The sequence below is a fragment of the Mirounga angustirostris genome, unplaced genomic scaffold (genome assembly GCF_029215605.1).
Source record: "Mirounga angustirostris isolate CCGP_5_RB_7025 unplaced genomic scaffold, mMirAng1.0.hap1 SCAF_13, whole genome shotgun sequence".
NCBI classification, from domain to species: domain Eukaryota; kingdom Metazoa; phylum Chordata; class Mammalia; order Carnivora; family Phocidae; genus Mirounga; species Mirounga angustirostris.
Window position 1 is genome coordinate 14,206,255 of NW_026991721.1, and position 562,877 is coordinate 14,769,131.

The 562,877-nt window shown below is 45.9% G+C and overlaps 14 protein-coding genes, 2 non-coding genes and 1 pseudogene across 121 annotated transcripts; 10 read left to right on the forward strand and 7 right to left on the reverse strand.

Moving 5' to 3' along the window:
- Window positions 1-6,834: 6,834 nt before the first annotated feature.
- SPI1 (Spi-1 proto-oncogene) lies at window positions 6,835-22,808 on the forward strand. Of its 2 annotated transcripts, none has more exons than XM_045893703.3 (5): window positions 6,835-7,089; window positions 10,168-10,267; window positions 20,483-20,670; window positions 21,485-21,647; window positions 22,083-22,808. In XM_045893703.3, exons 1-5 carry the CDS (start codon window positions 7,045-7,047, stop codon window positions 22,400-22,402), a joined length of 816 nt encoding a protein of 271 aa, XP_045749659.1. In that variant the 5' UTR covers window positions 6,835-7,044; the 3' UTR covers window positions 22,403-22,808. The 2 variants fall into 2 exon arrangements, with proteins under 2 accessions (XP_045749659.1, XP_045749660.1); XM_045893704.2 differs by having other exon boundaries at window positions 6,837-7,089; window positions 10,171-10,267.
- Window positions 22,809-24,442: 1,634 nt separating this feature from the next.
- On the forward strand, window positions 24,443-41,188 carry MYBPC3 (myosin binding protein C3). The gene is made up of 33 exons (XM_064576618.1): window positions 24,443-24,463; window positions 26,019-26,355; window positions 26,854-26,964; window positions 27,044-27,136; window positions 27,225-27,373; window positions 28,158-28,275; window positions 28,742-28,790; window positions 28,968-28,997; window positions 29,163-29,216; window positions 29,878-29,892; window positions 30,099-30,262; window positions 30,523-30,655; window positions 30,907-30,909; window positions 31,041-31,165; window positions 31,255-31,360; window positions 31,460-31,626; window positions 31,983-32,148; window positions 32,885-32,991; window positions 33,084-33,113; window positions 34,418-34,557; window positions 34,800-34,880; window positions 35,517-35,676; window positions 35,987-36,091; window positions 36,181-36,369; window positions 37,834-37,968; window positions 38,128-38,295; window positions 39,005-39,093; window positions 39,230-39,425; window positions 39,526-39,665; window positions 39,889-40,048; window positions 40,162-40,298; window positions 40,585-40,771; window positions 41,024-41,188. Exons 1-33 carry the CDS (start codon window positions 24,443-24,445, stop codon window positions 41,032-41,034), a joined length of 3,876 nt encoding a protein of 1,291 aa, XP_064432688.1. The 3' UTR covers window positions 41,035-41,188.
- Window positions 41,189-42,875: 1,687 nt separating this feature from the next.
- MADD (MAP kinase activating death domain) lies at window positions 42,876-87,978 on the reverse strand. 48 transcript variants are annotated; one of them, XM_064576473.1, is made up of 36 exons: window positions 84,958-85,050; window positions 84,728-84,763; window positions 79,698-79,843; window positions 78,676-79,272; window positions 77,871-78,174; window positions 77,328-77,459; window positions 76,612-76,725; window positions 75,851-75,931; window positions 73,900-74,078; window positions 73,371-73,606; window positions 72,994-73,150; window positions 71,752-71,855; window positions 71,471-71,661; window positions 70,840-71,093; window positions 70,454-70,593; window positions 69,578-69,679; window positions 68,236-68,295; window positions 67,793-67,895; window positions 67,246-67,432; window positions 66,999-67,149; window positions 66,266-66,472; window positions 63,392-63,492; window positions 62,569-62,652; window positions 62,068-62,226; window positions 59,057-59,165; window positions 58,712-58,774; window positions 58,362-58,482; window positions 58,152-58,257; window positions 55,917-56,027; window positions 54,176-54,283; window positions 48,892-49,056; window positions 48,583-48,655; window positions 48,353-48,459; window positions 46,122-46,191; window positions 44,182-44,228; window positions 42,876-43,865 (listed from the first exon to the last, which is right to left on the reverse strand). In XM_064576473.1, exons 3-36 carry the CDS (start codon window positions 79,757-79,759, stop codon window positions 43,761-43,763), a joined length of 4,890 nt encoding a protein of 1,629 aa, XP_064432543.1. In that variant the 5' UTR covers window positions 79,760-79,843; window positions 84,728-84,763; window positions 84,958-85,050; the 3' UTR covers window positions 42,876-43,760. The 48 variants fall into 48 exon arrangements, 47 of the variants coding, with proteins under 47 accessions (XP_064432543.1, XP_064432545.1, XP_054367904.1 ...); XM_064576475.1 differs by lacking the exons at window positions 84,728-84,763; window positions 84,958-85,050 and adding an exon at window positions 87,879-87,978; XM_054511929.2 differs by lacking the exons at window positions 84,728-84,763; window positions 84,958-85,050 and adding an exon at window positions 83,033-83,173 and having other exon boundaries at window positions 70,454-70,566; window positions 70,969-71,093.
- NR1H3 (nuclear receptor subfamily 1 group H member 3) lies at window positions 84,614-97,162 on the reverse strand. 39 transcript variants are annotated; one of them, XM_054511935.2, is made up of 11 exons: window positions 96,846-96,972; window positions 91,057-91,175; window positions 90,207-90,287; window positions 89,530-89,718; window positions 88,864-89,160; window positions 88,411-88,619; window positions 88,125-88,304; window positions 87,879-87,978; window positions 85,267-85,380; window positions 84,958-85,052; window positions 84,614-84,763 (listed from the first exon to the last, which is right to left on the reverse strand). In XM_054511935.2, the coding sequence occupies exons 3-11, from the start codon at window positions 90,247-90,249 to the stop codon at window positions 84,617-84,619; spliced, it is 1,374 nt and encodes a 457-aa protein (XP_054367910.1). In that variant the 5' UTR covers window positions 90,250-90,287; window positions 91,057-91,175; window positions 96,846-96,972; the 3' UTR covers window positions 84,614-84,616. The 39 variants fall into 39 exon arrangements, with proteins under 39 accessions (XP_054367910.1, XP_045749707.1, XP_064432555.1 ...); XM_045893751.3 differs by lacking the exon at window positions 96,846-96,972 and adding an exon at window positions 91,546-93,119 and having other exon boundaries at window positions 90,207-90,282; XM_064576485.1 differs by lacking the exon at window positions 96,846-96,972 and adding an exon at window positions 91,546-93,119.
- Window positions 97,075-104,685, forward strand: ACP2 (acid phosphatase 2, lysosomal). 3 transcript variants are annotated; one of them, XM_045893763.3, is made up of 11 exons: window positions 97,075-97,210; window positions 97,803-97,898; window positions 98,212-98,298; window positions 99,320-99,472; window positions 99,582-99,680; window positions 99,762-99,851; window positions 100,305-100,437; window positions 101,195-101,277; window positions 101,403-101,509; window positions 101,629-101,804; window positions 103,783-104,685. In XM_045893763.3, exons 1-11 carry the CDS (start codon window positions 97,097-97,099, stop codon window positions 103,914-103,916), a joined length of 1,272 nt encoding a protein of 423 aa, XP_045749719.1. In that variant the 5' UTR covers window positions 97,075-97,096; the 3' UTR covers window positions 103,917-104,685. The 3 variants fall into 3 exon arrangements, with proteins under 3 accessions (XP_045749719.1, XP_064432582.1, XP_064432583.1); XM_064576512.1 differs by having other exon boundaries at window positions 101,430-101,509; XM_064576513.1 differs by lacking the exon at window positions 97,075-97,210 and adding an exon at window positions 97,366-97,414.
- Window positions 104,686-104,768: 83 nt separating this feature from the next.
- On the reverse strand, window positions 104,769-126,783 carry DDB2 (damage specific DNA binding protein 2). The gene is made up of 10 exons (XM_045893762.2): window positions 126,508-126,783; window positions 125,016-125,149; window positions 124,440-124,631; window positions 109,522-109,667; window positions 108,129-108,228; window positions 107,850-108,027; window positions 107,202-107,344; window positions 105,645-105,809; window positions 105,464-105,509; window positions 104,769-105,157 (listed from the first exon to the last, which is right to left on the reverse strand). Exons 1-10 carry the CDS (start codon window positions 126,632-126,634, stop codon window positions 105,108-105,110), a joined length of 1,281 nt encoding a protein of 426 aa, XP_045749718.1. The 5' UTR covers window positions 126,635-126,783; the 3' UTR covers window positions 104,769-105,107.
- A 13,284-nt stretch (window positions 126,784-140,067) lies between these two features.
- On the forward strand, window positions 140,068-147,816 carry PACSIN3 (protein kinase C and casein kinase substrate in neurons 3). 6 transcript variants are annotated; one of them, XM_045893767.3, is made up of 11 exons: window positions 140,068-140,224; window positions 143,099-143,171; window positions 143,365-143,496; window positions 143,656-143,812; window positions 144,549-144,802; window positions 144,905-145,060; window positions 145,637-145,812; window positions 145,960-146,080; window positions 146,212-146,348; window positions 146,763-146,884; window positions 147,280-147,816. In XM_045893767.3, the coding sequence occupies exons 3-11, from the start codon at window positions 143,443-143,445 to the stop codon at window positions 147,393-147,395; spliced, it is 1,293 nt and encodes a 430-aa protein (XP_045749723.1). In that variant the 5' UTR covers window positions 140,068-140,224; window positions 143,099-143,171; window positions 143,365-143,442; the 3' UTR covers window positions 147,396-147,816. The 6 variants fall into 6 exon arrangements, with proteins under 6 accessions (XP_045749723.1, XP_045749727.1, XP_045749724.1 ...); XM_045893771.3 differs by having other exon boundaries at window positions 144,567-144,802; XM_045893768.3 differs by having other exon boundaries at window positions 143,407-143,496.
- Window positions 147,817-147,972: 156 nt separating this feature from the next.
- Window positions 147,973-158,935, forward strand: ARFGAP2 (ADP ribosylation factor GTPase activating protein 2). 6 transcript variants are annotated; one of them, XR_006793804.3, is made up of 18 exons: window positions 147,973-148,610; window positions 148,782-148,900; window positions 149,468-149,540; window positions 150,059-150,190; window positions 150,279-150,359; window positions 151,208-151,289; window positions 151,554-151,610; window positions 152,295-152,336; window positions 152,713-152,765; window positions 153,226-153,362; window positions 153,461-153,592; window positions 155,304-155,432; window positions 155,512-155,646; window positions 156,631-156,757; window positions 156,918-157,011; window positions 157,131-157,249; window positions 157,704-157,843; window positions 158,407-158,935. XR_006793804.3 is itself a non-coding variant. In XM_045893765.3 (17 exons), exons 1-17 carry the CDS (start codon window positions 148,539-148,541, stop codon window positions 157,722-157,724), a joined length of 1,605 nt encoding a protein of 534 aa, XP_045749721.1. In that variant the 5' UTR covers window positions 147,973-148,538; the 3' UTR covers window positions 157,725-158,935. The 6 variants fall into 6 exon arrangements, 5 of the variants coding, with proteins under 5 accessions (XP_045749721.1, XP_045749722.1, XP_064432584.1 ...); XM_045893765.3 differs by having other exon boundaries at window positions 157,704-158,935; XM_045893766.3 differs by lacking the exon at window positions 152,295-152,336 and having other exon boundaries at window positions 157,704-158,935.
- Window positions 158,936-160,376: 1,441 nt separating this feature from the next.
- Window positions 160,377-343,093, reverse strand: CSTPP1 (centriolar satellite-associated tubulin polyglutamylase complex regulator 1). 2 transcript variants are annotated; one of them, XM_045893773.3, is made up of 9 exons: window positions 342,728-343,093; window positions 302,568-302,670; window positions 263,598-263,728; window positions 182,468-182,552; window positions 166,598-166,683; window positions 164,940-165,138; window positions 164,254-164,363; window positions 161,402-161,465; window positions 160,377-161,126 (listed from the first exon to the last, which is right to left on the reverse strand). In XM_045893773.3, exons 1-9 carry the CDS (start codon window positions 342,771-342,773, stop codon window positions 160,952-160,954), a joined length of 999 nt encoding a protein of 332 aa, XP_045749729.1. In that variant the 5' UTR covers window positions 342,774-343,093; the 3' UTR covers window positions 160,377-160,951. The 2 variants fall into 2 exon arrangements, with proteins under 2 accessions (XP_045749729.1, XP_064432587.1); XM_064576517.1 differs by lacking the exons at window positions 182,468-182,552; window positions 263,598-263,728; window positions 302,568-302,670; window positions 342,728-343,093 and adding an exon at window positions 171,350-171,946.
- LOC123858067 (U6 spliceosomal RNA) lies at window positions 231,584-231,691 on the forward strand. The gene has a single exon (XR_006794030.1). It is a non-coding gene; the product is annotated as a U6 spliceosomal RNA (small nuclear RNA).
- On the reverse strand, window positions 309,418-309,540 carry LOC123858170 (U4 spliceosomal RNA; annotated as a pseudogene).
- A 9,523-nt stretch (window positions 343,094-352,616) lies between the features above and the next one.
- Window positions 352,617-403,265, forward strand: LRP4 (LDL receptor related protein 4). The gene is made up of 38 exons (XM_045893774.3): window positions 352,617-352,890; window positions 366,544-366,690; window positions 367,891-368,007; window positions 368,244-368,357; window positions 368,718-368,834; window positions 369,135-369,263; window positions 369,502-369,621; window positions 370,018-370,143; window positions 370,743-370,868; window positions 371,060-371,194; window positions 371,576-371,701; window positions 372,046-372,276; window positions 373,120-373,276; window positions 374,885-375,102; window positions 375,263-375,439; window positions 375,827-375,949; window positions 377,596-377,804; window positions 377,963-378,044; window positions 378,594-378,699; window positions 380,198-380,399; window positions 382,066-382,255; window positions 382,344-382,475; window positions 383,390-383,530; window positions 383,871-383,957; window positions 384,064-384,235; window positions 384,853-385,015; window positions 385,139-385,364; window positions 385,725-386,028; window positions 387,398-387,616; window positions 387,782-387,916; window positions 388,751-388,859; window positions 390,905-391,049; window positions 391,538-391,651; window positions 392,108-392,243; window positions 395,711-395,778; window positions 396,320-396,407; window positions 398,207-398,348; window positions 400,796-403,265. Exons 1-38 carry the CDS (start codon window positions 352,839-352,841, stop codon window positions 401,126-401,128), a joined length of 5,718 nt encoding a protein of 1,905 aa, XP_045749730.1. The 5' UTR covers window positions 352,617-352,838; the 3' UTR covers window positions 401,129-403,265.
- Window positions 403,266-410,374: 7,109 nt separating this feature from the next.
- On the forward strand, window positions 410,375-512,916 carry CKAP5 (cytoskeleton associated protein 5). Of its 4 annotated transcripts, XM_054511941.2 has the most exons (45): window positions 410,408-410,472; window positions 438,732-438,828; window positions 444,765-444,858; window positions 445,565-445,758; window positions 447,443-447,649; window positions 451,078-451,249; window positions 452,136-452,268; window positions 452,737-452,837; window positions 454,632-454,745; window positions 460,148-460,252; window positions 463,052-463,141; window positions 463,255-463,419; window positions 463,993-464,121; window positions 464,668-464,850; window positions 467,841-467,954; window positions 468,472-468,582; window positions 469,529-469,621; window positions 472,338-472,523; window positions 473,410-473,504; window positions 476,059-476,116; window positions 476,205-476,330; window positions 477,158-477,297; window positions 477,463-477,637; window positions 478,228-478,341; window positions 479,411-479,539; window positions 482,861-483,055; window positions 483,422-483,557; window positions 484,628-484,716; window positions 487,041-487,166; window positions 488,358-488,507; window positions 488,792-488,995; window positions 489,205-489,340; window positions 490,168-490,361; window positions 491,312-491,484; window positions 492,643-492,816; window positions 493,035-493,155; window positions 505,582-505,761; window positions 506,269-506,456; window positions 507,183-507,258; window positions 507,965-508,153; window positions 508,247-508,384; window positions 508,846-508,929; window positions 509,024-509,183; window positions 511,989-512,140; window positions 512,242-512,916. In XM_054511941.2, exons 3-45 carry the CDS (start codon window positions 444,802-444,804, stop codon window positions 512,485-512,487), a joined length of 6,102 nt encoding a protein of 2,033 aa, XP_054367916.1. In that variant the 5' UTR covers window positions 410,408-410,472; window positions 438,732-438,828; window positions 444,765-444,801; the 3' UTR covers window positions 512,488-512,916. The 4 variants fall into 4 exon arrangements, with proteins under 4 accessions (XP_045749732.1, XP_054367916.1, XP_045749731.1 ...); XM_045893776.3 differs by lacking the exon at window positions 438,732-438,828 and having other exon boundaries at window positions 410,375-410,472; XM_045893775.3 differs by lacking the exons at window positions 410,408-410,472; window positions 438,732-438,828 and adding an exon at window positions 432,842-432,921.
- Window positions 489,465-489,575, forward strand: LOC123858138 (small nucleolar RNA SNORD67). Its single transcript, XR_006794094.1, has one exon. It is a non-coding gene; the product is annotated as a small nucleolar RNA SNORD67 (small nucleolar RNA).
- Window positions 512,917-515,232: 2,316 nt separating the features above from the next.
- On the reverse strand, window positions 515,233-531,743 carry F2 (coagulation factor II, thrombin). 2 transcript variants are annotated; one of them, XM_064576518.1, is made up of 15 exons: window positions 530,603-531,743; window positions 528,971-529,229; window positions 528,436-528,599; window positions 527,772-527,796; window positions 527,377-527,427; window positions 525,837-525,942; window positions 525,605-525,741; window positions 523,889-524,203; window positions 523,457-523,582; window positions 523,253-523,379; window positions 522,679-522,846; window positions 522,010-522,183; window positions 521,571-521,752; window positions 515,648-515,718; window positions 515,233-515,495 (listed from the first exon to the last, which is right to left on the reverse strand). In XM_064576518.1, exons 2-15 carry the CDS (start codon window positions 529,047-529,049, stop codon window positions 515,352-515,354), a joined length of 1,869 nt encoding a protein of 622 aa, XP_064432588.1. In that variant the 5' UTR covers window positions 529,050-529,229; window positions 530,603-531,743; the 3' UTR covers window positions 515,233-515,351. The 2 variants fall into 2 exon arrangements, with proteins under 2 accessions (XP_064432588.1, XP_045748588.2); XM_045892632.2 differs by lacking the exons at window positions 528,971-529,229; window positions 530,603-531,743 and having other exon boundaries at window positions 528,436-528,876.
- Window positions 531,744-538,088: 6,345 nt separating this feature from the next.
- Window positions 538,089-542,594, reverse strand: ZNF408 (zinc finger protein 408). Its single transcript, XM_045893781.3, has 5 exons — window positions 542,312-542,594; window positions 541,729-542,006; window positions 540,958-541,019; window positions 540,475-540,734; window positions 538,089-539,637 (listed from the first exon to the last, which is right to left on the reverse strand). Exons 1-5 carry the CDS (start codon window positions 542,358-542,360, stop codon window positions 538,136-538,138), a joined length of 2,151 nt encoding a protein of 716 aa, XP_045749737.1. The 5' UTR covers window positions 542,361-542,594; the 3' UTR covers window positions 538,089-538,135.
- A 144-nt stretch (window positions 542,595-542,738) lies between these two features.
- On the forward strand, window positions 542,739-560,745 carry ARHGAP1 (Rho GTPase activating protein 1). Of its 3 annotated transcripts, none has more exons than XM_045893782.2 (13): window positions 542,741-542,866; window positions 547,047-547,228; window positions 547,432-547,527; window positions 552,207-552,294; window positions 555,865-555,996; window positions 556,362-556,448; window positions 556,646-556,744; window positions 557,335-557,442; window positions 557,527-557,603; window positions 557,849-557,926; window positions 558,403-558,531; window positions 558,714-558,817; window positions 558,949-560,745. In XM_045893782.2, the coding sequence occupies exons 2-13, from the start codon at window positions 547,096-547,098 to the stop codon at window positions 559,135-559,137; spliced, it is 1,320 nt and encodes a 439-aa protein (XP_045749738.1). In that variant the 5' UTR covers window positions 542,741-542,866; window positions 547,047-547,095; the 3' UTR covers window positions 559,138-560,745. The 3 variants fall into 3 exon arrangements, with proteins under 3 accessions (XP_064432593.1, XP_045749738.1, XP_064432592.1); XM_064576522.1 differs by lacking the exon at window positions 542,741-542,866 and adding an exon at window positions 543,139-543,285; XM_064576523.1 differs by lacking the exon at window positions 547,432-547,527 and having other exon boundaries at window positions 542,739-542,866.
- The last annotated feature ends 2,132 nt before the right edge of the window (window positions 560,746-562,877 follow it).

Consider the following 562,877-nt stretch of genomic DNA (forward strand, 5'->3'; position numbering starts at 1 on the left):
TTTCTGACGCCTGCTGTGTGGGCGGGGGCTGGGGTCTCGGGTCTTGGGCGGACCGGGCTGCGGCCTCGCCTGCGCCACTGATGGGCTGAGCCAGGATGTGCGGGGCACGGGCCACTTCTGAGCCTCAGTGTTCTCATCTGTCCCGCGGGGATGACAACAGCACCAACCTCAGAGGCGAATGGGACAGAAGGCCCCCTGCCTGCAGTGTCCCCTGGGCTTCACTCAAGAGTCCAAGCGGAACGTCACACAGGGTTTTCCTCTTGGGCCCTACCTGCCTCAGCAGCAGGTAGCATCTCTGCCCTCACCTCCCACCGGCCCCCTGCTGCTCGGCCTCACACTTTGTGCGGCCTGGGGTCCCTGCCTGGAGCTCTTCTCCCAGGTGTCCGCTTAGCTTGCCCCCTTGCTGGCTTCCAGAGTTTGTTCAAATAGCCCCTAGTCTGCGAGGCCTGCCCTGCCCACTCGGCTCCTCACCCAGCCGGCCCCTCTTCTCCTCTAGCGCTCGTCCCCCTCTAACCTGCAGGGAAACGCTCTCAAGTACGGACTTCTCCCTGTCTTTCCTGCTCGAGAACAAGCCCCACGAGGACAGGAGTCTTGTTGGAGGTCCTCATGCACCAAAGAGCGAGCCCGGTGCTCTGACCAGAGCTGGGGAGCTCTGAGGGGCCCAAGCAACGCAGGCTGTGGCCCAAGGAGCCTCTCCCATGTCTCAACCGTGAGAGGAAGTTGCAAGATGGCCATTTCTGTACGCGGGCTCAGCTCTTTCGGGTCAACTTTCCCAGCTCTCCATCTGAGGCCTGAGTTTTCCCACACACTCTGTCCACTCCCCAGAGGGACCAGTTGCTGGGAAAGCAGGGAGGGGGTGCCGGTCCCTTCTTGTTTTAGAGTTCTTTGGGGCTGAGGCTAAGGGGTCTGCGAGGTCCGGGGTCATGTCCCCCTCTGTGGACTCAGCTTCTAGGACGCAGCACCCACGTTTCCTGTTGCCTGCTTGCCCTGAGATTGCAATAGCATCCAGCCTACCCCCTCAGCAGCCCGCCCAGTCCAGTGAGGGCAAAGGGCTACCTGGCCATCCACTACCCAGGCCTGCCCGGCCTCCCTGTCTCCCCACAGGACTGCCCACTTGTCTAGCGGAGTGGGGAAACAGCAGTTTTCATATGCTGCTGGTAGGAGGAGGGTAAGTCGGTACAATTTTGATCAAGGGCAATATGACAACATGTCTACCTATCTCAAGATTTCTAATGCAGTACAACTAAAACTAATATAATAGTATGTGTCAATTATAACTCAGTAAAAAAAATCCATCTCCTCTGACATCAAAAGAAGGGAGTCAAAAATTCCTTCCAAATAAATTATCTGGTCTTTTTTCAGTGAGTTAAGATATGAGAGATATGTCATTTTCAACATTACTTATAATTTAAGGGCTTTTAATTTCAATTTTAGGTAATTTATTTTTAAAATTTTTTAAAGATTTTTGTTTATTTATTTGATACAGAGAGAGAGAGAGCAAACAGGGGGAGCGGCAGAAGGAGAGGGACAAGCAGGCTCCCCACTGAGCAGGGTTAGGGTTAGGGTTTGGGGAGCCCAATGCGGGCCTCAATGCAGGGCTTGACCCCAGGACCCTGGGATCATGACCTGAGCTAAAGGCAGACGTTTAACCGACAGAGCCACACAGGCGCCCCAATTTTAGGTAATTTCTGACACTATTTATTAGTGTCTATAAGGAGGTCACAAGGGTTTTTGACTCAGCCTGTATTTAGTTGTGGTGACTTTCTTTCCAGCACTATTCTTTAAAAAAAAAAATTTATTAAATGATTTTTTTCTTTAAAGATTCTATCCGTTTATTTGAGAGAGAGAGAAAGAATGAGTGGGAAGAGGGGCAGAGAGAGAGGGAGAAACAGACTTCCCACTGAGCTCAGAGCCCAATACAGGGCTCTATCCCAGGACCCCCAGATGATGACCCAAGCCGAAGTCAGACACTTAACCAACTGAGCCACCAGGCACCCCTCTGGCACTAGTCTCTTAACCGTCAAAATTAATCTTGAAAAATTAAATACAGAAAAAAGAGAATTTATAACATTTTAATTTCCCTTCAAACATTTACTTCCACAGGAGAAAGTCTGTTTCCTACATTGTTTTCACTTAAGGCAGAAAAATATGTTTTGTTATTCGCTGTTGAAGGGTGCTTTTTTAGAGACAAACAAACATAAAAGCATGAGAAAAGGCATCCTGAGCCAGCGTTACAAGTCCATCAAGCCCAGGAAACATGTAACTCAAGTCTTCCCTATATTCCCCTCTAGCTTCCTTAAAAAAAAAAAAAAAAATAAATAAATAAATAAAAATACTGCCTTTGACCCAGCATTTCAACTTTTGGTGAATTTACCCTAGACATATGCTTGCATATGTGTAAACTAGCAAATTTTATTGATTGTATTATGATGTATAATAGCAAAAGACTGGAAACAACCTGAATGTCCATCCCTGAGACTGTTTAAATAAATTTTTAGACAATGGGATACGATACAGCAATGGAAATGGACCACAGCTACATATATGTAGCAACCAGATGGTGGGAAAAAGGAGTAGGACCCTAGTGGCGCCTGGGTGGCTCAGTCGTTAAGCGTCTGCCTTCGGCTCAGGTCATGATCCCAGGGTCCTGGGATCGAGCCGCACATTGGGCTCCCTGCTCAGCTGGAAGCCTGCCTCTCCCTCTCCCACTCCCCCTGCTTGTGTCTCTCTCTCTCTGTCAAATAAATAAATAAAATCTTTAAAAAGAAAAAAAAAAAGGAGTAGGACCCAAAAGAATATTTACACCCTGATTCTTTTTATATGAGATTAAAATCTGTTACAATAAAAACTAAATTCTAGAGATGTTTACATAAGTGGTAAAACTATAAGGAAAATCGAGGAAATAACCACTGAAAAAGTTAAGGATAGCGTTATTTCTAGAGAGAGGGAGAGATCTGTAAGGGGACATTTGGGGATGCTTCTGGAGTGCTGGATATGTTTTATTTCTTGACCTGGATGGTGGCTACAGAAGTGTTAGCTTTTTTTTTTTTTTTTAATAGGCTCCACACCCAGCGTAGAGCCCAATTTGGGCTTGAACTCACAACCCTGAGATCAAGACCTAAGCTGAGATCGAGAGTCAGATGCTTAACCAACAGAGCCACCCAGGCACCCCAAGGGTTAGCTTTATAATTTCTCCTTAAACTCTACAGAAATGTTTCATTCACTCTTATATGAATGAGGTCTCTCGTGATTTATAAATATCACTATCTAGGGGCATCTAGCTGGCTCAGTGGGTGGAGCATGTGACTCTTGATCTCGGGATCGTGAGTTCAAGCCCCATGTCAGATGTAGAGCTTACTTTAAAAAAATCACAATCTATTCAAACAGTGAAATACTATACAGTCATTAAAAAGAACAAGATAGCTCTCTATGTCTGGACATGAATGGATTTAAGGGAAAAATCAAACCAGAGTTTAGTATGCTACCTTCTGTGTAAAATTTTAAAAATAATATATCTGCCTTTATTTTTGTGTTTGCTCAGACTTCTCTAGAAAAATGCACAAGAAGGAGGTAATGGGGAGGGAACCTCTGGGAGGGGAACTGGGCAGTTCTGTACCATGCTCATATGTTACCTATTCAAAAAATAAAATAATTTCAAAAAATGGGTTTTTTTGCCTCTCATTTTCTGGAGCTCCCAAGATTTTTTTTTGTTTCAAATCCATTTCTTACTGATGAGAATGAGAGCCACGGCCCAGGCCCGAGGCACCCGGTGGACCCTCTCTGGTCCCCTTTCCTCTACTGCCCTGCTGAAGGAGGAGGCTGTCCCAGCTCCTCTCTCCCTCCCCCTTGCCCTCCCCTTCCCCCATCACCCTTGCTTGTTTTCTTTCTTTTATCACCTCTCTCTGCTCCCTTCCCTGACTCTTTCTCCCATTTTTTTTTCCCTCTTTCTCTTCCTCTCCAATTCTCCCTCCTGCCCCCCGTCCGCCTTGCTCTCTCTGTGCTTGGCTTCTCAGTCTCCTTCCTTCTTCCTTCTGCTTCCCTCCCTCTCCATAAGGACCCAGAAGGCAGATCTGATGCCCCAGCTCTCCATGCACACGCTTGACCTTGAGCAAGTCATTGACCTCTTGGGCCTCAGTTAACAGAGGTTGTCTTGGTTACGTGAGATCACAAGGGTGGAAGCACCCAACACAGTGTTGGGCACTCAGAAAAGTATTGCCCACTACCTCCCCCCCACCCCTTAGGAGCTCTTAGCCCTGGGGTGGTGGATTATCAGATTATCAGACCCTTCCTGCTGCTCTGAATTGCTTAGAATCTGGGAAGAGGCCCCCGGTGCATTTTGGGAGGAAGGGAAGTGGAAGGAAGGGTAGGGAGGGCTTGCTGCTGTGTGAATGGACACACAGTTACTGGTACTGACTGCACAGAGACTGAGAGTCATTCTGCCCATTTTTAGAGATGGACAGCCCTGGATCTTATCTGGGGCTTCCGTATCCAGGCCCCTTGGGCTTGGCCGAACTTGGGATAATGGAATCTCTTCCTTCTCCTGGGGCCCCTCGAGACTTAGGCCTCAGGAACACCTAGCTGACAGGGCATGCTGCCTGCACCTGAGGAGCTGAGCACCACATTCCCTGCTCTCAAGCAGTGCGGGCTCCACATCTGCCCCCAGACGCAACCCAGCATCCTTGGCCTGACACTCAAGGCTCTTTGCTTTCCTGTATTGTCTGTTTCTTGCCACAGGATGGGGGCTCCCTGTTCCCTGTTTTCTTCCACCTTCTTGCCTTGGCTCAGGCTCCTTCCTCAGCTTCCTCGTGTGTTTTCCTACTGTGAACTTGACCAAATTAATTGTTCCCTGGTGCACCTAACAACCTCCTCAGAGACCAGACTATCTGTTTCCATGTGTGTTCTCTTTGCAGGCCCGTGAATTCCTGGGGGCCCAGGACATGCCTTGTTCATATTTGTGCCCACTTACCAGGCTCAGCCCATGGAAGACCTTCAATAAAAAGTTAGTGATTAAATGAATGAATGAATAGATAAATAAGCATATAAACAAACCAAACCAAGACAGGAATGAATGAATGGATGGATGAATGAATGAATGAATGAATGAATGAATGAATGAACACATCAAGCGGGATCTGGGACTCATGAAGTAAACCTACCCCACATACATGCAGTCAGCTGGGACATGGCCTTCTTGTTGGGGAAGTGGGGAGCAGGGATGGGACTGATGCCAAGTCAGCGCCCCTCCTCTACCCTTGGGAAGGGGCATTGGTTAGGTTCCTAGGAAGTACTGAGGACTTGTGACCTGGACCCCTTGGAGAGCCCCAAGTGCAGATGCAAAAAATCAGTGAAGATGGAAGTGAAATAAATCTAATAGTGAACCCAGACCTTGCCAATCCCTGGTCTTTGCTGCCAGTGAAGAAGCGCTTGGGGGCCTGGGGTTCCACTGACGGGAAGGAGGCAGGCTAGTCTTAGTGAGAAGGGGATATAAAACAAAGGGTTAGACTACACATGGAAGGAAATTCAATGCTGAAGAAGTTCTTCCCCAGTAGAGTGGACTCCCCAGAGATCAATGGATCAAAAAAATGTCTCTATTCATCCCTGTCTTCCAGACTAGATCAGGAGCCCTCTGAAGGCAGAGATCTTGTCCAGTACTTACCTATTTTCCCAACACTCAGCATAGAGCCTGGAGCTCAGTTAATATTGGCAGGATGCAGAGATGGATGGATGAGTGGATGGGTGGATGGATAGGTGGATGAATGGATAGATGGGTGAATGCATGAGTAGGTGCATAGATGGATGGATGGATGGATGGATGGATGGATGGATGGATGGATGAATAAGTGGATGGATGAGCCAATGGGTGAGCAGATTGAGAACTGGATATATAGTGGATAAACAGATGAAAATATAAAGTGATGGATCAATAACAGATGGATGAGCTAACATATGATCATATCAATAGCTAGATGGACAAATAGAGAAACAGATAAGTGGATGGATGAATGGACTAATAGATAAATGGATGAATGCATGGACAGCTAAATAAACTGATAAATAAATGAATGTATGGTTGGCTTGATGAGTAAATAGATGGATGGATAAAAAATGGGTAGGAAAATGAGAGTGGATGGACAAGAAAGGTTTGTAAACTGGGAAGACTAGATTGATTCTCAGGTATCAGTAAGGGGTGGGGAAATCTAGGAAATCTGGGATGGGAATAGAGCCCCTAGGGATTTGGAAGAAGCAGTGGTACTCAGGAAACTGGGAGGGGAGGGTGTAAGAACCCAGGACGACCCTCCTCTGGTGGCAGGGAAGCTGCTGTGAAGGAACTCAGAGGGAGGGGGAAAGCGGCACTATGCTGAGCCCTGGGGTGGACAGAGCATAAGGGTTGGGGACCCAGGACCCAGAAGAGACTGGCCTGGCACTCTGCTAGATCAGAGCTCTCAGCCAGCCAGGCTGACCCCAGAAAACAAAGACCCCGAGAAGCCACCCCTACCAGCTCTGACCCCAAGCAAGTGACTGTTGACCACATGGGGATCTCAAGAGCAGTGGGCATCTGTGGGGTGAGGGGGCCCCAGCAGGGCCTGCGGGAAGCAATGGCTTCCCTGTGGTAGAGCTAGCCTTCCTCCGTCCCACTCTTTCTCCCCACCCCAGCCTCCAAGACCGCCCCTCACAGTACCAGCTTCCTCTGGGCAGGGGGCCTGGCCCCCATGGCCTCCCAGGCCAGCCCCTGGAGCACCACCTGCCCCAGCCGGCCTGAGACTTCCTGTAGCGCAAGAGATTTATGCAAACGGGCTGGGGCGGTGATGTCACCTCAAGGGGACTATCTCCCAGTGGCAGGCCCTTCGATAAAATCAGGAACTTGCGCTGGCCCTGCAATGTCAAGGGAGGGGGCTCACCCAGGGCTCCCGTAGCTCAGGGGGCAGGCCTGAGCCCTGTGCCCGCCCTGAGTTCGTCCAGCCCCCGACGGGGCGCCCCATCCTGAGGGGCTCCGCACTGGCCCCCACCGAGGCAGGGGACCTGACTGGCTCGGAGCTCGGCTGGATGTTACAGGCGTGCAAAATGGAAGGGTTTCCCCTCGTCCCCCCTGTGAGTACCGGGACCCCTCTCCTAGCCTGACCTGCGGCCCTCAGACGACCGTCCGCCTGCCCACCAGCCAGCCAGCTGGCCTCCCGGGCTCACTATCAGTGGGAAGTTGGTGTTTCCTCCCCGGAGCTCCTGGCCTGAGACCCAGCGAGGGGGCCATTGGCTTCTTCGGAGCGTGCCCTGGCGGGCTGAGGGCTGGGCCCATGGTGGGGCTGTGATCGGTGGGGCCTGAACGGTTATTTATAGATGGGGCTTGGGTGGCAGGCTGAGCTCCTGGGCAGGGTGCTGGGCTGAGGATGGTGAGGGCGGCGGCAGAGCGGTGGCAGAGGAGGAGATGGGGAGACTGGTGTGCGGGGGAAGCCGGTCCCCCAGACAGTAAAGGCTGGAGGGCAGGAGGCAATAGGCCAGAGGTCTCAGCCCGTGACCTGGCTGCTCCTGGAGACGAAGGTTGGCTTATGTCTGGGTCCCCAGTGCCCAGTCTGGGGCCTGGCACAGGGGACATGGTTGTTGACCCGAGGGTCTGGGCCTGGGGCAGGCGGGTCCCCAGGGGCTGGGCGGCAGCAAGAAGCGGAGCAGAGACTAGGACGGCAGTTGGGTTGGGGCACTGGCCAGGGAGCGGGGAGGGGAGGGCAGGGCTGGAGCTGGGCCCATCTGGGGCTGAGCTCAAGGGCGCTGGGGTAGAAGCCGGTAGAGTGGAGGCTGGAGCGAGGGCAGGCGCTGAGGGTGGGACGAGGTCGGGGGCTGGAGGTGAAGCAGCGGGAGTCCCAGGGGAGCCCTGGAGGGCAAGGGCAGCAGGCTGGGGCAGATCCCCACTGCCCCTGCTCTGCGTGACAGTTGCAGCCTCAGGCAGGTGCAGACCTGGGCCCCTCAGAGAGGACCCCCTCTGTCTTTCCCACCTCATCCCCACTCAGCAGGGGTGGGGAGCCCTGGGGGAGCCGGGAAGTGTTCAGCAGGGCCTGCCCACCTGACTCAGCTTTCCCGGCCTAGAGGCAGCTCCCTTCCCCCCCCCACCCCCGCCCCACCCCAGCCAGGCCTCAGAGCCCCGGGAGGCACCCCAGGCCTGACATCCTGCTGTTGGGCTGCGCTGCCTGGAAACCCGGTGCTGGGTTCCTGGCCTTCTTACTGGCCAGACGCACACAGCTCCGGCAGCCTTCCCAGACTGAGCCTTGTCCCACCCTCCGCACCCACCACCAAGAAGGAGGGGGAGGGGGCAGGCGGGGGTGGGAGGAGGTGGTCCCAGGAAGAGCCAAGTCTGCCTCAAGAAAGCCACAGTCCCAGAAGCTGGGCCACACTGTCTCTGACCCTTGACCTCTCAATCCCTAACTCCAGACACAGCTAGGCAGGAAGCACATCTTCTTGGGCTGCTACACCAAACCCCTCAAGAGCTACTCCTGGGAAGGTGGGCTCCCAAGGCACCCTGGCCCCCCACCCAAGCCCTGAGGGCCAGAGTAACTGTTGTGCAATCCCTGGGCACACGCTGCGGGGGTGGGGAGAGGCCTGATGACTCTCTGAAGACTTGGTGTGCTGTCCCCGTGCCTGCAACGGGACAGGGATGAGTGAGGGGTGGGTGGAGGGGGAGAGGAGGACAGAGAGGAGTGAGGGGTGGAGGGGCAGGAGGGGGAGAGGAGGACAGGGGGGAGTGAGGGGTGGAGGGGAGGAGGGAGGGAGGAGGGCAGGGAGGGGTGAGGGGTGGAGGGGAGGAGGGGGAGAGGAGGACGGGGAGGAGTGAGGGGTGGAGGGGGAGGAGGGAGAGGAGGGAGAGGAGGGCAGGAAGGAGTGAGGGGTGGAGGGGAGGAGGGAGGGAGGAGGGCAGGGAGGGGTGAGGGGTGCAGGGGGAGGAGAGGGAGAGGAGGGCAGGGAGGAGTGAGGAGTGGAGGGGAGGAGGGAGAGAGGAGGGCAGGGAGGAGTGAGGGGTGGAGGGGCAGGAGGGAGAGAGGAGGGTAGGGAGGGGTGAGGGGTGCAGGGGGAGGAGAGGGAGAGGAGGACAGGGAGGAGTGAGGGGTGGAGGGGCAGGAGGGGGAGAGGAGGACAGGGAGGAGTGAGGGGTGGAGGGGCAGGAGGGGGAGAGGAGGACAGAGAGGAGTGAGTGGAGGGGAGGAGGGAGAGAGGAGGGCAGGGAGGGGTGAGGGGTGCAGGGGGAAGAGAGGGAGAGGAGGACAGGGAGGAGTGAGGGGTCCAGGGGCAGGAGAGGGAGAGGAGGGCAGGGAGGAGTGAGGAGTGGAGGGGAGGAGGGCAGGGAGGGGTGAGGGGTGCAGGGGGAGGAGCGAGAGAGGAGGGTGGGGAGGGTGGGGAGGAAGAATGAGGGATGAGGGCAGGAGGGCAGGGAGGAAGGGAAGGCGGTATCCCAGTGGGTGGGGCAGAAGGAGGATGGAAGAGCAAGGCTCCGGCTGGCCCATGGCCCGCAAGCCTGCCTGGTGACACAGTAGAGCCCATGAGTGTGGGCGGCCATTGGTCACGGGCCCCGAGGCTGCGTGGGGCCGGACGCGGGCTGCGGACACGGCGGCAGGAGGACCATGTGTGTGTCGTGAGGACGGCTGTGCGAGCGGAATGTGAGTGGCCGTGATGGAGGTGGGCCTGAGCCTGTGTTTAGGGCCCGAAGGCAAGTGTGAGGAGACGTGTGTTCATCCAAGTGGCCGCATGTGCCTACAGCGTGAGTGGGTACGACGGCGTGTGCGCGTGTGAGCACACGTGTGTGAATGCCAGTGACCGCAGAGCGTGGGCAGGCACGAGGGAGTGAGTTCCCGGGTGGGAGTGTGGGTGTCATGGGGAATAGCTGTACGTCTGGGGGTGTAGGTGTGTCCGTGTGAACGGGCGAGAGTTCGTGTGTGAGATGGGACCTCCTCCTTTGACCTCGGACCTTTGGGGTCCCGGTCAGCCCCCTTCTGCAGGAGCCAAGACTCTTGCTCTCTGGGTCCCCCTGTCCCCACTGTGGCCTCTCCCAGTTCCAGGCGGAGAGAGGGCTGTGGGCCTGAAGCAGTCCCTCAGGGAGGGAGGCTGCTGTGGCCCCCAGCATGCCAGGGGCTGCCAACCTGGCTGGGGTTTTCCCGCCGCCATCCGAGTCCTGACAGCCTCCTCTCTCAGCAGCCATCGGAAGACCTGGTTCCCTATGACACGGACCTCTACCAGCGCCAAACGCATGAGTACTACCCCTATCTCAGCAGCGATGGAGAAAGCCACAGCGGTGAGTCCCCGACCCCCCTCCCCCCGCGCCCCCAGCCTGCATTTACTGAACGTCTTCGGTGTGCCAAGGCCGGCGGTCAGCTTCGTCCACGTTGACCTTCTGGTCCAATCCGTGTGGCTTTTCACAAACAAGGAAGCAGAGGCTCAGGGAGCCAAGCGACTTGTACAAGGTCACACAGCTGGTCAGGGGAGCCCAGTCTGTCTGCTCTGGTCCAGGGCACCTCTCGTGCTTTCCTCTCCTGCTCCTCCAAACCCCCCTCCTTCCTCTCTGGTGTTGTCACCCCCTTCACCCAACGTGAATTCTTGCTCCCTGCTGTGTTCTCGACCTCTCTTGGCATTTGGGGCTGGAGAATTTCTTTGTTGTGGGGGCCTGCCCTGTACAGTGTAGGATGTCCAGCAGCATCCCTGACTTCTACCCATTAGATGCTCGAAGTACCCCCAGTCATGACAACCAAAAATGTCACACATTGCCAGATGTCCCCCCGGGGGATGGAATCACCCCTGTTTGAGACCTGCTCACTAAGGGAAAGGCTCTGAGGGACCCCTCATTCAGCAGGGGCTGGAGCCCCAGTTTGCTGGGGTGGGAGTGAGCATAAGCCAGGGGATCCTTTTGTCTGAGTCTCATCGCCCATCCCAAGGCCCAGCCTCGACCCTGGAGCACATTCAGGGTCGACGTGGACCGGCGTTAGGGGCCTGGGACCTGGGCAGGGCACTCAAGAGAGGCCCCCCAAAGGGGATCTTGGTATATTGCTGGGACACCCCTGAGCCAGAGTAAGAAGGCCTAGTTCATAGGTCTTCCTTGGGGGATTCTCCAGGAGTTCTGAAATCTGGGCAGGCCAGACACTGGGGTGTCTGCAGCCGCAGAGGAAGGTTTCCCACCTGGGGGCCAGCCTCATCGGCAGCTCCATTCTTTTTTTTTTTTTTTTTTTTTAAGATTTATTTATTTATTTGCGAGAGCGAGAATGAGAGCGAGTACATGAGAGGGGGGAGGGTCAGAGGGAGAAGCAGGCTCCTCGCTGAGCAGGGAGCCCGATGTGGGACTCGATCCCAGGACTTCAGGATCATGACCTGAGCCGAAGGCAGTCGCTTAACCAACTGAGCCACCCAGGCGCCCCAGCAGCTCCATTCTTTAGGCGCATGGATGGCGGTCTCCCCCCGACGGCCCTTCCCGGGGACGCCACGGGTGGCGGGTCCTTATTAGGACCTCACATCGGGAGGCCAGATCTCGGTTACAGCTCACTGGCGACACACAGCTGGGAACGATTATAAAGACCATACCTGGGAGCCATGTCTAGGGAGTAGGTGGTGGAGAGCCTCAAGTCCACAGGTGGGAACACCAAGACTTCTTTCAGAATCCTGGGGCTAGAAAGGTTTTAAATATCTTCCTTTTCATCCTTTAAAGCTTATTTGTGCTTCTGCAATGTATCCTCTCTGTGCAAAAGCTGAACAGTTTAGAGAGAACATCTCCCTCATCCACCTCTCTTCCCAGCGCCCCCAGCCAGGATCAAGGGCGGGTCTCCCTGACCTAGAGACCAGCCCTTGGTGACCCTTGCCCCTAGCAGTTCAGCACCCGAGAAGGTCCCTCTGGACTTGAGGACTGGCTCCCCCTGGTGGCTCCAGGCAACAGGACGGCCAGGTCCCAGCAAACTGCATTGCCCGGGATGGCTTAGGGACTCTTTCCCCTCTGGCTTAAACTTCTCTCAGTTTCACTGGGTTTGGGGGCATTTTCTTTGGGCCTGTTGCAGCCTTAGTTTCCCCTCCTGTAATATGAGGGTGTGTGCATACATCTAGAAGCCAGCTAGACCGGGGGCTGTGGCTGATGAAGTGAGCACTTTAGAGAAAGCCTGCGCTTTCCTGGCCCAGTGCCCAGGCAGGTCCCTTATATCTGGCCTGGGGCTCTAGGAATGACTCCTGATTAGATGCCTGAGCACCCTGTTTTGGTCATGCCCCAATTTCTTCAGAGACTCCTCTGGCATCCCCAGGAGTCCCGGCCCCTACTCCCCGCACCCCTGCTCCTGTCATTTCCAATCTGGGCATCTGTGCTGATCTGGGCATCTGTTTTGTTCTGTCCTTTCCCTTTTTTTTTTTTTTTTAATTTTATTTACTTATTTGAGAGAGAGTGAGAGAGCAGGGGGAGAGGCAGAGGGGGAAGTAGACTCTCCGCTGAGCAGGGAGCCTGATGTGGGGCTTGATCCCAGAACCCTGGGATCATGACCTGAGCTGAAGGCAGACACTAAATAATAGAGCCACCCAGGCGCCCTGTTCTGTCCTTTCCTAATACCTCTTGGAAGGTACTGTCTGAAGACCCAAGAGTAGAGACACCCCACATTTTCCCACCAGTTCCCGAATGTCCTCTGCGTCTATGTTTTCAGGTGGTTGAAACTTACTAAAAAGGCACTGGGGCTGGACCTGGGGCTGGTCCTGGTTTCATCACTCACCAGTGTGTGACCTTAGAGCGAACGACAGCCTCTCGGAGCCCCTGCTTCCTCATATATGGAAGTGAGAGCATGGAAACACTTACCTCGTCACGTTGTGGCGATTCACTGAGGTCACACACGAAATGTGCAAGGTCCTGGGAGCTTTCAGGACCTAGTACGTTAGCTTCATGACTCCCCTAGGCAGGAGAGAGGAAGCGGCTGGGAGAGTGGGAGAAGCCCAGAAGGCTCTGTGACAGGTTCACTGCGTCAGTTTCAACTGACCGAGGTGACAGGCAACCGGCCAGCCACGCACCCATTCAACCACCCACCCTTGCCGCCTCCCACTCATCCTTCCAACACGTATCATCTTTCCACATGCCCACTCATCCCTCATTTGTCCATCCACCACATAGCTTCTGATCATATGCCGTGTGCCAGGCACTGTTCTAGGCACTGGAGTTTCCGTGATGAGCGAGTCAGACAAGGCCACGACTCTCATACGGAGAAGAGACGGTAAACAGTCACATACGCAGACACACATAAGAAGTCCCATAAAAGGCAAAGTCATGTATGCAGAGCGTCTATGTTGGGGGCTACTTTCCCTTGGGTGGTCGGGGAAGGCCTCTGAGGAGGTGGCAGTGGAGGTGATAAGGACCGTGCACGCAAAGGATAAAGATGCTCTAGGTAGAGATAACAGCAAGTGCAAAGTAGCGCTGACCTCAACAGAGGGCTAGAGTGGTAGATGCACAGGAAGCGGCCGTGGAGACAAAGGGTAAGCCCGAGGGGCCTGCTGAGGACACATCACCCAGGGCCCGAAGGCCATGGCAGGAGTTTGGGTTTTTTTATTTTATTTTATTTTATTTTATTTATTTATTTGACAGAGAGAGAGAGATAGCGAGAGCAGGACCAGAAGCAGGGGGAGTGGGAGAGGGAGAAGCAGGTTTCCCATGGAGCAGGGAGCCCAATGAGGGGCTCGATCCCAGGACCCTGGGATCATGACCTGAGCCGAAGGCAGATGCTTAATGACTGAGCCACCCAGGCGCCCCAAGGAGTTTGGGTTTTATCCTACAAACAATGGGAAGCCATTGTAGGGTTTTGAGCAGAGAAATGACATGATCTGAATCATCTTGTCTGAGCGTTTGTACGTGTGTGTGGTGAAAATCTAAATACATTTTAAATCTTCGATTTTAGATTGTTAAAATAACAAATATTGCCAAAAATTTAAAAATACTTATCATGTAAAATATTTCCCTCTTCCCAACCTCCCTCCCCACTGATAGCACCTTCGTCCATCCGTGCAGACATTTTATTCCACATATATACTCCCATTTGTCTGTCAGTGCATACATGCGGGTATATTCTATTCCCGCAACAATGGAATTGTAACATCACACTGTTCTGCAAGTTGCTGCTTTTTACTTAAGCTTATCAGAGACATTTCTCCGTGACATACATGGTTCAGCAGAGATGGAGAAAAGCTATTTTTCCAGTCTGCCTATTCCAGTGCTAAGTAAACATACACATGAAGATTTGAAATGGAGACTTAGAACATTGTCCATTTATTCATTCACGAGCATTTATTGAGTACCTTCTATGTGCTAGGTGGAGAGGAATCTAGCTTGAATCTTCAATTTGAGATATTGTCTAATGTTCCATCTTGTTCTTTGTAAGATGAGACTGATAATAGTCATTCAGAACACACACACACACTCACAGTTCACACGTTCCAAAATGATTATACACCAACTTTTTTCCAGTTTTATTGACGTAACGGACATAAAACATTGTGTAGGTTTATGACACACGCCATAATGACCTGACGTACGTAGACAGTGTGAAATGGTCACCACAGTAAATTCAGTTAATATCCTTCACATCATAGAGATACAAAAAAAGATTTTCTCCTTGTAGAGAGAGCTTTGAGGATCTAATCTCTTAGCAACTTTCAAATATACCGTACGGCATTGTTAACTGCAGTCACCACATTGTTTTGTTTTTTTTTTAAAGACTTTATTTATTTATTTGACAGAGAGAGAGAGAGCGGGAACACAAGCAGGGGGAGTGGGAGAGGGAGAAGCAGGCTTCCCGCTGAGCAGGGAGCCCGATGTGGGACTCGATCCCAGGACCCTGGGATCATGACCTGAGCCGAAGGCAGACGCTTAACGACTGAGCCACCCAGGCGCCCCTGCAGTCACCACGATGTACGTTGTGTCCCTAGTACTTATAACTGGAAGTTTGTCCCCCCACCTTTTTTTTAGTTTGTCCCTTTTGACCCCAGCCTCTGACAACCACAAATCTGATCTCCTTGTCTATAAGTTTGGGATATTTTTCCCCCCAATTTCACATATAAGTAAGATCATACAATATTTGTCTTTCTCCCTATAGTAACTTATGAAATCAGTATCTGCATTTTCCAGTATTATGGCCATGTGAAGATTGCTCAGCTGAGCCACATGGTATACTTTGATATATATCCCCCTTTTTTGGGAACCATACCTCATCCCCGAAAAAGAAGATGAGGGGCCAGGTAGCAAGGAGATAGAGCTCTTGCTCTGGAGCCAGGCTGCTGAGATTCACACCCCATTGCCCTCCCCATTACTCTCTGGGGTGACCACGGGCAAGATATTTCACCTCTCTGTCTCAACTTCATACTGGTACCTACTTTTCAGGATTGCTATAACGATTGAGTGAGTCACTGTATGTAAAATCCTTAGAACGGTGCCGGGCACGCAGTGAATGCTACGTAACGTGGATAGGACTTGTTATTCTTCGGATCACAGTGTCCTAAGAGAGGGTGTGTGGGAGGTAGGGTTTTGTTGTATTCTTGTTCTCATGCCTTCATGGTTAACAGTAGTTTGGCCGTGTACAGAAATCTAGGTTGAAAACCACATTTTCCCTTAGAAATTTGAAAGCATTTCTCTATCTTCTGGTTACTGGAGTTTTTCCTTCGAAGTCAGAAGCCTTTTTATGTCCTCTTTTTGGAATGTAACCTTATTTTTTGTTTTTGTGTGTTTTTCTGCTTGTTTAGTTTCGTTTTGTCTCTCTGGAAGTTTTTAGTACCTTCTCTGAACACTCAGTGGTTCCACTGAATAAGCTTTTAAAAAAATCACTCTGGCTGTTATGGGAAAATAGATGGAGTGGGGGCCACAGTAGGAACAGGAGGAAAGCACCGGGAGGGGGCTCCTGGAATCATCCAGGCAAGAGATGATAGTGGCTTGGCCAACGGTGGTGGCAGTAGAGACAGAATCTGGGATAGATTTTGAAGGCAGGGCTCATAAAATTTACTGGTTATTCTTATTATTTTAAATTGTGGTAAAATACACATAATATAAAATGGTAGTTCTTTTTTTTTAATTTTTGAGGACCCCCATATTGTTTTCCACAGTGGCTGCACCATTTTACATCCCCACCCCTAGAGCAGAAGTGTTCCAATTTCTCCACATCCTCACCAACACTGGTTAGTTTCCGTTTTTTGATAGTAGCCATCGCAATGGATGTGATAAGGTTTGCTCTTTGTGAGGGGATTGCTGAAGGAACTAGAGTCCCAAAGCATGACTCGTCTCCATCCTTCCATCTTTCCAAGTACTCTCTCATCCTCTCATACCACTGACCCTCCACCCATCCCCCAATGTATTCACACACGCATCTAATCATCCACTCATTCACCTTTCCAGGTGTCCTTCCCTTCACCTGCCAAACCCTCTGGCCATCTCGCACAGACCTATCCATCTAATAAATGTATACAAAGCAATACTTGTACACTAGGCACATTGCCAGGTGCTATGGAATCAATAAAACACAAGTCCTAACAGATTTATTATTTTAACAGGGGAAAAAACTAAAACTTTAATAATTAGGATTCAAAGTAGAGAGTAACAAGTGTGATGAAGCCTGGAGCTCTGGACCTCTGGTTCCCTTATCTGAGTGATGTGCAGGGGGGTGGGCTTTAGGAGCTCATGTCCAGTAGTCTGTGATTTCCTAAAGTTTTTTTCTCAGCCCTTGTCTTCTTAATTCCTCACCTTCCTTCTCCGTCTTGATCTTACTTCTGCTCCCCTGGGGGGGAGCCCTGGGCTTAAGGCTGGAATTTCTGCTCTGAGGAGATAAGGTCAACTGAATGACAGGGCTTAAGTTCTCTGTATGTGTGGAGTTGTTTGGAATATCATTTTGTTTTTGTCCTGGTGACATACAGGTATTAGGGACACTGAAAATACTAAAAAGAATAGGGATGGGTGGGTAGGACTTTGATCCCAGATCGGGAGCTGGTTTAGAGGGAGGTAATGAGAGATCAAGATGAATGGGTTATTGCTGGCTGGCCGGATGAGGGATAGGTGGATGAAGGGAATGACGGATGATGAACGGTGGCTGGCTGATGGATGCATGAGGGATGGGTGGATGATGGACGAGTGATGGATGGATGGATGAATGATGGATGGACGGAGGACCGATGATAAATGATGGGTGAGGGTGGATGACGGTAGACAAACAGATGGATAAAAGCAGGCAGTAAAGTCAGTGTCACCCTGGGTCTTAATTAAAGTTTTCATTAACAGTCTTGTCTCTCAGAAGTTTTATGATGTAATGGTAGGAGTTCAGTCCCTGGAGGAAGACACAGGTGACTTTATCTATGCTTGCCGGTGGACAAGGGACTTAATCTCTTTGAGTCATAGTTTCCTCATGTGCAAAAGAAAGATCATCCTATGGTGGCCACCTTGTCAGAGCTAAGGTGAGATTAAATGACAAATGTGGTGTGAGCACTCTGCATAGTGCCCGGTACATAAAAATACATGTTAAACGCTAATTTTTATTGATCATTTGCTCGAATATTGATTGAGGCTTACCATGTGTTGGGTGGCCTAACAGGCTATGAAAAGGAGGGTCCAGAGCTAACTCCGGATATGCAAATGGCATTATATTCTTTTGAGGAGCAGAGTCGTGCTAAGGAGGCATATTGCAGGATGACCCAGGTAACCCAGGGAAGGGGTAAAACAATGTGTTCACGAACAGTCATCTAGAAATGAGGTCCAAGAGCCCAGGAGTGCTGACCCTTGCACTATGAAGGATTCCTTGTGTCCCTTCAGAGGGCCCCATATTTGGAACGTTTCTGCCTACCAGACAGCGTTTATTACATAATTGCCTGAGCACCCAAATCAAGGGTAAAGGCGAGGTTTCCGTTGGGCCTTTTGAAACCTTAATTGTAGCTCGAGCCCCCTTTGCAGCTTTCAGGGGACCCTGGGGCAGGGTTCCAGAGTTTCAGTGAGCAAAGGAACCTCCTTAGGGCCTGTTCAACTCCAATTCCCAGCTTCCCTCTCAGTGCTTCTGATTCCCTGGGTCTCCAAGTGGGGCCCCAAGCCCCCCAGAGGGACTCTGATGAAGGTGTACTGAGAATCTCATGGAAAATGCTGGTCTCAGGCTGGGACCATTAGAGTGAGCTCAGAGGTCTCATGCGCAGCTAGAACAGAGCGGGGGAGGGGTGGGGAGCAAGAGGGAAAGAGAGCAATCGGGGGCCCCTCACCCCACACCTAGAGGGCTGCACACATGCAGGGTCCTCCAAACCCTGGACCTGGAGTGGGTTTAAGGGTGGGGGTTGGTAGGCAGGATAAGGCGTTCTGCCAAGATCTGGACAGTTCAACCTGGGTGGGGAAGGCAAAAAGGGTAGGGGCCAGGAGTGGGGCCAGAGGGTAGATCTACCCCTAAAGAAGACCCCGGATTGACTCACCAAATCCCAGAACCCCCAAAACGGCCCCTGGCTCCAAAGCCCAGAGCCAATTCTCTCTGGCAAGTGGAGAGGTTCTGGGTCCTGTTAACTTGCTGCAAGATCAAAGTACAAATGAAGTGTTGTTTTGTTTTCCCTTCAGATTTAGATAATGTTGTGGAGGAGAATCAGCGTTCTCAGGAGGCTAGGATTTATTCATTCATTCATTTGTTCACTCGTTCAGGCCATGTTTATTGAGTGACTACTGGGTTTGGCACTGGGAGTAAGGGGAAAACAAAACCAGTCACTGTCCTCACGGTGCAATGCTGAGGCCCCAGCCCTAGCTTCTGGGAGAAAGCGACAGCCATGCCCCCCAAAACGATTTCTCTGGGCCACTGACCAAGGTGGCAGAGAGCGGGAGGAAGAAGAGATAAACGTGCACGAAAGTATCTGCCATTTGCTCAAGTGCTGATCTAGGTTATTTAGAACAACACATTCGTAGTAGTAGTAGTAGTAGTAGGTGTTTATTGAATGGAATTTTGTGCCAGGTTCTATCCGAAGCACCTTGCAGGCATTAGCTCATTTAACCCGCACAAGACTACGAGATGGGTGTCATTATTAGCCCCATCTTACAGATGAGGAAACTGAGGCTTATAGACGTGCAATGACCTGCCCAATGGCACACAGCAGTAAATGGCAGAGGTGGGATTTGAACCCAGCTCTGCCTGACTCCCAAATCGTGTACTTTCTCTCTTCTGTGCCATGTAGCCTTGTAGAGGTGGGAGTGTGGGCTGCCTGGATTGTGGGTTCAGGTGATTTCAGGTGTGGACGGGACCTCTATAACTATCCAGTCGGGTCTCTGACTTTTAGATTGGGGAGTTGGAGACTCGGGGAGATAGGATGCCTTGTCCAGGGTCACACAGCAAAGCCACCACAGAGCAGTATTAGAAAGCAAGTCTTCTGAGAACCAGTCCAAAGCCAAAAAAAACACATGTCATTTTTTGGGGATGTGTGAGTGAACGAGTATGTGCTTGTGTGAAAGAAAAAAAGAAAGACAGACACATACATACATACACACGCACACGGGGCTGGTGGTGGTCCCCATGGAGCATCCCAGAGAGGCGGCCTTGGCCTGGCATCTTGGACAGTCCCTCTTGGGTCATATGAGAAAGTCCCTCTTGTCGTTTTATCACCACGTCTTCTTTTGGACCCAGATTGTCCCCAGGAACTCCACAGACATGCGGCAGGTTGTTGGGTTTTTTTTTTTTCCTGGAAAAGATGTCCAGAGAAACCATGTCCTAGTCCCAAGACAGGGCTCCCAATGGCATGTGGCTGTTCCCCAAACTCGAATCCCCCCACCGCAGACTCTGAAAGCACCTCTGGGGGAGTTTCCAGCACAGCCCTGTGTCCTGGCGACCTGGCTGGGAGACAGACCCAGCAGCGCAGGGGCACGGCTCTGAAGGGGCAGCGCTGCGGGCTGGGACAGGTTCTGGTGTGCGAGGAATGTCAGCCGTGTGACTTTGTGATCACACCTTGGCTATGTGACAAGACCGTGTGCGTGTGACTGTAGCCTCAGGAACCACTCTGTGGTTTCCAGGGGAGTGGAGGGGGATCAGCGTTCCCTGAGGGCCTACTCTGGGCCTGGGAATTTTTACAAATGTGAACTCATTTGTATCCTCCCAATAACTATTATCCCCATTTTATTAGTGAGTCAACTGAGGCTGGAGAGGTCCGTGCATGTGCCTGAGGCCACACAGAAAGCAAATGGCAGAGCCAGGACTCAGACTCTGCCTGGGTCCTCATGACCGCGGGGCAGGCAGGCTAGAACGGTCGCTGGGAGCGCAGGCTTTTTGCCTCAGAGCTGGGTCTCGGCTCTGCCCCGGCCCCGGGGCCTCCAACTGCCTGGCCCAGCCTCTGCGTTCTCATCTGTAAAATGGGGGTGTACCTAACGAGGTGGGTGGTGAGATGATGCCTGTCCGCCTGGAGCCCAGCCGGCTCTGTGGCCACAGCCCCCTCCCGCCCGGCGTGACGGCGTTTTGCATTCTGATGACCGCCCGCTGCCCCGCGCACCCCGGGCTCACCCCCCGCTGCCTGGCCGTCCCTGCAGACCATTACTGGGACTTCCACCCGCACCACGTGCACAGCGAGTTCGAGAGCTTCGCCGAGAACCACTTCACGGAGCTGCAGAGCGTGCAGCCCCCCCAGCTGCAGCAACTCTACCGCCACATGGAGCTGGAGCAGATGCACGTGCTCGACACCCCCATGGCGCCCACCCACGCGGGCATCGGCCACCAGGTGCGTGCGGCCGCCGGTCCCGCGGGACCCGGGCTGTGGTGAGGCCGGCTCTTCACAGGAAGCTGACAGAGGCTCTTACTCAACTCGGCTTCCTGCCCCACAGCGCCAACGGCGGCCGGAGCCCCAACGGCTGCCTCCTGACCCTCCGACTGACCTCGTGACCCCACACCCCTTATCTGCTCTCCCCCGATAACTCCCACCCTCCACTGACCCGCCCGGCCACCGTGGCCCTCCTGACCCCCACTGCACCCCACCCCATCTGCTGGCCCCTCATGGGCCCGGCCCCCGAGTCACTGGACGCTGGCCTCCCCGTCTCCACCGACCCCCTTTACTGACCCTCCTCAGCCCCACGCACCCGAATCCCAGTCAGGGGCCTCCGTGAGCCTCTACCACCCTTCACGGACCTCCACTGGCCCTTCCCTCACTTCTCACCCGACCCCCCAGCCCCTCTGCCCTGCCAGTTGCGACCCCAGGAATGCCAGGCCACATGGCACCCCTGTGCATCTGGGGTAAGGGTGCCCTTTCCCCTGGCCAGGCAGCCATGAACCAGGGGGCCCCAGGGCGGGCCGGATTCCAGCAGCCCCTGGTCCCCCACAACCCACTCGCTGTGTGGAGTTGACCGTGCCTGACCCCTGTAACCTGACTGACCTCCAACTTCCCCAGCCTTCTCCCAAAACTTTCTGCCCCCTGCTGGCCTCCCCCCGCCCCCGCCCCCGCCGACTCCCTCTTCTCTTGCTTGGATGACCCCTACCCGGCAGCCCTGAGCTGTGAACTGGGCCGCACTGACCTCAACCCTCCTTCCCTGCCTTTCCAGGTCTCCTACCTACCCCGGATGTGCCTCCCATACCCCTCCCTGTCTCCGGCCCAGCCTAGCTCGGATGAGGAGGAAGGCGAGAGGCAGAGCCCCCCGCTGGAGGTGTCGGACGGGGAGGCTGATGGCCTGGAGCCGGGGCCTGGCCTCCTGCATGGGGAAACAGGTAGTGCGGCCCAGCCGTCCGGCCCGCCCCGACCCCGGCCACGCGGTGCCCCCTGCCCCCCAGCCGAGGCCACAGCAGTCACACCACAGAGCTGAGTGTGTGTCCGTATCTGTGAGCGGGGGAGCGCCTGCCCAAGCCGCCTCTGTGACCGTCTGTGCCCGTTCCTGTGTGGTGTTCAGAACACACTTGTGGGCGCGGGTGTGTTACGAACACGCACCAGCATCTCCGTGACCGAGCGTGGGCGGGTGTGTGTGCATCTGCACCTCTCTGGGCTGCATGTGAGTGGGTGTGAGCGGGTGTGAGTGCCAGGGGCCCCGCGGACCGCCCCGTCCCCCCAGTCCTTCCCCAGTGACCGCCCCCCCCCGGGGGGTCCCACATCAGGGGGAGGTGAGGGTGGGTCCCTGTGTTGGGGCGCTGACCACCTCCCACCCGCAGGCAGCAAAAAGAAGATCCGCCTGTACCAGTTCCTGCTGGACCTGCTCCGCAGCGGGGACATGAAGGACAGCATCTGGTGGGTGGACAAGGACAAGGGCACCTTCCAGTTCTCGTCCAAGCACAAGGAGGCGCTAGCTCACCGCTGGGGCATCCAGAAGGGAAACCGCAAGAAAATGACCTACCAGAAGATGGCCCGCGCCCTGCGCAACTATGGCAAGACGGGTGAGGTGAAGAAGGTCAAGAAGAAGCTCACCTACCAGTTCAGCGGGGAGGTGCTGGGCCGCGGGAGCCTGGCCGAGCGGCGCCACCCACCCCACTGAGCCCAGGCCCGCAGAACCCGCCGGGCCCGCCAGGCCTCCCCGCTGGCCATAGCATTAACCCCTCGCCCGGCCCGGACACAGGGAGGCAAGCTCCCAGGGGCCAGGGGCAGGACTGTGGCGGGCCGGGCCTCGCCTCACCCGTCTACCCCCTCCTCCGAGCCCGCTACCCACACCCTCTCCTCGCCTCCCACCAGGACTCCAGCCCCGGCTCCAGAGGGCCACCTGTGTGTCTGACCCCAGGGGGGGGTCGGCCCTGTTTAGTGCGACCCCGGGGGTGCTACCTTGGAAGTTCGAAGTCATCATATTTGTGTACATTGAACCCTTCTTCTTAAGCGTCTCTCCCTTCCCCCACCTCTTCCCCGTTAGCTTCCTCAAGGAACGAAGTTATTAAAGTTATTCTCAGTGAGTCCTCTTGTAGCACGGAGTCTCTTTTACAATTTTTTGTGCATCTTGTCTGGGCGCCCCTGTCTGATCTCTCTTTTTCTCATTTGTCCATTGGGCGTTTACTGAGGACCCCACCCAGGGCTGGGCGCCGGGGACATCAGGACAAATGACACACGGTGCCTGACCTGGAGTTAGAGCTGGTGGAAGAAGTCCTTGGTTGTTCTGAGGGGAATAAATCATTAAGAAGCCCTCTGCACCTGATAAATGGGCTTTTTACAAATGCCTCAGTGAGGCTTAAACTAGGTTACGGCCCCCGTGAGGATGAGAATAGTAATCATGGCCGCAACACTGGATTTTCTGGCCGTTTATTACATGTCAGCCTTGAGGGGTGAAGTCTAATATCATCCCATTTTATAGACTGGGAAACTGAGTCTTGGAGAGGTCAAATGATTTGTCCAAGGTCACACAGCTGAGTGAGGGGTGGGCCGGATCCCGCTGCTACGTCCATGTGAGGCAGGAAGCCCCACGTGTCTGGAATGGGGTGCTGGTGAGCATGGACCCCCAGTGCCTAGCTGGTGTCTGATGCTCTCTGGCTTCTAGTCCACAAAAAGGGAGAAACAGAAAATGATGAGCCTGGAAGTTCCTCAAGTATCTTGCTTCTTTTTTTTTTTTTTAAAGATTTTATTTATTTATTTATCTGACAGAGAGACACAGCAAGAGAGGGAACAAAAGCAGGGGGAGGGGGAGAGGGAGAAGCAGGCTTCCCGCTGAGCAGGGAGCCCTATGCGGGGCTCGATCCCAGGACCCTGGGACCATGACCTGAGCCGAAGGCAGACGCTTAACGACTGAGCCACCCAGGCACCCCAAGTATCTTGCTTCTAACAGTAAGTGGAGAGATGTGGTGGAAGACAGCCTGGGAGTGAGGAAAAGTCCCAAAGCAGCCAGCAGGCCTCAGAGAGCCCAGACTCGGGGGACCATTAGCATCAGGGCAAACACCCCCAAACACCTCCTTGCCCTGAGGGCTGAACTGTGACCTCCCTTCTCAGGTCCCCAAGCCCCAGGAGAGGGTAGGTGGTGCTCAGTCCTCTTTAAAGAAGGTTAAGGAGCAGGGAATACAGTTATAAGTAGTTGAAAAGCCCTGGACAGGGGCAGAGAAGAATGGATTGGGGGGGGGGGGCAGGGAACGATAAGTTCCAGCCACGTGGCGAGGCTTCTGTAGAGAATTCCTCCCCCCACCCCCCGCCCCGGCCGGACCATGAGGGGCAAATGACTGTTCCTGATACTGGATCTTGCTTGGAGAGGGTCACATGAAATTTGCTTCTTTCTGTGCAGCCACCAATGCCCCTGATGCGATGGGGGGGGGTGGGGGGGGAGAGGGGGAGGGAGGACGGGGGAGGGGAGAAGCAAAAGTTCATAGAGGAAGAGTGTGTGAGGGGGGTGGGTACAGAATATTCTGGCAGTAGTTTTCGTGTGAATCCTCGTGACTTTGGCAAGAGCCAGCTCTGCCTCTGACTTCCACTTTGGGGTGTATTTAGAGATTTACCCCCATGCCCTCACCTGCAGGCCCACCCAGCCCTTCCCCTTGGGTGGTGCCAGAGCCCAGTATTGCCCTCTGCCCACCTGGCCCTGGACTGAGCCCACCCAGGACTCCGCAGCATGCGGCCAGCCCAGGTCCCTGTGAGCCCCGGTGGGAGAGGCATTGTCATCCAGCACTTTCTAGCATTTTCATTTATAAACCCGCTTCACTCACGGAACAATCCTACACAGTGGGAGTCGCTATCATCACCCTACTTTACGGATGAGGGAACTAAGGCACTGAGGTTAAGGAAGGGGCAGTGCTGGGACTCGGGGCAGTGCTGGGACTCAGTGCGGCCTGGCCCCAGGATCTGTGCGTGTACCAATCCATCACACCATTTCCCTGTCAGATGGACATACAGACAGGCCGTGGGGTACCCCTGTGGCTCACCAAGGGTTGGGGGGGCAGAAGCTATCATATTGGGCTGGAGGGGGGAAGGGACGGAAGCTAGCAGGGAACAATGTGGCCCTGCCATCTCTCTGAAGAGCCTCGCTCTCTGTGGAATTTGTCTATATTTAGCAGGTGGCTGGGCAGGAGGCAGATAAGAAATCCTGAGGAGGGGGTGGGCCCCTTATATAGTGTGGGGGGACGGGTCCTGCTCAGATCCTCTTTGGGTGGCCTGTGTCTGCTCAGTTCCTGGTGTGACCTCTCTCAAGATGCCTGAGCCGGGGAAGAAGCCAGGTAGCTCCAGGCCTGGGGTTGGGGCTGGGTGTGGGGCAAGGAGGGCTGGGGCAGCTACTATTGGGACGTAGGCCTTAGAGTGAGTTCCTGAGAGTGGGGGCTGTCTTCCGGGTCTTTTTCTGATTCTCAGTTTCTCCTTCCCATCCTTCTGGTAGAGTGAGGGCAAACCAGAGGACCCCTTCCCTGTCCCCATCCCATCTCTTCCTTAGCAAGATGAGGCCCGGGCTGCCCTTTTGGGAAAAGGCCGCCACAGGCAGGAACCCAAGTTGAATCTATACTTAAGCCCGTCTTGCTGAATGCTCTTGAGCAGGCCCTTGCCCTCTCCCGGCCTCAGTTTCCCTATCTGTACAAGGAGGTACTGGGTTGGTTCTCTCCAGCTGTGAGATTCTCTGCTTTATGAGCCTGCACCCCCATGGCCCCCACACCAGGCGTGACTCCCATGTTGAGGTAATGTAGTCCGTCTGTTCTGGGAGAGGGTGGTTAAGAGGCCCCTGATCCTGGGCCAAGGGCAAAGAAAGTCACAGCCCAGCGACCTTGTCCTGGCCTGTGCTCTTACCAAGGTCGGGCAGGGCAGGGATCCAGCCCCCCAGCCCCCAGCCCCTCCCAGGCCAGCTTTATCTCAGCTGCTGATTCTCAGCCTGAGGCCCTTGGAGAACAAATTTAGCCACATTCAAGTAGGCAGAGAACCTGCCCCTTGCTAAGGGCCCCGGATGGTGGGGGAGAGAGGGGGCTGGGCTTCTCCCGGCAGGGAGGGTGGGGTTTCCAGGCACACACCTAGCAAAATTCTTGTGTGGAGGTTAGGAACACAGCCCTGGCTCTCCTGCCTCCTGGCTGTGTGGTCTTAGATAAGTCACTTAACTTCTCTGAACCTCAGTGTCCTCATCTGAGAAATGGGCATAATAATCGTGTCTGCTTCACAGAGCCACTGGAGCATTAAACGAGGTGACGCATTAAAGTGCTTATCGCCGGAGTTAGGAAGAGGGGGTGCGGGGGCGGGCTGCATGGGAAAGCCAGGGGCTCCTCAGCCTCCACGGGCCTGTCTCAGTCTCAGCCTTCAGCAAGAAGCCGAGGTCGGCAGAGGTGGCCGCCGGAAGCCCTGCCGTGTTTGAGGCCGAGACAGAGCGGCCGGGAGTAAAGGTGCGCTGGCTGCGCGGGGGCAGCGACCTCCGTGCCGGGGACAAGTACGGCCTGGCAGCCGAGGGCACGAGGCACACTCTGACAGTGAGGGACGTGGGCCCTGCCGACCAGGGGCCCTACGCAGTCATCGCTGGCTCCTCCAAGGTCAAGTTTGACCTCAAGGTCATAGAAGCCGGTAAGACCCTGGTCAGCCGTCCCTGAGGTTTGAGCTTCTGGGGGCAGCCCTGCCACGTCCCCATCGCCCAGGGTACAGGAAGTGCTTTTCTATTTTGGCTGTGCCGTCTGCCAGGAATGCCCTTCTCCTCTTTTCTGCAGCAAGACCTCTCTGAAGGTCCCCATATGCCTCCCTGGCCTGTTCCCGCCTTGGTGGAAGTAGGCGAAATTCAGGGATGACTAAGGCACAGTGGCCTCTGGACACCCGCTCACAGATGGGGACTTGGTGGCTGTGTGCTGGCCGGGAAGCCCTGGTTGCTGGGGGTGTGGAGGGAGCCCCAGCCCAGCCTGGGGAAGGAGAGGAGACCCGCCAGGACGTGGGCACACAGTTTGCGAGGGGGAGAAGGCGAGACGCACACTGCTGATTTAATCAGCCCTCAGAGATGGAGGGGGACCAGGGACAGGAGGAGCGCTCTCTGGTGAGAAGCTGCTCCCCCACCCCTGCCCCTGCCCCTTCCAGTGAAGGCAGAGCCTGTGCCGAGCCCTGCTCCTGCCCCTGCTGAGGCTCCTGGGGCCCCCGGCGAAGCCCTGGCCTCAGCCACTGAGGAGAAAGGCTCCCCGAGTCCTGAAGGTGAGAGGGGTGGTGCAGGGAGGGCCAGGGCCAGTGGATGGGGTGACCCAGGGCAGGTCTCAAAGGCCTCCGCTCACAGGGTCAAGCTCAGCAGTCCCTGATGGCTTGGGTGCCCCTGATGACCCCATCGGCCTCTTTGTGATGAGGCCACAGGACGGCGAGGTGACCACAGGTGAGTGTGGGCTGCAGTACCCGGGGGTGGGGTGGGGAACCGGGCAGCAGGGCGCCCCCCAAGCCCAGCCTGGCGCCCCTCTCTGTAGGTGGCAGCATCACCTTCTCTGCGCGTGTGGCTGGAGCCAGCCTCCTGAAGCCGCCCACGGTCAAGTGGTTCAAAGGCAAGTGGGTGGATCTGAGCAGCAAAGTGGGCCAGCACCTGCAGCTGCACAATAGCTACGACCGGACCAGCAAGGTGGGGCCTGCGGGCCGAGGGACCTGGGGGCGTGGGGCGGGAGGAGGGCACGGGGAGCCCCTGGGGGGCCCCAGAGGCACGGGGAGTCCTGGGGCTCACCCTGAGACTGAGGGCACACAGGAGGTGCAAGGAAGAAGCCTGGGGATGCTGGAAAGCAGGTTGGGTGGCCAGGCGTACACGGGGAGGACGGGGAGGCCCAGGGGACCTATGGGACCTGGGGGGCTTGCAGGGCATGATCATCTCAAGGGGGCGTAATAAAACTGGGGGGGGGGGCATCAGCCAGTGAGGATGTAAAGCCCCTGGATAGATGTGTATCAGAGCCCAAGCGGCCCTTCATTATACAGATGAAGATACCAAAGCTTGAGAGGTTTTCGCTGGTCTGAGGTCACTCAGAGCCAGGCCTCGAACCTGTGCTTTGACTCCCAGCTTCTGCTCCTCCTCCCACTCTTCCACAGTCCTGGCCCAGGCAAGTGGGCCTCTGGCAGGGCAGGGGCAACATGTTCAGTTGCGTGGGTTGTGCACTGGACAAAAGTGCCTCATCTTAAGTGAATGTCGTTTGCCTTGTAGGCATCACAGATTTATATTTTATCACCACCCTGTGCCAGCAGATGGCAGTCATGTGTCTTGAAAAGGGGCTCCTTTTCCTGTTTACACAAAACCCTATGGGATAACTAAACCCGGAGGGCTGAGAAGGTTGGTGGCCCTTAGCCACTCCCAGCCTCCTTTAGGAGTGAAGGGCCTCCTCTTCTGGCCCCTGGTCTCCCTTGACACCTCACCTCCACAGGTCTACCTGTTTGAGTTGCACATTACAGATGCCCAGGCTACCTTTGCGGGCGGCTACCGCTGTGAGGTGTCCACCAAGGACAAATTTGACAGCTGCAACTTCACTCTCACTGTCCACGGTGAGGGGAGCCTGGCGTCTGTCCCGGGCTCGGAGTCCCCTTGGGTCCTGTCCCCCATGTCTGCCCCCATTTCCCAACACGAAGGAGGGTACCTGGTCCTGCTCAGTGCAGCTCATACAGAGCCATGAAAGAAAGCCATGGAGGCTTCCAGGGTTGGGGTGGGGTCTGACAGCCACGTCCAGCTCTCACCTGGGGTCTCAGTCATCGTGGTGTCCCAGGCTCCTGGCACAGGTGCACAGGTGAAGGGTGAGCCCAGAGCTGAGTGGGAGATCAGCCACTGCTAAGGGACCAGGGACCATCAACTGCCCCATCCACCCCAGAAAGGCTCAGAATGTGGGGTCCCGGGGTAGACGCCCACTCTCACGGGCCATGGATGGGCAGGTCTGTGCTAGTCAGAGATCCCAGGGCCGGGCTTCTGGGATCCCTTAGAGCCCCTTCCCTGTCTCACCTCCCTCTCTGCACCCAGAGACCGTTGGTCCCGGGGACCTGGACCTCCGATCAGCATTCCGCCGCACGTGAGTGATTCTCTCTCCTCAGGGCCTGGGGGAGGCCAGAGCTGGAGTCTGAGGCCCCTCAGGGTTAGGGCTGGGAGTGATGTGGTGGGGGGACGGGGGGGACAGAGATGAAGTTGGTAAGGATGGGGGACAGCAAGATCCCCTGGGCAGGTGAGGAACTTGTTCTAACCCCCACAGGAGCCTGGCTGGAAGTGGTCGGCGGGTCAGGTACCCTTCTCCCAGCCCCTACCTGTCCAGTACACACACCCCAGGGGTCAGATGGATAGGGAGCCCCCATCCAGCCAGTGTCCCTTCCTCTCCCCACCCCCACCCCCACCCCAAGCCCATTCCAGTTGGCTCCACTGCAGCCTAACTGGGGGTCCCTGTCCACAGTGACAGCCATGAGGACGCTGGAACTCTGGACTTCAGCTCACTGCTGAAGAAGAGGTGAGCCCCTGGGTAGCAGCTCCTGAGGCAGATGGCGAGGCCCCGGTTCAAATCCCCGCAACGCGGTTTTCTGACTGTGCGGCCCGGAGCCGGTTACTGAACTCTCGGAGCCGGTTTCCTAGTCTGTCAGCTGGGACAGTCCTGGTGTTGGGAAGCGCAGAGGGCTCTGCAGACATTGTATCCTGTGAACTCACATCCTCACGGGGTCACCCACGGTCCCCGACACCCGAGTCTACGAGAGCTTACCTCAGTAGGCTCCGGGGACCCAGAGAAGCTGGGAATTGCTCCTGCAGTCCCTCCAACTGACTCTGTGTCCTCTCCCTCTCTCTCCCGGACCCTGCATTATGGCGGATGCTGCTGCGGCCCAGAGAGTAAGCATCAGGCGGGGGCTTTAGGGGGGCAGCAGGGTGCCGGCCGGGGCTGGGAGTCAGCCGGTCCTGGGTGTGGATCCCCACTGACCAGGGCTCTGAGCTTCCGGTTCTCCCGATAGCCACCTGCCAGAGCTCAGGAGGGGCAAACAAGGCAATGTGTGCGGTGCAGCGTAAATGGAGGGGCAGGGGTGTGTGTGGGGGGACACGAGGGCCCATGGGCTGTGGCCCCAGGTCCGTGTGGGCAGGGGGCCCACGCCTCTAACGGTCCACTGCCTTTCTGCCCTGCGGAGCAGCAGTTTCCGGAGGTGAGTGCCTGATGAAGCCCGCACCCCTGCCACCCCCGCTTCCCCGGGACTCCCCCGTGCTGAACCTTAAGTCCAGTGCCAGCTCATGCTGCACCACCAGAGGGGAAGGGGCAGAGGGGCGGGGCAGCTCCTTGGTCCTGGGCCCCAGGGGAGGGAGGGGTCCACAGGGTATCCCTTGAGGCCTCTCGGCCGGACTGCGGACGCAGGGACTCGAGGCTGGAGGCGCCAGCCGAGGAGGACGTGTGGGAGATCCTGCGGCAGGCATCCCCGTCCGAGTACGAGCGCATCGCCTTCCAGCACGGCATCACCGACCTGCGCGGCATGCTCAAGAGGCTCAAGGGCATGAAGCGGGATGAGAAGAAGAGCACAGGTGCGCTGGCGCCTGCCGTCCAAGAGGACAGGGCACGCTCGTTCGCACACACGGGGTGCGGTGGGGGGCGGGGGACAGTCCAGCTTAGCCCAGAGACACACGGCGGAGACCCGGAGAGAGAACGGGGGGCGGGGGTGGGGGAGGTGGGGGGGTGGGAGGACAGGGCTGTCTGGCACAGCCACAGGCCACCACGGTGGGTGTGCGCCTTCTGGGGGAGCAGGGGCGGCGGAGCGGTGGGGGGCAATGACCGCGGTGCTCAGCCTTTCAGAAGAAGCTGGAGCCGGCCTACCAGGTGAGCAAGGGCCACAAGATCCGGCTGACCGTGGAGCTGGCCGACCCCGACGCCGAGGTCAAGTGGCTTAAGAATGGGCAAGAGATCCAGATGAGCGGCAGGTGCGGTGGGGTTGGGGGTGGTGGGAGCAGGCCCGGGAGCTCCAGGGGGCCCTGGAGGCTCCCTAGCCTGCTCTCCCTGCCTCTCGCCACCCATGTTCTCTATCTCTGCCCGGTTCCTGCCTGTCTCTCCCCATTTTCCTCTCTCTGGGTCTGATTTCCCATCTTCCTGTTTCTGCCTCTGTTCTTGCTCTTTTTCCCTTCGTCTCGCTTTCTCTCATCGGGACGCTCCCGTGGCCCCTTCTACTCCACAGCAAGTAAGGCCCGGCTCCCGGGGGGAAGGCTTGGGGTGGGGGCACGGGGTCCCAACAGGGGGTTGGGCAGGGCACCCGGGGCCCAAGAGGTGAGTGATGGCTTTCCCCCCACTCTCCCGCGTCCCGGGGCGCAGGTACATCTTCGAGTCCATCGGTGCCAAGCGCACACTGACTATCAGCCAGTGCTCACTGGCGGACGACGCGGCCTACCAGTGCGTGGTGGGTGGCGAGAAGTGCAGCACGGAGCTCTTCGTCAAAGGTGGGCCTGGCCCCGGGACCCTGGGAGCCTGCGGCCCTGGGGGGCAGGGCTGCAGACGACCGGGCCGTCTCGTTCTGCCTACGTGACAGAGCCCCCCGTGCTGATCACTCGGCCCCTGGAAGACCAGCTGGTGATGGTGGGACAGCGCGTGGAGTTTGAGTGTGAAGTGTCCGAGGAGGGGGCCCAGGTCAAATGGTGAGTGCCTGGGGCATGGGGGCGTGGGCAGGGCTGGGGGTGCGCACTGTGGGCCTCCCTGAAGGAGGCCACAGCACTTGCTGCCCGTCCACTGGCCAGGCTGAAGGATGGGGTGGAGCTGACCAGGGAGGAGACCTTCAAATACCGGTTCAAGAAGGACGGCCAGAGACACCACCTGATCATCAATGAGGCGACGCTGGAGGACGCCGGACACTATGCGCTGCGCACCAGTGGGGGCCAGGCGCTGGCCGAGCTCATCGTGCAGGGTGAGGCCGCTCAGCCCCAGCGCCAGCCCCGGCCGTGCACGGGAACCAGGCCCATCCAGGATGGAAGCCTGCGTGACCTTGGGCCACTCACTCTGACACACTGAGCCTTACCTTTCTCATCTGTAGACGGCAGCTGCTGAGGTGGTGACCTCAGAGAGCACTGGGGGGTCAGGTGGGCCTGGTTGGTGTCCCCCCCACCCTAGAGATTCCTTGTGTGCCCTGTACCACCGTCTGCACACACGCATCACACTCATGCATGCACACGTGTTTGCACGTGCCCACGTGATCGCCACAGGGGTTCACGCCCACGCCCACACACACCCTCCCCAGCTCACTGGCTCTGCCCCGCCCCCCAGAGAAAAAGCTAGAGGTGTACCAGAGCATCGCGGACCTGACGGTGGGCGCGAAGGACCAGGCGGTGTTCAAGTGTGAGGTGTCCGACGAGAACGTGCGGGGCGTGTGGCTGAAGAACGGGAAGGAGCTGGTGCCCGACAGCCGCATAAAGGTGTCCCACATTGGGCGGTGAGTGTGCGGGGCTCAGCCCCATCGCAGAGGGGGGCAGGCAGATGGGGGGGAGACGCTGATACAGAGACAGGCAGAGAGGCAGAAGGAGAAACAGAAAAGCAGACAGACAGAGACAGAGACTGAGATAGAGATACATAGAGAGACAGGGAAAAACAGAGACAAATTAAGAGAGATAGAGACAGAGACAGAGATGGACAGAAAGAGAGACAGACACAGGACAGAAACTGAGATAGACAAAGAGAAGAGAGACAGAGACAGAGAGACGGAAGCATACAGAAGGGAGTCCTGCAGAGGCCGAGGGCAGAGATAAGAGAAGCAGTGAGAGAGACAGACAGGCTGGGAGCCCCCCAGCCCCCGGCCCCCAGCTCATGACCAGGGCAGGGCAGGAGGCCACCCGGAGGCCAGCTCTGGCCAGGGGCCCTAACTCTCTCCCACTCTCTTACTCATGCCTCGAGCATCTGGGCTGGCCCGTGCTGGGCCCAAGGTCACAGAGATTAGTGAGACCAGCCCCTGCTCAGTCTTCAAGGGCCCAGCCAAGGGGCACTTGTAGATTGTCTACCTCTGAAAACAAGTGAGGGACTGGAAAGTCAAAAATAGAGAAAGAAAGCATTTAAAATACCAGACCACCACTGAGCTAGGGGTGGGGCAAGGGCCCTTGGAGCCCTGACTATGGTAAGGCTGTTGGGGGGGGGGGTGGCCCAGGGGGGTCCCCTGAGCCACCAATTCTCTGCAGGGTCCACAAACTGACCATTGACGACGTCACGCCTGCGGACGAGGCTGACTATAGCTTTGTGCCCGAGGGCTTTGCCTGCAACCTGTCGGCCAAGCTCCATCTCATGGGTGAGCTGGCACCCGGCCGGGGTGGGGGCCCCGTTGCTGGGCTCTGCCTTCGCCCCCCTGCCCCATGCCACTTGCTCATCCTTCTTTTGCAGAGGTCAAGATCGACTTCGTGCCCAGGCAGGGTGAGTGTCGGGACCTCTTCCCTGTGCCCCCCTCCACCCATGTCCCCCTCCAGTCCCCAGCAGAAGGAAGAGCAAGGAACCTGGAGTGGGGACCCCAAGACCCAGCCCCAGCTCTACCACTCACAACTATGGGCCAGTTATAATCTCTAGAAACCTCAGTTTCCTCATCTCTAAAGTGGGAATCCTGATAGGACCTCCTCCATGGGGGGCAGGAAAGTTGAGATGAAATGATGTGAGACTTCATTATTAAATCTTTTCTGCCTTTTTTGTTTTTTAATTATTTGTTTTTACAGTGGGGAGGGGCAGAGGGTGAGGGAGAGAGAGAATCTTAAGCAGGCTCCACACCCTGCCCAGAGCCCGACTCAGGGCTCCGTCTCACAACCATGAGATCATGACCTGAACCGAAAGCAAGAGTCCGGATGCTCAGTGGACTGAGCCACCCAGGCGCCCCAAATCTTTTCTTTTAGAAGTACCCCTGCTGCTTGTAGATTAAACATCTATCAGGCATTCTAGAGTCCTAACTTCAGGAGAATAGTCCAGGCTGAGGCATGCTCTAGGTCAGTGCTTTCCAAACTAAGTTCACTGCCTAGGATACTCCATTTTAAAAGGCGTTCCATGGTGAAGTAAGTTTGGGAAGCACCGAACCTTGCTCCACCTCTTGCTGATTCAGAAACTGTGTTAGCATGTCAAAGGCTCTAGAAAATCCCGTGGTAAAGAAATGTGCTAAACTGTGTTTTAATCCAGGGTTTCCTACTTGATTTGACCATGGAAACGTCTTTTTTCTTTTTTCTGGCAGGACATTGGTGTTCCCCCTAAACACAGTATGAGAAATGCTTAGGCGACCTAGCGTTACAGACCTCCCAGGGAACTTCCTGGGGGGAGGGGGGAATGGGAACGTTCTAGATCTCGATGGAGGGATGGTTGCTCCGGTGTACACATTTGCCAAAACTCGTCAAGCTGTGTGCTCAAATGTTGGCATTTTATTCTGTGTAAATTATGCCTCAGAGGGCGCCTGGGTGGCTCAGTTGGTTAAGCGACTACCTTCGGCTCGGGTCATGATCCTGGAGTCCCGGGATCGAGTCCCACGTCGGGCTCCCTGCTCAGCAGGGAGTCTGCCTCTCTCTCTGACCCTCCCCCTTCTCATTCTCTCTCTCAAATAAATAAATAAAATCTTTTAAATAAATAAATAAATAAATAAATAAATTATGCCTCAGAGTGATTTAAAAACAACCAGGGACATGTGCTCCTTCCAGTTTCCCCCCTCTGTCATGGGCCTTTCTCTGACCTACCCCATCCCCGCCCAGAACCTCCCAAGATCCACCTGGACTGCCCGGGCCGCAAGCCGGACACCATTGTGGTTGTGGCTGGGAACAAGCTACGCCTGGATGTCCCCATCTCCGGGGACCCTGCGCCCACTGTGATTTGGCAGAAGACCATCACACAGGTACTCCCTCCTCCACGTCCCCATCTGTCAAATGGGCGCGTGGGACCGCCCGTCCCCGACCCACGTGGGGGCACAACCTACAGCCTGTCACTGACGCTCAGGGGCCAGGGGGGTGGGTGAGGTGGGCAGCAGAGTGGGGGTGGGGCAAAGGGGGGGACAGAGGCGCCCCTGGGCAAGGATTCTCTCTGGGCTGAGTCAGCCCCTGTTCCCCGCCCCCCACTTCCCTCCTGTTCTGTTCCCAGAAAAACAAGGTCCCGGCAGGGCCAGCCCCTGATGCCCCAGGGGCTGCAGGTGCCAGTGACGAGTGGGTGTTTGACAGGAAGGTGAGTGCGGCTGACGGTGGGCTCGAGCTCGTTGGCCTTCCGTCCTCTTCTGCCTACATGGTCTCCACCCTTCAGTGAGGTCTCCGTGAAGGTGCCACATCTGGCTAGCTGTGCTCCTGCCCCGGGCACGGTCGCCGTGGGACGCCCGTGCCTCAGTTGGGCAAAGTCCCCTTAACATTGCTAGGATGCCCTCCTGACGGGGCTGTTCCCTGGCTCCCAGCTTCCCCACCAGGGAGTGGGTTTCCCTGTACGACCAGCTGCCTGGGCACCACTCAAGTCAGCTTTTCTGGGCACCATCGGCTCCTCCACCCACCTGAGAACTTTCAGGATCCCCAGCTCTGTAAGGTCATGTTATTCCCATTCAGCAGATGAGAAAACTGAGGCACAGAGAGAGAAGTTCCACGACAGAGCTAGAGCTAGAGCTAGAGCCCAAGACCCTCGCCCCAGTGCTTTGCCCCCGGCAGGCACGAAATCAAGGTTTTGGGACTAGGCGCTCACATGAGAGTTTCCACTCAGGCTGCATCTGTTCCCCGGACCCTGCTCTGAGCTCTGATCCTACCTCGGGCCACCGCAGAGGCTGTCGAAGCCGGTGGGGTCCGACTGGGGCCCTTCTCCCCAAGCTCCCCTCCCCCCCAGCTGCTGTGTGAGACCGAGGGCCGGGTCCGCGTGGAGACCACCAAGGACCGTAGCATCTTCACTGTTGAGGGGGCAGAGAAGGAAGATGAGGGTGTCTACATTGTCACGGTGAAGAACCCCGTGGGCGAGGACCAGGTCAACCTCACAGTCAAGGTCATCGGTGAGGCTGGCTGGCCCAGGGCCAAGAGGGAAGACAGAGGGGCAACCAGGGAGGGCCCATCCATTCACTCGTTTAGTCGTTTGACAAACATCACAGGGCATGCTCTCAGCTCCGTGGAGAGGGTTGGGATTAGGGTGAATATGGGCAGTGGGGAACCATAAAGCGTTGATCACAGGCTGGTGACTTGATCAGAGCCGTGTTCTAGAAATGTCCATGGGGTGGTGGAGGCAGGCTCTAGTTGTTGTGAGAGAACTAGCAGCATCGGCCCTGGGCCTGGGCAGGGCTGATGTGGGTCCACCCCCCGCCCCAGATGTGCCAGATGCCCCGGCAGCCCCCAAGATCAGCAATGTGGGTGAGGACTCCTGCATGGTGCAGTGGGAACCACCTGCCTATGACGGTGGCCAGCCGGTCCTGGGTGAGTGGAGGGCACGGGGATAGAGCCCGAGGGCCGGGGTGTGGGGGTGTCTGGGCCCCAGACTGGAGCTCCTGCCTCCCCTCCATCAGGCTACATCCTGGAGCGCAAGAAGAAGAAGAGCTACCGGTGGATGCGGCTGAACTTTGACCTGCTGCGGGAGCTGAGCCACGAGGCCCGGCGCATGATCGAGGGCGTGGTGTATGAGATGCGAGTCTACGCGGTCAACACCATCGGCATGTCCAGGCCCAGCCCTGCCTCCCAGCCCTTCATGCCGATCGGTGAGGCTGCCTGGCTGGCACTGCCCCTCGCCCCTCCGGTCCACGGCTGCGCTGTGGGCGGCCACCACACTAGGCGTTTACATCATGGTCCCCTTTAAGCCTCAGCAGGGGACAGTCCTCTTCATTTCACAGATGAAGGAAGGGGGTTCCCAGAAGTTAAATGACTTGCGCAACGTCACCTAGCTGGTAGGGGTGGAACCGAGACTCACACCACTCTGACTGTTGGTGCCTCTCGGGCCTCACTTTCCACATCTTTAAAATGGGGATGATGACAATATCTACTCTATGGAACTGCTGTTAGGATGGCATACAGCAGGTGCTCAAATGTTAATGGTCCCCTCTTCCTCGTTCCCTTCAACCAGGGTTTGTCATATATGGGACAGAGTGAGGGCACTGGCTGCCTGGGGGGTCCAAGGGGCTTGGGTCTGTGGAAAGGACCCTGGACTGGACTCGGAGATGGAGTTTGCAGAGTCGGCTCCATCACCCCGGGGAGGACCATCTGGGATCACGGGGGTTGAGAGGGAGAAACAGACGCTGAGGGTGTGCCAGGCTCTTGAGCACAGCTGTTCCTACCAGGACACGACAGGGGGTGGGGCAGCTGTCGGGGGCAGAGGCAGGCGCCCCCCTCTGGCCCTAGGAGAGGGCACAGCTTGCAGCAAGGAGCAGGGGTGCCGTGGGGAGAAGGCTCCAGGCCTCTCTCCTTAGGGACTGACTCCCAGTTTGCTGAACTCTTAGTCAGCTCGTATAACCATACAGCGCCAGGAGACTCCCTGTTTTAGGCCGGTTCTTCCTTAAATGCTACATTTACAGCATTTCCTCTGTTGTTGGACGAAGTGGCTCCTTGTAAGCACATTTGCGTTCTTTGGGGTATCTTTTCCTATTCAGAGCTCTCTTTTGTGTTGCTGTTGCTGTTCGTTTGTTTTTAAGCCTGTCTAGAGACATGTCTTTTCACAGAGCTGAAATATTTCTGGCAGAGCTTGGAAGCCAGACAACGGGGAAAGTGCCCCTGTGTGACCAGTGGCCAGTCGAGGGTCTGGGTCCCAGCCCTTCAGTTTTCTGGGTGGTGCCGGCCCACCCGGACCCCTCTCTGACTCGCCCTCTGCCTAGGCCCCCCGAGGGAGCCCACCCGGACCCCTCTCTGACTCGCCCTCTGCCTAGGCCCCCCGAGGGAGCCCACCTGGACCCCTCTCTGACTCGCCCTCTGCCTAGGCCCCCCGAGGGAGCCCACCCGGACCCCTCTCTGACTCGCCCTCTGCCTAGGCCCCCCGAGGGAGCCCACCCGGACCCCTCTCTGACTCGCCCTCTGCCTAGGCCCCCCGAGGGAGCCCACCCGGACCCCTCTCTGACTCGCCCTCTGCCTAGGCCCCCCGAGGGAGCCCACCCGCACCCCTCTCTGACTCGCCCTCTGCCTAGGCCCCCCGAGGGAGCCCACCCGCACCCCTCTCTGACTCGCTCTCTGCCTAGGCCCCCCGAGTGAGCCCACCCACCTGGCGGTGGAGGATGTGTCCGACACCACCGTCTCCCTCAAGTGGCGGCCGCCGGAGCGCGTGGGAGCCGGAGGCCTGGACGGCTACAGCGTGGAGTGCTGCCGGGAGGGCTGTGAGTGCTCCGGCCCTGGGCCTCCCCACCATTACCCTCCTCTGAACCAGCCTCCGGGCCAGGCAGCTGTCACCCCGCTGGGCCCCAGATGGCCACGGGAGGGTGCGCAGCGGGGTGGCCTGTTGATGCTGACGCTTCCCGTGGGCTTCCCCCGGCCAGGCTCGGAGTGGGTGGCCGCCCTGCAGGGGCTGACAGAGCGCACCTCGATGCTGGTGAAGGACCTGCCCACCGGGGCCCGGCTGCTCTTCCGTGTGCGCGCCCACAACATGGCAGGGCCTGGAGCCCCCGTCGCCACCAAGGAGCCCGTGACGGTGCAGGAGATACTGCGTGAGTGGCCCTGTGCAGTCACAGGGCGGATCTGCCATGTGCACCCTGGTCCTTGGGGTCACTGGAAGGGGGCACATCCAGGGAGCCCCTGCTGGGAAAAGGGACCGAACGCTGTGCAGGGAGAGGAGGGTCGGAGGCTTTATTCGTGCCCCAGGCCCAGGGCAAATATTTGGAGAGGGCTCCCTGAGTTTTTCCGGGACAGGGTTCTGGGACAGGGAACGTGGAGGTCATTACGCCATTGTCTTTGAGCTCTGTTCTATGAGCCTCTCAGTTCCACAGGTATTGTCCCTGTGCTCATGACTCAGCGTCAGATTGGCCCATCTGGGATCCACTTCCCATTCTTCTATTCCCAGCAGAGGATCAATTATGTAAAGATTGGAAAGAGGCAGCAGACCGGTGGAAACAGCCTGAGGGATAGGGTAGAGACCAAAACCCTACATTTGCATCCTGGCCTGTGACTTGCTAGCTGTGTGACCTCGAACCCGTTGCTCACCCTCTCTGATCCCTGCCTCTCAGAGCGGTGTGGTGAGGCTGAGGTGGAAGCAGGAATTTTGTAGATGACCTGGGGCCGGGACTGGGGCTGGGGGAGCTAAAGGAGGGGCGTTTTCCTTAGCTGCAGCCTTCTGGCTCCGCCTCCGGAGGGGAGGAGCTGTGGCGCTCCTCAGGGCGGAGCTTTCCCCTTGCTGAGCCGCCCGCTTGGCACCCACAGAGCGGCCACGGCTCCAGTTGCCCAGGCACCTGCGCCAGACCATCCAGAGAAAGGTTGGGGAGCCCGTGAACCTCCTCATTCCTTTCCAGGTAGGGCCAGCCACCCTCCCTGTCCCCCGCCTCGCGTGTCATCTATGCCTAGCAGGGAGATGTGTCTCGGGCTGACCAGACCCTGAAATGCCACCCAGTCGTGCCAGGCTCGGGGGTGAGCTGTCCCTCCCCACAGGGCAAGCCCCGGCCTCAGGTGACCTGGACCAAAGAGGGGCAGCCCCTGGCAGGTGAGGAGGTGAGCATCCGCAACAGCCCCACAGACACCATCCTGTTCATCCGGGCTGCTCGCCGGGCCCACTCTGGCACCTACCAGGTGATGCTGCGAATTGAGAACATGGAGGACAAGGCCACGCTGGTCCTGCAGATCGTTGGTGCGTGGTGCTGGGGCCCCTCCTCTGGGATGCCCGGAGCCCCCACAGAAGGCGGCGGGCCAGCTCAGGAGGTGTGTTCCAGCTGGGCTCTCTCCTGCAGACAAGCCAAGCCCTCCCCAGGATATTCGGGTCATTGAAGCGTGGGGTTTCAACGTGGCTCTGGAGTGGAAGCCACCCCAAGATGATGGCAACACAGAGATCTGGGGGTACACGGTACAGAAAGCTGACAAGAAGACCATGGTGAGCCTGGGGTCCTGGGCCCCCCATAGATACCCTCCTTAGGCCCAGGCAGACCTGGCCCCAGCTCCCGCCCCAGTCGTTAGAATGGGTCTGCCGCTCATCCTCCCTCTCTGACCTGGTTCCCTCCACAGTTGGGGTGCAGACACCAGGGGTCCCCAGAAGAGGTCCCTGGCAGATAGTAGGGCCAGCCCCCAGAGAGACCCCCTTTCCTCCACACCCCCAGGAGTGGTTCACCGTCTTGGAGCATTACCACCGTACTCACTGCGTGGTGTCAGAGCTCATCATTGGCAATGGCTACTACTTCCGGGTCTTCAGCCATAACATGGTGGGACCCAGTGACAAAGCCGCCACCACCAAGGAGCCTGTGTTTATCCCCAAACCAGGTGCTGTACCTTTACTCCCACCCCCAGCAGGAGCTGGGGCAGGGAGGCGGTGGGAGCAGGGAGGGGGCCGAGTATGGGGTGACACTCTTGGTACAAAGTCCTATCACCAACAGGCATCACGTATGAGCCCCCCAGCTATAAGGCCCTGGACTTCTCTGAGGCCCCGAGCTTCACCCGCCCCCTGGTGAGCCGCTCAGTCATCGCCGGCTACAATGCTACCCTCTGCTGTGCTGTCCGGGGTAGCCCCAAGGTACAGAGCTTGGGGTCCCGGGCCAGGCCGACTCAGGAGGCAGGGTTCAGAGGCTCCAACCACCAGCGGTCCTCTCCCCAGCCTTTCCCTGCGTTCTGTCCCACGGGGCTCAGGGCCGGGCGCCTCTGCCTGAAGAGGGCCTTGGCAGTCTCCATCGGTTCCCTGTTCATTCCCTGCTTGGGTATCGTGTGGACTCCAGTGGGAGCCCCTAGAATAGAAACAGGTTCCCGCGAGGTCTCCTGTCAACCTGAGATGGTCTCCCTTCCTCCCGTTACCTGACGTATAGCCCAAGATTTCCTGGTTCAAGAACGGCCTGGACCTGGGGCAAGATGCCCGCTTCCGCATGTTCAGCAAGCAGGGAGTGTTGACCCTGGAGATTAGAAAGCCCTGCCCCTTTGACGGGGGCATCTACGTCTGTAGGGCCACCAACTTACAAGGCGAGGCACAGTGTGAGTGCCGCCTGGAAGTACGAGGTGAGGAGCCCATGGGAACAGGGTCCGGGGTGGTGGAGAAGGCAGGGAACCAGCTGGGACCCTGCTGGCCTGGCCCACGCAGCTCCTCTGGCTGAAAGAGCAATGCCCCTGTCGTGTCCAACATGGGCATTGGCTTCTGGGCTCCGCTGCCACAGCTGCCCGCTCGGCCTCCCAGGAGGCTGGCGGGGGGAGGACGTGCAAGGTGCTGGGAGAGGGAACACACGTGTGGCATGGCCTCCTTCTCCCCTGCAGTGCCTCAGTGACCCAGCTGGCTCCCCGGAGACGGCCAGGTATGTCCTCCAAGCCATCCCGACGCCCCCGGCCCGAGTCAGAGGCCGAGCCCTGGTCCTCGGTTCGGGGGCAGCCATCAGGAAACAAAGGTGCAGGCGCCTCTTCCCAGGGTTTCAGTCAAGTGCATTCACAAGGGAACCCGTGTTACAGGTGCTGCAGGATGCCGGCCCATGTCCCGGGAGCCTGGAAGGACGCGGCACAAGCCGCCTTCCTGCTGTTGGATGTGTGTGCTCAAGTGTGTATCCGGGGGCTGGGCTGGGGGAGTGTCAGGATGGCAGGGCTGTGAAGACGAGCAGGCCTGGGGCTCTGCACAGACCGAACCACTGGAGCTCCCCCTGGAAGCTCTCAGGACTTTGGGGCAGAAAGTTGGTGGGCGCAGGAGATGGTGGCTGGGGACAGGCCTTCCTGGCCTGCCGCGTGTTCTCACAGGCTAAGGGCAATAAAAGACGACTGCAGTCAGAGAGCTGGCTCTTCTTGTCCGATGTGTTTGTTTTCACAAAAAGCCCAGGGAAAGACACTTGACCTTCCGAGCAAACTGAGGCAGGTATTCTGTCTCCCGGGTGAGAGGGGAATCCTAAACCCACAAGACACTAGAAGAAACCTCCGTCTTCCCCCACCACGCATGTTCTTCCAGTGAGGAAAGCAAGGGGCAGTGACGGAGGGGGTGTATTAGCAACAGAGCTGACACCCAAGGCTCTCCCGCCTGGTCCCCCGTGCTCTGTATGCTCTTTGTCCTGCTGACCTGTGCTCACAGCAGCCTGGACACGGGGCGGAGCTGAACTTCAGTGTGGCTCTGGGCCCATAAGGCCTGGAATGGAGCTGCCCCAGGCTGCCTTGGGGTTCCAGTGCGTAAGAAGCCCACGGCCCTTCCACACCTGTTTCCCAGTAGGAGAGGGCAGTCCTGTCCAGCACAAGATACTGGGAAACAGGGCCCTCCTCTGCTCTTCCTTCCCCCGTGGGAGCCTCAATCCAGTCATCAGTTTACTTTTGGGAAGAGGAAGCCAACGGGTCTCAGAAGTGCCCTAACAGAATGTGCATGGTCTTGGGGCGCCTGGGTGGCTCAGTCGGTTAAGCATCGGACTCTTGATTTTGGCTCAGGTCAGGATCTGAGGGTCATGAGATCGAGCCCTGCATGGGGCTCCACGCTGGGTGTGGAGCCTGCTTAAGATTCTCCTCCCCTCCCCCACTGCCCCTGCACTGCTCTCTCTCAAAAAAAAAAAAAAGAAAAGAAAAGAAAAGAAAAAAATAAGCGGATGGTCTTTCTTGTCCTAGGGAGTGCCAGAGGTTTCCCCATGGCATAGAAAAAAACAATTCCAGGAAGCCTGGTCCTAGGGTTCCTTCTGTCCGAGTTCTACCCAACCCAAGGCACTGCTGGCCAAGAGCTCAGAGCCCGGGGCTCCAGGCCCTGTCCAAGTCACACCCTGAGTCACATCCCCTCTCTGGACCACGCCTGTGAGGGGCAAGGGGAGCCTTGGTTTTTCCTTCACTGCTACGTGACTCTGCTCAGGTGTCTCAGCCGGGTTTGGCTGCTTCCTCTGGTGGCCAGTTCTCAGCTCAGCAGCCCCCTGCAGGGCTAGGGGGCAGAGGGCAGGAAGCCCTCCCCAACCTCTCCCTGGGCGTCCAGGAAGCCAGGTGAGGGGCACTGCTGGGTCGGTGGGGTGGGAGGCTGGGCCTCCAGCACGCCAGGACTCGGAGGACCATGATCTCCTCTCTCTCCTGCTAGGCCTGAGGGGCCTTCGAAGAGTCCAGGGACAGCTCCTCAGGCCCGGGCCGAGAGGAGGCAGCGTTAAATATAAGGCAGGAGGAGCCCAAGGCGAGTTAAGGACATTTATTTCACATTCACACATCTGTACATTTTCTATAAATAACGTAGAGGCGAACTATGCACAATCCTCTCTTGCCCACTCCCAGGCCATCCCCCACTCTGGCACCGAGGGCCAGGGGCCGCTGTCTGCAGACACGGGCCACGTACACTGAACGTGGCCCTGCCCCACGCTGCTCCCTGGGCACGGGAGCCAGGGGCCTCTGAGGCTCTCCCAGCCCAACCACTCTGCTCTCTCAGGCCAAATGCCAGGCAGACCTTAGGGAAACTGCCGCTCGGCAAAGGGGAGCCCCTCGGTGCTGCCCCCCTGCAGGGGCCACGGCGGGCGGCCGCCAGCCTGGGAAATGCGTGAGGGGGAGGGAGGCTGCCACTCACCCTGCCGCCCCGTGACTCTCCCGGCCTTTCCCTGCCCACCTCTCGTCTGGGTGGACAGGCCTCAAGCTTCCCTCCCTCGGTACCAAATGGGACTTCGCCCGACACCCAGGCACACCGGGCCCCAGAGGACGGAGAGCCAGAGTCCTGCACTGGAGGCTCATAACGACAAGGACGAGGAACCACAACACGAATGTCTCAGGGACACGCGATGGTGGGCTCATACCGTGCTCAGAATTCTCAGAAGCCACTGGCCCCAAAGACAGACACACATGGCTCTTGAGCCCTGAGGGGACAGCGGGCTGGTCTCCTGGGAGTGGAGAGCGAGCAGGCAGAGGAAACCCGCTGAGCCCTGTGACAGACACTAAGACACGTGGAGACACACAACTGTGAACCAACTAAGCCACAGCGAGGGGCTTGCAGAGAACACACACGCAGCATCGTGCCCTGGCGAGCAGAAGATGCAAGGGCACCCCCTGACCTGGGGGCTCTTAACCCCTCCCATCAGCTCGAGACGGGCCGGGGCGGGGTCCTGAGATCCTCCTCACTGCTACGAACTGCAGCCACGTACGAGAAGAGACACAACACAGAGTAGCAGATCTCATGGGCCTAGAGGGGAGAGAGAGACCAGACGGATCAAATTCCTCAGACTCCCCCCTCTCCACGCAGGGAGATCTGCCCAGCAGAAAAGTCTGCCCTCGCGCTGGGCTCAGCCTCACAGCTGACTGCCGGGCCTGGGGGTCTGTGTGTGTGTGTGTCTCTCCCGGGGCTGAAGGCTCGTTTCGGCTTCCAGACCAAAGGCAGCTCTCCAACCGTCCCTAGTCCGCCTGCCCCCGTGCTCTCAGGGGGCCCGCCCCACTCCTGTGTGAGGGTCCCCAGGGAGCCCTGTGCACACTTGGCCTGCCGGCTTGGGTGGCACACTCACCATTGGTGTCTTGTACTTGTGGCTCACCACTTCTTTAATTTCAGGAACTAAAACCGGACGGGCAAGAGACAAAACAGAAAGTTCAAAACTGAGAGCGACAGTGCCAGGCTCCCCCAGGCGGCAGCGCCCGGCACCGGGGTCCCCTGCCCCGCGGTGGCCTGTGCCAGGGGCTGCAGCAGCTTACACTCTGACGGCACCTGCCCAGCCGCTGCTGGACGAGAGGACACTGCCCCAGACTCCGCAGCCAGACCTGTGGGGTCTGCTGGGGCTCCCTGCTCGATGGCCACGACTCTAGCCGCTTCGGGGAGAGCCTCCGCACAGGAGAGGGCTGGCCTTTCACCAGCCTGCTCGCTGCTAATGTCCAGGGCCCCGAGGAGCTGCAGTGGGGCGTTGCCCCATGTTGGTCGGGTGAGGAGCGTTGTCTCTAGCCTGTGCCTCACCTTGCTGAGATGCCCGAGAACTCATCCCTGTTACCAGCCCGACACTCTGTTCATGTTAAGCATGGTTCCCTGTACTCCCAGCCCCTACGCAGAGGGTCCTTAGGCTGGATGAAGAAGTGGCATGATACTAAAACCCAGCAGACTTGTAAGTGTCCTTCCCTGAGTGGCAAGAGAGGCCCAGGCCTGCCTGTGTGAGGGAGAGCGTCAGAGGGCTCTGGAGCAGACACACCGAGCAGAAGACAGGCGAGTATAGCACCCGGGGAGGGAGGTGACAGGGAGCATCAGGCAAAGTACACACATGTCCACAGCCCAGAATGCAAGACTAAGTCACCCCTGCCCCAGCCATGCAGGGGTTCTGCTTGGCCAGAGGAAGGAGGAAGGCCCCCCGGGGGCCCAGCCATCCTGATGGCCCCTGGAGAAGGGAGCAGAGGGGTGTGGTGTCCCCCTGGGGGCCAGAAAAGGTAGGATGAGAGTTGGCCACACCTTCTTCTGACCCTGGGAGGTAGAATTCGGGGGGACCCAGGATTAACAGGGAATAAACTCATCATAGGTAGAGCAAGAAGCCCAGGTCCTTCTCCTGAGTTGGAAGATTCCCCCAAATATCTCTCTGGCAGAAGAGAGAAGGGAACACACAGGGGAGAAAACTCAGAACCAGTCAGCCAGCACGGGGGAGGTGGGGGGGGGCGGGCAGAGAAAAGGGCAGTGTGAGCAGCTGGTCTGGTTGAAGGGAGCCCGTCCCACCCATGGCAGGGCCCAGGCAGGGGCCTGGGGGGGAGGCAGCACGAGCCGAGGTCACTTTACCTGCTGGAGAACGAAGGTTTTCATAGCAGCGATGAGGGGCACAAAAGAATGAAGCACAAACACAGCAGGAACTCAAAGCCCCAGGGTGAGAACCCACTACACCACCGGTCAGCGTCGGCGCCTGGCTGCGGGGATGCAGGGAGGCTGGCCGCCAGCCTCCCGCGACAACTGCCCTGCCTGCCTCTGAGGCCCATTAGGCTTCCCTGCCCTCTCGAGTGAGGCTGCCCGGGCCACCGCACGGCCCTGCTCCCGCACAGAGGCCAGGCGGACACCAGGGCGGCACCGGGGTGGCTGGACGGAGTCCCGGGCTGCTAGGAGGAGCTCAGCAGGCGACACGAACACAGCAGAGCTTGGAAACTGCCCGTCTGCCTTGCCCCAGAACTTTCTGACCACCAGCTGGCCGAGAAGGGAAGGCGGCGCCTGCTCCCGGAGCCTCCGCAGGAGCGCCTCTGACCTCTAACCCCGTCTAGGGCCACTTTCTCTTCGGCGACCCGTTCCCTAGCAGTCACTGTCTCGCTCTTCCTTCTTCTTCCTTCCCCTCGCTCATCACGGGTTCCCTTCTCTTCCCTATCACTCCTAAGCCTCCTGACCTCTCTGCAGAGGTGGTTCTTCTCTCTGCCTCTAGTCCCTCCTCTGGAGCGCCGAGGTTTGAGTTACTGCCATGTGAGTCCAGACCTAAGAGCAAAATAGTGTAATTACCAAATTCCTCCAGGACAAAGACGCCTCGGACTGTATTGCACTTTTTAATGTGATTCAGCTCTATGAAAACCTGCAAGAGAGGGAGGGAGGGAGGGCGGGGTCAGGCCCGGAGGCTCTCCCCCTGCCCCACAACTGCCCACTCTCCCAGCTACAGCCCCGCCCCCACACAGAAGACCTAGTTCCCAGAGTGAGGGCCGGAGAATCCACACACACGCAACTCAAAAGCGCTAAGAAGCGAAGACAGCAGAAAGGGCATGTACCTTCCGCTCCTGGCCGGAGGAGAAAGCATGGGAGAGAAATGAAGGCGTTAGTTTTAATGGTCAAACCCAACCCGAAGGCCCCTCTGCTGTCCTGGGCTGCCCGCCCATCCCCTCTGCCCAGGGCAGCGCTTGGAGGACACGGTGCCCCGGGGGTCTCCCCGCTCAGCCCATCAGCTCTCTACCCTTCCATGCATCCTCCTCCGGCGCAGAGGGCTGGCACGGGTGCAAAGCTCCCCTCGGATTGTCCTTGGGGTAGGAGATGTTGATATCTTCCTTGACAAAATCCAGGCTCTCCCAAGAAGTACACGGAGAGAGAATAAAATGGCTATCGCTTAGGAGCTCCGACCAGGAGTCCTCCAAACCCTATTTGTAATCCTCACATCCATGTAGCCCAGTGTGTAGTACGACCCTCGTTTTATAGAGGAGGACACGGGATCAGAAAGTTTATCTGCCCATGAGTAGCGAAGCTGGGCTCTGAATCCAAGCACATCCTGACTCCAAAGATCCGTTTGTTACCCCACCCTGTAGGACTCCACCAGAGGGTCCAATGCTTCCTCAACTCCAACAGACCGTTCATGGTGGAAGATGGACCCCACGGCTGTTCTCTTGTGATCAGTCGGGGCCTGACTCCCCTCTCTGCAGGATCTCCCTTCTAGGGCAAAGCCTTAAGCTACAGACCAGCTTGTACATATCCATGGACTGGTTAGACACTGGGTCGGTCCAGAGCGGGGGACCCAGAAGGGGGCTGGCTGTTGTTTAACAAGATCTCCTCTTCGGAAGGTGAGGCATCAGGGCAAGCCACGGCACTAAAAGGCAGTCAGAAGCCTGCTCCCCAAGAAGTGCTGGCACCTTCGTGCTCCAGAAAAGTACTCCAGTAAACCTCTCCTTGGGCTGACCCGAAGGTCTCAAGTATGCTATTTAATATATTAAAATCACGGACAGTAAATGTACTGCTGGAAATACACTGCCTGAGCAGCTGTTTCCCATCACACCGAAGCTGCCCGGTTGGGTTCCTGAAAGAAGAAACTAAAATGGCAAGGGGAGGAAGCAAGCCACGGAGTCCAGAGGGTCACCTCCCCTGAGTGTCTGCTGCCTGGCCCGGGGCTGTGGTGCTCACACATTCAGACCTGGCTCACAGCCTCAAGGAAAGGAACCAGGACGTCAGGGAAGAGGGAGGGAAGGCACTTGTGTGAAGAGTCAGAACGGGGAACGGACCTGGGCTGATGCGCTGGCCTCAGAAAGGAATTAGCTTAAGGAATGTCCACTGAGAGAAAAAGTAACACTGTGTTAAAAGACCAAGAGAAAGAAAAAAAAAAGTCAGCTCCTATGGTGGAATCACAATGAGAGAAAGATGTATTCTGAAGTGGTCCCCAGTCAAAAGAAGGGGAATGGGGCCTGTGGAGCAGGGGACAGAGTGGGGACACTCAGAGGAACGAAAAGAATAGAAAGAAGAATCAGCAGGAGAAATAGGCAAATAAACACACATACTCCAGATAGGACAGACACAAGCTACACACACACACACACACACGCACACACGCACAGGCACACGCACACAGGCTTCACGCACACCAGAAACACGCGAGGAGATGAGCTGGTCTAGACTCTTCAAAGCAAAACCACCAAGCAGAAGCACCCCCTGGGAATAAGGGAAGGCAGACATTGTGCGAAGAAGGGCCAAGTGAGACGCTCCCACTCACACTGTGCTGAGTCTAACGGACGGAGGCAGCCTAGCCACCACGGCTCCCTCTCTTTCCCCGCCTCCCACGGAGGCTCCCCACTGCACCTTCCAGGTGGTTGCCAACGTCACTGTGCCCTCCTTCTGATTTCTCTCTCTGGTCCAGCTGCTCCCATCCTCCCACTAGCCCCAAAGGCCCGCAGGCTCACTGGAAAGCACTGGGACCTGGACACCAAGCCTTACTGCAGATGGAAGAACTGGGCCGGGCAGCCGGGGCTGCCGCTCCCACCTACCTGGTTGTGCATGAACTTGAGATTGATCCCTTCTAGGGTGACCTGCAGCAAGCCACCCTCACCAGTCTTCATGTCCTGCACGGGGAACTCGCCACCTAGTTCAGGGCCTGTGGTGGGGGAGGAGGTCATCAGCTAACTGGGGGGCTGGGGAACCGTCCGGCCTCTGACGCTCAGAAGGATGGATGGAAACAAACAAAAGGCCCTTGCTCGGGGAGTCCTTGTCTTCTCACCGGGTTTGATGCTCTGCTGCCGGGCAGCGGCCCGCTCCATGCTGTCCTTCACGCAGTAGTACAGCTCCCGACACTGCGGCACAGGGCGAGGACCATCCTGTCACCCAACCTGCCAGGTCCCCCCGCGCTGCTCTCCACCGCCTGCCAAGGGCCGGGGCACCGGGCCCCGGAGACAGCTCTGTGCGCCCCACACAACAGCGGAGGCCAAAGGGGGGCTCTCGACATGGGCTGTGGCATTTTAACCTCCTCGCCAGAAACTTGACGCCTGGCCCTCAGCATCCCCCTCCGCCCGAACAGAGCTCCTGGTACCTTCTTGGTATAGAACTTGTTGAGCTGAGTCTCAGAGCCGTTCCTGCGCCACAGGCACAACACCTTGGTCTTGGGGCAGTAGGTCATGTTGATGAGCTTCTCGTACCACCAGCGCTCATGCACCGTCCCGAGGTTATTGCGCAGCACCACGCAGTCGTCGCAAACCTGCGGGGGGACCGGTGCTTGCAGCCTCCGTTGCCGCGGGCCGCGCTGGCCTGCCCCCCGGGGGCAGCACGGGGCAGCTGGTCTGGGAGCACCCCACGGTCAGCTGCCCTGCCCCCGCTCACCGTCCTCCTTTGCTGGGGACACAAACACTGACCTGCTGGACCTACTGTCCGCTGGGAGGTTTGCTGAAAGAAAAGGAATCACGGAGAGGAGCCGGCGAGCAGGGAGGGGGAGCAATCAGTGTTTCAATTTCCACCTCGCCCAGCGTCTACCACCTCTCACATGCTCTAGACTTATGAGGGTGTCTCCCGCCGCCAGGTGCCAACCTTACGGACCATCTCTGTGGGTGAGCGCAGAGGCAGGGGTTACGGCAGGCTTAACCGAGGAGAAAAATATGGAACCAAGGCAATTTCTAATACTGGCTCAGCCGTAGTTCGGCATATATCTTTTCAATAATTAATCACATTAGTGACACTTGGGCAACGCTCACCGCAGAAAATATTATATAATACCGGATGATGTAATTGAAAGGCAAACTCCTCCTTCACATTCTCTTTTTAATACTGTAAGTCCTTTGTAATTAATTAATTAATTCTGAGAGAGAGAGAGTGCGCGTGCACGCAAGTGAGCGTGAGCGGCAGTGGGGATGGGCAGAGGGAGAGGGAGAGAGAGAATCTTAAGCAGGCTCCACGTCTAGGGTGGAGCCCGAAGCAGGGCTCAATCTCATGACCCTGAGATCATGACCTGAGCCAAAATCAAGAGTCAGACGCTCAACCCACTGAGCCACCCAGGTGCCCCCTTCACAGTCTCTTCTTATTCAACACTCTCCCTCTAAGATCAGACTGTGTTAGGTTTCCAGCTGTCCATTACTTAGCTATGTCACCTTGAACAAGCTGCTCTGCATCTACATCTCCTCGTGTGAAGATTAAATAAGTCAATGTGTGTAGAATTCTTAGAACAAAGCCAGGCATATAGGAAGTACCCTAGAGTTAGATGTTGTAACATTATAATTATAATATAAAAAAATGTAACAATGATTATTACGACCCCACTGATGGTTCTCAAATCTTTCTCCACACAAGACCCATCTTCCTGAGTTCCTGAACCACTCTCTATCTGGATGGCTCACAGGCAGCACCTCGAGCTCATCATTTCCAAATGTGAAGTCAGCATTTCCTCCTGGGCAGATGCTCCTTCTGAGTCCCCTAGTTGAGTAAATGGTGTCGCCATTCACCCAGCTGCCCAAGCCAGAAACGAAGGAGTGATGTGAGACTCCTTGTTTTCCCTCTCACTACACCACTGAGTCCCATCCATTTCACCTCAAATACCCCTGGAACTCTCCCCCTCCCCCGCTCCAGCCATTAATTCATACTTCTTTCAAGTCTCAGCTCAAAGGTCACTTCTGAGCGGTCATCCACAACTCCTACACCCTCTACTATGTATTCCCATACTGCCTGCCTATGCCCTGAGCATCTTCTCTCATAACACTCATCATACTTTATGACACTTTGTTTCATTAGCTGACTTCCCCAATGGCTTGTCAACCCCATAAGGACAAGAGAAACCATGTCTCTCTTATTCATTGCTATAACCACATACTCAGAGTAGCTGGCATATCGTATGTGCTCCATAAATATTAAATGAATGAAAAAGGAATACACAAGACTACCAGGTTTAATCTACTACCTAAGAGTTACAAGGTTCTAAAAGCCTTATGAAGGATAAGGTCATATAGTAGCTGAGTAGAAATTAGAATTCTAGCCCTAGTCTGACTCTAGTTTTCTCCAGGTGAAAAATGAAGACTACTACCCCCACTTTCCATAATCCTTTAAGAACACCATGTAAAGGTGAGGGGTAGGACAGGTATTTAGAACAAATGATTTCTAGGCTAAAGAGATGACAGTAATAATGTACCATACTCGCCTATGCTGCTGGTGGAAAAATAAACTGGTATAGTCTTTGGGATGGTATTTGGCAGAATCTATACAAATTTTAAATCTATATAAGCTTGATCCAGAAATTTCACATTAAGAATCTAGCCTATAGAAATTCTCATGTGAAGGGGCACCTGGGTGGCTCAGTTGGTTGAGTGCCCAACTCTTGGTTTTGGCTTAGGTCATGATCTTATGGGTTGTGGGATGGAGTCCCAGGATGGGCTCCACGCTCAGCAGGGAGTCTGCTTGAAGATTCCTTCCCTTTGCCCCTCCCCCAACGCATGCTCACACACATTGCTCTCAAAATAAAATAAAAATAAATCTTAAAAAGAAAAAGAAATTCTCATGTGTATTCTCAAGTATATTCAATGAAACATTTAAAAAAAAGTGAGAGGGACTAGTTGAATAACTTATGGTATACATCCATATAACACCTAATAGCTAAAAAAACAAAACAAAACAAAATTAATCATCCATTTAAAAAACAGGGACAGGGGTGTGTGGCTATCTCAGTTGGTGAAGCATGTAACTCTTGATCTTGGGGTTGTGAGTTTGAGCCCCATGTTGGGTATAAAGCTTACTTAACAAAAACAAAGCAAAGCAAAACAAAACAAAAAACAAAAAAAGAAAAAAACAGAGACAGATTTAGGTAACATGTAGACATGGAAAGATGTCAGTCATAAATTAAAAATCAAATTATATCTCAATATTTGTAGTTTGATAACCACTTTTGTAAACACTGAAACAAAATTACACATAAGTAAATTGTATTTATACAAATATGCATTTTTAAAAATCAGGCCAAACTCTTTAACAGTGGTTACCTCTGAGACATGGCACTGGAAGGAAGTGAAGGGAAACTTTTACTTTTTATTTCATTTACTTCTATATGGTTTGAAACTTTCACAGCATGTACTGTTCTACTTCTGTAACTTACTATTATTTTTTTGAGAGAGAGAGAGCGCTTGCATGCACAAGCAGGGAGGGGCAGAAGGAGAGGGAGAATCTTAAGCAGGCTCCATGCCCAGTGTGCGGAACCCAACTAGGGGCTCGATTTCATGACCCTGAGATCATGACCTGAGCCGAAATCAAGAGTCAGACACTTAACTGACTGAGCCGCCCAGGCGCCCTAATCTACTTCTGTAATTTAAAAAAAAAAGTAATAAAGGGGATTTTTAAAAGTCTTTGCAATCGCTCTCCCAGTGCTCCTGCAGCCAGCAGGCTGTGCAGAGATGAGAAAGGCTAAATCAGGCTAAGCGTAGCGAGTGGCTAACGGGGTGAGTGAGGTACAGTCTTATTTGACACCTTAAGGGAGAGGCATCTATAAAGTGATGGATCCACCCATACTCCAGGAACTTTGCATGAGGCTCCCCTGTGTGGTGGTGAGAGTTAGTCCTATACTTCAAGGAATCTTCTGGATTTATTCTTTAAAAGGAAAAGGAGAGGGTGAGAATCACCTGCCACCTCTTTGTGGTGCAGATGTCCAAAGTTAGTCCTCAGCTTGAGGAGACACCTAGCCAAATTCTAGAACTTCACAGTAACATGAAAATGACTCTCTTCTCGGCTACACCAACATGCATGGTTCTACTTCAGGGCAGAACCCCTGCCCCATGTTTGATAAACCACTCGTTCAAAAGCTGTGGATGTAAAAATCAAACTCAACTAAACCAAAAGAAAACAGAATACTTGTAAAATTATTTAATTTTACTACTTTATATAGGAGTTGTACTTGATTCCTACAATTATGTAGAAGAGATTCATTTTAGAATTAAAAATACAGAAATAAAGAAACCACAGCCAATTTCCTTTACAATCTTGGAATAAGGAAGGGTTTTTCTAACTATGACTCAAAACCCAGAAGCTATAAAAAAAAAAAAAAGATGAATTCAACTACATAAAAGTAAAAAGATTCTGCCAAGAGCTGGAGGGAGGGTAAAAAGAAAAAGTAAAAAAATTCTGCATGGCAAACAAAACAAAACAAAACAAAACCCATAGGCAAACTCAAAGGACTAATGAGGAACTTCACAGGGAACAATAGATCAGGCTGCCCACATCTCAACCTACTGATCTCTAAGAGAGAGAGATGGCCATATGGGGCAGCAGGCAACATACAGCACCAACCATGAAGTATTCTTGCCAAAATATTGAATCTGAAACTCATCAAACCCCTAGGTTGAACTACTAGCTTATAAAAAATACAAGTGATGGAGAAACATGTTAACACCAAAGAGATGCAATCAGCAGAAAGTCTAGAATGTGAGATAGTCCATGGGGCACATTTCTTCAACGAAATAAACGGCAAAGCGGGAGGGGAGCTATTATGTGTTATGAGATACGTCTGAGTCCTGTCAGTCAAAGCCATCAATGCATTCTTCCTTCGGTGTGGTGATGGCCTCTGCGAGCTCTTACAGAGCTGCGCGTGTATGGGGGGCAGCAGGCGGGCACATAGATACTGAGATAAGTCAACTACTGTATAGCAGCACCATGGAGTACCATGCAGCTGTAAAAAGAATGAGAGCCAGAGGAAATACAGTGAATGACATCGTAATGATGTATGGTGACAGATGGTGACCACACTTATCATGGTGAGCACTGCATAATGTACAGAATCGTCGAATCACTATGCTGTACACTTGAAACTAATCTAACATTGTACATCAACTCTTCTTCAACTAAAGAAAAAAAAAGAGAACCCTCTTTTTGTACTGACATAGAGCTCTCCAGGATATGTTCAATGAGAAAAGCAAGGTACAGATCAATGGATCTGATGTGCTACCTTTCTGTAAGAAAAAAGAAAAAGAACCTATGTTCATATTGTATTGTGTTTGTATAAAATACCACTGTAAGATACAAAGGAGACCACAGAAGTGGTTACCTATAGGAAGAAGGGGTGAGGGGGATGGGAAATTGAGAGGAAGGAGATAAGAAAGACAGCAAGACTTCCCAATGCCTACCATTTTAAGTTGTCCTGACTTACGGACAATGCGACTACATCATGTATTCAACATCTATTTAAAACAAATGATGGTCAATTATCCATTATATTACTTGAGTAAGAGCCTGACAATTTAATGATAAATGGATCACGAAGATGAACGAGATTAAGTGGGAGAAATCAGGTATCAGGTCTAGAAGTTCCTCATGACTCTCAAATGTCCCTTTGAGACATATGAACTAGCATTTACCTCCATGAAGAAGATATCTCCATTTGTGTCTGTCCCTGCATGTACCACAAATGTCTGCTTCTTCATGTGCCGGCTGCCGCTGGACCGGATATAGAGATCACGTCCATTCTGAGAAAAGAGAGATCTGTTAGGGACATCCATATATCTCTCTCACAGAGCTCTCTGGGCCAAGAATTCTGCTCCCACCCCAACTTCAGCTATTAAATTCCTACCAGTTTACTTAGCACAGTGCCATCTGCTGGTCACAGGCCACAAGGGACGTGCTCTCAAACTTCAGGGTCTTAGGGCCCCTGTATCTCTTAAAAATTATTCACAACCCCCAAGAGCTTAGGATTATGTGGGGTATATTTATAGATATTTACCATATTAGAAATTAAAACTGAAAAATTTAAAAATTCATTCATTTTAAAGTCATTAATAATATACCTGTTACATGGTAATACAAATATTTTAAATAACATTTCCCAAAACAACAACAACAAAAAAAGAGAAGACTGGCACTGTTTTACATTTTTCACATGTTTGTCTTTAAAAAACAGCTGGATTCTCATATCTGCTTCTGCATTCCATCCATTGTGTTATGTTGCTTTGGGAGGTATATAAAGAAAATCTGGTCTCACAGATATGTATTTGGAAAAGGGAGTAGTATTTTAATAGATTTTCCAGATAAATATGCATATTTTTCTTTGGTAATTACACCAAAACTTGAGAAGTAACAGTTTCTGATAGTTGCAATATGAAATCTGAAAACCCATCAAAATGAACATTTTGTACTTTGTAACATGAAATCCGTTTGTCTGCCTTGCATTTTGAGTGGATCTTCACTTATACTTGAATTTCTACCACCACCCAACAGTCTTTTGGAAAATACTGGTTTAAGGAGTAATGCAGCTCTTCCAAATATTAAATATTGACACACTTCATTAGAGAAGATAAAAAAATCACATTGATTAATATCATCAATCTCATTACAAAGCCTTTAAATATCAGGAAGCTTCATGCTTAGAAGTCTGCCAAATAAATACCCAACTCTGAATAACCACAGTTAGTCATTCTTCCAAGTAAAAACGATGTCCCATGAACAAAACTGACAGTTCACCTTGCAACTCAAATTGTCACAAACTGGTTTTCCTTGAAACAATCATATTTTGGTTTGCAACACAAATACTTCCTGTATATTTCTCATTTTGTCACATTAAATATTAAAAAGATGTATAATCAATGATCAGATTTAGTAAAATTAATGATTTTAATGCTTTCATCAAGAACATTCATAAGTGCAACTATTTTTCTTTCTCTTTCTCTTTTAAACTGAGAGAGCGCTGCATGGCTCCTTGCATGGTTCAGTACCACTGCCTTCACTATGTGAAGGTAACCAGCAGTTTATCCATCACTGCTTTTGTACCATCAGTGCAAATGTCAACCCGGTTAAAAAAGGCAAACATTGTAGTACTATGATGAAAATAGGTTTCAGCTCGTGGAGCCTTAGGAGTCCACAGACCACATGCTGAAATGGCTGCACCAGGATAGTTTTAGTACAGAGAATCCTATCCCAGAACAGAAGGACTAAACCCTTATCTAGACTCAAAGCCCTATTTTCAAAACTGGGGTCTTAAAAATATACAGGCCAAGAAATGACCCGTGGGGAAGCCTCTGCATTAGGCGACGAGGTCCCAGCCAGGGAGGCGACGCGACAAGTACGGTGGGAGGGGAGCCTAGGAGACGGCGCAGACATGCTTACCAGGTTTGTCAGCTGATCAAGCACTTCATTGATTTGCTGGCTGTACACAAGCCCAATATGGGACTTTCCCATCAGGCGCCTCACCTTCTTCCGGATGTCATTCTTATTTACCTGGAAAGCCAAAGCGAGATCTTAATGAGGGATCTGCTCTCCTTGCAAATGACGTAGAGGGAATGTACAAGCAAGTTTCCTACCATTTGAGACAATTCGGAGTCCACACACTGAATATGAGAGAAAACATTCAACTGTCTATTCTGCCAACAGGCTGGGAAGGAAAATCCTGGCTGTCTCTGGGTGGCTTCTATAGAAAAGTAGCTCTAAAGCAGGTCTGGTTCAAATGGACTGGAGTTCAAGGAGACACTTCCTCCCTATCCCCAACCAATACTGTAACATTCACCCCTGAAGGGCCCTAAGAACCCCTGGGGCTCCTCAGAGTATAGTTCAGAAATGAGGCCTCAGAGTAGCGACATTCTGGCTCGGCTGTAGCAGAGACACCTTCCCGGGGTTCAGGATCACTACCCTTTCCCAACCAGAGTTCACTGGGACCCCTGGAGTTCAACAGAGAGGAGTGAACCTTACGACAGAAACTGAAACAAACTAAGTCAGCCTGTCAGGTGTTTTCTGCGTCTGATCAACTAATCCCTTTATATTTTGAGAGGCTAAGAGAACAGGAGGAGGAGAAACTCAAGGGCTCTCTCTCAAAACAACTCTCTTCTACCCATCAACCCCAAACTTATGTTTCCCTTTCAAAGCAGAACTCTTCTATTTGGTAACATACTTTTTCCACAGCTATAACAACCAAGTACAACCGAGTCAACCTAGAACCTATACTATTAATTTTTTAATGAGTAGCTCTTTTTACATCTATGGAAAATTCTATACGATAAAGGGCTAGTGCTGAAAAATGAATTCTGACTATCCTTCCTAAGGTTTTAGAAACTGATACTTAAATTTTTTTTTAAACTCATTGTATTCTGTAGGGAGTTCTACTGGCATCCTAAAAGTACTTAGCAAAGGAAGCCCATTTAAAAATTCAAAATAGGGGCACCTGGGTGGCTCAGTCGGTTAAGTGTCTGCCTTCAGCTCAGGTCATGATCTCAGGGTTCTGGGATCGAGCCCCATGTCAGGCTCCCTGCTCGGCGGGGAGTCTGCTTCTCCCTCTCCCTCTGCCCCTGTTCATGCTCTGTCCCCCTCCACTCACATAAATAAATAAAATCTTTAAAAATAAATAAAAAAATAAAAATAAAATTCAAAACTTGGTAGAGTATGCAACTCTTTTTTCAAAAAGATCATTTATTTATTTTAAAGATTTATTCATTTAATTTTGAGAGAGAGCATGCAAGTGCGCGAGGTGGGGCAGAGGGAGAGAGAAAGGGAGAAACAGACTTCCCACTGAGTGGGGAGCGTGATGTGGGACTTAATCCCATGACCCTGAGATCATGACCTGAGCCGAAACCAAGAGTCACACGTTGAACCAACTGTGCCACCAAGGTGCCCCTGTTTATTTATTTTAGAGAGAAAGAGAGTGGGGCAGGGAGGGGCAGAGGGAGAGGAAGAAAGTCCCAAGCAGACGCTATGCTGAGTGCAGAACCCGACACATGGCTCAATCCCACGACCCTGAGATCATGACCTGAGCCAAAACCAAGAGTCGGATGCTTAACCGACTGTGTCACCCAGGTGCCCCGAGTGTGCAACTCTTAATCTTGGGGTTGTGAGTTTGAGCACCATGCTGGACATAGAGATTACTTAAAAATATTTTTTAAATTTTTTATTTATTTAAAAAATATATTTTATTTATTTGAGAGCGAGAGAGAGAGCACAAGCAAGGTGAGGGACAGAGGGAGAAGCAGGCTCCCTGCTGAGCAGGGAGCCCGATGCAAGCCTCGATCCCGGGACTCTGGGATCATGACCTGAGCCGAAGGCAGATGCTTAACCGACTGAGCCACTCAGGTACCCCTGCAAAATTTTTTTCAATAAAAACAAAATAAGATTCAAAATAAACAAATGGTATGGAATCACCACTCATCTTTACAACATTCCTTAGCACAGTAGCCTGGCAGCTTCAGACAAATGGGTCATGTGTGAGCTGCAGAGAGACCTCACACTTTCAATCAGGAAGAGAGCCCTAGTAAGATGCTCTGACAGCTTCCCAAGTGCCCCAGAATTTAGGTTACAGGAACAAGCCTCGCCCTTCTGCCATCAGCAGTAGCTAGGCACAAGTGAAATCGACATTACCTTCATCAGTAGCATGTAGGAGATGAGGTTATGCAAAAGCGTGGCCAGCAAACGATCTTCATCATCTTCCAGGCGCTTCCGGTCATGTTCTCCCAGGGACAGGTACCTAAGCAGGAGACCAGCGACAAGTCGGTCCTCAGGTGGGAGATCACAGAACTAATTTGGAAGAGGCTGAGTTTGCATTTTCCAAGTGTTTACTAAGTCTCATACCTGTCGATCATTTCCTGGGGACCCTGGTCCATACCCATTCCTTCTCTCTCCAACATCACAGCATCTAGGAATGCATCTTCCCAGAACTGCATTTGGTCCCATAACGTAGAACGTTCTTTGCCTGCATGGAACGGAATTTTTCTAGGGGCTTATTTAACATATAAAGAATACAGCTGCCAAACCAAAGTAAAGAGTAAACTCCAGATAAAAGGGACAAATTCTAGGAAAAGCAAACGTGAGCCTCTCCACCCCAGAACTAACATTCCTGCCACCAGCCCAGCTCCTCCAAGTGAGGCCCAGCCCCTCCCGAGGAGGAGGGAGGAACACAGCACACAAAGAAAGGTGGTTACTTATAGAAAAGGTCTCCATAGCCGCATCCTCTAACTGGTCCCACATCGATCCTTTGTCCCTTCCTGCCAGTTTGTGAGCAGGAAGGATCATGGTAGCAAGAAAGGAAAGACAGACAGACAGAAAGACAGAGGCTGTTGATTAATACCAAAATCCAGTCTCTTCTAGTGCTCACCTACGGCTTTTTCCAGACCCAGTAGGTCACCTTCTTCAGATATAAACACGCCCTCTAACATCAGCACTGAGACCAGCACAGAGCTGAGCAGCTACCCATCTGGTGCCACCCTCTTCCCCATCTGAGTCCAGCTTTCCTCCAGTGCAAGAGGCCTTCCCAGTCTGTGTCTCACCTAAGAGTCCCTCGTAGAGATAGACTCGCTGGCTTACATCTTCAGATGAGCGAACTGGGCTGCCCACCAGCTTCTCCTTGACACTTGGCTTCAAGTTATGGGCTTTCCCCTACAAAGAGGTGATAGGTCAGCTGACAAAGGTACCGACGGACAGGGCACAGTAAGCCGCGCAGCGCACTAAGAGGCCCACACACCCATTACCCTCCGTTAATAACATGCACTCTAGCAGTCCTGCTTTTGCTACTGTGCTTGCCTCAAGGCTTTGACCAGAAGTCAATCTGATAATACTGATTTCTGTTACTGCCTCCTAAAACATGCAATTGCATTTTCATTCTGCTTATCTTTACCCTTTAGTCTCTGTAAGACTCTTTGTTCTTAAAAATAAATAAATAAGAGGCAAATCCTCTGTAGCAGCATGATGCAACAGAAAAAAACACTGGTTTTGAAGTCAGACTGACCAAGGTTCAGATCCCTGTCTCTTATTAGCTGTGTGACCTGAGGCATAAAACTTAGCTTCTCTGAGTCTCGTTTTCCTCACCTGTAAAAAGAAGGTTATATAATATCTACCTCTTAGGACCATTACGGGAATTAAATTAGAAAATACATATAAAGCACTTAACAATGCCTGGCACATGGTTGGTATTGGATAAATGTTAATTTCCTTTTTCCTACCATCTCTTAGAAATATCTGGCCCTTAGAAAAATCACTAACTTTACCTGCCATTTCTGCAATATTAGACTTTCTATTCATTCAAAAAAGATTTCAAGTGGGTAAGAGGCAAATTTCATGCCCATTTCACAACTCATGAGACAACCTAAGCGGAGAAGCAATTGATCAAAGGTTATTAGGCAACACCTAATTAGTGTGTCTACATGCCAGTCTACAGGTTCACAGCCTAGTTCTTTGTTCAGTGGACCATACTGACTGACTTCATAGAACTCATTTCTTGCTAAAACAGCCTTTTTTTTGAGCCAAGAAATTTAGGTAATTGTTCTCAGCAACTCAACTGTACAAAAACAGCCCTTACCCACCAGCACAGAACAAGTAAGAATTTGTCCCAGGAAGGTGCCAGGAAAGGCAGCATACAGCTGAATGGCTTCTTGCAAGACTGCTATCCCATAATGTCTATCTTAACATCCAGAATGGAGGCACACTAGAAGGATTTAAAATACTCTCAATAAAATGGTCTATTTAGACTCAGGGAGAGTTAAGGTCCATTAACTCGAACGGCTCTGCTGACCCTCAATCTCATGCTCTACCTTTGCTCAGGGATGTCATTTGCTCTATTAGAAACATACACAGAAAGCCCTGAGGGTGGGAATGATCACCAGTGTTAAATACTTTAAATTTTATCTTCCATTCGCCCCACAAACCAAAGATAAAGACTTATAAGCTCCTATAAGGAATATCCATTCTCAGGGCGCCTGGGTGGCTCACTCAGTGAAGCGTCTGCCTTTGGCTCAGGTCATGGTCTCCAGGTCCTAGGATCAAGCCCTGCATGGAGTTCCCTGCTCAGTGGGGAGTCTGCTTCTCCCTTCCCCTGCTTGTGCTCTCTCTCTCTCACTTTCTCTCGCTCAAATAGAATCTTTAAAAAAATTATTTAAAAAAGAATACAGATTCTTGGGATGCCTGGGTGGCTCAGTCGTTAAGCGTCTGCCTTCGGCTCAGGTCATGATCCCAGGATCCTGGGATCGAGCCCCGCATCGGGCTCCCTGCTCCGCGGGAAGCCTGCTTCTCCCTCTCCCACTCCCCCTGCTTGTGTTCCCTCTCTCGCTGTGTCTCTCTCTCTGTCAAATAAATAAAATCTTTAAAAAAAAAAAAGGGGGGGGGGCGCCTGGGTGGCTCAGTTGGTTAAGCGACTGCCTTCGGCTCAGGTCATGATCCCAGAGTCCTGGGATCGAGTCCCACATCGGGCTCCCGGCTCAGCGGGGAGCCTGCTTCTCCCTCTGACCCTATCCCCTCTCATGCTGTTTCTCTCTCTCTCTCTCTCTCAAATAAATAAATAAATAAAATCTTTAAAAAAAAAATATTGATTCTCAACTCTAATAAAGTGACAAGTGTATCAGACTGCTTAATGCTGCCTAAAGAGGTATGTATACACCAAAATGCAGTGTGTCTAAAGGCAAGGACTAAACAGAATTACTTTAATTCCAACTGATCACTGGCTTTTTTTTTTTTTTTTTAAGATTTTATTTATTTATTTGACAGAGAGAGAGCCACAGCGAGAGAGGAAACACAAGCAGGGGGAGTGGGAGAGGGAGAAGTAGGCTTCCTGCGGAGCAGGGAGCCCAATACGGGGCTCGATCCCAGGACCCTGGGACCATGACCTGAGCCGAAGGCAGACGCCTAACGACTGAGCCACCCAGGCTCCCAATAAAATGCTATTTTAAAGTGCTATATAAATAGGGGCGCCTGGGTGGCTCAGTCGGTTAAGCGTCTGCCTTCGGCTCAGGTCATGGTCCCAGGGGCCTGGGATCGAGCCCCGCGTCCAGCTCCCAGCTCAGAGGGGAGTCTGCTTCTCCCTCTCCCTTGGCTTGTGTTCTCTCTCTCTCTCTCTCCCTCTGTCAAACAAATGTCTAAAACAAAAAAAGTGCTATATAAATATAGCACCGGAAGTGGCTGGAATAAAACCAAACTATCCCCCAGCAAGAGGCAGACTGACACGGAAGGAGAGTCGCTGTTGTCCTGGCGTTGCCACAAGGACACCTATCACCTTGTCTACTGTAAATACAGGGATAACTGCTACCCAGGATCTGAAGCCCTGATCTGACTGGGCGGGGAGCCGGACTCATCAGTGATTCAGGGGAGGGTCCTAAAAGCCCCAGGTCATGGAGTAAAATAACTCTAAAAAAAGCCTTAGAAAACATTTTTCTTTGAAGCCAAATATATGGGGATAATCCACTCCTTACTTCCTCTTTTCCTTCTAATTGTCCCTAATGTTTCATTCTTTTCTAACCCACTCCCCTCTCATGAGAGAAATGATCTCCTTTTGTTAGTAAACCAAACTTACAAAGATGGTGCTGGTAGCAGAGTTGGTCTCAATCTCACTATCGGACAAGGTGCCCCGAGAGCTTGCCAAGTGGGCGCTGCCCTCACCGCCTGGCCCATCACCTGCATTGCTGCTCAGGTCACTGTCTGCTCCAAGGGTCTCTCCAGAGCTATTACTCACCTGGCAAGGAAAGAAAGGTAGTAAGGGATAGTCCTCAGTGAAGGGTTCGCAGAAATGCCCAACTGTTAGAACTCTCTACTGCCATTAACAAAAAAAAAAAGGGCACTGAACGTCAAAGGTGCGTCAGGTAGCCTCTGGAAGTACCTTCTTTACAAGTTGAGAAGCCCTGGGTGAAATCTCAGGGTCTGATCCCACGCACACAGACCTACGCCAGGTGAGCATCTCCACCGTGAGAACCAAGCTGACACGAGACTAAGAGCCTCCAAAGGAGAAAGCAGCCCCCTTTTCCAAAGGGGCACTCACACCCCCACCCCCCAAGATGCCAGTGTGGTGTTCCCCTACCACGGTGCTAACTTCAGAGTCCTGACTTGAGCTTCGGATCATAACAGCTGGACTCACACCAATGACAGAGTCTGGATCAGTCCTCTGAAACGACATGGGAACTCAGACATATTAGAGGCGGTGTCCCATCTACTCTCATTTCCCTAAGAAATACTGTATCTTCTTCCTTCTTCTCAACCCCAACCTACTATTATCATCCCTAAACAGGTCATGAGAAGTTTATTTTTTTCCTGAATATAAGATATACATGACTTGGGCGCCTGGGTGGCTCAGTCAGTTAAGCGACTGCCTTCGGCTCAGGTCATGATCCTGGAGTCCCGGGATCGAGTCCCGCATCGGGCTCCCTGCTCGGCAGGGAGTCTGCTTCTCCCTCTGACCCTCCTCCCTCTCATGCTCTCTGTCTCTCTCTCTGTCTCAAATAAATAAATAAATAAAATCTTTAAAAAAAAAAAAAAAAAGATATACATGACTTGCATGACAAAAAACAATAAACATTAAAGAAATACATGCTCACTATAGAAAATACATGAAAGAATACGGAAACAAAAATAAGCCATAAACCTACCACTAACATTAATCACTGTTAAGGTTTTAGTATACTTCCTTTCAGTCTTTTCTACATACATTTTAAAAATAAAATGGGAATCATACTGCATGTAGCTTTGTAAAACATCTTCCCATGTCACTAAATTTTTAAAAACACAGTCTTCAGTAGATTCTAGTATCGTATTATGTACATATATTACACTTATTTCATCATTCTCTCATCACTGGGCATGCATGTTGTTTTGACGCTGTAATTCACAACAAAGTTGTCACAAACCTGGGAACCAGATGTCAGGCTCACGCCACTGTCCGCACTGATCTGGGACTTTTTCTCGTCTGTCTCACGGAGGTCAAAGACGGGTTTGATTACTTCAGGCCCTGGGTAGGGGAAAACCTCTGTCACTCCATACACAAAGGCCAGGGGCAGGCTGGTGAGGGGAGTGGGACAGCACACAGCCAAGTCCCAGACCTCAGCAAGCCCCAGTCACCTTTCCAGGGACTGCCTCCACATCAGGCCACCGGAAGAAGTCCCCACATGCCTTAAGACCCAAGTAGGACAAATTAAACCTGGTCTCAAGGGGTTCTGCAGCCTTCTCTCACAACCTGAGAAATTTCTCAGCAAATCATTCTAAGACAGAAAGCTCCACAAACAAATGTCTAAACTACATTCCCCTATACTCAAGAGTTGGAGCTTCCCTGGAGTGTGAAACCAATTGAGGGTCCCCAGGTCACTCAGTGATTCCCCAACAAATGTGTCTAAAGGGGCTAGAAAAGGACAGGCCCAACGAGATACAAAAACACCAGCTGTTTCTGTGGACACCGACTACCCCAACCCTACACCTTTCTACATTTGAGATAAAAACCACCCTCGTTTTTACCCCACCCACCCACAATGGTATGGCAGAAGGACAGAATGACAGAAAGCAAGAAAGCGTGCCTAGGCAAGCCACCAGAGAGAGCTGGGAAGCCTCAGACTCAACACGGAGGGACAGCAACCATCTCTGCCAACTGTGCCCACAGGCCTTCTAACGGGTGAGGGAGATACCAGCCAATGAGGGGCACTGAAATAGGCAAACATTCTCCCCACCAACTCTGGAGCAATAGGGAACCATGTTCTAAGGGACTTTACTCAGTAGACGCCCTGATTACCGCCTGATTGCTAGGAGGAGAGGGGGAAAGAAGCAGCCTACAAGTCACATACCTGTGAGTCACATACCACCTACCTGCTTTTATTCCAAATACCTCCCAAGAGCAAATTTGGGGTGGGGCTGACAAAGGGAGTCTGCCCCAACTGGGCCTGGGGAGTTGGCAGGTATGGGAGATTTGGGAACAGGAAGGGGCATTTGTTCCTTACTCTGTTTTTCCAAAGCTTTTTGCTTTTTCACTTCCTGGTGCTTGTTCCACAATTCTACCCCAGATGCAATGTAAGCAGGAGAGAAAGACAGACAGAGTCAGAGGCTGGTCAGACAGAATGGAAACCCACCCACCCAAGCTGATTCAGTCTCAGGCACAGGATTACAAATCAAGAGATAAAGAGATCTTCATTTTGGGGGGTTAACAATCAAGAGAGCTAAAGCCCCCCTCCCCCACTCACAGACTAAAGACTCTAAATTCCTAACCCGAGCCTGAAAGTGGTAGTAAAAACCCTGCGGAACATGAGAGATGGAGCTGCCTTCGCTCAAGCTCCTCCATTTTGGCCTGAGGAAACTGATCCTAACAAGGATGGAGCACTTTGCTCGAGATCATATAACTCAGGACCAGTTTAAACTTCCACCACGCCATGCTCTCTCTGCTAAATGAGCTGGGCAACAACAATTTTTAAAGATTCCAGAGAAGACAGATGATCACCTCAACCAGCCAAAGGGGTTCGGAAGCGTGAGCACCAATCTGTTTGATTTGCTGGACTGGACAGAGGCCACTCAGGCAGGCAGTTAGCATCCCTCCTTGCCACTACCAAAAAATCCAATTCACCCCCAAAATCAGTCTTCCCTGCCAAGTGACCCATTCTTAGCCAGTCATCAGGAAAAATGCTTCCGGTAAAGGTGACGGAACACGAAATGGTCAAGAATAGCATATTTGTTGGGGTAAAGAAAAGAGAATACCGATGATAGCATTCTTTTCCTGGAAGAACTTGAGTATCTACTTAATCCGATCTCCTTGTTTCCCAGATGAGGAGACAGAGACCCTGAGAGAGGAAGTGCTTTGCCCAAAGTCTCATTCCTAGCTGGAAGCAGATACAGGACGAAAACTCCAGGCCTTCAGACTTGCGGGTGGGTACTTTTTCTAGAACATCACATCAGGCAGGAGAAAGGCAGGGTTGACCGCCTCTAGGACACTGTTCTGCTGGCTAGAGAAGGGGAGCTCCCCAACGAAGGACTGGTGCCTCATCGCCATTTATGGGAGCACAAGACAACTGCTAATGGTGTGGCAAAGAAGCATCCATTAGAAGCATAATGCCCACGGAAACAGAACCAGACAAAGAAAGGCACAACCTAGATGACCCAAGGTCAAGTACAGAGGGGGTCAAGTGGAGGTGTCACCCAGAGAGCTCACTAAGGCACTGCCTTAGGGGGAATGGAGAAACATTCAACGTAAACAAGCTCTTAATCAAGTCCAGGAAGGAAAGGTTTAAAGAAAAGCTGATTCAGAAATCTATACCTTGAGGCCTAGGGCCCAGGGAAATGAGGTTGCTGGACACCCCCCAGAGAAGCAAATTTGAGGGTAGTGTCATGGTTGGATGGGGGTAAACCGGCCCAGACGATCATAATTTTATAGACCAAAGGTGCATCTATAAACTTTCTTACAGCTTCCAGGAGCTCACATGGCTCTCCACTGTGTGAAGAAATTCAGATGTAAATAAAAAGAGGGACCAGGAATAGAACTCAGACTCCCTGCACTAAACCTCACTGAGCCTTCTAAGCAAAACTTCCCTTCTTCCCCTAAGACGTAGGTGGGGGTGCCTATAAAGAAAGCATAAGGGATAAAAAAGTACAAAGAAATACCATCAGAAATGGATGCAGACCTATCTCCCTCTCTAGAAAGCAAAGCATGGGGGAAAAGAAAGGCAGGATTCTGGATGAATTGAAAGGAGGGAGAGGTATTTAAGAAGCCAGAACCCTCTCTCCACCACACCAAACACAGTGATACATACCAACAGATGCTACAAAGTTCTCTTCCTTTAAACTTCTGGTGTCCAGTTCTTTAGGACCCTTTCCTGCAGCACTTGGCGCCCGAGGTCCCAGCTGCGGAACTCTCAGCTGTGCCGTAGCCTTTGGGTCCCCCCGCCCAGCCAGGCCAGGATCCTTGCCAACTGGGGTATTTACACTCTCTGTTGGACTTCTCTTCCGCTTGTCTGGTTCTAGGAAAAGATCGAATAGAGAAAGAGGTCAAAAGAAACAGTAGGTGGGAATCGAGCTATGGGAGTGAGGCGGGAGAAGCAAGGCTGCAGGAGGATGGAGAATGGAAGAAGTGCAAGGAAAGAAAAGCGGACATCTTTTTCGTGACAGAAAAATACCCAGTACAGACAAACATGCATTAAAAAATAAAATCCCGAAGCCTGACGGGAAGTAGCCTGGCCCCAGGAAACTTGTAAAAGAACAAGTTCCCTAGGGGCACCTGGGTGGCTCAGTCGTTAAGTGTCTGCCTTCGGCTCAGGTCATGATTCCAGCGTCCTGGGATCGAGTCCCACATCGGGTTCCCTGCTCAGCGGGGAATCTGCATTCTCCCTATGCCTGCCACTCCCCCTACTGTGCTCTCTCTCTCTCTCTGACAAAATAAATAAACAAAAATCTTAAAAAAAAAAACAAAACAAAACACAAGTTCCCTTTCGTTGGAGATCAGTGAGAGAGTTGTGGACGGCGCTGGCCCAGCCAGTGTGATCCTACCTTTACTATAGTAGTGGGTCTGGGCAATCTCCAGAAGCCCAAAGATGCTGGCCATGCCACCCAGACCTGCGTGGGCATAGGACTGCTCCAGGCTGAGTACCGTGCACTTGAGCAGGTCTAACATTCCCTTGTACACCTTTCGACTGATCTCCTGCAACAACAAGCCAGGGGTGAGAGTTGGCAAAACTGCCTTTGGTGTCCAGGTCCCTCTTCCAGCTGATTCCAGCTCCCCACCCCAGACACTGACCACGTCGGGGATGGCATCCTGCCGGGCATCATCCTCTGACTGCACTGTGCGGTTCAGCTTGCTCAGGACAAAGACTCGCAGTTGCTCACTCTCCAGTAGCCGACGCACCTTCTTCATGTTGAGCCAGCCAACGCCCTGGCCATCCAGCACGCTGTGGACCACCTCCTTCAGGAACTGCTGGTTCTCACTATGGGGTCCACACACCACTTCTGTGGTCATCAGCTTCTGTGCAGAGCACTCCCCCTACTTACCAGACTAGATGCTTGCCTCCAGGGGCGAGACACAAAGCCATGTCTCTAGGCGTCCAAGTCCCCTGCACCCCCTGCCCACACCCCCACCCCGCGTACCCAGCACTGTGGTTTCATTCTCCTCGCTGGTGTGGGCTACTACCGTCACGTGGGGATTCAGTCAGAATGGGCAGTGCGCGCAAGAACTGATTTCATCTACCCAACTGAGAGGTGCTCTCCCACTCCTGAGCATCCCTGAAGTGGTACAGGAATCGCAACCTCTAGCACAGAACTTCCAAAATAGCCCAGCCATTTGTTACCTAGAATTGCTGGATCGACCCTGAGGTGATGGAGGCTCTCTTTTCACTGTTGGGCTGTGTTTAATAACAGACGACTTCTGGTCCACTAAGGCCCTCCTGTTTCCTATAGCCAGGAAGGTAGGAATGAGAGTAGCCCTGTGTCAGCACCGCCCTGGGGAGCCATGTTCCACACCCATTCCCCAGAAGGGCTGGGTGAGGGTGGCCCCGGGGTATCACACATAGGTAGAAACCAGCCATGGCAACGTGGAGGAGGTGGGGATGGAGACTCAGGCCACTCCACATGCACCAGCAGCACGCCCATGGGCAAGCACGGGCGTCACGGGGGACGGGGCAAGGCAGGTCACTCATGTGATACTGCTTGCCCCATGAGGAGGACGGCCCTCAGGCAGGCACGGAAGATGCTAGGAAAAAAAGATCATGCACAGCTCACGGGTAAGACCCACCTTCACCACTCCCGGGGCCGGCTTCAGTAACAATCTCCATTAGAGTATTTAGCCCAAATACTGGGACACAAAATACACAATTAGTAGGTGCACCATGATACCACAACCCCTGTTCCCCTCAACGGAGCTGTAAGTCAGACAATCTGAGGATTCTCCCAAAGCTTAGTGCACATGACCTTAGTTCTCAGGCACCTCAGAGCTGGAAGCCAAGAGATCAGGAAACCACCAAGGCTCTAGGAAAGACCATCCTTAAGACTATGGTCTCTAAAAGCCAGGGGCAGGGTAAATGACATGAGGGACCTTCAGGTACTACACAGGCACATGCATGAAAGAGGGACTGCTGGTTTTCATGAGACATCTAGCACAGGGGTCCAGAGGGCCTGCCGGGTATGCAGGGAGAGGAGACCCATCTTGCAGATGCTGTCATGGGAAGTGGGGCGGGGGTGTGAGGATGGGAGGCAGATGGGAGCAAGAAGGACAATAAATGAAGTGAAGCATCAGCATGCGATGAAGGCATTTCAACTGCTTTCCTCCCCAACTGCATCAAAGCCAGGGATGCTAACACTTTTCCACCCCTAAGCTACTGAGTCGTGTGTGAATTTGTGCCCTACACCTCTAGCTATTATGTCCCTCTGCCTACCCACCCTATGTTCCCATCCCCACCAGAGAACACTCCTTTGATTCCTGAAGTTTTTAAGCACTGAGAAGAGAAGTCAGTTAAAATATATACAGAGCTGCTTCTCACTATGCTTTCTATTGTAATTAAATATTTCAGCACAATAGCTAGAGAAAACAAATGTCAATAGAGTAAATTCTAAAGAGCCCTTCAGACGCTCCGAGATCACAAACGAAAATCAAATAAGGTCTTAGCTGCTCTTAGAAGCCAACCAAATACTATCTGGCCCACCCACAGGGCCCATCAACATGAAGCCAAAGTAAGAGGCTTCTTGGCTCTATGAACACCGCCAGGCTCTCGCAACCACCCCCAGCAGGCCAGCTCCCTGGGATGGAGTTCCTCCTCTGTTCATGCAGTAGGAACCCGGCAGATGACTGGTGGCAGCTGATGACCCCTGTGTTAATTATGGATCCCCCCAGAAGCAGCAGTAATCTCACAGTTGCTCTTATCCTAAATGACATAACAGGGCCTTCCCTTCAGCTACGAAGATCGTTTCCATCTGAAAACCAGTCAGAGCCCATCATGTGCAATGAAAGCCATGAGAAGCGGTATGAGGGGCCACAGCCAGATCAAATGAGTCATCACAACAGGGCTCCTGACAAGCACCCAGAGGCCTGAAATAGCTCCCGGAGAATCCTGGTTCGGCGGAAGGAGGGTTGTAGTTACCTTTCAGACTGGGGAAGGGTGTGGTCTTCTCTCGGGCACTTTTGGTGGGCAGTGTGAGGTTTGAAAGACTGAAGCTTGTACTGTGGTTCCGATATAGGCTGCCTGTCAAGGGGAGGGTGGGAGAGCGAGCAGTTAGGAGCATAAGGAATCAAAGCTGATGACTGTACCATCATCTCCATCTTCCTCCTTTTCAAACATAATCCCAGTACCTCTGATCTACCATAGAAAGGACCAAGTCTATAATTTAGGGCAACTGCCAGGATGGCTCAAAACCCAGTAACAACTTTCTCTGACCACCTCCCCTGGTAATAGCCGAGTCTCTCATCAACTGCTAACTCAGCAGGAAAGCTGACAGTTAATGCACTTTTGGTCAGAAGTTGGTGCTGTCCCTACCTGGCTTCTGAAAAAACTCACAATCATAATTATCTGGTCCCTGGTCTGTCCTCAATTTTTGACTGACACCACCCCTCATTTCTGGAAATATTCTCTAGGCACAAAAGTCAACCTCATGTAGATTTCAAAGTGTGTTCACGAGAAAGTCCTCCACCAGGCAAAGAAGGTATTAGATACAGAACCCAAATCAAATTTGACCACTTTATTTCCACAAAACATATGACGTTCAATACAATGACTCTTTCTCAGTCGACCAGCTATCTTACCTGAGACAGACTGAAACCTCTGGGGATAAAGATAGAGACTAATCTGTGCCTGTCCTTTACCCATGAAAATACTTTATTCACTGTCACCCAAACAACCTGGACTGGGGCTCGGTAACACCAATCCAGCCCTACATCTCAAGTTCTAAGCAGCATCCACCGTGGCCAGGCCCTACTGCAGAGAAAATGCGACAGAGGCAGGAGAGCTAAAGGCACTTACTGGCAAAAGACATGATGCCCCCGAAGCCCTCGGTGCTGTTGTTGGAGACGGTGGAGGTGGGTGAGCTCGCTCGAGAGTCTGACTCTGCGTCTGAGTCGCTTGCCAGTTTCAAGCTGTTGGGCCGCAGCAGCTTTTGAGCCCTTGAATGCACAGTGGCACCTATGAGCCCCAGGCAGGGGTACCTAGTCTTGGGAGTGTGGGCCTGACGCTACACTGCTGTCGCAGCTCCCTTCCCGCAACTTCTATGTCTAGATCGAAGCACCACCTTGGGATGGCGGGCCACCAGAGCATTCGGACATCTCCAACTTTCTGATTAACCCTCACCCAGGGTCCACTGTAGTGGGGTCCTTGAGTCACCCATCTAGAAGGAGTCCCCAGGCTCTCACCGACTGCCATTGACATGTTGGCTGAATCGGGGAGTGTAACTTTCCCCCTGTTCATCATCATCTTCCTCAGGGGGAAGGCCATACTGGGGCTCGAAGTATGGATTGTCATAGGTTCGCCGGCGCACTGACCCCTCTCCAATTTCTGTCTGGCGCCTGTCTGCGTTCGATTTGCCAGTGCTGGGAGGCACGGGAGGGAGGGGCTTGGAGACACCTCCTGCTGCCTTATCGTCCACCCCTGTTGAGTCGGCAGGTTCCTAAAGGCCACATTAAATAAAAATTGGTCACCCGGTGCCCAGTGATACTTTCCTGTATTCTCAGTTTAGCAGGGCCAAGCCAGGCCTATCAAGTTCCCATCTCCTATCCCAAGGGAATGTGGGAGAAAAGATCTCTGTGACACCCCTGTTCTCTGTGCCCACAAACTATGCAAGGGGGATCTTAGCTAAGCCCTGAACAAAGCCCGATGAGTTCTTTCTGGGGTCAAAACTGTGTCCCCTAGGCTCTAAGCTGGGAGACCTATGGCGACGAAGACAGGAAGAATGTGAAGAGGCAAATTAACAGCTTCAGCCTTGACTTTCTAAGGGAAGCATGGCCCACATCCCACCCTTGTCCATCCTTCCAAGCCCTCACGTACAGAAGTAGCTCCATGGATGACCATGCTGGGGCTACTGCCAGTGGTGGTACTGGAGCTGGAGCGCAGAGGCGGGCTCTCCTGAGGGTGTTCGCTGTCTGGGCCCGGCTCCTCTGATTCCTTCTGGCTCTGCAGCTCATCAATCTCCACCTCACTGGCATCCCCCAGGGCTGCGTGTGTCAGTGGATCCACACCTGCCAAAACCCCAGGTGGCAGGTACAGACCACACGGCCCCAGAGCCCCAAACCCTGCCCAGAGTGGCCAATCCCCCCAAGTACACTTACTGGGGGTGTCACCATCGATGCCACATTTCATCATTTCACTGACAAAGTCGCCAAGAGAGGAGTAAGAAGAGCTTGAGTCATCATAATCCATACTGTCACTGCCACTGCAGAGCGAAGAGCACAAAAATAAAAACAAAAATAAAAATAGAATGGAAGAAAGGGGCAGGGAAAGGAATCAGCGATCAGCAGTAGGAAAAATAAAAAAGGAAGGACTCTCATACACACACACACACACACACACACAGGAATATTACTCAGCCATAAAAAAGAATGAAATCTCGCCATCTACAACAACGTGGTTGGAGCCAGAGTATAATACTAAGTGAAACAGGTCAGGGAAAGATAAATACCATATGATTTCACCCATATGCAGAATTTAAGAAACAAAACAATTGAACAAAGGAAAAAAAAAAAAAAGACAAACCAAGAAAGAAACTCTTCTTTTTTTTTAAAGATTTTATTTATTTATTTGAGAGAAAGAGAATGAGAGAGAGCACATGAGAGGGGGGAGGGTCAGAGGGAGAAGCAGACTCCCTGCCGAGCAGGGAGCCTGATGCGGGACTCATCCTGGGACTCCAGGATCATGACCTGAGCCGAAGGCAGTCGCTTAACCAACTGAGCCACCCAGGCACCCCAAGAAACTCTTAACAATACAGAACAAGCTGATGGCTACCAGAGAGGAGGAGGGTGGGGAGTGAAATAGGTAATGGGGATTAAAGAGTACGTTTATCACGATAAACACTGACTAATGTGTAGAATTGCTAAATCACTGTATTGTACGCCTGAGACTAATATAACGCTGTATGCTAACTACACTGGAATTAAAATTAAAAACTTAAAAAAAGGGGGGGGCGCCTGGGTGGCTCAGTTGGTTAAGTATCCGACTCCTGATTTTGACTCAGGTCATGATTTCAGGGTTGGGGGATCGAGCCCCACGTCGGGCTCTGCGCTCAGCAGAGTCTGCTTCTCTCCCTCGCCCTCCACTCCTCCGTGTGCTCTTTCTCTCTCTCTCTCAAATAAAGAAGTCTTTAAAAAAAAACTTAAAAAAAAAAAAAAGAGGTGCACTCTTTAATCAAGGCCAGGGAACAAGATAAAATAAGTAAGCTAACACAAAACAATCAGCCAAAATATAACCAAGGCTTCAAAGACTAACTAACGTCTAAGTCCTATGAGACTTCGCCACTGTGCTCAATAAGGGCTAGTGACAGCCTTTTTACCTTAAAAAGCGGTTTTGCTGCTCACCTGTCATCAGTGGGGTCCGAGTCAGAGTCGTGCTCTGGGGGCACACTCAGTGCCTCAGCCAGCTGGGAATTGCTATCGTAGACTCGATAATGGATAGGCTGCAGCTGATGAGCATACCACTTTGGCTTGTCACCAATCAGGGCTGGATCAAACATGTCTACCCAAAGAGAAGAAAGAACAGTTAGCAACAAGGAGAAAAAAAACAAGCGGAACATAAAAGAAAGATAGGAAAAAGTCTAAAGCGAAATAGGAATGGAAGGGGCAGGTCAAAGATGAGAAAAGGCAAAGGCAAAGGGAAGAGCCATCAGGGGACAAAGGCAGAAGGTGGGGCAGGGCAGAGCAGGGGGCAGGGCAGAGCAGAGGGCAGGTGCACTCACTGTTGTGAATTCGCTGGAAGGCATAGTTGGTGGGGTTAAGGATCCATTCTCCAAAGTACTCCACAGCCTGAGTCCTGGCCAGCTTCTCAGCAAAAGGAGTCTGCCGGGGACGTGAGGCTAGAAAGGAGCCAGCTTGAAAAGCTACCACAGGCCGAGGGAAGAGACGCAGGGTACGTGTGTGCATCTGAAAGCCCTGCAGCACGTTGGGGGAGTTGAAGAAACGGACCATGGCCACTCTGGGGACAAAGGGGATGGTGAGATAATCCGAGTCCCACACCCTGCACTGTAAGGACTGCTGCAATCCAAGGTCTCAGACCACCTCCCCAAGCCATCACTTCAGAGGCTTCCAACATCCAAGGGAGAGGAATCTTAAACAATCATCAATCTCTTTCTTCACTCGAGGTCTAAAAGGCCTGAGAGTATGAGGAACTAGTTCTTCTCTTTGCTTTTACCAAGGTGGCAAATGCAACTACTGAGAGAGCAGAACCCAGTTTAAGAGCTCGTGATTATCCAGTCATGGTGGTCGTACCTGGTTGCAACATCCACAGAATCCACATCATTGCCATAGATGAGTGGGTTGAATTCAGTGGAAGGTGTGGACTGCAGGTCGTTAGAAGGTCTTCCCAAGAGAAGGGGGATCTCCTGGCCTTCATGGAATTTCTCCAGATTGAGGATGGGCTGGGTGTTGAGACTCATGCTGGCAAGGGCCTGTGGAACAACAAGAAATCCCCTATGGAATGCAGATTCCTGGGCAGCTGGTCAATCTCATCTCCTAGGAAAGAGCCTTTGACATAAGAATCCAAATACTTTAACCTTTAGAAGATAATCTGAATTATATAGCCTTTCAGTTTAAGCCAACCTAGCTCAAGGCAACTTGATCAAATCTGGAACCCAGGGCAATAGTTTTCAAATTTATTTTAGCCATGAAATGTTGTTTCAGTTGAAATCTATATGAAAATATAAACAACTGAAACACTTAAAAGTAAAGCTTCTCTGAAGGACATAAGGAACCCAGAACCTCACATGTTCAGTGTTCCCAGCCTAAATCAGCCCCTCAGAGGCTCCTTGGGGCAGTTTGAAAACCACTGGTCTAGACCAGCAGTGCTTCTTAAATATTAATGAGCAGAGGAGTCACCTGGGATTGTTGTTAAAATGCAGATTCTGGTTCAATATATCTGGGGTGATCCTGCACTTTTAACAACCTCAGGCAATGGTAATGCTGCTGGTCCATGAATCACACTTCAAGTAGCAGAGGTAAGAATACAGGATTAATGAGCCCAGGGATTCTTAACTCCTATAAACATGTAAAGTACAATTCTACATATCAAACTCTCCATCTCATTAGTCATACGAAAGCAATCATCAAGAATGAAAACACAGAAAAGGCAGGCAGAGAACTTTCTCAACTTGCAATCCTCACCAGTCTCTGCAGTAACAAGACACCATATTACATCAGCAGGGATGAAGCAAGTGAGAGGGAGAGGGATGCTACAGAATGGCCCAGTTAAACCCAAACAGAGATCTAGAGGTACCGCTGAGCAACAAAGACAACACGGAGATTCCTGAAAACCCTTCAGATGAGAACAAGGATTCCTATAAAAAAATACGGAGTCATCTACTGGTGGTCCTACATAACACACACAAAAGGGCGAAGGAATAGGACCCTATCGTATTTTACCTTCAGGTACTGTGTTCAGCATGCAGAAGAGGAAGAAAATCAATCAATGAAAAATGTATTTAAAGGATTACTCAAAGAGAGGAATTTTTTTTTTTTAAAGATTGTATTTATTTGACAGAGCGAGAGACAGCGAGAGAGGGAACACAAGCAGAGGGAGTGGGAGAGGGAGAAGCAGGCTTCCCGCAGAGCAGGGAGCCCGATGCGGGGCTCGATCCCAGGACCCTGGGACCATGACCTGAGCTGAAGGCAGACACTTAACGACTGAGCCACCAGGCGCCCCAAAGAGAGGAATTTTTGAAGAAAGCATTCTACAGGGACCTAGAAATCAATTCAAGAGGAAAATATAAAAGGAGTCAGATTGTCCAAATGACTAGCTCCTTCCTTACAAGACTGACAGAATGCTCTAAGGCCATAAAGAATGGTAGACATGAGGGGAGCCTGGGTGGCTCGGTCGGTTGAATGTCCGACTCTTAGTTTCGGCTCAGGTCATGATCTCAAGGTAGTGGGCTCCAGCCCCATGTTGGGCTCCATGCTCAGTGGGAAGCCTGCTTGAGATTCTCTCCCTGTGCCCCTCCCTCTCCCCACGTGCTTTCTTAAAACTAAATAAATCTTAAAAAAAAATAAGTAAATAAAAGCCCTTTTTGAGATTCATCCTGACACCCAGAAATGGGACACACCTCTTCTTAGCTAAGAAAATCTATTCCATTGACGTCTGAAAGGAAAGTGGCTCTTACGACAGCTACAGCCTATGGCCGACCTAGAGTAGCCACTGCTCCCTTCCTTTTCGTCACTCTTCACCCACCTGCTTCAAATGCTTTTTCAGCTCTAAGGATTCCGGTTCTGGCAGGGTTGGGAGCACTTCTGCATTGGTGGGAGCAATCACCTGCACCAGGAAAAAGATAAAAGGCATGAGCTTAGAATTAATTGCTCAGGAGTTACTCTTACATAGAGTAAGTAACAAAAATAGTAAGTTGTATAGGCAATATTTTCACCTATATGTGAGCACATATATTACGTATATACACGTATGTATAAAATATGCACATACACACCTAAAAAGAAATACACCTCAATGTTACTGGTGACTATCTCTACGTGATAGGACTGTGGTTTTATTTCTTTACACTTATTTGTATTTTTAAAGTTTTACAATGAACACATATAAGGGTTCCTGCTGAAGTTTGAATGTATTCACGCCACAGAATATTAATATACATTTTAAGTCTGCACTGAAAGACACTTTCTTACTAGAAACCACACCCCAGGAAAACCATCAGGTGAGCTATACTGTGTGTAGTGTTCCCACAATCACGACTGCCCTACTGCTCCTAGAGGCAAGGCAGCACTTCATTCTGGCAAAACTGAATCTTACCCTCCTTTGAGCCCTAACCAAGGGACTATTAAGCCAATAAAGTAAAAGCTAAGCATTTAAAAAAATTGTTTCAATGAGTCACACAAGAGAAATCACCTAACTGAGGACCTTCCTGGGAATAATCTAGAAAAAGAAAACACTAGACAAAGAAATCCTATTAGACTCTACAGTCCCTCAGCCAAGAGCCTCACTCTATTGCTGTCCAGATCCACCAGCCAGGCATCATCGGGCATTCGGAAGTCCAGTTTGTAGAGGAAGAAGCTAGCAGGGACCCCAATGATGTACGGAGTTGGAGCCAACAGCAGCTGTGGAAAGAAAAGAGGGTAAGAAACAAAAACTAAACCTATTCTGATCACTTAAAGAATCAGGATCTTTTCAGATAAGGAAATGCAGGTCCACAATCTCTTTTCCAAAACTCTTGAGGGTAGGTGTGTTTCAGCATTCACAATTTTTCAGATTTTAGAATGGTAACAATGTATATTCTTCTTTTTTCTTTTTTTTTTTTTTTAAGATTTTTTTTTAATTTATTTATTTGACAGAGAGACAGCACAAGTAGGCAGAGCGGCAGGCAGAGGGAAAGGGAGAAGCAGGCTCTCTGCTGAGCAGGGAGCCCGATGCAGGGCTCGATCCCAGGATCCTGGGATCATGACCCGAGCCGAAGGCAGACGCTTAACCGACTGAGCCACCCAGGCGCCCCAACATTTACTTTGAAAGTAAAAACCATAAATAACATAGGTTTTGCCATCAAATCAGTTCAAGTTAGGTCATGTTTTACAGACAAATAAGTTATAATAAGGGATTGAAGACAAGTACTGATTTACAACTTCTTGCTATCGATCATTCTCCCTCAGAGCTGGACAGAGCTGGAAGACAGAGGTGACAAAGCCAGAAAGCACCTGAAACTCACCTGTTCTGCTGATGCCATGCAGGTGGGCAGCAGTGGGATTACAGGAAACATATACTCCAGTGGGTAGATCATCGCCACAAATGCCATCACAGACATGGAGAGGGCATTGTAGTCTCGGGACTGTAGCACCACCTGCCGCAAGCCGTACCACAGGGTCATTCAACAGCATAAATAAGGTGGATGAGAAAACAGTTTCCAGCGCTGCAACTTCATTTCCATTTCACCACGCCCTAGGGCTCCGCGAGCATAGCTTCCACAGTGATCTCTGCCCCATGCCTTCCCTTCCTGGTTCTTGTTCTCCCAATTCCAGGACCACCCACTGGAATAGAGCTACTGATATTTTCAGAGAATTAGGTCAGTCTAGTTAAAGATAACTCAACTGAGCAGCAAACCCTCTGAATACATGCTACTGAGAGTACCTCAATTCAACCCACACCTACAGAGTACCTGCTGTATACCTGGCATCATGTTACCTCCTAGGGACAAAAAGATGAAAAAGATGTAGGCCCTGTCCTTAAAGGTCTAGAAAGCTGGCTCTCTCACCTTGTGCTCTAACAGGATGCAGGTTAGCACCTGAAGACAGGCATCCACACCCAGAAGTTCCAAGGGAAGGTGCAGTGGGAAATCCACTAGGGTGAATCGAGAAGGGTCTGGAAGAGCAAAGGTCAGAGCTTGTTGGAGCTCCTGGGGTAGGACCTCAATGTCTACTCGCTTCTGCCCAGAGACGGGTACTGGGGAGCGCAGCAATCGATAGATCCAGGCCTCAATTTCTCGAAGGTCATGCAGAAGGGCACTTGACTTCTCCTCCACTAGCAACGATCCGGTAAAGATGCGCCACATAGTGTCCCTGAGGAGCAGAGAGCGGGAAACAGACACATAAGCACCAAGAGCTCATACCCCACTGCAATACAATACAGTAACCATATGGTAAAAATGATAACAACTGGAAAAGCCCACTCTTTGGGCTCAGCTGGGACCAGAGGGTATATACAAGAGTGAGAACAAACGTAAAAACGTGTACATAGCAGGACTTAGATTCCTGCCTGCCATGAAACAGCAAACTCCAAATATTATTACGTTAGAAAGTCTAACTCTGCAGCAGTCTTTCCCTTAGGAAGGACTAATATATGCTTAAATAGGTGGATGAAGGGCCTCAGGCTATTTTTTTAATGATTTTTTTTTTTTACAAAAGTTTATTCTTAAATGTACAACAGGATCTAAGACAACACTTCCTTCTAGATATACGAAGGCCCTCAGGCTTCAGAGGAAACTTCCCGCCCCTCACAGACCAGTTACATCTCATCTCTAACTGCTTCCCTCTCTCCTGAGTGTCAGCGGCAAACCGTACCTTTGTATGCCTCGAGGGATGCCCAGTTTCTTGCCCAGCAGCCGCTCACTGCAGCAGTCCACCAGACGTTTGAGGGTGTACAGACATTCTCGGAAGGTGGAGAAGAAGGGATAGTGGCTGAGCACACACAGGGATGTCAGAGTACTATTGCGGGAACGGCCCCCTGCCTTAGCCCGGGGTTTGCCCCGAGGAGACTGACTGACATCGGGGGCGGCGTCAGCATTGGGGGGCTGCAGGGATGAGCCACTCTCTGAGGTCTCAGTGCCAACCTCTTCTGAGGCACAGGTGGCACGGGGTCCTTCCTTCCCACGGGACCCTGCCCCACCTTCCCCCTTTTCCTTAGGCATACGCTTCTGGAAGGAGCGGTAGAAGTTAACACAGATGCCATAACGGGTGACTCCAGTGTCCTTGTCAGTGAGGGTGAAGACAAAAGACGTGTCATCCCGCAAGCTCATGCGCCGCTGCCGCACACTCAGACAGCCCTCGGGCTGGCAGAAGAACACTACGTCTGGGGGCAGGGGGAACTCGGCATGGTCCTCCAGTGGGTATCGCCGCAGTAATTCAGGAGTCTGGGCCACACTATCACTGCTTGGGTGCCTGAGGAACATAAAGACAAGTTCAGCAACCTGAAGGGATAGGATGCCGTCTCAGATGTCAACCGCGGTCCAGAAATAAAGCTCAAAATGCCATTTTGGATAAAGTAACCTAACTGCATGACCTTGGAAAACATGGGTGCGGCTTGCAGCACTTAGCTGGCAGGCTGAATGAGATCTGTACTGTCATGAAGATACCTGTCTTGAAATGCAAGGAAAATTGCAGCAATAGAATTATTACTAAGACCTTAAGATGATTAGCACTTTTAAGGGTGTATTAGCTAAAGAATTACTAACAGGGGGTAGTATGTAGGTAATAACAGGGGAAGAGTGAGATATGCAGAACGATGTGGCTGTTGGCAAGGGGATAATGACACACGTCGTGGTTATCGCAAATGACAAGACAAAAACCAGGCTCTTCTTGGTTACCTGGCCCCTACGATCACCAGATAATCAAGTAACCGAGGACAGAGCTTCTTCTTTTGCACCATGGTTCCAATTCATCAGTTCATTTCAGAGAAACTTCAAGGCACCACACAAGGAGTCAGTGTTCCCAGGAGAAATTCTGATGTTATCTGAAAATTCAAGTCCAATAGGAAAAAAGTACTGATAAAATCCACTGCTGTGCCCAAGGGACTCATCCCCCTCAGCTTTATTCCAGCCAGGGTCAGAGGTCGGCTGGGCTTCTGTCGTAGTCCTGACGATGGGAGAACATGACACTTTTCCTAGCCCAGAGCTTGGTCTAGGCTTATGAAATCACAGAGCCAAATATCAAGAAGTAGGATACATAATGGCTCACCTCCCCCATCCCTACAAAGCAGCCCATTTCCAGCCTCACTCTGGGTGCTCTGTTTCTGAAAAAACAGACCCAGTTAGTCTCACCTGGACTCAGTCATTATAATAACAAAAACTAAGTCACTTTAAGGACAGCTTCAGGGTGGATCAGGATCAAACCAGACTCTAATCAGCACTAATCTGTACTCCTACCCCTAGATGAAAACCTAATTATTTTCTGTTTCAACATTCTGCATTCAGCTTCATGTGAAACTACCATAAAAACTGTATACTTCATGCGCTCAGACAATAACGGCGGGCTACTCTACCCTGTGCACTCTCAGATGAAGAATATCTATGCCCCAATTGCTTCGTCTAAACCATTTTTTTCTTCCCTCTTCAAGCAAGAAAGGGGCCCACTGGCTACCGCCACTAGCTCTGCCCTTGGTGCTGAATCATAGTCTTTCTCCTCTGTTCTAGGACTGGAATCAGTGATACAATACACACAGATGAGACTTTGTCCTTCTTGTACCTCTTACACAAATTAAGAATTAGATGCAGAAATAACAGAATTTCTGCAAGGACAGGGAGAGGCGCTCAGAGGAATTTCTAAACCATAGTCCAAAAAGTAGGAAAAGCTTACGTGGTCTTAATTATAATTTAAGTCCTGTTGGGTCTTCATACTCTTCTCTAAGTAAAATGTTTCACTCCACTACAAGGCTATCTTCAGTGCGTAGTGGATTCTACCTCTGTACTCCACACATGGTCACACTAAGACCTCCTTCGCTATACACACAGATATTCCCATTACACTACATACACACACGTCACTCCCTTCTCTGCTGCGGCGTGCACTCCCACACCCAGACATGCATAATCCCTGTGTGCTTAAGGTTCTATTTGATTTAGATAATGAGAAGTTCTATCTTTCTTCTTCTCTCCTTAATAATACATAGACTGCTTTGCAATACTCTCGAATCCTCAAAATACTGCTCCCTCCCTTCTCTTGCTCCCAATAGAGGACCTGCAGGTAATAGGATTTGGTATTGTCTCCATAGCGACTGTGGCGCCCAGGACTATTTATAGCATAGCCACGGCCCCTCCCCTGCTTGGTGACCGCACAGTGCCAGCAGCTGCTACTCCAGAGTCGGCCAGGGCCATAACAATTCATTCTCCTTGAATCTAGAGACACCTCTTCCACTGGCAGCACCGGCTAATTATTAGGTTATCTTCTCCCCCATCTATTTTTAGTTTATACTCTGTTCTAGTTCTGGATTTTGAGAGAGATATCTTCTTTCCATGCAACCAAAACCAAGTTTCCATGCATGCCATATACTCATTTCTAGGTACTACTACCACCCCAAAAGGCCTTTGGTTCTCTCCAGTGCCATGGAATCATGAGCAAACTGCAGAAGGTGGGGCACTGTTATAAAGTTGATCTCCGGTCCTCCCAACCAGAGTAAGAAGGGGAGGGAAATAGAGAAATGAAAAGGGACATGGGTAAAAAAGCATACTTCTTTAATTATACGGAAAATGCTTAGGGTGAGAGCCAATGTATCTTAAAACAGAATTTACAGGGCCAGAGCTCAAGGCTAAGACTTGAAATCTATGTTTATACTGAAAACCAAGAGCCCTTTCCTGCCAAAATCTCAACAATCACACCTGAAGTATCTTCTATTAATATATTATTAGGGCATCAGACCTCTAGCCTTGATGGGATCTCAGCCCTGCCACTGAGAATCATTTGCTAAAACTCAAGTCATTACCATGCTCTACCATGTTCATCTCCCTCCAGAACCACAAGGACCCTGAGATCCTGTGACTGTTCCAGAACTAATGATAGGATAGATTTTTAGCCACACTTCATACCTCATCAACAGCCACCACCTCCGGTTATTCAGATTGTAGAGATAGGCTTTTCTCCACATTCTCTCCCCTCCCCAGAAAGACTAGCATCACCTATAACTCACATCCTGTCTTCATATCAACCCAGACTCAGACTCTGCCTTTTGCTTCAACCATGTTTACTAATCGGGAGTCCCTGGTTCTCAGCTCCTATATTCCCCATCAAGCTCAAAACGCATACCTATCTGCTTCCTCATCCACTCCATCCAGACGCAGATTTAGAATCCACAGACCTTTAAGTTCTCTATGTCTTTTCAGCCTACAAATGGCCACGTTTAGCAACGCTTTGGATTAGTCCTTCGTTTGGGGGACAGAATGTCATAGTAAAACCACAGGAACCGGAGAGCGAGATGACATATTTGCTGACGTGAGCACAACAGAAGACTCTCTCCCCTCCTACCCAGGCAGTGACCTTGCAAGCGCATCAGGAGAGACCGGTCAGCGTCGGGGAGAATGAGAGCAATGAGGCAAGCAATTGGCAGGGTTGGAGAAGAGGGGAGGACAGGAAGAGGAACAATTTAGAGATGCACGAGGATGGGGAGGGAAGCAGTTGCAGGAAAGATGAAATGGTATCTCGACTCTCCAAAAAGCCTGTTTTGAAACACCAAAAACAATTTTTTTCTTTTTCAAAAAAAACCAAACATGATCTCCAAACCGTGATCAAATACAAGGTGCACACTCAGGCGCGCGCGCGCACCCGCGCGCGCCAGGTGCTTATCCCGGCTCGGTCCCCAGCAAGACAGCTCTGCCCGCCCCCTCACCTGCTGGACAGTTCTCCCCCGCCCACGCCCCGAACCAGCGCCACCCGCCAGCCCGGCAGGAACCGAGCCTAGCCGCCGTGAGCTGAGCCCAGTCCGGCAGCCCGCACCTCTTCGGCGGCTCCGAGCGCCCTCACTTCTAGCCCCTTCCCCTTCCCTACGGACCGCCCCGCTTCCCCTCCAGACCCCGTGCCCCCTCCCCACACTCTTTAGGGCCTCTTCAGAGGCGGCTTCCCCCTAGAGCCCCCGTTTCCTCTCAAAGCCCGTTCCCCCCGGGGAGCCCCGTCCCAAACCCTTCCAGGACCCCCAGTGGCCTGACCTTCCTACCTCCCGAGCCTTGGGGAACCGGCCAGGCCCAGCCAGACGGACCCCAGCAGCTGAGCGTCGGAAGCTCGCCGGCGCCAGCGCCGCTGCGAGCGCGCGCCAGTTCCGTGTCTGCACCGGGGGGCGCGTACCACTCGGAGCCGGTGAGGGAGGGGGAGGATGAGGGGGCCGGGGGCTGTACCACGCACCACGGTGGGGAGGGGTGGTACAGGGCTGCACCAAGCCGAGCGCTGAAGGGTGGAGCCAACCTCGGGAGAAAGGCGGCTACGCACACACCTATCCGTGTGGGAGTGGGAAGGCGATGGGGCGCGCTGGGCCAGCCCAGCGCCAAGCGTGCCACGGGGAGGACCCAAAGGAATACCTTTTGTTTAGGTTGCACAAAGAAATTTTAATTTGACATGGTAATAGAGCCCATTTCGACGAGATGTATAATGATCTGGAAGCGACTTCTCAAGATAAAACTGCTCCTGAGACTTTCTGAGCGGCCCCCACACCTCACCCTCCCTCCCCCCGCTAGCGGCTTGGAAGTGCCCAGCAGCCGGGGCTGCAAAGCCGGCTCTCCCGGAGGTGGAGCCTACCAATTCAGGGACGGCGGGGGGGACCGAGGCCGGAAGGCCCGGCCGCAGTCTCACCTACACGGGAGCGCGCAGAGTGAAGGGGGCGTGAACGGCGCCGCGGTGTCCTCTGGGAAATGGAGTCCAGCCCTTCTGACAGGCCCAACCCACGACGGGGCAGCCTCCCCCTGGCCTCAGGGCACTTGTCTTCCCGTCCCACAGGGCCTGGGGCTCTAGAGCACGGACTGTTGTGCCTTTTTTTTTTTTTTTTTTTAGGTACCAACACAAACCCGAGGTATTATGGGGGCGCGCACGAAGACAGATGCACGACTGAGGTGTTAGGTTCTGAAAATTCACCCACACTCCCCTTCAGAAAGACAACCGGATCCCACCTGGATCATTAAACGGGAAAGGGGTATCTAAGCCTCAGCATTTCATTTACCCTCATAGGACTAGTAAAAGGAGGTCCCCTCTCACTGCCAAGGCTGTCACTTGTGACTTATCTCCCTCTTCTGCGTCTGGAGGCAGATCCTAAAGGACGGTTTCCTCCTCCGTGGCCGTGCCCCCACCCCTAAGAGAAATGGTTTCTCTCATTCTATCTTCCTTTTGGTCTTTCTGTACAAACAGCGCCAGACCTATCAGTGAGGCAGCCCCGAGGCATTTATGGCCAAGCCGCAGAGTGACAGTGGAGAATTTCTCTGGGGGCCCTGTGGGGAAAACAGGAAGTGGTGGAGGCAGGACGGGCAGGGCGCTGGAGAACCTTGTGCAAAGTGGCCCCCAGGCCCATCCATGTGGTTGGGGCAGTACAGTCTTCAAATGGAGCACAGTTTTAGCAGGACCCTCCACTGCCCAGCAGCCACAAACTCCCAACCCTTTGACTCTCCTTTAATGCCACATGAGGATCTCCTTTGCCCGGCTCCCAGGAATGTTTGCCCTTCTCAGTCTGCTTCACCTCTAGAAAGCAGCCAGGCGCCTCAGCCTTCCAGCCCAGAAAACAGAAGATATGGGGGGTGAGGGGTGGGTGGAAGAGCCGTCATTCGTGCACATCCCAGATCTCAGAGAGCAGCGGGGGAAGCTTTTTGTCCTGCAGGCGCAGTGCAAACACTTGCTCTGAATGGACACTGCTCAGTGTCCGGAGGCTCACCAGTTTCATGAGCATTCGTGGGAACATCAGTCGGTCCTGGGGGAAGGAGAGAGACAAGTACAGTTTCTGTCTCTCCCCAGGGAAGAGGGCAAGGGTAGGGGAATTGTGGGAAAGGTAGTGAATTGTCTGTGCAAGATGTAGTCAGGGAAGGATTCTTGAAGGGAAAGTAGGTGTCAGGGGATGAGTCTGTGGGGAGGAGGAAAAGGGGGGAAACGCAGGGGGAGACTCACATGAGGGTGGTGGATGGAGACGTAGGCATGCAGGGCCTCCACATATGTGTGTTGCAGCCTCTCTACCTGGAGCTGGTCCTGCACGTTGGGCCGGTCTATAGGTCACCAACAGAGCTGAGGAGCAGGTCTGGCCAAGGTCTTAGTTCCATACCCCAAATCATAACCCCAAATATATGGACATGCCCCACCCAGCCCCTCCCCAAAGTAGCACAGCAAGGGCTTCCACTCGCACAATTCCTGCCCTATGGGGCCTGCAGCCCCCTTTGGTGCAAATCTCTTGCCCCTTTTCCCGCCTGCACCTCCTCGCACCTGCAGAGAAGATGCTGATGGCAATGAGCAAAGCAAACTCGGCATCATTGAGTTGCAGCTCATTCATGGCTCTGGAGAACTCGAAGATGGGGTTGATGAACTCCACCTGCAGCCCTGGAGAGGAAGAAGGGAGGCTGGGACATGTAGCACGGGCAGCAGGAACTTCCTTCTCTCCTCCAACTCCTCAACTTAGGACTGTTAGGAACTCGCTAAGAAGTCTTCAGGGCTCTGCTGGGCAACATTAGGCAAGTTTCTTAACTTTTCTAAGCCTCCTCTGTGAGCTGGGAGTCCTATCTGAACTTAAAAGACTGTGGTGATGGTGAAATCACAAAGCAGGCAAAGCATGTAGTGCTGTGCTTGGCCCACAGGAGGTGCTGGATTCAATGATAATACCTGCTATTCCTGGAATTCTCCAGGGCCCCACATGACTAGAAATAGAGGCAATGCTTGTTTTTGTTTACAAAGAAAACTTTTTCACTGGCAATTGGCCTTACTTATTTGAATACCAGAGATACATTTCATGTTTCACGTCCCAGCAGGAACATAGCAACGTGGTTGAGGGCATGGACTGTGACATCACACTGCCTGGGTTTGAGTCCTGGCTCGACCATTTATTAGGCTGTGTGACCTTGGGTAAGTTATTTAAGCTCTCTGGGCCTTGGTTTTTCCATCTGTAAAATGGAGATAATAATAGTACCTACCTCATAATGGGTTCTTAGAATGGTAAACTACTATATAAGTGTTTGTTAAATTAGTAAATGAATGAATAAATGAATGAGTAAATGTAAAACATAGAACCAGTCTTCTTGCCGAGGAGGGTAAAGTTCAACAAACCATGACCTACAGTCATGACATCTAAAGAACACTTCTCCCATTACAAAGGCTACCCACCCCACCCTGTCCCCTAGGCTTTCTCAGATTTCTTTTAGCAGCCATCTGCTAACTTTTCCATTCGAGGCTTCCTGATTAGTCACTTCCTGTACTTTCACCCTGATGTTTATCAAGTGTGTGTTGAGACAGTTGAGACATTTAATGGATAAGTGCCATTTTATAAAGCCTTTCTTGGTGGAGTGTTGAGCCTCAAAATGTGCTGAACGGCCCCTTTGTACAGAGAGGATGGGGAGGTTCTGGAGTTGGGCCGTGCGCCCTCCCAGGGCCGCTCATGCTTGCTGAACACGCGCCTCCGCTGCTATGGATCCACATCCTGAGTTGTCCGCCGCATGCAGCACACGGTAGCGGATGCAGAGATGGACAGAGACCGGACAAAAGAGAGGCCCTGCCCCTCCTCCCCAAGACCTCACTGACAAAAAGAAAGGCAAACATGATGGCATCAAAACTGCTTACGTCAATGAAATCGATAAATAGGTGCTGATTCAGATGGCACGAGTCCACAAGTGCTGAAGCAACACCGTAGACATGAGAATGGCAAAGGGTTCAGAAAGGAGGGTGTTCGGAAGGAGGCGGCGGCCATGCTTTGGAAGGACGGGGATAATAAGCATTTGGGGACCAGGCAGATAAAGGGAGCAGGGCTGGGCTTTGAAAGCTGGAGAAAGTCATCAAATTGCCCCATTAGGTGCCTACACACTCCAGCAGCACCACGGGGCCCTACAGAAGGCAGGAGATGCCCACAGAGCTCGGCCATGCCCTAGAATTTAAGGGAGGCCTTCCTAGAAAGTTCACTGGAGGGGCCTGTGTTGGAACAAGAGGCATATGAGCTGCTCTGTGTCACCAGAAACCAGAGAAGATTATGAGCTCTGCCCTGGAAACCAGGACCTACCAACCCCGAGAATGGAGTCATAGCCTCAGCCCTATTTCACAGACCTACTCCCTCAGGTGTTCAACTACTCGGTCTCCTGTTGAGCCGAAGTTCTAGTCTCTCCAAAACCCTCTCAGCCTTCCATTCTCTCCCACCCCCACTCCCATAATACAAACATTACCAACAATTGAATATGAGGAAACCAACATTGCTTAGCCCGCAAGCAAGTAGCAAAGAGCAGCATTGTGAACTAATTCTTGGAGAAAACACTCAGGTACAGCATGGGGATGGGAGTGTTTACTCTTATCCTAAAACTGCCCTAAAATTGCCATGTTTCAGCATGTTTTTAGCTTTTCAGAAAAAGCAACTGAAAAAGAGTAGGGGGCAAAATCAGTCCACACAATCCTTAAAGAGCACAGTCAAGTTCATCAGTAAATACTAAAAGGCTCCGTGCAACGGTTTTCAAGCTTTTTTTTTTTCTAGCTGCGAAATCATTTCTTCAAGCAAAACATTACGCAGAAGCACAATATTAAATGGAGTTTCTTGTTTGGCTAAAGAGAGGATGAAAGACAGTCCTGTGCCTCTCTGTTCCTCCTCTAAGGTGACACTTCTATGGAGCCCCTCAGGTTCCCCGAAGCACTGAAAACCACTGGCCAAATGCAACAGAGGACAGGGGTCTCTTTGGAACAGCGAGAGAGGCCTATCACCACCCCAACTTTCTATCTTGGAAAAACAAGTGGAGCCTTCCCCATACAGCCACCCAAACCCTGGGCCTGTGTCTCTGTAGTCCCTATGAGCCTGATGACAAAAAGTGTCTTTCCATCCAACCTGATCCTTTTTTGATCTCAGTTCTTACCTGCTTTGGCAAAGTCTTCCCGGTTATAACTGAAATCCTTGAGGAAGGTGATACTCTCACTCCCAGGGTTGTACCTCCGAGATGTCTCCAGAAGCATCACCTGCACATAAGGAGCAGACCTCAAACAGGGACTCAGAAGGCTGGTCTTGGCATGGGGCACCTTGGCTCCCCACCTGGCTGCCTGGAAGCCCCTGCCAGAGACAGTCCCACCCTGGTGCTCCCTTCACCCTCGGCCTTGCCAGCCACCTCGATCGCAGAGGTTTTCAGCAGGGCGATCTGGTCCTCCCGGCTGAGCTGCAGGAAGCCAGGCAGCTGTTTGGCAAAATCAACAATCTCCTGCACAGAGACGATGGCTAGTTCGGTGAAGTGGGCAAAGCGCTGCTGACGGGCCTCCCGGCTCTGGGGATCGGGTGCCATGGGCCAAGGCTACGCAGCAGGGCAAGGGCGGAAAAAACAACCAACACTGAGTCAGCTATCCAGAAGTCGCTGGGCGCTCTGGGCGCAGCCCCCTCGCCCCAGTTCCCTCAGTTACCGTGACCCGAAGCCGGTCAGAGAAAGAGCGTTGGTTGCACTGTTGCTGGGCGGCCACCAGCTTCTCGATCATGCCCCACTGCTCGGGGCTGAGCTGGGGCAGGACTTGGGGAGGTGAGGACCCCCTTGGGGTCATGGACGTGGCCTGAGCCTGTTCCTCCTCTTGCCGCTTTAGTTTCTTCAGGCGGATCTGCTCTTCGGACAAGACACCTAAGGACAGGGTTGGACGTGCAGAGGGGAGAAGCGAGGGAGACAAGAAGCGAGGGTGGGGCAGAGGGGTAGTTTGAGGCTCTAGAAAAGCAGAGAGCATCGGGTAAAGTCAAGGAAGAAATTTTAACCCATACTTGGGGACCGTGTAGGAAGACCCCGTAGGCTCAGCTGCCTGTCTGCTCTCACACCCCGGTGCCCCTTTCCCCCCAGCCTCTCCCCCCAACTCCTGTCCCCAGACACTCACACTCCTCCCGCATGCCGGCCTGGCGGCACTTCCGAAGACGACACTCCTGACATTTGCGGCGCATGTAGGTGTCCATGGGGCAGTGGCCCCCGCTGTGACAGACATAGCGTGCCCCTTTGATGACGCTGCGGCGGAAGAAGCCCTTGCAGCCCTCACAGCTCAGCACGTTGTAGTGGAAACCGGAGGCCTTGTCCCCACACACACTGCACAGCTCGTTCCCCAGCATTTTGGGGGCTGGCCCCTTTTTCCGCTTTTGTGGACGCAGCTCTGGATACAGGGGAGAGCCTTCATGTTCTCCTCCAAGGAGAAAGCATGCCCTGAGTACTCAGTGACCTTCATCCCCTTCACTGTATGCTGTCTAGTCTGTTATGAGAAAGTAGCTCTCATGTGCCAAGTGCTATTCCATCCTAGGTACTGCCTGAGCCCTTTATATGCATTGATCCTCACAACCGTAACAGATAGGTCCCGTTATTATTTCCATTTTACAGATAAGGAAACTGAGGCTCAGAAAGGCCCAAGGCAGAGACATTTCACATTCAGATCACTCAGATCTAGTAGAATCCAAAGCCTTTGGATTTAACCATGATCTTATAAGGTAAACAGCCCTAAGGTACCCCTCCCAGATCCAGGGGGCCCCTACCTCCTCCAAATCCAACAGCTCCTCACCTGTAGACTCTGGAAGGGTATCCACCCCAGGGAGCAGGACTGCAGGCTCTGCTGCCTCCAGCCCTGCCCCCAGAGAGCCCCCAGCAGATTGGGGAGTGCTGGCTTCCTCCCTGAGGACGCCAGTGTTGCCTCCCAGCGCCTGGCTGCCGGCATCTTGTGCATTTGGCTCCCACAGCTCCACTGCAGAGTCTGAGCCCCGAAAGAGAGGTACAGGGGGGTCTCAGGCCCCTCCCGTCCACTGCCTCAGCGTCCTTCTGGGAAACTGCAAATTTATCTCTACCCCTAGAGGGCAGCAGGACCCTGGAGTTTGTGTGGGCTCTAGGGCTAGTCACTTGCAGTCCCCTGCACCTCAATACCTTAGATGAGGATGTTAACCTTTGTCCCCTTGAGGGGCTGACGTGTATCCACTTCAGAGGTCAGACAGAACTCTTCAAAGCCAATGCTGGTAAGCACTAGACAAGCCAACTCTCCCCAGCAGCAAGCCCACATTGAGAAGGACCAGCACCAGACCCAGCGTGGAGGTAGTCTGGGCAGAAGGAGGCAGGCAATACTGAAAACGACTCTGGACTGCTCTCCAGGGCATGGCAGAAGGCAAGTAGTGAAGGAGGCTGATTCCTGAGGGAGGAGAGGAGCTGGGACCTGAGCGCAGAGGAGAGGGCTGGAGTGAAGAAGCTTACCGGGAGAAGCATCAGGCACAGGGGCCTCCAGCCACAAGGACATCTCTTCCTGGAGCCCTGGACATTACCAAGGAGGCTGTCCTGCGGGAATGACCCATGTTACAGTCTTCAGAACTGGGCTCCTTTCTGGCCTCAGCAACCTTCTCCTCCTGATCGTACGAGTACTAATACGCCCGCTAACATTTACTTGCTGTATATGTATATATCAGCCTGTGCTAAGGCTTTATATGCCTTCCTCTTGATATGCCTATGATATCATGACTATTCTTAAGCCCATTTTATAGATGAGGAAACTGAGGTTCAAAGAGATTAAGTGAATTGCCTATAGCCACACAGGCAATGATAGAGCCAAGATTCCAACTCTGGTCTCTCTGAGACCAAAGTCTTAGCTGTTGGCTAAGATGGCCACCTTGCCACCTTTTCTCCCCCAGGGGATCCCTCCAGGCCATCACAGAGTGTTTGGGCACATATGCCCAGCTTCTGTCAGAGCCCCTTCTCCCCGCCTCCAGCACTGGGGACAGCCAAAGTTGGCTAGGACTAGGGCAGGGGATCGAGGCTCACTCACCCAGTAAGACTGTTTGTTAGATAACTTCACTGCTGTCACTTTCCAGGGTCCCAGAACAAACCTCCTGCCTCCAGGAGTCGCTCCATTTCACAGCCAGGACCCCCTCCCCCCAGAACCCCTCAGGAATTATTCTGGGACCTAAACAGAATCCTGTTGCTACCTGGGCTGCCATCACCATCATCCTTCACTTCTCCCCAGAGATCCCTTTCTAAGATCTACAGGGTACCCCCCCCCATCCCAGACTCACACACAGAGCCCCAGGCCAGTGCTGAGGAGCAGACCCACCGAATCCCCCAGGCCACCAGACTGCCTGGCTGGGGCAGTCTCTGGAGCCCCCTTGCTGGGAGGGGAGGACGGTGCAATCCCCTGTCTGGAGGCCTCACGCTGGCGGAGCCGAGCCGGAGCTGAGCAAGTAAGGGACCGGAGCCCCAGGGAAGTAATGTGGGGAAAGGCTGCGGGGAGCGACTGCCAAGGGGTCGGGCCACTTCTCCTTCCTGCTCGGCAGAGCGGAGACAACTGACCAGAGCCCTGGCCGCCGCCCCCCACACCCACGGGGCAGCTTCCCCACCATGTTGACTCCTCCCCAGCCCGCCCACCCGCCCCCTCAGCCCAGCCTCACCCCTACCGCCCCCCGCCCCCCCCCCCCCGCCTGGCCCCCAACCATGATAGTCGCATTTCCCTGTAAACCAGCCCAGTTCCACGTCTCTCCCCTTCCTCTCCTCACCCCGGTGGCTCTTAGCTGCTCTTACAGGACTGCCTCCCCAGCACCCCTACCCCAATCCCGGCAGCCTCCACAGTCGGTGTTCCCTCCGGTCCATAGACACCTCGTAGAGCAAAGGTCCCGGCACTGCCCGGAATTGCGACACTGAGCCCCAGCCTGCTTTCCCAGCCTCCCTCCTCCTCCCCTGCCTCTGGGAAGGGGCCAAAAAGCTCCCCCCACTAGCCCCAGGCCTCAGCCAAACTAGTATAACTCCAGGGATGGAGAGGCAGGTGCTTATCCTTCCAGGGAGTCTCTGAGTGGCGGTACCCTGCAGGGGCCACTGAGATGTGAGCAATGGCAGGCCTGGGATGGGGGTGGGGGCGGAGATGGCAGGTGACCCAGGTGCCAGCCCAGGATGGACCTGGGAAGGTATGCAGGTTCTCACATCTGGGAACCGTTCCATCTGAAGTGATGGTAGGTTCTATCCAGCATCTACCACAACTTATAGCCATAGCTGTCCTGCCCTGTTCCCTGGAACATGAGATCCATCCCTGAAGGGAGATACCATGTTTTATTGATTTTATCTCTCCTGTAGCCCACGGAACAGGGCCTATCACAGAGCAGGCAACAGAGTAGGTACTATGTTCCTGTTTGTTAAATGAATAGGTGAACAAGAAAAATAGTATGATCCTCCTCTACACCTGTTAACTCTAGTTCATTTAATCTCATCATGTTGATTTAGCACCTGAGTTCTGGGCCTGGCTTTGCCTCTGCCTCTTAGTAACTATGATCTTGGTTAAATGAGTTACATAATGTCTCTGAACCTGTTTCCCTACCTTTAAAATAGGGATGATATTAATAATGGTTTTTGCCACATAAGGTTGTCATGAGAAGGAAACCACATATTACATAGCTCAATGTGTGGCACATAGTAAGTGTTGAAGAAATGGTAGCAGTTATCATTCCTCTCTCAATTCTTTCATCTATAGGTCTTCCCATCACCTCAAATCTGTACACTGTTAACCTTCCAGTGCTTGTTTCCATATACAAACCCCTCACTATCTCTTTTGGTCCTTAAAGCAGCCCCAACAAGGAGGGAGGGTAAATAAGAGGAGCACCATTTCACAGAGAGCACTGAGCTCATGGGAGGGCCCTTTCCAAGACCACACACAGTTAGTGACCAAGCTGGGATCAGCATCCAGATGTCCTCACTCTAGTCCCTGTGCTCGCTCTTTCTCCTGTGTCCGAGTCCAGGAATACTCGTCTGGTTGCCTCTCAGGTCAGGGGGACCAGTGAAGCACTAAGATGGGAGAAGCTAGGGCTGGTGGGCTGCAATGGGAGAGACAGAGCACCCTGGGGATGCTTCAGTCCAGATGTGGGAGGCGAGGAACTGAGGTTACTGCTGGTTGTTCACCCCCTGCCCTGCTCCCAGTTTCCTGCTCCCAGGCTCTTCCTGTTTTGCTGTGAACTCCAGTTCCCATGGGCCCCACATTAAAGGACAGAAGGACAGAGGGCCAGGGCAGGCAGCCAGAGGGATTGAACCAGATGAACAGGGCACCAGGGAAGAGAGGGAAAAGGGAAAGAGTGGACAGAGGGTGTGGAGGAACAGGATGGGAGAAGGACAGGGAAAGCAGAAACAGAGAAGGAGCTTGGTGAGAGATGGGAGGAAGCACAGGGTGGGGCGGGGGAACAGGCGGGGTTGGAGAGCAGAGACTTGAGAAGGCAGCAGGCTGCATGGTGTTGCAAAATCTGCCCATGTATTCACTTTCACATGTCAGAAAAGCCCCTCTGACACCCCCCCCATCTCAAAGTTCTGCCTCCAGTTTTAGCTCTTGTTCCCTCTTATCACAAGATCATCGCCTCATAAGGCCACCACCCTTGTCTGAGCATCTCTGAGTCACGAGCACAAGGCTCTCCATTCCTCTTGCATGTGTTCCTTTCCTGATTTTCACAAGGCCCCAGCTGTTCTGGAAAGTAGACACCAGGGACTCCAAGCCCTGGGAAATTGCAACCATCCTGTCCCAGCATCTACACCATCCATCCAGTTCCTCCTCCACCTTTCCCCACCCCCAGAAGTATAGCCAGAGATGTCACCGCAACACCTGGTTACAAGGAACATGGGCTGTAACGTGGTCTGGGGCTTGATGACCTATCTTCTGGGAGCTGGAAAACACCTCTCTCATCTACTCCTGATCCTCAGCTCTCCCTCCTGACACCCTAGTCTCCCTGTAGCCCAGGACCCGCGAGCACACACGAGCCCCATCTGGAGCCCCCTTGACCCAGGCTAGCACCAGTTGCTCAGCAAACAGGTCAGGGCACCGTCCCCTCCAAGCCAGGGAGTCAGTTCACTTTATCTCAGGTAGAGAAGGAGGAAGCACTGACTGTGCTTTACTGCCGGAGCTACCCCTTCAGGTTACAGGGGTTCAGGAGCCTCCCCCACCATGAAAAGGGAAAGGAGAGGAAAACGGAAGAAGACCAAAACCTGCTGGCACTATCTCCACAGAGTTTCTGCAGGCCAACCACTGGGACTTCTCTCCCAAACCAGAGCAAGTAGTCAGATGATCAGCAGCTGGGGTCACATGTCTCACTTTGCCAGACCCACCCCCACAGAATGGTCCCACCAGCCCACAAGTGTTAGGTGCAAAGCCTCCCAGTGCCATAGGGCCTTTCCTAGGTTTCTTTGGCTCCTAGGGGATCCTAGAACCTTTGGGGATCTTCCAGGTCACATTTGTGACCCCTAAACCTCCAGAGGCTTTTACTTGAAGCAAGGGGAATCTTGAAGCAAAAACAGAGGAGCATTCACCAGTTCCCAGTCACATGTACAACTTGATAATTCCCTTGAAAGTACTTGAAATCCCATGAAGCAGGCCACAAGGTACGGTCTGGAGGGACACACTGGGGAAACTGGTTCTTGCTCCCTCCTTCACCATTCTGGAAAAACGCAGAGTGTGGGGGTCATCTTGCAGGGCACTCAAACAACTTCTGCCCAACCTCCAATCACAAGATAGAGAAGAACCCAGGAATTTCTGCTTCCCAGGCCTATGAGTTCAGAGATGATAGACCAGGCAAAAAGGAGAAAAGTAACTTTTATTACTACACATATTTATCTTTGCATGTGTTATTTTATTTATCCTCATATATAACCCTAGGAGATAGTTACTAGCAAGTGGGCAAATATCAAATTTGAATACAGGTATAACTGACTCAAAAGCTCAAACTCAAAATCAAACAAACAAAAAAATACCTCACTCCATTACACAAAACTGCCTCCGCAGATGGAAAAAGTGGTTAACTCACCTGGATTTAGGTTTGCTTCTGACAACACAGGGTGGAAGAGTGGTTTCCAAACCTGGCCTCGTTTTCAGAGATTCTGATTTATTTGGTCTGGGGTAGGCCCCTGTATCTACCTATCTATCTATTTACATGCCTAGTTTTTTGCATCTGTAGTTAGGAACCAAGGTATGCAGACCACGGAATCATCTGGTAAAAAATATGTAGAAGCTGGGGGTCAAGACACCAGGGCTTAGCTCTTGGTTCTACCATGTACTTGTGGTATAATCTTCACTCTTCCTGGATTTGTGTTTCCCTACAGAAATGAAATCATATCTGCTCCATCAATCCCTCCTACATAGGATACTTGCAGGCACAAAGGGTACAGACATACTTTAGCAAGTGGGAAGAAAAGCAAAAGATGAATTTGTTCTACTCGCCAAAATTTAGTGAGCCCAAGATTTACATTCTGAAATCACAAAGGTCTGGCTACAGTGCAAGAAGAGTAAGGGATATACTAAAAGAAACACTCAAGGGGCGCCTGGGTGGCTCAGTTGGTTAAGCGACTGCCTTCGGCTCAGGTCATGATCCTGGAGTCCCGGGATCGAGTCCTGCGTCGGGCTCCCTGCTCGGCAGGGAGTCTGCTTCTCCCTCTGACCCTCCTCCCTCTCATGCTCTCTGTCTCTCATTCTCTCTGTCTCAAATAAATAAATAAAATCTTTAAAAAAAAAAAAAAGAAAGAAACACTCAAGAACTCCCACTACTATGCAGAATTTTGCCTGTTAGCTGTGCCCCATTCAACCCCACCAATGTGAAAAGGTTTCCTTTGTCAGAATCTCTATTGAAAGTATTTGGGGGCCACCCAATATGGGTTAGCAATGCAGTTTGAGTAGCCTGCAAGAAGTGGCACATTACAAAGACTAATTGGGAATCAGAAAATTTGAGTTTTAATCCCTTCTCTTAAACTCTGTGACCCTGGACAAGTTCCTCTCTGGCTTTGTTTCCTTACCCTTTAAGGTAAGGGGACTAGGTTAGATTGGGGATTCAGAGATGCTGACTTATGAAAACTACTGACGTTCTTCATGAACCTCTTGAGATTATGTGCAAAATTCCATTTGTGTGTGTGGACATTTTTCCGGAAGACAGGGGAGTAAATTTCCATCTGATTCATAAAGGCCCTTGCGAATAAGTAAGAAGATTAAGAGCTATTTGACTACCCATCCTTCAGCTCTCAATTTCTATTCACTCCTCCATTACAACTCTGTAAGGTATATATAATAAGGTATATATAAATAATTGGATCCGAATAGTTCTAATTGGATCCCATATAGTTCTCATCAGGTTTTATTTCTCCAACCATCTGAAGTGATTTTACTTCCAGTGGGCAGATCTGAATCAAAGCATCCCAAGGGCCTGTGATCCTGGAGCTCTGAGTCACACCAAGCTCAGCCACAAAGTCATGAAGCTAAATTGGCTGCACCTGGATCCTTACGGCCAATGCCTAGAGGGCCTCTGATTCTGTGGAAACTCCACTTACTCCCACTTTATGATATATTCCTTCCCCTTATCCCTATAGATCTCCCCACTGGTCTGAAATTCCTCCCCGGTGGATTCACTGCTTTGGTTTCGCAAAGTCTGAACATACGGTGCAACCCACTCGTTTCGGAGGAAGCGTGACACCTTGCAAGACATCCAAAACTCGGAAGTGGAAGGATGGGAGGGCAGGGAAAGGACTGGAAGGGAAAGTGAGAGGTCTCCTGGAGCTTTGCTCAAAGGCTCGAGCTGTAGGCTACACTGGGACTAACCTCAAGAGCTCGGGGAGTCCAAAGAACTGTTGACACGCTGTGCCCTACACCAAACGGGGCCTCCGCCGGGGAACAGAGCCAGAGTCAAGGCTCAAATTCCACCAGAAGGCAGTAGGGCGCCCTACACTTCCCAACCCTCGCCTCAATTCGGCAGCGGCTCTGGCTCTGAGCTCAGGCCCGGCCGCACCCCGGCCCGAGGGGGCGCTCGCTCTCCCATCCAATGTCCGGCCCACAGCAGGCGCCACCTTGTTACTGGATCTCCGCGGCAGAGGCCAACCCGAGCTCGGGGTTCCCTTTACCATGACGAGGTCTTCAGCATCTTCTGCCGCGCGAGGTTGCGCTACACTCCCACGCTCCTCCGCCCGGCCGCATCACGAGCCTCCTACACGCATTCCCTCCCAAATTCCTCCTTCTCCCACCATCGGCCCTTCCTTTAGCAAGATGGCGGCGAAGGCACTTCCGGCGTGTGTCCTTACCGGTGCGTCCGGGCGGCAGCTGGAGGTGCCACGCAGCGGGTTCCAGCCTTTTTGCAGCAGAGTCTCTAACGGTGATGGCGGGCAGACAGTTTGCGTGGAGCGGGGCGGCTCTTCTCCATCTCCTTCTTGGCGTGAACCTGATGGTGATGCCCCCCACCCAGGCCCGGAGTCTGCGCTTCGTTACGTTGGTAATGAGAGACGCGGTGGCCCAAGGGCTCGCCAGAGCTGGAAGGGCACAGGCCCGCTGTTGGAGGGAGGGGCGGGGCTTGTGCTGGGGTCGGGGTCTTTCACGGAGCTGAAGCCGGTTTAGGAGGAGACGACCGGCCTGGAGGGTGGGGGTCCGGTTCGGAATTGGTGGGGAGCCCGAGTTCTTTTCGGGGAGCAGGCAGGGTGTAAGTACTTCCATATCAGGGCATAGGTCGGGTGAGTCTGTCCTGGGACAGGGCTGTTACAGAACGGTCAAGAGACGCACCCTTCACCCTTAAGCCTTTGGTGATTTTCCCTCTATTTCCCCCATCACCTGCATTGCTTTCCTTTCTCTTTCTCTTTCCCACCTGTGTCTTTGGCTTCGCCTATGGTCTCCAGGGGCATTGGTTGGCCAAATTAGAATCTCTGGAACCTGTTCAAAGTTACTGACTTCTGAGTTGGGGGTCTTTTGCAGTGGGCAGAGTTAAGGCTTCACAGGAGTAGGGCTTCCCTCCCCTACAGGGGGCAGAGGTGGGCTCTGTGTCCCCATCGAGGAATCTTCTCACCTGTAGGCAAACCATTTTCTTTCCTCAGCTGTACCGACATGGAGACCGTTCGCCAGTGAAGACGTATCCCAAGGACCCCTATCAGGAAGACGAGTGGCCTCAGGGGTTTGGTCAGCTAACCAAGGTGGGTGGGAAGCCAGCCCCCACTCCGGGGGGTGCTGTAGAATGAGTGGCCTCGAGAGCAGGCTACAGAACTTGGGGGCCCCACCAAACTGTCATTTCCCTTGTAGGTGCTGACTTTGACCAGATTTCTTAACCTTACTTTCCTCTGTGCCCAGGACAGGTGCCATACACAATGGGCCACTTAATAAATGACTTCTGTGATCAGATTAACCCACTCCCTCTTCCAGCCAGGGTAAATTTGGAAAGCAACAGTGCCTAAGCCCTGTGGGACTTGCAGCTGTCCCTTCCCTGTTAACTCTTGGGTTTGCCCACAGGAGGGGATGCAGCAGCACTGGGAGCTGGGCCAGGCTCTGCGGCAGCGCTACCACGGCTTTCTCAACACCTCGTACCACCGGCAAGAGGTAAGGCTGGGAGCTCAAGAGACAAGGGAAATGGAACCTGCTGTTCTCACCCTCTGCCCTCAGGGAGCCTGGGGCACTCTGGCCTCCTTCCACGCATTTTTGGTTACACCTACAGGACAAGACATCCAAGAGCTGTGTAGAACAGTTCTAGAGACCAAGTTGCCCCTCCTTGACTTGAAAGGGCAAAACAGATCAAGCATCCAAGCTCAGACTTAAGGGCCTGGCAAAGTCTTTTCTGATTCTTTGAAATAACCTGGATTTTCCATCCAAGAGGCTTATTGAGTACCTACTAAGGGCAAAGCACTGTGCTAGCACTTGGCATGTAATGGTGCACCACACAGATATGATCTCGGTCTTTGTGGAGCTTAGAATGTAGTGAGGGTGACAGATGATAAACCGCCCAGGGCCAAGAGATAAAGAGCAGGGATCACATGTAGAGAAGGCGTGTCAGGGAAGATTGGCAAGTGTTGCAGCTCCTTGAGGCCCTCTACCCAAGGATGGGGATCGCTGTTCCTCTGGTTACCACTGTGGGCCACAGGCATCTCAAGAGTCTCTCGATGTTATTGTTCCCTGCCCCACTGCTTCCTCCTCCCTTTGCACAAGCAATTATCTCTGTTCCTTCTTTCCTCTCCCTGATCTCTAAGCCACTTCATAAAGGGGTATGTGTGGTTGGAGACCGTTTCTGCCCTCAAGGACCCTGATGTTGATAGGGAGATAGGCGTTGTTAGAAAACCAGACAGAGAGACAGAACTGACAACCTTAGTGACTAAGCCCTTGGGACTGGGAAGGCATTTGAACTAGAGCCATTCCCACAGGAGTTCTTCACAGAGTGGTGACAGCTAGCCCCTAGCTGAGTGTTTGGGCCTTTGCTGAGTAGAGGGACAAGGAAGGTCAGAGAAGGGGAGAGGGCCACAGTTTGCTGGGTAACCATCAAGAACAGGTGCTTCCGCTACGGCCCCACCGAGGGGCCAAAACTCGCCCACCCCACCCCCACAGGTGCGACTGGTATTGTCCTCTGCAGGTTTACGTGCGAAGCACAGACTTTGACCGTACTCTCATGAGTGCTGAGGCCAACCTGGCTGGACTCTTCCCTCCCAACGGGATGCAGCGTTTCAACCCAAATATCTCTTGGCAACCTATCCCCGTCCACACGGTGCCCATCGCTGAGGATAGGGTAAGACTGGCCAGCCCTTCCCTGGAGGCGGTGAGAGGGGTGACTCTGGCCATGAGCCTATCGATCCCCAACTCCTTCCCTGCCTCTGTTTCCCCACTTTGGTCTGCAGCTGCTGAAGTTCCCGTTGGGCCCATGTCCCCGTTACGAGCAGCTGCAGAACGAGACCCGACAGACACCAGAGTATCAGAATGAGAGTATTCAGAATGCAGTGAGTGGGGTTGAGGTGGAGGTCAGCACACTGGTCCTTTCTCCCAGGGCAGTACTCATCCCCTTGATCCATTTTTCATAGCAATTTCTGGATATGGTGGCCAACGAGACAGGGCTTACAGACGTGACACTGGAGACTGTCTGGAATGTCTATGACACACTCTTCTGTGAGGTGAGCCCACTTAGGGTCCCCGGTATGGCCTTTCTTCCCTCGCACCTCCACAGGCCCAGGTGAGCAGGACAAGTAGCATACAGTGCCTGAATACCACTCCCCCTGGGGAGGTCCAGGCAAGCCGCTTCTTGTGAAACAAAGGAATTTCCCTCGTGGGTGAAAAAGAACCTCAGAGTGGGAAATGGTTTATTACATGTCAGCAGTTCTTGCCCCTCTCCACCCAGAACTCTCCTGGTATCCGACTCTATTCTGCCGAGTCACGCTTTTCGTGCCTGAGCTTCCTTTCCTGTGTCCTGTCCGCCGTGTCTCCTGGTTCCAGTCCCTCAGCCTCACATCTCCTCTCCTCTCCCTTCCTGACACACACACAGGCACCTTCCCGCTGGGGAGGAGAGCTGTCCCCGGAGAGGCTCTGGCCTAGGCCTGGGGAGCTAACCTGCCCACTGCGATACACAGCAAACACACGGGCTGGTCCTGCCGCTCTGGGCCTCACCCCGAACCATGCAGCGTCTGAGCCAGCTAAAGGACTTCAGCTTCCGCTTCCTCTTCGGGATCTACGAGCAGGCAGAGAAGGCCCGGCTTCAGGGCGGTGAGTGACAAGAGCAGCGCGTCACTCCCCTCCTCAGGACCCTGCAGCATTAAAAATCTTCTCACACACTTACTTCTCCAGCTCTGGTGCGCTCTGCCCCTTAAAACCAGACCTCCCCCGTTAGCCACTGAGGTCTCACCATTGCTCCAAATGCTTAGCTCCTCTGTCACTGTAGAATGACCCCTGTCAAGTTTGTGTGCTTCTTTTCTACCGTTCATATTCTTAAGCGTCACCCATGTCAGAAGACCCTCTGTCTCCTTAAATGAATACCTACCTCCAGAGAGCCACCAGGGGCCACTTTGCAAGAAGGCTGAGAGTAATACAGATGCCAGTTTCTTGATCCGAGCACCCAAGGGAGGGCCGGCTGTCACACCTTCCCGAGCCCGCATGTGGCAGAGCTCCCATGCGCAGCCGCCGTCTTGTGTGTTCTGAAGCAACTGAAGTTTTTATTTGTTCCAGACTGGAGTAATTGTTCAGTTACGGACAGGGCCTTGCAGCTCATTTATAAATGGGCAGGTCTCTAGATCTGTGTTGAAATACGGATGTCTCATTTTATCTTGCTTCCCTCTGTAAATGTGAACGATCTTAGAGAACAGGGGTGCTGGAGAGTTTCCCGCGTGGTTCCCATGCCCCTAGGAAGAGTTCCCTGTGCAGGTGATCAGACCCAGGACTAGCAGAGGGTGAAGGGCCACAGATAGGTCTGGTCAGAAAACGGGGGTAGCTGGCGCCACTGACCCTGGGGACTCTTCTCCTTCAGGAGTCCTGCTGGCTCAGATACGGAAGAATCTGACCCTGATGGCTACCTCTTCCCAGCTCCCTAAGCTGCTGGTTTACTCTGCGGTAAGCTCCCGTAGTCCCCAACGTGCCGATGTCAAGCAGGGAGCTGGATTTCCTCTCTTCAGCGCCTGGGTGTGGGGGCTGGGGGTGGGTACGCGGTGCTGACGGGGAGCTCCCCTCTCTTATAGCACGATACCACCCTGGTCGCTCTGCAGATGGCACTGGACGTCTACAATGGGGAACAGGCCCCCTACGCCTCCTGCCACATATTTGAACTGTACCAGGAAGATAATGGGTGAGTGTAGCCACGGGTCTGCCCTCTGGAGGGGCCCTCGTGTGGTGGCTGTGGGCAGCCCAAGGGCTCAGTTACAGGCCTGCAGAGCAGCTTCCATCTTGTCTCCTGTCAACCCTCAGGAATTTCTCCGTGGAGATGTACTTTCGGAATGAAAGTAACAAGGCTCCCTGGCCCCTGGCCCTGCCCGGCTGTGCTCACCGCTGCCCACTGCAGGACTTCCTTCACCTCACAGAGCCCATCGTGCCCAAGGACTGGCAGCAGGAGTGCCAGTTGGCGAGCGGCCCCGCGGACACAGGTGAGCTGGTGCCTGCCTCTGTGAGGAGCATCCCAGAACAACTTTCAGTTCCTACCCACAGGTCTCCAGAGAGCGGCTGCACCTCTGACCCCCTCACTCATTTCCCCAGACAGCTCACTTCCCCACCCTGAGACCACCGCTCACGTCCTCCCTCCTCATTCTCAGGCAATGGCCTCCCTTCTCGTATCCCTGAGAAAACGGTGCTGTCCAGGAGAGCAGGGGCTCATCCTCCCACCAGCAGATCTTGCAGCTCACTTGCTGGTGTGAGCCACTACCGAGGGCCAAGCTCTCCACGGACACTCCGGGTCCCTCTCTTCTCACTTCCGCAGGGACTTGTGGGGCCTCAGTGTTCCCCGTCTACTGGGTCAGTCCCATCTTGAAAGTGTAAGGAAGACCTGTCAGGGCCCCATCTTCCTCCAGCCACCGCTCTGTCCCTGATCCCTGTGCAAGTGGAATCCTTTGCCTAGACTCTGGTTTTGCTTGTTCTGTCACTCGTGCTAGACAGCCTTGTGTCACCTCCTCCAGTGAAGCCACTTTCCTCAAGGACCAGTGGCCGCCTCTTGTCAAAGCCTGACCAATTCTTAGCTTCTCTCATCTCTCAAGGGCATGATATAATAGACCTTTCCTTCTTTAGACACTTTCTTGGCTTCTCTGGTGTTTCTTCTGACTTATACTTAGCTTTCTTACTGGCTTTTTCTCCCCACTAAACAGTGGATGGCCCAGGTCTTATCCTGGCCCTTCCCCATCTGTGCCCACTCCCAAGGTGATCCCAGCCAACCTCGTGGCTTCACATACTACCTCTATGCAAAGTTCTATCCTTTTATGACTCAGATTCATGACCTTTTCTCTGAGCTACAGACTCACATATCCAGCTGCTAACTTGAGATCTCTCCAAGTTGATATGTCTGAAACCAAACACTCTTACCCCTAAATCTACCCTTCCCTCAGGCTTGCCCATCTTAGCAAATGCCACATTAGTCACCTACTTGCATAGTGTGACCCTGAGCCCTCTTGAATACCATCTTTCGCAGACCCCATATCCAGTCCACTAGCAGATCCTATCAGCTTGACCTTTAAAATATATCCTCTTGGGGTGCTTGGGTGGCTCAGTCGGTTAAGTGTCCGCCTTCGGCTCAGGTCATGATCCCGGGGTCCTGGGATTGAGCCCCACATCGGGCTCCCTGCTCAGTAGGGAGTCTGCTTCTCCCTCTGCCTACTTCTCTCCTCTCTGTCAAATAAATAAAAATTTTAATATATATATGTATAAAAATCAGTTCACATCACTACTCTTCTCAGAATCTTCCAGTGGCTTCCCATGACAGTGAGAACAAAATCCACGTTCTTCTCCATGGCTTTCCAGGTGCTTCTTGTCTGATCCTCTGCTCTGATCTGTTTGCTCCTCACTTACTCTGCTATAGTGATACTGATTTCATAGCTGATCCTAGAATATGCCAGACTTCTTCCCACATCAGGGCCATTTGTACTTGCTTCCTGTCTACCCACCCTCTCCGCCCTTGCCCCAAGACCCTGTTCTCTCAGATCCAAGTGTCTCAGTGACTCAGGTCTCTGGTCAAAATGTCATTTCCTCAGTGATCCTTTCCCTGACTGACCTACCTTTCCATCCTTTTCTCTTTGCTTTGCTTTGTTTTTTGTTTTTTAATTTTTTATTTTTTGACAGAGAAAGAGACAGCAAGAGAGGGAACACAAGCAGGGGGAGTGGGAGAGGGAGAAGCAGGCTTCCCGCGGAGCAGGGAGCCTGATGCGGGGCTCGATCCCAGGACCCTGGGATCATGACCTGAGCCGAAGGCAGACGCTTACCGGCTGAGCCACCCAGGCGCCCCTGCTTTGATTCTCTTTATAGCATTTGTCACTAACCCATGTATGTCTCCATTGTAAGAGCACCTGGTGTACGGTAGATAGTCAAATATTTGTCAGATAGAACACTGATAGGCCCTTTTTCTCCCTCTCCCCCACCCAGAGGTGATTGTGGCCTTGGCTGTATGTGGCTCCATCCTCTTCCTCCTCATAGTGCTGCTCCTCACCGTCCTTTTCCGGATGCAGGCCCAGCCTCCTGGCTACCGCCACGTTGCAGACAGGGAAGATCATGCCTGACAACCACTCAGCCCCCTTCCCTCTGCCTCCTAGGGGAGGTGGGCTGGGCCCTTGCTCCTGATTGTTGCTGCTCCCCAGCCCATGGACAGGAGACCCTGGGATGGCCTCCCTCGGATGACCCCAACCTAGACGAACAAGTGGGACTCAGCTTTGCCCATGGCACCTGTCATTCAGCATTCATGTGCCTCCCTGTTCACCAAGTACTGTGTTGGACTTTGGCTTCCTCCAGACAAGATTTGCCTCCACCGTGCTTATTAAGGACCAGAAGTGTAGACAAGTATTCAAGTTTCACTCAGGACCTGAAAAACTGAAGGAGTTAGTGCTTGATCAAGCCTTGCTCTCTTCCAGCCCGGGGTTTTTGGCAAATAGTTCAGAGGACACGGTCTTGCCTCTCAGTGCTTATTTTAGTGGGAAAAACTGCCCAACATTGGAGGTACAGACACTGGCTGCTAAGGAACCGGACCGCCCAGAGGCCAGCCAGCCAAGTTTTCCTTTGTTCCCCTGAAGCCATTAGAGTCAGACCTAATGCTTCAGGCCTCTCTGTCATGCTGCAGATGGAGCAGGTCAGGAGGGGGTTTGTACCGGGGAGGGGGCGGGGGAGGGGGGAGGGGGCGTGGTTTGTGGTACAGTCATGACACTACTGTCCTGCTCAGCTAGGCTGGGGTCTCCACGGACCAGAGGCCACTGCAGGGTGTGAGCTGGACAGCTTGTGACTGTGGCCAGAATAGGGCTAAGGCAGCTTCCAGAGAATGAATGTTCTAGACTCTTAGTGCTGTTTCTGTGCTTTTTCTTCTTTTGGGGGCCCCGAGGAGCCCTTTGACCAGGTCAGTGCTGGAAGATCCACTCAGAAGCTCAGTTGGGTATGGTTTTATTAGCCAAGTCAGTAGTGAGCACGAACCAAAAACCACTGCCTGATCCCTCTGTCACTGCTCATCAAAGAATAGAAAAGTACCTTGGCTCCAGGAGAAGCTTGGCTCCAGGCTAGATAGAGCAGGGACCCTTGGGGCACCTGGGGCACCAACCCTGGAGAAGTTTCTGGAGCTAAGTCCAGAGCAGTAACATGCTAGTGTCCCATGCCACAGTGTCCCTGCTCCGACCCTAAGACTTGGATACCTTTGGCCCTTTAACACACAGCCGCCTCTTCCCAGAGGATTTGTTCTCAGGCTTGGCCCGCACCTTCATTAATGTCTCTCATGTCCGCATCCCAGCTTCCTCCTGGCTCCAAATGAGAATGTGATAACCTAGGAGGAGTGAGACCAGTCTGACTTGCACCTTCCACGATCAGTCTCTGAGAACTTGGGGCTGGCCCAGGGAACCCAGGACTTGGTCAGGAAAAACCAGGATGCCTGGAAGCAGCCAGGCATCGTCATGACCAAGACAAAGCAAGAGGCATGGAGGGCCTAGGCCAAAGAGTCCACTGTATCCTGTAAATCTTTACTGACTCCTACCCTGGGGTGACTGGCAGGGCTAAGCTGAGGGGAGCCTGCACTCAACCTGGGGGGTAGGGTAGGGCTTGGCCAATCTGAGATACAACCTGCTTCACTCACCCATCACAGAGGCCAGCGTGTCCCCCATGGGATTGAACTCATTGAGCTGCAGAGACAAGGGCATAAGCATCAGGAGGAGGTGAGGTATTGGGAGAAGGGCACATGAGGGTTAATTTCTGGTCAGGTAAGGTAGGTTGAAGCCCTGCTTCCTCCCCTCATCATTTGAGGGCCCAAACCTCACCGAAATGATACCAGAAGATTCTGGGTCATAGAGCTGATACATCATCTTCCCTGAGTTTCCATCAAACACATCGATCGTCCTTAATTCATGGGGGGTACAGCTTTTGAAATTAGGATCTGGGTATCGGCCCACGACAACGAGGTTGTACCGAGGATGCCAGGTTGCCTAGGAGATGGAGAGTTGTCATGAGAGTAAATGCGGAGTACTATCAAGAGGGACATCAAAAGTATTCTTTGCCACTCACAAATGTTAATACAATTGCCAGCAATTTAATAATGGAGATAAAACCCACATGAAACTACAAGAACAGCTTTCAACTGCATGTGCCTCTACCATCCCAAATTTTTAACCCCAAATTGGCATCTCTGGACCTTGGGACATCTTCAGGCCTTTTCTGTCTTTTGTATTTCCTGAGATCATACCAACTGATAAATGTTTTAACATCAGCTTGACCCAGACATTAACCAAAGCCTACAACCAAGCAAAAACCAAGGACATAAGTTCTGAAGTAGTCCCACTACTGTCCCTCCTCCATCAACATGAATGCTGAAGAGTTGAGCAGAATATGGCTAGTGACCAAGAAAAGGAAGGAAACCTATGTTCCCCTATGTTCCAAAACAAATCTGGCAGTTAGAATGACAGAATCAGATGGGGTTTTCCTAAGAAATTGCAAGAAGTGTTGAAGGAGGAAAAACATGGTTAGCAGGAAGGACAGAGTGGTATGTGCCATGGCTTGGAAATAAGTCACAAGTCCCACCTGGGAAGCTGGAAATTGTCCTCACTGGATACAAAGTGAGAGATGACACACAGATCAATGGGAACCAACCAGTGAAGAACCCTTGTTCTTAAGAGCCTGGATTTGATCTGAGGTATGCGGGAGCTACTCTAATATTAAATGATCACTGCTGACATTGTACGTCCCAGGCACTAGACAAGTGCTTTAAGTATACAGATTCTTCACACAACCCTGTCCGTCAGATACTGTTACTCGCTTTTTAGAGATGAGGAAACCGAGATCCAAAATTCAAGCAGCTTACCCACGAACTCTAACCAGGGGTGTCAGTCTACCTGAAGCTGGTGCCCCCACCACTATGCTATGTTGATGAAAGAAATACCGGCATGAAACCCGGAGGTCTGGAGAGGGGCTGCGGTGTTAGAAAAAGAACAGAAACCAGGAGAGCAGAGGAACGGGCAGAGTTGAGGCTGCCTGGGGCGTGTGCAGGAAGGAATCAGAAGACTTAAAGACTGTCAGTCTTGGGGGCTGAGTCAGCTGGGGGACCAGCAGCACATGCAGATAACTGGAGGTGAGGGCAGAACAGCAGGGAAGTGGGCTGGGCCCAACGAACCAGGAAGAGCTTACGGGAGACCAAGAAAACGGCAGTGCAGTGGGACTGCAGAAGGGGGACAGAAGTTGCAGAGAGTGCTGGGAGAGAAGAGATGGCTTCGTGTAGGTACAGGATGAGCTCTGGGATTAGGCATTTCCAGATCTGGCCTCTCCCTACCTCGGGCAGACCCGGCCCGTCCCCGTGATCACAGCTCCCTGCCTCCATCACTTACCTTGATGGGCGTCAGGTGCTGGAAGTGGCGGTGAGGGTGTGGGATCAGGCTTGGGGGGCAGTCCCACTGGGAGGCCGAGTAAACCCGGAGCTCACTCTTCTGGTCAGTGGTCAGGAGCTGGGCTCCATCAGGACTGAAACAAGCTGGCAAGTGAAAAGCCCCAGAGCTGAAGGAGCCCCAGGCCCTTGTTATCCTGGCTGTCATAGGCCTTCTCCTGCAGGGGCACCCCTCTCTCCCACTCCTCTCTAGGCAGGGGTGGAAGGGAGGAGGTGAATCTGGACTGTGAACAAAAACATCCTAGAAACTTGGGGCACCTGGATGGCTCAGTCAGGATAGCCGCCAACTCTTGATTTCGGCTCAGGTTGTGATCTCAGCGTCCTTGCTCAGTGGGAAGTCTGTTTGTCCCTCTCCCTTTGGCCCTCCCCCTGCTTGTGCTTTCTCTAAAAAAAATAAATCTTAAAAAAAAAAAATTCTAGAAACTTAGCAGCTGTTGGAGGCAGCTAGAACCAGAAAGTTTCCAAGACATCCACTTGGCTGATGCTCTCAGGGTAGAGATTTAACCTAGCAGCTTCTAAAGATTGAGGGAAAACCCTGGAAGTGGTTGGACAGGCAGGGTCTGCAGGAAGGATGAGGTCTGGTATATCACACCTGCGTTGACAGGATGGCTATGCGGCAGCGAGTGGAGGAAGCTGGATTTCCCTCTAACCTGGCGCAGGTCCCAGATTTTCACTGTTTGGTCTACAGAGGCTGTGGCCAGGAACCAATCACAGCATGGGTTCAGGGCCACATGGGTCACTTTCTTTTTGTGCATTCTCAGATTCCAAAGCTGCAGAGAAGGGCTCGGTTCAGGTGGGGCGCAGGGAGGCCGGGATGGGTGGGGGGTTGGTTAGGGAGAGAAAGGGAGGACCTGGGCTCCAGAGAACGCACCTCCCTGCCATCCATGTTGAGCAGGATCACGTGCCCCACATTGTCTCCCGTGACCACCATTCGGCTTCTGGCAGACACATCCAGGCTGCAAAACCAGAAGCTGGAGGGAGAAACTGTGCTGTAAGATTCTTGGGGACAGAGGCAAGGTCCATTCAGTCACTGTTGTAGCTCCAGCGTCTAGTGTACAGTTAGACGTCCCACCAGTATTTGCTGAAGGAGTAACTGTCTCGCCACAGACTCCCAGCGAGGAGCCCACGGACTTGTCTACCGTCCGACAGAGAGGATGGGGGTGACGGAGCTCAGAAATGTGTCCAGTTAGTCAGCTAGTCAGAGTCCCTGAAGCAGCCACAGCTCAGACCATAAGGCAAGTCCCCAGGCTAGCCTGCCCCCTAGAGCCCTGGGTTCTGAGGAGGACTCGTTTATTGCTCTCTCCCTTCCCTCTCTACCCTTTGGGCCAAAGGAGATGACAAACCAAACGGGCTGCCCAGCTCTGTTCCGCAGAGCTGGTGAGAAAGGAACTTCTGCCCCCTTCTGAACATTTAGGGAAAAAAGCATACACAACTTTGGGAGTTCTGTCTTGCTCTTTTGTCTCTCAGACTACTTGAGGACGAAGGGATGGGGTTGGGATTGCTTCAGGGATCCTAAAACCTGGCCAGGAGAGCTCAGGTTCATATTTTTTTCTCTCAAACACTCAAATCCTTGCTACAGTGCCAACAAATCCCCTACAAATGTCTTTCAGAGGGAGGGTTTCTTGTGGACAAATAACATGGAACTGAGTCTGTCCCGTCTCCTGCCCTGACCTCTGTGGGGCCGCCCAGGATAACGTCCAGTGCTAGTTAGACCCCCTCACACACACCCCGGATTCTTCAGAGAACAGTAAGAGTCATGTCTCTGGCCGGAAATCCAAGTGCTGAGCATTTTGTCATTTCTCCAGCCACTTGCTCTTGGGGTGTCCCATGTGCTCTGCAGACAGGACTCTATCCCTTTCAGCTTCCATCAAGGAACTGGTCGCGTCATCACACCCCAGTGACGTAGGGAATGAAATCTTAAATTCCTAGTTCCTGCTCCAACCTTTAAGTGGCTTTCCAGGCCAATGCCATGTTGACTAGTGAGAAACAAGGTCTGGTCTAACCCAGGAACGCCTTACAGAAGAGCCGAAGCCCTTCCCTCGCTGAGAAGAGCAGAGGTTCTAGAACCCCTCCCTGAAGCAGTAACACACCCGGAACGCAGGAAGAGTGGCTACGGAAAATCTCAGAGGGAAGTGTAGGACATGGCTGCCACCTTGCAGTTCTCCCCTGTACCAGGTATGGGGGACACACATGAGATCTGGACGCTCTCACCAGAACTACACCGAGAGCCCAGAAGCCCTTTCCCTCCTAGTGAGGCTACTCACTTGCAGGTGCCTGAGCTGGTAAAAACTCGGAGAGTGTTGCCTTTAAAGTCTTGCAGCCTAGTTGTTCCCTCCATTGAGGAGGTGAAAAACTGGTTGGTATCAAGAGGGTTAAACTTCAGCCCAGTGATGCTCCCTCCAGCTCCGATCTAACACAAGGAAGAGAAAAGCCAGTGAGTGATGCCAGCTCAGGTGGAGGAGGAGGCCTGGGTGCACAGGCCCCGCTGACCAGAGAGCCGGGCAGGCAGCGCGTGCGGCCAGGCCAGCCCGGAGGCCCTGACACGGCGATGCGCTCCATGACGCTCTTTCTTACTTAAGACTTGAGTTTTAATTGAGTTGTTAAAAAATTAACAGACGGTACATTTGGTTGTCTTTAGAATACGGTTCTATGAATTTGAACACACAGTAGAGGTTTGAATAACCACCACCCAAATCTGGATGCAGAACAGGTCCGTCCCCTCAAAAAACTCCCTTGTGCTCTCCTGTCATAGTCACACCCCCTCCCCACCTTGTAACCCCCCTGGCCACCGGCCACCGTGGCTCTGTTCTCCATCATTATGCTATGGCCTTGCCTTTAACAGACTGTCATAGGAGTGAATTCTACAGTAGGCATCCTTTTGCAACTGGCTTCTTTCATCTCACTCAGCATAATGCCCCTGAGATGCAGCCAGGTTTCTGTGTGTACCCATCGCTCATTCCATTTTACTGCTGAGTGTTCCATTACATGGATGCACCACAGCTTACTTATTATTGCCTGGTGCTCTTTAGAAGAGCTTCAGCTTGGAACAGGGCCTGGATTAGGAGGGCAGGAGTCAGATCTGAGCTCCTTCCTATTTTCTCGAGACATCCCAGACAAGGATGATGAAAACAATCACGATAACATCAATAACATAGCCTCATTAAGTGCTTATGATGTATCAGGCACAGTTTTAAGAACTTGACAGCTTCCAGAGCTCCTTCTCTACCTCTTACGCTGCCGCTATCCCAGCCTCACAGACCTAGCGTCCACTTAGCTCACTCAACGTGCTCACCGGCATGTTCCGTCCCCTGTACAAAGCATTCTAACCAGTGCCCATGGTCCGCCCAACCCTTGCTCCCGGGATCATCTTCTGCTCCTGACAGCTGAGTCCTGTGCTCACCCAGGCTTCGTGGTGTCTGTTCTTAAACCCGTATATGCATGTTGTACTTTTTGTTGTAATTATGTAATTTAATTAAACATGTAACTTAATTACATGTCATTTATTAAGCATTTCATTAAAAATTTAAACTTTAAACATTTCAACAAAACATTTAAGCATTTACTTAAACATGTAATTTAATTAAACAGAAGAACTACGCGCAAAAAGGAAGACCACTGTTATTTCTATGAAAGCCACGTTGAATACTTTGGAAAAACTAGATAAAAATGAGTTGCTAAAAATGATATAGTTGCCAGATTAAGCATGGGTGAGATACTTATAAACACTTAGGGTGGGAAATAATAAAACTTTCAAAAGAATCTGCAATCAGATTGCTTCACAACTGCCTTAAAATTATGTCTCCATGGGGCACGTGGGTGGCTCAGTCAGTTAGGCGTCTGACTCTTGGTTTTGGCTCAGGTCATGATCTCATGGGTTGTGGGATCAAGCCCTGTAATGGGCTCTGCACTCAGTGAGGAGTCTGCTTGGGATTCTCTCCCTGTGCCGCACTCATGCACGCTCTCTCTTTCAAATGAATAAATAAAATCTTAAAAAGAAAAAAAATTTTTTTTTTAAGTAAGGGGAGAGGCAGAGGGAGAGGGAGAAGCAGACTCCCCCCCCACTAAGGAGGGAGCCCGATGCAGGGTTTGATCCCAGGACCCGGAGATCATGACCTGAGCCGAAGGCAGATGCTTAAACATCTGAGCCACCTAGGTGCCCCAATAAAAAAATCTTAAAAAAAAATTATGTCTCCACTTTCAGGGAAAGGGAAACTAGACCCTATAAAGAATACATTATGGGTGTGGTTTATGTAAGAGCAGGGGAACCCTAATCAGTGGACCGTTATTCTCAGAAAAGGACTGGTCCTATGTCAGAGCATCAGTAATAAATACATACATAAACATTTTAAGTCAAAATGCACGTGTGTTCTTCTAGTAAGGGTAGACTTAAGTGGTTACAACCCCAACTCTTGAACTGAGAAGGAAGAACAAAACCAGGGCAAAGTATGATAAAGAAATATATTGGAGACTTCCAATACCAGAGATGGTGGTTAGCTCAGGTCGGACCAGCCTTCTGTTGAGAACTAGAAAAGGGAAACAAAATCGACACCTATAAAGAAAAGTTTCTGAAGTCAATGGAGAGCTATGAAGGCATCAGGGACTTGAAGACCGGCAGCTTAGGGAGAGGAGGAGCAGAAAGATAGGCCTGACTTTGGATGCTGCTTTTCCCCTTGAGGCCTATGCAGCCCAGAAAGCTTGGCTTTGAAGCAGAGGAACTGAAAGGCAGAGAAGCTGAATGGAAAGTGGTGGGTGACTTCAAGGCTGAGAAGCTGGGCTGAGGTTTTGCCAGTCTCGCAGGGCAAGAGGAGAGGTCGTGGAAGAAATCCAGCTTTTAGTTAGGATCTCTGACACTCTAGAGATAAGAACAAACTGGAAATAGCCTGACTTTCATAAAGACTGAAGTCCAGATTCAAATCATTTCTTTCTTTTTTTTTTAAGATTTTATTTATTTACTTGACAGAGAGAGAGAGAGAGAGCACAAGCAGGGGGAGTGGCAGGCAGAGGGAGAAGCAGACTCCCCACTGAGCAGGGAGCCCCATGTGGGGCTCCATCCCAGGACCCTGGGATCATGACCTGAGCCGAAGGCGTACGCTTCACCGACTGAGCCACCCAAGTGCCCCCAGATTCAAATCATTTCAGTCTCATTGGAGTAAGATGATCTGATTCCATCCTACCTGCCTGTCAGAAGGAAAAAGAATTGTCTCTGGAGAAAAATACCGCCACTCAAAACTTCAAATTATCTCTACAAGTTTTCATATGCAATATTTGGCATTATATCTAAAATCACCCAGCATATCAGAAGATAAGGCCAAATAACCAAAAACTATGAGGAAAAAAATAACATTTGAAAGACACAGGAGATCCAGATATTAGAGCTATTAGATACAGGCTTTAAAATAATTGTGATTAATATACATTAAAAAAAAATAAGACCTGGGGCGCCTGGGTGGCTCAGTCGGGTAAGCGTCTGCCTTTGGCTCAGGTCATGATCCCGGGCTCCTGGGTTGGAGCCCTGCACTGGGTTCCCTGCTCACTGGGGAGTCTGCTTCTCCCTCTCCTTCTGCCCTTCCCCCAATCATGCTCCCCCCAACTCTCAAATATATAAAAGTCTTTTTTAAAAACTAGACCTAATTTAAAAATGGACAAAGGATTTGAACAGACATTTTTCTGAAGACATGCAAATGACAACAAACACATGAGAAGATGCTCAACATCATTAGTCATCATGAGATACTACTTCACACCCACTTGGATGGCGATAAGAAAAAAGATGGACAATAACAAGTGGTGACAAGACAACCCCTGAAATGGGAGAAAATATTTGCAAACTAGATCTGATAAGAAGTTAGTATCAAAAGTATATGAACAACTCAATAGCAAAAAAACAAACAAAAAACCCCCCAAATAACCTAATTAAAACTGGTCAAAGGACCTCAATCGACATTTCTCCAAATAAGACATACAAATGGCCAACAGGTATATGAAAAGGTGCTCAGCATCATTAATCCTGACATCATGGAAATGCAAATCAAAACCACAATGAGCTATCATCTTACACTTGTTGGAATGGCTATTATCAAAACAAAAGGTAACAGGTGTTAGCAAGGGTGTGGAGAAAAAGGTACTCTTGTACCCTGTTGATGGGAATGTAAATTGGTAGAGGCATTGTGGAAAACAGTGTGGAGGTTCTTTGGAAAATATACCACATGATCCATTAATCCCACTTGTGGGTAGATAGCCCAAGGAAATGAGCTTTTCACGTGTTATCTTCCCTCCTGGGTTCACTGTAGCTATTCACAATAGCCAAGGTAGGAAAACCACCTCAGTGTCTGTTGACAGATGAAGGCATAAAGAAAATGTAGTATGTATATATGATGGAATATTAGTGAGCCTTTAAAAAGAAGGAAATCCTGCCATTTGTGACAACCAGGATGAACCAGGAGGATGTTAGGCTAAGTGAAATAAGTCAGACACAGAAAGACAAATACAGCGTGATTTCACTTATATGTGGATCTACAGACGTGGAATTCATAAAAGCTGAGAGCAGAATGGTGGTTGTCAGGGGCTTGGGGATGGAGGAGATGGGGAGATGTGGGTGAAAGGGTACAAAGTGTCAATTATGCAGGATGAATAAGTTCGAGAGAGCTAATGTACAGCATGGTGACCATAGTTAATACTATATTGTATATTTGAAATTTACTAAGAGAGTTGATCTTAAGTGTTCCAGAGCACACAAGATAATATGTGAAGTGAGGAACGTTAATTAGCTTGACTGTGGTAATCATTTGCAATGTACACATGTTAAAACTCACACTGTATGCTTTAAATATGTGCAATTTTTATTTGTCAGTTATATCTCAATAAAGCTGGAAAAGAATACAAGTGTTGTTAAGGATATGGAGAAGTTGAAGCCCTCCTACATTGCTGATGGGAATGTGAGATGGAGTAGTCACTCTGGAAAATGGTTTGGCAGTTCCACAAAAACTTAAACATAAAGTTACCATACGTCCCAGCAATTCCACTCCTAGACATATACCCAAGAGAAATGAATATGTATGTTCATATGAAAACTTGTACACAAATATTCCTAAAAGCATCCATAATAAAAGAAGGCTAAAAATCAATGACTCAAAACATCCATCTCAAGAAGTTGTGAAAGTAACAGGAGAAGAAAGTAGGAGAGGGGTGCCTGGGTGGCTCAGTCAGTTAAGCATCTGACTCTTGATTTCGTCTGGGGTCATGATCTCAGGGTCATGGGATCGAGCTCCAAATCAGATTCTGCACTCAGCATGGAGTCTGCTTGTCCCTCTCCTTCTGCTCCTCTCCCTGCTCTCTCTCTCTCTCTCCCTCTCTAAAATAAATAAATAAAATCTTAAAAAAAAAAAAAAGTAGGAGAAAGAAAGAACAGAAATGAATGAAACAGAAAACAAATATATACTGTGAGAGAATTAACAAACAAAAGTTGGGGGATGCCTGGCTGGCTCAGTCAGTAGAGCACATAACTCTTGATCTCAGGGTTGTGAGTTCAAGCCCCACATTGGGCATGGAGCCTACTTAAAAAAAAAAAAAAAAAGTTGGTGTTAAATGAAAAGACTAATAAAATCAATAAATCCCTGGTGAGACTGACCAAACGGAAGTCACAAATAATCAATGTAATAGATCAAAAAAGACACATCCATATAAATCCTACACATTTTAAACAATTATAAGAGGATATAATAAGCAATCTATGCCAGTAAATTTGAAAACTTAGATAAAATGGGTAAATTCCTTAGAAAAATACAAATTTGCCAAACTGACAGAAGATGAAAGAGAAAATCAGGGGCGCCTGGGTGGCTCAGTCGTTGAGCGTCTGCCTTCGGCTCAGGTCATGATCCCAGGGTCCTGGGATCGAGCCCCGCATCGGGCTCCCTGCTCTGCGGGAAGCCTGCTTCTCCCTCTCCCACTCCCCCTGCTTGTGTTCCCTCTCTTGCTGTCTCTCTCTCCGTCAAATAAATAAATAAAATCTTTAAAAAAAAAAAAGAAAGAAAGAAAGAGAAAATCAGAATAGTCTGATATCTATTAAAGACATTGTATTCACAACTAAAAACTTTCTTGCACAGTAAATTCCAGATCCTGGTAGCTTCACTGCTGAATATACTAAACATTTAAGGAAGAAATAATATCAGTCTTTTTCTTAACTTTGTTTTCCAACCATCTCAAACTCTTAGCAAAGTTGCAAAAATTGCACAAAGAACTGGTTTTCTGGAAAAAAAAATGCTTTTCTGAAAAAAACCCTGCTTTCTGGAACCATTTGATAATAAATTGCCAACATGATGTCTCATCACTCTCAAATACTCTACTGTATTTCCTACAAGAACATGCTCCTATGTAACCACAATAAGACAATCAAAACTTAGGGGTATCTAAAGTAGTTCAAACTCACAGAAACAGAAAGTTATAATTGTGGTTGCCAAGGGCTGAGGGAAGGGGAAAATGAGGAACTTATTCAGTGGGTACACAGTTTCAGTTTTACATGATGAAAAAGTTCTACAGTTCTGCTATACAATAATATGAATATAGTTAACACTACCATACACTTAAAAATGGTTCAATGATAAATGTTATGTGGTTTTAACACAATTTTTAAGAAGTAATATTACTTGCTGGAGATATAATTGGAAAGGTTAAAAAGGGGGGGGAGAAAATTTAAATGAAAAATTCGAATATAATAAACTAAAACAAACATAAAAATCACTCAGTGTAGGGGTGCCTGGGTGGCTGTTGATTAAGCGTGTGCCTTCAGCTCAGGTCATGATCCCAGGGTCCTGGGATCGAGCCCCATGTTGGGCTCCCTGCTCAGTGGGGAGTCTGCTTCTCCTTCTCCCTCTGCCCCTCCCCACTGCTCGTGCTCACTCTCAAATAAATAAAATCTTTTTTTTTTTTTTTAAATCTCAGTGTAACATCACATTAGCAGAATAAAGGGGAAAGATCAGCTGATCTCAAGAGATACAAAAAAGTATTTGATGAAATTCGATTATCATTCATGATAGGAACTTCTGGTAATTTATTTTATTTAGAAATAAAAGGGGAACTTCCATAGTCTGATAAAGAATATTCAAAAACAGACAAGTTTTAAAACACAAACAAGCTCCTATATATATACCCAAGAGAAGTGAAAACAGGTGTTCAAACAAAAACTCGTACATGAATATTCACAGCCATTGTATTCATAATAGCAAAAGGTGGAAAAAACCCAAATGTCCATTAACAGATGAGTGGATAAATAAAATGTGTCATATCCATATGATTAGACTATTATTCAGCTATAAAAAGGAATGAAATACTCATACAAGCTACAGCATGGATGAAACTTGAAAACATTAGGCTAAATGAAAGAAGCCAGACCCAAAAGGACAAATATCATGTGATTCCATTTATATGAGGTACTTAGAATAGTCAAATTCATAGAGACAGAAGGCAGATCAGTAGATCTAGGGGAGGGTAATAGAAAGTCATTGTTTAATGGGTACAGAGTTATTTTAGGAAGATGAAAAAGTTTTGCAGATGGTTGGTGGTGATAGTCGCACAACAGTGCAAATGTACTTAATTGTGTACACTTAAAATGGCTAATATGGGGGGATGCCTGGCTGGCTTAGTTGGAAGAGCATGCAACTCTTGATCTTGGGGTTGTGAGTTCAAACCCCTTATTGAGTGTAGAAATTACTAAACAACAACAAAAAACCCTTAAAAATGGTTAAAATGGTAAATTTTATGTTAGGTGTATTTTGCAACAATAAAAAGTAGAAGAAATCATACTTAATGATCAAATATAAAAGCCTTCTATGATCAAGAACAAGACAAGCATGTCTGCTATATTTAATATTCAACAATGTACTAGAGGTCTTGCCAATGGAATAAGGCAAAAAAGAAGTATAAGAATAGTAAGGAGAGAAATCAAACTCTCATTATTTGTAGATGACAAGATCGTGTAGGGAAAAATTTTAAATCCTCAGACAAACTATTAAATTAATAAGTGTGGATTTCTGCTTCCAACCATGATGGAGTATCATATTCTCCTGCATTGAACAACTAAAAAAATGGACAAGCTACATGAACTAGGTTCTCAGACATTGGACAACAGGCAGCACCAGACAGGAAGGAAAGAAGGAGATAGCTTTGCCATTGCCCCAGCTTAACTGCGTGGAGAGAGTCCTCAGGTTGCAAGACAGGGAGGAACCACACAGCCTAGCAATCTCACTGAACTGAGGAGACAGAGTGTTAGGAAAGCCAACATAGCAAGAATTGGTGGGCAAAATGCTGGGGAGGAGAGAGACACACAGAAGGAGCATTCTGGAGAGTTTCACAAGGGTCCCCTCAAGTCTTTGAGGGAAGTATTAATGTATAAATGTGTCTGAGGAAACTACCCAAGACTCGGGGAGGGGGCAGGGAGAAACACCGTAAATAAGCAGGGGAGAAATCCTCAGAACAGTGTGTAGTCTCAGAAAGACTTAATATACAAAACATCGAGTCCTCAGAAGGGTATTGCCTCAGGGTGAGGACAGCTTATATTTATAGGCTGCCTTAAACCTATGCTAACTGGGGTAGACTGAATAATGGTCCCCAAGATGTCCATGCCCTAATCCTTGGACCCTGTGAATAATACGCTAGATGACCAAAGGGACTTTGCATATGTGGTTAAGGATCTTGAGAGGGGAAGATTATCCTGGATTATCTGGGTGGGATAGATATAATCAAAATCAAAATGGTCTTTATAAGAGGAACACAGGAGGGGCGCCTGGGTGGCTCAGTCGTTAAGTGTCTGCCTTCGGCTCAGGTCATGATCCCAGGGTCCTGGGATCGAGCCCCACATCAGGCTCCCTGCTCAGCAGGAAGCCTGCTTGGCTTCTCCCTCTCCCAATCCCCCTGCTTGTGGTCCCTCTCTCCTGTGTCTCTCTCTGTCAAATAAATAAATAAAATCTTAAAAAAAAAAAAAAGAAGCAGAAAATCGGGGTGATGCACTTTGAAGATAGAAGAAGCAGCCATTGCCCAGGAATTCAGATGGTTACAAGAAGCTGAAAAAAAAACAAGGAAACAGATTCTTCCCTCAGAACCTTGAGAAAGAACCAGCCCTGCCAACACCTTGACCTTAATCCAGAAAAAAATGATTTCAGAGTTCTGATCTCCAGATCTCCAGAACTGTAAGAGAATAAAATTGTGTTGTTTTAAGATACCAAGTCTGTGGTAATTTGTTATAGAGGCAATAGGAAACTAATATAGTAACTATATTAACAAAGCTTAAAAACAAGGCTTCAAAGTATCAAACTGATTATAAGTAACTGCATCTCAGAACAAAGCCCAACAATATTTAAAAGAATACAACACAATCCAACATCCAACAATGTAAAATTCACAATGTCTGGCATCCAATGAGAAATTACCAGGCATGCAAAGAAGGAGGAAAATAGAACTCATAACCAGAAGAAAACTAAATGAATAGAAACACCCTCAGAAGTGACACAGATGATAGAATTAGCAAAAACATTAAAACAACTATTATGAACACACTCTATATGGTCAAGAAAGTAGAGGAAGCAGTGAACAAGAAAAAAGAAATGGAAGCTACTTAAAAAGGCCCAAATCAAACTTCTGGAGATGATATACAGTATCTGAAAAAAATACATCTAATACAGATTAGATAATGCAGAAGATCAGTGAAAGAGAGACAGCAATAGAAGCTATGCAAAATAAAATGAGGGGGGGATTAAAAAATGAACTTTATCAATGACCTGTAGGAAAACACCTAGTAGCCTAACATATATATAATTGGAGTCCCAGAAAATAAAGGGGGGGGGGAAACTATTGAATATTTATGGCCTAAAATTTTCCAAATTTGATGACAAACCCATCAATCCAAGAGGTAAAATGAACCCCAAAGAGCAGAAACATATAGAGAAATAGAGTAGACAAATCACAATCATTTTTAAAGTAGCCAGAAGAAAAAAAGAAAAGAAAAATCATGTAAAGAGGAACATAAGAATGAGAGAAGACTGCATCAGAAATCATCTCTAAGGGCGCCTGAGTGGCTCAGTCGGTTAAGCGTCTGCCTTCAGCTCGGGCCATGATCCCAGAATCCTGAGATAGAGCCCAGTGTCCGGCTCCATGCTCAGCAGGGAGCCTGCTTCTCCCTCTCCCTCTGCCTGCCTGTCTGCCTACTTGTGATCTCTCTCTCTCTCTCCCTGTCAAATAAATAAATAAAATCTTAAAAAAAAGAAAGAAATCATCTCTAAAGTAGTAAAAGCAAGAAAACAAAAACAGAAGCCTGTGAACCTAGAATTCTATACCTAGCAAAAGTATCTTTTCCCCTAAAAAAGACAAAAGAAAAAAAAAATGTATCAGCAGCCAACCTACATTATAAGAAATATTAAAGGAAATTCTTCAGGCAGAAGGAAAATGTTACCAAAAGGAACTCTAGGGGTGCCTGGGTGGCTCAGTCAGTTAAGCGTCTGTCTTTGGCTCCACAACTAGGTACTTATTCAAGAAAAATGAAAACATATATCTACACAAAGCTTGTACATAAATGTTCATAATAGCTTTATTTTTATTTGGAAAAAATCCAAATATCCTTCTGCAGGTGAATGGATAAATTGTGGTGCATTGATATAATGGAACACTACTGAGAAAGAAAAAAAAAAAAAACACTACTGAAAAGGGCGCCTGGGTGCCTCAGTTGTTAAGCATCTGCCTTCGGCCCAGGTCATGATCCCAGGGTCTTGGGATCGAGCCCCGCATCAGGCTCCCTGCTCAGCGGGAAGCCTGCTTCTCCCTCTCCCACTCCCCCTGCTCATGTTTCCTCTCTCACTGTCTCTGTCAAATGAATAAATAACATCTTAAAAAAAAACAAAACACCCGACTGATACATGTATAAATGTAGATGAATTTCAAATAATTATACTGAGTGAAAGCCAGAAAAACAAAGTATATATTATACTATGTCATTTATATAAAAAATGCATATTAACCAATAGGGTTAGAAAGCAGATCAACGATTTTCAGAGGTAGGGAGAAGTGGATTACAAAGGGGTATGAGGAAACTTTGGGGCTGAAAAAAAAGACACAAATAACTCATATCAAGAATGTGAGGGGGCGCCTGGGTGGTTCAGATGGTTAAGCGTCTGCCTTTGGCTCAGGTCATGAACCCAGGGTCCTGGGATCAAGTCCCACATCAGCCTGCTTCTCCCTCTGCCTCTCTCTCTCTCTGTCTCTTATGAATAAAGAAATAAAATCTTAAAAAAAAAAAAAAAAGAATGTGAGGGGAGGTATCACTAAGATCATGTAGACATTAACAGGATAGTAAGGAAATGCCATGAACAAATTCATGTCACTAAATTCGACAATTTAGGTAAAATGGACAAGTTTCTTGAAAAACAAACTACCAAGCTCATTCACAAGAAACAGAGAACCTAAACTGCCCCACAGCTATGAAAGATATTGAATATATAGTTAACTCCCCAACAAAGAAAACTCCAATCCTAAAAATACTACAAAGGTTTTAAGGAAGAGGGGCGCCTGGGTGGCTCAGTCAGTTAAGCGGCTGCCTTCGGCTCAGGTCACGATCCCAGAGTCCTGGATCGAGCCCCGCATCGGGCTCCCTGCTCAGCGGAGAGCCTGCTTCTCCCTCTCCCTCTGCCTGCCGCTCCCCCTGCTTGTGCTCTCTATCTCTCTCTCTGTGTCAAATAAATAAAATCTTTAAAAAAAAATTTTTTTTAAGGAAGAGATAGTATCAATTCTACACAAATAATTCCAGAAAATACAAGAGGTAGGAATACCTCCTAACTCTTTTTATGAGGCCTGCATTACCCTGATACCAAAGGCATTACAAAAAACAAAAGCGAATTACAGGATATTTTTAGTGGTCATCTGGTATATGATTTTAAACTAGAATATCTGATATAATAAGTAAAATACAACAGATTGTAGGGTAGAATACTTATGTAATAATCTAGGCAGAAGTTTGGGTGTGTATCATAGTGTATACACATAGAGAAAGAGGCCTCAAATGGAGATTTCAAGTACTTTTTATTCTTTATGCTTTTCTCTGTATTATTTGAAATTCTCATAAGCATGGATCATTTTACAATAAGAGTAAAACCAAGTTATCTTCATTATGAAAATGTCATACATGTTTCCTTGTAAAGATCAGAGCCAAGGTCAGAGGACTAAAGAAGTAACAAAATGAGGGGCGCCTGGCTAGCTCAGTCAGGGGAGCATGTGACTCTTGATTTCGAGGTCGTGAGTTCAGGCCGCACGTTGGGTGTGAAGCCTACTTAAAAAATAAAAAAAAAATTTTTTTTTTTAAAGATTTTGTTTATTTATTTGAGAGAGAGAATGAGAGAGAGCACATGAGAGGGGGGAGGGTCAGAGGCAGAAGCAGACTCCCTGCTGAGCAGGGAGCCCAATGAGGGACTCGATCCTGGGACTCCAGGATCATGACCCGAGCCGAAGGCAGTCGCTTAACCAACTGAGCCACCCAGGCACCCCAAAAAAATTTTTTTAATTAAAAAAAAAATGTAGTAGCAAAATGAGGCATTGTTACACCTTCAGTCCCTGTTCTCAAATCAACTTTCTGTCAGTATCTGGAAGTAAAAACAGAGAGCTCTCCAGACCACTATACCCTTCTTCTGCTCCAATTTAGCCTCTTGCTAGTCTCAACGTGCAGATGCTCAGACCAATCTCCGAGACGGTGTGAAGAAATGTCACTTAAAGGCACATTATACTGAAGAGTGGTATAAACCAAAGCAGCCTCAGCCTGGCACAAGTTTAAAGCAGATGTCATTTCCCTTTTGGTCAGGAGGCTCTTCCCCTAGGACACCCTTAGGCTACTTCTTAAATTTCTCTATTCCCCTGTCCTAGATTCCGAGGGGGGAAAAAACCCAAAAAACCAAAAAAACAAATCTCTTCCTGTCTGAGCTCTGGGTTTTGACTTCAATTTAAAACTGCCCCTTCTGGTGGTCACCTGTCTCACCAGCTGGGCAGGAAGCTGAGCTCTGTCCACAGCATTCCTCTGGCTGCCCTTCTTCTGGCTTCAAAGCACCTGTTTTCTTGAACACCCATCTCATCCCAAGCCTGTCTAACCTGGCCTTTTATGATGGGCTGCTTTGAGGAAACACTTAAGAAAACCCATCCTGGGTTCGCCCTTGGCCTCATCTATCTCTTCTGTTCCATTTCTGGGTATACGCCCCAAAGAACTGAAAGCGGGGATTTGAAGAGATAATTTGCATACCAACATCCACAATTGTTCACAATAGCCAAAAGGTGGAAGCAACCCAAGTGTTCATCAGCAGATGAATGGAGAAGCAAAATGTGGTAAATGCATCAAGTGGAGTATTATTCAGCCTTAAAAAGGAAATTCTGACACCTGCTACAACACGGATGAACCTAGAGGATGTTATGCAAAGTGAAATAAGCCAAAGGATAAATATTGTGATTCCACTTATGCAAGATACTCATGAGAGCGTCAAAATCATCAAAACAGAAAGTAAAATGGTGGTCGCCAAGGATAGGGAGATGGAAGAATGGGGAATTAGTGTTTAGTGGGTGCAGAGTTTTACTTTTGCAAGATGGAATTCTGGAGACTGGCTACACAAGAACTCCAATGTACTTAAGGCTGCTGAACTGCACACTTAAAAATCGTTAAGAGGGTACATTTTAGGTGTATTTCATCAACATCTTTAAAAATCAGAACATTTCGGGTGCCTGGGTGGCTCAGTTGGTTAAGCGACTGCCTTCGGCTCGGTCATGATCCTGGAGTCCCGGGATCGAGTCCCGCATCGGGCTCCCTGCTCGGCAGGGAGCCTGCTTCTCCCTCTGACCCTCCTCCCTCTCATGCTCTCTGTCTCTCATTCTCTCTGTCTCAAATAATAAATAAAATCTTTAAAAAAAATAAATAAATAAAAATAAAAATCAGAACATTTCATGTAAAAAAACTTAGGGCTTCAGGCTTCATTTGAACAAATCAGATCTGATACCACCATGGGACCTAGATTCCTACATGTCAGCCATCTCCAGTTTACCACTGACCCCATCCCCTATCATTCTTTTTCCTGTTTGGCTTCCTTAAGCATGTGAGTTTGTGGCTTCTGTTCTAAACCCAGAGCGTCACTTATTACAGTACAGCCCTCCACTGTCAGCCCCTCACTGGGCAAACTAAGGGTCTTCTCTTTGGTGGAGAGGCCAGCACCTTCACCCCTCAGCAATTAATGATAAATACTAACCATCCCTAAAAAACACTATGCCAATCTTTGCCCTGAACATACTCTGCCTTTCCTTTTTCTCTCCATTTACCTAATTATTGTTCTTCCTCATTCCCCACTCACCCATGAGCCTTCTCTGTTGACTCTAACTCACAGGAGGTTCTTCCTTCTCTCACGTTCTGTAGCATTTACCATTGGTACTGCCAATTATCTTGTATGTATACATCCCATCTACCCAGTTACACTTCAAGGCCCTCATTCGTTCAACAAACATAAAGCAGCTACTCTAGGCCAAACATTGTTCTAGGCACTGGGGATATGGTGGTGAACCAGAAAGACAAGGTCCCTCTTATCATGGAGCTTACTTTCCAAAGACATTTGTATGGGCAGAGACATACAAATAAGTAAAACATTTCAGGTACTGATAAACCTTGTTCGGGGGGGCGGGGGGGAAGCAGGGTAAGAAGAGAGGGAGTGAATGAGTGAAGTGGAGGCTACTTTAGACAGAGTGGTCAGTGAAAGCTGTTTGAAGAAGTATATTAAGCCAAGACCTGAATGGTAAGAGGGAGTCAGCCATGAGAAAACCATGGGAAAGAGTACCCCAGTCAAAGAGAACAGCAAGTGCAAAGACCCCGTTTTAGGAATAGAAATAGCTAGTGTGGCTAAAGCCTAGGAACCGAGGAAAGACAGTAGGAGAAGACAAGGCCAAGAGTTAAGAAGGGGCTCAGATTCTGTCCTTTGTGATAACTTACAAGAGGGTGATCAATATTTTATACCTTCTCATGTTTTAAGGGCTGGCACTCAAGGAAGATTTGAGTAGCATTACCACTGACTTGTTTGAAAATACTCAGTTCCTTCCGATCCCAATCATCTCCTCGTTCCTGGATAACTTTTCATTCCTTCAACAAACACTTCTTCAGCACTACTGACTGGCACAGGGAACTGCTCACCCCTTTAATGAAGGTGGGTTTGTCCTTTATGCCAAAGTTCCAGAGCATGATATCTCCCCCTTTGGAACCCACAGCCAGGGTGCTGGGGTGAGTTGGGTGCCATGCCAAGGATGTGGCCCTCCTGTCAAAGGGGGCAGCCTTTTGGAATATCCGGTAAGAAGCCAGAGAGTGCAGAAAGGCCTGCTGGAGACCCTGACACAGAGAAAAAAAAAAGAATTAAGTTGCATTAAAACCCAAAGTCCTGGGTAAATTGCCAATCTCTGCCTCCTCCATAGACGAGCTCTAGGGCCAAGTCCTCCCACCAAAGGAAAACTAACTGCCTGGCTCTGTGCTTGAAAATATTTGCAGTGTGCATGAACTCATCCTGGAAAGCAAGAGGGCAGAGTGCATTCCAGATGAGACCTTTACAGCATAAGACTTCCACCTGGCTGAATGCCCAGTAGGTCAGTGCCCAAGGTAGAGGTGATCTGACCACTGACAACCCACTGAACCGACCCAGCATCTAACTTGAGAACATCCCAGTAGTGAAAAGGTACTGGGCAACCCCTTGAGCACTTCAGCCAGGAAACGCCTCACCTGCTGTAGTGATGGCCGGACAGCATTGCCCAGCTTATGGTGGTGGAGGGCCCTGACGATGCTGCATGATGGCGGGACCTGCAGGCTAGCCAACCCCGCCCAAAGGCAGCCTGAGTCAAATCTTCTGCTAGAACCTGCCAAGCAGAACAGACACATGTTTTCCTCTCTCTTCTCACGCACGGAAGAGTTTCCTGCTGAAATCTCAGAAAGAAAGCCTTGTTTTTTCATGCCGCATAGCCAGTCTCTCCCATCACCTCCTAAGGCCTTTCCATGGTCTGCTCACTCTCACCCAGCACAAGAAATAAAGAATGAGAAGGGATTCAGCCCCTTACCCCAAACACTCCCCAAAATAGTAATTCTGAGGTGAAACTAAATATGAAATCATATGAAACCAGACCCTTGCAGGGTTTCTGAGCAGGGAGCCAAAGAGACACAGAGGAATAAAGTTTACGCAGAACTCTTCCCAGTGGGTTGGAAAACTCATACTAGGGTTGGGTGGCAATTTTAAAATCACATACGATGCACAATAAAAGGATTTTAGGATAGCACAGAAGTGACTGGGGAAAGACCGATCTTTAAATCCTGTATTAAAATAATGTAGAGGTGACCAGTTGTTGGCCCCAAGTCCAATCTGTTCTTTTGGAAACCAGCAGGATCCAGAGGGTCTGGCACGGCTCTAAATTAAGCTGCTTTTGGGCGCCTGGGTGGCTCAGTTGGTTGGACGACTGCCTTCAGCTCAGGTCATGATCCTGGAGTCCCGGGATCGAGTCCCGCATCGGGCTCCCTGCTCAGCGAGGAGCCTGCTTCTCCCTCTGACCCTCCCCCCTCTCATGTACTCTCTCTCATTCTCACTCTCTCAAACAAATAAATAAATCTTTAAAAAATAAATAAATAAATAAAGCTGCTTTTGGAGAGGTAGATCCACTTAGAATAGGAATACAGATGTATCTGAGGACCTGGTCTCTATGAATCTGGCCTCTTGACAGCCCATCCCTTCTTCTTATGGACAAAAAGCACTTCATCAACAACGCCCTGCTCCAGTCTTTTGTGTTCCCCCACTCTCCTTATCGCCCCAGGTTCAAGCCCCAATAAACCTGAGAGAGTGAGTTTTCTAAGGAAGGAAATTGAGGGTTCTTACAGCGGAAACCAAGGACACACAGCTAGCAACCATGACTATCGAAATTCAGCACACACACCACCAGGCAAGGTAGGATTATTTTAAGCAGTCCTCCGTGTGTAAAAATCCTGGTACAAACAAGGAATTGGAAGGTCCGTTGTCTTATGTAATGGAGCTCATCTGCCTCTTCCCGTCACCTGAGGGGGGTTAAGCCCAAGCTCTGTGATGTCAAAGGACCTGCAGAAAAATGCACAGCCCGAGGCATCCGAAACTTGGGGCAGCCTCGAGAAACCAGTAGCACCCATCCCCCACTCCAGCCTCCTGCGTGAGAACCCCAAAAGGCGGAATTATTAAAGCAGCAGGCGCAGGCAGTACCGGGGCCCTTCACACAGAGCTTCTTGGCCTCGGGCTCCAGCTCCCGGGGGCTTCTGCTCCTCTTGCTCTTGGGGCGCACTGCCACCTCGAGGGTCTTCTGGGTTTCTGGGCGTTTCCTAGGAGCCATCGCGTCCTCCGTGCGAAGGGGTACTATGCCCTATGCCGAGATCGTGGAGGGAAGATTGTGAAGCCTCCGGGGAGAAACAAGGCGGGGACCGGGGAACTAAGCCAACTTCCCGCCAAACAGCCACACCGCTTTCAATCTGGCTTCTGGCTCCGGCCCCACCCCTCGCGGAGAGGCCCCGCCCCTCCCGCGAAGACTGGTGCACGCGAGGGGAGGAGCTCATGGGCTCCCTAGGGAAACGGGATAGCGCCTACGTGCTGGGCCGGCTTGTGCCCGTCAGCTGATCTGCCAGAAATAAAGATGGCCGCCACTGCTGGGTCACCCAACTTGAAGCCTCTTCAGAGTCCGCGCTGCCCGGCCTCCGCGGGTCCCCAGGAGACCCGGTGCCAATCAAGGCTTCGGCTCCGCCTCCTCTGGCTTTTGATCTCGGGCTTTAGGATTGGCTGGTTCTGGAGATAGGCCGCTTTGTAGAAAGCTAGCCACCTCCCTGCGGTGGAAATCAAACTCTTCCGGCCAGCCGGCTCTGCCATAGGTGTGGAGTACTTCTGTTTCCCCAGCATCCCCGAATCTCAGCTTCTCTGCGCAGCGTGGGTGAAACTTGCAGCTTTTAGCTAAGGTTTCCCCAAACCTGCTGAGTGTCCGCCTAGGGCGTAATGATGAGCTGGAGAGGGGCGCCTGGGTGGCTCAGTCGTTAAGCGTCTGCCTTCGGCTCAGGTCATGATCCCAGGGTCCTGGGATCGAGCCCAGCATCGGGCTCCCTGCTCGGCGGGAAGCCTGCTTCTCCCTCTCCCACTCCCCCTGCTTGTGTTCCCTCACTCCCTGTCTGTCAAATAAATAAATAAAATCTTAAAAAAAAAAAAAAAATGATGAGCTGGAGGACATGCAGGCCAACTGGGCTAAGAGGTCTTGTGCCCTGACTTAAGCCAGAGGCCAAGGCATTGACTCTCATAGGTGACTCTCTGCTCGGCCCCGGAGGAGACAGTTCGGGTGTATCCTACTTTCTGCGGCGAGCCAGACAGGATCTGTGGTTAATGGAGGACTGCCGGGCCTTTCCTTCTATCTGCTAAACTTTGTCCCAGGCGATATGCAAGCGTGAGAGGAGACAACAATACATTAACTGTAGGTCCTACACTCACGGACAGGTAGGGACAGAAGACATTTACAGAAATAACCCTTGAGAAGAAATGAATGCTCCAAAAGAAAAATTCAAACATGGTTTCCTGATGGGAAGATGGAAAGATAAGGTCAGAGTGTTAGAAAGGTGAAAGGCAAGCCGTTGGCTTCTCCCCTGCTGGCTTGTAGCTGTGTTTTCCGAGCTGTGTCACAGAAGCAGACTCACCCCCTTTCCTCAGACCAGCCATTCGTTTTACCTCAGCAAGGTTCTCAGTTCTAGGGGGATGCCAAAATGTAAGAAATGACCCTGCCCCTAGAAAGGTTTACAACCTGCCAAGCAGAGAAGAAAAATACATGCGAAACAAGTCAAACCATTCCAGAGAGAAGGCAGTTGAATACTAAATTGTGGTGTGCTGGCCAAGACTTTTAGATGCATTCAGAAAAGATAATCCAATGGAGAAAGAAGTATTTAGGAAAGCCTGGAGGGGAAGATTGGATTTTGTGGAGTTCAATTTGAATTTAAGTAGGGTTTGGCTGGAGGAGGGAGAAGAGCATCCTGGGGAAGAGCTTGGTGAAAGTTAAGAATGGGTATGAGGGGCGCCTGGGTGGCTCAGTTGGTTCAGCGACTGCCTTCGGCTCAGGTCATGATCCTGGAGTCCCTGGATCGAGTCCCGCATCGGGCTCCCTGCTCGGCAGGGAGTCTGCTTCTCCCTCTCCCACTCCCCGTTTATGTTCCCTCTCTCGCTGTGTCTTTCTCTGTCAAATAAATAAATAAAATCTTTAAAAAAAAAAAAAAAAGAATGGGTATGAGTTATGAGAAAGACAGAGGCAGCCCCTGGCATCTGGGGGCTGGCCTGGGATTTCAGTTAGACCGTGGGGTTCTGTTGAAATAAACAATTGCACAAAACAACATCAGACAAGGCCACTCTGTGACCATGATCAATCAAGACAAAAACATGATCACTCATGTCTGAATACAGGCAGAAGTAAGAACATTGTCCAGGGGCACGTGGGTGGCTCAGTCGTTAAGCGTCTGCCTTCGGCTCAGGTCATGATCCCAGGGTCCTGGGATTGAGTCCCGCATCAGGCTCCCTGCTCTGCGGGAAGCCTGCTTCTCCCTCTCCCACTCCCCCTGCTTGTGTTCCCTCTCTCGCTGTGTCTCTCTCTGTGAAATAAGTAAATAAAATCTTTAAAAAAAAAAAAAAAAGAACATTGTCCAAACCACAAAAAAAAACAAACATCGCCCTATTAATTTGGCTAATATGGAAGCAGCTTCTTTGCCGATCACAGCTTAACTTTGCTTTTGCTTCATTCCTCCCACCTTGTGGATAAGATTTACTGATACCCAATCATAGAATCACTCCCATTTCCTGACAACCTCCAATCCAGAGCAATGCCCTACTTGCCTGAACCCTTATCCAAATCATCCAACACAAATCAAATCTACAAGTCCTTCTTAACAACTTCTTACAGAGATGTTCCACCATCTGCATTCGCTGTTGCATTGAGCAATAACCCCCAAGTTCAACTACAGGGTGTTCTTTTTTTTTTTTAAGATTTTATTTATTTATTTAATTGACAGAGAGAGAGAGAGAGACAGCGTGAGAGGGAACACAAGCAGTGGGGAGTGGGAGAGGGAGAAGCAGGCTTCCGGCCAAGCAGGGAGCCCAATGCAGGGTTCGACCCCAGGACCCCAGGATCATGACCTGAGATGAAGGCAGTCTCTTAACCAACTGAGCCATACAGGGGTGTTCTTGATAGTGTTTGAGTTGGAGGCATTGACATTTATGAGTAGGGTAGGAGGCAGCTTGAAGAGGAGAAAGTTGGTCATATTGAGGATCTGTTCCCAGAGGCCAGATTGAGGGGGAGGTTGAAAGGCAGGCAGAATTCAAATTTCATTCATTTTACTGACATTTATTAAAACCTACTCTGTTCCTGGCAGTATTCCAGTGAAAGAGAATGCTGAAATGAAAAGTGCTCTTTTGGGGCACCTGGGTGGCCCTGTCATTAAGTGTCTGCCTTCAGCTCAGGTCGTGATCCCGGGGTCCTGGGATCGAGCCCCCACATCGGGCTCCCTGCTCGGTGGAAAGCCTGCTTCTTCCTCTCCCACTCCCCCTGTTTGTGTTCCCTGTCTCGCTGTGTCTCTCTCTGTCAAATAAATAAATAAATAAAATCTTTAAAAAAAGAAAAAGAGAAAAATGCTCTTTGGCCCTATGGAGTGTGCTTTCTATGGTGGGAAAGATAGGTAATCCTACTGCTACAATTGGGTGTGATGAGTTTAATGAGAGAGGAAGCATTGGGTTTGGGCAGGGCTGGGGGTGGGCACAGAAAGAGGACACTAACTCAGCATGGAGTGGTGTTAAAAAGGAACAGTGTCAGAGAAGGGGCCCACTTAAGCTGAATCTTGAGAGATGGGAGGGGTGGGGGAGGATATTCCAGGCAGAGGGAGTAGGAAATGGGAAGGCAGTAATTAGCTATGATGGATTCATGAGCAGAGGAAATGTCCTGCTTAATGCCAGGATTTCTGTTTTTAGGATAGGGAAGGTTTTCCATGGTGAATTAAAAAAACAAAAACGCACGTGAGTAGTGGAAACCCGCCTTGAACATGCCAGGAAAGTGTTTTGTTTCAGGTTGTGCTTTGGGGCATTCTTACCCTGGGTTTTGCTGTGTTTCACCATGAAACAACTGTCTAGTGACTTACTGTCACCCATTTGCATCTGAGGAGCCATCAGGAGCAGGTGGACAAAAGTATTTAATATATATATATTTTAAGATTTTATTTATTTATTTGAGACAGAGAGAATGAGAGAGACAGAGAGCACATGAGAGGGGGGAGGGTCAGAGGGAGAAGCAGGACCCCCGCCGAGCAGGGAGCCCGATGCGGGACTCGATCCCGGGACTCCAGGATCATGACCTGAGCCGAAGGCAGTCGCTTAACCAACTGAGCCACCCAGGCGCCCTATATATATATATATATATATATATATATATTTTTTTTTTTTTATGCCACTAATCTGATAAGGAGGGTAATGGTGCAGCTTGGCTCTGGTTTCCTGCCAGAGGAATGGCTATGCTATGAAGTCCTGTTTATAGATGCTTTGGTCTTATCTGTGACATTACCTTTGACATACGGCATCACAAGGCAATTCATTCAAAAGCTGCTGGTGATAGCAAATGAAGGTCTCGTGTTCACACTGGAAGCCAGGCAGACCACGAGCATGACCCTAAATAATGCCAGTTTCTTTGATCTGCAAAACAATATGTGGCTTACGTGTTTTCTGGAACAAAGAGTATGGCACAGTGGGAAGAGCATTGTTCTTAGATGATGTCTCTTGGATTCCTCCTTTCACTTCTCTCTGTCTAAGTTTCATCATCACGAAGCCCAGAGGAGGTACTTGCTGGTCTTTCAGATCCCTCCCAGTTTGAAAACCTGGGATCTTGTGAGCTGCTGCAGAAACCAGTGACTGCTTCCACTCTGACCTCCCTATGGGAAGTTTCCATCCAGTAGGAATCATTTTTCTGGTGCAGGCCAGTACATGACTCTGATTCTGACCAAGCCGTCTATGGATCCAAAAGCTCTGCTGAGTCTGCAAAACCATCCATAATCCATGAGGACGGTGTGTGCAGGCTTCCCACACACAATTACTGCATCCAGTGGTTTGCAAACGACAGCCTCAAGGGTTCTGCCAAGCTTGCAGGGAAATGACGTTTAAACTCCTCCTCAAGGATCGGAAATGGACCAAATACAGCCTCTAGAGTCCTTGTTCCTTGGCATCTCCGATACATAGTTAAGTGCCCAGATATGAATAAATTCTGGAATAGTGCTAAATGAAAACATGGCTCTGACCCTCTAGGATGCCTCTGGCATCCATTTTCAAAAACACAATTTGGGGTAGCTTTGGAAGCGTCAGACAGCTGTGTAAATACCGAAAAAAACCCACCTTCCGTCTTCGCTGTGGGGCATGAGGCACCATCCACGCTCTAAATCAATATCCTGTCGTGCAAAACCTGGGTGTGGGATGCCAGGAAACTTCCCCAGGCAACTGCCAGAGTCCTGAGGCCATCTGCGTTAAAGTGCTCTGTGAACTGTAAAGTGTTCTACAAATAGAAGTTGTTATATAGGGCGCCTGGGTGGCTCAGTCGTTAAGCGTCTGCCTTCGGCTCAGGTCATGATCCCGGGGTCCTGGGATCCAGCCCCGCATCGGGCTCCCTGCTCAGCCGGGAGCCTGCTTCTCCCTCTCCCACTCCCCCTGCTGTGTTCCTGCTCTCACTATCTCTCTCTCTGTCAAATAAATAAATAAAAATCTTTAAAAAAAAAAAAAAAGAAGTTGTTATATAATCTCCTGGCAATACGTTATTTACCCATAAGAGCTGAACGAGGTGGTGAAGAAGCTCTATGCCATCCTCAGGAGCTCGCGCCAGGCAAGTAGCCATCGTGGGAAGCGCGGGGACCAGAGAGTCAGAAACCAGGCGTTTGAATTCTGGCAGTGCCTTCTACTCACTCTCTTCCAAAGACTCTAAAACTCCCCAGTAGCAGAAATAAAAATGCTTCTCTCTGTGGTAGAGCCAAGCCAGTTGCCTATGGGTGGATGAATCACATGCTTGTGGGACTGGGGGACTGCATTTATATTCCCCTTACATTCCCATCCTCCCACTCCAGTCTCCACTGCCCCGCTTTGGCTCCTGTCCCTACTATGACATTGATACTCCTGGAGCATGTGACAAAAACCTGGCCCAAGGAACCACAGCTTACTTTCTGTCTGTAGAGGAAGGCAGTGGGCTGTTTGGGTAGCTGCGGTTCTTCCTGGTGAAACCAATGGCCTGGAGGAGGCTGTCTTGGTACGATCCACTCACATCCTCCCCAAATCTTCAGACTTTCAGGGCGCATCTCCGCAGACACATTTACTGTACACTGTCCCTTTGTGTTTGGCTTTTTCTGTGTCCTAAGGCCCTGGAGTCTGAGAGTTTTGTCATAATTCTAGGCTGCCTACCAAGCCACATTTGGGTGGCAGCATGGAGGCTGCTGACCTATTCTGCAGAGAGGCATGGTAGCGAAACTGGATGAAGAACGTCTCTGAAAGGCAGCCTGCTTTTTCAAGTTCATGTCGTATTTTACTGGATTTCCAAGGCTAGCAGCTGTGGCCTCCTCCAGGCTGGTGTGGTAGGTTGGTACCTGAAAAGAGAAATCCATATCCGAATTTCCAGAACCTGTGAATGTTATCTAGAAAAAAAGGGATCTTTGTAGATGTAGTTAAGGGTCTTATGATGAGGAGATCATCCTGGATGATCCGAGTAGGTCTTAAATCCAGGGGTAAGTATCTTTGTAAGAGTGAGGTGGAGATGACAGAACATTGTGTGTCAATCATAATTCAATTAAAGACAACAACAACAACCACAAACCATTGCATAAGGTGTTGAGTTGTAGAATCTCTGTGTTGTACACCTGAAACTAATGTAACATTGTGTGTCAACTATACTTCAAAAAAAAAAAAAGAGTACAAAAATAAAAACAGTGAGGCAGAGGGGAATGAGACAAAGGCAGAGAGACAGACACACAGAGAAGACAGAGGCTGCAATGTCCAACCTTTGGACAGAATTGCAGACCTGGAAAGAGTTGCGAAAAGGTTACAAAGAATTTCCATATACTCGTCCCTAATTTCCTAAATGTTACATCAGATAGAAGTACAATACAGTGATCAAGAGGAGAGAATTATGGATTTTCTGGCTGGCTCAGTCGTTGGAGCATGCTACACTTGATCTCAGGGGTCGTGAGTTCAAGCCCCATGTTGGGCATAGAGCTTACTTAAAAAAAAAAAAAAGATGAGAAAATTAGTACTAATGACACTATTATCCAATCTACAAACTTTATTCAAATTTTGCCAAGTGCCCCAGTCATGTCCTTCTCTGGTCCAGAACCCAATCCAAGGTCACATGTTGGGATTCATTTTGAAATGTACCTCTCCCTTACCATCCACATTTAACCCATCAGAAAGTTCTATCGATTCCTTCCCCCGGACACTTCTTCCGTCCCTGTACTGAGCAGCTGCACCTAGAACCAGCCCCTATCCCTGGTACCTAGATGACCGAAGCAACCTCCTAAATGGTCTCCCTCTTTTTGTCTCCCTCTAATACAGGGGCCACGTGGTTTTTGTGTGAAGGGCTTGATAGCAAACATTTTAGGCTTTTCTGACCCTGCAATCCCCATTGCAACCACTCCACTCTTCCATTGCAATGTGGAAGCAGCCATAGACAATATGTAAACTAGTGAGCGTGACTGTGTTCCAATAAAACTTTATGGACACTGGTATTTGTCCTTAAAACCTTCACATATCACCAAATCTTCTTTTTTTTTTTAAGATTTTATTTATTTATTTGGCAGAGAGATAGAGAGAGAGAACAAGTAGGCAGAGAGGCAGGCAGAGGGAGAGGGAGAAGCAGGCTCCCCGCTGAGCAGGGAGCCTGATGCAGGGCTCGATCCCAGGACCCTGGGATCATGACCTGAGCCGAAGGCAGCCACTTAACCGACTGAGCCACCCAGGCGCCCCACCAAATTTCTTTTGATTCTTTCCGACCATTTGAAAATGTGAAAACCGGGGTGCCTGGGTGGCTCAGTCCGTTAAGCGTCTGCCTTCGGCTTAGGTCATGATCCCGGGGTCCTGGGATCGAGCCCTGCATCGGGCTCCCTGCTCAGCTGGGAGTCTGCTTCTCCCTCTCCTTCTCCCTCTGTGATCTCTCTCGATTTTACTCTCTATCAAGAAAATAAACAAAATCTTTAAAAAATAAATAAATAAGTAAATGTGAAACCATTCTTTGCTCCTGGGCCATCCAGCCTACTCTTTGCTGGTGCCCTGTTCTGATCTGTCCCTCACACAACATCCAGAAAGACACCCCGTCACTCCTCTGCTTAAATTCTGCGCTCAGAATAAGACAAAGCCTGCAGTGTTTGGATGCTGCCCGCCTCTCTTACCTCACCCTCGACCTCTCGCTCTCTCCTTCACCACGCCCTACCTACTCTACCTTCTTTCCCAGGAGGTCAAGTTCCCATTTCTGGTTTTTGCACATGTTAGTCCTTTCCTGTAGCATGCTCTCTCCCAGGTTCCCTCTTTACCCAGCCAACTTCCATTTGTCTTTGGGGTCTGTTGGGCTGTCTTGGGGCAGAGAAGCTGAGACTTCCTGAAAGAGTTCTTCTCCGACCCACCCTCATTGAAATTATGCTCCCCTCATAGCACTATATCCTAAATGTGTTTTTTTTTTTCCCTTTAGAACACTTATCACCATTTGTAAATACGTATGCAGGCCTTTATTTGGTTTTCCTGGAAAACCCCACAAAGCCAAGCTGCATGTCTGCTTTGTTTACATTGTGGACCAAGCACCCAGCCTGGTGTCTGGCATCGTGGGTGTTCCTTGGAAGTCAGCGAAATAAATGGATCCTCCACTAGAATTCCTTTTTGGCCAATCAGGAGGCCCCCAGGGGACTTCAGAGAAGGGCCCCGAATGAACCAGAGCAGGCAGGCTTCCCGAACAGAACCCTCCGCCTACTGACCTGATACCTGGGCTGGGCCCTGGCAGCTCAGGGCACCTTCCAAAGAATCTGCCCCGGGCAAATTCCTGACCCTGGAGAAGCTTTCTCTACGGGCCCCACAGAAGCCAGCTATGCATTTTTACTCTAATGCCGTCCATCTGCTGTTCTTCCTGCCCAGAACAGCTTCCCCCACTGAGGTTCGCTCCTCTCCATAACTCTGACCATTTCCTTCTACCTGGGGTTGCCTGCCATCTTAAAAACAGAGCTGTTGAACCAAAAAATACTTTACTCAGCTGCCTGTCAGGAATGCTGGGCAATGTCCAGAGGCCACGAAGAGTAACAGAGCAGCCTGCTTGCCGCCCTCTGCCTGCTCTCCTCCGCCCTTCTCAGGGCTGCCTGCCAGACTTCTTTGGCTAAATCTCCTCTAGCCCCTCCATGCACACTTCCCACTGCCTGTAGGATAAAGTCCGAACTCCTCAGCCCACCTTGCAGATCTTCACTGTTCAATCTCAACTCATTTTCCAGCTTCATCTTCCATCTGCCTCCACCCCATCCTGAACTCAATATTCTAGATATTCTAGATCGGAACTGTCCCATACAGTTGCCACCAGCCACCTGCGGCTGTTACATTTTTAATTAAAATTAGATTTTATTAAATTTTATTAAAATTAAAAATTCAGCTCCGGGCGCCTGGGTGGCTCAGTCGTTGGGCGTCTGCCTTCGGCTCAGGTCATGATCCCAGAGTCCTGGGATCGAGCCCCGCATCGGGCTCCCTGCTCAGCGGGAAGCCTGCTTCTCCCTCTCCCACTCCCCCTGCTTGTGTTCCTTCTCTCACTGTGTCTCTCTCTGTCAAATAAATAAATAAAATCTTTAAAAAAGTCTTAAAAAAAATAAAAATTCAGCTCCTAACTGCAAGTGCGAAATAGCCACAGGTGGCTAGTGGTTACGTATGGGTCAGTGCAGCTCTACAGCGTTCCCATCATTGCAGAAAATTCCATTCAGACAGCACTGTGTTAGACAATAAGATCCACTCAGGATTTCCTAAAAACTCTTTATTATACAATTTACATACAAGTACATGCTCATTGCTAATTTCCTAACACTACAAGAATCTCTTTTTATTTTTATTTTTTAAAGATTTTATTTATTTGACAGAGAGAGACACAGCGAGAGAGGGAACACAAGCAGGGGGAGTGGGAGAGGGAGAAGCAGGCTTCCCGCCGAGCAGGGAGCCCGATGCGGGGCTCGATCCCAGGACCCTGGGATCATGACCTGAGCCGAAGGCAGACGCTTAATGACTGAGCCACCCAGGCGCCCCTTTTTTATTTTTTTAAAGATTTTATTTATTTATTTGACAGAGAGAGAGAGAGCACAAGCAAAGGGAGCTGCAGGCAGAGGGAAAGGGAGAAGCAGGCTCCTCGCTGAGCAGGGAGCCTGATGCAGGACTTGATCCCAGGACTCAGGGATCACGACCTGAGCTGAAGGCAGACGCTTAACGACTGAGCCACCCAGGCGCCCCTACAAGAATCTCTTTTACCAATTCTAGACCTCTCCCTAGAGATAGCCACCAAAATCAGTTTGGTATATATTCTCCGAATTTTTTGTGTGTTCTGGATTTTGGTTTTTTTTTCATCCAACAGGGTCTTGGAGCTCTTCATATAAGAACACATCTTGGGGCGCCTGGGTGGCGCCATTGGTTAGGCATCCCACTCTTGGTTTTGGCTCAGGTCACGATCTCATAGTTGTGAGATCAAGCCCGGAGTTGGGCTTTGTGCTCAGCCTCTGCCCCTCCCCCTGCGCGCTCTCTAATAAATAAATAAATCTAAAAAACCAAAAAACAAAAAACATCTCCATCTACCTTGTGCTTCAGGTGCTGTAGAGTTTAGCCATGGCATGAATGAATTCTAGGTTATTCAACTATTTTTTTTTTCTCTCCAGCACTTTGGTGTTTATCGTTATTTCCAAATCTCTGGTGTATATACAGGATTTTTTAAGTGGCTGACGTGGCCGGTGGGCCACTCTGAGGGGCAGGGCTTGGGCCCCACCACCCTGTCCCCGGAGGGAGTCCCTGGGCCGGGGCCTCTCAGCACCGTCTGACCTATGCACTTTGGTGACCGGCCAGCCATCAGCCTCTTGATGGACATTTGCTTCCAGTTTTCCCTTACTGCAAACAAATACTACATGCAAACATCCTTGTACCTTTTTCTGCACTTCTACACATGTTTGTCTAGGGTAGATTCCAAAAAGTGAAATTGCTGGATCACCAAGTCATATGCTAACACCTCTGGGGCTTGGCACACCCTGGTGCTCCTGCCTACAATGCCTCTTCACATGACTAATTCCTGCTCATCAAGCCCAATCAAGTGTCATCACCTGGTGAAAGGTGGTCTATTCTGGCTCTGTTTTTCCAAAGTACTTCCTACCCACACTGTATTAGCCTACACCTAAGACTATGCCTTATTTATCTTGTATTCTCAATACCTAGAAGAGGGCTTAGCATAGAACAAAAATTCAAATGATTTCTCCACTGGATGACTGAATGAATAAATAAACAAATAAAGGTACAGTGCTTAGGACATTCCAGAAACTCAAGGTGAGAGAGTCTGTGAGTGTTGTGAACTTAGGCGTTGGACCAATCTGCCACTGGTGCCCTGAGCCAGGCTGCCTCTCTCGGTTTCTGTCTATCCAGCCTCTGACCCCGGGCATCTCATTTTGAACTCCGTTTAAGTTCAGTATTTCGAGGATAGAGCTGCATGAGTATTCAGGGGCTCTCTGGCCGCAGAGCATAGAAATCTGAGCCCCTAGGGACAGCAGGGGGTTGGTGTTCCAAAGGCAGCTCTGTCTCCTTTCACCTTTGAAGCGGCTCCGTATGCTCTGGGTTTTAGTTTATTTTTTCTCCCTACAGTACCTTAGGGGCAATTAAAATCAGCTGCAATATTTTTGCTTTCTGCCTCCTGATTGGAATCTAAGAGAAGCCAGATGCTTTCCAGTCCATATCCCCTTCTCCTTGTGATCTGAGGAATAGCCCTCTTTTCTGAATCTCTCTCTGGCCTGGCTTTCCCAGATGCCAGTCTGGCTTGCAGCCTTTATTTTTAATGGGGTTTTAATAGGTGGTTCCTGCAATTAATTTCATTCTTGTGTTTTCACACTTTCTGTCTAGGTGCCTAATGGCCCCCAGGCACTAGGTGGGATGTTAACTGACTTAAAATAATACAGGACAGTATAGCTGTCATTATAGATTAGCCCAGCTCCTCTCATTTACAGCTTTCACAATCAGTAATTAGCTGGGGCACACGGTCCATTTGGGAGGTCAGCCGGGTCACCTGTCATGTTTCATAGAGGTAGAAACAGAAATATGGAAAAAAAAAAAAGTGACTTTTTCATGCCCCAACAGAGACTGGGTGTTGAAACTGGTTTCAGAAGCCACATCCTGCTGGGTACACACCCAGTGAGCGCCAAGGCCAGGATCCACTGCTCAGGTTGGATTTGCCAAACGCGCTGCGTCCTGGATGCCCACAGTTTCACCCTCCCACTAGGGCTGTGGAGCAGCTCAGTCCTCAGCAGCTAATGCTACCACCTGAAATTACCCTCATTCATTCTCTTCAGGGCCCTTTTCCATTTTATGAGCGAATTTATCTGCATAAAGAACGCATCAGCGGTTCCTCTCGGATTCAGAAAAATACTTTTGCTATTTTTAAAGCTGCAATTTAAAAATCCGCGCACACGCACTCACACTCCTCAGGGAGTGGTGGTGGGGCGGGGAGTGAGGCAGAAGAGTACGTGCTGGAGAGAGAACGGCTTGGCCTTTGGCTTCCCAAAGCGCAACGCCGTCCCCCTGGGGGTGCACTCCTCTGAGCCCGCTGGGGCTCTGCAATCCCCAGCGAATTTGCGCCATCAGGACCCTCTGAGCGCCCGGGGCGTTGGACCCTGCTAACCCGCCTCCCCTCTCTCCTGCCAGGCGGAGGGCTCGGTCGTCGGGTCCCCCGGCCCAGGAGGGATCGGGAGGGACGGAGAGGCCAAGCAGGTGGCGATTAGGTCAGCCTCGGAACATTCTTGGACCGCTCCAGTGGATATAAATAACAGACAGGCAGGCTGCGAAAAATCCCAGGGTGGGGGCAAAGAGGGTGAGAGAGAAGGGACTTATTGAGGGTGGGGTGGCAGCGTGGCGATCTGGAAAAAATCTACCAAAGCTGGTGACTGACAAGGGGTGGGGGTGGAGGGGCAAAGGGATTTAAGAATGAATCGTGGTACAGAATCTGGGACTAAGAACACGGAGGGGGAGGAGCGCATGCCTTTTTGCCCCACCCCCACCGCGTGTACAACGCAGTCCTCAGATTGGCAGGCAGGGCTGTGCATGGAAAGGGCACGGCTTTGGAATCCGGGTCTTGCCCGACTACGGATCTTTTGCAAGCTGCTGAAGGTCTCCCGGCCTCAGTTTCCGCATCTGTACAATGGGAATCCTAATGCTTCAAAGGGGGTGGTTGTGAGCCTCGCCGGAACTAACTTATAAGAAAGGCGTGCTCAGCAAAGAAATGTTAAGGCAGTGTAGCCCCCAGCCCTCCCTCCAAGGGGTACCCGGGCAGGCCCAACCCCTTCCCGCTTCCACGGGTCTCCCAGGCTCTGCAAAGGCCGGGAGGGGCAAAGCCGAAATCCGACTCCCTTGAGCCGCGCGGCGCCACCCCGCGGAGCGGGCGCCGGCGCTTCTCGCGTTGCAGCCGATGCCCCACGGCCGCGCTCCGGGAGCCGCGGGTCGCCGCGATGCCTGCAGCCCCTGCGCCCCGGCCTCTGGCCGGTGGGGTTGGGGCCGCGGCCTCGAGGAGAGGGCGGGGCCGGGGGCCGGGCTTCCCGGGGGAGGGCCCGGCGCGCTCCGGGAGGCGGTGGCCCCGGCCCGGGCGCGGCAGGACTCCGGCCGGAGCGTGGCCGGACCCCCACCCGCCCAGACGCCCAGGAAGGACGCGGTGAGTGCTGCCCCGGCGGGAACCGCGGGGAGGCGGCGGCGGGAGCGGCGAATCGATCCCGCCCTCTCCTCCGGCTCCTGAAGTTTGCAATGGGACCGACTCCCGCCCTGGGAGCCCCCACTCTGCGCGAGGACGGGAAGAGCGCCGCCGAGCCGAGGGGGTGTCTCATCTGCGGCGCGGCGCACCCCGCGATTTCCCAGGCCGGCGGAGGAGAGGGCGGCATCGCGGCTGGAGGGCCACACCATGTCCTAGGGCTCCTCAAAGGCCCCCAAACGCCCCGGGGACCCCTCGCTCTTTGCAAAGAGCCCTAATTCCTGGGCCGCTGCCCCGGGTCACCTTCTGGAGTCCACGGCCGGGCTGGCCCAGGCAGGGTGCGCCCCCTCCCCTCAGCGGTGATCTGCTGGCCCCACCCCCGCCGAGACCAAGTTCAACAAGTTTGGCAAAGAAGTCCCAGAGCCTCCATGGCTGGGCCCGGCCCGGCCGCTCCGCGTGGGCTCCACCGGCTCCGAGTGGTGCAGCTCCGGGCCGGCAGGCGGGCCGGTCGAAGGGCGCCGTCCATAAGGGCTGAGGCCATATACACGGGCAGCCACTGGGCTCCGAGGGTTGGTGTAGAGGCTCCGGGTTTGGAGTGCGTCATCAGGGAGCAGGCACCTCGGGCGGCAGGTCGGGTTTCCAAAAGTGCCCCTTTGTTATGCCCCTCCCTGGCCCTGCCTCCTCCCCTTTCCCTGCGCCACCCCTTCCCCCACCCTCCGGGGCGGCTCTAGCTGCTGGTTCCAGCCACTCTAGCCTAGGCACCCCTCTCTGGACCAGTGGGCCGCCCACCACTGTGCCTCCACATCCTAGGGCTGCGGCCGCCCGGGAGGCGCTGCTGCAGGAGGCCTTGGGCGCAGCCTGTGACTCAGGGGGACGGGCGGGGCAGGACGGCCGTGCTCCCTCCCGGGGGCCTGCCCCCAGCTTCTGGGAAGGTGGGGGCTGGTCTGCGCGGAGGTGGGGGTGGGGGGACCTACCTGCCTTAGGTAGGGAGAGTGGGTTCTTCCCCGAGTCTCAGCACTTCCTACCTTGGCCCCGGCGGCTCTGAGGAGACCGTGCCAAGCGCCCTCGCAGACTTCTGCCCGCCCAGTAGGTCGTGGCTACCTGGGCTGGAAGCATTCATTATCTGCCTTCAGAGCTCTTGCCGGTGGCCGAGTGTGTTCTGGGGACCAGTCTGGGTCTCTGCTGAAGTCAGGAGGCTCGGGGTGCCCCTCATGGCACGCAGGGCCCACCCCCATAGCTAGATGCAGCCAGGGCTGTGGGGCCTGGCTGTGCCTGGGACTCGGGCTTGTGTTTGCTCTGGGAGGCGGGAGGGAGCAGTGCCAGCCCTGCACACACAGCTTGCTCTGTTCTGGGGCCAGAGAGAGGGAACGGGTGGGGGGCAGGTCTCCCGGGAGCCTGGAGGCTGGAGCAGGCAGGGGGCCCAGGCCCCTGGATGCCTGACTGGGACTGCTCCGAAGGCCCTGTGATTTACAGCTGCGGCTCTGTTTCTCTCCATCTGGTTGGCAAGTCCTTTCTGGGTAAATGGGGCAGGCTCAAGAAGAAGCAAGGGGAAGTGCTGAGGACCCCGGTGGGCCAGCCACTCTGTCCCTCTCCTGCTCTGTACCCAGGCCGCAGGGCTGCACGCCTCAGCTCTCTCTCCTGTTAGCTTAGGGCTGGATTCCACCTAGGCCAAGCTTTCTCACAGCTGCTGTAGCCAGCAGGTTTCCTGGTCCTTTTCCTGTTTCTTCATTCAGCTACCAGCTCCAGTGCCCAAAGAAATCCGCAAATTGGACCCCCTCTGTCAATGACTGGGGACAGATCCTCTCCTGTCAGTGACGATCCGATGGAATATATAATATATAGCCTGACGGAGGGCTCACAAGGGGCTGCGTGAATGGGGGTAGAGCAGTGGGGTCCGGGAGACTGGAGTTTTGAAGGATGGATAGTGGCTTGTCAGTTTGGAGGGGAGCAGTGTGATAGAGCCCTGCTTTGGGGGCAGTGGGCACCTACTCTGTCCCCGTGGGCCTGGCGGTGTCCCTTGGGCTTGCTCAGAGGAGGAAGCGGTTTCCTTCTAGGGGCTTAAGTCAGTGCTGGGGACAGCTGAGCCACTGCCAAGAGGCAGGAGGGGAGTGGCCGCGTGCCACTGTGTCCTCTAGCCTCTGGGGTGGTGGCTCTGGGGTTGGAATCCACCTTGCCCTCCTCTACGGTTCTGGTGCACACTCTTAGAATGGCTGATGGCCTCTCGGCATCCCCATGCTGCCCCAGACTCTGGGCTTTTTGAGGGCGGGGCTGAGTTGTTCATTACCCAGGGAGGCTTGTGGGACCTCAGTGGATGCTGTGGAAGACGATGAATGTCCCTTGTGACTGTCAGGCCCCTCACATTTCTTGCTCATTGCCTGTGAGTCTGAGACCAGCCCTGGCACGGAAGACCAGGAGGCAGAATTTCTACCTCACCAGGGCAGTAAAATGCACTTGTTCAGCTTCTTGGCCAAGATCAGACTCAGGCTTCCTGGCTCCCAGTCTGCTCTTGCGGGCAAAGGGAGTCACTGGAGTGTGGTCGGGCGCCCTCCGACTTGGCCTGGTCTGGTAAAGGGTCATCTTGTTGTTCAGGGGAAGGTAACAGGGCCTGGCGTGGGCAGGTATCCTCCGCTCTGATCTGTAGTGGGGAAGGGGGGCAGCGGGGCCCTATGCCCACCACCCACCCCCGCCTGCCACCTAATCCCCAGTTGGATCGTGTGACCTGCCTGGCATTCTCCTGGCTGGAATCTGGCGCTTCTGACAGCAGTTGCTATATCGGGGGAGCCGGGCACCGCCCTGGACGCTCTAGGTCCCTGCCCTCACCCCCTGCCTTGCTTTTGTTAGCTTCAAGGCAGAATCACAGTGGCAGCTTTGAGAGTTGGACATCCAGGTCCCTGAAGTGATCTCTAGGCCCCAGGTAGGTGGAATGAGGCTGGGTGGGGGAGGGGGTGGGCAGATTCAGGGCCCAATGGCCATCCTTTCTCCTATCCCAGCCCCTCCTGGGACCTTCCAGACCCCCACCTCCTAGCTCTGACAGTTCCTTGGATGGTAGGGATAGCCATGGGGACAAAGTCCAGGGATAGGAGAGGATCTTTTTCTCTCCCCAACAGTGTATTATCTGGCTTCCCTGCTTGCCCCTCTGCCCTCCACAGCCCCCATCCGCCACCATTCCGTGCTGCGGGGACACCATGGCTCCAGAGGAAGACGCTGGAGGGGAGGCCCTGGAGGGCAGTTTCTGGGAGGTGAGCAGCTGGGTCCTAGGTTTGGTGGTGGCACTGAAATGCACTCCCCCCCCGCCCCCACGGGCCCAGCCACATGTCCACCGGAGGAGCTGAGCTGTCAGCCCCAGCCCTGGAGGGGGCTTCTCCCCGGTGACACCACCTTTCTCCTGTCTGCCCCAGGCTGGCAACTATAGGCGGACCGTGCAGCGGGTGGAGGACGGGCATCGACTCTGCGGGGACCTGGTCAGCTGCTTCCAGGAACGAGCCCGCATTGAGAAGGCCTACGCCCAGCAGCTGGCTGATTGGGCCCGCAAGTGGAGGGGCACCGTGGAAAAGGGTGAGCCAGCGCTCGGGCCTTGCTGGCAGCAGAGGCCGCTGAGGGTGGGGAGATCAGGCGAGGCAGCTTCTTTTTTGTACCTCTTACGAGAAGTTTGAGGAAGTTTGAGGATTCGGCGTATGCCTTCCCTTTGAAGAGGGAAGAGCTTCCTGGTTATTCTTAACAGTTGTTAAGAATAATCTAGCTGTTAAGAGTTTGCAAAGTATGGTCGTGAGTTACTTTGATGTTTCTAACAGCCCTGTGGTGGAGATGGTCCTGTTCTACCCATTTTCTAGAGGAGAATCCAGAAATTCAGAGAGGCTAGGCAACTTGCCTGAAGTCATACAGCTAGGGAGAGCTGAACCTCGAATCTAGGCCTTCTGACTCGGGAGCTAGGGATCTTTCCATCCTAACAAGCTTGTTCTTCCCTCTGAGGCAATAGAGTGTAGTGGTTGATGCCGCAGAGTTGGGTTTGAACCTCAGCTGCAATGTTTTGGGCAGTTAACTTGCGGCTGTAATGCTTTGGGTGATTAGTTCACTTTCCTGGGCTACTGTTGTTCACCTGTTAAATGTTGATCGTGACTCTGTTTTCATGGTGGTGGGTAAGGATTCGGTGAGATCGCGTATATCCCTAAGTAGCCGCTGACCTCTTTGTTGTTCACCTTTGCATCCCCCGCTGCGGGCCTGGCACCCAGGGCAGGCCCCTGGGGTGAGGGGGGTGGGCTCATTTCTGGCGGCGTCCCTGGCCGGGTCCCAGCCCAGCCCTTCCCTGCAGGCCCCCAGTACGGCACGCTGGAGAAGGCCTGGCACGCCTTCTTCACGGCAGCCGAGAGGCTGAGCGCGCTGCACCTGGAGGTGCGGGAGAAGCTGCAGGGGCAGGACAGCGAGCGGGTGCGCGCCTGGCAGCGGGGGGCCTTCCACCGGCCTGTGCTGGGTGGCTTCCGCGAGAGCCGGGCTGCGGAGGATGGCTTCCGCAAGGCCCAGAAGCCCTGGCTCAAGAGGCTGAAGGAGGTGAGCCTGGGAGGGATGGGTCCCTTCCCGAATCCGCCCCGGGGCTGGAGGGGCCGGGGCTTGGCATTGCAGGGTCTCCGGATTTGTCCCCGTGCGTGCCAGGTTGAGGCTTCCAAGAAGAGCTACCATGCAGCACGGAAGGAGGAGAAGACAGCCCAGACTCGGGAGAGCCACGCAAAGGCGGACAGCGCCGTCTCCCAAGAGCAGCGGCGCAAGCTGCAGGAGCGGGTGGACCGCTGCACCAAGGAGGCCGAGAAGGTACCGGCGCGGGGCACGCCTCTCCCAGGCCCCGAACTCAACGCTCTCGTGCGCGTGGGCCACCCGCTGTCCAGATCATCACTTAAAAGAGGAGCCAGAGAAAAGCTGATGCTTTACCCAGGGCAAGAAACGGTTCAGTTTCAGGCGTTGGGAGCATCTTAGCAGTTGAGGGGACCGTCCAGCTCCTTTCCTTCCGCTGTGTCTCCTCCCCTCCCCCCCCACAAGCTCTCACGTTGCCTGCTCTACCAGAGCGCCCTGTCCTCCAGCTCTATCTGCTGCTCAGTTTCTACCTCCTCCAGGAAGCCTGTCCTGATTTCTCCCTCCCCGTTCCTCGAGGTTGACCTCATCTCACCCCCCCATCTTCGCTCACCAGACTCTGAAAGTGGCTGTGCCCAATGTCCCCTCCCCTGTTCGGCTGCTGGGGTCTTGGAGGGCTGGGGCTGTGGCCTGATTGCCGCAGGTGCCTGGTCTGAGGTCTCCCCGCGGCCCCCCCGCCCGCTGGCGCTCTGTAAATACTAGTGGAGTCCTGAGTGGAAGAAGGTCTGGTCCTCACCAGGCCCCTCCTCTCCCACCCAGATGAAAACCCACTACGAGCAGACGTTGGCGGAACTGCATCGCTACACCCCGCGCTACATGGAAGACATGGAGCAGGCCTTCGAGAGCTGCCAGGCGGCCGAGCGCCAGCGGCTCCTCTTCTTCAAGGATATGCTGCTTACCCTACACCAGCACCTCGACCTCTCCAGCAGCGAGAGGTATGGCCTGCGAGCTGGGCATGGAGGCCTAGGGGTAATGCTGGGTCTGCTCCATCTCCCTCGGGCTCTGGCCAGGCGGAATGAGTTTGGGGGGGCCGGTACTGGGGCCCAGGGCTCCCCAGGTTGAGGTTGTGCCTTGGGCCACAGGTTCCACGAACTCCACCGAGACCTGCATCAGGGCATCGAGGCAGCCAGTGACGAAGAGGATCTGCGCTGGTGGCGAAGCATCCACGGGCCAGGCATGGCCATGAACTGGCCGCAGTTTGAGGTCCGCATTCTGGGCTGGCTGGGACTGGGAGGGGCGGTGGGCTCAGCCTGGACCGCAGGAGGGAGGCTAGGGCTTGGGATGAGGGCTGCCACCACAGCAGCCCAGCCTGACCCTAAGCACTGTCCCCACAGGAGTGGTCCTTGGATACGCAGAGGACAATTAGCAGGAAGGAGAAGGGTGGCCGGAGCCCTGATGAGGTTACTCTGACCAGCATCGTGCCCACAAGAGATGGCGCTGCACCCCCACCCCAGTCCCCGGGGTCCCCAGGGTGAGAGCCAGAAACCTGGCTGTGGGAAGGAAATAGCTCTGCCCCCTGCCCTGCCCTCTTTCCCTCTGTCTCCTTCTCTTCATTCCCTCACACCTGAAGTGGTTGACAGTTGGTGCCAGGAACCTTAGGACTTACTTAGTAGTTGTCATGATGCCAGTGTTCACGGTGGTTTAGCTTTGCCAGGCGGTTCCCACGTTCGCGCTCATCTACTGCTCACGTCGGCCCTGGGTGGCAGGAAGCGCGCCAAGCTCACAAGCATGTGTGGCAGAGGTCAGACTAGGATCTTTCAGTTCTTTCCCACCTGCCTCTCCCAGGGTTCTTCCAGAGGGCGAGCCCTTGGCCCTGGGTCCTAGGCTCTCTTGCTCAAGGCGGTCTTGTGCCCTGAGCCTGCCGCCTTCTGTCTCCCCTCTCTAGCGGTGGGCAAGATGAGGAGTGGTCAGATGAGGAGAATCCCCGGAAGGCTGCCACTGGGGTGCGGGTGCGGGCGCTCTATGACTACGCCGGCCAGGAAGCTGATGAGCTGAGCTTCCGAGCAGGTACCCAGGGACGCCTTTTCTGTTCCTTTCCAGCCTTCCGCTACCCCCTCCCCTCCTTTACAACCTGAGCAGGGGTGTGGAAAAGGGAAGCCTGATGCCTGCTTCCCAAGGGCCAGTTGTGTGATTCTGAAAGGCTGCTCTGGGTCCAGCCCCCAGGAGTCAAGAGTGCCTGCTCTGAGCCCGCACCTCCCTCTCAAAGTCACCAGCTGGGGCCTGCTTGATGCCTTCAGGGTCTGGGGTGGGGTGGCTTGCGGACTTTGACCTCTCTTTGCCTGAGGCATGTCTCTTCTTGGGGCTGGGTTCTCCTACTACCTCCTCCCCCTCAGTCCTTGACCCAGTTGCAGGATTGGGGCTGGGCCAGGGCAATGGGTAGTGAGGAATCCCCTTTCCCCCAGGGGAGGAGCTGCTGAAGATGAGCGAGGAGGATGAGCAGGGCTGGTGCCAGGGCCAGCTGCAGAGTGGCCGCATTGGTCTGTACCCTGCCAATTACGTGGAATGTGTGGGGGCCTGACCTCCTGTGACAGCCCTTCTGCAGCGTTTCTCCACCTTGCATCAGAGCCCAGCTTCTCTTGGACTGCCGGACCTGAGGGCCCTGGACCATGGTGCCCCTGCTGCCCTTCTGTCCATTGAGGAGGAAGGAAGTCCTGGGACCCGGGGAGGGGATCCGCCTGCATCTAGGAAGGGACTGGTAGGGAAGGGCCAACTGAGTCTAGGCTGAGGGGGTAGATGGGGAGGTCAGGTGACGACAGAAGGGCTCAGGGGTGCCTGGGCCTCTCCAGGAATGGGTGGGTCTCCCCGGGAGCTGTGGACCCAGTTCCTGGTCTTAGTGTTTTGGGGTTCCTGGGGTGGTCTTGGGGTGAGTGTAGTTCTGGGCTAGCAGCACTCTCTTGTGGTTTGTTCTAGTGTGTATTAAACTTGGGGAAAAAAAAAAAGCCACTGTCAGACGTGTGTGCATCTTTTCTGATACTCCACCCTTGCCAGGCTGCAGAGAGCATCTGGGGAGAGGCACTGAGTGGGAGGTCTGTGGGCCTAGAGTTTGTTATGGGCAAAGGTTTGGCAGCTTGGTATCTGCTCTGGCTAGTATCTCCTTTGAGGACCTTAATCTGGGGTGGGAGGTACTCAAGATTGGGCTTGGTGTGAGCCCGCCAAGTTGGAGGCTGGGTATTGAGTTCTGGGCTGGACGGGAGCCCAGCCAGTTTGTCTTCCCGTTCAGGCCGGTGGGACCGTGAGTGCTGGGTAGAACTGTTAATCATTACTCATGCATCGGGAACTGGCCCCAGCTGAGGCCCCCCGCCACCGGCCCCCAGCCTCGCAGCCCTCACGTTCCGGGAGATCGCCCCACCTGCCGGGGGTGGCGGGGCGTCCGGGTGGCGCTCGCGCGAGGTCTGGGTCGCCGGTGAGCCGTTGCTCCGCCCTGGCTGCGGGTTGGCCCCAGCGTGGCGCGGCGTGGGTCCCGCGACCGTTGTAGAGTCCCGGGCTGCCGCCGTCTCCGCTCCGGTTGCGCAGGCCGCTCATTGGTCCAGATCCGGACGAATCGCCCCACCCCCGGCTGGCGAGGGCGCTGCTGGCGCCGCGCCGGTGCCCCGCCTTCCCGGCCGCGGATTGGCCCGCGACGGGACCCGTTGGTCGCGCTGGTGTCTGGGAAGGAGAGAAAATGGCGGCGGAACCAAGCAAGACCGAAATCCAGACTCTTTTCAAGCGGCTTCGCGGGATTCCGACCAACAAGGTGTGCGAGCGGGAGGCGCGCGGGGTCCGGCGCTGGCGGAGAGGGAGTCTCCCGTCTCCCCTGGGGCCTGAGGGAGGGAGAGGGGCGGACGTGGGCTGTTTCCCTGGCGTGTCTGCGCCCGGCCTCGACTCGGGGGCCCCTGACCATTGGCTCATCGCCTCCTCCACCCAGGCCTGCTTCGACTGTGGCGCCAAGAATCCGAGTTGGGCCAGCATCACGTATGGTGTTTTCTTGTGCATTGACTGTTCTGGGGTGCACCGCTCCCTGGGCGTCCATCTCAGCTTCATCAGGTGGGGTCTTCTTGCGGCTGCTGTGCTTCTACCCGGCCGGCCGGGGCTGTGGGCTCAGCAAGGGAGAGGGGCTGCCTCGATTGGACCGCTTGGCCGGGGAGGGGTCCGGTGGCCGCCCACGGGAGGGAGCCGCCTGTGTGGGCCCCTTGCCAGTAGGCGGTTTGTGTCCGCGTATAGGTTAAAATTTCCTTCTTTCCTGTGGGTTAAACTTGACACTCCGAGTATTAGTTTTGGGGAAAAGTTAGCTGCATTGACCTTGTTGCTGATCTGTTGGTCGAGTATGTCTGGAGTGAGACTATGACCGTCCTTAAGGGGAAAGCCAAATCCAAGTTTGAGTGCTTGAGAATTAGACCTCCTTTCGGATCTGGACAATAATTAGTGCTCTTTCGACTAGATAATTGAAGAGCAAACCTTTCACGGACGAGGTAGAGTGGAGGAAATAGGGTGGTGGCTGATTAATGTTTCCTGGGCGCCTACTGCAGCCTGAGGCCAAATGACAGGTATGGGTCTGCCAGGGAAGCGTCTTCTGGTATCTGCTGGTGGGTGACATGCAGCCCTTGCACACAGGTCCACAGAGTTGGATTCCAATTGGAACTGGTTCCAGCTGAGGTGTATGCAGGTCGGCGGAAATGCCAATGCGGTAAAGCTCCTTCTTACCATCCTCCCCACCCCCATCCTTCTGCTTGGGTACTAACTTTACAGTGTCTTCCTAGGAGGCTCTGTCATTATCTCTTTTCAGAGGATTTTCTGGTCTATAGTAACAGTGTCCACTATTCTCTAAACTTGGAAATTGTTTTTTCTCAAATGGACTTCAGATTCAAACTAAATTGGACAGGTGTTCTTCGGGAGAGGCTAAAGGAGTTGGGGCCTCCACAGTCATCCAGATCTCGTGAGCCTGGATGAAGGATGGGCACCGTGGGGATGGCATGCTGTCTTCAGGCAGGGTTGAGTGAGGGCTGAGGTTCAGTCGGTCATCTCAGAGGATGGGAGGCCTTTTATTTGCAGGCGTTTCTGGGGATCTTTACCTCTGTGAAAAACTGCTGATGTCAGTAGGGTGTATTCATCATGTATAAATAATAACCGGTTGTTACAAGGGGGTGCCTCTTTGGCTCTGGGGAATCACCTGTAGCATGCTCTCTTCTCTTCCTTGCTCTCCAGACAGCTTTCTTCCGCCAACATGGATGTACAGCCAGTGATGCCAACACCAAATACAATAGCCGAGCTGCCCAGATGTACCGGGAAAAGATCCGGCAGCTGGGGAGTGCAGCCCTGGCTAGGCATGGCACTGATGTAAGTGCCTGTTCCCCGGGGCGAGGGGAGTGGGGTGAGTGGGGAATATTCAGAGCCCTGTGTTTCAGGGGTGTCTTCTTCCTTCTAGCTTTGGATAGACAATATGAGTAGTGCTCCCAGTCACTCCCCAGAGAAGAAGGACTCTGATTTCTTCACGGAACACACTCAAGTGAGTACCCACAAGGAATGTTTCACATGATTGTTGCTGGCAGGTGGCTTACTTACCAGGCCAAGGCCTTTTGTGATCATGTGGCATGGAGTCCATTCACCTTGGGATGAGACCTCAGCCAGAGAATGTCTGCAGCTCACTGCTGCGTAGGCCCAGATGTTTCTTCCTCTTATGAGTAGGTGTGCAATGTGGCCCTCCTTAGGAATGGACCCCTATAAACTGGGATAGTAGGGAGGAGGAGAAGCTTCTTGAGAGCTCAAGAAGTGTCTGGAGCTCCAGACAGCATTTCCTGGATTCTTTCCCCATAAGGAAGGTACTGTGATTGGGGACAAGGAAGGGATTTCCTCCCCAGCAACCCACCCCTGGCAGAAGGTTTCCTGTCTACCGGCACTGGGTGCTGAAGTCAGACTCTTAGTCTGAATTCCTGCTCCTTCCCTTAGCATTTCTAGGATGGTGGCTAAGTCATGTAACCTGTTAAAACCTGCGTCTCTGAAAGAGCTACATCTACCTCATAGGGTTTGTCATGATCATTAAGTGTATTTATATGTGAAAAGCCTTTAGACTTGTGCTTGGCAGGTGGTAAGTGCCCAATAGTTGTTAGTTGTTGTGAAATTAGGGGAATGAGCTCTGACTCTTAAGTAAGTAGCGGAGGGTGGAGGTGGCTGCGAATTTCCTGTTTTGTTCTTCCATCATCAGTAGCAGCTATACTTTTACTCACTAGTCTCCGGTCTTCTTTTCTCCTGGGCTTGGAGGAGGGCCTCATACCTACAAGGTACCTGTAGTTTCTTGGCACTCCTTGCCAGGAGGAGTGGCTCATCCAAGCTTCTGTAATCTGGCTTCTTTTTCAGCCCCCTGCCTGGAAAGAACCAGACCCCAACCCAGCAGAGACCCAGCAGCTAGCCCCTTCTACAGAGATCAGTAGCCTGGCACGTGAGTTCAGTCCAGATTTCAACCGGGTGTCCTGGTATTGGCAGAGGACTTGGGGCTAGGAAGGGGACACTTTCCTATATTTTTCAGTGGGCTAGGATTCATTTTAGTCTCTTGGAGGAAGTGGTGGGCATTCCTTTTATCTTTCGGTGCCCTCAGCAAGCTGAAGAAAGCCAGTCCTCCCTATTCTTATCCTATCACTTCCCTTACGGGGAAGTCACTGCAAGCTCTGTGCCTTATACCTAACTCCCACCATTGCATCCACAGAGCCGGAGCACGGCCCCAACATGGACCTGCTTGGCACCTCACCCAAAGCCTCTCTGGGTCAGTATGCCACCTGGCAGATACAGGGTGACTGGGAGAGGGTGCGCCTCCAGCGTTCTTTTCAGGTCTGCTCTTACCTAGTCATGTGGACTGAGGCCATGAGATTGAGCATCTGATCTCTCTGGAGTGGGGACTGGGATTGGGTTTGTGGCTGCAGCATGAGCTGCAAGGACTTCAGAACCAGGCCCTTTGAGTTGATAAACCTGGTAGCTGGTGGACAAGGCCTGGGGTCTGCCTCTGAATGTGGAGCTGGGTCTAGCCAAAGTGTGGGGAGGCCAGTATGAGACTGGACACCTAACCCTGGAGTCTGGGGCAAGATTGGCCTGTCTGGTCCATTTCATGGGATGGGGGTGCAGCTCTCACAGCTGGAGGCAACACTGTTCTTTCTCAGCCTGTGGCCTTTCAGTTCTTTTTTTTTTTTTTTTTTTGATTTTCCTTAGTGTTCTTTAGTCTTGGTTCAGCATTAGAACAGTCTGTTGGCTGACCTCGGTGGTTCTGTTGACCCTTGGGGGCTGGGGCGGGAGGCTAGCAGAATGACTAAAACTGAGCCCATGCAAAGGCTGGTATGGCTTGGTCTAAAGTGAGGCTCTCTAGAGGCCTCTGGGAATAACTTTGGCCTCTGGGCTTGGGAGTTATATGGAGGCTCTGGGGTGGGCCCCTTGTTAGCCATGTCTTTCTCTTTAGAGTCCATGCGTCTGTCACCTAAAGGGGCCCTTCCTGCCAGAGGTAACCAGAAGCTGCTTGGGGAGCCCAGCGCCTTGCATGGCAGCTCCCTGCTGTAGGAGCTGAGGCTGGTATTTAATACCTGCCCCTTGCCTAGTAGTCTTCGTGTTGGTTCAGGGACTGTGACAGTCTCTGGTGCTTTGGGTCTAGGTTCTTGTCTCAGTCTGCTGGGAGTCAGGAGCCTCACCTAACCTTGTCTGTCTTTGGCTTGGACTCTGCTGATGCGATCTGTTGGGACTGGTGGGTGGCAGCCTTGCCTTCCTCTGTCTGAAGCTGTTCTTTGTGGAAGCTCTTGCCAAGAAGCTGCATGAGACGGACTGAGCCACCGCCTCTGACCTCCCTTTGTCTTCACTCCTGCCCCATCTTCTTTCTCACACAGAACCGAGAACCTCCCTCATTGGCAAGAAGAAGCCAGCAGCAGCTAAGAAAGGGGTAGGCGAGAGAGGCAGTGTGGTGGTGGTTAGGAGCTGGTGTCAGACCCAGCCTGGATGCACCCCTTGACCCTGCCACTTACTGGCTGTGTGACTTCGGCAGAAGTACTTTTCTGAACCTTGTCTGTGAAAGGGCTGTCAAGATGCCTGTCTTTAAGGGGCTCCTGGGAAGAGTCAGTGCGATGTGCGCCTCGAGGGCCTGGCACAGACTGGCCCTGGTCAGCAGTACCTGCTGTTTGCGGGCCCTGAGGCCTCTGCTGGCATGGTATGGGCCACCTCGTGCCGGCTCCAGCAAAGCCACTCTTCTCCCTCTTGCCCATGCTGCTTGGCTCCCTAGTTTTTACCCTAAAGTTAAGAAGGAATGCTTCCTTTGCGGGTGTGGCTAGAGGACCCATGCTTGGGGGGGAGCACAAGACATTGTGGTTGTTGGCAAGGCCCCCATCCCATCATTCTCCTCCCAGCTGGGTGCCAAGAAAGGCCTGGGGGCCCAGAAGGTGAGCAGCCAGAGCTTCAGTGAAATGGAGCGGCAGGCCCAGGTGGCAGAGAAGCTCCGTGAGCAGCAGGTGGCTGATGCCAAGAAGCAGGCCGAGGAGTCCTTGTGAGTGTTTGCCCCAGGGGCCCCGGTCATGTGGGGTTGGGTGGGCAGGTAGGACAGGTAGGATGGGAGCTGGACTCTGACATGTTTATTCCTTCAAGGGTTGCCTCTATGCGCCTGGCCTACCAGGAGCTCCAGATTGACCGTAAGAAGGAGGAAAAGAAGCTACAGAATCTGGAAGGGAAGAAGCGAGAACAGGCAGAGAGGTTGGGCATGGGCTTGGTGTCCCGCAGGTGAGGCTCAGCTCTGGGGTGTGGCGGGGAAATGCCATTGTTCTCCTGGGAGCCACTGCAAATTCTTCCCAGGAGTTTGGGTTTCCAGGCTCAGTCTTCCCCCAAGGCTGAAGATAGATGACTTTGCTAATTGTCTTAAAGTGCTTCGTATAGTGCTTGTCACAGAGTAGGTCTGTGCTCACTTTGTTTGTTAAATGAAAGAAACACAGGACTGGGTGCTTTTTCGACATACTTAAAAGGGTAGGGTGATGTTGCTTAAGACCTCCCTGAGAATGACAAGGCTCTTAGCATCCCTAATCCTTGTCCACTAAACGCCATTGCTGCCAGGTGTGCGAACACCCAGAAATGCCCCTAGACAGATGCCTTTTGGCATTGACAGTATCCTGCCGTTTCTGGACCACTGGGCTTATGTTGCTGTCGTTTTCTTAAAAACAAAACAAGGACTGCAAACATGCGTTTTGTTTGCTCTCCACTAAGCTTGCATCTAGAGATTTCAATAACACTAGACTTTTGATCTCTCTTAAAAACCAGAATATTGGACAGCACCAGGTCCCGGGGCTGCTGTCTGGTTTCCCAGTGAGAAGAGGCAGAGTTGGGCAGGTGGTACTGACTCCTGAGAACTTGCTTTCTCCCTGCGTCATGCTCCATGGAGGCATCTTAAGGATTAATTTCACTTACACTCGTTACAAAATATCTACAGCTTTTAGCTGGCAGAACCCTAAAGACTGACTGTTTTACAGTAGGGTTTTAAATAGGGTAGGGTGGGTTTAAGTTAAAGATTCTATTGCACCGCAAAAAAGAACAAACCAGCTGAAAAAATTGTTCAGACCCTTTAACCCAGTAATTCCTGTGACTGAAACAGGGAAAGGGAGAAGACCTAAAGTCCTTTCTGGGATTAAAATGTGGTGTTTCCCTGATTAGCTGTGGGTTACACAAGTAGTACACAGATGGAAATGGAGTTACTTAAATCCAGCCGGCACGTGGTTTGAAAAGATTAAGCAGAAATAGCCAGCCTTACCTTCTTTCAGAGAAGTAGATATCAGGCCAAAAATACTGAATTTGGAATCAATAGTTCTATGTTCAAAATCTAGTTGGGCCAATTAAGAGATCTGTGGACTTTAGGCAAGTTGAGTTGCTTGAAGTCCCTTTTTTCACCGGTAAAAAGACCTGGTAATACCTCCTGCGCAGGACTGCCGTGCTTAGTAAATCAGGCCCTTGCGGAGCTCACGAGTCCCCTGTAGCCAGGATTGCCGACCAGTATTCCGGTTTTTAGGAGAGATCAAAAGTCTAGAATTCCTCCTTTGATACCATTAGACTCCTTTTCTCGGTTCTGGGGCATTTTGCATCTTTTCCATGTGAACGTGTCCATCTTGGCAAAGGATGTGCCTCACGGTGCAGCCGGTCTGTTGAGTTGTTTTTAAGGACTGAGAGCACTACCGTCTGGTGCACGGCATTATTAAAATAACAGGCCAACGAGCAGTCCTTTGCCAGGGAAGCCCTGCTTTGAGAAGACAGGGCTGATGTGCGGACAGTTGAGGATGTGCTCCAGCTCCGCGGGGCCCCGAGCACTCCCTGCTCGGTCTGGCCCAGCCCGGGGAGAAGGCTCTGGGTGGTCCCAGTGAGAGAAGCCAGGGTCCTGCCGGCAGCGGGGTGTCTTCTCTCGACACCACTGCTCAGCGCTGCTCTCCGGTGGCTCTGCTTGTCTCCACAGCTCCGTCTCTCACTCGGTGCTGTCTGAGATGCAGGTGATCGAGCAGGAAACCCCCGTGAGTGCAAAATCCTCCCGCTCGCAGCTCGACTTGTTTGATGACGTTGGTACTTTCGCCTCTGGACCCCCAAAGTAAGGCTGTTGTTGGGGTGCAGACTTGGCCACCATGTTCCTCATCAAGCTTTTCTAAGTCACTCTACTGTCTCACCAGGTACAAGGACAACCCCTTCTCCTTGGGGGAAAGTTTCAGTTCCCGCTGGGATACGGATGCCGCCTGGGGTATGGACCGGATGGAGGAGAAGGAGCCAGAAGTGACCATCTCAAGCATCCGGCCTATTTCAGAAAGGTGGAGTGGGCTAGGGCAGCGCAGTCCAGCAGGATTTTCCTGTGATGGGAATGTTCTGTGTACCTGCTCTGTCTGGGGTGTCGTGGCCGCTAAGTCTGTGCCTCCTGAGCTCTTTACATGTGGCCGGTGCAGCTGAGGAACTGGGTTTTTAATTTAATCTTAATAAGTTTAGCCACATGTGGTTCGTGGATATCAGATTAGGTAGTGCGGGAATCAGACTTCGGTTTGAGCTGTGCTTTATCATCACAGAAGGCTTAGCAGCTTCTTTTGTTCAGGGTCTGTTTCTCTGGCAGGAGGGGCCTGATTTTATGCTTCAGTCCTGACCACCCGGGGGTTATGTGTCTCTGGTCACCACGTTATTTGTTATTTGTTTTTTGGTTTTTTTTAAGCTTATTTTATGTTAATCTGGGCAAGATTTAACTGATAAATGATCTGCACATCATTTGTAAAATGGGGACGTAAGTATTGACTTCACAGGGTCCCTGGAAGGATTAAATGTAAGCGACCCTTACAAAGCACCTAGGCCAGGGTTCACACATGTTGGCGGGAGGTAGGCGTGACCGGACACCTTTACATCCACACTGGGATGCTTTTGAGGGTGAAATGCCGGGAGAGTTGGCATAAACTCAGGCAGACACATATGGTCACCCTAGTGTTAGGCCAGTTGTCACTTGGAGGAGACTGGCGGTAGTGATGTTCTGACGTCCTAGACTTTGATGAAGCTGGAGGTTTGGGGCGGAAGACTAGTCCCCTCTAAACTGTATGTCCATGTGGCCTGGCGGAGGCACCGTTAGCTCTCTCGTGCCCGGGCTTCGGTGTGGAGAAGAGCGGGGCCTCGTCCAGGGGAGAGGGTCCATGGGTGCCAGGGCCACAGCCCCAGGAGGCCCCTGGCGCTGTTTGCAGCCTCTGTTAGTAATGGGACTAGTACTACTAGGCTCTCATAGGAATGGGAAGGATCAGAGGTATCCACATCCACCCACTCAGGGTCACAAACAGAAGAGAGGTGGAAAGCCGGAGCTCAGGCCTCGAGTCCAGTGAAGCACGCCAGAAATTTGCAGGAGCCAAAGCCATCTCATCGGACATGTTCTTTGGGCGGGAGGTGGATGCTGAGGTAAGTAGAGTTGTCCGTCCTGAGCCTGGAGGCCGCAGGTGGAGTGGGAGTTTCCTCCTTGCCACTGCTTTGGGCGTTAGCACCAGGGTGTCTCCGCAAGTAAGGAGTTTTTGAGTCTTTGGTGAAAAGATCCCCAGGCCTTCGTCTTTCTTCACTGCAGCATGAAGCCCGGTCTCGACTCCAGCAGCTCTCGGGTAGTAGCGCCATTAGCTCTTCGGACCTCTTCGGGGACGTGGATGGAGCTCATGGAGCAGGTAGGGCCACGGGGGTAAGGTGCACACTGGGCCCGGCCTGTGAGCAGGGCTGGAAGGTGCTGTGGGCTGAGGAGGGCTGCCCGCAGGGCTCTGAGCCCGCCTTTCCCTTGCTTTTACAGGTAGCGTATCGCTGGGCAACGTGCTCCCCACAGCTGACATTGCCCAGTTTAAGCAGGGTGTCAAGTCTGTGGCCGGGAAGATGGCCGTGCTGGCCAATGGTGTGATGAATTCTTTGCAGGTGAGCCTGGGGCTGTTTGGCCTGGGGCAGGTGGGTAAAGCAGTAGAAAGTAGTCCTTGGAGGATGGCCTTCACCACTTCCAGACACTGCTGCTGGCTGGCTCCTGAGCCCGAAAGAGAGCTTTTTCTTTCTCTGGAGGGGCAGCTTCTCTCCTTTGAGCTGGGCACCGGGGCAGGGCCGCTCCCTGGGACGATGCCCTGTCTGCACTGATTTCTCCAGCCTTGTCATCTTCCCTCTCTTTCTCCTTCCTCTCCAACTTCAAGACCAGGCAGGGCTTCCCCCTTGGGATCTGGCCACAGCCCCTTTCCTGAGTCGCCATAAAATCGAAAACTGTCTCTGGCGTCGTGAGATTGGAGCCCGAGTCCCCGGAGTACCCTAGTCCTGCAGGGGTGTGGTGGGGGATGCTGCTGCAGGTGAGAGACTTTGACTTTGTTTCTCCTTCCCCCATGTCCAGGATCGCTATGGCTCCTACTGATCCAGGCGCCGCGGCTCAAGCGTATGGTGGCAACAGCAGCAAAACCCCCACGATTCCAAGGCCACGGGCGCTTGCCTTGTGGAAGCTGGGGAGGAATTGTTACTTTTTATGTGTTGTGTGTGAGTGGGGTGGCCTTTGAGGATCTCGGGTGAGGGGGATGGGCGGTCCCAGCCTTGACCTCTGTCTGTAGACTGAGCCCTTTATTCTCCTTCCCTCACACCCCTGGCGCGTGTGCTGGACGCTGTCCTCCGATCCTGCCCCCCACGCTGCAGCTCGCTTGTCCGGCCACACTGGGTGCAGGGGGAGAGGGGGAGGAGTTCCCTCAGGCGGGCTTCTGCTGGGTCCAGCCCTTCCCCAAGGAGGGAAAGTGAGCCGTATAAGGCTTTTTTGCCAGCTCTGGGATCCTTCCAGGTTGTCTGGGGTTTGGCCCCCGTCCTCTGGAACCCGTGGGCATGTCTAGAAAGAGTTCTGCTGTGGACCAGCCCCCAGGGGGAGGGAGGCTCCGGACTCGCTGCAGTTATGGCTCCAGCGGCCTCTTCTGTGTGGTGGGGGACAGCGGGGGGAGGACCTTCGTCTGGGCCTTACTGAGGGCTAGAGACCTTCGCTGGTACCTAAAGGTTTCATTTGGGATCAGACTGGAGGCCCGAGTGATCTTCTCCTGTCTCACCGCCCCTTTTTACAGTGATCACTTGAGGGATACTTCTCCTGAGTGTCTCGGAGTCCTTCCATACCATCCATTGTGGAGCACAGGACCCTCTGTCCCTTCTTCCCCTGCTTGGTGGCCATGGTGGGTCTCATCTGCCCTATGCCCCGCTCTGGATGCTGTGAGCATAATGCTGTCCAAGGAAGCAGAGGACATGGGGGACAGAAACAGGCTCTTGGGGCTCAACTTTTTTCTTCTGTATCATCCTGGTCTTGGGGGGTGCCTAGACCTCACCCCCCCATCCCTCAGTGAGAGCTTGAGGCATGACAGAGCTGCAGGCCTCGCCCCCTGGCCACTGGGCCCTGCGCTGTCCTCGTGCCACCCCCCCGCCCCCGTGTCGCCAGTCTGGGCCCACCCTGCCCGCGGGGGGTTGGGGATTGGGCTCCCAAGCAACACAGACCATTCTTCCCTTGCCCCCTCCCCCAAAGGGACTTGACTTTCTTTCTGGACTGTTTGTATTGGAACAGTGGTGTCAAATAAAGCCTTGCCAGGGCAGTGGGCCGCTGTTGGTCTGAGTGAAGTAGTGTCCTTTCTGGATCCTGCCTCCCTGCCCAGTGCAGGCCCCTGGCCTCACTCTCTGGGCACCCACCGATACGGGTAGGGCGATGGTGCCGAAGCTGAGGGCACGCTCTCCCGGGCCTCCAGCTTGTCTCTTCTCTGAAAGCCAAAGGCCCCTGGCTCCTCGGCCCTGTGCTGCCGCGAGGTCCGGTGCAGCCTCGACCTCACCACCCTGTTGCACGCGGAGGAAAGAGCTGGTATTAGTTGGCCCTTTAACTCCTCCAGTGAGCAAGCCTAGCAGCCCCACGCCTCATCCCAGCAGGAGGCTTGACTGGGGTGTGTTTTTTCTCAGGGGAGTTTAAAGACAAATGAAATCTACAGCCTTAATGGAAGCCTTTTAAATCCAGGAAGAAAGGATGTATGTGTGTGTAGAACTCCCTAGCTTAGTAACCTTTTCCCCCAGTAGGGGCTCCTGGAATGTATCTGCCACCTTAGGGGTTCCTCAGGGTACAGGGGTAAATCACTGGTCTGGGAGATGCATGATTAGAAAGGACGGGCAAAGGGGCCATGGGGCTCTAAGCCATTGATACCTAAAGTGCGGGTCTGGGCCTTCCAGCTCTGGAATCATCTGGAGTGTTCATAATCCAGATTTCTGTGCCCCCGCCCCAAGCCAGACCTTGGTTACTTGTGTCGTAAACCAGCTCCCCAGGTGATTTGGATGCCCACCAGGATCTCCACGCTGCTGTCAATCAGCCAGAGGCTGGAGATGGTGGTGGGCCTGGGGAGTTCACAGGTCTTGGATCTTCGGTAGGACTGGAGCTTCCAGTCCCCACCTGGCTCTGCAGGGTTTTGGGAGCTAGTTCCTGAAACTATCTTGGGGTGGGTTGGGGTAGGGGCTGTGCTAGGCAGAGAGGAGCCCAGGAAAATGTGTGTGCCCAGGGTGGTGACCCCCACCTTAGGAGGCAGCCTGTTCTGCTTGGGTCCCTGGGTGGTTTTACTTTCTGGATGACCCCTGGCCAATTCAAGGTAGTTGAAGACCACCTGTCCTTACCTTCCTCCAGTCTTGGCTGGAAGCTTGTCTTCCTCAGGCCTGTCAGTCTCAGCTGTATCCCCATTGCCCCAACCCTGAGCAGGTGCTTAGCAAACATGTAATGAAACTCTGGCTAGAAGACTCCGCAGTGCTAACCCTTTGGGGCCAGGGTCTTTAGAGTTATGGGAACCTGGCCTTGACTCCTCTGAGCTTGTTTTCTGAAGGCCCATTCCAGCTGTGAGCACATTGGAAAGGCTGCTTGCTGTCCTGTGCAGGAGGGTCCCTCTTGGCTCGTTAATCTGAGGCTGGTCCCCTGGCCCCCACCTCCCAGCCCTGCCAGAAAAGCTGGGACTCGGCACCACAAACGCAAACTCACCCCTTCCCTTCACCCCCTCCTCAGTCTGGTGGCTTTAGATTCACCACTTACCAGATACAAGGGACTTTATTCATTTAACATACTGAACTGTTAGACACAGAGGGGACTCGAAACAGTTTTTGAAAGTGGACTTCTTGCCTACCCTTCATCCTATGATGCTCGTGGCTCTTCCTCCAGCCGAAGGCCACCGTGTTTAGGTCCGCCCTATACTTGCCCCACAGGTGTCACCCTTGACCATGCAGGCAAGGCCCTGCACGGTTATTCATGGTCTCCCCTTCCTCGAGTTGCTGTGAGGAGATCACCCTCATGTGGTGGGGACTGTCAGTGAAAGTCACCTTCCTGATGGCCTCTGCTCATTCTGCTGTCAGCTTGGGTCCTGACTAAAGTGCAGAGGCTGACAGGGCCAAGGAGAGTAGGCTGTTACTTCTCAGGGTCACTGCTGGACTTGGCTGATGACACCGGAACCCCGCTGGCTGGTCTTTGGGCTTGGGCTGTTATTCAGGCTTTTCACCAGCAGAGGGCAGCATGGCACAGGAGTGGGGGAGGAGGTTGGGTGGGAGTCCCAAGGGCTGGGTGGGAGCTGGATACACGGGCGTGGTGGACAGGACCCTTCAGACTCCTCAAGTCTCGGACTCGTCCGTCTCTTCAGTGGAACCATCGCTCTCTGCATCCACCTTGCGGGCGTGATGGAGGGGTCTCCAGGGAGAGCCAACCCGGGGAGGGGTCCGGGAAGGCAGGCAGCCGGCCTCTGGATTGGCAGGGGCCGAGTTGACCAGGCCTGGGACCTGGGCCAGCCTGAAGGAGGGAAGAAGCCCAGAGGGTAGCGAGGTGCCTCCTGTCTACAGACCAGGACTTCCACGTTCACTCTTGCATTTGGATGAAACCATGGGCTATATTCCCCAAGGACTCAAAGAGAGGCTACCTCAAGCCTCTGCTGGAGCCCAAACCCTGCCCTGACTGACGGGGGTGTCGCGGAGAATCGCTGTGTGGCCCACAATAGGGCACTGCCATGTCCAAGGGACGTATGGCCTTCCCCACGAGGGGGCAGCATCTTCCCACCTGACACTTACAGCCGTTCCAGCTCCTCATCCATGGCTGGGTCGTGCATCAGGTCCCCTTTGTCAGGCAAAGCTCCTACAAGATAATTGGGGGGCACAATCTGAGTGTCTTTTAGGCAGGCTCCAGTCAGCCACATTCCCAGGAGATGCCTCCGTGTCCCTCACCTTCATGTCTACCTGCTCTGCTGACCCTGGGAGGGCTCATCTGAGATTTGAGAAGAGCTCTTTCTAAAGAAAATTTTTTTTGAATTTGAGTACAGTGGACACGCAATGTTACATTAGTTTCAGGGGTACAACAAGGTGGTTTGCTATCTCTCTATGTTTGCCGTGCTCACCACAGTGTGGCTACCATCTGTCACGCACACATTATTACAATGTCACTGATGATCTCCATGCCGTACCTTTTATTCCCATGCCTTGTTCACGGGGAAGAGCTCTTAAGAGAAGTTTTAGGAGGACTGTTACGGGGGCAGGAAGTTGTGGCTACTGCTAGATTAACTTGGTGAAGCCATGCCTCCCCTCTGCAGCTTGGGGTAGGAACCACAGCTATGAGACGTCCTCACACTCAAGGTCACTGCACACACAGGACGATCCCCTTCCAAGACTGGGTGGTGGGTTGCGGGCTGGTGCGGGGGGTTCGGTTCCTTCCTTGAGGCCCCCAGGTCATGGGAGCCAGAGACAGAGTGTGTCCAGCTAATCCCCGAGTCAGAAATTACCCAGTTTTGTGCCCCCCAAATCAGAGGGAGCCCACTTTGGAGACAATATGGTCAAAAATGCTGCCTCGGAGGGCGCCTGGGTGGCTCAGTTGGTTGAGCGACTGCCTTCGGCTCAGGTCATGATCCTGGAGTCCCGGGATCGAGTCCCGCATCGGGCTCCCTGCTCGGCAGGGAGTCTGCTTCTCCCTCTGACCCTCCTCCCTCTCATGCTCTCTGTCTCTCATTCTCTCTGTCTCAAATAAATAAATAAAATCTTAAAAAAAAAAAAAAATGCTGCCTCGGCTCCTCAGAGACTCTCTGAGGGGCGAGAAGAGCAGGCTGGGCACCTTCCGCGGGGCCAGGAGCCGCCGGGCCGGGAGCCACCTCATCTGCTCGGTCACAGCTCTCTCTGAGCTGGATTCCTCAGCTACAAACCGAAGGGAGTGATGCTTCGCTGCTGGGGAAAGGTGAGAGGAGACAGTCTTGGATTCTCCCTGGAGCTGTGAACAGTGGAGGGAAGGTGGAGCTGAAGTCTGCAGACAGAAGACTTCTCACCAATAGATTGTTGAGGGAAAAAGCTCACTGGTGGTCAGAATGTAGATCTGGCAGCTAGCAATCCTGGTCTCCAGAAAGCCTCAATCTTAAACTTACCCATCTGGCTCTAGTTCAAGTCCCTACTTTTCCAAAGCTTTTTCAGATGATGTCCCCTGGCCCCTTTTGCTCTTAGTGGTTTTCAAGCTATGTTCCACAGAGCCCTCTCATTTTGTGTGCAGGAGCGTGTGGGTGTGAGTGCCTTGAGAACTAAGGGAACAGGACAACCCGTCCCCACAACTGGCTGCTCCCCGAGTAGCTCCAGATCTCTATTTCATACACTGGAGATGCGGGTGAGGGCGGATGCTTCTCTCCATCTCCTGCTCGACCCAGCAGTAGTGCTTGTTAAAAGTGGCTGACGGAGTGATTGCCCTTTTTAAAGGCCCTAGAAAAAGTGAGGTCATGACGTTGTCCAGGCTCTGATCCCATGCTAGTTAGCTTTTCCTTTTCCTTCCTGTGGGCTGATTGGTGGAAAGGAAGGGAGGGCGGTGAGTTACCCAGGTGTGAAAGGAAACCTAAGCAAGTCCCCACCCGCTGCCCCCTTACTCCTGACTTCTGACTCCTATTTGCCTTTCTACTCTGGTCCAGCCAGAGACCTTGGCGACCGGCATCACTTAGTTGAAGGGGTCCCTAGACCTGTGCACACCCCAGAGCATCAATTCAGAATAAGGAGGCTGCTAGGCAGCATCGTGCCTCAGTGGGCCTCAGTCAGTCCTGTTGGGGCTTGCGCTCCTGTGTGCATCCCCAGCAGCCTTTATATTTTGAAAGATCTAAAGCAACTTGGCCTACTATGGTTGGCATTTAAAGAATATTAAATTTCCTTCCCTTGACCCCCTTCTCTCAACTGGCAGAAGGAAGGGGAAGGCTATGTGTTCTTTGGGACTCAGGAACCTAGGGCCTCAAGCACACCTGGACACCTCTGAAAGACAGACAAATAACCCCTCCAGCTCTGTGGACGGTGGCCTGGTGGCTCTTCCCTTGGGAGAGCAGCAGGTGGGAGAGGGAGAAGAGCGGGGTGGGTGGAGAAGGCCAACCAGTAGGAAGAAACGACAGACAGGAAAAACTGGGCCAGTGCAGGCCTCTCCCCCCATTTTTTGCTCCTTTTCAGATTAATCAGTTTTCTTTTTCTTTCCCCAGCTGGGAAAAAAGGCCTCCTCAGACACACCTTTGCCCTGCTTACAAATGGGAATCAGGTCTCTTTGATATATAATCTCCAAAGCCACTGAGTAACTAGCCCTGTGTCTGCCCAGCCTGCAGGCCACTCCCCAAAGCAGAGCTGGGGATTCGGTGGGGAGGGGCTGGGCACACCCCTGCCACCGAGAGGCGGCTTCATGTTGGGGCAGGGCCTTGGGTGGGGAAGGCTGTCCCTTCCCACCGGAGTGTGAGAGGCCTAAGAGGGCACCATCTTCCTTGTGCACGTTCTGGCTCCCTAGGCCTCCAAGTCTGACCCCGAGAAGTCAAGGTGCAGATGGGGATGCCCCCTCCCCCAAGGGGCCATGTCTGCCAACAGCAACCAGCTCCTACGTGGCTTCGTGCGGGAGGCGCAGGACAGCCTAGCCATGGCTAGCCCTGGCTTACCTAGGGCTTGGTTGATCCCATGATGCTTTGAAAGAGCCACAAGGAATCCGTAGAAGGTCAGTCTCTGGACGTTGCTTAGTACCTCTTTGACAAGTGCTGGGGGTGGGCAGCTGGAAGGGAGAATACAGAGCCAGCCTCAAAGACCAGCAAGTACGAGAGCCATCTTTTCATCCAGCGCTTCAGGCTGAGGAGGGGGGCCCAAAGCCAGGGCTGAGGGACCCTGCCTGCCTCGGGGGGGCCCTGAGCCCCCCGGGGCGGGTAGCAAGGTCTTGACTGGGGCCGGAAGGGGTTGGTATGTTCCCTAACCGGCGCTCTCCCTCGGGGTGTGGGAGGAAGGGGGGTGAGCAGCCTCTCCTGGGGGGGACCCAAACGGGCTGCTCCGTCTCTAAGGAGACCTTGTACCACATAGGACAGCTTCACCCTCCCTTTCTGTCGAGGGAATTCCTTGTACAGCAAATGTTTGCCCCTTCTCTCCAAAAAGCCAAGGCCATTCTATCTCCGGGCGAGGAGAAGGGGGCCGAGCTGGTCATCTAAGGCGGGTCTTGCCACGTGGAAGCATCCTCCCGGGGAGCCCCTGGGAAGCGCTTCCGTCAGCAGCCTGGCAACCGTGCAACCATCGAGGGCCCTGGAATCGGAGCATCTGTTCCGGAGCCGGCAGCCAAGTCCCCGGGGCGCCCGCTTCTCACCTGTACTTGGGCCGGTCACACAAGTTCTCCAGGCCCTGGGAGAACAGCGAGGCCTCCACTCCCTCCAGCACGCTAGCCTCGCCCAGGGGAGGCCGCTGGCGGTGCGGCCCGCTCGATGATGACGTCGGCACAATCACCGTATTGGGGTTCTTGCCCGCCAGCAGGTCCTGATAGATGGCGGCCACACTCTCCAGGAACTCTGTGTCGCGTCATGGGGGAGGGGCACAGGTCAGGCAAGGACAGCATGCAGGGTCCCTTCTCTGTGAGCTCAGCGCCCCACCAGCCCAGGAGCCCCCGACCTCGGGAGCGGGGACACCACCGTGTCATTCCGCTGCAGCGTCCCCCCGTCGGGGTGGTTGCTCCTAGCCCGGGCAGATGCCCAATTCCATACCTTCCGAGCACCCTGTACCTTCGTTTTTGGGGTATTTGCTCTGCCTTCTTGCTGGAGCGGGAGATCCTTGAACAAAGGCGGGGATCGTGCCTTGTCCCCCTCCTGCCCCAGCCGCCGCACAGTGCTGGGCACACGTTAAGTGCTGGACGTATTTTCTAGAGTGTGAACGTGTGCCCAGTCGCGCTGGCAAGCCCCATCTCGCCCCACCTCACTTGTAAGGCCACCCGCCTCTTTGCCTCTAGAAAGCGCGGTGGAAGGCCAGCGTGGAAGAGAAAGCCTCAAGTTGCTAACTTATTGCACATTTGAAAGGCGGGAGCCGAAGCTTCTCCCAGACGCGGCTGCCCCTTGTCCAGGGCCCAGGAGCTTCAGAGAAACGGGAAAGAGCCGCCTGCAGCTGCTAAGAGCAGGTGACAAGAGCCCAGGCTCCAGCCCCTGCCAGACCGAGCCTTTGGGCCACCATCAAGAAAACAGAATGTGGCGCCTGAGAGAGGCCAAGGCTGGCTCGGGCCACCAGTTGGCAGGGAGGCCACGTCCAGGCTCCAAGGACAGCCTTCTGTTTACTGGAAGAGCCCATTTTAAACAAGTGTGTTTATGGACATAGTCAGCAATCTCGGACCCCAGCATTCATGCGATGTTGCCGTGTGCACCGCGTGAGCTGGTGTGCATCTATGTTTATTCGTCTACTCCTGTTACACCTGATTCCAGAAGGGATTTAAAGACACAGCTGGTGCGTGTGGGGAGCAGCATGGGCTGGTGTCTGCTTATGAAAGGCTGTGTGCCCGCACACACGAGCCGGGGCCGAGGGACAGCCCCCCGACGGCAGGAACAGTGCCGAGGGGCCCGGAGCCCGGCTTTGGAGCGAGCCCTCGGTTCAGGTCTGGGCTCCGCCACTCACCAGCTGTGACTTGGGCTCCTCCCGTCTCAGCGGGTCTCCGAGAGGACTAACTCCTAGGGCTGTCGTGAGCACTACAGTCAGCGCCCTGCCCAGCACAGGGCGGGCGTGCCGTGCGCCCCAGCAGCGTGCACGGGGCTAGTTACCATTGCTATCACTTAGATGGAGGCGGAGGGAGTCGGCTGTGCACACCGAGCCTTGTGACCACCAGTGGGGACGAGACGTCCTGTCCGTGACCCATGGTGAGGCACGCCACCGAAGGCCGGGGGAGGGGGGAGAAGTGTGTAGCCCGGCAGCAGATGGAAAGGACACTGGGGTGGGACAGGCAGACACGGCCCTGACAGGAGCCCACGCGGGGCCCTGGAAGTCTCTCACCTGAGTAGTAAAACTGGATCTGGAAGGCAAAAAGGAAATCTGAAAAAGACATCAAGCAGTCCATGGCGTCATCCATGAGCACAATCCTGAGGGAGAAAGAGGGCGAAAACGTGAGAGGCTGTGTGTGGGGGGGGTGGGGATGGGGAGCATGTGCGTGAGCTGTTTCTGGGGCTCCGGCCTTTCTTGGGACAGCAAGACATTTGGGAGAGGGATCCTCCCAGTCACCTCACTTCTCCGTCAGTGGGACTCTGCCACCAAACTGCGCCGACCACACGACCAAGGACAGGCTCCCGTTCAGTCTCTGTGGCACCAGCTAGTGGCTGGAGCATGGGGGGCGGGGGGCAGCAAGGAGAGGGTACAATGGTAATGCAGCCAAGATTTCTTCTCATGCTTAAGCAGTAAATCCTTTCACCCTGCGGTGAGGACCATTTAGTTCAGAATAAATACAGCTGAGCAGAAAAGGCAAAAAGAACAGCCAGGAAGCTTAAAGAGGTCTTGGCAAGTGGCACTGAGATTTAATAAGCTACCAAGGGCCCAAACAACTACAGGCACCTCCGTCCCGGGACACAGATGGCAGACAAGGGAAGAGGGTACAGAGCTACTGGGGACTCTGCACTTGAGAGGGTCAGAGACACACCCCATCGTGGGACACCGCCCCTCCTTGCTGTCTCCCTCTCCCTCCGCCCCACCCGCTGGGGGTTCCTCCCCAGGCCCTCCCACCTCCTAGGAAGAAAACCATCTGACGACCCAATGATCAGACCAAGGCCACGCTCATACTCTGCTCAGGGCCTCATGCAAGAGGGCACAGGAAGGGAAGGAAATTAGCACTTGCTGGGCTCTATCCAGGTGCCAGGCCGGGCGCCAAACTTATCTACTGAAGGGGAGCGGGGCCCCCCTGATCTGTTTCTGACTGGCCCTCCTGGCTTTATCTTTCCTGTTTTGCAAAATTATTTTATTTTGCTCTCTCGTGTCCAGAGAGAGCTGGCACTGCACACCTCTGGGCGGCGGCGGCATTAGAGTAGAATGTCAGCGGCCCCCGCAGTTGTGCGAGGCAGCTGACCCTGCTTTCAGAGCTCCCCGAAGAGAGAACGCGCTCCTCCATCTAGTTGTAATGACGATAGAAACGGGTAACGTGTACCGAGTACCTACTTCACGGCAGGCACTGTACGAGGTGTTTAACTATAGTAAATTTTATTCCACAACATTCCTATGAGGTAGGTCTTGCAATTACTTACCTTTTACATGTGAAGGGACTAAGTCTCAGAGAAGTCGGCTTGCCGAGACCACACAGCTGGGGAGTTTACTCCACAGGCCATGGTACTTGCCATTACGGCACACTGCATCTTTTATTTATTTTTAATTATTAAAAAAAAAAGATTTTTATTTATTTGAGAGTGAGAGAAAGAGAGTGCACAAGAGGGGGGGAGGGGTAGAGGGAGAGGGAGAAGCAGACTCCCCAGTGAGCAGGGAGCTGGACACGCGGCTCCATCCCAGGACCCTGGAATCATGACCTGAGCTGAAGGCAGATGCTTAACCGACTGAGCCACCCAGGCGCCCCTCACACTGTCTCTGTCTAAAGATAGAGAAGTGTTAAAATGCCAAAAAAATAAATAAATAAAAAATAAATAAAATAAAGATAGAGAATATAAACACTAACATTTTATTTCTTAATCTATATGGCTAATTTATTTTCTTTCTTTTCACCTATATTTTAAGGTCTTTTTTTTTTTTAAGATTTTATTTATTTATTTGAGAGAGAGAATGAGATAGAGAGAGCATGAGAGGGGGGAGGGTCAGAGGGAGAAGCAGGCTCCCCGCTGAGCAGGGAGTCCGATATGGGACTTGATCCAGGGACTCCGGGATCATGACCTGAGCAGAAGGCAGTCGCTTAACCAACTGAGCCACCCAGGTGCCCCTATTTTAAGGTCTTAATATTTCTTTTTTTTTTTTTTAAGATTTTATTTATTTATTTGACAGAGAGAGACACAGCGAGAGAGGGAACACAAGCAGGGGGAGTGGGAGAGGGAGAAGCAGGCTTCCCGCAGAGCAGGGAGCCCGATGTGGGACTCGATCCCAGGACCCTGGGATCATGACCTGAGCTGAAGGCAGTCGCTTAACCAACTGAGCCACCCAGGCGCCCTAAGGTCTTAATATTTCTCATGTATCTCTTGGGGAAGAAAAAAATCTGCCCCAACTACCAGAGTTGAACATTGAAATTCCAGCTGGAAAAAAATTCAAGGCCAGAAGGCAGGAGGAAGCAATGCTGCTGATGGCCGCAGGGGGGCGCCCTGGTCCCTCCATCAGTGGTTCCCGGGACCAAATGCAGAGCCATAGACCAGGTAGTTGCCCCCATTTCTCCTAACCCACGAGAACCGGGGCAGACAAAAAGGAAGAGAGAGGGCACAAAGCCCAGATTCTGATATCTGGATGGGGAGGGAGAGGCGACAGAGGGCAGAGAGAAGGCAGGTAGGGCAGACTGCGGTTAGCAAAGACACCCAAACTTCAGAGGAAGAGTGAGCTCTCCCAGAGCACTCGGGGGGTGGGGGGTGGGGGGTGGGTAGAGCCACCTCAAAGCTTTCCCAACCCAGGCGCAAGCAGAGAGGAGAGGGTCCCTGCAGAGAGAAGCCAGTGACCTTTCCTTCCTGCCCTACTCCCAGGACAGCTAAGAACCCGAATGGCCTGAAGTTAATTACTAGGGAGAAGCACTGAGCTGAGAACGTCCCCAAGCAGGAAACCACGAAGGGGAGCCAAAGCCTTTGAAGATGTTACTTGGCTTCTCTTCTTTATCATCAACCTGGACCCAGTGCTCCTGTTTATAGCAATTACCTCCATGTACTATTTCTTTCTTTATTTCTTCATTTATATTGCGATACAGTTCAAATACCGTAAAATTCCCCTTTAAAAGCGTAGTGTTTTTCAGTATATTCACAAAGTTATGCAATCATCACCACTGTCTAATTCCAGAAGTTGTAATTCTTGCTGATCAGCATGCTTCCGAGACAGGCCCTGCCACACCAGGGCTTTGAAGCCAATTGCCATAAGCATCTTCCTCCCTCAGCCACAGAGAGGACTAGAAGCAGCAAACAGGCGCCCTGCAGCCTCTGTTGGGGCCATTCTATACTGTGAACGTTAGCAGCCTCTTTTAAGATGGGCATCTGGGGCAGGGGCAGCCGTCAGAGGGCAGGAGAGCCACCACGTAAGCGTGGCAGGCTCCGTGGCAGCAGGGCGGCTCTTCGGCGGGCTGGAACTGACATTGGTCGGGAGGGATCAGCAGGGTGGTTGGGGGAAGCAGACCGTGGCAGGGGATCTCTTTCTCTTTCTAAGGGACGTGTGGCTGGATCCCAGCAGAATGTGTGCAAAGGACGGAGGGGTTTTCTCAGCTACGGGCAGTGTGACTGGCTGCCAAAACAGCCACCTGGGTCTCAGTTCTCAGGAACAGCAGCACCACCCCCTATTCTGCTTAGCCCGAGACCTTAAGTCTTGTGGGCTTCCTGGAAACGGCCTCCCTTGCCCGCCCCACGGCAATCACCAGGTCCTAGCCATCCCCCGCTAACGTGCCTCTTGAGCCTGCCGACTTCTCTCCACGTCCACGGCCACCTCCGATGCCCACCTCCGCATCTTTCTTGTGCGCCGCTGGATGCCCTCCTGCCTGGCTTTCTGCAACGGCTCTTGCCTCCTTCTAGTTGACTATCCACACTGTGGTCACAAAAACTTTTTTAAATGCGATTTTGACCACTTTACGACTCTGTTTAAAGCCCTTCACGGGCTTCCCATTGACCTTAGACCAGGATCCGCCATTCTTACTCTGACTTATGAGTCCACGTGATCCGCTCCCTGCCTCCCCTCATCCCTCTAGATGCACTGGAGGCCACAGGCAGCCTCCCCCACTGTAATCCAGTCACACTGACCCTTAATAATCTTCCCAATGCTCCCTCCTTCCTCGTGCTCTTCAGACCAGCCAGTCCCCCTCCCTGTAACGCTCCCCGCCCTTCATGCCACCCTCCTCACCTACCGAATGCCCGCTCCTTCACATCGTAGCCTAAAGAGCACCGCTGTGGGAAGCCTTCCCCACTCCACACTAGGTAGAAGTAGGCCTCCCTGCTACCAGCTTCCGCAGTTCCCTGTGATCTCATCCTGTTCATGTCTGTCTTTGCCCCAGGACCATAACATCCACCAGGTGGGACCTCTGTCTCTCAGCTTGTGGCTTGACTCCAGGGTCCAGCATGTGCAGGGCCCTTGGTAGGCACTCAGTAAATATTTGTTGAATGAAGGAAAGCATGAATAAATACATAAGAGGGGCCACAGTACTCTTTTCTTTTCCCCTGGCCAGCTGACATCTGGATACTCCATTTAAGAGGAACAAACTAGAGTCATGAAATAGGAGTGGTGAGTTACAAACCACGACATCAGACAAATGACTGCATTTAGATCCTTTAGCTTAGAAGAAAAGACTAAGGAGGAAGTGTGGGCTGAGACCTGACTTTTCTTTTTTTTGGGGAGGGGGGTGCAGAGGGAGAGAGAATCCCAAGCAGGTCTCCATGACCCTGAGATCATGACCTGAGCCGAAATCAAGAGTCAGACGCCCAGGCGCCCCGAGACCTGACTCTTGAAGACCGGCCTCTGAGGAAGATGTAACAGGGATCTGAAGTCTGGCCCTAGAAGACGTTCAGACTGCTCAGCTCTGTGATTACAGCTACTCTGTGAGGGGGTGAGCTGCCTGTGGCTAGAGATATTTAAGCAGAAGGCTCATACTTCCCAAAAGCATGAAAGAGCTTCTTCCAGCTCTGACCGAGTGTGTGGTCCCAAGGGTGGGACAGAACGGGCAGCTTTGCTGTTAATGCTGGTTCTGTAGTTTGCTGTTCAGAGGGCCTTTGGCCGCCGAAACGTCTGAAAGACTTAGAGAAAGAGGCCTTTAGAAATATGGCATGTTGCACTGTCCATCTCCAGACGAATGCTTGGACCCATGAACATTCTGGGTATCTGGCAGTGGAATCTTGGCAGAGCTGTGGGGAAAGGCAGGCAGGAGACGACAGGCCTGTCTTTGCCTTTGGTGACAGGGACAAGCCCAGGTTGTAGGCCCTGTGTCCCACAGGCAGCTCCTTCATCCTGGACTCACACTTGTCACCGCTGCCAAAGGGCTCACGAAGGAATCTCTTGGAAACGAGGTCACCTACATGTGCTGTTTTCCATTTGATGGCCATTGGCTCCGCACCGCTTGCCGTCAGAGGCCTCCTGCTAACAGACCTCTGGAGGAGCCACATGGAGCCAGCAGGGAACCCTTGCCAGCAAGACCTTGCAAGGATCCTTGCAGGCCATGCCGCAGGACTGGAGTGAGGGGCCGTGGGAGAGACGTCAGGCAGTGCAGTTCAGGTGGGCTCTGAGCAGAACCATGTGGAGGGTGGAGTCTGGGGCAGGCAACATTCTGGAATGAAGAAAGGACACTTGGCAGGGTCGGAGCTAACCCCGAGGGGGCTGGCCCCTCTCTCCCTCCCTCGCCCACTTCCAATAGCTGGGACGGGCTGGCTGGCCAGGGGTTACGTGAGTGCCGAGGACAGCTTTCAGTCCGAACCTACTGACTTGCCAACTTCCTCTTCACGGCCCGGGTCAGTGTCCCCGGACTCAGGGCGCGAGCTGCCCCGTCTGCCTGGCGTTCTGCGTTGCCAGCAGCCTGGGGGTCAGGGGCCAGCTCCACTGCACACTGGCCATGTTATCGTGTCTCTCTGAGCCTCAGTGTCCTCGTGTAAGAGAGGAGGTGATCATAGTTCCCATTTCACAGGATTCTGGTGAAAAGTCCATATGATGATGCACTGTGTTCCATGTATAATGAACACTCAAAATAAGCATGAGTTGCTATCAATAAGTGTATTCTAGTTGGCTTAAGGTGCTGGAAGAGCTCAAAATAGCAAGTAAAAATAGAGCTCGGAGGAAGCGAGCGCTACCAGCACCCAACCACGGGGAGGCTCTCAGCGGAAGCCAGCTATCTAGTTTCGAGCCCACTTTGGGGGGAAGCCAGCCCTCTGCCAGGGCCAGAAAGAAGAGCCACCTTCCATGACAACACCTCTTTTAGGAGGTCAGACGGCCGGTGTCTTTCATGGGTGAGGTGGGTCCCCAAGTGTGCTGGGACTCAGGATGCACCTCGGCGGGCTGTGCTTTTGTATCCACGAGTGAGGATGAAACCACCTGCTGGCCACCTTCTGCAGGTGGGGGAGGGGAAGAAGCTGCTGCTGAGGTTTCCTGGGACGCTTCCTTAGGGTCGCCCCTCTTCTGGACTGTGGGGGGTGCACCCTCATGCTGCACGAGCTGCCGCAAGTCCAGGCCCGCAGAGCCGCTTGGGACGTCCGGGCCACGGCTCTCCCCTGGCTCCAGCATGCACCTTTAGGGTACCCCAAACCCCACCTGCCCTGCGGTGCCTAAGCAGCTTGATCCAGAGAGTGCAGACAATCAACTAACAATGGTTAATATTCATTAGGGCCTTACTGTGTCAGTAAGCGACATACTTAACAGTAAGGAACATACATCTGTCATTTCATTTCCTTCTCATATTAATCCTATGAGGTCAGCTCAAGGAATATCTTCACTGAGAACACACAGGTTCAGAAAGATTCAGAAACTTGGCCAAGGGCAGGGGCTGTAATTCAGACACAGGTCTCTCTGACTCTAATCACAGCTGTACCCGGACAGAACACGGAGGCTCCATCCTCTCTAGTGGCAATACCACCTTACTGGGGACGCTGTCCCTTCTTCCACTCTCGGAGTTTGTTCGCAGTGTAGAGCACCCGCCCCAGGAGGGCTGGGAAGCTGAGGCCCCCATACTGCTTCTCTCCGCACAGATCTTGAAGGCCCTAGCATAGCCATTTCAACCTCATTCTCCCCGCCCCTCCCGAGAAGCCTGGCAGCGGGGGGCCAACTGTTTCTCGCTCTTAGGATAAATACCAAATCCAGTGCATGGCCTTGTGGGACTCTCATTTCCCCTTCTGGTCCCCAAACTCCTCAAACTCCAAGAACCACTGGCTTCTTGAAGCTCCTCTAGGTCATCACTAGTGAGAGCCTGGCGTCTCTTCCAGGCTGCTGATTTCCCTTCGACTGCTCTTCGTGTCCATCACTCTCTACCTCCATCCTGCCCGTCCCTCTTGTTGTAAATGATATATTTAAAATGTCAGAAAATGACACAGAATAACATAACAAACACCTGTGGACCCCTAGCCAATTCATCAAACCTTACCATTTTGCCATCCTTGCTTCAGTTTGGAAAAGCTTTGGAAAAGATTACACACGCCATTGAGACCATCTGTGCACCCCTCCCTCACCCCACCCCTCCACCCTTCTTCCTCCAGGAGCGCTATGGGAACTTGGGGGTTGAGTATCCGTCTGTGTGTTTTTTATACCATAATAACTCACAGAAATGCCTATATTCTTAAAACATTATCTGCTTTGTTTTGTTTGTTTTCAAACTCTATCATTCTGGAACTTGATAGTCTGAGAGATATCAGTGTTGCTGCATATATTTCTACCTGTACCCATTTTCGTGCTGTACACCGTCGAGCAGTATGAAGATACCACACTTTGCCCTTTCTTCTGCGGAGGGGTGTGCAGAGCACTCCAATGGTAGCTATTACAAACAATGCTGCGTATTTCCTTATAACCAGGTATACCTGTAAACTGGGCAGGGAGCCCGACATGGGCTCGATCCCAGGACCCCGGGATCATGACCTGAGCCGAAGGCAGACGCTTAATGCCTGAGCCAGCCACGCACCCCTACTTGTGAACTTTTTTAGATCTTCCTAAATTGCCTCAACGTGATGGTACCAATTTATACTTCCACCAGCACTTTATGAGAGTTTCACATCCTCACTGATGCTTGTGTTATCAGACTTCAAAATTTTTGTCATTTGATGTAAAGTGGCATCTCGATTTAATTGGCATTTCCCTGATTCCTAGTGAGTTTGGGCACGAAAACATGCCCACGTGCTTATTAGCTGTTAGGGTTTTCTGTGTATTGCCTGCTCATATCCTTGGACTATTTTTGTACTAAGGTTCTTCATCTTTTCCTTATTGATTTGTAGGAGTTCTTCATCAAAACTTCTTTAGACTAAAAATTCTGCAGACCAATCTATTGTTAGTTACACACATAAATATCCTCTTCTAGTCTCTGGCTTGTCTTTCAACTTTGTTTATGCTATCTTTGGTTGAGCAGAAAATTTTAAATCTTTTTCTTAAAAAAAGATTTATTCATTTATTTCAGAGAGAGAGAGAGAAAAGAGAGAGTGGGGGGAGGGCAGAGGGAAGAATATCCAAGCCGACTCCCCGCTGAGCACAGAGCCCCACGTGGGGCTCAGTCTCAGGAGCCATGAGGTCATGACCCAAGCCAAAACCAAGAGTCAGATGCTTAACTGACTGAGCCACCCAGGTACCTCTTGGCTTTTTGTATCTTAAGATACCTGTTAGCCATAAATATATTTTCCTCTCTTCTAAGAATATTATAGTTTTGCCCTCCACATGTAGGTCTGTCATCTATGTGAAACTGACTTCTGAATATGATATGAAGTAGGAACCTAACTTTATTTTTTCCTATGTGAGTAACAAATTGCCCCATCAATGCTTATTGAATCATCCTTTTCCCTACTGCTCTGCGATGTTATCTTTTTATATATCACGTTTTTATAAATGCGTGGGTCTGCTTTGGCCTGTCTGCTGTGATGCATTTGTCTGTCCTTACTCTAGGACCATACTATCTTTTTTTTTTATTTTAATTTTTTTAAATTTTAAATTATTATTATTTTTTAAGATTTTATTTATTTGACAGAGGGAGACACAGCGAGAGAGGGAACACAAGCAGAGGGACTGGTAGAGGGAGAAGCAGGCTTCCCGCAGAGCAGGGAGCCCGATGTGGGGCTCGATCCCAGGACCCTGGGATCATGACCTGAGCCGAAGGCAGATGCTTAACGACTGAGCCACCCGGGCGCCCCAGGACCATACTATCTTAGTTATGGTGACCTCGTAACTAAGTCTTCTTAGCTGTTAGGGCATGGTCATCTCTTACTAATCCTTTAGGCCCCAAACTCAACGTCTCTTACTCATGGAAAAGCCTTTCATGATTCCCCAGGTTAGGTCTAGTCTCCTGTTTGTGTGTTCCTATAGCACTTGGCACTTCATTTATTTAATGTCTGCAGCTCTATCAGTTTGTAAGCTCCTTGAGTGGTAGAATGACATCTAATTGGCTTCCCGTTAGCCTCTTCACAAGGATAAGGACCAGCACATAAGAGGCACTTGATATCTATTTGGTGAATGAAAGAATGGAGAAGGAAAGGATGGTCTGTTTTGGCAAAAGCTCTTTGGGGCAAGCCGGGGAAGATATCTAGGCGGAAAGATATTGCCAGGGAGAGGCATAAAGTAAGACAGACATTAAGAAAGCATAAAGCTGTCTCCTCAGTGCAAGGCATGAAGTTTGGCAGATAGTAGATGCTCAGGAAACATTTGAAAAATGAATACAGGAACCACTCCCCATTCACTCGTTACAATTTCTTAAAATAGGTGATATTTTTTGAGGGCCGCGTGACAGGCATTTTACATGCATTATTTCATTAAATCCTAAAAACAATTTTATGGGGCAGGTGTTATTATTATTTCCATTTTACAGATGAAGAAATTGAGGCTTAGAGAAATTGGTCAGTATCGCAAGCCAGTAAGTGAAAGAATTGGGATTTGAGTCCCAGGCTGTCTGGCTCCAGCACTTAAGTCCTTCACCATTAGGTATCTGGCCTTTGTGACACAGGGGCCAGCTGAAAAGTGACCCTCTTAAATGGGGGTGAGTTGCTATGTCTAAAACCAGATTCCTAAGGAGCTTGTGTGTTTTCGGGTCACTATGTGTATTTAGCACATAACCATGATAAAAGAGCTTTCCCTATTAAACATGTATTACTCATTAGGGAATTGGGCTTCGGTGAGGGAGAAGTGAGTTAAATCGTGTTTTAGATGACAAGAGAGAGAAGGAAATGTAATTCCTTTTGATGCAATGAATTCTAAAAACGCCAGGTTGAGACTGGCCCGCAATACCCTGAATCAGTACTTCTCCCAGTGTCGTCCCAGACTGTCAGCGTCACCTGGGAAGCTTTTGGAATATGAATTTTAGAGACCCACCTAGGATTCACCAAACTTTGGGGATGGAATGCGCCATCTGGGCTTTAATAAGCCTTGCAGGTGACCCCATGTCACTTGCACCTTGAATGGGTTACAGGTGTGATGATCCTCTTGGCCCAGGAGGGAAGGGGCCAGAGCCTGCAGGCTAATCACGGGCAGTTCTATCTCTACTGACTTCTTGTTATATGTATATTTTTTTCTTAGTGTTCTGAAGTGAAAAAAGGCCAGAAATAACTGCCTTAGGGAGCTGAGGAAATTCTCGTTTATTTTTTTAAAAATCTGGTAAAAATAATGCCAACATTATTTTAACAGCAAGAAACTATTATATATTGAAGGTGTACAATGTGCCAAACTATATATATACAATGTATGTATACAACAAAATTATATATATTATGTTATATATGTATACTATATAATATGTAATATATATGTATATCATATATTATATGTATATTATGTTATATATAATATATATATAATTTTGTTGTTGTTGTTAAAACTTACACCACCCTATGAGTTATTGTCTATTATTCCCCATTTTACAGATATGGAAACAAGGCTTAGAGAAGTTATGAGAAATCCTCAAGGTCATCCAGTTAATAGCACACCAGTGGCATGGACCGTCTGGTCTTTCCAAGGCCATGATGCTTGTGCTCTTACAGGTCAGGGTTAGTACTACCACTTCTAACATTGAAAGTTTACTCTGTACCAGGCATTACTTTAAGCACATGACATACTTCTTCAATTATGACAACTATTATTATTTCCATTTGACAAATGAGGAGACTGAGGCTCAAAAACATTAAATAACTTTCCCAAGGGCACAAGCTGGTAAACTGTGAAACGGGGATTTGAGCTCAAGAAGTCTGGCTCCAACTGCATGCTCCTCACCTTCAGGGAAAGCCTCACAGTCCATGGGGGATGGAGACAGAGATTTAAGGATAAAACTACCTAATGCGGGGCGCCTGGGTGGCTCAGTCGTTAAGCGTCTGCCTTCGGCTCAGGTCGTGATCCCAGGGTCCTAGGATCGAGCCCCGCATCGGGCTCCCTGCTCAGCAGGAAGCCTGCTTCTCCCTCTCCCACTCCCCCTGCTTGTGTTCCTTCTCTTGCTGTGTGTGTCTCTCTCTCTGTCAAAACAAAACAAAACAAAACAAAAACAAACCTACTTAATGCCCTCCACTGCTGCGGGAATGCATGAGGTGGGGGGCATCTGTGGGTAGGCCTGTCCTGCAGCCCATTTGCTGTCTTTCCTTTCCTGTGCTTCCTGCTCACACCTGCTGCCCCAGGGCCCGAGCACAGTGCTCGTGGCCCCTAAGCCAGGCACACGTGAGACGCCAGGTCCCCAAACAGGCTCTGGAGCACAGCTGCCTGTGGATGACATTCTTCTCTGCACACATCATCACAGACTGGAGCCTCCTTCTGCCGCCTGTCCCCAGACCTCGGGGACCCGAATAAAGTCAGCCCAGCCATGAGACGGAGGAATGCAAGGCCCCTTCTGGCAACAGTAGTTGCCTTGGAGGCCTGACCACCCCCCACTGTGATTTTGATCAGAAGCCTGGTCTTGTGTGTGAGGAAGTTGGGATCTTGACCTTCAGGACAAAATATGAATAGCTTAAACTATTAGAGAACACTTTCTGGGATATATACAATTTTTTTCTATACACACACCAGTTGGAGCAGAGTGGGGAAAGAATGGCCCTGGGGAGGCGGGGTTGACCCAAAAGCCTGATACACAGGGAGCCAACAAACTTCCCCCAGTCCTGAATTCACCTCTAATTTCATAGCCAGTACCCCGAGGATTGCGCTGGGCCCTTCTTTTTTTTAAAGATTTGTTCTTTACTCGTTTGAGAAAGGGAAAGAGAGCACAAGGAGGGTGAGAGGCAGAGGGAGAGGGAGAAGCAGACTCCCTGCCGAGCTGGGAGCCCGATGTGGGGCTCGATCCCAGGACCCTGAGATCATGACCCGAGCCGAAGGCGGATGCCCAACCACCTGAGCCACCCAGGCGCCCCGAGCACTGGGCCCTTCTGTTGTTTATCCTCGCATCCTCAGAGTCCCCTCGCACTGCTACTGACGAGGACTGGCTACAGGGCTTCCTCCTCCTCCTGGAAAGGGCTAAATTTTCTGTCACACAGTAGGCGTTTTGGTGAGGAGGGGATAAGCTTCACTTCTGGCCACAGCTAGGGGAACGCCACTCCAGAAGTCGGCTGGTATCAATAATTGTAAGAATTCGTGAATTGGAGGGGCGCCTGGGTGGCTCAGTCGTTAAGCGTCTGGCTTCGGCTCAGGTCATGATCGGGCTCCCTGCTCTGCAGGAAGCCTGCTTCTCCCTCTCCCACTCCCTCTGCTTGTGTTCCCTCTCTCGCTGTGTCTCTCTCTGCCACATAAATAAATAAAATCTTAAAAAAAAAAAAAAGAATCCATGAATTGGAGATGACTGTGTGACTTCTGTTCTAATTTTGCGTACTTACACGTATCAGATTGTTGGGAGGGTATGGGAGATGGGCGGGACAAGTGCAAAGCTGTGGCTGCTGGGGGTTGAAAATTGTCCAGAAGGTCACCCTCATTAACTTGCCATCCACCTTTCAGAAAAGGAGGTCAGAAACCAAGGGGAGATGTCACAGAGTGGTGGCAGGCAGCAATGGAGCCCAATGTTAAGCTCCTCGAGGGGCCCGAACTTTATCTGCCAGGAGCATAAGAGCTCCTGGCACGAAATCAGCACTCCAGAAACATCTGATGAAACCTACTGACACCTGCTATGACAGAAATGAGCCCTGAAAACATGACGCTAAGTGAAAGAAACTGGTCACAAAGGACCACATCTTACATGACTGGATTTATTTGAAAGATCGAGAACAGGCAAATTTATAGAGACGGAAAGCAGATTAGTGCTTGCCCAGGGCTGGTGACGAGGGAGGAATTGGGGAGTAATGGCTAAGGAGTGCAGGATCTCTTCTGGGGGTAATTAAAATGTTCCAAAATTAACTGTGGTGATGGGTATGAATATCCTCTGTGAATATACCAAAAGCCATTGAATTTTATAATCTAAATGGGTGAATGAGATGGTATGTGAATTGTATCCCCAAAAAGCTGTGAAAAATTTGTGATGAATATATAAGTGAATGAACAAATGAATATAGGATACAGTTGCTGATTTTTGTTCTTAGAGTTACTTAGAACCATGGACTATTAGAACCATGTAAAATGCCTGACAAGGGATGTCATTCATATGTTCATGCAGTCAGGAGACAGAGTGTGTAGCATGCATCTAGGAACTGTGCTGAGCGACAGGCATCCAGCAGCAAACAAGTCTGGTATAGATCCTGCCTGCCCTCATGTAGTGCACACACACACACTAACTGTTCTCTAGGAATTCTTCAGTTAAAGATCACAGTTGATTTTTATCATCCGGCTATGTAGAAATCATAGTACGATCTTTAAGAGTACCGAGTTTTCCCCCTAAAATTTTGGGGCTGAATCTTCCTTAAAGTGATCTGACCCCAAGGGGAGCTGTCATTAGAAATCTCAAGATAGGGGCGCCTGGGTGGCTCAGTTGGTTAAGCGACTGCCTTCGGCTCAGGTCATGATCCTGGAGTCCCGGGATTGAGTCCCGCATCAGGCTCCCTGCTCAGCAGGGGGTCTGCTTCTCCCTCTGCCCTCTTCCCTCTCGTGCTCTCTGTCTCTCATTCTCTCTCTCTCAAATAAATAAATAAAATCTTTAAAAAAAAAAAAAAAGAAATCTCAAGATAACTCTACTTGGCTGCTTTTACTTATTTATTTATTTATTTGTAAAAGATTTTATTTATTTATTTGACGGAGACAGAGAGAGAGAACGCAAGCACATAAGCAGAGGGCGCTGTAGGCAGAGGGAGGGAGGGAGAAGCAGGCCCCCTGCTGAACAGGGAGCCCAATGTGGGACTCGATCCCAGGACCCTGAGATCATGACCTGAGCTGAAGGCAGACACTTAGCCAACTGAGCCACCCAGGCGCCCTTACTTGGCTGCTTTTAAATTGCAAGAGATAATCTCCCACATTTTATTTTCAACTATGGGGGAAAAAAATCTAAATCTCCTTTGGATAATAGGCAAGTTAAAATGATAAAAGTTGAACTGCAGCTTTTACCAATGGCCGATTGCCCCTGGAAGAGTTAAGTATCCACTGAACAATGGGGGGGAAAAAGATTTTGGGGTATGTGATCACTAAACAAGTTTTGCACATGGCAAAGTTTTGACCAGCAAAATCAGTGCATGAGCCGTGACCGGCAAACAGCCTGCCCCAGTGTGAGGCTGGAGCCCATCGTTGGCAGCAGAGGACTTCCCATCTCTTTAGTTGGCAGAGGAGCTGGTTGGCTCATTTCAGAAGGACTGAGAGGGTTCTGGGGATAGTATAGCCAATGCAGCTGTGGTTTCAGTGGGTTGAACCACCACGAAGAAATGATTTCACAATACGAGCAGGTAGGAGCGTGAGGAGGTTAAGAGCAAAGTCTCTGGATTCAGGCAGTCTTGGGTTCAAGTCATGCCTCTGCTACTTCCAAGCTATCAGTAAATTCAGGCCATATACTTGACCTCTTTGAGCCTCCGCTTCCTGTTCGTTTTTTTGTTTTGTTTTGTTTTTGTTTTGTTTTTGAGTTATATCAGTTTCCTCTTCAGGAAATAGGAAGGTAACAGTTTTTATAAGGATTAAGGGAGATAATTAAAGTAAATGAATTTAAATGAAACAATGACGGTAAATGCATACATTATGATTTAGGTAAGATGGGCATTTAAAAAAATATTATTAAGACTTTACTTTTTTAGAGCAGTTTTAGGTTCACAGCAACATGGAGGGGAAGGTGCAGAGATCTCCCATATGCTCCCTGCTCCCATCACGCACAGCCTTCTCCATTGTTAATATCCCGCACTGCGCCGGAGTGGAATGTTTCTTACAACTGATGAACCTACGCTGATATATCATCATCACCCAAAGTCCGTACTTTACATTACCCTTCACTCCTGCTGTTGTATGTTCTCTAGCTTTGGACAAATGTATAAGGACAGGTATCCATCACATATAGTACAACAGTTTTCCTAAAAATCCTCTTTTCTGACAATTTCAGACAACACAATTTTTGAAATCCTTCCATTTGCAACCTTAGCTCAAATTCCGTGTTAAGGAAGTTAACGGAGGCATAGTCCAAAGACCTCATTTGGTTAAAAAATGTGAATGACTGTGAAACCAAATGCAGAAATTAGGGGGTTCTAAACTATTTCTGCCAAGTCTTCCTGGTTCTGGACTAATCTTGAGAATCTTTTAGCAGAAATAATACAATTTATCCTTCCCTCAGATGGGCTTTATCACCTTCATGCCTTTCCAGTCTCCAACCTCAATCCGCTCCTTCACTGGTCTCTGCCAACTCTTGTCTCTTCTCTTCTCAGGATATTCTCTAGAGGTTTCTGTGTGTGTATGTGTGTGTGTTTGCCTCTTCATCTCACCACCCCTCAACTCTATCTGCAGACCCGAAGTCTCCCCACAGAAACCACAAAGGATCATTTGGCTTCCCTTTGGAAATGGCAGAAAGTGAGTATTATGTTTTGGGGCAAATTCCAAATAGACCCCCCCCCTCCAAATGCCAGTTTCTCCCTAATGGTTTTTTATTCTTCCTAATGGTTTGTTTGTTTGTATACATTTCTGGTTTCTCTAAGAAGCCCTGGCACACAGAGGGCTGAACTGGCTTCTAGAGCCCCGGGGACATACCTGGCTGCTTTCTGAGTGAGCTCCAGCGGGAAATCCGGACATAGCAATTGCAGCAAGCAGTGATACTCTCTCATGGTCAGCAAATCTGAAGTTGAAACGGAGAGGAACACATTAGGTCCCTGTGTGGGAAGGTATTGCTCTCTCTTTGGCCCTTCCCAGGGTTTCGGACTTCGTCTCAGCAGAGCAGCTCTTACAAAGAGCTGAGTCAGTGTTATGGGTGCGCAGGCCACTAACCTCTGGGGGTGACATTTTAAGATCACTGTTTCTACAAAGTTTTTCCTGGGTGAAAGATACCCAGCTACAACATTTTGGCTAAAGGAGTTTTACTGGTTTGAAAAATGGTTGGTGAGAAGAGAACAAGAGGGGCACCTTGATCAGCCTTCTTAGTTTGGTTTTCCTTGGGTATGAAAATCCACAAGAACGAGTCATTTCAAAGCTGGTTAAATCTGCTGAAGTTCTCTGGCATGGTAACATTTGCCACAATATGCCCAAAGACCATCCACAGAATATCTGGAAGCACTACTAAGGCAAACTCAGTCTTGCAGTATATGGAGAAGAATACATCATAGCAACCCACAGGCCTTACTACTCTGTCATCCAGGATTGCACACAACTCTGGTCATCCTGTTATAGGAAGCCAAGACAAATGTTCCAGATACACAATCAAGGCAACCAAATGAATCCTGATATACCAAAGCAGTGGTCTGGGAGAGATGAGCCCGGATGAGGCTCTCTTAGCCCATCAGAAAACCAGAGAGGCAAATCTCGGGATCCCAAGGGAGAGGAAATACACTGATGTGTAAAGGTTGTTTTGCTACTGCGCGGACCAAAGCCAAAAGGTTTTAGACCAGCCAGGTGGCAGCAGTCCACAGGTATTCTGTACACCAAAGCATTTTACATATGGAGAGACAAGTTAATGGTAGAGCAAGAGCAGGTAACCTGCCAGCCAGCCTAACTGGGAGAACGAGCGAGAGAAGGGAATCCAGAGGGCATGGCCACATTTGCGGAATGAAGATGATGATCATAGGCACTTGGTTTCTTTGGACCTAAGTTAGCCCAAGCCACAGGAATCCAGATCTCCTGCCCTGCTAGTTTGGTTGATGCTTTTCCAAGATAAAAACCCCAAATCTCCAGGGAGAGGCCTAGACTCCTACTACTTTTTCATCAAAGCTCAATTCAAGGTGGGGGCAGAGAGTTAGACTAACCACACTGCCAAAGTCAGGGACACCAAAGCAACAGACTCAGCGTCAATGTAGGTCAAAGGATCAAGATGGCTTTTGTGGCCTTCGTCTTGGCCACAATGGGGTGTGCACTTTCCTCTCCTCACTCGCCTGACCTCGGGCACAGCCTGGTCAGAGGTTTTGTTCTTCAAGGGATGGAGGAAGAGCCCCTCATGGTCTCAGAGATTTGAGGTAAGGGGCAGGAAAGGTGAAGGGAAGGGAGAAAAGCTATTGAGTCTAATGGGTTCCCACATTATTCTCACTCCAGAACTCCCTGTATAAAGAGGAGAGATTTCTGGCAGGAAGTAAATCCAGGCATACCTTGGAGACACTGTGGGTTTGGTTCAGATCCCTGCAATAAAGCAAATAGCTCAATAAAGTGAATCAAATGAATTTTTTGGTTTTCTAGTGCATATAGAAGTTATGGTTACACTAAACTGTAGTCTATTCAATGTGCAATAGCATTATGTGTAAAAAAAAGTACACATCTTAACTTAAAAATACTTTATTGCTAAAAAATGCTAACCATCACCTGAGCTTCCAGCAAGTTGTAATCACTGATCACAGATAACCATAATGATAATGAAAAGGTTTGAAATGTTTTGAGAATTACCAAAACATGGCACAGAGACACGAAGTGAGCAAATGCTGTTGGGAAAATGGCGCCGATCAACTTGCTCAATGCAGGGTTGCCACAAACCTCCAGTGTGTAAAAAATGCAATGTCAGTGAAGCACAAATATGCCTGCAAAGGAAAGTTCTATCTTTGAATCGTCATTGCTTTCCTAGGCCAAGCTTTGGTGGATATATCTGATACCATTCCTGGAGGTCCAAGTGTTTCACAGAAATCCATATTTGTCCCCCCAAATTACCTACAAGATATCCTTGGGAGGGTAAACCAGGTAGAGAAAAATGAGAAGCCCAGAGAACTGTGTAACTCTCATATTTAATCAAGAAAAACAAGGTTGGGCATCAATCTCAGCCTCCTGGTTTCCAGACCCTCAGCTCTCTTTAGATTCTTTTTTTTTTAAAAGATTTTATTTATTTATTTGACAGAGAGAGACACAGCTAGAGAGGGAACACAAGCAGGGGGAGTGGGAAAGGGAGAAGCAGAGCAGGGAGCCCGATGCTGGGCTTGATCCCAGGATCCTGGGATCATGACCTGAGCCGAAGGCAGACGCTTAATGACGGAGCCACCCGGGCGCCCCTCTCTTTAGGTTCTTGATGATATTATAACTCATGTACTTCAAATATTTGTTTCCAAGGACAGAAGAATGATTTATAAAAATCATTCTGTATTTCTCTAATGCAACAATAGCTCTTGGAAATACTAAATACATCAGAATAACAGAACACATCCTGTTCACCACTTCTAGAACTTGACTTTCCTAAATGTAAAATGAGGAAGATAGATAAAGAGACGAATGAAAGTCCAGGCAAATAGAGAACTTTTGCCACCTTAATTGTGGAAGACAGTTTTTTGGTTTTTTTTTTAAGATTTTATTTGAGAGAGAAAGAGCATGAGTGGGAGGCAAAGGCAGAGGGAGAGGGAGAAGCAGACTCCCTGCTGAGCAGAGAGCCCCATGTGGGGCTCAATCCCAGGACCCTGAGCTCATGACCTGAGCCAAAGGTAGATGCTTAACCGACTGAGCCACCCAGGTGCCCCAAAGACAGCAGTTCTACTTCTATTAATGTAATGGCTAGATAATATCAAGGCCACATGATTTTGAGCGAGAGGCCTCTGCTACTTGGAGACACTCCTCAGTTGTGTAGTGGGTATTTGGGGGAATGGTGAGTGATAAGACTTGTTCCAAAATCAGAACATTGATGAGCAAATAGGAGCTGTCCCTGTCCTGTCCCTCAGGTTAGGGTTCAAATCTCAGCTCTGCAATTTACTTGTTGTGCAACCTTGGGCAAATTGCTCAATCTCTCTAAATCTCAGTTTCTCATCTGTAAAATGGGAATGATGATGCTTACCTTTCAGGGTTGAAGTCAAGATTAAAACAGATGATGTCTATAAAGTAGTTAGCAGATTGTCTAGAACACAGTAACACGAAACAATGGGGGATATTTTAGTTTTGTTTTTAAGTCCTGGGGGCAAAGATAGGAGGGAAGAAGAAAGTGTTCCCAGCTGAGTTTACATGCTTAAACACCCAGGAGTGGTCTGCCTTGAGAATTCTCTGTCAGGTTGCCTGAGCCAAATCTGCTTTTATTTTTTTTAAGATTTTTAAAAAATTTATTCATCTGAGAGAGATAGAGTGCACCAGCAGGGGGAGGGTTAGAGGGAGAGGGAGAAGCAGACTCCCCACCGAGCAGGGCGCCCAATGCAGGGATCGGTCCCAGCACCCCAGGACCATGACCCAAGCCAAAGGCAGATGCCCAACCGACTGAGCCACCCAAGTGCCCCTGAACCAAACGTGCTTTTAAATACTCTTTTGCAGTATTCATTCGTTCACTATTACCACAGGCCTGCTCAGCCCCAGCCACTGTCCTAGCAACAAACAAGCCAGCAGTCTCCCCAGCTCCTGAGGCTTACACTCAGACCCTAGTTAACCCTAAATGCCTACTTTGGGCCTTCTGAGAGCTCTCCAAGATCTCAAAAGCCCTTTCAGGCAACCCTTTGTGCCTCAGGAACAACAGTAATGAGACTGAATAGTCACCAAGCCTTGAATTAACTCACTTAAACTTCACAACAACCTTATGAAGGAGACTCCATTATTCCCAGTCCCACTTAGATAAGGACACGGAGGCTTAGAGAGATGAAATACAGTTGGCCCTTGAACAATGTGGGGTTACGGGCACCAACCCCCTGTGCAGTCAAAAATCCCTGTATAAGTTTTGACTCCCCCCAAAACTTAACTCCTAATAGCCTGCTGTTGACTAGAAGTCTTACTGATAACATAGTCAATTAACTTATATTTTGTATATGTATTCCTATACTTATTCTTTTTTTTTTAAGATTTTATTTATTTATCTGAGAGAGAGCAAGAGTGAGAGAGCACAAAGCAGGGGGAGTGGCAGAGGGAGAAGAAGAAGCAGAGAAGGAGAGGGAGAAGCAGACTCCTTGCTGAGCAAGGAGCCTAATGCGGGACTAGATCCCAAGACCCTGGGATCATGACCTGAGCCGAAGGCAGGTGCTTAACCGTCTGAGCCACCCAGGCGCCCCTTTATACTGTATTCTTACAATAAAGTGAGCTAGAGAAAAGAAAGTGATATTAAGAAAACCATAAGGAGAAAATACATTTACGGTACTGTATTAAAAAAAAAATCCACGTACAAAGGGACCTGTGCAGTTCAAACCGTGTTGTTCAAGGGTCAATTGTCATCTATCTGGTGAGTGAGAAAAGAAGGGTCCAGAGCCTGGGGGACAGGAAGGGAACATGGCTTCCCAGAGCAAAATCCTAGGCTGGGAGGGAAAGATGGGGGTGTGAGGCCTGGATGAGCTTAATATTGAGAGCCAACGTTTTCTGAGCACTTACTAGGGGCCAGGCACTGTTCTCGCAAGGGTTTTCCTACGTCGACTCATTTAATCTTCACTATGGTTATCCCTATTTCACAGATGCAACTCAGGTCATGGATGCTTAAGAGGTAGAACTGGAATTCAAACTCAGGCAGTCGGGCTCCAACGTTTACCCAACCAACATTTTCAGCACCTTGATCTTATCAGCTGTAATGTGTGAAGGCTTAAGAGCTTGTTTTTCCCTCCAAACAAACTGCAGGAACTAAAGAGCTCCAGGTGAACTGGATCAAGGAGACAATTCAAGTGAATTGGGATTTTTTTTCATGTAAGAAATTTAGTCTGAAAGGTCTAATTACTGTCAACAGACAAGACTGTAGCCCCAGCAGGCAGAGCCAGTGGTGCTGGGCCAGAGGCCACCTGGGGGTGGGGAAGGAGTACACCCCGTGCCGCCATTTCCCAGCCCCGCCCACCTGCCAGGCTCCCGTCCTCCTGGCAGGTGCAGGGAAGCTGAGTGGTATGTACCAACAGATGCCTTCTCCAAAGGAACCCCACATCCCCAACTGGGAAAGCTTCAGCCCGCAGGTCCCGAAAACTCAAAGGCAAAGGCACAAGATGGCTTTGGTATAAGATCAAAATTAGAACACTCTCCACAAACTGGTGCCTTTCTTTCTGTGGGTGGTCAGAGCTGTTAAACATTCTTATTCTCCACCTTGTAACAGTCCCATTGACTGGGTGCCTGGCTCTGGACCAGGGGTTTTTACGTCCTTGACCCTCTCCTTTCCAGAGGCAGTACGGTTTAGCACTGTGGCTTGTAGATGGACTCCAGAGTTATCCGACCTGGGTCCAAACCCCAGCTTTGCCACTGACTTCAAATTACTGGACCTTTAAACTCTCTGTGCCTCAGTTTCCCCACCTATAAAATGAGGATAATGATAGTACCACCATCATACAGTTGTTTTTTTTAAATAAAGATTTTATTTATTTATTTGTCAGAGAGAGAGGGAGAGAGTGAGCGAGCGCACAAGCAAGGGGAGCAGCAGGCTCCCCACTAAGCAAGAAGCACGATGAGGGGCTCCATCCCAGGACCCCGGGATCATGACCTGAGCCGAAGGCAGCCACTTAACCGAATGAGCCACCCAGGCGCCCCCATCATACACTTGTTGTGAGTTAATGTAAAGTACTTAGAACAATGTCTGGTCCATCAAAAGCACTGTTAGTATTTGCTAATATTATTTTAGAAATAAAGAAACAAGGGTTTCTTGAACTAAGGTTAATTACCTTCTCAAGGAAATAGAGCGAGTCAGAGGAGGGAGAATGGTGATTTAGACCTAAGCCTGTCTAGCTCCAAAGGTCCCGCGAGTTCTACTCCAGCAGGTGCGATCCAGCTGGTTTGGGGAGGACTTGACTTCTGATGGTAGGACTGTTCACACCAGGTGACTGACAGACTTTCTGTTGAAGTTAAACATATAGATACCCTCGGGGCGGGCCACATTAGATTGCACAGGGCCCAGACTTTGTAATCAGATGACCCGGCTTCAAAGCCCGGCTCTACTCCTTAACCACTAGTATGATTTGGACAAGTTACACAACTTCTGTGAACCTTGGTTTCCTCTTCTTAGAAACGTGAATAACCACAGTACCTACCTAATGCGGTTGTTGTAAAAATCCAATAAGGCAATTTTTTTTTTTAAGATTTTATTTATTTATTTGACAGAGAGAGACAGCGAGAGAGGGAACACAAGCAGGGGGAGTGGGAGAGGGAGAAGCAGGCTTCCCGTGGAGCAGGGAGCCCGATGCGGGGCTCGATCCCAGGACGCTGGGATCATGACCTGAGCCGAAGGCAGACGCTTAACGACTGAGCCACCCAGGCACCCCAAATAAGGCAATTTATTATTATTATTTTTTTAAAGATTTTTATTTATTTATTTGAGAGAGAGAATGAGAGAGAGCACGAGAGGGAAGAGGGTCAGAGGGAGAAGCAGACCCCCCGCTGAGCAGGGAGCCTGATGTGGGACTCGATCCCGGGACTCCAGGATCATGACCTGAGCCGAAGGCAGTCGCTTAACCAACTGAGCCACCCAGGCGCCTGGCAATTTATTATTTTTAAACATTTTTTTAAAGTAACCTCTACCCCCAATGTGAGGCTCGAACGCACAACCCCAAGTTCAAGAGATGGGGCCTCGGGGCGCCTGGGTGGCTCAGTCAGTTAAGCGTCTGCCTTCGGCTCAGGTCATGGTCCCAGGGTCCTGGGATCGAGCCCCGCATCGGGCTCCCTGCTCCGCGGGAAGCCTGCTTCTCCCTCTCCCACTCCCCTTGCTTGTGTTCCCTCTCTCGCTGTGTCTCTCTCTCAAATAAAGAAATAAAATCTTAAAAAAAAAAAAAAGAAGAGATGGGGCCTCTCCAGGCACAGGAGGCATGTCTACAAATTTGGGGGGATGTGAGGAGATGCTAGGAGCTGTAAAGTGCTGAAAATGGGAAATGTCCTGTTCAGTGGGTACCACAATTCTCAGCGAACACGATACATCCCGGCAGGCAGACTACATTCCATGTGCTTGCTGACTCCTAGCACCTTCTTATTAAGTGCTCAATCCAGTCAGCTTGCGTATTTGTTTTCATAGGAATATATCACCAATTCTATCATGAAAATCAGAGGAAGCCTAGGGTTTACTTCATATTAATTCCCTTTACCACTGTTACAACTCTAGCGTGAATACTATAGTTTTCAGGATAACCAGTCCTGACTCAGAATATTCTTTGGTTGGTTATCTCCACTCTAATCCTAGAGGGTGATAGGTGAGGTTATTTTGACAAAGGAAATGAATCTAATCAGAAATTAACTGGTGCCCAATAACCAGGGCTAACTTGTTCTCACCTCCTTCTTTCTTGGAAAAGAAGGATGAAGACCTTCTCTTGTCTTTTCCACATCTGGTCTGCCTTCTTGCTGTCGAAATTCCTGTCTCTGAAGCTCTGTGGGGGCAGCTTAGTCATCTCTACCTCCTCCTTGAAGACCACCATGTGTGCCCACACATTTGCTCAGAAGAACTGCGGTTGTAGACTCAGATGCCTCTGCCCTTCTTGAGAAATGGTGCCTTTTCCAGGGCTAGAGTGGTGTCATTAAAGGAGACCAGAGGAGGAGTGCCAGACAGAAGGAACTAGGGCCATGTCTTTGTCCCTTACTCAGAGAAAGGCTTTCCCAAAGCTGAAATTAAGCGTTTTTAGCTCCAAAAGGATGGGGGATGAAGTGGGGTTTAGTCTGAATTTATTTGTGTAAGTGCCTACATGTTGATGGCTGGGTGAGCTTGTGCCAGGACAAGAGCTAGAGATAATGAAATGCTACCAAGCCATGGGGAATCCCAGTGGATTGAACAACCTCTAGTTGGTTAGCTGCATAATCTCAATGGGAGGCCACAGAGGCCAGAGAACACCACAGCCCATGAGTGGACTCTCCAATTTTCAGTTGCAATTGTTTTTATGTTCTTTTATGCAGGGCTTGTGAATGCTCATTCTAAATGGCACTCACCCTCAGCCAGCCTGCTCTGCCAAGGGATGCTCGGAAGGACATGGATAGTTTGGGGCATGACCACACCGCCCCTTCCTACCCTCAGCGTCCTGAGGCTTTGGTACCAGTCCGCAGCTGAGTAAATACTTCTCAGTGCTACTCCGCAAGGCCGGGGGTGGGGGGCGGCAGTGAGGGAGAGTGGGGAGGAGAGGAGAGGAAGGAGGCAAGACTGTCTGACAGCTTCACTCTCCATGTAGCATGTGGTCCCACAAATCACAGGAAGATTGCTAACAGCCTAGAGCCATGTTCCTGTCGGGCAAAGCCCCAGAAGAAGAGCAGGCTGAGTTCTGAAATTTTGCCTTTTTTGACAGCACTGTTGTTTTATACTATAAATGGAGGGAAATGATCATTAGTTCCCTGAAAGGGAAATGATTTTACAAAAGGAATGGAGAAGGACTGGCTTCCATCGACCCCTGTGGGGTAGAGTAGTTGGGCCATTATTAACACTATCCTTTGCCAACCCATTACTCCCCAGAGCGTGTTTAGTGCATTTAAACAGAGGCAGAAAGCCAGATTCTTTCTTTATTATGACTAAGCCCAACATCAAGTGACTCTGTTTGACCAGTATATGCATTCTAGGCAAGTATTAAATCAAACATAGTAACAATTACATGGCAATTTTTAGAAAGAACAAAAGAGACTCCCTAGGAATTGTTTGTATTATCAAAGATTTAAAGAAATGTGAGCATTTCTAATCCGGGTCTGAAAATTCTTCCACAGGGATTGTGTATGGCACATCAGGGCTATCTGCTCTGGTTGTTAGGCTAAACCTGGGCCGTCCCTAGCTCCCACTGTGGGACTGAACCAGAGGTCTGATCTGATCTGGTAAACATCCCCCATATCATGTTAGACCCTCTCTTTTGTCCATCACGATGGAGCTGTTGGGGGTTCTGGGGAGGACACGGTCTTCGACAGCTTTGATGACATGAACCACAACGGGCTGCACACGGCCAGGGCGGGCAGCCATATGGCATTGTGGAAGGAAGCACCAGTGCCAGGAGAAACGAAAGCCTCTCTGCAGTAGCAACAGGGCTGGCCACTCTGGCACGAGCACTGTCTCCTGACAATTTATTGAGGAAATGGGAGGCAGCTCTGGACACCAAACTGTGCGGCAGGATATCGGCGCCATAAGCTCTCGGAGGGCCCAGCAGCTTATCAGGGAAACTATTTCAAGCCTAGTATCTGCACCCATTCACATCTTAGAGACCAGCGAGTCCAGCTCTACCAGGTGTTGCTACTTTACATTTTTGTTGGAAACAGGAAGATAGGAAATGCTCCTTGAAACAGAGACTTCAGAGCCAAGGTGTAATTATTATCCAGGGAGAAGCAAGTGCTGTGCCGAACTCCTGTGACCCAAACCTGTTCTGAACTGAACAGAAATGGTTAAAGAGGCACAAGAGGTGAGGTGGAGATAGAACTTCAGTCCCTTCTCATGGTTACTGGGAGAGGAAACGTCCTGCCCTCTCAATGATGGTGTATCTGGAAAACCTCACTCAAGCTTTGAAAAAGAGGCAGCATTTTAAATTTCCTTACACGGGTTTTTATGACCAGAATGAGGGTTTTCATTTTGTTTTGAAGGGGGGAAAGGTCTGATCTCCCACAGACACATGTTATGACACAGAGAAAAGAACTCAGCCTGAGTTCTGCAAATAACTAACCACATTATTCTGGGTACAACGCTTCTGGGCCTCCATTTTCTCACCTTTAAATAAGAAAGATGTGGTATGTGAGGGTTGAAAAAAATTTTAAAACAGATCACCTTTTTTTTCAATGGAAATCTTATAAGGAAACTCAATGTATAATGCAGATAGAAACAAAGACTTTTTTAAAAAAAGATTTTATTAATTTATTTGAGAGAGAGAGAGAACAACCGGGGTGGGGTGGGGGGGCAGAGGGAGAGGGAGAAGCAGACTTCCCACTGAGCGGGAATCCTGACGTGGGGCTCAATCCCAGGACCCTGAGATCATGACCTGAGCTGAAGGCAGACATTTAACCCACTAAGTCACCCAGGTGCCCCAAACAAAGCCTTTCTTAACCTTCTCCTCACCTAGCCTAGAAGTGCAAGGGATGAAGTGGCTGGGAGAGAAGGCCTGAAACACTGCTTTAAGACTCTAGGGCTCTCTGGAGGATGGTTTACAAAGCCCTGACTCTAACTCCTAAGTGGGACTCACCCACTAAGCCCCTTAGTGCCTACTTAAGTAGCGCAGCCTCCTGGATTGGCCAACCAGGATCCAAATCCTGGTTCTTCAGCTAACTGGCCACATGACACTGAGCAAGCCATATAGAAATAAGAGTGAATATTAATACTAACACCAATGATAGTAACAGTACGAACAATACTGATACTAATCGTGAAGAGTTTTTGAGAAGATTAAAATCGATGATTTAAAAAAAGAAAGACTGGGGACACCTGGGTGGCTCAGTCGGTTAAACGTCTGCCTTTGGCTCAGGTCATGATCCCAGGGTCCTGGGATAGAGTCCTGCATCAAGCTCCCTGCTCAGCAGGGAGTCTACTTCTCCCTCTCCCTCTGCTGCTCCCCCTACTTGTGCTCTCTCTCTCTTGCTCTCTCTCTCGGACAAATAAATAAATAAAATCTTAAAAAGAAAAAGACTGGTAGCTACGCTGGTGGTAAGCATTGCATAATGTACAGAGATGTCCAATCACTATGCTGTACACCTGCAACTAATGTCACATTGTGTGTCAACTATATGCAAATAAAAAAAAATTAAGAGAGAGTAAATTTAAAGTGCTAGTATATGGCCCAGGGAAAGTATTCAATAAACAGTACCTGCTCTTGTTATCGCGCTCCTGCTTTTGAGGTACACAGGTGGGATGGCACCTGTGTAACAAAAAGGAACAATTCATCCAAGTCCTCCAGCTCAAGCCAGTGGGTGGCTAAAACAATCTTATTCCTTATCTCATGTTTATTTTATCTTGCCTTTGTTCTTATTGATGAGAGAATAACAGACTTCCTGCCTGAAGGCAGGTGCACACCACTTTCCTTGAGAGTCAATGCACTGCCAATCTTCTATCATCTCAGACTGAAAGTACTGATGAGTCATATTTATAGAGAGACTGTATAATCATGAAAACCATTTTCATATGCATTATCACTTTTGATCCCCATAAGACCCTTGAGAGATGGGGAGAGGAAAATGGTATTGTTCCCATTTTTATAAACAAGGGAAATGAGCCTCAGTAAGGGACAAAATCACCAAGTAAATGGTAGAGCCAGGATCTAAGCAAGCCTTCTCTTTCCAGGTCAAGGCCTCTTTCCACAACATGGGCCAGTTCCTTATGATGCCCTTTCTTTCTTGCTATATGGACCCTGGGACCCTGGGACCTCAGCTTGCTTTTAGGTCTTCTTATGGATGAAAAACAGCCAGCACAGTGAATTCCATAATGAGAATGCAGTAAATGTTAGCCGCAACTGCTGTTATTGTTAGTATTACTGTTAATATTTAAATCGGCTACCAGCTAGTTCATCTTTTTCTCTCATCCTTCTCCTAGGCTGGCTCCAGGGTCAGATGTGGTCTCCCTGACTCTCAGCTTCCTTGCTGCCCCCAAAACAAAATGATAGACCCTTTCTATTTTTAGGTGACTTGCTGCTAATCTCTATAAGAAAATAGAGAAGGGAACAACAAAAATAATAAACATTTGAAGCCATTATAGACCTGTATCTGCAATTTTAACAGGATTGAACACAGATTAGCAAGAGAAAAGTATATTTAATGTACACACAAATATGCTTCCAACTACCTTTTTCCTTTCCAATTTAAAACCAGGCTGGGGCGCCTGGGTGGCTCAGTCGTCAAGCGTCTGCCTTCGGCTCAGGTCATGATCCCGGGGTCCTGGGATCGAGCCCCGCATCGGGCTCCCTGTTCTGCGGGAAGCCTGCTTCTCCCTCTCCCACTCCCCCTGCATGTGTTCCCTCTCTCACTGTGTCTCTCTCTGTCAAATAAATAAATAAAATCTTAAAAAAAACCCAAAAAACAAAATCAGGCTGACAGGGGTGACTGGGTGACTCAGTCAGTTAAGTGTCTGCCTTTGCCTCAGGTCATGATCCCAGGGTCCTGGGGTCGGGCTCCCTGCTTGGCAGGGAGTCTGCTTCTCCCTCTCCCTCTGCCCCTCCCCCCAGCTCGTGCTCTCTCTCTCCTATAAATAAATAAATAAATAAATAAATAAATAAATAAATAAATAAAAATTAAAAAAAAATCAGACTGACGGTTGGGATGGAATTTTATTAATATTAATTAATATTATTATTTTTAGGCAATCTCTACACCAATGTGGATCTTGAACTCATGACCTTGAGATCCAGAATCACACGCTCTACTGACTGAGCCAGCCAGGTGCTCCTGGGATGGAATTTTAAAAAGTTATCAGCAAAACTGATGACTTGTCTGAGAAAGCAAGCCACAGAAAACAAAAAACCAACAAAAGTATTTCTCTGGGCTTTCTGCTGTCCAAAGTAGCCATAGAATAAATAGGAAGTGGAAAAGATTATGCATTTGATTTACTTCAAATGCATCTTCCTTCTCTTCTAAATAAATATAAAAAGAAGCAGTGGCTAAAAGTTACTCACTAAGAGTGAGTTGAATCAAGACAGACTAAAAAGAAAAAAAACAATCTAAGGCCCTGGTTCTCTATGATTGTGTGAGTAGGGGAAGGCTGTTGCCAGCATGTAGGCGTATTTATAAAGACCACAGCCTGTTCTCTCGTCAGAATCCACTGACTTCCACCAATGATGATGGATTTCTGGCTACCCATCAACTAAAAAAATAGACTTAAGAAACAAAAACAGAAGGAACCAGAAAGAGGGTTGGACATAGATAAACACATACATCTCTTCAGATGAATCCACCTTTGTCTTTCCTGCTGTTTTCTGTCTTTTGTGGGCATATATAACGTACCCTATCTATAATTATATGTATATGTGTGGCTAAGAGGAAGAGGCAGCTAGAGACAGAAGAGTGCCTGACTTTTTTTGCGACTGGAAATGGCACTGGGATGGGAAAGGAAATTGATGTTAGCAGTTACTCTTCCTTAAAGCCATCATGTTTTTCAAAGTATGGTTTTCAAAGTATGGTTTTCCTGGTAAAAGATTCTCTGCCTGTAATGTGAGTGAATCACTCATCTTATTTTAATAAAAATGTGAACCAAATGATAGTGGCTCTGCACCCTGGGAAAGGACACAATGGGTAGGCTTTCTGAACCCTGATCCTTATCTTTCAGTGGGACTGGCAGGCATACAAAAAGAAAGGAAAAAGATGAAAAATATTCCAGTGGCATCAAAGGATGGACCCACCCAATTTCTTTCATGCACCGGTATTCTAAAAGACAAAGTCTGGTCTTATTCACTGGGGTCTGGACAAGGTGCCTGGTTTCCTCGTGGATGGGTGGCCTTCAATTTGACACCAGCTCCTTAGGTCTCAGTTTCCTCTGCTGCCAAGCCTCACGTGTAAATGATCAGGGTCGATTAGACTAAGTTAAATAGACTTTAAAGTATTTAAGATTGTATACCCTTTTGACCTTTTGAATTTTGTCACCTTCACGGTGCCTGGGTGGCTCAGTCGGTTAAGTGGCTGGCTCTTGATTTCACCTCAAGTCATGATCTCAGGGTCCTGGGATCCAGCCCCTTGTTGGGCTCCGCTGTGCCTAGCCAGGGAGTCTGCTTGTGGAGTCTCTCTCTCCTCTCTCTTCACCCCTCCCCGACTCACGCACACACGCGCGCACGCGCGCACACACACACACACACACACACTCTCTCTCTCTCTCTCTCTCTCTCTCTAAAATAGATAGGGGGGCCTGGATGGCTCCGATGGTTAAGTGTCTGTCTTCAGCTCAGGTCATGATCTCCAGGTCCTGGGATCAGGCCCCACATTAGGCTCCCGACTCAGCAGGGCGTCTGCTTTTCCCTCTCCCTCTGCCTCCCCCCCGCCCCCATCCTCCCCCCAGTGCTCTCTATCTCAAATAAATAAAATCTTAAAAATAAATAAATCTTTGAATTTTATCACCTTCATATATAACCCAGTTGAAAAATTAAGAGAACAAAAGTATAAGCACTGGGAATATATCAAAGAGTCTTAAAAAAAAGCACAACCACTCAGAACTATTTTTAAAAGTGCAAACTTTTTGTCTCAATAATCCTCAGGGTTCTATTTGAGTCTAAGGTTCTATGATTCTTTCATTGTAATTCTCTGTGGTTGAGGCAGGAGCACAAAGAACAGGTAGGGAATGATGTGAATACAGGTAGCATGGAACTTGCTAGAGGAGTGGGAACGTTCCGAATCCATGTTATTGCACTCTAGTGTAGCACGTGTGGTAGCTAAGAACATGAGATTTGGAATTAAGATGGGCCTGGGTTCAAAATACCTCTCTTATTTCCTAGGTGTGTGGCATGGGCAAAATTCTCTGAGCTCCAGTTTTCTCATCTATAAAATCGGATAATTCTTCTTTCTCAGACTCTATACAACGGGGACCCCTGCTATTGCCCTAACTGCATCTCCTTCGACTCATTTCTTGCTCAGACCATTCCAGCCACACTGGCTTTGTATTCCGTGAATATGTTAAGCATGCTCTTGTCTCAGGCTTTTATATCTGCTCTCCCTTCTGCCCCAAATCCCTGTATAGCTCTTTCCTCCTTGGGGTCTCTGCTCAAATGCCATTATAAATAGTAAGGCCACCTCTGGCCATAGCATTTAAAACAGCAGAGCTCTCCCTACTCCCTGTCTCATTTTCTTGCTTGATTTTTCTCCATAGTACTTATTGCTGTATGTTCTACTAAATATTTTTTAACTAGATTACCTGTCTCCCTACTAGAATGTAAGCTCCAAGAGGGCAAAGAATTTGCCTCCTTTATTCACTGTTGGTTCTCAGTAAATAACTGTTAGAGGAGCAAGACTGCTCTGATAATTAAGGGAGTTACTGCTTATGAAGCTCTTCACACTCACTGTCTGAGACAGAGATCGGCTGGCAGATTTTGTTTGGCTTGAACTATATATACATATATATGCATATATATATTTTTACAGATTTGTTCTGTTTTATTTATTTATTTATTTATTTATTTATTTATTTATTTATTTATTTATTTATTTTAGAGACAGAGAGTGGGAGGAGGGGAGGAGCAGAGGGAAAGGAAGGAGAGAGACAAGCAGACTTAGTGCTGAGCGTGGAGCCCGACCTGGGGCTCAAACCCACGACCCCGAGATCATGACCTGAGCTGAAATCAAGAGTCAGACGCTTTAACTGACTGAGCCACAAAGGCGCCCCTGAACTGTATTTTTTTTTAATTTGAGGCTAAAACATTAGAAAAGTCAAGACATTTCCTACAATACAATCTAGATTCCAGATATCTCTTTTCTAAAAAATCAGAGGACCTGCAATAGCGGACCAGCATTCCTGCATGACCACAATGGGCTGGGGCTGAAGCAGAGGCTACCCTTGTAAGTCTGCCACGGCCCCCCTGCAGTGCTTCTTACATTACCTGTCTGGTTATTGCCGGCACCTGAATTTTTAACCCCAGATGTAGAATTTCTCTGGAAAAGCATTTACAATAGAGGTTTAATTCATGTGACTAGATGGATGAGTTTAAAATGAAAATACATAAACTTAGATGACCTCATAACATTAAGAGGAAAGAGCAAAATAAAAATTGTTGCATATAGTATGATCACATCTTTGCTTTAAAAGAAAACAAAAGGAGGGGCGCCTGGGTGGCTCAGTCGTCAAGCGTCTGCCTTTGGCTCAGGTCATGATCCCAAAGTCCTGGGATGGAGCTCCGCATCAGGCTCCATGCTCGGCGGGAAGCCTGCTTCTCCCTCTCCCTCTGCCCCTGCTTGTGTTCCCTCTCTCTCTGTGTCTCTCTCTGTCAAATAAATAAAATAAAATCTTAAAAAAAAAAAAAAGAAAACAAAAGGAAATAAATTTGCATAGGAAAAAGAATGGAATATACCAAAGTGTTAATAATGGTGGTTGACTCTGCACTTGGGGATTATGGGTGCTTTGTGTTTTCTTACAATCAGAAAAATAAATAAATAAATAGTCCCCCAGATTTAGGGTATGAAAATTATATCTCAATAAAGTGGCAGAAGGAAGGAAGGAAGGAAGGAAAGATAGGAAGGAAGGAAGAAAGGAAGGAAGAAAGGAAGGAAGGAAGGAAGGAAGGAAGGAAGGAAGAAAGGAAGGAAGGAAGCCATCCAGAGAAATTGTCACCTTCCTTCAGATATTGATTTCCATGTCTCCATTCTCAGTGGTTCTGTGTTCCCCCCCTAAGTCACCTTGTTCTGTCTACAACGAAAAGAGGGTACAAAGCTGATCTTCGCATTTTATAATCCTTTATATGCTTCTGGATCTTATTATAATGCCCTTGGTCCTTCCTTATATATGCTTACAGTTCAGGCTCACTGGGGGCACATTAAAGTTATACGTCCCTTCAAATGAGAACAGAGGAGAGAGGCTATTGGTTTTCCTTCCTTTCCACAGTCCAAGACGATTTCTGTTTCTTCCTGGGAACAGTGTGGCTGAGCAGAAGGGAAGGCTCGGGAGACTCAGAACCCTGCCTTGGCTCTGCTGGACTTCCTCACTGCAGCAAGCTACTTACTCTTTAGGTCTTAGTTTCTTCATCTGCAGACTGGAGATAACCATCAATTGTCTACTTGAGAGCAAAAAGGCCAGATCTAGGATCCTGTGATTCCCAAGGCTCTTTTAAGTTGTGGAGCCTCAGAATGGACTAACTTCCAAGGCCGAGAACAACAAAAATGGTTTCTCCAGGTATCTGTAGCCTGCAGAATAATATCTAATGTATCTAAAACTTAACTAATAGGGGATCTCAAATATCTAAATGCCAATAAGTCTCTAAGTATGCAAAACGGATGTTACAAAGTTCACACACTAAAGCTCATGTGGTTAACCTACAGGTTTCCGAGATAACTCTGATTAGACTCACAGTTTTTTGGGGTTTTTTTGTTTTTAATTTTTTTTTAAAAGATTTTATTTATTTGACAGAGAGAGACACAGCGAGAGAGGGAACACAAGCAGAGGGAGTGGGAGAGGGAGAAGCAGGCTTCCCACTGAGCAGGGAGCCCGATGCGGGGCTTGATCCCAGGACCCTGGGATCATGACCTGAGCCGAAGGCAGACGCTTAACTGACTGAGCCACCCAGGCACCCCTAGACTCACAGTTTTAATACACTTGGCCATCTATTTTCTAAGCTCAACATGGACTAGGCACGGTAAACTGGGGGAGGAAAAGGAACTATAATAGGCAGGTGCAAGGACAGCAGTGAGAAAGTAGGCATTAACAGCATGATAGGAACACAGAAGCGGGAAAAAAATATTCTAAATGCAATCTGGATGCATTTAGGGTACACTTCAACAAACTCGAAAGGCAATGGTGTTTCCCAGCATAATACAATACTTTATATTTGTTAAGATGATGCTTAGATGCCAAGATAAATTATATTTAAGAATGCAGGGAAGGGCATTATATGTATATTTAAATATATTTTGAAAAGATTTCAATGTAAATTATATTCAAAACAACAAAAAATTGGTACCCAAACTTTAATTATAAAACAATAGGCTGTAAAACTCTTCTGAGATTTTCTATATTTACTGTCTCTAAGCCATTTATTTATCCTTTTTTATACACTGTGCACTGCCTCCTGGTGTTGGTTATGTGTTTTTAAGCTACCTTCCTGAGTGCTGTACACTCTTCGTCTCATCTAAGTCCTCATAACAGTCCTATTGGATAAATATTGTTGTTCTCTTTTTACTTGCAGACCACAGGGAGGTTAAGTCACTTACCCAGTTACATAACTAGTGGGAACATGTTCAGGCTTTGAACTATGGATCCGCCTGAATCCAAAGCATGTGCTTTTAAGCATCCCACGATTTATCAATGGTCTGATTATGATATATGTGTTTGTTTGTCCCATCGCCACCACACTGAGTCTTGAGAGTAAGGACTTGGGACGCCTGGTGGCTCATTTGCTTAAGCATCTGCCTTTGGCTCAGGTCATGATCCCAAGGTCCTGGGATCAAGCCCTGCATCGGGCTCCCCGCTCCAGGAGCCTGTTTCTTCCTCTCCCTCTGCCTGCTGCTCCCCCTGCTTGTGATCTCTCTCTCTGTCAAATGGATAAATAAAATCTTAAAAAAGAGAGAGAGAGAGTAAAGACTTGATTTTATTTGCTTTTCTATGCCACAGAGACTGATACATAGTGACACTCCAAAAGTGTCCAACAGATTTTATCTTTAGGTCTTCCTATGTAGATTCCAAACCTTAAAGGCAATGCAGTATATCCCAATGTTTCTCCAAGTATGAGTCATGGATCATCTGTATCCCAGGCCTACAGAATCAGAATCAGAATCCTCAGGGTGAGGGTATGCGAACTTGCGTTTAAACAAACAGCTCGGCTGACTCTTAAAATTTGAGAACTATTGATCTAGTGGTTGAAAGTACATTCTTTGGAATTAGTCAGTCCCAGCTCCACTACTTCCTAGATGAATGATCTGGGGCAAGTTAGTTATTTCAATTCTTTGAGCTTCAATTCCATCATTTTTAAAATGGGGATAACATAGACAATTATCATATGGTTTCACTCATATGTGGAACATAAGGAATAGCACGGAGGACCACAGGGGAAGGGAGGGAAAACTGAAAGGGAAGAAATCAGAAAGGGAGACAAACCATGAGAGACTCTGGACTCCGGGAAACAAACTGAGGGTTACAGAGGGGAGGGAGGTGGGGGGGTGGGGTAACAGGGTGATGGGTATTAAGGTGGGCATGTGCTGTGATGAGCACTGGGTGTTATACACAACTAATGAATCATTGAACACGACATCAAAAACTAATGATGTACTATATGTTGGCTAACTGAACATAATAATAAAAAAATAAAAATAAAATAAAATAAAATGGGGGTAACATAAACACCAGCCTCACAGGGTTTTTGAAGGGACAAAGTTCATTCATTCTCCAGGAATTATGGAGCATCTACTATGTGCCAGATATTGTTTTTTAGGTGCTTAGGATACATAGGGAACAAAGAGACAAGCTCCTTGCCCTCATGAAGCTTACCTCATATTGGAGAAGACAGATAATAAATGATAAACACAAACAAATATACTATAGATTAAGTTAGTGATACCTATAATGGAAAAAAGTAGAGTAGAGCAGATCAAATAGGGAGTGTGAAGTGGCAGTGGTGGTACAATTTTATACCAGTTTTTTTTTTTTTTTTTTAAATAATCTCTATGTCCAACGTGGGGCTTGAACTCACAACCTCGAGATCGAGTCACATGCTCTACTGTCTGAGCCAGCCAGATGCCCCTTCAATTTTACAGAGAGTAATCTAGGTAGGTCTCATGGAGAAGGTAAGACCTACATAAAGATTTGAAGGAGGTTAAAAAGTAGCCTAGGCAGACATCTAAGGGAAGAAGGGAAGAACATTCCACGCAGAGGAAACAGCCACTACCGAGGCCTCTTAAGGAGGGTGTATGTCTATTGGGAAAGAGGAACAGCACAGAAGCCAATGTAGCTGCAGCTAAGAGAACAAGGGAGAGTGGAATAAGAGATGAGGTTGGTCAAACACCTGGGGCCCGTTCATGTAGTGGCCTTTTAGGCTACAAGTAAAGATTAAACAAGACAGTCATGTCAAACGTTTAGAGCAATATATAGCACATAGCAAACATTTATTTTTTTTGAAGATTTATTTATTTATTTTAGAGAGAAAGAGCATGCGTGCGCACACACACACACATGCATGAGTAGGGGGGTAGGGGCAGAGGGAGAGAATTTTCAAGCAGACTCCCTGCTGAGCAGGCAGCCCAACTCAGGGCTCGATCTCACGACCCATGAGATCATGACCTGAGCCGAAACCAAGAGTCGGATGCTTACCCGACTGACCCACCCGGGGGCCCCTAGCACACAGTAAACATTTAACGGATGGCATCTACATCTGTATTTACATCAATATCTTCTGGTCCCTAAGCAGAGCTAGTCTGGAAGGTCAGGCTACAGGGACTGTAGCACTTTTTATGTACTTTGGTGGGGTTATAGAGTCCTTCAACATTTCCCAAAGCATGGAAATCAAATAGATCAAAGGTGATCCCCAGCAGTAAGTAGAGTTGGTTAATTCTCTGCAGGTGTGCAGAAAACTGAACTAACAGAGACCCACAAAGTCAACACAGCATCAATAAAAGATGGAAAGAGTGGGGTGTGGATGGGGTGGGCTTGGCTGAAACCAACAGAAGAAGAGTCATTAGCAACGTAAGAGAAAAAGTAGTGGAGCGTGGAAGGATCACTTACAGCAGTTGAAAAACATACTCATATCAATGAGACCACAAAGTCAGGAGAATAATGACTACAAACTGCCGGGGAGTAAGCCGGGGAGCCCAGCAACATGAATGCGCTTGTATGGGGGGAGAAGACAAAGTAAGAGATTCAGGCAAAACTATCCCCTTGCCTGGTGGAGGTTCTTTAATCTTTAAGCTCTCTCTCTTGACACTAGGCACTGATCTTGCCCCAACAAGACAAAGGATAACTTCTGAGGAGCTAATACTTCTTGTTTGGGCGAAGGACCTCTGAGGAGATAAGCACCATGTGTCTGTCAGGCTAAAAGGACGAGTTCTCTCAGTCATCTTGTCTCATAATTAGGCAGGTCAGAGCTAAGACATACCTACCCACCCTCCATGGCTCTCCTAACAAAAAGAACTGCAGGGCTCCAGAGCTGTGCAGACGAATGCAGTCTCTTTGGGACCTAGAGGCAGGCAAGGATGTAAGGAAGGCTGGATGAAGATACCCAGACTGGGCTTTAAATTGCTTTAAATTGTTGTGCCAGGGACGCCTGGGTGGCTCAGTCGGTTAAGCGTCTGCCTTCGGCTCAGGTCATGATCCCAGAGTCCTGGGATCGAGCCCTGTAATAGGCTCCTTGCTCGGTGGGGAGTCTGCTTCTCCCTCTCCCATTCCCCCTGCTTGTGTTCTCTCTCTCTCTCTCTCTGACAAATAAATAAATAAAATCTTTAAAATAAACAAATTGTTGTGCCAGTTTCTTCTGGCACCTGCCCTATGGAAAGCAACACCAGACACAGTCCAGTGGAAATCTGGAAGTGGGCATCCTTTGTGGCCTCCATTACGCCAGCTTGGCAAGGGAGAGTGTAGTACTTCGTCTCTGTGACCCTGATTTAACCGACTCAATAGGGAACAGTTTCCTCTGAGTCAGAAGAAATGATGAGCAACTCAATTTATGTGATCTTTGACTCAATACATTCAATTTATCATTAAAAACATTATCAAAACCAGTATGAGAGGGGCGCCTAGGTGGCTCAGTCGTTAAGTGTCTGCCTTCGGCTCAGGTCATGATCCCAGGGTCCTGGGATCGAGCCCTGCATCGGGGTCCCTGCTCCGCGGGAGGTCTGCTTCTTCCTCTCCCACTCCCCCTGCTTGTGTTCCTGCTCTCACTATCTCTCTCTCTCTGCCAAATAAATAAATAAAATCTTAAAAAAAAATCAGTATGAGAAAACTTGTATTTTTATTCCATTCCTCAAACCATTTGTCTGTCTGCCTCTACCATCTCCTGAGAGCAACCACATATTTGGGGAGTTGGGGAGATTTTTTTTTTTTTAAAGATTTTATTTATTCATTAGACAGAGAGAGAGCACAAGTAGGGGGAGCAGCAGAGGGAGAGGGAGAAGCAGACTCCCTGCTGAGCAGGGAGCCTGATGCAGGGCTCGATCTCAGGACCCTGGGATCTTGACCTGAGCTGACGGCAGGCGCTTAACGCCTGAGCCACCCAGGCACCAAAGCTGGGGAGTTCTTAATGGCTCCATTCTTACCTATTTACTCGGTTAATAAATATTAAGTGCCAGCCAACTGTATTCTATATTCTGTGGGAAGAGCAACGGATGAGACAGAAAAAAATCCCTATTTTCATGGAACTTACATTCTAGTATGTGTATATGGGTGGAGAGGTAGACAGTGAACAAGGAGATGAATAAAATACTTGCAGAAAGTGATCAGGGCAATGACATGCGCAACACAGGAGTGGTGTGACATGGAGTGACTGAGGGTGGGACATTAGATGGGGTGGTCAAGGATAATCTTTTTCGGAAGCTGCCAGTTGAGCTGAGACCTCACCAGAGGAGGAGTCGGGCATGCATGCAATCCAGCAAATGCAGACCAGGAGGTGGGACCCAGCAGTGAGAGTGTTTTGCTTCCCACTTGCCTATTCTGCACACAAATGCTGTTTCTCTGTCACTGGCATGTTACGATCTGCTAAAGAAATTGCTCTCTGAGGCCGGGGAAAGGAATAATAAATATTGAATGAAATGGAATTTCAAGGCGCGCCGATGACTGGACACACATACTGGCACGGGGTGGGGGGGCGCAGATGTAAGTACGCTGATCCCAGAGTTGAGATAAGGCAGGGGCTGCAGAAATTGCTTGCCCCCCCCTCCCCCCCCCCGCCGCCCCGCGTCGCCGTCCGGCCTTACTACCCCGTTAATTGGCAGAGCAGTCCGCGTGAATGAGCGCAGGATGTCCAAATCGCAGCGCTGTTTCACACAACATCATTTCAAGTCACCAACTGACAGGATTTAGCACTCTGTGTCTGGCAGCAACCAGCAGTGAAGCAGAGAGAATTCCACTGGATTATCCAAAGCATCTGACCCGCAAATGAGGAGTGAGAAGAACGTTTTTTAAAAACAACTCCTGAATGGTGCAGTGAGCCAATTCGACATTGAACAGAGACGCACACATACCCAGCCGCCTCTGAGGCAAAAGGTCAATTTCTTGAGCTTGTCCCTGTTCTTCAGAATCCAAGTTCTTGATCTATGCTCAGTTCCTCATTTTCCTAGCCAAAGGGGTAGATGTGAAGTCGAGATGGGCCGGATGGGCTGCTCAACGGCAATGCTCTGTGCCTGACTCCAGAGGAGCGTTAGAACTGGAGTGGGGGACAGCCGGGTCAGTGGGGGAGGAAGAGCATGCCGTCAGAAACGCAGGCCACGTCTTCTATAGATAAAGTTCTGATGGGCTGGTTTTCACCTGCAGAAGCTGATCTTTGCAGCCAGAGCTACAAAGCCCACCACAGACCCCAGGTTTGCGACGAGGGCACAGAATGCAGGAAAGAAGCATATTTCCATGTAACAAGAAGTGCACAGTACTCAACTGCCCCCGCCTTGTGGATTTCTGAACTTTCTCTTTCTTACTCTCCTGCCCAAGTCCCGAGACCCCCCACGTCTCATCCTTCTCTGTTCCAAGCCCTTCTCACACAGCTGTTAGGTAAGATTTACTGATGGAATGTGTTTGCAAAATCTGTTTTGTTCATTGGAACATGTTTATCTAGAAAGAAAGAAAAAACCCTGTCCCTTCTCACTATTTACTTTTTGGTGACTGCCTTCTGGGGTTTGGAACTGGATAAACAGCTGGACTTCGTGGAAGGATTCAGGCGGAACGCCAGGGTGTGTATATAGATCTTGATCTCCGTGTATATATGGCAAATAGGCCTCACCACACAGCTGTGCTGGTTGTGGAGGGAAGTGAGGGGACAGTATTTTCTGGATGAGAGGAATCCCATTGCTCCAAGGTGTACCTCCTTGGGGAAACTTTGGGCTGAGGGATGCCAGATGGTTTCTAGAGTTCTAACCCCAGATATATGACCCCAATTTCATTTTCTGGCCTCTGGCTGTGGTAATTAAGAGGTCTGCCAGATTCAAAGCTATTGCTTATGTGTACTGGATTTGTATGAGATATATATGCATATATATCAGAGATATCAGATATATATATATATATATATATATATATATATATATAGGCACCCATAATGTGCGGGTGTTGCACTGTCTACAGTGATTAGTGAGCTTCGAGCACTTTGCAGTATTCTGGCTGCTTCTGTGCTAAAGGCATGCCCACAAGGGCTGTGGTTGTGTTGTGTGTGTGTGTGTGTGTGTGTGTGTCTGCCCACAGAAGTTGTGGAAGGCCTGGAGTACAATACTTCCCAGGCCACAGAAAAAGTATAACTACCAGAGGGAACAGGGGACAGAGATCACTCACGGGACAGCATGCTGCTGCTGACAGGGGGTTGGGAGGGGTGGTAGAGAAGCAGTCTCCCTCCGAATTTTTTGACCTAGTCCAATATAAATCTCTACTGCAGGGAGCAGTGGTGGAGGAGGTCTGTTTTTCATAATTCAGTAAGTTTCAACTCCAAGGTTTGAAGAAACCTCATTACATTTCAGGGTAATCTTCTGGAAGGGCCAAAAAAATCTTCCTTTGCTTCACAGAATAGGGTTCAGGTGGATGTTTTCTTCCTTCCTGGCAAAATTCCTTTAAACAGCCATGAAAAAAAAGATGACAGTGCCGCCCAAACAGAGAACTGGTGCCAAACAGAGCCAAAGAAAACAAAAACAAAACCCGAAAGAACCTCCCAAACTCCCAACAAAAAAACTCCCTGGGACACAGTGGACTGTGTTCACTAGGTTCAGGTAGCTCAAAGACGAGAACATTCAATAATTAGACTCTACCAGACCAAGGTGCTATAGGTAATGGGACCTCAAAAAGACAGAACAAAAGATCCTATTTCTAACAAAGGTCCTGCAGACCTTTATACTACAGTGAGCAATGAGCATGAGGGATGCTGCCCAGGAAATGAAAGGACTCAATCGTTCCTCTTCAGTGAGTGGAGCCCAAAAGGAGTGTTCCAGGGCGCTCTCCCAAACACTCTTTAATAATACCATCCAGAGCCTTTGATTCAAGGAACATGCTGAAGAATAAACAGCCTATTAATCTGAGTTTTCTGGTGTGCCTGAGTATACAAAGCAGCAATGAACTAACCCCTTGGCTCTTGCCAACGTCCCCGACTGCACACCATCCGCTGCTTCGCTGCATAGCTTGGCTCCTCCTCTCCACCACTGCATGCAGTTTGTCCCTGGAAAAGCTTCAGGGTTTGGGGGCCCTGATGGTTTCAAATGAGGATGCCCAGGCCAAACCCAGGGTGCGAGGAACTGGAAACAGCGCATCCTTGTTTGGCCATAGCGGCCTACCCATGTGACTTCAGGCTCAAATGAAAACTGTGTGGTGGTGTGACTGGGTGAGGAGACAAAGTCATCAGTCTGCGTCTTTCTGAGCCAAGTTAACAGCCACTGGCCTGGGAAAGGAAGGCCCAGTTTCAATTGCTTCCCAGTCTTTGTTACCTTGGTGGCAGGAAGGGCTCCTGCATGGGTGGGCTTTGGGTGCCATTCTGTGGAGACATTCCTGGGCGTTTTGCCTAAGTAAAAATTACCAAGTAAGGTCCCTGAGTTTTCAAGGAGGAAAGAAGAAGAAAGATGGTGGCTGTTTCACGCTCAGATCCTTTCATTATGAGTTGTTCTTTAAATAAACAATCAGGTGTAACTTCTGTGATGACAACCATTTGGTGAAGCATCAGGTTCTCCTTCCACCCCCAAGGAAATCACAGATAAAGAAGCGGATAGTATGAACTCTAAGTAGGAAGCTAGAGTTCAGTGGCTGAAACTGTGTGACTGAGGCTAGGATCACAGGCTCAAATCAACCACAAGAGCCAGGCAGCTTCTCTGTGTTGCAGTCACTGACCTCACGCAAGGTGTGTGCTTAATTATAAAAGGAACTGGCCTGACGAGGTGGATAATTGGTTTCATTGCTACCCAACACACACACACACACACACAACCTCAAAGCATATATCCCACTGACCCCAAATTTATATACAAAGGAAAAGTTTCCTTTCGAAAAATAATTTCAAAGAGGTCCTTTGATTTTAGAACAATTAATTCTAAAGTCCTCTGATTCTACTTTCAGAGAATGACTTTGTGTTTGGTCTCTTGAACTGGAGAAGAAAGGGCACGCATCTTGCAAAAGAGAAGGAATGGCACAAAAGCTCACACACTTGGCAGGAGTGAGTCTGAGACGGCACAGGATGCAGTGGTTAAGAGCATGGGCCCTGAAGGCAGACGGATGGAGGCCTGTCACTTGCTACCTGTGTGATCTTAGACAGGCTACATAAAATCAAGGAGCTTCAACTTCCTCACTGATGAAATGGATTCATTCTTACGGGATTAGTGTGAGGATTATACAATGTATCAGAAATGTTTAGTGCAGCCTGGGACACAGTGAGCGCTCAATGGATGATAGCTGTACTCTTTGAATCTTCTAAAAATAGGCACAGGAATCAAACATGGCTCTGTGGAGGGACCTGACTGGCAGCTGGCACCTGAGCTACACGAAGTGGGAGTTTTTCATCTCCTTATGAGGCTGGGCTTAGAAGGTCTCCAGATCTTTCCTCAGTGCACTGGCAACAAGAGTTTGAGTTTGATGGGGTTACTGATCAAAGGGCAACGAGAGATCGAATCCTAGTACTCTAGGGACCTCAGTGTTGACTTGGGAGCTGCAGATTGACCTGGAGCTTTCCCACCAGAGTCTGGCTTAGCAGATACAACCTCCTTCCTCTAGGCTTCCACCTGTTGAGACAAACAGATGTAATCTGAACACAAGAGGGGCCTTGCAAGCACAGATCTGGTATCAGACAGCCTTTCTCTGCGGCATTCCTGGGGTTATAAAATGACAAACATTTCAACAGGCTGAATCTAACCCTTCTTGCCCTGTAACTGGGGGCCTTAGGAAACTCCTTCTTGTGATTAGAACCATCAGTACCTCCCTCCAAGGCTGTGAGGTGGACTTCATTAATATTGATGAGCTGTAGCTCGTTAACCTCATTTGATGTTTATTTACAACCATTCTTCTCATATGCTAATGAGGGACACTGGGCTCTTCAGATAGAAAGGAGAGAACGGGACCCTCTCTGCCAGCATCCCCTTGGCAAACTCCTGTCCCTTGAAACAGAAGTTTGCACAGAGGGAATGATGCCAAATGGAGGGAATGCAGCAGAGAGGACAAAATGATGTGAAAAGAATGTCTGCAATGTGATGGGGGAGAGAGAAGCCCAGCTGCTGGGGCCACGGTGTGACTGAGGTTTGGTTACACTCACATAGGGGGTAACAAAGAGAAGTTGAAGGGCGGGGATCCAAGGAACTATGAAAGGAGCAATATGTTAGATTTTGGAATTGGGGTGGGGGGGTGGAGATGAGTGGGCCCCATGGGTGTCAGGGGGCTTGAAGGCCTCTCTCTAACTCATTTAATTTTCTTCTATGATCTTAACAAATCAATAAACAGGGGATTGGGGTAGATTTCTGTAAGGCAGTTAAATGCCACAGCAACTAATGCTTAGCAATGCTTGGCTTGGACAAAGAGTACTGCTCATAGTCTGAGTGTCACTGGGAAATGGGCAAGCAGGGAGAAATAATCACTGTTTCTTTCCCCGTAAGTCATGGTTGTGTCTATTAAAGAATAGGATGATTAAGCAAAGAAGAGTCAGAGGCTGGGGGAAAATATATATATATATATTTAAATATGGCCATTCTATTGTTTCAGGGCTACTGAGCCTAATGGGATACAGGGCCTCTTCCAAATTTCACAGTACATAGCAAGTCAATTTTGGGTTGGTTCCATCCATTCAAAAGGTATGAAAGGACTATATGACATATGAGGGATGGAGGGAAAAAATTTCAGATATATAAATGTTTATTAATATTAATATCCTAAGCAACATCAAACTTAAAATTTCTTAAATACTGAAATGCCAATTCCCATTGTATTGCTTATCTTCATGGCTTTGCACTTTACATTGCTGCTTAGACAATTATTTCCTTCCTGCCTGTGGGCTCCACACCCTCTCCTTTCTCCCAATCTGGCTTTTTCAGTGAAGTACTTTGAAGATTGTTCCTACCCTTGATGTGCCTTTCTGGAAGGCTAAAGAAGCAGGAGAAAAAAGGAATCTCTTACCCTAAAGATTTAACCACATTTATTTAAGTACAAAGTATTGGTTCTAACAGGTAGATTTTATGTTTGAGTTGTTTGTCTGAGATCATTATCCCTTAGGGTATAAATTTGATCTCTTTCAAGTTTTGTATGAACTCAGTTGCTGTGGGACTGAAGGAATCAATAGCAATCTGCATTCAACCTGGCAATCTGCAGCTCACCTATGTTTAGGGACAAACACATCTGGAAGAGTAATTGACCAGAACAGTGTTTCTCAACCCTTTTTTTCTCCATTTTGTGCCTGCCTCCACACCCCCCCCCCCCCCCGCCTTCATAGATATTTTTTCCAACTGTCCACCCCTCGTGAAATTTCCTCTCAAAGAACCAATATTTGCTGCCTTGGGGGCAATACTGCTACCATTGAAAATGCATGTTCTAGAGACTTTTTAAAAGTATATCATCTGACTTAATGTGTCTGGGTTTGAACCTAACATTCTCCTAAAGTGAACCATTGAACACAATTATACCTCTGTTCTGATTTTGTAAAAAGAAAGAAAGAAAAAAGGACATTTTTGTGCCTATCTAGTGATAGTTCTTCCAAAGAGATCAAAATCCTTTTTTTTCACACTGGACTTGATCTATCCAGAGAATAAATGGCTTACTTTTTGGCAGTGGGTTAGCTTTTTACAATAGTTCTATTTGAGTGCAGGAAGAGGTAATAGATTGTCAGGTCCCCTAGGGACCCCCAAATAGTTCACTCTCCTAAAAGTCAACAATATATTCCCTTGTAAGAGTAGAATTAAGTTCATTATCTCATTAAATTTCTCCCAAACTCCAGAGGAAGATAGTGACTGGCATCACTATTCCCCACTTACAAGCAGAGAAATGATGACATGAGCCATTTAGTTAGTAGTTTAATTTAGGTCACAGGGACTGAAGTTTCTTCATATAAATATCTTGGCTGTCATACGAGGTCGCTCTGAAGATTTCTAGACCCTACCTATGTCTTCTGGTTCCTACTCCTAGGATCATGGCGTTCTGCTAGAGAAATGATTATAAAGGTGGTTCTGCCTCTGCCAGCCACTTTTCTCCATCTGACAGCAGAAAAGCAGAAGAAGGTGCAAACAGATAAGAACTGGGAGAAATGAAGTGACCTCAGGCTATTGTCCTAAAGGTTACTGTTTCACAAGTAAATGGCTTAGGCAGCATAGAACACCGCACAGGGAGGTGCACAAGGTTTTTCTTTTCTAAGATGAATACCACCGTCTTTGCAGGGTTCAAATGAGATGTATTAAACCATGATGCACTCCTCAGAAGATGCAAAGACCCAAATCAAGACCTCCCACAAGTAGACTTCAAGTAACATGAGAAATTTTATTTAGCAGTCATGGAAACTGACCACATTTTAGAACTATCTATACTTAAAACTCACCATAAGTGAGTGGGAATTAGCAACTGGCAAACCAAATAAAAAACACTATCTACAGAGCTCTCCTCTGTAAACTGGCTTCAGGATCATTTAATTCTCCCAATTAAATCAGTGTTAAAATTCCCTCAGAACAAAATAAACTTATTTGTTCTAAAGAGTTAGAGAATTCAAGAGATGACTTGTCTATCTCATGCCTTCAAGTAGATCTGTAGGTAATCCATTCCTCATAAGCAGACTCTATTCTACTAAAAATGAAACAAAGAACTTCAGAGAAGGGTATTCTGCAATATTGCTTAGAAACCCAGTCTGACATTAAATAACATCATCTCTAATAAATTTGCCCTCATGTGTGACCTCAGTCCTTCACACTGTGATAGAAGTTAGTTTCCTTTTTGTTTGAAGAGATGGAGATGAGCTAAGTAAGGGTTAAAGTCTTTAAAGTTTAATTCAGAATGCTCAGAGCCAAAAGATACACCCTAGATCAACATAAACACATTAAGGCAAAGATCAAAGTATGTGCATTTAGCTCAACTAGCTTCTGATACAGAAATGTTATGCTAGTGCTTCTGCTGCTATAAGCCAGAACAAATTTACTTGAGAAAGGGCAAAAACCAACCAACCAACCAACAACACTTCACAGTTTGCCTCCAAGAAAATGAAGCTTGGACTAAAACAGAACCTAGAAGATACAAGGTATGAAATCGAAAGATTGACTCTTGTGTTACAGAAGAGGCATTTAAATGAAAAGCCATTTCCTACTGGATGCCATAACTCAGGAACAAAGGGGGTGGGGTGGGGCAAGTCCTTTAGAGTCTTGGACATCCCAGCAAGGAAACTAAACTGAAAATCCTCCGGCTTGGACTAGTTGAGCAGAGAAAGAGAACCCACCCAAACCACCGTTCACATTGGTTGCAGCAGCTGTCAATGAACTGGAAAGGGCAGTGAGCAGAAATGAGCGTGACCATGCTCCAATCTTGATTTGTTAATGTCAGCAGCATTTGTCTATCTTCTTCTACCATAACTAGTTAAAGAAACAATCCTAGATTCAGGAAAAGGCTAATCTTTTTCATTGGCAGGTGACCAAAGAAAACACATTCTCCAACGAGCAGTATAAAGCAATAAAAACAAGACTGTACTTATCAAACATTTTTATCTGAAGTGCTCAAAACATTTACCAATATTATACCCAGTTCCCACTTCCCCTTCACCACTTTCCCCCCAGCTGTGGGAGGAAAAACAAGCTTTTTGTAGGAAGGATGTCTCCTCTGCACATTGATGCAAGTCTGAATACAACTTTAGGAAAAGAACCTCCCAAAGAAGGTGTGGGTGGGGATTCTCCAGGGAGCCAGATCCTCCAAGCACCCCGGTAAAAGCTTTGCTCTACCACTTCAAAGCAGTGTGGTAAAGTTCCTGTTGGCAGCCAGAGAGGAAGAGCAATTCTTCATTTGGGCCGGGGTCCAAAAGGGAGAATTCAGAAGGAAGCGTAAGAGGCATTTTCCCATCCAGATATAAGTAAGGAAACAGACCCAGTGACTCATTAATCCTTTTTTCTAGAGGTGGTATTATTATCCTGGCTTTATGCTTAATGAACAGTAGTGTGGAAAGTTGTTTAAGATAATTTGCTCAAAGTTACAAAGTATGTCTGTGACAAAGAGCGGCATAGACTCCAGGGATCAACTTCAAACAGTGATAGATATAGGTTATCAGAAGAGCCCTTAGAGGTTTGAAAACTAGAAGTGAGTATACTCCTTTTTCTTTTACTGGAGAACAGGAATGGGTAGAAAGATCTATTAGACCAATACACCCAGTACAGTAGTCCAACCTCAGGGGAATAGATTTAAAAAGCAATATTGCAATGCAAGGTTTAAGTAAGCAACAGGGAGTACTATTTGTTCCACAGCTTTGCACAAAACACATAATTAGGTGCTGTCATACTATATTACTAATGGGTCAGACATACTGTAGTGACAGTCAGTGATAGTTGGCCTTAAAAGTTTGAGAAATACGGTTAAAAGAAACAAAACAATCATTGCCTTTGCTCCATATCCCAAGTGGTGGGTCTTTTCTGGACACAGATATCTGAGGTCCTACTCTAGACAAGATGCAGAGACTTTTTCCCCAGAATAATATGCTGGGCACTGAAGAAGTTCCTTGCTTCATTGGGACATCTAGAAGAAGCCAAAAAGGGCCTCATTCAAGTATTAAATCTTGTGGATAAGATGATTTGAAATGTTAAATTTGCAATGGCTTGAAGTAGATGCCTTTTATAAAAATTCACTAGAAAGTCCCAATTCGTCTTTAACTTTGGAACCATTTTAATAGTAATCTTATTTTTTTCTGCAGGGCCTTGATATTGCAGAAGCAGCTTAGAATGATACAACTGAGAAGGGATTTTAAAAAAGATGCTTATTAATTTTTATGAGGAAGTCAGATTGAATATCAACTAATCAGTAACCATTTTGAATGAATAGACTTTATAATGAACACATAGGTCATGATAAAAATAATTAGGATAAAAAGAATCTCTATGATTCCATGAAACCAGTTTATAAATTGCTTGAGATAAATCTAGTAAATCTGAATGTGACCTTGATTTGTCATAGCAAGGCACCCAATTAATGTTTGCTTCCCTTCACCCAGACTCACGCCTCCAGGCAAGAAAGCAATTAAACTTTCGTTAAAAATCCATTATCTATCCAATTTTATGAGGCACCTAGAATAGGCAAATTCATAGAAACAGAAAGTAGAATAGAAGTTACCAGGAGTTAGGGGTGGGGTAGAGAGAAATGAGGAGTTATTGTTTAATAGATACAGAGTTTCAGTTTGGGATGTTGAAGGCCTTCCGGAAATGGATAGTGGTGATGGTTGCACAATATTATGAATGTACTTAATGCCACTGAATTGTACATTTATCAGTGATTAAAATGGTAAATTTATTACGTATATTTTACCACAATTTAAAAAAAGATCTGTCTTGTTTTAAAAAATATCCAAATAAAGGTCTCTCTAATCATTCCTTTATAATAATGTGGTCTAGAAAGTTCCCCAAATTTATCTGTTCATCAGAATCACTTGAGGTGCTTATTAAAGTTACAGATTCTCTGGCCATACCCCAGACTGGCTATTTGGGAACTACTGGGTCCTAAGGTAGGCTCATGAAGACATGGTTGGATGCTGTCCATACTGGGGTACAGTGGTGCCAATTCAAGAAGCTTATTAACCCTTAGACTTCTTCCCATCTGTGTTTTCTTTTGTTTTTGCTTTTCTCAATTTTTTATTGTGATAAAATACATAAAACAAAAAATTTACCATCTTAACCAATTTAAAAAAAAAAGATTTTATTTACTTATTTGAGAGAAAGAGAGCACGAGCAGAAGGGAGGGGCAGAGGGAGAAGGACAAGCAGACTCCCTGCTGAGCAGGGAGCCTGATGTGGGGTTTGATCTTAGGACCCTGGGATCATGACCTGAGCTGAAGGCAGACGCTTAACTGACTGAGCCACCCTGGCACCTCCATCTTAACCATTTTAAAGTATACAGTTCAGTGGTATTAAGTACATTCACATTGTCATGCAACCTTCACCACCATCCATCTCCAGAGCTCTTTTCATCTTGCCAAACTGAAACTCTAAACCCATTAAACAATATCCTCCCATTCCCACCTTGGCCCTGGCGACAACCATGCTACTTTCTGTCTTTATGATTATGACTACTCCAAGTTACCTCGTGTTAGGGGGAATTATATAGTATTTGTCTTTTTGTGACTGGCTTATTTCACTCAGCATGATGTCCTCAGGGTTCGTCCATGTTGTAGCATATATCAGAATTTCCTTTGTTTTTAAGGCTGAATAAAATCCCATTGTGTGTAGACACCACGGTTTGCTTATTCACTGATCTGCTGATAGACACTTGGGTTGCTTCCACGTTTTAGCTACTGTGAATAATGCTGCTATGCACATGGGTGTGCAGATATCTCTTTGAGATCCTACCTTCAGTTCTTTTAAATATATACCCAGAGGTGGAATTGCTGACTTAATACCTGGTAATTCTGCTTTTAATCTTCTGAGGAACCACCATACTCTTTCCCATAGTATCTGTACGATTTTACAATCCCACCAACAGCACTCAGGGTTCCAGTTTATCCACATCCTTGCTCACACTTGTTATTTTCTGTTTTGTTTTGTTTTTTTAAAGATTTTATTTATTTATTTGACAGAGAGAGATGCAGTGAGAGAGGGAACACAAGCAGGGGGAGCGGGAGAGGGAGAAGCAGCCTTCTTGCGGAACAGGGAGCCCAATGTGGGGCTCGATCCCAGGATCCTGGGATCACGACCTGAGCCAAAGGCAGACGCTTAACGACTGAGCCACCCAGGCATCCCTATTGTTGTTAATAGTAGCCATCCTAATGGGTTTGAGGAGGTATCTCATTGTAGTTTGGGTCTGCATTTCCCTAATGATTAGTGATGTTGAGCATCTTTTCATTGCATCCTTTCATTTCATTCGTGGCTGACTGGTGATTTGTAGATCTTCTTAGGAGAAATGTTTGTTCAGGTCCTTTACCCATTTTTTAATTGGGTTGTTTGTTTTTTTGCGTGTGGTTGAGGTTCTTGTGTTTTAATAGTTATCAGATTTAATTTACCTAGAAAAGGGTCTGGTTTGAATCTCTGATATAGAAGTCTTTTTTTTCTTTTAATTTTATTTATTTATTTGACAGAGAGATAGAGAGAGGCAGAGAGTACAAGCAGGGGGAGCAGCAGAGGGAGAAGGAGAAGCAGACTCTCTGCTGAGCAGGGAGCCTGATGTGGGGCTCGATCCCAGGACCCTGGGATCATGACCTGAACCGAAGGCAGACACTTAACCATCTGAGCCACCCAGGCACCCCACAGAAGTCATTTTTGAGAGATAGATGTTACTGTTCAATTACAGTTCAACAATTATTAAGAGTCCTCTCTGTACCAGACAGTGGACTAGACATTAGGATTATAGAATTCAATAAGTCATGGTTTCTGTGCCCAAAGAACTTAAAGTCTAATGGAGAAGACAAACAACTGATTTCAAAACATGTTGATAATGTAATGACAGGGAGCTTAGAACATACAGGACAAGGTTTAGCCCACTTGGTAGGCTGAAGTAGAGGGATGCTGAGGCAAGGGGTTCCAGAGAAGGTGCTACCTGCGATGAGCACTGGAGTAGGGGTTTATCCAGGTGAAAAGACAGGGTGGTAGTGCTAGAGGCAAAGCCTAGACAAAGGCGTCCTGATGGGAAACAATATATGAGATGAGGGAACTACCAGTACTTGAGTTCAGTAAAACTGAAGAGTAGATTTCAAGGCGAGGGGTTGCTGGAAATGAGGTTGAAGAGGGAGGCAGAAATCAGGTCACACAAAGCCTTATGCACTTCATTCTACAGATGGTTTTAAGTAAAAGAAGAATAGCAGCACAGTTAGATTTTCTTCGTATATAGATCACTTGACTCCAAAGGGAGCAAAATGGATAGGAGAGATTGTAAAGGTTCAAATGAGACCTGGGGTAATGATAATGGGAATCAAAGGGAAAGGTCAGGGATCCAAGAACTATTGTAAGGTAGGATCAGTGGGACTTTTTAGCTGACTACATGTGAAGGGGGAGAAGAAAGGAGGAGTCTAGAATGATAAGAGTATAACTCTGGGAACTGATAGGGGGAACCCAAGAGGAGAGGCAGATCCAAGGGTGAGGGTGAGGAGTTCTGTTTCTGATGTGTTGAAATGAGGTAACTGTCAGACACACAAGTAGGGATTGTATGAGCCTGATAGGACGTGGATGTGTGGGACTGGTGCTCAGGAGCCGTTTAGGGCTAGAAATATAGACTTAGGAGTCATTTGCCTAAGGTAGTGGGAAAAGCCAAAAGACACAAGACTGCCCAGTAACTATGTGTAGTGAGAAGGGTAATGAGCCAAGTATGGAATCTTGGGAAATTCCAGCATTTAAGCTGAGGAACAAGGGACAATGGGACGGACTGGTCAGAGAGGGAGGAAGGAAGAGGTAGTGGCACGGGTATAACTTTGAAGCCAAACAGAATCAGTTTTAGAATTTCTTCTCCACTATTTCTTGTATGTCCTTGAACAAATTAGTTGTGAGCCCCAGTTTTCCTATTATATAGGGATAATACAGTAATCCCCCCCTTATCTGCATGGGATACATTCCTAGACCCCCAGTGGATGCCTGAAACTGGGGATACTACTGAACTCTATATACGGTTTTTCCTATACATACATATCTATGGTAAAACTTCATTTATAAACTAGGACAGTAAGAGATCAACAGTAATTAATAATAAAATGGAACAATTACGACAATAAACTGTAACAAAAGTTATATCAATGTATATCAATACCTTATTGTACTGTATTCACCCTTCTTTTTGTCATGATGTGAGATGAAAAAAATGCCTACATGGTAAGATGATAAAATGCGATGCAGTGAGGTGAACGGTAGGCAGTGATATAGTGTTGGGCTACTATTGACCTTCTGACTACCTGTTAGAAGGAGGATCCTCTGTTTCTGGATCCCTGTTGATCGTGGGTAACTGAAACTGTGGAAAACAAAACTACACCTAAGGGGGCACTATGGTCACACCTTACAGATTGTGATGAGGATTAAGTGTGATACTGTTTAAACTATAACTTTAAAAAAGTGCCTTTCACAATAACTACCTCACTGTAGGCACACAACAGATGTTACTTCTTTTTTTTGTTAGTCTGGCCCTTTTATGTTTCTTTCCCTGTAAGTAACAGGAAGTAGGGTATCCTTAGTTGTTATGTAGTTTTTAGCTTAACCAAGGGTCATATTGGAGACAGCCTGGTCTCTGCCAATCTACAGTTACTCTAAACTGAAGCCACAAAGATGCAAAAAATTCAGCTTTGCAATAGTAGTCTCGATGTCCATAAACTACTGCTCTTCTTCTGTGTTATTTCTGTTTTTCCAGGACACTAGTCCTTGGGAGCTGCTTTGCAATAAAAAAAAGTGAGCAAATAATAACATATTTGAAATGAGCCAGGAGGAATTCATAGCTGTTAGAGGTGACTCCAGGTTCACTTTTGGCTCAAGGAAGATATGGGAGTTTGCTATTATGGTAGGTGGTGAAAAGGTGCTGGAACGTCCCAAAATATTAAAATTAGAAAAGAAAAAAATCCTTCATGATTCAAAGATTAATTTAGCAGAGTTTGTTTTTTTTTTTAATTTTACTGGAAGCTAAAACATGTATTACATCACCCTGGCAGGCCTGTTTTTAATGATCGGTAAGCTTCATTCAATGAAGCAAGTATCCTTTAAGGCTTTGAAGGGAGAGAGAGAAAAGGGTGTTTCAAGTCCCTCAATTTACTGCTCCAGTATTTCTAATAATCATGTGAGTATTTCTCCTTTTGACTGGAGAGCAAAGGAAAACAGAAACCTGTGGAAACTGGAGTTGGACAAGAGAACAAAGTTCATAGATGAAATCCTGTCTAATACTGGCAGCTGAAACGAGACTCACCCCTTACGGCCTTTAAAAAACCGATCCAGCACAGTCCCTTTTGTGCCCCTTAGTGGTTTTTAAGAGTCACAAAAGGCTCTTCAGGCTGATCTAACCAATCATGGGAAAGTTCTTTCTGGAAAAAGAGGCAGTGCAACGATTACTGTACTTTGTCATGGTCATGCCATTGGTAGGCCATTTCCCCTCAGAGATGTATTTCTCTAATTAGAGTGATGAGCTGAAAACAAGCAATTTTTAAGTCAATCAATACAATTGAAATATCTCCAAATAACACAATAGTTTTATTCTTGTGATAATTCCCTTCCTTCATTCCAAAGTGAAACTATCTTTCTACTATGGTTATGTATGGTTATGTATGGTTAAAAAGGAGGACCCCCAGGAACGTATGAAATGGTGCCCGACATACAGCAGGCACTCCGTAAAGACTTGCTGGATGGAAGAATGAACACACAGAGCAAGACAAACATCTTCTCTATATGGCCTCTGTTCTTTTTGTATTAATCTGAGGCTAATTTAGTTCTTGAGAATCACACCATCCTGTTGTTCAAGACTCAATTCAAGTCTCTTGTAGTTTCATTGTTAAGGTGCATGTTATCATGCCTCTTTTTCTTGACCAAATTTTTGGGTGTTTAAAAATTTTTTTTATATTTCTTATTTTATATTTTCCCATTTTAGTTGTAAAATGAGCCTGTTGCCCAAGCCTGGAACCTGTCTAACTGGAACATAGAGGTAAGAGTTACAAACAACAAGATTAGCTTCTCAGTCCCCTTGGCATCCTCTAAATCACCTTTCATGACACTCATTATACTTGTGTTACTTATTCATTCACTCATTTATTTATTCGACAAATATTTACTAAGTCTTAATGTGTGTCAGGCACCATTTTCAATGCGGAGGATATAGCAATGAACAAAAGGGACCAAAATCCCTGCCCCCGTGGTGTTTACATATGGGTGCAGGGAAGGTCAGACAAAACAAGAAAAACATGTCATGAAAAACAAAATAGTAGAGGATTTATTCCAGATTACAAGAAACTAAAGAGATGTTACCAAGTACAATGTGTAAACCTTGATTCTATCCTGGGTCAGAAAACAAACAGCTAAATATATTTGAGAACAATTGGGAAATTATAATTTGCACTGGATGTTAGATGGTGTTATGGAATTGTTGTTCTTTTTTTGGGTTTTTTAGAGGTGGGGAGGAGCAAGGGGAGACAGAGAGAGAATCTTTTTTTTTTTTTTTTAAAGATTTTATTTATTTATTTGACAGAGAGAGAGATAGCGAGAGCAGGAACACAAGCAGGGGGAGTGGGAGAGGGAGAAGCAGGCTTCCTGCCGAGCAGGGAGCCCGATGTGGGACTCGATCCCAGGACCCTGGGATCATGACCTGAGCCGAAGGCAGACGCTTAACCATCTGAGCCACCCAGGTGCCCCCAGAGAGAGAATCTTAAGCGGGCTCCACAACCACGTCGATCTCATGACCCTGAGATCATGGCCTGAGCCAAAATCAAGAGTTGGATGCTTAACTGAGCCACCCAGGTGCCCCTGTTGTTCATTTCCTAAATGTGATAATAACATCAAGGTTATGCAGGATGATAGGAGAATGCCCTTACTCCCAGAGCTATGTCAGGGTAAGGTGTCAGGGTTCCTGTAACTTAGTTTCAAATGATCTATCTATCTATCTATCTATCTATCTATCTATCTATCTATCTATCTATTATCTATCTATCTATCTATCATGTATCGTGCACAAACATAACAAAATGTTAGCATTTGGTGAATCCAGGTAAAGGGCATACAGGTGCCTTTATAATACTCTCATAACTTTCTGGTAGGTTTGAAAATTTTTATAATAAGGAGTGGTAGGAGTGGGGGAAACCAACTGCATTTCTAGTCAGAGATGTGGGTCACGATTAATTAGTTTGACTCTCGTTCCTCAACATTTTTCTGTAAGTGTGTTGATCCCTCATCTAGAAAGACTGCCCTTCATTATATCCCTAGCAACACTTTCCCTTTTCCGTTGCAGCCATAGGAAAGGCTGGCATATGGGAGAGCCACAGGATATTCTCTCAAAGTATCTCTTTGCTATGGTTTTGTTAAATTAACATTTAATAGGTGGAGCACACGGTGCTAGATGGTGAGTCTTGGGTTCAACAGTAGACCACAAGAGAAACTGAAATAGATATGTTTATTTCCAAGAGGTCCTGGCAGAAGCAGAAAGCACACCTTGAGGGGCCACATGGGGAGGTCAAGGCGGGGTGCAGAGAGAGAGAGAGTGTGACAGAACCTGGGACAACATGCCTTTTTTAGGGCCTGTGGGTGGAGCGCTTTGGGGTTTCCAGGCTAAGGCTGGATTGGTCAATTCAAACCAAAAGAGTGAGGCTTTTGTGAGCTCCATGGGGGTCTTGTTTAAGGGGCGCACAAGGGAAGGCCCTGGGAGGCTGGGAGACTGTGGATCACAAGGGTTGTTAGGGAAGTCATATCAGGAACTCAACTGCTTGTGACTCTGTCAGCTGTTATCTAGAGCATTCGCTCGCATGAGGGGACTAGGGTCAGTTTAAGGTCTCTGCAGGCCAAACAAAATGGAGGCTGAGGCAGCAATAGCCTGTAGTAGCTTAGCTCAATTCTCTACACTCTTCCTCCACCTTGATCTGAAATGGTGCTTTTACATATATGTTATTCACACACTTTATAGTTGCATTCAGGAAAGCTTAATAAAATAATTACAAAGTGCAGGAAAAACACAAGGACAAAATATGAAGCAAATTAGCCACGAAACCAGTAATATGGGGTGTATATTAGATTCCTATGGTTGCTCTAACGGATTACCACAAACTTAGTGGCTTGAAACAACTGAAATTTATTCTCGTAACAGTTCTGGAGGCCATAAATCCAACATGTGTCTTACAGGGCTAACTGAGGTGTCAGCAGGCTGGTTCCTTCTGGAGGTTCTGGGGGAGATTGTTTCCTTAGCGTTTCCATCTTCTAGAGACTGTCCTCATTCCTTGGCTTGTGGCCCTTTTCTCCCCCTGCTTTTTTCCTCTTCTGTTATCAAACCTTGTCTGACTCTTACAAGGGCACTTGTGATTATATTAGCCAGGATAATCTCCCCCATCTCAAGATCCTTAACTTAATCCTATCTGCAAAGTTCTTCTCTCGGTATAAAATGACATTCATAGATTCCAGGGCTTAGGAACTGGGTATTTTTGGGTGCTGTGCCATTATTCATTTTGCCACATGATGAGAGAAAAAACAAAGGGTCATATAAATAAGAAATAAAGGAGAGGATCCTCACTTATTCTTTGAAAATACATTAAAAGGTACAATATCATTCCTCCTTAGAAAGGGTATTCCTCATCACCATAAACACTTAGACTAAGATAGTAAACCTGGATGGAGGTTCTCAGACCTCACTTTCCTTTTGGCTCTACCACTTACCATTTATTTATTTTTAAGATTTTATTTATTTATTTGAGAGAGAGAGAGCGCACAAGTGGGAAGGAGGGGCAGAGGGAGAGAGAGAAGCAGACTCCCCGCTGGGCCGGGAGCCTGATGCGGGGCTTGATCGCAGGACCCTGGGATCATGACCTGAGCTGAAGGCAGATGCTTAACTGACTGAGCCACCCAGGCGCCCCTACCACTTACTATTTAAACAATGTCAGACAAATTATTTATCTGCTATGCTTCAATTTCCTTGTCTTTAAACCAGAGGTAATAATATTTACTCAAATGGTGGTTGAAAAGATTTAATACTATAATGCGTGAAAAGATTTAACACAGTTCCTGACACATGTAAATGATGGTTGTTACTATTTTATTATTCACAGAATAGGATGTGCAACCTTCATGATGCTAAATCAGTACATAGTATTTCCAGAGGCCTCTAGTGACCCCTTCTTCTGTGTGCATTCTATATAATAAGTAAAGCTTACTCAAATGTCAAAATTTTTTTCCAATTTTAAGCATATTTGACAGAAGTATCTCTAAACTATATCAGAAACTTCCTTGTCTTACCAAAAAGATAATAGTGAACATAGTTCCCTTTTGCTTAATCACTCTGGCTTAACATTATGAATACGGCTTACTGTCCTGGAGCATAACAGAAAGATATTCTCAAAGAGCAAAAAGATTAATAAAATCATTTATTTGTCCCCTACATGGTAAATGACCTTAAAATACTGCTTTTAATATGGATTTTCTCTTCACTGTTTGGACCTCTAGTGACTCTCTTTTCTGATAACATTTATCATGATTGTTGGTGTGTGGCTGTGATATTGTGATTTATAAAAAATATATTTTTGGTCATTGGGATGACCAAAATATTTTTCTCATATATGTTTGGTCTTCAGGCACAGTTCCTGTCTCACATCTCCCAAAATCCTTGAAATTTCCTAAATGTTGAGAGTGATGAAAGTGTCTTTTGTTTGTGAATGAGATGACTTTCAAAAGCACAGAAGGATGTGGTTGCCAGAACCAACCTTGTGATTAGGGGGTTGGAACTTTCAGTCCCATCCCCCTACTGCTGGGGAGGAGAGAGAGCCTGGAGATAGAATTCAATTGCCAAAAGCCAATGATTTGATCGACCATGCCTATGTAATGAAGCTTTCATAGAACCCAAAAGGGTGGGGTTCTGAGAGCTTCTGGGTTGGTGAACATGTGGAGATTTGGGGAGAACAGTGCAGTTGGAGAGAGCATGGAAGCCCCATGTCCTTTCCTCACAGCTTGTCTTCGGTATCTCTTCCATCGGGCTGTTCCAGAGTCATATCCTTTTATAATAAACTGGTAGTCTATTAAGTAAAACGCTTCTCTGAGTTCTGTGAGCTGCCTTAGCAAATTACTCAAACCTGAGGAGGAAGTCCTGGGAACCTCAGATTTATAGTTAGTTGGTCAGAAGTACAGATAACCACCTGGGCTTGCTACAGGCATCTGAAGTAAGGCGGTGGGGGGCAGGCTTGTAGGCCAGAACCCTTACCCTCTGGAATCGGATGCTATCTCCAGGTTGATAGTATCGGAATTGAGGTGAACTAAGTTGAATTCTTGGACAACCTGCTGGCGTCTAAGAATTGCTTGGTGTTGTGTGGGGAGCCACACCCCTATGTTGGAATTGGGTCCAAGAACCTAATTTAGTGGCTAAGGCTAGCAATACTTTAGACCACTCTCACTACCTCTTTTTTCTTTTTTTTAATATGCAGCTGATGACCTGATCAGTATTTGAAGATTATGCATTTGTAAGACGCTCCCTGTGAAACTCTTAGGAGACTTCCTGCCTCGCCTATGAAGACACATATAAACTCTGTAAACAATGGCTCTTCAGGGACCATTTTTTACTCACTTTCAAATTAATGGCTATGTTTTGAACACCTTAGAAGTTTGATTGCTATGTTGGTAAGATATTAAAGAGAGTTCAACCATGTCAGACACTAGCCTGAGGATCTGACTAATGTTTAATGCAAATCAAAACACTAGAAAAAAAAAAACACTAGAAAATTAATCAATTTAAGGTGTGACACTATCTTCTATTTAATGATCTTATCTTCTCAAAGTGACCCATTAAATTACACTGTCCACCTGGAGTTGGAGAGTTCTTATGTTTTTGTTTACAATGAACATCAGACAATCCTTGAGGCTAAAGATGGACATTCTATACCCGATGTATACAAATGTATACATAAACAGAGGAAATCTAGATTACCCAGTGATTTAGTCATATTAATTCTTGCTTCGACATTTTTACTGTCAACATTAATTCTCCTGCTTAATTGAGCCTTTTGTTGATAAAATACTTTTTTGTTTGTTGGTTTATTTCCTCCTTGCCCTCAGGGAAGGTATGTGAACAGCAAGTCTTATCTTTGCTGTAGACTGGGGCCTCTGTGTCAGTTTTAGCGGTGGCCCATTCTTAAATGGAAAGGAGAGCAGGACACTTAGAAAGACAAGCTGGTACATTACACAATTAAAATTCGATGAATACTCAGATGAGCCATACCTACATTAAGTATAAGTATAAAATCCTTTTTTTTTAAATTTAATTTATTTATTTGATAGAGACACAGCGAGAGAGGGAACACAAGCAGGGGGAGTGGGAGAGGGAGAAGCAGGCTTCCCGCCGAGCAGGGAGCAGATGCGGGGCTCAATCCCAGGACCCTGGGATCATGACCTGAGCCGAAGGCAGACGCTTAATGACTGAGCCACCCAGGCGCCCCAAGTATAAAATCCTTAATAAAACCAAACAAAATCAATTTTTGGATTAACTGTCATTCAAATTATCCACGTCACTGGTATTTGCAGGTTGCCTATGCATTTTAGGTACACCCATTAAGTATTACTAAATTGTATTTATTAGTACTGCTCTTAAGGCAACATAGTCCATTCATTTTAACTTACAAAACAGATGTAATGAATTATAGTGATATATGATGCTTCTTTCTCTATATTTTCCAGGAATCCGAAGAATCATGAGTTTTTTAGTCCTGCCCACAAGGGCTTTATAGTAAAGAGCACATGTATTAGGTATATACTAATAACAGTTTAATAAGTGCCATTTACAGGGTACCTACTGTTAAGCACTGTATAGAGTACTTTTTATACTGTGGTGGTTTTAAGATATGTCCACAAAATCTCCTGATACTCCCCTCTCTTCGAAAGGTGGATCCTAATTCCCTTCCCCTTCAGTATGGGCTAAACTTAGGGACTCACTTCTAAGGGACGGAATAAAACGAAAGTGACAGTATGTGACTTCAGAGACTGGGTCATAAAAGGCACTGTGGCTTCCTGCTTGCTCTCTCTCTTTCTCTGAGATCACTTTTTCCGGGGAAGCCACTGCCATAATCATGAGAAACATGTGAACTACCGAGGCCTCCTGCCAGCAGTGACGCGAGTGAGCTTAGGAGTCCCATTCAAGCAAGCCTTCAGATGATTGCAGCCCCAACCTAAGTCTTGATTTCAAGCTTATGAGGGACCTTGAGCCAGAACCATCCAAGTAAGTTGCTCCTGCATTCCTGATGCTTAGAAACTGTGTGAAATAGGTTTGGGGTAATTTATTACATAGCAATAGATAACTAATATATACATACACATATATATTTTATTCTCACAACCACCATGGATAAGTGGTATTCTGAGAAAACAAAGCCTTAGGTGGTTACTTAACTTACTCAAGGACACACGGCTATTGGTTGCAGACCCATGATACCATGCCCATATTTGCTCCACTATATTATACTATCTCTTTTCAGGTCCTGTTTCTTTCAGGCAGCTTATTAGCTATCTCTCTCAACTTGCATTAGCTTGCCATCAATGTTCTCATTCAAACAATGGATTAGGGGGAAAAAAGAATGGCTAAGGATGTAGTCCAAAATTACACTTCTGGAGATGTCCCTTTAGGATGATATGAACCCATTAATTAGCACATTTTTGGTATGATTGTTCAACCAATTATTTATCATCCATGCTATATTCCTTCTGCTTATTCACAAGGATATCATGGAGATGTTATCAAGGACCTGCTGAAATTCAAATAAACTAAACGAATATAAAAAATATAGCCATACTAAGTACAGCTTTCTCCCAATTTATCAGTCTAGTAATCCCTTCAAAAAGGGAGTAAGTTTGCATTGACTATTTCATTTCCTTCTTCTTCAGTATTATGGCCATTACCATCATGCATCCACCACTCCCATCACTTCACAATTATCACTGATTTTGATAAATAACCATTTTAGACACATTATTTGGTTTAAATCTCAGGACTACCCTATGAAATAGGCTGTTCTCTTATTATTTCTACTTTACCAATAGGGAAATTTGGCTTATAGAAATTAAATAACTTGCCCAATGTCATTTTACTAAGAGGTGAAAGAGCTGGGGTTGAAAGCAGGCCTTCCTTACCCAAGTGTGGGCTCTCTTTCTTTCCTTTTCCCCTCTTTTCTTCTTCCCACTCCTCCCCTCCCCTCGTCCTCTCCCCCTACTTCTTCTTCAATAAACTCTGATAGGTTTACAGTTACCACAGCTTCCTTTCCTGAATATCTACAGATATTTATTCATTTTAATAAATAGTTAAAGAATATCACCCAAGATAGATATCAAGGTCAACAACCTTCAGTCTGCTGATGACCTTCTGAATATTAGTTCCCTGACTCCAATCTTTGGAGCTTCTCTCCGCCCCCACCCCTCCCCATAATGGGCACAATTTCCACTTTCTAAAGACTGCCAGCAGTGGTTCAGCCAGCTTATCTACTAGGTCTCTGTACCCTGGAATGGAAATTAGATCCAGAAACTTGAGTTCATTTAAAGCAGTTAGGTGATCTCTTACAATTCCAGTCATGTTTGATTTCATTCCCTGGAACTACTGTTCATTCTATCTTTTCCAGTCCAAACAGCATCCTCTTTAGGGACGCCTGGGTGGCTCAGTCGGTTAAGCATCTGCCTTCAACTCAGGTCATGATCCCAGAGTCCTGGGATCGAGTCCTGCATCGGGCTCCTTGCTCAGTGGGGAGCCTGCTTCTCCCTCTGCCTGCTGCTCCACCTGCTTGTGCTCTCTCTCCCTCTCTCTCTCTGACAAATAAATAAATAAAACCTTAAAAAAATAAATTAAAAAAGCCAAACAAACAGCATCCTCTTTGAGAAGACTAAATCAAAATAGGAGGTGAATGCTGTTTTTTTATTCATTCATTAATAGTATACCATCCACCTAGGCTTCATTGTTCTTTTTGCTACAATGTAATTTTTAAAAGTTTTATTTATTTAAGTAATCTCTACACCCAACGTGGGGCGCAAGCTCAAGACCCTGAGATCAAGAGTCACATGCTCCACTGACTGAGCCAGCCCAGCACCCTGCTGCAATGTAATTTTTTAATAAGGAAGACTTTTATATATGCACCGCTATGTTTATTGCAACATTTAAAAATTTTTTATTTAAATTCAATTAATTAACATATAATGTATTACTGGTTTCAGAGGTAGAGGTCAGTGATTCATCAGTCTTATACAACACCCAGTGCTCATTACATCACATGCCCTCCTTAATGTCCATCACCCAGTTACTCCATCCCCCTACCCACCTCCCCTATTGCAACATAATTTACAATAGCCAAGATGTGGAAGCAACTTAAGTGTCTATTGATAAATGCATGGATAAAGAAGATGTGGTATATGTGTGTATGTATATATATGTATCATATATGTATATAATGGAGTATTACACAGCCATAAAAAAAGATGGAATCTTGCCATTTGCAACAACATGGATGGACCTAGATGGTATTACGCTAAGTGAAATAAGTCAGGTTGAGAAAGACAAATGCCATATTATTTTGCTCATATGCGGAATTTAAAAAACAAAACAAATTAATAAAAAAACAAAATACAGGGGCGCCTGGGTGGCTCAGATGGTTAAGCGTCTGCCTTCGGCTCAGGTCATGATCTCAGGGTCCTGGGATAGAGCCCTGCATCAGGCTCCCTGCTCAGCGGGGAGCCTGCTTCTCCCTTTCCTTCTCCTGCTCCCCCTGCTTGTGCTCTCTCGCTCTCTCTGTCGAATAAATAAATAAAATCTTAAAAAAAAAACCAAAAACAAAATACAGAATCAGATCTATAAATACAGAGAACAAACTGATAGTTGCCAGAGGGGAGGGAGGCAGGAAGATGGGAAAAATGGGTGAAGGAGAGTGGGAGATACAGGCCTCCAGTTATGGAATGAATAAGTCATTGGAATAAAAGGTATATCATAGAATATAGTCAACTATATTGTAATAGTTTTATAGTGACAGATGATAAGTACACTTGTGGTGAGCCTAGCAGAGATATTGAATCACTCTGTTGTATACCTGAAACTAATGTAACACGTGTGTCCACTATAATCAAATAAAAAATTAAAATTAAAGGGAAGATTTTTAATTTTTTTTAAAAAGATTTTATTTATTTATATGAGAGAGAGCACAAGTGCATGGGGCTCAATCCCAGGACCCTGAGATCATGACCTGAACTGAAGTCAGATACTTAACCCATGAGTCACCCAGGCACCCCAAAGGAAGACCTTTTATATTGTCTTCAGTATTTTGCCACAATTCTCAGTTTTTCTAGTCTCTTATTTTCCCTTTAATTTAATACAATTCAGTAAATATTCATTTATACATGCTTTGATCCAGGCACTTGGCTAGATGCTAAGAACATAGAAGTAAGCAAAAAAGATAAATGCTCTCACGGAGCTTATAGTCCAATAAGAAAGGCATAATTTAAGGTAACAATTGTATGTATGAGAAGTGTTAGGAAAAGAGTGTAAAAGAAGCATATTAAACCTAATTTAAAAGTTCAAGTCTTCTTAGAAAAAGAAGAACTTAAAAAAAAATTACCAACTGTATATAAACTCTTTAGGAAAAGACAGGAGGATATACCTCCAAACTCATTTTATTGGACCAGAATAATCCTGACTCTCAAACTTACAAGAAAAGAAAACTGTAGCCTAAAAGACCTCATGCAGATAGATACAAAAATCATTAATAAAATGCTAAAGGAATCCAATGACATATGAAAATGATAATAAATCATGACTAGAGTGGATTTATCCATATGAACAGCACAAAAGAGAAAAATCATATGTCACTCAATAGATTCAGAAAAATAATTAAAAAATTGAATACCAATTCACAATAAAAATTCTCACCAACTAAAAATAAAAGTAAACTTCCTCAACCTAATAAAGGGCATCCATGAAAAACCTCCTATTTAATTCTAAAGACTGAAAACTTTCTGGCCAAAGCAAGGTTATCTGCTCTTACCACTTCTTTTTAATATTGTAATGAGGTCCTACTCTGTGCAATAAAGAAAGAAAAAAGAAAGACCTCTACAGAGATTGGAAAGGAAGAAGTAAAACTGCCTCTATTTGCATATGACATGATTTTGCATGCAGAAAATTCTAAGGAATCCACAAAGAAACTATGAGAACTAATAAGTGAATTTAGCCAAGTCACAGGATACAAGAGGAATATACAAAAGCAATTATATTTCCATTGTCTTGCAATAAAAAATTGCTAAAGAAAATAACTTTAAACAATTATACTATTTATAATATTAGCAAAAACATGAAATATTTAGGGATAAATTCAATAAAATGTATAAGATCCATATATTAAACACTATAATGCATTGCTGAGAGAAATATAAGAAGACCTAAAGAAAAATGTACTATGTCCATGGATTGGAAGATTCAATATTAAAAAGTGGACAATTCTCCCCAAATTGATCTACAGAGTCTTCAAATCTCAATCAAATTCTTCTCAGGATTTCTTTTCTTTTCTTTCTCTCTGTCTGTCTTTCTTGTTGTAGAAATTGACAAGTTTATTCTAAAAGTTATATGGAAATGCAAGGGACCCCTAATGACCAAAACAATAATGGAAAAGCAAAAGCTAAAGTGCATATGCTACTTTCTATAAAGCTAAAGTAATCAAGACTGAAGTTTAACAAATAGATAAATAGAACATAATAGAAAATCTAGAAATGCACTCACATATATAAAGTCAACTAGCTTTTTTTTTAACAAAGGAACAAAAACAATTAAGTGGGAGAAGTAAAGTCTTTTCAACAAATGGTGCTGGAACAAACCACTAGCTATCCAGATGGTACAAAAAAGAAACTTGACCTCAACCTCAAACCACCCACAAAAATTGATTCAAGATGGATTATAGACCTAAACATAAAAGCTAGATTTCTAATGCTTTCAGAAGAAAACGTAGGGTAATACTGTCACAAACTTAGGGTAGGCAAAGATTTTTAAAAACTGGACCCAGAAGGCACTAACCATAAAAGAAAAAATTGATCAAATGGACTTTAAAAACTTCTGCTCAATGAAAGACACCATTAAGGGAAAAAACAAGCCAAAGAATAGTAGAAATATTTGCAATATGCATATCTGACTTGCAACCAGAATACATAAAGAACTCCTACCACTCAATAATTAAACAACCTACCCAAAACTGAGCAAAAGATTTCAAAAGGCACTTCATAAAGAAAATGGCCAATAAACAATTAAAAAGTGTTCAAATTCATTAATCATCAGGGAAATGCAAATTAAAACCACAATGAGACACCACTCCACACTCACTAGAAAAGCTAAAATTAAAAAGTCTTTGCTCACTTCAGTAACACATATATCAAAATTGGTATGATACAGAGATTAGTATGGCCCCTGTGCAAGGATGACAGGCAAATTTGTGAAGTGTTCCATATTTTTAAAAATAACCTTATAGTGATAATCATTTCACAATATTTACATATATCAAATCATTACATTGTACATCTTAAATTTAAACAATGTGGCATGTCAATTATATCTCAATAAAGCTAAGGGAGAAAAGAAGACTGAAAACACCAAGTTACCTAGGATGTGTTAACAATAGGGATTTTTCAGACATTGTTGGTAGGCATGTAAAACAGTACAACCACTCTGGAAAAAGTCTGCCACCAATTCCACCCTTAGATATTCACCCAAGAGAAATAAAAACATATGTCCACGAAGTTCAGCATCCTTTCATGAAAAAACTCAGAACAAATTGGGTATAGAAGGGAATGTACTTCAACAAAATAAAGGCCATTTATGGCCCACAGCTAACATACTCAATGGTGAAAAGACTGAAGGCTCTCCCTCTAAGATTAGGAACAAGACCATGCCTTTTCAACATAGCACTGGAAGTCCTAGCCAGAGAAATTAGGCAAGAAAAAGAAATGGACACCACCCAAATTGGAAAGGAAGAAGTAAAATTGTCTCTGTTTGTAGATGATATCACCTTATATAGAAAATCTTTTTAAAAAAAATCCATGAAGGGGCACCTGAATGGTTCAGTTGGTTAAGTGTCTGCCTTTGGCTCAAATCATGATCTCAGAGTCCTGGGATAGAGGCTGAGTCAGGCTCCCTATTCAGCGGGAGTCTGCTTCTCCCTCTCCCTCTGCCCCTGCTCGTGTGTGCTCTCTCTCTCGCTCACTTTCTGTCTCAAATAAATAAATAAAATCTTTAACAAAATTGAAAAATTTTAAAAATTAAAAATCTGTCAAAAAACTGTTAGAACTAATAAATGAATTCAGTTAAGATGCAGGATACAAAATCAATATATAAAATTCAGTTGCATTTTTATACATTAACAACAAACTATCTGAAAAAGAAATAAAGAAAACAATCCCATTTACAATAGTATCAAACATAATAAAATACTTAGGAATAAATTTAATCAAAGGGGAAAAATCTATATACTGAAAACTGTAAGACTTTGATGAAAAAAATTGAAGAAGACACAAACAAATGGAAAGATATCTGTGTTCATGAGTTGGAAGAATTAATATTGTTAAAATGTTCCTACTCCTCAAAGCTATCTATAGATTCAATGTAGTCCCTATCAACATTCCAATGGAATTTTTTACAGCAAAAAAAAAAAAAAAATCCTAAAATTCATATGAAACCACAAAGACCCTGAATAGCTAAATCAATCCTAAGAAAGAACAGAGCAGGAGATATCACACTTCCTGATTTCAAACTATATTACAAAGTTATAACATAATCAAAACAGTACGGTACTGGCATAAAAACATTTACACAGACCAATGGAACAGAATCAAGAGCCTAGAAATAAACCTATGTGTATACAGTGAACTAATATTTGACAAGAGAGCCAACAATACTCATTGGAGAATGGATAGTCTCTCCAATAAATGGTACTGAGAAAACAGGATATTCAGGCAAAAGAATGAAATTGGACCCCTATCTTACACCACTTACAAAAGTTAACTTGAAATGGATTAAGGACTTAAGTGTAAGGCCTGAAACTGTAAAACTCCTAGAAGAAAACATAGGGGAAAACTTCTTGACATTGGTCTTGGCAATGATTTTTTGGATGTGATACCGAAAGCACAAGCAACAAAAGCAAAAATAAATAAGTGGGACTACATCAAACTCAAAAGCTTCTGCACTGCAAAAGAAAGGGTCAACAAAATGAAAAGATAACCTACAGAATGAGAGAAAATATTTGCAAACCATATATCTGATAGGTCATCAATATCCAAGATATATAAGGAACTCATACAACTCAATAGCAAAAACCCCAAATAATCCAATTAAAAAATGGGCAGGGGACCTGAATAGATATTTTCCCAAAGAAGAGATATTAATGGCCAACAGATACATGAAAAGATGGTCAACATCACTAATTATCAGGGAAATGCAAGTCAAAACCACAATGAGGTATCACCTCACATTTATAAAAATTATTATTTAAAAAAAAGAGGTAACAAGTGTCAGCAGAATGTGGAGCAAAGGAAACCCTTGTGTTGGGGAGAATGTAAATTGGTACAGTCATTCTGGAAAACAGTATGAACTCCTTAAAAAGTTAAAAATAGAACTACCAGGGGCGCCTGGGTGGCTCAGTCATTAATGGTCTGCCTTCGGCTCAGGTCGTGATCCCAGAGTCCTGGGATCGAGCCCCGCATCGGGCTCCCTGCTCTGCGGGGAGCCTGCTTCTTCCTCTCCCACTCCCCCTGCGTGTGTTCCCTCTCTCTCTGTGTCTCTCTCTGTCAAATAAATAAATAAAATCTTAAAAAAAAAATAGAACTACGGAACAATCCAGCAATCCCATATTTGGGTATATATCCATAGGAAATGAAATCACTATCTCAAAGATATATCTGGACTCCCATATTCATTACAGTATTATTCACAATAGTCAAGTCAGGAACAACCTAAGTGTTGATGTATGAATGGATAAAGAAAATATGGTATATGTATATAGTGAAATACAATTCAGCTATAAAAGAGAAGGAAATCCTGTCTTCTACAACAATATGGATGGACCTTGGAGACATTATACTAAGTGAAATAAGTCAGACAGAGAAAGACAAATGCTGTATGATCTCAAATTATATATGGAATCTAAAAAAGCCGAACTCATTGAAATTGAGAGTAGAATGGTGGTTGCCAAGAATGGGGGTGGTAGAAATGGGGAGATGTTGGTCAAAGGGTACAAACTTCTAGTTATAAGATGAATAAGTTCTGGGGATGTGATGTACAGCGTGATGAATATACTTAACAATACTATATTATATACTTAAGAGTTGCTAAATCTTAAATGTTTTTACCACCCAAAACAACAACAACAAATTCCCCCCCCCCACAAAAAAACCACAGGTAATTATGTGAGGTAATAGAGGTATTAACCTTATTGTGGTAATCATTTTGCAATATACATATGTATCAAATCATCACTTTATACACCTTAAACTTATATAATGTTACATGTCAATTATATCACAATAATGCTGGGGAAAAATATGTGCACAAAAAGAGTTGTAGACAAATGTTCTTAGAGACTTTATTCATAGTAGCCAAAAACCACATAATTCACATGTTGATTAACAGATGAACAAAAAACAAATTGTGCTATATTCATATAATGGAATACTACTCAGCAATTAAAAGGAACAAACGTGCTGGTACATACCACAATGTAGATGAACATTTCTCCAAAGAAGATACACAAATGACCAATATGCACATGAAAAGATGCTTAACATCATTAGTCATCAGATAAATATAAATCAAAAGCATAATGAGATACCACTTCATACTCACTAGGATGCTGAAATTAAAAAAGACAGATGATATCAAGTGTTGGCAAGAATGTGGAGAAACTATAACCCATGCATTGCTAGTGGGAATGTAAAATAATGCAGCTACTTCGGAAAACAAGCAGTTCCTCACAAAGTTACACAAAGAATTACCATATGACCCAGCATTCCACCTAGGTATACACCCAAGAGAAATGAAAACATATGTTCACACGAAAACTTGAATGCAGATGTTCATTGCAGCATTATTCATAATAGCCAAAAAGAAGAAACAACCCAGACGTCTGTCTCTGGATGAGTAGATAGCAAATGTGGTACACCCATATGATGGAATATTATTTGGCCATAGAAAAGGAATGAGGTATGCATCCGATACACACTACGCATGGATGAACCTTGAAACCATTATTTTAAGTGAAAGAAACCAGACACAGAAGCCCACATATTGTATGATTCTGTCTATACGAAATGTCCAGAATAGGCAAATCCAAAGAGACAGAAAGTAAATTAGGGGCTACAAGTGGGTGGGTGGGATAAAAGTAGTAGGTAATTAGTAATTAGAGTTACTGCTAATAAGTATGGGTTTTTTTGGGGGGTGGGGAGAGTTGGTGATGAAAATGTTCTAAAATTGGTTGTGATGATGGTTGCACAACTGTGTATGAATACACTAAAAACCACTGAATTTTACATTTCAAATAGGGAATTTTGGGGAATCTGGTTGGCTCAGTCGGTAGAGCATGCAACTCTCAATCTCAAGGTTGTGAGTTCAAGCCCCATGTTGGGCATGGAGCCTACTTTAAAAAAACTAAAAAATAGGGGCGCCTGGGTGGCACAGTTGGTTAAATGTCTGACTCGTGGTTTTGGCTCATGTTGTGATCTCAGGGTCATGAGATCGAGCCCAACGTCAGGCTCTGTGCTCAGCATGGAGTCTGCTTCAGATTCCCTCTCCCTCTCCCTCTGCCCCTCCCACTTGTGCTCTCTTGCTCTCTCTAAAATAAATAAATAAATAAGTAAATAAGTAAATTTTATGGCATTCAATTATATCTCAAGCTATTATTTAAAAAAATTTTTAAAGAACCATTTATACAATCCTTTTCTGTGAGTTTTCTGTTCATTTCCTTCATTAAATTTTCTACAGAATTTTTAGTATTTTTCTTTTATTCATTCATTTGAAAGAGAGAGAGAGAAAGAGAGAAAGAAAGCATGAGCAGGGGGAAGGGGCAGAGGGAGAGGGAGAAGCAGACTCCACACTGAGCAGGAAGCCGGACTCCATACTTGATCCCAGAACCCTCGGATCATGACCTGAGCCGAAAGCATTCACTTAACGGACTGAACCACCCAGGCACCCGAATTTTTAGTATTTCTATAACTGATTTTTAGGAACTCTGTATGTAAGGAAATTAGCCTTTCATCTGTAATATAAGTTGCAAATATCTCTCCCTATTTGTTGTTAATCTTTTGTTTTTATATATAGGGTTTTTTTGTCAAACAGATTTTTCATCCTTTTTTATCTAATGAAATACATCAATAGTTTCTTTTATGACTCCCAGGTTTTTTGTCATTCATATTTAGAAAGGCTTTTCTCTCTGTGAGATTATAAAAACACTTTCCTGTGGTTTCTTTGAGTGCATTTATGGTTTCAATTTTTACATTGAAATTTTTGATCCATCTGGAATTTATTTTCATATAAGGTGTGAGGAAGGAATCCAACTTTTTTAAAGATGGCTACTAGTTGTGCTCATTGATTTCAAATGCTCTCCCTCCTCCAACATAGGTTAGTACCATTTTCATATTTGGGTCAATTGGGGGCTTCTCCATTCTGGTCCATTGATTTTTACTTATCTATTCATGTGCCAATAATGAACGTTTGTATAGAACAGTGATGAAAGCATGTATATTGGAGCCAACTTTCTGAGTTTAAATTCAACCTCTGCAACTTACTGGCTCTGAGTTTGAGCAAGGTCATTGTAATGGGCTGTTGTGAGGATTAAATGAGTTATTTTATCTAAAGTGCTTAGAACAGTACCTGGGACATAGTGTTTTGTGTTAGCTATTTTATTAATAAAATTTTATAGCCTTATAATAGATTCTAAATCTGGTGGAGCTAGTGCCCCACTATATATTTTCTTTCTCAGGATATTCCTGGTTATTCTAGTCTATTTAGTTTTTCTATATAATCTTTACAATCAGCTTGTCTTAACAAAATAAGCAAACAAGCCAAATAAAATCCTGTTTTTACTGAGATCATGCTAATTATAGATTAAATTAGGAGCACTGACAGCTTTATGATTTTTAAGTGTTCCTTTCCAAGAACACAGTATGCCTTTCCATATGCCCAAGTCTTCTTTCAGGTTCTTCAGTAGTGTTTTATAGCCTTCTTCATATAGTCTTGCACATTCTTTTTTTTTTTTTTTTTTAAGATTTTATTTATTTATTTGAGAGAGAGAGAGCATGAGAGGGAGGAGCGTCGGGAGGGTCAGAGGGAGAAGCAGATTCCCTGCCGAGCAGGGAGCCCGATGCGGGACTCGATCCAGGGACTCCAGGATCATGACCTGAGCCAAAGGCAGTCGCCTCACCAACTGAGCCACCCCGGCGCCCTAGTCTTGCACATTCTTGTTGGGTTTATTGCTAGGTATTTTCTCTTGCTATTGTAAAAAGGGGCTTTTGTTCTTATCTGAATACATAGAGGCTATTGTTTTTATTTCTTTTTAAGATTTTATTTATTTGACGGAGAGAGAGATAGCGAGAGAGGGAACACAAGCAGGGGGAGTGGGAGAGGGAGAAGCAGGCTTCCCGCTGAGCAGGGAGCCCGATGCTGGGCTCGATCCCAGGACCCTGGGATCATGACCTGAGCCGAAGGCAGACTCTTAACCATCCTAGCCACCCAGGCGCCCTGTTTTTATTTTTTATAAAGATTTTTATTTATTTGGCAGAGAGAGAGTGAGAGAGAATGAGTGTATAAGCGGGGGGAGTGGCAGGCAGAGGGAGAAGCAGGCTTCCCGCTGAGCAAGGAGCCTGTCTTGGGACTCAATCCCAAGACCCTGGGATCATGACCCGAGCCGAAGGCAGATGCTTAACTGACTAAGCCACCTAGGGGTCTTTCCCAAGACTATTAAATAAATCATTGGTTTTAGTATATTTTGTCTAATTGCCTTGTTGAAGTTTCATACTGTTTATAATAGATTTCAACTTATCTGGGGGCTTTCCAGGTTAAGTATTTGTGTCACCTGCAAATGATGTAATTTTCCTTTTCCTTTAAAATTTTTATGTCTCTTATGTCTTTTTCCTAATAGTATTATTGACTGAAATCTTCAGAATAATGTAAATAATGGTAGGAAACAGTAAAGAGTGAAACTGTTTTTATAATTATATCTAGAACTCCTATCTCCTATTTCCTCCTGAGATGAAGACAACATGAAGGCAAATAAAAGATTTAAAATTTTAAAGAAGAAAAAAATAAATAAAATGAGATTTAAAAAGAATCTTAGATATAAGAATTTTAGAAAAAGCTCCTATGTTAGGAAAAAAAGGTTATACAAATGTAACTCTGCGTAATCTATACAGTGTAAAAACACCCACGAATAAAAAAATACCAGAACAAGGAGAGAGAGGTCTCAGGAGAAACCAAACTTGCTGACACCTTGATTTAGACTTCTAGCCTACAGACTGTCAGAAAGTAAGTTTCTGCTGTTTAAACTAAAAAACCCCACCAAAAACAAAAACAAAGAAACCCCAAACAAACAAACAAACAAAAACCCTACTAGGAATAACAGCAAGTATATAAATGGTGAGGGCTGTCTGTAGTGGGTTTGGAGGTGATTATTTTTCTGCTTCATTACACCTTTCTGTACTACATTTCTACAATAAGCAAGTATTTCTTTAATGATCAGAAAAAACACAAACAGAAAAAAAAGAATTAAGTATACTGCTTTTTGGCTGAACGTGACTTTGAGCTTATGTCTTGACATTTGAAATCCCTATCACCATGTTCTCCTCAGTCCAGTTTTGTGATCTACATCAAAAATGCTTTATCTGTATCTTCCATCTGGCTAGGTAGTCTACGGTCTAATCCCATGATGATGTCACTTCTCTTCTGCTCTTCTTTTTATCTGAATCCAGATGTTCTCCAACATGCTTCCACCCTCAGATTTGTGACTAGATACACATGCAGCTATAGATCTTTTTGATACCAAACTGCTTTGCTTCTCTTACGTATCTTAAATATATTTCTTTTTCTTTGCCCATGATTCTTCCCACAAGACCTCTGAATGACACACAGATGGAAGTATCCCAGCGGCAAATCTGCTCTTTGGTACTCCTGAGCATTAACTCTCCTTGAGCAAGCATTGTTCTCAAGTTTTTGAACCCTGGGATGTCTCCTAAGACACTCCAAGGAAACCCTCTCCAGCCAAGATGATGACTAATACAACTGTTGGAGATACAGCGTTCTTGGAGGAAGTCCAGAAACCATATTGATTGGCTTTATTACAAATTCATACTATCTAACCTCAACTGGATGCTCATGGCTACTGGGTAATCTTTTAGTCATCTCCTTCTGACTTTGTATTGCATTCCTTACAACAGCTGCCCCAGACATTTTCCATTCTCAAATTTCCAAACTAACCCTTTGCCCCAACTCCCAACTCTAAATAGATAAACTATTTTACTAAGATTGAAGTCATCTGATTTTTTAGTCCTTCAATTTCCTTCCCCTATGCCTTAATATTTCTTTTTGTCTTCAGTTAATCCTCACCTCTTCCTTCCCTCTCTGAGAAAGAATCTTTCCTACTTCTTACTAAGATTAATCTCTCCACCTGTGCTCCTGAGTCCATGTTCTTTCAGTTTCTCGGGGACCTTGCTCTATCAATTATCCCTTGCATTTGCATCTTTAATCTTGCCTTTTCCATTAACTCCTTGCTATCTACCTGCACATGTTTAAGTGATCCCTTAATCTAAAAAAATCTTTCAAAGGCTACTCGCGGAAGCTTTCTTCTCCTTTTGTTTTTCAAAGCCAAATTTCTCAGAAGGGTGTGCTATATTCATTATCCCCCTCTTTCTCACCACCCATTCATTCACTCAGTAATCCTTTCAGTGTTGCTTCCATCATTCAACTCAACTATTCTCTTGTAAGTTATGGATGATCACTCAATCACCGTAGTAGATTCGAAGGATCTCTTCTTAGTTCTCCACCTGTGACTGAACTGTTGACCATCTTTTCCTTGGAACTCTCCTCCTTGGTTTCTGTAAGGTCATATTATGCCATTTCTTTTCATACATTCTGATGTTTCTTCCCTGATTCTTCTTCATTCTCTCACCCCCCCCCTTTTTAAGATTTCATTTATTTATTTGACAGAGAGAGAGGACAAGCAGGGGGAGTGGCAGGCAGAGGGAGAGGGAGAAGCAGGCTCCCCGCTGAGCAGAGAGTCTGATGCAGGGCTCAATCCCAGGACCCTGGGATCATGACCTGAGCCAAAGGCAGAAACTTAACCAATTGAGCCACCCAAGCACCCCAGAATAAATTCTGGAGGTCACTTTAGATAGCTTTTCAATTTATTGAGCAATGCCAATTTAGTTAGAAATTAATTCTCAGCATTTCACATTTCTTTTTTTTTTTAGATTTTATTTATTCATTTGAGACACAGAGATACAGAGAGAGAGCGAGCATGAGCAGGGGGGGAGGCAGAGGGAGAGGGAGAAGCAGGCCCCCCGCTAAGCCAGGAGCCCGATGTGGGGCTCGACCCCAGGACCCTGGAGTCATGACCCGAGCCGAAGGCAGACGCTTAACCATCTGAGCCACCCAGGCGCCCCTCTTTTTTTTTTTTTTTAAGATTTTAAAAACTTATTTATTTGAGAGAGAGAGAGAGAACAAGCGTAAGTGGGGGTGGGGGGCTGGGGGGCTGGAGAGAAGCACAAGCAGACTGCCCGCTGAGCAGGGAGCCCGATGCAGGGCTTGATCCAGGAACCCTGATATCATGACCTGAACCAAAGGCAGGCGCTTAACTGACTAAGCCACCCAGGCACCCCTCTCACCCTTTAAATATAAGGATCTCCCAAAGTTCTGCCCTTATCCCCCTCTCTCACTACACTTTTATTCCTCAGTGATCTCATCCATTCACATGATTTAACTACTGACGATACTTCCTCTTCCAGTCTCTGTATCAGTCTTGAATCCCTGCTGACAAGTTCATTTGAAAGGTGTGCTGGCTTTTCAAGCTCAGTTGATTCTAAATCAAACTATAGCAGTAACCTTTTAACTAACTCCACTTAACAAATTCACCTAGTCTTCTGTTTTTCACTTTTCATTTTTTAATAATATGCTTATGCTGCTCTTTCTTGATTTTTAAGTTTTAGATATTATCTTTGGACTCTTAGTTGAAGATGAAAATTATCTTTTTTTACCACTTATACATACTTCCCATCTTCCAAACTCTCTAATATATAGTACCAACTTTAGCTTAAAATATTCAGTACTTATATTTTTATGCTACATAAATATTATTCGTAACCAAGCTGCAAGGTATATTATTAGTACATTGTTCCTTCTTATACAACTTTTCATTTTTCTTGGAATAATGGCCACTTTCTTGGTTTGCTTGGAGTTTCTAAGTGTTAAACACGACTTCTTTTTTCTTAAATTAAAGATTTTATTTTCAAGTAATCTCTACACCCAACGCAGGACTCACATTCACAACCCTGAGATCAAGAGTCACACAGACTCCACTGACTGAGCCAGCCGGGTGCCCCTAAGCATTATTTCTTTAACGGAAGTATTCATCTCTAACTCTCCAACTGAATGTAGTCTAACACAACAGGCTTTTTAAAAAAAGATTTATTTATTTGAGAGAGAGAGAGTGCAATGGGGAGAGGTAGAGAGAGAAGAGAATCTTAAGCAGAGTCTGTGCTTAGTGCAGAGCCCTACCTGGGGCTCAATCGCATGACCCTGAGATCACGAGCTAAAACCAAGAGTCAAGATGCTTAACCGCCTGGGGCACCCAGGGTGCCCCTAACACTACAGATTTATCAGTTCTATTTTTTATATTCTTGTACATATTCCTCTAGGAGTTTTCTGCTGCTCCAGTTTGAATTGGTTGTTTTCTAGCTCTTCTACACAAATGCAAGTTGTCTGGGACTAGGCTTCATTATCGTCCTAAGACTTCTCTTAACCTCTCTCCTGTGTTGTTGGATCTCTTGTTTCTAGATCCCATAATTTTATCTTTTTAGATTTATTTCCATTTTTTGAGGAAACACATCCTTCAGTAGTTCCATGAGAAAAGCTGTGTGGGAGTTAAAATTTATAAGCTCTTGCCTATCTAAAAATCTACATTCTATCTCATGGTTGATTGATAATTTGGCTTGGTACAGAATTTTAGGTCAGAAATAATCTTCCCCTAGAATTCTGAAAGTATTGCTCTATTGTTTTTTAGCTTCCAGTGTTGCTGTTGAGAAGCCTGATGGCATTCTAATTTTTCTGTTTTCTTTTTTTTTCAGTGTTATACTCCTGGACAGGGCCTCTAAATTTCTCATATTATTTCTCCTACTTTCCCTTTTTTTGGCTTCTTCTGGGCAATTTCCTCAACTTTACCTTTCAGCCTTTATATTGAATTTTTTTTTTCTTTTCTTTTTAGAGGGGGGAGGGGCAGAGGGAGAGCAAGAATCCCAAGCAGGCTCCACACCCAGCGCTGAGCCCCAATCTCACAACACCTAGATCACAACCTGAGCCAAAATCAAGAGTCAGACGCTTAACCAACTGAGCCACCCCGGTGTCCCTGAATTTTTTATTTCTGGCATTCTAATTTCTAAGAACTCGTTTTTGTTTTTGTTTTTTTTCTTTATAGCAGGCTAGTCTTATTTAATGGATCCAGTATCTTCTCTTTTTTCCTCCTATGGATATTAATAACAGCTTTCTTAAAGTTTTCTTTTCCTTGTATTGTCACCACTTCTGAGTTTCCTCCTCCTCTGCCCTGTCAGTTTTGTCTTGGCTTCTGACTATCATGTTCGAGACTTCCTCCACATGACTGGTGACCCTTGAGTATGTTCATCCATATTTAGAGTGAGATATTAAAAGACTGGTTATCTGAATGGATGGAGCTTGTTAACATTGATCTTTTACTGTACAATGAATAGGTTGAGACCTGGTCATTTCACAGTGGAACTCCTAAACATCAGATTCGTAGGGACTTTTTCTGGAGTTACTTCAGTTTCTCCAGAAAATATTCCAGACTTATGTCTGGAGGGGATCCATTTGGCAGCCAGCATTCTGAGAGCTAAGCAAAGGAAGGGAACAGGGTATCAATATTTGGCATATAGACACTGTCTTAATCTCCTTGTTTTCATTAGACCATCTTACCTCTGCTCTGAGTCTCTCATTCCTGAGTTCAGAGTTCCTCCAGTTTAGTTTCTCCAAACTTCTGCTGGATTCAGAAGGGCACTGACATTGATGCTTGATGAAGGGGAGAGGATCTGGGGACCTAACTGCTCCTTATAAAGACTTTCAACAAATCTTCCTGTTTTCAGCTTTCCTCACACCCTCAATTTCAGAGTAACTATCACTTCCAATTCCTGACCCCTGGACCTCTGTTGCACAAATTGACACCTTTCCTTTTTGTAGGTAGTCATCAGCTTTCTCTGCTAAATCAGTTCCTACTTAACCATCTGCTGTTCAGCTTCTAAAATTTAGTTGACACCTGTCGGTTACTGTAATCTCTTCTCTTGTTCTGTTTGTCCTTTTGGCTTTCTATCCTTCTTCCCCTTTATTATAATTTTAGTGTGTTCTACAGAGAGAGCAAATAAACATGCATATTTGGCCTGACACTTTCTAGTAGTGATCTATAACTGGTTACTTACACGTCCATTGTCTCTCCAACTAGATTATGAACTCCTTAAAAAGAGAACTATATCCTCCTTATCCTTTTAGTTCCAGCACCTAGAGTAATAACCTTGCACAGGGGGCACATTCAACAAATACTGTTGAGTGAATGAAGAGATGAATGAATGAGTTCTCTGCATACCTTTCATCACCTAGCACAGTGCTATGAACACTGAAAGCATTTAATAAATACATGAATTCAAAAAGGAAAGCCTTATGATTGACATTTTGTATTTAAAATTTCAAATATATGGTTCTCAGAAGAACTTGTTTGCCTGACATAGTTTACACAGTTACAGTATTTAGGGTGTATACTACAAATTTAATGTAATCATGCTAATCAAGTTAACTACTGAAGTGAATCCTGACTTCATTGTTTGGAAAAGTCTCAATCTTAACGTCCTTTTCAAAAATAAACTTTTGTTTTTGTTTTGGCCACATCCTTCATGTCCTACTTTTTATTTTTTTTAATAGAAGAAGAAAGGGATAGGAATATATTAATCACAAATTAAAAGACTATACAAAAGCCACTGGCTGAATTGAGTACAAGCTTCTGGACAGAGATGAGAGAATTACAGAGTATTCATCCTGAAGTCTTCCATCTTCAATACACTAACATAATGAAATGCAGCCATAGTTTTTATGTCACTTTAGGTCAATATTCAGAATAATTATATTGACTTTTCTAGGATCTGCTTTTTAAAATGCTCAAGTACAGGGCACCTGGTGGCTCAGTCAGTTGAGCATCTGACTTTGATTCTGGCTTAGGTCATGGTCTCGGGGTTGTGAGCTGGAACCCTATGTAGGGTTCTGAGCTCAGTGGGGAGTCTGCTTGGGATTCTCCCTCTCCCTCAGCCCCTCCCCCTGCTTGTGTTCTCTCTCTCTCTCTCAAATAAATAAATAAATCTTTAAAAATGAAGTAAAATGCTCAAGTATACTAAAATATAGTTTGCAATAGATCCAAATAAAGGCAGCTTATGCAATAAGCTTGGTAAGAGAGCAAATTTCTCTACCACAAATCATATTTGCTTATTACTCTAGATAAGCTGGTTTCCTCACTGTCCATTCAAATACCATTATCGCTGCAGTGCTCACACTGCCTAAAATGTCCTCTTCCCTCCTCCTAGTCAAATTCAGCCGTCTTTCAAGGTCCGACCTGAGCCTCTATTCTGTCTCTTCAGTAGAAGCTTCCATGTGACCTCTTCTTCCTGGTGACCTGGGGCACTCTTGGAACCACATACCCTGACACCTGGTTACACTCTACACCACTCTTGAGTCATCTTCCTAACTAGCTTGTATGTATCTTGGCAGCAAGGCCACACATTTCTGTATCTCATAACTCCTAGTATTACTTTGGGCACATAGCAGATGCTCAAACAAAAGGTTTTTTTCTTTTCTTTTCTTTTTTAAGATTTTATTTATTTATTTGAGAGAGAGAGTGAGTGAGAGAGAGCATGAGTGAGAAAGAGAAAGAGAGAGAGCATGAGCAGGGGGAGGGACAGAGGGAGAAGCAGACTCCCCACTGAGCAGGGAGCCCGATGCGGGGCTCGATCCCAGGACCCCTGGGATCATGACCTGAGCCGAAGGCAGACGCTTAACCGACTGAGCCACCCAGGCACCCCCCAATTTTCTTTTTTTCAAAATAAAAATAACTTCATTTTTATTGTGATTGTGGAAATGTTGCATGATCATTATAAAAAAAACCTCAAACAATACAGAAAAGTGTGAAGAAAAAGTAACATGCCAGCACTGAGAGAAAACCACTAATAACATTTTGGTAAACCTCTTTTCCAAACATTCTGGTATGCATATAAACATGCACAGACATAAGATATATATAATTTTATATAAATGGTATTACACCATTCTGCTGTTCTGCAACTTGAGGCAACAAATGTCGATTTTTCAGTATTACTTCCTTGTCCATCATTGCCTCCTGGATTTAATTTTATTTTAAAAGTAGCAGTGTGCTTCCAAGGAATTATCGGCCAATTATCATGACAAATAAGGCTGCGAACACTGGAATTACATATTTTTCAGGCTACTCATTCTTTTGTCATCAGATCCACTGTGATTATAATGTGACTAAATTCATCTATCTGTTCATATTCTAAGGTATCAGTCACCTGGTAAATGTCTTCATGGACTACCCATTAATGTTTGCATGTTTTGTTACACATCTTTCCTGAGGTTTCAGTTAGCGAGTACATTCTTACATTCCTCCTGCAAGTGATGGAGGTGGTGATAAATACTTTCTGGTATCAGTTTCGTCCCACTTGCACGGCCTCTTAGTACTAAAAGACTTTTAAATGATAGTGGTGATGGCAGAACCTACTTCATAATTTGTTCATGTAAAATCCATTAAAACTGGGTTTTTGAGAGATAATAATTTAAAGCTCTGAAGGTCCTTTTTGGTTCCTATGTATCTCGAAAAACAGCGTGCAACCCATGAAGTTCCTTCTCATCAATCTCCATGCCAGATGAAAACTTCCAGAACTGTTTTTTAAATCAGGGCAAGGAGAAAAGAACAGGGCAGGGAATCCTTGGCTGCAAGAGCCGGCTTCAAAGAATTCAGTGTGCTGGGAGCAGTACCCAACTGGGCGCGACTAACTGCACCCTTTTGCACCAAAGCCAGAGAACAAAGATAAAGGGTGAGGAAATGAAGGAGATTCTTGAACTGACTTCCCAGGAGGAATCTCAGGCCGGCCACACCCAGTCCCTTCATCTTGGTAAATAAATCAGCAAAACTGCAAATGGGCTGAGCAGCGTCCCTGCAGGAACCTCTCCCACAGAGTGGGGATTTCTTCCTTACTGCTCCTACATGCAACTTCCCAGACCCGCGCTTGCCTGCAGGGGAAGTGTGTGCTCTCCCCAAGTCGTGGCATGTTTATCAGATGAACAAACAAACAGCAAATAGCTCTTGGAGGGTTTTCCCTGTTTCCTGGCAGCAGAAGGACGGCAGCTGTTGTATGGTTAAACTGGGGATTTGGCCTTTTTAATATAGTTTTAGAAGTTTGGTGTAGAAACCCTCCTTTCTGTTCCTATTTGATGCTTAAATTGAAATTTGAACTGTTCCTTCCAAGACGCGCTAATCTTATTGGAAATGGACTGTAAATAAGCATGGCCCATCCAATCATCCAGCAGGCATTCATGAATTTATTCACCCAGCATTTAGAGCACCAAAAACAAGCAAAGGCACTGAATGAGGATTCAGAGATAAAATATGCCGTCTCTGCCATCAAGGGAGTTAACGATGATACTTATCACAATGACATAAGCAGCTGGCTTTGCTGGAACGGGTATTATGTGCCAAGATTACTAACTGCTTTAATCTGTTATCTCACTGCGTTTTCACAACTTTGAAGTCATATACTCTCCATTTTACAGATGAGAAAGCTAAGGCCTGGAAAAGCACAGCTGTATCTAATAAAAAGTCCACCTGAACCTAAGGCTACGTAACTCTAAAAAGGCTTTCTCTTCAGTGATTCATGGGGAAGTTTGACACTACAAATTTATAATCTAGATGGGGATGTAAGAAAGACAGAAAAATCCCTTTCTTCTCAACTCCACGTGATATCTTAGGAAAAAGTTTCTACGTTCGCCAATTACTACGTGTAAAATATGATAGAATAAGTGCCATGAGAGAGATCACTTTTTAAAAAAATATTCTATTTATTTATTTGACACAGAGAGAGCAAGAGAGAGAGAGAGAGAGAACAAGCATAAGCAGGGGGAATGGCAGGCAGGGGAGAAGCAGGCTCCTTTCAGCAAGGAGCCTGATGCGGGACTCGATCCTAGGACCCTGGGATCATGACCTGAAACGAAGGCAGCCGCTTAACCGAGCCACCCAGGCACCCTGAGAGAGATCACTTTTGAATGGAGGTAAGGGAGGGCAAGGAGGAGAGGATGTGATAATCACAAGGACTGTTAGATGTGTTACTGGAGCCAGGTCTACCTGAGAATGGGCAGGAACGTAACAGACGTGCAAGAAAGTTCTACACAGAAAAGCAAAACAAAGGTGTGCAAGGGGAAAAGCATAGGAGTGTTTGGGGGGAAAGTGAATGTCTTTGTGTGGTTAGAGTCTAGGCTATGAGTAGGAAAGTAGCGGTTGGAAAGGCTGAGGTTAGATCATGAGTGGCCTACAATGTAAGGTAATGGAATTCCTATTTCCTTAGTAGGCAATACAGAACTATGGACATTCTAAGCAGGGATGGACAAGCCCATAGCTGTGCTTTAGAGAATTATATTTATGAAAGATTTTGTAGCAAGTAGTTCTCAAGCTTCAATTGTTATCAGGATCACCTGCAGAGCTTTTAAAATGCATGTGCCCCACAAAGAGTTCCAGAGCCACAAGAACTCTCATAAACTACACTTAAATGTGGAGAATGATACAATCACTTTGGAAACCTGGGAACATGTGCTAAAGCTGAACATACACATTCCCAGCAATTTCACTCCTAAGTACATACCTAACAAATCTATATACCAAGAGACATAAAAAAGTATGCTTATAGCAACATTGTTTGTGCCAATCCCAAATTGAAAACAACCCAAATGCCACCTACTGTAGAGTGGATAAACTGTGGTTTAAATAGAAAATGGAATTCTGTATAACAATGAAAAGAACTGTAGCTAAGCCCAACAACAAATGAGAAATACAACATTGAGCAAAAGAAGCCAGACACTGAAGAGTACATGCTCTATGATTCTAGCAATGGAAAGTTCAAAATCAGGCACATAAAGGTTATGGTGATAAAAGTGAGACTAATGAGGGGCACCTGGGTGGCTCAGTTGTTAAGTGTCTGCCTTCGGCTCAGGTCATGGTCCCAGAGTCCTGGGATCGAGCCCCGCATCAGGCTCCCAGCTCCGCGGGAAGCCTGCTTCTCCCTCTCCCACTGCCCCTGCTTGTGTTCCCTCTCTCGCTGTGTCTCTCTCTGTCAAATAAATAAAATCTTAAAAAAAAAAGTGAGACTAATGATACCCTAGAGGGGATTAATGACTGGAAGGGGGCCTGGGAGAGGCGTCTGCGGTGCTGGTCATGTTCTCTATCTTTATCTGGATGAATATTATATGAGTATGTTTATTTTGTAGGAATCCATTGTGCTATATGTTTATTATTTTGCACGTTTCTCTACATATGTTATATTGCAAAACATTTTTTTACTTAAAACTTTTCAAAAAATAAAATAGCATAGGCCCCAACCCAAAAGATTCTGATTAAATCAGTCTGGGACAGGGCCTCGGCATCACTATTTTTTTTTACGTTCTCTAAGTGAACTTGATATGCAACTAGGGTTGAAAACCACTGATGTAGAGCAAGGACTGGAGCAAAGAAAAAAAAGTTAAAAAGTTATTCAATGTTTCCCACACTTGAGAGATAATAAGAATCACCTGAAATGCTTGCCAAAAAAAGAAAGTCCCAGGTACCTCCCTTGCTGACTGATTTAGTAGGTTGGGAGATGGGCTCAAGGAATCTGTCTTTTTGACAACCTCTCCAGTGTTGGGTTAATTAGGACAGCCTCTCTGATTAATTAGAGTTCTAAATTAGGGTCAGGTGGTGGCAGTGGGAATGAAGAGCCGGTTACGCCAAGCAACATAAAACTGGAAAACATTAAATTTTCAACACTACTTATACTTGCTTTTATATACTGCCAGTTTAAAATCCACCAAAACAAACAAATTTGAGTATGGTTTATTAAATTGACATCTTTAACCTAAGGTGGTTTTATTTTGATTCACAGTGTTTAAGTTTAAATTAGTCATTTACTTTTGTTTCTAACAGAACCATGAAATCAGGAGATTTTAGAAGCCTAAGGCATACCATTCTGTTTCTGGTACATCTACTTTAGAGAATGAGTTTAATAACATCTCATAGTACAGTCTCACTTCAGCCTAACTTTTAAAAAATCCTTGGTTATATTTTCAAAGAACTTCTAAATTCTGTTTATTATGCCCTTCAAAGCATGAACTACGTAGTAAAGCAAGTACTATACTTCCCCCAATAATAAGAATCATGATTTTTAAATTTTCCCCCAATAATAAGAATCATGATTTTTAAATTTTAAATAAAAGATGGAATAACTATATTATTTTCTCTTGAAGACAGGTAAAATGGAACTTAAAATTAAAGAATTTGTAGCTACTTTCTTCTGTCTGTAAAAGCAATGAAAGCAGATCACAGACAAATGCAATACATTCTTATGCCTTAACTCCTTTGATCACATTTTAGGCTTTCAGGAAATCACTCACTGATCTCAGAACCTGAATGTCATATTTATGTTTACTTAGCATCAGAGCAGGAGCACTTGACTGAGAGAATGCCTGAATTTATCAACTGCCTGGGAGACATTGGGCCCCAATATCTGTGGTGGGGGCCCTGATTTTTTTTATCAGTATGATGGGGGAAGGGTTGAAGTACCTCAATAGTTTTCAAACCAGAAGACTAGAATTCTTCAGAGGCATTAAAAGTTTCTACAAATGTTTAATTTTAATATTTTTCTTATTAAAAACGTACCTTTATTTAACATCTATGAGAAAAACAAAATGCACACTAAATCTTTCACATAGTAAATTTTATTATACAGACACAACTGACCTGTGCTTTCATGTTAACTCACTGTGGAGTTTCTCCTGTTGCACAAATGTGTGTATGTATATATATGTATATTTGAATCTGTAAATGTGCCACTGATTAGAAAGCTTTTTATCTGCCCTGCTCATTTTCTTTTCTTTTTAATCCAGGACTATATTGACATAAAGACTGAGATTACATAAAATCTTTAAATTCTACTGGGTGAGAGTACAGATGTTAACAAGCCCTCCTTTTACTTGCCTCTATATGATGTGGTTATGGAACCAAACAAAGTAGGTTTATTACTTTATAAAATATTTGATAATTATAAAATAGAAGTCTTCAAGTGTTAAGATACTAAAGTGGTAAAAAAAAAATGTAGTCATGTTTGAACTGGGACTGGAAAAGCAATGGCAGAAAAAATTTATGGAGTGGAGGATCATATAAAGGCAAGGCACTAAAATGTCCTCAGAAGTTGTGTAGATAAGCACTAGCAGTTAAAATTAGGCAAGCAAAAAAAAAAAAAAAAATTAGGCAAGCATTATTTCAAAACACTATAGGATAAATGTTATGCACATTGATATGGACTGTCAATTTTATTAGGATAAGACTTTTAGATTGTAAGGGCACCTGGGTGGCTCAGTCGGTTAAGTGTCTGCCTTCGGCTCAGGTCATGATCCCAGGGTCCTGGGATCGAGCCCCGCATCGGGCTCCCCGCTGAGCGGGAAGCCTGCTTCTCCCTCTGCCTGTGGCTCCCCCTGCCTGTGCTCTCTCTCTCCCTCTGTCAAATAAATAAATAACATCTTAAAAAAAAAAAACTTATAGATTGCAGACCTTTCAGAGTTACTTGCAGAGATGTCAGTAGTGATAGAAGAATTTATTCTTTTATACTAAAGTTTTCTAACAGACATAAGGCAGTTGTCAGAACAACAGTCAATGAAATCAATTGCTATTATTTCTAACTTAAATAAATGCATTAAATATAGGTTTACGAACTTGGAAATCTTGCTGATATTTTAGATAAATCAAATAGCTCAATTAAGGCTTACAACATTGCCATACTTATAGCCTCCGATAAGATGTTAGTAACGAATCAAAACAGGATTTGGACTCAGCATGCAAAACAATATTTTTCTATGTTGAAACTGTGAGTAAATAGATGGCCTTGGTATTAGTCTGCTTGAACTGCCATAACAATACCATAGACTGGGTTGCTTAACCAACAGAAATTTATTTTCTTCCAGTTCTGGAGACTGGAAGTCCAAGATCAAGGAGCTAGCAGGGTCAGTATCTGGGGGTATCTCTCTTTGGCTGCAGAAGGCCACCTTCTAACTGTGTCCCCACATGACAAAGAGAAGGCACAGGCTCTCTGGTGTCTCTTCTTTTGAGGACACTAATCCTTTTGGATCAGGACCCTACCCTTATGATCTCACATAACCTAAATTACGTCCTTATAGGTCCTACGTCCAAATACAGTCACCTTGGGGTTAGGGCTCCAACATATAGATTTGGGGGCACATAATCCAATCCACAGCAGCCTCTGAGATTTCTGATTTTTTTAAGAAATAACACCACTAATCAACTCATATATAATGTTATAAGACACATTTATTTTTCTTCAAACAATAAAGTTGGTTTTTTTTTTTTTAAAGATTTTATTTATTTATTTATTTGACAGAGAGAGAGAACACAAGTAGGCAGAGTGGCAAGCAGAGAGAGACGGAGAAGCAGGCTCCCCACCGAGCAGGGAGCCCGATGCGGGGCTCGATCCCAGGACCCTGGGATCATGACCCAAGCCGAAGGCAGACGCCCAACCGACTGAGCCACCCAGGCGCCCCTAAACAAATAAAGTTTTTAAACTAGCTGTGGGGACGCCTGGATGGCTCAGTCAGTTAAGCGTCTGCCTTCGGCTTGGGTCATGATCCCAGGGTCCTGGGATCGAGTCCCGCATCGGGCTCCTTGTTCCGCGGGGAGCCTGCTTCTCCCTCTGCCTCTGCCTCTCTCTCTCTCTATCTCTCATGAATAAATAAATAAAATCTTTAAAAAATAAAAAAATAAAAAAAATAAACTAGCTGTGAAAATTGTTAATTGATTTCCCCAAAGTGATTATTCATCAATTAGGAATGTGAGCAATTGTTAGGTACAGTAGTTACTCAGCTTTGACAAAACAATTTACTATCATTCCTTTTTTGAATATTTAGACATATAACTAAACTAATTCAGTGTAACAAAAAAAAAAATTGACTGGATGTCAAGATGTTAAAAACAAAGCTAAAAGTATCTGAAGCTAATTATCTGTGTGAATCACAATTTTCTTGACAAGCTTTTATCTCAAAACCAAATCCTGGAAAGCTTTCCCCCCAAATCAGGAACAAGACAAGGATGCCTGCTTTTGCCACTTCCACTCAACACAGTACAGGAAGTTCTAACCAGAGCAATTAGGTAAGAAAAAGAAATAAAAGGCATCCAAGTTGGAAAGGAAATGGTAAAACAATCTCTATTTGAAGATGACATCATCTTCTGTGTAGAAAACCTTAAAAATCTCTCTTTCATACACACACACATGATTACAACTAATAAATGAATTCTGCAAAGATGGAGGATACAAAATCAACATACAAAAAACAACTACAATTCCACAAAGTAGCAGAGAAAAATGTAAAAAGGAAACTAAGAAAAACAATTCCATTTACAATTGTATGAAAGGACTAAAATACTTAGGAATAAATCTAAGCAGGGAGGTGAAAGACTTGCATATTGAAAACTATAAAACACTGCTGAATGAAATTAAAGAAGACTTAAAAGAAAATCATAGGCCCCAAATCGTGTCACTTAGATTAAGGTCCTATGTCAGTAAACCAAGACTTAATACCTAACCTAACTGCAGTTTTAACCCCCCAGGAATGTAACTTTTAACCAGTCAATATGGGAGTTACCTGGTCAGTAAGAGAAAATTTACTGATAGATCTCTTCCAGTCCCCTTAGGAGGGTGACCCTTAGCAGATTCTTCACTAATAATTTCCTTTTCTCTGCTCCTTGTTTATCTTTAAAAGCCTTTCTTTTTCAGCAGCTCAGTGAAACTCTACCTGCTAGATGGGATGCTGCCTGATTCATGGATCTATTTTTTTTTTAAGATTTTATTTATTTATGAGAGAGAAAGTATACAAGAATGAGGGGGAAGGGGCAGAGAGAGAGGCAGAGGGACAAGCAGACTCCTGCACTGAGCACAGAGCCAGACTCAAGGTTCAATCCCACGACCCTGAGATCATGACCTGAGCCAAAACCAAGAATAGGATGCTCAACTGACTGAGCTACACAGGTGCCCCCATGAATCTATTAATAAAGTCAATTAGATCTTTAAAATTTATTTGGTTGAGTTTTTGTTATTTAACAGAAGAATTAACATTGTTAAGATGTCAATACTATCCAAAGAAATCTACAGATTCAACACAATCCCTATCAAAATCCCAACAAACTTTTTCACAGAAATGGAATAGTTGATCCTTGAGTTCATATGGAATTGCAAGGGGCCCTGAATAGCCAGGACAATCTTGAAAAAAAGTATGAAGTTGGAAGACTCAAACTACCTAATTTTGAAACTTAATACAAAGCTACATAACTTAAAACAGTATGGTACTGGCATGAAGACAGATATATAAACCACTGGAATAGAATAGAGAGCCCAGAAACAAATCTTCACATGTGTGGTCCATTGATTTTCAACAAGGGTACCATTCACTGGGGAAAGGACTACTCAGGTCTTTCCAGCAAGTGGTGCTGGGGAAACTAGATACCCGCATGCAAAAGAAGGAAGTTGACCCATACTTTATACCTTATATAAAAATTAACTCAAAATGGATCAAAGACCTTAACTTTAAAGCTGAAACTATAAAACTCTTAGAAGGACACTGAATTTGACAATGATTTCATAGATACAACACCAAAACCATGGGGAACAAAAGAAAAAATAGATAAACTGGGCTTTGTCAAAATTAAGACCTTTTGTACATCAAAGGATACCGTCAAGAAGGCAAGAGGACAACCTGCAAAATGAGAGAAAATATTTTCAAATCATATATCTGATAAGGGATTCATATCCAGAATATATAAAGAACTCCCACAGCTCAACAACAGAAAAACAAAAAATGTTATTCAAAAATGGACAAAGGACTTACACATTTCTCCAAAGAAGACATACAGATGGCCAACAGACACATGAAAAGATGCTCAACATCATTCATCATCAGTTGATGATGAGATATCAAATAAAAACCACAATGAGATATCACCTCATACCTGTCAGAATGGCTAAAATCAAAACCTCAGGAAACAAATGTTGATGAGGATGTGGAGTAAAAGGAACCCTTGTACACTGTTTTTGGGAATGCAAACTGGTATAGCCACTGTGGAAGACAGTATGGATGGTCCTCAAAAAATTAAACATAGAACTGCCCTATGATCCAGTAATCACACTACTGGGTATTTACCCCAAGAATACAAAAACACTAATTCAAAGGGATATATAAGCTCCTATGTTTATTGCAGCATTATTTACAATAGTCAAACTATGGAAGCAACCCAAGTGTGTATAGATGAATGGATAAAAAAGATGAATGGATAAAAAAGATGTGGTATATATCTACACACACACACACACACACACAGAGGAATATTATTCAGCTTTAAAAAAGAATGAAATCTTGCCATTTTCAATGGCATGGATGGAGCTAGAAAGTATTATGCTAAATGAAATAAGTCAGTCAGAGAAAGACAAATACCATACAATTTCACTTATATAGAGAATTTAAAAAACAAAACAAATGAGCAAAGAGGGAAAAAAAGAGAGAGAGACAAACCAGGATACAGACTCTTAACTACAGAGAACAAAATAGATGGTTACCAGAGAGGAAGTTGTTGGAAGGATGGGAGAAATAGGTGAAGCAGATTAAGAGTACACTTATCTTGATGAGCACTAATATATGGAACTGTTGAATCACTATATTGTACACCAGAAACTAAAATAACACTGTATATTAACTACACTAGAATTAAAATAAATTTTTAAAAATGCAACTGGTAAAAAAAACAAAACAAAACCCAATAGCCAATAAGTACATGAAAAGATGTTCAACATCATTACTCATTGGGGACGTGGAAATCAAAACAATTAGATACAACTTCATACCCATTTTGATGCCTTTTATCAAAACAGCAGGAAATAGCAAGTGTTGTTGAGGATCTGGAGAAATTGGAACCCTTGTGAATTTCTTGTAAGAATGTAAAATGGTGAAGCCACTATAGAAAACAGTATGGCAATTCCTTAAAAAGTTAAACATAGAATTATCATATGACCCAGCAATTCTACTCCTAAGAATATGGCCAAGAATCAAAGACCAGGACTTACACAGATACTTGTACACCCATGTTCATAGCAGTGTTATTCACCATAGCCAAAAGGTAGAAGCAACCCAAGTGTCTGCTGACAGATGAATGGATAAACAAAATATGATATATACACACAATGGATAGAAAGGAATGAAATTCTGAGACATGCGACAACATGGATGAACTGTGAAAACATCATGCTTAGTGAAAAAAGCCAGATACAATATCGTGTAATTCCACCTATATTAGATACCTAGCAGAGTCAAAGACATAGAGACAGAAAATAAAATACTGGGGCTAGAGGATGGGGAAATGGGGAGTAATTTTTTAATGGGTAAAATGTTTCAGTTTGGGAAGATGAAAAAAATTAGAGAGATGAATGATTGTGGTGGCTGCACAACAATGTGAATGTAGTTAATGGCACTGACCTGTACATTCAAAAATGGTTAAAATGGGGGCACCTGGGTGCTCAGTAGGTTAAGAGTCTGACTTCAGCTCAAGTCATGATCCCGGCGTCCTGGGATCGAGCCCTGTGTTGGGCCCCATGCTCAGCAGGGAGTCTGCTTCTCCCTCTCCATCTGCCCCCAGCCCTCAGCTCATGCTCTCCTTCTCTCTCAAATAAATAAGTCAAATCTTTTTAAAAAAAATGGTTAAAATGTTAAATTTTATGTTATTTATATTTTATCACCAAAAAAGATTTCTCTATTTAAAAAGTGGTTAGAATGGTAAATTTTATGTTATGTATATTTTACCACAATCAAGGGATAAATATATTTTAAAACCCTTAACTTAGTCCTAGTTTCAAGACAAGATGACTTCTACGGTCCCTTTCAATTCTAAAATTTTTTGAGACAGCAAGATAACAAGGCGGAAAGAAAAAGAGAATCTAGTCAAGGAATAAGATCCTGACTCCTTCTGAATTGAGAGTGTAACTCTACCTTTCAAGTGATTATAAATGGACCAAGAAGTTCTAGCAATGGTAGCAAACTCAAATGCCCTCAGAGGCCAGGCAGGAGACGTAAGCAGATGAAGCAAGGCAGCTGGGGATGGTGGTAAATCTGAGGCCACCACATGCCCTGTCTAAAGGGAGCAGCTGTACCTTCGCCCTGGCAAACTGCCTCTCTGTTGGAATGTGGGCATGGTATTGGGATGATTTTCCATTCTTTAAGTGAAATTGAATTGAGATTTTTATGTTAAATTTTTGGCATCTAATTTTAAAAAATTATTATTTTTTAATTATTTTATTTTATTTTTTTAAGTAGGCTCCACACCCAGTGCAGAACCCAGTGCAGGGCTTGAACTCACCACCATGAGATCAAGACCTGAGCTGAGATCAAGAGTCAGACGGTTAACTGACTGAGCCACCCAGGCGTCCCCTAAAAAAATGATTTTTAACATTGCTAGCCAAAGAAAACATAACTGCAGGCCAAGGCACATGCAGTCAGCTGACCACTACTAGTTAGTGATTTCTTTTGGAGCATAAAGGCATGACTCGGAATATAAAGGAAAGGAGGTAGTATAGTTAGATCCTCGCCAATGTTTAAAGTTTGCATACAGATCATGGGGCGCATGGGTGGTTCAGTCAGTTAAGTGTCCAACTCTTGATTTCAGCTCAGGTCACGATCTCAGGATCGTAAGATTGGGTTCAGTGCTGGGGATGGAGCCTGCTTAAGATTCTCTCTCTTCCTCTCCCTCTTCCCCTCCCCTCCATGCTCTCTTTCTCTGTCTCAATAAATAAACAAACAAATAAATAAATAAGTTGAGTAAGTAAATAAATCAAAATAAAGTTTGTATACAGACCATGATCTAAATCTTTTAATCCTTGTTTGGAAGCACCGGAGGGTACTGAATATTATTTTAATTAGGTGTCGATCGATACTGTATAGCTTTGAATGGGCCAGTTTTTAGTGGGGCACTTTGAATGTGAAGTTTATGCCTCGCCTACAGTAGGTGATCAATAAGGAGTAGCTATTATTATTTTCAGTCAAAGTCCCTACACAATATTGAAAAGAGTATAAAGCTCTTCTGAAACCAACACTACCCTCTAATATAAGAGATAATAATATAATCCATTCAATAATCACAAATTAATGAATAGTGATTGGGAAGTGGTGAGCCTTCATATTAAATAACAAAAAAGAAATCATTTATGTATGTTAGATGCTAAAAATGTAGTTATTGGCAAAACAAACAAGGTTCTTGCCCTCATCAAGCTTATAGTTTAATAAGGGAGGTGGACATTAAGTAGAGTCATCCAAAAACACTTAGCCAGAAACTGTAATAAACAGTATGACTAAAAATTACAGGATGATTTGCAAAAGAATAGTGAAGGGATCTAATTCAGATGACGAAGGGAGGGACAAAGAAGGTCCTTTAAGGAGCTGACCTTTAAGCTAAGATTCAAAAGGATGAAGAGACGTTAGCAACCTAACAGTATTATGCCTGGAGGGCGAAGAGGGTTGGGTGAGAAAGGAGGTAGTGACAAAAACATTCCGGGAATCATTGTGTGACATGTGTGATAGCCCCAAATAACCGAAATAAAAAAAAATAAAGGAACATTAAATAGAGGGAAAGATTAAAGTTATTGTAGGTAGTGAGGTGAAAGATTTGAGGTGACATCACACGTCAATGTTCTCCCTGGAGGAAAGGTTTTGAAGAAGGAAGTAAAGATGGAAAAAGAAAAAAAAAATTAGAATTGAAAAGAAATAAGTAAAACCGCAGACAGGAACCAGGAACTGAAGGTTGAAGAAGTTGTTTATTGGCCACATCAGTTTCTGGGACAAATGTGGAGCCGTGGAGCTCTGGTGGGAGCAGGTGCAGAGGACAGGCCAGAGGAAACCACAGGACTGAAGAGATTACATGGAAGGATTTTTGTCTGTTTGTTTAAAAAATGACAAAAGCAACAAATGCTCTTTAATATTTCAAACAAGACTGCCACCCATTTCTGAAGTAAGCACTGTTAATCCTCACAGAATGGTTTTTAGTGGTGAGGATGAGGATTAGTGAAAAGCAAAATCAGGTGGAAATTTGAGGCAGTTCACAGAGAAGTCAGACCAAAAGCTTTATTTCAGCCTAAATTGTCTGCATTTTCCCTTGCAATCACTTTAACCACCATAACATTAGATATTTTAGGAAAAACAGTTTTTATCATATGATTATATAGACCGACTGCAAGTCTCTGATCCCTAAACTGTGATCTTCTTTCATAAATGCAGGGATTTTTTTCTTTCAAATCTCTGATTATCAGACCACAAACTCCATGAGAGCAGGAATTTCTGCTCTCACTCCCTGCTTTATCACTAGCAACTAATACATAAATGTTTGTTGAATGAATGAATATACCTAGACTATGAAGACAAATCACAGTGAATTCAGAGTAAAACATAAAAGGTTAAAGAATTGGAGGAAAAAAAAAAAGGAAAGGAAAAAGGAAGGGAGGGATGAAATTGGCAATACTTTAGATTCTGGCATTTATTCTTGACTCTTCTCTCCCACACTCCTACCCAATCAATCAGCAAGTCCTGTCAAATCAACCTGAAATAGTTCTTCCTCTCCCTGCCACTTCCTGTTCTGTTGTATTGGCTCCTAACTGGTCCTACTCCTGCCTTCCATTCCATTTTCCATGCTTTTGCCAGTCTCATATGTGAAAATACCACACAAATTGGTAAGATTCAACTGACTGGGATGATGTTTCCTTCTTATGTACTAAGCACCAGCCACAATGAACTTCTTGCAGTTTCCACAGGAACCATGTTGTTTCATGTCATCATACTTTTAACTTTCTGAATCTGTTTAATTTTCTGTGAAAAAGTGATAATAAAAGTATCCACCTAACACATAGGATCATTGTAAAGAAAAATTAGATATTCCACATATGAAACAACTTCATAAATGTTAATTGCTATCATTATTTTCACTTCCGATATTATATTTTTTACATCTAGAAATTCCATTTGCATCTTTTTAATATCTTCCATTTATCTCCTAATTATAGCCATGTTTTCCTTTACATACTTGAGCATATTTATATGATTTAAAATAACTGTTTGAAGGTCCTTGTCAGCTAATTCTATTATTTCTGTCTTTTTTGGGTCTGTGTTTCTACCGATTGATTTTTCTCCTGGTTATGGGTCATATGTTCTTGCTTCCTCAAATGTCTGGTAATTTTTAATTGGATGTCAGACATTGTGCATTTTATGTTATTGAGTGCTCGATTTTACTGAGTTCCTTTAAGGAGTACTGAATTTTGTTCTGGTATACAGTTAAGTTACTTGCAGATAGATGCGTTTAATCCTTTTTGTTTTTAAGCTGCTAAGGGCTCTATCCAGTGTCAATGCCCTGTGTACTTTGAGGTTTCTCCACTTTGGCTGGTAGCGGCATGAACTATTCCTAGCCCTGTGTATACTCCAGGAACTGTTTGGCCTACTACTGTTTTCTGGTGGTTCTTTTTCTAACCCACACATGTGCAGAGTTTGTAGCCAGAGACTCAAATACCCACTTGCAGCTCTCTGGAGCTTCCTAAGCAACTCCCTCCTCTTTGGTACTCTGCCCTGCAAATTCTGGCCACTGTGGCCTCTCCAAACCCCAATCTCTGCCTCCTCAACTCAGTAAGACTGCTGTGCTCTTTGGATCTCCTCTCCTGTACTGTTGCTTGGCAACTGCCTCTCAGAGACCACAGTCCCAGATTAACTGTTGTTTAATATCTGAAAGAGTTGTTTCAGATACATTGTTTGATTTTCTAGTTGTTTATGGCAGGAGGACAATTCCCTAAATTAGTACTTCTTCATGGGCAGAAGAGGAAGTAGCTCTCGTTCTTTTATTAAATGAAATATAATATACATATTTGTTCATTTGTAAAAGCATAAAGCTCAAAATTAAATTCTAACAAACTAAAAATAAACTGTGGACAATAGCTCTTTTTTTTTTTTAAGATTTTATTTATTCATTTGAGAGAGAGAGACAGAGGAGAGCACAAGCAAGGGGAGAGGCAGAGAGAGAGGGAGAAGCAGACTCCCCGCTGAGCCAGGAGCCAGACACGGGGATCGATCCCAGGACCTGGAGATCATGACCTGAGCTGAAGGCAGACGCCCAGCCATCTGAGCCACCCAGGCGCCCCAACAATAGCTCTTTTGAGCCAATATCTCTAAACAGAAGTGAAGATTTACTTCAGGGAATTTTAATCTTTGCCAGACTTGGAAAATTCAGATTGATCTTTCACACTGAAAGAAATACCAAAGTGAGAAGTTGAATTTTAAAGGCTTATTACATATGAATAGGTCTTTTTGCTTCCAAGACTCTAAAGTTGCCTAGATAGCAAGAGGTTCACTAAACCTTCATGAGGTTATTTGAATTTCAGACACAGGAAAATTAGCATCATTCAGTACTCAGTCATGCAGAAACAACACTGCATCCCTATACTTGCTAAAAACTGCGATAAACCGTTTCTTGCCAGAAGGCATCAGGTCCTTAGTTTTCTACAGGTGGCTTCATTTTTAGATGTTATGCTGGAACTCTGATCTTCTTTTGCTGTTTCCCAGAAGACCTAGTTTCTTCTTGATAATGCTAAAATATGTACAAGATGTTCTAAGGAAGTCATCTGAAGAAGAACAATATAATATCAGCTCCTCTGAGTAGGAGTCAGGTACGTGGCATTCTAATTGAAAAAATGGGGCTTAATAAGTACTTTCTTTTGGAACTTTGCCTCTGAGTGTTTTTGCTTGTTCTGGATTAAAATTGGGAGCTGACACACTTCGGGACTGAAAGCTGTTCTAAAGTTCCCTGGAAGAAACTGAGAATATATTAAAATGATTTAACTGAAGATTTTAGGATCACCTAGATGCAAATGTTGCATTTGGTCTTTAAGAAATCAGAGGCTGTCTGATTAAGAAGCCTAACAATAAATATCCAGCATAAAATCTAGGTCTTGTTTATGGTACAGGAAAAACAGGGAGAACTTGGAGCTGCTTCCTCTTAGCAGCTGGATGAATCACTGGCAGCTGCTGTACGAAAGGTAAAGAAACCTACATCTGCTCAGAGTCCAAATGCTATATGGATCCCTTGTGATAGTAAATAGATTCTGGAAGAGGCCCCACTTCTAAATCAGGAAAAGAATTAAGGAGATCTAAAGACTGTTTTCCATAGTTATCTCCATGTGCCTATTCCACAAAAACCAGCTCTAGCTGTATGCACCATTCTTCAATATAGTGAGTATTCAATAAATATCTGCTGACTGACTAAGGGACTGGGAAAGGATTAGGAAAAACAGGTTCTGATGAAATACTACAGACTTTACCTGTACACTCACAGCTCCCAGCTTTGTTTATGTAGAGACCAATGGGTTAGTTTCTCTGAGGTAGTTCACTTAAAATTGAGTCTGCTTTGATTTTTGTCCACTAGTGCATATAGTCAATAAAGGAGATGATACTATTCTCAGTACACTAAGTATTTCTGCTCAATAGTGTAATTGAGATGGATAGTCTCTTGAGTTACATGTCACAGAAGCCGTGATTAGAATAATAAAAAGAATAGAAATAGCATATTAGCGTCTTAGTAAATTTGGGTTTGGTTCTTATTATCTCTTACTACTGCAAATCTAACTATGCTCTCTGCCTCCAGACTCACCCTCTAAGTCATTTCTTTTCTTTTAAAGATTTTATTTATTTATTTAACAGAGAGTGAGAGAACACAAGCAGGGGGAGCTGCAAAGGGAGAGGGAGAAGCAGACTTCCCGCTGAGCAGGGAGCCCAACACATGGGGCTCAATGGCAAGACCCTGAGAGAGCTGAAGGCAGATGCTTAACCGATTGAACCACCCAGGTGCCCCACCCTCTAAGCCATTTCTATACTGCCTTTCAAATGATCTTTCTAGAACTCAGATATCATCACACCATTCTTCTGAATAAAATCCTTTAACCTACAGAATAAAATCTGACTTCTTTTTTATGGCAAAAATGGTCTTTCAGACCTGACTCTTCTATTCTTCACAGGCTCATCTCTGCTAACCCCCTTCACAAACTCGAGCCATTCTGATCTTCTCAATGTCTTAAATATTCCAGGTTCTTTTATGATTTTACAGCACAGCACATGCTCTACCTAGAATGTCTTTCTTTCCTTTATCCATGTAGATAACTCCTACTCTTCCTTCCCAAATTAGACCAAACAACCAGTTCTCAGGAGAACCTTCTCTAATCTCTTCGTTCCCCTTTCTCTAACAATAGTGTCCCCGTCCTACCCCCACCCTCCACTCAGGAGTTTCCTTCTTTGTGTTCATATCATTTCTTCAATTTGCTGCATGTATCTTAATATTTGCCAAGAGCAAAAGCTCTGGAGTCAGATTGCCTGGGTATGAATCCCACCCCAGCATTTGTTGTATAACCTTGTCAAGTTACTTAAACCTCTCTGATCCCCAGTTTCATTAGCTATAAGATGGGGATGACAGTATCTACCACAGAGAGCTGTTGTGAAGAGTAATACATCACCACACATGAAGTGTTCAGAACTGCACTTGGCTCCTCATAGGTATCATTAGTGATAGTGTTGGTACTAGTAATGGTGGTAGTTTCTGTGACACAAGACAATAGCTCCTCAAAAGTAAGGTGTTCGGGGAGCCTCGAAGAGCACATACTCAAACAGTATTTATAGGAACAAAAGAAAGACAGAAGTTTGGAAGGAAGAAAAGAAGGCAAGAAAAGAATTTAGGAAGACTTACCGCCATTTTTGCCCACAGTTCGGAAGCATTTCCAGAAGGCCCGTAAGAATGATGCCCTATTGTGAGGGGTGGCTTGGATGAAGCTGAATTCCCGAAAGAGAATGTGAGTTCCCTGACATACACTGTTAAAACTGCAAAGAGAAAAATCAAGGAGTCATCATTAGAAGAAGAGATATGGAAGGCTGGCATCAGAATAAAAAATCAAGACCACACAGAACCATTGCCAAAAAGGAGGAAAATCTTTTCTCTCCAACAAAACTCTGAACTATAGATTAGACCAAGTGTTTCAAGGAAGAAATCCCTTCATATAACCATATCCTTCTGAAAACTCTTGGAGTCCAATTCCTCTGAGTGTTTCCTACCTCCCACATATATGCACTGAGGGAGTTTTAATCAGTCACGGGAGCATCTTAAATAGAGGGAAATCTTTCAGTCTTTAACTGGATGACATTGGCACTTGTACCTTTTTGGAGAATACTTCTTCTACCACATTTGGAATCATTATTTCTGTACTCTCTCTGACCTACATCAGCTGCCATAAGAACAACACGGCTCATGGGGACATAACTGGATTGTCTGTTCCAGTTTGGGGGTGATGGATACCTTCTTGACAATAACCTCAGAGACAAAGCCATGTGCCAAAGGATACAAAAGGTTTCAAATAGAACATTAAGGCAAATAAGAGGAACAAGGGTAAAAAGCGGCCCCAAATGAGAGTATGAAGCAAAGCCCCAGGGCCCAAGTGAGTCATTGTTTAAGCTGGGCCGGATAAGGGGAAAAAATATACTCCATTGCCTTTGGGTTCTTCTGCCAAAGAAATAAAGGCTGTAGAGCCTGGTGTAATCTAAAAATGGAAATTCCACCAAAGAATAGGCAATTATCCAGTAATCAGCACAACTAAAGGCAGACTTCAGGTTCCAGAAAACTCCTAAATTCCCTGACAAGTAAATCATGAGTGGAAAATATGTTAATCTTTGTAGAGAAGCAGGCATTAAACTGAAGATGGCAAAGCAATAGAGAGACAGTGGAAATTCCAAATGCCACTTTTCATTTGCTGACAATTTAAAGTGGGAGCAAAGCTGAATCTCTGAACCAAACAGGAAAAAATTTCAGGAGTCATCTGTTCCATTTTCCTTTTCCCTGACCAAGTTCTGAGGGAAGCATCTAACCTGTCTTTAACATAGAGTATGTTATCACTTAAGATAAAATTAGCCTCTTCCTGTTAATATTAATAACATTGTATGAAAAAAGCAAATTACATGCTCTTCTCCCTGTGGAAAACTAGTGTAGAAATCTACTTCTGACACACTATGAGGAAGCATGAGGAAAACATCTGGTAAAGAATATGTTAGAAGAGAACTTTTTAAAAAAGTATCGAAAGTGTTAAACATGCAGTTTGCAATGCTGTTGTCTTGAGCAAAGGAATATGAAAAATAAAGCAAATGAGCTGTTACAGGTAATGGAGTAGGTCACATTTCTAGCAAATGAAGTCTAAAATGATAACAATCTAGTTTAAATTTATGAAGCTATCCAGCAAAGAATCAGTCCCAAAGTATGCTTCATACCCCCCATGGGAAAAAAGCTGGTGTCTAGGTCATAATCTGGTCTGTAAAGAAACTCACACTAGTGGAATTATATCCTCAGTGTAGCTTTTTAAAAATATATTTTTTAGGGGTGCTTGGGTGGCTTAGTGGGTTGAAAGTCTGACTCTTGGTTTCAGCTCAGATCATGATCTCAGAATTATGAGATTGAGCCCAGTCCCGGGCTCCATGCTCAGCAGGGAGTCTGGTTGAGATGCTCTCTCTCCCTCTCCCTCTGCCCCTCTACCATGCCCCCCAGCTTGCTCGCTCGTGCTCTCTCTCTGTCTAAAAATAATTAAATCTTTAAAAAATACGTATCTTTTTTAAAACTAGGGAATAATTTATGCACTGAAGAATCTGGCTGAGACTCATTGTACGGATAAGAATTTACATAAGAAGTTATAAAATAAGAATTTTAAAAAACAAACTGATAGACCAAGGACATATAATATTGAATACAAAAAGATTTATAATTATATTTCCACTACTGTCTTAAGATCATCCCTACCAATAAAATTTAGCTGGTCAGTATAGAGATCATAATCACTTTACTTAAAGAGTTAGTAGATAATATAATCAGTGAAAATCCTTTTAGATAAGATGGCTGTAAAAAAAAGCAGAAAATACAATATATTGCTCAAAGCTTTACTGTTTCTCCTCAACCTGAAATAACTTTTCCCTACCTCCATCTGTTAAAATTCTATCCAGTTTCTCAGGACATCTCAAATGCCACATTTTGCATGAAGTTTTTTCCTGATTCTATACTCATGCCCAATTCTCATCATGCCTCACTTATAACTAACTCTCTACTGGTACTCCGAATCTGCTGCCTTTGAAAAAAGTTACTGGACTTATTTTTTTTTTTTAAGATTTTATTTATTTATTTGTGTGAGAGAGAATGAGAGAGAGCACAGAGAGGGGGGAGGGTCAGAGGGAGAAGCAGACTCCCTGCCGAGCAGGGAGCCCGATGTGGGACTTGATCCCGGGACTCCAGGATCATGACCTGAGCCGAAGGCAGTCGCTCAACCAACTGAGCCACCCAGGCGCCCAAGTTACTGGACTTATATCACCTACAAGACTGTAAGTTCTATGGAGCAAGTAATTAGGTTGTATTCATCTTGGTCTCCATCACATTATCTAACATATAGTACATACTACTCCATAAATGCCTTTGGTAGTTGATTTAGAAAGATTAGAAAGAATAGATAAGTAATACCAGGGAAAAGTATCAGATTTATATTTGTAGTCAGCCACACTGGAAATACTGAAGTCAACATTTTATAACCTTTTTAAAAGTCCAGGACTTTGGCCTGATATTAGCATTGTAGTATTGCAATACCAACTTTGTTTTGATTAGTATTTGCCTGGCGTATCTTTTCCTGTGCTTTTAATTTTAATCCTTCTGGGTCATTTTGTTTTAGATATTTCTCTTGTAAGTAGTATATAGTTGGATTTTGCTTTTTACCCAAACTTACAGTCTCTGTATTTTAATAAGTCAGTTTTTAAAAAAAATATATTTGATTAATTTTTGCCATCTTATTACGTCTTTTCCATGAATATTTTTTCTTTGGCTTTTCTTTTCCTGCTTTCTATTGTGTTAGGAAAGTTTTTTTGTTTTTTTTTTTTAAGATTTTATTTATTTTGAGAGAGAGAGAGAGAGCAGGGCGGGGGAGGGCAGAGGCAGAGAGAATCTCAAGTAGACTCCACACTGAGAGCAGAGACTGAGGTGGGGCTCAATCTCAAGACCCTGAGATAATGTCCTGAGCTGAAATCAAGAGTCAGACCTCAAATTTGACAGAGAGAGACACAGCGAGAGAGGGAACACAAGTGGAGGGAGTGGGAGAAGGAGAAGCAGGCTTTCCGCAGAGCAGGGAGCCCGATGTGGGGCTCAATCCCAGGACCCTGGGACTATGACCTGAGCCAAAGACAAACGCCTAACGACTGAGCCACTCAGGCGCCCTTAATTTTTTTCTAATTATTTTCTCCCCCTCTTTGTTAGATTAAGCTATGACAGAATCTGTAACTTCTTAGAATTCCTCTTAAAAATTCAACATACATATTTAGCTATAGTTTTCCTTTTTTTTAATTGAAGTATAGTTGACATACAATGTTATATTAGTTTCAGATGTACAGCACAGTGATTTCGACAATTCTATACATAATGCAGTGCTTACCACGGTAAGTGCAGGCACCATCTGTCACCATACAGAGTTATTACAGTATTATTGACTATATTACCTACACTGTGCTTTTCATCCCTGTGACTTATTTATTTTATAACTGGAAGATAGTACCTCTTAATCCCCTTCACCTATTTTGCCCATCCCCGACCCCCTCCTCTCTGGCAACCATCAGTTTGTTCTCTGTATTTATGAGACTGTTTCTGTTTGTGTATGTCATGAGCACACAATGAAGGTACACACATGAGTTATGTCTTTCCACATTGTCAGCTGTATTCAGTCATAAAACAAGGTTAACGTAATTATAAAGCAGGTTCAGGATTCCAAACTCAATGACATTTCACCATGTGATTAACTTGGCTTCTTACATGGCACACAAAGCAAAACACAAGACCTAAGTCACACAACAAACAAGATAACACGGGTGGGCGGGGGGGGGGGGGGGATTGGGTAGGAAGTGAACAAACCAAACGCGAAGTCAGTCTGTAGGTGCACAGTTGAGATAAGGCCGCAGGCCAGTCTGGGTCAGCTCTTGGCACTTACTGCTTATTCTGTTCAAGCAGTGGAGGATCTCAGTTCTGTTCGGAGATCAATCAGGCAGAGCCTTCGGCAGTGGCTGCCTTTTTTAAGTGCTCAGACATTGAGGGGTCAGTGTCTGGAGAGTCTACAGTTTGCTGTAAAACTCCTTCCTTTTTAAAGGGATTTAATCAGTCTTGAGACCTTGCAGACCTCCTGTGCTTCTCCTAGTTATCAGTCTGGGGTGTTGTCAGCTGGTGCTGGTCTCAGTGATATCTGATAGCTTCAGAACCCTTAACTGCTTGCATCATGGCTTGACATAGGCCCCCGTGACATGAATGACTCCATCTTTCTCTCTACAGTGTATGTTTGTTTGTTCATTTGTTTTGTTTTTTAGAATCGACATATAATTGAAATCATATGGTATTTGTTTTTCTCTGAGTTATTTCACTTAGCATTATACCCTGTAGGTTCATCCCTGTTGTTCGAAATGACAAGATTTCCTTCTTTTTATGGCTGAGTAATACTCCATTGTATATGTATACCAAACCTTCTTTACCCATTCATCTATGGATGGACACTTAGGTTGCTTCTATATCTTGGCTATTGTAAATAATGCTACAATAAATGTGGATGCATATATCTTTTCAAATTAGTAGTTACACATTTTTTAAAATGTCAAGTCACTCATTATTTTTATTACTCTCCAAAGCAAGACAAGAAGCAAAGCACACTCTAAATAACCTATGAGCACTTTTCTCATCTTCTGATATTATTTTCTAGATTTTGACTTCTATCTTTTAAATTAAAAACTTTTTTAATATGGTAAAATGCTTATAATACTTACTATTTTAGCCATGATATTTATCATTTTAACTACTGTAAGTGTACAATTCAGTGGCTTAAATACATTCACAATGCCGTTAACCATTACCATTATCTATTCACAGAATTTTATCATTATCCCCCCCAAAAACCCTGTATATATTAGACAGTAATTCCCCCTTCCACCTTCCTCCCAGACTTTAGTATCCTCTATTCTACCCTATCTCTATGCATTTGTCTATTCTAAATAACTCTTATAAGTGGAGCTGTACAATATTTGCCCTTGTGTGTCTGGCTTCTTTCTTTTTCTTTTTTAAGATTTTATTTATTTATTTGAGAGAGAGTGAGAGCACAAGTTGGGGGGAGAAACAGAGGCAGAGAAAGAAGCAGGCTCCCCACTGAGCAGTGAGCCTGATGTGGGGCTTGATCTCAGAATCCTGAGATCATGACCTGAGCCAAAGGCAGATGCTTAACCAACTGAGCCACCCAGGCGCCCCTTTTTTCTTTTTTTAAAGATTTTATTTATTTATTTATTTATTTTAGAGACAGAGAAAGAGAGAGCATGCACCAACAAGCAGAGGGAGGGGCAGAGAGGGAGGGGGAGAGAGAGAGAATCTCAAGCAAACTCTTCACTGAGTGTGGAGCCCCATGTGGGGCTCGGTCCTACAACCCTGAGACCATGATTGAGCTGAAACTAAGAGTGGAAACCCAACCCCCTGAGCCACCCAGGCGTCCCTGGCTTATTTCACTAAGTTTTTAAGGTCCATCCATGTTGGGCTTATATCAAATTTCATTCCTTTTTAAGGATAAATAATATGCCATTGTAGGTATATACCACATTTGTTTATTCATTCATCTGCTGATGAACACATGGGTTGTTTCTACCTTTTGGCTACTATGAATAATGCTTCTATGAACATTGGTGTACAAATACCTCTTCTTCAAATATCCTGCTTTCAGTTCTTCTGGGTATATACCCAGAAGTGGAATTGTTATGTCATATAGTAATTGTATATTTAAATTTTTGAGAAAACACCAAACCGTATTCCTGGTGGCTGCACTATTTTATCTTCTCATAGCAGTGCACAAGGGTTCTAATCCTTACCAACACTTTTCCTCTTTTTTTTTTTAATAGCCATGCTAGTAGGTGTGAAGTGGTATATCTCACTGTGGTTTTGATTTGTATTTTCTCATTGAGTAATGATATGCTGATCATCTTTTCATGTACTTATTGGACATGTGTATATTTTCTTTGGAGAACTGCCTATTTAAGTCCCTTGCCCATTTTTTAATAAATTTTTTTGTTGTTGGGTTGTAGTTCATTATATAATCTGGATATGAATCCCTTATCAGATATATAATTTGAAAATATCTTCTCTCATTCTGCAGGTTGTCTTCTTGCCTTCTTGATAGTACACTTTGAAGTACAAAAAGTTCTTAATTTTGATGAAGTCCATTTTATCAATTTTTTTTCTTTTGTTCCCTATGCTTTTGCTGTGATAACCATAAAATTGTTGCCAATTATAATGCCATAAAGACATTTGGTTGTTTTCTTCTCAGAGTTTTATAGTTTTAGCTCTTAAATTTAGGTCTTTGATCCATTTTTAGTTAATTTTAATTTTTATTTTTTTATAATTTATTTTAGAGAGAGTGAGCGGGGGGAGGGGCAGAGAGAGAGGGACAGATAGAATCCCTCAAGCAGACTCCCTGCTGAGTGTGGAGCTGGATGCAGGGCTAAACTCCAGGACCTTGAGATCCTGATCTGAGCCGAAATCAAGAGCCAGCCACTTAACCAACTGAGTCATCCAGGCACCCTGAGTTAACTTTTATATAAGGTATAAGGTCTGGGTCAGCTCTCTTCTTTTGCATGTGAATACCTAGTTTCCCCAGAACCATTTGCTGGAAGGATTTGTTGAATAGTCCTTTCCCCAGTGAACAGCACCCTTGTTGAAAATCAATTGACCATACATATGAGGGTTTGTTTCTGGGCTCTCTATTCTATTCCAGTGGTCTATATGTCTGTCTTTGTGCCAATACATACTGTTTTCAGTACTGTAGTAAGTACTGTAGTACTGTGTATTAAGTTTCAAAGTTAGGAAGTTTGAGTCTTCCAACATCATTCTTCTTTTTTAAGATTGTCCTGGCTTTCTGAAGTCCCTTGTAATTCCATGTGAATTTGAGGATCAGCTATTCGATTTCTGTGAAAAGTCTGTTTGAATTTTGGTAGAGATTGTGTTGAATCTGTAGATTTCTTTGGATGGTACTGACATCTTAACAATGTTAAAAGTCTTCCTACCCATAAACACAGGATGTCTTTCCATTTATATAGATCTTTTTAGATTTCATTTAGCAGGGTTTTGTAGTTTTCAGTGTGCAAATCTTTTACTTTCTTGGTTAAATTTATGCCTTGGATGCCTGGGGTGGCTCAGTTGGTTAAGCGTCCAACTCTTGGTTTCAGTTCATGTCATGATCTCAGGGTGGTGGGATCGAGCCCCACATCAGGCTCCACACTCAGTGTAAAGTCTGCTTGAAAATCTCTTCCTCTCCTTCTGTCCCTCTCCCTGCTCATGCATGCATGCATGCACTCTCTCTCTAAAATAAATAAATAAATAAAATCTCAAAAAAATTTATCCCTAAGTATTTAATTCTTTTAGTTGCTATTATAAATAGAATTGCTTTCTTAATTTCCTTTTGACTGTTGACTACCAGTGTATAAAAACAAAACTGATTGGGGTACCCGGGTGGCTCAGTCAGTTAAGCATCTATCTTTGGCTCAGGTCATGATCCCAGGGTCCTGGGATCAAGCCCCACATGGGGCTCCCTGCTCAGTGGGGAGCCTGCTTTTCCCTCTCCCTCTGCCGCTCTCCCTGATTGTGCTCTCTTGCTCTCTCTCTCTCAAATAAATAAGATATTTTAAAAAAACCCACACAACTGATTTTTGTGTGTTGATTTGGTATCCTGCATCTTTGCTGAATTTATTAGGACTAGTAGCCTTTTTGTGGATTCTTTGGGATTTTCTACACATAGGATCATGTCATCTGCAAATAGTTTTACCTTTTCTTTTCCAATTTGGATATACCTTATTTCTTTTGACTTCTACCTTTTTAAATGTAAAAAATTACTCATTACTTTTAAAGGTCAATAATTAATTAAGTTTATCAACATATCAATTTTCATGCTCACTACTATTCTTCATTGTGTTCCTTCCCTCTTTGTTCAATTATTTTCTTGCTAAAGTACATCATCCTTTCAGACAGGTCCACAATCACTTATCACTTTGGACCTCTCTATTTTGGAATTGACAAATTTTTGGATTTTATAAAGGCAATAAGTTGCACAAACCAGATGTGGTATAGCACCCCCAGTGGGGCTGGGGTAGCAGCCCATAGTCAAGCATATTAAAATTTCCACAGTGAAACATATATTTACATTAAGAAGAATAAATAAAGAGCAAAGATAGTCTCATAAACTAGTCCAGGTCAGGTTTGCTCCCAAATGAGTCTGCAGAAAACTCAGCAAAAACAACTTCAGGTTTTCTATGCTCTTTTGATTTCAAATTGTGAATTTCTGAATATTCACAGACCTGTTGTTTTTGCAAAAGCCTGTGGGTGGTAAATGCTCTCAGTTTTCATTTTCTTGAAAATATCTTTATTTACCCTCTGGAGTAATGGTTTAACCAGGTGGAGAATTTTGGGTTGTCATTTATCTTCTCTCAGCACTTCGAAGATACTACTCCATTGTCATCTAGCATCTATCACTGTTGTCAAGAGGCCATCTGTCAAACTCCTGTCATGCCTCGTTGAGTTAATCATTCTTACCACTCATATAAGCTATTTTCTTTATCATTAATGTTCTGTGGATTCTATAATGTGTCTATCATGTAGGTATATTTTTAGTTATCTTGCTCAACACTTTAATCTGACTTATGTCTTTTGTCTCAGAGAATATCTTTTAAAATATTGCTTCACTGCCATCCTCTCTATCCTTTTCTTCTCCTATTAGATGTACTAAAATGTTTCTGTTCTGTGTCTTTTCATAATTTTCATCTTTTATCTTTGTGTTGTACTTAGTATTATCTTCCAAATTATGAATTCTTTTTCTTTTATGTCTGGTCTAAAGTTTATTCTCTCTGTTGAATTTTTTATTTATTTTTATTTATTTTTTAATGACCATGTTTTAATGTTTTTCTTTTTTAAGATTTATTTAGGGGCACCTGGGTGGCTCAGTCATTGTCTGCCTTCAGATTGGGTCATGGTCCCGGGGTCCTGGGATTGAGCCCCGCATCGGCCTCCCTGCTCAGTGGGAAGCCTGTTTCTCCCACTCCCACTCCCCCTGCTTGTGTTCCCTCTCTCTCTGTGTCTCTTGTCAAATAAATAAATCAATCTTTTTTTTAAAAAAAAAAGATTGATTGATTGATTGATTTTAAAGAGAGAGAGAGAGCAAGAGCACAAGTGGGAGGGCCAGAGGGAGAGGGAGAGGGGATCTCAAGCAGACTCTGCACACTGAGTGTGGAGCCCGACATGGGGCTTGATCTCACAACCTTGAGATCATGACCTGGGCCAAAACCAAGAGCTGGACACTTAACCAACTGTGCCACCCAGGAGCTCCTGTTGAATTTTTTAAAACATCCATAACTTTTTTACTTCTAGAATGTTTAATTGGTGTTTTAAAGAATTTACATGGTTTTGTTTCTGCTTCCCAATTTTTGTTCTCTACTTGTCCTCTCAAGTTTTTATTTCAATCCCATACAGTGTAATATTACCGTACAGTGTAATATTAATTTCAGGTTTAGAAATTCAGTGATTCAGGGGCGCCTGGGTGGCTCAGTCATTAAGCGTCTGCCTTCGGCTCAGGTCATGATCCCAGGGTCCTGGGATCGAGCCCCACATTGGGATCCCTGCTCGGCGGGAAGCCTGCTTCTCCCTCTCCCACTCCCCCTGCTTGTGTTCCCTCTCTCGCTGTGTCTCTCTCTGTCAAATAAATAAATAAAATCTTTAAAAAAAAAAGAGTTCAGTGATTCAGCACTTACATACAACACCTGGTGTTCATCACAAGTGCCCTCCTTAATCCCCATCACCCATCTAGCCCATCCACCCATCCACCTCCCCTCTGGTAACCAGTAGTTTGTTCTCTATAATTAAGAGTCTGTTTTATGGTTTGCCTCTGTCTCTTTTTTTTCCCCCATGTTCATTTGTTTTGTTTCTTAAATTCCACATATGAGTGAAATCACATGGTATTTGTCTTTCTCTGACTTATTTCGCTTAGTATAGTGCACTCTAGTTCCATCCACATCATTGCAAATGACAATATTTCATTCTTTTTTATGGCTGAGTAATATTCCTGTGTGTGTGTGTGTGTGTGCGTACTACAACTTATTTATCCATTCTTTAGTCGATTAACATTTGGGCTCTTTCCATAATTTGGTTATTATTGATAAGGCTGCTATAAACATCGGGGTACATGTATCCCTTCAAATTAGTATTTTTGTATCCTTTGGGTTAATACCTAGTAGTGCAATTGCTAGATCATAGGGTAGTTCTATTTTTAACTTTTTGAGGAACTTCCATACTGTTTTCCAGATTGCCTGCACCAGTTTGCATTTCCACCAACAGTGTAAGAAGTTTCCCATTTCTCTGCATCCTTGCCAACACCTGTTGTTTCCTGCGTTATTAATTTTAGCCATTCTGACAGGTGTGAGGTGATATCTCATTGTAGTTTTGATTTGTATTTCGCTGATGATGAGTGATGTTGAACATCTTTTCATGTGTCTGTTGGTCATCTGTATGCCTTACTTGGAAAGATGTCTATTTATGTCTTCTGCCCATTTTTAAACTGGATTATTTGTTTTTTGGGCAATAGAAGAGATCAATGAAACCAGGAGCTGGGACTTGGAAAAAATTAATAAAGTTGATAAACTCCTAGCCAGACTTATCAAAAAGAAAAGAGAAAGGATCCAAATAAATAAAATCACAAATGAGAGAGGAGAAATCAGAATCAACACCACAGAAATACAAATAATTATAAGAGAATATTATGAAAAACTATATGCCAACAAATTGGACAATGTGGAAGAAATGGATAAATTCCTAGAAATATATAAATTACCAAAACTGAAACGGGAAGAAATAGAAAACTTGAACACACTGATAACCAGCAAATAAACTGAATCAGTCATCAAAAATCTCCCAAGAAACAAAAGTCCAGGACCAGATGGCTTCATAGGTGAATTCTACCAAACATTTAAAGAAGAGTTAATACCTATTCTTCTCAAACTATTCCAAAAAATAGAAATAGAAGTAAAACTTCCAAATTCTTTCTATGAGTCCAGCATTACCTTGATAACAAAACCACATAAAGACTCCACTAAAAAAGAGAACTACAGGGGCACCTGGGTGGCTCAGTTGGTTAAGCATCTGACTCTTGATTTCAGCTCAGGTTATGATCTCAGGGTCCTGGGATCGAGCCCTGCATCAGGCTCTGCACTCAGTGGAGAGTCTGCTTGAGGATTCTCTCCCTCTCCTTCTGCCCCTCCCCCCTGCATTCTCTCTCTGTCTCTCTGTCTCTCAAATAAATAAATAAATCTTTTAAAAAAAGGTAACTACAGGTCAATATCTCTGATGAACATGGATCCAAAAATTCTCAATGAAATACTAGCAAATAAAATCCAACCGTACATTAAAAGAATCATTTACCACGATTGAGTGAGATTTATTCCTGGGCTTCAAGTATAGTTCAATATTTGCAAATCAGTCAACGTGATATACCATATTAATAAAAGCAAGGATAAGAACCATATGACCATATGATACTTCCAAGAGATGCAGAGAAAGCATTTGACAAAGTACGACATCCATTCATGATAAAAACCCTCAACAAAGTAGGGTTAGAGGGAACATACCTCAACATAATAAAGGCCATATACAAAAAACCCACAGCTAATATCATCCGCAATGGGCAAAAACCAAGAGCTTTCCCTCTATGATCAGGAACAAGACATGGATGTCCGCTCTCACCACTTTATTTAATATAGTAATGGAAGTCCTAGCCTCAGCAATCAGAGAACACAAAGAAATAAAAGGCATCCAAATTGGCAAGGAAGAAGTCAAACTTTCACTATTTGCAGATAACATGATACTCTATAGAAAACCCGAAAGACTCCACCAAAAAATTGCTACAACTGATACATGAATTCAGTAAAGTCACAGGATACAAAATCAACATACAGAAATCTGTTGCATTTCTACACACAAATAATGAAGCACCAGCAAGAGAAATCAAGGAATCAATCCCATTTACAGCTGCACCAAAACCCATAGATACCTAGGAATAAACCTAACCAAAGAGGCAAAAGATCTGTACTCTGAAAAGTATAAAACACAGATGAAAGAAATTGAAGAGGATACAAAGAAATGGAAAAACATTCCATGTTCATGGATTGGAAGAACAAATATTGGGTTTATAAAAAGATTTTATTTATTTATTTGAGAGAGAGAGAGCATGGGAGGAGCAGAGGGGGAAGGAGAGGGAGGGGGAAAGAATCCCAAGCAGACTCCGTGCTGAGTGCAGAGCCCAATGCAGGGGCAGACCTCACCACCCTGAGATCATGACCTGAGCCCAAACCAAGAGTCAGACGCTTAACTGACTGAGCCACCGAGGGGCCCCTGGAAGATCAAATATTGTTAAAATGCCTAGATTACCCAAAGCAATCTATAAATTTAATGTAATCCCTATCAAAATACCAACAGCATTTTTCACAGAGCTAAAACAAACAATCCTAAAATTTGTATGGAACCACAAAAGATCCTGCATAGCCAAAGCAATCTTGAAAAAGAAAAGCAAAGCTGGAGGTATCACAATTCCGGACTTCAAGTTATATAACAAAGCTGTAGTGATCAAGACAGTATGGTACTGGCACAAAAATAAACAGATTGCTCAATGGAACAGAATAGAAAACCCAAAAATGAACCCACACCTCTATGGTCAATTAATCTTTGACAAAGCAGGGAAGAATATCCAGTGGAAAAATGACAGTCTCTTCAACAAATGGTGTTGGGGAACTGGACAGCAACATGCAGAAGAATGAAACTGGACCACTTTCTTACACCATACACAAAAATAGACTCAAAATGGATTAAAGATCTAGGGCGCCTGGGTGGCTCAGTTGGTTAAGCGACTGCCTTCGGCTCAGGTCATGATCCTGGAGTCCCGGGATCGAGTCCCACATCGGGCTTCCTGCTCAACAGGGAGTCTGCTTCTCCCTCTGACCCTCCCCCCTCTCATGAGCTCTCTCTCTCTCAAATAAATAAATAAAATCTTTAAAAAAAATGGATTAAAGATCTAAATGTGAGACAGGAAACCATTAAAATCCTAGAGAAGAACACAGGCAGTAACCTCTGACATCATCAACCATAGCAACTTCTTACTAGATATGTTACCTGAGGCAAGGGAAATAAAAGCAAAAATAAACAATTGGGACTTCATCAAAATAAAAACCTTCTGTACAGCAAAGGAAACAAGCAACCAAACTAAAGGCAACCTACAGAATGGGAGAAGATATTTGCAAATAACATATCTGATAAAGGGTTAGTATCCAAAATTTATAAAGAACTTTTAAAACTCAACATCCAAAACACAAATAATCCAGTTATTCTCTTTTTTAAATGATGACCATTCCTTTTTTATGTCCCTAAGGATCCTAAACTTTATTTCAAATTCAACTTAAAATAATTAATTAGTCTTATTTTCTCTGGAGTAAATTTATATTTCAATTGTAGGGTTTATTGGCTCTTTCTTAGTATTAGTTGTTATATATTTTGGAATTCAGCATGTAGACTCACCTTAAGTGGGAAGTTATCACTGTCTCCAGTTGCTCACTCCTTCACTCTCTCCTGAGGACAGATCCTAGTCTAGGATCAGATCGTATATTGGGTGAATTAAGGCTCCATTCCTAACGATATTGGGGATATCACAGAGACTGTCACTGAACTCTTGAGTAGCTCAGACCACTCAGTCCTGGTTGCAAGGTTGTCTGCTTCCTTTCATAGACCCAGGTTTTATATAAGCCATTTTCCAGGTAGCAATCATAATTTTTTAAAAAATCTCCTGCCCTGGGCACCTGGGCGGCTCAGTTGGTTAAGCGACTGCCTTTGGCTCAGGTCATGATCCTGGAGTCCCAGGATGGAGTCCCGAATCAGGCTCCTTGCTCAGCAGGGAGTCTGCTTCTCCCTCTGACCCTCCCCACTCGTATGCTCTATCTCATTCTCTCTCTCAAATAAACAAATAATCTTTAAAAAATAAAAAAATTGGGCGCCTGGGTGGCTCAGTCGTTAAGCGTCTGCCTTCGGCTCAGGTCATGATCCTGGAGTCCCAGGATCGAGTCCCGCATCGGGCTCCCTGCTCGGCAGGGAGTCTGCTTCTCCCTCTGACCCTCCCCGCTCTCATGCTCTCTCTCTCTCATTCTCTCTCTCAAATAAATAAACAAAATCTTAATAAATAAATAAATAAATAAATAAAATTAAAAAATTAAAAAATTAAAAATCTCCTGCCCTGTGTGTGACACATTTAGTCTACTGTTCCATGAGAAATGAGCTCTCAGTTTCCTATGCTTGTTTCTGAACCCAGAACATAAGAGGCCTGTGGTTTTAGCCCCATTAGCATTGTGGTTTGTTTGGTTTCTCGCCCATAGATGAATTTATATTGATTTTACAAAATGGCTATGTCCTTTAAATTTTCTCTTCAGAAAATTTTATGTATCATTACCATATGTTTGTAATGGATAAGAAAGCCAAATCATAAACACTGCAAGCCATTATAACCAGAAATCCACAACAAATTTTCTACCTGCATAAAAATGCACATTCTTGTTACTTTTTCATTGTATTTAACTGAAATAAAAGTCTTTTAATAGACATCAATCTTACCTCTAAAATCGAATAAAAATGTTCCTAAAAGTATTTTAAAGGCCACACAGAAGTATACCATAATGTCTTCCTCAAACAGATTTCTCCAAAACCAGTATTCAAATTTCATTGAGTAAATTCTTCCATTCTGTAAGTTGTTGGGTTTTTCTCTTGAGATTTCAATTGTTTTGTATTTTTACATAATTTCAAATTTACAGAAAAGTTGCAAGAATAGCACAAAGGATTCCCGAATACCCTTCACCTACATTACTCAAATGTGAATATTTTGTTACATGTACTCTCACTTAAACGCTCTTTCGCATACATATATAAATATTACTATTTTTCAGAACTGTTTAAGAGTTAGTTGTAGACATTATGCTCCTTTAACCCTAAATACAGCATATATTTCCTAAAAAAGAAGGAATTTCTCTTTTATGACCATAGTATAATGATCAAAATCAGAAAATTAAAATTGATACAATATTATTATCTAATTTACGGGCCTTATTTTTTTTAATTCATGTTTTTTTTTTGAGAGAGAGAGAGAGCACACACAAATGGGGGGAGGGAGGAGAGGGGGACTTGCAGACCCACGGTGGAAGGAGGGAAGTGCACGCAGCCAATCCTAGGACCCTGAGATCATAAGATCATGACCTGAGCCAAAACAAGAGTCCGTTGTTTAATCAACTGAGCCACCCAGGCACCCCTAATCTATAGGCCTTATGATGAGTATTTCTAACCCCTGTTAAAGTATTTATTTAAAACTATGAGAAAAATTAGGTTGATGTTTCTTGAAAAACAAGAACAAAATGAAGATTCCTCTTAGAACCACTGTTATTTATTTATTTAGTAAGTAAGTAATTAGGCTCTATGCCCAATATGGAGCTTGAGCTCATAACCCTGAAATCAAGAGTCTCATGCTCTACTGACTGAGCCAGCCAGGCGCCCCAAACTGACTTCTATGTCCTTTTGACATGTCCACACAATTCTTTGATCACTTCCTTACTTTTTGAAAGAAAAAGATGTTCCAGGCTCATCTTGTTCTTTCCCTACCCAATCCTAGAGCCAGCCATTTCTCCAAGAAGTACAAGTTGCTTTTATTAGAGGACTGTTGTTTTAAAACCTAGGTAGATGCTGGATGTGTTCCAAATGTATCATTATTTCTAGGCTCTCCCAGAGTCAGGGTAAAGACAAATGAAGATTTATATATACCCACTCTGCACATGTGCATACACACACACACACCTCTAGATTCATTTCTATATATCTAGCTATCTACATATATTAAAACCCATGAATCCATTGATTCAATTCCAGCGCTACACAGGGCACATTCTAGCCTTTTCCCTTTTCACATCTGAAACTTCCTCTCTAATTCTCTAGTTGGTGTGACTGGGGAGTTGTGTTTAATGAGTACAGTTTCAGTTTGGAAAGATGAAGAAGTTCTGGAGATAGATGGTGGTGATAGTTGCAGAACAATGTGAGTGTACTTGATGCCACAGAACCGTACACTTAAAAAGTGGTTAAAATGGTTATTTTGGGGGCGCCTGGGTGGTTCAGTCATTAAGCATTTGCCTTCGGCTCAGGTCATGATTCCAGAGTCCTGGGATCGAGCCCCGCATCTGGCTCCCTGCTCTGTGGGGAGGCTGCTTCTCCCTCTCCCACTCCCCCTGCTTGTGTTCCCTCTCTTGCTGTGTCTCTCTCTGTCAAATAAATAAATAAAATCTTAAAAAAAAAAAAGGTTATTTTGTTATGTATATTTTGTTGTGTATATTTTACCATAATAAGAAATAAATTAAGATACTGGTGTCAAATACCCAGTAGGTATATTTATAGGATTGTCTGATGGAATGACTAATTGGAAACTATAACCAAAACATTTTTTTAGAGTGAATCTGAAGTAAGAATGACTATGGCTTTGCTCCTGGAAGAGTGGACCAAAGATAGCAACATTGGTATCACTTAGAAGCCTGTTAGAAAGCAGAATCTCAGGCCCCACCCCAGACCTACTAAATCTGATTCTGCATTTTAACAAGACTCCAGGTGGTTCACACGCACATTAAAGTTCAAGAAGCACTCCTCTGGGACAGATTCTTCCACTTCCCACTTTTGTGACTTTGGGCCAGGTACTTAACTATTTTGTGCCTCAGTTATTCTTTATCTATAAAATTTGTGATAACAGGGGGCGCCTGGGTGGCTCAGTCATTAAGTGTCTGCCTTCGGCTCAGGTCGTGATCCCAGGGTCCTGGGATGGAGCCCCGCATCGGGCTCCCTGCTCCGCGGGAAGCCTGCTTCTCCCTCTCCCACTCCCCCTGCTTGTGTTCCCTCTCTTGCTGTCTCTGTCAAATAAATAAATAAAATCTTTAAAATAAAATAAAATAAAATTGTGATAATAGTAATGAAAGTTGCCAATGATGATTAAATGCGATAATAATGCATGTTGTGTTAATGTCTGGCAAATTCAGGGATCATCAGCTATTATTATTACTTTGCTCAGTAGAAATCTGTGATGGTTGGTTTCAGGGGCTTTTCTAAAAATAGGAAACTTAGGAAGTCGGTATTTTCCAGAGATGGTGCTTGGCTTTAGGAGGTAATTGGGGAAAAGGAAAACTATGTTTTCCTAATTAGCCCCAAAACTACTAATAGTTTTGGCCAAGTATGAAGAAGACCCAGTACAGTAGAGTGGAGGTGTCACATTCAGTCACAATGGGGCAATGTTCTTCTTGTTAAGGTATGGTAGGACCAGACAAAGGTTATTTACAAAATATAAATGGAATGGAAGCAGCTTTTATTGAGACAATGCCATATTTTTAAGATATTTTGAAGCCTAAGTGGTCTGTTTTTCACATGTCTGAAATCCTGTGTGAGATATAATCTTTCAGCTGAAGTATCACTTATATTTGACTTACATGATCAAGGACCAGATAGGCTGGGGGAGTGAGGTGGCAGAGTGTGAAATACTGACAAGGTGGGGAGACAAAAGGACAGATACACAGGCCCCATGAATTGCTAGCACTTGGGCCACGGCTCTCAGAAGATGTTGTTGAGTTCCTAACCTAATTTCTCTGGCAGGAGATCTTTCCTTGTCCCAGAAAAGACTTCTGGAGACAGAGAGGATTAAAAAAAAAAAAATATTGTTAAGAAGTGAGGTTGCTGGGCTTGCACTTTACTAGCCGGAATCCCTTTATCTTTCTTGAGAGCCCCCCAGATCTCTTTTATTCTAGGTCAGTAATTTAACACTCTCAACTCTCAATTCAAAGCCTGTAATGACCTTGCTGTGCTGAATTATTAGCCCAGGATATAGAAAGAGAGAGAGAGGGAGGGAAGAAAAAAACCCTAAAAACAACAGAGGCCTTTTGATCAGAGCACCAAACTGCAGTTCGCTGTAACTCAAGCTGCCCATTCTTATATGGCAAGAATTAAGGACTCCCCCTGCCAGGCAGGACCCTATTAAAAGACAATAGCTGTTTGAAAAGGGTAAGCAAGTTGATATGGATATAATAGGCCACATATGGGGGCCCCTTTCTACTCTGAAATAAAGCTCCTTCTTAAGAGTTGTGAGCTGGGAAATCCAGCATTCAGTAAGGCAGGAGGAGGAGGTATAATAGAAGAGAGTGAGTGGGTAGCCATGCAGAAATGCTTGAAGGTGCTTCAGGGAAAAGGGAGGAGGGCTTTGGGGAGCCTGCAGAGATGAGCATCAATCACTGAGGATAGAGGCTTTCAGAATGGCCGGGTGCTCTTTGGTCCCCAAGAGGTTTTTAGGGCCAGTGATGACAAAGATTTGGCTGGAACCAATATAGTGGTTAGTTTCTCTAATGGGTTAATAACAATTACAGCAAAACAAGCAGGAACATAGTAAGCTCTTGCCAGGAATGATGCAGCTGGCAAAAAGTGATCCTTTCTGCCTTGTTTTATACAATCTAACATGTCAACATCCTAAACTGATTAATACCATCTAGCGCCACTATATGTTCTTGTTACCTTTAGGATGGGATTAAAAAAAAACCCTGTAAAACAGAGACAGTGGACCCCAAAGAAACTGCCTCCTGCCTACAAACAATACCCCTTCTCAGATATAGAGAGGTAACCACAGGACACAGGACTCCACTCTATTAGTTAATCTATGTTTGTTTATCTATCACCTGAACAGTGTGCTCATTAGCAGATGCTGCTTTTGGAGGATCCTAATCCACAACAGAATTTCCCAACCACTGTTTTAGCTACCTCTAAGATCTTGTTAGTATATTACAAAACAAGGAATGATTTAAAGTGACTTAAAGTATTTAAACACATTAATCTAGTTATCTATAACTAAATTCTGAATTCCCAAATCCCTAAGCAAAAATATCAGAGAGATATTTTTCTTTCCTCTACCACCCTTTGCTAACTGCCAAATGAACAGCTCTCCAGTTCCCATCCACTACAATTAATGGGCTAGCTTGATGGAATTTACAACTAAAGAAAAAACACGAGGGATCTCTCTCTAACACTTGCTTGTTCTACTGAGTGGTCAACGGGGCACTAAACTGATCTTTAGCAAATTAAAGGGTTTTGCTGATTAAAGAGAAGGTCTAGATTCCTAAGAAAAAATCCTGCATCACCACTCAGCTTCAGACTCCAAAAAAAAATATTATTTTTACAAAAGTTATTAGAGATAATTGTTTCCATAAAATATTGCAATTTTAAACGACTCTCCAGTATGTAGACTCCTTCATTTAAGATGGGGTCATCGTATAGGAAAGGAAGGATGAGCAATGGAGAGCACCAAACACTATGCTGATTCCCCAATTCATGCCTTAGCATATAGTAACCATATTTTTGGAAGTTCACATTGGGACACACAGTCCAAAAAATTTTTATTTGGTGTGTGGACCACTTACAGGTGTGAGAAACAGCTTAAAGAGTCTCTATATATCAGTATGATTGGGTAAGTATGTTTAAATGCCATATCAATTGATAAATATCAAATGTCATATTATTTGATAAATCTTAAAGGATATACAGCCTACGTAATCTGAAAAATAAAAATTCTACAGAACAGCATGTGTAGTATGATACAATTTATATAAAACTACATATCTATGGGTATATATGTAAGTAGACAAGTAGTTTGAAAGAACAGAGAAAATGAAGGAAAAAATATTGGAGAAAATTTCTAGGAATGGAAAGATTAAAAGGATCCTTATAAGCCTAGCACAGTGAATGAATATGTGTGCACACCAAGGCACACACTGTAAAAAATCAGACTCTGTCTTTCATTGGGGGCATGGCAAGATCACTTTGTAGAAGATCATGTAGGATAGGAGATATTGGTACAGCTATCTTTGGAAAATATAATCAGCCACAGTTGCCCTCTGGCCACAACAATTTATGTCCCTCCCAAATGCAAAATACACCCCCCCACCGAAACCCCCAAAGTCTAATTCCATTTTAGCATCAACACAAACTTCAGGATATTCACATATAAATCAAGTCCAGGTACAGATGAAGTTCCTCCAGTGCAATTTCTTGGGTACAGCTCCTTGTTTAATTCCTCATTCTAAACACCTGTAAACTAAAGAGACAAGTTATATGCTCCCACACGCCCAGTATGTACAATGATAGTGATAGGATAACCACAATAAACTTCCATCCAAAAAGAGGGAGAATGGGAGGCAAGATAGTTCATTGCAGTTCTGATATCCGTCCACCCACACGTCTCATTTCTATGATTTGAGCCTAGTACCTTTCTCTGATAATGACTTTCCATGGCTTTTGACTCTGAACTCTGGGCTTTTGGTTTCATCTTCTGAATCATTCTGAATCATACTTTCGTTTCCATAAATCATAGTCTCAGTTTGCAGCTGAATAGTTTTCTCAGCTTGCTTCCTGCTCATAGAAGTCTAGGGACCACTTTTTTTTTTTTTTAAAGATTTTATTTGTTTATTTGAGAGAGAGAGAATGAGATAGCATGAGAGGGGGGAGGGTCAGAGAGAGAGGCAGACTCCCTGCTGAGCAGGGAGCCCGACGCAGGACTCGATCCCGGGACTCCAGGATCATGACCTGAGCCGAAGGCAGTCGCTTAACCAACTGAGCCACCCAGGCGCCCTAGGGACCACTTTTTATTTTATATTATTTATGTCTTCTTTAGCCCAAGCTAACGGGGCTTCCATAAATACAATTCTCTTAAAAATGATGCTGAGGTTTTTCTATTAACTTTATTGGGGTTTACTCCATTGGACAAAACTATACCCACAAACCTCTTTAAGACTGGCCCTTCCCTATTTGGGTTCCCTATGAAGCTGTTGCTCTTTAGATCCTTAGGCTCTTATCTATCTGAAAGAATCTATGAGGGGGAAAAAAAGGAGTCTATAAGGCTCCACCCAGAAATCTTGCTGAGGTTTTAACAAAGGGTTCATCTTTACCCTTGGACCACATTTCTCTGCCAGCACTCTAGATTTGATCTTTGTCCTGAGGCACTTTCTTACTTTGAATACTTTCTGCTGGTTAGAAAAATTGTCCTGAGCTCTCTATATTTCCTCTACATTCTACCTGAAAACAAAATAGTTCATTCTTTAGTTCATCTCTCTCACATTTTACTGTAGGTAGCTAGAAAAAGACAGGCAGCCCAGAAATCTCCACAGGTAGGAATGTCGTACTCACTATGTAGATTTCCTATTTTTCACATTACCAAAAATGACAGTATTGCCAAATTTTCTGTCATTACATAACAATGGTCCTCTTACCTCCAACTAACATTTTCCTCACTCTCTTTTAAGCCTTCATTGATGGTCTCCTTGAGGCCCATTAGACTTTCACTATCAGTCTTTTCAAGGTCCTTCTGGTTTCTGCCCGTTGCCTGGTCTCAAAGCCAATGACATATATTTTAGGTTTTTGTTACTGCAGCCCTTCACTCCCAGTAACAAATTTTGTTCCAATCATCGGTTGCCACTAAACTTAATGGCATAAAAAAATAACAATTTTATTATTATGCTAACGGATTGAGTATGTCAGGAATTATACAGAGCACAGTATAGATGGCTTGTCTCTACTCCATGATGTCTGGACCTGAATTGGGAAGAGCTGAATGGCTGGGGCTGACTCAAATAGTTGGGGATAGAATTATCTGGAAGCTTGTTCCCTCACATGTCAGACACCTAGGCTTGAAGACGAAATTTGTGGCTGGGCTTCTTACAACTTGGCAACTGGTTAATAAAAAGGGGTCTCCTGAGAGGCAATGTCTGAAAAGTGAGTTCCCAGAGACCAAGACACAATGTTGGGGAGGCTGGGTGGCTCAGTTGGTTAAGCGTCTGACTCTTGATTTTGGCTCAGGTCGTGATCTCAGGGTTATGAGATTGAGCCCCACATTGAGCTCTGTGCTGAGTGTGGAGCCTGCTTGAGATTGTCTCTCTCCTGTTGCTCCTCCCCCCATCTTCCTCCCCTCTCCCCTCTCACTCTCCTTCTCTTAAAAAAAAGTTCACATAGTGTTACACTCATATTCAAGGGAAAAGGACATAGACGCTACTTCTCAAAGGCAAGAGTGTCAAAAAATGTGAGGTCCTGTTTTAAAATGAGTACACCAAAAACAAGGATGAAAGATGACAGGAAATCCCAACGGTAATGGTGAAAGTCCAGAGAATGCTACTATAAAGCAGGCATAAGGATAAAATAATACAGATAAAGCAGGTCGGAAAATTCTGGGAGAGACTTTAAGAAGATAAAACTGAGAGAGAATGAATCCATACAAAAAAATATCAATATACTTGCTTCAGTCAGAGTCCTGGCAGTTAACAGATAATAAATTTAATAAGGGTATTTACAAAGGTGTGGAAAAGGTTAAGGGAAAGTGGATTACCCTGGAACTAACAACAGTTAAGATCTGTTACGACCCCAGGCCTGAAGAGACAAGTGGAGGGAGTGGCTCCTTGAATCTAGGAAGAGTAGGGACCATCTAACAGAAGCTGTGACCTTCAGTAGTGGAATAGAGCCAACCTTAACCCACAGCAAACTGGTAGGGAGAGCATATACCCCAAGCTCACCCTGTCTCCTCCTGCCCGTCAATCTCCTGCTTTAACCTAAATGGGAAGCCACAGGGCAAGGGAATCTATGGATGAAAGTCCATACAGATCAGCCCTCCAGGGTAATGTGGAGAGTAGATCTGCAGGGGCAAATGGAAAATAAATAGCAAGTACCGAAAGGCAATTTATTCAGTTGGGTAGAGTTTGGAGATAAATTAGTGATAAGTTTACAAAAATTAATCAAACAAGGGGAAAAGAGGCAGTCTTGGGGGTAAGAAGATTGTGAAACTTAGTTCAAGTGTTAATAGTGTTTATATAGTTATAAAATATAAATAGTAAATATTGATATAACCAAAATCTTGATATATGTATATCGGGAGATTGGGGAGTAAATAAAATTACATATGTGTGGTAGAGTGTGTTAAAGAGAAATAGACTTACATTTCACACAGTGGGAAGTCAATAGATAATGCCCGAATTTGAAAAAAATGAAGTAGCAACATAAGCAAGTAACTTAGAGATACAGAAATAAATGCCAAACAAATCACTCAAAGAAGTAGAAAGTGGTTACCTATGAGGAATGGGAAACTAAATTGAGAGTTGGCATAATGCCTTTTTTCTTTTTTTCTTTTTTTAACTATTTTACTCTTTAAACTGTATGCATGTATAACTTTAATTTTAATAAATAAATAAATTAGATAAAGAATATTCAGCTTAGAGGGCCACCTGTTCTGGGACACCCTTCCTGACCCCTCAAGCTTAATTAAGATATTCTTCGTTTGGGCATTCTTATCACCTTGAGCCTCTAGTTAGCTCAAACCACAAATTATTTAATTATTGACTTATTTGACTGTGAGTACACTCTAGGTAGAGACCATGCTTTATTAGCCATTGTTTCCCCAGCACCTGTCATAAACCCAGGCATATATGGATATGTAAGAAATATTTCCTGAATTGAATAATCTTAGCCAATGGCACCAATACCATACCAGGCGTACAGAATAGAAAACTTCCACGACCGAACTCTCTTTGTAACCCCTCACTTACATATTGTCCTGAACTCTATTACCTCAGTGTTATAGACTGAATGTCTGTGTCTCTTTCAAGTCATATATTGAAACCTAATCCCCAATGTGATGGTATTTGGGGGTGGGGCTTCTGGGAAGTGATAAGGTTGGAGCCCTCATGAATGGGATTCTTGCCATTATAGAAGAGGCCCAGGAAAGGTCCCTTGGCCCTTCTGCAGTGTGAGTATACAGAGAAAGAAAGGCCATCTGTGAACCAGAAAGTGGGCTCTCCACAGACAAGGAAATGTGCCAGAGCCTTGATCTTGGACTTCTAGCCTGCAGAGCTATGAGAAATAAATTTCTGTTATTTATAAGCCACCTAGTCCATGATAGTTTGTTATGGCAGCTCAAATGGACTAAAGCATGGATCATAGACCTTTTGTCATTCTCTGAAAACACAAAACCTCTGTGCCCTTGCTCATGCTGTTCCCTTGGCTAGCAATGCCCTACCTGTTCAGTTCCCATTCTCTATTATTCATCTTCTAAGGAACACTTGAAGTACTATTTCTTCCATGAAGTTTTCCTTAACATTCATAGAATAAATCCCTCCTTTCATTTATCCCAAAACATGTTGCCTGAAATTCTACTTGGCATGTATTTAGTAGCATCATAATAGTTATGCTTATGTCTGATTTTCCCCTTGAGTTCATAAGTTCCTTGAGTTCAACTGGCTTACTCATCTTATATCTTTCACTAGCATGGTACCCAACATATAATAGGTCCACACTATAGAATAACAGTGTTTTTCTGGTATGAAACTGCCATTATTTTTGCCTCCCATGAGAATGACAGTGAATTCCTTGAGGACCATGTCTGGCACAGAGACTGGCACATAGTAGGTGCTTAATAAACAGTTAACAAATTTTAAAAATTAAAAGAAGACCAGGCAATGAGTTTATTTCTTAGCCTGTGCAAGGTGCTGTCTTTTATTGTGTCTTTCTTCTTATTTCAACATAATTGAGGCTTCCACAAACGGGCCCTATCCTAATTATACATTTCCTGTTTGTTGCTTTTCAACATGTACTAGTCCTCCACAAGTCAAGTTATACTCCTTTATGACCTCTTCCTGTGTATGATATTTTCTACTTTTGCTAATATAATTACATTCCTCTAAAACAAAGGTTCCAAAATACTTCCTCTTACAATAAAGGTAGAGAAGGTAATTTAGACTAAACTTTCTGGCTGAGAAAAACTAGATGAATTATTAAAAGCATCTGTTTGAAGTATCAGACAGCCACAGAGGCAAATGAAGAATGACAAGGCCAAGTTATGAAAGGAGAATAAAATCCAAAGAGGTCAGCCTAGCATTTGGTGCCCCTTTTCCCCATAAACAGGAATTCTAAATGGAAGAGTCCATGGATTGAATTCAAGGGATCCACAAACTTGGATAGGAAAAAAAAATTACATCTTTTGTTTTACAAACCATTAACTGGAATTTACTATTTCCTTCAGTTATGAATATAAACATAGTAAAATTAGCAGTACATGTGATTTTGTCAGTAATAGAAACCTCAGATATTTTCATATCACATTAAAGTTGTCCCAAATATCTCACAGTATCATTTATACTCATTGCCACTTCAAAAATAAGATATTATTACACCCACTAGTCGTTTCAGGGGCTTCTGCCAGTCCTGAAAGAGACAGCTGATAGACTGAACAGGTAATAGTTTTGAATTAATGTTAAGTTCCTGAATTTTCAAATGACTCCTGAGCCTTGGTAGTCAAAAAACTGGAGCTTAGGACAGACCCAGGCTGGGAAGAGGGACTGTGGTGTATCCCTAAGGCTCTGCTTGGCACCCTGAAAAGCTATACCTAGAAATAGATCAGCCCTCCCTGATACTTAAGCCTAGCTTCAAATTATTTCAAGCCCTGACTGGATTGAGGTAATCCAGGATTGCTAGTGCTCAGGCCATCTGCCAGAAGCAAATGTAAATCCTCTCTGAAGAAAGATAATAGCATTCTAGGCTTTACATTAGCTCTATAATTTTTCATATACAATGTACAACACTCAACTAGGGAAAAAAAGTATACTATAATTTAAGACAATGGAGTAAAGAGCCAAGGGACAGAATAGATAATAGACACAGACCCATAAGGAATCCAGATTTTGAATTACGAACTTTTATTTATTTATTTTTTAAAGATTTTATTTGACAGAGAGAGGGAGACAGCGAGAGAGGGAACACCAGCAGGGGGAGTGGGAGAGGGAGAAGCAGGCTTCCCGCAGAGCAGGGAGCCTGATGCGGGGCTCGATCCCAGGACCTGGGATCATGACCTGAGCCGAAGGCAGATGCTTAACGGCTGAGCCACCCAGGCGCCCCTTGAATTATGGACTTTTAAATAACCATGCTTTACCATGTTCAAGAAAATGAAGAATAAGAATTAGTAAAGAAACCATTAAAAAAAATCTGAATGGTAATTCTTGAACTAAAAAATACAATAATTGTGGCTCACCTGGCTAGCTCAGTCAGTAGAGCATGCAACTCTTGATCTAAGGATTGTGAGTTTGAGCCCCATGTTGTGGTGGAGAGATTACTTAAAATCTTTGTTTAAAAAAAACAAACAATAATTGGATGGGGTGGCACAGATGGTTAAGTGCCCGACTCTTGATTTCAGCTTGGGTTGTGATCTCAGGGTCATAAGATCAAGCCCTGTGTTGGGCTCCACACTCAGTGTGGAGTCTGCTTGAGGTTCTCTCTCCCTCTCCCCCTCCTGCTTCTGCCCTCTCTCTCGCTCTCAAATAAATAAATAAATCTGTAAAAAAAAGTAAAATAATTGGAAAAGGCTATATACTATATGATTCCAACTATATAACACCTGGAAAAGGCAAAACTATGAAGACAGTAAAAAGATCAGTGGTTGCTGGGAATTGGGTGGGAAGAAGGGATAAACAGGGAGAACACAGATAATTTTTAGAGCAGTGAGAATACTCTGTATGATACCATAATGATGGTTATATGTCATTAGACATCTGTCCAAACCCCTAAAATATACAATACCAAGTGAACACTAAGGTAAACTATGAACTTTGGATGATGATGATATGTCAACGTAGGTTCATCAATTATAACCAAATGTACCAAAAGCAGGGAATGTTGGTAATGATAATAAAAATAACAATAACTGTTGCCTTTGCATTTTGGCAGCACAGGATACATAGGAAATCTCTACCTTCCTCTCAATTTTGCTGTCAACCTAAAACTACTCTAAAAAAAAAAGTCTTTAAAAAACAAACGAAAACGTCTTATTTAAGCTATATAAAATTTTCACAATAAACTATAGAAGTAAAGAAAGCAAAGTTAGGGGCGCCTGGGTGGCTCAGTTGGTTAAGTGACTGCCTTCGGCTCAGGTCATGATCCTGGAGTCCCAGGATCGAGTCCCGCATCGGGCTCCCTGCTCGGTGGGGAGTCTGCTTCTCCCTCTGCCCCTCCCCTCTCTCATGTGCTCTCTCTCATTCTCTCTCTCTCAAATAAATAAATAAAAAAAAAAAAGAAAGCAAAGTTAATTAAAATCTTCTTTGCTGCTGGAAATAAAAAAGAAAAATGAAGATGCACTATGGGAAGCAAGACTAAGAGAAGTATGAGAAACACTAGTAAACAAATCTTAAGGTTTTTCAAACTTGCTTTCAACATTCCTGGTTTCCCCAGCTTGCAATTTCTTTTTTTCTCTCTTTTGTATTTAAAGCAGATTAAAAGTGTCATGGTAAGATACAAAAAACACAAAAACAAGAATAAGACAATAATTGGAATTAAGAAAGTACATGGGTTTAACAGCAAATTACACAAAATGAAAAGAGAATTAATGCACTGCAAAATAGGTCAGAAAAAAAATCTAGAAGAAAGCATATAAGATAAAATGATGAAAAATGCAGAAAAGTACGTAAGAGAGGATACCATGAGAAAGTCTAAAGTTTGTGTAACTGGAACCTCAGGAGTAAAGACAGTGAAACAGAAGCAAATCTGAAAAGCTAAAAATTGAGAACTTTCAAAAACTGATAAAAGACATCAAATTACAGGTTCAAGAAGCACTAAGAGCATGAAGGGGTTTAAATATAAAGAAAAACAAACCTAGGTACATTACAGTAAAACTACCAAAGACCAAGGAGAAATATCCAAAAAATAGCCAGAGATAAGGACAGATTATTTTTCAAAGGTGTAAGAATGACTGATAGCTGACTTATCAACAGAAACTGTGGAAACCAGAAGAAAATGGAATAGTGTCTTCAAAGCACTAAAAGACAGTAACTGCCAACCTAGAACTTATACCTGAAAAAACTACCCTTCAAAAATGAAGGTGAAAATTCCAATAATGTCTATAGGTAGTTAATAGTTTTCAATTAACTGATTTTCATAATTATACTATCGTTATAGAAGATGCTAACATTAGTGGAAGTTGGGTGAAAGACATATAGAGACTATATGTTTTTGTTGTTGTTGTTGTTTTTGTTTTTTAAGTAGGCTCCACGCCCAGCATTGGGCTCCAACTCACAACCCCCAAATCAAGACCTGAGCTGAGATCAAGAGTCAGACGCTTAACCAACTGAGCCACCCAGGCACCCCTATGCTATTTTTACACCTTTTCTGTAAGTCTAAAATTATTACAAGAGAAAAAAAAAAGTAAAATACAGTTTCAGAATGAAAGCTAATGTCAGAAAGGAAGCTCCACAAAAGTTGGGATTTCTTGTCCATTTTGTCACTGATGTATATCCCGTAGTGTCCAGAACACTGACTAACACAAAGGCATTTAGTAAATATTTGTCGAATGCACAAACAACAGTAGTAGTAGCTATCACTTATTCAACACTTAGTATATCTTAGGTAGACTATCAAGCACTTTACATTCATTATCCTTCCAACAATCATGTAACATGGAATTTTACACTTTATTTGTGAGTCTCCCTATTTTATAGATGAGGCTAAGCAACCTGCCTAAGATCACATATAGTAAGTGGCAGCCGTCAAACAAAGCCTCCAAAGTCTGTGTTGTTAACCACTATGCTACAGTACTTTCGTGTCACATAAAAATATTTATTTCTCATTTGCTTATTCAAATTCTATTCACCTTTCTAGGTTGTATTAGTCAGTGTTCTCCAGAAAAAGAGAACCAGTGGTAAAAATGTACATACAGTTGACCCTTGAACAACAGAGGTATGAACTGCACAAGTCCACTTATACACAGATTTTTTACAGTACATTCCTATAAATGTTATGTTCTCTTCTTTATGATTTTCTTAAAACATTTTCTTTTCTCAGACTTCCTTTATTTTAAGAATATAATAATATAACATACAAAATACATGCTAATCAACTGTTTATGTTATCAACTGTTTAAGCTTCTGGTCAACAGTAGACTATTAGTTAAGTTTTTGGAGGAGTCAAGAGCTATACATGGATTTTTTACTGTGTTGGGGATAAATGTCCCTAACCATGTGTTGTTCAAGGTAAACTATACATACAAGAAGAGATTTAGCTTATGTGATTACGGAATTGGCTCATGTGATTATGGAAGCCAAGAAATCCAATGATCTGCCATTTGCAATCTGGAGAACCAGAAGAGTTGGTAGTGTAATTCAATCCAAGTCTGTAAGCCCAAGAGCCAGGGCAGTCAGTGGTGTAAGTCCCAGTCTTAGTCCAAAGGCCCAAGAATCAGAGGGCCAATGATGTAAGTTCTAGCCCAAATTCAAAGGCACTGATGTCTGAGGGTGGGAGATAACGGATGTCCCAGCTAAAGCCAAAAAACAAAAACAAACAAACAAAAAAACCCAAAAAAGCCACATTCACTCTTCTTCTACCTTTTGGTTCTAGTCAGGTCCTCAAGGAATTGGATGATGCCTACCCACATTAGTGAGGGTGGATCTTCTTTAAAGTCTACCAATTCAAATACTAATCTCTTCTGAAAGCACCCTCACAGACGTACTCAGAAGTAATGTTTTACCAGCTATCTGGGGAAACCCTCACCTGGTCAAGATTACACATAAAATTAACCATCACATAAGTCAAGACACACTCCTCTATGTTGCCTTATTTAACTTCTCTAGTACCCATTATTTCTCCTTATTCTCAGATCTCAGAGCACAACTTAATGCCATTATGTAAGGTCTTGAATTATTAACAATTAACAATTATTCTGTTAATCAAAAAGCATTATCTCCTCAACCAAATTACATCCCCTTATAGGCAAGATGACCATATCTTACAGCCACATTTGAAACTCTGTAACGATACTTGATATTTTGGTAAAGAGATAAGAAAAATATGTAGTTGGAAAAACCATGCAAAGAACAATATTTTGGGATGCTTTAGAGAGCAGGCTTGTATGGTTTAAGATTCTAAACATCAAATTTGACTCAGAAAAAAGCTACCTTAAAAAGGTAAGGGTTTGGTTTTTTTTTTGAGATTTTATTTATTTATTTATTCAAAAGAAGGGGGAAGAGGGAGAGAGAAAGGTAAAATGATGTATAAAACGGCTGGCTATGTAGAATTCATTCTCATTCCCCTTTAGCTCCAGTTCTCTGGGATTTTCGCTTCTCTACTCCTTTGTGGATCTCCTGGAAAGTGATAGTCTTATTCTTCTTTCTCTTTATATGGTATTAGAGTTGAAGATTTTGAGGACTTTTTAGTCTCTGTTGTTTTCTGTAACACTTTTTGCTTACCCTGCATTTTATGTACTTTTTTGGAGATTAAAGACATTTAGAGAGAGAGAGAGGAGGAGGGAGAAGGAGAGAATCCTAAGCAGACTCCACACTGAGCATGGAGCCCAATGCGGGGCTCGATCCCAGGACCCTGAAATCATGACCTGAGCTGAAATCAGGAGTCTGATGCTTAAGTGACTGAGCCATCCAGGTGCCCCAAAAGGTGGTTTTTACATCATATTTTCTATAATACTTCTTTTTCGTTATGTCAAGTTAGTAGGTGTTCAGGGCATTTTGGACATAGCGGTATAATTCTCTTGGCTAACCCCCTTTGAGAGGGCATATATATTGCATAGACGGTGGAGTTTGAGAGTGTACAGATGAACAGTTATCCCCACACATGTAAACTGCAGCTTGTGTGATGTAAATATACTCTCCCTGCCTGGAACTGCCTGTGTAACATGGTCTCTTCGGGCTCTGTGGTTTCTCAGTACATTCCAACTGTTGGGAGGCTGGAGCTTGGCTCAGCAAGCACAGATAAACAGCTTCCTGCAGCAGGCTGCCAGGGTGAGGAGCAATGACCTCAGCAGAGAATGTCTGCTTTTCATTACCCTGAGCACATCACTGCACCACTAGAGCTAAGAGGAGGAACAATACAAGTTGGATAGACTTGACTGGCTCAGGTCTCCCATTACACCTTGAATTTTTTAATCTTGGCAGCCAGAGAAAAGAGGGTATAGCCAGGAAGTGAGGAAATGGCTTATCGGTGGGAAAAGGAAAGACAAAAAAGCTTTCTTAGGCTATTCTCTGAATGAACTAAATGATGAGTCAAGTGGCTAACGCTAAATGGCTAATAGTCCTGCAGGAAATCATCAAATGTCTTTCATCTCCAAAAAAGTACATAAAATGCAGGGTAAGCAAAAAGTGTTACAGAAAACAACAGAGACTAAAAAGTCCTCAAAATCTTCAACTCTAATACCATATAAAGAGAAAGAAGAGTAAGACTATCACTTTCCAGGAGATCCACAAAGTAGGAGAGAAGCAAAAATCCCAGAGAACTGGAGCTAAAGGGGAATGAGAATGAATTCTACATAGCCAGCCATTTTTTTTTTTAAGATTTTATTTATTTATTTGAGAGAGAATGAGATAGAGAGAGAGCATGAGAGGGGGGAGGGTCAGAGGGAGAAGCAGACTCCCTGCTGAGCAGGGAGCCCGATGCGGTACTCGATCCCAGGACCCTGGGATCATGACCTGAGCCGAAGGCAGTCGCTTAACCAACTGAGCCACCCAGGAGCCCCATAGCCAGCCATTTTATACATCATTTTACCTCACCTGTACAACAACCCTGTGAGATAGGTATTATCACCCCTAGCAATGATCTTGACCTGGAAAATATAACACAAGGAAGGACATTAACAAAGACATTTGTTGTTGATGTTATTTAATGACAAAGGGATGAATTCAAGGCTGCTTCTATGGCCACCCGGAAATAGCATTACTGACTGTTACAGCCCCAGAACTCAGCAACCCTGGGCCAACGTGTCCTAAAATAAATTTACATGCTCATGACATTTTCTAGTAAGATAGTTTCCACTGTGCTGGTCAAAATTGCATCTGATAGTTGAAGAAAGGAATCACAGTTATGGCCTCAGACAGGAAACTGGTTGGACATGACCCCTCTTGAGGGATCCTGAGAAACAATTTGTTTTGTGGGGAAGTCACTGACTGGAAAGATGCACCTGCCATGGGGCTGGAAGCTAAGAGACAGACAAACATCTTAGCAAATCATAATAACAGAGAGAAGCTTCATTTGACTTTCATTTCACTTTTCTCAGGGAAGAAGAATCTTTGTGTGGCTGCCAAAATCCTAACTGTCCCTCCTCCTTCCCCTCTCTCCCCTCCACCCCCATCCCAGTTCATTAAAGACCTTCTGGTTAAAGGTGCCAGAATGTGTCATTCTTTCCTGCTCTTGTGCCAGGTCTGTGCTGCCAGCACCACAGATCTTCTAGAGTTCTGAGCAAATTATGGAAGAAATTAAAAACACTGAGAAATTTAAACTGTTCTGTTGTTGATGAAGTAAAGTTTCTTAACTTCTGCTGAGCTAATTCACATTACTAATAGCACTACTGATCTGTAAATTCAGATTTGTGTGTGTCTACCTAATTGCCAGAGGGGTACTCAGAGAATTATCAGAGCAGGAGAATGAGGAGAAATATCAGTGCTTGGATGGGACCAAATAAAGATTCTTTATATTATTTATCGAGTAACATAAATTAAGTAATTTCTCTAAAGGGAAATATTTCCGTGTAGAAAATTACACCTAAATTTTATACTAGCTAGCTGTAAAAGCTGCTCCCATGAAAACAGAAATAATATCACTGGTTCTTGAGAATACTTCAGCCAAGGATGGAGTTCCTTCATTTCCTCTTATTGAACAGTTTCACAACAGCTAAATTTCTCTTAACTTGTAGAAGGGAGGGGAGGGGAGTGAGAACCCTCCTGACAGGGAGAATCTGGGCCCAATTATTACTCCCACAACTTTTGACTCTGACTTCTAAATGAGTCAGGGGACCAGCGGGCTGTGAAATGGCTTCCTCAGTTACCAGGTCAGGTGCTGCTGGATGGTTTCCTGTAATCAAAACATGAAGGTACTGAAGAAGAGAGATGGATTCTAAGCAAGTAAGCAACTTCTACCCTTGATAAACCTGGATTTTTAAGTTTCCAAATAGATTTTTGGTGACTCTCAATCACCACTATGTCTCCCTGCAGCACTTTTGCTCTGGATACTCCTAGTGACATAGAAAAGAACCAGAATCCTCTATAGATTTTTACAAATGCCAGAAGTGCCTGGGCCAATAATAGTGAGGACAGGGTTGCTCTAGTTGAAGGCAAAATCTATTCCTGGCAATTATCTGAGTCTGTGAGAATCCAGATGCTGACAATGAGAAATGGGTAATTTTCTGTTATAATGTGTCAACTCCAGCTAAGAACTGAACTATGGAAAAAAGATGGGGGGCGGGGCGGGGAGAAGCATTACCCTTTTAAAGAAGTCTATAATAGGATTAGTCACCATTACTTCGCCATAGCACATTTTGGCTCAATTTAACAACAATAAGTAGGGAAAACACGGAGCAGAGATGGCCCAGAGAAGTCTCAAGTCGATCCCTCATTCAGAGCCATGAGCCTGGAAATCAGTGAACTCCTGGTTTGTTCTGATGTGTTTCTTGTTGCTCCAAAACTGCTACTCTGTTGCCACGGGCACGAGAAGAACCCAAAACAACATTACTTAAATGCTGGATGATGGGTAATCCTAAAAAAATCTGCCAACTTTAGAACTGAAAGTTTACACCCTGATTGTTCTAGATTACTTAGGAGAGAAGTAGGTCATCTTTCACAGGGTTTAGAGCACCTGTTTAAAAACAGAAGAAATAGTACATATTTTATAATGATGGTTTGTTTTTTTTTAGAGTTATACTTAAAGTGATTTAGGAATATGCACCATTGGAACTTCCTTTTCATCTCCAGGAGTGAATTAATGAAGTTCACATTTTATGGATATATTCTAATCAAGACAATTAAAAAAAAAAGGATTTGATGCTGGTATCTTTTACTATAAGAGTATATTAAAAAAGGTATGTAAATTCCCAACTGAATTCTGATGATTAATATATATCAAGATATAATAATGCTCTTTTTCTAAAAACTAAGATTTCAATCTTCATATTAATATTATATATAACGCAGGTAATTTTTATGTCTAATTATTTTATTATTTTCACTTATTATATATGAGCAATGCATAGGGAAACCAGTTACTTGTAAGGTGGCTTTCCCTGATCACTGCCTGTTAAGGTTATTCCATTCTGGGTAGCAGCAAATAAAATCAATCATACTATCTTTTTTGGACACAGAAAGCTTAGGTAACAAAGGTGGACAAAAAGGTGAGTCACCTGAACAGAGATAACTTATTGGCTCTTTGAAGGGATGAGTTAATCATCCCATGGGATAAGCCCTCAAATGCCATCTCCAAGAGGCCTTCCTGACTATCCTGTGTATCACGTTACCCTAGTTATTTCCTTGTTATTTATCTTGTTATGGTCATCAGCTATGTAACCTTGGTAATATTCTTTTTGTGTACCTGAATTTCCTAATGCATAAAATGAAGAGAATATTAAAACCCCACCTCATGGTATTGTGAGAATTAAAGATTTTTATTTTTTTACTTATTTATTTTTTTAGAGAGAAAAAGAGCATGTGCACATAAGGGGGGTGGTGGCAGAGGGAGAGGGAGAGAGAGAATCTCAGGAAGGCTCCATGCCCAGTGCAGAACTCGACATGGGACTTGATCTCACCACCCTGAGATAATGACCTGAGCCAAAATCAAGAGTCAGACACTTAACCGACTGCGCCACCCAGGTGCCCCAGTATTGTGAGAATTAAATGAGAGAATACATGTTATATGCTTAGAACAGTGCCTAGCACACAAGTATTTATTAACTATTAGCTATTGTCGTCATCATCAGTTTACTTGTTTATTGACTATCTCCTGCACTAAACCTTTACATCCATGAGAATAATTACTTTATTTGTCTTGTTCACTACTCTATCTCCACTACCTATTACACATAGGCACATAGTAAGCGCTCAAAAATAATTGCTGAATGAATTCATGAGTGAATGCTGTCTTATATTCTCACATATCCTTGAAATAAACCTCTATCAATGAAGGTATCTGTGTATTTGCAACCAAAACAGACATCACGAAAGTATCCCCAAGAGGTTAAAACCATCATTTAGGGGCGCCTGGGTGGCTCAGTCGGTTAAGCGGCTGCCTTCGGCTTAGGTCATGATCCCAGGGTCCTGGGATCGAGTCCTGCGTCGGGCTCCCTGCTCGCCGGGAAGCCTGCTTCTTCCCTCTCCCTCTCCCCCTGCTTGTGTTCCCTCTCTCGCTGTGTCTCTCTCTGTCAAATAAATAAATAAAATCTTTAAAACAAAACAAAACCATCATTTAAAAAAAAACAAAAACAAGACACTTGATCATAAGAAAGAGCCCTCCTGGGCCCACCAACCAAGACCACAGAGTATCATTCATTTCTATATTAGTATGTGGAGGTCAAGCTCCCTGATGCCACAGTGTTGTAACTATCAATTTAGCCTGTGAAGAATGGTTCCCAATCCTGATAGGAATTCTCAGATTTCAGCCTGTTTTTCTCTCATCATTATTTTCCAATGTCTTAAAAAACCACATTTCTCATTTGATCTTTACCACAAGAACCTGGTCACACTCTGCTGTGGTTTCTAAGTTATAACTACTCTAGCCTCATTTTCTTGGATATACTTCTTCAGAGGTCCTGACCCCATGCTGACACTTGGGTCTATTCTTAGAGTGGCACCTCTAAATATTAATTCCTTTTACCTTCCACTGGTTGAAAGACAACATTCAGAGGTAGAGGTTGCATACAACATAAAAGAAAATCCTCTGGGATTTAGTATCTTTCTTTCAAGAGTGTCCAGAAGAATATGATCTAAAGAGCTCACAGTCTTGCAGACATACACACACAGTACAGCTTAGCTACTCATGTTTTGCAGCTTACCCAGATTTACTGGAACAATCATGGATTTGTTGGAAAACACCAACAACCAAGGAGTGACAGCACAGGTGAGGGGACAAGCAGACCCAGAGAAGAAAATCAGCAGGAAAGCCTTCCTTCCAAAAACAATTTCAAAAATTGCCCAAGATTATAGAGTGAGGACTTTTAAGAATAAGGAACCGTTCTTTCTAGGGCAGTGTCATTATGCTGCTGTGAATCAACACAAAACTGAAGCCTGATAAGGAAGGATTTTCACTAGATAAATAAAATTCATAATCAAAGAAAATCAGGAGCTTCTACCACTCAGGTCTCCTTGTCTACCAAATACTACTTTCAATTTCATCATACATCCATACCTTTCAAGTCTTTTTTGTTTGTTTGTTTTAAGATTTTGGAGCTTTGATGCTAGTTCATTTCTCAAAATAACTTGCCTTGGGCCAATATGCTTTCTGAAAAGTGTCAGGTATGTGCCATTCATAAACATTATGTAATTTTTAGTTTCCTGAGGACAAGAAACAACTCACTTGGCAACTAGATTTCTATCAGCACTGTGGAAAATCAAGATTTTTTTCAACAGTGTATTGGTGGATAAAAGTTACAGTTGATAGCATTCAATAGCATTTTGAAACAGTTATAAGATTTACTATTGGCTCTATAGAGTTCAGTATCAGTTATTTAGACCAGTTGGGTTCACTTTTGGAGTACTACATACATGGCATACAGCTTCTTATATGGCAGAAAATAGAGCTTACTCAAAAAGAATCAATAAAAAAGAGAGAGAAGGCAAGAGAAAGTCCTTTTTACTGACAAGAACAAGAATAAGAGTAAATAGTGTGCAATAACTTAAAATACAGATACAGCTGTATATTCAACAAACATTCACCTAACATCTATTATGTGCTAAATATCATGCCAGGCACTAAGAACACAAAGATGAAGAGCCTGTCCTCAAGGAGCCAGTGTGATAGGAAAGACTTATAAAGGATTTGGAGGGTGGGGGAGGTAGAGTAAAACGAAAAAAACCAGGAAGAAGCATTGCCCCCAGAAGAGTCATATTTCACTTGGCAAGGAGCCTCAAGAGTGCTGGTACAGATTAAATGGCCTAGAAACTTGACCCCTAGGCTTGTCAGTTCTGTAAGAGCAAGCAAGGCTATTCAATCTCAGTCTTTATTCCCTGCCCACCTCATTTGCTTCAGCCCACACCATGAGAACAAGAGTCCTTCCCTGATCCTCCTTTAGAGGACTGGGAAAAGGGACAGCCTCTGCTCCTAGAGAGCCTGTTTTTCCCAGGGACTTGAAATTCCAAGCCATAAGAAATCTAGACTTCATCTGCAAGATCCATAGCTTGGCAAAAGAAGTTAGGGAGAGTCAAGAATCCCCCTAACAGCAACCCAAGTTTAGGCCATTAGAACAGCTGTCTGATCTTTAAGGAAGCGGTGGAGCATAGAAAGGAAAAAATATGTTTTCAAGGAGGATAGACTTGAGCTCATGATTCCCCTTAGATAGAAGCCTGTTAGGGTACCTGGGTGACTCAGTCAGTTAAGCTTCTGCCTTCAGCTCACATCAGGATCCCAGGGTCCTGGGATTGAGCCCCATGTCGGGGCTCATTGCTCAGGGGGGGAGTCTGTTCCCCTCCCCCCAAACCCCGCTTGTGCTTGCTCACTCTCTCATTCTCTGTCTCTCTCTCCCAAATAAATAAATAAAATCTTAAAAAAAAAAAAAAAGCCTGTTAGAGGCTATTCTTCCTTAAAATGTTCCCAATAAACCCTAAAAAAAAGGAAGGAGAATCCAAATGATTATACAAATATGTGATGGCATTTTGGAAATAAAAATAACATTGTGTATTTCTTTAACACACCCTTTCATGAAGACCAAGGAGTTCAAAACGGATTCTCTTTCAGCCTAAGAACAGTTCTGTGACATTAAAAAAGTAGTAATCATTTTGACTTTTATACACTCCAAGCATGCTTTACAAAGAAACACAATATGAAAGTTATTCTGCCTCTACAAATACTCTAAAATCCTTAGCTGATTGACACAGCATCCTTTAGATGTAGAAAGAAAACTGCAGAAGCAAATCATCCTACGCATTTCCACAAGAAAAGCCAGCCATGAAAAACACAGGCCAAAGGAACACGGACAACAGGCAATCACAGTAAGTATTCTGAATAATGGAGAAAGTTAAAATTATAAGAGGGACCTAAAGAAACAGATCTAACAGATGAAACAAATAGTTCTTGAGCTACCATAGCCATGACCACTCATAAGACTTATCACTGGACGGGGTGCCTGGGTGGCTCAGTCGTTAAGCACCTGCCTTCAGCTCAGGTCATGATCCCAGGGTCCTGGGATTGAGCCCAGTATCAGGCTCCCTGCTCTGCAGGAAGCCTGCTTCTCCCTCTCCCACTCCCCCTGCTTGTGTTCCTTCTCTCATTCTGTCTCTCTCTGTCAAATAAATAAATAAAATCTTAAAAAAAAAAAAAGACTTATCACTGGACAAAACTAGCTGCACCAAAAGCATGTTCCAAAACGTGTCTGGGCAACCCTCAACCAGCTTACCAAAGCTCAGCATTCACTGCCACTACATCATCAGCAATACCCTGCTCTATTCTTCATATACCTTGCCTGCTTCCAAGTGCCTCCTCTGGGCTCGCCCTATTGGCCAAACAGGTACTTACTATTCGGTGAAGAACCTGGCCACGCCGTACTGGCTAATATCTTCCTTATTCTCTAGCAGCTGGCACACTGCATCCTCCATGTACGTGAGGACATGTCGCTGGGCTAAAAAAAAATCAAGACAGAAAGAGAAAGAGACAAAGAAAATTAGTCTTCCCAGTCCCAGTAGGAAGCCATGAAAGTCAACCTAGATGTTGGTTCTGCCCTAGGAAGTGGACTAGAATAGGCAACGCAAACTTGCTGGCCCTAACTGAGCTATGGTCTCAAAGGGCAGAATGGGAGACAATGTAGAACATGACCTATTGCCATGTGATTGGCTATTATTATTAATATCAACCCTTCACTCTCCATTTCAGTGATGAGGGTGACGTTAATGAGGGTGAGGAGCTTTAGCACCATTTAGCTACATTTAGCACCATTTAGCTACACCTGGGAGTTCTTTTCTTTCTATCTCCTTCCACCCTCTTCCACTTCTGCATGTCTCAGAAACTTAACCCAGGGAGTAGTGATGCCATGCCTGAAGTGTGGATGATCTGCTTGCAAAGAAAACTCAATTCCTTAACAGCAAAAAAAGTCGTGGAAAAGTTTAAGGAAATTTAATGAAAATGTCAGTAATGGTGCTATAAATTATTAGCCTTAGGACCATGAAATCTGTGTGATTCGATTTACCAGAAATCACATTTTCTGCATTTGTTGTGATGGGAAAATGTGTGAATTAATCATGGGCTTGTAATAAAGGGTGTATTAGAATTAGACAGACCTTGGTTTGAATCATGGCTCTGTCTTTGGTAGCTTAATCCTGGATAGTTATTTAATCTACACCTGTTTTCTTCTTTATCACATGTGGAAAGAAACATAATTTAGCTCTTTCTCAAAATATGGTCAATCAACTTCTTGATCTGAATCACCAGAGTTACCCTGTTAAAATACAGATTTGTAATCTGACACCATCTCAGACTTAGTGACCTTAAATTTCTACCTAGAGCCCAATAATTCTAAAAAAAAAAAAAGTTTTTTTTTTTAGAAACTTTTAAATATAACATTGTATGCCCCATTTCAGATGTACAACATGGTGCTTTGACAATTCTACGTATTACTCAATGCTCACCACAGTAAGTGTAGTCACCATTTGTCACCATACAATGTTACTGCAATATTATTGACTGTATTCCCTATGCTGTACTTTTCATGGAGCCCAGTAATTTTTAACAAGTACCTTTCATGCTTCTTATGTACCTGGAAGTTTAAGAATCACTGGTTTAGACCTTGGGCTTTAGAGTTCAGAGAGACCATAGTTCCATTCTCAGCCCTACCAATTCCTAACTGTGTGACTTTGAGCAAATGACCCTCCAAGCCTATTTCCTCACTGTAAAATGTGGATAATAATACTATTACTATTCATAATAATAATATTAGTAGTTCCTACATCATAGGATTATGAGAGTTGAATCAGATAATACATGTAAAATACTACAGTCCCTGGTTTGCTTGATAATATAAATTCTTAAGAGCCTATCTCAAAGGTCTATTGGGGGTTTACTTCAATAAACAACATAGGCTAGAGTTACCATTATAACATGTGCTCAACAAATGCTTGTTCCCTTTCCCTGAATTTTATCTTTAGGCACAACAATGATATCCTGGCACACTTCACATAGAAACTTCCAATTACCATCCAAAAATTTAAAAACAAACAAATTTAAAAAAAAACCAAACTTTTCTTCTGGAGCAGTGAGAACAAAAAACCTCGTAAGTAATGAATATCTTGTCAAAAAGCAATTCCCAAAGTTGTTACCAAGATGGACATTTGTCTCTTTTATAGTTTCATCCCTCAGGAAAATATGGAGGAATTACCTAAAATTTATAAAAAATAGGTACTTCAAGGTACCTTGAGGTGGCTCAGTTGGTTAAGCATCCAACTCTTGATTTCAGCTCAGATCATGATCTCAGGTCATGATCTCAGACTGAGCCCTGTGTCAGGCTCTGCACTGGGCATGGAGCCTGCTTGGGATTCTCTCTCCCTCTCCTTCTGCCCCTCCCCCACCTCTAAAAAAAATAGGTACTTCAAAAAAACATTCCTGAAGTCCTGGCAGTCTAGTGAAAGTTAAAAAGCAAGTAAGTTTATCTACCCAAGCTGTACTCAGGGGAGTTTTCATTTGACAATGGTAACCTAAGGTTTCACCACGTTTGCATGGGCCTAAAGTCCAGATGAATGACATGTTTACATTCTGCAACTTATTCTGTCAATATGAGTGCTTCCCAAAGCTAACAAGTATCAATGCACTGCAAACATTCTCTAGCCTCCCACCCCCCAAAAAGAGGTGAAAATAAAGTTAGTGCTTCAGAAACAGTTCACCCAATTGGAAAACTTTCTTCAAGAAATGGCCGGGGCGCCTGGGTGGCTCAGTCGTTAAGCGTCTGCCTTTGGCTCAGGTCATGATCCCAGGGTCCTGGGATCGAGCCCCGCATCGGGCTCCCTACTCCGCGGGAAGCCTGCTTCTCCCTCTCCTATTCCCCCTGCTTGTATTCCTTCTCTCACTGTGTTTCTCTCTGTCAAATAAATAAATAAAATCTTAAAAAAAAAAAAAAAAAAAAAAAGAAATGGCCAAAACTGAGAATGAAGAGATAACACATGCCAATTTCTGGCATTCATTGTTTTATACTTTAATATATATTAAATCGGGAAGAAAATGGCCAAACTCACATTAGAATCAGCGACACTGTCACCTCTGTATTCTCCTTCCCTTTTTCCACCCACTTATTCTGGTCTTACAAAAAGATTCCTTCCGGGGCACCTGGGTGGCTCAGTTGGGTAAGCGTCTGCCTTCCACTCAGGTCATGATCCTGGGGTCCTGGGATTGAGCCCTGTGTTGGGCTTCCTGCTCAGCAGGAAGTCTACTTCTCCCTCTCCCTCTGCTCCCTACCTCGCTCGTGTGCTCTTTCTCACTCTCTCTCTCAAATAAATAAAAATCTTAAAAAAAAAAAAGTTTCCTTCCTTGGACTAGATGGACTTTCTTTGACTTAGATCTACCTAAGGCTAGTACAGGATTGGAGTGTTTTGGATTTTGGTTTTGATTTGATGGTGGAAATGAAAGAGCTCCACTTAGTTGCAAATCCTGCTGCTTCTCCTCCCTGACTTCAGGGACTAAATGTCAATGTGAAGGCCCTTTAAGGGAGAAATATTTTCAGTGCAATTGGAATCAAAGTACTTTTGTCCTCCTGGGGGTGGGAAAGAGGAGAAATTTTCTGGAAAGCGACTTTGCACCAAAAAAAGGTTGGGGCATAGGGAGAGAAAGAAAGCAAGGAAGAAAAAAAAAGGACTATGTTTAACATTCATCTACCAATCTGATGTTTATAGAGTTTAATAGTATTACACATAATAATGGTAACAATTTGAAGCACCTGTGCAACTTAGTGAACAATATGCCAGATACTGTACTCGTTGTCTTAACATGCATTATTTTAGTCTTTGCCACAATCCTATGACACATACATATTTTGCGTACCTCCATTTACAAAGGGGAGAACGAGATTTATAGAATTAAAGTAGCTTGCTCAAGATCACACAGCCAAGCTAGTGAAAGGAAAAGCCAAGACTCAAACCAAGAACCCATGCTCCTAACACTATACCACACTGCCTCATCATTAACATTTTGTGTAATCAGTTTTCCAGTAAATATGATCTTTATTCTACATAGAGCACAAAGGCAGGGGCATATGTTGATAGTAAAATCATCTGAGAAATGTGGTCCATTTGTGTCTGTGTGAACGTGTGTGTGTGCGCGCACGCGCATGGGAACATCTTGTCCCCACCTGCATGGGTGTGTATGCCAATCAGCATTTTGTGTGAAGTTAGAATTTGTCATCGAATTTCAAAGTTTCTTATAAAGAACCACTCTACCACAAAGTATTCACCAGCCCCCATTCCTCGTTCACAATGTGAAAACAGAAAGCCCTGCTGCCCTTTTTATTTGTGGGTGAAGGCAAGCAGCTAAGAAGAGCCAGAAAAGGCAGGGAAAAGTTCCTCCCTGCAGAGAATTTCCCACAAGCCAAGTTCGAAGAGCTCTCTCTTAACCACTATTCTCTGGTGGTTTCCTTCACCTGCAGCTCTTATCAGTCCAATGTTCTCTCTGTGGGCACCACCCAACCCTGGAAAATCCTTGCAGTTTATCAAACTTCAATGAGACAGAAGTTCAAAGCTCTTGTCTGGCAATAAAACATGGAGAGTGTCATTTTATATTATTTTTTAAATGCAAAGGAATAGGCTTTAATTTATGTGAATGATTAAAGTATAAAAACAGCACACCTGCACCCCCGAGGGCAAAGATATCTGGGCACCTTAGCTGCCCTCCTTGGAAAAGAAAAAACGTGTCAGATTGCCTTTTCTTCTGCTGCTTTGCCGTGATTCTTACAACAAGCCCAGGGTTAACTTTTCTAACATGTACCAATAGGCTCTATTGTTCTGAAATCCACACGAAGGCCCAAGGTCCCTGTCTTGCTCAGATAGCATTGCTCTCTGAGATAAGCACTTATAATTTCAACATGCTACATTGAAAAATCGAAGTGAAGTATAAGTAACACGTATGATCGTTATATGAACCTCTCAAATAAAGGCAATGTGAATCAGAAACTTCTTGGTTCTGTGTAATGGCCTCCTGCTGATTGCTTAATCTCTGTATACCACAGTCACTCCTGCTATAAAATGGGTATGATACTAGGAATGATATGACTAATAATAAACTACTTCTTTGGAAAATATTTGGTATATACAAAAAGTAACACATCAATGATTATATTATTATTGCTACATACTGATTCTACAGATTAAAATGACACAGCAATTTTTTGCAATGGTTAAGAACATGGGCTCTGAATTCAGGTTGACCTGGATTTGATTTCTAGCTCTGGCACTTACTAACGGTGTAACTTTAAGCAAGTTACCTAATCTTTCTGCCGTTTTCTATAAAATTGGGGAATAGTACCTACCACCTAAGCTTGTAGTGGGAATTAAATAAAATAATTTATGTAATAATCTTGACATAGTGCTTGGCACAGAGTTAAGTATGCAATAAATATTAGCGATGATTTTTATTATTGTTGTTATTACTACAGTTATTATTATGTACCACCCCCCGACATTGCAAAACTCAGAAGACAGTAGGTTTTCTTTTTTTTTTAAAGATTTTATTTATTTATTTGAGACAGAGAGAATGAGAGACAGAGAGCATGAGAGGGAGGAGGGTCAGAGGGAGAAGCAGACTCCCTGCCGAGCAGGGAGCCCGATGCAGGACTCGATCCCGGGACTCCAGGATCATGACCTGAGCCGAAGGCAGTCGCTTAACCAACTGAGCCACCCAGGCGCCCCAGACAGTAGGTTTTCAACACTAATAAACCACCAAGCAACCAACTTACTATAGCCCCCCACTCCCTTATTTAAAGTTCTGCTCATCCAACCAAGGATATTTACAGATTATCTTCAAGGACTCCTGGGCTATATAAACCTTACACGTACAATAATATACATAAGCATATGCCCATTTCAGCTATAACCTTTAAACTTGTAGGAAACATTCACTTATTAACTGCTAATTACTCAGGAGGCTCTAATTTACATGGGGAAAGTCCAGAACTATTTCTTTTCAACTCTCTTCCCAAGCATAAATACCATCAAAGTATTAGCTTGTTTGTTTTGCAATCAAATAAAGGGTCCCGTTTGGAAATTATTGCTGGAGGGGCCTAGAATTTCCACCTACATTAATTAGACCATTCATTTTATTATTATTATTTAATACAGAGTCCCTATACTAGAATAAACAAGTCTCACTAGAAAAATATTCATATGAATTACTACGTGATATTAATAGACACATAGAAGAGCAACAGCACTGTAAGTGAAAAGCATAATATATACATATATTCAACTTTAAATCTCGCTTTTTCCTTCCTTGCCAGACTCCTTCTGAGACATATTTTAGTCTTTGAAGCCTCTTGAAATTCAGATCCTGGCTGGCACAAACGTTGAATTAAATTAAGGCTGTTCTCTGAGATAAGAAAAGTAACCCTGTTAACCAAACAACTTGACATGTAAACTGTTTAGAAGTTTCAAGTTCAAGATCATTTATAGGGCGCCTGGGTGGCTCAGTTGGTTGAGCGGCGACTGCCTTCGGCTCAGGTCATGATCCTGGAGTCCCGGGATCGAGTCCCGCATCGGGCTCCCTGCTGAGCAGGGAGTCTGCTTCTCCCTCTGACCCTCCCCCCTCTCATGTGTTCTCTCTCTCTCAAGTAAATAAATAAAATCTAAAAAAAAAAAAAGATCATTTATAAATCACTAACATGAATTGATTTGATTTGATCTTTTGAAGTACAAATAGATAGCTTACTGGTTTAAAAAGTTAATAGACCTCTAAAATTAATTATTTACATCCTCCATTTTTACTCGTATGTCCTGATCCAGGGAGATGGCATATTCTGGTGAAATATTTTATCACCCATAGAAGACCATCTTTGATCTTAGACCACACTAGGCCAATTTCCTCTGACCAAAGGAGATGGGAAATGAGGAAAACCAGCACATGTAATCCTTATACAACTCAATGAGGTAAGTAATAGACTTTTTTGAAGCTCAGAGAGGTTAAGGAATCTGCTAAAATCTTAATAAATGGCTGATCTAGGATTTAAACTTAGATTTTACTCCAGAGCCTATGTCCTTCCACTGTAACCTACAACCTCTCAAAAACAAAAACAAAAGCAAAACATAATAAGAAAAATCCAAAACCCTAAAATGTGTCCCATTTTATACTGTATTATCTAGAAATTTCTGGCTATCCATGTAAATACTAGAAAAGAAGCTTAAATTGGTAAATCAGGTTAAAAGTATTTATCTGATTTAAATTGCAAAAAAATGTTTATTTCTATTAGCAATAATCGTGCCTCGGATAAACCTCATTGGCTACGACACTGCCGCTGTGCAAAGCTAAAAAAATGTTTATTTCTAATTACACATGTACTTATTTTTAAAGATTCAAACAGTACAGAAAAAGTTAAAAACCAATCCCAGTTCCCATTGGTAACAGTTGTCAGTTTGGTATGCATACTTTAAAAAATATAGAAATATGTAATTTGTGAGCTTGGTTTAGTTTTGTTTTTAAATAAATGACATATACTTTTTTCTTAACCTTGCTTTTTTCACTCAACCATGTCTGGAGATCTTTTCTAAAACGATATGGAACCAACTTACCCTTGCAGTATTTCTCAATGGCAAATATTTCTCTATCGATAAATAGGCTGTTTCCATACTTTCATTATAGCAAACCTTGCTGTGTTGAACATTCTTATACATGTTTCCCTGTGCATATGTGGAAGAGTTTTTCTATGGAATTGGCATGCCATAGGACGCACACATCTTCATGGTTTTTTTTCCAGTTTTATTAAGAAATAATTGACAAACATCATCGTATAAGTTTAAGGCATACAGCATGACGGTTTGATTTACATATATTGTGAAATGATTATCACAATAGGTTCTGCTAACATTCACCATATAGATAAAATAAAAAAGAAAAGAAAGAAGAAAAAACATTTTTCTCCTTGTGATGAGAACTCTTAGGATTTACTCTCTTAATCACTTTCCCATGTATCATATAGCAGTGGTAACCACAGTCATTATGCTATAGGTTACCTTCCCAGTATTCATTTATCTTATAACTGGAAATCCGCACCCTGCCTCTCCAGCAGCTTCCTCTAATTTCCTCTCCCCCTCCGCCTCTGGCAACCACATGTCTGATCTTTTCTTCAGTGAGTTTGGGTTTTTGTTTGTTGTTTGTTTTTAGATGGCATATGTAAGTGAAATCAAACAGTATCTTTCTCTGACTTATTTCACTTAGCATAATGCCTTCAAGATCCATCCATGTAGTTACAGATGGTAGGATTTCCTCAATTTTTGTGGCTGAATAACATTCCATTATATATACACACCACAACTTCTTTATCCATTCATCCATCGATGGACACTTAGGTTGTTACCATGTTTTGACTATTGTAAATGATACTGCAGTGAACATTGGGGTGCAGAAATCTTTTAGATTAGTGTTTTCATTTCCTTTGGATATATTCCCAGAAGTGGAATTGCTGGATCATATGGTAGTTCTATTTTCAATTTTTTGAAGATCCTCCATACTGTCTTCCATAGTGGCTATACCAGTTTACAATCCCACCAGCAGTGCACAAGGGTTCCCTTTTTTCCATATCTTCATGTCTACTTAGATATACACAATTGCTTCACGAACGGTTATTCCAATTTACTCTTCCCAGCCGTAAGAATATCTGTTTTCACTATTCTTGGTCTAAGACTTTGTAATTTTGCCAATTTAACAGCTATAAAATAGCTTTTCACTGTTGTTTTAATTTTAGTCTTCTTAAGTACAAATAAAGTTAAGCATATTTTCATGTTTATTTGTATTTCTTCTGTGAATAATCTGCTAGTATCCTTTGCCCATTTTCCTCTCTGGTTCTTTTTTCTTCTCCTTGATTTGTAGGTTTTTTTCTAATTCTATATATTTTGCAAATATATATATCTACCTTATGGCTTTTCTCTTAATTTGTTTGTGGTATCTTTCATTGTACAGACATCTTAACTGTTGATACAGTCAAAAGTATTTTACTGTGGCTTTTGTGCTTTGTGTATAGTTCAGACAGGCCCTCTCCACTCCAAGTGTATAAACCTATTATCTTATATTTTTTTCTAGTATGATCTTTACTTTAAGTAATTGTGTCCTTTATCAAATCATGAATTCACAATTAACATAGTGAGCATAATATAAAAAGAAATTTAAAACTTAGAGAAAAATAAAGTAAAAGTGTTAACCCCAAATCAGGCCTCTTCAAACATTAACTAGCTCCAAATATAAAACAGCTGTGCGTCAAGTTTAACTTTGGGTGCCCAGAAAAAATTGTAAGTGAATCACACATTGCATATGAATATCCTGATAAACATCCTTGATATAAATGTAGGAAGCTTCCCTCCTTCAATAGCTCTTGATCATTACAGGGTTTGCTTATGGTAGTTAAACCTATAAATATAGGGACGCCTGGGTGGCTCAGTCGTTAAGCGTCTGCCTTCGGCTCAGGTCATGATCTCGGGGTCCTGGGGTTGAGTCCCACATCGGGCTCCTTGCTCAGTGAGGAGCCTGCTTCTCCCTCTCCCTCTGCTGCTCCCCCTGCTTGTGCTCTCTCTCTCTCTGACAAATAAATAAAAATCTTAAAAAAAAAAAACAACCTATAAATATAATAATAACAACAGCTAACATTTATTAAGCTCTCTGTGCAAGACAGCCTTCTAAGCATTTTACGGGCATTAATTCATTTAATTCTCACAACAGACTTATGAGATGGGTACTTTTCTTTTATCTCCATCCTACAGATGAAAAAAAAGGAAGACTCAGATATGTAATTTACCTAAATGTTAATGGTCTGGTGAGTAGCAGAGACAGGATTTGAATCCAGGCCTAGGTCAGGACTGCACTATATCACAGCCCTTAGAGAGCTATGCCATGGGGTGCCTGGGTGGCTCAGTCGGTTAAGTGTCTGCCTTCATCTCAGGTCATGATCCCGGGGTCCTGGGATCGAGCCCTGCATCTGGCTCCCTGCTCGGTGGGGGAGTCTGCCTCTCCCTCTCCCACTACCCCTTCCCCTGCTTGTGCTCTCTTTAGCTCTCAAATAAATAAATAAATAAATAAAATCTTAAAAAAAAAGCTATGCCACATGACATATGTCAAGTGGACATTTCTAAGGACAGAGTTACAAATTAAGGAAAGCTCTTTTACATTAATAGTTAATTATAAAACAGACGAAACTAATCCAATGCATTTGGGCATCCAAGCCACCACATTGCTGCTACACAGCTAGTCAAACTCAAATACTAAAAGACACGCTGAGGGCAAACAAAGCATTACACATATGTTAACATCACCTGTGGCAACCAGAAAACAAGAGGTCACTAAAGATCTTTATGCCAAGTGGAGGACGAAAAACTAAAGCCTACTTCCCTCCACCAGTGGGGATCTTGTACAAGTTTACAGCTGGACAAAGGTGTGTGCTTTGACATTCAAACATTTGCTAGTCAGCCATTCATCCTTCCTTCTTCCCTTCTTCCTCAAACTGGTGATTTTTGATATGTTGGGGATATCGATGAAGGCTAAGTACTTAAATCCTATTGCTTCAGTATTTCTAGTCTAAATCTCATAATATAAAATTAGTAGGTTGGAGGGGCGCCTGGATGGCTCAGTCAGTTGGGCATCTGCCTTCGGCTCAGGTCATGGTCCCGGGATGCTGGGATCGAGCCCCGCGTCGGGCTCTCTGCTCGGGGGGAGGCCTGCTCCTCCCTCTGCCTGCCTGTGTGCTCTCTCTCTCTCTGTGTCAAATAATAAATAAATAAAAATCTTAAAAAAAAAAAACAAAAAAAAGAATTAGTAGGTTGGAGTTTTGTAATTTCAAGTGCCAGAAGCTACAGAAAAAAAAAATTTTTTTAAGGAGGTTTTTACAGAGATCCAAACTTAAAGCACTCAGCTAGCTGACCATAACAAAATGTACTCCCTGAATGTCAGAGAAATCCGAAGTGGCACTGAAGTGTCCCACAGTTACAATCTATGCGACACATGAAGAGCCAAGTAATAACTGTCATTACAATAGCTTTGCAAAAATAGTCACTCATAGAGCAGCATTGTTATCAATTCAACTCCATAAACAGTCATAGAACTATTTTCCAGAAGGCACCACAGGTTAAATAAAACCCAAAAATTGACAAACATGGAGTAAATCAAGTGCCACTCCTAATGTCATGTCAGGTAGGGAAGTATTAAAGTTACAAGGCAAGGGGCGCCATCAGTTAAGCATCTGACTCCTGGTTTCACCTCAGGTTGTGATCTCAGGGTTGTGAGATCGAGCCCCATGTCAGGCTCCAAGCTCAGCACGGAGTCTGCTTGAGGTTCTCTCTCCTTTTCCCTCTGCCCCTCCTGCTCGTGCTCTCTCTCTCTAAAATAAATAAATAAATCTTAGAAGAAATTTAAGCTATAAGGCGAAAATTAATTGTGCTATATAGTCATCAAAAGTTGTAGCCTTTGGGGAAAACCATGCCTTTACAAATTATTAGCAATTATATTCGGTAATATGCAATTAACTATGAATATACAGATTAGTGGTATTAATACAACAAGGTGCTAATGCAGTACCTTATCAATTACTTGTCATTTTATATTCAAACCATTTCACAAAAATTAACAACTCATATAACACTAACAGGACCTCATTTAGTTTAATGGCAGAAAGATACAGAAGTGAGTTCTAATTTAAAGTAGCTGAAAACTCTCAGGCTTAGAATTCCTGATCCTCTCCCTTCTGTTTGATACTGCCTCTGTATGAAGGTGAGGATTCTCTTTCAACCATGAAGTCTCACTTGTCAAATTCCCACTCAGAACTATGTCTACACCCTGCTTATGGGATATGGCTGTAATAATGCCCAATAATCCCTTTGAGTGTCTATTTTTGTTATGAAAGTAAAGATGCTATGTAGTTATTTATAGATGCTCCAGAGGTCTAGGCCAAAGTGCACAAAAGTGATGGGGTGAATGACTGGAACAGCATAGGCTAGACTGGCCCTAATTTAGATTACACAGAAAACTCATGCTAACACTTACCATATCATCTAAATCACCAGTGTCAAACACCAAAATACCATATAAAAATATACTTTGGGATCTATTTTATCAAACCAACATAATTTTTGACTCCTCACTCACGGCTACATTGCAATGTCCAAGCCTACCTTTCCTGCCAGGCTCAAGTCAAATGCCACCTTCTTCACGAAGCTTTCCCTGATTCTCTCCTACCCAGAAGCAATCTTTCTTTTCCTGAACTCCCTAAACACCTATTTTAAATATCTCCAATGGCACTTTCTACCTTGATACAGAGTTATTTCTGTTATACATGTGTTATCTTCTTTGTTAGACTTCCGACTCCTTACAGACTGTTACCATGACATTTATCTTTTATCCCCTTTAACACTCAGGACCATTCGATGTCTTCCACATACCATTCAAATATTTACTGAATGAATACATAAACTGTATCACTATTTATACACTGTGGTGCTATTCTTTATTCAACTCAACCACTTCAGGATTGTGCCTCCCAGGTGGGAAACACTAAGTACCAAAACACATTCTGCTACAATATTAGGGTTCTTACAGGAAGCCACTTTTGTCCCGTTCTCAGCCCCTCTTTCTGTTGCCCTTTTACTGCTCCTTCCCTCTATTCCAATAAGAAAGCATTTGCTCCTTCCATTGTTACTAAGGGCCTCATTATGTTCAAGGTAAAGTGAAAAAATGCATTCGATGCAATTACCAGTTCCTCACAAATTTGGGGGCTACTTGTCATTTCAACATCCAAGACTTGAATAAAAGAAAGTCCAAATTCTTTTCACTCCTAAGAACTATTTTCTTTTTTCTTTTTAGACAAAATGGAAGCACACAGCACAGGAAGCAGTCCTCAGTAAGCCACCGTTCATAAACAGCTTTGCTGAAAGCGTAACAAAGGTTCTGTTGTGCTCTCGCATGGCAGGGCCCGTAAGCAGCAGGGGCAGATGAACTCTACGAAACAAAGGTTCTGTCTTCATGCAAATGTTTGCATTAATAAAAAATGAAGAAAAAGATATAGAAAATGCAGGCTAGCTGGACATAATAGGTCTCTAAACGGGAGGTTTTCACATTTTTCAGGCGGAGTCAGCAGGTCTTTTAAAAACTTTGTCATTCTGAACATTTCACAGACATCACAAGAAAGACATGCAAATAACAGAAGCAAATCAAAGGACATCCCGCTGCTCTGCTGGCGCCTCCCTCATCCATGCCTGGTTTGTCATTTTCTGCTAACCCTAGAGCTGGCTGCTGTTTTGTTGAGGAATGGAGTCCCTAGCTCATGTGGTAGTGCTCAGCCAGCTGGCCCCCGCCCTGATGACATTACAATGCAAGCCATGTACTACCGCTCAGGGCCACGTGCTGCCAGGCAACCAGTCCAACGTGGGTTTTTTACACACCCGCTGGCAAATCTGCATGGGAAAGAACCTCTAAACTGACCACTTAATAAGATATGATCTTCTGAAGTGTGAACATCACTGAGTAGTTCTCTGCAGACGGACTTACTGAGGACCAGATATACAAAATCTAAAACCTGTGAGGGGAGAGGTTTACCTACGATGCGCCAAGCACTGTTTTATGTGTTCAACCTGCCTTGTCTCATTTTATCCTCACAACCACCAGTTAGGGTAGATACTTATTAGCCCCATTTTACAGCTGAGGAAACTGAGCTTTACTGAAGTTATATACTTGCCCAAGGTCACACAGCTAATAATGGCAAGCCAAGACTCAAAGCTGCCTGATGGCAAATTCTGTTTCCTTCTATACATTTTTCTCACCCCTTACTTCTAGGTCTTGTGACTGACACCTAGCTGACTCTGAAAATATCACAATGACCATATTCACCCACTGCAAGGCCACTGAGGTGTACCTCTTTCTCCATTTTAATCATTAGGAGTCTTTATCATTCATTTTTAAGAGTGAATGGCTTTTTTTGTTAGGTTATGATAAGAATCTACTTAAAGCTGCAAATACTTTCTCACAGAAAAATGGATATAATTTAATATGTTGTGCATAATTTAGAGGATTTGAGACCCTCCTAAGGTTCATCTATAGCTCCCCTGAGAGTTTATGACCTACATGTTAAAAAAAACAAACAAACAAACCCAGAACCCACATCTTTCTTTCCAGGAGCACATGGTGGGCTTTCTTTCACAACTATGGCCCATCAAATCCCCTGACCCGAAAATTCCATTTCCTCCTCCATTTCCATTGAACACACTATTCCTCTTCAACAGGATTTGAAATCACTTAGGGCCTCCCACAGATTGTTCCACCGGCCTCTCTCGGTTGTACTAAACTTGGAACCAGTAGCCAATCACTTCATTACTATTCTCACCACTGCTCCTGAATTGCACAAGCTTAAGGAGTGGAAGGATTTTAAGATCATATCATTTAACTACCATCATTTTATAGATAAAGAAATTGAAGGGGCGCCTGGCTGTCTCACTGGGGCATCTGGCTGGCTCAGTTGGAAGAGCATGTGACTCGATCTTGGGGTTGTGAGTTTGAGCCCCACATGGGGTGTAGAGATTACTTAAATAAATAAAACTTAAAAAAAAAATTGAAATCTTTCCTCATTCTTTTCACTCTTGATTCAATGATGGAAAGTACCTGGGCTTCCTCAAATGCAGCTCTGAAGTTCTCCATATTTCCATCTATACCCACATTGCCAAAGTTTTTCTTTGTACAAAACAAGCAAAATAAGTCAGGGCAAAACTAAATTATTTTCAAATATATTTTCACACTCCCTGAACGGATCTAAACTTCTAAATAGAATAGCCAAATTATATTATTCAGGCTCCTTTTATTCTACTGATAGTCTATTCAGGTCTCTGGTGCCAAACATAATCCAGGAAAAATTATAAATAAATTTTTTCTTGAGCTATGATAAGTGATAATAGGTATTATAAAGAAAGTGTTACCTTTATTTAATATAATGGTTGGCTAGAAGATAATCTAAGTACTGATGATCAGACTAGTGAATTATGCTGAAACCTTAATTTGGAGACAACCAAAGGAGGCAAATTATTACATGCCTTTAAGATAAAGGCAGAACAAGAATGTATTTTAGAAAAAATAAAGAAAGAGGTCATTTCAGGGAAGAAAAGTGGCAAAGCTCAGCAGTACTGGAAACTTGGGAGAACCAAAACATAATCATATCCTATAGATTTAAAAGAGCTGGTTGAGGGGTGCCTGGCTGGCTCAGTCAGAAGAGCCTGGGACTCTCGATCTCAGGTTATGAGTTCAAGCCCCACACTGGGTGTAGAGATTACTTGAAAAATAAAATCTTTAAAAAAGAAAATAAAATAAAAGAGCTGGTTGAATAAAAGCAATTGTCTACAGAACACAGGAGAGGAAGAAAGGGGTAAATTGGGACAGGGTGGAAACAATTCCACTCAATGTATGCCTTATTATATATTTTTTGGACCTCTGAATGTGTTACCCAGTAAATGCATATGCATATATGTATACTATGTATATTGCACATTAAGCATGTATATATAAGCATATATTAATACTGTGTATGTGCACAGTTAAAAAGATTGCACGTTGAGAAAATGCAGATCCTTTTCTTTTTTTCTTCTTCTTTTTTTTTTATTAAGCAAACTCTACCCCCAACATTGGGCTTGAACTCATAACGCCAAGATCAAGAGTCACATGCCCCACTGACAGCCAGCAGGCACCCCAGAGGATTCTTTTCTTTTAATAATAGCTTTATTGAGATATAATTCACTTACCATAAAATCCATCCCTTTAACACATACAATTTAACAGTTTTTAGTATACTCAAAGAGTCGTGCAACCATCCCCATTACTTAATTTCTTCATTTCTTCAACCCTCCAAAACAAGTACCCATTAGTAGTCACTTCCTATGCCTTCTTCTCCCAGCCCCTGAAAACTATTCATCTCCTTTTTGTCTCTATTGTTCTGCCTAGTCTGGACATTTTCTATAAATGAAATCATAAAATATGGCCTCTTGTGACTGGCTTCTTTCACTTAGCATCATGTTTTTGAGGTTCATCTCAATACTTCATTCTTTTTCTTACCGAATACATTTCATTCTATGAATTTACCACCTTTTGTTTATCCATCCATCAGTTGTATTCACCTTTAGGCTATTACGAACAATGTCACTATGAATATTTGTGTATAGATTTTTGTGTGAACGTTTTCATTCTCGTGGGCATATATTTAAGAGTGGAAGTGCCGATCATATGGTAACTGTATGTTTTATTGTCAAACTGTTTTCAAAAGTGGCTGCATCATTCTATAATCCTACCAGACATGTATGAGGGTGTAATTTCTCCACATCCTTGCCAATACTTGTTATTGCCCATCTTTTTTATTTTAGCCATCTTAGGGAGTTTGAAGTGGTATCTAAGGGCTTTGGTTTGCATTTTTTTGGTGATTATTAATATTGGGCACTTTTCCATGTGATTATTAGCCATGTCTTCTCAGTCTTCTACTTAGAAAGGCCTATTCAAATTCTTTGCCTACTTTTTTTCTTTTTCTTAAGTATTTTTCTTTTTTTATATAGTTAACATACAGTGATACATTAGTTTCAGGTGTACAGTATGGTGATTCAACACTTCCATATATCATCCAGTGCCCCTTCAAAGTGCCCCATCACCTATTTAACCCATTCTTCCACCCCCCCTTTCCCCTCTGGTAACCATCAGTTTGATCTTTATAGTTAAGAGTCTGTTTCTTGATTTGTCTCTCTCTCTCTTTTTTTCCCTTTGTTTTGTTTCTTAAATTCCACATATAAGTGAAATCATGGTATTTGTCTTTCTCTGACTGACTTATTTTGGTTAGCATTATACTCTCTAGCTCCATCCACGTTGTTGCAAATGGCAAGATTTTATTCTTCTTCATGGCTGAATAATATTCCAGAGACAAGGCAGATTCTTGTGATACAGTAGTACTAATAAAGCATTTATACAATGGGACTTTGATTTCCTCAGAGATGAAAAAAAACTAAAGTAAAAGGAACTAAAGATATTTATAGATAAGAGACTTCCAAATTAAACCAGTATATCCCTTGCATTTTCGAAGGTTTTTTTCTTTCTCATTTTTCTTTTCTTTTTGGTTTACTTAATATTATATTTTTTCAAAATTTAATGTAGTACTTTGTTTTGACATTATAAATTTATTTATTTATTTATTTAAAGTAGGCTCCACACCCAATGTGGGTCCTGAACTCACAACCCTGAGACTAAGACTAAGAGTCTCATGCTCTACCGAATGAGCCAGCCAAGCACCCCTATAAATATTTCCTTATACAAACACTGCTGAACATAAAAATATGTCCCTAGAATTTTTAGTTTTCCTGGCCCAAATCACTGTGCTATCTCCCTACTGGAGATACATTCTCTTTGATTCCTTCCCTAATTCGTCCAATCTCTAGTGATCTCCTTTTTTTCCTGAACTCCTATTACTTATCACATAGCACTTGATCGCACACGGACTCAGCATGTCACACTTATTTCATCTGTTAGTGTCCTCAACTACATTACAATACAATTGAGGACATTCCTTTATTTTTTAATAATTATTTAATACCTAAGCATGGTCTTCATCCTTGAGGAGCTTACCATCTATTTGGAGAAGCAGACATACAAATTAACAATTATAATATAGTATAATAATTGTTATAAAGGAGGTATGTAAAAAGTATAAAGAGTAAGAGCGGCTTTGTTGCCTTGGAGAAAGAGTTTAAAAGAAGGAGGAACATTTAAGCTGAGAAAGGATGTGAAAGAATTTAGCACATGAACAAGCGGAGGGAGGATATTCAATAGAGACATAGCAGCACAGGCAGAAGGATGAAGGTATTTTTCATATTTGCATGGTGGATCTGAAAAGCTAAAAATAGTTCAGTTTTGCTAAAAGATAAGTCTAGACAGCATCATCATTATAAAGGGTCTTATAGGAAGCACACAGATTTTGGGAAACCATTGAAGGATTTTGAGCAAGAAAGTGACCATCAGACTACTACTTCTGAAAGTTAAGTACAGATACAAGACAATCAGCTGTTGAAAGAGTCTAGGCCAGAAATAATAAAGACCTGAATTAGGGAAGTAACAATGAGTATGACAGATCAAAACAAAAGAGGGATAACCAATAGAAGTTGATAATTGATTGGATATAAGAAAAGATGAGAGGGAATTTAGGATGGTTTCTGGGTTCCTTTCTTGGGCATTTGGGAATATGATGGCCCTATTCACTAAGAACTACAGGAGGAAGGGTCTGTATTATATCCCTTATAGGTCTTTTGCAGTATTAACCATAGTGCTGAGCACACACAGTCAATTTATTCTGTTGACCAACTGGCTGTATTGAAAAAAGACCACAGAGCCTTCTGCTTAATAATCTCAATTGGCCACTTTCCTAAAGTTGGTATCGAACACCATGCATTGGCACTAGAAAAGAAATTCTGGGCACAGGATCACTGGAGTGGACTAATTTATCCAGGAAATAAAATTAAATAGACAGTGCTTATGTGAATGTAAGGAGTGTATGTGTGTGTGCATGCACATGTTGGGGAGGAAAGGGGAGGGCAATTCATAATAGAAGACATCCATATATTTATATAATGCTGTGACGAAGACTGCTAGTTGCCAACCCCAGCAACCTTTTCCTCCTGAAACATATTCCAATTTTTACCTGGGCTCATGGCCTCTGGCACAAAGATCATATTTTCTCATCTTCTTTTGTAGCTAGACCTTAGTCATGTGACTAAGCTATAAAATATAAGCACAGTTTTGTGTGGGTCTTCTAGAAAGTTCTTAAATGGAACTGATTCAGCTGAAAGATGTCCCTCATTTATCTCAGAGGATAATAAAGAGTTCCTTCAGTCCCCATGGATCATAGGTAAAAGATGGAATCTCTGGATAAGATGTTGTAGCAAAAAGATGGAAGCCTGAGTTGCTGATTATACCTTGGAGCATGTCATACCAACCATGGACTGCCTATCTTCAGACTTCTTTTCCACAAAAAGAGAAATAATCTTCTAACTTGTTCAAACCATGTTATTTTAGGCTTTTTTCTGCTGTATCCAGACAAACCTACTGTTAACATAAAGCATCTATATATTTTCCCAAAAGTATAAATGTAGGGCTCAAACTAACATACCAATGAGAATGCTCGTTGGCCTATTCGTGGATATAGGTTAGTGCATGCTAAGATGATAGCATAGAACATTTCAGACACTATCCTAGCATTTGAAAAGATGTAATGCTTATTGAAGATCTCAGTGCTTTTATTATCATTGCTGTGAACAGGTAAGGTCTTAATGACTTTAAAAACTTGAACTGTAACATTTGTAATACCCCTGAAAGTTTACTAAATATTTTTACATACATTATCTCACTGAACCTTCCAACCAGCCTAGGAGGTAGATAAGGCTGGGATTATTATCACCATTTTACAAATGAGGAAATTGCCCAAGGTCACACAGCTTGTAAGTGATAGGGCAAAAATTTGAACTTTAATCTCATGAGTGTAAATATTTTCCACTGAATCACAGAATTAGGATAATTCTTAGAGAAATTTAGAAAGCTCAAAATGACCACAATTATCTCAAAAATAACTGATATAAACATGATTGCAAAATAGACCACAAATCAATGTCTTGGTACTTCACAGAACTTACATAAAGATGTCTTAAAATTAATTTTTCCACTTTTCAACTGAGTTAACATTCTGTTCAATTTTAGAACTGATGACAGCACCATTTCCTTCTGAGGTCCTATATTTTGCACTAGAGAGAAGAGTGAACAATGAGGGGCAGTGCATGAAGTAAGAGGTAGCAAAGGGGAAGAAGTGGTCTAATGACCACTTCTCTTTGGACAATGTAGGTCAGATCCTATCCAGTTCCACCTGATGGTGGTATAAGATGCTTCTACAGTTGCTTCCAGAAATCTCTCTTCAGAAAATTTATACGGCTCAAATAATCAGACTCATGGAGAAGTGAACTGACCTTAAGTCCAGCTCTTAAACTGAATTGATCCCAGTCCTGCTACAGAAAAGCACCCAGGCTCAACAGCCTAAGCAAGTGGGGGTCTCATTATATGAGACCTAGTTTCTTTTCTTTTTTTTTTTTAAGATTTATTTCTTTATTTGAGAGAGAGAGCACACACGAGTGGGTGGAAAGGCAGAGGGAGAGCATCTTCAAGCAGACTCCCTGCTGAGTGCAGAGACTGATGCAGGCTAGATCTCATGAACCAAGAGTTGGAAGCTTAACCGACTGAGCCACCCAGGTGCCCCAAGACCTAATTTCTAATCCTTGTGCTACCAATGACTCCTTGGGGCATTATGCAAGGTATTTAACCCTTCAACTTCATGTCTTCATTAGATTACCGGGGAGAAGGATACTTTACTTCCCAGAACTATCTGGAAGCCTGATTAAGCATAAGTAAACATTGTTTAGATAATGTTTAATATAAATGGATATGGAGAATGAAATTTCTGCTTTCTTTTCTATTTTTCTAAATTTTTACTCTGTCTTTCCAAAACAAAATGATCCAACAGAAAGCTTCATTAATGGATCTAGTTTAAGGAAAATGTTCAGCTGAGGAGAAGAATCTGAATGATACTAGAGGGAGAAGGAAAAGAAGTAAAAGAGACTACTTTCAGTTTCATTTTCTTGAGATTATAAAAGCATGGAGCTGATAGCAATCTTATTAGGTCATCTAGCTTAATCCTTTTTTAAATTAGAAGATCAATATGTTATTGCATTTTAAGTCAGTTCTTAGATACAGAATTCCTTTATCTCAAAATAGCAAGGATTTCCGTATCTCTGTGGTCCCTTCTCATTGGTGTATACACAGATTTGTATTGGGGTTCTACTTTACCAAAATATTTCATTTCATATGCTTTTTCACATATATATAAAGTCTTCTTGGGAATTATTTAGTGATATAATATTCCACTCTATTAATCTACTTCAGTTTGCTTCTGAATTATTTCCAGTTTTTTCTTAAAGATAATGTGGCTATAAACATTTTTATACAAACAACTTCTTTTCTTTTTGAGTTACTTCCTTAGGATATATTCCCAGAAGTAGGACTTTAGGATCAAAAGACAGGCTCATTTTTATAGCTTTTGTTATGTATTACCAAATTGCTCTCCAGAAAGACTGTGCCACCTTCAAGAAATAGAGACCAATTTCTTCGCAGACATCTCACTATAAAGCTTTAATTTTAAACTAACTCAAAAGGGTCTTAATTTGCAAAGTTTAAATTATTGGTGAACCTGAATATTTAGTTATCTTTCCTCTTATACAGACTTCTAAATTTAATTGTAAAAGCAACACATGAATGTAATAGAATACAGAATGGTATAAACATAAGGCTTCCTTACTTGTAAGCACTCTCTTAATTCAATTTCCCAGAGTATTCACTGTTAACAGATTGTTATACATCCTTCCAGAACTTTTTCTATGTGTGATCATACATATATTTGCAAATGTTCCTAACGTGTTACAGAAATGTAATCACACTGTACTCTGTAACTTATTTTTTCACTTAAAATTTTATGTACATCTTTCCCTGTTAATGAATGTAACTCATTTTTTTAATGGCTGCATAGGGATATCTATTATAGAATACTTATTATATCTATTAATTTCTTTTTTTTTAAAGATTTTATTTATTTATTTGAGAGAGAGAATGAGAGAGACAGAGAGCACATGAGAGGGGGGAGGACCAGAGGGAGAAGCAGGCTCCCTGCCGAGCAGGGAGCCCGATGCGGGACTCGATCCTGGGACTCCAGGATCATAACCTGAGCCAAAGGCAGTCACTTAACCAACTGAGCCACCCAGGCGCCCTATCTATTAATTTCTTAACCATTGTCTTATTTTTTTTTTTTTTTTTTTTTTTTTTATTTATTTGAGACAGAGAGAACGAGAGAGAGAGCACATGAGAGGGGGGAGGGTCAGAGGGAGAAGCAGGTTCCTTGCTGAGCAGGGAGCCCGATGCGGGACTCGATCCAGGAACTCCAGGATCATGACCTGAGCCGAAGGCAGTTGCTTAACCAACTGAGCCACCCAGGCGCCCAACCATTGTCTTATTGATGGGCCTGCAGATTGACTCTAATTTTCCACTTTTACAAAGAATAGTGCACATGAACAAACTCTTAAATAATTTCCTTTGGCCACTTGTCCTGAAGGGACTTAGTTACTATAATACAAATTTGTACCATTTATTTCCTTTACGTGTCATATATTAACTTTTAGTTATCATATTCATCGTGATTTTCCCTATCTTGTTACTTCCCTTTTATCTTTGCTATTTATCCTATGCAAATTTAAAAAACAAATTCTATATACACGTCCATCTGCTCTCAAATATCTACTACTGGTTTATGTCATAAAATTATCTCAGGGGTAAATATACTTGATTATTTTCTCCTGGATATAAAAGTATTTTAACATCTTAATTCAACTAGAATTCATTGTACCCATAAGGTAGGAGGTGTGAATCTAAATTTATTCCTTCCACAGTCCTTCCAATTATCATGTAATAAATTTTTCACATTATCAGCTATACTTAGTTTGTCACAAATTACATAGATATGTACTTTGGCATCTATTTTTGAGATATATATAAAATCATACAGTATGCAGTCTCTTGCGCCTGGCTTCTTTCATTCAATACTATGTTTGTGAGGTTCATCCATAGAGCTGTGAGTAGTTGTTCATTAATTCTCGTTGCAGCATAATAGATCACTGTTGCATATACCACAATTTATTTATTAATTTTCTTATTGACAGCATTTTTTAAGTTTCCAGTTTGGGCCTAATATGAATGGTGTCACTATGAGTGTTCCTGTATAAGCGTTTAGTAAACATATGCCTGCATTCAGCTGGTTCTGTGCCTGGGAGTAAATGAATAAGTCATAGGATATGCTCAGTTTTAGTACAGACTGCCAAACAGTTTTCCAAAATATACCCATTTACACTCACACAAGCATAAGAAAAAACTTTGACCATTTATAATTTGTGGCCCTATATTCATCTTTTAAAAAAAATGTTCAGGTCTTAATATCTAATGCTATAAAAAGTAACAGTAGTTTGGTGTGCCTGGCTGGCTCAATCAGTAGAGCATGCAACTCCTGATCTCCATGTTGGGCCCCACATTGGGCATAGAGCTTACTAAACAAACAAATAAATAAATAAATAAATAACAGTGGTTCTAGGAGACATCTTTGTTTTGTTCTTGTTTTTAAGAAATAGAAACCTAATTTTCTCATAGTTTTATTTTATTTATTTATTTTTTAAAAGATTTTATTTATTTATTTGAGAGAGAGAGCACAAGCAGGGGCACAGGAGAGGGAGAAGCAGGCACCAGGCTGAGCAGGGAGCCTGATGTGGGGCTCAATCCCAGGACCCTGAGATCATGACCTGAGCCGAAGGCAGATGCTTAACCAACTGAGCCACCCAGGTGCCTCTTTTTTCATAGTTTTAAATAAATACTTAATAAAGGTTAGAAATACTCTATTTTTAGTTCTTTGGGAGTTTATCAAGGTTAGAAACTTCAACAAATTAGATAATTAACTTTGAGTCTTAATATCCATTAATACCCTCTTAAGAGTATATCCAGTTATTACATTTAATAAATATTTTAGAAATTAGACTAGTATTGCATTTCTGGGGTAGACATATGTCACACTATTTGCTAGAAATTTATTAAGGATCTTTCACACTTTTGTTTATATCTTAAGATAGTTTATGCTAAGTGAAATAAGTCAAGCAGAGAAGTCAATTATCATATGGTTTCACTTATTTGTGGAACATAAGGAATAGCATGGAGGACATTAGGAGAAAGAAGGGAAAAATGGGGAGAAATTGGAGGGAGAGATGAACCATGAAAGACTATGGACTCTGAGAAACAAACAGGGTTTTAGAGGGGAGGGAGGAGGGGGGATTGGTTAGCCCAGTGATGGGTATTAAGGAGGGCACGTACTGCATGGAGCACTGGGTGTTATACGAAAACAATGGATTGTGGATCACCACATCAAAAGCCAATGATGTTAATTTTAGCCATTCTGACTGGTGTGAGGTGGTATCTCATTGAGGTTTTGATTTGGATTTCCCTGATGCCGAGCGATATTGAGCACTTAATGATGTAATGTATGGGGATTAACATAACAATAAAAATTTTTTTTAAAAAAGCCAATGATGTATTGTATGGTGACTAACATAACATAATAAAATTAAAAAAAAAAAAAGATAGTTTATAGTTTCCTCTTTTAGGATTATTTTTGTCAGGTTTGAGGATCAATCAACACACTATTGCCCCTTTAACTGAACTGGAAAAAATAATATTAGCTAATATTTATGGAGCTCTTTCTATGTGCCAGGAACAGTTCTATGAGCTTTATTCATTTAATCTTCATAACAGTCTTGGAACACATGGGTGGTTCAGTCAGTTATGAGACTGACTCTTGATTTTGGCTCAGGTCATGATATCAAGCCCCGCATCAGGCTCCACACTGGGCATGGAGCCTGCTTGAGATTCTCTCTCTCTCTCCCTCTCTCCCTTTACCCCTCCCCCACCTCTCTCTTTCTCCCTCTCTAAAAAAAAAAATCTTCATAAGTCTTATTACTATTCAATTTGCAAATTGGGAAACTGATAAAAAATAAAAATAAAACAAAACAAAAACAAATTGGGAAACTGAGCATAGAGAGGACAAGTAATTTGCCCAAGCTATTAAGAAATATCAAATCAGGGGCACCTGGGTGGCTCAGTGAGTTAAACATCTGCCTTCGGTTCAATCCTGGGGTCCTGGGATCAAGCCCTATGTCAGGCTCCCTGCTCCATGGGGAGTCTGCTTCTCCCTCTGCCCCCCACTCCCCCCTGCTTATGCTCTCTCTCTCAAATAAATAAATAAAATCTTAAAAATATATATATTAAATCATTAAAACATTTTCAACAAGAACAAAAAATTGAAGGACTTCTACCTGATTTCTCAAGACTTGTGATAAAGACAGTAATTAAGACAGTGTGGTATTAGCATAAAGATAAATATATATAGTGATGAAATAGAAGAGAGAATCTCAAAATATGTACACACAAATATGGCCAATTTGTTTTCAACAAAGAAGATAAGGTAATTCAATAGAAAAAAGATAATCTTTTCAATACAGAGTACTGGAACAACTGGATATTTATAGGCAAAAAAAAAAAGAGCCTTAACCCTTACCTCACACCATTTAAAAAAAAAATCAACTCAACAGGGTCAGAGACCTAAATGCAAGAATTAAAACTAACTTGTAAGAGACAACAGAAAGAAAAAAGAAACTCAGGAGAAAAAAAAAATGCAGGAGATGTGGACACAAGCAAAACAAAATAAAAAATAAATAAATACCACAATAGAAAGACAAGATAAAATCTTGTACTCATGAATTCAGAAAACAAAAAATAAGTAAAGAAATGTAAAATATAATAGTAGCTATTTTTAGAATTCAACAAGATTAGAAAGGTCAAAAATACTCACAGAAAGTACAACAACCAAGAAAAAGACGGAAAAGAAGAGAGAATGATAGAAAAATTAGAGGATGAATCCATAAGGTCCAATGCCTGAGTAACAACAGTTCCAGAGACAGACGTGAGAAAATATCAAACACATAATTCAACAAAACTTCTCAGAACTGAAAGATATGAATTTCCACACTGAAAGGGTCTCAAGACGGTGAATGAGAAAAAATCCGTACCAATAGACATCTTTATGAAATATCACAAATCAAAATAGCATTAAATTTCTCAACAATAATATAAAAAGCTAGAAAGGGAGAAATGTTTTTAAAATTCTAAGGAAAATTATCTCCAACATAGAATTTTTTTAAATTTGTGATCAATTGCTTTGTAACATTTTAAAGCCAATGTGCTTTTGTATGTAGGCTTTATTTTTATTTATTTATTTATTTAGATTTTATTTATTTATTTGACAGAGAGAGACACAGCGAGAGAGGTAACACAAGCAGGGGGAGTGGGAGAGGGAGAAGCAGGCTTCCTGCAGAGCAGGGAGCCCAATGTGGGGCTCGATCCCAGGACCCCGGGATCACGACCCGAGCCAAAGGCAGCCGCCCAACAACTGAGCCACCCAGGCGTCCCTCCAACATAGAATTTTATACCCACACAAACTATCCATCAAATCTAAGGGTAGTATAAAAACAGTTTCAGATCCCCAAAATCTTATTTGCATGCATCCTTTCTCAGAAAGCTACTGGAGGATGCCACCTAGCAAAAAGAAGGAGCATATAAGGAAAAAGGAAAACACAGGCTTCAGGAAATATGGAATATAACTTGAGAGAGACAAATAATACACATGATAAGGAGAGAGGATTTAGAGAGCAAGCAGGCCAGATTGGAGAAGGAGAACTTAGGTGAAGAAGTGTTCCAGGAGAGTTCTCTTGAGGAAAATAAGTTGAAACTTAGAGAACACATGATGTGTCTGCATAAACTGAGAGACCTCTTTGCTCTCCTAAGTCTTTTATATCTGTTTCTCTAACTCCAAGAACAAAACCCTGAAAACCTGACTTCAAAGACAAAGAAGAGGTGGTCAAGTAAAGAATATCAACTTTCAGCTCTATTTCTAAGCTTAATTCTTCACCTTCCTTACTTTCCAACTCTGTTGATCAAATATATTTATTCCTTGTAGAGTCAGGTTTTTTTTCCTTTTTCTTTTTATTGAGATATAAGTGACATGTAACATATTAGTTTCAGGTGTACAGCATAATGATTTGATATTTGTATATATTATGAAATGATTGCTACAATAAGTCTAGTTAACATCCATCACCATATATAATTACAAATATTTTTCCTTGTGATGACAACTTTCTCTCAGCAACTTTTAAATATACAATACAGTATTATTAACTATAGTCACCATGTTGTACATTACATCCCCAGGACTTACTTATTGTGTAACTGGAAGTATGTACCTTTTTCCCACCTTCACCATTTCATTCACCCTCTCCCCGCTCAGTTCTGGGTTGTTTATTTTTAGATTCCACATATTAGTGAGATCATATGGTATTTGTCTTTCTCTGTTTGCCTTATTTTAGCACAGTGCCCTCAAGGTCTATCCATGTTGTTGCAAATGACAGAATTTCCTTCTTTTTTATTGCTGAACCCTTGGAGAGTCATTTTATGAGCATCTTAATGATCTCAAGTCCATTCCCACGTCGACTGGGAATTGCTGCTAATCAAGAAAAATGTTACCTATAAATTGCTTTCAAATATAATAAAATGTTTGTCTATACTAATTATAATGATATTATATTATGTTTTATAACTATATAATTAAATATTTATCCATATTTGAAGATCAATAAATTTTTTTAGGACTCAAATATTTTCAAAGATCTCAGAACAGTTTATAGATTAGGTACAACACCAATAATGCTTAATGGATAAATGTGGCCCTGGTTCCCACCTCCAAAATAACCTTGCATCCCTGCCTTTGATCCCAGAATTCCTTTCCACCTCTTCTGAAAACATATTCAGTTAATCATCCTTTCCTTCTCCTGGATCTTCCCTCTCTCCTTCTCCAAGGCTCCCTTTCCTTCAGCCTATACACATATTCAAGTCTCTCTCATCTAAAAAATTAAAAACAACAAACTCTACTCTTGCTATCACCCCCTCTCCTTTTCCTTCCCCAATCAACCAAACATCTGGGGGAAAAAAAAAAACCTGAGTCTACCTATTGTCTCAACTCCATCCTTCCCATTTACTCCTCCATCCAGGAAAATCTGGCATCCTGACACACTACTCCAATGAAACTTCTCACCTAATGCCACTAACAACCTCCTTTGCAGTTCTTATCTTGTTTGACCTCTCTGAGGCAACTGATATCACTGAACACTCCCTCTACATTGAAACTCACTCCATCCCCAGTTTCTGTGGCACCACCTTTTCCTTGTTCTCCTAAATCTTTTACCAATCACTCTGAGTCTAGGAAGATCAATATCTTTATTTATTGTAAAACTAGCTCTCTGGAGACAAGATTTAGATTCCTACATGGGTCTCTGACTCCCAATTAAAAAAAAAAAAAATAGGCAGCAAAGTAACCACCAACACCCAGCAACCAACACAATTATAAAGAACTAAAACCCGGGGCACCTGGGTGGCTCAGTCGTTAAGCATCTGCCTTCAGCTCAGGTCATGATCCCAGGGTTCTGGGATCGAGCCCCGCATCGGGCTCTCTGCTCAGCGGGAAGCCTGCTTCTCCCTCTCCCTCTCCCCCTGCTTGTGTTCCCTCTCTCGCTGTGTCTCTCTCTGTCAAGTAAATAAATAAAATCTTAAAAAAAAAAAAAAAAGAACTAAAACCCTAACATTGTATGAGTTCACTAAAGTGTAGAAAGGAACTATTCTGATTAGTTGGAAATGTTTAAAAAGGAAAGGGAGGTGATACAAGAGAGATGACCGGAGACTTAGAGTTAAGAAAAAAAAAAAGAATGAGAACAGGGATAGGGATAAAATACTTCTGCACTTTAATTTTGAAAGGTAGAGATAGGGGAGAAAAAGTTAAACACCCTCCAGGACATCCATGCTTCACCTATGAATAAGGGTAATTAGCTACCAACACCTCACTTTCAGTGGGAGAGATGTCTCCACTGTAAATACCAGGTATGCCAGATTATTGTTTGCATTCCCCAAAATCTGTGCTCCTATTCTTCTTGCACATGATTGGCTGAAGTTCAATTCCCAGGCTCCTTTGCAATTAGCAGGGGCCTTATATTAATTTCTCATCTATGAAAAAGGTGTGTTTGTAACTTCTGCCTTACTTGCTTAAGAGGTGTTTATCCTGGAGTCCTTCCCTCCCCTTAGCCTTTCTATCGGCTGGAAATGGCTACAACTGAGGCATCCTAGGAAATCTTGGGTCTCAAATCTTATGAAAATACCAATAACAGAAGAAGAGATGTCAGTGATAACTTTGTCATTAAGAAACACAAATTCTTGGGGCACCTGGGTGGCTCAGTCGTTAAGTGTCTACTTTCAGCTCAGGTCATGATCCCAGGGTCTTGGGATCGAGCCCCGCATCAGGCTCGCTGCTCAGCGGGAAGCCTGCTTCTCCCTCTCCCCAACTTGTGTTCCCTCTCTCACTATGTCTCTGTCAAATAAATAAATAAAATCTTTAAAAATATATATATAAATTCTTGGGGCACCTGGGTGGCACAGTTGCTTAAGCATCTGACTCTTGGTTTTGGCTCAGGTCTGATCTCAGGGTCGTGGGATCAAGCCATGTATCAGGATCTGCACTCAGCACAGAGTCTGCTTTCTCTCTTCCTCTCTTCCCCTCCATCTGCCCCTCGACAGCCCCCCACCCCCGCTTTCCCTCTGCCTCTCTCTCTCAAATAAATAAATAAATCTTTTAAAAATATATAAATTTTTTTTTGGTGTCCCTGTTCTAAACATAACAATCAAAGCTGTTTTTATTACTCAGCTGAGTTTAAGAACTTTCTACTTGGGGAACCTGATGTCAGGTCCTTCAACAATAATTATTTTCTCTTAACTACTAGGAAATATGATAAGAAAAAGTTCACAAGGCGAGACAAATCAACCACTTCTTTTCCTTGTAAGTGTATTTTTCCTTTAGAAATATGAAATCAAAACCAAATATTTGCTGGAAAGGCAAAGGTCAAAACAATCCCTATGTCCAGACATGGCAACACAGATTAGCAAGACTCCATTAGGCTATTCACAGGCATAACCTTGATGAGAAAAAAAGGCAGGACCATTGTCCCTGAAGACCTAACCTATTTTCTTCTACTTATAGATTTACAATTCTGTACCATGCCAGCCTTGAAGACAAGGCAGAAGACCAACTGCATATGTGAGACTTTGTAAGTTAACCATGTATCTAAATACCATGTTTGGTGGCCTATAGACTATCAAAAAAAAGACCATTTTAGGTCTTATTAAATATTTTAAGATACTTGGTATATATTAATTCATCCTCTCAGCCCCCTGTGAGGTAGGTTTTATCAACTCCATTTGTTGGGGAAATTTGATCAAGGAGAATAATAATAGCATTTTCTATTTACAAAATACCTTCCTTATAAAGAGCTCCATGTGTTTATCTTCTCAATCTTCTAACATTCCTGTGAGGTAGGTGGTAATATTACCTTTTCCTTTCTTTTTTTTCTTTTTTTTTTTTTTTAGATTTTATTTATTTATTTGACAGAGAGAGAGAGAGCGAGAGCAGGAACACAAGCAGGGGGAGTGGGAGAGGGAGAAGCAGGCTTCCCGCGGAACAGGGAGCCGATGCGGGGCTCGATCCCAGGACCCTGGGACCATGACCTGAGCGGAAGGCAGACGCTTAACGACTGAGCCACCCAGGCGCCCACCTTTTCCTTTCTTATAGGTAAAATGCTATGGTTCAAGGACCTTGATGACTTACTCATGTGGTAGCCTGTATTTTATCCACTAACTAAGAACATAGTGCTTGGGATTGACACTAGACCATGGATTCGAGTTTGAACTGCACATAATTCAAAAGTGTCAAGCTTCTAGTTTTCTCTATAGCCATCTTTCAACACATCACATTCCAAAAACGATTGGGGTCATGCTTGTTGTTTAAGCTCATGTGTGCGCTGTTTATAAAGCTTATTATCATTTCTCTAAATTGAACTATTTAAGGTTTATCTAAATGCCCAAAAGCTAAACTATTTTTTGTTTACTGTCTGTGCACTAGCATTGTAAATGATGTCATCAGGAATGTACAAAACTCTTAGACAAAGCTGCAGGGCCAATAAAAGCAACCCACTTTGGGAAACGTGCATTTCTTCTTCTTCCTTTTTTTTTTTTTCTTTTTTGAAGTAGGCATCACACAAAAAGATGACTCATTAAGCCCCAAAGAGTTGACTCCACCATGTGAGGGCTTCTTATGCAGCCCTCTACAAAGAGACCTGAGTGGCAGCATGAGGCCTCCTCTTCTGTGCATTTTCCTCCAGGCAGAATGTGCATTTGTGTGGCTACATACACAATTATAATCTCCCCTGAAAAGCAATTCCTTCCATATGACAGGCTGAACAGTGGCCTGAGTGCTAGCCTCATGTTGCCTGTGCAGTTAACATGCTGAAATTCCAGACACATTTAATCTCTCCTTTCTGAGAAACTAAGATGGGACAGAAGAAGTGAAGCTGGAAAGAACTCCACACAGAGAGAAAGGAGGCCAGCCCAAGCGCCCAAACTCACTTTCTCATGGGCTGAGCTTCTTTGTGTGTTGTCTACTTACATGTCAATTTGCAGGACTTTGGGGCATGAGAACCATGGAGCCGAGTGGTTCTGGCCGCCTCTCCATTTGACAAGCAAAGCCAAAGACATGTGGCCTTTGGTACATTTCACATTCAAAAGTGTTATTGTTTCAAACATGCCTATTTTAAAATATGTAATTTTCCTATTTAGCATGCGTTGTATGTAAGTTGGCCACAGGAGGAGTTCTGCCACATGATTAAAAAAAAAAAAAAAAAAAGGCAATGTCCCTAATGCAGCCCTGTCCCTGCTAGATACCTCTGTTTACTGGGGGCCAATGGGGCTATCCCAGGTGAGAGAAGTCTGAATTTAACAAACACCTGATATGAAGGCCTGGGCACAAACAGATTTCTGTCTGAGATTACAGAAACTGAAGCTTGTGTTTTATCACAATTACCTGTAATCTCAGGGCCAGATAATAGTATTAACGAGACCTTGAGCTACACAATAGGACAGCTGGAAAAAGGCTCTTACTCTCCAAAGAATAGTGCTTTTAAAAAGCTAATTCAATGAAGAAAAAGAAAGGGCTCTGAAAGTGCCTTCTCAAACAATATTTACTTTTACCGGGTTCCTGCTAATCAAACAAAACTTAGTCAAAAGCTTTTATGAAAAATACATGTGATGATTTCAGCAGTAATTGCTTTGTTCAAAGAAAGGTGCTTAAGAGAAAACATAGCTAATGGGATCAGTAATTTGGTAAGTTCAGATGTGTTTGGGAAAATCCCTCCTCTCTTTGATAAATCATTAAAATTCTGCTCAGATAAATGTGTTTTGACTTGAAATTCCAATCATAGAATGAGCTATTTCCTAAGGCCCCTGGGGAAGTGGTGCAAGGGCAATCCCAACGCAGAGAACCCAGAGATTAGTTTGCAAGGGTAATTCCAGTGTTAATCAAAGCATATTACTCTGTCCAACTATAGGTTGGGATCTCCTGGAGATGCCCCAATTACCATTTTTAAAAATGGGTTAAATCTTACTGTTATGTAACCAAAAAAGTAGAAATTACGGCATCAAGCAGTAAACTATCCTTAGGTATAATTAGAGTTTAAAACCAGAAGAATCTAGGGCAGATTTTAATCAGTCATCCTTTTTTTTTTCCATCCATGGAAGAAGGAAAAAAAAGTCTAGTGTCTCTCTATAGTAGGAATTCAGTAACTATTTGTTGAACTGGATTTTTCTCTCCCTTTTTAAGAAAAAAATTATTCTGCTACTTAAAGCAGACCATTCATTTAACAATTGAGCACTTAATTTGAGCCAAGCAGTGTGCTAGATTTTGGAAATACTGAGAACAGGCCTGCCTTCATGGCTTACATTCTAGTAAGAAACAGACAATAACCAAGTATACAAATAAGTATATGCAAATAAGTATACAAACAAGATAACTGTGATAAGTGCTAAGAAGGATATGAACAGGATAATGAACTAGAGATAAGTTAATGGATCATTTGTCTCTTCTGATCTCTATTATTACTTTTTAAAACTTTACGGACTCAGCCTCCTAACATTACTCATTTAGCAAACACGGTATTTGTGTGAATAAAAGTGATGCCCAACTTTTGGACAGCAGTTGGAGGAAAGATTTTAATATTACTTAAATACATAAATGATGAGGTTAAAAATTTACAGAACCATTTTAAAACCCTAGAATAACACAGAAATCACCTACAATTTAGTTACCTTGAAGAAATGGGGGTGGGTGAGGGTCTGGAACAACATGCTTTAGAATTCGCTTGCTCTCTTTTTTACCCCCAGTGAAAATTATCACTTGCTCTCTCTTTTTTTCCCCAATAAAAATATATTTATTACATGGGATGCCTGGGTGGCTCAGTTGGTTAAGCGTCTGCCTTTGGCTCAGGTCATGATCCCAGGGTTCTGGGATCAAGTCCTGCATTGGGTTCCTTGCTGAGCCGGGAGCCTGCTTCTCCCTCTGCCTGCAGCTCCCCCTGCTTGTGCTCTCTCTCTCTCTGACAAATAAATAAACAAAATCTTAAAAATATACATATATGTGTATATATTTATTACATTTATTAAATAGCTTACAGAATCCTTGGAAAGGTTGAAGAAACAGAGCCTAGGCTGAACTTCCAGGAAAAAGTCCTGAAAGTATATCCCGGAACTGGGCCGCCTAGGGAACTGCTGCCCTGTCAGAACTCTGAAGCTGCTAGCCAAACTGGGAAAGTGCCCAGACAGTGGCACGCACCTGGTTCACCCACTCGCTCTATAATGACACTGGCTACACTGTCACTTTGTGGTGTTGTCATTCGTGAACATGTCCCATCTCCTCCGTACGGCATTAAGTTTCCCAGCCTCGAGGGACACTTTATATTCATGTCTTGCTACAGGAGTGAGGGTATTCAGGAAAGAAGGGACAATGTGGAAGAAAGGAAAAGAAGGAGAAGTGGGGGGGAGAAGAAATGATCTGTAAACATGCTCTTACTATTTTAAAGTGACCATTTTTATGTTATAAACCTAGTTTCCAAAGATTCAGGAAGTCAGTGTAACATCTATAATGTTTTCATTTCTTTTCTGCAACAACCCAGGCACTTTAAAGTCCTAAGGGTATTTCTGCTAACTTACGGTGAAGAGCAATGTTTCCTAGCATATGGTTGGGTTTGGAAGGTTCACTAATTATATTCAAACAAAAATAAGTTTTCTCATCAGGATTCATCCATAAATAAACAAATAAATAAATAAATAAACAAACCATTTAAAAAGTGTTTGGCAGTAAGACAAGTAAATATCATGTACTTTGATATCAGCAAACACAAAAAATAGGATTAGTAAAACTTAAGAGTCTTCTACATAGAAAGAGTCCTATGTCAGAACCTCTGCCAAGGCTTGAAGAAATTATATTAACCTTGAGGCTGGAAGGGACTATATCAGTGATTGTTGGATGTTGTCTTAGTCCAAATACTCTGAGAAGCACACAAGACAGGATCAGACATGCCAGAGATATACTGGGGGAAAAACCCATGGGGCAACCGTTGTGGGGGGGAGGGGAGCCGCAGAAGGCTGGGATTGCTGATAGACCACAATGCAGGGTTGACCTTTAAAGAGAGAGAGAGAGAAAGAGAGAGAGAGAGTTTAGACAGCAATGCAATGGGAATCCTCAAGCCAAAGCCACCATCAAAAGAATAAGTCACCTATCTCATAGAAGTGGGTCTGTCCTACCCAGCCATTGGCTGGAAGCCGACTGTGGGAAGTGCAACCTCAGTGTGTACAAGGTGTTGGATTCAGAGCTGGAGTTGAAGGTCAATTACCCTCCCCTTCCCTCCCCACAGCAGGACATCTGAGAACACATTTTTATGGCTGCCACAGATGTATTATATACTTTTTAAAAAAGTTCTCCCTCTCCCTCTCCCTCTGTGCTCTCTCTCTCAAATAAATAAATAAAATCTAAAAAAAAAAAAAAGCGGCGGGGGGAGCCTGGGTGGCTCAGTCATTAAGCTTTTGCCTTGGCTCAGGTCATGATCTCATCTGGGTCCTGGGATGGAGCCCTTGCTCAGCAGGGAGTCTGCTTCTCCCTCTCACTCTCCCTCTGTGTTCTCTCTCTCTCTCAAATAAATAAAATCTTAAAAAAATAAAAATTAAAAAGTATAGTTATAATAGTTAATATTTATTGAGCACCTACCCCAGGTACTCTAAAAGATATCTAACTCATCTTTGTACTCTCTTTTCACAATGTAGACACAATGTAGCAGCCAAGCATTGCTCTAAAGGTTTACATGTATGAATAAATACTATTATTATCCACATATTGCCCATTAGGAAACTAAAGCACAGAGAGGTTAAGTAACTTCTTCAAAATCACACAGCTACCCAAACTACATAGATTACTGTCAATAAAACTCTCCTGAATGGTTTATTTTTAGAAGTTATGTTCTTCATTGCCTGCCTCTACAAGATGAGTTCAGTGGCAAGAGGGAACTGGAATTTTACTATTCCCTGATCCATCCTGATTCCTAGGATGCCCCCTCCTGGCAGAAATGTTAAATTAAGCCTTTGGAGTCACCTGAACTTACTCCAGGATCCATGCATAGATCTATACAATAGGGAGCCTCAATTTTGGAGTTGCTCAAGGTATTTATAGCATGGAGTTTTACAATATGGACTCTGTGGAGTCAGACTGCTGTATTAGAATTCTGCCTCCCTGACTTACTAACTAGTTTTTTAATATCTTTATGCTGCAGTTTCCTCATCTGTCAAATGGAGAGAACAATTAAAATTATCGGGGCACCTGGGTGGCTTAGTAGGTTAGACATCTGACTCCTGGTTTCAGTTCTGGTGGTGATCTTGAGGTCGTGGGATCAAGCCCCGCGTTGGGCTCCACGCTCAGTGTGGAGTCCGCTTGTCTCTCTCCCTCTGCTCCTCCCTCTGCTTACGTGCACTCTCTCTCTCTCAAATAAATAAAATATTTTTTTAAGTAAATAAAATATTGGGGCACCTGGGTGGCTCAGTCAGTTAAGTGTCTGCCTTCGGCTCAAGTCATGATCCCAGGGTCCTGGGATTGAGGCCCCCATGTTGGGGGTCCCTGCTCTGCGGGGAGCCTGCTTCTTCTCCCCAACTTGTGCTTTCTAGCTCTCTCTCTCAAATAAATAAATAAAATCTTTAAAATAAATAAATAAATAAATAAATAAATAAATAAAATATTTTTAAAATTTTATCTTCATTAATATATGTAAAGCACTTAAAATGCTACCTGGTACATAGTAAGAGCTTAATTTTTTTTTAGTGCCTAATTAAGTCTTAATTGTTGTTGTTAGCTGCTCATATTTGAGGTTCCCGGTACCCTAAAATGAGATTATTCACATTCAATTTAACGTATCTGTTTGTATTAAGTGTGTCATTGTGAAAGGCAGGTATACAATGATGAGTAAAATACAATTCCTTGCAAGGAAACTTACTTGCAACTAATGAACTATTTAAGAGCTCCATTTCTAACAGGAAAGCAAGGATCACAACCCTTTGCGGCAAATAAGCATTTTGGTTTTGTCTATTTATATCTTCTTGGTAGAGAGGGCAAAACAGGCTATGGAATTGACAAACCTGGGTTTGAATCCTGGCTTTGTTATGCATCATCACCTATGTGACTTTGTACAAATTAATTAGCCTTTCTAAGCCTTAGTTTCCTTATTTGTAAAATGAGATGACATTAATAACTACCAAATGAGAATAACGATACCTACTTTGTGTAGCAGTTGTGAGGAATAAATCAGATAAGGCACAGTGCTAAGTATACATGAAGTGCTTAAAAACTATAGCTTAAAAAAAACTATCCAATTTCCTGTGATTCCTCTAAAAGAATAGCCTGCAAAGGAGAAAGACCATCTCTGATTTCCTAGAGTTATCAATTATGCCAACCTAATACCAAACTTACTGAGAATAAGTAGTTCCCATGGAAACAGAAGAGGTAACTTGGAGCGTGAGTGAAAGCATGCACCTTACCAAATTAGGTGGAGTAAAAAATAAACCTCACACCCTCATGCGTATACTCAGGTCAGCACGTAGGTGGTGTGTTTTGCAAATCTGGGACAAGAACAGGCTGCCCTTCGGCTCTAGAGAGCTCTCCACACCCAACCAGATACACAAACACACCTCAGCCTCTGGCAGAAGCTTCCAATAAGTAGATTTCATAAGGCTGGAAATCTTTCAAGGGTTCTATACTTATTTCATCTCCTTACCAGACTCTCCTCTATTCAGCCCTCAGCATTGACACAATTTCTATCATTACATTCTGATGACTGCAGGCATGAACATCATTGAGCTGATTCTGTAATGATGATCTGAAGATCCTAAGCCATTCCAGAGCATGATTACAGGTTTCTAATCCACAAAGTCAGCAGGGCAATGGATCAGTTTACCCAACTGATGAAAGATTGTTTTCTTCACTAATAGTCAAAAGGCAAATATAAGGCCTGGCTAGCAGACAGAAAGGGAAATCTATAGGTATTCTTAAATAGGTACTCCTGTAATTTCTACCATAATACTAATAAGAGGTCTTCTGACACACGTACCAAGGGGTACTCAGCTTTGGCTTTTCTGTTTCACTGAATGTGTAGAGCTTTCCTGTCCCTGCAATTTTCTTTTCTCTATATGTATTTTCTTCCCTAGGCCTATACATGTAAGTGACTTTATAATTTATAAAAGAAAAAAAAGAAAGAAAAGATAAACCCTCTACGGGTATTTAAAATTTTAAAACCAGGAAATATTTTATTAATCTATTAAGAGTGGCTTTCAATGGTCATTAAATTGAGGGTGAATACCTCAAAACCACATCCTGTAAAAGAGACCAAACTGTAATGGATAGGGGTTGTTCCCAACTAAAGACAAATGCATTTCAGCAGAGTTAAATGATTTGATGAACCATGAGGAAGCCAGTGAGTAGTATGACCCTGCTTAGGGCAGTATGACTGTCCAGATGCTGAATGAGACCAGGAGTTAAGAGGCTCAAATATGCAACAGAGCCTGAAGAAGCACTTGCCCAGGGTTCAGATGTTAGGTGGACGTTGAAGCTTTTTGAATCAATTTGAGACTCTGATTTTGTTTGTAGATTCATTATCAGCATTGCCATTGAATTAGTCTTCCTGAAAAAGCCACTATGGAGGGACCACCAACTTTTATTCACCAAAGCAGCAGTATATTAAATATGCCAAGACTCTGAGGTATGTTATTTAAACAAAAAACACCCAAGGGACCGAATAATGGACTAAACTTTTCAAATATTTTATAGATTCATTGAGTATGGGGTAAATAAGATACAATACATAAAATCTTTTGCAAAAGTCTAGGCATTGCTAGACATTGCTATTATTATTCATTTGATACAAAATTATCTGTGATTTAACTATGCCCTTTTGACTAATTAACAGATGTGGTCAATTAATCTCTCTCTCTCTATATATAAATACACACATTTATCACACATACATATATATGCATATGTGTGTATGTATGTGTGTACATATATATGTATCCATATATATATACCTCTTTCTATATATAACTTTAGAAAGCCAAATAGCCCTCAAACTTGGTAAAAAGATGCTCAATTGCACAAAAGAAATGTACATTAACTCTACCCTGGGCTATTGCCACTTAACAGGTTGAAATCATTCAAAAATTTGATATATTTTGTTGGAAAGACTATGGGGAAACAGGCATTCTTACATAGCTGGTGGCAATGTAAAATGGTACAACCTCTACAGAGGGCAATTTGGTAATATCTAGCAATATTTAAAATGCATATTCCCCTGACCTACCAATTTTACTTTCTGAAATTTGTCTTTGCAGATATACTAGTAAAGGAACAAAATTGCAGGTTATTCAGTGGGGTATTTTTAGTAATAGCAAAAGGCTAAAAATAACTTGTCTACCAATAGAGATTTGGTTAAATTATTTAAATACTATGTAGCTAAAAAAATTTTTTTTAAAAGAAGGAAGCTTTCTAAGACGACATCTCACTCTAAGATCTATTAAATGAGAAAAGTGTGCACTATACTCTCCCTTATGTACATAATAAACTAATCTGGAAGGATACACAGGAAACCAGTAATAGTGGTTATCGCTGTGGCGCTAAGGGTGGAGGAAAACTGGCAAGTGGGGGTAAGGGGGTGGGGGGTGGGAGGAGACTTCACTATAAACGTCTTTATATTTTTAATCCAATTTCCACAGTACCCATTAAAAAATTTAAACCAGAATTGTTTTTCATTAAAAATTTTTTATAATACATCCATACTATTGAATATTATTCAGCGATAAAAAGAAATGGGCTATCAAGCCAGGAAAAGATATGGAGGGCCTTAAATGCATACTGCTAAGTGAAGAAGCCAGTCTGAAAAGGTTGCCTACTGTATGACTCCAATTGTATGACATTCTGTAAAAGTAAAACTTCAGAGACAGTAAAAAAGATCAGTGGATGCCAAGGGTTGGGGGGCAGGAGTAAGGATGAATGGGTAGAGCACAGAGGATTTTTAGGGTAGTGAAACTACTCTGCCTGATACTATAATGGCAGATACATGACATGGAGTAGTCAAAACCCATAGAACTGTACAACACAACAAGTGATCCCTAATGTAAAGCATGGACTTCGTTAATAATGATGTATCAATATTGATTCATCAATTGTAACAGATGCACTACATTAACGGCAGATGTTAATCATAGGGGAAACTGAGTGAGCGGGAGAGAGTATATGGGAATGGCTCTATGACATCTGCTTAATTTTATGTAAACTTAAAATGCCTCTAAAAAATAAAGCCTATGATTTTTTTAAATGTATGTGCATATATGTACACATATATACACACACACACACACACATATATATCCTCTTTACACCCAGCAAAGGCCTTACACATTGAAGGTGCTCGATGAAGTACTACAGCTACCGCCTCAGTAGTCAAGAGCTCAAGCTCTGGGGTGGGCAGATTAGCTTCTGATTCTAGCTCTACCATATTCTAGCTGTGTGGCCTTATTTACCCAAGTCACCTCTTCAGCCTCAGTTTCTCCGTCTGCAAAATGGAAGAAAACCACAGCATTTCTTCCTAGGGCTGTGGTGAAATATCAATTTTTTTAAAATGCACGTAAAGGGGCGCCTGGGTGGCTCAGTTGGTTAGGCGACTGCCTTCGGCTCAGGTCATGATCCTGGAGTCCCGGGATCGAGTCCCGCATCGGGCTCCCTGCTCGGCGGGGAGTCTGCTTCTCCCTCTGACCCTCCTCCCTCTCATGTGTTCTCTCTCTCTCAAATAAATAAATAAAATCTTAAAAAAAAAAAATTTAAAAAAATGCACGTAAAATGTTTAGCATTACGCCTAATGTAAAAGAAATGCTCAAAAATGTTAGTGGCCGCTCTAACGGTAAAATGATTGTTCACAGAACGACTGATGTGGCACTTCAGGTTCCAAGGTCACTGCACCACCAGCATGATCTATAATATTCCAAAAGGGCCCCCAAATCCTCAACTCCAACCTATCCCACTTTGAACACAATCCACATCGCCTGAGCCCGTACACCTCAGACGTCCTTCGACCCCCAATGCTGTTTTCCCCCTGGCTCGGCCTTGCACGTCCAGGCCCGGGAACGCGCCCCCCGTCCCCGCCCCTCCCTATTCCACGCCGACCCCGTTCCCACTCAGCCCCCTCCCCGCCCCCTCCCCAGACCCGGGCCTAATTGTCTGCACTTCTTTCCTTCTGCGAAGCTGAAGGAACTCCTACCCAGATACTCGTAGTCCGGTAGGGCTAGGCGCTCCGGACTCAGCATCCTTGGACCAGGGTAGCTTCCAAGCTCCAGCTCTCCGGCTTCCGGAACCCAGGTCGCCGGGTCCCTTCCGTTGCCAGGGCAACCACGGGGCGGGGGGAGGCGGGAGGTGGAGGGGGTGTCACGCAAACAGTCTCCGTATCGCAACCCCGAGCTGGCCACAGCCGTTCCGGAAGCCGTCGCTTCACGGCGGTCGAGGTTTCCGAGGACTGCCGTTCTCGAGGAGTTGGTTTTAGAGGAATTTGAGGTGGAGCGTTCTTCGGAATCTCTCACATTTCCAGGTGTCGGACAATTGTCAGCCCTCCGCAGCCGCAATTTCTGAATTTCGTAACTGTGATTCCTACTTTGCACAGCTGTTACCTGAACTCACAATAATAGCTCCCACCCCGAAATTCCCAGAAACTCTCATGTCCCATGACCTATTTTTATCTCTTTATTATTTACTGCCTTAAATTGCTACCAAGTGCTTTTCACAGCGTATGTTTTGGCTGCACCTTGAGGTCAGGGATGTGTCTTTCTGCCCATGTCCAGGCTGGACGCGCAGAAGGTGGTTATTAAATCCTCTACGAGTTCATTGACATTTCCTCCCAAATTCCTCTTTATCTTTAGTCCCTCCTTCTGCCCCTACCCCTTACTATTTGATATCCTCCTCCCCAAGTGTCTTTTTTTCTCCGGCCAAGACACTTCTTGAGGGGATGTGGTGCACAAAGGAGGGCACTATTCGATTTTTTTCTTCATATGCCTTATTGCTCACTTCTCTTTTCTTTTTTTTTTTTTAAGATTTTTTTATTTTATTTTATTTGAGAGAGAATGAGAGAGAGCACATGAGAGGGGGGAGGGTCGGAGGGAGAAGCAGACTCCCTGCCGAGCAGGGAGCCCGATGCGGGACTCGATCCCGGGACCCCAGGATCATGACCTGAGCCGAAGGCAGTCGCTTAACCAGCTGAGCCACCCAGGCGCCCTCACTTCTCTTTTCAAGAAGGGAGAGTATCAATTGGTTTTTAACTTCCCAGATCTCCAGATATTTCTTTTTATTTTTCTCCCCACTCCCAACAACAGATTAGTGATCTGTAGTTCCTGTCACAGTTGAAACCTAACAGAAAAAGCCACTCTATCCTCACTTTTTAATTTTTGTGTAAAAGAAAGACGGAGGAAAGACAGGAAGGAAAAAAGAAATGAAGGAAAGAAGGAAGAAAAGAAAAATCATGCTATTAGAGGAATGACTGTGAAACTAGTGGACACCTACACTGGGAGGAAAGGGAAAGAGGAGCTTCTTCTCTTTGTGTCAGTTGTCTATTCTTAGTCTTCTCCCGCAGGAGCTTCAAACCTCCTAATTCTCCCTTTCCCTTAAAATTGTGTATGTCTTATTTCTAGGCTCCCATGAGTCACTCTGAGTTTGGATGTGGTAAGGATAAAGGGACAGAGCCAAACTAGGAGCAGCATTTAGCTCATAATGAATTTACTAATTTGGTATTTAATGTCAAGTCCTGAAAATTTGATAAAAATATTTGCTTTCTTCCTCCTTTTCTTCCTCCACTCTTGCTTCTCGCCCCATCCCATTGCTGCCCCCATCCCCACCCCAGTGCAGCTTGAGGGTATGGAAGTTTCATAACTTTCACACCTGTGGCTTATTACTACATTAATAAAGTAACGGGATAGTAATTATTAAGGCCTACAATTTCATTTTATTTCCAAGCAACCTGAAGCTATTTGCAGATCATTTTATTTGTCCTCATAAAAACTTTCTAAGGCACTTCCTTTTTTTAAGCAGGGAAACTGAGGAACAGGTCAGGAAAATGACTTGTCTAGTATCATCCAGCCAGTTGGTGGGAGAGCTACAACAGGATCTCAGCTATCCCAACCTCCAGGCTAGTGGTCTGACCACTAAACCACACAGCCTCTTTTTTAAGGGTTTGTTGGCTTGGTTTTTATTTATTTATTTTTACTTTTGCTCTGCCCTGCCAGCAACTGGAAGCTCCCAGATAAAAGAAGAGACTTTCAAGTCCAGGCTGAACATTTGACATCCTCTTATTTGTGGAGCATTATCCTAGGACTCGGAGGGTGCTGCTGCTGGGATCTGTGTGGTGGAGCTGGGAACCAGCCCCAAGAATATAGCTTTGTTTGGGCATTAACCCATTTGCGGTTATAATAATGATAAGTTTCAGCACCAGTGGCGCCCGACTGTTAATGACTCAAAGAAAGCTAAATAAGAACAAGATGTCATCTCTGGAGCAATTTGTAGCTTTTTCCTACAGCTCCATCCCTTCCATAAAAATCCTGAGGACCCATATATTTAAAGTCAGTCTTCCACTCTTAATGTCTTCAACAGTCTATTGAGGAAGAAAAGGGTAGGAGGTTGCTAGACTAAGGCTTCAAGAAAATTTGAGGTTGCACAGAAATAACAGGTAGCCTTACTGATGTTGGAAATTACTGACTGCTTACATTTTTCTTCTTTATACTTATATATTCTCAAAATTTTTCTATAATAGGCATGTATTATAATTTGAAAACAAACAATGACTTGAAATTCTTCAAAATATATATATATATATATATATATATTTTTTTTTTTTTTTTTAAGTAGGCTCCACACCCAGCCAGCATAGATCCCAATGCAAGGTTTAAACTCACAACCCTGAGCTCAAGACCTATGCTGAGATCAAGAGTTGGATGCTTAATTGATTGAGCCACACAGATACCTCCCTTTAAAATACTTTTAAAGCAGAAGTGATGACCTTCCAGATAGTATTTGTTTTTCCCAAGAAGGAACAGCTACTTTTAGATTTGTCTTCTGCCACAGAGTAAGTGATAACAGATTTTGGCCACACCTCAGTGGCAGAGGAAACTTTTTTTTTTTTTAAGATTTTATTTATTTATTTGACAGAGAGACACAGTGAGAGAGGGAACACAAGAAGGGGAGTGGTAGAGGGAGAAGCAGGCTTCCCGCCGAGCAGGGAGCCCGATGTGGGGCTTGGTCCCAGGACCCTGGGATCACGACCTGAGCCGAAGGCAGACGCTTAACCACTGAGCCACCCAGGCAACCCCGACAGAGGAAACTTTTTAGTGAAACATACACAACAAGGGTCTTAAGAAGAGTGGAAATATACAAGCAATGTTAAAGACAGGTGTAATTGTGACCCTGTTGAATATTAAGGAAAGGACAAAATGTCAGCTTTCAATTTAGATAGGTTTTCAGATTCTTAAATTATTATAACATATTTCTGAAATGTTACCTAAACAAATAATCATCCAGGTAAACAACTAAGGCAGAAGGTAACACCATAATCCTGAATATAAGCAAGTGATATGAAATTGATCAAAGCATAGGGAAGGTATGAGATGCTAAAGTCATTGCCACAACATAAGGAACAGAAAAATCAAGCTCAAAGCAATCAGAAAAACACCCACAAGAGAGGATATGTGGAGATGTCAGTTTATCAGATTATAATTCCTAATTATAAGAAGAAAATTAATAGACATCTCTGGCTCTGCAAGAGGACCTATGAAGAGATTAATAGGGAAGAAATTTCTCCCTGAAACTGAACACTCCAGGAAAGCAAACGTGAAGATACTAAATAGTTTTAAACTTCAAGGAAACAATAAGGAAAGAAAAAAAATGCAGGCTGAATTATTGCTACAAAATAGGTTGAAGAAACTAGGACAAGCTTTTATTGACTCATCAAGCAGAAAAGATGCTAAAGGCAAAGTAGCTACTAAGAAATGCAGGTCATGAAATTCATGCTGAGCTCCTGGGCTCTTCTTAAAAGACTCATATTCCATAAAAGCAAAGCAGAAACTAAGTGTGATGCCAGTGTATGGGATTAACATGTTTAAAGTAAAAAAACGCTATTTACAGACAAGTCATTTTGAACTGCTACAGGCCAACAGCCCAGCAATTTGGGAGAATTTGCAAAGAAAAAAGAAATGTTCACAAACTCTTAGACAGTTAAAAATAACTAATGCATTACAAGAAAGTGGTTAAGAGGACATGGCTTAAATTGAACCAGAGCTCAAACGTGATTACAGACTTGTACCTTCTTGTTATATTTTCAAATGCTGTAGAAAGAATTGGGAATTATACTTTCATATAGTTTGAAAGGGAAAAAGATTTTCTGATCCTTCTTGGTAGCCCACAAAAAATAGCTCTGCCTTCCTCTGTCCTCGAGTATGCACCTTGATAAGCATTTATGTCATTAAAAAAAATTGTTTGAACTCTCCTACTAGATTGTGAGTTCCTTGAAGGCAGAGGCAGTGTTCATTCATCTTTAAATTTCTAGTGCCTAATAGTGTTAAATAGATTTATTTTCCCCTCTAGGTTAAAAGCCTAGAAAATGAAGGCCATCCAATCCATAGGATTTATGGTTGCTTCTAGGAACCAATTCATGAAATAAATTCATTAAACAAAAGGCCAGCAAAATGCAAGACATCATCGAGAAGGGCATTAAAAATCAAATAGAGGGGCGCCTGGCTGGCTCAGTTGGAAGAATATGCGACTCTTGATCTTGGGGTCGTGAGTTCGAGCTCCATGTTGGGTGGAGTTTACTTAAATAAATAAACTTAAAAAAAATCAAACAGAAAGCATTGGCATATCCTTCCTAGGTCTAAATACTGTGTGTGAGAGATCACCATATGTTAAGAAATGCCCAGAAAAAGAAGCAACTAGCTCAACAAAAGGCATACAGATAATGCTGCATGTGGACAAGGTAAGAGATTAGTTCAGGAGGATGAGAGGGAATATACTAGGAATCATTAAATAAACTTAGGATATGAATTGGAACTTCCCAAACTTTAGAATCTTAGGGCAAAAAGCTGCAGTCTCTGCATCTATTTTCCCCCCCAAGCCATCCCTAGATTGTTACAAGAATTTATTGTTCTAAAACTCAAATCTGACCACGTTACTTCCTTACTTTAAAAGTGTGACTGACTCACCATTACTAGGATGAAGCAAAATTCCTAAACGTGCAGACAATGTACATCTCTTCACAATCTGATCCCAACCTACTTTTCCAGCCACCTTGCCATTCACTCTTCCCTACGTACCAGCCATACTTTCCTACTCATTATTCCCAGACATACTGAGCTCTTTCCCACCGCCTTGCTTTGGTATAAGCTCTTCTTTCTGCCTAGAATGTACTTCTCCCACATCTTCTGCATAGTAAACTCTTACATATCCTATACGACCTAGGATAAGTGCCATGACCTTGGGAAACCTTATCTAACTACCTAAATAAAGTAGGATAAAGGCAGTGAGAGAGAACAAAGCAACTTTAGGGTGATAAGATGGGGTTTCTCTGAGGCTGGGATACTGAGCTGAGACCAGCCATGAGAGGGTCTGGGGAAACAGTATTCTAAGTAAAGAAGGCAGCTCATGCAAAAATTGGAAGAAATGCTAGCATGTTGCAGAGCTGAAGGAAAGCCAGTGTAGCCAGAGCAGAATGAATAAGGGGAGAATAATAGGCAAAGGCCAGGTCATGAAGGACCTTGAAGGCCACATGAGAAGCATGGATATTATTCTAAGTGCAATAGGAAACCATCAGAAAGTTTTAAGCCCAGTAAGGACATGACCTGATTTATGTTTCTTAAGAAGTCACTTTGGGGGGCGCCTGGGTGGCTCAGTCGTTGAGCGTCTGCCTTCAGCTTGGGTCGTGATCCCAGGGTCCTGGGACCAAGCCCCACATCGGGCTCCCTGCTCTGTGGGAAGCCTGCTTCTCCCTCTCCCACTCCCCCTGCTTGTGTTCCCTCTCTCGCTGTCTCACTCTCTGTCAAATAAATAAATAAAATCTTAAAAAAAAAAAAAAAAGAAGTCACTTTGGTTGCTGTACATATAGAGAATGAATTATAAAAGGGCAAGTGTGAAAACAGACCACTTCCACAGATGCTTGATTCATGTTTGTTATTAAATGAGTGTTTATTCATTGATCCATTTGTTTATCCACCATTCTAAATTTATTTTTGCTGCTGAAATAAACAAGATATACTGAAATATTTGCTGCAAAGGCTCTACTTATATATGCCAGATGTGTGAATATCAAGCTTTCAGGAGATAAAAATGTGCTTAGAAAGTCTTGCTTTCCAGGGTGTGCCCCAAGTTAGGCCAGGGAACTGAATCAGCCACTGTACCCCAGCCCCTGATGTGAGTACCATTGCTGAACTGGAACATGAGAAGTATTGGCACTAGAAATGGTGGTGAAGGGTTTGTGATTAAAGAAAATGCCAATCAGACTCTTTCCTTATACTTTCATTTTTCCCCCACTCCCTAGTAGTACCCCCCTGGACTTAGATAAAAGCATCCATTGTTAAAAGTTAATGATACTTTCCCATAAATCCTCTGGACTCTTTCCTGCTCAGGGCCTTTGCAGATGCTATTCCTTCTGCCTCCACTCCCAGCCTGATGACTCTTACTCGGCTTAAGTGTCAGTGCCATTGACAGGCCTTCCTTGAATCCCCAAATCTAAATCAAGTCTCTCCTTTCATAGAACTCAGTAATTTTCCTTGAATGTCCCTATCATTTATAGCTTTAAATTCATTTGTGGAATCATTCTTTCAATGCCTCTGCATACCTGTGTCCCCTCCCAACCCCAACCATCAGACTGTAAGTTCCAGGAACCCAATATATCTGTTTACCACTGCCTCTGCCTTGCCTGGAACATAATATGCCCTTAATAAATACTTACTAAGTGAACAAATACTGGAAATAGGCCTCCCTAGGCAGAAGTGGCAGGTGTAGGACTCCTTTAGCTCCTTTAGCTGTGCTTTTTCTTGTTTTTCCTTCTACAGCTTTAAGAACTCTTTCCCTCCACTCCCACCGTGTTAACAAGAAGGTGATTCTGGAGAGTAGATGGAGCAATTCTTTGTAGACTTACGTTAATCTTTTTTTTTTTTTAAGATTTATTTATTTATTTGAGAGAGAGCAAGAGCTTGGGTGGGAGGGGCAGTGGGAGAGGGAGAGGGAATCTCAAGCAGACTCTGTGCTGAGCTTGGAGCCTGACACGGGGCTCGATCTCACAACCCTGAGATCATGACCTGAGCCAAAATCGAGAGTCAGACGCTTAACTGACTGAGTCACCCAGGTGCCCCTCATGTTCTTAATCTTTTAAACCAGGGTCTCTCAACCTTAGTACTATTAAAATATGGAGCTGGATAATTCTTGGTTATATCATTCTTTGTGGGGAGGGATGTCCTGCTCATTGGAGGATGTTTAGCAGCTTCCTTGGAGTCTACCCATTCACTGCCAATAGCACCTACTCCCAAAACTGTCTCTTGGGATGGCCCCAGGTCTGCAAAATCACTCCTGATTGAGAACCACTGTTTTAAAGTGTAATACTTCAGGCCTGTTACTCTTTCAGGTGGATTATGTCTAGAAATTCAGGTTGTTGAATGATGCCTAGGTTATAAGAGAATTCTTCCAACCCAACCAGATCAAAATAGTGCCCATTTCTATCTGGTTTCTGTAGCACTCCCTGTGTTTCCTTTGAAAAGGCCATTAGTGATGGTCTAATTCAGGGCAATATTCTGATCTTGGAAACTCAGTTCCCTGGTCTGTCGTAGAAGGATGAAGGAAGGGGTGGTGTTTCTGGGGATACTAATGCCTCTGAGACCCCTCTGGAATTGGCAGTCCCCTACAACTTTTCTAGGGGCATGTCCCAAAGGACAATAAAAGGGAGACAAACAGCCCATTCTGGCATGCTTTTCAGGATCTCTCACTCCAAACAAGAAAGTCTGAGAGGCCTGGTAAAAATAAATATGGCTTAGCACTCCTGGCATAAGAGCAGTTTCTGACAGCCAAGACTTAACTCACCCTAGGGGGTGACCCAGGCAGGGACTATGCACGAAGTTCCTTTCTACCCATTGATATTCCCAATGACTCACAGCAACCAGGGATGGCTCTGTGCACCAGAACTGTGCTGAACCACGGAGGAGGAGGCCTTGGGATGCACACACAAAATGCAGTCTCTTGAGCCTGAGTCAGACAGGGACAGCCAGCCTCCCCCTTCCTCCTCAATCCCAGAAAAACAACATAAATCATGCCTTCTGGAAGGAAACCTATCCTTCGCATACAGATGTTTATAAATGCTTAATCCCCTGACATTGAAAGTATGGTGACTGCCTGTCCTGGATTTTTTGGGACAAATGTATTCATTATACCACATGTCCTTAGTTTTCATGTGGAAAAAATATGGTCCTCGGAATAGTTAAGATCTTTCTCAACAGGTCAAAAGGCATAAACAGCGTGTATCCAAACCCTGAGACCAACCAAGGCCACATCACAAACATTGTGGGGGTGGGGGAGATGGGTGTTAGAATCAGCTTCTTCTTTTCACTTCTTTCTCCTTGGATTTTAGGCTAAGGTGACGGAGGTCATCAAGGTCGACTGTCTTCCCTAGCAGTACGATCACGTAATCCTGACCTGACTCGACTGCCGCCTTCAGTCAGCAAGAAGAACTACACACAGAGAAAATGCCTCCGTATTAGTTACCATGGTGATGCTGGTTCAACCACATTTCATCTGTGTACAAATTTCAGGCAGAGCAGTATAGAGAAGTACTGGCTAAAGGAGTTAACACTTCACTTTTTTTTGTTGTTTTTGTTGCTGTTGCAAAGTTCATGTTAGCTTTGGCCAAAAATGATAATATGAAATGAAAGCCTTCGCAACATTGAAAACAAGCAAGGATGAAATGTCAACCTCGCCATTAGAGAAATCTCCTAACATCCACTTTGCACTATACCAAATTGCTCTCCCCTCAGCTGACAAGGAGTATTTGGGTCTTCCTGACTCTATTTACTACTAAGAGGAAAGCGGTTTAATGAGATTGCAGAAGATCCAAAGCCAGGGAATGTCAGCATACCAGCTTGGAGGGAAAGCTGATAATAGGACCCTAAGGAAGCTGGGGGCTTGGACAAAAGTAACAAGACGAGATTCAACCAAAAAACAAAATTAACTCATATTATGAATACACTCTGGGGAGAGCATAGGCCACGAAGCTAAAACAAGCGAGGAGTTTATAATTTTCTGCAGTAACCGGAAAGTTAAATACTGCCGTTAAGGCCCTACAGACGGAAGCCTAGAGGAGGCTCTGGTCTCTGGGAAAGTGCAACTACAAGTAAAGACTTACTTCCTTACCCTTTCCTTCCTTGCCAGGATCAGAAAGTCAAAGAAGGTGAAAAGGCTAACAACGCTGATTTACAAAGACAGCAAGGAGGAACTATGTCTGGATCAATTCTGGACGTCTGAGCTGGGGCGACAGGACCCAGACAACCACCTCAGGAAATGAGTAAATGAAAAGGGGAGGTCGTGGAATTATTTAGCCCTAGAACAACGCTGCCTAGACCGGGGTGGGGGTGGAGCAAGAAGAAAATCTCAGAAAAGGAATTTTGACAGTGAGAATGCTAGTTAAGATACAGCACTCCAGGCCCCCTGATGTCCCTTGTTTGATGTTAATAAAGACCGGGGAGGATTATGCATTAGCAAGCCTTGCGTATTCTGAGACATCAATAAAGTCTGGACTTGGGCTGGTAGGGGGGCCGGGGTCACGTCCCCGCGACTTGGGTCAGCCAGGGTGCTCCTCTCTGGCACAGAGTGAGAGGGATCGAGAGAGTTGCCGCTGGGATAATGTTTTAAGTTAGGGACATTTGAGCAGTAGTAATGGGGACACGGAGGGGGGCTCTCTCGAGGACTCGGAATGTGGGGGCGGCCTGCAGAACGGGGCCAGTGCAAGAGGCGCGGGCGGGTGGGGGCCGGGGACCGGGGGGCGGGGGCCGAGGGCGGGAAGGGGCCGGCCCGGCGCTGGGGGCGGGACCAGGCGCGGTGGCGGTGGCGGGGGCTGCGGCGCGGGGGGCGGGGCGGCCTGGCCCGGGACACCCCCCTCCCGGTCCCCTGGCGGGGCGGCTTCGGCTCCGGCAGCACTGGAGGCAGCAGCGGCCGGACGGCGACTTGCGGGACGCGCCGGCCGCCGCGGACCGGGACGCTTCCCCTCCGGGACCCTGCGCCGACTCCCTCCGCCGCGCCGTCCCGCGGGAGCCGGCGGGACCCCCCGGCCGACAGGGAGCGCCGGCGGCGGCCGCGGCACCATGAGGCGGCCGTGGGGCGCGCTGCTGCTTGGCGCCCTGCTCTGCGCACACGGTAAGCGGCGCCGCCGCGCCCGCGCCGCCCGGCCCGCCGGGAAAGTTTGTCCGTGGGTCCGGCCGCAGCAGGACTCACCTCCGGAAAACCGGGCGGCGCGGGCTGGGGCCTGAGACCCCGCGCCCTCACTCCAAGCAGTAGCCCTGAGCGTGCGTGCAGAGGAGAGTAGCAGGAGCTCGCCCAGCTCTTCCAGCCCGAGAGGGGCGGCCGTGGAGGAGCTCCCCGGCTCGGATCTGGGCCGGGCTCAGGGAAGATCCGAGGCGCCCGCTCGCCTTCCCTCGCCGCTCTTTGAAGAACTGGGGGCTGCTTCCCTTTCAGGTTAAGACAGGGTCTCTGTGTCCTTGGTACGAATGAATGTGTGCGAAGAAAGGGAGGCGGGGAAGGATGGTCGCTAAACCATAAATTGTAAAAAGCCCTCTTTGCGGGGCCCGGGGGTCTCGAGCGGATTCCCGGAGCGGGGCTCCAGTGGAATCGGAATGCTTGTGTTCTGGGGATTCCCCTACTCGGGGAACAGTTCCTCGGACTCCAGACCTTGCTCCCACCGAGGGTCTTTGGGTACTGCTTGCTCGCAGCATCTCCCCTTAGTGGTGTTTTGGGTTCCCTCTCTTGGCTGCGACCAATCAGCTTCCTGCCCTGGATCCTTCCCGGTGGGGGGGGGGGGGGGGGAGAGGAAGACCGGGTTGGAAAAGGAGCAGAGGAGGGACACGGGGAAGAAACTGCTGGAAGGCTCCCGCAGATCCGTCCTACCCGGAGTAGTGGGGCGGGGGGGCGGGTATCGCCGAACATCAGAAGGCAGCCTCCGGGTCCGCGCGGTGACCCTCGGGGGAGCTGGACGGATGGCAGCAGAACTGCTGCTTCATCTGCTCCTTATTAATAACTTGTTTGGTGCCCGTACGCAACTGTTGTGTGTGATTAGGGCTCCAGTGGAATCTGTTTCTCCACAGTCGCCTAGCACCGAGTGTGTACCCCGTGATTTAGCAGCTTCCTCTAGTTTGTGCCCAAAGATCAAAGAACTTTGATCTCTGAACCCCAACCCGATTCAGCCGGGGGGGGCGGTGAGATCCGAATCTTCTCATTCTCGCAGCCCGGAGGAGGGGGTGGGGTTTGGAACGGAGGGGTCTCTAGACCCTGGGCCTGGCTTGCACCGGTTCTTTCTTTAGCGTGCGGGAGCTCGTGTGGAAATAGTGCGGATTTCGGCACTTGCCTGGCAGGGCGTGGAGATGCCTGGGCACTCGTTTTAAAGATTGGTTTACCTCCCAAATCCAGAACAGAGTTCTCGTGTCTGTTATTTAAACTACCCGTGGGTTTTAAACGACTTTTTCCATGCCCTCTCTAACGCCGACTGAGCTCTTTCTCTCGGCTCTTCCTCTCCGCGTAGTAGCCTGGCCGAGCCACGTTCCTCCTCGCACTGTGCTCTCCCCCTCCCGGGCTCTCTCCTAGAAGGTTATTTGTAGCCTCTTTGGCGTGTCGGGACAGCGGCCCTACTGGGGTAGGAATGTAGCTGCTCTTCCCACCACATGGGCCCCTTAAAGGGACAGCTATGCTTTTTGGGGGGTTTCCCCCTTCGGGCTGCAAGAGAAGGGGATGGAACTTTCCTCTCGGCCCCCTGGAGGAAGTTTTGAAAAAGATCAAGAGAAATGGCACGGCACTGGGAAAAAAGGAAAAAAAAAAAAAAAAAGGCTAAAACGGATACCAACAGGAGGAGATTGTCGCCTTCTGCCCTAGGGAAAGGGGAGCTGGAAGGTTCTGGGCTGAGACTGATCAAGAGGATTTTATTGCTCCAGAGCTGTCAAAACTGCATATACTACATCTCCACTGAGAATGGAGGTAGCAAGTTGTGTATATTTAATGCTTCACAGAGAAAGGATGGGGGGCTTCTTGATAACTCTTTTGGGTTCTTTTTTTTTTTTTTTAAGATTATTTATTTATTTATTTGATAGAGAGAGAGAAGCACAAGCAGGCAGAGAGGCAGGGAGAGGGAGAAGCAGGCTCTCCGCTGAGCAGGGAGCCCGATGTGGGACTCGATCCCAGGACCCTGGGATCATGACCGGAGCCGAAGGCAGCCGCTTAACTGACTGAGCCACCCAGGCTCCCCTCTTTTGGGTTCTTTTTAAGGATAAAAACTTTATTTTTTTTTTAAAGATTTTATTTATTTATTTGAGAGAGAGCACAAACAGGGGGAGGAGCAGAGGCAGAGGGAGAAGCAGGCTCCGTGCTGAGCAGGGATCCCCTCACTGGGCTCTATCCCAGGACCCTGAGATCATGACCTGAGCTGAAGGCAGACCCTTAACCCACTAAGCCACCCAGGTGCCCTGAGGACAAAAAGTTTAATAGATACTTCTGAGCATGGGAGACTTTCTGTGTGCATGTGTAAGGACACTCAGGGGCAGGAAGATCTAAACTTCCCCTAGCCTGATACTGAACCATCCTTGGAGGTCCGGGGGGTGGGAGGAAAGGACAGATTCATGGTTCACCAATGAGACTGAGCAATTGCTCAACCAGAAATATCACCAAGAAGGTCCCTAACACTATGTTCCAGGGGCTCATGGAGAAGACAGTGTTTTATAGTATGGATGCAGTACACTAAGGTTTAAGGTGCTTAGTTGGATGCTGCTAGTCCTGTGGGTTTTTCCTAGATCCTACGTGTTTGGCCTGAACCTACATAACACTCCAACCTTGAAGATTTTGTTAGGAAACTTGATTGCTGTTGACAGCCCTGGGTATCTTTCTCCTGAGAGTTGAGGTGAGGCCTCAGACAGTCTACCACCATTGGAAGAGTAGAAACCATGTTTGTCTTGGAGATCTCTTCCAGATAAGCAAAAAGTTGAAAATTCTGCCCAGGTGCTTAAGTAGATAGAAGGCTATTTCTGAGGTTGAGTGCAAAAGAGTAGAGCTGAGACTGATCTCCTTTCCATCTGGCTGTTGTCATGGTGCTTGATTGACCTTGTCCCTGATCTTGTTGGACTTGTGAAAGATGCTTGGCTTGTCACTGATTTTGGATTTCCTCTTCTGTCCCCTCTTGAATATCAGATAACATCTTTGGGACTGGCACATGGTATTAAGAATGACAGGTGCAAGGGAACCAGTCTGGCTATGTCTGATACAGAACACGTTGGGCATGTCCATCTTCTGGGCCAGCAAAGAACACAGAAGGTCACAGAGGACAGGGTATTTTATAGGTCTTTGTTCACTCTTTCTACTGATTCGCTGATAATCTTGATCCCTAAGAAGAGGAAAAATAGGAAGGATTGGCTATGTTGCTTCTCCTTTGAAGAGAAGGTCAATACCAGGGGCTTCCTGGATAGGGAATTTCAGGGACTACTTTAAGAAGAAGACTTGTCTTTTTTTAATGATTGGGCACATCTCATAATTATGAGACAGTTCCATGCCCTTGGTTGAGTAAGTCTGTTAGAGCCTGTTCCAGCCACAATCTCTACATTCCTTGATGAAGCCTAGCTACAAGTTTTGCCATAGTTGCCTAGGCATGGAGCATCTGGGCCCCAGACTGTGTCTGGATTACCATCTCATCTTCAGCAGGGGAAGTCCTTCTCCCCTTCTCAGCATGGTGGGATTCTGTGTCCCAGGAAAGACTTCCTAAGGACTGGCTGGTTGGCAGGGCCCGAGTTTGGCCCTATAAATAGCTCTGATGAATGCCTGTGCTTGCTGCTCTCCCTCCAGCTTAGAGCTGACAGGGTCAGGCTCTTTCTCCCAGATACACTCAGGAGCATTCCCTAAATTGGGCTCTGCACCCATTCATTTGTTCATTCATTCAGCAAACACACATTTGCCAAGTACTAATCTTAACCACCATGTATATAGCTTGGTGATTAAGCAACACAGGCATCCCTGGGTTTGAATCTTGGCTTGGGCACTTCTTGTGACCCTGTGCAAAACACTTAATCTCCCTGAACTTCAGGATTCTTATCTGTAAATGGGGGGCGAGCTGGAGTAGTAATAAATTATCATGCGAGAATATTGTAAAAATTAAATGAGATAAGGGGCGCCTGGGTGGCTCAGTTGGTTAAGCGACTGCCTTCGGCTCAGGTCATGATCCTGGAGTCCCTGGATCGAGTCCCGCATCAGGCTCCCTGCTCGGCAGGGAGTCTGCTTCGTCCTCTGACCCTCCTCCCTCTCATGTGCTCTCTCTCATTCTCTCTCTCTCAAATAAATAAATAAAATCTTTTAAAAAAAATTAAATGAGATAATAGTGTATTCAAACCATTCAACACAGGCTACTCCGTCACTGCAGGCTTGGATAAATGTTAGCTGTTTGTTAGCAAGTTTGCCTAAGTAGATTAAAGATGGTTCTTACCTTTGGACTATGGGAGCCAGGTAAACAAATCCTTATACTGTAGTGTCATGCGCTAAAATGGAAGGTCAGCCCTTCATTCATTTCAGCTGGTTTTTTGCTTTTCTCTTTTAAAGATCTTGCCCCTTCTTCCCACCCCACCTTGAAAACCTAATGAAACCTAAGCATAGTTTCCCTCCTGCCCATACTTCCAGAAAGGAGATCTGTTAAGCTATACCATGAGTCTAGGGAGCCCACACCACCTTAGTTCTCCTGAGATAGGTCCTGGGAGATGGGGTTTTCCTCTGGGAGCTTCCTTGTTAAAAGCTCTGTGGTCAGGGATGAGGCCAGGGATCTCACTCTAAGGATGCCGTGACCTGGGGTGAGAGGTGTTGGCTGAGGTCTCTTGTAGCTGGAACAGTTTAGAATTCCAAGCTCTCCCTCCCACTGGCCTGGGAAAGGAGTCAGTCCCCAGAGCTCATAAGGTAGTAATTGCCCCAATTTGGGGGCTGGGCCATTGCAGCGCCGCCTTTCTTCATGACTACCGTCTTCAATCAGGAATCCTGTCAGTGTGCAGGGATGATTGATGTGGGTCTCAAGCCCATGACTCACCCCCACCCCAGCCCCCAGCTCCTCCACCCCAAAGTTTGACCCCTGTTGTCTCTTTGTTTCTTCCTTTTAAGTTGGTGCCAGTGATGTGATGTTTTTGGGGGCTGCAGAAAGTTGACCGTAACCAAGAGCAGCCGGTAAGAAGAGCTGATTCTCTGGCCTTCCTGGCGGTCGGTTGACTCCATTTTCTGTTCTGCATTTTTGATTTAGCAAGAAGCAAACATCTTAGGTGCCCTTGGGCACCTCTTTACGCCCTTCTGAGCAAACTTCATTCTTTCACTGCACTTAGGCATTCCCGTAGCTGAGTGGATTGACTATAAGCGTCCCTAACACTCATTCCCCTGCTCATTCAGGTCAGAGTGAGGCAGGGCAGGGCTCTGCCTGAGACCCAGCTGGGAAAAGCCTTGCTGGGACTTGCTGCAAGCCCTGACTTGGCCTACGGGAGCTACCCCCTCACCTCTGCACGGAGCCAAGGATCTGAGCTGGGAGCAAAGTCGGAGACAAAAGACTGGGAGCAAACCTCCCATCTGGCTGGGAGGCAGCAACACAAAGGTGCTGCTGCATAATTTATCAGCAGAGGTTTTCTGGGGTGGGGAGGCTCTGGGCTCAAGGCAGAGTCTTTTTGGAGGAGAGGGACCCTCCTCCTGTCTGGGTGTAGGCTCAGGCAGGTACTGAGTAGGATACTGGGAAGGACACCTGATCAGCACGTGAAATAAAGCTTGGAGATCATAAATGCCTCTCCAAGCTCAGCAGCTCCATTTCCTGCCAGGACTACAGGGCGGGGGTGGGAGAGGCACTCCAAATGTACCTTTGGTTGGCGTCAGCCTTGGGAGCATGCCTGCCACCACCTTTTAGGCATGAATGAGGACAAGAGATAGTTTCTCTGTTGGGTCAACTACACCCTTCCGGTGACCAAACACAGACGCGAGGTTATAATATCCATAAGCCTAGCAAATAAGAAAGGGGAGTTCTTTCCTCCTCTCTCCACTCCCCCAACCCTCCCACTCCTCAGGCAGTTTGAACAAGAAATTTCAACTACAGGTTCAGAGAGGGGGTAAAAGCAAATGGTTCTAATACGCATCTCCCCCAAATAAGAATTTCTGCTCTTCTGGGAAGCATCGATGGTAACCATTTTTTACATCACAAACTGGGACATGTGGTCTAAATAATATAGAGTTACTTCCAGGGCAGTTAACATTTTAAAATCTTTTGCTACCTCCCTGGCACTGGGGTATTTATGGCATATTACCACATTTACTGCTCACAGTGTCCTGATGAAGTAGGTACTGTTAGGTTCCTGTCTTACAGATAAGAAACTAAGGCTCAGAGCAGTTTGTCACACAGCTAGTGAGGAACTGGCCCAGGATTTGAACCCAGAGCCTAAGCTTTTAAGCCTCTAACCCATACAGCCCCTTAGTATGGAATATTTTATATCCAAGCTATAACGAAAGATCTAGGTTGGGACTATCTATATTATGTCTTAGATTGACTTCCCCTCTCTGTTTTCAGTCTTCATCCTCTCATGGATTCTCGATGCAAAAAGAATAACTTCTCCATGCTCTTGACAGAGGGAGGCTTTATTTATTTATTTAGAGGTGGGGGCAGAAGCAGAGGGAGAGAGAAAATCTCAAGCAGGCTCCACGCCCAGCATGGAGCCCGACACCGGGCTCGATCTCACAACCCTGAGATCGTGACCTGAGCCGAAATCGAGAGTCAGAGGCTTAACCAACTGAGCTGCCCAGGCGCCCCAGAGCGAGGCTTTAAAAAGTTCCCAGGAGGAGAGATGAGGTTTGTTGCTTTCGTGAAGCCATGTATTACTGTGTGGACCTTGTGTTTTGAGAGGTGGGGGGAGAGGAAAGCAGTATTTTGAGCAGCACCTCGCAGAGCACAGCCACATTCAAGCCCTGTTGGATTTGTGAAATCTGTTGACTGAGCTGCTGGGCAGGGTAAGTAGACTTTTGAGGACCTGCAGGGAGACAGCCTAGTATCATAGCTACGTTACTGGGTTGAGAGAGAGGACATATCTAGGTGAAGATGATGGGGATTAATAACAACAACAGTAATAGCTCCTTACCTTGTACTTCATATGTATTATTTCATTTAAACGGCCCAGCAACCCTGTGAGAGAAGTACTATTATTACCCCCATTTTACAATAGAGGAGGCTAATCCAATTCTGAATTGCTCTGTGATTTAGGTTCTGAATGCTCTTTTCTATACTTGCCTCCTAGGAATTTGTTGATAAACGAGGTAAAGATAAAGGATACTATGAGCCTGGAGCTCCTCCACAGAAAGGCACTGATGCAGGACTCTTGCCACAGTACCCTCGTCCCCCTCTTCCTGTGGTCATTCATGCCACCAGCTTAACCCATGGAGGGGGGCACTGCAGCTTGGTCCACAGTATGGTTTTTAGATACCTTGAGCCCTGAAATAGCAGGGCTTAATAGTCATGGGGTGGCTGGATAAGACGATTCTGGGTGAGTCAAATTCTATCATAGTAATAGCAAGAGCTGTTGTTCACTGAGAGCCTAGGATGTGCCAGGCATTATGCTAAGTGCTTTTTATGAATTAACTAATTTAATTCTGATAACGTCCGTGTGAGGTAGGGGCTATGCTTATCCTGATTTTCCTGATGAGCAACTAGGGTATAAAGAGATTTAAATAATATGCCCAGGAGCAGATAGCCATGTTCCCATGCTCTTAACATTATGCTCCCCTGCCTCATAACTTTGGAGATTGACCATTACGAACTTCTTTTCCATGGTTAAGAATGGCAAGAGAGGGCTGAACTTGACGGGACCAGTAATCATGTGTCTGAAGCTGCCCCTCCCTGAGGCAGCCCCCGAGGAGATGACTTCACCTGGTAGATTTTTCACACCAGGTGAGGCTGGCCTCTAAGGATTTAGGGACAGAAATAAGTAGAATCATAGCATGTCAGTATCACAGCCTGCCAATCCAGTGAGCAAAAGGAACTCTTGTAGGAGAAGGAAGTGGTCTGGAACTGGATAGGACCAGGATACCCCCCTTAAAAAGAAGATTCTTGTTTTCTTCCGTACAGATTAGGTAGGAAATAACTACTTTTCTTTCTTTTTTTTTTTTTTAAGATTTTATTTATTTGACAGAGAGAGAGACAGCAAGAGAGGGAACACAAGCAGGAGGAGTGGGAGAGGGAGAAGCAGGCTCTCCACAGAGCAGGGAGCCCGATGCAGGGCTCGATCCCAGGACCCTGGGATCATGACCTGAGCCGAAGGCAGACGCTTAACGACTGAGCCACCTAGGCACCCCACTACTTTTATTTCTGATACTCTGGGCCTCTCTTTTCCTTTGACTCCAACATGCACAAGACTCTACCTAAATATAGCATTCATTCCTTCATTTTACAAACTTGTATTGATCAACTACTACATACCAAGCATTGAACCGTGCACTGTGAATACAAGGCAAAAACTCTGTGTCATACAACTCCAACGGCCAGGAGGCTTATGGTCTGTTAAGTGAACAGGGATCCCACAGCGGGCTAAATGCTGAGGAGGCACAGAGGGCCTCTGGAGCACAGACCAGGGGCTTTCAGTTCATCTGGGGCCTCATGGGTCCAGGTAGGGCAGCATCAGGAAAGGGTGCACTTCCTGGCCTCCTTCTGCCCACCATTTACCTTTTTTGTTGTTGGCTCTGATGTTTTCTAAGCAAGCTCTGTCCTTTGGAACAGGGGCTGTTTATAGGTGCCCAGGGCTCTCCTGATTCCAGGTATCTTATGGATGAGGTGAAATCCATTGCCACATGGCTCCTTGCTCCCACTCCTTTTAGTTACGAGTTTTGTCTTGCTCCATGGGTAACCCTTTCAGTGAGAAACACTGACTGCTTAGGCTGCCCAAGGAGATGAAATCAGTGGATCTGTCCCTTGGTTGGCCTGGATGTAGTTTATTTCATTTCACATAATTTATCCTTATTAAATGAGGTTAATATCCTCATCATTGCCAACAGTGGGCAAGAGGAGAGAGGAGAGCTTTGGTGTGTTACAAAAACCCTTGATATGAGTGATGATGGTTCCTCCCTTTCTATTGTAATCCCTTCCCCTCTGGTAGCCGTCTGATCCCAGCACTCACAGGACACTCCTTAAGCCTTCTCATTCCTGGTTCAACTTGAAAAAGCTGCTCTGTAGCTGTGTACAGCCACTGTCCACCGTGGGCCTCTAAGTGACAGGTGTGGTCCCCCCTTCAGCTGAGCATTCTCTGGGATGGTAGAGAGCGGTGCCTCTCTAACCTTGAGTATGCATCAGTGTCCTCTGGGAAGCTTGTTGCAAATCCAGATTCTGAGATCACATTAGGAGAAGAATACTGGTCTAAGGGGCAGAATGGGGCTGCCATCCTGGCTCTCCTACTGACCCCATGACCTTGGCCAAAGCAGATAACCTTACCTATTAAGTGGGGACTGCAATAACTAATGAGGGTTGTTGTAATGATTAAAGGTGAATGAAAGTTTGCATGCAAAATTAGCTTGCAAACTTTTTAAAGAGTTACTGCAAATCATTATTATTTGTTGTCAGAAGCCCTGTTCCTTTCTGGACCAACACAACACAGAGGCCCTGGTTCAAAGCGCTGGGGCTCCAGACTGTCCCTGCTTCACTACTTTACCTTGGGGCAAGAGACATTGGTCTTTAGTCTGAGCAGTAACCAGAAGGAGAGGTTACTGCCTGAGATCCACAAACTCACTGTGTATTTGCTAATGGAGAATGCATAAAGGAGAGGGATCCAGGAGTCTCAGTGTTGTAAACTCCCCTTTTTGACCTCCCCTTTTTGGAAATTCTCAAGAGAGCGATACCACTCTTTGGGAGGCAGTGTAATGAAGTGATTAAGAGCAGAGGCTCTGGGATCAATCCGCCTGGGTGTGAATGCTGGCTTCAATCCTTAGTTAGTACCTGTGTGACCTAGCAACAGACTTTGTCTCTCTGTGTCTCAGTGTCTTCAACTTTTGTAAAGTGACAATAATAGCAGTGTCACCTCCCAGGGTTGTTGAGAGCATTCAGTGATGTAACATAAGAAAAGCACTTAGGGCGCCTGGGTGGCTCAGTTGGTTAAGCGACTACCTTCGGCTCAGGTTATGATCCTGGAGTCCCTGGATCGAGTCCCGCATAAGGCTTCCTGCTTGGCGGGGAGTCTGCTTCTCCCTTTGACCCTCCCCTCTCTCATGTGCTCTCTCTCTTTCAAATAAATAAATAAAATCTTTAAAAAAAAAAAAAGAAAAGCACTTAGAAAAGTATCTGAAGGGCACCTGGTAAGTACATCCTCAGTAAATATTATGGTTGTATTATTATAAAGCTTTTGCCATGCGCTGGTCCTGTGCTAAGCAGTTTACATGGATTCGCATTTTATAGATGAGGAAACTGAGGCTCAGAGACCTTAATCAACTTGCTCAAAGTTGTAGAGTTGGTGGTAGAACCAGGACTTGAACTCCAGTCTCTCCAGCAGTTTACATGGATTTGTATTTTATAGATGAGGAAACTGAGGCTCAGAGACCTTAATCAACTTGCTCAAAGTTGTAGAGTTGGTTGTAGAATCAGGACTTGAACTCCAGTCTCTGACTCCAGAATCTATGCTCTTTACTACAACGTTCCACAAACATCTGGTATACCACCAAATGGATGTTGCCCTTCTTTCCTTCAAAACAAGGCCGTGAGGATCTGGGTAGGTGGCTGAGGCAAAGGAGGCAAGGTGTAAGTGGTGGGATTTTGGTTAACCTCCCAGGAAGACCCTATGAGCCCATTCCCATGTATCCCCCAAAACTGGATGACTTGCCTATCAAGGGTAGGGAACACTTTGGGGAGAGATCTTTTCTGTTGTTGAATTGCTTTAGGTCAAAAAGGCCCAAGCCCCTGGAGGCTGAACGGAGTGTGGCTGGCAAATAGCTTTCAAGGCCAAGAGCATAGCTGAGTACTCTAACTTAACCGCTTTCCAAAGTGAAGGCTGAGCGTGCCACCCGCCCTCATCTGTTTCCTTTCTTCACTCGTTTTGTTCAAAAGGGTTAAAAGCTGTCCTTTCTGATCGCAGCCAGGACTTGTGTGAAAAGGCAGAATTCTACCTCCGGGAATCCCAGAGGGGCAGCGGTTGTCCAGAGAGCTGGCTTTTTGGAGTATAATGTGTCTGTTTACTGTAGGAAAGCCCAAGCGCAGGGTTTGCCTGATGACGGCTGCTATGCCAGGCAGGAAGCCGGGACTCTTGGGCCGCCTGCAACTAACTCGGTGCCCACCCGATGGAATGCTTTGTTCCTGAAGTCTGCTGCGGGAAATCGGGACTTCTTTTATTGTGCAGCCAAAGGCAGGGGGTGGGGCCCTAAAAAAAAGAAAATCAGCCGGGGACTGAAGGCTCCTCTACCTTCGGTAATATTTTTTAACTTGCAAGCAGCACCGCAATCCTGCTGTTCTTGCTCTCCTAATCTTGGTGCTTTGGGAAAAATTTAGTCCCTGCATCCACAACAGTCCACGGCCCCAGCCTGTATTTACTGAACATCTTCGGTGTGCCAAGGCACGAGGTTAGGTTCGTCCACGTTGACCTTCTGGTCCAATCCGTGTGGCTTTTCACAAACAAGGAAGCAGAGGCTCAGGGAGCCAAGCGACTTGTACAAGGTCACACAGCTGGTCAGGGGAGCCCAGTCTGTCTGCTCTGGTCCAGGGCACCTCTCGTGCTTTCCTCTCCTGCTCCTCCAAACCTCCCTTCTTCCTCTCTGGTGTTGTCACCCCCTTCACCCAACGTGAATTCTTGCTCCCTGCTGTGTTCTCGACCTCTCTTGACATTTGGGGCTGGAGAATTTCTTTGTTGTGGGGGCCTGCCCTGTACATTGTAGGATGTCCAGCAGCATCCCTGGCTTCTACCCATTAGATGCCCGAAGTACCCCCAGTCATGACAACCAAAAATGTCACACATTGCCAGATGTCCCCCTGGGGGACAAACCATCCCTGATTGAGAACCACTGAGTTAGTCTTATCTTTTCTCTTCACCATTCCTCCCTATGAAGGGGATCTGCATGCTGGGAAGCCCATTGAATGGAGTCCTTTGGAATATTTAGTCTTTGCTGTTTCATCCAGCCAGAGTTCCTTAAAGTAGTACCCATAGCTGTGATGACCTGGTCACAAAAGTTGCTCAGGGTCTGAGTGAAAAAAGCCCATTCCCTTCTCCGTGCTCTCTGAATAGGCCCAAAAGGATGGGGCTGGGGCAGGGGCTGGGCCAGATGGGTCTTCAGTGCTTCCCTGGGGAAGAATCCTCTGTCCTGCACGTGCAGACAGACCTGGACAGACAGGAGCCCTGGGCTTGGAGTAAAGCCTTCCTCTGAAGTGTAGAGATGCTGCACCTCTCAAAACGATTCCTTTGGTTTCCACAGGAAATCCAGCATCTTTTCTAGGGCAGCTGATTGCCTTCGCTTATGGAAGGGGAAGGCGAGGTCTCAGTTGAGGATCTGGTGAAATTTGTGGTCCTTTACTCCAGAAATGTACATTTTGCCTATAGTTTCAGTGGTTCACTGATCCCAAATGCTGGCCGGCCAGCCAGCCAGCCAGCCAGCCAGCCAGCCAGCCATCTATCCAGCCATCCAGCCATCTATCCAGCCATCCAGCCATCCATCTGCAGATTAGGATAGGAATCCATGCCTTATGCTCACACTTACCTTTGGGGGTTCAAGTGGAGAGGGACAGCTTCAGGGCTCTCTCCTTGCTTTTGGAGGGGATAGCAGTACACCCTTTCATTCTGGGCCTTAATTCCTTCCCTGTTCCAGCCCAGACTGAGGGCAAGGCCCAGCTAAGGGGAGAAGAAAGCAAGGGGGAGAGATGAGCAATGAGCGGTGGCCCCCTTCTTTCCCAGCTGCAGCAGCCCAGCGGGTTAGATGAATGCAGGGAGGGGGGGAGAGTGACCCTGGCAGAACCCTTTGTTCCAGCTGAGGCTGGAGCAGGGGCACTGAGCCATTCACACGCCATCCCAGGGCATCCTGCTGGGCACGCTGGGGAGGGGGCACAGCAGCCGGTCATGGGACTTGGCCAGGCAGATAGCTCCAAGCTCAATAGGGAAGCCCAGCTGCATGCTGCTGAGGCTGGGGGAGGGGCTGCTTCTGCCATCCTTCCTCCGGGCTGTGGCCTGTCCCACAGACAAGAAGGCTCTGACTGGTCCCAGTCACTCTGCCCTGGTCCCCTCCCCCTGGGACTCTGCTTCTCCTGGTCACCCTCCTCAAAGGTGAGTTCTAACCTCTGATCGGGAGACTCACAACAGCCTGTGCTGCTTCCTGGTCCCCTGTATGGATTCCTTATTCCAAAAGGGGCTCCGGCATTTTAATTCCACTATTTCTTGCCCTCCCTGGCCAACAACCAAGGGTCTGGTCCTGGCCAGAGGCAAAAGCATCCATATTTCAACGTAGCTTTGGAGGGAAGGGTACTGAGTTTCTCTCTGCATCACCCTTTCTGTCCCCCTGCTCCTTTTCCCCAAGAGCACCGTCTCTCTGAGTGGCATTGTTTATCTCCGGTCTCTTGGGGGTACTGGGCCAAAAGCCCCGATCATAGAAGGGGTACCTGGACTGCTTATGAATCCAGAGCCACAGATTATCTTCTTGACCATTTGTGCATTGGAGGAAGGGGGAAGGCATGATTGCATGGTCTGCATCTCCCCGTGGTATCACTGTGGCTCCCTGACCACTAGACTAGGCTCCTCTGCTTTACTCTCTGGAATGCGCTTTGGTTAGGCAGGAGCCGAGCCCTCACTGGTTCCTTTCCCCTCTGCCCAGGCCTGGCCAGCAGCCCCGAGTGTGCTTGTGGTCGGAGCCACTTCACGTGTGCAGTGAGCGCCCTCGGCGAGTGTACCTGCATCCCTGCGCAGTGGCAGTGTGACGGGGACAACGACTGCGGGGACCACAGCGATGAGGACGGCTGTAGTAAGCGCCTCCCTCCCCCACCAGGCACCTCCAGCCCCCAGCCCCCAGGCAGCGGCGGGAAGCCTTAGAAGGAGAACCCAGGGATGAGGGTGTAAGGGAGTGTTCTGTGCACTGGCCGTGTCAGACTCAGCACATTGGACTCCTGTGAGGGTGACAGATATTGACAGATGGGTGGCTTCTTCACAGTATATATGGCTCCAGTCCTCCTGTCTTTCCTATATTTTCCATGCAGATATGACCAATAAACTGTGACAAGTGTGGAAGAAAACACCCTCGAAAACTGTAGGCAGTCTCTTTAAATAGATCTCTCCGTATTTATGTGAATATATGTTTGTATATTTGTACTGCGTATTTGTGCATTTTTTAATGTGCATACTACATGTGGATGCAGATTATTTCTGTATATCTTATGCTGGTATTCTGTATAATCATATCTTTTTTAATAATAGGAACTTTGTAAGAAATCTTATAGTCTCTTTAAATCTTCCTTTCCCCTAGCTCAGTAATGTATGCACAACAGGCTAGGGCATCCTGCCTCGGATCTCTAGGCCTGTTGCTGCTGAGCCAGTTGTCTGGGGTGCCACCTGCAGCACCTAGGTCTGAGGGTGGCTAATTAGTCTAATAAGATTGAAGCTACAACCTGGACCTTGTTAACCCCCACCGGGTCAGCTAATTGTGATGATAAATGGCTCACTTTCATGTAGCACTGTCATGTGCATTCTCTCAAAAGACCGCTGTGAGCCAAGTATAATTACTCCCATTGTTACAGTCAGAGAACCTGTGGCTCAGAGAGGGTACCTGACTCACTCAGTGTGATAAGTAATGAGTTCTAGAACTGGAAATTGAGCCCAGATATGTTAATCATCATTTAACAGGAGGAAAAGAAAAAAAAATACACTTCTCTTTCTTGCTCATGTTTTTCTTACTGCCCTCTCAGTGGTTTTGGGTTCCTTGGGCTGCCCTGCCCTGTGAACCCCTCGTGGCCATTCCCTGCCAGTAGTCTGGCTTCTCAGCTGTGGTTTCTGCTTCGCTTCTCCATGAGCTGGGGGCAGGCATGGGAGTCTGTGAGGAAGGACTGCAGCTCACGCGGGGAGACGTGGGGGCAGGGGTGTTGGCAAAGGGTTTCCAGCCCAGGTGAGGCTGTCTTCGGTAAGTGTCCCAGGCTCTGATTCTCTGTTGTGTTCTTTTGCCGGGACTCAGTGCTGCCCACCTGTTCTCCTCTTGACTTTCACTGTGACAATGGCAAGTGCATCCGCCGCTCCTGGGTGTGTGATGGGGACAACGACTGCGAGGACGACTCAGACGAGCAGGACTGCCGTGAGTGCCGGTGGCGCCAGGCGGGCTCCATCAGGCTCTGCTGGGAAGGGATTTTCAACTAGAAAATGATGCCCCAGGTCCACGTCAGCTCTAGGGTCTTCAGCTCTTGGTTAGATGAGCCCAAGAGAGGGCCCCCTGCTTCAGATCCCTCCTGGCAATGTTGGGATAGCGCAACTGCCCTGTTCTGTGGGCCTGTCTGTCGGGCCTGCAGCGGCCTGACTGCTGTGTGCCCGCAGCCCCCCGGGAGTGTGAGGAGGACGAGTTCCCCTGCCAGAACGGCTACTGCATCCGGAGTCTGTGGCACTGCGATGGGGACAATGACTGCGGCGACAACAGCGATGAGCAGTGTGGTGAGTGGAGCTCTGGGGTGGGGGTGGGGGGACGGCTGCGGTGGCATGGCCTCCGGGACAGTGGGCAGCACCCGTTCTAGCACTGCTGCACCCTCAACTGCCTGGGTATCTGGAGCACCAGCAGGAAGGCTGAGGGGCAGAACCGTGCAGACCCCCCGGGAACCGCGGGGCGGGACAGGAGCCCGAGGCCCAGTCTCGCCAGGGCCGCGGCTTCCCCCCACCGCAGTCTGCACCAAGTCTGTGATGTCTGGCAGGGATTGGGTCAGACCCTCAGGGGCGGTGAGGGGGGGCTTTGGGGGTGATGGAAGGAGCGCGGCCTGTAGGGCTCCTGCAGGATCGCTGTCCCGTTGCGTCCCCCAGACATGCGCAAGTGCTCTGACAAGGAATTCCGCTGCAGTGACGGAAGCTGCATCGCCGAGCACTGGTACTGCGACGGTGACACCGACTGCAAAGATGGCTCTGACGAGGAGAGCTGTCGTGAGTGGCCCCAGAACCCAGGCTGGTGGGCTGGGCCGGGGCCGAGGGCGGCATCCCAGGGGCGCGAGGGCCAGGCTGCAGGGCGCATGCGCAGTGGGCCAGGAGCGCGGGTGGGAGCCCGTTCCCCAGGTGCGGAGGGACGGCTCGCGTCGGTCCACCCGCACACGGGAGTCCATCGGGACCGTCCCAGATGAAACTCGCTCTCCTTGCTTGAACGTCTCACCCCCTGGAGGAGTCAGGGCCTCTGTCCTGTGTCCGGGCCTGAGTGTATGCCGCTCCCGACCCCTGCCTGCCTTCCAGCCTCAGCAGTGCCCACGCCCCCCTGCAACCTGGAGGAGTTCCAGTGTGCCTACGGCCGCTGCATCCTCGATATCTACCACTGCGACGGGGATGATGACTGCGGGGACTGGTCAGACGAGTCCGACTGCTGTGAGTGGTCTGGCCAGCAGGGTGGAGGAGGAGGGAGGGAGGCCAGGCCCGAGGAACTCCTGGAGTGGTAAGGCACAGGTGCCAGCTGGGGCAGGAGCTCAGGGGAGGGGTTTCCGGATTCTCAGCTTCCTGTCGGGCAGAGACGGAGGAGCTGGGTGCTGGGGCCGGGCTTTCTGGTCTGCCCTGGACTCTGTGTCCTGGGACTGGCCAGCGACAGGAGTCTGTCCTGTTTCCCCAGCCTCCCACCAGCCCTGCCGCTCGGGGGAGTTCATGTGTGACAGTGGCCTGTGCATCAACGCAGGCTGGCGCTGTGATGGCGATGCGGACTGTGATGACCATTCTGATGAGCGCAATTGCAGTGAGTGGGGGCAGGGCCAAAGGGCGGAGCCGGAAGTAGGGAAAGGGCCCGTGGAGCCAAAAAAGCCACCGTGGATGAAGACAGATGGGACAGGACTGTTGTGGACGGTGGTGTAGGTTGGGCACGGCACAGAGGCGCTATGTCCAAAAGGATGCCAGTCACACAGTGGATGTGCGCATTCTGTAGTTCTAGAGATTTGTATATATGTCCCGGCAGTTTTCTTGCGGGTAGCAGGAAGGCGTCTTGGGGGAAAGGTTGCCTTTTTTTCTGATTTGCACAAAGACACAGTTCAGAAACCGGTGAGGAGGAGAGTGGCGTGGATGCTGGCATGGAGCGCGGGGTGGAGCCTCGGGCCGCAGCGGGGCCAACCTTTCACGAGGCCTCTGCTTTGCGCAGCCACTTCCATGTGTACCGCCGAACAGTTCCGCTGCAGGTCAGGCCGCTGCGTCCACCTGTCCTGGCGCTGTGATGGGGAGGACGACTGTGCAGACAACAGTGATGAAGAAAACTGTGAGAACACAGGTGGAGTCTCCCGGGAGGGGTCCCCAGGCCCCTTGACCTGTGGTTGGGTTGGAGGACAGGGGTGGACGGAGGGGGTCACCACCGCCATTCCATTGGGCTACAGGGATGCTTTCGTCAGATCTTGCCCACGGCCTGGATTTTTCCTGCCCTTCACAGTTACCAGTGTCAAATCCAGGTGCATCTGTTACCCGCCCAGCCTTATGGCCTGGAACACAACATCAGCAGCCTCTCATGTTCTGACTCATACACAGCCAGCCCGCCTGTTGCTCTGGCCTCGTGAGCGGGGACTGTTCTCTGTGGCTGACAGCCCCCTGACTGCCCTGGCCGTGCCGCCAGGTGCAGGACACGGATGCACTCTCTCCTTTGTCCCATGTCCCTCACCATTCCACTGTGGTGTCCTGGGAGCGAACAAATGCAGACATCCAGCCAGCCCTGTCTGAGCTGCTTCCTGCCCTGGACCCCGACCCTCCCACCTTGAATCTCATCTGTCTCCAGCTCGCCCTAGAAAATGACAGGCTCCCATCCTTTTGTTGACCCAAGCCCTGCCCTGCTGTGACCTGCCTCTCCCTCCCGCCCTGCTCTGCTCCCCCACTCTCTAGGAAGCCCCCAGTGTGCCTCAGACCAGTTCCTGTGCTGGAATGGGCGCTGCATCGGGCAGCGGAAGCTGTGCAACGGGGTCAACGACTGCGGGGACAACAGTGATGAAAGCCCACAGCAGAACTGCCGTGAGTGTCCCCAGTGGGCGGGCCTGGCCCCTGGTCTGTGGCTGAACCCCACCCATGTGGTTCAAAGAGAATCCTCCCTAGGGATTCTTGCAGCCTCGGGAGCTGTTCTTCGTGGTCCAGGTGGAATGCCAAGTTGGCTGTCTGGGGGAGGATTCTGGGCTCAACTCCCATCTCTGCCTTGGCTGGCACAGGGCCCCGGACGGGCGAGGAGAACTGCAATGTTAACAACGGTGGCTGCGCCCAGAAGTGCCAGATGGTGCGGGGGGTGGTGCAGTGTACCTGCCACACAGGCTTCCGGCTCACCGAGGATGGGCACATGTGCCAGGGTGAGCTGGGGCCTGCTTTGGAGCTGGGCAGGGGCAGCGGACAGGCAGCTGTGTCTCCCCTGGGTCCGACATTTGACGGATGCGACCTCATTTCATCATCCCCCTAGCAGGTGGCGATGGTCCTGTCTGTTTCACAGATGGGAAAACCAAAGCCCAGAAGGGTTAAGTAACTTACTGATGGCCACAGAGCCGGTGAGAGCAGAGTTGGGATTCCAGCCCAGGTCTCCATGACCTTGAAGCCCTTAACCACTTGTTGTATAGCCTTCCCACTAGGCCTGGAGAGTAGATGGGTATGTGGGCCGGGAAGCAACTAGTCAGCCTGGGAGTTGGGGTGGGAGGATGGCAGAATGGAGATCTCCTGACCCTGCCCGGTCCTCCCAGATGTGAATGAATGCGCGGAGGAGGGGTATTGCAGCCAGGGCTGCACCAACAGTGAAGGGGCCTTCCAGTGCTGGTGTGAAGCAGGCTATGAGCTCCGGCCCGACCGGCGCAGCTGCAAGGCTCTGGGTAAGGGCTATTGGCGTTCGGCTCGCTGGGCAGAGGGCTGAGCCTGGAGACATCCAGGGGCTCCGGTCCCTGGGGATTTGCTGACAGGTAGAGAGAGTTGCATCTCCGTAAAATGGAGCTGTGAGTTGCATTCTGAGCCCCAAGAAAATCTCCGCTGGGGTGGGGTGGGCGGGAGAGTATGCTTTGGAGGCTCCCACTCTTCTAGTCCTGCTCCCAGCAGCTCTGGACATGCCCTCGGGGACAGGGGGCCCCATTTGTCCACTGAGGAGCTGGGGGCGCATGCTGATGGGTGTCAGGGCAGCTCTGGAGCCCAGTGGGGGCCCCATTTCTATGCCACGTCCCAGGGCCGGAGCCTGTGCTACTGTTCGCCAATCGCATCGACATCCGGCAGGTACTGCCGCACCGCTCCGAGTACACGCTGCTGCTCAACAACCTGGAGAACGCCATTGCCCTTGATTTCCACCACCGGCGCGAGCTCGTCTTCTGGTCAGACGTCACCCTGGACCGGATCCTCCGTGCCAACCTCAATGGCAGCAACGTGGAGGAGGTTGTGTCTACAGGGCTCGAGAGCCCAGGTAGGAAATGAGGCCCTGGGGGGAAGGCGGGGCCACGGTGTGTGCAAAGCAGCGGTGGAAGGGACAGGATAGTGGCTTGCAAGCCTTGGGCAGCAGAACATCTTTTTCTTCCGGCGAAATCGTGGATGGAATTCTAGTAGAGAAAACATGAATTTTATGGGTTCAGGTTTATGACATTTGCTCATTATTGGGCTCAATAGTAAGGAGATGTTTTGATGAATGTAATCATTTGAAATCAGAGATTTATGGGCAGCAGTTACAATTCGCTCTAAGTCTTAGCATTTGGTTCAGTTCAGACTTTCGTTTTGATTGCTTAGTATTAAGGATATTCTCCTCGACCCAGATAGATACATCCAAATGTTTACAGATTAAAAAAACAAGAGCTCACTCTGTAATCTCAGGCCATTCTGCAAGCCAGTGAAGTGGATTAGAATCTGGTATCACGCACATTTGACTCATATGCTTATGGAACTTCTGAAGTACCTCTACAAAACTCTGAGCCAGTTTGCAAACCCTTGAGGCAGTGCGGGGAGCAGGGGGGTGGAGGACCCTGGGCGTGGGTCAGGGAGCCAGGATTCAGGATAGAATATGGTTGGCTGAGAGGAGGAAGTGCTTGACCTTGGACAGTTCCTCGACTCCTCTCTGCCTCAGTTTCTCCATCTTCACGGAGATTCTAGTATTGAGCTCCCAGAGTTGTTCTGACGATCAAGTGAGTTGGTGTACGTAACATGGTCAGAACAGCGCCCAACCCAACACCTTCCTGTAAGATTTGGCTCTTGTTACGTGGGCACAGAGGACACCTGGCTGAATCCCTGACACTTTCCTGTTGCCTCTTTCCATCAGGGGGCCTGGCTGTGGATTGGGTCCATGACAAACTCTATTGGACCGACTCGGGGACATCAAGGATTGAGGTCGCCAACCTGGACGGGGCCCATCGGAAGGTGCTGCTGTGGCAAAACCTTGAGAAGCCCCGGGCTATTGCCTTGCACCCCATGGAGGGGTGAGTGAGTTGTGTCTCAAGCTCCCAAATCCCTCTTGCAACCTCTAGGGACAGTTCTTGGGCCAGACTTTGTTGGAAGGGCCTCTTCACAGTGTGGCCTTAAAACAGCATGGGCTCTGCACCCAGACATGCCTGGATTCGAGTCCTGGCTCTGCAGGAAATGGCCGTGGGGTCTTGGGTCAGTCTATATCTGCCTGCACTCAGGCACTTATAATTGGGGATAAAAAAAGCACACCTACCTCCTAGCCGTGTGAAGATTTTAAAAGAGACTCACTTTTTAAAATCGAGGTACAGGGGTGCCTGGGTGGCTCAGTCATTAAGTGTCTGCCTTCAGCTCAGGTCATGATCCCGAGGTCCTGGGATCAAGCCCCACATCAGGCTCCCTGCTCCACGGAAGCCTGCTTCTCCCTCTCCCACTCCCCCTGCTTGTGTTCCCTCTCTTGCTGTGTGTCTCTCTGTCAAATAAATAAATAAAATCTTTAAAAAAATAAAATAAAATGGAGGTATATTTATACATATATAACCTTATATTAGTTTCAGGTGTACAGCATAATGATTCAGTATTTGTGTATATTGCAAAATGATCACTGCAATAAGTCTTGTTAACATCTGTCAGAGTACAACAGTTACAACAATTTTTTTTTAAAGATTTTTTTTATTTGACAGAGAGAGATACAGAGACAGGGAACACAAGCAGGGGGAGTGGGAGAGGGAGAAGCAGGCTCCCCGCTGAGCAGGGAGCCCAATGCGGGGCTTGATCCCAGGACCCCAGGATCATGACCCAAGCAAAGGTAGAGGCTTAACGACTGAGCCACCCAGGCGCCCCAATTTTTTCTTGTGATGAGAACTTTTAAGATCTACTCTCTTAGCAACTTTGAAATAATACAGCACAGTGTGATTAACTGTAGTCACCATGCCATACGTTATATCCCTATGACTTACTTATATAATTAGAAGTTTGTACCTTTTGACCCCCTTCACCTATTTCACCCACCCAAAATGTGATGCATTTTAAATGGCTAAGACACATTAAATCATTGCAGGCGCTTAATATTTTTATTAGTTCATAGGGTTGAACTAATTAATAAAAATTAATAATTTTTGTTATTAGAGAAAAGAGTCTCCCACAGGGTTGGAATTTTTGTCTGTTCTGTTTACTGCTATATTCCTAATCCCTAAGAGACAGCCCTGCAAGTACTATTAAAAAAAAAAGGGGGGGGCACCTCAGTCGTTATGCATCTGCCTTTGGCTCAGGTCATGATCCCAGGGTCCTGGGATCGAGCGCCGCATCAGGCTCCCTGCTCGGCAGGAAGCCTGCTTCTCCCTCTCCCACTCCCCCTGCTTGTGTTCCCTCTCTTGCTGTCTCTCTCTGTCAAATAAATAAAATCTTTAAAAAAAAAAAAAAGAATTGTTAAATGAATAAATGCCCTGCTAGAGACATTTAAATTCAGACATTTAGAAAACACTCCGTGGACTACACACAGAATGTGCCTCCTACTAGTTGGACTCCCCTGGGTTAAATGGATAAAAGGCCCCAGTCTGATTATTATTCCTGTTACTACCTGCCTTCTGTTGCCTGTCTCTCAATTTCCTTTTGTCTTTTCCTAGTACCATTTACTGGACAGACTGGGGCAACACCCCCCGCATTGAGGCCTCCAGCATGGATGGCTCTGGACGCCGCATCATTGCCGATACTCACCTCTTCTGGCCCAATGGCCTCACCATTGACTATGCTGGGCATCGTATGTACTGGGTGGATGCTAAGCACCATGTCATCGAGAGGGCCAATCTGGACGGGAGTCACCGCAAGGCTGTCATTAGCCAGGGTGAGGCCCTTTCTCCACTCTCCTTCGTCTCTCATCCTTCTTCCCCAATCCCAGCCCCCAGGAGCCTTGGCAGAGGGTGAGATTTGCGCAGTTGCCAGGCCTGGGCCTGGAGCCCATGGTAGGCTCTGTCTGGACTGAGGTCCTTCTGGACTTTCCCCAGGCCTCCCCCATCCCTTTGCCATCACCGTGTTTGAAGACAGCCTGTACTGGACAGACTGGCACACCAAGAGCATCAATAGTGCTAACAAATTCACTGGCAAGAACCAAGAGATCATTCGCAACAAACTCCATTTCCCCATGGACATCCACACCCTGCACCCCCAGCGCCAGCCTGCAGGTAAGAAAGGACCCACCTGGTAGACCTCCGGTGCCTCTGAGAACCTTCCCTGCACCTGTCTCAGCTGCCATTGTTTCCGGCCGGGGAATTTGCGGTTGGCACGGATACGGGCCAATTTCTCCCTCTGCTGGACATTTAGGATACAACATCGAGAGTCAAGAAAATCGGCTTCACTGTCGCCATCTGATTCAGGCAAACATTTATAGGATATCTCTTCTGTCAGGGATTCACTGTGTTCGCAGCTGGGACAGATATAAAAAATAATGAGACATAGTTCCTCCTTCCAGGGAACTCACACCCTGGCTAAACCCCTACTCACTTGCCTTGGGGTGGACTCTGCCAACCTTTGGTCTCTCCTGATCCTTTTGCTCTGGGCTCTTTGAACAGGGAAGAACCGCTGTGGGGACAACAACGGAGGCTGCACCCACCTGTGTCTGCCCAGTGGCCAGAACTATACATGTGCCTGCCCCACCGGTTTCCGCAAGATCAGCAGCCACGCCTGTGCCCAGAGTAAGTGGGTCTGGGGCACCTGCCTTAGTGGACGTGCCTTGTGAAGGTGGGCGGAAGGAACAGGAGATAGGAATTCAAGGGATTGCCTGTCATGGGGAAGAGCCAGGCTCCTCAGATAGCCCCTGGAGAGGAAGAACTTAAGAGGCTGATGGCTCCTATATCCAAGCTGAGGCCTCAGGGCTCAGTGGCACAACCCAGTTGAGCATGAATACCTGCAACCAGGCTGGTGGATCATTTCACCAGGTAGGATGCTTTATCCATAGGCAGCGAGAGGGTTCCAGGCCCTTCTAGAAAGTAGGGGTTTCTGTCTCTTTACCTTTAGCCTCACCCTATTAAAGACTTCCTTCCAGCTCCTAAACCAGAGAGCCAAGGTTAGGACCTCTGGTGATGCTCTGTATAGATAGACCCTGGATAAATAAGTGTCTAATGAGTAGGAGATTATGGGGTTCCCTGGTCGTTCCCTGAACTGCTATTTTGGCTTCCTTTGAGCTCCTGCAGGGTTATTGCCTTGAGAGGGTAGCCCTGTCTAGCTCAGAGTTGCAGGTGACTTTTCCTAAGAATAGTCCAGAGAGGGGTGATCCAGGAGTATAACATCACCAGCAAGGAGCTAGGGGTAATTCCTCACACATCAGCAGTTGCTCTTGTTTACTGCTGTGTACTCACTGACCCTCTTGTCCCTTGTTAAAACCAAACTTCTCTTGGGATCTGGGTCCTTTCCAGAGAGTGATATTAGGGAACTATTCAGAGGAACAGGGGCTATTCATTCAACACGCATTGATTGAGAACCTACCTTCCTTGCATTCTTGTAAGTGCCCAGCTTTGTCCCTCTTGTCTCAGTGAGGTACAGGTTTCCCCAGGAGCTCCCCCTAAGCATTTCCCAGAGCTTAAAAGAAGACACTCGGTAAAGTGAGGCAGGAAGTGCCTTTCAGGCAGAAATGTATACTGGGAAATATTCAGATAGACCAGAATGGGGCAAGGGACGGAGAAGAGCCAGGGGAAGCAGCTGTGTAGGGGGGTAGCCAGAGCTCCTTCTCCGGAACCAGACCTGAGTTCAAGTCCCAGCTCTGGTGCTTTGTAGCTGGGGGAAGCTGGGCAAGCTCCTTGACCTGCTGTTAGCCTCAGGGTTGCTAATCTAGGAAATGAGAATAAGAATGACGTGAATCACAAAGAGTTGCTTTGAGAGTAAAGGAGGCAAGGCAGGCCTGGCAAGGAGTGAGTGCTCAGTAGTCATTGTTGGGTAATGTTGTGAAGAGAGGGATGTAGGTGATGGAGTGGAGCGGAAGCCCTGAAGCAGGCATGGAAGTGAGCAAGGTCAGATGGGGGTGGACGGACAGCCAGCCAGTGCGTCCAAAGAGGCTGAGCAAAGAGGAGAGAAAAGGAGGTGAAGCTGACAGACGCTTAAACAGGATACACTTCCAGACCCTGGGGAGAGTCTGTTTCCTAGTCCATTGACCCTAAAGCCTGAGTCTGTCAACACGGGCCTGCCCAGTGCTCACAGAGGGCCTGAAGTGTGAAGAGTAGGGGACAAAGGGCACCAGATCCCAGGAAGTGTGATTGAACCAGATGTCACACAGGTGAGCGTCTGTGTCTGTCACTGTGATTGGATTTAGAGCATTAAAAGAAGACCCCTTTCGGCCTTTGATCAGGTCTTGACAAGTTCCTGCTTTTTGCCCGAAGGATGGACATCCGTCGGATCAGCTTCGACACAGAGGACCTGTCCGACGATGTCATCCCACTGGCTGACGTGCGCAGTGCTGTGGCCCTTGACTGGGACTCCCGGGATGACCACGTGTACTGGACAGATGTCAGCACTGACACCATCAGCAGGGCCAAGTGGGATGGAACAGGACAGGAGGTAGGGCCCATCGGGGAGGGCAGAGACTGAGGGGCGGAATCCAGCTTCTCCTGGGTCAAGGCTTCCCATACCTTTGCCAGCCTTGAGAATTGGTACAGTTGGGCCCCAGAGCTGAGGTACAAGTCCAGTTGGTGCTGACACCTTTGCTTTCTGTCTAGGTGGTAGTGGATACCAGTTTGGAGAGTCCGGCAGGCCTAGCCATCGATTGGGTCACCAACAAGCTATACTGGACAGATGCAGGTATGTTCAGGGCAGCCATGGCTTGGCTCTGTGGGGGTCTTCTTATTGAAATTCTAGCCTCAGGTAGAAGGGGCCCCACCTAGACCACTTGTCTTGGCCTAAAGTTCTTGGCAGGTCAGAAGTGGTGGGGCTGCTACAGAGCTGAAGCTATACGCTCATATCTGAGGGTTTGGCATTTGCCAATCAGAAGGCAGCTAACAGTAGCTGCCTCTGTAGCTGGTTCTCAGGAATGTTTTGAGGCATTTCAGAGAAGGAAACTCTGCCCTGTGGTTTTCCTTCCATCACTGTCTTAATAAAACAAGCATTTTCTATGAGCCAGGTGAGTCTGGGAGGCAAGAGGAATGCCTCATACCAGAGCTACTCAAAGTGTGGTCCTCGGACCTGCAGCATCATCTTCTCCAAATTCAGTTCACTCAGTATCTGTTGCGCATCTGTTGTAAAATATTTCCTGATCATCTCCGGCATGCCAGGCTCTGTGCTGGGAGTGGAAGGCAGTAGGGTGAAGGACCAAGAATAGAGTTAATATCTTTGCCCCTTACTTCTTGGTAGGGACAGACCGGATTGAAGTGGCCAACACAGATGGCAGCATGAGGACAGTTCTCATCTGGGAGAACCTTGATCGTCCCCGGGACATCGTGGTGGAACCCATGGGCGGGTGAGCACCTGTTCCTTTGGGACAAGCTCCACCCATCCCACAGCTCTGAGCACTAGAGGGGAGTCTGGAGGTTAGCGGGAATGCCCAGATCTTATGGGCACAGGCAGCAAGAGCATCTACAGAAACCACAGAGGCACAGTGACAACTCCGCCCCCCCAGTGGACAAGGAAACCTTTTAAATTTTTTCATCTTTTTTTTTTTGTCTGCTAACAAAAGGAACTCATTGTAAATAAACCAACCAACAAACAAATAAGTAAATAAATCTGTAGTAAGTGAAGATTTCCTATAGCCTCACTCTGCAGCAATAACCATTGTTAACAGTTAACGGTTTAGGGTATTTTTCCAGATTTTCTTTTTTTTTTTTTTTTTTAGATTTTATTTATTTATTTGAGACAGAGAGAATGAGAGAGACAGAGCACATGAGAGGAGGGAGGGTCAGAGGGAGAAGCAGGCTCCCCGCCGAGCAGGGAGCCCGATGCGGGACTCGATCCAGGGACTCCAGGATCATGACCTGAGCCGAAGGCAGTCGCTTAACCAACTGAGCCACCCAGGCGCCCTTCCAGATTTTCTTTTACATGCATATATATATATTTGTTGGTGGTGGTGGTAGTGGTTTTGGTTCTACCACAATGGCATACTGTTTTGTAATTTGGGTTTTTTTTTTTTTTCCACTTAACTATATATTCTGGATATCTTTCCACTTGATAATATAGAGCTGTCTTATTCTTCTTCATGGTTATATAGAAGAATTCCATTAAATTTGTGTACCATAATTATTTAACCCATCCAGTCAAGGAAACATTTCTTTTTATTTTTTTTAAGATTTTATTTATTTATTTGACAGAGAGATAGAGAGAGATCACAGGCAGAAGGAGAGGGAAAAGCAGGCTCTCCGCTGAGCAGGGAGACCGACACGGGGCTCGATCCTAGGACCCTGGGATCATGACCTAAGCCGAAGGCAGACCTTAACCAACTGAGCCACCCAGGCACCCCAAGGAAACATTTCTTTTTCTTTTTTTTTAAGATTTATTTATTTGTTTGAGAGAGAGAATGAGAGAGAGAGAGAGCACATGAGAGCGGGGAAGGTCAGAGGGAGAAGCAGACTCCCTGCTGAGCAGGGAGCCCAATGCGGGACTCGATCCTGGGACTCCAGGATCATGACCAGAGCTGAAGGCAGTCATTTAACCAACTGAGCCACCCACGTGCCCACATGGACACCTTGTACCCCATTCTTCCCTTCTTTCTTTATCCCCAAATAGGCCTCATTTGCCGAATACTCCTTGAGCCATTGAGCTCTGCCTTTATTAAAACTCTGGGGAACCTTTGGATAGTGATAGAACATACAAGACCTTCGGAGACAGCTTTGAGCCCATGATGGGGCTGGGAGCTGAGGCAGGAGGCTGGGGCAACGAGTGCAAGCAGCTGACACCCTAGGCACCCCGAGTCCCCACGGCGTGTTAACTAGAAGGCTTGTAAAAGCTTCCTTGCCTGTGCCCAGGTACATGTATTGGACCGACTGGGGTGCTAGCCCCAAGATTGAACGAGCTGGCATGGATGCCTCCGGCCGCCAGGTCATCATCTCTTCCAATCTGACCTGGCCTAATGGATTAGCCATTGACTACGGGTCCCAGCGGCTTTACTGGGCGGATGCTGGCATGAAGACGATTGAATTTGCTGGTCTGGATGGCAGCAAGAGGAAGGTAAGGGTGGTGTTAAGGCATCCTCCCCCAACCCCGACAGCCTCCGGGGCAGCACTCCCTGGCCAGCAGCTAGGAGGACCCAGGCTTGATGGGACCAGCATGAGGGGTGTGCTCTTCCTTTGAGGCTGTGTCTGCCCTTCAGAGCTGAGGAGGCTGGGTGGGGGATTGTTGCCTGGTGATGAAGGGAAGCTAGGGCTTTCTGTAGATTGTGGTGCACAGACCTTCCTACTAACTGTCACAACTGACACTATTTAATCACCAATTGCCCCCTGGACCCATGAGAGATCGTTCTCTTTGTTTTTGATGTTGTTTATTGGTATAATTTCAAATTTACAGAAAAGTTGTAAGAATTGTCAAATCGGTGAACCATTCTCTTTCTAACCACACAAACACACACACGTGTGATTATTTTTCTGAACCGTCTGAGATTAAATTGGAAACATCCTGCCCTTGACCCCAAAATATTTCGATTTCCTAAGAACAAGGACATTGTCTTAAGTAATCACAGTGCAATGATCAAAATCAGGAAGTTTAACATTGATACACTATTACTGTCTAATTAACAGTCCATATTCAGTCTCACCACCAATTGCCCCAATAATATCCTTTATAGCTTTTTTTTTTTTCCTTTTTTTTCTTTCTGAGGCCAGGATCCAATCCCAGATCACAACTGTGTTTAGTAATCAGGTCTCTTTAACCTCTAACCTGGAACACTTCCTCATAATTATTTAACCCATCCAGTCAAGGAAATAAGTCCTTTCTATGTCTTTGTTGAGCTTTGTATTTTTAAAAATCAAATGCCAGTTATTTTGTAGAACGTCCCTCAATCCATCTGCTGTTTCCTTAGATTCAGATTATGTGTTTGGGACAGGGGTACTACATTAAATAAAGTCGTGTCTCATCAGCAGGCACAGAGGTCAGCTTGTCCCTTTACAGTGAAATTAACTTGCCGTGGGTAAGATGCTTAGTTAAGGTGGTGTCCACCGTGCAGTTGCTGTTTTTCCTTTTGTAATTAGTAAATAATTTGTGCAGAGATACTCTGAGGTTATGTAAATCATACATGATCTTTTACTATCATCACACAACCCTCGGAGCCAGGCGCCGTCACGATCATATCACAGATTGGCAAACCAAAGCTCAGAGAGATTTTCTTTTTTTAAAGATTTTATTTATTTGTTTGACAGAGAGAGACACAGTGAGAGAGGGAACACAAGCAGGGGGAGTGGGAGAGAGAGAAGCAGGCTTCCCGCGGAGCAGGGAGCCCGATGCGGGACTCGATCCCAGGACCCTGGGATCATGACCTGAGCCGAAGGCAGACGCTTAATGACTGAGCCACCCAGGCGCCCCGAGATTTTTTTTTTTTTTAATCAGAGAGAGAGCACAAGCAGGGGGAGTGGCAGGCAGAGGGAGAAGCAGGCTTCCTGCTCGGGACTCGATCCCAGGACGTTAGGATCATGACCGGAGCCGAAGGCAGCCGCTTGACCGCTGGGCCACCCAGGCGTCCCTCAGAGAGATTTTATAACCAGCTCTTGCTCAAGGTCGCACAGCAGGTGGTAGTGGAGGGACTGCATCCTGACTCCACATGTGGAGGTGGCTCCCTCTTGATCGCCACTCTGTACTGTCGCACCTTGCTGGGGGATGACACAAGTGCTGGGGCCCCCGGCAGGTGCTGATTGGAAGCGAGCTCCCCCACCCCTTTGGGCTAACCCTGTATGGGGAGCGCATCTACTGGACTGACTGGCAGACCAAGAGTATACAGAGCGCTGACCGGCTGACAGGGCTAGACCGGGAGACCCTGCAGGAGAACTTGGAGAACCTTATGGACATCCACGTCTTCCACCGCCGGCGGCCCCCAGGTGAACAGCCCTCGGCCCACCGTGGCTTCTCCTCAGCCTTCCTTTGCCGTAGACCTCCCTACTGACCCCTCTCCTCCTCCCTACCCAGTGTCCACGCCATGTGCTAGGGAGAATGGAGGCTGCAGCCATCTGTGTCTTCGGTCCCCAAATCCAAGTGGCTTCAGCTGTACCTGCCCCACGGGCATCAACCTGATGCCTGATGGCAAGACCTGCTCACCAGGTAAGTTGGAGCAGCACAGGCCAGGATAGAGCCTCTCCAGAGGGGCAGTGGCTCTCTTCCTTCCCTGTAGGTGGACTCCAGGGTGGGCTAAGAAACTGTGGGTCCCGGTACTCTGAGAGGCATAGGAGAGACCAAGAAGTTTTAGAGAAAAGGAGAAGTCCAGGATGAGCCCAAGGGACCAGGTAGACAGGATCATAGGCGGAGTCTAACTTGTTCTTATGGGGTCTCTATGCGTTTTAGAAAAAGATGCTCTTTTCTCAGATGTTTTGCTTTCAGTATTGGAAAATTGTCATAATACACCGATTGGGTTAGAACAAGTCACTTTAGTTCTATCTGCCGAGAGCTGGTATAATAAATATTAAAACATATGTGCTCTCCAATGTCATGGTCCCTCCCTTGGAAGTGGCACTTTGTGAGTGTACAACTTATGTGACAGTTGGAGGGTCCCAGAAGCAGGGCCTGGCTGCCCAGATTAGAAGTTGATGTTTCTCCCTAGGGGATGCTACGTGCCAGGCCGCATTTGAACCCTAACTTCCTTGGGAATTTGAATGAGAAAGGATCTGTGAATCGGCCCTCCCCGGGTGTAGGGAAAGCCCTTTCACTTAACATGAAGTTTTTTAAACCTCACGGTAAAAGTTCCTGCAAAGTGCAAAGAGCTCTCATTTATGACTGTGTGTCAGGCCCAGTGCTAAGTGCTTTCTATACACGATCTCTTCTAATCCTACGGGATACCCTGTTATCCCCATTCTACAGATGCTGAAGCTGAGGCTTGAACAATTTAAAGAACTTGCCCAGGATCGCATCACTAGAAACTAACAGAGACGGGGCATGCACTCCCGTTTGCCTTACTCCAGATCCTCTTACTGGCTACACTAGGGTGACTGTCCTCTTTCCTTTTGTCCCCACCCGAGCAGGCATGAACAGTTTCCTCATCTTCGCCAGGAGAATAGACATACGCATGGTCTCCTTGGACATCCCTTATTTTGCCGACGTGGTGGTACCTATCAACATTACCATGAAGAACACCATTGCCATTGGAGTAGATCCCCAGGAAGGTCCGTGTGGCCCTCTGTCCCCGACCCACTGCAGCTGCTCTTCTTCCTCTCCTACCACCTTTGCTTCCTGCTAAGAGCCTGGGGCTCCCTGTTCCCTCTGGCACAGCCCTGCCCCATCTCTGTAGCACTTTCTCTTTGGTAATGAGGGCACGGTTTGGGGCCTTGCTTCCATCTCTGCCGAGAACATTCCTGTTACGATATTTCTGTATCTCCCTTGATTTCCTCTGCTCAGGAGTAGAGGACTCTCTGACATGCCCTGGTGTCTCAGGGCATGGGTCAGCTATGGGTGGCCCTCTGGGAGAGGCGAGGGTCCAGGCTGAGCTAAGCCTTCCCTTTCCAGGAAAGGTATACTGGTCAGACAGTACCCTGCACAGCATCAGCCGTGCCAATCTGGATGGCTCGCAGCATGAGGACATCATCATCACAGGTGGGCCTTGCTCCCAGCCCAGGGACCCCCTGTCTGGCTGCAGAGCTGGGGAAGCATCCCATCTGTTTTAAGGCAGGAGCCAGTGTGTGCTCTTGACTTCCTGCAGGGCTGCAAACCACAGATGGGCTCGCAGTGGATGCCATTGGCCGGAAAGTGTACTGGACAGACACGGGAACCAACCGGATTGAAGTGGGCAACTTGGACGGGTCCATGAGGAAAGTGTTGGTGTGGCAGAACCTTGACAGCCCGCGGGCCATTGTGCTGTACCACGAGATGGGGTGAGAGCCAGCTCTGTGGTTCAGGGCGGCGGGGTGGGCCAGCTCAGCTGGGGAAGAGAACAACGAAGCACAGGCGTTCCTCACAGCAACGCGGAGACTGACCTCACTGGGGCTGTTCCGCTCCTTCTGACTTCCTTCAGGGGGGTAGGACAATGTAGCGGTAAAGGGCACGAGCCTTGGAGTCTGAAATCCAGGATTCAACATTCTTTACCATTTCTTAGCTGCGTCTGTCACTTCGGGTCCCATTCTTAACCGCTCATCCTCAGCTTCCTCACCAGTAAGTTGAGGTGATAGTGAAAATGAATACCTCATGCTCTTGTGAGGATTAAGTGAGAGAATCCATGGAAAATTCCTTTTTTAAAAAATTGTGGTAAAAAAAAAAACAACGTAAAATTTGCCATCTCAACTGTTTTTAAGTGTATAGCTCAGTAAAGTCTATGCACATGATGGTGAAACAGGTCTTCAGAACTTTCTCGTCTTGCAGATCCGAAACTCTAGTCCCGTAAACAGCAACTCCACATTTTGCATAAAATACTTTTCACAACATTTGGCATGGGGTCAGTACTTCCAGTATGTAGGAGCTACAGACGTAGCAGCGAGTATTTTTCCTGGCCCAGGTTCATGTACTGGACGGACTGGGGGGAGAACGCCAAGCTAGAGCGGTCTGGAATGGATGGCTCAGACCGGACCGTGCTCATCAGCAACAACCTGGGATGGCCCAATGGGCTGACTGTGGACAAGGCCAGCGCCCAACTGCTCTGGGCCGATGCCCACACTGAGGTGAGAGTCCTGCTCCTGTCACTTCCTGGAAGCCTGGGAAGACAGGAGAGGGACTGTTCAGGATCTCTACTCAGGACTCCTTGTCTACTCACAGCCATCCCCAACCCTCTCCTTCCTCCACAGCGAATTGAGGCTGCCGACTTGAATGGCGCCAGCCGCCACACCCTGGTGTCCCCTGTGCAGCACCCCTATGGCCTCACCCTGCTTGACTCCTACATCTACTGGACTGACTGGCAGACCCGGAGCATCCACCGTGCCGACAAGGGGACTGGCAGCAATGTCATCCTGGTCAGGTCCAACCTGCCAGGCCTCATGGACATCCAGGCCGTGGACCGGGCACAGCCACTGGGTGAGAGGACCCCTAGGGCGGTGAGCTGGACCTGGCTTTCCAGGGGTAGCTCGGCGTCTGAGATATGTCCGGAGCACAGAGATTCTTTTATGATCTCAGAGGCAAGGACCTCCCTAAGCCCCCTTCCTGGATCAGGCCGTGTTCCGTCTGGGTATGGCTGGGACTCCAACTGCATGATGCCGTCACCTTCCAAAGACCTCCTGAAGGGAGACATACCTGCTCCTTCTCCCTCATCCCTGCCAGGCACCAAATTCTGTCACTTAGAACAGAGGAGAACCAGGCACAAGAAACTAGGGCCTTTGTAAGCTTCCCACAAGAATCCAGGCTGGGTGTCAAGGCTCACGCGTCTCGCCTCCCCAGGTTTTAACAAGTGTGGTTTGAGAAACGGCGGCTGCTCCCACCTCTGCTTGCCTCGGCCCTCAGGCTTCTCCTGCGCCTGCCCCACTGGCATCCAGCTGAAGCGAGATGGGAAGACGTGCGATCCCTCCCCCGAGACCTACCTGCTCTTCTCCAGCCGAGGCTCCATCCGGCGTATCTCACTGGACACGAGCGACCACACAGATGTGCACATCCCGGTTCCTGAGCTAAACAATGTCATTTCCCTGGACTATGACAGTGTGGATGGGAAGGTCTATTATACAGATGTATTCCTGGATGTTATCAGGTATGAACGTCACTGAAATCTCCGGAGGACGCAGACCTATGTCCCATCCCTGATGGGGTGAGGTCATGGTTCATGTTGACCTCTAAATAGACTGAGTGATTTGGTAGTTTGGATAGTGAGTTCTGATCCTGACTTGTTCGCTTGTCATTTACAACAGAGTTCAGATTTGGGTTTGTTGTTGTCGCTGTTGTTATTTCTAGATTAACAGAAGCCTAGTATGTAAAACAAACGGATAGTCAGGCTATTGGGACCTGGAGCCTTTACCCCACTATTGGGCCCTGTGGGAGCTCTAAGCATCCCCTAAGACTCATTGATGAGTAGGCCATGTAGCTAAACCACGTATCTGTATTATAATACAGGAGCCCTGGACAAATGCCAAGGCTTATGGTTGTTCACAAGGTTGTATTTTGCTGTTTTAAAAATATTTTTGTTTTATTTTACTTTTTATTATTCTTTCAATTTTTTTATCCCATCATAACTGAGGAATGTGATGCCCTGCCACTAGTATGAGGGGTTTATGATGGCAGAGAAAGAATTCTCTCGTGTGAAAGAATAGGGTCATTCCCCTTTGTTCTCCCTGAGGGGCATATTAGAATCTCATGCTGGAGGCGCCTGAGTGGCTCAGTCGTTAAGCGTCTGCCTTCGGCTCAGGTCATGATCCCAGCGTCCTGGGATCGAGCCCCACATTGGGCTCCCTGCTCAGCAGGGAGCCTGCTTCTCCCTCTCCTCCTCCCCCCTGCTTGTGAGCGCTCTCTCTCGCATAAATAAATAAAATCATAAAAAAAAAAAAAATCTCATGCTGGGAACAGGTGGGAATATGTAGTTTAGAGAAGTTCCCTAAGTGTTTGTGACATACCCCCATCCTGTGGTTGAATTCCCTGGGGTAGGACTAACGTAAAAATACACAGGTAGATTTTGACAAATTTGCCTTTCGTATAATTACCACCTAGCAATCCTTATCTCTTCCCTAAGGTATATGGGGAATTACTAACCTGTCTTCTGCAAGACATGGGCCCAAACACCTCCTATTTATAACAGGAAACACTCTGTCCTCCCAAGAATTTGTTTATTAATTCTGCTAATATTTTGAGTACCTACTGTGCTAGAGGCTGAGGAATGTACTGATTGATATGTGGTCTCTGCCCCTATGGAGTTTATAGTCTAGTAGGGATCTAATTATAGGAACATGGATTAAAGTCTAGGGGTGACTGGCTGGCTTAGTTGGAGGAGCATATGACTCTTGATCTTGGGGTCATGAGTTCGAGCCCCACATCAGGTGTAGAGATTCCTTAAATAAATATACTTAAAGGGGGGGCAGTCTATCTCTGGTCAGTCGGGTCAGTCATCCAGCCCTGGGCTGTTCCCTCAGGAGAGCAGATCTGAATGGCAGCAACATGGAGACAGTGATCGGGCGTGGGCTGAAGACCACTGACGGGCTGGCAGTAGATTGGGTGGCCAGGAATCTGTACTGGACGGACACGGGCCGAAATACCATTGAAGCATCAAGGCTAGACGGTTCCTGCCGCAAGGTGCTGATCAATAACAGCCTGGATGAGCCTCGGGCCATTGCCGTTTTCCCCCGCAAGGGGTAAGTTTATGGCCAGCAGAGGAGAGACCCAGGGAAGAAGGGCCTGATGAAGAGTCCCTTGGAAGATGCCTATGTACCAATGGTGTCGGTGTGTCCCCCGTATCCTCTCAGCCTCTGGGTGCCATCTTCCCATGCTTTGGTGATGATGGCAGTGTTGTATCTCAGGTACCTCTTCTGGACCGACTGGGGCCACATTGCCAAGATTGAGCGGGCAAACTTGGACGGCTCTGAGCGGAAGGTCCTCATCAACACAGACCTGGGTTGGCCCAATGGCCTTACCCTGGACTATGATACCCGCAGGTGGGAACCCTGTCCCAGGAGCTTCCTGGAAATTGAATGGGCAGAGGAAAGGATGGTGGAGATTCAGATAGTGAAAACAAAAAGATAGAAAGCTCCTTGGTAGGTAAGGAGGGAAAAAAGCAGCGAGAAGGATGAGGGGACACATTCTTAGATCAAGCAAGGGTTGCTGAATCGGGCCCTCAATCCTCGGATTTTGTTTGTGTGGTTTACATGTTTTTGATTTGCGTGTCTTTAGCAGAGCACATCCTGTGGCTGGACCACAGGTCCCATGACCCCTTACCCGTTGGAGGGTGATTTTTTTGTGTTTGTTACTTTTCTGATCCCTTCACTCATTGGAATTTGCAACTCCTTGTCTAGATAAAAAATGCTAGAGGGCGGGAGAAGGGGGTGAAAGGGGCTCTGAAGCAGCCAGCTTCCCTTTCTGCCCCCAGAAGAAGGGAAGGGAATCAAAGTCACCTGGAGAGTCGGGCTAGAGAAGAGGAATACCTTCTTCCTTCAACCTCAGTGAAGTCCTGGTAGACCGAGATCTCTTCTTGAAGAGTGTTCATAAGAATTCGGGCTTCGATTCTTGGGATCAGATGAGCCTGGAGGGTGACTCCTCTGAGGTCACAGCTCTCTACCCCACCCCAGACAGCTCTGACCCCCCGCTTGAGTCACCAACCTCCCCTCTTCAGCTTTGGAACTTGCAGTGACCTCTCTCATCAAGGGTGGTTTTTGACGGCCTACAGCCCCTGCTGGTTCAGCTCAGGAGGGGGACAGATAGCTCCTTGGGGGGAAGGCTTGGCCTTCTTGGCAAGCATTTTGAGCGGCCACCTTCTCTCTTTTCCTTCACAGGATCTATTGGGTGGATGCACATCTGGACCGGATTGAGAGCGCTGACCTCAGCGGGAAGCTACGGCAGGTGTTAGTCAGCCATGTCTCCCACCCCTTTGCGCTCACTCAGGTACTGGCTCAGGAGAGAGGTAACTAAACCTCCTTGATGGGCGGTGTTGCCTTGGGATCCCAAGTTGGCAGCCTCAACCCTAGTTGCTACGCGACGGGCGTGCTACCGAAGCTCATTTTAGGGGTGTTTCCTGTACACTGAAGCCTTGCCGCCATGTGCCTGCTGGTCCTGTCCCACCACCCCACGTTCTAGCGTTTGAGGAAGGGGCTCGAAAATGTCGGTTCCTGGGCCCTGGGAGATGAAGACTCTGCTTCATGAGCGTTGGGCCCAGGAATGTGCATTTTAACAGGTTCCCTAGTTGATTCGAGTGCTGTGTTTCCAACTGCTGAGCCCAGACAGCTGGCTTAGCGGCAGTAGGGTGGAGTGGCTACGAGCCCGAGTTTTGAGGCAGCCAGCCAGGTGCTATGTGTTTATTGAGAGCCTCTAATCTGCCAGCTCCATGGGTTCAAGCTCTGCCTGTATCATTGAACAAGTGCAACTTCGGACAAAAGACTGAACTTCTCTAAGCTTCACTTACCTATAAAATAAGTGAGTTTAATAGTGGTGTCTTCCCGAAATATATGCAAAGCGTTAGCACACTTATCTGGCCCTCAGTGCGTGTTATTTTTAATCATTTTAATTATCACTGGCTGTCATTTTTGTTGTTGTTGTTTTTATTTTTTTTTATTCTTATGTTAATCCCCATACATTACATCATTAGTTTTAGATGTAGTGTTCCATGATTCATTGTTTGTGCATAACACCCAGTGCTCCATGCAGAATGTGCCCTCCTCAATACCCACCACCAGGCTAACCCATCCTCCCACCCCCCTCCCCTCTAGAACCCTCAGTCACTGGCTGTCATTTTTGAGTTCTAACCCCGTACGATAATTCGGGGAAGGGAAAAAGGAAGACCTGCCAAGCCTGGGGCCAAAACAAGGATTCTCAATCATTTAAAAATCTTTGTTCTTTTTTGACTTTCCACTTATCTGTATTGTGCATCGTATCCTACCAGCCAATAAGATTTTGGCTCTACTTAATGATAGGCTCCCCCCACCCCGTACTCCAAATGTAAAACTACAGGATGATATTGAATATCTAAATTTCCCCTGAGATTTCTGATATATACCCGGAAGCAGGAGGGGAACCACCTTCTCTGCTCTCCCCACCCCTGATCGAGAATCTCGGGATCACTGCATTAGAAGGCAGCTTCCCCAGGCGCCTAGGTGGCTCAGTCAGTTAAGCGTCTGCCTTCGGCTCAGGATATGATCCCAGGGTCTTGGGATCGAGTCCCGCATCGCACTCCCTGCTTCTCAGGGAGCCTGCTTCTCCCTCTGCCTCTCTCTCTGTCTCTCATGAATAAATAAATTAAAAAAAAAAATCTAGGGCCACCTGGGTGGCTCAGTTGTTAAGCATCTGCCTTTGGCTCAGGTCATGATCCCAGGGTCCTGGGATCAAGCCCCACATCGGGCTCCTTGCTTGGTGGGGAGCCTGCTTCTCCCTCTCCCTCTGCCTGCCCCCCTGCTTGTGTTCTCTCTCTCTGTCAAATAAATGAATAAAATCTTAAAAAAAAAAAAATAGAAGGCAGCTCCCCCCAGAAGTAACCAGAGGATTTGGGCCGGGACTCTGCCCAGAAGTGCCGGGACCTTGGAAGGACCCCTTGTCTCCAAGTTACTCCTAATTTACTAGGTATAAGAACTCATTTATTCATTGAGCCACGCAGTCAACTGACTGAGGATTAGGTGTTAGTGCTAGAAATTGAGAGATAAAAGAAATACATTTTTGTCCTTGAAGAACTTAATCTTACATGACAGACACATAAGCAAATGATCATAGAGTGTCAAGACTCATTTGTAGAAGGCACAGAACGGCATGGAGGAGTGAATTCTGTATGGATTGGGGGAGATGTCCCGGATAGTACCATACTGGGGGACACACGGAAGTTGGCGTGCTGGACAAGAGAGGGCATTTCAGCAGAGGGAGTGCACGTGCTGAAACACAGAAACGCTACTGGGGTCAGACTGTTGAATAATGTTTACTCTTTCTTGGGTTTTCCTGTTGAGTAGCAGGACAGATGGATCTACTGGACAGACTGGCAGACCAAGTCAATCCAGCGTGTGGACAAGTACTCAGGCCGGAACAAGGAGACAGTGTTGGCGAATGTGGAAGGGCTCATGGATATCATTGTGGTTTCTCCTCAGCGACAGACAGGTGGGCTCCTGGGTCCTGAGCCTGCTTCCTCACCATTGGTGGGGTGGTTGGTCTCCCCAAGGACTCTTTTTTTTTTTTTTAAAGATTTTATTTATTTATTTGACAGAGAGAGACACAGCGAGAGGGGGAACACAAGCAGGGAGAGTGGGAGAGGGAGAAGCAGGCTCCCCTCAGAGCAGGGAGCCCGATACGGGACTCGATCCCAGGACCCTGGGATCATGACCTGAGCTGAAGGCAGTCGCTTAACCAACTGAGCCACCCAGGCGCCCTCCCCAAGGACTCTTAATGACCAAGACAATTAGACTCACAGGAGAGCCTTGTGGTTCCCATTTTAAGATCCTATACCTTTGTCAGCGCCATGTGGTTATACCCCTTCTGCCCTACTGCCCCTAGGCATGAGGTGCCCTGGAGCTCCTCCTTTCTGAGAAGTGTCAAATTGGAAGACCCGATTCTGTCCCAAACCAGACACTCATCCGCTTTGCCTCTAGGGACCAATGCCTGTGGTGTGAACAATGGAGGCTGCACCCATCTCTGCTTTGCCAGGGCCTCAGACTTTGTGTGTGCCTGTCCGGATGAGCCAGATGGCCGGCCCTGCTCCCTTGGTGAGTTGGACTGAATGGCCCCCTGGAACAGCAGAGCCCTTAGGGCAGCAGGGGATCATCAGCCTCAGCTCTGTCCTTCTCGGTGGGAGCCCCCTCGGGGGGTGTTATAGCAAAGTGACTGGGAACAATGAGTTTGAGCTTTGCAGTAGCACAGACCTGGGTTTGCCTGGCTTCTGGCATTTCCTGGAATGGAATTCAGGTCTCCTGGTTCCCTGACCCCTGCTGTGGCCTGTGTACTGCTGTCTTTTCCTGACCTTTGTGGACCAGCTAGCCATCCAGAGCTATTAATATTGGAACCCAAATCCATTTTATTTACAGTATGAAGAGCCTCTGATGAGGATGCCTAGGATAAGGGCAGCTAGAAGATTGCTTTGTCAAGTGTCCCAGGTGTTCCTCTTGGATCATATGTAGAGATTTGGGGCTCCAGGGGCTCACTCCAGTCCTTTTTCTCTCCAGTACCTGGCCTGGTGCCCCCAGCTCCCAGGGCTACCAGCCTAAGTGAAAGGAGCCCAGTGCTACCCAACACAGTACCTACCACCTTGCGTTCCTCTACCACCCGGACCCGCACATCTTTGGAGGAGGTGGAAGGAAGGTAAGTGTATTCAATAAGGGATTCAGGGCTCTTTTTTCCAAATCACCATCCCCCACCAGCAGAAGACCACAGTCTTAGCTCACTCATTCTGGTACATGGGAGGTAGAGCACGTCATTAGCCACCAGTCCCTGCTCTTTGAGGCTGGAGATGGCATTTTGACTTGTAGATTGTTGCAAGTGATTTTCTTTTTAGCTCTGAGGGCAAGAAGCTTTAAGTGCAACTTTAGAGAGAGATCGCTCAGGAGGAGTTTCTTACATGGCATTCCTCCTTCCTTGCTGTGACGTTTGTTCTCACATAACCTATTTAGTATATGGTCTGTCCTACAGTTTACTTAGAAGCCACCAAGTCATAGTGGTCTCTGGGCTGTGGCTTTATGACTTGGAACATCCTCAAGGATGTGATGGCTTTAGCTTATAATGACCTCAAACACACATGCACATATGTGTGCATGTGCGCATGCACCCCGTTATTAAATAAGCCAGCATAACCATGAACAGTTCTCAAATCAAGTATAAAATATTCTATTTAATTAAATTGATGGTACTATCAATTTAAGATGCATACTGAGAGTTTCAACTGAAAACATGACCAACATCAGTCATGAGATGCCATTGATTATGACACATTCCTGTTCCAGAGGTGTTAGACTATAGAACAATGCACATCTTAAGGTGGATTAAACATGATGTTACATTCAATTTAGAGAAATTCTTTTTTTTTATTTATACTTTGCAAAAAAAAAATAATCTGGAAATACAGATGGGAATAAAGAAGAAATAAGTACCCATATACAGTTACTCTAAATATTTTTTATTTGATATATGTATAAATTGCAAAATGATTATCACGGTGAGTTTAGTTAACATCCATCACCACACATAGCTACCAGTTATTTTTCTTGTGATGAGAACTTTTAAGATTTACTCTCTTAGCAACTTTTAAATGTAGAATATAGTATCGTTGACTATCGTCACTATGCTATACATTATCTCCCCAGGACTTACTGATCTTATAACTGGAAGTTTGCACATTTTGACCACCGTCACTCATTTTATCCATCCCTGCTACCTCCCACCTCTGGCAAACACCAGTCTATGAGTTTGGGTGGTTTTGTTTTTTTTTCGTATTCCACATATAAGTGACATTGCACGGTATTGGTCTTTTTCTGTCTGATTTATTTCACTTAGCATAATGCCCTCAAGGTCTATCCATGTCGTCACAAATGGCAGAATGTCCTTTTTTATGGCTGAATAATACTCCATTATATATTGGGGCACCTGGGTGGCTCAGTCGGTTGAGCATCCAACTCTTGATTTCAGCTCAGGTCATGGTCTCAGGGTTGTGAGATTGAGCCCTCCATCTGGCTCCGTGCTCAGCTCAGAGTCTGCTTGTCCGCTCCTGTGCTCCATCCCCCACTCACACTCTTTCTCTCAAATAAGTAATAAAATCTTAAAAAAAAAGAAAAAAATTCCATTATATGTATACCACATCTTTTTTATCCATTCACCCATCAGTGGATACTTAGGTTGTTTCTATGTCCTGGCTATTGTAAATAAGGCTGCAGTGAATGTGGGGGTGCAGGTATGTTTCCAAGATAGTAATTTAGTTTCCTATTGTTAAATTTTGATATCTGTCTTTCCAGGCATCTTTCTATTAAGACATTTTTTCCATTGTAATATACTGTCTTTTTATTTTTAGTATCAACTTTAGCCTAAAAAGATAATTGATTTCAATTCTGAAAGCAGAAACATGATAATAATCCCAAATGAGAACTCTAGACTCATGTCTTGAAAATTATAAAATTTGTGTGGTGCCTGGATGGCTCAGTCAGTAGAGCATGAGACTCTTGAGGTCAGGGTCATGAGTTCAAGCCCCACTGGGTGTAGAGTTTACTTAAAAAATAAAAAGAAGGGGCACCTGGGTGGCTCAGTCGTTGGGCGTCTGCCTTCAGCTCAGGTCATGATCCCAGGGTCCTGGGATCGAGCCCGACATTGGGCTCCCTGCTTGGCGGGAAGCCTGCTTCTCCCTCTCCCACTCCCCCTGCTTCTGTTCCTGCTCTCACTATCTCTCTGTGAAATAAATAAATAAAATCTTCTAAAAAAAATAAAGAAGAAGGGTGGCTTAGTCAGTTAAACATCTGCCTTCGGCTCAGGTCACAAACCCCAGGTCCGTGGATCAAGCCCCGTGTCAGGCTCCCTGCTCAGCAGAGAGCCTGCTTCTCCCTCTCCCTCTCCTTCTGCCCCTCCCCCTGCTTGTGCCCTCTCTCTCTCACTCAAATAAATAAAATCTTAAAAAAAATTAAAAATCAAAATCTGAGAACTAGAATTGGCATATTAAAAAATACGCCAGAACAGACTAAAATTATAAAATTTGCACATGATCAAATTCATTCTATTTGTCCCATTTTCTCTTTTTGGAAATTTATATAGAAAGGCAAACATCCAGATATAAACATGTATCTTTCTCACTAACTTCTAGGTACTATCAATCACGATTAATCTGATTTTCTTTAGGATAATTTAGAAAACTTTTGAACCCCATCAGATATTTTCTAACGGTCAAAGTCTATTTGAAGACTCTGTATCTTGGTTTCAAATGTTCTTGCAAATAGCTTTTCTCTAGCCTTTTAGGAGATGCCTTTAATTGCCTGTTCATAATGTGCCACAAAGAAGTTACCTTCTTAGCATTTCAAGTTGGTTCTCTGAGCCCTCCCTCTGGATGTCTTGCATATTCCCTTGTGAAAGAATGGAGAGAAGAAAAACAATTTTTTTTCAAGGTCTCTTTTGACCTTGTGATACTCTGTATCCAATCAGAGGTTTGCTTGACTGGTAGCTTCTTCCAACTCATCCTGGTAGCTTAATAAATCCTACCATTGATATCCTTAGTGTTCTGTCAGCAGGCTTCTGGCTCACTTCCAAACCTGCTTCTCCTTTTTAGAGGAATCTTTTTTAAAGAGTAGGTATTTTAAAACCCATTTAAACATGGGGCGCCTGGGTGGCTTAGTCATTTGAGCAGCTAACTCTTGATTTCGACTCAGATCATGATCTCAGGGTGGTTAGATTGAGTCCTGCATGAGTCCTGCATCAGGCTCTGCCCTCAGCAGGGAGTCTGCTTGGGATTCTCCCTCTCCCTCTGCTCCTCCCCCTACCCACTCATTTTCTCTCTCTGTCAATAAATAAATATATCTTTTTTTTTTAAGATTTTATTTATTTATTTGACAGAGACACAGTGAGAGAGGGAACACAAGCAGGGGGAAGTGGGAGAGGGAGAAGCAGGCTTCCCACTGAGCAGGGAGCCCGATGCAGGGCTCGATCCCAGGACCCTGGCATCATGACCCGAGCCGAAGGCAGATGCTTAATGACTGAGCTACCCAGGCACCCCCCAGGACTTTCCCTCTTTCCTAGAGGAAGGCAGGATCTTTATCAAATACAAGTGGCCTTCACATTCAGTTTTCTCTGCCCCACAGATGCTCTGAAAAGGATGCCCAGCTGGGCCTCTGTGCACATTCCAATGAGGCCGTACCTGCTGCTCCAGGTGAGCCCTGAGTGCCCAACTGTTTTGACAAAGAAGGTGTAAGGAATCAGAGTCTCCACTCATAACTTCCAGAACCTTCACGGGGACTCTCTGGGGTTGTTGAACCCATGTCTCAGAGTAAATCCATAGAAAAGTAATATTAGCTGGCTACCACTTACAGAGTACTTTCCATATGCCAGCCATTTGTTAAGCTTTGTATATGTGTGTGCACATACACACGTGTGCATATATGTATGTGTATGTACACACTCAGGTTTCACTGCCACCAGGCTATGAGCAATTTATTATTTACATTTAGCCAATGAGAAAACATAGGCTTCAAGTTAAGCGTCTTGCCTTAAGTCACATGGCTAGTAAGTAGTGGAATTGGGAATAGAGACGTTGGCAGGCTGATAGGTTTCTTCTCAGTCCCCTACCCCTGTGGCCTCTTCCCTGACTGTCCTCAGATGGTGTGGCATCCAACCCCTAGCAAAGGAGCCCTCTGTCTTCCAGCTGGAGGATTGTCATTGGTCCCCGCCTAGCCTCTCTCTGTTCCTCCTAGGGGAAGGACTTCATGTCAGCTATGTCATCGGCGGACTCCTCAGTATTCTGCTGATTTTGGTGGTGATTGCAGCTTTGATGCTGTACAGGTAACTTCAGCCTCATTGCGGGGGGCACGTTTCCATTGGTCCTCATTAGCACGTCGGTGATTTCCGGAGGCTCCACATCTTGCTGATCCGACCTCTGACCAGCCCTACGTCAAGATGGGTCCCTGGTCGGAGCAGCAGAAAGGAAGGGTAGAACCTGAATCCTGACTCTTCTTCGCCATTCACAGCCTGAGCAGGTTCCTCACGTTATGACCTAGCAGCCCTCGGGACTTTCTTCACAGACTAGGATGCTGAGGGCACGGAGATTTATTCCCAAGGTCACGCAGTAAGAGGCAAAGCTGGGACTGATGCTGGCATCTCTGCTTTTCCACTACTCTACCTCATCTCAAACCATGGAAATTGGAAAGGCTTTTCTCCTCACATAACCATGGCTTCTACTGCAATATTGTTTGACATACCATTGCTCAGTAGGGATCATCCTGGGAAGGTGGAGTGTGTCGTTTCCAGTTTAGAATCCTCTTTTTATGACCTTCTATGTATTTTCCCCAAATGCTTTAAACACAGCTTGCAGCAAAAATACCAGGATTTTGCTATGCTGCTGTATTTTGCTATGTTGTAACAATAACAACAACAGTGCTAATAATAATAGTAACAGTTACTATGTAGTGAATATGTATCAGTGCCACAACAATGATTGTAATACAGGTATTATTATTCTTCACTCTACAGATGAGGATCTAAGGCTCACAAAGTTTAGATTGTGTCCACCAAGATCCCAGCTAGTGAGTAACAGAGAGGGGATTGACACAGATCTGTCTTGACTTGGTATATTAGCTGTCTATTGCTGGATAGCAAACTATTCCAAAACTTAGCAACTTAAAATGACAACCATTTATCATCTCACAGTTTTTGTGGATCAGAAATCTGGATTCAGCTTAGCTGCGTGCTTCTGCCTCACGGTTCTCTTGTAGGCTGCAGTCTGGGTATCGGCCAGGGTTGTGGTCTTATCTCAAGGCTTGACTTGGAAGGGATTCCCTTCTAAGCACGCTCAGGTAGCTGTTGGCAGGATTCAGTTCCTCACAGGCTGTTAGACTGAGGGTCTCAGTTCCTTGCTGGCTGTTGGCTGGAGGTCTCCCTCATCAGTTCCCTGCCTTGTGGGCCTTCCCAAAGGACAACCGACAACATGGCAGCTTGCTTCCCCAGAGCAAGCAGAAGCAAGAATGAGGGAGGGAAGGCAACCTAAGACGGAAGCCACAAGTTTCTTTGGAACCTAAGCTAGCATCCATCACTTTTGTATATTCTGTACATCAGAAATGAGTCACCAGGGGCACCTGGCTGGCTCAGTCGGTGGAGCATGTGATTTTTGATCTCAGGGTTCTGGGTTCGAGCCCCACGCTTGGTGTAGAGATTACTTGAAAATAAAACATTAAAAATAAAATAGAAGTGAGTCACCAGATGCAGCCCACACTCAAGGGGCAGGGATTCAGAAGGTGTGCGGACCAGGAGGCAGCGATCACTGGGGCCATCTTAGAGGCTGCCTACCACATTTGGGTTACAACTTCCCCAGGTATCAGGGTGCCTGGGTGGCTCAGTTGTTAAGCGTCTGCCTTCAGCTCAGGTTGTGATCCCAGGGTCCTGGGATCGAGTCCCGCATCGGGTTCCCTGCTTGGCGGGAAGCCTTCTTCTCCCTCTCCCACTCCCCCTGCTTGTGTTCCTTCTCTCACTTTGTCTCTCTGTCAAATAAATAAATAAAATTAAAACAACAACAACAACAATGAACTTCCACAGATATTACCCCCATAAAGATCTGAACTAATTTCTCATCACCTTTCCTCCTAAAGACACAAAAAATCCAAGTTAACTGATCCTGGAATGGGGAACCTGACCTACAGCAACCCCTCCTACCGAACTTCCACTCAGGAAGTGAAAATTGAAGCAATCCCCAAACCAGCCATGTACAATCAACTGTGCTATAAGAAAGAGGTAAAAATTAAAATTTATATTCAAGGTGGGGTTTTGTTTTTTGTTTTTGGAGGGGGGATGGATATGCTCCAGTTGCCTGAACAGTGAGGGATGCTGGGTAGTCCCATCTACCATTTTGGAAGTTACAGTGGACAGAAGAACTGAATCTGTATGGGATCCTGGAGAGATCTAGACTATCTAAGGGACCAGCTTGAGGGATCTTAGTGAGAGCAAGGTTAGTAAGCAGATTCCAGAAGATCGAGGTCTGAAAGCATGTGAGTGTGCACCTCCCTGCCAGGAAATAGTTTCCCCGGTTAGGTTTTCCCTCCTGTAGCCATCATTCCCCTGCAGAGGGGCTGTACCCCTCTGAAGCACCCCAGATTCCAAGACAATACCCCCAAAACCCGAGAGCTCCTGGACTCTCCTTTTTCTAACCTCTGATCGAAGCTGTTGGCACCTATGGCTGGGAATGGCTGGGTTTTTTTCCTATTCTTCCTCTTATCACAGAGTCTTAAGAGATTTCTCTAGAATTCTGAAGGTTTACTTGCTTTTGCTCTCTTAACTCCTTTGTTGCTTCAGTGAAGATTTATGTGCTGAATGCTTAGGCCTGAAAAATACTCCCATTTCCACAAGGGACCAATATCCTGCAATTTCAGATCTTCCTAGTCTAATATGACCCCTGCTTTTTCTAAAATCCTATAACGTTTCATCAGAAATCATATCCCTTATGAAACCCTAATTGGTCACTCGCCTGGCCTGTCTAGCAGAGTCGACACTTGCCCTCACCTCTACAGGGCTCCCATGCATAATAAGTACATTTTACATAACAGTCACATGCTTTCTGGATCCACGAATTTCCATATTAAAAAAGCTTCCACTGGAAGCTAAAACTCCACCTGCAGGGCTAGTTTGCAGTTTTAGGGATGGTAGAGCCCTCCTCAATTAGGTATCTTTGAGAGAAAGACTCCTGAGTCTTAGGTTCCTAGAGTGTTTGATGCCCCAGAGAAGAACCATCATAAGGGTCCTAGGTTAGACCTGAAAAGTGTGACCTCTTTCTTCTGTTGTGTGCTTTTCCTCAGCCGCTCTTTCACCCCTCTGACAGTCTTTCACCCTTTCTCTTCTGATTTCCTCCTGATTTCAGGTACCTGTTGCGGTGTGTTTGGAGAGGGAAGGGTGCCCCCCCCTCGAATTGCCAGTGCCATGTCCCCTACCTCTTCCTAACCTACCCAGCGTGTCTCTGTGATGAAGACACTGCATGGCTCCGTCTAATCTGGTGCTAATTTCAGCTCGGAGGGTGTGATGTGTGTGCACTTGTGTGCTGTCTGTCTCTGCTCTGCGGAGGATGCTACCACTCCTAGGGGGCCATCATCAAAGTCTCCTGTTTAATGTAGGGGCTCAGTCAGGAGAGCGTGCAACTCTTGATCTCAGGGTTGTGAGTTCGAGCCCCACGTTGGATATAGAGATGACTCCAAAATAAAATCTTTAAGAAAAAAATGTAGGGGATCAGTTAAATATCTGTGGAGTTGAGTTGTTACTAAAATAGAGGAGCACTTGCAGAACTCTTGGCAGGAACACCATCCCAGGACAGAACCTAAGCTATGGCCCGTTTTCTCCTGGTACTGGTGGCATGTTGGTTGGTATCCCCCAGAAACCAGGAGTAAGCCTACCCTTTGAGAAATCCATAAAGGGAGAAGTCTGAGTAGAACTTCAGGCTGTCCTTGGACCAATCCCAGGTTGCTTGGGAATGGCCCCAAGGCTTGTGGGAGCAGAGCCAGAGTAACCTCCCCAGAAAGGTTATAGGTTACGGGACCCCAATGGATTGACGCTCAGAACCCAAAGAAGAAGATTTTCTAGATCCCTCCTGTCTGACCTCCCACAAGTTTTCTCCTTAACAAAATTAGAAAGAAGAGAATCAAGAATAAAAGAGCCCAGAAGTAGTTTAAAATCCTGAATAAATGCACATCGAATTGCCTTTATCTGTTCCTTTTGATCATGTGTATATCAGCATGATGTCCCGTTAATAAGCCACAATAACAATGTAACAACAGCTAACACGATTTAGTGTATCTTACGTGTCAAGCACCTACTAGCTGTGTTCCATGTGTCTCTTCTTTGAGCCCTCACAGCGATTGGTTATGAGGTGTGGCTACTGTTACTCTCCCCACATTGCAGATGTGGAGACTGAGTTTAGAGATGCTGAGTAATTTACCCAAGGTGACATAGCCAGTGAGTGGATGATGCAGGCCTGGAAGCCATGGTTCTCCCTCCTTCCTGTCTGAGAATGGGGATAATCATCCTGCTGCTATTCTTTTAGGCTGACTCATCTGTTTGCTCTGACCAAGTCTCCCCATTCGTTTGTGGGGTCTTTGTGCTCCTCACACCTCCTCTCAGCCCATCCGCTCCCTTTTTCGGTTCACCGTGAGATCCTGTCTAGAGAGCTAACCGTGTCTCCCCACTCTCCACCCTAGGGCGGGCCTGACCATAACTACACCAAGGAGAAGATCAAGATTGTAGAGGGAATCTGCCTTCTGTCTGGGGACGATGCTGAGTGGGATGACCTCAAGCAACTGCGCAGCTCACGGGGGGGCCTTCTGCGGGATCATGTATGCATGAAGACGGACACAGTGTCTCTCCAGGCCAGCTCTGTTTCCCTGGATGACACAGAGACGGAGCAGCTGTTGCAGGAAGAGCAGTCTGAGTGTAGCAGCGTCCACACCGCAGCCACTCCTGAAAGACGGGGCTCTCTGCCGGACACAGGCTGGAAACATGAACGCAAGCTCTCCTCAGAGAGCCAGGTCTAAACGCCCACAGTCCCTTCCCTCCCTGCCCGTTCCTTCTTTACGAACTTCTGGTCCTTGTGCTCACTTAGACAACAGGCCCCCTTCCTATGTGCTTGCTCATCCTTCTCCTCCACCTCCCACCGCGTAACTGCTCCCAAGCCCTCCACGGGAGCTGTTTCCACCTGAGTCCGTAACTACCCGTGCACAAGAAATGATGGTGCATCCCGAAAATTTAGACCTGGATTTGACCACGAACCTCACCTCTTGCACTCCCTCCTGAGCCCCCGAAACTAGGCTCGGGAATGATTCCTCATCAGTACAGAGCTCCACCTCCCCTTTCCCTGGTACCCTGCCCCACGAGAACTGATGATCCAAGACCTCACTGTCCCCCAGCAGAGCCGGCCTGGCCACTTCTCTGAGAGAACTTGCCCATCAGGGGCTGGGGCAGGGGTCAAGGGGAAAGAGAGAGATGAAGGAAAGAGGCTGAGAGAGGAAGGAGGAGTAAGCCCAGCTGGTATGGGTGTCTCAGAAGCCTCCAGCCTCAAGTGCATTGGTAATATGAGAAAGCTTTTAGGGGTGGTTGGGCTGCATGTCCTGTCCATTGCTGGCAATGGATATTATTCGTGCCCTAAGAGCTACTGTTTTTTTTTTCAGCTGCCAATATTGGTGAGATCTGGGTGTGGCTCAAGTTGTTCTTCCTCCTGCTAGAGTGTCTGGAAGCTCCTACCCCGATGACAGGGTCCTTATCGCATGGCAGCTGGCTAATATGAATTCCCCTGCTGGTGCCACCACTGGCCAGTACCCTTATGTCTTTGACTCTGAGTAACCAGGTTGTGAGCAGGGGCTTAAGGAATGTGGGGCCCCGAGCGCTGAGTCTCTGCAAGGTCCAACCAGCGCTGCTTAGACCAAAAGTAGCATATCACCTGAACCTTAACATTCTGCCACTCTCTCCCCACTCATTCCCCAGGATTCTAAGCATAGAGATCCTGAAACACCTTTCATACAAGGGCCAAGAGTTTTCATAAAGGGTCAAGAAGAGCGATTGGGTTATAGACTTGGGGCACGCAGGGCCTCAAGGGAAGTATCCATGAGGTTCTGTGTTCTCTCTCAAGTGCTCAGGGATCTAAGTTAGTGGACAGAGAACCTGTGGCTCTAGGGGTGGTGACATTCCCATTCCAACTCTCTTCCCAGCTAAGTGATGGACTTCCCAGGCTGTGATGCCATCACTTGGTTCATGCTCGTTCACACAAAGACCGTTTGTCTCCTGTTCGGATCAGGAGAGTGGAGACTTTTTGTCTGCCCTAAGCCTTCTACATAGCCCCCCGCCCCCCAATTTGCTTTTTCTGACTTAGCCTTGTAGTGGTGAGGAGAGGGCTACATCAAGACACAAAGTCGGGGGCAAGGAGTAGAAAGGGAGAACCACCAATGAAGCCCTCTCAGCCTAGGGCAGATCCAGACCCTTCCACCCAGGAATTGGAAGCAACAGGAGAGGGCGACGGGCTGAGAATAGAGGTGAGGGCTTCTCGGGGAAGCTTCCTGATTGGAAACATCTCCTGTGGTTATCGGTATTGAGAAATCAGCTGCCACACATGTGAGTGAAAACGGAGAAGAGCAAAGCTTTTCTGGTCAGTTCTGAGCCTGCTAGAGACAGATGCCAAGCCCTGAGCCGGGCTGGTAGTAGCCAACCCAGGTCTGGGCCCACACAGGACAGCCTAGCCAGGCCAGCAAGTCTTTTCCAGTACACACACACAGTGGGAAAGGTGAGGTGCCACTTATGGGAAGGAAGGGAGACATTTCACACTTGACGGGGCAGTTAAAAAAGGAGCACTTTGGTTCCTCAGACTCATGGTTGAGGATGGGAGAAAGTAGGAAAGTGGCATTTTCTTGATTGGAAAGGGGGGAAAGATCTTATTGCACTTGGGCTGTTCAGAATGTAGAAAAGACATATTTGAAGAAATACCTATTTGAGCACTGATTCACTATGTAAAAAGCAAAACCTCTCTGTCCTAAACTAATGGAAGTGATTCTCCCGCGCTCATGTGTAATGGTTTTAACGTTACTCACTGGAGAGATTGGACTTTCTGGAGTTATTTAACCACTATGTTCAGTATTTTAGGACTTTATGATAATTTAATATAAATTTAGCTTTTCTTAATCACCGTGCCTGGCTTGGAGTCATGACTAATCACTACACCCGCTCTGTCTGGCAGACCCATGCTTTTGAAAACCTTCTTGCGATATCACCTCTAAGTCCTTCGGGGATGTGAGGACGGTGAAGAGCCATAAAAGGTGTGAGGTTCCTGGCTGGAGGTTCAACTCATCTTGAGAAGACAGGTCAAGACCAGAGTTCATTGGCTTGTGAAATCCAAATTTCCTCTAGAACAGGGATGGCAGATAGGTTTCATCTCGAGTGCCAACTTTGGTTGGTAGTGGCTGCCTGAGGTCCTGTTGAGACTCAACGGGGAAAGTGTCATGATTGTTAGTGACATCTCCTTCAGGCACTGGAGGGAAGTGTCATGGCTTATACACCATGTATCTTCTATCTCTATTCTAGGTCTATGAGGACCTCATTGTCCCAGAACTTGACTTTGCCTTGCTGTGATAGTCACTGGCAAGACTGTCTGATGTAGTAGGAAAAGGACTGGGGACAAGGAAGGATCATCACGGGCCCAGATCTGCTACTAGCTCTTCTTTTTTTTTTTTTTTTTTAAGATTTTATTTATTTATTTGACAGAGAGAGAGACAGCGAGAGAGGGAACACAAGCAGGGAGAGTGGGAGAGGGAGAAGCAGGCTTCCCGCGGAGCAGGGAGCCCGATGCGGGGCTCGATCCCAGGACCTTGGGATCCTGACCTGAGCCGAAGGCAGACGCCTAACGACTGAGCCACCCAGGCGCCCCTTGAGTACCCATTTTTATTTATTTATTTGACAGAGAGAGACACAGCAAGAGAGGGAACATAAGCAGGGGGAGTGGGAGAAGCAGGCTTCCCACCGAGCAGGGAGCCCAACGCGGGGCTCGATCCCAGGACCCCGGGACCATGACCCGAGCCGAAGGCAGACGCCTAACGACTGAGCCACCCAGGGGCCCCTGCTACTAGCTCTTTTTGATCTTAGTCAAGTTTCATAGTTTACTCTGACAATGGATCAAATCAACATTGATGCCTTTTTTTTTTTTCCTTTTATTTTTAAAAAGCTGCCTTCTCATAATTTATACAGTACATCTCAAGGCTAGGACAGGAAGTTGGGGATCCATTCTCAGGTTCTCTGCATATGACACCTCTTCAGTGATGATTGGGAATCATGGAAGACTTGGTGCCAGATGTAGAATTGTATGCCAAGGCTCAGTAGTTGATTTTCTAAACCACAAGCCTCTTATTGAATAATGCTTCCATTCATTCCTTTATCTCTTGCTGGGGACCAACCCCTGCCCAAGCCTGACCCACAGAGCTTAGAATCTAGCAACAGCCTCCATCCCCACCCTACATCCGCCCCCCCCCCCCAAAAGAAAGACTGAAGATTCTTGTATTTAAATAACAGGAAATCTGAAGGTAATTTACAGTGACCCCTTCCAACTTTGGTGAGGGGTATGTGTGCTAGAACAGAAACAAATCACATAGCTCAAGGACAATCATCCTCTTATTCCACCTTTTTTTTTTTTTTAAAAACTCACACCAGAGAGAACAAAGGAGACATTTTAATTGATGAAATCCAGCCTAAAGCATAAGCCTATATACCTGTAGAAAGTACTCCCTCCCAAAGGCTCAGGGTGACAGGCCAGACCATGAACAGTGACCACTAGAGCTGGGAACTCAGGAAGAACTTTTCAAATGAGAAGAAAAAATGAATGCATTGAGAACACACCATTTGCTCAAAAGACTGGGAGAGGTTTCTGGAAAGACAAAGTTTGGTGAATGCATTTTGACACCTTGTGATCACACGAGCCAGTATAATCAGGTATTCAACACTGCCTGAGCCTTAAAGGTCTTGAGGAAACTGCGACTTTCCTGTCACTTTAGGGTTAGGAAATGGGAGAGGAAAAGGAGGCTGGGCCTCATGGTCCAGGTCTTGATAAGAATCTGGAGGGGGTGCGGACAGATGAGACTTCAGCAACAGTGTCAAGGACTTAACACCCTGTTTTCAGGTTATGATCATGCTCTGGCTTTTACTTTCCTGATCAGTAAAATGAAAAGGTTGAGGCAGATGATTGCTAAGGTCATTTCTAGCCTGAAACTTTTTATGTTCTTCCAAGAAATCTTGGGGATGAAACAAGAGCTGAGAATTCCTTGTCTGGTTCTCCGGATATAAACCCTGATGAGTAGGGAGATGGTTGGTCAGATTCTAACAAACTGGACATATTTTTACAAGCTAATCATGTTCAAAATATAGTCACTGCCCTTCTTTCTGTATTGCATGAACAAACGATGGAAGCTAAGATAAAAAGATCTCTGTGGCCCCTAGAGAGATCTCCAGGGCATGAATTGAAGCTTTCACCAAACCTAATCCTACAGAAAACAAAGTCAGTGCTGCAGAGGAACTTTGAAAAAGCATCTAAGGAGCTGAGGGTGCGCAAGGCTCTAAGTGTAATGCCCTGAACTTCAAGAACATAGAGTAAACTTTAGTTACTTCTACTTATGGACATAATGAAAAATGTAGATGAGCCCTTTCCATGGCTAAGAAACAGTCTGTGAGTATGTCTTTTCTTCATATGTGAAGGTGACTCAGCTGATCCACTTAATAGGATGTGTGTCTGGGGGTGTTTCAGGCAGCCTTTGTTTTGTAGCATTCCCTCACTTGCCCATTTGTTTTCTCTCTAGATCATTCTCCCATTAAGCAGCTGACAGAGGCTAAGCAGAGCTCAGCATATGGAACAGAGTTTTGTTTCCAGTCAAGGCTCCAACTCACAATCTTGGACTCCTTGACATGATGTTAAAACAGATCCAGACAGCCTAATTAAGGGTCTGAGTTTAAACCCAAGGCTGGAGTTAGCCCCAAGCTACTCAATCTGCCTATGTCATTTTACAAGACACAAAGAGCCAAGAACTCTCACTTATCTTGTCCTTCTTGGTGGTTTTCCCTCCAGTCCCTAAAAGCCTGTTGACAGCCTGCTAACAAGTTTCCTATCTCCCCCTCTGCCTCCTTCCACTTTGGTGGGGCTGGTGCTTCTGTGGTCAGAGTTCTTGGACAGCCTGCATCTGGGGGGCTGTGGAAATACGGGCTCTGAGAAAAGGGTTATTCATTCCCTTCATTCAATCACCTATTCAATGCAACTAGTGCAGTCTGGGAGAGGCTTGGAGGCCAGTCAAGGCACAAAAACAGCCACCTGAGACCATGTTAATGTCACCAGTGCCGTCTCTAGGGAATAATGCATGAGGTACCTGGACTAAAAGTTGAAAGGAAATGAATCACTGAAACTGTTCCTCTTAGGCTGCAAGTATGGATCCATAGCCCACGGTAGAGCTCTTTCTTCCCCAAAATGCGGTTTGTGATTACGATGGGATGAGCACTGTCCCCACCCTAGCAGGCTTTTCAGAAATGCTCAGCACAGTTATTCAACGGCCACAATGTTTGGCGTTTGCTCACTGCTTCCAGTTGCAATAATACAGTGTTCACCATGATCTCTAATGCCTACAAGGGTTTCACTGTCCTATTAATATCTTCCTTATGCAGAACTACCGAGAGGCCCCTGGGATAAAGTAAGCACCCGTCACTCTAATAAATACATAGATAAAAGCTATTTGGTGATAACCCTGGCCTGCAAAAGATGACTGGCCAAACATTTATTGAACACCTGCTATGGAGCAAGGTATTATGTTCGGTTTCTACAAGGCCCTACAGGATCTTCCACTCCCTGCCCTACGTTATCTATCAGGCCTCATCTCCTTCTACCCTCCTAGTGCCAACTACTCTGCTTCAGCTACACAGGCCTCCCTGTTTCTCTAACCCGAGAGGCATGCTCCCAATTTAGGGTCTTTGCAAACCTGCTCCCCCTGGCTGGCACTTCCTTCCTGTAGAGAAACTCGCGGCTAACTCCTTCGCTTTCAAGTCTTTGCTTAAAGGTAACCTCCTTAATGAAACCTACTCTGATCATCCTTTATAAAATTAATGTCTTTCTAACTCTACCTCCCGATCCCTTTTACTGTATTCTTTTTTCTTTTCCCATTGCACATAATGTCTAAAAACGTACTATATAATTTATTTATGTGTTGATCGTCTATGCTTGTTCACTATAACATGAGTACCATAAAAGAGGTATTTGTGTGTGTGTGTGTGTCTGTCTGTCTGTCTGTTTTGTGCACTGGTTATCCCAAGTGCCTAGAAGAGTCCCTGCACATATTAGGTGCTCAATAAATATTTGTTGAATGAATGAACAAATAAATGAATGGAATCAGACATCCAATGCCCACCTGCTAGCAGGGCTACACATAAGCCATATAAGACAAAAAGGAATTTGCCATCTTGTTCTAAAGCTCTCCAGGATCCAGACTCCATACATCCTTTATTGAGCAAATTCCAGTTTACCATCACATTCTCCTTATAAATGTAATCTTCAATTTATTTCCCATAATATTTAAATAAAGTAAACATGCCAATGACCAATGACTTAAGAAGACTATTTCTATATGTTCCTAACCCATTTCTCAAAGGTTACTGTGACCTTTTTGCTCTGCTTGGTTCTTCTCTCCTTCCCCTAACCTGTGGATCTGTCCTCATGCCCTATCTTTTCGCTTCCCACTCTCCTACTCTGTGGTCTCATCCACTGCTACAATTTCACCTTTTCTACACCTGTATCACTTGAGTCCTCATTTTTTCTCATAGTTCTCACCCTGTATTTCCTAGACCTACTTAGAGATTGTGCTTGAATGTCTCATTGGTACCTAAAAGTAAACAGGGCTAAAACTAAATTCCTTGCCTTCCTCCTGAGACTGGCTTCTCCTGACTTTCTACTTCCATTTGGGCAATCACTGCCTCCCAATCCCTAGGCTCAAAGCCTGGCACGCTCTTTGACTCATTTCCGTAAATGGGCCGCACCCTCACTTTTGCACCAAGACAGTTGCCAAATCCTTCACGCTCTTGAATCTGTTCTCAGCATTTCCACTGCTATCACCTCATTGCAGACTCCTAACTGGGCTTCCAACCCAGTTAGGGTTGGGTTCTAATCTAACCCATTTTAGACACTCAAGCTAATTAGTTTTCCTAAAGTGCAATTCTGAATTTGTTGCTCTCTGGCTCAGAAACCTTTGATAGCTCCCCATCACCTACTTAAAGTACAAATTCCTTACCTTGGTATTCAAGCCCCTCCTAGAATGTTCCTTTCTCTATCTTGTATCCCACTACTTCCCAACATGTGCCCTGTTCTAAAATTAAACTCACATGTTTAATTCCCTACATATAATGTACTTTCTTATTTCTGTGCCCTTGCTCCTACTTGTCTCACTACTAGACATTCTCCCTGCTACTTCTTTTAAAAAAATTAACATGTGAATGGCAAAAAATTCATTTCCCTCCCTACCCACTCCCCTTGTTAAATAATTTCTTGAAATTCCAGGAATGTTCTAACCATTTTCAGGCATGCACACAAATACATATGCATTTATAACCATATACAATAAAATTATTCCATATATGCTTTTCTGTAACTTGCCTTTTTTTCAGTAAAATAAAATTTGTGCACTTTTTCTACACCAGCACATACAGATTAACCACATTCTTTTTAACAGTTGCATAGTGTTCTATTGAGTAGATATGCTGTACTATATAACAAGTTACCTATGAATGGACATGTAATTTCTAGGGCACGGGGTTTTTTTGTTTGTGGGTTTTTTCCCCTATCTTAACAGTAAATATCTTTGGGTATATTTTTCTTTGCATAATTGCACAGATCTGTAGGACAAATTCCTAACAGTGGCATTATTGGGCCAGAGATTATACACATTTTATGGTATTTTTTAAGATTTTATTTTTAAGTAATCTCTACACCCCATGTGGGGCTGGAACTCACATCTCAGAGATTAAGAGTTGTACGCTCTTCTGACTGAGCCAGCTAGGTGTCCCACATTTTACATTTTAATAACTGTGAAATCATCCTAAAAGTTTGCACCAATTACAGTCTTACCAACAGTGAGTTTGAATGTCTGTTTCTCAAAAAATGTTGGCCAACCAACGGTTGTCAAACTTTTTCATCTTTACCAATTTGATAGATTAAAAAATAATCATTTTATTACTTTTACCCATCCCTTCTCCATCTTTTAGTCTGTTGGTAATTACATATCTTTGAAATCCCATTTTAAAAGTCCATCCCTTTCACAGATCGTCCCTTACAAATTTCTTCCTTTGCTAAGCATCTACAGTTTTTCTTTTACCTAGGTCTCATGCTGCTTTGAATTTTAGTGATTAGACTATATGTTTTATTCTTCTGACCACTGTAGTTTGCAAATTTCTTGGAAAGACCTGATCTTATTTATAGAAACAGAATTTAGAGCTAAACAAGACTTTTCTTTTTTTTAAGATTTTATTTTTAAGTAATCTCTACACCCAAGGTGGGGCTGGAAGAGATCAAGAGTTGCAAACTCCATTGACTGGGTCAGCCGGACACCACACCCCACCCCCTCTTTTTTAAAAGATTTTATTTTCAGAGCTAAACAAGACTTTTAGAAATCATATTAACCAAGCCTGTCGTTTCTATAAATAACAGGAGTATTAAGCATTTGCAGAATGCTTACTGTTCAAAGGCCTTTCCTAGACCTTAAATTAGTTATATTAAATCCTCACGTTAAGCTTACAAGAGAAACATGGTTATCCTGGTTTGAGGAAACTAAGCTACAAATGATTTACTGAGGAAAGTGGTTTACTTAGAGCGGGTCCAAGACCAGAATCCAGCATCCTGGCTCCATTCATTGCTCCTTCTACGATATCCCAGCTGCTTCTCCTTTCCCTCACGCACTTAGCTGCACAATCAATATTTGGTGAATGAAATGACTTTTTAAAAAAATTGCCAGGTGTTGACAGTAGCTTGAATAGCCAAAATTAAATAAAGGAAACATGCTGGTGGCCGGGGATGCACAGCTCTCTACACATCTTTCGCCCTTCTTTGGGGGTCGGGGGGGCGGAAAGCGCTGTCGGCAGCTTTTGCTACAGCGACCCTGTCCCCACCCGATCAGGCCGCGCCGGGTCCGAAGAAAGCACGGCTGCGCGCGGCCCCTTTAAAGCTGCGGGCGGCGCGTGCCCACAGGCCTTTCAAATGGGCCAATAAACGGGCGATGGGCGGTCCGCCGAGAGCCAATAAACAACGAGGACACTGCGGGGTGTGCGGCGGCCCAAGCGGTTTCAAACGGCTTAGAGCAGGCCCCTCGGTTCTGACCCGGCGGAGGTGAGTGGCCGGTGGGCCCGACCCACCCACCTAGGCCCTCGGGTCCTGGCGTCGCGCGCGCCGGGTTGCCTTGAACTCCGGGCGGGGGGCCTCCGCGACGCGCCCCTCCTTCGCCGCACGAACCCGGCGGTCTGAGGCGGCGAAGCGGGGCGGAGGCCGGGGGACGCGCGGCTGGGAGGGCGGGGGGCGTGGGCGCTCGTGTGCGGCCGAGGCCGCGATCCGGCTGACTCGAGCGCGCCGCGGCGGGGCGCGGGCCGCAGCGTCGGGGGAATGCTGGCGGCGCAGGGCCGCGCCTGGCGGCTGTGGGTGTTCCGGGGCTGGGGCGGGGGCCCTGCGAGCGGGCCCTGCTACGGTGCCCCTCGCGTAATTGTCAAATGAATGAATGAGTGAATAAGAACCTAGGAGGGCTGTTGTGGTTGTGAAGGGCCCGGTCATCTCGGAGCGTGACAAGGACTGCGGTACCGGGGCCTGCCCGCGCACCTGTGTCCCTGCCGGCTTGCTGCGGTTTTAACAATTCCGATCATAACCGCTCCGCCCTCACGCCAGTCTTTCTCTATCAAAAGGTGTCAGTAGAGTTCAGGTATCTTTCCAGCCCTGAAGGTTTGGCGGACCTTTGCGGTAGCCACCAGTGCAGGTTAGCTTGAGCAGGCCTGCTTCTTTAAGGTTCGGTAAGCTAGATTTTTTACTTTTTAGCCCTTACCACTCTTGGGCTGTTGAGATAGCTACCCTGCAATCGTGGTAACTGTCAGGCAGGATTTAAATGCATCCTGTTTTGCTTCTGGGGTAGAAAATGGTGAAAGCGATGTTGCCAGAGTGGCTACTGTGTGTTAGAAAATATATTCGTGTTGATGAATCCTAACAATGAGTTTTTCATTCAGCATCAATAGAGGGTAAAGTGGTTTTTGCAGAACTTGCCCCAAATTTATGCTTGGCTCTAATTCTCAAGGGGAACTAAGGCATCAAATCTTGGCCCAGAAATGCTGCCTGTCTTATTTTATGCGTAATTATAGTAATTGAAAACTCATTTTTAGAGAGGTGAACTCCTTCTTTCTCCATTTTCATCACCCTGAAAAGTCCTTCTTTGACCTAAAGAGCCAATATATTAAGCTAACAAATTTTTGAAACTTTTTAAGAAGTCTAAAAGATTTGGACTTTCTGAAGTGACTGGATAAACTGTAATGTTGTTTTAATAAAATTTAATGATACATAGGTGAAATCAATTTATTTTGCCAGCATAAATTAAACTTAGTCATCCGTGAGAAAAAGATCTTACACAAGTTTTCTAAGTCTGCTCGCTGGAGCACTGGCAAGTAGGGTTTCCCATAACAATATACCTTATACTTTATTACTTTCAACGTTTTGATCATCAGCTTTGAATTATGAACAGTAGTATAGCCTACAACTGACAGCTCAATTTTAGCAGCAGAGCTTTTTCTTTTATTTATTTTTTAATTAAAAACAATTTTTTTAAAGATTTTATTACTTATTAGAGAGCATGAGTGGGGGGGGGACAGTGGGAGAGGGAGAAACAGGCTCCCTGCTGAGCAGGGAGTCTGATGCGGGACTCCATCCCAAGACCCTGAGATCATGACTGAGTCAAAGGCAGATGGTTAACCGACTGAGCCACCCAGGCGCCCTGTAGCAGAGCTTTTTAATTGCAGTAAATTTGAATACCTTAATATTATGAACACTGTTCTAGATTTTGAGGAGGCAATTAGAAATAATAAAAACATCTTTAACAAGGCCTTAGGATATTGTTTAAAATCTTGATGTGGAATGAAAACTTTTTTCTTTATTTTGAAGTAAAACCAGGCTCTCTTAGGCTTCTTGACTCAATGGAGTCTCATTCATTCATTCAACACAGACTGAGGTTGATGCCTACTGTGTGTTAATCACTGTTCTAGATTCTGGGAATATACCAGTGAACCAGAAAAAGACAAAGCTCCTGACCTAAGGGAGTTTGACAGTTTTATCTCTCAAACAATTTGCTACACTCAAACAGTTTGCTATCTATAATCCCTCTGGCCCAGCTCTGGTCCTTGAAAAAAATAATACTCAAATACTTTATTAGCAGTAGCTAACATTTATTGAATAGTCACGGGGTGCCACATTTTATCTTTTTTAATCCTCACAGCTTTTTACAGATGAGAAACTGAGTCTTCGAAAGGTTATGCAACTTATTCAAGATCATACAACTAATAGAATCTGAATTTGAACCCAAGTTAGTCTTTCTTCAGGGCCTTTGCTTTTAACCTGTGGTTGTACTATATGAAGTAATGAGGTCTGTTAAGGAGAATTCAGGAGCACTTTCTCGGTAGAATACTTCCCCTCCCTTTTTTCTTAATACTTCTAGCAGAGCCATGAGAAAATATGATAGGCATGGTAGTTTTTAGAGGGAAGATGGGGCGGTTCAAAATACATTATTTACTGGACAGCTGTGACTTTGGGGGAGATACTGGGGGAGCATAAAAGTGAGATCTTGATCTAATTACCATTGAAGGATTCCTGGTGAGCAATGTTGGGAGTGGTTTGAGATTCCTAAATGACTTTTGTATTTTTACCTCTGAAGTTCACTTATCTCATTCCTATCAGGGCGGTTGCCTTGTTTACATGAGATATCTCAAGCATGTTAAACTTACTCTTTTTGGCCTTTACATTTGTTGTTCTCTTTGTATACCAGCTCTGCTTAGGTCTCAACTCAAATGTCATCTTAAAGAGACATTTTTTATGCTTCCAATTAGAGTAGCCTTCTTGGCCACTTTTGCCTCACTTTCCTTTTTTATTCACTTCATAGCATTTATCACTATCCAATAGGTCATTTATTGTTTGGTTGTGTATTGTCTGATTTTCTCACAGAAAAAGAACGCAGAGCACAGATTTTTTTTCCTTCTTCTACCTTTGAGGTTACTTCAATGCTCACACAATGCTTGGAACAAAAAAGGTAGTCAAAAAATATTTGTTGAACAAAGTTGGCCAAAACTGTCATAGTCTTTATGTGATAAAGTGATAAAAACAGTAAGTATGTAACTAAAGCTGGCTGTGTTACTGTGTTTTTGGATGTGAGCCTTATCTCAACAGACTAATTTGGAAAGTCTTAAACTAAGAAAACTGGAAAAATGGTAGTTTTATGTTTGTGTCAACTGGGAGGGAAGGTAGATTTGGCTTCCCCACTCCTGCGTTTGTTGTTGTTGTTGTTATTTATTTTTCAAGATTTTATTTTATTAAGTAGGCTCCATGCCCAGTGTGGGGATCGAACTCACAGCCCTGAGATCAAGATTACATGCTCTACCGACTAAGCCAGCCAGGCGCCCCCCTCATCATCATTTATTTATTTATTTATTTGAGGGAAAGAGAGACAGGGCATATGTGCACGCTCACATGCGAGTGGTGGGGGACAGAGAAAGAATCCTAAGCAGGCTCCACACTCAGTGCGGAGCTTGCTGGGGCCTGTCATGGGGCTCCATCTCATGACCCTGAGATCATGAGCTGAGCCGAAATCAAGAGTTGGATGCTTAACCAACTGAGCCACCCAGGTGCCCCTGTTTTTTGTTTTGTTTTGTTTTTTTAATTTAAAAAATTTTCTATGGAAGTTTTTAGGGGTATTGGTTAAGTATATTTTAGGGTATCCCACTCCTGGAATTTATCTGATGTTTTTCTCATGATTAGACTGGGGTTATGGTTTTTGGGGATGATAATGACAGAGAGAAAGTGCCATTTTCATCATATCATGTAAAGGATACATACTATCAGCATGATTTATGACTGTTGATACTGACTTTGATCACCTGGCTGAGGTAATGTTTGTCAGGTTACTCCTCTATAAAGTTAATTTTTTCCCCCCATTCCATACTGTCCTCTTTGGAAAGAAGTAACTATGTTGCCTACATTTAAGGAATGAAGAGTTATGCTCCCTGTTCTTTGGGGTGGAGTATCTGCATAACTTATTTGGAATTCTTCTGCATGGGAAATTTGTCTTTCTTTCCTCATTTGTTAATTTACTCAAGTATTATATTAGTATGGAATGAAGGATATCTGTTTTATACTTTGAGTTATATTCCAATACTACTTTTTTTTATTGCTCAGATTGTTCCAGCTTTGTCCATTGGGAGCTCTTTCATTTGGCTCCTGTGCCCCCTTTAACATACTGACATCAGTGTGTATGTGTGTGTGTGTGTTTAATAATTATTTTTTAACACTCCCTTACTTTCTGGCACTACAAGATGATCCAGGCTCATCTTGTATATCTCTTGTCACAGTGCTAAAAATCAGCTATTTTTCCAAGGAGCTCTGCTTCCTTTTATTGGAGAATGATATAAGAAACCCAAGATTTGGGCATTAAGTATTCTCATTGCTGCTTTCTTTCTTTCTTTTTTTTTTTTTTTTAAGATTTTATTTATTTATTTGAGAGAGAGAGCACAAGCTGGGTAAAGAGCAGAGGGAGAAGCAGACTCTCTGCTGAGCGGGAAGCCCGATGTAGGACTCGATCCTGGGCCTCCAGGATCGTGACCTGAGCCGAAGGCAGATGCTTAACTGACTGAGCCACCCAGGCGCCCTCATTGCTGCTTTCTTTTAAGCCCTCTCAACTAATGGAGCAGAGTTAGTTTTATACTAACTCTTGTATATAGACCTGTCTGTAAATATTTCTGTGTGTAATCATCTCTAACTATATTTATTAAGTTAAACATGAGTTCTTACTGGTATCTCCAATTCTAGTCCATTATCACATAGACCATTCTAGCCTTCTCCCCTTGCTGATCTGTGAATTTCCATGTCAACAGTAGAAACCTGGCTTCCACTATCCATTTACTTAATTGTTCAATTCCAGTAAACATATATAGCAGCATCAGAGTTGTTAACCCGTACTCTCATGGGAAACCACTTTATCAACAGAGTACAGTGCTTATGTACAGTTCCTTGTGCAGTTATTTTGTGTAATGTCCCTTCTTTTGAGTTTATCTAATATTTTTCTCATTATTAGACAAGAGTTACATGTTTTTGGAAAGAATGCCACAGAATACCGTCATTTCATATCAGGGGATATGTGACATCGACATGATATCACTGATGATGTTGATCTTTTTTTTTTTTTTTAAAGATTTTATTTATTTATTTGAGAAAGAGAGAGAATGAGAGAGAGCACATGAGAGGGGGGAGGGTCAGAGGGAGAAGCAGACTCCCCGCCGAGCAGGGAGCCTGATGCGGGACTCCATCCAGGGACTCCATCCAGGGACTCCAGGATCATGACCTGAGCCGAAGGCAGTCGCTCAACCAACTGAGCCCCCTGATGATGTTGATCTTGATCACTTAGTTAAGGTAGTGTTTGCCATGTTAATATGTGAGGTTACTATTTTTCCTTTTCTATATTGATTGTTTAGAAGTGAATCACTCTGTCTAGCCCACCCTCAAAGTGGTGGAGGGCTTAAGTACCACTTAAGAGTATCTACATTTATTATTTAGAATTTGGGAAGGAAGATTTGTCTCTTCTCCCCCATTCATTTCTTTATTCAACCATTTATCTATCAGTATATCTATTTTGTACTTTTAGTTATAATCTGATTCTGTGTTACTTATTTTTTTGCTCAGTTGTTCCAGCTTTGACCATTGGGAGATCTTTCATGTTGGCTCCTGTGTCCCTTTGACATGTCTCCGTCCTTTTTTTCTTTTTCAGCATTTCCTTACTTTCTAGTACTATAAGCTGCCCCAGACACATCTTTTATTTTCCCTGGCCCAACCCTAGAATCAGCCAGTTCTCCAAGGAGCCTTGGTTCCTTTTACTGGACAGTGATTTATAGAAACCAAGATCTGGGTGCTCCGTGTGCTCATTGCTGGGGTGTCATTATTTCTAGGCCCTCTCAGTGGACAGAGCTAAGTAATATATGTATGTATGCTAACTCATGTATATGCATATACATACAGTTGTTTCTGTATCTTTCTGTATATTAAAGTAAATATGAATACATACAGTTCTTTCCAACTTTCAGAGGAAGCTTAGGTCCCAAACAGATGTCTTCTTTGTAACTTGCTTTTTACTGAGATCTAACTTTTTCCCCCAATTAACACTTTTTAAGTGCCACAGAAAACATTGCTTTTCATGACCTGGTAACAGCAGTGGTTGACCTGGGATGTGATCTTTGTTTAGATGCATTCAAAGCATAAATTCTGACTCAGCTGGAATGGTCATATATTTTTGGCATAGATACGGTGTCAGATAAGCCATGGTGACCTCATGTCTCTTGACCTTGTCTCTTCAAACATGATTTTTTGTTATTTTATTAAGAGATAAGAGACCTACTTCTTTGATCTCTTAATTATATTTTTTAGAGATTTGTTATTAAATGATTTTTAGATCCTTTCTATAAAGATGAGAAAAAAATTGAGTAGTTTCAAGAATTTCTTGAAATTCATTTGTTTAATGTAGATGTGTTTTTGCTTTTGTTTTTTCTTTTCATTTTTCAATCATAAGACTTGAAGTAGCATACTTCATCTGAAAGTCAGCTACCAGGAAGTAAACCAAAAAAGGCTTTTCAGCAGCCTAAGTAGGTATCACAAATTTTATTGGCCTCCCTCAAGTAGATCCTGTTCTCTCTTAGGCACAGTTTCAGCTTGCTTGGTTCTTTAAATCAAGAGCTAAAACTTAAAAAGGCAGCACTGTTACAAGCTAACTAAAAGTGTTAGCTTGATCAAAAGGGTTGAGAAGAAAAGCTAAAATGTTAAAACATTAAAATTCAAAAAAGCTATAGAACCATTTAGATTTGGTGCAAGTGTCCCTCATAACTCTGTGGCAGTAGGGGATTATCCTGAAAAGTTTAAATGATTATTAGTATACTTTATTTAAGAAGACTGGGAGGCTTAGGTATTTCCTTAGATTTATATGAAAAAAAAAAGTTACATAAAATTGTTGTTCCAAGGATTTGACTTCTCCTATTTGGCTACTTTGGCTGTCTAGAACATCTTATTCCCTAATCTTTTTTTTTTTTTTTTTTAATTTACAGTGTTTTTTTTTGTTTTTGTTTTTTTAAGATATTTATTTATTTGACACAGAGAGACACAGCGAGAGAGGGAACACAAGCAGGGGGAGTGGGAGAGGGAGAAGCAGGCTTTCCGCTGAGCAGGGAGCCCGATGCAGGACTCGATCCCAGGACCCTGGGATCGTGACCTGAGCCGAAGTCAGACGCTTAACTGACTGAGCCACCCAGGCGCCCCACAGTGGTTTTTTTTTTAAATAATCATTTTATGTCCTTATCCACTTGTAGTATGAAGTCCCTCATTTGTAGATTTCAAGAATCTTTTTCAGTACTGTTATTTCACATTTTTCTTTCGGTCTTTTTTTATGTACATTCTTAAAAAAAAAAGTCTCACGAGGGGCGCCTGGGTGGCACAGTCAGTTAAGCATCCAGCACTTGGTTTTGGCTCAGGTCGTGATCTCAGGGTTCTGAGATTGAGCCCCACATGGGGCTCTGTACTCAGTGGGGAGACTGCTTGGGATTCTCTTTCCCTCTCCCTCTGCCTCTCCCCTCCCACTCGCGCGTGCTCTCTCTCTCTCTCTCAAATAAATAAATGATTCTTAAAAAAAAAAAAAGTCTCATGAGGGGCGCCTGACTGGCTCAGTTGGTAGAGCATGTGACTCTTGATCTTGGGGTTGTGAGCTTGAGCCCCATGTTGGGTATGGAGATTACTTAAAAATAAAATCTTAAAAAAAAAAAAAGTCTCATGAAAGGCTCCTAGTCTAGAACTAGTATGAGTGCTTCATTTGGGAGGAGAGACCAAATCTCATATCAGAAATCTCCGTGCAGTAAATAAAACTTTTTTTACGCTTCTGAGGACTACTTATTTTGAGCAATGTTTAATATGGGGGAGATCCCTCCAGACAAAATATGGACAGTCCCTTTGAGTATCATAAAATGGCATTTACTTTTTTTTTTTTTTTAAAGATTTTATTTATTTATGTGACAGAGAGAGACACAGCGAGAGAGAGAACACAAGCAGGGGGAGTAGGAGAGGGAGAAGCAGGCTTCCCGCAGAGCAGGGAGCCCAATGTGGGACTCGATCCCAGGACCCTGGGATCATGACCTGAGCCGAAGGCAGACGCCTAACGACTGAGCCACCCAGGCGCCCCAAATGGCATTTACTTTTTTAATTAATAGCAAATCTGCTTCCTATAGGATAAAAAGGAATAGATTATCTGTACACCCAAAGAAGCAGTTTGTTTTAAACCAGAGGAGACTTGCCTTTCTTGGTCCTAAGAGTGCTGTGCTAACTTAGGTAACTTAGGCCTTTCTTGGACCAGAGGACTAAAATACGGGTTAAAGTCTGAACTGAATCTAGAATCCCTGAATGACTGGGATGATGCTTATAGCAACATAATAATGGTAACTACCATGCTTGAGTGTTTGGTAGTTGCCAGGCAGTCTGCAGTACTCCTTCCTTACATAAAGTCACTGGGTTTGTATAATATGGCCCTTTTTAGTCCCTGTTTGGCTACTTGAGTTACAATTCTGTTCTTTACTTTTGCTTAGCTCTTTTGGACTTTCACACACAAGCCTTAACATTCTCTATTATTCCCACTCATTATGCCTTTGCCTGACTAATCCCTATTAATTTCCTTTAATTCTCAGCCTTAATTACAGGCATACCTCAGAGATACTGCAGGTTCAGTTACAGACCACTGAATAAAACGAATAGCACAGTAAAGTGAGTCAATTAAATTTTTTTTGGTTTCCCAGTGCATATAAAAATTATGTTTACACTACACTGTAGTCTGTTAAGTATGCAATAACATTATGTCTAAAAAAAAATGTGTATACCTTCATTAAAATATATTTTGGGGGACACCTGGGTGGGCTCAGTCAGTTGAGCATCTGCCTTCGGCTCAGGTCCTGGGATCAAGCCCTGCGTCAGGCTCCCTGCTCAGAGGGGAGCCGGCTTGTCCCTCTCCCTCTGCTGCTCCTCCTGCTTGTGCTCTGTCTCTCTCTCTTAAATAAATAAATAAAAATCTTAAAAAATAATAATAAATAGGGGCTCCTGGGTGGCTCAGTCGTTGGGCATCTGCCTTTGGCTCAGGTCATGATCCCGGGGTCCTGGGATTGAGCCCCGCATCGGGCTCCCTGCTCAGTGGGAAGCCTGCTTCTCCCTCTTCCACTCCCCCTGCTTGTGTTCCCTCTCTCGCTGTCTCTCTCTCTGTCAAATAAATAAATAAAATCTTTTAAAAATAATAATAAATAAAGTAAAATATATTGTGAGGCGCCTGGGTGGCTCAGTCAGTTAAGCGTCTGACTCTTGATTTTGGCTCAGGTCATGATCTCAGGGGTCGTGAGATTGAGTGCCACGTCAGGCTCTGTGCTGGGCATGGAGCCTGCTTAAGATCCCCATCCCTCTTGCTTGTGCATGCTCGCTCTCTCTCAAAAAAAAAAAAAAAAAGATATAGATATACACACATCATGTATATATAAATGCTAACCATCACCTGAGCTTTCAGCAGTTTGTTATCTTTTTGCTGGTAGAAGGTCTTGCCTTGATGTTGATGGCTGCTGGTGGCTGCTGAAGGTGGGAGTGGCTGTAGCAATTTGTTAAAATAGGACACCAGTGATGGGTATTAAAGAGGGCAGGTACTGCATGGAGCACTGGGTGTTACACGCAAACAATGAATCATGGAACACTACATCAAAAACTAATGATGTAATGTACGGTGATTAACATAAAAAAAAATAAGACACCAGTGAAGTTTGCTGCTTCAGTGGACTCTTCCTTTCACAATTTCTCTGTAGTATGTGATGCTGTCTGATCGCATTTACCCATAGTAGAACTTCTTTCAAAATTGGAGTCATCCTCTCAAATCCTGCTGCTGCTTTTTTTTTAAAAAAAGATTTTATTTGTCAGAACACAGCAGGGGTGAGGGGCAGGCAGAGGGAGAAGCAGGTTCCATGCTGAGCAAGGACCCTGGGATCATGACCTGAGCCGAAGGCAGATGCTTAACCGGCTGAGCCACCCAGGCGTTCCCCTGCTGCTGCCTTATCAACTAAGTTTATGTGACATTTCAAATCCTGTGTTGTCATTTCAATAGTCTTCACAGCATCTTCACCAGGAGTAGATTCTATCTCAAGAAACCACTTTCTTTGCATATCCATAAGCAGCAGTTCCTCATCCATTAAAGTTTTATCATGAGATTGCAACAATTCAGTCACATCTTTAGGCTCCACTTCAGATTCTAGTTCTCTTGCTTTTTCCACCACATCTGCAATTACTTCCTCCACTGAAGTCTATAACCCCTCAAAGTCCTCCACGAGAGTTGGAATCAGCTTCTTCCATACTCCTGTTAATGTTGATATTTTGGCCTCTTCCCATAAATCATGAATGTTCTTAATGGCATTTAGAATGGTGAATCCTTTCCAGATGGTTTTCAGTTTACTTTGCCCAGGACCATCAGAGGAATCTCTGTGGCAGTTACAGTCTTATGGAATGTATTTTATAAATAATAAGGTTTAAAAGTCAGAGTCACTCCTTGATCCGTGGGCTGCAGAATGAATGTTGCGTTCGCAGGCGTGAAAACATTAATCTTCCACATCTCCATCAGAGCTCAACTTGGGTGACTAGGTGCATTGTCAATGGACAGTAATATTTTGAAGATTTTATTTATTTATTTGACAGAGAGAGCACAAGTAGGCAGAGAGAAAGAGAGAAGCAGGCTCCCTGCTGAACAGAGAGCCTGATGCAGAGCTCGATCCCAGCACCCTGGGATCGAAGGCAGATGCTTAACTGAGCAACCCAGGCGCCCCTGAGCAGTAATATTTTGAAATGAATGTTTTGGGTTTTTTTTCTGAGCAGTATGTCTCAACAGTGGGCTTAAAATATTCAGTAAACTGTGTTTTAAACAGATATGCTGTCATCCAGGCTTCGTTTGGTTTATAAAGCACAGGCAGAGTAGATTTAGCATAATTCTTAAGGGCCCTAGTATTTTCAGAATGGTAAATATACATTGGCTTTAACTTAAAGTCACCTGCTACATTAGCCCCTAACAGGAGAGTCAGCCTGTCCTTTGAAGCCAGGCATTGATTTCTCTCTAGCTATGAAAGCCATATAGAAGGCTTCATTCTCACTGGAAATCTGTTGTTTAGTGAGGCTACCTTCATTGATATCTTAGCTAGATCTTTTGGATAACTTGCTGCAGCTTCTTCATCAGCACTTGCTGCTTCACTTTGCACTTTGATGTTACAGAGATTACTGTCCTTAAGCCTCATGAACCACCCTCTGCTGGCTTCAGACTTTTCTGCAGGTTTACCTCTCTTCTGTCTTCATAGCATTAATTGAAGAGACTCAGGGCCTTGCTCTCAATTAGGCTTTGGCTTAAGAGAATGTTGTAGCTGGTTTAATCTTGTATCCAGACACTTAAAACTTTCTTCGTATCAGCAGTAAGGCTGTACCATTTCTGCATTCACTAGCATACCACTTTTAATTTTTTTTCAAGAATTTTTCCTTTGCATTCACAACTTGGCTAATTGGTGTAAGAGGTCTAGCTTTTGGGTTATCTTGGCTTTGGACATGCCTTCCCCACTAAGCTTAATCATTTCTAGCTTTTGATTTAAAGTGAGGAACGTGGGACACCTGGCTGGCTCAGTCAGTAGAGCATGCAGCTCTTGATCTCAGGGTTGTGAGTTTGAGCCCCACATTGGGCATACTTAAAAAATAAATAAGTAAAGTATTAAAGTGAGAAACATGCAAACCTTTTTTTCACTTAACATTTAGAGGTCATTGTAGGGTTGTTAATTGGCCTAATTTCAATATTGTTTTGTCTCAGAGAGCAGGGAGGCCTCAGGAGAGAGGGAGAATAGGGAGGCTTGAAAGGCTAGTGGGTGGAGCAGTCAGAACCCAACAGCCTTTATCCATTAAGTTTGCTGTCTTGTATGGGTATGGTTCATGGTGCCCCAAAACAATTACAAAAGTAACATCAAAGATCACCAATCAAAAAAAAAAAAAAAAGATTACTGATCACAGATACAGATCACCATAACAAATAAAATAATAATGAAAAATGTCCATGTCCAAAATGTGACACAAAGTGAGTAAATGCTGTTGGGAAAATGGTGCCCATTGACTTTTTGATGCAGGGTTGTCACAAACCTTCAATTTGTAAAAACCACAATATCTGGAAAGTGCAATAAAGTGAGGTATGCCAGTATCAGTTTCTCGGGGAGACCTTCCCTGACCCCTGAGTCTAGATTAGGTGCCTCATAGTAGCAGGCCCCTGACCCCTGGGCTACTATATTGTACAACCTATACTTAGCACGTAGCTGAATGCCTAACAGAGTAACCTCACGTGATCCAGCAAGCAAATGTACTTGTGGGGCAGGGGGATAACATGGATGTTGGGATTCTTAACATGTATAAGGCAAAATCTCATTTAAATTTTACAACATTTCGTTGAATTACCTTAGGCAAGTTGCTTAATCTCCATGCCTCAGTTTCCTTGTCTGTGAAATGGAGGTGATAATATCAACTTCAGAGTTATAAGAATTTAAATGAGTCCGTACGTGTGAAGTGCTTAGAATAGTGCCTGGCACATAGGGAATGCTCCAGAAGTGTGTATTAAATAAAGAACCACATGATGATCGTACTGTTAGGACAGATGATGAAACTGAGGCTCAGCTAGAGTGTGACAAAGCAAGTTTTAGGACTCAGATCTATCTCCAGAGCCCACGATGACAGGTTTAGATTGAATTTAATCTTGACTGGAGCTCTCTACAATCAGACTTATTGCAAACAACTGTTCTACTGCCATGGCTTTGCCAAAGTCAAAGATTCTAAAATTAAAATTACCCTCTTTCAATGATTTTATAATAAAAAATGGATAACTAAGAAAACAGTGGCAAAACTTTTAAAATTTCAAAATCTGTTGCTGAATGATTTCTCACTTTGAAAAGGGGCTTATTTCAGAATTCCATTAAATATATCCTATTTTTCTGACATGTTTGAAATACACATTCAACATACAAAATTTTATTTATAAATAACTCAAGGAACACATTTATTATGTATTTAAGACTTCTATGGTTTGATGAAATGGTGCTATTTTAGAAGTTATGTTAGAGTTCGAAGCACTCTGCTAGATGCTGGGGTAATAAATAAGATTCAGTTTCTTCTTTCAAAGGAGATATGGTGCCCAAAAAATGTTAAGGGGGAGAAGTGAGGCTTAGCTTATGGAATGAGTATAGACAGAACTAGCTTCAAGATTCCAAGCTGGAATTTTAAAGTTTTAGAGCTTTTAAAAACATTGAAGCTTGTTTTGTTTTTCGTTTTTTTTTTTTTAAGAAAGGAAGGCCAAGAGGGTTCCTGGGTGGTTCAGTTGATTAAGTGTCCAATTCTTGGTTTTGGCTCAGGTCATGATCCGGGGCCGTGGGATCGAGCCCCATACTCAGTCCCTCTCCCTACCGCTCTGCTCTGACCCACCCCCCCTTAAATAAATAAATAAAATCTTTTAAAAAAAAAAAAAAGGCTAGGTATTAAAGTGAAAAAGTAAAAGTTCTTTAGCCAGCCCCTTAGACACACTTCTTAGAAGTAGCCATTGTTAACAGATTTCTTTGGATCCTTCCAGAAAATTTGTATGTGATTTCAAACGTGTACAAAGTTGTATTCGTTTTCTATGGCTTCTGTAACAAATTACCACAAATTTGGTGGCTTTAAACAACAGAAATTTGCTCTCTCACGGTTCTGGAAGCCAGAAGTCCAACACAATTTAGGTCAGTCTTATGGGGGCTAAAACCAAGGCAGGGCCATGTTCCTCCCAGACACTCTCTCAGGAAGAATCCCTTCCTTGCCTCTTCTGGTGGCTGTTGGCATTCCTTAGTTTGTGTCAGATCACTTCAGCCTCTTCTAATTTTGCTCTTTTCTGCCTTTATGTGTCCTTCTCTGTGTGTGTTAAATTTCCCTCTCTTTCCCTGTTAGAAGGATATATGTGATTGCACTTAGGGCCTGTTAACATAATCCAGGATAATCTCCCCATTTCAAGATCCTTTATTTAATCACATCTACAAAGACCCTTTTTCCAAATAAAGTGACATTTACAGGCTCTAGGGATTAAAATCTAGTGTCTTTGGGGGTAGTTATCAGCCTACTACCAATGTGTACGTCCCCCATATGGTTTTACTAAACACAAAAGTTAGATTTCATGTACTGTCTTCCAGTTTTCTTTTTAAAACTTAGTATTTCTTCCACATTAATATTTAAATATTTACTTTAGTCTTCATCTTTTTTTAAATAGTTACAGAGCAGTTTACTGAATGGATGAATGTCTCACTTTTTAAAAGTTGTAAAAATACACAACACACAAAACTTACTATTTTTTTTTAAAGATTTTGTTTATTTATTTATTTGACAGAGAGAGGCACAATGAGAAAGGGAACACAAACAGGGGCAGTGGGAGAGGGAGAAGCAGGCTCTCCGCTGAGCAGGGAGCCATTGCGGGGCTCGATCCTAGGACCTTGGGATCATGACCTGAGCTGAAGGCAGACGCTTAACGACTGAGCCATCCAGGTGTCCCTAATTAAGTACATTTTAAATTAAGTACATTCACGTTGTTGTGAAACATCTCCAGAACTTTTTTTCATCTTGAAAATCTGAGTCTGTACATTCTCTTTCCCCCTTCTCGCAGCCTCTGATAACCATCATTCTACTTTTTTCTGTGAATTTTACTAGTTTAGATACCTCATATAAGTGGAATCATACAGTATTTGTCTTTTTGTGACTGGTTTATTTCATTTAGTGTAATGTTCTCAGAGTTCATCCATATTGTAGCATGTAACAGGATTTCCTTCCTTTTTAATGTTTGTATTCCATTGTATGTATATACTACATTTTGTTTATCCATTCATTCTTTTTTTTTTTGAGAGAGAGAGAGAATGAGAGACAGAGAGCATGAGAGGGAGGAGGGTCAGAGGGAGAAGCAGACTCCCTGCCGAGCAGGGAGCCCGATGCGGGACTCGATCCCGGGACTCCAGGATCATGACCTGAGCTGAAGGCAGTCACTTAACCAACTGAACCACCCAGGCACCCCGCATTCATTCTTCAGTAGACATTTGTGTTGCTTCTACTTCTTGGGTATTGTGAATATTGCTGCTTTGAATATGGGTGTATAAATCTTTTTGAGACCCCACTTTTAATTTTTTTGGATATGTGTATGTATGTATGTACATATGCATAGACATACTCAGAAGTGGGATTGCTGGATCACATAGTAATGTGGTATTCTATTTTTAATTTTTTTTTTTAAAGATTTTATTTTATTTCACAGAGCAAGAGAGCACAAGAATGGGGAGCAGCAGAGGGAGTGGGAGAAGCAGGTACCCTGCTGAGCAGGGAGCCCGATATGGAGCTCCATCCCAGGACCCTGGGATCATGACCTGAGCCGAAGGCAGATGCTTAACCAACTGAGCCACCCAGGCGTCCCATTTTTAATTTTTTGACCAGAGTATCGTTTTCCATAGCAGTTGAACCATTTTACAGTCCTACCAATGGTGTGCAAGGGTTCCTATTTCTCTACATTCTTGCCAGTATTTATTTTAGTTTTTTTTATATAGTAATCATCTTAATGGGTGTGAGTTGATAATCTCATGGTAGTTTTGATTTGTGTTTTTCTTCTTTTTTTTTTTAAAGAGAGCATGCAGGCTTGCTGCGGGGGGGGGGGAGGGCAGAGGGAGAGGAAGAGAGAATCTTAAGCAGGCTCCACACTGGGTGTGGGGCTTGATCTCATGATTCTGAGATCATGGCTTGAGCAGAAATCAAGAGTTGGTCGCTTACCCGACTTAGCCATCTAGGCAACCCTCTTTTTATTTTATTATTATTATTATTATTTTTATTTTTTTGGAGAGCATGCAGGAGTGGAGGAGGGGGGAGGGGCAAAGGGAGAGGAAGAGAGAGAAATCCCAAGCAGGCTCCATGCCCAGTGCGGAGCTGCAAGTGGGGTTTGAGCTCACAATCCTGAGATCATGACCTGAGCCAAAATCAAGAGTTGGATGCTTACCTGATTGAGCCACTCAGGCACCCCTCAATTTGTAGTTTTCTGATGATTAGTGATGTTGAGCATTTGTATATCAGACTTAGAGAACTGTCTATTCAGGTCTTTTGCCCATTTTTTTTCGGTGGATTATTTGGGTTGTTGTACAAGTTTTTTATATCTTCTGGATATTAACCCCTTATCAGATACATGATTTGCAGGTATTTTTTTCCATTCTGTAGGTTGCCTTTTTTTTTTTTTTTACACTGGGCGTGGAGCCCAATGCTGGTCTTGAACTCATGACCCTGAGATCAAGAGTTGGTTGCTTAATTGACTGAGCCACCCAGGCACCCCTGTTGGTTTTTTACCCTGTTGTGTCGGCACTCGATCGCAGGACCCTGGGATCATGACCTGAGCCCAAGGCAGACACTCAACCTACTGAGCCACCCAGGCACCCTGGCTAAAACTTTCAATACAATCTTGAATAGGAATGTCTAGAACAGCCATCCTTGCCTTGTTTCTGATCTTAGAGGAAAAGCTTTCAGTCATTCACCATTGAGTATGATGTTAGCTATGGGCTTCTCATAATGGCCTTTATTATGTTGAGGTAGTTTTCTGATATTCCTAGTTTGAGTGTTTTTATCACTGAGGATGTTAAATCTTGGCAAATGCTTTTTATTGTATCAGTTGAGATGAGGGTGTGGTTTTTGTTCTTTTGTAATGAGTTATGGTATACTATATTGGTTGATTTTGGTATGTTAAACCATTCTTGCATTCCAGGAATAAATTCCACTTGGACATGGTGTATAATCTTTTTAATGTGCTGTTGGATTCAGTTTGGTAGTATTTTGAAGATTTTTGCATCAGTATTTATCAGCGATATTGGTCTGTAGTTTTCTTACAGTGGCTTTGGCTTTCATATCAGGGTAATTCTGGCCTAATAGAATGAGTTTGGAAGTGTTTCTTCAATTTTTTGGAAGAGTTTCAGGAGAATTGGTGTTAATTCTTCTTTAAATGTTTGGTAGAATTCTCCAGTGAAGCTGTCTGTCCTGGACTTTTAATGTATCACTTTTAAATCCCCTTTAAGTGATAGTTGATAGTAGAATGTTCAGCTGGGTATGGTGCCCTGAGTAGAACCATGGGAATGCCTGCTCTGAATGTGACATTGACTTCTTGGTGCCACAGATTGTGCTTAGATGTGACTAGATGACTCAGAAACTCTCCTTCCCCATTCTTTGCATATGGAGAAGTAAATACAGTTCATATTTCAGACTTACTGAATCAGTGTTTACCTTTACCACATTACTTTCTTTGCCAGGCATAAGAGACATATGATTGTGTTTTTTGAGCGGTTTGTGTGAATTCCTTCTTTTTGTCCTGGGGAGATAATCTATTCTACCAGAGTGAGAGTACCTGGAAAAGCTCTCTCCTCTCTTAAAAAAAACCCACCCTTCCTCCTTAAAAAAAAATTAAAAGAGAGTGCCTGGAAAAGGAAAATGATGGTAGAACCTATATGCATGCAAACTGGTTTCAGATTATCACTACAGCTGATACCATTCCTTTGTAGTAATTTAACCAAGGGCTGAAGAGAATGAGGTGATGAGATTTTGCCACTGAAGTAGAAGAATTTTCCAAACATTTAACATTAGCTGCAGATGTTGTACTACTGGAGAACTTGGAATTGCAAGCGTGCTGTTTATCATGTATAAATAGTGGTTGTGGAGCACGGTCTCATAAAATTTCAGAGGTGGGAGAGCTGTTGATACAAACTCCTTGTTTTATTCATGACAACACTAAAGCCACCAAATATTCAATGACTTCCCTAAGGTTTCACAACTAGTTAATGGTAGAACAGGGATTTGGAGATAAAAATTTTCTTCTTTCCAGCCTGGTGCTCCTCTCAGATTGGGGAAAAAAAAAAAGTGCCTTCCTACACTTCTGCCTGAACACTTGTAGTGTGTAACTTTTTAAATTATAAAATCCTACTAGCGAGAGGCAGAGCTTTTTTTCTTTTTTTTTATATTTATTTTTTTAAAAGATTTTATTTATTTATTTGAGAGAGAGAGAGCATGAGAGGGGGGAGGGTCGGGAGGGTCAGAGGGAGAAGCAGACTCCCTGCCGAGCAGGGAGCCCGATGCGGGACTCGATCCCGGGACTCCAGGATCATGACCTGAGCCGAAGGCAGTCGCTTAACCAACTGAGCCACCCAGGCACCCCTTTCTTTTATTTTTAAACTCATGGAATACTTAATATATTTTAAATAAATTATGTTATAAATTTAATATCCTCGTACTTTTTTTCATTTTTATTTTTTAGAGGTGGGGGAGGGGCAGAGGGAGAGGGGGAGAGAGAATCTTAAGCAGGCTCCATGCCCAGCACAGAGCCCAACACAGGGCTCAATCTCACGACCTTGAGATCATGACCTGAGACCAAGAGTCAGACACTTAACTACCTGAGCCACCCAGGTGCCCCTTGCACTTTTCTTTTAAATTTAACCACAAACATATATATTCCTAAACAGTATATTGTTTGGGTTTATGTAATTATATTGTATATTCTTTAGTACTAGCTATTTTTTTCTCAGCATGGTTTGCGAAATTCATCTGTGTTTTTGCTAATAGTTGTCTCCATTTGTTTTCACTGCTCTATAGTATCTTTTCTGTGAATATAAGACAGCTTGTTTATCCATTCTCCTGTCAATGGATATTTTAATTGAAATATAATTTACATGCCATAAAATTTATCCTTTTAACGGGTACATACAATTCAGTGGCTTTTTAGCATATTCACATAGTTGTGCAGCCATCACCACTGTCTAATTCCAGAACATTTTCATCACCCCAGAAAGAGACTTCATACCCATTAGCAGTCATTCCTCATTCCCCCTTTCTCTTTCTACCCACCCCAGCCCGTGGCAACCACTATTCTACTTTCTGTCCCTGTGGATTTGTCTGACCTGCGCATTTCATAGAGTCAGACTCATCCACCATATGGCCTTTTGTGCCTGGCTTCTTTCACTCAGAGGCATGATGTGTTCGAGGTTAACCCATGTTGTAGGATATATGGCTATTTCAGTCCTTTTTACGGCTGAGTGATATTCCATTGTATGGATATATCACATTTTGTTTACCCTTTTATCAGTTGGTGGATTTCTGGGTTGTTTCCCCTTTGGGGCTCTTATGACTAATGCTGCTATTAACATTTATGTACCAGTTTCTGTGTGGACATAATGCTCAATTCTCGGGAATGGGCTGTTAATACAAATATTTTCCAAAATGGATGTACCAGTTTCTTCATGCTCACCAACAGTGTATAAAAATTCCAGACCCCCTTTTTAAACGATTTTTTTGTAATAGTGGACAAAGTATTTATGTAAGTTTTAAAATATTTTCTTGAAACTTCTTGCTTCCTAATCAAGAGAATTATACATTTGATAAAGATGTTTAATATGATTTGTTATGTAGAGAGATTGTTGATGCTATGGATAAACTCACCTGAATGTTGGAAAACCAGTTCCGCTGACAGATATATAATATATGCTTTGGTTTGTTCAGTTTACCAGGAGTACTTTTTGTTTAGCCTTATAGCTTGTTGATCCAGATAAAATGACCAGATTTGACTACTCTTGGATAGGATTAGAAAGAGTAATTTTCATTGATACTTCTTCTTGAAAGTGTTATAAAGTAGCATTTAAGATTCATAGCAAATGATCAATGACTGGTTTGTAAATGGAAGAGTACGTTACAAACCATTAACACTAAATTGCGGAAAGAAGTGGCTTTAATTCATAGGTGTAAAAATACAGAGCCATACTAGAAATTAGTACCAAGTAATAAGCCAGTTACACTTGAACTCTCAGACATTGCTGGTGGAGGAGGAATGCAAAATGGTTCATATAGCCACTTTGGAAAACAGTTTGGCAGTTACTTATAAAATTAAACATACACTTAACCATACCACCCAGCATTCCCACTCCTGGGTATTTGCCTAACAGAATTGAAAACTTACGTTCATACAAAAATCTATAGCAGTGTTTTTCATAATTGTTAAAAGCTAGAAACAACCCACATGTCCTATAACTGGTAACATGGAAGAACAAAATGTGTTAGATGATACAATGAAATATTACTCAGCAAAAAAGAGGAACAAATTACTGATCTGTGCAACAACATGGATGATTTCAATTGTATTATAAGTGAAAAAAGACTGCATACTGTATGATTTTTTTTTTTTAATATGACATTGTGCAAAACACAAAATTGTAGACACAGCATGCTGATCAGTGGTTGGGGGGAGGAGTGGGGGATGTTGACTACAAAGGAACACCAGGGAAAATTTTGGGCTGATGGAGATGTTCTCAATTATGGTGATGGATTCTCTGTGTCTGCCAAAATCATAGAACTATGTAGTAAAAAGAGTGAGTTTTACTATATGTAAGTTATACCTTAATAAACCTTACTCAGAAGCTCTCAGCTTAGGGAATCTCTCCTCTTCTATATATAATATTTACTAAATTATTTCCTAAACAGTTTCCACATTGCCATGTTAAGTAGGAGACTACTAATTGGTAATTTGTTGAATTATGAAGGTTTTACATGTCCAGTTTAGTCTCTTTATGGTATAGTAAAGAAAAAAGCAATAGCCTAAATAAGATGGGCTATGTTTAGACTGTTATTGGGTAAAATATTTAAGAGCTATTCAGGAATATTTACCTGTGCATTTGGGACAAAAGATACAAATCCCTATAATAACAGTCTTGAGCTCTGATGTCTGAGACCTAGCTGTACAATCAGTGGATTTTTTTTTCCTCTAAATTTTTAATTCACTAACAAGCACAGCACTGGGTATTATCCATTTGTGTGTGTGCATGCACATATATATTCACTGTGCTATGCTTATTGACAGTTATCTAGACTCCTATGTCAAAGAAAGTGTTGATCCTAATTTTTGTGATAAATATTTATTATTAAGTATTCATTTTGTATCATACTGGGAGAAAAGGATGATTAGGGTACATTCTAGCCGTTGCCCTTGAGGTGCTCACAATCTAATGGGGAGGCTGATCTGCATTATCCTCAATAGTGTGATATGCTTCATGGGGATAAAATGAAAGGTCTTAATTACCTAATTCAGAAGTATCATTCATAGTTAAATGCACTTTAAAATGAGGTTTTCTTGGCAGTTCAAAATCACACTATTTCTAATCTGAATCCATTTCTCCCTGGCAGCCTGATCCTAGAATTCTCTTAAGATCTTATGAGACTTTGTAACCTTGATCTGTTGCCTAGTCAACAGAGCAGTCTTCATGCCTGTCCTATGGAATCTTTATTTCCATTTGAACCCATGTTTGAGATGGAGGGTGTTAGGGCACTTATAAATGGTCTTTTGCTTCACCAAATTGATTCCCATACTTGTCTGGTGGTAGTTTAAGGTTTTAATAAGATGTGTTTATTCATCTAGATTAGATGGAAGAATATAGGCTTGGTAAACACGTAAATCTCTTTCCTGATGGTATGAGACACAAAATGCAGTCAAACCTTGTAAACTGAGATTGAGGAAAAATTCCTCCTATGAAAAGAAAATTAAAACTCATTAACAACCTATGGAGAGATCAGAGACCATTACTTATCTCCCTGAGATAGTAATGTTTCTACTACAGTTTTCTCAAGAACTCTTCATATTAAATTGGATGGCTGCACATCACAACTGTATTTGCATTCAGGATTTCTTTATCTACATAGACATGTGAATTCTTGGTCAGTTTTTGAATTCTTGTGCCAGTTCTTGGCACATTTTGCTCGCAAGAATGAGAATGTTTTCCATTTCACTTCCTATTACCTTCCTACCCATCTTCTATCATTGTCTGGGATTTCTCTTGTTGTAGAGAAGGAAGGCTGTGAAAAGGGTGAGGTAAAGCAATGCAGGCTGCCAGAATTCCTTTCTGGGCCTTTCAGTTACCATTTGAAGAACAGTAACTGCTCAAATTTATGGAATAAGCAGCGTACATAATGAGGGCTATCTATTTACCCTGATGCTTGGGCTATTGCCTGCAGCAATTTTTTTTTTCATCCCTGGGGGAGGGATTAGGATTGTGGTAGTAGGAACTGGTCATCTCCTTTGTTTCTGGAACATTGCCTGTGTTGCTACCAAAGAAGAGGCCCACCCTGCCGGGGTGGAGCCTTCCTAGTTGGTCCTTCATTTGCCTCCTGCCTTGGAAACCCTGTGGGCTGGAAGCAGCACCCTGAGTCCTCAGACCTCTGGGCGAAGGTGCGGCCCCTTTAAGTCTTCGGTGTGTGCCGGGAGGGGGACGAGGTGGGGCGGGCACTCTGACAGCGAGCTCTGGGCCCCGCCCCCGGAGGAGGCGTTTCCCAGCGGCCCTTCGCACCAATGCCGCCGCGGCCCGCCGGGTATTCCTGCTGATTCCGCTCGGACCGTAGGGCCCCCAGACCTCTCCCTGCTCGGGGAGCGTAAGTGTCAAACTGCGGGCGAGGGTCAAGCATCCTGTGCCCATGCCGGAAGTCCTGGTGGACTGTGCAGGAGACTTTCCTGGCCTATCAGAGGCTTAGGCTGCGAAAGAGCGTAAACAATGCCGGCTGCAGTGAGCTAAAGCCTGGGGCATCTGCTCTACTTCTGGGTGGTGACAGCAGCCCTAGGGTGCTTGTTTGGATATGCAGTGGTTGAGCGGTGTCCACGACCCAGCTTTGCCCCAGCCTGGTTCCTACTTGGGGTGAGGAGAGGATTGCTTTTACCCGAGTATATATAACCCCACTGAGCTGGATGGGTGGAGCTGGATCTCGTGTCCTGGGCCTTGGGTCCTTCGCCTGGGATTTGGAGACCTGGGTAGTTTAGGGATGAGTAAGCATTAGATTTTCAGCTACCATGGTACTGTTGAGCAGTAACTGTGGAAGTTGACCTAATTCACAGCCGGGTTTAGCTTTCCATCTCCCCAGAGGCCTGTGTTGGTGTGGGTCGCCCTTTTGGAGACATTAACAGTGATCGTTACTAGGGAGAGTCTAGTTAATCTTCTGTCCTGCTGATATGAATAGCAGGGTGTGTAAGAGACAGCTCAGACACCCCTCTTTACTCTTCTCCTTCAGAAGGAATTTGTGAGAGGCCATCATCCCAGGACTAGGACAGCAAGCACACCCAAGTTTGCCGAGATAACCTGCTAGAGAAGCAGTTCAGATTTCTGGCTTCCTGATAATGCAGAATACTCCAGCAAGAGGTTAATACTTGTCCTTGTTGATGGGAATTACCTGGAGGCAGTGAGGTTTTTTAAATTAGAGGGAAGGGCTTGTCATTTTGTTACTGGTTACTTAGAGATGAGCTTTTGTCTGGCTTGGCCAAGTAATAAAAATTTTAAATTTTCTGTGACAGTTACATAATTGTTATGCTTCTTTAGTCCATTTGTCCTTCCGATACAAGGTTTGAGTAAAACTTTCTGGGCCTGTATATGTGTTGTTTTATCCCTGTATTATAATAATTTTTTTTTTTGAGTGAATCTATTATCATACTTTATTGGTCAAAGGGGTTGCTTTTTGAATGGGCAGAAATTTTCCTCAAACTTACCTCACGCTTATTCTGTGCTTTTGCAGTAGCATTTCCTTAGCCAGAAGTGAGAGTCCAGGAATGGTAATCAGATCCAGGTCTCTTGTATTGTGATGGTGAAGAGCTTTTGTAGGTCAAGAGCTTGGGAATTAGCCATAAAATAGTTCACTGCCACAGCTTCTTCCCAAGTAGAAAGCCAAACAGTCTGTTTAGTAGCTGTATAATTATTCTTATAGACTGTCAAGTTATAGGAACTTCAAATAAAAGGACACTACACTTGGACCTATGAGTGGTGCAGCAGAATTGGTGGACTGAGAGAAAGGAGATACAGATTGTAGGCCCAGCTCTAACATTTCTTATGACTTAGTCTCTTGGTGCCTTACTTTTAGCTGGTTGATGAATGAGAAAATGCATAGATTGCTTGGGTCTATATGTTATAATAATACATAATGCATATTTAATAGGTACTTTGTTATTTAATTGAATACTAAACTGAAAAATCAGTTTGAAATTTATTCTAAGTTCTACCTTTATTTGTGACCTTGGAAACATTTCTTAACCTCTGGTCTAAAAATAAACAATTACATCTAAACCTTTTTCAGCAGTAGTGTGGACTGTATGGTATTTTGAGCTCTTTGGAAGATGTTTTAGATACAGCAGTGGTATAAGATTATAATATTTCTGTAGAACAGATTTATTTTAGCTGGCTTCCTTGCCTTATCCTCTGTTTCAGGCCAGGGGGAAGCCTCTTGAGAGGTCTGAATAATTTGAAAGTATGAACATTTGTAGTATGGACTAGATTGAATGAACCATAGTAAGCATCATATATAGTTCAAATTAATTTTATTAATGCTTCTCTTTGTTGGCAACTTTATTCACTCTTGAAGCATCAAACCTTACTATGTAATGACAACTTGACTTCCCATGTCTGTGTTTATAAAATCCAGAATCCCCTGTTTAATCCTGGTGCCACATTTCTAACCACTTGAAGATCCTATTTCTCAAGTCTAAAACCAAACTCATCATATTCTTCACCTCTTCTCTACTCCCCAAAAAATAATCCAGAACTACTTCTGATATTTTTATGTCATTAGCACTACTGTCCTCCTAGTCACCTAGACTGGAGTCTCCTACTAGGCTCTTCCTACTCCCACATCCATACTTGCTGAGGCTTACTAATTCTAGTTCTTTATTGTAACTCCCTTCAGTCCCCCCTGCCCATCCTTTCCATTCCTAAGGCCCCTATGGCTCCTATTTACCTTTGTCCTAGAGTACTGCAATAATTGCCTATCAAGATTCTATTTTTCTCTCCCTTTCAATCCATTCTACATAGATTTTTCTTTCTGAAGTAGATAGGATCGTGTCATTTCCCTGCTTCCGTCATCAGCATCTTCTGCTATTTAGCTTAATATTCAAGATTCTACATGATCTGACCCTAGTCTACCTCTCATCTTAGACTATAATAAATGGAGCCATTCACTGTTCTCTGAACATGCTCTGTACTTTCCTATCTCCAAGACTTGGCCTCTTCTTTTCTCAGCCTAGAATATTTCCTTTTCTACTTTGGTTTGTTTGTCTGTTTTTTTAAAATCCCACCTGTCATTCAGCACTGAGTTCAGATGCCATCCTTTCTGTGAGATTTTCCCTGACTATCCCTCACTCACGGGTGGTTAATCCTATTTTGAATTCCCATAACCCTGATTCATCCCTTGCTTAAAGCACTTTCCACACATAATGTATTTTGTATTATGATTATTTGTTTAGACTTCTTACTTGTACTCCTGTGAGCTAGGTACATCATTGTTTGCCCATAGGGAAATTCAGTGAATGTGAATGCTTAAGGTAAAATTGGAATAGAGTAATTCCTTATTATTAGACCTTGTTATTAGAAAGGACTCTAACCTGTGCAGCCAACCCATGCACATGTAAAATGATCAGTAGCTTGAACAAATCATTCTTATTTTTCTTACCGCCTAAGGACTTTTGTTCGTAAACTTTGTTAGTTTTTTTTTTTTTCTTTTTTTAAGCAGTTGGGTTTTTTTAAAGATTTTATTTATTTGAGAGAGAGAGCGAGCACAATCGGGGGGGTGGGGGGAGGGAGAAGCAGGCTCCCCGCTGAGCAGGGAGCCTGAAGTGGGGCTTGATCCCAGGACCTTGGGATCATGACCTGAGCCCAAGGCAGCTGCCTAACCAACTGAGCCACCCAGGCCCCCCTAAAAAGCAGTTTATATTTAATGAAATATAATTTATCTACCACTCACCATTTAAAGTGTACAATTCAGTGGCTTTTCTAGATTGTGCAATCATCACCACAGTCAATTTTAAAACATTTTCATTACTCCAGAAAGAAATCCCATACTACACTCCTTAGCCTTCACCCTTTTAATTTCCCCCAAACACTTCAGTCCTAGGCAAACACTGATCTACTTTCTGTCTCTATAGACTTGCCCATTCTGGATATTTCTTATAAATGGAATCATATGATATGTGGTTCTTTGTGACTGGTTTCTTTTAGTATAATGTTTTCAAGGTTCATCCATGTTATAGCATTTATTAGTACTTCATTTCTTTGGTGTGTGTCATTTTTAAGCGTGCAGGTCACTGGTATTAAATACGTTCATTATGTTATGGAACCATCACCACCATCCATATTCATAATTTTTTTCATTTTGGAAAACTGAAGCTTTATACCCTATTCCCCAATCCATCCATTCACTGACAACAACCATTCTCCTTTATGTCTCTGATTTTGACTACCTCATTTAAGTGGAATCATACAATATTTTTCTCTTTGTGGCTGGCTTATTTCACGTTAGCCTAATGGCCTCAGGGTTCATCCAGGTTCTAGCATATGTCAGAATTTCTTTTTAAGGCTAAATAATATTCCATTTTATGTGTATTCCACATTTTAGCTATTGTGAATAATGTTGCTATGAAATGAACATGGGTATACAAATATGTCTCTGAGACCCTGCTTTCAATTCTTTTGGGCATATACCCAGAAATGGAATTGCTGGGTCATATGGTAATTCTATTTTTAATTTTTTGAGAAACTGCCATACTGTTTTCCACAGCAGCTGTACCATTTCACTTTTTTTTTTTTAAGATTTTATTTATACGAGAGAATGAGTGAGTGAGAGATAGCACAAGTAGGGGGAAGAACAGAGGGAGAGGGAGAAGCAGACTCCCTGTTGAGCAGGGAGCCCGATGTGGGGCTCATCCTGGAACTCTGGGATCATGACCTGAACTGAAGGCAGTCGCTTGATCAACTGAGCCATCCAGGTGCCCCCCCTTTTACATTCTTAACAACAGTGTACAAGGGTCTCAATTTCCCCACATCCTTGTCAACACTTGTTTTGATAGTAGCCATCCTAATAGGTGTGAGGTAGTATCTTAACAGTTTTGATATGCATTTCCATAATGATTAATAATGTTGAGCATCTTCTCATGTGCTTATTGGCCATTTGTAGATTTTCTTTGGAGAAGTGTCTAGTCTAAAGTCCTTTGCCCATTTTTTAATTGGGTTGTTGTTTTTGAGTTTTAGGAGTTGGGGTTTTTTAGAGCAGGCTCAGTCCCACGACCCCGAGATCATGACCTGAGCCAAAATCAAGAGTCAGGCACTTAACCAACTGAGCCACCCAGGCGCCCCTTAGGAGTTCTTTATAGTACTTCATTTCTTTTTATTATTGAATAATATTTCATTGGTATGGACTTAACCATATTTTTTTTATCTGTTCATCAGTGGATGGACATTTGGGTGGTTCCCATTCTTTGGCTCTTGCGAATTTAGTTTGGTTTCAGTTTGCTATGTATGTTGAAAGCAGTACTACATTCCTCTAAAGAAAACATTCGACCTTTAACTTATGTGACTTCTAATGAAATTGTTACATTGTATTCTATATGTATTCCATTTTATATAGATTCTGAGGTTCCTCTTCATTACTTCCTGTATATATTCTGAATGTTCCCAAGGCCTTTACTTTCCTTTGTGATAATGGCTAGTTAGCATTTGGAGATAGACGCAAAGTTCAGCTTTCAAATAAGTGCTGACTTTAATGACCCCTTCTCCACATGTTCTAGAATTATAGTCTACCATACTTTTGTTTTTTATTAATCTCAAGGAAAGATTTTCTTTATCAGTTGGTAGAGCCGTCTCAATAGAATGGGGGCTTTGGGGCGGGGGCGGAGGGAGGGGGTTCCACTGCATGAATAATTCCAAATTACAGTTACAATTAAAACTGAAGTCATTCCCCTCTTATCCAAAGGCAGGTTAACAGTGTTTTAAGGCCCAGTTGGGTAGTTAGACTTGATTATTAGGCAGCTGCTGATGAGGGATGATTCCCCCTTAAATTTTAAATTTAAATATCTACAGTATGTAAATCCTTTTGGAGGCAAGTAAACTTGTTTTTCATATTATGCCCATTTACTCTTTATATTTTCTTTTTCTTTTTTTTTTAAGATTGTATTTATTTATTTGACAGAGAGAGTACAAGCAGAGGGAGAAGCAGGCTCCCCGCTGAGCAGGGAGCCTGATGAGGGGCTGGATCCCAGGACCCTGAAATCATGATCTGAGCCAAAGGCAGACGCTTAACCAACTGAGCCACCCAGGCACCCCTACTCTGTATTTTCTTTCTTTTTTTTTCTTTATATTCTAACCGAATTAAGTAATCACCAAAATAAATCTTTATTTATTTATTTATTTTTAAGATTTTATTTATTTATTTGACAGAGAGCGAGAGAGGGAACACAAGCAGGGGACTCAATCCCAGGACCCTGAGATCATGACCCAAGCTCAAGCCAGGTGCTTAACCGACTGAGCCACCCAGGTGCCCCTATTTTATTTTCTTTCAGACATTAAATTTATGACTTGTATTATCATTTTCAAACAACTGTTATGAGTAAAATGTTGACTAAATTCAGTTTGGGGTATTTGTGTTTGCTCTTTTAATCCTGTAGAATTACAAAATAAAGTCAATTGTATTTTGGAAATAATTATTTTCAAATTAGGAATGCCAACTACTGATAATATATAAATTGCTAACATTCGTTGAGTCCTTGCTAGATGCCAAGTACCTAGTCTTAAGAGTTTTAGATGGACTAACTCCTTTAATACCCACAATAGCCCTATGAGGAAGGCTTATCCCCTACTGATGTCCCCACTTTACACATAAGCATGCCGAGGCAATACATTTGCCTAAGTAATTTACACAAGGTCTCCTCTTAAGTGGTGGTTTTGAAGATACAGAATTTTTTTTTAAATTTAGATTTCCAGATAGAAATAGAAGGTGATAAAATTTTCTCAAGTTTGATAAAACCGTTAGTGCTTTTTGGATTATTGTGTTTTTTTTCCCCTTCCCCAGCAGACATTTATTGATCATTTTATATGTGCCAGGCAGTGTGCATGATGGTGGTTTGAGGGGCAGGCACATCTACCTGTCCTGTAAATGCTGGGTGTCATCTGAACTCTGTCCTGGACCCTCTTCTTACTGTGTACTCTTCCTTGGTGCTATCGTCCTTCCCCTTGGTTTTAATTACATTTATCTACTGGTAACTTCTAAATTTTTATCTCCAGGCCAGATCTCTCTCTCTTGAGCTCCAGGCTTAAATCTCCAAATGCTGTACTTGTCTACACTTGTGTGTATCTCAAACAGCTTGTCCAAAACTTCATCTTCCTCCCTCTCTTATACCCCTTCTACATTCACTCTGTAAGAACATTCTTTAACACTCCTTATATCTCTAAAATCCACCCGTTTTCCTTTATCTGCTTTGCTACTATCCTTAGGTCCAGGCCACCATCATCTTTGTTTTAGACTGCTGTATTCTCACTGATTTCCTTCTATTGTTACTGCCTTCTAAACCATTATTTACATTGCTTTTTTACAGGTACAACATACAGTTTTCAAAAAATGCAAGTTTGATGGCATATGTAATGTTTCCTGTTGACAGTCCTTCAAAGTTTCATTTTACACTTGGGGTAAAGTCCAAATTCCTTAACATTGCCCTCAAGACCTTCCAAGGTTTGATCTGAGCTACTTTCCAGCCTGACTTTACACCCCCTTACTTTCTGTGTTGCATTTTATACTTTATCCTTGCTGAACTTTTTTCACTTCCTCAAACTACTATAATAAAAGAAGTTAGAATAGGTGCTATGGCAGTTTCTAAACTCTTAGCTCCATTTCTGTACTTGTCTCCGATACATTTGTGAACGAGCACAAGTCTTTGGACCACATTTTGAGTAGCTTTGAACTACAGTACACACATGGATGAATTTTACAAATGAAATATTGAATGAAAAAAGGAAGTTATGGAAGACAACACACAGATAATACTTTTCTAAAGCTCACAAATAAGCCCAGTTAATTTTGTTGTTTAGGGATGTGTGATTGTGACTGTGGCATAAAACTAAACGAACTTCAGGAAAGTGCTTCTGTGGGAAGAAGGATGGGGTAGGAAAAAAATGCACAGATGCAGTAATGTTAATGGTAGTGTTCTAATTTTTGGACTGGGTGCTAGGTCATCGGATCAATTTTATTATAATGCTTCATAACATATATTGTGTATATTTTCTTGTATATGTAAAAAAACTAAATTCTAAAGTTAATATTGAAATTAAAACAATTATGGTAGAATATTAGTGGATAAGTTCTTTTTTTTTTTCTTAGTGTATCAATCCTAGAAGAAGACAAACACAGAGCAAGAGTCCCCAGTGCCACATTTGTAAACAAACACTGTATTCATTATTTCAATGGCTGGGGAAGTTTTGGTATGAAGCAAGCCTTTCCTTTGACTAGAAAGAAGCAAAGCCATAAACACCATTTTTTAAAAACTCAGACAATAAAGTAGTAGAAGCCATTTCAGAAAGTATAACATAATGGCATCTAAATTTTATATGAGGCAATTAGGTTGGATAACCTTTTTCTTCGTGTTTTTAAAAGCAACCAACAAGAAAAAAAGAAAAAGTATTGCAGTGAACTTAAAGAATACTGACAGTCAAATGCTGACAGTTCACATTCTCTTGGTTGGGAAATGTTTGGAAAGCTTTCATTGAGTGTCTTAAAAAAACCAAAAAAACCTCAGAAGATACTGCCTTTGAAGCTCCAACTTGTGACAAGAAAGTAACTTTGGAGGTTTTCAACCCAGGCTGCACATTAGAATCACCTGAGAACTTTAAAAAAAAAAGGAGGGGCGCCTGGGTGGCTCAGCCGGTTAAGCGGCTGCCTTCGGCTCAGGTCATGATCCTGGGGTCCTGGGATCGAGCCCCACATCAGGCTCCCTGCTCAGCGGGGAGCCTGCTTCTCCCTCTCCCTCTGCCTGTCTCTCTGCCTACTTGTTCTCTCTCTCTCTCTGTCAGATAAATAAATAAAATCTTAAAAAAAAAAAAAGAAAAAAAAATTTCTATTGAGGTGAAATTCACGTAACATAAAATTAACTCTTTTAAAGTGAACAATTCAGTTTGCCTTTTGTATAGTCACAATGTTGTGCCAGCAGCACCTTTGTCTAGTTTTCAGAACATTTCCATCACACCACAGTAAAACTCCTTACCCATTAAGCTGTTAGTTCCTATTTCCCACACTCCCCAACTCCTGGCAACCCCCAGTCTGCATTCTGTTTCTAAGGATTGATCTATTCTGGACATTTCATATAAATGGACTCCTACAATATGGGACCTTTTGTGTTTGGCTTCTTTCACTTAGCCTCATGTTTATGAAGTTCATCTGTGTGGTAGCCTGTGTCAGTACTTCATTCCCTTTTGTGGTTGAAGGCCATTGTAATTACATATCAGAATTTGTTTATTCATCCATTGATGACAATTTGGGATATTTATTGCCTCAGGTGAATAGTGGCGCTATGAATATGCATGTACATGTACTTGTTGGAATACCTGTTTTCAATTCTTTGAGTATATACCCAGAAGTAGAATTGCAGAGCCATATGATAATTCGATGTTTAACTTTTTAAGGAACCACCAAATTCGTTTACATGATGGCTGTACTATTTTTCTTTCACTTGGGGAACTCCGAAAATCCACAGATCTAATAATTTTTATTGTATTTTACAAACATATTAGTGTATAGTTACTTGAAAAATTTTTTTTAAAGATTTTTATTTATTTATTTGACAGAGCACAGCAGGGGGAGCGGCAGGCAGAGGGAGAGGGAGAAGCAGGCCCCCCCGCAGAGCAGGGAGCCGGACGCAGGGCTCGATTCCAGAACCCTGGGATCATGACCTGAGCCGAAGGCAGACGCCACCCAGGCAGCCCATTGCTTGAAATATTTAAAAAGATGTATCGTTCACTAAAGAGTTTGAGAAACACTGCATAGTTCATTCATTTAAATTGCCATATAATATTTCACTCAATGAATATACCACTATTCATTCATTTTCTGATGAACTAGTGAAGTGTTTTCAGCTTCTGGCCTTAATGAACAACATTGCTGTGAATATCTAGTGTAAGATCTTCTGGAAAGAAGTTGGCATCAATTCCTAGGGTGTATACCTAAGAATGAAGTAGAATATGTACATCTTCAACTTGGGTAATGCTTTATACTTTATAAACTGTTGTAATATTTAATAATATTAAAATGCTATTATTGGTAGTACTATTATTACTGTATACTGTACTACTTTATAAACTGCTGTACTATTTTATCTCCCACCATTGCTGCAGAATCTCTATTAAGATTTGATTCATTCTCTAAAACTCACTGCTATTCTCAGGGTTCTGGGGGTTTTGGAGAGAAGACTTAATGAAAATTCCACTTGCTCTAATAAACTTAAGTCTTCAGGTATACAACTTTCACTGGGATATTCCATACATTTCAATGGGAGGGAACAGGCTGTAAAAAAAGAGGCATTGACTGAATCATAGTATGATTCCAGTTTTGCGTTTCAGGCAAGTTACATAAATTTTATGAGCCTAGGGTGTAAAGTGGAGAGAATATCTTTCTTTGATGTAGTTGTTGTTAGTACAAAGTGAATCAACATGTTTAAAAAGTACTCCACACATCACCCAATTCATAGTAGACACCATTAAGGTACATATTCATTAAACAAATATTTATTGAAGGTGTATTTTATGTCAGACTGAGACTGGGGATGGAGAGATGAGCAGGATCCCTTCTATATTATATATAATACTGAAAAATTGGAAACAATCTAAATGTCCAGTGTTAAGATTGTTTAATTTTGGTATATTTATAAAATGGAGTGCTATGTAGCCTTTAAACATCATGTTCTCAAACATGGGAAAATGTGGCTATATGAGAAAAAGATTATAAGAGGATTATCCCTGTCTCTTTCATATAGTTTATACATTGCATGTTCATTGAAAGAACTCTAGGGGCACCTGGGTGGCACAGTTGGTTAAGCCTTGGACTCTTGGTTTGGGCTCAGATCTTGATCTCAGGGTCATAAGATCCAGCTCTGCATGGGGCTCTGTGCAGAGCACAGAGTCTACTAAAGTTTCTCTTTCCCTCTCTCCCTGCCCCCCAAGTAAATAAATAAATCTTAAAAAGAAAAGAAAAAATTCTGGAAGGATTCAAGTGGATATACACGTCAGTGCTTATCATGGTTAATAATTGGTGGTAAAATTGTTTTTTAATACTTTACTTCCTTCATATTTTGTCTACCTTCCAGATTTTCTGCAGTTGACATACATTACTTTTATAATCAGAAAAAAGGTGTTATCTAAATGAATAGCACAAAGTTGGTAAAGGAATGTTGAGTATAAACCTAACTAAAAATGATATAAACTTTATAAAGGAATGGTTCATTCAAGGGTTTAATTTTTTTACTAGTTTATGTAGTGATACTTTCTAGAGTCATATTTACCAGAATTAGATAGAGAGCTGGGTAACACTGAGATTTTTCCATATTGATTATTTTCTAAAGGAATTTTAGGTTAACCTTTATATGTATGACTTTCTTTGAAACTCTTTTCTTGCCCTTTTAAAGGCCAGGTAGCTCAGCTCTTCAGTTTTATCCTGGCTTTGTTACGTACCTAGGAAGTTCCCATTTGGGAAAATATGTAAGCGTCTTTTTTTAATTATTTATTTATTTATTTTTTAATTTAAGTAATCTCTACACCCACCATGGGGCTTGAACTCAACCCTGAGATCAAGAGTTGCATGCTCTTCTGACTGAGCCAGCCAAATGCACCATTTTTAAAATTTTTAGTTTTAATTTTTATTTTTTTTCAAAGATTTTGTTTATTTATTTGACACAGAGAGAGAGAGCACAAGTGGGCAGAGTGGCAGGCAGAGGGACATGGAGAAGCAGGCTCTCTGCTGAGCAGGGAGCCGGACCTGGGGCTCGATCCCAGGACCCCAGGATCATGACCTGAGCCGAAGGCAGCCACTAAACCAACCAAGCCACCTAGGCACCCCTGATGTGGCATTTTTTTTAAACAAATATCTCTCCCCTCTAGATTCATTTAGACTTTTTTAAAATTTTGATTGTTTGTTTACTTAAGTAAGCTCTACGCCCAACATGGGGCTTGAACTCACAACCCTGAGATCAATAGTCACATGCTCTACTGACTAAGCCCTCCAGGGTGCCCCTCATTTAGATTTTTTTGGTTAACTTCTTTTCTTCCACTTTTTAAATGTTCGATTAATAGAATTAAATGGGCATTTGACCAAAGAATGAGCTTTTTTACTCTTATTGAGGCATACATGATAAAATAATAATCTCAGTAAATTCATTTTGTCTTACAAGACTGCTTGATTGCTAGACTTAACTAGTTACCAATTTGTTTGACCAGGAATTACTCTTAATTCTGAGGAGAAACTGGAAGCACAATGGGAGATGACAGTGAGTGGATGAAATTGCCGGTTGATCAGAAATGTGAACACAAGGTAAGACTTTCCTGGAACTCAGATTTCAGTGTCATTGGCTTATTTTGTCAGCACTTTACACTCTATGGTACAGTGTAGAGCTGCCTGATGATTACACAATACAACTGAGAAACAACATGCTTTGGAGATTAGACAATAGTATGATTTCTCATTTTTTAAAAAAGATTTTATTTATTTGAAAGAGAGAGAGCGTGTGTGCTCAAGTGAGTGATGGGAGGTGCAGAGGGAGAGAGAGGGGAGAATCTCAAGCAGATTCCTTGCTGATCGCAGAGCCTGACGTGGGGCTTGATCTCACAACCCCAAGATCATGACCTGAGCTGAAATTAGGAGTCACATGGCCGCTTAACTGCCTGAGCCAGCTGGGTGCCCCTGATATCTCATTTTTGAATCATTACATCTTTGATTATAAGTTGCATCTTTAATTGTAAGTTACATATTACAAAAAAGGAAATGCTAATACTTGGATACAAAGTGAGATATGTGTTAGGAATTCTAGATGGCCTTGGAAGAATATCGCAAATATTAAACACTTACAAGAAAAAGTTTATAAGCTAATCTTCTTTGAAAACTCTTAAACTTTTTTGTTCTAATTATGGGGTCCTTTATTCAAATTACCTGGTATAGGGTAGTCATCTCCCCATCCCCAATTAACAGTAGATAATAATATCATTAAATTGTGTTTTGTTTCAAAATACTTTTCTTTTAGCTCTGGAAAGCAAGGTTAAGTGGGTATGAAGAGGCCCTGAAGATCTTCCAGAAAATAAAGGATGAAAAGAGCCCAGAATGGTCCAAATTTTTAGGACTGATCAAAAAATTTGTGACTGATTCCAATGCAGTGGTTCAGTTGAAAGGATTAGAAGCTGCACTTGTTTATGTTGAAAATGCCCATGTAGCAGGAAAGTAAGTTGTTTCCTTCCAACTATTCTGGTAAAACCCTTGTCTGGTGCTGCATCGATTAATTTGTGTATATTTATGGATCGCTGTCCTTAGTTATTAGCACTTTTAGAAGATATTGATTTTCTTACTTTCATAGCTCCTTGGTACTTGTTTTTCATTTGGTTCTTATCTACTCTCAGAAATCTAAATGGTACATGAGATCTCTAAAGAGGAGCAAATTAGAAACGAAATCTTGAAAACCGTGCCTTAAGGTTTGATGAGCAAGTGAGTTTCCTTTTGAGCCTTTTGTGTGGGAATTAACTTTAAACCAGAGGGAAAACCTCTAGTAACTTTTAGAAGAAACTTGAGGGTGTTAGCAAAGGAATTATCAGAATTCCAGTGGAAAGCATTTGGGTATTACAAAAATCTCTTTCTACAAGGCTTCCCAGCAAGGTGATCTGAGAAACACATCTTTCTCTCTGTGGTGATTAGGCATTTTTATCTCTTAGGAGAGATGTTGCTAACTAAACAACCTCTGTGACTCCTGGCCAGTTTGACTTGAGCTGCAGATGATCCAGGTTTCTAATCACCCACTCTCCCATACCTCAGAAACCTGGTTTTCTAATGCTAGTCTTGATGTCATTGAAAGGAGCCCTCCATAAAAAAAAGGGGGGGGAACCCTCAACTTAATTGCACAAGAAAATACATACTTGACTTACTTCAAAGATTATACCAATAAAGATAATCATTAACCTGACAGTTTTGTTACCAGCATCACTGAGTTTCCCTTGTCATTAGTGAGAACATTGCTTTATTTTATTTTATTTTATTTTTTTAAAGATTTTATTTATTTATTTGACAGACACAGCGAGAGGGGGAACACAAGCAGGGGGAGTGGCAGAGGGAGAAGCAGGCTTCCCGCCGAGCAAGGGAGCCCAATGCGGGGCTCGATCCCAGGACCTCGGGATCACGACTTGAGCCAAAGGCAGACGCCTAACGACTGAGCCACCTAGGCCCCTGAGAACATTGCTTTTTTTTTTTAATTGCATTTTTCTTCTGATACCATAAACTTTTTTGACAAATACATGTAGTCCCAACCCACTCAATTCCTCTGATTTCCAATGGTACAGGTTTTATTTAATTTAGAAGAGACTCAAAGTAGTACAGTTACTGTAAAATCTTGCCAAGGAATCAGGAGCAGCCTTTTGTTATTAAAGGTACATACCCATTCCCTCCGTGAAGAAATTCTCTTATTCCAAGAAATGTTTAAAATGACCTTTTAAAACTTTTTCAAAAAAGCAAGAACTCTGTAATCCTATTTTTTTAAATATATCTGTATGTATATCTATGTATCTGTCCATGCATATAGAGAGATAAATCTGGAAGGATGGATACGAAATAGTTGAAAGTAGTTTTCTCTGGGTAATGGGATGTCAAGGGATTTTTACTTTCTTATTTGAATTTTCTACATTTATAAAGAGAAAATAGGGTTCTGTGTCATTGCCTGGTGTGACATGTCTTACACTTTTATTTGCGTAAGTTTGTCTTTCATGTCTTTCTTGAACATAAAAAATTAGAGACTCATTTACTTTATTTCTAAGCATTTTAAAAAGTATTTGTCGTGTTCCCCCCCCCATGACCTTTTCCAGCTCTTTCTACTAAAGTGTGTTTTGTGTATGGTGGTGGTTGTTTGTACTCTATATTACAGAACCACAGGTGAAGTTGTATCGGGTGTCGTAAGTAAAGTGTTCAACCAACCCAAAGCCAAAGCCAAGGAGCTAGGCATTGAGATTTGTCTAATGTACATAGAGATTGAGAAAGGAGAGGCTGTGCAAGAAGAGCTCCTAAAAGGCCTGGACAACAAGAACCCCAAGATTGTAGTGGCCTGCATAGAGACACTGAGGAAAGCCTTAAGGTAAGACTTGTTGCTTTAGTTTTGTGAACTAGAATATCTCAGTTGAATTTGAGTTCCTGGCTTAAACAGAAATGAAAACTGCTGGACTGGACTTGGCGTGCCACACTAACCAGGAAAATTGACCTGGGAAAGCTAGTCATTCCTCAAGTGTGGCGCTTTCTATTCAGTGATTTTAGCCTTCAACTGGTGTTACATAGTTATTTTTTCTAAATCCCCTTCTAATGAAGATGAGCAGGGGAGATTTCTGACCTGTTTTCAAATTAGGAATTGGCTTTTTCGTGGAAAAGCACTCCTCAGGATATTTAAGCAGTCCTCTTGTTATCTTCAAGCATATTTATGTACTTTGAAATGTTGGCTAAAGACTGTTTATTTACTGAAGCAGACCTTTGTTTAGATGCCTTTTTAGTAAAGTAGAAGTAAATACTATATGCCTTTAAACAGAAGCACAGCAATAGCAAATAGAAAATAACTTTTACTCTTATGAAATAAGTTATTTTCAGTGCTAGAATTTCTTGTTTGGCAGTGAAGTTTTTCATGAATGAGATCTTTTTCAGGAACAAGTGGCTGTAATTTGGTATGGAAATCTGAATGAGACGAACCCCTAGTTTGTTCTGATTTGGCAGTCCTTCTAATCTGATATCCTGTCCCCATTACTATCCACATGAGAAACTTTAGAAAGCAGCTCTAGTGAAATCCTAAATGTGTGGCCTATGGCAGTGACAGTCATCCCAACTCAGCTCGCTTGCAATTTTGTGTATGACCTACTTCTTAGAGAAAATGCTTCCTTTGGTGTTTATCTTACATGGAAATATCAAAATTCCTAAATTTTGTTAAATGATCCTCAATTTATAAGTCTTAAACTTTTACATTGTCTTTCGCTTGGTTCATAAAGTTCTTCTATAAAATTTATAAAATTTTGACTTTCACTTAGATTCTTGTGTAATAAATTTTTCCTCATTTCAAGCCTAGTATAGTATAGTAGGTGTGTTCTTATGAGTAGTTTTTATGAGTAGTGTGCTCAGTCTATCATCTTAGAAATTTATTGAATTAACTTGGTTATCAAGACTATGCTTGTTTCGGGGTGCCTGGCTGGCTCAGTTGGTGGAGCATACGACTCTTGATCTTGGGGTTGGGGCTACTTAAAAATAAAATCTAAAAAAAATTTAAAGACTGTGCTTATCTCCGTAGATATGTTCGGTCCTTAGTAATGGATCTCTCTCTCTCTCCTTTTTTTTTTTTTTTAAAAGATTTTATTTATCTGACAGACAGCTAGAAAGGGAACCCAAGCAGGGGAGGTAGGAGAGGGAGAAGCAGGCTGAGCAGGGAGCCCAATGTGGGGCTCGATCCCAGGACTCCAGGATCATGACCTGAGCTGAAGGCAGACGCTAAACAACTGAGCCACCCAGGCACCCCAGTAATGGATCTCTTAATAAAAACATGTGTTATGCTATAATCAGCCTTTAAAGATTTTATTTATTTGAGAGAGAGAGCATGAGCAGGGGGAGGGGTAAAGGGAGAGGGAGAAGACGACTTCCCGCTGAGCAGGGAGCCCAACTCGGGGCTCAATCCCAGGACCCTGAGATCATGAGCCAAATGCAGAGGCAGATGCTTAACTGACTGAGCCACCCAGGCACCCCCATATGTGGTTTTCTATAGTAATATGTTTAGTATCAAGATGAGGTTTTGTTTTGTTAATCTGTTTTCCATGTGGACCTATTCTGTAGGTTTTTCTTACATCTTTCGGTAGGCCCGGATAGTGAAACAAAAAAATCGGATGAAACAAATCTGGTAATGTAAAGGAAGATTCCTGAGATCCCAGATGTTAGGTTCTTCAGGCACAGTGCTGAGTGCCCTGTTTCATAACCCTAAGTTCTTATTTTTCCTATAGTCTTAAAGGTCAACTGAGCCAAGTTAAAATGTTCTTTTCTATTAAAATAAAGGGTATTTTAAAGGAAATCTTGGAGATCATCTTATTTTCATGTTATCATATCTATATTTAAAATATTTACATACCACGTATCTTTTTAAATATCATTTCTGAAGGAGAGTATTTTCTGTCTCCTCTAACCTATTGGCATATGTCAGTAGCTATTACTAAAAATTTTTGTTGCATTTGTGTACAGGAGATAAATTTATACACATTAGATAAATAAATAATAGATAAATGAGTTGACCCTTGAACAACACCGGGGTTATGGGAGCCAGCCCCCATGCAGTCAAAAATCTGTGTATAAATTTCGACTTCCCCAAAACCTAACTACCAGTAGCCTACTGTTGACTGGAAGCCTTAGAGATAACAAACAGTCGATTAACATATTTTGTATATTATCTCTATTATATACTGTATCCTTATATATAGCAAAGTAAGCTAGAGAGAAGAAAATGTTATTAAAATCAAAGAAAGAGAAAAGACATTTATAGTACTGTGCTGTAAAACATCCATGTTTGAGTGGACCCACACAATTTGAACCTGTGATGTTCAAGGGTCAACTGTATATGAGTTCTACTACAAAAATGTCAGTGTTGTTTCATAACTGAATCCCTCTTGCTCCTGAATTTGTTATGCAGAAATGTTAGCAGTGACTCAGAAAGCTAAATTTGGCCAGTTAGGAAACTTAAAAATATAAAATGTGACAAATATATAAGGTTAAATGTGCTACCTTTTTGAAAGAAGTCAGAATGCAACTGTTTTCCCCATGAAAAACTGAAGCAAAGAGAGATTTAGGTTGCCTGGAGTTGTAGGTGATAAGCTTTGACGTCAGGAATGAAACATGCTGCCAGGATTAGTGATCTGTCAAGTTGAGTGAACCACCTTAATTGTAAGAACTATTAAAAACTTACTGCAAGTAGGGGCGCCTGGGTGGCTCAGTCATTAAGCATCTGCCTTTGGCTCAGGTCATGATCCCAGGGTCCTGGGATCAAGCCCCGCATGGGGCTCCCTGCTCCACAGGAAGCCTGCGTCTCCCTCTGCCCGTCCCCCTGCTTGTGTTCCCTCTCTCACTGTGTCTCTCTCTGTCAAATAAATAAATAAAATCTTTAAAAAAAACAACTTACTGCAAGTAGATTTCACTCATCTAAATATGTATAAATTGATTTATGTTTTCAAGCTTTTATATGTATATACATATATATTTAAGATGTTACACAAATTTGGTCCTTTATAGATTTGAATTATCCCTAATCTGGTTACCTGCAAGGTTAGTTTTAAGATTTTTATATTCTGGACCCTAGACATTAAATAACACTCTTAGAAGAGTGGTATCTAAACATAGATGTTAGGAACTCCTTTTTTTTTTTCTGCCTTAAAAAATCTCAACTATTAGTATATAATAAGTACAGAACTGCATTTGAGTGAATGAAAACTTAACACTACCCAAATATATTGCATGTTGACAAGTTTGTTTTTTTCCCCAATGTTTTACTTCTAGTGAATTTGGTTCCAAAATCATCTTGCTTAAGCCAATTATCAAAGTGTTGCCAAAACTCTTTGAGTCTCGAGAAAAAGCTGTTCGAGATGAAGCAAAACTAATTGCTGTGGAGATTTACAGATGGATTCGGGATGCTCTGAGACCCCCATTACAAAATATAAACTCTGTCCAGGTGAGGCACAAAGTTTTTTGGTTGTCTTTGCATAAGACTAATATGAAGGTATTTCTTTCCTGTTGTTGATATTCTGTCCTTACAAATAATTATTTTTGTTCTTAATTTTGAAATAATTTGATTTTTTTTTCTTCTGAGCATAGCTGTCTCTGATTTTATTTTGTCCTCTCAAGTTAAATACCATACACTCAGTGATTCCAGTATGTCAGTGTTGAGTCTATAGTAATTTAAAAGATCCCTTTATAATGCTGTTGGGTGGCAGGACTTAGTATCTGTTTGGACAACATGCATTTTATCTGTTTTTTGTTACAGTTGGTTTTAGAGACTTTATCTGATACAAATATATCTGAATTCATGAACTAATGAGTGTCCTAAAAAGTGAATTTTATTCTTTTTTCTAAGTGCTTAGACATACATCTTCAGTAGTAAATATGTCAGTTTGATTTATGTTACCAAATGTATAATTTTTTTAAAATTTAAATTCAGTTAATTAACATATAATGTATTATTTGTTTCAGGGGTACAGGTCTGTGATTCATCAGTCTTATATAATACCCAGTGCTCGTTACAACACATACCCTCCTCAATGTCCATCACCCGTTATCCCATCCCCCGACCCTTCTCCCCTCCAGCAACCCTCAGAAACCTCCCCTCCAGAAACCCTGTTTCCTAAGATTAGAAGTCTCTTATGGTTTGTCTGCCTCTCTTGTTTCTTCTTTTTCATTTTTTCCAGTGTATACACTTTAAATGTATCTTTTCTTTTTGCCCTGTTAGAACCACATAAATAAGAAATTGGTTTCTGATGTTAGTAAATATAAATGTTAAGTATGTTCTCTAAGAATGAGGATGTAGGTATGTTTTTAAAAATATTTTATGATATTTGTAGTTGAAAGAACTAGAAGAAGAATGGGTCAAATTGCCAACAGGTACTCCTAAACCAAGTCGATTTCTGCGTTCCCAACAAGAACTAGAAGCTAAATTGGAACAGCAACAGTCAGCTGGTGGCGATGCTGAGGGAGGTAAGCCAATTTTAAACACTGGTTTCTATGAAAATTAGCAAGAACAGGCCCTACCTCAAGAACCTGTGTTTACAGGGGCACCTGGGTGGCTCAGTCATTAAGCATCTGCCTTTGGCTCAGGTCATGATCCCGGGGTCCTGGGATCAAGCCCCCACATCGGGCTCCCTGCTCAGCAGGAAGCCTGCTTCTCCCTCTCCCTCTCCCACTCCCCCTGCTTGTGTTCCCTCTCTTGCTCTTTCTCTCTCAAATAAATAAATAAATAACATCTTAAAAAAAAAAAACAAAAACCTATGTTTACTAAGCACATTTTGTAGGACTGCCATTTAATACAGTATCAATTGTTTATAGCATTAATAACTAATTCCCTCTATATCACGATTTCATCAGGGTGTGAAAGGAGTGATAACTATTTGATAAGTAAAAACCTTCCATCCATTTTTAAGGTTTGTTTTGTTTTTCTCCTGGAAGGTGGTGACGATAGTGATGAGGTGCCACAGATAGATGCTTATGAGCTTTTGGAAGCGGTAGAAATTCTTTCCAAACTTCCCAAAGACTTTTATGACAAAATTGTAAGTAATGGTAACCTTCTTTCATTTGTTTCATTTAAAATAATTCCTTGATTATAATTAGATTGTTCTGCTGAGCCCTTTTCCTGGTATACCCCTTTGCACCCCATATCTTCCCTAGTAGAGTGAATCAGTTGCTTCTTTGTTCTCATACTGCTGTGTATGCATACCTACAATAGCAGTTTCTTTTAACACATCTTACCAAAACCCAGAACATTATTCCTGACTTCTTTTTCCTCATTGTCTCTCTGGTTTTACCTTTAAATAACTGTCAGATTCATCTTTTCTCCATCCCACTGCCACTACTTTACCCCAGGGTTCCTTGACGTTGGCACTATTGACACTTTTTCCAGATAATTCTTGGTTTTGGGGGACTCTCCTGTGCACCGTAGGATGTTTAGCAGCATCTCTAGCATTACCCACCAGATATCAGTAATACCATTCCTCAAGTCTGATAACCAAAAATGTCTCCAGACTGTGCTAAGTGTACCCCAAGAGACATAGTTATCCCCAACGAAGAAACAGTCTTATCCCAACCACCACCATCATCTCTTGTCCCACATGCCATGGTAGTCTTCTTGTAAGACTCCCTGTCTCTGTTCTTGTCTCCTTCCCATCACATTTCCCAATATAATCAAAGCTGTGATTTTTGAAAATAAAAATCTTCCCATATCACTACCTCACTGAAATCCTTCCAGTGGCTTCCATGAGTTTAATGTGATGTCTGAAATCATCCTGTAGCCATCGAGGCCACCTAAGGCACCTTTGAGGCCCCTGCTTACCTTGCAGCCTTACCTTCTGTAATTGCTCTCACTCTGTGCCCCTGTCATCCTGAACTCCTTGTATCATACATGCCACACTCGCCGCCCCCAACAAGCTCTGGACCTTAATATACGCTGTTCTTTCTGCCTATAACATTCTCCCAATTTACCCCATAATACTTCTTCATCCTCTACATCTCACCTTAAGGATCACTTTTTAGGGGAGATCCTACCTGTCAGCCTAAAGTAGATTAAGTCCTCTTGCTGTAATTCCAAAGCAGCCTGTACTTCTCTTCTCATAGTGGCCATGACCTAGTAGTTATTTATTGCAGATCTTCCTAGCTTTGCCAGCAAGCTGCTTCAGTCCTCCATTGACTTCGGATTAACAAATATTTGATAAATTAAATCGCACTGTGATCTTCCCCAGGGTGGCGAGTTTGTCGTCTTTGTTGTATCCCCAGTTCTTTCAAATAGTGGGTGTGCAAAATTTTTGAATGATTGCTTGATCTCTAGTGAAGTATTTTCTACTTTATGGCCATAAAACAGAACAATTGTACCACCAATGTCTAAAACTGATCTCTAAGATTAGAGCAGTTTTGGTGGTTGGTTATGTGATTGTCTTTTTCTGGTCTTTTTAATATTGTCAATATGGGAATTCCTTTCGCCTGTAGTTGTACCACTATGAGATATCCTAGAAACACTTTCTAGCAATGTTTCCTGTTTAATACTTGCTTACTAACATTTGCCTAGAAAATGAGAAGGAAGTCTATGGCATCCCGTTCTTTTACTTATAGAACTTTAGGGTTATGAAATGTTGTGAAAACACTTATGTATGGACAAAATTTTATATATATGAGCAAAACATTCTGATGGGCTGCACAGTTTTGCAGCTTTGTTTTCTAACCAGCTTTAGAAAAAAGTTTCTGTAAACAAAAAATAATGACATATCTTTGAATTAGGAGTGCGAGAAATACTTTTATTTTTTTATTTTGCCTCCTAATTTCTGCCTACAAGTGACTCATTCTGTGCCTTGCAGGAGGCAAAAAAATGGCAAGAGAGGAAAGAAGCTCTGGAGGCTGTAGAAGTACTAGTGAAAAACCCCAAACTGGAAGCAGGCGATTATGCAGATTTAGTCAAAGCATTAAAGAAGGTAAGTGAGAAGAGTGTCAACACTGGTAAGCGGACAATAGGCCAGGCCTTTGAGTTTCTCGCCATACCCTTGTAAAGGATTGTTTAAAACGATTGTCCTAGGTTAGTTTGGAGGGATTGGTTTTCAGTCTTTGTTGATTATCATTTTGCTTTATGCTGTCTGGTAGCATACACAAACCTCAAGAAAAAGAGGGGCTTGGTGATGTAGAACCAGATATTCTAGTTTTATTTATTTATTTATTTATTTTTAAGATTTTATTTATTTATTCATGAGAGACAGAGAGAGAGAGAGAGGCAGAGGGAGAAGCAGGCTCCCAAGGAGCAGAGAGCCCGATGCGGGACTCAATCCCAGGACCCTGGGATCATGACCTGAGCCGAAGGCAGACCTTAACCATCTGAGCCACCCAGGCGCCCCAGATATTCTAGTCCTATAGTTCTATAGGATGAACTATTTAAATTGGCTCTATTTAATGGGACAGGTGTTAAATATGAAGAGTATTTTCCCATTAGATAGAAAATTATGCCACCTTGTATATCTGCGTGTAAAGTGAAGGATGTGTGGTCATCATAAAGCAGGCAAGTGCTGAATAAGAAAGAAATGCTTTTAGGGGCACCTGGGTGGCTCAGTCGTTGGGCGTCTGCCTTCGGCTCAGGTCATGATCCCAGCGTCCTGGGATCGAGCCCCGCATCGGGCTCCCTGCTCAGCGGGAAGCCTGCTTCTCCCTCTCCCGCTCCCCCTGCTTGTGTTCCCTCTCTCGCTGTGTCTCTCTCTGTCAAATAAATAAAATAAAATCTTAAAAAAAAAAAAAAAGAAAAGAAATGCTTTTAGAAAATACTCCTTTGGTGTTGCTGCTGGTTGATGAATTTGTATGTAGTGGCTTTTCATAAAATCTGAAAGTATAGATCAAATACTGTGAATAGAGTTAAAGAGTTTAAGAACAAACTCTAAAGACGTGTTCTTGAATAGAGAAAACTTTAATTTGCTTCTTCAGCCTGAAATTACAGAGGATTAGAATGGTGGTGGTGGGGTTAATCTTTAGTTATATGCACATATAGGTACAGTAATTCTCATTATTCATAGTGGGTATCTTCTCTAAAGCCATTACAACACTGAATTAGCGAATACTTGACCCAGTTGCTCCTAAGGAAACACAGGGGTGGGGTCCTGCAACTCTTTGGTCTCAACATTTTCATCAGTCGATATATAACTTGTTTTATTCTATTTGAAGAGGTCTCATTTAATATATATTATTGATGCATTAACACTGAACTCCTGGCCAACAGCACTGTAACTCATGCCTGAACAAAGCTTATCTAACACATAATTTCTGTGTCAGGCCTTTTTGCACTTAGGAACACTAGACAGCACTTCAGCACTATACTTGGGGGCCATTTTAAACAGTGAAAGCACCAATAAAAATCACAAAAATGAAAAGAAAAAAAAGAAAAAGAAATGCAGCACTAAACAGATCATGAAAAAGATACTTGTTCACAGTATGAGAGCTGAAAGAAGAAGGCAGAGTGTTGCTTTGTTCATTCTCAGCTGGGAATGTGCACACCAGGCAACTCAGAGTTTTCACAGCTCTGTGCTTGTCTATGAATGACTAGGAGAGTGCTGTGAGTATTGATTCGGGGGTTATAAATAAATCTTAACAAGTAGGTGAATTCGCAAATATGAAATCCGTGAGTAACGAGGATGGGCTATGTTTTCTCATAGTCAGCTTCCCATGCTTTCCTCCAAGTGAGATTTGGAGGCAGAGGTATGATTTTTCCCAATCTGTTTAGTCCTCAGTCTTCCAATCTTGAAGAGCCCCAAACCCAGGCAAGATTAATTAGAAGGGAATTGCCCAGAGGGAAAAGATTTCACCAGCCTGGAGCATGGGAGGAAAGAGAAAGGATAGAAAGGCACTAAGAGAGGGAAATGAGATTCTAGTGGCATTGAGAACTTCAGATTCTCTCTAAATTCCAGCGTATCATTTTTATCTGTAATCTTATTACTTGTCCCTGAATTCTCAGTGCCTCAGATAAAAACTTTTATTTTTTCTTATCTAATGATACACTATTAATTGATGTTCTCCACATGCATTTTCTTAGGATATTAGCTGTTCAAATAAATACTGTTCTGTGATTTCCATTGGCATTTGAATATAAATATACTCTCTCGCTGTATTCTTTACAGAGAGGATCATGGATTTTATATTTGGGTAGACATAGACAATAGATTTGTGTGAGAAACTTCTCCCTCTTCATATGGTGGAGTGGGGGGCAATTAAAGGCTTACAAACAAGTAAAAATTTTAATTTTGTGGCTAAAATATTTAAAACAATGAAAAATTAATTTCGGTTGTATAAATAAACCAGGAACGAGGCATTTTAAAATTTTTTATGTGATTTTACTTGCATGTAAACACAAACTTCATCTCCATATTATGTTGACTTAACAGAGACCTGTCAAAAATGGGGAAATGAGGAAATGGAAAAGAATGAGACTGAATAGGCTACAGACCGATCCCTCATCCCTCCATAAATGGTCTCTTCTCTCTGTTGTCTATATCAAGTAATCCCAGTTTTTTTGCCTTTAATACAAGTAATGCAGAACTACTCATTTTGAAATTCCTTTCAGTATTTCTGAAATTATTTCTTGAGGTGTCTTCTTTCAAGTTGTCACATGACTTAACATATTTTGTGGGCTTTCCTGTTTTCACAGGTTATAGTTCTTTCATTTATAAGATACTTTTTCCCCTACCCCTTACCCTACTTCCCCCCCCACAATAGCTTCTTTGACTTGGCTAATTACCTATGGATGCTGGTAGATGCATATATTTTTTTAATCTTTAGATTAAGGTTTGGGTCTTCAAGGTATTTTATTAGCTTGCTAGCTTTTTTTGTGGTATTAACCTTTTTTTTTTCACTTGGTCTTTCTACATTTCCCCCCTTACTGCTTATATTCATCATAGTTTTCTAAACATGGTGGATTTCATTGACTTCTGACTATGTCAACAGAGTGTTTTTGTTTTGGTTACTATTAACTAGTCGCTTACATTACTAGTTAAAAATAAATACTAAGTGATAATTACAGCTGACCCTTGAACAACACAGGTTTGAACTGCATGGGTCAATTTACATGTGGATTTTTTTCAATAAATACAGAACAGTACTGTAAATGTACTTTCCTTGTGTTTTTTTTTTTTTTAAGATTTTATTTATTTATTTGACAGAGACAGCAGCGAGAGAGGGAACACAAGCAGGGGGAGTTGGAGAGGGAGAAGCAGGCCCCCCCGCCAAGCAGGGAGCCCATGTGGGGCTCGATCCCAGGACCCTGGGATCATGACCTGAGCCGAAGGCAGACGCTTAACGACTGAGCCACCCAGGCGCCCCTTTCTTGTGATTTTCTTAATAACATTTTCTTTTCTCAGCTTACTTTATCATAAGACTATAGAATATAATACATATACAAAATACGTGTTCATCAACTGTTTATGTTATTGGAAAGGCTTCTGTAGTTAAGTTTTGGGGGAGTCAAAAGCTGTATGTGGATTTTTGACTACACGGAGGGGAGGGGGGTCAGTGCCCCTAACCTTCACATTGTTCAAGGATCAACTGTGCTTAAAATTATTTTGTAGGCCTAGATTTATGGGAGAAGTGACAGCACTTTTAATTATAGAATATTTCCCATTATTTAGGTTAAATTAACTTTGTGAGCTAAAGCTTCCTTTCCCTTTCTCCATGAACAGAGTCATGGAGATTTTCAAATCTGGAATGGAGTCATATGCTATTTTTCTTAAAAATAAACACTTCTCCACCTTCCCCACTCCCATTTCCCAATTTAGAACAACCTGTTTAATCAAACTACGATGTTTGACAATGAGTGTTGAAGGCAGATAGGCCTAGTCCATCACTCACCTATAAGTTCATTCAATCCTTTACCATTTTGAACTATAATAGGTTCACAAGATCCTCTTCAGGACTTTCCATCAGGACCATTAGTGTCTAGGGTTCAGCTCCCACTGGTTATTGCTCTAATGGTGAATAGGGAGAGCTGTTCTTCATTGAACTAAGATTTCTTAGAATGGGGTCTGGCATGTTTTTGATGACCATCCCTAGAATATACATTTATATGCTAAATATGAAGTCTGCCATCTAAATAATTCTTGTAAGTTCTTTTGGTTAAAAAAAGAGCATCCAAACATTTATAAATGCCAGTAGTGAGTTTAATACAGAACTGAATGGAAGTTTTTTCTCTGTGGATTTATAGTAAAGGATTTAACAAAATGTTTATTAGGACCTGATCTCATCTTCTCATAAGAAAAATGGATTTGCCATAACATGAATTTACAGTGTGAATATGCTTTAGTAAAGAAAGCAAAAGCTTTGGAGGCAAAACAGAGCTGGGTTTAAATCACATCACATCACATTTGCTAGCTCTGACCTTGAGCAAGGAATCTATATTTAATTTCTGAAATCTGCAAAATTTGATAATATTACCTAGTTTATAGGGTTTTGGTTGAAAAATTAAATGAAATAAGGATTATAAAGCACCTATAAAATTATGACATTAATTTGTTTTTAATAAATGTTAATCTTGCCTCTTAATCGTTACTCCTTAGCACTTAGGGAGTGCATGAAAGTCCATCTAGAACTTCCTTGCATGCTCTACATTAGGGGTTGTTTAATTCAGGGAATCTGGAAGGAAGCATTCTACTTATGGAATATAAGATCTTAGGGACTGAATAAATCCGAGGTGGAATGGAAGCATTACTTCTACCTGGGAAAAGAGTAAAGCGTGAAAGGAGGGTGGTAGTATAAATAATGCTGGAAACTCTGCTAAAAGACTCTAAATGCACACTTGATGATCATTAGGTATGTAAAATGGCAGCCGCAAGGCCAGAAGCTCCCTGAGAGGAATGGTTGCAGTGGTATTTGCGACTTAGCGTCCCCATGGACTTCTTGAAAGTACCTATACCAGTTTCTGCTGGTGTTCCTTGGGTATAAACGTTGGAGCTGTTGCCCTGTGGTGTCTTTCCTCTGAGATACATTGTCTTTTGGCTTTTCCTGCCCCAGAGCAAAGTCAGCAGGCCTGTAGCTTCTCTGCCATTATCAGAGTCCCCTCCTGCAGAGTTGTGCAGTGCTGACAACCCAGACTACCACTAATGGAGAGTTAGCTATTTGAAGTTGTGGTTCTGTGTATATGTTACTGGCAGAACTTTAAGACAGGAGACTAAACAGAATGAAAGGACACCCTCAAATTTGATATTGTCAAGGAAGAATTTTTCCTCTTTTGTAGGAAACAGAATTGGCTATCCATTAGCATAACAGCTTGCAGAGTTCTTTTAAGAATACATTTTCAGTTCCCTTCTACAGAGTTGTGACTATTTTGTTTTCCTTTCTTCCCCCCTTTTTGTAGGTTGTTGGAAAGGACACCAATGTCATGTTGGTGGCTTTGGCAGCAAAATGTCTTACTGGCCTGGCTGTTGGGCTAAGGAAGAAATTTGGACAATATGCAGGACATGTGAGTAACACTCCTTTTTAGATACAAATCAACAACGTTAACACGAGTGGCAGACTTGCTTGCTTTATAATATTGAGCATAACCCCTCACAACATTTCAGTAAAGATGTTGGTTATAACTAAATTCATTAGCTTTATATAGAAAATAGGGTACATGGCCTAAATACTTAGTTGAGTTGATTTGCTTATTACTTACTTATTAATATTTTGCTTTGTTCTTGTAAGATTATATGCAGTATAACAGGATGAAATGAAACTTGTGATAACCACTCAAGAGAGTGGTTATGAAAGTAGGAAAGACAGTATAAGACCAGAAGTGAGATGAATATGTAAAACGTATTTTTAGTGTTTTCTTTCTTTCTTTCTTTTTTTTTTAGATTTTATTTATTTGACAGAGAGAGACACAGCAAGAGAGGGAACACAAGTAGGGGGAGTGGGAGAGGGAGAAGCAGGCTTCATGCCGAGCAGGGAGCCAGATGCGGGGCTCGATCCCAGGACCCTGGGATCATGACCTGAGCCGAAGGTAGACGCTTAACGACTGAGCCACCCAGGCGCCCCTTTAGTGTTTTCCTATTCAAAATATAATTAATTTACTTATATACTTGAAACGTTTTATATAGATTAGCCTCTTGGTGTATCAGTTTAATTTATTCTAAGAAATGTGACTGGAGGGCGCCTGGGTGGCTCAGTTGGTTAAGCGACTGCCTTCGGCTCAGGTCATGATCCTGGAGTCCCGGGATCGAGTCCCGCATTGGGCTCCCGGCTCGGCAGGCAGTCTGCTTCTCCCTCTGACCCTCCTCCCTCTCATGCTCTCTGTCTCTCATTCTCTCTGTCTCAAATAAATAAATAAAATCTTAAAAAAAAAAAAAAAAAGAAATGTGACTGGAGCACTCAAGTTTGGTAACAGTTTTAATAAATTGAATTGTTTTCTTTAACTGTGGCATTTGTCAATTGGCCTCGGAATCTGGTCTGAATTACTTAGAATGGCGCAGCATCCTGGAAATTGACCATACTAAACTTTAGAGTTGAACTTGCTAGCCACTTGATCATTTGATTACCTAGAATGACTTTAGAAGCTAGTTTGTAGTCATGTGTCAGTTTTATGTTGTGAAGTTAATGTCTAAGCTCAGTTACGGTATTTGGAGCTTGCTTACTCATAGCATTAAAAATAATTTCAGAGAATTTACCTGAAAAAAAATACGCTACCAAATAAAAATAAGTCATGACTAACTTGTTACCAGGGAAATAAAAATATGGGTCCATAAAACTCTTAGACATGTAAATTATGAATTGGATAAAACTATAAATAATATTTTAAAGCAATAATATTTATTATGCAATACTTGTATGTATATATGCAATCAGTGTGTTAATTAGCTTTTGGTCAATTTTCTGTTACTTATTAGCATACTTTTTTAAAAAAAGAATATACTTTGTCTTAATAACTTTTAACCTAGAAAACAATTTTTAGGGTACATTTTAATTTACTAAATCCTAGTCAGATGATTTCCTGGCCCAGTTTGAGTTCTGATTCTGGCTTTGTGACATTTTGTTATGCAGCTTAAAGTTACAAAGCTTATAGTTTGGAGTATTACCCCACCCCCCTTAAAACTATCATGTACAGTATTTGATGTCAAGCATGTTAATGTTTCAGGTTTATTTTCTTTAGCTATTTATAAGCTATCTTTTTCATAAAATACATATAAAAGTGAACTTTAGCTTTATAGCCATTAAAACATCTTGATTTTCAAGTTTATAACTAACTCCTAGTATTAAAAAGTCTTTTATATTTCTCCACGGAAACTATATTCCTTCTGGTCTCTATCACTTCTGTGAAGTCTTAAAAAACGTTTTTTGGATGCCTTTGAGCTTTGCTGTATCTTTTGGACCTTAAAAGACAACTTTAATTTGCCTGCTAGCACAGTGCCTGGCACTCAATAGGTAAATTAAGTATTCAATAAATATTTTATGAATTACAAATAGTTTATAAGATAAAAATTATAAAATTCCAACTTTATTGATCTAAACTTAGTACTTGAATAAGAGGATATCCTTCTGATCAAAATTGCTATGATTTTTAGTACTATTTCTTTTTCTTAGTGTAATAAAGGGGTGGGAGACATCCCAGTCTGGTGAAATATATCAGAATCTTAGGTGGGAGGGAAAGTTATATGTTATACCTGTTCCCCTATCCTAAATCCACCTAGTTGAGAATCTTTTTGTCTAATAAGAGATGTTACTGATAGAAATGGTTATATGGTTGCATTAAGATGTAGATGCAGAAAAAGGGTTGAGAAGCACTGCTACCAAGGTGCAGAATGGGAACCCTTCATTGTTCTGGCATAAGATCCTTGTGCCCTTCAAGAAAGGAAATGACTTTTTATCCAACTTAGATGTTCACTTTGTTTCTGTAGCACCACACATTGTTTAAGAACGGCTTTATTGAGATATAACTTACATGTAAACTATAAAATTCACCCTCTTAAAATGTATAATTAAGTGGTTTTAATATATTCACAAGGTTGTGGAACTATCATGACCATCTAATTCCAGAACATTTTCATCACCCCCCAGAAAACCCCTCTACCCATTAGCAACCACTCCCTGCTGGCAGCCACTAATCTACTTCTGTCTGTGTGGATTTGACATTTCGTGGAATCATTTAAATGGATCCTATATTATGTGGCCCTTTATGGACTGGCTTTTTTGATTTGGCATATTTTCAAGGTTCATTCGTGTGGCATGTCAGGACCTCGTTCATTTTTGTTGCCAGCAAACAAAAAGCTCTTCGCTTTTACAGGTTGTGCCAACCATTTTGGAAAAATTCAAAGAGAAGAAGCCTCAAGTGGTACAAGCCCTGCAGGAGGCAATTGATGCAATCTTCCTCACTGTAAGTGGACAACATGAGTTTGCATTTGTGTCTACAGTAAATTTTGTCAGTGTAATATTTTGATTATTCTTAGAGTTGAGAAAAGCTCACTGACCATGTTTTCTTTTCTAAAGACCACACTACAAAACATCAGTGAGGATGTATTAGCAGTCATGGATAATAAAAATCCAACCATCAAGCAGCAGACATCTCTTTTCATTGCAAGAAGCTTCCGCCACTGCACTGCTTCTACCCTGCCAAAGAGCTTGCTAAAGCCCTTTTGTGCTGCGCTACTTAAGGTATAGACTTCTCTTTGGAACTGGGGGAACTTTTTATACTTAGAGAAGATTTTTTTTCCCCCCATACTAATTATGAACTGTGACTACTTGACTTTCAGATTTCAGTAGATTATGGTCTTTTGAGGAGCAGACCCTCTGTAGCTGTGGAAACTGAATCCAAATTCTTGTACTCTGTGCTCCTATTCTCAAAGAAAAGTACAAGTTAGCTTTATGATTCCACTAACTGCTAAACATTTTGTTTCTTATTTGGCCCATATACTGGTGTTCTCTTGGATCTGGCCAAGCACACAGGCATACAGTTTGGAGTCTTTGAAGATCATTTGCATATGAGGCATTTTAAATAGAGGGTAGGAGGAAAAGGAAGCACTTATTTGCTGAATGGATTACCAGAGGTTTCCTTACCCAAAAACAATACGTGAAAGAGTAACTGTTAGTTGGCAAAAGGAAAGCTACACTTAGCTTCAGCAAACTGTAAAAAGCAAGTTCTTTATCCAATAATCACCAGTCTGAATTAAAATAAGTAATACCTAAAATATCTTGTATTAAGATCATTTTGCTTCTTCTGGACCACAGCATATCAATGATTCTGCTCCTGAAGTCAGAGATGCTGCATTTGAAGCATTGGGTACTGCTTTGAAAGTGGTGGGTGAGAAAGCAGTAAATCCATTCTTAGCTGATGTGGACAAACTCAAGCTTGATAAGGTAGGTTAGTGATAGATTATAATGAAATTGGACAACAGTTCTCTCTGTATATTATGATTTTGTTTCCATTTTGTCTGTTTCATGAAGACAAAAATGCTGATCAGCTTGTGAAAGTTATTTCATTTGCCACTGGTAGTTCAGGCCTGGAGTGCGAAAACATAGCTTCTGAGGATTTAAATTTCATTTGAAGCTACAGTGGTGATATGAGTAGAAATAGCTTTCAAATTATAAAAAAAATAAAATAAAGCTGAGTGATCAGTCTATAGAGGAGGTAAAAAGAATGTTTTAAGATAAATTTGTTTCTAATATCTGGAAAATTACCTTTCTAAATATGAATGTTTTCTATCAAAAATGTGGTTGTATGTTTATTATAATTTTAATTTGTGTAGCAATAAAATATAAGAAAGTGGATAATTTATTTTCACTGAAAAGGAAACTCTCTGAATTCTCGTATATTTGTGGTTTAGGTGACTTATTAAGTACTAATGTAGTGATTGTATTTCAGAGCTGGGCTTAATTGATGTTCATCTCAATTTCATTCTCTAGATCAAAGAATGTTCAGAAAAAGTAGAGCTGGTACATGGTAAGAAAGCTGGACTAGCCACTGATAAGAAGGAATCCAAGCCTGTTCCCGGAAGGACTGCCACTTCAGGGGCTGCAGGAGATAAGGACACAAAGGACATGTCAGCACCCAAACCAGGACCCTTAAAAAAAGCACCGGCTACTAAGGTTAATAGATGAGTTGGAAAATATGGTTTAAAAGTTAGAATTTAGTAAGGTAGGATCTGAATCTCAGGTTCGTGGTTGTCCTTCCAATATGATTTCATTTGAGAAATGAATTCATTACCACATTGAAAATATAGCAGAACATCCATCAACAAAGAGTATTCCAATAATACATTTGGTTAAGTAAACTTTAATAGAGCTAAAAATGGTAATGAATGTATAGGAGCACATTTTGAGGGATCTTAAAGTATCATTAAGTAAAAAATGTGGCAGGGCACTTAACAATAATACCACCTTGGTCATTTTGCTGATAATGCTGCTAAATCACGTCACCAAGTCTACTTACCAGGCAAGGTCTTGTACCTTTGTACAAGTGTAGAAGAGGGAAATGCCTAAAGGTGAATATGGCATTCTTTTAGGGAACACTTATCCTGTGGACTCTCTGAAGCATGAAGTTATCTACTGTAGATGCAGAAAGTTTATTCCTTTCCCCATCCTGAACCCTAGTATGAAGTTAGGGGAGAGAACTGGTATTTAATAAAGCATCACTTTGGGAAGTGTTTTACCTAAATAATCTCATTTAATCATCAAATAACTCTTGAAATAAGTGTTTTGTGATTCCCATTTTTCCAGAAAGGGAAAGTGAAGCTCAGCAAGGTTAAATATTCTGCACTTGCTCTTACAACTCACTCTGGTATTTTTATTATTCACTTGTTTGTTTACTCTGTCACCATACACCATATCATAAACTTTAAAGGATAAAGATCTTGTCACTGCTCAGTCCCGTATGCACAGACAAGATTCTGGCAGACAGCAGGAACTGGGCACGCATTTGGCGAATGGCTAGCTTTGCAGAACTGGGATTTGGACCCAGGTGTCTCGAACTATAGTCTGTGTACTTTCATATTCATATTATGCCATTTCTTCAGCATTCTCATGCGGGGTTGGCAGCTGTTCCCTTCTGTCTCACCAGCTGTTGCCTGTCTGGACAGTGACCTGGGCACAGTACCTTAAGGCCTTTTCTTATCTTGCTGAACCCTGCCATGCTGGACAGCTCTCTCTTAAAAAGAATCTTTTTTTTTTTTTTTTTTTTTAAAGATTTTATTTATTTGTTTGACAGAGACACAGTGAGAGAGAGAACACAAGCAGGGGGAGTGGGAGAGGGAGAAGCAGGCTTCCCGCTGAGCAGGGAGCCCGATGCGGGGCTCGATCCCAGGACCCTGGGATCATGACCTGAGCCGAAGGCAGAGGCTTAACGACTGAGCCACCCAGGCGCCCCTCTTAGAAAGAATCCTTAAAAAAAAAAAAAAAAAGTGGGGGAGCAACCTGCTTCATTCTTCTTTTGAAAAGACTTACTACCAATATGCCCTATTAAGCCAATAAACATACATGTCTGTTAAAAAAAAAAAAAAAACTAGGAGATTTGTTAATTGAAGTACCTCTCTATACAGAGAGTGCTATTTATTATAGGAAAGGATCCAGAAGAGGTGTTCTGGTTAATCAAAGAGTACAGAATCTTCTATTTTTAGGGACAGAAAACAATGAAATCTTTATCAGGTTGTTATTACAAACCACCAAAATCATACTGCTGATATGAACTGACAAGTATTGGAGGTTTTCATTTGATTAAAACACCAGCATTTTCATTTTGGCTAACTACACCTTAAATGCTTAGATTATGTTCACGATAACATTGGTTTCAGAGGAGGTCTGGATGATGAAGAGTAATTTGGCCCTCTGTCATTATATCTTTTCTTTTTAGGTTTGGGCATAGTTTAACAAATTTCCAAAATAGATAGGAGGAATGATGTGAACAGTGATGTGTGTTACCGCATTAACGTTACTGCCATTGGCTGTGTGCCTTGGGATAAACTGATTTTCTTGTGACCTTTCAAAACTGGAGTGAAATACATTTAAATCAAGATATTTAAATAGAGTCTTAGCAGATAGAAGCCAGTGGGTATAATAAAAAGTATGACCAACTAAAGTTTATTCCAGGATTGCAAGGATGGTTCAATATTAATATTTGAAAACTTAACTAAATTTAGAGATGAAAAGAAATCTAATTTCAGACACTGAAAGGGAATATAATAGATTTCAGCATACCTTCATGATAAAAATTCTTAACCACATAGAAATGGATGGATACTTTGACATGACTAAATATATAGAGATAGATTTATAGACAGCAGTAGACCTGGCAAACCACAAGTCAGCATCATGCTTCATAGTGATGAAATACTAGGAGGACTCCTATTAAAGTGAGGAGTAAAACAAAAAATGCCTGCCAGTACCATTATCGTTTAATAACGTTCTACAATTAGAAAAAAGAATAAAGTAAAACCTGTGTTAATACGAGGAAGGATAAGGCAGAGGTACCACTTTTGTAGATCATATGGTGATATACTTGGAAAATAAAAGTAGGCCAGCTAAAGGACTTTTACAACAATAAAAAGATTCTTTTCTGCGGCCATCTTCAACATAGCTAGACTACTTGCTGCCATTGCCATAACAACCGCTCTATTCCTTCAAAATTAAGTGGTTCTACATTGAATTAATAATATATTTTCTTATTATTGGGGTGTCTTGTAGTGAAGTATTGGGTAGCTGCTAGAAGTTAGAAATTGTCCCTAACTAGTGTAGGAAGGATTTAGAGGTATTTAAAGGCATCAAATGTTAATTCTCAAATTAATCTGTAAATGTAATATAATTACAGTCCATTTTCTTTTCATTTATCTCTTTAGCTCATTCTGAATTAAAGGTTCTTAATAATGGGGTCTGCAGATTTCCCCATGAATGGTCTTCAGGAGGTCTGTCTGCCCTTGAAAGTGCTAAGTTCTGTGGGTACCAAAAATACCCTGTATTTGGTTGGTTGTGTGGTCTCTCATTTTTAATCAAATTTTCAGGGAGTCTCTGGCCCAAAAAAGTTGAAAAACCACTGTTTTGTAAATTCTAAGTGGTTTAGTTTGTTTGTTTGTTTTAATTGCTTTTAGGCTGGTGGGCCACCTAAGAAGGGGAAACCAGCTGCACCAGGAGGTGCAGGGAGCACTGGAACCAAGAACAGGAAAGGATTGGAGACCAAAGAAATAGTGGAGCCTGAGCTCTCGGTCAGTATTCTGCAAGGTGCCTCAAACTCATAAAAGCATGGAAGGTCAATTCCTGGAACATTTGAGTTCTTTGTTTGCTGAGTTCTACAACATATAGTTAATTGATATTTTTTTAGCTTATTGGAACTGTGCCTTGGATGAACTTCCCCATTATAGTAGTAGAATAGAAGCCTCAGATACTATAGCATACCTGTGGAGTGTTCATGTAGTTTGGCCTGGGGTATTTTTACATTCTTGTCATCTCTTTCCTTAAGCAATTCTTTTTTTATTTTTTTAAGATTGATTGATTGATTAGAAAGAGAGAGTGTGAGAGTGAGCATGTTACCAGGAGTGGGGGGAGGGGCAGAGGGAGAGAGACTCTGTGCTGAGTGTGAGCCCGACACAAGACTCAGTCTCCTGACCCTGAGATTCATCAGCCTGAGCTGATGAAACTAAGAGTTGGACACTTTAACTGACTGTGCTACCCAGGCACTCCCCCTTAAGCAGTTCTTAATTTTAATGTTTTTGTATCTTACAGATAGAAGTATGTGAAGAAAAAGCTTCAGCTGTCCTTCCTGCTACCTGTATACAGCTGCTAGACAGCAGTAACTGGAAGGAAAGGCTGGCCTGTATGGAAGAGTTCCAAAAGGTAGATGCATGGGGATGAGTTGAATGTGAAAGAACATTACTCATATAGAAGTGATGAAATTGACAAAGTGCTTGTCCTACCTGTGGTGTCTTATATCCAATAAACACGTTTCAGGGTGTTAACTAAAGCTGAGTGGGGGGGGGGGGGTTGGTTTTTTAGCTCTGTAGTGTTTATCTTTCAATATCTGCTTTCTATGGTTTCTGAAAACTCGTAACTTAATATTTAAGTAAGTTTATTCTGAATTACAAGATTTAGATGAACTTTAATATCACAGTATTTGTTCATTAAACTTACTAGGCAAACAGATCACTCCACTTAAACTGCCCCTCATCCGTTTCTGTTTCCCTCTTTGTTGTCATGATTCTTAGAAGAACAGAAGAACAGACATATTACTTGGTATGAGAAGCTCCTTTCAGAAGTCTGTGTTGGAAAGGAGCATGGTAGTTCCTTTTTACCTTTACTCTGATTCTAATGAGGAGGGTGTGTAGAAACCACAAGAGGCAGGAGACCTGGCTTTCAGTTCTGCATGTGCCATCCATCAGGTTTAGACCCTAGTTTGTGTATCTTTGAAATTTAATACTTAACCGCTTCTAACCTATCCTACTTTGGTATATGTTTTTAGGAAAATCAGGTAACTCAAAATATGTATAAGCAGTTTCTGCCACACACTAGGCAAATGAAAACTGTTACGGTTACATTCCGTGGACCAAATTCTTTGTGAAATTCTGAAATGTGGGGTGGGTGGGTGGGTGGAAGAGTTTCAGTGGTATTAATATAAAACAACTATACATCAAATATCCAACTTAAGAAACAGCTATCTAAGCTCCCTCTATAACCTTCTTTGTATCCATTCCTCTCTTTCAAGTCACCTGCTTGGCTTTTTTATGTACCCTTTCCCTGGCTAATCATTAACCCCTTAACTCTCAGTCTATTGTTTTACTTTAAGGCTGTTGAACTAATGGATCGAACTGAAATGCCATGCCAGGCATTAGTAAGGATGCTGGCCAAGAAACCTGGATGGAAAGAAACCAATTTTCAGGTAATTTTTAATTGGGGATTTTACTATCTTTCATTGAAATAATTTCCATCATATCATCCTGTAGAGTGAAAGAGGTATAGTATTTGGTAATGACTTTTAGCCTTTTTTTAAAACACTTAACCAGTGTGTCTTCTAACTTTAAATGTAAACAATGGAGTGTGTGCATTTTTATTAAACACATAACTATATCTTTGTGTAATTAGGAGTTTATATATATGGAAATATTATCTCTATATTGTTTGTGTAATTCACATATATGCATTTTTCTCCTCGTAAGTTAGGCCTAGAAGCCTCCTAATCTTCACATATGCAAGAGGGGGATAGACAGGGAGACAAGTTTCTTATTTGTCTGGATAAAAGATAGATGATCTTTAAATTGCCAATGAAAAATCACCACATAGTTTAATGTATTAACTGATCCTAGAGATGAAATTTAACAGTGCTGTTATTAGTCTAAAAAGTAGGTGTAAAGGGAGATACAAGAAAGTGATACAGAAAGGAAAAGGAGAAAAGTTGCCTTCTCCTCTAGATATTCATAGACCTTGTGGAAACAAAAGTTTGAAATATGTCAGGTTTATTTTTAACATCCTGCTACTCTCTTTTGCTTCTCTTCTGCCACCTCTTGTTCTCTCTTTAGGATCCGTGGCTTCCTCGCACACTGTGTTCCCTTAGCACTGTTCCAGCACCTCAGCCATACCATCCAGCTCTACAAAGCCTTCCTCTGCCAAGAGGTTCTTGCGCTGCCCTCCTCCCCTACACGCCACTTTCAAAACCCCTCTTTGTGCAGTTTCTTAGGCGAAAAAGCATACCTGATTTGAGCTGATACCCGCCTATGTGTTAGATCCATAACAAAGGATAATTTTATATATGTATTTTTCTTTATAACAACTTCATTGAGAGTATAAAACTCACCATTTTGAAGTGTACAATGCAGCAGTTCTTAGTGTATTCACAGAGTTCTGCAACTCCTACCACTCTATAATTTTAGAATATTATCGTCACTCCAGAAAGAAACCCCATACCCGTAAGCAGTCACTCTCTTTCTCCCCAGATTTCTCCCCCTACCCCCCGGTCCCTGGGCAACTGTTACTCTACTTGCTGTCTCTATGGATTACTTCTCCTGGACATTTCATATAATGAAGTCTTTTACCTAGAATAATATTTTCACTGTTCACCTATATGGTAGCATGTATTTTTATCGCTAAGTAATATTCCATTGTATGGATATAGAACATTTTATTTACCCATTTATAGGTTGAAGAGAATTGGTGTTCTTTCCACTTCGTGGCTATCTCTGTGAACATTCATGTACAAGTTTTTGTGTGAGCACATATTTTTCTTTAAAGATTGATTTATTTACTTATAGAGGGGGAGAGCATGTGTGAGTGGGGGCAGGGGGAGAGGGAGAGAGAGAATCCCAAGCAGACATCCGACTGAGCATGGAGCCCAACACAGAGCTCGAGCTCAAGACCCTGAGATCATTACCTGAGCAGAAATTAAGAATGGGATGCTCAACTGGCTGAGCCAACCAGGTATCCCTGTGTGAGCACATTTTCAATTCTCTTGGATATATACCTAGAAGGTAATTTGCTGGGTCATATGGTAACTATGTTTAACTTTTTGAAGAACTGCCAAACTGTTTCCCAGTGTGGCTTCACCATTTTATATTCGTACCAGTAGTACAAGAGAATTCTAATTTCTGTACATCCTCACCAACTCCTGTCATTTAAATATTCAAATAGGACAGAGAGAAATATTGAAGGGCAAAGGGGTCCCAAGAGCCATACATCTGCAGCCATCACATTAACATCTTTAAATTGTTTTCACATCTTCTTCATTCTTCCACTTAAAAATCTACAAGTTCTTTAAATCCCTCAAGTTCTGTTGTATGTATGTCCATGAGGGTTATAGTTTTTTGTGGGCAACACTAGTGGGAACTCGGAGTGATGCAGTTAGTTTGGTCATTTATTATGTATTTCAGGTTGTGTATTCAGTACTATATGATAACAAGGATAAAAATTATTTTGCTTCTTTGTTTAAAACTTTCATTTTTAAGGGCATCTGGCTAGCTCATGATCAAGAGCATGAGGCTCTTGATCTTGGGGCGGTGAGTTTGAGCCCCATGTTGGATGTAGAGATTACTTAAAAAGTAAATAAATGAATGAATGAATGAATGAATAAAATTGTCATTTTTAGGGGTGCCTGGGTGGCTCAGTTGGTTGAGCGGCTGCCTTCGGCTCAGGTCATGATCCCAGGGTCCTGGGATCGAGCCCCATGTTGGGCTCCCTGCTCAGCGGGGAGCCTGCCTCTCCCTCTCCCTCTACCTGCCACTCTGCCTACTTGTGCTCTCTATCTCTCTGTCAAATAAATAAAATCTTTAATAAATAAATAAAATAGTCATTTTTTTAGTTTGGTCATGTTCTCAGTTGTCCCTGTGTTACATCTTTACTATAAAAGTAAGTAAATTAAGGGGCGCCTGGGTGGCTCAGTTGGTTAAGCGACTGCCTTCGGCTCAGGTCATGATCCTGGAGTCCCGGGATTGAGTCCCGCATCGGGCTCCCTGCTCAGCGGGGGGTCTGCTTCTCCCTCTGACTCTCTTCCCTCTCGTGCTCTCTGTCTCATTCTCTCTCAAATAAATAAAATCTTTAAAAAAAAAAAAAAAGTAAATTAATGTTTTTGGCTTACTCATAATTTTATGATACTTATCCTTGTTCAGGTGATGCAGATGAAGCTTCACATAGTTGCTTTGATTGCCCAGAAGGGGAATTTTTCCAAAACTTCAGCTCAGATTGTCTTGGATGGCCTTGTGGACAAGATTGGAGATGTGAAATGTGGGAACAATGCAAAAGAAGCTATGACAGCAATAGCCGAAGCTTGCATGTTGCCGTGGACAGCTGAACAGGTTAGTGATAGAGCTCTCTCTCCCCAACTTTTCCCAGCTTTTCCCAAATTTTAATTTAAGGTTACTAATTAAACTGTAGTTCTTTTCTTCCTAAGTCAAACCATTTTTTATATTCTGCATTTTTATCCTTACCTCTAATAATATACTGTTGCCTGATAATTAGAATTTATCTTGGCCAAGAATAATCTATTAAAAGATGAGAGTGATTTTCTCTTAAGACATTATAATTCAGAGTGATCACTAATGAAAAGTTGTAAAGTCCAGAATGCTTTTTTTTTTTTTTGAAGATTTTATTTATTTATTTGACACAGAGAGAGATAGTGATAGCAGGAACACAAGCAGGGGGAGTGGGAGAGGGAGAAGCAGGCCTCCCGCAGAGCAGGGAGCCTGATGCGGGACTCAATCCCAGGACCCTGGGACCATGACCTGAGCTGAAGGCAGATGCATAACGACTGAGCCACCAAGGTGCCCCAGAATGCTTTTAATACTACTGTCACTTACCTCATTTTCTTGTGTAAGTTAAATATTTCATTCCTAAGGCATTTTTTTTTTTAAGATTTTATTTATTTATTTGACAGAGAGAGACAGCAAGAGAGGGAGCACAAGCAGGGGGAGTGGGAGAGGAGAAGCAGGCTTCCCGATGAGCAGGGTGCCCGATGAGGGGCTTGATCCCAGGACCCTGGGATCATGACCTGAGCCGAAGGCAGACGCTTAACGACTGAGCCACCCAGGCGGCCCTTTCATTCCTAAGGCATTCTTGCAGTTCTGTCAGGGTTGGAAAAACCATGCTTAATCCACTTCTACCTTTATGGCATACTATATTTCTGTGAGAAATATGAGAAAAAACACATGCTTATTTTTGTTTTTTCCCTCTTTTTCACTTTAGGTTATGTCAATGGCTTTCTCACAGAAGAATCCCAAGAATCAATCAGAAACTCTGAATTGGCTATCAAATGCAATCAAAGAATTTGGTTTTTCTGGGTAAGTCAGAAACAAATCAGGTACAAAATAATTAAATATTGTGTCTATCTCTAACTAGTGATTCTTTTTGCTGTAGCTGTCTCTGCTATTTCTGAGACACCAGAGCTGGGTCGGCTAATTTATATAAAACAAAACTACCTTTGTTCCTCAAAAGTCTGTATTGGCTCATGGTCCTGCATTTTCATGTCCACTAACATTAGAGCTCTCTAAATTATTTCTCCTTAAGTATTAATAACAATCCCTCAGAAAAGCCACTTCCAAGGATTTCTAGTCAAATATATTTCGAAATTACTACATATAATCACATTTGTTTAGAGACCTATCATGCATGTTGGTGAATTAAAGTCTCTGAAGGTCATGCAACAGAGAAGCTTGCCTAACTTTATTTTTTATTATTATTATTATTTTTATTCATTCGAGACACAGAGATACAGAGAGAGAGAGCGAGAACACGAGCAGGGGGAAAAGCAGAGGGAGGGGGGGAAGCAGGCTCCCCACTGAGCAGGGAGCCCAGCGCGGGGCTCTATCCCAGGACCCTGGGATCATGACCCAGGCGCCCCAGCCTAACTTTATTAACCCACTGTTTCCCAAACTTGTTTGCATATTGAACACATTTGTTTATTTAACAAAATTTTATAGAGCTTACTTTATGCCAGGCACTTTTTTTTTTTAAAGATTTTATTTATTTGAGAGAGAGAAGAGATAGCAACAGAGATAGTGAGAGAGAGTAGGAGCATGGAGGAGAGGGAGAAGAAGGGCTTGATCCCAGGACCCTGGTCATGACCTGAGCTGAAGGCAGACACTTAACTGACTGAGCCACCCAGGCTCCCTTATGCCAGCCACTTTCTAAATAATAATTCATTTGATTTAATTCTCATAAAAACCATGTGAGGCATTGTTATTCCCATTTTATACGTGTGGAAACTGGGCACACAAAGCTTGAGTAATCTGTCCAAGTCACAGTTCCGAAGTGGCAAAGCCAAGATTTGAATCCAGGCATTCTGGTTCCAAGAGAAAGTACTATAACTGCTATACTATGTTGCCTTTCTCTGTGCCATGCTTTTTTTTACAATATACTTCTTAATGTGTTACAAAATAGTTTTCTAGGGACGCCTGGGTGGCTCAGTCAGTTAAGTGTCTGATTTCGGCTCAGGTCATGATCTTAGGGTCCTGGAGTCGAGCCCCCGCATCAGGCTCCTTGCCCATCAGAGAGTATACTTGTCCCTCTGCCCCTCACCCTGCTTGTACTCTCCCTCTTTCTCTCTCAAATAGATAAAATCTTTAAAAAAAAAAAAAAAACAACACCAAAAAAACCCAAAATAGTTTTCTACATTCTACCAAATAAAGAAATGCTACTCTATAAGTTATTCAAGTGACATTCAAGCAAAGACAATTGTTTGGGAGCACCTGGGTGGCTCAGTCAGTTAAGCGTCCAACTCCTGGTCTCAGGTCATAGATCTCAGGGTTGTGAGATCAAGCCCTGTGTTGGACTTCATGCTCATTGGGAAGTCTGCTTGAGATTTTTCTCTCAACCTCTCTCTCTGCCCCTTTCGCACTCCCGCATACGCTCGCTCGCTCTCTCTGAAATAAAATAAAATCTTAAAAAGAAATAAAATAAAAATAGCAAGGAGTGATTATTCTTCAGTAGGTAGTAGAGGGGAATGAGTTGTCAGGGGGCAGTGGGAGGAGAAAAGATGGGAGAAAGAACTGAGCCAGGTCACATTGGGCCTCAGAGTTTTGAGTTAGTTGGAAACCATTAGATGGTTTTAAGCAGAAGAGTAATAGGATCATTTGGACTGTAGTCAGAATAAATAGTGAGGATTGAAAAGACTAATTAGTCCTATCAAGAAAATATACTGGCTTGGACATAGTTTGTAGAAATGGAAGTATTAGGATGCAGAATGTATTTGGAATATCGGAACAGGAGTGGCGCCTGGGTGGCTCAGTCGTTAAGCGTCTGCCTTCAGCTCAGGTCATGATCCCAGGGTCCTGGGATCGAGCCCCACATTGGGCTCCCTGCTCCACGGGAAGCCTGCTTCTCCCTCTCCCACTCTCCCTGCTTGTGTTCCCTCTCTCGCTGTGTCTCTCTCTGTCAAATAAATAAATAAAATCTTAAAAAAAAAAAAAAAAATCGGAACAGGTTACTGAGTATAGGAAAGAGAGGAGTCAAGGATGGCCTGAGCGAATGGAAGAATAATGTGGCTCTTTACTGAGGTAGGAAAGACTGGAAACAACAGCATTTGGGTTTGGGGTGTGGTCAGGAGTTTTGGTCTTGACAGATGTGGGACATCTACTATACATTCAAATGGAAGTGTTACAAAGGCTGTATGGATATACAGATCTGAATTCAGAAGAGGGGTCAACACTGGGGTTTAGGAGTAATGAGCTTGTAGACAATATTTAATGTTCCCTGTCAGTGACTGGAGAGAGAGAATAGGTGAGACTTGGGGACATAGCCAAAGGGAGCCAGTCCTGGAGTCTGGCTTTATAAAACTCTTAAGTATTCTGAGAGTTTCATTTATTTGTTTTTAATTCTAAATGTTACTTCTTTCAGGTTGAATGTGAAAGCTTTTATTAGCAATGTGAAGACAGCTCTTGCTGCAACAAACCCAGTGAGTACATACCACATATGTAGGAACATTACAGCCATCTTTGTGGTTCTGTTCTCATTTGCAAAGTTCTTTTTGTTCTGTCTGCCAGGCTGTGAGGACTTCGGCCATCACCCTGCTTGGTGTGATGTACTTGTATGTTGGTCCCTCTTTGCGAATGTTCTTTGAGGATGAGAAGCCTGCCCTTCTATCCCAGATAGATGCAGAATTTGAGAAGGTAAAGATTCCAAAAATGATACAGTCCATTGGTAGACGTAAGAATGCTCATAATAGTTAAGTTTAAGCTTTTAACCCTTTAGAATGAGGAATATATATGTATTTGCTTTTATATGCATAAAGTATCCCTAGGAAGAATTCATAAGAAATTGATGGCTTTGTCTATGAGGAGGGCGACTGGATAGCTGTGGCATGGGAGGGGAGATATTCCTCTTTTGTCTCTTGTACCTTTGGAATATCAAACATTTTTATTGTATTGCCTATTCAGAAAGTATATCAACATTTAAAATTGTTTTAAATAAAAAAAACTTGGCCTTCCTTGAATAAACTTTCTAATCAAAATTGCTGGGTTTGGGCAGACTTGCTTTATATTTATTGGGCATCTAAGTCAAAAGACAATTTCATGATTGAAAAGTCGTCAGATTCTAGTAGGTTTGTATAAAAATACCTTTTGCCATATAGTCTCAAATTTGGGATCTAAGTAGGAATTAAAATATGTACTGTGTAGGGGTCCTTGGGTGGCTCAGTCAGTTAAGCGTCTGACTTTTGATTTTGGCTCAACTCATGATCTCAGGGTTGTGAGATCAAGCTCAGGGTTGTGTCAGGTTCTGTGCTGGGTGTGGGGCCTGCTTAAGGTTCTCTCTCTCTCTCTGCCCCTTCCCCCCTTTCTAAAAATAAATACATACATACATACATACATACAGTGTAGTTTATAAATATTAAGTAGTATGAAGGAATAGGAAAGTTTGACATAGGCGCATTCTCTAACTTGTTTGCTCTCGTACCATTCATCAAGTTCATTAGCCTCACTGATTTGTTTGTGTGTAGATGCAGGGACAGAACCCACCTGCTCCAACCAGAGGGATTTCTAAACACAGCATAAGTGGTACAGATGAAGGAGAAGATGGAGATGAACCAGATGAGGTGGGCACTGATGTTGTGGATCTTTTGCCGAGGACAGAAATCAGGTAGGTTTATTGCAAATGATTTACTGGATTTATGTAGTGAAAAAAAAATTTTTTTTTTTGGTAGTGAATTCTTAATGGTACCTTCTCTTCCTCGGTCAAGAGTACTTCTGTGACATTATTTCTTTAGGAGTCTGGAATAAAGGATTCTGTCTTCTGCTTTTTCAGTGATAAAATCACTTCAGAGTTGGTGTCTAAGATTGGTGACAAGAACTGGAAGATCAGGAAAGAAGGCCTGGATGAAGTGACAGCTATTATCAATGAAGCAAAATTTATCCAGCCGAATATAGGTGAACTGCCAACTGCTTTGAAAGGCCGACTCAATGATTCAAATAAAATCTTGGTACGTAGAACATGTGCCTGTTCTTTTTCTCTCCCTCCCCTCTTCCCTGCAGGAAGTTCCTTTTCAGTAATCTTCACCTGCAAAAAAAATGAGTGGCCACTTCATTTGCTTTGAACTAGAATTCCTTTAATTTCTTAAGTGCCTCAAGATGGGTTGGTAGGTGGCAGGTTTATTTATCAAATTTTCATGGATGTCATATTTGCTTTTTATAGAACTCTAATATTAAATATCCTTATATAAAACTCTGTTATATTCATAAACACGTTTAATTTCTAATTTTTAAATTTGGGTTTTTATGTCAGGATTTTCTTAAACTAGGCTTTACCTTACTTTAAAACAATAAAGCACTATCCATTCTGGTCTAAAATTCTAATACTCCAGTGTTATGAACTAATGATAAAAGGACAGGCCACTCACTGCCTATAAATTATTCATAAGCTAATTAGAATAGCATCATAACAAACTGACTACCCTGTCTTTCAAGTAGGCCCAAAACTTCTAGTGCACTGACTACTTAGCAGCAAACTTGGAAAACTTGGAACACTATTGCTCCTGGTTTCATCATCAAGTGTTGGCTCTTTCCCACTCAGGTGCAGCAGACGTTGAATATCCTCCAGCAACTGGCAGTAGCCATGGGCCCAAATATCAAGCAACATGTGAAGAACTTAGGCATCCCTATCATCACAGTCCTTGGAGACAGCAAGGTAAACCTGACTCCTGACCACAACTCCCTTCTGGAATAGGCCAGCCACATTCTTGGGCCAAGACCAATTCTCAGTGTGTGTAAGAGTACACATAAACAGTCTATAAACAGTCTATATACTATTTTCCTCCTATAAACATTAGGAGGAAAATAGTAAACATCTGTACCTCCCAAGCAGTATGAAGGTGAACAGTTATGTCACTCGCCTTGCGACCCTTAAGTAAGTTATTTATTTTCTTCGAGGTTCAGTTTCTTTATCTATGAAATTTCATTCTTACAGAACTAAATAAGAATCTGTACATAAGGTACCTGTTACTGTCTCATACAGTATGCACTCAAAAACTGTTGGCTATTACGATTATGACATCATCGTTATAAGTACTGTTATGAAGAGTGAATACGTTCATGAATTTTGGGGTCATGTATTTATTTTCTTCCTTGTTCTCCTGAACTGCTGGAGCAGGATCTTCTAGTACTTCAATTTCACAGTCCTAGAATTAATCTCCTCGAAAGTTGCAAGCCTCTTATATTTAGCCCTAGATTGAATATTTGCATGTGTCTTTTTTTGTGTGCAATTCATTTAATATGAGGAATTGGGGTATTTTAATGTTTTTCATGTCAATAAGTCCTCATTCTGTGAACGCAAGTTAATATGAAAACATAAGTGTTCAGGCAAATTGTTAGTAATTTCAGTCTAACTATTAGGAGTTCTCTACCCTGTGGAGTTACATTCTTTATAGATAACCATGGACATAACAGCCCTGAGAGCTTCAGAAAATAAAACCTCTGAGTTTATTCCCCTTACGTGATACTTTATGCCCAGGTCACTGTTTTTGCCTAATTTAACTGAGTACAGGACCTTACAGTTGGAGTTTTATGTTTCTTCTTTACTTTGGATTTTCAGTACAACCATAGAACTAGATTCTGTGTCAGAAAAGTTGATTCCAAGTATGTTCATGTGGACCTTAGAGAAACCTCCGTTGTTCATGTTCCCAAAGTAACAAACTGTTTCACTCCCTACCTCCAAACCATAACTGATGTTATCTTTACTAATTCTCTTCTCTATTTAGAACAATGTTCGGGCAGCTGCCCTAGCAACTGTGAATGCTTGGGCAGAACAGACAGGCATGAAGGAATGGCTGGAGGGAGAAGATCTTTCTGAAGAGCTCAAAAAGGAAAATCCTTTTTTGAGGCAAGAGGTAAGTATTACAAATATAATGTGCTTTACTCATGACAGATTTTACCTTCTTAGAGGTCCGGACCTACCTAATAAATATGCTTGTATGAATAGAATGAGTTTCGTTATGAAACAGTTAATAAAATGAAACCAAATTCCTGAAGCTTTTATACTCATGTGCCTCTTTTTCTCTCCCCCCCGGCTTTGATATCCGTAGATAAAACACTAAACCTCAACCTAAACCTTCCATCCTATACAAACATTAACTCAAAATGGATTGTGGACTTAAATGTAGAACATAGAAGTATAGAACTTTTATTTTACTTATTTTTTCAAAATGGTGTTTGAACTTATGACCCTGAGATCAAGACCTGAGTTGAAATCACGAGTTGGTCACTTAACCAACTGAGTCACCCAGGCACCCCAAAACTATACAACTTTTAAAGATAATACCGGTGAAGGGCGCCTGGGTGGCTCAGTTGGTTAAGCGCCTGCCTTCGGCTCAGGTCATGATCCTGGAGTCCCGGGATCAAGTCCTGCCTCGGGCTCCCTGCTCAGCGGGGAGTCTGCTTCTCCCTCTCCCTCTCCCCCCTCTTGTGCTCTCTCTCTCTCTCAAATAAATAAATAAAATCTTTAAAAAAAAAAGATAATATCGGTGAAAAACATCAGGATATAGAAATTCTTCAGGCAAAGAATTCTTAGACTTGACTCCAAAACCACAATCCCATCAATGGAAAAAATTAATAAATTAGACCTCATAAAAATTAAGAATTTTATTCTGCAAAAGACCATGTGAAGATAATGAGAGGTAGCTACACCACAGGAGAAAATATTTACTAACTCAGCATCCAACAACCATTATCTAAAACATGGAAAGAATTCTCAAAGCAGTTTAAAAAAAAAAATAGTCTAATTAGAAGATGGGCAAAAGATGGGGCTCCTCCTTGCTGACTCAGTTGGTGGAGCATATGATTTTTGATCTCAGGGTCATGAGTTTGAGATCCATGTCGGGCATAGAGCCTACTTAAAAAAAAAAAAAAAAAAGAAAATGGGCAAAAGACATGAACGGATGTTTCATTGAAGAGAAGATGCAGGTGGTAAATAAACCCGTAAAAGTTATTCAATATTATTAGCCATAAGGGAAGTGCAAATTAGAACTACAGTGACACATCACTCTACAACTATCAGAATTACTGAAATAAAAAAATAGTTTTAACACAAATGCTGGCAAGGATTTGGAGAAATTTTAACACTGCTGGAGGAAATGGAAAATGGTACAGCCACTCTAGGAAAAAAAAGGCTTGGCAGTTTCTTCTAAAACTAAACATGTAGAGGGCACCTGGGTGGCTCAGTCAGTAAGTGTCCAACTCTTGATTTCGGCTCAGGTCATGATCTCAGGGTCATGAGATTAAGCTCTGTGTCGGGCTCAGTGGGGAGTCTACTTGGGATTCTCTCTTTCTCCCTCTCCCTCTGCTTCACTCCCCACTCATGTGTACATGCCCTCTCTCTCTTTCTAAAATAAATAAATCTTTTTTTAAAAATCCCGAAACTGAACAGTTACTATATGACCCAGCAGTTGTGATCTTGTGCATTTATTCCATAAAGATGAGAATTTATGTCTACATAAAAATCTATACACGAATGTTCATAGCAGCTTCATTCATGATAATCAAAAACTGGGGGACAGCCCAGATATCCTTCGACAGGTGCAAGGTTAAACCAACTGTTGTACGTCCATGTGGTAATACTATTTAGCAATAAAAGAATCACTGATACGGGCAACAATTGAGGGAAATCACCAAGGAATTACGTTGAGTGGCAAAACCCAGCTCCAAACAGTTACATACCATATGATTCCATTTGTGGGATATGTTTGAAATGACAAAATTTTAGAAATGGAGAACAGATTAGTAATTATCAGGGATTGGAATGGGAGAAGGGAGATGCCTGTGGTTATAAGGAGGTAACCTGAGGGATCCTTGCAATGGAACTGTTTAAAATCTTGACTGTGGTGTCAGATGTAGTAACATATATGTGATCAGACCATAGAACTAAATATCCACACAGACACAAATGAGAACAGCAAAGCTGGGCAGTCTGAACAGGATCAGTGGATTGGATCAATGTCAGTATCCTGGTTGTGAAACTACAGTATAATTTTATAAAGTGCTACTGTTAGAGGAAACTGAGTGCATGGGATCTCTGTATTATTTCCTATAACTCCATGTGGCTACAATGATCTCAAAACTTCAATTAAAAAATAAATACAGTTATGAATTATTTGGGAGGAATAGAGAAAAACTGTCGATATAGGGCTGAAAACAGAAGTCCTGGTAGACCTTGTCCTCTCCTGATCAAATAAATGTTCTGCATCTTCTCTAGCTGAGTAATTCTTAGAATTTTTTTAAAAAGATAAATGAAAGATTTTCATCTGTAAAATGAATTAAGAACTATTAAAGCTTGGGAGGGAGTGCCTGGGTGGCTCAGTCGTTGGGCATCTGCCTTCGGCTCAGGTCATGATCCCAGGGTCCTGGGATCGAGCCCCGCGTCAGGCTGTCTGCTCTGCGGGAAGCCTGCTTCTCCCTCTCCCATTCCCCCTGCTTGTGTTCCCTCTCTCTCTGTGTCTGTCTCTGTCAAATAAATAAATAAAATCTTTTAAAAAAAAAAAAAAAAACTATTAAAGCTTGGGGCGCCTGGGTGCCTCAGTCAGTTAGGCGTCTGCCTTTGGCTCTGGTCATGATCTCAGGGTCCTGGGATTGAGCCCCACATGGGGCTCCCTGCTCTGCAGGGAGCCCACTTCTCCCTCTCACTCTGCCTGCCGCTCCCCCTGCTTGTTTTCTCCTGCTCTGTCAAATAAATAAAATCTTTAAGAAAAAACAACAACAACAACAACTATTAAAGCTTTATAGTTTAATGCCCAAGTGTGGTCTAAAGAACCGTGTCCTTAACGACTGGGTGGCTCAGTCGTTAAGCCTTTGGCTCAGGTCATGGTCCCAGGGTCCTGGGATCGAGCCCCGCGTCGGGCTCCCTGCTCCACGGGAAGCCTGCTTCTCCCACTCCCCCTGCTTGTCCTCCCTCTTTCACTGTGTCTCTCTCTGTCAAATAAATAAATAAAATCTTAAAAAAACAAACAAAAACCGTGTCCTTAAAGAAAATTGTCATCTTTGCATATATCATTTAAATATAGCATTGTTCTTGAACAATGAAAATTACTGATTTCATATTGGAAACTTGAGTGTAAGAACTAATTCAGTGTTCGGTACTGATGCAGTCATTAAGCCTAAGATTATAAGTAATAAGTTTCCCCTTGAAGTGTGTAACCGGTCTTTATTTCTTTTGGCAGCTTCTGGGCTGGCTGGCTGAGAAACTACCGACTCTTCGTTCCACCCCCACAGACCTTATCCTTTGTGTTCCTCATCTTTACTCGTGCCTGGAAGATCGCAATGGAGATGTGCGGAAGAAGGCCCAAGATGCCTTGCCTTTCTTCATGATGCATCTGGGATATGAGAAAATGGCCAAGGCTACCGGGAAACTAAAGGTACTATTTCTTGTGGTTGCTGCTCTTAAAAGCCATTAGAAAAATATTGAACATGAGTATATATAGGCAAGAGATCATATTACCTCCTAGGAGTTTCACTTGAAACCCCAGTGAGAGCAAAAATATGTTGAACTCCCAAGAACCTGACTCTGCAGGGACAAAAGTTGTGACCTTCTAGAATGGTAGCTAATTTAGTATGACTTCATAATGTGTGTTACTTCTCTTGCACCGTGTGCCGCCTCCCTTACTTCATAGGTATTTCAAAACTGGGAGCTCAGTGATGTGTTGGACAGCAGCTCTGTTAGTAAGCATACTCTGAGTGTATCATGTGTGTGGCCTCTCACTTCTGTTACGTTGTTTCCCTAGCCAACTTCTAAAGATCAGGTATTGGCCATGCTAGAAAAAGCCAAAGCTAATATGCCAGCCAAGCCTGCTGCATCTGCTAAAGCAACTTCCAAACCAATGGGAGGGTCAGCTCCAGCCAAATTCCAGCCAGCTTCAGGTAACTCTATTTTGAGAGGGTTAAGGGGGAAGGAAGTAGCCCAGGGGAACTCAAAAGAAATCCAGCCTTCATTTCTTACCGTATTTCCAAACAGCTTAGATCCTAGGCCCTCCTGCCTTCCCTCCCTCTCTTCCTCCCTCCTCACCCTTCTACCACAAACATTTGTCAAGTTTTATGCTAGGAATTGTGCTGAAGGTATGAAGACGCTTAATTTGGTTTACAATTCCAAAAAGGGGTTTCGGAATAGCACATTGAAATACTCCAGAAAGTGAGTGTTCCATCCTATTTTTAAGGTTTCCATACATTTTCTGCTATTGGATATAATAGAGGGGGAACTGGGACCATCTAGTCTAATCCCCTTTATTAAGAGATGAGGAAACTCTAAAGATTAAGTGACTGGCACAAGGACAGCCAGTCAGTGCCTAAACCAGCATAGAATTCCTCTTCCTCATTCCCAAATGAGTTCTCCTACTGCAGTGCCTGTTTGCCGATTCATTCTCTTACTAATCTTTTAGAGGAAATTCTTGATTTCATCACACTAATGTTATAATTCCATCATGTATAAGTAAAACTCTAATCTGTAACCACTTCTTCTCTAGACTTAACTACTTAAATAAAATATTATTCTTTTTAATGGGGTAGAAACTATTCATGCTATAGAGTTAGAAATTGTACATGTGCAAAACTGTTGGTATCTACATATATATTCAATTACAACGTTTGTTGGAATCTTGCTATACGGTAAATACTGAGTACCAAAGATGACAGACCCTACCCTTAAGGAAGTATCAATCTAAAAGGTTTTTTTAACTGTTATGTAGAAAATAGTTTTAAAACTTCAGCTTAACTGTTGGCAAAGTAGATATAGATTGAGTTAATTTCTTAGGGTTATGCTTAAAAAAGGAAATTTAGGCAGAAAAAAAGATTAGGAAAAAATCTAATTGAAAATACTTTCTAAATTGACACATTTAAAGCTGTAGGGTTTCTCATCATTATGTATTTAACCTGCTCAGAATAAAGTGATATTAGTTAGAGTTTATATTTATAGTAGATGCCTTTTTTTCTCAAAGCACCTGTTGAAGATTCTGTTTCCAGCACTATAGAAACCAAACCTGATCCGAAAAAGGCCAAAGCTCTAGGAGTTTCCTCTAAAGCAAAGGTATGTTAGCTCTGCATACTTAGATGTAGAATTGCTTTTAAGTGTGTTTTATACGCTGAGTCATTCTATTAGGAAAGATCATATTATGTATGAAAGAACATTACTACTTTTTTTTTTTTTTTTTTAGGACTTTATTTGAGAGAGAGCGCGCATGAATGAGAGCACAAGTAGAGGGAGAAGGAGAAGCAGACTCCCCACTAAGTAGGGAGCCTGATGCGGGGCTTGATCCCAGGACCCTGGAATTATGACCTGAGCCAAAGGCAGATGCTTAACTGACTGAGCCATCCAGTCGCCCCTACTGTTTTTTTTGTTTTTTTTTTTAAGATTTATGTATTTATTTGAGAGAGAGCAAGCCCAAGCCAGGGGAGGGGCAGAGGGAGAGAATCCTCAAGCAGATTCCCTGCTGAGTGCAGAGCCCGACGAAGGGCTCCATCTCATGACCTGTGAGAGCCTGACCTGAGTCAAAACCGAAAGTTGGACATTCAGCTGACTGAGCCACCCAAGTGCCCCCGCTGCATTTATTATTACATGCTTATATAGAATGGGCACTCTGGCCATTTGTTTGAATATTATTTGTTTCCTTCCCTTTGCCTGGTCCTTTAACTCTGAGTTAATTTAAATAGATAATTATCTTCTAAATTGTCCAGTTGAAGCTGTTCTTTTCCTATCCTCCCTACTGTCCTCATACCAAATTTAACAAGTGCTTATTTTAGTATTTTGATCACAAGTGCTTTGAAGTATTTTTGACACTATTCTTTTTTCCCCCAGTCTTTTGCAGTTTGCAAAGCAGTTTCACATAAATGATCTCATATTTGTTTTAACTGAATGACTTCAGTGTTTGAACTAGAAATTCTGGCCTACTAGAAATAATGGGCTCTTGCTACATTTATATTAATAATTAATAATGGTTACGGTTTTGAAATTCAAGTTTTACTTTAAATACATATTCTCAGTTTTCACTATTTTCTTTCCATCTGATACAAAGATTTAGAATCTTGGATTATTTTTCAAAACCACTTTAATAATTTAAAATGTTTCTAGCGGGGTGCCTGGGTGGCTCAGTCGTTAAGCGTCTGCCTTCGGCTCAGGTCATGGTCCCAGGGTCCTGGGATTGAGCCCCGTATCGGGCTCCCTGCTCTGCAGGAAGCCTGCTTCTCCCTCTCCCACTCCCCCTGCTTGTGTTCCCTCTCTCACTGTGTCTCTCTCTGTCAAATAAATAAAATCTTTAAAAAATAACAAAATAAAAAAAAATGTTTCTAGCAAGTTTCTCTAGAAACAGGTTCAGAGAATCTCTAGTTATAATGATGTGATAGAGAAAGATTTTATATGCAGAGAAACAGAAAAGCTTTCTTGACTAAGACGTGTAAATGCCATTCAAAATGCCATTAATATGGAAAGCTGTAAGTGGTGTTGAAGATTTCAGGAAAGAAAGGAGCTGTCCAGGGGCGCCTGGGTGGCTCAGTCGGCTAAGCAGCTGCCTTTCAGCTCAGGTCATGATCCCAGGGTCCTGGGATCGAGCCCCATGTCAGGCTCTCTGCTTAGCAGGGAGCCTTCTTTTCCCTCTCCCTCTGCCTGCCGCTCCCCCCCTGCTTGTGCTCTCTCTCTCTCTCTCTTCCTCTCTCTCTGTCAAATAAATAAAATCTATTTTAAAAAAAAAACAAAGAACGGAGCTGTCCAATAAACAAAGAGTCTGTGACCCAGACCAATGATACATAGTAGTTTTCCAACTATATTACATGCCAGTACAAGGTAACCCACTTGAGTTATGTATTTGAGAATGTTACTTGAGAATGTATTATTAAAAACATTTCTGGGGGCTCCTGGGTGGTTCAGTAGGTTGGGCATCCGACTCTTGATTTTGGCTTAGGTTGTGAGATCAAGCCCTGGTCGGGCTCTGTGCTCAGGGCGTGGAGCTGCTTAAAAGATTCTCTGCCACCCCCCCCACCCCCCACCGGCTCACACTCCCTCTTAAAAAAAAAAAAAAAATTTTAGTGGGGTGCCTGGGGGGCTTAGTTGGTTAAGCATCTGACCCTTGATCTCAGCTCAGGTCTTAATCTCAGGGTCTTGAGCTCAAGCCCTGTGTTGGGCTCCATGTTGGGCATAGAGTCTACTTAAAAAAAAAAAAAGAAAAGAAACAAACATATGTTTCTGGAAATGTACAGAAAGTTAGTATGTGCAAGATTCTGTGGCTCTTCTGTTTCTTTCATGGGGAATATAACGTTGAGAGTGTCTGTTTTATAGAGAGCCCGCTTACCGGGCAGTAACATCATATTCCCAAGGACGAGTAGCCTAGCTAACCAGTGTTCCCTGAACCTTGGCTGTAGAGTGCACAAGGAAAGAAAGTGCCCAGCAAAACCAGCTTAAAGGAGGATGAAGACAAATCTGGTCCTATTTTCATTGTTGTTCCAAATGGAAAAGAGCAAAGGATGAAAGATGAAAAAGGATTAAAGGTAAGGAAGGGACAAGAACCTTCAGGAGTTTTTTGCTTTGTTTTGTTTTGTAATCAAGAACCATTTTACTGTCTGGAATTCATTTCATTGTGAAAAACTGGGTCTTTTGCTAATAAATTATAGCTTGTTTCTCTTAGGTTTATGGGAGCATTAGTTACTACAAAAGGAACTATAGAATGGAGCTATTGCCTGTTCTTCCTCCAAATGGAAAGAAACAGAAATTGTTTTAATTTTTATAATAAAAAAATGGAAAATATTAATTGATTTTTATCAACTACATATCTGTAGTAGGGTACTTGTTTAATCCTTCTTGTACCTGATACCTCAAAAGACAGATCTGGTGACTATCTGTCTAATTCATTTCTCTTTTTATGTTATTTTGGTATTTTTAGGCAGTTAAATTTTTTTGTCAGAATACATGTTTAAAAAAAATTCAAGCAGTATGAAAAGTACAGAGTGTAGTATAAGAAGCATGTCTCCCCCTAGCCCCCCTCCACAGGGAAGATATATTGCCAGTATTTTTGTGCATTACTCCAGAATTATGAATATTTCGTACTATATAGTTATATATGTATAAATGTATAGCGCTTTTTACACATGGGAGCATGCAGTACTCTTTGTTCTGTATTTTGCTTTTTTCTTTTAATGATGTTTGAAATATCTTAAAGGTCATTACATAACTGTGTGCATATATCCATTCATTCTCTTTATTGGTACATCATGTGTATGTACCTTTCTTTATCCCCAACCCACAATATAAACATTTAGGTTTCTTCTAGTCTCCCACTATTATAAACTATTCTGCCGTGAGCATTTTGAATGTAGGTACTTGTACACATATGTGAATATATCTTTATTAAAAACTCCTACTAGAATGTATGTACGTATTTAACTTTGATAGATATTACAAATTTTCCCTTTATTAAAATTGTACCAGTAGTATCCACCATGTTCTACAATAAGAGAGCATTGATTTTTCTAGTGAGAATTGCTGAATTGAAGATGTTAAGAGTTAACCTTCCAGAAGTATGACTGCTTGATAATATATTTTGCATTCATATTTAATTACAAATTAATCTCGTCGAATTTTAAAATCCTATTATATTGATTTCTGCAACTGCTTTAAATAGAATTCTCTACCTCATTTCAGTTGAACATCTCATCATCCCTTTCCCTGTTTTTTTTTTTCAGGTGCTGAAATGGAATTTTACTACTCCACGGGATGAATACATTGAGCAACTAAAGACTCAGATGTCTAGCTGTGTGGCTAAGTGGTTACAAGATGAGATGTTTCACTCAGACTTTCAGCATCATAACAAAGCCCTTGCTGTCATGGTTGATGTAGGTTTACAGTAGATAAATACACGTGTATCTCAGATCCATGAAAATACTGAGCCTTGTGAAATAACCAGAAGTTAACGTGACTTGAGAAGGAACTAGAATACACCATGTTCTTTGGCTTTAGAGTTATAGTATTACTTGATAGAATAAGTGACTGTCATAATTGTAGGTCTTAAATAGAATCTTAAAAATCTGTTTTCTTCTTGGACTCTAGTAAAATCTATAATGTACTTACCTAATAGAACTCAAATTTTTATACAGTCTTATTTGTCTTCTGTTTTAAGCACTTGGAGAGTGAAAAAGACGGTGTTATTGGTTGCCTGGATCTTATCTTAAAGTGGCTTACCCTGCGGTTTTTTGACACCAATACAAGTGTCCTGATGAAAGCCCTAGAATATTTAAAATTGCTCTTCACCCTGCTAAGTGAGGAGGAGTATCATCTTACTGAGAATGAAGCATCTTCCTTCATCCCCTATCTCATCCTCAAGGTAATGCATTGTTCTCATTCTGGAAGACTGCCCAAGTTCCCAGCTGACCTCAGTTCCCATCCTTTATTCCCTCTCCCTTTTCCATTTATTCTGTGATGATACCTTTCACCGCTCATTCCCGTGCCCCTGTTCTTCCAAGATGTGTGACGCATGGAAGGACCCTTTGCTACTCAGGAACTGCCTCAGTCGTTATTTTCCTTGTCGACTAGGTTGGAGAACCAAAGGATGTCATTCGTAAAGATGTCCGTGCCATCCTGAACCGGATGTGCCTTGTCTACCCAGCCAGCAAGATGTTCCCCTTCATCATGGAAGGAACCAAATCCAAGAACTCTAAGCAAAGAGCAGGTGAAGCAACAATTTAAATTGAGGCGTGAGTCTGTGCAGCAGTGACCTCGAAAAGAAATAGTTTGTAGATGAACCGAGGACATTTCAGTGTCTGTGTGGTTGATTCCAACCTTCCGATTTGGACTGTGGGAGTGATGAGTTGCACACTGGTGGAGCCACAGTATCAGGTGATACAGGCACTGCTCAGTACCACCCTGCTGACAAAATCAAGTGCACAGGGGCCATCTGACTCACAGGCATCCCTTTCTTCCAGGAGCACTTGCTGTAATAGTATTATATGATTGTGTGTGTGTGGTTTTTTTTAAGATTTTATTTATTTGACAGAGCACAAGCAGAGGGAGAGAGGGAGAAGCAGGCTCCCCGCTGAGCAAGGAGCCCGATGTGGGACTCGATCCCAGGACCCTGGGATCATGACCCAGGCTGAAGGCAGCCGCTTAACCGACTGAGCCACCCAGGCGTCCCTGATTGTGTGTTTTATCAGAAGGCAGTAAACAAGGAAAAATTCTAGGTAGAGCCAGAATAAGATTTTAGTTCTTCATGTATGCCAAGGAAAATGTATCTAGTAAAAATAGGTCTCGGGGCGCCTGGGTGGCTTAGTTGTTAAGCGTCTGCCTTCAGCTCAGGTCATAATCCCAGGGTCCTGGGATCAAGCCCTGCATCGGGCTCCCTGCTCCGTGGGAAACCTGCTTCTCCCTCTCCCCCTGCTTGTGTTCCCTCTCTCGCTCTATCTCTCTCTGTCAAATAAATAAATAAAATCTTAAAAAAAAAAGGTCTCTAAGCCGGAATATGTGTTGGGTCTCATTAATCTAACCTTTCTTCTCCATTAGAGTGCCTGGAAGAACTGGGGTGTCTGGTCGAGTCCTACGGCATGAATGTTTGCCAGCCAACCCCAGGGAAAGCCTTAAAGGAGATAGCGATTCACATAGGAGACAGGGACAACGCCGTGCGCAACGCTGCCCTCAATACTATCGTCACTGTGTACAACGTACACGGGGATCAAGTGTTCAAGCTCATCGGAACTGTGAGTGACTTCTCGCTGAACATTGTCAGCATGTTGTGAATTGTTAGGAGTCCGCTTTCATACCATCGCAACTCCTAAGTTTTTACCACTTTTTATTATAAACTCAACCCACCAGTGTGTCCTTGAGTCCAGATAAACCCTTGGGGGTGTCTGATCGTTGTAGGACATTTATGCTATGTCTTACTGGAAACCAGGTTTTCTTTTCTGCACCTTCTCCTCATACAGTTTGCTTTAGAAACAAGAGCTGTTTTTGAATCCTATCCTGAACTAGTCTGGGATTTATGTTCTGCCTAGAAATCTGCTCTGTAATTTTTAGTGCATTTAGTTTTTAGTGAACAAGTACTCACATGTATAATGTAGATCTGGTACCTGTCAGAGGAGAGGAGCCACAAGCCACACTCTGCAGACCCACCAGGTGCTGCTTCTGATTGCTGACTTTGAGCCGGGACCACTCATGGTTGTACCTCAGTCCACTCCAGTGACCTCTGAGTATTACATATATTTACACAGTTTTTTATACATTTTTACCTGGATTAATCTGTTTACATCCTCACTACAGGTCAGTGAAGGAGAGAAAGCAGATGGGAATTTTACAGATGATCAGCAGGGAAGCTTCTAGCCTTTCATTCACATAGTTAGTGTTGACACAGCAAGTATGAGGAAGCGTCATTTAATCTTGGACCTTTTCATTTGTAGTTCCTAATAGCCTTTCCTTTTGTATCCTTGCCTTCTTTCGTAGATTCTCTTATTGTAACAGGTTTTAACAATAGTTGATTGTAAATGTAGCTAGTGTTCTGGAAATAAACTTACCCCAACATAGTAGGTTCTGCTTGCTTCAATATGTGAATGGATATTGACTCTTGAGTCTTCCAGTTAAATTTTTTAAACTCTCCTCATATCCTGGTAGAGGGGCGTACTAATAATAAATTCAATTTGGCCTCTTTTTACAGCTCTCTGAAAAGGATATGAGCATGCTCGAGGAGAGGATTAAGCGGTCAGCAAAGAGACCTTCGGCTGCCCCAGTAAAACAGGTGGAGGAGAAACCTCCGCGCACTCAGAGCGTAAACTCCAATGCCAACATGCTGCGCAAGGGACCAGCCGAGGACATGTCCTCCAAACTCAAGTATGTAGATGGAGACAGTTGTCTAAGAACATCTCGGTGGCCTTTGCCTCATGTGCTTAATGCTTATCCTGTAACATAATCTTGAGTTCCTCTAGCCATTACCATGCATGCCAGAGTGTCTGGGGAAATGTCTTGTAACCAAATGTTTAATTCTTCAGTCTTCATTGTCTTTGTCTTTGTCTCAAAACCACTTCTAAATAGTCTTGTGCCTTCTTTCACTGCTTTTCCGTGGACAGAATTATGTATCGCACTTATAGGATGTAAGTACTGCCTGCTAATTTCTCATTAGCAGGGCTCTTATATCTTTCTAACTTCTGACTTGGATTCATCCCCTCTGGAGGGCGATTGGTTTAGAGTTTAGGTTAGAGGGTGTCCATCAGTATCCCATGAATCAAGCCTCCCCAGAAGTCCACTGGCTAGCAAAAATGGCAACTCAGTGTCATGGCGAAATTATTGGTTCACCTTTGTCCTTGTGTTATACCTGGCCATGCTCAGGTTCCTATTCTTCAGATAAAGCTAATAGGTAAAATGCATGCAAACCAGAATTGGCATAGGGACTCAAAATACTGCCTTCTGAGCAAGACAGCTCTCTTTTGGGCTATGTCCATTATCTAATGTTAACCAACTTGAATTTGGAAACCTTAAATACAGATCGCTTGGATGTAACACTGGCTCTGACCTGTCAAGAGTGAATATTCCTAAAAAGAGATGACTGTCCCTCAAAGTCTAAAGTATACCGAGCACTGCATGGAAGAATGCTTATAATTAGAAAAACTTAAAATACTGGTTAATTTGGCAGAAAAGAACCAGCCAGCCTAGATTTATCTTAAATTTTTGCCCAAGTAGAGAGCTTTGAGTCAGTATATTTTATTAATTATTTTCTGCCCCATCTGGAATAGCAGTACAAGGTTTGTTGGCTTTAGTGAACTAGAGAGAATTTGGAAGGTACTGTAAATACAAGGTAAAATGATCTGCTTCGTGAGCCAGAGTTGTTGCCATTGAAGGCACTTGCTTAGACTCAAGGACTTAAATCATTCAGGGGGGCTGAAACCAGAAGTTGAATATCTGTCTTGAAGCTTTGGGGCAACTGGCAGTGTGACTCTTGCTCTTTGGTTCAGAAGTCTCTTTAGTTCAGGAGCCTCCTTTTGCTTTCCTTAGCCAAGCCCGAAGCATGAGTGGGCATCCAGAGGCAGCCCAGATGGTGCGCCGAGAATTCCAGCTGGATCTAGATGAGATTGAGAATGACAGTGGTACGGTCCGATGTGAAATGCCAGAGCTGGTTCAGCACAAACTGGATGACATTTTTGAACCGGTCCTTATTCCCGAACCCAAGTAAGTTAATCTCTTTCATTTAAGTGTCAGCAGTGCATGATCATGAGAGTGCATACGTGGAAAGAGCTTTCTGTGTAGTCACAATTTTTTGGAACTGATTACTGTATGGCTGGTGACAGTTCTTTTACTCAGACCTGGAGCTAGTGGAGAACTGCGTAATTCCAACTCGCTGGGATGTCTTGTAAGATTGAATTTTTTCCCTTTGCTCTGCTCTCTAGAATCCGGGCTGTTTCTCCACACTTCGATGACATGCACAGTAATACAGCATCCACAATCAATTTCATTATCTCCCAAGTAGCCAGTGGTGACATCAACACGAGCATCCAAGCTCTGACACAGGTAATGGGGGTATGACCCCTGACAGTAATTCCATTGGCAGCAGAGGCTGGACGAGTGGTGGCTGCATACAGGTCACAGAGTTAAAGGAGGTAGGCAGCGTTCAGCACTGCCCTGATGAAAAAGTGCACAGGGACCACTTAGTGTCATCACTTGCTTCCCAGGAGGTGGCTCTCATAGATCCTTTCTCTTTATGCTTGCATTCATTCACCAGAAGCTGGAGCTACAGCGCTGAGTAAGTAGGGACCAAATCTCATGGAACTTACTTACTAGTGGACAGAGAAAATAAGTAAACAAGAAAATATCAGATAAGAGCAACTACTGTGTAAATAGAACTCAAATGGGGTGATCAGAGAGAGGAGCTGAATAGTTACTTCAATTGGTGGTCAGGGATGCAAGCAGAGGGAACAGCTAGTACAAAGGCTATCGGGTAGGAATGAGCTTGGATATTCAAGGAAACGATTCAAGGCCCATGTGCCCAGAGCAGAGTGGGCAAGGGGGAGAATGGTACAGAATGAGATTTGAAAGGTGAACAGAGATCACATCATGTAGACCTTTAAAGCCGCAGGGTGTAGGTTGTTTGGATTTTAAGTGTGATGGGAAACCATTAGAGAATTTTGAGCAAAGAAGCTACATGTTTTTTACAAATCATTCTCTTCTGCTTCCGTTTCCTAACAATCTAGTCCTAAAGCCAGTAAGTTGGTAGAGCAAGGTAGGTATCCACCTTGTGGCAAGGTGGTGAGGGTGGGGAACCATCGTGGCCCAGTTGCGAGGGTCTCAGAGCCCAAGTGTTGTGAGGATGGTGTCATATAGGAGCGGTGATGCAGAGTCAGGAGTCAGAGCCCAAGCAGGGTGAAGAGGATGTCATGCAGGCAGCCACTCTGGCATGATAGTAGGATCCCAGGCAAGGTGAGGAGGATATCCATGTGTGTTGCAGGGGGCGGGGCAGCATGCAGGTGGCTCAGAATGGGGAGTCAGAGCTGAAGCAGTAGACATCTGCATGGGGAAGGACTGGGGACAGAGATGGGAGATCGGTTACATACAGAGGGATTATTCAAAGAAATATAAGGAAAATAGAAGCCACGTTTTTTTTCTTTTCTTTTTTAAGATTCTATTAGAGAAAGCATGAGCAGGGGCAGAGGCAGAGGGAGAAGCAGACTCCCCACTGAGCAGGGAGTCCAACTCGGGGCTCAATCCCAGGCCCCCCAGGATCATGACCTGAGCCAAAGGCAGATGCCTAACCGGCTGAGCCACCCAGGCACTCCTGAAGCCATGTTTCTTACTGTCCGAAAAGAGCACTACAAATATGAAAGGAAAGCAAAATAGAATAAACTCTGGCATTGGACCAGAATTAGATTAGATGTGTCAGTATGAACTCATGATTTTCAATACAGCGATGTAGAAATAAATATCAATGTAAATGTATGTATATGTGTGGTATAAATGTATGTTACAGGTATACATGTATATATATATAATACACATATATTCCCTAATTCTTTTCATTGAAAGGACCTGAGAACAGCAATACCCCAACAGCAACAAGCACCCCCAAAACTTGGCTTCTAAATACCATTTTCCACTAAAAGGGAATGAGGGCTCTTTGGAGAAGGGGTAGATTCTAGGGCTGAATTAGAAAAAGTACAAGATAATCCTGGAATATCGTATTGTACCTGACAGTAAGGATAGGCTCAAAGAATGATAGGGACATGTCAGAAGGACCCGGTGGCCAACTGTTTGAACAGGGGACAGTTTGAGCATCAAAATCAATAATGATAGTAATGACGTATAACCCAATGAACTGAATAAAATTCAGGAAATAGATTCAATAAAATTTAACAAAATAGGAAACCCCAAGTCCATGTCCATGTAAATTAAAAATTTATTTATTTATTTTTTTAAGATTTTATTTATTTTATTTGAGAAAGAGAGACAGAGAGCACGAGAGGGAAGAGGGCAGAGGGAGAAGCAGACCCCCTGCTGAGCAGGGAGCCCGATGCGGGACTCGATTCCGGGACTCCAGGATCATGACCTGAGCCGAAGGCAGTCACTTAACCAGCTGAGCCACCCAGGCGCCCTAAATTAAAAATTTAAAGAAAAATGAGATAGTTTCATAGTACCTCCCCACAAAATACAAAGGACTAATATACAAAGTGTAACTAAGAAATACAAAATACTTTTGAGTAATTTGACAGTACAGAAGCTTAGCAGACACCAACTTGAAGTGCTCAAAGTGAACATCAGTATTAGGACAAGATAAAATCATGTGCCACCTTGTAGGATCCAGTGAGAATTCAGCATCACTTTGCTGACATTCCTAATGTCATCTGATCATGAAGAAACCTCAAAAAAATGCAAAACTAAGGGATATTTTACAACCGTCAAGGTCAAGAAAGTCAAGGAAAGACTGAGCATTGGTCTAGACTGAAGGGAGATTAAGAGACATGACTAACTAAATGCAGTGCATGATTCTAGAATGGCCTTTAGCTATGAAGAACGAGATCAGGGCAATTGGAGTAAATGGAATGGGGCCTGAGGATTAGACTGTAATAACGTCAATACTAATTTCCTGATTTTGTGTTGCCTCCTGAGTATGAAGGAGAATGTCCTTGTGACGAAGAAATACACAGTAAAGTGTGAGATGGGCATGGAGCATCACATTGACAACTTACTCTCAGCTGATTTGGGATTTTATAAGTTCTTTTACAATACTTCCGACATTTCTATAATGTTTGAACTTTATTTTTACTAGAAAATGTCTCTCTGGCCACTCTCTCAAGACCAGATCTGTTAGGAAGCTATGACTGAAATTCATATGAAAGATATTATCACGTGCACTAGGATTATCACAGTGGGGAAGAAAAGTGGATGGTTCCAGGGTATCTTTCATAGGTAGTGTCCACAAGACTTGGAGACAGATGGGTTGTGAAAAGTAAGCTAAGAAAAGAATCAAGAGTAACTCCATGATTTTTGGCTTGAGCACCTGGGTGGATGGATAGTGGTGCTGAGAATGGGGAAGCTGGAGGAAGAACAGTCTTGAGAAGTTGGAAATTAAGAGCTCTGTCTTTGCTGTGTTGAGTTTGAGCAGCCAGTTACACATCTCCACGAAGACAGATGGCTGGAAATAGGAGAATTGGGAATCTTAGTACAAGATTTTTGCTACTGTTTGACAAATAGTCTCCTGTTAACAGTTTTAACCTTGGAGGGACTCTAGAAAATAGTGACTTGAATACATGCATTCCTGCTGCCTTTCTCTATCAACTTCAGTCCAAACCCATCTGCATTTTCTGAGCAGAGGAGCTGCTGGGTCAGGTAGGTGGTATCTGAAGTATATACAAGTGTCAAGCTCCATCTAGTACAAGTAATAAGCCTTTTCCACATATAGGCCTTCAGGAAAACCTGAAGTTCAGTAGTGCAGAACCCGGGGAAGACGATCAAAACACCAAAAATCCTGGAAAGAAATCTCTTTCATCCAGGGAGACCAGCAGATCCCCTAAAGAAAGGACAATGGTGGTTTATATGAGTGTTAATAGAAGGACCTGGTGTTCTCCTTGGCCCCCAGGGAACTATAGGTTGCTGAACAAAAAGGCTGAATTCACTGTCAGGCTGGGAAGTCTCTAGCTTTTGTACCTTCAGAGACAGAAGAGCAGAAGTGCCTGCCCTTGGTGCCATGTGACTAGCTGGCATACCACAAACTTAGAAGGGCAGGAACTGCTGTGTTTCCCATTCTCAGATTGCCACAATTGAGGATTTCCAAAAGGCAGACCCAAGAATGAATCCTGACTAGGTAAAGAATAATAATGAACCACACCATAAGAGACCCAGTAACTGGGAAGAAGAATGAAACAGAATAACCAGAATGGGAATCTCCTAGCACAATGAAACTGCTGGCGGGGACAAGATGACCACAGGGGAGGGGAGCAGGGTGTGGGAAGAGTACTTAAAGAGGATTTATTATTACATATAAAGATTCTCTCTAGCAAAACAAAAAACAAACAAAAAAAATACATGGTTTTAGAATTTTAGGGGCGCCTGGGTGGCTCAGTCTTTCTGCCTTCGGCTCAGGTCATGATCCCAGGGTCCTGGGATCGAGTCCCACATCGGACTCCCTGCTCTGCGGGAAGCCTGCTTCTCCCTCTCCCACTCCCCCTGCTTGTGTTCCTGCTCTTGCTATCTCTCTCTGTCAAATTAATAAATAAAATCTTTAAAAAAAGAAAAAAAGAATTTTAAAATTTAGTAAATGGTCTGAAGGGAGAGGATGATCACTACAGAAACCAAATTAGTGGTCTAAGTGACAGGGGTGACAAGACCATTCAGTGGGGGAAAGGACAGTCTTATCAACAAATGAAGCCGGGAAAATGGATATCCACCTGCAGAAGAATGAAGTTAGACTCTTATGCTGTATACAATAATTAACTCAAAATGGATCAAAGACATAAGTGTCATAGCCAAAGCTATAAACTCTTAGAAGAAAACGGGGGAGAGGGGTGTCTCCTTGCGGCAGTGGCAGCTCGAGAGCGGAGTATGGGTCATGGCAGGACAGGTATTTAAAAAGTTTCTTCCCCTCTTGGCCTGAGTTTTAGTTGAAAGGAGTACAGCCGAAACTGCTACCAAAGGAGGCATTTTGCTTCCAGAAAAATCTCAGGGAAGACCATTACAAGCAACAGGAGTCTGTTGGATCAGGCTCTAAAGGAAAGAGTAGAGAGATTCAACCAGTTGGCGTGAAAGTTGGAGATAAAAGTTCTTCTCCTACAATATGGAGACACCAAAGTAGTTCTAATGACGAGGATTCTTTTTTTTTTTTTTTTTTACATTTATTTATTTGAGAGAGAAAGAGAACAAACGAGGAGGGGTAGAGGAAGGGAGAGAATCTCAAACAGACTCCCAGCTGAGTGTGGAGCCCTACACAGAGCTCAATTACATGATCCTGAGAACATGACCTGAGCCAAAATCAAGAGTCGGAAGCTTAATTGACTGAGCCATCCAGGCACCCCAAGGATTATTTCTTATTTAGAGAATGTGACATCATGTATACTGAAATAAGCCATTATTGAAATGGCATTGCGTGAAGCTGCTCATTCCAGTGAAGTTGTGAAATCTTTCATCAGGTGAATAATTTCCATGTCTCACTTTTATAATAACCTAAAAAAAAAAGAAAAAAAATACCATAGAGGAAAATCTTCATGATACTGGATTTGGCAGTGAATTATTGCATATGACACCAAAAGCAATGTCAACAAAAGAAGAAAAAATTAAATTGAACTTCATCAAAATTTAAAAGTTTTTTTGTTTTTTGTTTTTTTTTTTTAAAGATTTTATTTATTTATTTTAGAGACAGAGCACAAGAGGGGGGAGCGGGAGAGGGAGAAGCAGACTCCCTGCTGAGCAGGGAGCCCGATGTGGGACTCGATCCTGGGACTCCAGGATCATGACCTGAGCCGAAGGCAGTTGCTTAACCAACTGAGCCACCCAGGCGCCCCCAAAATTTAAAAGTTTTATGCATTAGAGGTAACTATCAAAAGAGTAAAAAGAGGGGTACCTGGGTGGCTCAGTCGTTAAGCGCCTGTGTTCTGCTCAGGTTATGATCCCAGGGTCCTGGGATTGAGCCCCACGTCGGGCTCCCTGCTCGGCGGGAAGCCTGCTTCTCCCTCTCCCACTCCCCCTGCTTGTGTTCAGAACTCTCGCTGTCTCTCTCTGTCAAATAAATAAAATCTTAAAAAAAAAAAAAGTAAAAAGATAGCCCACAGAATGAGAGAAAGGATTTGCAAATTATATACGATAAGGGATTAATATCCAGAACACAGAAAGAACTCCTACAGCTCAACCACAAAAAAAAAAAATGGGCCAAGGACTTAAACTGACATTTCTCCAGTAAGCACATGAAAAGTTGTTTGCCATTTTTAGTCATCAGGGAAATGCAGATCAAAACCACTTCACACTTGTTAGGATTTTTTTCTGAAAATGGGAAATAGTAACTGTTGGCAAGGATGTGGAGAAATGGGAACTTGTGTGCCTTGCTGGTGAGGACATAAAATGGTGCAACCACTATGGAAAACAGTCTGGCGGTTCCTCACAAAGTGTAACATAGACGTACAATAAGATCCAGCAATTCTCCTCCCAGAAAGCAGGGACCCAAACAGACAGTTGTGCACTGGTGTTCATTGCGTTATTCCCAGCAGACAAAAGGTTTGGAAAACAAGAGTCCATCAGCAGATGAACAAACAAAATGTGGTGTGTACGTACAATGGAATATTATTCAGCCATAAAGATGAATTCTTTTTTTTTTTAAAGATTTTATTTGAGAGAGAGCATGAGAGGGGGGAGGGGCCGAGGGAGAAGCAGACTCCCCGCTGAGCAGGGAGCCTGATGTGGGACTCAATCCTGGGACTCCAGGATCATGACCTGAGCCGAAGGCAGTTGCTTAACCAACTGAGCCACCCAGGCACCCAAGATGAGTTAAATTCCTTTTTTTTTTTTTTTTAAGATTTTATTTATTTATTTGACAGAGAGATACACAGCGAGAGAGGGAACACAAGCAGGGGCAGTGGGAGAGGGAGAAGCAGGCTTCCCGTGAAGCAGGGAGCCCGATGCGGGGCTCGATCCCAGGACCCTGGGATCATGACCTGAGCCGAAGGCAGGCGCTTAACGACTGAGCCACCCAGGTGCCCCTAAGATGAATTAAATTCTGATGTATGCTATAACATGGATGAACCTTGGAAACATTATGCTCCATACAATAAGTCAGGCACGAAGGGACAAATACTGCATGATTCCACATATATGAGGTCTCTAGAATAGGCAGATCCATGGAGAGAGAAAGTAGAATAGAGGTTACCAGGGCAAGGGGGGACGGGAATGGGGAGTTATTATTTAATGGGTACGGAATCTGTTTAGGATGATAAAGTTCTAGAACTAGATAGTAGTGATGGTTACATAACACTGTGAAGGTACTTAATGCCATTGCATTACATACATCAAAATGGTTAAATTGGTAAGTTTTATATATATTTTTACTATTATAAGAAAATTAAGATAAAAATAAAACCCTCAGGAACAAAAATGTCCATATAGCTAGGAATAAATCAAGCATTTTACAAAGAAAATTGAATGATATTAGAGAATTTCCAAATAAATGAAGTATACTGTGTTCACAAGGTTCAGGGTCATCAATTGCCAATTCTCCTCAAATTAACCTATACAGCCAAAGCCATTCTTATAAAAAATCTCAACAGTTTTTCTGTAGTCATGAAGCAAATTCTAAAATTTATATGGGAGATCAACGGGCTTGCAAATCGCAAAGTCAGTTTTTTTTAAGACTTTAAAAATGAGAACACAGTGGAGAGGGCTTATGTCACCGGGCATCAGCCATGACTACAGAGCCCCTGTAATGAATAGTGTAGTTAGTATTGGCCAGGACAAGCAGATAGACCATTGAGATGGAACAAAGAGCCCAGAAATAGACTCACATCTATAGGAAACTTAACACAGGAAAGACCTTAAAAATCACTTGGTAAGGGGCGCCTTTGTGGCTCAGTCGTTAAGCATCTGCCTTCAGCTCAGGTCATGATCCCAGGGTCCTGGGATCGAGCCCCGCATCGGGCTCCCTGCTCTGCGGGAAGCCTGCTTCTCCCTCTCCCACTCCCACTGATTGTGTTCCCTCTCTCGCTCTCTCTGTCAAATAAATAAAATTTAAAAAAAAAAACAATCACTTGGTAAAAGCTAGATTAATCAGTAAGGGGTGCTAGGACTAATTATTTTCCATGGGAACAACAGATTGCTATTTCCTACACCAAAGTATATTTCAGATGCATCAAAGACCTAGATGTGAATAGGAGAACATTTTTTACTTCACATTATGTAAGGATTTCTTTTTAAACTAGACACAAAACATAAAAAATAGAAATCTTTACTACATTAAAATTTCTAAAAACTTCTGTTTATCACAAGATACTCTGTTTATAACAAAATGAAAAGACAAGCAGGGCGCCTGGCTGGCTGGCGGTGGAACATGTGACTCTTAATCTAAGGGTGGTGAGTTCAGGCCCCACGTTGGCTATGAAGTCTACTTAAAAAAAAATGAAAAGACAAGTTACAGATTAAGACAATTGGGACAGGTGTAGTAGATGAAATACAAGGACATGGGAATTAAATAATTCTTACCAGTTTAGAGGTCAGAATAGTGGTTTAAAAAAAAGGGAAAACCCAGAAAGAACAGTAACCCCTGGTGGAAGGCAAGGTACCAGCTTGGAGGGGCAGGAAAAGAGCTTTTGGTGTGCTCCTGATGTCTTATAGCTTGTTCTCAGTGGCAGATGTACAGATGCATAGGCATAGAATTTCATTAAGTTGTATTCTTAGGATTTGTATATTGTATCATATTAAAGTTAAACCTTAATAAAAAAAGAATATTAGTGGGGCACCTGGGTGATTCAGTTTAAGTGTCTGACTCTGGATTTTGGCTCAGGTCATGATCTTGGGGTCCTGGGATTGAGCCCCATGTCAGATTCCCTGCTCAGCAGGGAGTCTGCTGTCCCTCTCCCTCTGCCCCTCCCCCCACCGGAGGGGGCTCTCTCTTTCTGAGATAAATAAATCTTTTTAAAAAAAAAGGATAGGGCACCTGGGTGGCTCAGTCATTAAGCGTCTGCCTTCGGCTCAGGTCATGGTCCCAGGGTCCTGGGATCGAGTCCCACATCGGGCTCCCTGCTCTGAGGGAGGCCTGCTTCTCCCTCTCCCACTCCCCCTGCTTGTGTTCCTGCTCTCGCTATGTCTCTCTGTGTCAAGTAAATAAATAAAATCTTTAAAAAAATATATTAGTAAACAGTAAACCAGATTTAATATATATGTAGAGAGAATTTTACAGTCTCTGAAAATACGTGTTTTTCGTATCTTAACAAATGCTATAGTAAAAGATACACTGACCAGATTCTTTCCTGGTAACCCAACACATTTTTTAATAATGTCACACAAGATAATGGCTACTTGGAAAAGTATGAAACACCCTCCTGACCCTTTGATCAAAAGAAAGGAAAAACAAAACTTTAACAATTTTATGTATGTATGTATGTATGTATTGAGAGAGAGAGTCGGGGTGGGAGGACAGAGGGAGAGAATCCCAAGCAGACTCCCTGCTGAGCGTAGAGCCCAAAGCGGGGCTCATTCTCACAACCCTGAGATCATGGCCTGAGCCAACATCAAGAGTTGGAGGCTAGACTGAACCACCCAGGCGCCCCACCCCAAAACTTTTTTTTTTTTTTTTAAGATTTTTATTTTTACTTATTTGTCAGAGAGAGAGAGACAGAACACAAGCAGGGGGAGAGGCAGACAGAGGGAGAAACAGGCTCCCCGCCGAGCAAGGAGCCCGATATGGGACTCGATCCCAGGACCCTGGGATCATGACCTAAGCCAAAGGCAGCGGCCTAACCGACTGAGCCACCCAGGCGCCCCCCGCAAAACTCTTAATAGTGAATAGGAAAGCATTTCTCTTTCAAACTCTACTGAAACTACTGAACTCAGAAAAATATATTGCCTGAAATGCATTTATTACTGAAGAAAAGCTAAAATAAAGGAACTTAGTACTTATCAGAAATTAGAAAAAAAATAAATTTAAAAGTAGGAGATAAACTACAATTCATGAGATGGATTTTTAAAATAATAAATCTAAATTTGTTTCCTGTGAAACAAAAATTCCTTACTAGCCTGATTAGAGAACAAAAATATAAGTGTCAGGAATGAGGAAGGAACCACCCATAGATAAGGAAGAGACTGAAAAAAAATAAGACCTGTAACCCTGTGGAAATTGAAACAATTGATCTCCCCCTAAATTTTTTTAAATAACCAGGGGGTTTGGGGAGACCGTAAAATATTAGGAAACCCAGAACAGAACAAGACATTTGATCATATAAAATTTTAAGATTTTAGTCTAGAAGGTTTTAATCTAGAGCCTGGGTGGCTCAGTCAGTTGAGTATCTGCTTTCTGCTCAGGTCATGATCCCAGCATCCTGGGATCAAGCCCCACATTGGGCTCCCTGCTCGGCGGGGAGCCTGCTTCTCCCTCTCCCTCTGCCTACCACACCCCCTGCTTGTGCTCTCTCCCTCTCTCTCTGTTTATTTATTTAATAAATAAAATCTTAAAAAAAGAACACAAGATTTTAATCTAGAGAAATTTACCATATATTGTCAATAAACAAGTGGTATATTGTGGAATATATTTGCAACCCATATGACTAATAAAGGATTAATAGCTACATTTCGGAAACAGAACTTTTATGAACTCTTGAGAAAAGGAGAACCCAACAGAAAAATGACCAAATGATGTGAATAGGCAAATCACAGAAGATTCCAAACAGCCAAGCCAGTAAACATGTGAAAAGAGGTCCAGGCTCTCTGCCACAAAATGCAAATTGACGTAAAAACAAGATAGCACTTTTTGCCATCAGAGTGGCAAAAAGTAAAAAGAGTAATAACACACAGCTGATAGAGATTCTGGAAAAACAGTAGTCATACATTAAATGTAGAAATGTGAATTAAATGTTAATGCCTTTTGGGATGCCTGGGTGGCTCAGTCGGTTAGGCGTTTGCCTAATCAGCTCATGATCCCAGGGTCCTGGGATTGAGCCCCGCATCGGGCTCCCTGCTCCGTGGGAAGCCTACTTCTCCCTCTGCCTGCTGCTCCCCCTCTTTGTGCGCGTGCTCGCTCGCTCCCTCTCTCGCCAACAAGTAAAATCTTTTTAAAAAAATGTTAGTGCCTTTTTAAAGAAAACAATACAGTAATATCTATTATGCCATTTAAAATGTATTCTTCAGACTAAAAAGTTAGAAATAAAAACACAAGTACGTTAAGATACTGTATATACAGAGATGTTTATTGTAACATTATTTATAGTAAAATAACCAAACTGGAAACACACTGAAAGTTTATCACTAAGGGAATGATTGAGTAAATTTTGCTACACACAGTTAAGCAGCCTTTAAAAATAGAGCTATTTTTTTTTTTTTCAGATTTTATTCATTTATTTGACAGAGACACAGTGAGAGAGGAAACACAAGCAGGGGGAGTGGGAGAGGGAGAAGCAGGCCTCCCACCGAGCAGGGAGCCCAACATGGGGCTCGATCCCAGGACCTGGAATCATGACCCCAGCCAAAGGCAGACGCCTAATGTCTGAGCCACCAGGCACCCCTATTCTTTTTTTTTTTTTTTAATAGAGCTATTTTTTTTTTTTTTTAAGATTTTTTATTTATTTATTTGACAGAGACAGCGAGAGCAGGAACACAAGCAGGGGGAGTGGGAGAGGGAGAAGCAGGCTTCTTGCTGAGCAGGGAGCCCGACACGGGGCTCGATCCCAGGACCCTGGGATCATGACCTGAGCCAAAGGCAGACGCTCAATGACTAAGCCACCCAGGCGCCCTAATAGAGCTATTCTTGTGGCCTTTGGGGATTTTCATAATTTTCTGTTGAACTAGAAAAGCCAGATGCAGTGATGTGTATGTACTATAATCCTCTGGTAGAATAAACAATGCCCTAAACCTTGACCCCATTTATGTGTGCATGTATGGGTGTATATGATGCTGTGAACCTGAAAGATGTTGACCAGGCGTTAATGTTAATTATCTTAGGAAAAAGAGTAAGCTTCCCCCTAAAAAAAGAGTATTTTTTATGGTGTCTGTGTTGAAGCAGCTTTGTTAAACACCCCCAGTTATATAAAATTGTGTGTCCATACGGGGTATAACATGCATAAATCTAAATAGAAAGTAGGACCACTGGCTTCCAGAACACCATGGGGCACTGTTCACACTGCAGTCTGTAAATGGTGCTCCCTGGAATTGTGCAGTAGGACAGCCCTGCATGAGGATGGTCAGTGAAGAAGATTGGCATGCTTGTCTGGGTGTTATTTATGTAATCATAAAAATAAAGGTCTTTTTACAGTAGTGAATGGGAAATACATGTTTTCCCATAGTTGTACATTTTACCATTAGTGACAGCCAGTAGACCAAAAAGAACACCAGATCAGGATGTGAGAAGCCTGAGTTTTGAGTTTGGACTGAGTAGTCTGATCTTTCTGAGCCTCACTTTACTTATCTGGTAAATGGAAATCTTAACTTACTACTTCTCAGAGCTGTTGGATGATCAAATGAGATATAATGGGTATTAAAACACTTTAATAGATGAGACATTTAAACATAGGGATTCCCTGATCTTCTGAGTAGTGAACCTTTCAGAATAGGATCTGTGACTAATTCACCTAACAGTATCTTGCTCAGTAAACATGTGCTGAATGTTTGAATACTAGTTATTTATATGTAAAGTGACTGGATTTTTTTCAAGGTAAGATATTATAAGTGCTTTGCAAATATTACAGAGATATCCTTTGTAGCATTTTCCTGCTACTTAAAGTATGATGCTTGGAGACTATATCTTGGGGTTTTTGTTACCAGATCGATGAGGTCCTGAGACAGGAAGACAAAGCTGAAGCTATGTCTGGCCACATTGATCAGTTTCTGATAGCCACGTTCATGCAACTAAGACTCATCTACAACACACATATGGCGGATGAGAAATTGGAGAAAGATGAGATCATCAAGCTGTATAGCTGTATCATTGGCAACATGATTTCGGTAAGGCTGCTTCTGTAGAATGTGAGCTTCCCTTCAGTGTCTCATCCTACCTGGGTTCTAGAGCCTGAGTCTGTAGTTCCAGTGAGTCCTGCGTCACTTACTGGGTTTTACTTGCAAGCTACGGACTACTTTCATCGGATGTTGGGTGACACTCCAGTTTGCCTTATTGTTAGGATACAAACTAGAATGCTTACATACTACCTAGAATTCTGCGTCCTACCCGTGTCTTCATCAGGCATGATAGGCCCTGGGTGCGTTGTCACAGATAACTGTTCACCCTAAAAGTACTTCTGTAACAGGAAGGAAGGAAGCACTCCAGTTAATTTTGGCGGTTAATTTGGCTATTTCCAGAGGTATGAGGGAGTCTGGTGATTTTTTTTTTTCCCCTAATACTCTGAATTTTTTTTAATACAGTAAAATTGTTTGCTAGAATGTGCCACCCACATTTATCTTCCTTGCTGTATACTCTGGGTTTCTTACCTCTCTAACACAAGGATGATTGGATAGCTGTTTCAGATTGAGAGCCTCGCCCGGGAGGCCTCCACCGGAGTGCTGAAAGACCTGATGCATGGCCTCATCACCTTAATGCTAGACTCTCGAATTGAAGATCTAGAGGAAGGACAGCAGGTGATCCGCTCTGTGAACCTCTTGGTAGTGAAGGTGCTGGAGAAGTCAGACCAGACCAACATCCTGAGGTAAAACTATAATCTCACTCCAGAGCCTGGAATAGCCTCTCTTTCGTCTGCCCGTGGAAACCAAAGTCACTAGACCAATTACAACTTTAGGTTTGCCTAGTTATGTTGATTTATTACTCTTCTCTTCCTCATGAACCAAGTGTTCCAACCTGAGACAGCATTAAAACTAGTAACGACTCAGTAAGCCAGCCAGCATAGTGAGTTTTCTAGAATAGGACTGTAGTGTTTGTTGGTTACCTCCCCCTTTCATGTACATTTCAGGCACATTTCTCTCTCAGCTACCAGTGACAATGAAAGTAGAGTGAGGAGCTTTACCATTTATCAGGTGGTAACTGAGGAAGCTTAAAGGATTGACGTTTATTTTCTTCACAGCTGAATGTCAGGTAATCAGAGACAGTCCTGATCCATGAGCTCTCAATTTATTAGATGGATACAGTTTACACTTGGCCTTTTAATTACTAACTTTAATTGGAATGCATGTTTGAAACTTTTTTTTTTTTAAGATTTTTTTTATTTGACAGAGAGATAGCAAGAGGGAACACAAGCAAGGGGAGTGAGGGTGGGAGAAGCAGGCTTCCCGCCGAGCAGGGAGCCAGATGTGGGGCTCGATCCCAGGACCCCGGGATCACGACCTGAGCCGAAGGCAGACGCTTAACGACTGAGCCACCCAGGCGCCCCATGTTTGAAACTTATTAATGTTATCATGTTGGGATTTTTTTTTTCTAGTGCCCTACTTGTTTTGCTCCAAGACAGCCTGCTAGCAACAGCCAGTTCTCCCAAATTCTCAGAGCTTGTTATGAAGGTAAAGTGGAAATAATTGGATTTCTTTTCTTTCAAAGATGCCGTACCTGGTTAAAGTGTGGGGAAAGGGGAGTTGAAAGTAGGACATAGACTTAAATCGACCAGGGCACACCTGAAAAATATACTTGGTCTCCGGTTTACACCCCAAGCTCAGGCCTCAACAGTTCTTGGCCTCAAACAGTGAAAAGGGAAAGACCAATTGTCCTAGAAACAAAAGGCAATTAGTTTGATGAGACAAATTTTATACCTTTTGGGGAAATAGGTATGTATAGCCCTGTAATATTTCGGTCTTTTTGATGGAAGACCCCAAATGAACATTTCTGCCCCATTATAATCCTGTTATTACACTGTAATAGTTTGTCTCCTTGCGTTAGATTTGGTTAAGCTGTATGAACTATTCTCTTCTCGATCCCACACCCAGTTCTCCACATCTTCTCACTATTTAAGACCCATCTCCAGGGAGTTGGGAAGAAGGTGTGGGGATGATGACGTGGATGACTTGTCACACACTAACCAGTGACGTGCTTGAAGTGAGTGAAATTGTTCATGTTTTAACAGCTGAACTCAAAAGACATGGTGATGTTCCACACTTAACCCCCCTGACCATCTTTCAGAAGTGACCCCAGAGCCTAGAGCAGGTGAAAGGTGGCAGGAATTATCTTCATTCTTCAGCCACTCCTTCTACCTTGTATTTCTTTTTCCAATAGTGTCTCTGGAGAATGGTTCGACTCTTGCCTGATACCATCAACAGCATTAATCTGGACAGAATTCTTCTGGACATACACATTTTCATGAAGGTCTTCCCTAAAGAGAAACTGAAGCAATGCAAAAGTGAATTTCCCATAAGGACCCTAAAGACGCTGCTACACACTTTATGCAAATTAAAAGGACCCAAGGTAAGTGAGAACAGCAGCTGGTCCCTGAAGGAGCTTGAGGAGAGTATCATGGATGTGGCATTGCCGCCATCTGAATGTGCATGTCTCCCTCAGATCCTAGACCACCTAACAATGATTGACAACAAGAACGAGTCTGAGCTGGAGGCCCACCTCTGCCGGATGATGAAGCACAGCATGGACCAGACAGGGAGCAAGTCTGAGAAGGAAACAGAAAAGGGAGCATCTCGAATAGTAAGTGTCCTGACTGGAAAGACTGAAGGTGGTGATCTTGTCAAAGGCGTGAGCGCTGGAGCCTACCTTTCTGAGGGTCGAAGGTGAAGGCTTGGGGATTGGGTCACTCTCCTGCTATAGTTCTATACTGTGAGCATTTCCATCTTGAAGTTTTCTTATATGAACTAGTTAGAACTATGTGGTTTCCACACAACCAAAGGTTGTTGGATAAATCCACTGTGAGCTCTACTTAATTAGGAAGGAATGGGCCAGGTCCTTCCTCATCAAGTTTAGTTGAAAACCTGTGACTGGAGGTATTCGGTGACCCAGAAAGTTGGGGTTTTCTGCTGCAGACACTGGTGCTTCTGTTATTCACAGGAACATACCAGTAAAGTCTGGGTTTTGAGACCTCTTCAGTTCTTATCCAATCATGGGTTCCTAATTAATAAGTCTAGCCAGTCCTTTGTGTCTTTCAATTGCAGGATGAAAAATCATCAAAGGCCAAAGTGAATGATTTCTTGGCTGAGATTTTTAAGAAGATCGGGTCTAAGGAGAACACTAAAGAGGTGAGAGGGGCGGGGCAAGCCAAATGGGCATCTGCTTGATGGAGAAGGGCCACTGACTAATGTCCGCCCCCTCTTCCTTTTCCTTGGTAACCAGGGCCTAGCAGAGTTATACGAATATAAGAAGAAATACTCAGATGCTGACATTGAACCATTTCTGAAAAATTCCTCCCAGTTCTTCCAGAGCTATGTTGAGAGAGGCCTTCGGGTGATTGAGATGGAGAGGGAGGGCAAAGGCCGTATTCCCACATCCACAGGTATGGCTTCCTCCAGTGGCTGCAGGGATGAGCTCAAAATAGCTCCCCGCTCAGGAACTGGAGGTTTTGACTGGCTTAAATTTGTACCTATGCTCCTCAGTCCCTGATGGTCACTGTGATGTTCACATTGCTGCAGACAGTGGCCAACTGTCACCTGACTTGACCCATCGCCAATGTTTGATAGGGGCAGGTGTTCCCTGCCCTTGAAACCGTTTCTTCCCTGTGCTTCCAGGTGTCCGTGCTCTCTTGGTCTCCTCCAACCTGGCCTTCCTGGCCTCTTCCTTCTTGGCCTCTCTGATTCTTCCTTTCTCTGGACTCTTCTTAATCGTGGCGTTCTCCAGGCTTCAGTCCATAACCATCTTTTCCTTCTTACTCTCATTCCCTTAATTAAATCATGTATTCTCATCACTTGAGATACCATTTACATGCCAGAGAGGCCCAGGGTTGTTTGGGTCCAGCTCAAACCTTCCTGATCCCAACACCTACATCCTACCTGATGTATGTCTCCAGTAGAGATCGTCAACTCAGCGTGTCACATATTCCTCCAAAACCTGCTCCGTTAGCTTTCTTCTCCATCTCAGATGATGGCAACTTTGTCCTTCTAGTTTGCTTTAGACCTTTTTTGCCTTTGAGTCATGTCTTCCCCTCTGTCCGGAAATCCTTTTGTTCTGCCTGCAAACCATGACAGAATCCTCACTCACTTCTCAGGACCTTCACAGCCACTGCCCTGGTGTGAGTATCCTCACCTCTCACCTGGTGTATGGCCCTGTTCTCCCAGCTGATCCCCTGCTTCCAGTGTTGCCTCCCCATCATCATTCCCACACCTAGCATCAAAACAGCACTTCTCAAACATTTTCCAAAGGTTCTCCCTTTCTCAGCAAAAGCAAATGGCCTTACAGAGGTCTACAGGGTCCTACATTGTAAGGCCCGCTGACAGCTCTAAGAGCCACCCATCTCCTGCTACTCACACCGACTCCTGTTCCACTCCAGCCCCCACCAGCCTCCTTGCTGTTTTGGAACGCACCAGACATGCACCTGCTGGGGGCCTTTGCACCAGCTATTTCTTACATGTAGATTGCTCTTGGCCAAGATAGCCTTGTGACTAGCGCGCTCTCTTCCTTCAGATCTTTGTTCAGACGCCACTGTCTCAGACCTTTCTTAAAATCTGCAGCCTACCCCCCACCCTTTGATCAAGCACATGGTATGTCCATATGTAGACATTCTGCTTGTCACACTTCAAGGAAGAGACTCTTAAGGTCTTGGAGAGGCATAATTTCAGATGTTAAAAACAAAAACAATTTAAGAACACAATTGAAGCTTCAGCCCAGCAAGATACATGGTGAGAGGGAACATGATTATAATCTGAAAACCACAAAGGAACACGGTTTTAGAGGCAAACAAATTCGAGATTTTAAGAGTAGGAGTTTCAGGGAACTCACAAAGAAGTAAATGTGGGACAGACGTGCGCCCTCAACTCTGCACAGTGAACAGGGGTCTTTCTTTTGGTTTAAGGCTCCTGACCGCTGTTTTCTGTAACCGACAGCTCCAGGGTCTTCTCTTTGGCTCCCGCTCCCGTAAACATAATTGGCAGACACTGGCGTTTTCACTGGGCCAGGGGGGTAAGGTTTCAACCTGACATTAGGATGGATGAGCTGTCGTTGCTGTCACTCGGCAGGACCTGTTGAGTCCCTCCCCTGTGCCAGGCAGACAGACAGAAACCTCTGCTAGAATTTAAAATCCACAAGGGCAGACACAGACACGGAATGACTCACCACCAAGTACTACACCGTATGGCAGGTCAGAGGTGCTAAGCGGACATATCATGGTTTGCTTGATCGAGGTGGGGTCCGCTTTCTCACTTCCCAAGTCCTTTCTGGTGACGTCCACAGCACATGTGCAGCCCGAGCGTGTAACCCCACTGATTACGGAGCAGTTGTGTGCGGGGAGTGCTCAGACAGCAGCCCTCTCCACTGGCCCTCACGTCCTTCCTCAGTCACTGGCCCCCGGGCAGCCCGTTCTCCGATTGTTTACATTAAGGATTCCTTTTTTCCTATACAGTAACCTTTGGTGCTACTTTTCGGTTTACCGTAAGGGAGTTTTTCTTCCCAAGACCACATCTTTTTTGGCTTATATAATGTGTTTTCTTTGATACCAAATTGGGTATTTTAAATGCCTACATGTTGTGATTGTTCCTTCTCAGAACATTAAGAAGACCTGTGATAGATTTTTCTGGTTTTTCCCTCTCCCGCCAGAATATTGTTCTCTATGCTGGGGGTGACAGATGCGCCGTTCCTGTCCCTCTTCTGGGGGTGTTTATTGGACACCTGCGTTTCTGCCTCTTCCCCATGCATACACTGTCGCCTGAGCTCCTTGCTCTCTTCCCGGTGTGAATAAGCACTTCCCCATGTATCACCTGGTCCAGACCTAGTCTAATTGTTGCCAGCATTTCAAGTCCAGGCGTTTTACTTCAGCTGGACACCGTAGCCTCGGGAGCAGTCTAGGCTTTTGGATGGCCCAGGCCAGCGGCCGGGTGACAGGCTGCCACCCCCTGCAGATCCCAGGATGTGGGTGGGCAGCCCAGCTTACGCTCTGCTCTATTGTTTCTTGAAGTTCTTGCTCAGCTTATCGTGTATAATTCATAGCACCCTTTATCACCAACTCCAGATGGGACTCTGGTGGATTTTTTAGTCTTTACAGTGGTGATATCCAAGCCCCAAATCATTCCCTGTGGCGACAGATGAGCCCGGGTGGTCTGGAAGTGGGACGTGTGTGCATTGGAGTGTCCTCTCCCCATCTCCTCTCCAGGCGTCTCCCCACAGATGGAGGTCACGTGTATGCCCGCCCCCCCAAGCACGGTGTCCTCCATAGGGAACACCAACGGAGAAGAAGTGGGGCCGTCTGTCTACCTGGAAAGGCTCAAGATCCTCCGCCAGCGGTGTGGTCTGGACAACACAAAGGTAGCGCTCCTTCCCTCCCGTGTGGGGCAGGGCCAGGCCGGCCCGCTCTCCCCGAGCTGCGGCCTGACCTGCTCTGCCGCTGTGTCTCCTTCTGTCCGCAGCAAGACGAGCGGCCCCCGCTGACCTCCCTGCTCTCCAAGCCAGCAGCCCCCCCGGTCGCCTCTTCCACCGACATGCTGCACAGCAAACTCTCTCAGCTCCGGGAGTCCCGGGAGCAGCACCAGCACTCGGACCTGGATTCTAACCACACTCACTCTGCCGGAACCGTGACCACGTCCTCGTCCTCCACAGCGAACATTGACGACTTGAAAAAGAGACTGGAGAGGATAAAGAGCAGTCGCAAGTGAAGCCGCCCCTGGCCCGCGCCCCGCAGCTCTAGGTCACTAAACTCGGCATCCCCCTCGCGGCAGGGGCTCGGCGGGCCCGGTGCTCGGACCGGCGGGGCGCGGGCCTCTGTCCGTACTGCTTCTCCGCCGGCGCCCTGCCTCTAGCCGACTGTCCGCGTCGTAGTTTAGTGCACAGACTTGTCAACAGCTGCCCTCCTCTCGGCTCCGACTAGTCTCCACAGCCTTTGTCTTTTATTTTTAACTGCTCATTTGTAAAGTCGTCCCGATCTTTCCTAGCTTTTCACTATTAGAAACTCTTTAATAGTTCTCCTTTGAGTTTGTGAGCTCCTCTCCCCGTAGCCCTGAAGGGTCACTGTATTCTGTATGAATGCATGGCATGATACAACTAATTTAAGAGTCTTTTATAAATAAAGTTTGCATTAACTAGAACGGTCTCCCAAGATGCTCCATACCTGGGCAGCTCTGTCACGTGTCCTTGGGACCGGCTAGCCACCCAGCCAGCGGAAGCGGAAAAGGTACCGCCTGAGGAGCACGGCCTTGTTGGGGCGCACAGACTTGTGCTTCTGCTCCCCTGGAACAGGAGCAGCTCCTGGGGGGGGTGGGAACAGAGCAGTCCCTGTCTTCCCCATCGTGAGGTCCTGGTCACGACTTCCCTCCCATCAGCACTGCGGTGCCAGGGAGCCCTCGGGCTTCCTGCCACGTTGCAGTGAGCTGGGGCCCAGGACGGGCCGGGCTGCAGTGCTCTCCGCACGGGGACTGGACTCGGGGGCCTCTGACCGAAGGAGCTTCCCGCCTGCTTTTCGGTTCCCCTCTGAGTCTAGACCCATAGCTGCTTCCCGTTCAGGCTAAGTGAGGACTGGAAAGTGAACAGAGGAGTCGCCTCCAGAATAAATTCGCCAGGGTCTCCCTCCACGGTTAGAAAAACCCGTTAGTACCGAGAGGCTCTGGATTCAGATGGGTGACTTTCTGGGCAGCCAGGAGGGTCAAGGAATTCTTCTAGACGATCTTTTACCCAGCCGGCGCTCAAGAAATGAAAGGTTGACAGAAAGTGAATCCTCTGTTGAGTCTAGTTGAGCTTTTCAGGTGGGCCCTGCGCTGCCTGAAATCACACTTCCCTCTCGCCCCTGCAGCGGGGCCAGGGGAGTGGGCATTCCCTGGAAGGCAGACGGAGAGTTCGGTCGCTGCTGGGCTGGGATGAAGCATTTGGAAAAAAGAGTGGCTCTGCTCGGGTCTTAAAGCTCTGTTGGAGGGAAGCAGTCTTGAGAATGTGAACCCTGGTTTCAAAAGCACAATTGGGATATTCTAACTCTTAATCCCTTCCCCGCTCTGGTGAGAGCTCTGGGCTGCCAAGGTCCTGCAAACTCACGGAACTCCCAGTTTTTACCCTGCTTCCCGGTCAACCAGAACCAAACAACAAGGGCCAAGAACTCAGTCCCAGTTCTCTGTCCCTTGATGTATTGAAAAATGGGGAGGGAAGTGGGTAAAAGTGCCTACCTTCGGTCCCTTCCCACTTCACACCATGAAGTTTAAAGATCTTCGTCGAAGATTCGCGGCCAAGCGTGGTAAGCGGGGTGGCGGCCATGCTCTTTCCCTGCCTCACCCCCGGACTCAGGCATGAGACTTGGCCACGGTCCTGCCGAGAATCATCCAGCGATCCGCAGGCCGCGCCAGTTGGGGTCAGCATGGCGCCGGTCGCGGGCTGCGGTGCCCAGCTCCCGAGTCACAAATGCCCCAGAGGCAGGGGCAGCTGGGAAGATGGTGGCGCCCCGCGGAAGGGAATGTGTCAGAGCACTCCAGCCTGGACCGCTGACCTCTGCCAGCAGCGACCTTGAAGTCAACGGGCGGCCACAGGGCAGCTCTAGGTCCCATTTCTTAGAGAAGCCAGTTGCTGGAGCCTGTAACTCGTATGGGACTAGAAAGTCCGGGAAGCAGGCACCGCACCCACGTGCTCCTGGTAGGGGCCGGAGAGGAGTGGCAGAGGGACCTCGCGCCAGGCAGCAGGGGAATGAAAGCGGCGGTGACTCGGGGACCGCGTACCGGCTCCTGGGCTTCCTGCTAAGTACACGCTGCACATGACCTCATCTCCTCCTCACGGCCGGATTAGGTAAGGAATGGCCTCATACCTTCTACGTAAGCAAACCGGCTCGTGGAGGTCAGTCGTGGTTCTCCCTTGTAAGGGTGTCGCCAGACTAGGAAGCCAGGCAGTCTGACGCTGGGGCCCATGCTCCTAACCACCCTATCCCACAATACTCCCAGATGAAGGCACTTAAAATACTGAGCCTTTGGGGGGCATTAAATCTGATGTCACTTTAATGGTATGTGGAAGGATATAGGGACTTAACTAGGAAAGTCAGAGGTAAAGATGTACCTACTTACCCCTCCTTGCTCTGGTCTGTTCCCTCTGCCTCATCTCTGGTCCCGGGACGAGCACCTTAGTGCCCCAACAGCAGAGCGACTGAAAGCCCAGGCCTCAGTATCTTCTGTTTCAAGTCCAACCTTAACCCTTCTCAGCTGTGTGACCTTGGACAAGATACTTCTAGTCCATCTCCTGACCTACCTCTCAGGAGCATTACACGAGGGAACCCATGAAGCCCCCCCGAGTGTGGAGCATTTTCAGTGCTCAGCCCCTCAGGCCGCCACCTCCCCGTCACCTGCCCCCCGTTCTAGGAGTGGTGGGCTCGCTAAGTCCTGTTCCTCCAGTCGCACTGGCTCTGAGCTGCCCACGAACACACCGGGAGCATGGAGGCTTGTTGACCGGCACTTTTATTGAGAACTATATAGTTTTAGGAACAAACCACAAAAATAATTCTGCTGGATTGGTTTCTGTGATTTTGCAGTGAGGAGCCTAGAATGTGAGCAGCCCGCTAACTTCCAGACTGATCAATGACCTTCTGTATCCACTTCTTCAGGCGGAACACGTGTGTGTAGAAGCCATATTTTCCATCCCTGTCACAGCCTTCACCCCATGACACGATGCCCATTTGATACCAGCGGTTGTTAAAGGGGCTCTGAGGAAGAAACATGGGGTTTCCAAGAGGGTGAGTCCAAGGCATGGCAGCAGCACCCTGTCAGGCAACTATTTCTGAAAACAGTCCCTCCTAACTCCCCCCCAGCCCCCGGAAGGCCTACCCACCCTCCTAGCCTTTAGCCCCACGCTCACCTTCATGACAAAGGGCCCCCCACTGTCGCCTTCACAGGCATCCCCTCGTTTCCCTTCACTGGGCTTGAAGCCTGCGGAGAGAACAGCAGTGCTTAGACGCACAGCTCACGCTCCCACCACTCCCCTTGAAGAGACCTAGGTGGCGAGTGTCCACTTGACCCTTTGGGGTCCTCCTTCACTCCCCATTTTCTTACCCCCCCGCCATGCAATCCTTCAGCATGGCCTCTCGGCTCCATCTTCAACATGCATCCCAGCCTAGCCACTTGTCCCCGCTTCCACCCCTCATCACATTACATGTAGCTCTCCCCTGAACTACTGTCCCCGAATTCTACTTCCCCCCACCTACAATCCATTCACTACCCAATAGGCAGAAGGACTTAAAAATACGTTAGACCCACAGGTGGCCTGAGGATAATGGCAGTTGCCTTTACCCAGAATCTGCCCACATGCCCTCCATAAACAATAAGGAACATGAAGAACAACAAAAACTACACACACACAGTCACCATCAGCACTGGAATACAGAGACCACCCAAACTTGAAATCAACATATTTAATTGTGCATCTAATATTAACACTTATGTGGCGATGAGACCGTACATATCTACTAGAAAAAAGAAGTGGGTACAGTTGAATTGGAACCTTGTAAATGACCCCAAATCTACAAAATGAATGAAACTAAATAGATCCATACCAAGATACTATAGGAAAACAAAAAAACAAGACTAAGAAACAGCTAACAGAAATTCTCCCCCAAAACACAACCATGAAACAGAAGAAAACTATAACTGAATTAAATTTCCTCAAGCCGATTTGTACAATGTAACAAAACGCCTTGAATCAGAAATCCAAAAATTAAAAATAAATGGACAAAACAATAGGAGGAAATGCAAAGCAGAAAGGGATTGAAATGGAATTCAGACCAAAGAAGAAATCTGAACCTCTCAAAAAGAAAAATAAAACCATGGAACAAAACTAATATTTATGACATAATCCAAGAAAACTTAACAGAAATAAAATAAGATTGAAGGTATGTTGAAAGGAGCCACATGAGGTAGCTGACAAAACTGACCTGAAACACTCCACTCTGAGACAGAGCCCAATAAAACTTCAAAGATGAAGGAAAAAGCCCTCAAGACTTCCAAGCACAAGAGACCAAATACCTTACAAGTTCCAAAGAATTACACCAGCATCTGATTTTTCAAAAACAACAAAGTAAGTAACAACAAAGCCATATTTTTTTTTAATTGAAGGAAATGTAAGCCATGGATTTTATATGCAGTCAAGCAGAGCTTAAGGTGTCAAGACAACAGAAAAACAATTGTAAACACATAAAAACAGGAAATTCTACACCCATAACAGTTGTTGAAGCATCTACTAAACGGCAAGCTTCATCCAACCAAGAGATGAAAGCTTCAGCCAAAGGACTGATTAACTGTTCTGACAAGTAGAAAAAAATGCATCTAAAAATATCAAAGAAGATCTTGAAAGAGGAAAGTAAACTCCCTGACTGCTGTATAGACAATAGGTCGGAGTTAACAATTAAAAGGTCATAAATATAAAAGGAACTAAGTGCATTTCAGAAAGGTAGAAGCCCAAAGATAATCATTAGACCAAAAATGCAAACCTTCCTAAACATATAAATTTAAAAACACAAAAGATCGCATAGGGAAAAAAGAGCAAATGAAACATAATACATGTAATAATTACAAAGTAATATGAATATTAATTCAATCATATCAATAAATATGAATGGGCTTAACTCACCTATTAAAAAAGAAAAAGATTTTTAGTTTGCCTCACAAAAAGCAAGACCCAACTATGCTAGATATAAGAGACAAAGTGATTCATAGAGGCTAAAAGTAATGGGATGGACAAAGGTATATCAGGTTAATGAGAACAAAAAACGGGGGCTCCTAGGTGGCTCAGTCGTTGGGCGTCTGCCTTCGACTCAGGTCATGATCCCAGGGTCTTGGGATCGAGCCCCGCATCGGCTCCCTGTTCCGCGGGAAGCCTGCTTCTCCCTCTCCCACTCCCCCTGCTTGTGTTCCCTCTCTCACTGTGTCTCTCTCTGTCAAATAAATAAAATCTTAAAAAAAAAAAAGAGGGCGCCTGGGTGGCTCAGTCGTTAAGCCTCTGCCTTCGGCTCAGGTCATGATCCCAGGGTCCTGGGATTGAGTCCCACATTGGGCTCCCTATTCGGCGGGAAGCCTGCTTCTTCCTCTCCCCCTCCCCTTGCTTGTGTTCCTGCTCTCGCTATCTCTCTCTCTGTCAAATAAATAAAAAAAAAAAATCTTAAAAAAAAAAAAAAAGAAATGAAAACAAAAAACAGAACAGAGATGGTGATCCTGAAATTGAAAATAATTTGAAGAAGTATACTTTTAATGTTAAAAGCCACAATTCACAATGAATAAATAACAGTTATGAATATCGGGCGCCTGCGTGGCTCAGTTGGTTAAGCGACTGCCTTCGGCTCAGGTCATGATCCTGGAGTCCCGGGATCAGGCTCCCTGCTCAGCGGGGAGTCTGCTTCTCCCTCTGACCCTCTTCCCTCTCATGCTCTCTCTCATTCTCTCTCTCTCAAATAAATAAATAAAATCTTTAAAAAAAAAAAGCATTTTGAAAAAACAAAAGTTATGAATATCTGCACTAAACAGCACAGCAACCACATTTATAAAGCAATTCAAGGAGACAGAAATACATTAGCAGAATTTAACACAAACTCTGTACAAAGACAGATCAAGTGAACTGAAAAAAAAAATAAGGATATAAATGACCTAAACTGGGTGACACCTGGCTGGCTCAGTCGGTGGAGCATGCGACTAGATCTTGGGATTGTGAGTTCGAGCCCCACGCTAGATGTAGAGATTACTTAAAAATAAAATCTTTAAAAATAGATAAATAAGGGGCACCTGGGTGGCTCAGTCGTTAAGCATCTGCCTTCGGCTCAGGTCATGATCCCGGGGTCCTGGGATCGAGCCCCGCATCAGGCTCCCTGCCCACCGGGAGGCCTGCTTCTCCCTCTCCCACTCCCCCTGCTTGTGTTCCCTTCTCTTGCTGTGTCTCTCTCTGTCAAATAAGTAAATAAAATCTTTAAAAAGGGGGGGGGATAAAATATATGTGTGTGTAAGCTCATTTGTGCAAAAGGAAATACAGGAAGAAAAAAAAAAAACCCACAAACTACTGAGACTGGTTGACCATATAGAGCGTAGATGGAAATGGAGTCAGCTCATTTGTGCAAAAGGAAATACAGGAAGAAAAAACCCACAAACTACTGAGACTGGTTGACTGTAGAGCCCAGATGGAAATGGAGTAGAAAGGATGGGGGGTAGCAAAAGGATAGAAAGGAAAAGAGAGTGTCACTTCTCCAAGTATACCTGTTTTAAAGGGTCTGAGTTTTAGACCCATGTTAATACTCCAAAAATAAATAAAAACAACGAAGATGGGAGGGGGGACCCCAAATTGAATACAATCAGAAACAACTTAGCCTAACTCTATTTTAAATAAATAACACAGCAAAGGGGGGCGGGGAGAACTAACCCAAGTTCCTTTTGAACACAGTATTTCAACTAGGTACAGATGTGCTAAAGACAGAAACTCTGTGAAGAAATGCTAAACACCAGTGAGGAGGATTGTTTCTCACAGTGAGATGGATGGGTGATTCTGAAACAATGTATTCTAGTAACGATCCAATAAGTTACTATATGATGAATAACAGGAGTCCAGTTTCTCATTGTCAATAGAGTTACAAATATGGAAAAGGAGAAGCTAAAATTAATCCTGCTGGATTGCAGTGGGAGGTTTCAGACAGAGAAACTGATAAATGACAGAAAGAAAAATCGATCTAGATGTCACCGTATGCATCGTACACGTATTTTCTAGATCTGTCTGCTGAGAGGACGCAGAAGCAGTAACACCCCAGTAGCAACGTGCACGCATAGCACCCAGATCGTGGCTTCTAAACGCCATTCTCCACTAGCAGGGAAGTGGAGACCATCTTGCTGTCCCAGTGTAAGAAGGTACTCAGGGAATGACAGGGACATCAAAAGTCACAGAAGCCAGGCTGAGGGTACTCCCACTGGCCAAACCTGGATAATTTGAAAATCAAAATAAATGATGATAGTAGCAGATTATAACTCTTAGAATAAAGACCCGTGAGTCCACACTGATAGAATGAAAGAAAGGAGAGGTCTTCCTTCCAATGAAACCACAATAAACATAGAAGGAATGACAGAATTAGAAAATCACCATTTGGCAGCTCCCGGAGCTGGGAGAACGGTTTGATGGGAAACAGGATGCAGAGGGTCAAAGCTGCTCCCCACAAGATACTTACAAACAAAACCTCACAGCAAGAAACCCACCAGATGCAGACACCACCTTAACCAAGAGGTCAGAGTTAATCTCCCCAGTTATGGTGAGACATATGGACAAATGGACATCATGGGCCTTCTCTTAGAAGGACACAACCTCACTTGGCCTGAATGTGATCACAAGGAAACCAAAACCTTAGACAAATCAAACTGAGGGCCAAGCGACAGGCTCACTGGGCTGCACTTACGAAACCTGTCAAAGTCATGGAAGACAAAGAAGGAGGACTGACGACTACAGGCAATGTGTGATCCTGGACTGGATCCAGATGAGAACACTTTTTTCCCCTTTGCTACAGAAGATATTAATAAGTAGGACAACTGGAAAACACTGGAATAGGTCTATAGATTAGATAACAGTATAGTATCATTAACTTCTTGATTTTAACAACTGCTCACTTGCTATGTAAGAACATTCTTGTCTGGATAGACTCACGTACGTGGGTAACAAGGCATATGTACAATTCACTCTCAAACAGCGTGTGTGTATTATGTGTGTATGTCAATAAACACAAAGTGCAGGGACAGAATCTGGATGACAATATACAGGAATTCTTTATATTATTTTTGCAACTTTTCTGTGAGTCTGAAATTATACTAAGAAAAAATTTTAAGTAAGCTCTACGCCCAACATGGGACTTGAACTCACGACCCCAAGATCAAGAGTCCCATGTTCCACCAACTGAGCCAGCCAGGAGCCCCATACTAAAAATTTTTAATTTAGACCATCTATTCACCCCCCCCAAACCCTCCAAAATTCCGTCTCAATAAAAACCAAAGTCCCTCAAGACCCTAAAAGAACTGCCTATCCTCTGCCTAGCCCACCTCCCTCCCCTCATCTGTTGCCCTGCCTGTGTTTACTGCACTCCAGCCACACTCCTGTTCCTCAGACACCCTAAGCAGGCACCCACCCCAGGGCCTTTACATCTGCTCTCCCTCACCCTGGAGTGCACTTGTCCTAGACTAGCTCACTTCTTCACTCCTAGTCTCTTCTCAGAGAGACCTTCTCTAACCTTGTCCAACCACTCTTTTTAGACTGCCTTGTCCCCATCTCTCTCTCTCCCCCTTACTTTGCTTCATTTTTTTTTCTGCTAGATTCTACATCTGTTTATGGACACTCCCTCCTAGGAAGGAAGTTCTGTGAGGACACAGGCATTGGGTCCTTGTGGTAAATACTGATCACAAAAGGCATTCAATAAATATTTGCTGAATGACTAAAGGAAGGAACAAGGCTTTTCCCCCACCCATGGCCTCATGCTGCTATCTGGACTCACACGGATCGACAACGTAACCAGTGACTACCACCATGCCTAGCACCTTACTATATACATACTATCTCATTTAGCCCTCACCCAACCTCATGGGACAGAGACTTGCATCTCCATTTTAGAGAGGAAGAAACTGAGCGTCCATGAGGTTATGCAACTTTGCCCAAAGCCATTTGGCTTATAAGTGACCAGATTCAGGACTTGAATGGGTCTGCACCCTTCACATGTCTCAATCCTCCTGCCCTCCCACCACCCCAGCCGGGGCCCAGACATGCCCTGGGCACTTGCCAGCACAAAACATGTTGTCGGTGATGCGGATCCGAGTGGAGGCCTTGCACACCGGCCGCTCCACAATGGGCAGGTTCACCACCTGCAGGACACTGGGCTGCACCTCGGCAACGTTGGGCATCCACATCTCCTTCAAGTTGCCCCAGCCAGTCACCCGCCCTTTGTATCCAGCGCGGAGCAGTCTTTGGGGGTGAAGGAAGAAGGACTTCGTGAGCACCAACACCTCCAGAAGTCCCACCAACACCTGGCCCCAACACTGTCCCTTGGAGACCAGAATCTCAAACACTGGCTCAGAAAGAATTTCTGGGTTTTCTCCAAGCCTCCCCACCCCACCCCACCCAGGCCTGGAAAGGAGAGTGTCTATTGGGCCCAGAACCCAGAACCCAGCCCAGGGCCACCACTCGCCCCCTCCTCGCACCCCTCCCCCACCAGCACCCACCTGATTGCGGTTTCCTTGTCAGGCAGGCACACAGGGTGGATGTAGTTGCTGAAGGTGATGGGCTTCTTGAGCCTCAGCAAGGCTATGTCACGGTCCAAGTTCTCCCTCCAGTTGTACCTGGGGTGGATGTAGATCTTTTCCAGCATGGAGATCTTCTCAATGCTTCGCTCATACCTGTGCAAACAGGGAGACGGGGGAAGCTGTAAGCCATCTGGTGAAGGGCAGCCAGTTCCTGCCTGCCCTCAGGGTCCAGGAATTGGGGTGACCCTTGGGCCACCCTTGAGGGGAGAGAGCTGCCTCCTGCCCTGACAGCGTCTGCAGGCTTAAAGCTGTTCTGGGCTTCCGAGTCAGAGAGCCCCGGCAGGTGGGGGAGGAGTGCAGGCTGGAGCCCTGGTCCAAACAGCCTCCCTTCAGAGCTCACACCTGGGCGGCTTGCTGGTGCTTGCAGAGGAGCTAGGGGTGGGCCAGGATTTCACCCCCTGCAAAGTCTCAGTTTCTCTTTCCCCGGCTCCCAAGCCTCAGTCCAGACATGGCCAAATGGCCTTTCCAGCAGAGACTGCTGGGTTTTCTACTGTGGGACATGTACAGACATATCCCCCCAGAGCCACCAGAGCCCTCCCAGTCACTCTGGAGGACTCTGACCCCTGCCAGACATCCCCTGGTCCGTACCTGGTGCGGGAGTGCTTGCCAATGCGCACCAGAAGGTCATTCTCGGTGAAGTTCTTGTCCCAAGGTGGGTACAGAAGACAGTGGGCAGCCGTGAGGACCCAGCGGTCACTGATGAGGCTGGCCCCACAGAGCAGCTCCTGGGGACTCTTCCGGAATAGCATCACCTGCCTGGGAGAGGGAGTGGGAAGCGTGAGGAGCTGGGGGGCTGGCTGCCCCTCCACCTCCCCTAAAGTAGAAAGTCCCAGGTTTAAGCATAGGACAGAGGTGCCTGCTGGGCCCAGACCCCAGCTTGACCTGGCTGCCCTGGCCGACGGGGGCCTCCACATGACACCGAGGGGCTGCCTCCTGCTTTCTGCACCCCTCCCCAGCTTTTGCAGGTCCAGAATTTGCACAGCCTGGCATAGCTCCTGGGTCAGACCCCTTAAGCTCTCTGGGCCTCAGCTTCGCCTTCTGCATGTGAGAAGCAACACCCCTAATCTCAGAGAGGTGCCGCTATCACCATCTGGGAAGCCCAGGCCTGTGAGGGAAGGGCGGCCCCAGAAGGAGACCCCGGGGGGCCACCCCCACGACGCACCAGGGCGCGAGGCCAATTTCCGCGTCCGAACCCTCCACGATGCGCCCGTCGATGTAGGAATCCAGAAGCTCGTGTTCCGTTTTGTCCTTCACCAACCTCTTCTCGAACAGAGGCCGCAGCCCACAGTCTGCACAGCAAGCCGGGTGTGAGGGGCCGAGCTGTACCCCGCGCCCCGCGCCGCCCCCGCCGCCCCTGCCGCCTGACCTGCCTCCCCGGCGCCAAAGGTCTTCTCGTTGAAGAAGGGTTGGAACTTCTCGTCGCCGGTGCGTCCCTCGATGGGCGCGTCCGGGTCCTCGACCAGTCCGTCGCCCACCTCCTCCACCGGCTCCTCTGCAGGGAGCAGGCACGGCTGGGGCCGGGCCGAGCCAGCCTGCGCGCAGCGCCCCCCCCGCCCCCCAAGCACCCCGGGCGGCCCTGGAGGCCCCTGCGTGAGAGCGCAGCGCAGGCGACCTCGGAAACTCGGCGTCGGGCCTGAGCCGGGTGAGCTGCGCGTGGGGCCAGGCCCGCCCGGCCGCGGGGAGACCCGGCTGCAGCGGACCGCGCCCCCCAGCGGCGGGGCAGCCCCGCCCCCGGGGAGGTGCTGCTCGGCCCCGCCCCGGGCCCCGCCCCCAGCCTCAGGCCCCCGCCCCGCCTCACCGCAGTAGTCCAGGTCGCAGTACTCGAAGCCACCGGGCTCCTCCGACACGTAACACCACGCGCCCTCCTCGTCCCCGTCCGGGTTGCGGCAGAAGTTCTCCACCAGCGGCACGGCAGGGTTGAAGTCCTGGTCCTTGCTCAGGGCCTTGGCCTGACTGCTGGCCCAGCCCAGGCAGGGGGACCCAAGTGCGGTCACCGCCTGGCGACCCTGGTAGTACCGGCCACGCTCAGGGAGGCATTGCTCCGATGGAGGTGACAGATTCACCGTGGAGCCTCTGGAGCGTGGGGTCAGCTGCACAGTGACGCCCTCCCGGCCTGGTGGGTGGGGAGGCAGGGGAGCAGAGTGGGTGGGGTGGGACCACCGGCGGCCAGGGGGTCAGGGTTTGACTCCCTGCCTTGCCACCTTCTTCCTATGTGACCTCAGGTAACTTGACCTCTCTGAACCTCACTTTGCTTGCCTATAAAAGGGGTGACTGATACCATTCTTGCAGGGTTGAGAGATTTAAACAAAATACATGCTGTGTCTGGTGCATCATGAGGCAGAGATAGCAACTCGGTTTCACCTCCGGGGCTATCTGTAATCTACTGGTAGTGACTGCCTGGAGTTTTTACAGAAGGAGTCTGTTCTTATAGGGGCACAGCAGGAGAAGTAGCTGGGATGACTACATGCGCAGAAAGTCAATTTCAGCAGGCCTGCCCAGTGTTGGGGGTGGGCAGGCTTGGTATATGGTAGCTGCTTTTGTTATCATGACTGGTCCCTTGCTATAAGACCAGTCGCAGGACCAAGTATTGGGTCCAACAGGGATGCGGCGGACAAAGAACACCAACCCATATTTGGTAGATTGATTGCTGGTACTAATTCTTTAGTACCCCCGCCTCGATCCACCTCCTCTGCCCCGTGGTTGTATAGGCAAAGGTGTACTTCTCCACCTGCTGGCTTTGGCCGTGAGCATGTGGCTCGCCCTGGCCAGTGGAACGTGGGCAGAACGGACGCACCAGTTCCGAGCCCAGGCCTTGAGATACATTGTGTGTGTCTGAATAGGTTTTTTGGTTCTGCCAAAGGGAGATGGTGCCTTTCAGCCTCAGCCCCAGGATGAGTAATGTGGAGCAGACCAGGACCCAACGACACAGGGAGCCAAGCTCAGCTGGAGCTGGAGCCGACGCCAGAAGCGGAACCGGCAGCCAAGCCCCGCCTACAGCAGTGGCCACCGCAGACACAGGCAAGCGCAGCTAACAGCAGCTCAGCCGCCCAAGCCAACCCTCAGACATAAGAAAGAAATGCTTATTGGTGAATCCCCTGAGCTTTTGTGGCTGTTTGTGACTTTGTGGGGTTTGCAGCATTATTGTGGCTAGAGCTCACTGACACACCACGCGAAAGAATAATGACAGCATCACGCCAGGCGGGGCCATATGAGGTTTGCTCTGTGGCGCTCAGAAAGGGCCACGTGGACTGAAATAGTTGGGGAGGGCTTCCTGGAGGGAAGAGGGCCTCGAGCAGGAAGGAAAGCATATTTGGAGGGAGCCACAGCCTGGGTCACAAGGAAGCAAAGCCTGGGAAGGCAGGGTTCTTCCAGCTATCTCTGGTCTCCTGCCTTCACTGACCCACGGGCCCAAATATGTTGTGAATGACTAACCCATGCTTGAAGGTAGCCAGGATCAGGCTCTATGGAGAGCCCTGCGCCTTGGCCATGGGCTGCCCAGCCCTCCCCCGCTCACCGCAGACAGGGATGCTGCACTCCTCCCTCCGCACGGTGGGGTCTGTAGTATAGCACCAGGGCCCAGTGGTGCTGCCGTCCGGGTTACGGCAGAAATTCTCCTGCAGGTCAGCCCCAGGGTGGGTGGTAGAGTTGATTCTGGAATAGGAAATTGCTCAGCAGAGGCCGTACCCCCCGTCCAGTGTCTGCCAGCCCCATATTCTCAGCCCACTGGCCCACAGCCCGTCACTCACTCAGGCTTGTGTGGGTAGCGACTCCTCCAGAGCTGGCACTCGATGCCTGACCGGGTGAAGTTCACGTTCCCGCGGTAGTTCATGCCCAGACCTTCAGCGCAGCTACCTGCAGAGACCCCAGCCCCGGTCTCTTACCCTGAGGCCCTGTCCCCTCTCTCTCACTTAGCAAAGCCCTGTCTGTCCACCTCCTCCAAGCTACCTCTGCTCCATGACCCTTAACCCACATTTCCTCAGCTACCTCCTCTGTACCCAGCAGTTCACCAATCTGTCTCACAGCACTCACCAAGTGTGTCACATGAGTGCCCACCACCCATGTGACAACCGTGTGTCAGACACTGTGCCAGGCACTAAGGACATAGCGAAGAATAAGACATAGTCAAGGTAGGTCCCTGCCCTCATGGAGCTTATAGTCGGTGGCTCCTCGTGGCCAGTAGGATGACAAAGCGAACATGGTCCTTCTAATCTGGCCCTAGTCTACCCGTCCTGTTATCAGAGATCCTCGTGTCAGGGCCTTTGCACAAGCTGTTTCCTCTGCCTGGGTGTGCCCATCAGTGCATCCCACAAATCCAGGTGGAACTCTGCTTCTTCTGGGGGGTTGTCCCTGATCCTGCCAGCAAACTAAATGCTCCTTCTCCTGGCACTGTCTTGGCACCTAGAACAGAGCTTTTCCAGCGATTACACTGATACTTTGTATTTTTGTTTCCCTATGAGATTGGGAGCTCCTTCATTCTCTTAGAATCCCCAGCACATGACACAGTGCCTGGTACATAGCAGGGGTTTAGTAAAATTCCTGTTGAATAAGTTATTTAACAATAAAAGTATGGAAAAAAAAACCAAACAGAAGTATGTTAAAAAGTGGTTAAAGAGTTACCGTTAAGAGCTGTGGTCTATTGTTATCTTAAAGGTGTATTCAGAAGACTGGGGAGGAGGGTGGAGGCTCATTGCAGGCTCCGCAAGGTGATGGCATTTGAACTAGTCCTTGTAGGACAGGGAAGTTTGCAGGAAATGGTATAGTTGTTCCCGGGGAAGATGACAATGAAAGCAAAGGCCAGGAGGCAGACACATGTTGTCATGTTCAGGGAAGTGCTTGCTGTCAGAGTAGCTGGGGGTCTGGGTCCATGTTTTGGTGCAATGGGAGATAAGGCCAGAAGGGAAGGTTAAGGCCAGAACCTGCCAAGTTTGCCAGGCTAAGAAGCCTGTGCTTTATTCTGGAGGCACTGGGGAGCCACCCAAGGTTCTGAAGAATGAATGTGACCTCATCAGGGCTCTGCCCTGGGAACATGGGGAAGACTGACTGGTGGGGGCTCGCATGAAAATGAGGCCTTAAATATGAATTCCTCATCCATTCATGCATTTGTTCCTCCAACATGAATCCTCTTCCTCACTGCCGGACACAGAGTCAGGTGCAAAGGCATCCTTGACCGCAGGAACAGAACGGCAAGGTCAGATGCTGGGCCACAACTCCTAACCCACCCCACTCTGCTCTTCTCCCAGGCTGTCTGCTCACACCCTGCCCCCCACCCCCACATCGGCTCCTCACCTTCCAGACATTCAATGAGCTTTTCTCGAGGTTTCCTCACCGACTCACAAGCTGGAAAAGACCCAGAAACACTTTTGGGATTGGGATAGGGACAGGAAGGGCTCAAGTAGAGGGTGGGGGGGACAAAGTGCAGAGACAAAGAGATGGACAGAGAGATCGAAGGAAGGAAGGAAGGAAGGAAGGAAGGAAGGAAGGGAGGGAGGGAGGGAGGGAGGGAGGGAGGGAGGGAGGGAGGGAGGAAGGAAGGAAGGGAGGGAGGAAGGGAGAAAGGAGGAAAAGAGGCATGAGTGGAGGGATGGATGGATGGATGGACCAGAAGATTCTCCAGAGTAGAACATTCTCTCATTGGGGTCCCCAGGACTCCGTTCCAGGAGCAAACCCTTCCCAGTGCTCACCTATGTACTTGGTCCAGAATACATCCTGAAAAATAAGAGCCAGCGTGAGGGTGTGGCATATCCTGTTTCATTTCATTTTGTTTTTCAGTAGACTTTATATTTTCCCCTCATGCTTTCCTCTTTCCCTTACCCTGGTCATGCAGGTGGCAGGCTCTGGGGAGGTTTGTGGTAGGTTCTTACTTTTGTTTCCAGAAGCCCAAGCCCACTGAGGAGAGGAGTATTTGAGGAGAGGGGAGCCCCCTGCCAACCAAGACCAAAAGGGTTCCCATAGGTGGGCTAGATTGAAGAACGGAGGACATGGGGCCCAGGGAAAGCCCTGAGGAAGGGAAAGGCTGCACAGAGCTCTTGGAACCCTCAGGCCTCGCCAGAGTCCCACACCCCACAGTAGCAGCAGGGCTGAAGCCATGAGGGCCGGGGCCTCCAGAGACCCCAGTGCAGACAGACATCAGAAGATGGAGGAGCCCCCGATGACCTGGAGCCTCACTAGGCTGCCAGACCTTGGACATTGCCCAGGTGTCTGGGCCTCCAAGAAGGGCTGAGGTCACTCATCTTGGCAGCCCAGTGAAATGAGGCTGAAGAGCTGGGACATCCCTTGCTGGGCCCACCTGGAGGGACCTGGCCCACCCCTCCCCAACCCCGACCTGGTGCATAGCCCAGCCCTCACCGTGGCAGTGGAAGACTCCAGGGCCTCAAAGGCCTCCTCGTAGCTGCACTGCTCCTCCACGCACTCTCGCTCCAGGTTCCCCTTGCGCAACTCCTCCAGAAAGCCGCTGTTGGCGCGGCGGGCCCGCCGGAGCATCGAGAGTGCTTGCTGAGGGGCCAGGAACACTGCGGTAGGAGGGGCGTGGGACAGTGGCCTCAGTGAGCCAGGCGGTCTTGGCCACCGTGGGGGCCGGAAGCAAGCCTTGCCTGCCCTCCCGGCTTCTGAAAGGGGACGTCTGGGACGGTGGCAGGACCCAGAAGGCTGCCGACGGTAGCCCACTGGCTCCTCTCTATGCACTGGATAGCCCGCTCTCCATATGGCAGGAGAGACGCAGTACATCCAGACCTTAGCGCCCGACTCCTTCCCTACGCTGTATGCTGTAGGCTGAGACCCACCTGGGCGTCGGCCCTGTTGTTCTCGGTCAAGCCAGGAGGCCCCGGCCCGTGGGCCCACATCCCAGCCTGTCAGCCTGTCCCAGCCTCCAAGCCCCTCTTACCATGCTGGCTGTGCACAAGGCTACACAGGACAGCTAGGGCCAGGCAGCCAGGTACCCAGAGGCCTCGGATGTGCGCCATAGTGTGTCAGCTCCTGGGACTCTGAGGACTTGTCCTGACCACTCTGGGTTAATGTTGAACTAACATGAAGAAATCAGCCAAGAGGGAGAGGTCAGCAGGTCAGGGCCATGGGACTAGTGTATAGATAGTCCACTCCGCCATCCAGGAAGACAGGTCCTCTTGGGACCAGGGACAGATGGTCTGGGAGGAAGTCACAAAGGAAAGACCAGTGTAAGTAACCACCATCGTCCAGCCCCTCCCTCCTGAGACGTGGGCCAGCTTGGGCTAGTGGGGTCACAAGATCTTCCTGAGGCTGCTTCCAATCCTAACACATGGTGATGATCTCTGTGAGCCTCAGTTTCTTCATCTGTACAATGGGAACAGTACTTTGTTGTGAGGACTAAAGGAGATTATGAATGTAATGCCCGTGAAATGTAGTAAGTGCTTAACAATCAGTAGGTATATGGACATAAACCAGTAGGGAGGTTGATGTAATCACAACACACAGATCTGAGAAAGCTGAGACCAGGGTGCGGCCAGATGAGAGCTGCCTCTCAACCACGTTCCCACCCGGGAGCTGGGGAGGGGTATCCACGTGTAGTGGCTGCTCAGGAGGAGGAGCCAGGCCCACGGCCTTTGAGCCTCTGGTCTATTTTCTCGCACCTCCTTGGACCTGCTTCTGGCCCCAGAACGGGGACCAGCCCAAATCCTTGGGTCTCCTCAGCAGGGCCCCTCCCTCTCCTCCTCTCTACCTGTCCCGGGCCAGGCCTGGAGTGGCCGCCGGTCCTACGCTGCCCCTCGCCCAGCCCTGCTCCCATCCCTCCCCCATTTTCTGTTTGCCTTCCACAAGGTAAATATTAGTCCTGGGTCTAATTAGGACAGAAGGACAAAGAGCAGGAACACAGGGATCCCATTTTGCCATCCTTCAGGCCCAGCTGTATGGGTCTAGACCACCATCACGTAGAGTCTGGGAAGATCACAGGGCAGGGAGAGGGTTCGCACAGAACTGGGGCTCAGGACTCCCATGAATCAGCTTAATTCCTGGGTGGCCCAGTTCCTGTGTGTGTATATATATATATATATATATACACACAGGATATATATAGATAGATAGATATCGATAGATAAATATATTCCAATTTTTTTTTAAGATTTTATTTATTTATTCACGAGAGACAGAGACACACAGAGAGAGAAGCAGAGGGAGAAACAGGCTCCCAAGGAGCAGGGAGCCCGATGTGGGACTCGATCCCAGGACCCTGGGATCATGACCTGAGCCGAAGGCAGACGCTTAACCATCTGAGCCACCCAGGCGCCCTATATTCCAATTTTTCTATATATTTTTTAACCCAAGGTTTAACTTATATTTAACTTATATTCAGTAATGTTAGAACAAATCCTGTGTTTAAGTCACGTTTTTATGCATATGCCCATGTAACCACCACCAGATCAACATTTTTAGCCCCAGACTTCTGCCTGTTGTCCCTAAGATCGCCACTACTCAAACCACCATCACTCTAGACCAGTTTTGCCTATTTTTGAACTTCATCGAAATGGAAACCTACAGCATATACCTGTTTGTGCGAGGCTTCCCAGATTGTGTGTATCATGTATCAGCGGTCCATTCCTTTAAAAGCTGTGTAGTATCTCATTGCATGACTATCCGTTGGATGCCTGTTGATGGGCATTTGGATTAGTTTCCTGTTCGGGCTGCATGAGTGGTGCCACTACAGAGTTGTGTGCAAGCATAGATTTGCTGGGTCATAGGGCAGGCATATGTTTTGCCCCAGTCACGGACAAATGGTTATCCTGAGTGGTGGTACTAGCTTACACCCCCACCAGCAGTGCTTGAGAGTTCTAGTTGTTCAGATCCTCACCAACCCTCTATATTGTCCATCCATTTCACACTATCCATCCTGATACACGTGCAGGTGTCTCATTGTGGTTTTCATTTGGATTCCCTGTTCACTGAGGGAGTTGAGCCTACTTTTTTTTTTTTTTTTTTGGCTCCCGAGAAGTGGACAAGAGAGGTGTGGCTTCCTCCTTCCTGCTTCAAGACAGGTGATCCTCTTTTTTTCTGAGGACCAGCTGGAGCCAGTGCTGAATCAACCAGGAGAGGGAGAAAAGGCAAGAGTAGAGGGTGTTGGCCAGGAGGGCAAAACACACAACACATGGCACCTCTTCTACTGAGGCTTCAGGGTCCCCTTGTTCCCTCACTGTCAGAACTCCCCCATCCCTACAGACAAGCATCACAGCATAAAAGAGAGCACCAGGCCTGGTTTCACCATCTATAAGATCAGAATTAGAACAGTATTTGCTTTGCAAGGCTGTTGTTGAAAAACTCATACTGGCCTCTTTGCGGACTTGCTGAGCCAACAGCATGCTCATGCGCAGATATGACCACTAATGGGCGTCTTGGGCCATGTCTTCCTCAAGCTGTTTGCAGACAATATTCCAAAGCAGAAAACTTGGTTCTCTAGGCCCTGGGAAGATACCTGAAGCTTTCTGCTTAGATTTGGTTCCTGCTTTCCCAGACTTACGCCTGCATTTATGTGTTGGGGTGATGAATTCACACATCGTGGTACCAGTGACAAATCCAATTAGCAGGGAGAACTTCGCTGATGAGAACTTCATTTTGAAGACGATGGGTCCTGACATCTTGTCCATGGCAAATGCTGGACCCCACTGAAATGGCTCCCAGTTTGTCATCTGCGTGGTTAAGACGGATAGGTTGGATGGCAAGCATGGGCACTCTGGCGAGGAGAGAGACAGTGTGGATATTGTGAAAGCCACGGTGTTTTGTGTCCAGGAATGACAAGACCAGCAAGACTCTAGGCCATTCTGATAAATTTGGTTTTGCATTTTATCTGATCTACACCATTCCTTTTGTCCCTGCAGAAGCACCCCCAGCTCTCAGAGTTTGTGATCTTCGGGTTCTCACTTGCTGCAATTCTTTGGAGTCCACATATCCCTGTCTCCCTCTAATCTAGTTGGATTCAGAGTTAAGTTTATCATTATGAAGTAAATACTAAGCTACCCCTTCAAAGTATTAATGTTTGTAAAGTATCACAATGCCTGCCACATAAAAAGCACCCAATAAACACCACTATTACATATGAAACAGGAAATACACAATGCTGCCTGTGAAGGGCTCTTCCTAAAATAGTGAAACTGAATTAAATGAGCCTCTAGATTTAATTACTCGTTTATAGGAAATACAGATGATAAAGGAAGAAGTTAGCCACCACCACAAGGAATGACAGACATTTAGCAGAACAAATGGCCCCAGTCTCTCTGGCAAATTCATGACATGGAAATGGGTGGGTTGGAGAGACTGCTCAGGATAATAGAAACCAAGGAGAGGGACGCTTGGGTGGCAACCCGGGCTTCAGGGTTCACTACAAGCACCCCAGCCTCTAGCAACTGTTCTTCTTGGAACCCTCTGAGCCCAGTGGTGCCATGCAACTGAACACGTCCTTCTTGCTTCTCACCCCAAACACATGCCTGCACACTTAAAGCGGATCACATTTCCTCTAAGCACAAGGCGACAATGAGAGGTTGCATTTCTCCCAACAAGTTGACGTCAAACAAAATCATGGATAAGGCCAATGCTGTGTTATCAAATGAAGCTCTGTAATCACTGAAAACAGTAAAATTATGTTCCAAGACAGAATTTCAGAGCTGGAAAGAGGGTCAGGTATCATTAAATCCAGACGTTTTGAAGCCTAGGGCTCTGTGCATATACTAAGAATGGCCTTGTCCTTATGCATATTTTTTTAAACTCTCAAAAATTGCAAATTTAGGGGCATCTGGGTGGCTAAGTTGGTTAAGTGTCTGTCTTCAGCTTAGGTCATGATCTTAGGGTCCTGGGATTGAGACCCACATTGGGCTCTCTGCTCAGCAGAGAGGCCGCTCCCCCCTCTCCCTCTGTGCTCACTCTCAAATAAATAAATAAAATCTTTTAAAAAAATTACAAATTTACCCTAAGACAAGAATAATTTTTTTCCCTTTTTCGCTGAAATTATGTCTTTTGAGGTGGTTAATTACCTTGTTTCTTCCCCTCAATCTGATCAGCATTTTAAAATGAGTGAATTTCTCCCTCTCTGGCAGATAAATAAATAAAATCTTTCAAAAGAATTTTTAAAAAGGAGTGAATTTGTTTAATCAAAAGCTTTTAAAATATAGGATCCAGGGGTGCCTGGGTAGCTCAGTCAGTTGAGCATCTGCCTTCGGCTCAGGTCATGATCCCAGGGTCCTGGGATTGAGCCCCTGCTCAGCGGGCAATCTGCTTATCCCTCTGCCTCTGTCTCTCCCCATCCCCCCCAACTTGTGCTGTCCCTCTCTCTCAAATAAATAAAATCTAAAAAATTTTAAAAAGGATCCATAGAAGAAAAAGTTAGCAAAAGGGCTCAAGGATGGAGCTGAGATTGGGAAGCAATGATCTGGTCCTATTTCCCCATGTCACTGTAAGGAAAGGGAATCTCCCCAGGTGGGGAGCTAACTGATCAAGGTTGTCGAGAGTTGGTGATAGAGCTAGGACCAGGACTCAGATTCCTGCCTCTCAGACCATTGCTCTTCCCCTCACATGACCTTCATCCCCTGGCATTCTGCTAGAGTATAGCCTCCCTGTTCTATGAAGCATACCCAGTGCACATGTACCCGATGTATGAAACTATTGTGCATGATGCTGACCTGCCCCAAACAAGCAACACCTATAGGAAACATGCAAGCACCTTAATCTTGTCTTCCAATTTAGGAGGGCTGATTGCAATACCACAGCTACAATTTATTAACTGTTCACCACGTGCCGGGTACATAGTACTGATGAGGTAGGTACCATAATTATCCCCACTTTATGGATGAGGAAACTGAGGCAGAGAGAAGCCAAGTAACTTGCTTGAGTTTATGCAGTCCACAGCTGAACCTGTCTAGAGATGGAGCTCTTTACAGTTCATAATGCTTTTCCTTGTTTACAGGTCCCTAAAAGTGATTCAAATATAATTCTATTGTAAGATTTTCTCATACTGTTAAAGTTGCAAATGGGGAAAGAAGATCCTTTTTTTTTTTTAAGATTTTATTTATTTGACAGAGAGAGAAGGAACACAAGCAGAGGGAGTGGGAGAGGGAGAAGCAGGCTCCCCGCTGAGCAGGGACGGCCACGTGGGACTCAATCCCAGGACCCCGGGATCATGAACTGAGCTGAAGGCAGACGCTTAACGACTGAGCCACCCAGGCGCCCAGAATAAAAGATCCTTAATCTCCTACACCTCCTGATGTTCAGTTCAGCAGCTGTAGACTCCGCAGTTAAAGCTGCCTCCAGGTTTAAGGTGTCCGGCAACATTTTCATAGCACCTTCGCCCTAGAGCAAGCAGCGGCATTCAAGTTCAGTAATATATGCACCAAACTGTTAAAAGTGACTTTATCTTGGGGGGAAAAAAAGTGAGTTTACCCGGGGGTGGAGGAAAGAAGTAGGGAATAAAGGAACTTTACCATTAGGATGAACAAGAATTATTTTGACATCAGGGGAAGGTACTTCCTCAGTGAAAAAAGTACTCCAGAGATTAATCTTTTCAAGAACAGTCACTGCGTTTTAACTGGAAGAGCACTAAATTAGGGGTCGGAAGACCTGGGCCCTGTCCTCGTTCTGCTACTCTCTGGTCTCAGGCCTTGGCAACGACTGCTCTCGAGGCACCCGCGTCCTCCTCTAACACAGGGAGCTCGCACAGTGCCCCCCCCCCCCCCATGCCTGCTCACATCTTACCACAAATGCTGGAGAGCAGAGGCTCCCAAACCACGTGCCTTTGGATTTGTTGGCTTGGATCTGACCCCGCTCTGCATCACATAGGGACAGCCTTAACGGAGAGAAAAGTTCTTCGTCTGTGTGTGGGATGGAGCAAGGGGGTGCGAGCATCCCAGGTTTGGGCCTAAGGAGGGTTGTGGGGTGTGGACAGGCCTCCCCAGCAACCCAAAGCATGCCCACCTTGCCTACACAGCTCACTACCGAGTGAGGAGTATGTCCTTCGCTGCACAGCTGGGGATCACGTGATGAGAATGTCCCCAGGATTCCTAAAACCACTGGGCACACGCCGCCAGCTGAGCAGCCCTCTGAGCCGGCACGACCCTGCCAGAAGCGGGGGTTGGGAAAGAACAGGACCTAGCACGGCTCACGCAGGCTCCAAGAAGCAGGGCTGGCTCACTCAAAACTATTAGCAGCTATTTTTCAGGCTTTGGATGGTATGACCTTTCTCTCCAGAGCGCCACGACTTCCTGCTGCCCCCCTCCCCGTGGACAATTTCAGAATGCTCTGTCAACAGGTTATTCGACTGGGTAGGTGCTGGGTAAATGTCAGGGGCAAAGCAGGAGACGTTGGGCTGCCCGTGACGTTGTGATCGAGTGCTGGGAAGCCAGAGAACACCCCACGTTTCAGTCCTGGCTCTGCCAGTTACTGGCTGTGTGATCTCGGCCAGCTACCCACCCGCTCCGACCCAGGGTTTCCTCATCTGTGACACAGGGGTCACAAGACCTATTCTGCAGGACAGAAGGAAGGAAGAAGAATCTAAGTTCTTGGGCGCCTGGGTGGCTCAGTTGGTTGGGCGACTGCCTTCGGCTCAGGTCATGATCCTGGAGTCCCGGGATCGAGTCCCGCATCGGGCTCCCTGCTCAGCGGGGAGTCTGCTTCTCCCTCTCCCGCTCCCCCCTCTTGTGCTCTTTCTCTCAAATAAATAAATAAATCTTTAAAAAAAAAAAAAAAGAATCTAAGTTCTTCCTCTCTTGACGCCTACTCCTCAAAGCAATCCAGTCTGGCTTCCAACTGCCCTCACTCCTCAGGGCCTTCACAGACTTCAACCGTCTCGACAGCAGCAGACGTTCTTGCCCACTTCTTTGGTGAAACGCTCTTCTATCCGCTTCTGTGACACGTAGTCGGCGGGTTTTCTATCCTGTTGGATGCAGATTCCGTGTCCCTTGCAGAGCCGCCGTCCCCTGTGTGACCCCGGAGGGCTGGGCCATGTGGACGGCGGTCCGGCCCCTCCCCTCTGCTCACCCCCCTCCTTCGATGCCCACCTAGCCACTAGCGTCTGTCGTGCCTCTCCCTCTGCAGCAATCTTCTCCCACTCTTGGCCGACTTCTGACCGCTTGCTTGTGATCTCTACTGTTGGCGCTTCAAACTCGGCCCACCCCCAACCAGAATGCTGTCTCGTTCCCACCCCAGTGCCACTTCACGTACGAAGTCAGAAACCAGGAGTCAGCTCTCCCTCCTTCCCGCAGTCCATGAGTTCTGTCACTTCTCTCTCTCAGAGGACATATCTGCCCCAAGTCCTCACCACGGTCTGCAGTCCCCAACCTGCCCTCACCTCCGTCCGTCCTCTGCCGTGGCCACTCTGCTCCTTGCTCTTGCTTGAACCCGCTGGACCTTGCCAGTACTGTTCCCTCTCCCTGGAATCCAGCTCCCAGACATCCACGTGGCTCATCTCCTCCATGGTTTGGGTCTCTGCTCCTGCTCATATTATCAGAGGCCTTCCCTGACCGCCCTCTGTAAAATCACGCTCCCCATTTTAACCTCTCCCCCTGCCTTTTTTTCACTGCATTTACCGTCATCTGACGGGTCTTGTTTATTGTCTCTGCACACCAGGCTGTAACTGGGAGAGCAGAGGCTGTTCCTACGCCATCTCCCTAACTAGCATGCAGGAAGCGCTCACGTGTTGGATGAATGATTCCATCTCTCTGCATTTCTACCGCTACAACCCCACTGCCCACAACCACACCTCGCCAGCCAATCCATCCTTCGGTGGTCTCTTCAAACACAAATCTAGTCACGTCATTCCCCTTCTCAATGTTCTGAGAATAAAGCCCCAACTCTTGAAGCAAGGCCGTGTGACCCGGCCCCGCCCCCTCCCCTCGCTCTCTGCCCCAGCCCCATTGGCCTGTTGCTCACAGCTTCCCCCCACCTCCCCGACTCTAATCACATGGCTCCCCACAAGCAGCCCCCGGCCCCTCCCCTTTCGCACCCAGCAGATCAGGCTGAGATGCAGGGCTGCAGTGCCAGGATTAATGGCCTTACTCCAGCATGAGACCGTGAGAGTTTGTCTCGGCTCTACCACCTCCTAGGAGCTGTCGCCTCGAGCAGGACACTTCAAGCTGTTTCCTGATCTGTAAAACCAGAATACTACTACTACCACCAACCTCACAGGGCTGCATGAAGATTATATAAATAAACATGAAGAACTAGCCCACGACAAGGGCTGAGTGTTTATCACCATGATTCCTTGGGGACACTGTCCCTGATGCCCCAGGCCAAGTTAAACCATCCCATGTAACACGTCCATGTGGCACTAGCTACAGATCCTCTGCAAACTCTTGTCCAACGCTTCCTGCCCTACATCATGAGCTCTGTAAAGGATGTCGCCCCGGTCTGGCTCACAGCCACGTCCTAGCACCCAGGGTGGCCCAGGCCCACCGCTGATGCAAAACTGTGTTCATTCCTTCCCTCAATAGGGCTATCTTTGGCCAGGTCTTCAGAAGGCTCCTTCAGAAGGCTGCCTTCATTGAGTCTGGTGTCTGTCAGCACAGAAAGAAAACCAATGTCACAGCCCTCAGATGGTGAGAAAGGCTGCCCAAACCAGCTACAGCCCAAGTTAGAGAGAACTGTGAGCCGTGAGCTGAGCTCAGCATCTGGTCTTTTTTTTTTTTTCCAGCCTCTGGCCTTTTAACCCTCAAGTCACTCCATTTGGTTCAAGATGGAAGTGCTTGTCCCTCAGGGGGCTCAGTGGGAGTGATGATCCCAGCCCTAAGCACCCCAGCAGGGCAGCTCCAGGACTACCTGGGTGGGGGGGGGCACTTCCGCTACGTTTAAAGGACAAGCACCTCGAGGAGTTCCTGGAGAAGGAAGCAGAACAAGTTCTACTGGAAGTCAGTAAGAAGTTCTTAAACCTAGAACAGGTTTTCCTTACAGTCCTGGGAAACAATGCGGTGGTCCATAAACAGGAAGGGAAATCCCTGACCTGCTTCTCAGAGTAGACTCCATCAGGCAACCCAAAGAGAAAGACGCAGACACCCAGCAGCTAGAAAACACTAGCTTTATATAGAACTCCCCTGGGGGAGAGGGTGGGTCAGGTGCCCGTCTCTACCTCCACCACTTCTGCCCAGGCACTAAAGGCCATGTCCTTATGGATGAGCACCAGGCTGGAAGTGGGGCCTGGTTCCTCAGGTACCACAAAGCACTTATCCTGGCTCTCAGAAACGGTGACCTCAAAGACGTCCCGGGCTGGGGAGACGTCCTGTTCCCTGCAGGTGTCTAGCTCTGGCTCAGTCTGCAAGAGTACCGCGGTGGGCTCAGAAGCAGCAGCAGGCTGGTGACTGAGCTGGTGCCGCTTGAGGCTTTGGGGGAGGGTGTAGCCCATGCCGCAGGTGGGACAGCGGTAGGGCTTGTCGGCCAGGTGGGATTTGAGGTGGCGCCTCAGCTTGGTAGCCAGCGTGTAAGCCCGGCCACACTGGGGGCATGAGAAGGGCCTCTCCCCTGAGTGCAGACGCTCATGAGCACGCAGTGTATGTGGGTCTCGAAGGGCCTTCCCGCACACGGGACACAAGTAGGCCTCCCCCGTGTGCGAGATCAGATGGCGCCGCAGCTCAGACAGCTGCGGAAAGGCGTCAGCACAGTGCGGGCAGCGGTAAGGACGCTCCCCTGTGTGCAGCCGCAAGTGCCCACGCAGGTTGCCCCGCTGGCGGAACGCCCGGCCACAGTGCGGGCACAGGAAGGGCTTTTCGCCCGTGTGGAGCCGCATGTGGTTCCGCAGGGAGCCCTGGTTGGCCAGGGGCCGCCCACACACGGGGCATGGGCACGGGGCAGGGGGAGCTGGCACCTGGTGGGTCTTGCGATGCAACCGCAGGGAGGGCCGGCGGGCAAAGGCCTTGCCACACTGGTCACATGCAAAGGGCCTGGCACCTGAATGTACCACCTGGTGCTCTTTGAGGTCTCGCCGGGTGCCATAGGCCTTGTCGCACTGTGGGCAAGGAAAGGGCCGCACCCCACGGTGGCCCAGCATGTGGGCTTTGAAGCTCTCCTCCGAGCTATAGCTCTTGCCACACTCAGTGCAAAGGAAGGGTTTGTGGCCCGTGTGCACAAACGCGTGCTTCTTCAGGTGGCACAGCTGCAGGAAGGCCTTGCCACACTCCCCACACCGGTACCGCCGCCTCTGTTTCAGGGAGCTTCCTGCTGGGCCGGCAGGGCTCCGCAAGCGTGCAGGGAAGCCTACCGGCCCCTGCTGTTCTCCCGCCTGCTGGGCCCTGGGCTCCGAGGTCTTTTCTCTGGGTGGGCACTGACCACTGGGGCCATGTAACTTCTTGACCAGGTAAGCATGCAGCTGGTTGCCCCTGGCAGAAGGCGAGCAACCGGCCTCACTGCTCTCTGGGCCCTGCTGGGGCGCAGAGCTGCTCGGAGGTTCAGGTGGCACCTGTGTCTGGGGTGGGTCCTCCTCCTCCATGCCGCCATCCTGAGGGGGCAGGCCGAGCGGTTGGCTCTCCTTGGAAAGTTGATCCTGGGCTTGGGGCTTAAGTCCAGGGCTTCCCATGCTCTCTGCCTGGATGCTGGGGGTTGGTGGCTGGTGACCAGGATCTGCAAGGCAAGAGTGGGGTGCTGGGGTCAGGAGAAACTGTAGCAGGTGGTGGCAATGCTGTCACCAGGAAATTATAAGAATATGCGTCTCTTCCTACTCAGCCCCTGAACTTCAGCAGGAGCAAGAACACCGATCTCTTCCTTGGAACATGAACCACATGCTCTGCTTAACTTCATGTCCGGTCTCAGGTGCCTCCTGGGGAAGCACTCTTGGGAACCATGGTTCTCCAAACCTCCGGAGAGTCATAGAGAAGGCTATCCCAGAGGCCCTATTCTCCTTCTGGAGACACACACTTAGGATGAATTAGGCCACCACCTCCTCACCTTATCTTGTCTGAAAATAAAGGAACTTCCACCCCCACCCCAGGTAGAAGAAACATAAGAAATTGGAAACCTTATAAACAGCTTGCTGTCTTCATCAACATGACCTTACTATTCCAGAGAACTTACTCAGGAAGATAAATACCGATACTGTTCGTTCTAAGGAAAAGACCCATCACTCTGCAATAGAAAGCATCAAATGACAAGTTATACCCCCAAGACTCTCTGAGCCTCTTGCCTGAAAATTCTAGCCTGGGGGTCCATGGATACTAAACGATTATGTCATGATCCTTATTCAATCCCGATCAAGCCCCGCCCCCATTCCACACTGGAATACCCACCTTATACCAGACTTCAAAATTTCAATAAATATTCAGGCTTCACCCTTTCCCCTCAGAAAACCTACTAAGACTGTAATGTTCTCCTTTATCTCTGTGATTCTCAAAGCTTTGCTTTGTCTTATCAACAGGTTGTTCTGGTGATAATTTGGGAAGATAGCATCTGTTTGCCACATACCTGCCCAAGGTTCTGCTGCATCTTGCCCTGGGGAGTCCACCTCCCGTTGGACAGCAGAGTTCACTTCTGTCACCACAGCCATGGCTGCCTCTTCTTCTAGCCCGGGCTGGGTGGGGCTCAGGCCCGCAGAGGGAGGCTGGGGCCACAGTAGCAACTCAGAGCCTGGCAGTACGACCTGGTACACCTGCAGATGGAGCTTCTCGCTGACCCGCACCAGGGCCACGTTCCCCTCACCTTCCAGCCTGCCCCGCTGCACCAAACTGCAAAGCAGAGGAAGAGCTAGCTCAGGAGACCCTCTTCAAGTGGCCCTCCCTAAAGTCCCAGCTTCTGGGCAGTCCGAGTCCTAAAGACCCCATGCCTTTGGAACACTCACTGCAAAAACTCATTGGGTGGGGAATTACAGTGGGCTTCTGGTTCCGTCTCATGCCATGACAGAAAGCCTCAAAAAGGACCATCTTCACTACATACTCTCCTGTAACTTACCTGATCCAGCCTGAACTCTGCTCACAAGCACACACGTCTCCCCATGGGCCTAGTGACACGTCCTGAAATAAACCAATAAGAGTCCTTCTCCCATGTGTTTGGGGGGACCAGGGTGGGGGAAAAAAGGGATGTAACCTCTCCTGAGACAGATCTAATACGAAGCCCCTGGAAGGTTAATGTTCTGGTTCTGCCTCTACAGGACTGTGTTGTCTGATGTTTCATCCAGTAAAGACCAAAAGACTATCCCCCTCACCTCCCTCCCACTGTGTGGAGAATTACTAAATTGAACACATTACTGCCTTCCAGTGAGTACCAAACAAAAAAAGGAGTTAAGAGGTACATCATCTTTTAAAACTTACTATGCAACCAAACCCTTTACCTGCACTATTTCATCTATTGCTCCAAATAACCCTGGAAGATTACAATAAAACGGCCATGCCTTCACCTTACAAATGAGTTAAACGACACACGTCATTTCATTAGCTAGGTGACAAAGCTGGGATTTGATTCCATGGCTTTTTAATCCTAACCACCTTTGCTCTTGATTTTCATCACTCCTGACACTATACTAATCTAGCTTTCAGCACCTTTCTGCACCTTGATTCCCTAACTACTGCAAGTGAGGGGAAGAGACAATCCTGGAGAGAAGGGGCAAAACTATCACCTATCTCTTGAAACACCCTGCTTCTTCTAACTGAAGAGCTGTCCAGAAGTGGCTGAACCTCTTCCACAATTTCAGTCACGGAGAGGACAAGTCCTATTCTTCAATACCTCCTCCTGCCGCGGTTTCACTCCTTCATCCTTCTGCTCCGATACAGACTCCTCTTCCAGCGGCCCCCAGAGCAGTCCAGGCTGCAGGGCTTCCCCGACACACCAGACCCCTAAGCGCTGCTCCTCGGCGAGTGAAGGGCCAAGGGCCAAGCCCCGGGGGAGGCTCTTTAGAGCCAGGAAGGCCCGGGTCGCCCCGGGCGGGAAGTCCTTGAGGCCCTGAGCACAGCCTTGTCCAGAAGGGATCCATCCCAAGTCCGGGCCCAGGCGCGGGTCAGGGGCTGCAGGGAGATGGGGAAGCAGTGAGGGGGCGACCCAAGAGGACGTGCGGGTGGGGATAGGTGAAAGAGGAAACCGCAGATCCGGCTAGGCCTTGGCAGTCTGAGGGATCTAAGGGCTCTAAATGGGCCGCTCGGAAGTTTGAGGGGGTTCTAGGACGCTGAAGCCCCCAGAGACTTCTAAGGGCACCGGAGGAGGATCCCGGGTTAGGGAAGAAAAGGGCCTGGGGTAGAGAGTCGACCAGGCAGGGAACGTTAGGTCTATCTAAGGCCAAGGCCGAGGGTCGGAGACACCGCAGGTCACTAACCGAACCGCAGTCTCTCGCCCTCGGAGAGCAGCTCCTCCGCCTCCTCCATCCCTCCAGAAAAGCCTCCCTCCGCCGGAAGTGAGTGTTCTCTTCTCCGCTCCCCCCGGAAACAGTTATCGGCTTCCAAATTTCCTGTCAGGAAAGAATGCTAAGAGCCAGACTTATCGGTGCACAGACCCGGGAGTTGGGGAATACCGACGAGGCAAAACTCCGTCCGAGAACAATAAGAACCATAGGATTCCAGAGGACCACCAGGGATTCCAGCATCAGAGAAAGCGGAACTAATTGTTCCAACCACCTCCTTTTGGGAGGGACGGGTCGGACACTTACGGTGTCCTCCCCCCTCCCACCGGCACTTGCGCCGGCACGTGCAGGAAGTGGGCGGGGATCCTGGAAAGCCATATTTGGACCGGGCAGCGAACCGGAAGTGGGTTGGAGGTGTGGCGGAAGTGGTTGGGGAGAGGAGCGCGGGAGGGGGCGGTTCCCGTTCTACCGTGGAGCCGGATGTTTGCCGAGCTTTGACAGGCGTGGCAGAGGGAGCAGTGCCCGACCACGGTGAGCTGCAGGGCGCGGGGTCTTCCTGGGGGGGCGGGGGGGAGGTGGGAAGGAAGAGACTAGACAGGTCACCGGAAGGGACAGGATCCGGAGGGGGATGATCCGAGCGGATCCGAGGGGGGGAGCAGGAGTGGGATGGGGCCTAGGAGCCTGACTTTCCCACGGCAGGGATTCAGCCCCACTCCCGGGTCTGCAGTGACGAGACTTCATCTCCTTCGCTGCTTTTCTCCTGCACTTCCCAGGGAAGAGTCCAGGTCAGATCGCAGTCATCGAGCAAGCCCATGGGAAGGGGAAGTCTCTGATCCGATCTGGCGAAGCTCTAAGAACAAGAAATTTGGGGGAAGTATTCCAGCCTGCCACTAACTAGGCCACGCTTTCATCTCTATTTCTTAATCCCTGAAATGGGATAATTACACCTGGTACGGGTTTTGCAAACTGAAGCTCTGGACAAATGCACTTGTAGTTGAAAGCCTTGCTATTGTATCGTGGGATTTGCATTTTCGCAATGCTGGGGCCCCAACTGGGAGGGTGATCCCAGTGCCAGAGAATACTATTTCAAATTGTTATCTCAGCTCTTCGTGAAGATTAGGGGAGAGGCTTTACTTTGTCTTTTTATGAACCCTCTCTGAACCTTCAGAATCACATGAATGACAGTCATTTAGAGAAATGTTGAGGGATTGACCTGCATCAAAAGACCACCTTATAAAGACATAGATTAAAATCTTGACTCTGCTGTATGACCTACCTAAACAATTTGCTTATTTTTTCTGGTCCTCACTTTCCTCAAACAGTAAAATGGGCTTAGTAGTATAAACCTCACTGGTGCTGTTGTGAAGTTAAAAAGTAATTTGTCTACTTTATGGTGCTATATAGGCCCTCAACAAATACTGGTTGCCTTCTCCATTTAGGAGATGACCTCATTCATTCAGTCATTCAACAAATGAGAGCATCTATGTGCCGAATAGGTCAGGGATTCTTTTTTTTTTTTTTTTTAAGATTTTATTTATTTATTTGACAGAGAGAGACACAGCGAGAGAGGGAACACAAGTGGGGGAGTGGGAGAGGGAGAAGCAGGCCTCCCGCAGAGCGGAGAGCCCGACGCAGGGCTCGATCCCAGGACCCCGGGATCACGACCTGAGCCAAAGGCAGACGCTTAACGACTGAGCCACCCAGGCGCCCCTAGGTCAGGGATTCTTTTTTTTTTTTTAAGATTTTATTTATTTTTTAGATAGCGAGCGAGAGAGAAACAGCATGAGAGGGGAGAGGGTCAGAGGGAGAAGCAGGCTCCCCGCTGAGCCGGGAGCCCGATGTGGGACTCGATCCCAGGACCCTGGGATCATGACCTGAGCCGAAGGCAGACACTTAACCGACTGAGCCACCCAGGCGTCCCTAGGTCAGGGATTCTTAAATGGATTCTCAGACAGCCTGTGAACCCCTTAAAATTGCAAAGAAGATTTCATGCATGTGCTGATTTTTCTTAGGGAAAAAACCCACAAATTTCATCAGAATTTCGGAGAAGTCCAGAGGTTAAAATCTCTGTCTAAAATGATTTTCAAAGATTTTTGTATAAGTAGGTGTTTTACCTACAGAGAGGGGAAATACTAATCTCAGGGTAAGGAATATTTTGCACAGAGTGGAACAGGTCTTGTAGGTGACTCGAGTCTTGGGCCGCCAGGATACTTCATTTCCATCACTTTATATTAGAATTTCCCTGAGGGCGCCTGGGTGGCTCAGTTGGTTAAGCGACTGCCTTCGGCTCAGGTCATGATCCTGGAGTCCCTGGATCGAGTCCCGCATCGGGCTCCCTGCTCAGCGGGGAGTCTGCTGGTCCCTTTGACCCTCCTCCCTCTCATGTGCTCTCTCTCTCTCTCAAATAAATAAAATAAAATAAAATAAAATAAAAAAGAATTTCCCTGAGCCGGCTTCCCTCACCTTCCCACTGAGCGGGAGCTAAACTTCAGGGCTCACAGAGGGAAGCAGCTGTGGGTTGGAGGCCAGTCTGGCTGGGAGGCAGAAACAACTGTGATTAGTTTTGCTGGAAAAGGCGGTCATGGAATGGGGGAGGGGTCAGTTCTGGAAGAACAGACAAAATTGAGGAGTTACTGGAAAAGAGGTGGAGTTCAAGTTCAGCAACCCCTTTAGAGAGTGTCCGTCTCCTTCCCTCACACATACTTCAGCTTGCAGCTGTCCCTTCTAATCCTGTTTGCTTTAGTGCAAGTATTTTAGAATACTGGAGAGTTATGCTTCTGTACGGGAGGAGCCTGTGCTTCTATAGATAAGGAAATTTAAGTCTAGTTAAGGAAAAGACTTGCCCAGCATCCTTGCAACTCATTGGCTCAAGCAGGACTATAATCTACTTCTCCATATACCTCACCCCATGCCTTGTTCATTGCGTCAGGCACCCACTGTTTGCAGAAAGACTTCTGGCGTAGCTGTGGGCAGGGCTAACGGGCACCAAGTGCGTGGGCAGTGACAGAAGAGAAGGCATGGAGAGAAGGCTCAGGCCTAACAGGGGTTATTGTGAGCTGAACTCTGTGTCTGTTACCCAGTGGAGTCCCCTTTTGGGGAAGACAGCCATGCAGCTGAATGGGGGAAGGAGCCTGTGGGTAAAGCAAGAGTGGATTCCTCAAGACTTAGGGTTGCCTGCATTAGAGGCTTGAAGGGGAATGAGTGAGGTGGGGCGGGGGACACAGCAGCACTCGCTGGGAGAAGTGCGTTTCCAAATAAAAGAGGGTCATCTTTCTCTGTGCTCATGGAAGGGACTTATATTTTGGTAGTATCCAGCAGGAGTGAATAAGGGTAGCAGATAAGAGACCGGAGGAAAGGAAGAGAAAGGTTTTTTGGTTTTTGGTTTTTGATTTACGGCCGTTTGGCTCTTCGGCTGCTTGGCTTTGGCTCAGGAGCTTGGAATGGCTTTTGCCACTGAAACAGCATGGTTGCTCCGGTAACAGGATGGTTGTTGCTAGGCACAGGGGGCCGGCTTACCATCCAGAGTCCTCAGCTGTGAGGTGATGGGTGCTGAAGGTTGTCCTGTTGCCTTTGAGCCCAGAGGTGCTCGGCGTCTGGAACCTAGCTGGCAGCTGTCCCCGCTTCTCCCACCCTGTGCCTGGTCTTGTCCGCACTCTTTATCTGTCCTGCCCATTCTCTGACCATATATGTCATTTTTGGGCTCCAGGAATGTAGTGGCTTAGAGCAGCCTCTTCTCTGGGGCTGGACTGAGTGGATTGAATCCCCTCCCTGACCCACATGGTGAGTCTGGGATGGCAGGGGGTTGGCTCCCAGTTAGGTCCGAGGGCAGAAGCTCGCAGCCACATCCTTTACCAGCCCCAGACCTGGGCAAACCCAGCTTCCGATTCGGCTCCTCTCCCTCTCCGTCTACTGTAGCTGCGGGCCTGGTTTTCACCTCCTGTCACTCAGCGCTCTGGATGCCGTGGGCTTCCCCCTTTCCCATCTGTGCTCTCCAATCCTTGGGGCAGTCTCTTGACCTTTCCCACCTTGAAACTACATCTGGAGCTCCCTGCGGATTAGAGTGGGCTTGGGAGCCCCCAGGAAGCTGCAGATTGTCTGCTGTGACTGGCAGGCAGATTCCATCCCTTACTTCTTGTTCCTGTCCTGGGGCAAACCCAGCTGGGCACCTTGCCTGTGGCCTTTTTTCTGTGACCCTGGGGTCTCTGGCCACCTCCTCTTCCCTGGGCCAAAAGTGAGAGGAGGAGTAGCCAGGGCCACCATTAACCTTTTTCACGAATGGGGTTTGGAACATCTCTGTACACCTTAGATGCTTGCAGCACCTCTCCTCTGTAACTGTTGGGGACTGGGAAGCTTCTTTGCTCCATGACCCCTGAGGAGAGGTGCGTGGACTTTTCTCCCCTCTGCAGCTGGGACTGCATGACTGTACCAGATGGGCGGTGGGCAGCACAGGGCCCGGCACGGCTCGTCCCTAGCCAGCTGGAGGACCTGAGGGCAGGCACCGAGCTGCGCCATCCTCTGCCCCAGCTGCCTTTTCTGGCAACACGCCTAAACTGTGGAGAACCCAGGGCGACATGGAACTCTTGGCAAGGATGCGAAGTGTTGAGGAACAGGAACAGGGGAGGTTGGGGGAGGAACGAGTGAGAGCAGGAGGGTTTGCTGTATCAGTTACAAGGGAAACGAGGGTGTCCCTGACTTGCCACCCCCACCCCAGGTTTCTCTTCAGGTTCTGTGGAGTGCAGCTGTGGGGGACAGGCCTGGTCATGGACCCGCTTTCAGAGTTGCAGGATGACCTGACCTTGGATGACACCAGCCAGGCCCTGAACCAGCTGAAGCTAGCCTCCATTGATGAGAAGAACTGGCCGTCGGACGAAATGCCTGACTTTCCGAAGTCAGGTGGGTGCTTCCGGATCTCAGGAGGCCCTACGGTGCCTTAGAAGGGGAGTCTCCCTTTCTGTTGAAGGGGGGCAAGCAGACCAGCCCCAGGGTGGGGCTGGGGGCACACGTCCTACGGAGTGGGGGAGGATCAAAGAACACAAGTCTCAGGGAGAACACTGCCAGCCCCCCAGGTTATCCCCTGACTTTGCGGTGTTCCTCAGATGACTCCAAAAGCAGCTCCCCGGAACCTGTTACTCACCTGAAGTGGGATGACCCTTACTACGACATTGCCCGGCACCAGATTGTGGAGGTGGCAGGTGAGCATTGCACCTTTTGCCTCCTGGTCTGCCTTCCTGACTTGAGGAAGCCCGCCCCTCGGGCCACAGGGGAAGGGACTGGGGGAGGGGCGGGCACCTGCCCTGTGATCTCACCCCTGACCCTGGGGCTCCTGAGCCACTGTACCGTTTTTTAAAATCACAGACTTGATTGTGATGGCCACTTGGTCTCTCCACCGACAACCACATGCTGACCTCTGACCCCATTGTCTCTGTTGGCTGATGGTGGGTGGGAGGCAGTGTGGCTTAGTGCCTTTGAAGTCAGAGAGCAGTTTGATTTCCAGCTCTGCTCTCTGAACTCCTTTCTTCCTCACAGGGTCGCTGAGAGGATTAGAGTAGCGAGTGTCTGTCAGGGCCTAGCCGGGAGCCAGGACATAGTTGGCCCCGAATAAGTGGCCACTAACCTCCCTTCCCTTTGCCCTGATGTCAGCTTTTCCACCCCATCAGTTACTGGGGACCAGGGAGGTGCCAGTTCCTTTTGGGGGGAACCCTACCTCCAGGGAAATCTGGAATGGCAGAGCCTCCTTCCAGAAGTTAGGGGCCCCATGACCCCCTGGAGCATCAAGTTTCTGGCAGATGTGCTACCGTGCTGAGCGTGGGTATGGAGCCCCCCCTTGGGTCTTGGCCTCAGTGAGCTCCCACTTTCTTGTTCATAACGCAGGACCCGGAGCAGGGGAGGTAGCAAGGATGTTGGTGACCGATTTCTGCCCTTAGGGTCCTACTACTACCAGAAGAGGAAATCAGAGTGGTAGGATTGTCTTTTCCCTGATGGTTGTCTGTCCTCACTGGTGGAGGACAGGTAACTAACTGTAAGCCAGGATGACAGCATGGCCCTGCTCTGAGGCATTGGGGTGAGCAAAGGAGGCCGGGCAGCGCATGGCCCTGGAGTGCAGCGTGCTGGCTAAGGGGGCTCTGCAGGCATCTGGCTATAGGGAAGCCACAGGGAGCTCTATCTCTTCTGAATGCTGGGCTCAGAGAGGGAGGGGGCAGTTGAAAGATTTGCCCCTAATTTCAGAGGCGTTTCCAGGGCATTTGTCTTCCTGGTGCCTCTCCTGGTCTGAGTCGGAGGCCTTGGCTGTGGCTCTTTCACCCCTATAGAAGCAAGGTTGAGATTTCTTTCCTGGCCCGGTCCTCACCTGGGCACAGGAGAGTCACCAAAGGTTCCGAACTTTCTTTCCTCACTTCCAGAAATGGACCTGATTGGGGCATGGGGGTGGGTATCTGATGTGATGTAACATAGTCTCTATCCTCCTGGCCGGTGTGGCCAAGACACAAGGCAGAGCAGGGGGGGCCCACCCCCACCCCGGCACTGGGTGACCCCTTTCCCCACTGCAAGCAGAGCTGCAACATGTTTCTGTTTCCCCAGGGTATGATGAGCCTGAGGGGGCCCAGCCAGGTAGGTGTGTTCCTGGCTCTCTGCGCTTGGCCTCTGGGCTGTGGATCAAGAGGGGCTCTTGGTGGAGGCCAGGTGGGGCCAGCTTAATTGCAGCCCCACTCCAGGGAGCTGGGAGCTGGTGGTACCTGGGAGCCGGAACTAGCAAAGGGTTTACAGGAGGTTTGACAGGGTGGTGCCGTGTGGGGACACATCCAGAGCCCAAAGGGAAAGGGGCTCCTGGGGACGGAGGGGCCATGGCCCATGGCGGGGGGTGCGGGGGGGCTGGCCTTAGTGCTGGCTCAGGGCCCCGCTGGTGGGGGTGTCCCCATGGCTGTGCCTCTCTGGCTGCTCCGAAGAGCGTGGATTGGCACCACCAGAGCTGGAGTCGTTTGACGAGACCATGGTGACGTCCTTCCTGGGAGGCCGGTTTCCCGGCATTAGAAACTGGAGAAAGAGCCCATGTTGGAATGGAGGATGGGCGGGGGGTTGTCCCCAACTCCTCTGCAGCCTCTGTTCTCCGTGCTGGTCGTAGCTGTCATGCTCCACATTCAAACTTGACTTAGTCCGAGTGGGTTCTTTCCAGTGGCATGCTGGCAAACATTTAACAGTTCTCTCTCTGGAAAGGGAGCGGAAAAAAAGGCTATTATTTATTTGTAGCATTTGTAATTTCTACCACAGCAGATTTCAAGCACCAACAGGATGTCAACTGGCTACACTACACTACCACTTAACAATTTAACAAATGTGTGAGCCGGCCCCGCCCAGTGCCCCAGCCCCCACCTCCCATCCCCTGGGCCTGCTCTGCAGGTTGTGGGCGGGTGGTGGCTGGTCTGGTGGTTCCCAGAATGCCTGCTGGAGGACTGCAGTGTTGCTGATTAACACCCAGGCCACCCTGGGAGCGTTCCTGATCGGTATCCGGGGAATGCAGAGGCTCCCTTCCCAGGCAGCTTGCTCTTTTCCTGGTGCTTTCCACAAATGCCGTGTCTTCTCATCGAGCCCTTGCCCCCAGTGCCCTGGAGACACCAGTGCACCCAGCTCCTCTCCCTTTAGTCTCCAGGGCAGAAGTCTGTTCTCTTCTGAGCTCAGGAGGGAAGTTCCCAGCCTTTTCACACTTGCTTCTTGTAGTGGCAGTTACTTTGTCTGCTGGCAGATGCCAAGCCACCCAAGAATTTGAGCAACGGGACTCCACTCCAAGGAGGGGAGGACAGGGGCTAGGCCCTGGGGTCACCCGCATCTCGTTCCTTGTCTGAGAGTCTTGCCATCCAGCCCCTCACCGATCCACCTTTTGCCCCAATCCCTGTTCGACGTAATCCAACAGGTATTTTTAAGCCCCGTAGTCAGCATGGAGGATTCAGTGAGGAAAAACACGCATTACTTCCATCAGGGAGCAGACAGTCCAGTGAAGGGGTTCTTAGAACTGGTCCGAGTCCTTTTTGAGAATATGAGCGATGTGGACCTCTTCTAGGGTATATGTGCATGTGTTTGTAGTGTTTTTCATTTATCATCATGGCCTTGGTGGAGCCCTGGTTGAGAACGCAATTTCCCATTATGAGGGCCTCCTTCAGCCCCTCTGATGAGTCTTGCCTCAGCCCTGCAGAAAAGGGTCAGAGCCTTGGCAACCACTTTGGAAAAGTACTGACTCCTGGGTTAGGTCTCTGAACAAGAAGAAGCATCAAGATCATGGTTTACTAAATATGGAGAAGGACACTCCGCAAGGCATGGGGTGGGGAGTGGGCCTTAATCCTCAGAGGTAGGTGGACAGACTCCATGCATTTCATGGGTTGTACTGGTATTTTCATTTGCCTCTGAAGCAATGGGAATTAGGCAAGTGTGGTTTGGTGTCTCTGGAGAGGTGTGAAGGTAAAGATGTAGGGAGGGTTCCTGGGACGTGGGGGAGTGGGGACCAGGCCTTGTCCTCATCGAGCTTTGTTTGATGTCCCTGATCCGTCCTGACCCTGGAAGAACATCTCACCTTGGAGGGCAGGAGCTCCCCGGCTTCTTGACAAAGCCAGATGATCAGACCATCAAATAGTGACCAGTTTTGGACGAACACCCCTGAGCGATTACAGCCAAACGAGCATTTTTCCCAAAGCATTACAAACTCCTCTGAACTCCCATGTTCTTTAGAATATCTTTCATGAGAGAGGATATGATTTTTAGAAATGTCCAGAAGTCAATCAGAGCCAAGTATGGTTAATAATCCTAGTAATACAATCAGCAAGTGCTGCTAGTGGTCAAAAAAGAGAGCTGACCATTGAGTAATCACTCCCGTGTTCTCCTTGGCCTTGGACTTGCCCAGAAGGCAGCGTCAAGACGCTTTCCAAATACACGCTGCCCAGAGTGGGTGCTTCTGGAATAAGCCTGGGCTTTTAAGAGGACTGACAAGGTAACAATTGCTTTGGTGGATGTGACTTCCAGTTTTTTTAGCTAGCCATTTTATTTATTTATTTTTTTTAAGTTTTTTTTTATTTATTTGACAGAGAGAGATACAGCGAGAGAGGGAACACAAGCGGGGGGAGCGGGAGAGGGAGAAGCAGGCTTCCCGCGGAGCAGGGAGCCCGATGCGGGGCTCGATCCTAGGACTCCAGGATCATGACCTGAGCCGAAGGCAGACGCTTAACCATCTGAGCCACCCAGGCGCCCCTAGTTAGCCATTTTAAAATGTGCAATCGGTGCTATTTCAGACATTCACAGGGGGGTGCAGCCGTCTCTGTTTAGTCGCACCATTTCATCCATACCCACGCCAGATCCCATAACCATAAACAGCCAATCCGTAATCTCCCCTCTTCCAGCAACTGACAACCACTAATGTGCTGTCTCTGTGGATTTACCTATTCTAGATAACTCCTATAAACGGAGTCATACAATAGGTAGCCTTTGGGGTCTGGCTCCTTTCACTTAGCACCATGTTCTCAAGGTCCATTCACAATGTAGCATGGACCAGTACTTCATTCCTTTTTATGGCCAATCTGTATCCCACTGCATGGATATACCACATTTTCTTTCTCCATTCATGCATTGATGGGCATGTGGGTGTTTCTGCCAGGTGTGACTTTTTACAAAGTCACCTTATTTTTTAGACCCCAGCTCAGTAGCCCCGAACCTGTCCCTCTTTCTTCAGCCACACATGCTTGAGTACAGACACCTGCCCAGAGGTGGCTCCACTTCGGCCACTCTGGCCCCTGTTCTACGTGGCACGGGTCTCCAGGCCTGGCACCCTTCAGTTCCTCGCCCCGCTTCTCTCCGTTGATTTTCCACTCACCGCTCCATCTTTCTCCACACCTAGGAGATGACAAGTATGGGCGGAAGATCATTGTGTTTAGTGCCTGCCGAATGCCCCCGAGCCACCAGCTGGACCACAGCAAACTCCTGGGGTGAGTATCCACGGGGAAGGTGGTGGGACCGGTGCCCAGGCCCCCCAACCCCCGCCATCACCTGATGCATTCTCCTTCCTGTCACTTCCAGTCCAGAGGTATCAAGCCGCCTCCCTCCACGCCTCCCCTCTACTCCAGAGGGAGCTAGCTATTCTTTACATTTGAGGGATAGCACCGGGCTAAGAGTTGGACCTGGTTTCTAGTCCAGGAAACTGCAACCTTGGCAGGTGTCTTCATCTCTTTAAGCCAGTTTTCCTTCACCGAGGGCATCAAAATGCAGCCCTCCTTCCTCGTAGAGTGGAGATACTACACGCAAACACGCTTGGAAAAGTAAAATACCGTCCTCCGGTGCGGACTGATGGTTATGAGCAGCACTTCTGCTGTGCTTGCAGTTCGTCATTTACATGAATGATTAGTGTTATTTGGTGCCAGTGGCCTCTGTACCTGTCTGGGTTCTGTTAGCAAATACATGGAATAGCTCTGGTTGGTCTAGAAATCTGATGCCAGTTGGAAAGCTGATTGCAAGCAGGAGTTTGACAGACCTGTTCTTTTTTTTTTTTTTTTTTTAAGATTTTATTTATGGGGCACCTGGGTGGTTCAGTCTGTTAAGTGTCTGCCTTCGGGGGCGCCTGGGTGGCTCAGTCGGTTAAGCGTCTGCCTTCAGCTCAGCTCATGATCCCAAGGTCCTGGGATCGAGCCCCAAGTTGGGCTCCCCGCTCAGCGGGGAGCCTGCTTCTCCCTCTCCCTCTCCCTCTGCTGCTCCCCCTGCTTGTGCTCTCTTTCTGTCAAATAAATAAATAAAATCTTAAAAAAAAATAAAGATTTTATTTATTTATCTATTTCAGAGAGACAGAGAAAAGGCAGGGGGAGGAGCAGAAGGAGAGGGATAAGCACACTCTGTGCTAAGCGCAGAGCCCAGCATGGGGCTCGATCTCACGACCCTGAGATCATGACCTGAACTGAAACCAAGAGTCGGACGCTTAACCAACTGCGCCACCCAGGCGCCCCTGACCCTGTTCCAATAAGCAGTTGTTATTGAGCCACCAGTGGGCCCCCGGCATGCGCTGGACCTCCATGAAGGTAGAGCCCTAACGGACTTATCCTGAGGCGCCTTAGTGCGTGTCCAGTTAGCCCCTTGCACTTCTTTCCTGATCTCTTTAAAGCACTCCCTGAAACTGAAAGCGTCTGCACTGCTCATACCAGCTCTTTGGGATCCTGAATGGTTGTGTGTGTGTGTGTGTGTGTGTGTAGGGGGAGGGGAGGGGTCAGGGACAAGCCAGCGGTGCGGCTGCAGAAGGGAAAGGGCCTGAGTGCAGAGTCCGCAGTCCTGGTGGGAGTCCAGCCCTGTGGGAGTTTTCTCTCAGGCTTTCGGAGCCCTGCTCCTGTCACCCCTCAGATGGGCAGACAGAGCCTTGTTGAGGCCCATCCCATGGCCCAGCCAGGAACAGGCCACGGAGCTCAGCCTGAGGGTAGCTGAGTCACACACCCTACCCATTGGTTTCACCAGCGACTGAGTTGGCAGGTGACAGACTCCTGGCCAGAGAATAGTCTGAGTGGGAGGAAGTCAGAGGAAGGAGCTGGGAAAGCACCCAGTTTTCAGGAGAGAGCTTGCTGAGTGAATCCGCACCACTCGGGGGGCTTCCTCTGACTTCTGGAAGCCCCCCGACATCCATCCTGTCCGTCCTCCATCCCTTCCTGGAGGGGTCTCCCTGCCCCCATGCAGCCTGTGGGGCAGCGCTTTCCACGCAGATCAGTCCCATTGTCGCAGCCTTGGCCTTTCCCGCTGTCCAGCCACATCTAGGGGGTTGAAAGAGAAAGTGCCTGAAGCTTGGATTCAGAAGACCAGTTCAATTTCACTGTGCCTCTTACTAGCTGTGTGGTTGGGGCAAGTCTCTTCTGAACCCTATACAAATAAGAATTGTGCCCACCTCACGGGGTTCTCATGGGCATTAGGTAAGATAATATACATGAAATGCAGGGGCGCCTGGGTGGCTCAGATGGTTAAGCGTCTGCCTTCGGCTCAGCTCATGGTCCCAGGGTCCTGGGATCGAGTCCCGCATCGGGCTCCCTGCTCCTTGGGAGCCTGTTTCTCACTCTGCCTCTCTCTCTCTCTCTCTCTCTCTCTCATGAATAAATAAATAAAATCTTAAAAAATATATATATACATGAAATGCCCTCATATACATTTGTAAAATATTACAGATTTCAAGGATTTAGAAAAATGTAACTATAAAGAAAAAATATAGGCAATGATAAACAAAATCTCCCATGAACCTACCACCCAGAGAAAAAAACTGCTGTTAATATTTTCGTGTATTCACCTTTTTCTATAACTCATACAGATCTTTGTGTAGTCACCTCTGTATTTTACATAACGTTATCTTCTGAACACTAAACACGCTTCAAAGACATCTTTTAAAAACATGTTATTGGCATACATGTGTACAGCAAAGTAAATTGTCATACTACTTGATGAATTTTCAGAAACTGAATACACCCATCCACACCCACAGGCCTCCCTTTGTTCTTCTAGCTGCTTCTCCAAAGGGTAACCACTCTCCTGACACCTAATTTCACAGATTGCTTCTGTCTGCAGAAACATCCTGTGAGGTATTCTATTTATAGATGGCCTGTAATTTATTTAACCAGTTCCCTGTTTCTGGACAGTTAGCTTGCTGCTCAAAAAAAATGTTTTTTCCATTGTAAAACAGGCTGCATTGAACAGCCTTCGACAAAAATGCTTCTGTTCATTTCTGATTGTTTCTTTAGGGTAACTTCCTGGATATGTTTTTACAGGGTCAAAGAGTATGAACATTTTTTAGCTTCCGATAAACATCACTTTATGGCTCTCCAAACCGCGATAACATCCAGCAAAGCGGGGGGGGGTGTGTATTATCACTACAACTTTTGCTATTTTATAGTTGCAAAATGCATCTTTTCATGTGACAGCTCTTTGCAAGCTGGGAAGTGTACAAGGGCTAAATTACTGTATAGCAGTAAGGGCTGGGATCACAGTAACAATCCAGCATTTGACACTTCACATGCCTGCCTGTGTGGTCAGCAGAGTGAACTTGGGAGTTAGTTCATCTCCAGGCTCCAGCACAAGCTGTGTGACTCTGGATAAGCACTTAACCTCTCCGAGCCTCACTGCCCTCCCGTGTAAGGAGGAGATAATCTCAGCCCCAACTGTTCGGAGGAAGGCATGAGATAATGTACGCAGAGTGCTTGTCAGACACTAAAAGCTAAATATTGATGAATGGTGACTGTCATCATCATGATCGACTCTGGGCAGTCCTGCGGGGAGTGTTACTCCCGTTTTTCCTGCAGGTATGCCAGAGGGCCCCAGTTCCAGTCCTGGTCTCCTGGTTTCTGGCCAGGACTGCTGTTCTCCTCCTTCTTCCTCCGCCCAGCCCAGCCGCGACCCTGAACCTCCTCCACACCGTGCAGCGGGTGATTGTGCAGCCAGATCGGGCAGTACACGGAGGCGGAGGATAGAAGCAGGGGACCCCCGGGCACCGGGTCGTGCCTCCGGGGGCCCCTCCTGAACCGAGTGGGGCTTTGCTCTTGTAGGTACCTGAAGTACACGCTGGACCAGTACGTGGAGAGTGACTACACGCTGCTCTACCTGCACCACGGCCTGACCAGCGACAACAAGCCCTCCCTCAGCTGGCTCCGGGACGCCTACCGCGAGTTTGACCGCAAGTGGGTTGGGGCCCGGGGGCAGGGGGCTGCGGAGCCAGCAGCTCTGCTAGCTTCCAGGCTGCCCTCTGCTTGCTCAGGGGCTTACTCTGTGCCGGGGGGAGGCAGGCGCCCGCGCCTGGGTGAAAGCAAAGATTCTGAAGTTGGAACGCCCTGGGCTTAAATCCCAGTCTCGTACTTCCTCGCTCTGTGACCTTTCCTGGTACTTAACCTCTCTGAGTCTGTTTCCTGATCTGTACAGTGGGACCACCACGGCACTTACCTCTCAGGCTTTCCCTGAGGACACAAATCAGAAAATGTACCCGGAGAACCTAGTTCTGTGCCTCTCCCAGCACACCCGCTGCTGAGTTCCTGTCGTCTCTCTGCAGGTACAAGAAGAATATTAAGGCCCTGTACATCGTGCACCCCACCATGTTCATCAAGACCCTGCTCATCCTCTTTAAGCCCATCATTAGGTGAGCGGGGCTGATGGGGGAGGACAGTGGCTTCCCCATGCTTCCTGTTGAACTCTGAACCAGATACTTGAGCAGGCCCAGCACCCTGGAGACAGGCCATTGTGGGGCTCAGCCACTGTCTGATCTCGGGGGGCTGCTGAGGGGATGGTGGAGGCCTGCCGAAATAAGCCCACCCGTGCCCTTTATTCTGCCGGCAGCTTCAAATTCGGGCAGAAGATCTTCTATGTGAACTACCTGAGCGAGCTGAGTGAGCACGTGAAGCTGGAGCAACTGGGGATCCCTCGCCAAGTGCTCAAGTGAGGCGGGGGCAGGGGCTGTGTGTGCCCGCCGGGCTGGGTGTACGTGTGTGTCATGCTTGCTGGGGGCGGGGGAGAACATGCCAGCCAAGGGGAGGTGGAGCCTCGAGAAGCCCCGGGTGAGCAGAGGAAGTGAAGGTAGTGATGAAGAGCCTGCGCATGGGGTCGGAGAGCGCGGGCTCGGATCCTGCTTCTTCTTTTTTTTTTTTTTTAAGTTTTTATTTTTTTTTTTAAAGATTTTATTTATTTATTTGAGACAGAATGAGAGAGAGAGCACATGAGAGGGGGGAGGGTCAGAGGGAGAAGCAGACTCCCCGCCGAGCAGGGAGCCCGATGCGGGACTCGATCCCGGGACTCCAGGATCACGACCTGAGCCGAAGGCAGTCGCTTAACCGACTGAGCCACCCAGGCGCCCTCGGATCCTGCTTCTGTCGCTTCAAGGGCTCCTCAGCCCTGACTTGGTCGTGGGCAGAGCAGGGTTGCTAGGAGGGCCGAACGAAGTGACTCTGCAGGAGCACAGTGAGGGCCTGACAAACAAGGTGACTACAAAGTCAGGCCGGCGGCCTGACCCTCCCATCTGCCTCCCCCAGGTATGACGACTTCCTCAAATCCACACAGAAGAGCCCTGCCACGGCCCCCAAGCCCATGCCACCACGGCCCCCTCTGCCCAACCAGCAGTTCGGGGTCTCGCTGCAGCAGTGAGTATGGGAGAGGTGGGCAGGCCTGGCACGTGGGGGCCGCAGAGAGCGGCAGACCCCGCTCACTGCCCCTGTTCCCAACAGCCTCCAGGAGAAGAACCCAGAGCAGGCGCCCGTTCCGCTCGTGCTCCGGGAGACCGTTGCCTACCTGCAGGCCCATGGTGAGTGCCAAGGCCGCTCGCTGGCCGCAGGGCCTCCAGGACCTGCCCCTTCCCCTTCAGCCCCGACGCCAGGCCCCTCCTCAGTCTCGTCTCCCAGCTCCCCTCGGGAAGCTGCCAGGCAGGGCTGAGAGGCCCCACATGCACCAGCGCCCACACCGACCCTGCCTGGAGCCCTGAGACAGAGCGGGTCCAGGCGTCTACACCCTGCCCCAGAGCCGAGACTCACCGGCCCCGCTGTTTCCCAGCTCTCACCACTGAGGGGATTTTCCGAAGGTCAGCCAACACCCAAGTTGTCCGGGAAGTACAGCAGAAGTACAACATGGGTGAGTGGTCTGGGGGTGTGCCCAGGCCCGCAGGGCCCGTACAGATCCTGTGGAGGGGCAGGGGAAGGATGGGGCATCAGTGTGACTGTGAGGGGGCTGCTTTGCCGTCTGCCCCCCCGTAAACAAGGGCCCCACGTTCCGTTCCTGTCAGAGGTTCTGTGGCATTTGGGCTGATGGCATGCGTCCTGCTCCTGCCTGGCTGTCCCAGGCCTGCTGCCTCAGCGCTCAGGCTTCCGGGTCCCGGGTTTCAGGTTCATTCAGAGACGGGGAATCACCGTAGTGTGTGCTGGGAGGCCCCATCCTACCCGGTCCCCTCGTCACAGAGCAAGAGGGGAAGGCCTGTGCAAGAGGAAGCTCCACGGGAGGACGGGGCTGGTGCAGTGGCTGCGGGCAGTGGGGTCTGCTTGGCCTCCAGGCCTCTAGGCGGGCTGCCGGCCTCCAGGCTAGGCCCAGCTCCTCTCCACCCCCTCCCCCAGGGCTGCCGGTGGACTTCGACCAGTACAATGATTTGCACCTGCCGGCTGTCATCCTCAAGACCTTCCTCCGGGAGCTTCCTGAGCCCCTGCTCACCTTTGACCTCTACCCCCACGTTGTGGGCTTCCTCAGTGAGTGCCCCTGTCTTCCCTCCCCGGCTCTGTGTTTTTTTTCTGCTGGGTTGGAGCCAGGGCTGGACTCAGAGCAGGCAGGTTTGGCCTGTCCTCCAAGGACAGTCTGGGTGGGGTCTCCCCTCTGGCCTCGTGCTGGCCCAGCGCCGGGCCGCTGTGACCCGGGCCCTGGTTCCTTGCAGACATTGACGAGAGCCAGAGAGTGGAAGCGACGCTGCAGGTGCTCCGGACACTGCCTGAGGAGAGCTACCAGGTGCTTCGTTTCCTCATTGCCTTCCTGGTGCAGGTGAGCCCGGGGCCTCAGCCTCTGCTGTTCACCTGGAGGAGGGCGGGGGGAGGGGCCGCCACCCCGCCGCTCCCGGGTATAGGAAGAAAGGTCTGTGGCTTCCTGCTGTAGCCCCCTGATTCCCTCCACAGATTTCTGCCCACAGTGACCAGAACAAGATGACCAACACTAACCTGGCTGTTGTCTTCGGCCCTAACCTTCTGTGGGCCAAGGATGCTGCCATCACCCTCAAGGCCATTAATCCCATCAACACGTTCACCAAGTTCCTTCTGGATCACCAAGGGGAGTTGTTCCCCAGCCCTGACTCCAGGGGGCTCTGAGCCCTGCCCTGCTGCCCCTTCTTGGAGAGCCCCAACTGGGACTCTTCCTCCCGGCTTCAGCCTTATCGGAGCTTGGGGCTCCTGCCCAGCAAGGGGCCGTGAGGCCCTGCGGGCTGGAAGCTGGGGCCAGCCAGCCGGGCAGCTCTTGCTCCCCTTCTGTCCAGCCCGCCTCGCCAGCCCTGGAGGCCTCGCTGTAACCACGAGACGTTTTTCTTCGCCTTATACTTCTCACTGCCTCCTTGGATCCCTGGCTCCTTGCCAGGCTCTGCAGAGCTGGCCTTGGCTCTTCCAGCGGGGAAAAAGACTGGCCCCAGCAGCTGCTTCCCCACTTTCTCCTGCCTCTCTTTTCCTGGCAACTGCAGATGCCTCTGTCATGCCAGCTGGGCTGGTAGCTGGGGCTGGTCCCCTTCCTGGCTGCTGGGGAGTAAGCAGCTGAGCTGGGTTGGCTTGGGCCCGCCCTACCAACGCACCTCCCTGCCTCGGTGAAGGCCTGTGCGCAAAGCATCTGCTCCTGTCCTCCCCTCTGAAGGTTCAGCCTTGGGTGTTGACACAGCTAAGGACTGGCAAGGCCAGAGGCTGCTTCCTACTTCTGCCTCCTTCTCTTGCACACATCCTGGGTCAGCCCTTCTCAAGTGATACTGCCCCCAGGATGTTCCTGCCCCCTGGTTCTGCCAGGACTGGCAGCTTGGATGATAGGGCTGAGTCCCAGCATCCATCTGAAACAGACACTCCCATTCCTACCCAGAAGCCCCCTGTGTCTGGTCGGGCCGGTGACAAGCAGTCTCAGCCCCCCATGCCTTGCCTCCCCTCCCTTCCCACTCCCGCAGATCCTCAGCCTAAGCTCTTGTGGGCGGGTCTGTGGTGGGGTCACATGGGTCCCTGCTCCGGCCAGAAGCGACTCAGTGCCTCAGGATCTGTGGCTTCTTCCTCCAGCTAGTGACTCCTGGAGGGGCTGAGCGGAGACCTTGCTAATTAAGTCAACCCCTGCCGGGGGAGTTCTAGCAACGTCCCCCAGGGCCCTGTCGTCTTTAAGAAATCCTGGACCCCGATCATTGGTACTTCTCATTCCAACTGTGTTCCTTAGAATTACACGCCTTCTTGGTGAACCGCGGGGACCCCACTTCCTGCACTCGTCCCCTGGCAGCAGAGGGAAGTACCTGCACAGTGGTCCTGCCCCCCTAGCCTTGGCCAGAGCTTGTACTGTGGGGGCCCTCATTGACCAGCCCAGCCCCATCTGCGCGGTGGGTGCGGCCTGGGTCCTGACCTCACTGGGCTCTCTCCCGAGGATGCTAGCATGTTAGGACTCCCGGGGGCCTGGAGTGGCTGCTGGTTCCTTGTCAGTCCCTGCGTCTCTGGCCCAAGCCGGGCTTCTGCTTTCTGCCCTCCTTTGTGTATCAGGTGTTACGCACAGCCCATTTTACTGGGGAGCCTCATAGAACTCTTAGGTCTTTCTCCTGTCCCCTGTCCCACTGGTCTGTCCCCGGGGGGAGAGGGAGAGTACTGTGAATCAAGTGTTCACATTCACACTTAATGACTTCCTGGGCACCAATCATGTATTTCACCTTTGCACTTTTTGTATTTCAATAAAAAAGGAGATGGAAAACTGCACCCCCTCCCCCGGGTGTCCGGAAGCACACCTGGAGGCTCAGAATAGGCTGGGAAGTGTGTGGTTGTGGAAGATGAGCAGGTGGGGCCTCAGGAAGTCCCCCTCCCCAGTCCATCTGACCTCGTCCTTCTTTGTCTCGTTCCCTTGGGAGTGGGCGTGAAGCCGGCTTTCTGACGTCCTCCAGGCTTGGACGTGTGAACAGTGACCCCATGTTGTACGTGTGCAGCATCCCAATGGGCCGCCAAGGGCGGTACCCCATGACCACAGCCTCTTCTGGCCCTGAACAGAAGGGACTGTGGCGAGAGCAACATGGGCTTGAGTCCTGGTGCCATCACCCTCCACCAGCTCCGCTTGATAACAGCCGTATCATCAGCCCACCTGGGACGGTCTTTTCATTTCTGAGGCTCTGAAGTGACACACACAGGACGTAACAGAGCAAGTGCCCAGTGGTGACCAGAATGACCACTGTTGCAGAGGAATGAGGAGATGGTCCCAACCTCATGTAGCACCTACGATTGGAAGCCTCGTGTGACTGTTAGCTTCTTTCTCCCCACCCTCCCCTCAGCGCCTTGGCCATTTCCACCTGCCACCCGGTCCCACCGAGGCTAGAAGAGAGCCAGTTTTCGTCTCTTGACTAGGTTTTGCTGCGCTTTAAAGATTAAGATGGCAAAATTTAAGTTACGTGTATTTTACCACAATTTAAAGATAATGGTTTGTCGCTGGGAGGGCAGGCCAGAATTTCTCTTGGCACAGCAGTCAACGTCAAGTTGCACCTGTCTGCGGCCTGCCTGTTGAGGAGTCAGGTGATGGTGGCCGGTTCTCTTTCCCCTCCTTGCTTGCTCCGGCCGGCGGAGCGGGTCCAGAGCTGCAGGATCGAGCAGCGGTGTGAAGCTGGTGGTGACAAACACGGGCCCTGAGCTGCAGGGAGCCAGCCCTCACCCCGCTGGCCCCAGCAGCAGGCCCCGGCAGCCTCTCACGGGCTCTGCTCTAAACTGGGTGACTGCTTACAACAGAGGAGCAGTATCCCAGGGCAACTCTGAGAGGGGAGCAGATCAGGAGAGCTGTTTACTCGGGTTGGACTCCTGGCAGGACCTCTGCGGAGTGACTCAAAAGCCAGTTTACCCCTGCCTTGGCAACAGCAGGTCTCGGGGGGCCAAGTGTCGGGAGACGCTTTAAAGGGGCAGGACACCATCATGAGACACGGGGCAAGTGAACACTGTTTTGGGGGGGAGGGATCCCAACTGAAGGTGAAGACAAGGGACAGTCTCTTCACCACTTCTGACTCAGGGGCTGGGTGACTGTCCCAGCTGCCTGCACGGTCAGTTATCACGGCCAGTGTCAGGTGCAGTTAAACAACAAGCTAGGGTCCCAGGGCCCACAACAGCAGCAGTGAGCAGCCTCCTTTTCAGCCCTAGCTCTGGGCTCAGTTTAGAACTTTACCTTTTTCTGCCCTGGCTTCAGCCTGAAGTGGGGGCAGGGAGGCAACCCACACTACAGTTGCCCCCGTCTGTCAGGCAGTTGGTCCCTTGCCTCTAGAACCATCTCTGCCTCTGGGACACCGGCTCCGCCTCCCACTCCCGTGGCCCAGTTAGGAATGAGTTAGGAGGCAGGAGCTAGCTTTACCAGGGCTGACAGGCCTGCCACAGAAGCCCCCGGGGGCCAGGCAGGAATAATCCCCCGGGCTCTTCTGCTCGTCGTCGTGACTCCTCAGGGAGCACCCCGGCGCCCGGCTCGAGCTGTCTGGCAGATGGGGCAGCGAAACACACTCGATGCGCCTTTGACTTCCTGATACCTCACTCAGCCCCTTCCCCTCTGGTTTGCTCAGCCACATCGCCTCCCCCTAGATTAGCAGACAGATACCAGCAGCCGAGGGAGGCCCCCTTTCCCCGCTCCTGCTGGAAGCGCGGCAGAGGCCTGGCAGCTGTTTCGCCCTCAAGCCAAAGGCTCCGGCCTGGAGGCCGAGGGGGGGGGGGGAGGGACGGACGATGCTGCACAAGCAGCTGATGACGATGCTGGCCTTCATCTAAGGGGGCTTCTGCTTTGCGTGTCGGCTTCACACACGGTATCTCACTGACCAGTCGCATACAAGCCCCCGAAATGGGAATGGTAGAGCCAAGAAAACGAGGCGCTAAGT

Excerpts from the sequence above, each read along its gene's own strand:
- SPI1 (XM_045893703.3), top strand. The coding sequence starts at position 7,045 with ATGTTACAGGCGTGCAAAATGGAAGGGTTTCCCCTCGTCCCCCCT. Across the intron at positions 7,090-10,167 it reads GGTTTCCCCTCGTCCCCCCT|CAGCCATCGGAAGACCTGGT; the intron begins GTGAGTACCGGG and ends CTCCTCTCTCAG. Across the intron at positions 21,648-22,082 it reads CCTCCTGCATGGGGAAACAG|GCAGCAAAAAGAAGATCCGC; the intron begins GTAGTGCGGCCC and ends TCCCACCCGCAG.
- MYBPC3 (XM_064576618.1), top strand. The coding sequence starts at position 24,443 with ATGCGGCCAGCCCAGGTCCCT. Across the intron at positions 27,137-27,224 it reads GGACGGCGAGGTGACCACAG|GTGGCAGCATCACCTTCTCT; the intron begins GTGAGTGTGGGC and ends CCCTCTCTGTAG. Across the intron at positions 40,299-40,584 it reads CTGTCCGGGGTAGCCCCAAG|CCCAAGATTTCCTGGTTCAA; the intron begins GTACAGAGCTTG and ends CCTGACGTATAG.
- MADD (XM_064576475.1), bottom strand. The coding sequence starts at position 79,759 with ATGGTGCAAAAGAAGAAGCTCTGTCCTCGGTTACTTGATTATCTGGTG. Across the intron at positions 67,150-67,245 it reads AGGATGCCATCCCCGACGTG|GAGATCAGTCGAAAGGTGTA; the intron begins GTCAGTGTCTGG and ends TTGTTGTTGCAG. Across the intron at positions 58,483-58,711 it reads TATGGAGACCTTTTCTATAA|GCAAAGAACGTTCTACGTTA; the intron begins GTAACCACCTTT and ends CGTTCCATGCAG.
- NR1H3 (XM_045893753.3), bottom strand. The coding sequence starts at position 90,249 with ATGTCCTTGTGGCTGGAGGCCCCTGTGCCTGATGCTTCTCCCG. Across the intron at positions 89,161-89,529 it reads TACCCTTCCAGAGTCTACAG|GAGAACATGAAGGCTCTCCC; the intron begins GTGAGGAGCTGT and ends TTCTCCTTGGAG. Across the intron at positions 85,053-85,266 it reads CATCAGCATCTTCTCTGCAG|ACCGGCCCAACGTGCAGGAC; the intron begins GTGCGAGGAGGT and ends GGTGACCTATAG.
- ACP2 (XM_045893763.3), top strand. The coding sequence starts at position 97,097 with ATGGCGGGCAGACAGTTTGCGTGGAGCGGGGCGGCTCTTCTCCATCTC. Across the intron at positions 99,473-99,581 it reads TGCCCATCGCTGAGGATAGG|CTGCTGAAGTTCCCGTTGGG; the intron begins GTAAGACTGGCC and ends TTTGGTCTGCAG. Across the intron at positions 100,438-101,194 it reads GAAGGCCCGGCTTCAGGGCG|GAGTCCTGCTGGCTCAGATA; the intron begins GTGAGTGACAAG and ends CTTCTCCTTCAG.
- DDB2 (XM_045893762.2), bottom strand. The coding sequence starts at position 126,634 with ATGGCTCCTAGGAAACGCCCAGAAACCCAGAAGACCCTCGAGGTGGCA. Across the intron at positions 108,229-109,521 it reads ACCAGCTCAGGCACCTGCAA|CTTCTGGTTTTGCAGCCTGG; the intron begins GTGAGTAGCCTC and ends TTCTCCCTCCAG. Across the intron at positions 105,810-107,201 it reads AGCACCTGACGCCCATCAAG|GCAACCTGGCATCCTCGGTA; the intron begins GTAAGTGATGGA and ends TCCATCTCCTAG.
- PACSIN3 (XM_045893767.3), top strand. The coding sequence starts at position 143,443 with ATGGCTCCAGAGGAAGACGCTGGAGGGGAGGCCCTGGAGGGCAGTTTC. Across the intron at positions 143,497-143,655 it reads TGGAGGGCAGTTTCTGGGAG|GCTGGCAACTATAGGCGGAC; the intron begins GTGAGCAGCTGG and ends TGTCTGCCCCAG. Across the intron at positions 143,813-144,548 it reads GAGGGGCACCGTGGAAAAGG|CCCAGCCCTTCCCTGCAGGC; the intron begins GTGAGCCAGCGC and ends GCCGGGTCCCAG.
- ARFGAP2 (XM_045893765.3), top strand. The coding sequence starts at position 148,539 with ATGGCGGCGGAACCAAGCAAGACCGAAATCCAGACTCTTTTCAAGCGG. Across the intron at positions 150,191-150,278 it reads TGGCTAGGCATGGCACTGAT|CTTTGGATAGACAATATGAG; the intron begins GTAAGTGCCTGT and ends TCTTCCTTCTAG. Across the intron at positions 153,593-155,303 it reads ATGGGCTTGGTGTCCCGCAG|CTCCGTCTCTCACTCGGTGC; the intron begins GTGAGGCTCAGC and ends TTGTCTCCACAG.
- CSTPP1 (XM_064576517.1), bottom strand. The coding sequence starts at position 171,858 with ATGTGGCTCCTCCAGAGGTCTGTTAGCAGGAGGCCTCTGACGGCAAGC. Across the intron at positions 164,364-164,939 it reads TGTGACCGGCCCAAGTACAG|CTGCCCACCCCCAGCACTTG; the intron begins GTGAGAAGCGGG and ends TCTCCCTTCCAG. Across the intron at positions 161,466-164,253 it reads TGGGATCAACCAAGCCCTAG|GAGCTTTGCCTGACAAAGGG; the intron begins GTAAGCCAGGGC and ends ATTATCTTGTAG.
- LRP4 (XM_045893774.3), top strand. The coding sequence starts at position 352,839 with ATGAGGCGGCCGTGGGGCGCGCTGCTGCTTGGCGCCCTGCTCTGCGCA. Across the intron at positions 366,691-367,890 it reads CAGCGATGAGGACGGCTGTA|TGCTGCCCACCTGTTCTCCT; the intron begins GTAAGCGCCTCC and ends GCCGGGACTCAG. Across the intron at positions 384,236-384,852 it reads GTGCTGTACCACGAGATGGG|GTTCATGTACTGGACGGACT; the intron begins GTGAGAGCCAGC and ends TTCCTGGCCCAG.
- CKAP5 (XM_045893776.3), top strand. The coding sequence starts at position 444,802 with ATGGGAGATGACAGTGAGTGGATGAAATTGCCGGTTGATCAGAAATGT. Across the intron at positions 445,759-447,442 it reads AATGCCCATGTAGCAGGAAA|AACCACAGGTGAAGTTGTAT; the intron begins GTAAGTTGTTTC and ends TCTATATTACAG. Across the intron at positions 487,167-488,357 it reads AAGATGAAAAAGGATTAAAG|GTGCTGAAATGGAATTTTAC; the intron begins GTAAGGAAGGGA and ends TTTTTTTTTCAG.
- F2 (XM_045892632.2), bottom strand. The coding sequence starts at position 528,813 with ATGTACTGCGTCTCTCCTGCCATATGGAGAGCGGGCTATCCAGTGCAT. Across the intron at positions 527,797-528,435 it reads TGGAGTCTTCCACTGCCACG|GATGTATTCTGGACCAAGTA; the intron begins GTGAGGGCTGGG and ends CTTATTTTTCAG. Across the intron at positions 515,496-515,647 it reads GGGGGCCCTTTGTCATGAAG|AGCCCCTTTAACAACCGCTG; the intron begins GTGAGCGTGGGG and ends TTTCTTCCTCAG.
- ZNF408 (XM_045893781.3), bottom strand. The coding sequence starts at position 542,360 with ATGGAGGAGGCGGAGGAGCTGCTCTCCGAGGGCGAGAGACTGCGGTTC. Across the intron at positions 541,020-541,728 it reads TGAAACCGCGGCAGGAGGAG|GACGTGTCACTAGGCCCATG; the intron begins GTATTGAAGAAT and ends GGTTTATTTCAG. Across the intron at positions 539,638-540,474 it reads TGCAGCAGAACCTTGGGCAG|ATCCTGGTCACCAGCCACCA; the intron begins GTATGTGGCAAA and ends CTTGCCTTGCAG.
- ARHGAP1 (XM_045893782.2), top strand. The coding sequence starts at position 547,096 with ATGGACCCGCTTTCAGAGTTGCAGGATGACCTGACCTTGGATGACACC. Across the intron at positions 547,528-552,206 it reads CCAGATTGTGGAGGTGGCAG|GAGATGACAAGTATGGGCGG; the intron begins GTGAGCATTGCA and ends CTCCACACCTAG. Across the intron at positions 556,449-556,645 it reads CTCTTTAAGCCCATCATTAG|CTTCAAATTCGGGCAGAAGA; the intron begins GTGAGCGGGGCT and ends TTCTGCCGGCAG.